The sequence below is a fragment of the Pogona vitticeps genome, chromosome 14 (assembly GCF_051106095.1).
Source record: "Pogona vitticeps strain Pit_001003342236 chromosome 14, PviZW2.1, whole genome shotgun sequence".
Taxonomy (NCBI): Eukaryota; Metazoa; Chordata; class Lepidosauria; order Squamata; family Agamidae; genus Pogona; species Pogona vitticeps.
Window position 1 is genome coordinate 10,833,506 of NC_135796.1, and position 576,716 is coordinate 11,410,221.

The 576,716-nt window shown below is 43.3% G+C and overlaps 10 protein-coding genes and 1 long non-coding RNA gene across 22 annotated transcripts in view; 9 read left to right on the plus strand and 2 right to left on the minus strand.

The window, feature by feature from the left end:
* Window positions 1-5,367: 5,367 nt before the first annotated feature.
* On the plus strand, window positions 5,368-136,467 carry HIC2 (HIC ZBTB transcriptional repressor 2). 5 transcript variants are annotated; one of them, XM_072983156.2, is made up of 4 exons: window positions 5,368-5,542; window positions 83,690-83,738; window positions 106,837-106,984; window positions 124,572-136,467. In XM_072983156.2, exon 4 carries the CDS (start codon window positions 124,609-124,611, stop codon window positions 126,331-126,333), a length of 1,725 nt encoding a protein of 574 aa, XP_072839257.2. In that variant the 5' UTR covers window positions 5,368-5,542; window positions 83,690-83,738; window positions 106,837-106,984; window positions 124,572-124,608; the 3' UTR covers window positions 126,334-136,467. The 5 variants fall into 5 exon arrangements, with proteins under 5 accessions (XP_072839257.2, XP_072839253.2, XP_072839258.2 ...); XM_072983152.2 differs by lacking the exon at window positions 106,837-106,984; XM_072983154.2 differs by lacking the exons at window positions 5,368-5,542; window positions 106,837-106,984 and adding an exon at window positions 6,656-6,745.
* On the plus strand, window positions 6,662-234,042 carry UBE2L3 (ubiquitin conjugating enzyme E2 L3). Of its 3 annotated transcripts, none has more exons than XM_072983160.2 (5): window positions 6,662-6,745; window positions 83,690-83,738; window positions 219,536-219,631; window positions 227,203-227,389; window positions 230,264-234,042. In XM_072983160.2, the coding sequence occupies exons 2-5, from the start codon at window positions 83,700-83,702 to the stop codon at window positions 230,416-230,418; spliced, it is 477 nt and encodes a 158-aa protein (XP_072839261.1). In that variant the 5' UTR covers window positions 6,662-6,745; window positions 83,690-83,699; the 3' UTR covers window positions 230,419-234,042. The 3 variants fall into 3 exon arrangements, with proteins under 3 accessions (XP_072839261.1, XP_078237806.1, XP_020666755.2); XM_078381680.1 differs by lacking the exon at window positions 6,662-6,745 and adding an exon at window positions 9,765-9,899; XM_020811096.3 differs by lacking the exons at window positions 6,662-6,745; window positions 83,690-83,738 and adding an exon at window positions 204,662-204,813.
* A 4,420-nt stretch (window positions 234,043-238,462) lies between these two features.
* On the minus strand, window positions 238,463-254,632 carry YDJC (YdjC chitooligosaccharide deacetylase homolog). 2 transcript variants are annotated; one of them, XM_072983158.2, is made up of 6 exons: window positions 254,506-254,632; window positions 249,471-249,649; window positions 243,817-243,976; window positions 242,721-242,820; window positions 239,982-240,159; window positions 238,463-238,934 (listed from the first exon to the last, which is right to left on the minus strand). In XM_072983158.2, the coding sequence occupies exons 2-6, from the start codon at window positions 249,632-249,634 to the stop codon at window positions 238,577-238,579; spliced, it is 960 nt and encodes a 319-aa protein (XP_072839259.2). In that variant the 5' UTR covers window positions 249,635-249,649; window positions 254,506-254,632; the 3' UTR covers window positions 238,463-238,576. The 2 variants fall into 2 exon arrangements, with proteins under 2 accessions (XP_072839259.2, XP_072839260.2); XM_072983159.2 differs by lacking the exon at window positions 254,506-254,632 and adding an exon at window positions 251,583-254,038.
* Window positions 254,633-256,720: 2,088 nt separating this feature from the next.
* On the plus strand, window positions 256,721-267,446 carry CCDC116 (coiled-coil domain containing 116). The gene is made up of 4 exons (XM_020811090.3): window positions 256,721-258,362; window positions 259,215-259,805; window positions 263,373-264,236; window positions 265,984-267,446. The coding sequence occupies exons 1-4, from the start codon at window positions 258,156-258,158 to the stop codon at window positions 266,926-266,928; spliced, it is 2,607 nt and encodes an 868-aa protein (XP_020666749.3). The 5' UTR covers window positions 256,721-258,155; the 3' UTR covers window positions 266,929-267,446.
* A 1,281-nt stretch (window positions 267,447-268,727) lies between these two features.
* SDF2L1 (stromal cell derived factor 2 like 1) lies at window positions 268,728-272,391 on the plus strand. Its single transcript, XM_020811101.3, has 3 exons — window positions 268,728-269,027; window positions 270,710-270,906; window positions 271,802-272,391. The coding sequence occupies exons 1-3, from the start codon at window positions 268,823-268,825 to the stop codon at window positions 272,078-272,080; spliced, it is 681 nt and encodes a 226-aa protein (XP_020666760.1). The 5' UTR covers window positions 268,728-268,822; the 3' UTR covers window positions 272,081-272,391.
* Window positions 272,392-392,039: 119,648 nt separating this feature from the next.
* Window positions 392,040-416,307, plus strand: TOP3B (DNA topoisomerase III beta). Of its 3 annotated transcripts, none has more exons than XM_072983723.2 (18): window positions 392,040-392,171; window positions 394,810-394,936; window positions 396,231-396,362; window positions 397,086-397,192; window positions 399,060-399,134; window positions 399,666-399,862; window positions 400,760-400,916; window positions 402,078-402,191; window positions 403,295-403,385; window positions 405,878-406,032; window positions 406,338-406,443; window positions 407,050-407,196; window positions 408,341-408,514; window positions 410,170-410,298; window positions 411,416-411,565; window positions 412,409-412,509; window positions 413,534-413,735; window positions 414,745-416,307. In XM_072983723.2, exons 2-18 carry the CDS (start codon window positions 394,861-394,863, stop codon window positions 415,224-415,226), a joined length of 2,595 nt encoding a protein of 864 aa, XP_072839824.2. In that variant the 5' UTR covers window positions 392,040-392,171; window positions 394,810-394,860; the 3' UTR covers window positions 415,227-416,307. The 3 variants fall into 3 exon arrangements, with proteins under 3 accessions (XP_072839824.2, XP_072839827.2, XP_072839825.2); XM_072983724.2 differs by lacking the exon at window positions 392,040-392,171 and adding an exon at window positions 392,278-392,296; XM_072983726.2 differs by lacking the exon at window positions 399,060-399,134.
* Window positions 416,308-418,320: 2,013 nt separating this feature from the next.
* PPM1F (protein phosphatase, Mg2+/Mn2+ dependent 1F) lies at window positions 418,321-465,349 on the plus strand. 2 transcript variants are annotated; one of them, XR_012081965.2, is made up of 8 exons: window positions 418,338-418,661; window positions 426,594-426,724; window positions 435,884-436,083; window positions 437,041-437,229; window positions 440,372-440,515; window positions 441,509-441,602; window positions 446,661-447,087; window positions 465,234-465,349. XR_012081965.2 is itself a non-coding variant. In XM_072983578.2 (7 exons), the coding sequence occupies exons 1-7, from the start codon at window positions 418,477-418,479 to the stop codon at window positions 446,975-446,977; spliced, it is 1,260 nt and encodes a 419-aa protein (XP_072839679.2). In that variant the 5' UTR covers window positions 418,321-418,476; the 3' UTR covers window positions 446,978-450,331. The 2 variants fall into 2 exon arrangements, 1 of the variants encoding a protein (XP_072839679.2); XM_072983578.2 differs by lacking the exon at window positions 465,234-465,349 and having other exon boundaries at window positions 418,321-418,661; window positions 446,661-450,331.
* Window positions 465,350-468,331: 2,982 nt separating this feature from the next.
* MAPK1 (mitogen-activated protein kinase 1) lies at window positions 468,332-491,265 on the plus strand. The gene is made up of 9 exons (XM_020811089.3): window positions 468,332-468,615; window positions 476,197-476,379; window positions 476,613-476,802; window positions 477,649-477,765; window positions 479,438-479,552; window positions 483,237-483,368; window positions 483,777-483,886; window positions 485,653-485,780; window positions 486,640-491,265. Exons 1-8 carry the CDS (start codon window positions 468,473-468,475, stop codon window positions 485,767-485,769), a joined length of 1,107 nt encoding a protein of 368 aa, XP_020666748.1. The 5' UTR covers window positions 468,332-468,472; the 3' UTR covers window positions 485,770-485,780; window positions 486,640-491,265.
* A 16,476-nt stretch (window positions 491,266-507,741) lies between these two features.
* YPEL1 (yippee like 1) lies at window positions 507,742-539,988 on the plus strand. 2 transcript variants are annotated; one of them, XM_072983184.2, is made up of 5 exons: window positions 507,742-507,876; window positions 515,844-516,126; window positions 532,955-532,998; window positions 533,359-533,467; window positions 534,979-539,988. In XM_072983184.2, exons 2-5 carry the CDS (start codon window positions 516,010-516,012, stop codon window positions 535,066-535,068), a joined length of 360 nt encoding a protein of 119 aa, XP_072839285.1. In that variant the 5' UTR covers window positions 507,742-507,876; window positions 515,844-516,009; the 3' UTR covers window positions 535,069-539,988. The 2 variants fall into 2 exon arrangements, with proteins under 2 accessions (XP_072839285.1, XP_078237807.1); XM_078381681.1 differs by lacking the exon at window positions 507,742-507,876 and adding an exon at window positions 508,690-509,374.
* A 13,625-nt stretch (window positions 539,989-553,613) lies between these two features.
* PPIL2 (peptidylprolyl isomerase like 2) overlaps window positions 553,614-576,716 on the minus strand; it is an 80,442-nt gene continuing 57,339 nt past the window's right edge. The window contains exons 14-20 of the mRNA XM_072983183.2: window positions 574,943-574,976; window positions 563,899-564,016; window positions 563,433-563,489; window positions 558,326-558,398; window positions 558,101-558,163; window positions 557,119-557,258; window positions 553,614-554,523 (exon numbers count right to left, since the gene is read on the minus strand). Coding sequence (XP_072839284.1) covers window positions 554,430-554,523; window positions 557,119-557,258; window positions 558,101-558,163; window positions 558,326-558,398; window positions 563,433-563,489; window positions 563,899-564,016; window positions 574,943-574,976 — 579 coding nt within the window. The 3' untranslated portion in view covers window positions 553,614-554,429. The remainder of the gene's footprint in view (window positions 554,524-557,118; window positions 557,259-558,100; window positions 558,164-558,325; window positions 558,399-563,432; window positions 563,490-563,898; window positions 564,017-574,942; window positions 574,977-576,716) is intronic.
* LOC144584785 (uncharacterized) lies at window positions 554,483-558,693 on the plus strand. Its single transcript, XR_013539218.1, has 2 exons — window positions 554,483-554,716; window positions 558,639-558,693. It is a non-coding gene; the product is annotated as an uncharacterized LOC144584785 (long non-coding RNA).

Consider the following 576,716-nt stretch of genomic DNA (forward strand, 5'->3'; position numbering starts at 1 on the left):
CTTCTGTATCGTTTCTCTTTCCCTCTATTAATGATAAAAAAAATGTACCTAATATTTTCTAAGAACTAGTATAGCTCACTTGGTAGGAATGTCTGGCTGTAGAAAGAAGGGTCAGGAGGAGTCTGAATTTCCACTGTGCTGGTCAGGAGAAGGCCAACCTGGATCACCTGGGTTGTGTGTGGCCAGTGGGATTACAAACCCTGCCAGCTGTGTGGCCTTGGGCAAGCTGCACTGTCCCGGAGTGCCATCAGCAGGACAGCCTGTTAAACCCCTCCTGAGTACTTTTCATCTAGAAAACTCTGGGATGTCAGAATCCACTCGAGGGCACCTAATTTGGCATTACTGTCGAAATATTAAATCACTTCCTCTAGGCTGATAATCCAGTAACATAGCTTTAAAACCCAAACCATATAAATTTAGATCTTAATTTAGTGGGAAACAAGGTCAGCCCCTAATTTTTCACAGTTGGAAGAAGCTAGAGAAGAAAGGCAGTTCTGGAAGAAAAGTTGAACTGAAACTCATTTTAGCTAAGAAGATGGAATGGGCTAAACCAGTGCCCCCCAACCTTTTCTGAGCTGCAGACCATTTAGCGTGCAGGGTCCATGCGTTGGGGGGCATCCCCCATGCTTGCGGAGGGGCAGGGGGTGCTTGTGCGGATGGGTGGGGTGTGCTTGTGGGGGTGCTCACGTGCATGCACGGATGGGCAGGGTGCGCTCGTGGGGGGCACCCATGCATGTGGGCAGGCTGTGGGTGCATGTGGGGGAGTGCATGCAGGGGGTGACGGGAGATCTGTCTCCGCAGCCTGGTCCTACCGAGGCCACGGACCAGCACTCGGCTGCAGACGGGGGGCTAAACTATTCCACTTTTGCCGCCCCCCCCCCTTGCCACAGCAATGGCCGATGGGATGGCTCCTAAAAGATGTGGTCAGCAGTGGGGGAATGCAGTTCTGCAGCAGGAGCAATGGCATTGCCTAACAATATGCCAGGATAACAGACAGATTCTCTTTCAGCAGATAAATGAGGTGATAATGAGGTTTTCAAGTTTTACTGCAGTTCCTGTGTGTCAGATGAGCACATGGGAAGTCAGAGAGCGAAGCAAAAGGTCACGTCGTCAAGGCATCTTTCCCATTCCTTTTATATGAACAGTGGATACAGTAGCACTTCTTCATAAACTAGCTGGGATTCCTTCCCACCTTAACTATGATGAAGATATCTGGAGATCCCGTATCTAATGTGCCTCCAATGAAACGGGCTGCCTTCCCCCAAAGCTTATGCCAAATAAAACTTAATAGTCCTTAGTGTGTTATGACAGCTTCCTACCTCGGCCCCAATAGATTATACAGTAAACTAATCGAACTGCCCATCAGCTACACAGTCTACGCTGTAGCAGAAAGGAAATCAGCCCATGTAATGTTACAACCATTAGCTCATGGGAATCAACTATAAAAGGGAATCAGTTGCAAGTAATATTGTTTCTAACTAGTTACTACCAAACTTTGAAACAAGCTTGCCATGAACAAAGGACACTGGGCGGCGGGGGGACAGATAAGGCTTCTGGTCTCAATTGCCTTTGGCTTACTGGTGGAATTTTCTAGGGCAGGCTGAAGCCAATGTGGTGTAAGGGTTTGCCATGTCAGCTGGCGCTCAGGAGGCCGAGATTCAGGTACTCAATGACTCATGAAACTCCTTGAGTAATCTTCAGGAAGTAATTCTTTACCTACCTGGCATGCTTGCTGTATGGCTAAAGCAGAGATGAGGTGTGGGGCGTAACGCAATACGTTCATACACAAAAAATGGTGGTGTAAGGGTTAGACTGGGACTTGAGAGATCTGGGTTCAAGTCTTCACAAAACTTGAAATCTACTGTGAGGACCTCAGGCCATACACTTTTGTCTTAGCCCGGTGTCACCTCCAAGAGGGTTTTGAGGAAAGAACCACTGTAGGCTGCCTTGAGTTCACAGGACAAAAAGCAAGACACAAATGTGAGTCATTCGTGAAGGAAAGAAACCCACCTCCTGCACGCTTTGAACACATGTGGGAGCCAGCTGGACCCTCTTCCTCAGAGGCACTGGCTTTAAAACAGTGCCAAAAAGAGTGTTCTCATCAAAAACATTTTTTTTAGTATTCTCCAGGATGACAGGCCAGTCCTCCTCTTTTTTTAAAAAAAAAGTTTGCATTTTCAACAAGTTTTCCCATTCTTGCTCCACCTGGAGATTTCTTCTTTTCTATGTGGCCATCAAGAAGAGTAAAGGTCTCTCTCTTATCTTTTGTTTGTTTGGAAAAGCTCAAGAGACCTCTGTGGCTAAAACTTTGAACTCCAAGTAAGTTGACTCGGAAAGCAATTTTAAATGGTATAAAAGGCTATACGAGTTTCAGATCTTTGTGTGTGTGTGTGTATAATCTACCCACTAAAGTACTTCCCGAGGGACGTGGTGGCGCTGCGGGCTAAACCACAGAAGCCTGTGCTGCAGGGTCAGAAGACCAAGCAGTTGTAAGATCGAATCCACGCGACGGAGTGAGCGCCCGTCGCTTGTCCCAGCTCCCGCCAACCTAGCGGTTCGAAAGCATGCAAATGCGAGTAGATAAATAGGTACCATCTCGGTGGGAAGGTAAACAGCGTTCCGTGTCTAAATCACACTGGCCATGTGACCACGGAAAGATTGTCTTCGGACAAACGCTGGCTCTATGGCTTGAAGAGCGGGATGAGCGCCGCCCCCTAGGGTCGGACACGACTGGACAAAAATTGTCAAGGGGAACCTTTACCTTTACCTAAAGTACTTCCCATGTTTGCGTAGACAGGATAAAAAAACTAGGTAACATATAATATGGAAGAGGAGAACAATCCAACAATACAAAATACGGTTTATAAAACAGCACCTACGAACTAGAATGATTCAAGCAAAGGATAAGGTAAACAGGGTGGCTCAGGTGAAGACAGGAGGAGCAGAAAACACCCTCTTTTTGAAGATTTTGTCAGGTATTGCTCAAAGCAGGTGGAATAGTTTTCGGACTGCATCTCCCAGAATTCGGCAGGCGTCAGAGAGAAGGGGTTGTACTGCCTGAGGAGTTTTGAAAGTTGCCCCCTTCCAAACATAAATCTGCACACCTTAGCTGAAACCACTCACCTGTTGAGAAAAAAGGCTTCATTCTGAATAAGTTATATTTATCCTCAGTGATGTTGGCCCATCACCATATTGCATTGGCTAGATAGTATCATAATGTCACCATCTTTGCATATATCCCCAAGAAATGGTCTCCATTCTGAACAACACTTCCCTCTTATAAGCCATGACTGACAAGCCTTAGTTGGCCAACTTCAACTCTGGCAACAAGCTGCGCAATAGAGATACAGACCCAGATGCCATTTCTGCCCACATGCCTACCCCGGCAACCTTCTTATAGGACCCACAACATTAGGGGATTGTACAATTGCCCATCTTTCATTGCTTCAGTCATAATTTGCCCTGATGTGCTCAATACAAACAAGTTTTGTCTCTGAAAAAAAAAACCACATTTTGTCTCTGAAAAAAAAACACCCACACACAAAACACAAACCTGGCATCAGAAACTGCAATGGCCAAAAACTGATGGGAGATTATTCCAAGAAAGCCATTTTTGAAGGCAAGAACTTCAAAGACAGATTACTGGGAAAAAGCAGTCAACCATGAATTCAGTGGTATCTCCATTGGCTTGAACAGAGACAGAAGCTTTTTTTAAAATCACACTGCATGTTGCCAATTACATCACCTCTGCAAGGCTATCTGGTTTTCTCTCTCAACTGCTGCTTATTAATGGCCATGAGCAGATACTTACCAGCCCAGTCAATTTCCTCTGACATCACTGATTAAACTCCCTCTTTTCCAATAATCTTGTCATTGAGAAAATATTTCATGGTACTGGTCAGCTTCCCAAGTGTTGGAATGCTATTGTTTTTCCTGTTTTTAATGCATATAAATAACATGTATGTGTCATTCTAAAATATTGCCATGGAGCTAGTGCATAACCAGCAAATAATGTGCCATAGAGCCTTCAAAAGTGATAAAAAATTTCCCTTTTTTCCTGAACAAAGAATGCATGAAACTGTATTTTTTTAATTTTTTTAAATTAAATTACAGGTTGGACTCTCTCATTGTGCCTAACCTTTTTTCTCCTCAGTCCCAATTTTAATGTCCTTTTAAATCCAGCTCTTGACATCTTGCTCTCAGTTTCAGGGCATTTGGTTCGCCTTTTGAGACCCAACAGTGATTAAAGTAATTCCGTTGAGTTCTGTAAGACTTAAGTTCCAGAACTACAACTTGGGAGTACACCCTGCAGGAGGTGGGTTTCTTTCCTTCACGTTTCCTGCAGAATTGGAAAAGCCTGGATTTCCCGGTGTATTTATTCCCTTCTTGGGAGAGAAAGCGCGATCCTGAAATCCAGTCCTTCTTTGATCCGTGAGTCTTTCCAGGATCGCGCGGGGCGATCGAGCTTCGGAGCGCCTCCCGGATAAGCCGGCTTGCCAAGTTTAGGGATCCCGTTCGTCGCTCAAACCCGTCTTTTCGTTTGGCGGCGTGTAGTGGTAGTGGTAGTGGGGGAAAAGAAATCCTTAAAACCTTGGGGATCTCTCCAAAGAGGAGGGAAAGCCCGCGCGCAGCAACCCCCGATCCCCAGTAATCCGGCCCCGCGTGCCAAAGCCACCCAAAGGATCCCTCCCGCCCAGCATTTATTCCGGAGGGCGCCCGGAATAAGGGCTGGAGAGGAGGCGAGAAATTAAGGCAAGCCGAGGCACAATTAAATAAAAGGGGGGAAAAAGTCACGATCGTCTCACGAAAGGCCGGTCCCCCACCAAGAAAACCAGGACGGCGAGGGGAAAAAAATTGTGCCTTTAAAATTATGCAAGTCCAGGGGTGTGTGTGTGTGTGGTTGGTTGCAGCGGGCAGCCCGGCGTGGCCCCTGTGCCGGGGGTGGGCGCAGGCTTGGGCGCGCAAAAAAAAAAAGGGGCTCCCCTTGTCCGGCGTGGATGCGCCCCTCGCCCCGGCCGTGCGAGGCAAGGCAAGGCAAGGCAAGTCCGGCTGGCGAGGGCGCACCGGGCAGGCGGGCGGGCGGGCGGGCGAGGGGGGCTTGGGCACCTCCGCTTTCCCTCGGCCCCTCGGGGGTCTCCGGCCGTCCCTCTCCCCCCTTCCCTCTCCTCTCCCCTCCTCAGCCCGGCTCCCTCGCCCCTCGCCCCTCTCCTCGGCCCCCTATTCAAATGTGGGTCAGGGGTGAGCGGCGCCCGACGTCACCAGCTGGCAAGATGGCGCTGAGAGGAAGGCTGTGAGGGATGAGGGACGCGCGGGTATAAACCGGGCGCGGGAGGGAGGGAGGGCAGGCGGGGTGGGTAGGTGGGGGGGGCGCGCGAAAGACCGACGCCCCCGACGGACGGACGGCGGGCGGGCGGGCGGACCCACCGAAGAAGGGGCTGGCGAGGAAGGCCGGGGCGCGCAGGAAACGGCGGCGGCCCTTCCAAAGCGGAGGGGGTGGGAAAAATAAAGCCGCCCCCCTCCCCAAAAGCATGCCATTGGAAAGGTAAGCGCCCCGGAGCGCGCGCGCGCCCGCCCGCCTCCCTTGCCCCGAAGCGCCCTGCTCGCCGCCGCCGCCGCCGCCTTCCTGAGGCGTGTGTGTGTGTATGTGTTTGGGGATGCGCGCACACGTGTGTAAAGGGGTGTGTATGCATGCACGCTTGTTTCTGTGGGGGGGGCAGAGGGGGCCGCGCCTCCGGCCAAGGGCCCGCCGCGAGGGCGCCCGGCTTGGCTCCCGCTTCTCCGAGGGGCTCGCCCGGGCTTTGCGAGGGCAACCTCGCCCCTTTCTTCGCTCGCCCGCCCAGGGGGGGGTTTCCTTCTGAGGAGGCGGCCACACAAAGGGAAAGGGGCGGCCGAGGGGGCTCCCCGGGGCGGGCATGGCTCGAGGGAGGGGAGCCTCTTCGGCTTTGGGGGAGGGGGTCATTCACAAGTGCCCCATGTAGAGCTCGTGTATCTGTTTGGGGGGGGGGGGAGAAAGCCCCTCACAAACCCTTCCCCCTCCGGCGTGTTCTTGCGGACTAGAACATTAGCTCGCCTTTTGTGCTGCACCCCCCGAATCTTTGGGGGACACCCCGGCGGAGGAGCCCTCCCGCAACTCCCTCTGGGGGGGCTGGAAAACTTTGCCCCCCTCTCTCTCCCCCTTTGTATATATATATTTATGTACGTGTGTGTGTGTGAGTGCGTGTAGGGAAGGAGGAGGAGGCGGGGGGGAGGGCCCCCGGTGGAAAGCCGCCGCAGCTGCTGCTGCTGCCGCCTCCGCGTTGCGCCAGCCGGGCAAGGAGAGGGCTGGCCCTTTGGATGGCAGCAGCTTCTCCCTTCCACCCCATGGATTCCGGCCTCCCCCTCCCCGAGGTAGGGGCGACCTAAAGGATGGCTCGGAGCGTGTGAATGGGGGTGTGTGTGTGTGTGTGTGCACGCGCGCAGAGGAAGCGAGAGAGGGCCGTGCGTAAGGAAAGGGGGTGTGTGTACCGTGCGTTGCGCTTTGCCCGGCCTTTAGGTTTGTGGCCGGAGGAGGCAGAAGAGGAGGCGTTTGCTCTCCCCCTCCCTCCTAATCTTGGTAGGAGTCTGGAAAAAAGGGCGAGAGAGAGAGAGAGAGATTGAGAGAGATCCGGGCATGGCATGGCAGGGGCGATCGTTGCCCCCTTCCTTGCCCCCCTCCAGCTTCCTCTCCAAGACGATCCGCCGAGTTCCCATCTATGGCGACTGAAAGGTGAATGAATTCCCACCACTTCGCTTCTCTTCTCTCCCCCCCCCCCGTGGCTTAGTGGAGGGGCCAGGGCACCATGCTCTTCCCCCCCCTTCTTCTTCATTTTTTTGGTCAAGCTGCGTTTGAACTTTTGCCACATCGCTTTTTCCCCCCTTCCCTTTTCTCTTCCTCTCTCCCCCCCACCAAGGCCACCTCTTTCCCCCTCTCCCCCCCCCCAAAAAAAACCATCCTCCATCTCCATTGAGAGCAAAAGACACTGTCTCTGTGGGGCGTTGTTAAGATCTGGGGGCTTTTGTTGGCGGCTGCCTGGCTCAAAAGGGCCCTGGAGCAGAGTCTTTCCCATGTAAAAGCCTTGGGGTTCCCCCTCGGCAGCATCAGCCTTACCTACACCCTGACACCCCCCATCCCAAAAGTCTAGGATAATCCCCTTCTGGAATCTGTACATTTTTTCCCCACCCTGAAATGGGCTGCCTTGGCTAGCACGTTTATTTCGTATTTTAGTTATTGGGGGGGGGGGGGCTTCTTCTGTCATTTTCCTTCTTAGAAATGAGTCTCCCTTTCCACCTTAACCAATGCTGCCAGGAAATAATAAGGGCGAACAACAAAAGGAAGAAAGTTTTGTGCTTTTTTATATCCTTACATCACAAAAAAAAGGAGGCTCAAACGTCATATTTCCAACCTGGAGAAAATATTTTTCATGTACAAGACCTTCTCTCTCTCTCTCTCTCTCTCTCTCTCTCTCTCTCTCTCTCGCTCTCTCGCTCTCTCGCATTTCTTTTTTGAAGCCACTTTTTTTATCTTGGAAGAAGAGTGAAAATACTTTTCTGCATGAGAAAAGGACCTGCCCGGCTTCTATCTTAACTAGCTAATATTTACAAACGAAGACTCCCTCCTTATGTTCCTCTCTTCTTTCTGGTAATACCACTGACTCCTTTATAAAGCCTTTTATTGGTAAAGAAAGAAGGGAAGAAACTGGACATGCTTTCTTTTTAAACTTTCCCCAGGTAGATCAACTCTGCCAGGGAGGGTACCCGTTCTTATTTTCCACCACCCCCCTTTGATATCTCCTCTTGCATCATGCCAACTTAGTACACTTTTCTCCCTTTTATTAGTTCTTCCTGCTGTTTTCTTCTTGTTTTGTCATTTTAGAGAGGATGGCTGTGCTGTCATTTGCTTGGGACCGGGAACGGAAAGGCCATTGAACTTTCCATTTGAGATTTCCTCCGTTTTTTTTTAACAAAGGTTTTTAGAATTGGTAGAAAAATCTTTTAAAAGTAAGGATTGGGTTTGCTGGAACTGGCTGTCACATGGGTGTCCCCTAAGCGTGGATCATGTGTTTTGTCTTCTTTTTGCTCGAAGGGTAGGCGTACTGCTTGCTAAATAATGCAAACTGCTTGAAAAAGGCACAATCCGGATAGGAGAGGCTGGTTTTATAGAATCCTTTCTGAGAGAGAAAGATGCTGGGTGGAGGGAGGAGGGGAAAAAAAAAAAGAAAACAAAAGCCTAACCTGTTGGGAATCATTCCTTGATTTTGTTTTTAAAAAATGGAGATTTTGCAAAGCCTGTGTCATTAAAGATTAGGTGATTAGCTTTGCCTGTGATAAAAGTATCTTAGGGGCAAGAGAGGGAGGGAACAGCTTATTTGGAGTAAAGCTATGGATGTTTGGGTGTTTCCAAACAAAATGTCAGTTTTTACGGAAGTCAATTCGGCAGGAACTATGAACGCCGCTTCATTTTCCCCCATTTTGTTCCCCTGTAGGTGGTGAAGTTGATTTTTACTTGATACTGTCTTTTGCGCCTTCTCTTTGCATGGACTGATACTGAAAATGCTAAAGGAAATTGCAATGAACTCTTTTTAAATAGTTTCCAGAGCGGGAGGTCTATAGGTCTGTTGTGTCAGAAGAAAACAGCCCTGTGACATCAGGGAGGCTAGCACATTGTCACTGTCAGTACTTATTGCTTTTAATTTCTCTAGGGCTGTCATGCCTCTTTCTGAGTATACATACTTTGCATATGCATTCAGCATTCTGGATAGCACTTCATACAACTGTTTAAAGTGGGCTAACTTCCACGAAAACTCACGTTACAGTATTGGTTATTCTTCAGGTGCTGCAGGACTCTTTTTGTTACTTTAGGCCAGTGTTGCCTCTGAATTCCAGAGTTGCTGCCGTATTCCCTAGATAATTTTAGTATCAATTCTGTTGATTTCAGTGGGATCAACGTAATAGATCTTATCCAAAGCACTGGATCCTTTGCATAGCTATATATATTTAAATAGCACCCTCACCTCTTGCCAACGGCTTTTGGGGTATTAGCCCAGAGAAGTCAGAAATAAAATTGAGACCCGATGGATTATAGGTATTCTCCAGAGCTTTTGTGCCTTGTTTTGGTGGTATCTAGAAATGCATTCCTTGCGTTCGCATGCAGGTGGTGCCCGCACAGTTGTGAATGCTTCTTGCGATGTGGGCACGCCCACCTTATTTCATTAAAAGGTAATGCATGCAACGATCCTGGGCCACCAGTGTCTTGAATGTGCAAGTTGTGCTGATGTGGGTGTGTGCCTATGGGTGCATTTACACTTGGAAGTTCTTTCGTTTGCCGTTTGGGCAGGACTGGGTCGATGTGAAAGGAAAGGGTGAGTGTCCTCTGAAGGCATGGCTTCACGGGCCTTGCGTTTCCCCATGCGTGCGCACCTACTTTTTACTGCTTGAGACGGATTTGCCTTCTCGGTTTTTCGTGCCAAGAATTTAGATCAGACGCTGTGGTAAGAAGAGTGTCATGGGTGTTGATCTTAAGGGATTTGTGTCAATGGAGTTGTAAAAACAAAATAGTGAAAAAGAAGAGCGGTGAGGTTTTTTAATTTATGTAGGTCCGGCAAGACGGAATTTGCGGAAAAGTGTGTCTAAAAGAGGCCTGAAGCATCGCGCTAGCATGTGATGAGGTGGACTAGCCGGCCGGTGGTGGATTGTTGAGCCGAAGAAACTAAGGATGCTCCGGTCAGTCTTGAGAAGAGGCTGGCTGGGTGGTGTTTCATTGTTTGTTTAAGCTTGCCTTGGGTGTCCACCCGAACTCGGGACTCCTTCTGTTGTTCCCAGATTCTCCTGAAGTGCTGATGAAAATTGGGAGGACGAAACAGTCGCCACAAATGCACAGCGAGGTGAGGCTGTCTTGCAGTGTGTGTGTTTGTGTGAGCGGGGAGGAGAGCTCCCTCAAAGGGTTAACCGTGTATTCTTGGAGGGGAAATAAAGGAACGATAAAGCACATTTAGCTTTCTTCAGACCTTGGGGGTGTTTATTGTGTACATCCTGTTGATGTTAGTGGCCTCCCTATACAGATAGTTTCTGGGTACGGGATTGAATCCTCGTTGTTTGTTTATTAAAAACAACAACAACATTCTAGTAGCCTACGGCTGCTTTGAGGGTATTTGTGTGTCAAGATCAAGGTTCGCATTTGTGTTGGGAGATATTTCCTTCAAATGCCATGCCCCGTGAAAAGGATGTTTTCTAACCATGGGGGAAGGTTAGAGGCCTTGCCATTTCGGGAGAAAGCGATAAATTCTCTCCAGGGCGCATGGATACATACCTTTCCTATTCTAGTCTGCCTTTTACAAAGTCTTTCTCAAGAGCCTTCTGCTTCAATGGTGGGTGGGTGGGTGGGTGTGTAAGGCTTCTGGATTTAGTGTCCACTTGGAAGCTGTGGCTTCCGAGGGCGCCTTTGGTGTGTGTGTGTGTCTCTCTCTCCGCCACACACAACTCAGTAGCAGATGTTGTCTTGGAAAGATTTGGTGGGGAGTGGGGCCAGGGCGGTTGGGGGGAAGAGGCGGAAACGAATTGCATTTGTGATTCGGCCATTATGTGGGCTGTGACAGTCTTAAGCTCAATGGGGTCTAAAAGAAGTGGGGGGAAGGGCTGGCGAGAGCCAGGGAAAAAAAAGGGGGGGTGGGTTGGCTTTGCGTTTCAGCTGGCCTCGTTGGGTTTGGTGGAAAAAAATTAACAGGGCTCAGCTGTTCAGCTGCTTATCAGAGAATCCAAAGCTGAAGACTTTATTTTATTTTTAAAGCAATAGGTAAATCAATAGATGAATCAAACCTCAGCTTGGCTAAGGGAGAACACTATGTTACTAAGAGTAATTTTCCTAGAGAGATTTCAAATCATTTTTTTCGTAGATTTGATAAATCCAGTGTGTTGTAGTTAGAAAATATTTGATTTGAAATATGCAGGTTTTTAAAAAATTAAACAGTGGTCTGCTTTATCGGAGGTGGGGGAAGTATTTATGTGTGACCACTTCTGAACAGAAGAACAGCGCTTGTATTTTGGGGTCTCGTCGCATGCTTTGAATCGTGCCCCAGATATTACAAAAGTTCCTACCCTTTCTGCCTGTCAGTTGCTGGCCGACAAGAAGTTGAGTCAGTTTTGTGCTGGTTGGGGAGCAGCTTCAGCTGAATTTTTGCCGTTAACTGGACTTTGCTCCAGACAGACTTAATGCGATAGGAACTTCTTCAAATGGTCTTGAATTACCTGCAAAGCAAGTACTATATGTTGTGCGGAAAATGAATGTTTTAGTGGGATAATAAGACTATTCTTCTGGAATGTGGCTATAATGCTGTAGGTTATCTCAATGTTATTTAACTTCAGTAAATATGGTGAAGAAAGTCTCAGAAAGTCATGTATGTGCATTATTAGCAATATGTTGAAGTCCGACTTTTTCTCTCTCCTCCTCCGTACTTCTCCCCTGCTTTAGAATTTGAGGCTTTTCAAATTGGGTGGCATCTTGATTGTAAAAGCCAACCCATTGGATTTATAGCTGATGTGCTTGCCTCGCTCATGTTGAGGGTGCCAATGCAATAGTTGGTTCTCATGTGTAAGAATTAGTTAGGCTTTGATCGGTAACTCTGGGAGATTTTCTCTTGATCTTGGGCTCTGGAAGCACCAGGAGAGAAAACGAAAACACAAACAGAATTCCGGTCTCAGAACTTAAATGAGAGGATTTTTAAAAGTCACGCTTAGGCATTGCAAGTGGGAGAGAAATTGTATGCATGGCAGTAGCTGTACCTGTGGTGACAGGTGCGAGAAAACATTTGTGTTGCTTCCCCAGTCTCTGGAAGGAGGCCCAGTGTTGGCTGCAAACTGTGACATGGGATTAATCGCCGCATAGTGTTTTCTTTCTGTATATCAGATTTCTCATTTTGTTAATAACTGATGCCTCGCTGTGCACTAGAAGTCAGCTGTTCTGGAGGAGGTGTGTGTGTGTGTGTGTGTGTGTGTTGCTCTGTTGGTGTTGGGGGGGAGCTTTCAATTATTGAAATGACAGCTCTTACCATTTCCACTACCTTGCCTTGCTTGATGGGAAAAAAAACCAAGTGGTCTTTTGTCTCGAAGACCTGAACGAGGACTTAAACTGTGGGTAGGGACTCTTATTACAGGATTTGTGTGCGTTTGGATTCTGGTTTGGCAGGCAGAGTTGGGATGAAAGCAGGGAAGTAAAAAGAGGTTTCCTTTTTTTACCCAAAACTGTACCGGAGTTCCCAGCATCCTGTGGCACTGGCTGTGCTGGTTTAGGCTGATGAGACTGGCAGGAAGGCGCCTGTGATCCATCCACAATTGAGGCTAGGCATTGGATAGAATCCTTGACCCTCGCCAATGGCGTGCTCAGATGATTTGATTTCCTTGCTACCCCTTGGTATTGTGGACTGCCTTAGGTTCCATTCAAGATTGGGAAAGGATAGGAATTAGGGGAGGGTATCGACGTCTTAAAACTGCACTTCCTCTTTAAATGTCTGGGCTCCCAGTAGGCATTATTTGAAAGCATAGTATTTTGGTAGCTCTTGCAGGATGTCCCAAGGATGTTGCATCCATTATCCTAGTAATCCTGTCGAGCAAAATGTAGGTGAGGTTGGTAGTTATTGCAGGTCATGTGGCACATTCAGTGGTTTGCGTGAGCCGCTTTGGGTCCCTTGTTGGGAGAAATGCGGCATCATCATCATCATCATCATCAAAGGGGGAGGCTTTTGAGAAAATAGTGTCTTGCTGTAAAAAAAAAAGCGGTGAGCATTGGAAGTTCATGGACCAAAAGTTCCTTATTACTGCTTTGTACCGTAAGAGATTGCTGGTTTGTCTAGAACGGCGCTGTCTACTCTGGTTCATAGTAGCTCTGCTGGAGGGTCTCCAATTAGAGGGTCTTTCCCGTTGCCTCCTGCTTCATCCTCCCGAGGCAAAGGTGGGCACATTTGATCCTCCAGACATTTCAGAAACCCACTGAGAAACACCGTCGTTAGTGTGGGCACGGAGAGGCAAACAGTGGGAGTTGTGGTTGAAAAGGCCTGAAGGGTGAGAGACGGCCCACTTCTGTTGTAAACTGGAGCTGTTTGGATCTAAAGCCATATGACCCTCATGCAGAGAATGTGCTCGGCCACGGAGTCATACATTCACGGGAAGTCTGTGGTTCGGCTCTTGCATCATCTTGCCCGTCTTGTTCTCTGGAGCTTGCTGAAAACTTAATTGGTTTGAGCTGCCTGATCCCTGTATTCTTGCTTTTCATCCCAGTTCACCTCTTTGCTCAGCTTTGGCATACAGTACACACGAGTTCTTTCTCCTTCCTCATATTCTTCCTTATATTTTTGCATCTGCAGCAGTCATGAACTCATGATCTTGTATATTCCTCGTGGGCAAACCTACTGGCGTTGCAGTTCTCGCTTTGAGATCATACTCCACCCCTGGATCTTGATCACTGGTCTGAATTATAGAGCTGGGAAAAATTGTTTTTTGGACTACAACTCCCAGAAGTTCCCCAGCCAGCATGGGGATTGTGGGAGTTGTAATCCAAAAATAACTTATCCAAGCTCTGGCTGGATGACTGGCTTAGTATCTAGTTTTGGGAACTGTAAAATAGTAGTTCAGTGAATGGGTACATCACTGCAGAAGCCGGGTGTTCTAGTGTGCTTCCTGAGAGAAGAACCAGCCTGTGAAGCCTTGGGCCAGATGCACAGTCCCAGAGCACCCCCCCCTATACCCGGAAGAAGCGAATGGCAAACCACTTCTGAACATTCTCCTCCGTGGAAAAAGTTGGTGTAGGTCATAATTGATGGCATGGAATTATTATTATTAGCCCCTGAAAGCAGCTTATATCCAGTCTGTTCAGGGCTAAGAAAACATTGAAAAAGAGGGGAAAAATATTTTAAAAAGCTTTGCCTGTGACACTAGCCAATGTGCGTGTTTCACTTCCGAGAGATAGGCTGATAACTATTGCATGCGTAGAGAAGGGAGTAAGCAAAGTCAGCTATCTCCATCTGGATCTTTAGTGGATGGAAGCATACAAGCCTTTCTGAGCCACGAGGAGTTTTTAAGGTTGCCCCGATGTCCCAAGGTTTGAAGGACTCCAACGAGTGCTGCTTGAGCTAGAGAGCCTGGCTTAGGGGTCATTTTGTGGGGAAGGTTATTCAGCAGGCTTCTCGGCAGATCCTGTTGCAAGACAGATAGGGGGGTGGGGTGGGGAAACCAAGCCATGCCGTTTGCTGCTTATCTTAGCAACGCAAATGAGCAGCTGCCTGGAACCAACTGGCCACCACGCTGTCGTCTGCAAACTGGGCCTTCCAGGCCACAATGCACGGCAGCCCTAAAGCATGTTTGGTGCCTCGTCGCACAATTGTGTGGTTAGTGGATGAAGAAAAACAGTACAGTTGTACCTCGCTAGATGACAACCTTTTAAAACGACGAATCTGCATGACGATGAGGTTTTGCGATCGCTATAGCGATTCACAAAATAGTCATTCCAGTGGGGGATTTTCGTTGGACGATGATTTGGTCCGTGCTTTGCGGACTGTTTTTTTCGCAAGATGACGATTTTTACAGCTGATCGGCGGCTTTGCGAAATGGCTTTCCTGTTTTTTCGGGACCCATGCTTCGCAGGACAGCCATTTTAACAGCTGATCGGCGCTCGCAAAATGACTTCCCTATGGGCGCTCTTTGCAGGACGACGAGGTATTTTCCCCATTGGAACGCATTAAATGGGTTTCAATACATTCCAACGGGGGAAACGGATTTCGCATGACAATGATTTAGCTAAACAGCGATTTCTATGGAACGGATTATCATCGTCATGCGGGGCACCACTGTATACGGTTTCAGAAGTGGCTTCATTTGCCTCCCCGAACCCTTTAAAACTCCTTTAGTCCCTCATAAAAGGCCAAAGGCAGGGGGTGGGACTTGAAGCCTCTTGAATGTTTTGGTTTACATTTCCTATCAGTTCCACCCAAGGATGGTGCACAGGGAGAGTGTGTGGGAGTTTTGTGAGGTGAAAACATTTGGCCAGCCAGAGTTTCTCAAGCCTTCTTGTTAGGCTTTGTGAGCTCTTCCGTGACATGAGATATGTGTGTGTGTACAGGGCACTGTGGTAATGTTGTGTTTAAGCCAGAAAGGAAAGATACAGAATTCCAAAATTAAAAAAAAATGAAGAAAACAGCTGTGTTGCCAAAACATAATGGATTGTAATCCACAGACGCTATGCTAACGATGCATTTTGTTAGTTTCAAAGGTGCCTCAAGAGGTTACTTTTTGTTTGCTTTTGCTTTTGCCTGAAAAATCTCTTGTTGTGACCCTGTTTCGTGATTTAAAATGTGAGCTGCTGCATATCCAGGCTTGAATGGGAAGGATTTTGTGTTTTTTTGGTCTTACTCATCCTGACTGGTCCCTGCTGTGTTGTGACAGAGACGCCGGTGGATATGCAGGTTTGTAATTGTTTTAGGCTCTCCAGATGTGGGATCACAATTCCCATTATCCCCAGCTAGTGGAAACATGTTCAGCATAAGTGGGGTTGGGCAAGATTGAGGAAAGCTTCTCTCTTTTTTTGGTGGAAGCGGCAGCGGAGAAACTTATGTTTGGCTTTCTTGCAATTTAAACGTATTTAATGCATCCCGCTCAGAATGTTTCTGAGTCTCTCTTGCCGGCGTGTGCGCGCAGAAAGTGGAAACGGATCTGCAAATCTGCTTATGTCCGCTTCCTAATTGATCGATGACTCTGCAGGCAGGTAGATTTAGAATTTGTTGTATGTGTTACGATGTTAGCGAGCAAATGACTTCTGCTTCTGGTTTCATTTTCCTCTCCACCCTTGTATACATCGGGAATAGCTTTCTGCATGGGCCATATCTCTCCGCTGTGCATGTTTATATATAATGCATTGTTATACTATATTTGCTTGCCGCGTAGCATATCACTTCATGCGTGTGGTAGAGCAGACGTTTCACAAATATTTGTGCTATCATACATTTCAAGCTGCCAAATATAATATCATTGGTTTGACTAAGAATGGCTTTCTTGCAGCTTTTCCCCCCCCTGTTTCTCTTCCATGACACCACTCTTGCTTCATAACCCCCACCCTCTTCCTCTTGTAACTGACAAACTCTGGGAAAAAAAAACCCTATCCATTTCGTCAGCTTAATTTCATCTTCAGAAGAGACAGTTGCTTCCTTTCCTTTGGGAAACCAGAGGGAAGTGGATTGTCGGAGAAGAAAAAAACAAGGCGGGCGATGTTGAAAAGCAGGCCATGTGGAAAAGGGCGGGGGCGCAGAGGTAAAGAGAGCAGTAATCAACCCCATCATGTTGGGACGGCATCCAAGACTAATCACAGCGCATGAGACAGCATCCGATGTCCTGTGCCATGCGGTGTGGCGTCATCTCAAGAAGTAAAACTTCTGAATGGTGGGCAAATAAATGCGCATTAAACGAAAGGGGAGGAAGAATGGCCAAGTGATCATTAAACAGCCCAAGGGGGCAAAGAAGTGCATTTCGTTTTCAGATTATTTTTTGTTGTTTAGTCGTGTCCAAATCTTCGTGACCCCATGGACCAGAGCACGCCAGGCCCTCCTGTCTTCCACTGCCTCCCGGACTTGGGTCAAATTCATGTTGGTCGCTTCGATGACCCTGTCCAACCCTCTCGTCCTCTGTCGTCCCCTTCTCCTCTTGCCTTCACTCTTTCCCAGGATCGGGGTCTTTTCCAGGGAGTCTTCTCTTCTCATGAGATGGCCAAAGATTATTCAGATTGTAGAGTACCATTAATGGTGCCTCTCCCTTTATTGGGTGGAAGTCCCTGTCCCAACAAGGCTTATGATCTGAACTGCAGCTGGCTGTCTCAGGGAGGTAGAGGCAGAGATGAAGAGGGGCAGGAGATGTGTTTTTATTGGAAATATTTGGGCTTAGTTAACAACAACAACAATAAGAGCAGCAGCTTGTCATCAAGTCAATTTTGACTTATGGTGACTTTTTCCAGGTAGAGAATTCACAGAAGTGGTTTACCCTGACCATTTTTTTAAGGGGCGCCTTGAGATTGCGCAGTTGCCCACAGCCACACAGGTTGGCTCATCCAACCTCTGGGGCCCACAGTCGGATACCTAAACCGCTGAGCTGTTGAGGCCACTAGAGCTCAGTTACAATAGGGGTGGAGAAATCAGAGCTCACTCAGGTGTATACACCAACGTGTCTATGGAAACAGTGGGCTTTGAGGAGGGGATTTGGAAGGAATTTTCAGCCATAAGAAGGGGGGGGAAGGTTGGGGTTGTTTACAGGGTAGGAGATCATCTTTGGAGGGTCCAGATTGCAGGAGCTAATGGGGCGTGTCTATGTGTGGGTGCGTGTGAGAGATTTTTCCCTTCACATCTGCCAGTTACTGAGGGTAAAATAAAAACTTTTATGGCCTCCACTGGCTATTTGGCCTCTTTCGTTTAATATATATACAGTACAATGGTGCCTCGCTAGACAGTTACCCCGCATGACAGTTTTTTCGCTAGACACTGACTTTTTGCAATCGCTATAGCGATTCGCAAAACAGTTATTCCTATGGGGGAATTTCGCTGGACAGTGTTTGGTCCCTGCTTCGCAAACAGATTTCCGCTAGACGATGATTTTCACAGCTCCCTCTGCGCTCACAAGACAGGTGTTTTCGGGACCTAAGCTTCACAAGACAGCTATTTAAACAGCTGATCAGTGGTTCGCAAAGCGGCTTTCTTATGGCCGATCTTCGCTAGACAACGACAATTCTTTCCCATTGGACCACATTAAACAGTTTTCAATGCATTCCAATGGGGAAAAATGCTTTTCACTAGACAATGATTTCGCTAAACAGCTATTTCAGTGGAACGGATTATCATCGTCTAGCGAGGCACCACTGTATATATTTAAAATAATAAGCAAGTGACAGGAGGAAGTGGCATGAGAATGGTGCAGTGTAAAGTGCTCCCAGTTCTGCTCCTCCTCCTGAAATCCCCCTTTTAGCTACCTCCCTGAGGGAGACCCGGAAGGAGTCAACAAGGAAGATGGGCTTTGTCCGTGGAACAAATGGCTGCCCAAGATTTACCTGCCCCCCTTCCCTTTTTAAATTTCCTTGTTTAAGCAGGCTTTTAAATATTCCATCACTAAATGCTCCGCTTTATGTTAGAGTTAACCCCCGCAGCCGTCTGACTAATTTTAGCTTTATTATGTTTTTTTAATGCTGTTTTTGTACTGCTGCTTCCATTAGTTTTCCCCTGGTCCGAAGGGCCGTCTAGAGGTCCGGTAGATAGATCGTTGAAACAATTCGTAGTACACACAGAGATGGACATATTTTATTTTGACAGTTTTGAGCCTATGTACTAGATGCCTGTGTGATGATCTTGTTGTAGTAGTTAAAAGATTGCCCTCCAGTCTTTCCTTCTTTCCTTCTTTCTTTCTTTCTTTCTTTCCTTCTTTCTTTCTTTCCTTCTTTCTTTCCTTCTTTCTTTCTTTCTTTCTTTCTTTCTTTCTTTCTTTCTTTCTTTCTTTCTTTCTTTCTTTCTTTCTTTCTTTCTTTCTTTCTTTCTTTCTTTCTTTCTTTCTTTCTTTCTTTCTTTCTTTCTTTCTTTCTTTCTTTCTTTTAAAAAGGAGGACAACTAATTTATCCCCTGTACCACCTTTCCTGGAAATACTCTCCCCCCTCCATCCCACTCATGAGCATTTGCCCCTTTTCTGAACCTTGGTGAGCAATTGCCTGTTAGTGTGTCATCTACTCCCCCCCCCCCCCCCGGGGTTATGTGGTCTGGTGCCAGCTATCATTGTGACTCAACACTTTCAGAAATTCTTGGAAACAAGCTTCCATTCGCTCTAGGTCAGAATTGTATTGGCAATGAGATAGGCCCTGCCGTCTTTGCCAGCCTGTTTCAGGATGTTTGGGCAGGAGTTTTTAATGGACCTTTTGCAGTAATACTGTACTTGTATTACGGTACCCGAAGGGTAAGGAAATATGTGCAAGCTTTTGAGACCTGAGAATCTTGCGCATGGTTTGGTGTCCACCTGGTTATCCTAATAATTTAGCTTGATATGGGACTGGGGAGGACTGCCATAGTTATTTTTCATAGAATTGTTGTTTGGGAAAGGGGTGTCACACACCCTTCTGGGTGGTGGATGTGTTTGCAGGGGCCAGACTTCTGAAAAATCAAAAGGAGAAAGGTGTGTTTGTTCGAAAAGACTTGTTCAGGGTTTGCCACTGAGTTGTAGCTCTAATATGTTTAATTCCTGGCACATCATGTTGAGTCTCTTTCTGTATTAGAATAACTTTTGCTATTAATTGACACTTGTTTTTATTATTATTTTAAAATTATGTTCCTGTGTCTTAGGACTCAAAGGATAGTCAGCATGGTTAGACTCAGTATGCCTTCACAGTAGAAATAAGACTTGTTCTACATGCATGCATGCATACCTACAAACATCCATCCATCCATCCATCCATCCATCCATCCATCCATCCATCCATCCATCCATCCATCCATCCATCCATCCATCCATCCATCCATCCATCCATCCATCCATCCATCCATCCATCCATCCATCCATCCATCCATCCATACATACATACATCCACTGCCTCTCGCAGTTGGGTCAAATTCATGTTGGTCGCTTCGATGACACTGTCCAGCCATCTCATCCTCTGTCATCCCCTTCTCCTCTTGCCTTCACTCTCTCCCAACATCATGGTCTTTTCCAAGGAGTTTTCTCATGAGATGGCCAAAGTATTGGAGCCTTAGCTTCAGGATCTGTCCTTCCAGTGAGCACTCAGGCTTGATTTCCTTCAGAATGGATAGGTTTGTTCTCCTTGCAGTTCAGAGGACTCTCAAGAGCCTCCTCCAGCACCACAATTCAAAAGCATCAATTCTTCGGCGATCAGCTTTCTTTATGGTTTGGCTCTCACTTCCGTACATCACTACAGGAAAAACCATTGAGTGTAGCACCTTGTAACAGCCTCATCTTTTAAGATTTTAAATAGTTCCACTGGAATGCCATCACCTCCACTGGCCTTGTTGTTAGCCATGCTTTCTAAGGCCACTTGACTTCACTCTTCATATATATATGGTTGTGTGTGTCCGTGTTCTCCTTTGCCCAGCTGGCACAACACTTTAAGTATTGCATGTTGCAGTCAACATGAATTGATGGTCATTGCTTTGTTTTTCCATGAGTTGGCTTGCTTTGATATGATAACAATCTTTGAAGCCATGACAAAATTCGTGTTGTAACCTCAGTGCTTGTTGTTGTTTTCCCTGAACACGTCCAGTTTCAGTAAGATCTCTTGTCGAGAAGGAAGGGGTATTTGACTGCATGTAATTGAGAAATGGAAGCCCTCTTACTGAGTTTCAGAAAGATTGTCCGTTTCTTCTTCAGTGTTTTGAAGAAGTCAGAACAAAATGGAAACCATTACTGAAGGCTAGGAGGGGAGGATAGAAAAAGGGAAACCTTTTTCCGAGCTTCAGGTCAGAGGTGTGAGTTCTTTGTTTCTCTGAGAGAGCCAGTGTGGGCTGTGATGTAAATAGTTAAATAGTTTTATTGCCATAGTTCCCAATTTTGAGCCTCCAGATTTCTTGGACTGAAATTCCCAGAAGCCTTCACCACTAGCTGTACTGACCAGGCTTTCTGGGAGTTGTAGTCCAAGAACATCTGGGGATTCAAGGTTAGGAACCACTGTTTTTATTGGAAATCAGCAGATCCTGGCAAAATCTTTCTGTCAGAGCTGTCACTAGCAAACAAATGCTGCCGGATCATTAAGTTTGATACACTTGAGGCTGGCATTTGGGGGAAGAAGATGAGGAATGGAGAGAGATGCCAGAGTCTGAGTGGCCAGCAGCCCTACTGGTTTCACACCCAGCTTACCTGCTCTGTGTTTTCCTTCAGCTCAAGGGATTGAAATCAGGAGGAGAGCAGCAGACGGATTTGCACCTTTCCAGCAGCGGTGTTTGGGCTCCTTAAAATTTCAGCAGCCCTGATTAGCCCGGCCCAAATTTTACAGCTCTGCTTGGTTGGACTAATAATTCAGTGGTGTCCAACCTTGGCCCTCCAGATGTTCTTAGACTACAACTCCCAGAAGCCTTCACCACCACCTCTGCTGGCCAGAATTTCTGGGAGTTGAAGTCCAAGAACATCTGGAGGGCCAAGGTTGGACACCGCTGGACTAATTGCTCAGGCTGACAAGGACCACATGGGGGTCATGGTGAGGATGGCGTAGCAAAGAACAGCCCTAAGAAAAATTAGAAGAAAAAATGGCATTAGGTGGAATTAATAATAAGGGAAGGAGCAAGATCACCACTCTATGTTAGAGTACTCTGGTTTGCAAACATAAAGGGCTGGGGCCAAATTCCTGGCAGTTTCACTCAAAACAGGCATTAAGTGATGGAGCAGCACTTATTCCTGCACAGATGTGCCTGGTAGGCAGTTCTGCACTTCGATAGACAAGAGATCTGGCACCAGAATGAGTCATAAACAACGACAACAGAGCTCTGTGTGGTTCTTTACACAATCCAAATGTAGAAGAGGGGATACCTTTGTTTAGACCTCTTAAGACATCAAAACAGTCAGCACAAGCTTTCGTAAATAAATTCACTTCCTTAGGCATGCACCAATATATTGTGGAGAATGTAGGAAAATTATAAACGAAAGTTCAAAAAGGAATGAATCCTTTGCCTTTCTATTGATGATTAAAAAAAATAATAATACTACCCTAGTAGTATTCCACTGCTGAATTGAAGTTATCATGATAACCTATTTTCTCATTTTCAAGTATCCCAAGTGGACGCCAATAAGACTGTTTGTTCAGATAGTTTCATGTTTCTCCTGAACACCAATAATACAAATGTTCTGAAAGATGTTGAGTAAAGTCCCCTTCAAATCCCGCACACTGAATATTGTAAATTAACAGAAATTGGTTTCGCATATTTCAATGACTCATTTATATTCAGCAAAAAGACATTTTACTGTGAAATTGAAGTGTCCGGACAAATGTCAGAGGCAGCCCCACATAAAGTACAGTATAGCATAGTCATCCAGTTTTGAGATTACTAGTCAATCCAGCTAAGATTTTCAGTATAAGACCTAGTGAGGTCAGGGGGACTTCATTCCAAAATAAGCATGCAAAGATTTGTAGCCTTTGATGTGGTTTATTTTTTTTATAGGCAGACACATTTAAAACTTTACTTGCATGTTGTTTTTATTGAAGTAACTGGCATTTTAAAACATAACTATTTAGAAGGGTGTGCTTCCCTTTCATGGTTTAAATTCAAATTTCCATTTCTGAGAAAATAATTGTTTCATAAAATTCATTAGTAACAGTGAATGGATGCCAGTACAGTATATTAAGTTAGAGTGGTGACTTCAAAGTGATTTGAACTAGCATTGTTATATTCTTAGGGAAAACTTAAGTTAGAATCCAGGTTGTTTCTGCTTGAGCTGTTATGAGATTAATGTTTTAGAGGTAATTAGCCTTAGGATGTTTGTGTGAGAAACACATATGCGTTTCATTGATTTGTTTAAAAGGCAGGGGAGGTTTGTACAACGGGCAGCTAATAATCCAAACCTGTAGGAAATTACATACAGTATTCATTTTCTGGCTGTGCAGGTCAAAGCAAAAGAAAATTAAAGCTGCATTTTAAAAATTAACAGGCATTAAAGAAAACAGTATCTCACTTACTTTTTTGTCAAGGGGGGCAGATTTTCTGTAACCCTTGAGCAGGTTAGATTTTATTTAAATCAGATTGGTTTGAGTCGCAATTTAAATCACAATTTAAATGTTAAAAATCTATTTTTTTTACAATTTAAATAAAAACGATCTATTAAAATTTAAACCGTGATTTAAATCAATTTGATTTTTTTAAAAACTCATTGATGTTTACCCACCCTACCCATGATCATTATATTATACTGTTTCTCCCATTAAGATTTTAATGTGTTTTACATTTAGAAGGCAGTAGGGATTTTTGTGGAGGATGTAAGGTTTAAGAGTGTGAGTAGCCAATTCACACAGGGCACCTCATGGTTGAACAAGGATTTGAATCTGGCTCTCTTTGGTTCTTATTCCAGCCTACTCTGACGTTAATCCTGGTTCTAAGTTATTTCAGTTCAAATACCTATTTATTTATTTATTTATTTATTTATTTATTTATTTATTTATTTATTTATTTATTTATTTATTTATTTATATCCCGCCTATCTGGTTGGGTGAGGACCACTCTAGGCGGCTAACAGTTGAACAATAATACAATAAAATATAAATAGAAAGTTCTAAATAATAAAACACTACATTACAACCCACAATGTGCAACAGGGAACAATAAGAGAAAAAGAAAGGGCGTCAGGAGTTATGTGATGGGAAGGCCTGCCAAAACATCCATGTCTTTAATTCCTTCTTAAAGAGGGATGAGATGCTGGGTCGTTTAGAAGTATTGTTAAATAAATAAAAACCAAAGTGTTGTTGTGTGCTATCAAGTCACTTCTCGGGTTTATGAAAGCGCGGTGAATTCATCATCTCTAAAAGGTCCTGACCGTAACCATCTTGCTCATTTGTTCTAAAGATGGAGGCAATCTATCTCATATTTAGTCTTCATCTTTTTCTGCCGCTTTCTACTTTTACTAGCATTATTGTCTTTTCCAGTGAGACTTGTCTTCTCACAAGGTGCCCAAAGTATAGGGTGGCCTAAATTTAGTCATTTTGAGTTCTAAAGAGAGTTCAGACTTCATTTGATCTGGCAGTTATTTGCCTTCCTGGTAGCCTGTGGTATCCACAATGCATTTTGAATGAATAGTTTCTTCTCCTGCCAGCTTTTTTCATTGGCCACCTTTCACATCTGTGCATAGTAATTGGGAATACCATAGCGTGGATGGTTTTGATCTTCATTTCTTGTGACAGATTCTCTTCTCGTTCCTTTGTAGCCTGAATATCGGTCTTCTGATTTCTTGGCTGCAGTCTCCAGAGTGTCTTCAACTATTTCAATTTCGTCTTTGCCAGCATTACATTTGTGGTTATTCTGAAGTCCTTGTTTCTGTTGTCATTATGTTCAGCTGTAATCCTGCTTTCCCACATTCTTCTTTAATCATCTTCAGCAGTTGTTTCAAGTCATTGCTGCTTTCTTCCAATAACGAGATATCATCTGCATATCTTAAATTAATGATATTTCTGCCATTTTCCCCTCCTCCTCATCTAAATCTAATCCAGTTTTTTTTTGTCTGTTATGCCAGTGGTTCTTAACCTTGGGTTACTCAGGTGTTTTTGGACTGCAACTCCCAGAAGCCTTCACCACTAGCTGTGCTGGTTGGGGTTTCTGGGAGTTGCAGTTCAAAAACACCTGAGTAACCCAAGGTTAAGAACCACTGTGTTACGCCATGCATCTAAGCAACAGATGGCAAGATAAAATACACCTTTGTCTCTTCTTTGCCAATGGGAAACCATTCCGTTTTTCCATATTCTGTCATATTGGCAGTCACTTCTCCAGAGAGAGATTATACATCAAGGCAATTAAATGTTTTAAGTGGCTCCATTTTGCTCATTACAGTCTTTAGGTCTTCGTGAATCACAAAGGAAAGGAACGGCTAGCTAGTTGCTTGTCTGATGATCCACTGAGAAAGTGTCACCTCTTTCCTTGTGAGCCAGATGTGTAGTCACTTTGTGGTTATTCTCATTGTTTGTGTTGGTGATCCCTTGTCTGAATCAGGAGGACCCTTGACATTGTCTACCACTATCCTCTGCTAGCAGGAAATCCTTCCTACATGTGGCTTTTTAGCCCTCCATGTTTTTTTAACCTTCATCCTCCAGAAACTCCAGCCATCACGGCCCATCATGGCTAGGGAGGTCAGAAGTCTATAACAGTGGTTCCCAACCTTGAGTCGCCAGATGCTGTTGGACTAAAACTTCTGGAAGCCTTCACCATTAGCTGTGCTGGCCAGGATTGCTGGAACTGTCATCCGATAACATCTGGGGATCCAAGGTTGGGAATCATTGGTCTAAAAACAGTGGTCCCCAACCTTGGGCCTCCAGGTGTTCTTGGACTACAACTCCCAGAAGCCTTCACCACCACCTCTGCTGGCCAGGATTTCTGGGGGTTGAAGTCCAAGAACATCTGGAGGCCCAAGGTTGGGGACCACTGGTCTAAAACTGGGGGAACAATCAACTGAAGACAACTGCAGCTGCTTTATCCTTCCTCCATTTTGGAACGAGTGATGGTTCCATTAGCCTAGAGGTGGGCAACTAGTGGCCCTCCAGTTGTTTTTGGACTGCAGAAACTCCCAGAAATCCTCAGGGTTGGCCTTGCTTGAACGGGCTGATCAGTGTTGCAGGGGAAAAAGTTCCAGATGTTTACTTCTGTGTTATCAAGTTTCCAGTTACATTTCGTCTTTGGATGTAATTCGGACATTTTAAAAAAAGTTTGCAGAATCCTGGTTTCCAGTTCAGGTCCCTGAAATGTGATTGAGGAGACACAGCTGTCGTTTGCCCCAGCTTTCTTAAGCTAGCAATACCCACCCTGACGCAACTTGCTGCCGTGTCTTAAATTGTACCTAGAGTGGGAGGCAGTGGAAGAGAGGAGGGCCTGGCGTGCTCTGGTCCATGGGGTCAGGAAGAGTCGGACACGACTTAACGACTAAACAACAATGTTTCATGACAAATGGCATGGAATAATCTAGATAGCTCCCACCAACCTAGCGGTTCGAAAGCGTGCAAATGCAAGTAGATAAATAGGGACCACCTCGGTGGGAAGGTAACAGCGTTCCGTGTCTAAGTCGCACTGGCCATGTGACCACGGAAGATTGTCTTCGGGCAAAACGCTGGCTCTATGGCTTGGAAACGGGGATGAGCACCGCCCCCTAGAGTCGGACATGACTGGACAAAAATTGTCAAGGGGAACCTTTACCTTTAATCTAGATAGAATGGTCAACCGAACAGGAATAGGTTTGGTGCTCGTGTATCCACCCATTTAAAAATCAAACGTTGCTATGCTCTTAAACGTGTGACTGTCCAAGTATTGCTGCTGTCTCCCTCATTATTGAGGAAGGTGTGAAAAAGTCGACCCCTTCATTATAAGTAGGAAGCGGGAGAAACATCCCTTTGCCTTCTACTCCTACTTTAGCTTCTGGGTTTTTCCCTTAGGCTCAAAGGCTCCCTCCTTCACTTCCGGGCTGCTGATCCCCATCCCTTCTTGTTATCCAAACCAGATAAGCCATAATGGTGCCACGTCATTGTTTCAACAGGCCTTCCAGTCCTTTTAAAAGGCAAATTAAGAGTTGGTGATATGGAAGTAGGGGTCTCTTTGTCCAAGTCTTCTCCAAGAATTCTAGGAATCACAGACCACAAACCTCCCATCCAGAAAGTGTTGTGAACGCTTACAGGGTCCTAAGTTTTATTTGGTAAAACGGTTCAGTTCTCTTGGATAAATCAGTTTGCATCCAACAAAATAGTCTTGCAGTCCTTGGAAGCTTTTGCTGAGTAAGAGATGCCATGAGATTGTTTTTCCTTTAGGGTGTGATTCTTGAACCCTTCCCTAAGCTGTTTTGAAATAGCAGAATGTATCTTGAGAGTCGAATATATGCTGTATTTTTCCGTGTATACGCCCCCCCCCAATGTATAAGACAACACCCAATTTTGACCCTTGCCGGAGGCGAAGGAGCAGTCAATGGACAGCCAAAGGCGGCTTCCCATTGACTGTTGCTGCCGCCGGATCGCCTCCTCCAGTGCTACTCGTGGGCTCCCTTCGGGTAGGGGACAAGGCGGCAACGTGAACACTGGCTCCTTCGCTTCCGCCTCCTTCCATGTATAAAAAGATCCTCAATTTTTCCTCTAATGATTTTAAGAAAAAGTGTCGTTTTATACACGGGAAAATACAGTAATTTGCAATAACAAGCAAAAACACTGCTGCCTATAATGTAGCTGAACAGTCCTGTTGGTTTCTTAATGTATTTATAAACTGCATAGACTGGGGCTGGCTAGGTAGCTCAGTGGTTTAGGAGCCAGAGGTTGGGAGTTCAATTCCTCCACTGTGCTTCCTGGGAGAGGAGCCCACCTGTGTAGCCTTGGGCAAGCTGCACAGTCCCAGGATGCCTCTAGAACAGGGGTCTCAAACTGTGGCCCTCCAGATGTTCTTGGACTTCAACTCCCAGAAATCCTGGCCAGCAGAGGTGGTGCTGAAGGCTTCTGGGAGCTGTAGGCTAAGAACATCTGGAGGGCCACAGCTTGAGACCCCTGCTCTAGAAGAAGGGAATGTGTAAACCACTTCTTAGTCCTCGCTACCTGGAAAACCCTGGAAAAGGTTGCCGTAAGTCGGCACATTATTATTATTACCTTGCTTCCCCGAAAATAAGACAGGGTCTTATATTAATCTTTGCTCCAAAAAACACATTAGGGCTTATTTTCTGGGGATGTTTTACTTTTTTCATGTACAACCATCTATATTTATTCAAATACAGTCGTGTCATCATCTTCTGGTTGCTGCACAATGCTGCACAGTGGTGGAGGGAGGGGTTTCACAACTGCGGCTTATTTTGGGGGGGTAGGGCTTATATTACGAGCATCCTGAAAAATCCTGCTTTGGCTTATTTTCAGGTTAGGTCTTGTTTTTGGGGAAACAGGGTATGTAGACTGGAGTGGATGTCCTTTGACCCTCCAGATGTTTTGTCTTAAAGCGTCCATCAGTCCCACCCAGTGTAGCCACTAGTAAAGGATTGTGGGAGCTGTAGTCCTGAACTTTTGGAAGGTTAAAGCAGTGGTTCTTAACGTGGGCGATAATGCCCCCCAGGGGGCGATTTCATTTTTCAGGGGGGCGGTAGAACGAAAAGGGGTGGCGTGGGGGCGCTGGAGCAGAAGGGGGGCGGTAGGGGGGCGCTGGAGCAAGCCAAACCTGTGAAGATGGCTGCAGCCTTTTTACAGTGTGCATGAATATATATATTTTCCTCCAATTTTAATTTAGTTTCAGACTTTTTGTCTTGAAATTTTTAGTTCCTGCATTTGTTTTTATGCCCTTTTTATATTTCTTTTTGCGTCTTAAAATTCGCTTGCGACTAAATCATTAAATGTTACTTTTTGGGGGGCATTTCATTTTCTTGGAATTTAATTTTGTTTTCAGGGGTCATTGGATTTAAGAGTCTTTAAATAAATAAATAAATAAATAAATAAATAAATAAATAAATAAATAAATAAATAAATAAATAAATAAATAAATAAAAGATATCACCGCAGGGAGGGGGGCGATGATAACTTCCTCAATGGCTCAAGGGGGCGTTTCTTTCAAAAAGGTTAAGAACCACTGGGTTAAAGGTTTCCCCTCTTCCGATACCAACATGTCTGATGCTTTGCAAAGAGTGAGGAACGTACCCAGAAGAAAGAGCTTTTAAGGGTCTGTGTTTGTCCAGGTTTTGCTTTGGGAGTGAGAAATTACGTGGGGACACTGATCTGAAGATATGCAAACGTCTCTTCCCCCCCTTTGCCCTTAACTTGAGAACAGTAAAAAGAGCAAAAATGATTCAAATGTACAGGAATGTGGATTTAGGTAAAATAAAGACTGAACTTTACTAAGTCTCGAATCAGTACGGTAAGGGGACAGGCTGCCTTTGGGGTGTGTGGATTCTCATTCTTTAGATGCTTTCAAGACAAGGTTAGACATGTGCCTGTCTGGGATTCTGTGAGAAGTAGGTAAACCTGCCTGCCTCAGGACAAGGGGTCGGGCTTAATGGTCAGCTGGATTCCTTTGCATGGTTCGTGTTGCCTGCAAGAGAGTAGATGGAAAATCCTTCCCGACCCGTGGTGTATTTGTGTAGAGCACAACCCTGGTGTGCTGTTTTTTAGTACACCCTTGTACAGTAGTGCCTCACTTAACGACGACAATCCGTTCCAGGAAAATTGCTGTTAAGCAAAATCATCGTAAAGTGAAATTAAAAACCCCATTGAAACACATTGAAGACTGTTCAATGCATTCCAGTGGGCTTAAAGCTCACCGTCCAGCGAAGATCCTCCATACAGCGGCCATTTTCGCTGCCTGTATAGTGAGGAATCCGTCCCTAAGCACAGCGGGGAGCAATTTTAAGCACCTGGTGGCCATTTTGATTGTTATAAAGCGAAAATCAGTTCCCGAAGCAGGGAACCAATAATTGCTAAGCGAAATTCCCTCATTTAGACCATCGTTTTGCGATCGCAATTGCGATTGCAAAAAGATCATCGTAAAGCAGATTCGTCGTAATGCATGGCAATCGTAAAGCGGGGCACGACTGTAATTCAAGCTAACGAACCTAAGGGGCCCTGATGCAGAGGCGTCCTTGTAGCGAGCATTTCTTTGATGGTGGAGGCAAAGTGTAGAAATGGTATAGCACTTCCTGGACCCAACCAATTCCAGGTCTGTCTGTCTACGCGCGTGCTTGTCTGTGCATAAGGTTGCTCCTAGATTTCTGAATGTTAGCCTGCTGTGATTGGGACCGGGTCTCCACATTATGGGCTCAGCCGTTCTGCTTATCATGAGAAGATGGGATGTCAGCCTTACCAAAGTTGAACTAAAACATGAAGGCAAAAGGCAGGAAAGGGGGAAATGAAATGTAAGGAGGGTACGGTATTTCTGATAATCTTACAACTTTAGAAATGCAGAACTAGAAGGGATCATCTGGTCCAGCCCCCGTCAAGAAGGCAAAGTGAGGAACTGACCTCCCAGCGTCTGGCTTCTGTGGCTCCATAAAGTTTATAAAGCAGTGACATAGCTTAGAGTTTTGGTATTTATCAGTAAGTTGAGATTTCTATGACTTACAGAAATTATATATTGTCAAGGGAAACCTTTACCTTTTTTAATATTTACTTAACTGGGGGATTGGCTGGGACGGGAGGTTAATTCACCTCCTTTTTCACAGTGTTCAAGTAAGCCCACTCAGTGGCCCACATGTTAGTGTAGTAAATTGCACTAGAATTTGAATCGGTGGAACTTGCTTTGGCCAAACCCCTGTTGGACTGTTTTAAAATGTCTAGTGTGAGGTGCGGCAGGAAAAAATTTCCATATTGATTCCTTCAGCGTTAATACTTCATTTGTAGCAGAGCTGGACAAAGTGCAAATCTCTTTTGGACTTTAACTCTCACAATTCTGCAGTACTGCTTTTGTGGGTTAGGGGTATTCGGGGTGTGTGTTACAGTGCAACATCTGGATAGTATGTTTAAGGAAGCCTGGTTTCCTCCAGATGTTGCTGGACTGCATTAGTCTCAGCCAGTCCGGTCAATGCTTGGGGGGGGGAGAGAGAGACTTTTCCTGACATCTGGAAAGCTGTAGTTTTCCCATCTCTAGTGGATTTTGATGGGCATTAAATCAGTGTGGCGCCCAGCATAGTTTTCCAGATGTTGGATTGCAATTCCCATCAACCCTTGCCAGCATGATCAGTGTTGAGGCATGCTGGGAATTGTGGTCCAGCAACAGCTAGAGGGTTAAACTTTGTACTCCTGATTTACTGTGTTCTCTCCATGGAGATTTGGTTGTTATCTGCCCTCTTTGGAGTCAACACTTCTTATTTATTGTCAATTCAACTTAATTTTTAAAATAATTCTTCCTCTTCCTCCTTCAAGGCATCATTAAACTTTTTCTTTTAATTTGTAAAGTTCACGCGAACTTCTTCCTGTGTAGTTTCTTTGTAATTCATTGGCGTTAGGAATCTTTATTCAGCTCTGTGCTGTATTTTAAACACAGAACTTGGCTGTAGTTCAGGATAGAAATATTTGTAATAACAATAATAAATTATAAATAATGCTTTAATTTCACTAAAAGCATGTGCGAGAATGATGCATTAGGGTATATGAGCAAATGAATCAGGCTGATACGGATTAATTGAAAAAAGCCCGGCATGGATGGAAGAAAAATGGAGAATTGATAATAAAATGATTTTTGGAGTGGTTAACTTCTTGAGTAAGAAGGGCAAGAGTTTTGGTCAAGCATAGATCCCCTCCTAGAGTATCCCCATTGAGAACCACTCAGTGTCGTTCCCTTAGGAAAGCGGTTCCCAACCTTGCGTTCCAGATGTTCTTGAATGAAAACTCCCAAAAGCTTTCACCGCTAGCTGTGCGAGGCCAGGATTCCTGGGAATTGTCGTCCAAGAATATCTGGGGATTTACTGCTTTAGGACATTGGTTCCTAAGCTGGGGGGTGTGCTTCCTCAGGAGTTATGGAGAAATTTGTGGAAGGAGAGTAAGATTGAAAATCTCATGAAGAAAAGGAATATTTTCATGGTCATAAACAAGTTTCTGTGATTGATATTGCTATTAGAATGTAGGATTTCTCAACAATAACTATTTGTGCTTACTTTAGTGTGTGTGTGTGTGTGTGAGAGAGAGGTGTGTGTGTGTGTGTGTGCTGTCAAGCCAAAAAAACCCCAATGTATAGTGACCCTAATAGGGCTTTCAAAGTAAGTGAGATACTTAAGGCGTGGCTATACCAGTTCCACAGCCCTGGTGAGTTTCCATGGCCACGTGAGGATTCGAATTCTGTTCTCCAGTGTCCTGGTCTGTTAACTCTATCCACTTCACCACACTGGAAATCAATTATTTTAGGATACCATAGGCTAATTTTCCCCCATTTATTTTCAGTTTTACTTATGAATTGATCTTTTTTTTCCTCTAATGAAGGCTGGAGGATGGTAAGAAACATGAGGGAAACATCAGATTTTTTTCGGGGCATAGTGCCAAAAAGATTGGGAACTGCTGGTTTAGGGCATGAAGAGGCACACTCTTAAAAAAAATAGGCCCAAAGTCTCAAATAATGCATATTTATTTGAAAAAAGGGTTTGTTTGCATAGATTTATAGTACCAGAAGGTTCACCTTTGTCCTCCCACCCACCATATACTTCTTACCCCAAAGCAAAACTGATTCTCAAGCAATCCTTTTCTGGATTGAAATACAAATGGGGTTAAAGCAACCATCGCTTGTGACAATTGGGAGAGAACAACCAAATTTAGTCCTGTTTCAACCCTTTATTGTTGTTTGCCGTGGTTATGTTTGCATACAGTGGTTTCTTTGGCGCGTGGCTGGATAGCTCATTGAGTTGGCCTTCTGCCTGTTGGACCGGAGGCTGGGAGTTTGATTCCTCACTAGCCCTTCCAGGAGAACAGCCAACCTGTGGAGTTCTAGAGCAGCCCCAGAAGGGAAGTGATCAAGCCATTTCTGTATACCTACAGTACTGTATATTTCCGTATACGTCTACGTTGGCTTGGGCATTTGGTGAGAATGGCGGATGGTCGGATTCCAAAAGATCTCCTGTATGGAGATTAAGTGCAGGGAAATCGCCCCAAAGGGAGACTGCAGCTGAGATACAAGCATATCTGCAAGTGGGATCTGAAGGCCTTAGGAATGGATCTCAACAGATTGGAAACATTGACCTCTGAGTGTTCAGCCAGGAGGCAGGCATTGCATCATGGCCTCTCCCAATTTGAAGAGATCCTTGTCCAGCAGGCCGAGGCAAAGAGGCAGACCCGAAAGCAGCCAAACCAGGGAGCTGGACAGGGAACAGACTGTATTTGTCTTCAGTGTGGAAGGGATTGTCACTCTCGAATTGGCCTTTTCAGCCACACTAGATGCTATTCCAAGTCCTCCATACAGAGCACGTTACCATAGCCTCTCGAGACTGAAGGATGCGTAACCTAAAATATCTAGAGAACCCTGGAAGGGGGCGGGGGTCTTCATATGTTGTAAACGCCTTGCTGGTACTTAATTATTAGATTATTAAAAAAAGAGACTTCTTACTTCTCTTTAAAAATATCCCACCTGGTTGGTTGCACCACCTGGCTGTGTATTAGCAGAACGAAGCAAACCTTGAAGCCAAGTGAAAAAATACACTTCTCTTCTCCCACCCACCCCCAGGGTGTGAAAATGGCTTTTCGTTAGAATTGATCTCTTTTAGTCATCTGTATTGGCAGGATGACAACCACTTCGTTTCTGCAGACTGTTGCTCCTAAATTTGCCTCATTTTTAACAAAGACCCCTTTAGCTATCTCCCTCTAAACCATTCAGCTGTCTCTTGTTGAAAGCGTGCTTGATCATGTCTTAATGCTGATTTACATATTTCCCTCCTTAATCGTTGACTCTTGCATTCACTAGATCTAAAGGTATGGTTCAGATTCTTCTACGCCAGCTGGAGTAGCACAGAGAAGGACCAATCCTTTTGGGGGCTGGGGACCGAGCCTCTGTGGAGGACTTCGTCACCAGTGGGTCCCCCCCTCTCCGCACGAAATGAATCCTGTGTTTGGTTCTGCTTCCAAACAAGAGCAATGCAACTCTTTGCCCATTTTTTCCCCTTTCACGTTGAGAAGGTAAACATTTTTAAAATGTCCTCGCTGCCTGGAGAAGTTGATGAAAGTATTTGTATATTTTTCTTTTCAACATTATTATTTATTTTTGCAAAAAAAAATAATCACAGAAATGGGACAAAAGATCAGTCTTGCTTGTCTGTAGTAGCCGTTAATGGCTTTTGCAGAAGAAAAATGTAGTGGTCTCTTTTTTTCACTTTAGTGCAGGAACAAATAAATGTTGTGGCCGGCAGCCATTCTTTCAACAAGTGCCTTTTGCATCAAGAAACTCAATTTGAGGATGAGAAAAAAATGTGTGTACTTTTTTAAAATATCAGGACTTCATAGAGCTGTTGTGCGTGCTGGGGTCCAGAAGATGGGACTTCCTGGTGTGTTCTTGCTAGCATCCTGTTGTGCTTCATACTTGTGGGCATCAAACACTCTGCTATGGTTCTTATGGGATGCCTCCCTTTAAGGAGACCCCACCTCACCACTGAACCTTTTCAGATGCAAGTTAAGTCTGGGCTCTTTTCCAGATGCTTTTGTTGAAGTTGATTGGCTGTTTTCCTTTCTTGGTTTTGCCCTTTGGGGTTTCTCTGTAATTTACAGCTGCTTCACTCCAGGTCAGGTCCTGTCTGGTTCCTTCTGCCCTTATTCACTGATATTTATTTATTTTGTTCATATTTTCAGGGTTTGTTTTTTGGTGAATGCTGTTTGATTTTAGTTTGTTCTAAGCTGGTTTGATTTTGTAGCTGAAGAGGACCCGCGTGACAATGTTTTTACAGTAAGCAACTCAGTAAGAGTGGTCTTAACCGACTAGATAGATAGATAGATAGATAGATAGATAGATAGATAGATAGATAGATAGATAGATAGATAGATAGATAGATAGATAGATAGATAGATAGATAGATAGATAGATAGATAGATAGATAGATAGATAGATAGATAGTGTCCTCATTTTAAAACCTAATAGGCCCTTAAAGCTAAGAGAGAAATTATAAAAGAGAGAGAGAGAGAGAGTCAAAATAATATTAAATCAAATTTGTATGTATTGGTTTGGGGAGGGGCTGTGAATGGCTCTAAAAATTTGGCCATTTGGTATACAGCAACCAGAATTCAAACAGTACTAGTAGAGAAAATACCCTGAAATCATCATCATCAACTAATGTACATGCCTTCCAATGTTCAAGCTTCTCACAGGAGTACTGGTGAGATCAATATATAATTATTTAATTGAAAAATCCCTATACCCAACTGAGTAGAAGGGGAACTATAAAAAGTCAAGAGGCATGAAAGATCAGCTGCTTATGGATAAAATGATACTAAAGAATGCAAAAGATGGAAAACAAATCTTAACATGGCCTGGATAGATTATAAAAAGGCATTTGACTCCTTGCCACACAGATGAATTAACACCTGCCTAAAATGTTTGGGATTATAAGAAATATGCTGGCAAATTGGAACAAGTCCAGAGGAGGGCAACAAGGATGATCAGGGGCCTGGAAACCGAGCCCATGGAAGAAAAATTGAAAGAATTGGGCATGTTTAGCCTTGAGAAGAAGAAGACGGAAGGGAGATGTGATAGCACTTTTCAAATACTTTTGAAAGGTTGTCATACAGAGGAGGGGCAGGATCTGTTCATTATCATCCCAGAGTGCAGGACACGGAACCGATGGGTTCAGGTTACAGGAAGCCAGATTTTGGTGGAATATCAGGAAAAAAAAACCTTTCTAACTGTGGAACCAGTGATCTTGAGAGCTGATGAGTGCTCCAACATTGGAGGCATTCAAGAGAAACTTAAGACAACCACCAGGCAGATCTCCTTTGATTTGTATTCTTGCATCGAGCAGGGGGTTGGACTTGATGACCTCACAGGCCCCATCCAACTTCACTATTCTGTGATCAGTAAAAATATTCAGAGGTTGCTCAAGAAAAATGTGGAAAAAAGGGGAAACTGTCTTAAAGGCACAAATGGTGAGGAAATGAGTGAAGTTAGCATCAAAAGAGGAATATTTCACGAGGATTCTTTGTTGCCACTGCTGTTTAACATCTCGCTGATCCCCGTGTCAATAATTTAAAATAAAACTAGATCGGGCTATCATATTTCAGAATAAGCAGGAAAAATCAGTCATACATGAACCACTTAAAACTGCCGTGTTTCCCTGAAAATAAGACAGGGTCTTATATTAATTTCTGCTCCAAAAATGCATTAGGGCTTATTTTCAGGGGATGTTTTACTTTACAGTCTTGTCATCTTATTCTGGTTGCTGCACAAGGGTGGAGGGAAAGGTTTCACTTAACTAGGGCTTTTTTTTAGGGTAGGGCTTATATTACAAACATTCTGAAAAATCCTACTAGGGCTTATTTTTGGGTTAAGTCTTATTTTCGGGGAAACAGGGTACTGTATATGCAAAAAGTTTCACTGAGATCACTGCTGAATACAGTGTGACTAGTGAATATATGCAAATGAAATCTGGAATTGACACATGTGTATCTCTGTGACAAGATCCAAAAACTAGATGGAATAGAGTTAAAAAAGGCCATTTTATAAAATCACTGTCAAATGATGAAAGTTATAAATACCTTGGAATAATAGAAGTAGATAACATCATGCCCACAAAAGTTAAAGAACTGGCAGAAAGGGAATATATCAAAAGACTGGAAAATCTTTAAATCAAAATTCAATGGTGGAAATGCATTCAAAGCCATAGACACATGGGCAGTAATTAGATACCCAGCTGGAATAATAGATTGAACCCAAAATGAACTAGAAGAATTGGATAAAAAAACTTTGGAAACTAATGAACATGCATAATACACTACATCCAGAAATGGATGTGGACAGATTATATTTACCATGAAAAACCGGAAGCCATGGATTACTGCAAATTCAAGAGGCAGTAGAGAAGGAAAAAGGAAGCCTAAATAATTAGTAGAAGTAGAGAAAAATTACTTAAGGTGGTGAAAATGGAGAATATTTTGAAAACAACAAAAACAAAGGCTCAAAATAAGAAACAACAATTTGAAAATAAATTCAACGGTTGGAAAAATAAACCATTACATGGACAACATCTGAGATTTGACAGGTTTTTGGCTAAAACGTCTGTCATGTAATACTAGTCAAATGTTTTTATGATTTTGATTGACTATTAACTGGTATTTTGAATAATAATAAAAAAGTAAAGTAAAAACTGCATGTACTGTACTAATATAATACTTGTTCTGTGCTGTCAAGTCAAATCTGACTTCTAGTGGCCCTAATAGGGATTTAAAGATAAATGTGATATTTAAGGAGTAGTTTTGCAATAATAAGGGACGTGGTGGTGCTGCGGGCTAAACTGCAGAAGCCTGTGCTGCAGGGTCTGAAGACCAGCAGTCGTAAGATCGAATCCACGCGACGGAGTGAGCTCCCATCGCTTTGTCCCAGCTCCTCACCAACCTAGCAGTTCGAAAGCACGTATATGCAAGTAGATAAATAGGTACCACCTCGGTGGGAAGGTAAAACGGTGTTCCCTAGTCACACTGGCCACGTGACAATGGAAACTGTCTTCGGACAAGCACTGGCTCTACAGCTTGAAAAACGGGATGAGCACCGCCCCCTAGAGTCGGACACGACTGGACTAAATAAATGTCAGGAGGAACCTTTACCTTTGCAATAATAAGAAGAGTACTAAATAAGAACAAGGGTGATCTCTAACCTTAATCTTTCTGCCATACACTTTTGTATTTATCTTTGCTTTACATTTATATCCCACCTTGCCTCCTAGGGGATTCTGAGCTCTCTTTCTGAGCTGTGTGGAGGTAGTTTAGGTTGAATGATAAATGATGTTAGCAGTGAGATTGATAAGGCTGCTTAGGAACTACGACCCGGGAGTGTTTCGTCTGCATTGTTATACTGTATTCTGATTCTCTTCTGCTTACATGGCCACCGTTGTAGGCTTTTTGCGTGGTTAGCTTTTAGATCATTTGGGGCTGGGTGGGGAGTTAGGTTCTTATGTTCATGTTTTATGTTTTGTTTTGTAAACCACCCAGAGTAGTAGTGACTTGCTCCTTGATGGGCAGTATAAAAATTTAACGAATGATTGAATGAATGAATAAAATAAATCTGACGCTTAATCCATAAATCACTCTACCACAGACGCTTGGCTTTTGGTCTTTCTGTAAAGTGGCAGAATACAGAGGGGTCTAAATCTGTATTTCGAAACTGAACGATACTTCAGAATAAAATTTAGTTCTATGTTTCTGATTTTGACAAGTGTTTACGGCTGTGTCTTTAGAATGAGGAATGTATGGAGCTGCAGCTTTCTTAATACACCAGTTAAAAAAAAAAGAACCACCCCAAACCAACACCATATATATTTCTTTACACACCTATTAAAACTTCGGAATCTGGTCTTCTTTATGGGTCTCGTTGTTCCTCAAAAAAGCTCATGCCATCACTCAGGGTATGCCTGTCTGCCCTCCAAATATTGCCTACGCAACAGTGCTGTGAGGAGGGTTCAGGCCAACACACAGTTAGTGGCTGACGTTCACTCTGTGTGATTGAGGGGCTGAGTGGGAATTTGAACCTGGGTTTTCTAGCCTAAAATACATGCATATTCTTCTCTTTTCATCCTGTTTCCGGAGGGAAACCCAGGCAGGCAAAACTAGGGGCAGCGCTTAAGTGTGAATTTAATCTGCTTTGTGATAATTTTTTTTTTATGCTGAAAAGCAGGCTGTAAACGGATTGAACAATTACGAGTTTTGCTTAGAATTTCTGGCTTATCTGGAAACGGGTCGCTTGCATGCAGCTTTTTGTTCCCTCGTAAGTAGCTTAGACCAGAAGCCGGACTTGTGTGGTCAGCAGATGTCTCTCACATACGCACAAACGCACTCCTTGCACAGATCCTATCTTAAGAAAAGTATAATTTTTTTCCCCTATCAAACTCCTTTTTCTGCTGAGAGGGGCGTTACTGTTTCAAATAAACTGCCCAACGCTTTTCTGTGTGACGCCATGCAAAATCTTTATGCAAAATCGCTTTGGTCGGTGGTGTGGTCATGACTTGGCCTAAGATAGATGCTTCTTTGTGTATTTTACTCAACACCCCCCCCCTTTGCTTCTACCACCATCATTCCAGCCTCATCCTGGAAGCGTGACACTGGGTCACATGCGTTTAAAACTTGGTTTCGGAGAGAATCAATAGCTTCTCGGCTTGGTTACTCAAATAAACAGAGGGAGTGCATGTGATAAGGGACGGTTCAGCTCTATTCTTGTCATGCTGGCTTTCCCCCCACCCACCCTGGCTCTCCCGTCAACAGAGTGACCCATTGAAACATCTACATCTTACACTGCTTTCTCGGTTACACCCCAATTTTCAGTGGTCTCTCTTGCCATAAACTCTGTTTTTAAAAAAGTATAGCAAGAACTTTTGATGTTGCTCATTGGTGTTGAGCTTCTGTCCCCCCATTGCTCACAATCTTTTGGAAAGTTAAGTGGGTTTTTTTTTTGCAAATGCTGATAAGAAATGATCAGATCAGTGCTTTGCTGATTAGCACCTGAATTGGAACTTCAGCTGTCCATCATGATGCAAACATTGCAGCATCTTGTTAGGCCATTTAAGGCAGGGGATGGGATTAAGTGGTTCCCCAGATGTTGCTAGACTGTGATTTCCAGCATGTTTCACCACTGATGCAAGTTGAAGTCAACAAATCTGGAAGACTGTACTGTGCCTACCTCAGATTTAAGGCAGATCAGAGTTCAGGGGGAATCTGCAGTCCTCCAGAAGCTGGCAAGCTGCTCCTTCCTTGAGAAGCCTGGCTAAGACTGATGGGGTTTGGAGTCCAATAGCATCTGGAAGGCTGCAGCTCTGCTAATTCGTAAAAGTGCATTTAAACACTTACGTTGAGAGGGAGAAAAAAAAGGTGTCTTGTGCCTGCCACTTTAATGTGGGTGTGTAATTATTGGCTAGTGTCCAAATGCCATAATAAAACTATTACTCCTGTGCCATCAAGTCAATGCTGACTTATGGTGACCTTTTCCACGTAGGGAATACACAGGATTGCCCTTCCCTTCCTATAGGGGGCACCCTGGGACTGTGCACCTTGCCCAAGGCTACCCAGGCTGGCTCTTCTCCCGAGAGGCACAGCAAGGGAATCAAACCCCCACCCTCTGGCTCTGCAGTGAGATACTTAAAACCACTGAGCTATCCAGCCAGCTAGCAAAATGCTATAAGGTCCAGAAATAAGAGTTACCCATCAGTTCCATTTCTCTGATACAATATTTTTGCTTGTTTTAAGTTGAAACCTGTATGTGCCTTTTGGATCCTGCCAACCGGAGAGGGCTTCAAGGTCTCCGGTTGCATAATGATTGCAGAGTACTTACAAAGGAAACGGTGATAATGTGTGCTTTTAGGAGTGCTTTGCTTGTGTGAGACTGGAAATATTCCAGCCATTTGGTTCTGTGGCATGGCTTCCTAATGTCCTAGGACTGGAAATAATGTTTCTTAATTTACGTATGTGCATATTGATGGTATTGCATGTCACAATAAGCCAGAGATCAAATGTAACAGATTACAAAGAATAAGTTGCTTTTAAATCCTTTTTCACAGTTACTGATGCTTAACGAAGTTATGATTGCAACATAACCAGGAATAAGTTATCTTCTTTATATAACTGTAAAGTTGGTGGTTGTTGTGCTCAGAACTATAATTTTGACAAATCTCTTTTAAAAAGAACTTTCTAAACTTTTTAGCAAGCCATGCGTTGTTTGTTCAAATCTTAATTTGTAGTGATGTGTAGGTCCTTCTAATGTAACAAGCCATGGTTGGTTAATTAGTTTACAAGCATAATCGGAATCCATGGTTTGTAGCTGGCTCCCAAACTCTGGCTTGTTTAAACCATGGCTTGTTGTGATATTTTAACCTGTAACCACGACATGTCCTTGGCGTATTTCCCTAGGTGCACATCATGCAGCAGGATGTGCCAAAAAGGGTGTGGAAGAAACAAACCAGAATTGGGAAGACAAGCCAATATCGTTTGTGGCTCAAGTGGCAAACCTTGGTTAATCTAAACTGTGGCTTTCTGTGACTTGCAGTCATGCCTGTTAGTAAGAAAGGGCAGCCTTGCCAAACCTGAATACCTTCCAGATGGCTTGGATTAAATCTCTCCTCCCTTCTAACCAACATGGCCATCTGGGGAGCACAAAGTTGAAGGAAGTCCAGCTACTGGCTTTCAGAGGCGGATTAACTGGGTTTATGATCGTGTTTTGGACACCCTAGCTATGGTGGTTAAATAGAAACTCCTTGCTTAAGCAGTGGTATGTCTCTGAGTAGCTATGGCAGTGGAGAAAGAACAAGTACTCTTGGGTGTATCTTTCATGATCCAAATGTGATATCGGCTTTTGATCGTGTCGAGCAGGACTGTCCTCAAATGGAAGAATAAGCCTTTGGGGTTGCTAAGAAAGTTGTGTGGTTGTGTTTCTGCCTTTGGTGGAAAATGCCCTTGTTCAAAAATCTTGGCTGGCACCCACACTATCTTCTTCTGTGTCCATTGAAAACCATCTGGCTCTCCCATGCATTTAAACTCTCAATTTAAGATCTCCAGTGTGCGTTTTTGATTCCTGTTCCTGTTTTGCAGCAGTTTTCAGTCAGTCAATTTTTTGTTTATTTATTTTATTTTTTGTTGTTTTATATTATGGTAGATACTACTTTTATGTATTTGGTTTTCATTTTATTGTAGTTATTTCCCCCTGTTTTATTTTTCCCCTCCACCACAACTCTGGATAGTTATATTATATTTATGGTTTTGAATATTATTTTCTTAACTACTCAGAGGACATAGTTAATTTGTAGCTTACAAACTATACAGAGGGAGGGAGGGAGGGACCATCCACTGCTATAATAGGAGAGGCTCCATGCACGAAACGCTGGGGAGCCATTGCTAGGCATTGTCACTGATGCCATCGGTGTTATAATATAAGGGACCGTCCTGTGTTCCTAAGCTGTTTTTCTTGGTGATCAACCATCTCTAGCCCTTTCTGTCTCCTTTCCTGCAGAGGCCTGCCAGTAAACCTCCGCATATGCATTCTGTAGAGTTCTGCTGAACTTTTTATGAGTCTGCAGGGTGTTGGGAGTTGCACAGTTCACGACAAATATGCAAAACACAGGTTTGCCTTGCAGGGAATGTTGGGTCTGGAAAAAAAACCCTCTGTGCACAAATGGAATTCCTTATCAGTGAACGCTGGATCCAGATCTTTCTCTCGCATCCCCATCCTCCTCCCTCCTTCTTTAATGAAAACAGAAACTTGGGATGCTAGTTCACTCTGTCTATTCCAAGATTCTGAACTTCTAATAATCATCTTAGCTGGAAGGGACCTAAAGGATCATTGAGTCCAATCCCTGTCAAGGAGGCACAGCGTGGAATCGAATGGTTTGCTTTTAAATTTGTAAACCGGCCAGAATAGACCCTTGGTCTACATGGGCGGGATAAGGTAAAGGTTCCGCTTGACAATTTGTCCAGTTGTGTCTGACTCTAGGCAGCGGTGCTCATCTCCATTTCCAACCCATAGTGCTAGCGTTTGTCTGCAGACAATCCTCCGTGGTCACGTGGCCAGCGTGACTAGACACGGAACACTATTTACCTTCCCACCAAGGTGGTACCTATTTATCTACTTGCATTTTTGCATTTTGCATGCTTTCGAATTGCTAGGTTTGCAGAAGCTGGGACAAGCGATGGGGGCTCACTCCATCGCGTGGATTCGATATTATGACTGCAAGTCTTCTGACCTTGCAGCACAGAGGCTTCAGTGGTTTAACCCGCAGCGCCACCATGTTCCGGGATAGAAATCTATTTATTAACAAATAAATAAATAAAATAAACTAGACTCCTAAAGCGCTGAGCTACCTAGCAGTTTTGAAGTGCAAAATAAAATGTTCAGACACTACTAAGATATTTTTTCCTGTTCTGAAGATATTGGGGGAAAAAGATCTCCGAGGTTCTCAGCAGTTCAAGGGTAGGGGGAGCGTGATGGACTGCAGTTCCTATCACCCTTGACCAGCGCAGCTCATAGAATTGTAGACCAATGAGAGCTGTAAAATACTAATCCTCCCTCATTCCCAGGAAGAATGGTGGAAGGCAGATAGCTTTCCATTTTTTTCCCCCTCCACCATGGCATTTTCCCGACGTGCTGGGCTTCAAACCTCTTTAGCCCTTCTGGCTTTGGATGGTGGAAGTTCTCTCTTACATGCCAGGTTTGCAAAAGGCCAGGTTAAAATCCGACGTCTCTCAAGGAAACAGTAATAGTTGACCCATCGGCATTTTGCTGAAAGAGCAGCAGCCAAGATTACATGCTTATCAGTCAAGATAAACAAAAGGCCGGGTTTCCAAAAGATCTGGTGCCCTGTCAATTTTTATCTGGGATCCTGTTTCAGAGAACAGGAGAAAATGCGAGATCTGCCTGGAGATAGGGCAGAGTTTTTTCCAAGGGAATTTGCCGAATGGCAGACTTTGTCTGGAACAGAAGACATATTTTGGGCCAGAGGCAGGAAAAGGTCTAGGCTTACCCGTTAGACTGAGAATAGCACTGGAGCGACTTCTCCAGTGGCTGGAGAGTCCCAAAGATCTACGAAGCCAAAGGTCTTCACTCTCGATGACAGTGTCAGTCATGGGTTCCCATGTCAGTCATGGAAGGGAACCCAGGACTGACATTGGGCAGGAAAACAGCTTGCCTTTTGTTTCCGAATCCTTGTTTATTCTTTTCTTTGTTCGTTGCATCACGGCCTCTCCCAATTTGAAGAGACCCCTGTCCAGCAGGCCGAGGCAAAGAGAAAGTCACAAAAGCAGCAAAACCAGGGAGCTGGACAGGGGACAGATTGCATTTGTCTTCAGTGTGGAAGGGATTGTCACTCTCGAACTGGCCTCCTTAGCCACACTAGACGCTGTTCCAAGTCCTCCATACAGGGCATGATATCATAGTCTCTCGAGACTGAAGGATGCCTACCCCCCCCCCTGCTTTGTTGTGCCCTTTTTTCCTGAATTTGTTAACAGTCAAGTAGGACCAGACCAAGAGTCTAGATTTCATTTCCCCGTTCTTGGCCCACCAAATGCCTATAACTGGGCAGAGGAACCTCTGGCATGTGGGATAGAATGAGACTTTGAGGCCTCATTGTGTAATACTGTACATTAATATTATTTTTTAAAAAAATTCTCTGTTGATACCCTTTTTGGAAGAAGCTTTCAGCCTGCAGCTAGAGCAGGGCTTCCCAACCTTGGGCCCCCAGATGTTCTTCAATTAAAACTCCCAGAAGCCTTCAGTACTCGATGTGCTGGCCCGGATTTCTTGGAGTTGTGTTCCAGGAACCTCTCTGGGACCCAAGGTTGGGAACCACTGGGATAAACCAGGAACGCCAGAGCTGATGTACTTTTTGGGCCTCCCAGGTTTTTCGGATCAGTTCCTCAAAGTCCTGGCGGTCATGTCCAGTGGTAAAGATGTTGGGGAGTTGTGGGGCAAACCCCACTTCGATGGAAACAATAATTGGACCTCTCTTGTCCCCCAGCAGCTTGTGTTCAAAGGCATGTTTGTTTGCCATTAAATTAGAAGAAGGTGAGGGAGCGTCAGTGGCACGTCTTCACCCCTCTGCCTCCTAGATCCAGAGTTGAACATAGGAGACCTCTTGGATCAAACAAGAAGTCAAGGTAGCCTCAGGTACCTTAGCCTAGGTAAGGTACTCCAGAGGTAAATTGGCTTCTTGTTTAATCCAGATACTTAACAGAAACACCTAATCAAATCAAAACCTGTTGAGAAGGGCATGAGAACAATTTGTCTCCCATGCTTGGTCCCCAGGAGAATGTAGCTTGGAGTCATCATCCTCTCTTATCCTGGGGGTCACAATCACCTCTGCCTAAATTTAAAGCCATCTATGTTGTTGACTGCGGTTTCGTCCTGTGATGGCATGTTCCAGAGTTGCAAATATGCATTGTGTGTCAAAGTTGCCTTCCTAGAGAAAATCTTATTTACTGTATTTGTTTGTTTGTTTGTTTGTTTATTATTGGGTTTATATCCCGCCCTTCTGCTGGAGCATCATTCCCCAGTGTGCTGTCCTTCATGGGAGTGATTGCGTGCTAGCTTTTGCAACGAGGGTGGAACCGGTAGTGCAAAAGAAGGGTGGAACGCTGGTACAGTTGCATTTCCATGCTCATGTAAATGAGCAGGCCTCTGGCCAAGGGCATATTGAAAGTAAAAAGTAATAAAATGAGTATTTTTAATCATATACATGCCTGCCCACTCTTTAACTATAATATCTTTTAAAACAATCATAAATGAGTCACTGAATGTTGTTTTTAAGTTAAGTTTGTTGGTAAAGTTTTAAATCCTTTTAATTATTCAATGTGTTACGATTATGATCATCATCGTCTTAGAACTGCAGAGCCGGAAGGGACCCTAGGGATGATCAAGTCTAGCCCCTATTAAGGAGGCCCAGTGGGGAATCAAACTCCCAACCTTCGGCTCTGCAGCCAGGGACATAAACCACTGAGCAGTTAATAAATTAGTTGTTTTTAGTATATACTGTATTTTTCTGTGTATAAGACTATACTTTTGTCTAAAGAAAAAAATTGAGGTTCGCCTTATACACGGAAGTAAGCGGAGAAGAGAACAAACACAAGTGGAGGGGAAAGCAGGGATCAAAGCAATCCTGCAGCGCTTCGATCCCTTTCCCCCTACCCTTGCTAAGCCCCACTTAGATTTCTTACTTTTGGGTTAGAAAAGCGGGGGGGGGCGTCTTATACACGAAAAATACGGTAATTTAGTGTAGTGCAAATTCTGATTGTTGTTTTATTTTAACCATGTGAGCCGCCTTGAGTCCTCTTATTGGGAAATAGGTGGCCTATAAATAAGACAAATAAAATGTAAAAATAAGTTGGAAAAACGAAGGTTGCTGCCGTTAGCTCTATTAGGTGGTGTTGACAATGGGCTTGTTTGATCTGCTCCGGATTCTATCCTTCCTTACCACAGGGCTGTGACTTTGGCCTTAGGTTCCAGCTTCCCTTCCCTTAAGGAACAGCCATAGATAGAATTGCATCGTTTTAAATTCTGCCCCCCCCACCTCGCAGTTGTCTCCTGTAGCTGGGAGATTTTGGGAGTTGTAGTCCAAAACTACCAGGTTCCATGAAAATGGATTAGGGTGAAAGTGAAAACTTTTCCATTTTAGCTACTGACTAGCCGAGACACCCACACTTCTTTCTGTGTTGCCTTCCCTTGAGTGCCTGGACATACTTTGATGAATAGGACTCTGCTGTGGGGCACAGAATCCAAACCACCTGAGAATCTGTGAGACATGAAAAGGAGAGAATATTTTTAAAAAAATCACACACAAAAAAACATTGCTGTTGCTTAAGGCTGCAGGAACACTTGACAGAATGTGGACAGCACATGGTGAAAACCTCCAAAGCTGGATCTGGAGCAGTGGAGGTGTTGGTGTAGCGTGGCACAGCCCTTTACCCCTTCTCGTGACTAGGAAATTTGCTAGTTTTGCAAGTTTGGAGCTGGCTGAAAAGCTGAAGTGGCACCGGTAGGAGTGTTTCTTGTGTTCGTAGAACAGCTGATCTTCAGGGTTTTATTTCCTGCAGCTGGAGTGGGCAACGTTTTTGTGTAATCTACTCCCCCTTCTTTTTAGGATCTTGTGCTCCACCAGCTGGCACTGCCGGGGTGTGTGTGTGGTGATGAGATTAAAAGCAGAGGTGCTTGTTGGAACCACCCCCATAGGCCTTGCCATAGTGCACAGGAGAATCCCCTATCAGGAAATGAGCAGCAAATCTTTTGCAAAGCTAATGGCTCCTAATTGCTAATCAGAGACCAAACCACCCTTAAATACAATAGGGATAATTTGCAACGATAGGTTGAGCCTGGAAAAAAATAAATTTCCCCCAATTGTTGTGATCTTTTGGCTAAGGTCAGAGGAGGTATGACGGATGTTAGCATAAACCTGTACAAATCATGTACAATTAGGATGAAATCATCATGAGAGCAGGAATCTGTTTTTATCAGTATTTATTAATTGCATTTGTATTCTGAGCTCAAACTGGTGTAAGTGTTGCATCTTATACACACTTTATCCTCAGAACCACCTTGAGAAGTGGGGTAACTGTCCCTTTTTAATTTTAATTAATTTTGGGATGACACTCTCTCTGTTGATCATCTGCTGCCTAGTGTTGAATCAGCTGTCTTTCGTTTTGCCCTCTTGAGAGTTATGTGATGTCTGCTAGACGTGAGCTTTTTGGGGTGCGTTTTAGTTTTTCGTATATTTAAGTATAGGTAAATGTTCCCCTTGACAATTTGTCCAGTTGTGTCCGACTCGAGGGGGCGGTGCTCCTCTCCGTTTCCAACCCATAGAGCCAGCGTTTGTCCGCAGACAAACCTCCATGGTCACGTGGCTAGCGCAACTAGACACGGAATGCCATGACCTTCCCACCGAGGTGGTACCTATTTATCTACTCGCAATTTTACATGCTTTTGAACTGCTAGGTTGGCGGGAGCTGGGACAAAGCGACGGGAGCTCACTCCATTGGGTGGAATCGATCTTATGACTGCTTGGTCTTCTGACCCTGCAGCACAGAGGCTTCTGCGGTTTAGCCTGCAGCGCCTCCACGTCCCTCTTTTTATATATTTAGTGTCTGTATAATCTTTGTTTCGTACAATTATGTTATTTCCTTTTTAGCTACTCAGAACAGTGGCTGGGCATAAGTTTGATAGACTTTTTTTTTTTAAATTATTTTTAACAAAGGGTAACAGGAAGGAAAAAGGGATTGAAGTTAAAGGGAAGAGGAGAAACAATGACATACTAATATCCATTCTATACATATTGCCATATGGCATAAGTTTGATAGACTAACCGACCGACCAACTGCCCACATGAGGATACCTTCTGAATTAGGAAACCTGCCGTATTTATGTCCTCTCCCGGCAGGATCTGGCTTAAGAATTCAGTGTGATCTTGATGACTTCTTTAGCCACGGCTCCCTCGTGTATTTGCTGTTCAGCAACAAGCCTGGCTTTGTCGGAGTGCAGCTTTTACCCCAGAGGTGTTCTCTAGGTCAGGGGCCTGCCGTTTTGAAAAAGGTCCAGAGCCATGTGCCATTTCCAAAACCCAGGCTAGGCACTTGCCCATCGCCTCCCCCCCTCCCAGCTGATTGACAGGAATGTGTGTGCATGTCTCCCTTATACCAGGGTGGAATTAGGTTTAAAAATCCTAACCGTTTTGGACCGTGAGAGCAGCTGGTGAGGCATTTCAGCATATAGGTTAGCCTAATTTAAAAGGAAAAAAAAGACACTGTAGAGAAATCCTTTATTATTATTATTATTATTATTATTATTATTATTATTATTATTATTATTATTATTATTATTATTATTATTATTATTATTATTATTATTATTATTATTATTATTATTATTATTATTATTATTATTATTATGTCTTCTTTTCTTTCTGAAACTCGAGTGATTTAGGCTTTTTGGATTATGCCAGCCTTATGCCTGAGAACGAATTAGTGCCTCAGGTTTTCAAACTTTCTACTCCATTGCTACGGGGATATATACCCGTCATGCGCGAACCAACTGCTGTGTAGGCAGAATTGTCATACCTTTGTACCTTGTTGCTGTCTGAAATGTATTTTTAGTGTGGCACCTTTATTTTAATCTCCTTTACAGGCATTTTGTGCTAACACACATGGTTTCTTGGAAAGGTTAGCTTTTCTTTTTCTTTTTCTTTTCTTTCAATCATTTCTGGTTTCTTGAAGGAAAGCTGATCTTTCTTTGTTTGCATGGAACCACAAGACCAGAGTCAGCTTAACAGACCATGTATAAGTAGTTAAGAGTGCTGGATTACCACTTGGTCAAGGTTCTAGTTCTCAGTGAGCCTTGAAAATTCACAGAGACGTCCAATGTGTTGCCTTGAGGTCATTGGAGAAAAAGTGAGATGAGATGACAATTTAAGAATAAATGGCCACCTTGGAGACTGTGGTCTTTGACCTTTCCCCCATCCCACTCCCAGTCTTGCTCCAGAGATCTAGAAAACCTATTGGACGCACTTCCCACCCACCCCTCCAAAGAGCCCCAGGCCCTATGTGTGTCATTTCCATGCACAACTTGCTGTTAACTCCATTTTTATCTTCCCAGCAATTTTGCATGTTAGGTTAAGAGAGAAAACAGCTACCCCCTCGCCACCAACCATGACATTTTGGAACACAACTCTGTTCATCCCTAATGAGCAATGGATTGTTGTTGTTTAGTCGTTAAGTTGTGTCCAACTCTTCGTGACCCCATGGACCATAGCACGCCAGGCCCTCCTGTCTTCCACTGCCTCCCGGAGTTGGGTCAAAATCATGTTGGTCTCTTCGATGACCCTGTCCAACCATCCCGTCCTCTGTCGTCCCCTTCTCCTCTTGCCTTCACACTTTCCTAGCATCAGGGTCTTTTCCAGGGAGTCTTCTCTTCTCATCAGATGGCCAAAGTATTGGAGCCTCAGCTTCAGGATCTGTCCTTCCAGTGAGCACTCAGACTTGATTTCCTTCCAGTCCAACACAGCTGGAAGGTAAAATATCAGTGCATGCTGCCTTTTTGTTATTAAGTACATGGAATTAAAATAATGATTATTATTTCTCTAATTGGGCTGGATCTCTCAGGGGTTTCGGTATCTGGCTGCGAAGCCACCGGTTGGGAGTTCGATTCCCCCACTGTGCCTCCTGGGAGAATAGCCAACCTTTGTAGCCTTGGGCAAGCTGTACAATAGTCCCAGAGCACCGCTGGAAGAAGGGAAGGGGAAACCACTTCTGAGTACAGTACTCTCTTCCTGAAAAAGGGTCGCCATGAGTCACAATTGACTTGATGGGCACACACAGAGACTCACTCACTCTTACCTCCCTGTCCAATTACTTCCTTTTTTGTGTGTGTCAGATGGTTGTTGCTTTTAACTCTTCAGTACGTAGTGTTATCTTTCTACATTATAAAAAGTGCCATCTTGAATGCAGGACGAAAGGATGGATGGAGTAAAAGACGGCAGGGTGGGCATACATCTCTGTGGGGAAGACAGGAAATGCTCCCCACAATATTCAGAGCATTACTCAAGGGGCCCTAGAGAGTCAGAGGGGGGGCCCTTTTGTCGGGAGGTGTGTGTGGAGCGCACAGCAGTGCTGGTCCTCCCTGGTACGCAAAATTGGTATGTGAGGGACCAAAGGAAAAATCCATTGGGTTGCTGGCTGGTTGTTTTAGCCTATTGACAGAGGCTACTCCTCACAGGAAAAGCAGGTGAACTCTGAGGCAGTTATGAGCAGGATGCGGCCTTCCATTTGCGTTGTGAGTGCATCTCCCATCAAGCCTGGACTGTGCAGCCGACAGCAAGCCGGTAACATCTGGAAATCCACACGTGTGCCCACATATGTGACGTGGTCTTTATAGTAAAGGATTATGTTCCACGTATGCTTCAAGTGTGTTACAGCCAGAGTCAGTGATTTGAATCAACAGAACCTAGAGAGGAGATGACTCACCAATTCAGTGAGTCTACTCTAGTGCAACTTACTAGGCTAAGCAACAGGATTTCGGCTGATGTACTGTATTTTGACTTTTCTCTGTTCACCTTGCCTTCTTCCCTTTCTGTTTTTTCTCCCCTTAAAAAAAGCTGAGTTGTGCATGGACTGAATTTGAAAGCTTTGCAATTAAAAGTAGGACATGCATTAACCCCCTATCCCAGCTTCTCTTTCTCTTTTTCTCCCATTCAAAATTCAGTGTCTTACATTTCTAAAAAGTACAAGATGTCAAGGTTTTTTCCCCCCCACTTTCAAATTGTTTTTAAGGAGGAGACCAATCTCTCCCCCTGTCCTCTTAAAAATAACAATTCTAGTAGAATCTGTGCAAAGAAATTGGCATTTTAATTCAGAAGTACCAGGAGGATGGTTACTGTAATTACTGTTCAAAAACGTCATTTTTAATGCACCGGGGTGGGGGTGGAGAACTATACTGCACAAACAAAACAGCTGGCCCATTGTGAATCTGTATGTTCTTCTTCTAGAAAAAAATGCTCAAAGTTATGAAAAATTGCAGTCAATAGATACTGCAGTAAGATTTTGATAGTATAGACATGCTTAAGATCTTTTTGTCTGTAGAAATTTCATTTCTGAATAAGGAATATGAACACATACATGCTCATGAGCACCTCATTAATGGCAGTGATGTTGATGCTCTCTTTAAACTACATATGAGGGAAGAACCAACCAGCCTTGTAAAGGAGCATAGGAGATGTGGTCCAGAATATCTACCTGGACGCCAGCGTTTCCCTACCCATGTTCTAAATATTATAGAATATGTATTTGGATTTGCAGATATTCAAAATCTTAACAGGTACACTGTGAGATAAAGCTTTACTGTTTAAAAAAAAGAATTAAAGAATTTTATTGTGGTCAGTTTATGGTTAGCAGAGCAGGACTTAAAATTCCCTGGGTGCACAGCGTGTATGTGTGTGGATTCTCATCTTTACCAGACAGCTGTGTTAACCATTGTTTTTTTTTGAAAGGGCATAGAAGGGATTATAATTTGGCCAAAATTTGCGAAGGATGGTCAGGAATTAGAGCTTTGCATATTAATTAACAGCCCTCCTCCCATTCTCATGCAGTCTGAGCATGCTTGTGCAGAAATAAAATCAAGGCAGTTGTGATAAATGAGGGCAACACAAACTTCTTCGGTTGCATTGAAGAATTTACTTCCTTAAACTGCAGAATCTGCTTGCTAGCATGGCTGGAGGGTGGACTAGGGAACTGTAGTCTGAAAAAGTAACTTTGTCATGTTCTGATTTCTATGCTCATTAAGGGTCTTTCCGCTCCCTCGGATATCTGTCCTTTGTAAAAAAGACAAAACTTTAAAAAAAACCTGATAAAGAGATACATGACATAGGCATCCTTCAGTCTCAAGAGACTATGGTAACATGCTCTGAATCGAGGAGTGTCCTCTCCAGAGCATGGAGCCCCGGGTAAGGTAATATGGAGGATAGGCTGTTACCCAAGCAGCAGATCCCCCCTCTCCACATTGCTGAAATGATCCAATGGAAAGGCAAGAGCCAATACAACTGGTTCCAGCAATGTCGCAGGAGTTGGCAGAACGACACATGCTGCCTTCGGGACTCCAGCTCCGGATTTTGCCTCGAGGTTAACTCCTGAAGCCTTTTCCATGAATGGATATAGCCACAAGGCAGTGGAGGTTTGAAATCGGAGTTTTCCTTCTCCTGATAAAGAGATAAGAGAAAAAGGAAACAGCCGTGTGAATAAAATCATAAAATGCTGTTGGGGGCGCAGAAGCAGTTCCTGCTGCTGCAAAGGTTGCTTTCTGTAGGACTGCTGGGGAGTTGTCTTGGATGAGATCAAGGGTTCATTTCAGCGTAGGCTCATCCACGTATCGGAAGCTTAGCCCTGGAATGTGTTTGGGTGGCTGCTTTCCCCCTCATCCCTTCAACTTCCAGGCTTCTGCACTGAACGTAAGTAAGTCCTTTACAGACTCTTTCCTCTTTAAACGGATCTGTAGCCATTCTGGTCTCCGTCTGTCTTCTCTCCAGACCACACGGACTATGCTGTCCCTCTTGAAATTTCTCCTTAAATGCAGCCACCTTTGATCGGAAAAAAAGTTGCTTTCAACTCCCAGAAAACACCACCAGCCCACTTAGTTGTGGGACATTCAGAGAGGTAGAACTGCTGGATAGCTCAGTGGTGTAGACATTTGACTGCGGAACCAGAGGTTGATGGTTCGATTCCCCACAGTGCCTCCTGGACAAGGGCTGGACTTAATGACCCAATTTCCCTTCCGGCTCTGCAGTTCTAAGATTACTAATTTGAAAAAAGTTAACTTTTCAAAACCTAGCCTTTTCCATGCCACTTTCGGCACAATCCTCTAGTCCTTATGCCTGGCACTCTCTGAATCTTTTGGACGGCCATGTCCATCTTCCTTTATGAGTTAGTCATGCCGGAATGGGCTGCTCAGATTCGTAGCCCCAAACATCCGGATGGCACCCTGTTGCTATTCTTGGCCTCCTGTGTTTAATGTTAAAGGACAAGGACTCTGAGGTAGCGTGTGCTCCTTCTTCCTGTTTCACTTGTTCTTTTCCTGTGTCAACGATTCATTTGTAATCTCCTTGGGGCAGGGATCTATGGTCTTTTAACTCTCAATGTCTATGTGCACCCGTGGTTCTATCACCATCTTATTACTCTTAAGAGCATCAGGAAACTGCTACTGGATCTCACTGAAAGCCTTTCTGGTCCAGAGCTTTGTTTGCATGGAGACCAGAGATAGGACACAGCCAGAATGTGGGTCCAACTGGACTATCCATTCGTGTTTTTTGCAACCAATAGTAACATACTCGTTCTGACTCTGGAGGGTGATATCCAGCCATCGTCACTGCTTGCCATAATGAACTGTGTTACCTTCCAAGAATTTCTCTGAATCTCCTTTCAAGTTAGCTGCCTTCACCACCAAGAGCCAATGGGGTGCAATGGGCAGAGTGTCAAACTTGAACTCGGGAGACCCGGGTTCAGATTCCTGTTTGGCCATACAAACTCGCAGGAGGATGGTGGCCGCGGTCCATCACTTCTTGAACATCTCACATCCCTCAGAATTTAGGCTCGTCAAGAGTGAGAACTGAATCCATGGCACATGACATGCTAACTTCATCACCACTGGTGTCATTGTTACGATTACTGCTGCAACCACTATTATTATTTTCCCCTCTTCTTAATTTTTATGTTGCTGTTGTTTGCAATGGCGGTATGTTTATTTGTCCATAATGACGGCTTGTTTCACAGAAATAAAATTAAGCTGAAGGCTTCTTTCATGTCCTCGTAGAATTTGGCAGGGTTACCTTTCTGGATTGGGTAAAGCTTTTGGGCAGGAGTGTCATTATGTGATTTGACACAACTGCGGGAGGCAGTGGAAGAGAGGAGGGCCTGGCATGCTCTGGTCCATGGGGTCACGAAGAGTCGGACATGACTAGACGACGATGTCATTGTTAACCGGAGAAGGAAGGGTTTGGTAGACAAATCTGAGGAAGTGCCTTTTGCTAGGTTGTATTTCTAACTAGGCTTAGTAAAGTTTAATAGGGAACAGATACCTCATTTGTAACTCGGAAGCAGCGTTCATGGCTTTGTGACATAGCTAATAATAATCATGTACCATCAAGTTGATTTATGGCAACCCTTTTAAGGGCTCTCTAGGTAGGGAATACTCAGAAGTCATTGACCATTCCCTTCTTCAGGGGGTGCCTTGGGACTGGGAAGCTTGCCCAAGGCTATATAGGCTGGCTGTACTCACAATGGCGCACCGAACTCCCAACCTCCAGCTCCCATAGCCTGATGCCTAAACCACTGAGCTCTCTGGCCAACACTTCTAAGAGATAATGAGAATTCCTCTCTTTTTCTCTCTCTGGCTGTAAAAGTGCTGATGAAAAATCTCAAGCCCAGGTAGTGAAGAACGTTTCAGAATGCATTGTCCTTAATCAGAAAAGTCTCTTGAGTTGTCCGTCTCTGCAGCAAGAGAGGAGAAAGACCGCTTGAGTCTTAACACAAAACTTAAAGGCTGGCCTTCCTTCTCTCCCACCGGCCCTTTCGCAAAGCAAAGGAAGGCCAGGGTGAGCAAGATAAGGGAGAAGGCTTGGCAGTTATGGACTTGTTTGCTTTTAAACACCCGTATTTCACAATTGGCGAAAAACAAAAAAAAAAACACAAAACTTTGATCCTCATCTTGGTGTCTCTTCCCCCACACCTCACCTTTTTTTTTTTTCTCTTCCCCTTCTGGTGTTGTGGAAACTAAAAATCGGGAAGGCAGTGGAACCTGCCCTGAGTCACAAACAAATGAGGTGGACGTTACCCAAACTCAGCTGGGAGCTATCTGATCAAACAATGCCATTCTCGTTTTTCCCCCAACCTCTCCCCTCCGGGCTGGGTAATCTGTCATGTTAGCCTGGACTTCAGTACTTTCCACCCTTCCTGTTCTTGCACGGGACGTCTGAAACACCTGGTTTGAAAAAAAACCAGAACTGGAAAGAAAAATAGTTGGTTTTTTTTTTTAAAACGACAACTCCCATGTTACCTGGGGGTGCATGTATCTGCTTAAACTTCATTCCGGGAGATTTTTTAAAAACTTGCAGTGAGTGACTTTAGGGGAGTATATTCTGATGTCATGGGAATTTCAGGATATTGAGGGTTAGGGTTGCCAGGTCTCGTATTTCTGAACCCATTGAGATTTCCAAGATCTCCTTGCTTGCCTCCTCGACACCTTCCATTGCGCAGAGCGATGGACATCCTAATATGAGATTCTGTTTTTTTTCAGCACTACGGCTGTCTTTAAAAATAGTCCGACATTACCTAGGATAGGTCCACCCCCACTCCCAAAAAGCACCACTCCCCAAAACTGCAAAATGCAATAGATTGGTTTGGATGATGATTTTTGTGCCCATATATTTTTTTTAAAACTTTTGAAAATAAAATTGTATATAGGAAGTATCTGGAACTGATTGCTTCAAATGCCAGTGTTGTAAAATGCCTGCTTTTTAAGTCTTGCTCTGTATGAATTCTGCCATAAAATAAGACTGGAGTACTAAAAAATATCCATTCTATGTAGGATGAAGGCGAAGGTCTAAAAACACGGTAGGGTTTAGTATGGCCTTTAAAGCCATTTTTTCAAATTGGCCTTTGGAGTTGTATTTATTATGTTTTTAGAGACAGAACTGCTAGATAGCTCAGTGGTTTTAGGTATGGGTCGAGTGTTCGATTCCCCACTGTGCCACGATTCTATGATCCATAAGGGTTCCTTCCAGCTTTGCAATTCTAAAATAATGTTGGCTTTTTAAAATACAGCTTTTAGAAATTGTTTTAAATCTCTGCATTTAACTAATGGTTTTGTTGATTTTTCTTGCCTATCGCTTTGGGAGCCCTGATGATCAGAATAAATAAGAGCATCTAATTAGTAAATAAGTAAATGAATGGCCACACCCTATGGCCTTAAAAGATGGCCATGGTGGCAGCAAAAAAAAAAAAATGGCCAGGGGAGAAGAGATGGGGCTGGAGGATAAGCAAGGCGTCAGCCGCGTTGCCCAGTCATGCCCCAAGTTAGTCATTTTGCTGGTATTTATAACCTTGCCCTCTGCAAACGACCTTTGGGGAGCGCCCTATGGCATCAGGCCCTCAGTGGCCAGGCAAGAGACGAATTCTCGGAATGGGGCGTGGGCCAAGATAAGGGGCATTGATAAGGGGCATCGGCTCTGTGTGGAATTTGCAAATTGCTGTGTTGTTGTTGTTTGGTCAGTCACATTGCTGGAGAAGCCAGCCTTTTTCTCTGTTCGTTTCTGCCTCCCCCCCCCCAAACTAACATTTTACTCCTTTGCCTGCCTCCCTTATAAGACTTACCCACTGCCCTATGTTTTTGGGGTGTACATTTCTCTGGTTTGCAACCTTTTAAGGCATCCGATGTCTGGGATTTTAGTAGAGGAGTTCCAAGTCAAGAGAATGGACATTTCGGGCTGCCTAGGTAAGTAAAAGTTGGGAGAATTCGATATTTGCCAACTGGGGGTGCTTTCCTCGGATAAAGGGAGAAGTAATTTGATGTGGTGGTTAGTACACTCCGTAGCAGGCTGGGAGACCCCTGTTCTCGTCCCTACCGAGCCTCGAAACCTGCTGGGCGCCTGCGGGCCAAACCCATATTCTTGACATCCTAGTTTAAGATTCAAGGGCTTAGCCTCTGTTTCTTATGGCAAAAGTCTCTTTTGTTTTTCTCTGCATATGTATTTTCCAGATTTATCTGTACTTAAAGCTATGGTGTCTGTGAGGAGAGCTTAGTCTCTGTTAGATGTATTTTGTAATGTTGAAGCGAGGGTTTGGCGCATTTAGAAGAAGCCATGTCTGATGCATAATATTTTTTCCCCCTAAAACTCAACACCATCTTTTCACAAAAATACTCAGTTCTGATGGGTCGGTTTCTAGAGAGAGCTTACAGAAAGGCCAGTTTCTGAATAACAGGCACATTTTCCCCCAATTTTGTGTCTTGATACAGTTGACCAGCCATTCTCAACAGGGGCCGTGGGACCCCCTGGGCGGTCCTGGAACATTTGAAGGCGGCCACAGACTGGTAACAGGTCTTCCCACACCACCTTGTAAGGTTAATTACGTGACTTATACAATCCTGATTTGGCCTATTTTTCTTACACGTTGTGTTTTTGACCACGGCCAATAAAAGATATAGCCATGGCTGCCTGCCTTAGAGAGTTGGTTTCCAGATCGGGAGGGAGGCACGGCCCCCGCATGAGTGGATGAAGAAAATTGGGGTGGAGGGTGGGGAGTCGAGATTGTGAAATGCAGGACCGTCCTTCATGTTAGATATGTTTTATTTTACTATTTCTTAGAATACGGGAAAAAAACTATTTGTGTCGATTTTTTTTATCTAAGGTGAATTTTTTTCCCCAGTAAGTTTTTTCTTCATTTTTAATTTTAAATTATTATTTACTAATTTATTTTTGGAGAGGAGCAGTGATGTGGAAGAATGAGGGATTATCACAAATAAAAGAAGGGATTGTGATAACAAATACGTATGTTGGAGCTGCTCTTTTGTCACTTAATTTGTTTTTTTTCTTTGACTGCCAGAGAAGAGAGAGAGAGAGACTTATGGAATTCTGTGCCTTAGATTTCCAAGTAATTTGTCACTTTGGGGTAGAATCCACTTTTCGTATCGGCTGTGTGCGTGTGCGTGTGTGTGGCAGCCATTTCTACTTAATTGTGTCACCTCTGGTAGTGGAACTTCTTGAGCTGACCCTTTTAGGCTATTTCGCCTTGTCTGCTTCCTTGAATTGTTTCTATCCTGTTGCTAACTTGGTTGTGTTAAATTTGGAAGTTCAGGTGTGCTCATCACGAGGGTCTCCATTGTAAGCCCCTCTATAAGGATGGTCAAAAATGCAGATAGGTAAATTGGGCAATGTTTACAAATGAAGGGCAGGTCTTTGGTAACTCTAATAGCTCTTATTTGTGCAAATCATCCTCTAGGTCAGTGGTTCCCAACCATGGGTCCCCAGACGTTCTTGAACTACAGTTTCCAGAAATCCTGGCTACTACAGCTAATGGGAATTTTAGTCCACGTTTGGGAACCTAAGGTTGCGAACCATTGCTCTAATGCAAGTGCTTTGCGTTATAATAAGAGTGCAACAGTATACTGTTCTCAGATAAATCTTCAGCTGCTTTGAAGTTTGTAGCTAGATTCAGAAGGAACAGGGGGAGCATGAGGAGGAGTGTCAGAAGACATCATCATCTCTGCTCATCAGAAAATCCTGGGGCTTTGACTCTGTGAACCCCTGGTCGGGCTACTGACCTGAGCTTTTAGAAAAAAGTGGAGGGAATTTACTACTGCAGCAAGCTCATCAAAGCAGAATTTCCCAGGCTTTTTGCAAACCTTAGAAATGTTTGATTTTTTTTTTGAGAGGTGTTGAGGTTTACAGTAAAGTAGATCTACCCCAATCACTCGTTCTAGCTAAGAAGGGCGGCTGAGGGGCCTAACGCCGAGGGAGACCTGGAGAGATAGAACAAAAAACGGGGCCTTCTTGGCAGTGGCCCCTTGCCTTTGGAACAGTCTCCCCCCCCAGAGATCTGTTGGGGATCTCTGGCTCCCTTGCTGGGTGTTTTTAAGAGCAATCTTAAGACCTTGCTCTTTAGGCAGGCTTTCCCTCCTGTCATCACTTGATTATTATTTTTTTGCCATTTTGAACTATATTACTGTATTGCTGTTGTTTTTATTTTATTATATTGTTTTTACTTTTACCTATTATTGTTAGCCGCCCAGAGTAGACTTCGGTCTAGATGGTGTGGTATAATTAAGTAAGTAAGTAAGTAAGTAAGTAAGTAAGTAAGTAAGTAAGTAAGTAAGTAAGTAAGTAAGTAAGTAAGTTAGTTAGTTAGTTAGTTAGTTAGTTAGTTAGTTAGTTAGTTAGTGTGTTGTGTTGTGTTGTGTTGTGTTGTGTTGTGTTGTGTTGTGTTGTGTTGTGTTGTGTGTACTTTTTCTACCTTTAAAGTACTTCTGTGTGCTCAGCAAAAGAGGCATAATTTTGGTCATCGCTCTTTCATTTAGCTAGTTACATCAGATAGCTGACTATTCATCTAAATAAATATTTTAGAGACCAACTTTAAGTGTGGTTTGTTTAAAAAAAATCTGTGTACATACATGTTAGCCACATTGGAAAGAAATTGCTGTAGACAGCAAGCATCTACTAACACAGTGTCTGCTATAATCCAGGACAAACCACCACCGTTTGGGTTCTGCCTACAACTCCCATCATTTCTCATCATGACCCCCATTCCTTCCTGACATGACTTGTAGTCTGAAACCTCTGGATGCAAGGGACCCATGTTGGAAAGTGTTTGGTAAAACCAGACTACTTTTTTTAAAAAATCCCTGTGCTTTTTTCCCCCTTTTGTGCACAATCTTATGAAAATTTATTTGACGGACTTTTCAAACTGGACAATGATCCCAAAAGAAACATCCAGTGTTTTTTTAAAAATCTTCCAAGGAACTTCCAGCTGCAAAAAAAAGGGGAGTGAATGGGGTGATCTGGACGTTAGATCTCCTCTAGCAGACAATCCTGCAGCATGAGGATTGTGCAATTTTTGTGCAATGCCAGAATAAATGGATTTCATGGCGGGAAGCCTCTTTGTGAACGTACCTATGAGCTCTCCTTTTCTTGATAGCCAAGCTTTTGTTGCCCGTAATCATCTCCATTTGTGTGCTGGCATTTTGTCACAATCTCTCAATGGCGGGATGGCTGCTGTCTCTTTCCCCGCGTGGGTGGGAACGCAGCATGGATGGTTTCCCTCTGCCTAATGTGTTTCCATTTTTTTAAACTGGTTTTAATAATGCCATTGTTGCTTCACTTTGCAAAGCTGAGGGGTGTGTGCATCGGGTGGGGTGCGGGGTGAAGCCCTGGCTTGGTAACAAAAGAAAGAAAGTGGTTTGATTAAAAACAGGATCGCAGCAACAGTTGGCCCTCTAGATGTTTTGGTTCGACAGATCATCATCATCATCTTAGAACTTCAGAGCCAGAAGGGACCCTATGGATCATGAAGTCCAGCCCCTTCTCAAGGAGACGCAGTGGGGAATCGAATTCCCAACCTCTGGTCCTGCAGCTAGAGACCTAAACCACAATCCTTTGTCGTTGGCCGTGCTAGCAAGGGCAGATGATAATGGAATTCCCAAAAAAGGTGAACGCCAAAGGCTCACCATTCTGGATTTAAAACCAACTAGGATGAATGCAGCTGTAATGTTAACCCTTTAACATTCAGGAATGTTAGTCTTGAACCTACAGGGGAAAAAAAACAATACATTCTTTCTATGTAGAAGGCCGGAAATGCAGTCCCCCAGAATGACCAGTTTGGACGATTGGGATCCAGGTGAAAAAGACTTCACAATTACTACCTTGGATTTTGGGGAGCTTCTGCTATTCAGAATGGGACAAAATGAAAATATTCTAAATGCTGACTCTTAAGTATATAACTGCTGAATGGAGCGTAGGGGGAAGCTGCATATAGGAAGCTGGTTTCCTTTTATTTTTAAAATGAACGCTAATTGCCTGAATTCTAAAAGGAAGAAGAAAATGGCCACGTTGATCCATAAGGGATAAGGAGCCTCCTGGCGCAGTGGTTGAACTGTAGTATTGCAGTCAAAACTCTGCTCACGGTTCACTCAGCCTTCCATCCTTCTGAGGCCAGTAAAATGAATACCCAGTTCACTGGGGGAGGGGGCAATTATTTATTTATTTAACTTATATGCCATCCACTCTACCCAAAGGTCTCTGAGCGGCTTGCAACAATTAAAATTCAATTAAAATACAATAAAAGATAAAATGATTAAAATACAATTAAAATATACAGTGTGGTATATAAGCAGCACACTTTGCTTTTTCCCCCTAAAGCAAGACTCACAACATGTGTAAGCTTTTCAGTTTCACAGTAGTCTTAGTCAAATAGGTGGAATTTTGCTCCTCGGTGCTAGCTTCTGTGCATTGGAGGAAATGTGCACCTCCAGTGGTGAAAACAGAGAAGGCGAGCACATTCTTGAGGGTCACTTGCAGTCTTTCAGTTCTCTGTCAGGAGAGGCTGTCTGCCATCCTGCCATCAGGCATAGCCTTTTTTTATTCATGCAGGCTTCTGGCATGTAAATTGGGCTGTGGCTGAAGGGGGTCCTGTTGGATAGAGCTCACTAGAAATGTAAACCTTCACCTACTGAAAAACATCACATATTTTCCTTCTCGCCTGCAAGATGTTTTTAATTTTGTATGTGTAAGGCCAGTTTGCTCCAAATTATAAAACTGCATGGAACTTTGGTAGCTGCTGCCTTTTCCCATGGACTTTTGAAAAACTGAAGCAGGGGATGGGTTCTTCACATCTTTTCGGTCAGTCAGCCAATCCTGTGCTTGCTGTATATATTTTTACAAAGCAGGGTGGGGGGATACACTCGTTATACACAGAGGTATGTTGTGCAAAGGGCAGAAAAGTCAGTGGAATTCATGTGCCCGAATTGAGAAATCCAGATTCTCTTCATTGAAGATAATGAAGAATGGTCAGGGATTTTTCCTTAAACCCCTCCCTCCTCAGTGGCAACATTTCTAATTGATTTTATTTTATATCATTTTCCGATCATTACTGTGTTTTCTTCTTAAGAATGTGCTTATTATGGCTGGCCATCTTGATCGCTGCCTTTGGTGGAAATAAGAAGAGTGCAGATGAAGCAAATGAATGAATGAACGTCTTTGGGAAGTGGTTGTGCATGTTGTGGAACGCCTGGTCGCTGGCGTATCGCTGGTCCTCCTTGCAGTGATGCTCCATTAGAACCAGAGAATGGCAGCTACTACGAGCTACAACTGATTTATTCTGGTTTCGTGGGAATGGCAAAAAGAGTAGCGTGGTGCTGGCATTTATTTTCCTATTTTTGCCTTCTCTTTTTATGGTTGCTCCTAAACCAGACCTTTTCGTTTCAGTCTGAAGATGGTTATCTGGCAGTCCAAAGGTACAGGCCAGCCAGGTTTGCCTCTGACCTTCAAAACGGAAAACGACCATAGCCTGTTTCTTCATTGCAGCACCCGCTGTAAATGCATTGCAATAGGAAACTTGCGCATGCAGGGCCGGCTTGACTGTACAGGCTAGCCGGGCAGCTGCCTGCGGGTGGTGGTGCACATCTTGGGGGCATGTGCTGAAAGTGTCGTCGTGAATACAGGCCCTTTGTGCCGCTTTCAACATCCTCATATCCTCCACCTACTCAGCCCGATGGATCTGAACCTGGATTGTTAGGTGTCGTTTTACTCTTTCTTTGTATTAAACGTGAGAAATTGGGAAATTAATTTGTTGCAGTTTAGTAGGAAAGGGATTTAAAAAAAAAAGTAATCTTGGACTACAAATCCTACAATTCCCCTTTCTGGGAGTTTTGCCTGACCTATACACACCTTGTAGACACCTCAGTGGCGCTCACCTGGGAGAAAAGGCCTAAACAGGAAGGCTTGGAGGATTAGCTAGGCCTACCTCCACCTAAGCTTCCTGTTCTTGGCTCAGGGCTAACTTCCTTTCTGAACAGGAAGCTCAGCTGAGCTGGGCCTAGGCAGTCCTCAGAGTCTTCAATATTAGGCCTTTTTTGGCCAGGTAGGCTCCACTTAGGTGCCCCTAGCAGTTAGAACTCCCTGAATGGGGAACTGGGAGATTTTTAGTTCTAGAACCCCCATAAAATCCCATTCATACTGTTTGTTTGTTTGTTTATTTATTTCATTTATACCCCGCCTATCTAGTCAATTGTGACCACTCTAGGCGGCACAATCTGTTAATGTGACAGATTTACAGTGGTGCCTCACTTTACGATTGCCCTGCATTACGACGAATCCGCTTAACAACGATCTTTTCGCGATCGCAGTTGCAATCGCAGAACGATGGTCTAAATGGTGGAATTTCGCTTTGCGATGATCGGTTCCCTGCTTCTGGAACCGATTCTTCACAAAACGATATTTTTCTAACAGCTGATCGGCGGTTTCAAAATGGCCGCCAGGTAATTAAAATGGCTCCCCGCTGTGTTTAGGGACGGATTCCTCACTATACAGGCAGCGAAAATGGCCGCCGTATGGAGGCTCTTCGCTGGACTGTAGTTTTTACCCCATTGGAACGCATTGAATGGGTTTCAATGCGTTTCGATGGGTTTTTTTGTTTGTTTGTTTTGCTTTACGATGTTTTTGCTTAACGGCGATTTTCCTGGAACGAGGCACCACTGTAAAATGTTTAACTTTTTAAATTAACAATAGTAGTTCCTTACATGGATTGGTAGTTCTGAAATAAACAATACAGATTGTTTTGTGGTTTTAGGGATAATCTGACTCCTGTTTTGTCCCCAAATGGACTACAGATCTCATAATCTGTTTGTTAGCTAGGGGCGGCCGTTTCAGTGTAGAAAAACCTTAGGTTAAGGAAGGAAGTATGTACTGTATATGTTCTAACACAGGACAGCTTATCTCTCCACCACACATAGAGACACCCAAGGATATCCATCAAGGTTTATTCTACAGGGAGCCATTTGACAATGTAATGGTTTGCTAGGACACTGCAGCAGCTTTGCCTGACCTTACGGTCTTAGCCATAGGCTGCCCCCAACGTCAGTCTCCCACAGGCCACACCAGTCACCGTGACCAATTTTTGTTCTTAGCTGTGGGACTCTTCACATTGTAGTGCCATAGTTTCAAGAACAATGGTTCCCCGTCTTGGTTCCCCAGCTGTTCCTGCACTAAAACTCCCAGAAGCCTTCAGCATTAGCTTTAGTGGCCAGGATTTCTGGAAGTTGTAGTCCAAGAACATCTGGGGACCCAAGGTTGGGGACCAATGCTGTAGAAACTCTGCCCATTGACTATGTTGGCTAGAGCATCTGGGAGTGGTCCGTAATTGACTATTGTAGAGAGACATATGAGTGGCTTTTTTGGGGGAACAAGGATTATGGACACACAGATCTTGCACAAGGAGTTATTTCAATGTGTGTAAAATGTGTTAGCATTACTTTTAAACGATCAGCTGAACTAACACTTTTTCCCCCGTCTGAAAGACAAAATCTGGCAGAAGCATGTAAATTTTAGTGCACTGTTTCTAAACTGATCATTTTTAAGGTGGTGGCAGTGACAGAATACAGTAGCCTGGACAATGGGATTTGGGGATGTAATTCATAGTTCGAAAGATGCAAGGGATGCTATCCAAGCATGTGGGAGGATCAAAAAAGTTTGAGGCGTATTCAGTTACAGGATGCAGCATATATGGATAGCATTCTTTGAAGCCAGTGTTGGACTTACTAACTCTCTAAATTAGATTGACGGTGTTCTAAACCTACCTTTCACAACATTTAACCTTCCTATCCACCATGATTTTGGGTTAGACTGAAGACTGGTTTGGATCTGGGCTGATATTGTGGTGCACAGGCTGGTGAAGACTTGTTTAGATCTGAAGCTTCTAGCTATTTGTTCATTTTTAAATCATTTTTTTAGTGTTCTAATAAGGGTGTCACCTGCCCTTATCTTTGTATTAAGAATCACATGATTTCATTTTTCCCCCCTACCTTTCATGGTGGTGGTGTGGATGAAAGGGGTTGTGTGGATAACCATTTCTGTGTTGCGTCCTTGGAAGAGGAACAGTTTAGAAATACAATAATAAAACTGAAGAATAATCACAAGGTCACACTTGCCTCTCATCCTGGTTCAGCAGTATTACGTAGTGGGAGGAAATAATGGCTTTCCTTGTTGACGGCAATGATCCACCTCTCTTCAGTATCAAAATCTGGATCTCATGCTCTTCAGTGCATTTCAGATTTAGGAATTCAGTGTGAGTTGTGACTCCTCTGGACTGTTCACAGAATGTGGGGTACAAATATAAACTAAAGGTTCTGGCTTTTCTGTTTGTATTTTAACCACCTTGGTATTTTAACCACCTAAAGGGGCAATAGCCGTTGTGTTTACATGTATTTTTCCCCACCTGTTTATAGTTTTTAATAGCCTTGTAAATAAGTCTACAAAAGTTAATAGTCTCCAGTGCGGTTTTACTAGCCAGGCAGGAGGGGTTTGCAAAGGAGCTAAAGAGAAAGCTTTAGGTGCAGCAGGTCCTTCTCCTGTTTGTTTTCCTGTGTAGAGTGGAGAGCAAAGCGCGGAAAAAACAACTCTGGGAGTTATAGTCCTGAGATATCAAAAAAAAAAAAAAAAAACCAGTCAAAAAAGTGAGCTCATTTTCAGACAAGGAATGGACCCGTTTTTTGACAACCTCTTTGCCTGCAGTTACAGGGGACCTGTAGCACTGATTCCCAACCTTGGATTCCCCAGACCTTTGTGGACTAAAACTCCCAGAAGCCTTCCCTGCTAGGCGTCCTGGCCAATATTTCTGGGAGTTATAGCCCAGGAGCACTGGATTGCTACCTAAGGTTAGGAACCATAGCTTTAGACATTTCAAATGTGTACTCGCAGGAGTCCAAGCCAGCTTGTGAAATGGTAAGGATTCTGGCAATCCTATTACCCAAACACCTTGATGACTGGAAGGTTTCAATACTGAACTCGAGGGAGGTTTTGCAGTATTTTTTTCTGGCTCTCAGTGAGACCAAACATGCAAAGAGAACCCCACCAGATGAGAGGTATCGGAGCTACCAGCAGTGGGAGAGGCAGGCAGCCGGCTCCTCCATCCAGTTCTGCTAGTTTATTTTCCTGTGTAATGCTGGGCATGGCTCTCCTTTCAGACTGTTTCTCGTCTGTCAGAAGACTATCCACCTTAACCTTGATACTCCTGGTTTAAGGAAGACGGGACAGGCAGGCAGTCTGGAAGAGCCAATGGAAAGCTTGAGATGGTATTTCCTCCACGTCAACAATAAACAGAATACGTCTTGGTTTGTTATTTGTTGTTTAGTCGTTAAGTCGTGTCCGACTCTTCGTGACCCCATGGACCAGAGCATGCCAGGCCCTCCTGTCTTCCACTGCCTCCCAGAGTTGGGTCAAATTCATGTTGGTCACTTTGATGACCCTCTCCATCCATCTGGTCCTCTTTCGTCCCCTTCTCTTCTTGCTTTCACACTTTCCCAACATCAGGGTCTTTTCCAGGGAGTCTTCTCTTCTCCTGAGATGGCCAAAGTATTGGAGCCTCAGCTTCAGGATTTGTCCTTCTGGTTTGTTAAGATAAATCCACATCCTCTCCATTGACCTAATGAGGACACCGTCAAGCTTGAGGGGAATGGGTTTTCTCTGAAAGGCACCTCAGCTTCGCAGAGCTTGGAAAAGTGACATTTTGGACTCTTCTGACTCCCAGAAAGCCCCAACCAACCAACGTGGCTACTGGCCAAGGCATTCTGGGAGATGTAGTCCACAGCCTTAACACAATTGCTGGTCTCAACCAGAGTTGAATCAACCGTTGAATGTAAGTCAAATATTTCTGTAAATCCCACTGATTCAGTGAGTCTTCTGCATTTAGGACCAATAGAGAGAGTCAAGCCAATAGAAGTAAGTTTCCTAGTCTGTGAACTATTTGGGAAAATCCACTTTGCTATGCTTCCCCATTTCCCCACTGCCACTTTTCAGGTAAAGGTAAAGGTTCCCCTTGACAATTTTTGTCCAGTCCTGTTCGACTCTAGGGGGCGGTGCTCATCCCCGTTTCCAAGCCATAGAGCCAGTGTTTTGTCCGAAGACAATCTTCCGTGGTCACATGGCCAGTGCGACTTAGACACAGAACGCTGTTACCGTCCCACCGAGGTGGTCCCTATTTATCTACTTGCATTTGCATGCTTTCGAACCGCTAGGTTGGCGGGAGCTGGGACAAAGTGACGGGAGCTCACTCCGTCACGTGGATTCGATCTTACGACTGCTTGGTCTTCTGACCCTGCAGCACAGGCTTCTGCGGTTTAGCCTGCAGCGCCACCACGTCCCACTTTTCAGGACATGTAGCTAAAGAACTTCCATGTGCAGAATGTTTTTTTAAAAAAGATTCAGAACCTATGATCTGGCTGGCTGTGAAAGCAATGCAACTCCAGTGCAGCTCCCCCTTATTATTAATAATAGTAATTATTCTAGAACTTCAGGGCTGAAAGGAACCCTATGGACCATTGAGTCCAGCCCCTGCCAAGGAAGCTCAGTGGGGGAATCGAACTCCCAACCTCTGGCTAATCAAACCACTGAGCTAATGCAAGTTCGTCCTTCCGATGTTTCAGGAGGGTCTTTCACCTCATCCCACCAATCTCTCATGCCAGTGTTATTTCTCTGACAAATTGATCTGTAGAACCTCAAATGAATTTTTGAAAAATCCTGTTCATGGACGTGGTGGACCATGTTTTGAAAATCAACATGGCTTTTTTTTTTAAAAAAATGAACACGGCTTTCACAAGGTTAGGAGGACTGCACTCAAAAGAGATTTGAGCGCTGAGGAGGAAAGGCGTTAGATCCCTGCTGACAATATTTCTAGCAATATTTTATTTTATTTTATATTCTTTTATTTTGTTATTAGAGTTTACCTGAACAACTGTTGTGCTAAGGATTGAACAGATGCCAAATTTTAATTTGGTAAATAGGTTGAAATAGTAGTGAAAGTAAAGGTAAAGGTTCCCCTTGACATTTTTAGTCCAGTCGTGTCCGACTCTAGGGGTGGTGCTCATCCCGTTTTCAAGCTGTACAGCCAGTGCTTGTCCGAAGACAGTTTCCGTTGTCACGTGGCCAGCGTGACTAGGAACGCTGTTTTACCTTCCCACCAAGATGGTACCTATTTATCTACTCGCATTTACATGCTTTCGAACTTCTAGGTTGGCGAGGAGCTGGGACAAGCAACGGGAGCTCCCTCTGTTGCGTGGATTCGATCTTCCGACGGCTGGTCTTCTGACCCTGCAGCACAGAGGCTTCTGCGGCTTAGCCCACAGCGCCACCACATCCCTAGTAGTAGTATAATCCCGGTATCATATTTTGTTCACCCATTGATAACTAGAAATATTTTCATACCCATAGATACTTGCATTCTAGGTTTTGCTAACGTTTTGCGGACTTTGGATAAACTCCCATTACATAACAGTGTAATTCAGTTGGAAGCGTAGAAGCAATGTGTTTGTGTTTAAAGACGTGTTTAAACATGGGTTGCTCCATATGAATGCTGGATGTAAACTCGGAACCTGGTTGACGTGTGCAGGGGTGTTTTTGGTGCTGTTGATAATGGTTTATTTGTTTCAATACCTCCAAATATTTGTGCCTACTTTTTGCATTGTTTGTTCCCTTTGGTTCCTACAAAAAAAGGACCTGTCGTCACTTCCCCTTTTTAAAATAGGATTTTAAATATTCTGCTTTATCTTTTTTTTAAAAGCCCACGTTGAATGCAATATGATCTCGTTTCCTAAAAAATAAATAAATCGTGGGCTTATCCTAGTGACCTAGAAGATGCCAGACCCTTCCAAAGGTAGCCCTTTTGGTCATTTAAAAGAAACCTTTTAGATAAGCGTGATAATAAACTTTTAAAGATCCGTTACAATTCTGAATACTAGAGCCAAGCTTTTACATTATAACAAACCTGATGGGACAGAAGTAAGTTAACGTTAAATGACCTGACTGCCATTAACCCTGTTCATCGGTGTGTTCATTACCCTTGTAGCAAGAGGGAAGTGCTTTAGCTATCCGGTTAACAAAGCTGCTGTTTAAACTTCCCGACTCATTTTGTTTCAAAATGCTGTTCGGTGGCACCCATGTTTAATTTTCCCTGAGGTGCATAACTTCCTGTTTTATTTCTATTTAAACATTCTGTCGGTCAATGAAATCCTATCTTTGCAGCCAATGTGATAATGTCCGTAGAAATAGTATGTGAGCGGAGATGACCAGGCAGTAGTAGGCTTGTGACATTATCAGACAGCGGTTTTCATAAGCCCCACCTGGCATGGACGGTAGGTAGGAATTATGGAAGCTAAACTATGGTTGGAAGGGCAAACCACCATTTGCAACAAGCTGGCAAGCCAGAAAATGGGCCTTGGCATGGACATGCAAACCACGGTTTATGGTAATTTTTTAGCCCTTTGGCCAAGCTGCCTCTCGGTGCCAATGACGTGAGTTTCACCCCATGATCTTAGTTTGCTGTGTAATGTCTGAAAGGCAACAGGCCTGCTCTCGACAGAAAATGTTTGTTGCATGCCAAAATACCCTGTAGGCTAAAACCTTTTTTTTAAAAAAAATTCCGACGGTCATTTGGCAGTTAGCTTGAGTTGTATGGGGGTGTTTAACAGGGTATGTGCTGTTTTTCTCTTTTATGGATGTCTTATGGTTCCCTTAGTGACTGGCTATTTGAGAAGGTTTTTTTTTTTTAACGGACTGTTGTGCCTGGTTGCTTTTAAATGGGTTTTTAGTAATTGCTTTTCTTTACTGTTTTTAATACAGTATAATATTCGGTTCTTTAAAAACATGTATATATTTAACCGTTTTTAGGTTTCAAACATTGTCGTTGAATGATTGCATGTCGCCTCGAGTTCTTTCTAAGGAACAAAGCCAGGGAAATATATTTTAAATAAATATTAACGCTCTTTCAGTGGATGGGGGCTGGAGAAGAAGAGTCTGATTCCCCCCCCCCCCAATTTTGTTTGGGAATTCAGGAAGTGGGATCGCCAAGTGTCGCCATTTGCAAAACTCTTTCTCGGAGTTGACAAGACTGCTTAGTTAAAAATGGCATCCACTGAAATGTGCAAGCTGCACCAGCACCTAGCAATTAAATTCTTACACTTTGCTTCTTTCTTGATCTGACTCTCTCTTCCCTGCCCCACAAACCCAGGGGTTGGATTCAAATTTAGGCCTATTGGGGCTTATATTTTGATGCGAGCTTTCGTGGGCCAGTCTGAGGAAGTGGACGTGCGCGCAGAAAGCCCCCATTAAAATATTGCAATTCGTCTTTGAGGTGCTGCAACCGTTTCACCTTTTGATTTTCTTTTCTTTTCGCCTCTTAAATCCAATCCTCGGGTTTCTTAATGACAGGGGGTGGTGGTGGTGGTGGTGCTGGTGGCGAGGCGAAACCGGGAAGAGTTTTTTCTTCCTCCCTCGGTTTCTGAATAGTGAACTCCTCGGTTGCGTGTCTGCGGTGCCCCTGTTTCAGGGTGTGTGGGGGTTTTGCAATGGGGAGAGTGACAAGCTTTCCCCTCCTTGCCGTGCCCAAGTTACTGACTCTGAGGAATCTCTCCTCCGCCACCCTCGAGAAGAGAAAGGGGGGAGAGAGAGAGGAGGAGGAAAGCGATGAGGTGTTGCAACCCCGGAGGAATTGGTTCTCTTTTATCTCCTGCAGCTTGCAGCCCTGACTTCTTATTTTTTTCCCCTCTCTTCTCCTACCCCCACCCCCCAAAACATAGCTGGTATGTCTGAGCCATATCCTTCAAAACCAGTTTTCTAAGAAGATTAGATGGGGAGCAGAGACAGCTATGCAATCAGGAAAATATGTGTCCTCACACCCGCCTTGTGTGTGCGATGGGGGAGCGCTCGAGGTTTGCCACCTGGGTTGCTTTTGTGTATGGTGGGCTTCCCCCCCCCTTTCCTTCCTTGCTCCCTCCCGAAATGGCCTATATATATTAATATCCTCCACTAGAATTCGGAAGTCGCGACGGACAAGTAATGCATTGATTCTAATGAATTTGTTCTTCTGGTTGTGTGCCGTCCAAGTTGCTTTCCAACCCATGACAACCATGTGAACGAGCAATCAATCTCCTGCTCAGCTCTTGCAAACTCAGTCTTGTGGCTTCCTTGAGGGGGTCAATCCATCTTGTATTGGGGTCTTCCTCTTTTCCTGCTGCCTTCCACTTTTCCCAGCATTATTGTGTTTTCCACAGAACTTTGCCTTTTCACGGTGTGTCCGAAGTAAGATAGCCTCAGTTTCAACATTTTTTTTGCCTCCAGAGACAGTTCAGGCTTGATTTGATCTTGGATCGACTTGTTCTAGGATCCAATAAAACGGTTATCCTGCCCCAATTACCTGATGGTTGTAACCATGACAGAGTTAACTTTTAATTGAAATAATATCAGCTGTGGGTCCTGATGGCAATTTTTAGAGTATATATATATTTAACTGCATTTTAATTGGTTTGTCTTTTTATTGTATTTTCAATGTTGTAAGCCGCCCAGAGAGCTTTGGTTAGTGTGGGCAGCATATAAGTTGAATGAATGAATGAATGAATGAATGAATGAATGAACGAACTCCTTTTATGGTTTAACTCTTAAGTTCCATTTATAAATGGATATAACTCCACAAAATGGTGGAAGGAGAATGTCTCATGCCTTTTTGTTCTGGTGTGAACGCTGAGGTGCCAGCAAAGAAGATTGGGGGGAAAAGTTTATTTTGTGTTGCAAACCGGTGCCTTCTGGCATTCAGATTTGGTGATGGTGGGGGCTTCTTCTGTTGAGCTTCTCCATCTCATGTTCGATCTTCCGATCTTTTCTTACCACATTCAACTTTTCCTGCCATTAGTGTCTTTTCTGGCGGGGTCTTGTCATGTCATAATATTCCCAACAACAGTAAGCCATCCCATCTTGAATCCCAGGGAATTTACAAAAAGGCTGACTCACCACTCTGTGTTCAATTCAGTAGGTCTACTCGGATTGCAACAAGCAAATGGATTTGGATCTCTGTTCATTTTCATCGCACTCTGTTCTTCTTGCCAGCATAGTTGTAGTTTTCGAAGAGGTCGCTGTATTAGTCCGTGCAAACATATTAGATAAAATAAAACTAAGCAAAATGAGAGAGGGGGGAGAAGGAGGAGTGTGTGATGTAGATTGGATCCATGAAAGCTCACATTAAAATATAGCAGCGAGTCTTTATGGTGCCAGAATTTTGTCTCTTGTTTTATTGTTTGTTTATTTGTTTTTGTCTGACATTTTCTGCCAGATGTTTTCCTAGGTTTGATTTTTGACTGCTTAGATGCAAGGCATTTTTATGTGTTGGAAGTAGACTGCTGATGGGGAGAACAAGCCATTTTTCTGGTAGCAGTCCTTCTAAATGTGCATATCAGTCAGTCCTAGGGTGATGAGGCTTGAGAAGAGACGTTTTGCCATCATTGGAAAACAACGAAGGGACAGCATAAACAGAATCCGCCCAAGGACAATACAGACTGCCGCTCATAGAGTTAAATGCAAGCCATCTTTGACTTTCTCCACTCCAATTTTTTCAGACTTCAGCTTCCACAGTGCCTTCCCTTTGGCCATGTTGACTGGAGCTGATGGGAGTTGTAGTCCAGAACATTTGTTGGAAATTAAGTTTGTAGGACAACTTTAAATACTTCTACAAGATGTACAGGAGTAGCACGAATGTAGGGAGGAGACCAGGGTGCTTCTATGAATCCATCAGCTAGGGCTTCCAGTGGCCTCCGACGTACTAACCAGTAAAAGGTTTTCCTTTAATATTGTGGGAGACAAAGCTCTGAAAGGCATTTATGCATGTAGGGACATAGATAGACAGGTCACTCAGTTGAACCTCCTTTGACCTCTACTCATGTGCAGGCAGATGTCTCTCCGGAGAAAAGAGGGATGGGAACATACTGAATGGCACTTCAGATGTTGGAGCACATTCCCTTTCAACCCCCTTCCATTGGCAGTGCTGGCAAGGGTAATGGGATTTGTCTTCCAACTGCATTGGGAGACCTACACATTCTCATCCCGGTCTATAGGGTTTCGATCCAGTTGTTGGTCCCAGTCAGAGTAAGTCCCTCAGATCCGCCAGCATTTAAATCAATAGTTCTCTTTTAGTTGACAGTAGCCATTTATTTAGGCCAGGGGTGGGCAATGTGCAACCCTTCCCCGGGCATTTTGTTGGCCTCCAAGAGTTCCCCCCACTCCCCAGTTGAAAAAGAAAAAAAGTTTTATAAAACTAAATCATATTATTATCTTTGCTCCTGGAGGCCTGCAGGGTATAGACTATTTCCCCTTTTTGGGCCCTGGATGTTCCCTACGGCTCACCCAAGAAATAAAAAATGCAAAACGGGAAGTATCCATCAGATTTACTTCTTTTTTTAAAAAAGACTGAAATCAATCATTTTGAGGCTGGCAGAGCAGCTCAAGACACAAATTGGGGCTTCCAAGCTCTTGATTGCATCAACCTCTGATTTTATGCCGATATGGTTTGAGGAGTTGACAGTCTTATAGAAAAGTACTTCTTGGCCTGTTACATTCTGTCTTTAAAACATCTTTAGGCATTAGTGTCCTTGTTAGTAAGGCTGGGGCCCTCTTGGGCTACAAGTCCCATGCACCCTGACTGTTGCCATGCTGACTTGAGACTGATGGACGGTGTAGTCAGACAACATCTGGAGGGCCATACATTTCTGACTCCTGCTCTGCAGGAATGGGTGGTGGGTGGGTTTGATTAATTTTTCCCTTTGCAGTTTCTTGTGAGTGCTAACCTCCTCCACTCCATAACCTCTAACCTGTCAAACTCAAATACCCCCATATTGCGATACTGTATGTTTTAATTCAAGTATTTCAAAAGATATGCTTATTAAAATTTGTTCACAACATGGAACATATTTTTATAAATGAGTGTTGTCTGGTAAAGTACTTTCAAAAATGCGTATCCAGTACTTACTTAAATACATTTTTTATCCATTTTACAAAAAGATCTGTGTAGTCATGCAGGAATAATATGAGAGAGAGTTGTGAGGCAACTGACGTGTTAGAATTGGACAGATCCATCCAATCCTAGTTGAACTGCAGAACATTCACCGGTGGTCAGGTGACTCTTAACAACTAAAGTAAGAACTTGAAAAGTAACCATACAAAGGAGGGGCAGGATCTGTTCTCGATCATCCCAGAGTGCAGGACACTCAACAACGGGCTCAAGTTACAGGAAACCAGATTTCGGTTGGATATCAGGAAAAACTTCCTAACTGTTAGAGGAGTATGGCAAGGGAATAAATTCCCTTGGGAAGGGGTGAACACTCAAAGGCTCAAAAATGGACAACCCTTTGTCAGATCTGCTTGGATTTAGATTCCTTCATTGACCTGAGGGTTGGACTCGAAGGCCTTATAAGCCCCATCCAACTCTGTGATTCTATGATCTTCCATCTTGCTTAGTCCCTGTTTGTGTGTGTGTGTGTTTTTAAGGCGGCTCCAGGCATTCTCTTGTCACTATTGGTGTCAGCAATTATGCAGCAGCCGGTGTCTTGCTCTCTCGCTTTTCTTGCATTTTCTATTTATATACGGAATCCATGGTCTTCTCTCAATCTGTAGTTGCCCTCCAGGGAAGCAGAGTGCTGATTACAGGGAGGACGATGTGATGGCAGTGGGGAGGGAAGCGAGCCTTTGTTACCCCTTGGAGCAGGTTTTGCCAGTGTCGCTGCCTCTACATGACTAAGTTTCCTTGGTGGTAATTACTGGGTGGATGTCAGTGTCTCCGTCATTAAGGCAAACCAGTGTGTAAATATCACCAATGGAAAACAGCCTTCCTTTGATTTCAAGTAGACATTTTATGTGTGTGTCGTAGGTATGCGTGAGTACTTGTAGGCAAGGTCTTGGAGAGATGAGCCAACAGACAATTGGCCACTGTGTTTAGGGATTTGTAGGTATGGGGTGGGGTACCAGGTGGCATTCATTCCCATTTCTAGAAGTCTATACAACCTTTCAAACATGGCACATCCAGTTAGCTTTCTCTGTTGCTGAACTCTAAGGGCGTAGACCCTTTTTTTTGTCCCATCGTCACAGGTGGTTGGGAAGGAACCACACTTTTTTGTTTTTCCACCTGCAAGATTGTGAGAACTGCACTGACTTTACTTTGCTGGATGAAGTTTTTAAGGATCAGAATATCACGTTATTTAGTTAGGCATTTCTTGATCAGTTAGCTAGTCCTCCTACGTCTGATCTGTATGTGCACTTCCTTTCTTAAAGGAGAGGTTTGCTGGTTTTGTGCAGAGACATTTTGTGCAAAATTTGAGAGACTCTGATGGAGAGAGAAGAGCACCTTGTCTCATTCTCATGCTGGAGGCAAGAAATCTCACAGTGCTTGTAAATTTCTTATTGGGGTGTTTTGTTGCTTCTAGGCGCCTACAATCAAAGAGAACAAGGAATTTGGCAACTTTTTAAAAATATCTCTGCTTTAGTCCAGCCTTCTCTTCAACCTGGAAGTCTCTGGATGGTACGGCTGCCATCATCCCCTAAACATCATGAGGGGAATGATGGATAATTTAGTCAAAACATCTGGAGAGTGCCATGTTGGGAGAAATGGCTCCAGGTAGCCATAATATGGACTTGAAAGATGATCACCTTCAGCATTTTCAGCTTAATGTTTTCCCCCCATTCAGACCAATGTGTAGGATTTATGGATTAGTAGTCACCTTGTCTTTTAGTAGTAAATTCCTCAAGATTTGGAAATTCCCTTCCAAGTTGTGATCTGTTTCCACTCTGACTGATTTTAAGAAGACAGTTTAGACTGCCTCACAGTATTGTTTTAACTGTCTCATTGATTTTAATTGTCTTAATCTATTTTGCTTGATTTTAATGGCTTTACTGTGGGGCAGGTTTATATTTTATTATTATTATTATTTTCCTAAATTGTTTTGTTTGTTTGCTTTACCCTAACATTCTCCTTGAAAAGAACCCGAGGCAGCTTTACAACATTGAAAGACAATATTTAAAGTTGAAAACAATGGATATACAATGGTGGTTAACATCATTAAAAAACAATATTTAAAGCTAAAAACAATGAGTATAACAAGGCATCTTACATCATTAAAAGGCAATATTAAAGCTAAGAACAATAAGTATGCAAATATAAAAAAGAAAAAAGAAGTCTCTGAGAAATGGAAAACACAAGTAGGCCTAAAAGCCAGTCAAAGCAATTTTTTAAGCCACCATGACAATGATCTTTTAGAAGAAAAGTGGAGTATAAATGTAGTAAATGAATAAATAAATACATTTGCATTGCTCTGGAGTGTTCCTTCATGGAGCGGGCTAGATAGTTCATCAATGAATTTATTTATTTATTTATTTATTTAATTTATATGCTGCCCACACTACCCAAAGGTCTCTGGGCGGAATGAATGGGGAATTGAGTTCTTTCGGTCCAAGATGAAAACTGTGACCTTTATACCAGCTCTGTCATAATTTTTGTATTGCTTTCAAGTCTGTATTTTTGATATTTGCATTGCCGAGGACTCGTGCATCTACCCCTTGATGTGGCAAATGAGCAGACCACCACCAAAGATCTCCTTGTCACTCCCATCTCCAGTCTGCTTGGGTTTCCTTGTCCACACCTGGAGAACGGATTTCGCTTTTTCGGACAGTGTCAGAATGCACCTTCCATCCATCCAACCCACTGCCCACAGAGGCTGTTGTTGATGGGGGTTAGAGGCCATCAGTTGGCGTGGCATTTTCAGAATTCCTGAACCACAGCCCCTAGAAGTCTGCAGGAACCTCCCCATCCTGTCCCTTCAGGTATCTGTAGTCACTTTCAGCTGAGAAAGAGTGACTTCTTTCTGACATAATAAAGACCGAGGAAATGGCTGAGTGGGCCTGAATTCTATAAGAACTGCCAGAGAAGGTAGCCCTGCCTAGCTATTCCCCCCATATCTATCATCTGCCAGAGAAGCCATTTTTTTTTCAATTAAAAGTGATTAGAGGCACCTGAAAGGACTGTGGGTTTGGGGTTTTTTTGGTGTGCCTTTTAATGGAAGCCCCCATAAAGCTGGCTTTGGTGAATTCCTGCAGACCTTTGGGTTCTGTAGTCCATGAAATCTGAAGATCCCATGCCTAGTATATCCCCCCCACCTTGCCCTGGTACTCCTGCAGTGAGCATTGAAGTGCAGGATGCTAATCTTCTCATAGGCTAGTACAATGGTGCCCCGCTAGACGATTACCCTGCAAAACGACAAATCTGCATGACGACGAGTTTTTGCGATCGCTATTGTGCTTCACAAAACTGTTTCCTATGGGTGATTTTCGCTGGACAATGTTTTGGTCCGTGCTTCGCAAGACGGTTTTTTTTCCGGGACCGGGAACTCTTGCTCGGTATCCTACAAGCTCCAGACAAAAGGTGCAGAAGGAACAATACGTTTCCTTCCATATTTTGGAGACAAGATTTTTCAAGGGTGGTGGTGGTGGTGGTGGTGAAGTTGGTTTTTTTAAACTCGCCGTACATGGAAGGGTTTCTCTTCTGTGTTGTATGAGACTTGGTGTATGTTTGTGTGCGTGTGTGTGTGCATGCGTGCGTGTGTTGTTATGGTTTGCCTTTACGCTTGGTTTTGAATCCGTGGCTGCCTTTATAATAGCGGCCTGATCAGCTTGGATCTCTTTGTGAGAGACTCCATTCTGTGTGGTCCTCTTTTGTTAGGTTGGTTTGTGGTCTCTGGAAGTTTTTCTTTCTCACCCCCTGATGAGTAGAGCCAGGCAAGGTATACCAGCTGCTGCCGCTTCCTACAGAAAAATATTTGTGCCTGTAACAACCATTTTAAGGAAAGCAAAACAGCCATCTTAAGAAAAGATATATATACGAAATAGCCAGTACAGGTATGTGTATATATATATATATATATATATATATATATATATATATACACACACACACACACACACACACACACACACACACACACACACACACACACACAAGTATATGAATTTCTAAAAACAGTTTGTGTCACCTAAAGCATTTCACTCTTTTCCTGGACCTGTACTGGCTATTTCGTCACCCTCCCGCTCCCTGTACCCTCTTATTATTTTTATACTGTACTGTATATATATAATGCTCTCTGAATGTGGAGACTTCAGACGCAGCCCAGCAGCCCAGCGTTAGGAAATAATTTCAACAATAGACCATATGGGAGCCTTAAACTAGCGGGTTTTATTATTCAGAAGGCGGAAAATGTGGCTTGATATTCCATTGATATACAGCATAAACGAGAGCCACCAGCCGGCTTCCCTTGAGCTTGGGGGGGGGGAATTCAGATGGTCTTTGGGCTATAATAACTTAACGTTTTGGCCCGGGTCCATAGAATGCATCCCAGCTGCCGGTTGGAAGCCACGAAATTGGATGCCAGTGGCTTGCTTATCCGCTGTTGCCTTGTGCTCACCCCATCCTTGGTCCCTGATTCACAAATCTATTCTTACTCGCTCTCCCTTTGTTTCTCACCCAGATTCTTTTCTCTTCCTCCTCCTCCTCCTCTTCCTTCTCTGTCGTCTCTTTCGTTTTCTATCTCCTTTCTTTTGTCTCTTCTTTCTCTTTTTCTCTCATTTCCTTTTGCTTTCTCCCTCTCTTTGCTCTCTGTTTGCTGCTTTCTCTTGCATCTTCCTCCCCCTTTCTCTTCTTTCCCTACCTTCTTCTTCTTTCTCCATCTCTCTGTCTTTCATCTTTATCGGAAGATAACATTTGCCTTGGGTGGCAAACCACACTGAAATCGGTGGCAGCCACGTTGTTTCCCAGTGCCCGGAGATTTCTTACCAAAATTCAGCCGCCGTGGCAAGAACCTTCTGTTGTGCAAGTAGAGCCCCTGTTCCATAAAATTGTCTAAGCAGAACATTACGTTCTGTCCCAGAAAGAAAGCAAGGGAAATGTTATTTTGTGGCACCACAAAACGTTCAGTGTCGTGGCTCTAAGCTGTGTTTGGGCAGTGAAAGTGGCTTGGAATAGCCTCAAAATCGCTAAGGATGCACATGACCCCACCCATCCTGCTGAGCCAGGATCACCCCTTCTGTCCTGTGTGAATTTGCAGCCTCGTTAGACATTTTAAAGACAGTTTTGCATCAGTTTTGATGGATTGTAGCCTACATTTTCAGATGCAATCGAAAAATGCAGCGGAAGAGAAATGCATGCATGTGTATACAGTAGTACCCCTGGGTCTGTTGGGGATCAGGTCCATGGTCTACCGTGGATGCCTGAAATCGTGGATACAAGGGAACTTATATACAACATAAAAGAGGGCAAGAGAAAGGCCACAGTGGGGCGCCCTTGTATGCTGTATATAGGATTGCAGCAAACCATGGATAAGTGAAACAGTGGATATCAGGGTGGGTTTGATTTAAATCAGATTGATTTAACTCAGGATTTAAATTAGAAACATAGATTTTTGAAGATTTAAATAAACATGATTTTTAAATTTTTTTAATCAATTTGACTTTTAAAAAAAATCATTCATTTTTATCCACTCTGGTGGCTATTGTTCCTACAGATATGAGGTTCCTAACATGAGAGACCAGGTCTTCATTCCCACCACCCCCATCTACCACCTTGATGGGAACTACTGGGACATAGGAAGAGCCCATGGAGGCTGATAAAGGCCATCATCTTGTTACTCATAGTGTGCAATTGGGTACCTGCGAGTAGAATATGAATATGACGGATCTGCCCCATGGAGTTTTGCAACGAGTGGTATTCTGGAGGCAGTGTCTGTGACTGGTTGGGTTATTTATTTATTTACTTATTTGTATACTTATTTACTTATTTTTAAAACATACACCATCCTTTATGTATAATGTGTAGCAAGGATGGCATACAGACATAAAAAGACAATAAGAACCTGGAGGGGGAAAATTAGCGCGGGCCCCAAATGTAGACTGCAAAGAAGTCTAGTTGGATATAATGATAGCATCAGTAGTAGAAGAAATATTTACACATAATAAATTAAAAATGAACAATCCAGGGAGCTACAAGTGGGGAAGGAAAGCGTTCAATCCAGTTGTGCAGCTAACTAGACAATAATCGAACAAGTCCAAATTGAACCATCCAACAAACCAATAGAACACAAATAAATCCTTAAATCTTCAGCTCCCATGTCTGTTCATTCTCTCTCCCTCTTCACTCCCTCTGGATAGCTCAGACTCCTTCCACCAACCGTGTGCTTATTCTTCAGTGGGTTTCACTTGCGTGGCAGTCAGCTCTGCCCGCTGAGAAAGCACCCCTTTGGGGAACTGTCTGGAATACTGACTTGGGCATTATCCTTGGTCTTCCTTGCCCTCAGAGTTGGGGCAGAGAGAACGCACCGGCGAGGTGGCCACCCCCCTGACTCTTGTCTTTTACTGCTGTCAAAGCACCAGCAATGGGTTTTCCAAACTGCAAGTGTTGACATATCCTTTCATAGGAAATGTTTCCACATCCTTTCTCAGTCCCTTTATCTGGTTATAGCAAGAGATTGTCCATCCTTTTTTTGTTTGTTTGTTTGTTTGTTTACAGTGGCTTAGGTTTTCCTCAGCTAGCCGGATAGCTCTGTAAATTAGGTCTCTGGTTGTGGAGCCAGAGGTTGAGAGCTCCATTCCCCCCTCAGAAAAACCGGGTTAGGTGGCCTTGGGCAAGCTGCACATTCCCAGGGTGCCCTCAGAAGAAGGGCATTGGAAACCACTTCTGAGTACTCTCTACTGAAGAGGACCACCATAAATCAGAATTGACTTGATAGTGCACAACGATTATAGGTTTTCCTCTACCACCTCTCTCCATCAGCTCCCTCTGCCCAGTGACTTGCATTGGACAACACAGTGGTTGAGGTCTCTGGCAGCAGAGCCAGAGTTTGGGAGTTTGATTCTCCACTGGGCCTCCTTGACGGGCCCGACTCTGTGATCTGTGTCCCTACTAGATCTAGTCTTCCTTCCTTCATCCCTCCCTTTACTTCTTTAAGTCAGAAAACATACAAGCCATAACTAATGTTTTGTTGTTTAGTCGTTACGTCATTTCCGACTCCTCGTGAACCCATGGACCAGAGCACGCCAGGCCCTCCTGTCTTCCACTGCCTACCGGAGTTGGGTCAAATTCATATTGGTCACTTCAATGACACTGTCCAGGCATCTGATCCTCTGTCGTCCCCTTCTCCTCTTGCCCTCACTCTTTCCCAACATCAGGGTCTTTTCCAGGGAGTCTTCTCTTCTCATGAGATGGCCAAAGTATTGGAGCCTCAGCTTCAGGATCTGTCCTTCCAGGGAGCACTCAGGGTTGATTTCCTTTAGAATTGATAGGTTTGTTCTCCTTGCAGTCTAGGGGACTCTCAGGAGCCTCCCTCCAGCACCACAACTCAAAAGCATCAATTCTTCGGTGGTCAGCTTTCTTTATGGTCCAGTTCTCACTTCCATACATCACTACTTGAAAAACCTATAGCTTTGACGATGCGTATTTTTGTTGGCACGGTGATGTCTCTGCTTTTTTAAGATGCTGTCTAGGATGGATGTTTGACATGGGTGTTCGTTATAGGTTGGAAGAGCACAGCAGTAGTGGCTTTACGTTACGTCTTTCATCAGCCCTCCGGCCGTGTCTCGCTGTGCCCACTGCAGAAACCCAGCTCTGCCAGGCTGCCTCGTCTCCAGCATAGAATTTTGTGTTATTTGGCACCGAGAAGATGAATTGTGGAAGGCAAGACTGACGTGCCACGGTTGATTATAGCTGGAATGTTATAAAGGCTTGAATATCGCTTAAATGCTTTCCTTCATCTCCCACCCCCACCCCCAAAATCCTTGAGCCTCTTTGGCAGGCCATGGTTCACACACGGCTCCAAAATCAGTTGTCAAGAGGATTAGAAACATAAAAAAAGAGAGGTGCTTTTAATATGCCAGATGTTATGCTGTGTTCCACGTTGTGTGTCTCTTATAGACGGTCTTGAATGGTGACTGGAGAACGGCACTATTTCTCTCTGTCTTTTCAACTCATGCCTGCACATACCTGTGCAGAATAACTCCAGTGCCAACCAGATTTATAGACATCCTAGTAAGAGCATCCTAAAAAGTTACCGTATTTTTTGCACCATAAGATGCACTTTTCCCCCACAAAACAGGGGGGTGGAAAGTCTGTGCGTCTTATGGAGCGAAGAAAACAGATTATATTTTCCTGTTTTCTTCTAAAAAATTGGTGCGTCTTATGAAAAGGTGCGTCTTATGGAGCGAAAAATACGGTATCTTATTAAGGCATACTTGCCCACGCTGTGCGCTTTGCTCCGAGGTGCTATGGCCAGTTGCGTTCATGACCTCCTGGTGGGCTTTCGAGAGAGTTGGCTCCTGTGGGAAACGGGATATGTGAAACCAGATATATGTTCGATCCGAGCCGTCAAGATTTCAGTTACTTTCTAAGGCAATAAACATTGAGGGCTGCTGGAGAAAAGCTACTAAGATAAAAAATTCCTTTTTATTTTGAAGGTTGAATGTTCAGCCAAGCAATTGGAAGAAATAGGTTTCAGATGGAGGTATGAAGAACCTCCAGGGGAGTGTTTTGGTTTTATTATTTTTCATAACTTTTCCCCATTTGCACTGTTGGAGGCAATAGAATCTATTCTAGGATGTTCTTCCTGCCTGCAAATAACTGGGAAAAGGTCTTTTCTTTGTAAGAGCTGCTGTGCCATGGAATATCCTGGCCTAATGGCAGTAGTTGGTGTTTTATTTATCAGAAAATGTCAAGAATCTTATTCTCTCTGTGTGTGTGTGTTTTGCCTCCGAAGAATTATAAGTTTTCCTGAAAGGAGGTAATAGGAACAGTGTTATAAATCCTTCAGCTTGTCCGAAAGGTTCATGAACCTGTATATAAGCTTTTCCCCCCCCATTACTGATGAAAATTGCTGTAACTCAGGTTAGAGAGGTCCATTTCTCTTACGTTTTCATGTGGGGTCCAAGACTTAGCCAAGGTGAGGCCCTGGTAATGCAAGACCTCGGGTAATGACGAAATCCTCTGTGTTGTGTTGTTGTTGTGGGGAAACCCCTTTTCCTTCTGCCTCTACAGATGTTGCAACCAAGTTTTTAATTTCAGAAACAACTTCTAAGCCACCTTTAGAACTGTGTAAAACTTTCCTGGGAATGGGCACGGCTGCATGATAGCAAGAGTGGCAGGAGAAGAATAGCGAAACAGGAATAAACAGTAATAGTTTTTAGCTGCTGGAGTTGGTGTTGGCGAGCATGTAAACTTCAGGCCCTCATCATTTCTGTAAACACAGCACCTATAAGGTGAGCCCAAAAATGCAGGCAGGTGGGTCAGTCCATTTTGAAAAAGCAGGGACAGATCTTCTGTAAAAACTCGATAGCCTTAAATTGCTCTTTTGAAACCAAACTGCCTGCCCTCAAATATTAGCGTTACAGCATGAATAATAATAATAATAATATGCTGTTTCTGGGAAAATTTATTTCACTGCTGGTTGTTACGAAGATTACACGCAAATTAAGGAGGAAGCAGAGAAGCCTGGTATAGGAGAACTGGTGAGGTCATAGACCCTACTGCTGAAAAGTCCTGGGGCTTCAAGCCAGCCAACCCTGGATCCATTACATCTCTGATAGCCAGACTCCCCACCCATCTTATATTTTGTTTTTTTGTTTTTTCTCATAAGTTCCCTTTCCAAGCAATCATGGAGTGAGATCTAGAGCAGTGGTCCCCAACCTTGGGCCTCCAGATGTTCTTGGACTACAACTCCCAGAAGTCTTCACCACCACCTCTGCTGGCCAGGATTTCTGGGAGTTGAAGTCCAAGAACATCTGGAGGCCCAAGGTTGGGGACCACTGATCTAGAGCAGCCTTGTAGACCTTTTCTTAGAAGTTTCAAGCACCCACATTATAGCTCTGGCATGATGTGGTCCCCAGCCCTTCTGCAGCTGCCTTGACAACAGTATGTCTTAACAACAGTTAACCTCCCCTTCTTTTTTTTACTGCTGGCCATTTCAAGTGGTGCCTTACCCCACAGGCCTAAAAAGATCGGCCCCTGGTTCTGTATACTTGAGGGAGGGGAGTCGTGTTTGCAGCTGGGGAGGCTGTGGATAAGGGTTAGCAAAAATGGGTCCAAACATGCTTGCTTTGCAAAGTAATCCTTGTCTTTGTCAAGGATTTTAAACAAATCTTTAGATCTTAGTTCGTGCAGGGTGGGGTCTGAAAGTATGCGGGAGCACCTACATTTCCAGCTATATATATATATGTATGTATATGTATTTACCCAGTCGGGGTGCATTGCATTGCAAACCTGTTACGCTTGAGCTGTGTTTGGAAAGGGGATGTCACGTCATATTTGGGTCTCTTACTCTCGCTTGCCCACCCCACCCAAAAAGTCTTCTAATTAAATGGAAAAAAAAATTGAGAAGAACAAGTTTGCGTATCAGGGGTTGTGAATGTCTTGCCACTTAGGACTGAGAAAATTGATGGGGAAGGGATGGGCTATCATATAGTCAAGATCACAGATAAACGGACATATAGAAATGTTGTGAAACAGTTGCGGAAATTTCCAAGCTCTTGCTGTCTTTAAGCTCTGGGAAAAGGGGCCGGAAACCTGTCACCCTCCAGATCATGGGCTCTTCCGGGTGGCTAACAGGCCTGGGTCATGGGAATTGTAGTCTGGCATGAAAGAAGGGGGCCCATTTCCTCCAGCTTGCTTTAGGATAAGAAAGAGGAAGGAGTTTTTCTCGTTTGTTGTGTTCACTCCTGAATAAAAACAAATGGAAATTGACTGTTCTCTCTTTTCCTCCTATAGGTAATGTTGCATGTTGCCCCAGGGTGATTCCCCCCTGTTGGTAGCTGAGGTAAGAAACGTTTCTCTGTGTGTGTAAACGTTGCTTAAGATTGCATCTGGTTTCTAGCAAATTCGTGGGATGGAAGGGCCGTGTGCAATATAGCCCACAGTTCTGATCCTATAGCCTGCCATGCCTTCGGACCAACCTCTTGGTGCCTTTACAAACAGATAGCTACAAAGATGTGGGAGTAGGTTAAGGGCATGGGGAGAGTCTTATGTCTTTCTTTCTTCAATAGGAAGAACGTTGGATAGAGTGAAGATTTTATCCCGTGGCATTAGGGAATTGGGCAACGAGCTGTTCCATTTAGTCTAGAACAGTGGCTCCCAACGTTGGGTTTCCCAGATGTTCTTGGACTAAAACTCCCAGAAACCTTCAGCACTAGCTCTGCTGGCCAGGATTTCTGGGAGTTGCAGTCCAAAAACACCTGGGGACCCAAGACTGCGCATCACTGACCTAGAGAAAAAGGGAGTTGTGATTTTTGTGTCTGCACATACTCGCTTGAGAGACAAGTGTAGACCTTTTTACACACACACACGGAAACCTGGATTTCTCGAACAAAGCTCCATTATTCCCATGACTCTTTCTCCACATAGCTCCCACTAGGGGAATGATGGGAACTGTAGTCCACGTATAGCTGTGTGGAACAAAGTTTTGGAAGGCCATGGCGAACCATTAAATAAGGGGTTGTTGGCTTTTGCACTCCGAAACTTGATGTGCTTATGTGCTGTTTGCAGGTTGAAACCCTTCAACGGTGATGACTCCATCTTGTGGGATCTTGAGATTCGTAGTTGACTGAGGACTTTGAGATCCTTTCTTAGAGACCTCTCTAGTGCCAATGTCCTCAGGGAAGTCCTCTAGCCCTCTCTAGAAGGGAATTCTCAGTATTTCACCAGACTAGAAGCCCTAGGATGTCGCTGTGACCATGAAAATGATATCAAACCACTTTAACAGTGTAACTGCTGTCGATGCGGTCATAGGAAGCTAAGTCCAGTAAGACAGTTGCCCCGTCTAGTCCAGTCTGCTGTAAGGTGACTGACTGTGGATTCTCTAGCTTGGCCGTCACTTGCATCTAGTCTGTCTTCGCTGGAGGTGCTGAAGCACATCATGGCCCTTGCATTATAGTTGTTCCATACCAGTGAGCTGTGGTTTGTCCCCATGCATTACATGTGTACAAAATACATGTAAAGTGGTTTAAGTCCAGATTTTGGGACCTACAAATATGGTTGGTAGTTGACAACCACGAATTGGATCCTGATGACCAGTAGTGAAGCGTTTGATATCTTTCACCCATGGAGGAGTTCAGGTGTGTGCCTTGAGAACTTCTGGCATGGCTGCCCAGAGAAGGATGATATGTTTCTGTCCCAAAATGGCACCATACTTTTTATAATATAGGGTATACTCCCAATGTCCTGGCTCATAAAAAGTACATTTCCGCACATGCCCCACATATTTTGTTAGGAGAGAATCGTTTGTGGAACTCTGGATAACTACTTTACCCTCTTTTTTTTTGTTAAGCATCCTTATCCGTGAGCATTGCTGAAACCCCAGCCCTGGAACACCATTTCTAAATGTATGTTGGCATTGTCATGAACTTGGATAGATTTTTGTATCTACAGTGGGGTCTTGACTTGAGAACTTAATCAGTATTGGAAGGTGGTTCTCAAGTCAAAAAGTTCTCAGGTCAAATCTGCATTTCCCATAGGAATGCATTGAAAACCATTTGATCCGTATCTGCTCTTTTCCGTCCATAGAAACTAATGGGAAGCTGCTATTCTGCCTTCGACCACTAGAGGGGGATATTTTGTTTCTTTTTTTCTTAGGTCAAGAAAAGGTTCAGGGAAGGCAGGGAAAATACAGTCCAGGCAGTACAGTACCAGGCAGTCCGAAGACTGTCCCCCAATCCACTCTCTAAACGCTGGGAGGAGTGAGGAAGCAGACAGGCACCTTTTTCACTGGCCGACAGTTAACTGAAAGTTCACATTTTGCACTTTCCCTGCCTCCCACATGGGTTTTTTTCAGTTTGTAACTCAAATCTAAGTACTTAAGTCAAGTCAATATTTTCCTATGAGAGCGGTTCTTAAGTCAAAATGTTCTTAACTCAAGCCGTTCTTAAGTCAAGACCCCACTGTAATTAAATGTTCATGGATGTGGTGGCACTGTGGGCTAAACCGCAGAAGCCTGTGCTGCAGGGTCAGAAGACCAGCAGTCGTAAGATCGTATCCACGCGACGGAGTGAGCTCCCGTCGCTTTGTCCCAGCTCCTCGCCAACCTAGCCGTTCGAAAGCATGCAAATGCAAATACGTAGATAAATAGGTACCACCTCGGTGGGAAGGTAAAACGGCGTTCCCTAGTCACGCTGGCCACGTGGCAACGGAAACTGTCTTCAGACAAGTGCTGGCTCTACGGCTTGAAAACGGGATGAGCACCACCCCCTAGAGTCGGACACGACTGGACTAAAAATGTCAAGGCGAACCTTTACCTTTAAATGTTCACATAAGCCTCCCTAGTTGTCAGCAAAGTGGAAGATATATTTCTTGAATATTATAAATATTCTAACTGCTGGGTTTTTTTTTTTTTTACTATTGACATATGAGTTACTTTTGAACTCATGTAGTCCTATACGAAGAAAGAAATTCTCATTACAGCATTCTTTCCGTGGAATGGAGATGGGGGCTAAGTCCATGGCGTAAATCCAGTTTTACATCCCCATTAGACTTGAAAGTTGCTTTAAATGCCGAGTCAGACCATTGTTGCATCCAGCCCAATATTATATGATCTTGGACTGTCAGCATCTACCCAGGGTTTCATGAAGGATTTTCTCCTAGTCTTGCCTGGACATTCACAATGGGTATTCTCTGGTGCTCTCTCCCCTGCCAGTACTAACCTGGCTCAACCCGGCTTAGCTTCTAAAACCAGATGTGACCAGGAATGTTCATGGCGCAGGGGCGATACCCACTGACTGAGTGGAGCTTCGCTAATGACTTGTATGAGCTAATCAGATACCAAACTGTATCCTTGTATCCTGCACTGCGTATTGTCTCTTGTCACTGCTAATCTACAGCCAAAACGTTTTGTATGACCTTTTCAACGCACAGGGGAGAAAAGAAAACCATTTACAGAGATGGATTTTTTTCCCAGATACTAGGGAGTTGGGGGGAGAGTGATGGAGGTGATGCAGGAGGCCAGCAATTCAGGTGAAGAGCCAGATGTGAAATCCATAACCGCAATGTTATTTAGTGTTGGTTTCCATGGGAATGTTTTGGCCGGTTCAGGCTTGTCCTCTTGGGCTCTTTCCTGTACATTTCCTGCAGAGAGCATGTGTTACATCTTTCTATCCAAGAGACACATGTTTCATATTTTCCCATAACCTCCTCCTGACCCTTTTGGCTAAAGAAAGGAAATGCAAGATGGGACAGTTTCTTCCTTTCCCCCCCGCCTCTCTCTCTCCCCCCCCCCTTGATTGTGATTACTTACACGGAATAGAAAAAATATGTGTTTCTCTCTTCCTCCCACTTTTTTTCTGTATGTGTGTAATATTTCCTTGCATCCAGAAAGGGTCAGCCAAGTTTCAAGGAACTTCCTACCCCGTTTCTGAGATGGACGTGTTTGGCTTCCCTTTTGGGGCTGTTTCTCTGGAGCTTAGCGTGAAAGCTAACGGGTTCAGTTAGTTGCTTAGACTAGAGTGTAGTGCTAAGAATGGTAAAGTGGGGCGGTTTGTTCTCCATACAAGCCCTAATTCACTTCGGAGTGTTGGCTCTGTGGTGGAACTTATGCTTTCCACGCAGAAGGTGTCGGTTCAGTACCTGATGTCACTGGAACTGGGAAAATCCCTGCCTGAAAACACTGATAGCAATGGCCAATTAGTACAGTGGTGCCTTGCTAGACGATGATAATCCGTTCCACTGGAATCGCTGTTTAGCGAAATCATCGTCTAGCGAAAAACATTTCCCCATTGGAATGCATTGAAACCTTTTTAATGAGTTCCAGTGGGGAAGAATCGTCGTCATCTAGCGAAGATCGGCCATAGGAAAGCCGCTTTGCGAACCGCTGATCAGCTGTTTAAATAGCTGTCTTGCGAAGCTTAGATCCCGAAAACACCCGTTTTGCGAGTGCTGAGGGAGCTGTCAAAATCATTGTCTAGCGACAATCGGTTTGCGAAGCAGGGACCAAGCATTGGCCAGTGAAATTCCCCCATAGGAATCACTGTTTTGCGAATCGCTATAACAATCGCAAAAAGTTAATGTCTAGCGAAAAAACTGTCATGCAGGGTAACTGTCTAGCGAGGTGCCACTGTACTTTGGGTGGGGCCAATAAAAGCTAGATGATTCTATATATGGTAGCTTCTGAAATTCCTGAGGATTTGGTTAATTGGATGATTATGAGAAAAGTGAACATAGTTATGGATAGTTCTCTATTGCTTGCGTTCTCCCTTAGCCTCTGTGTCATAAAAGCTCTACATTATTTGCATTAGAGTGGGGGGTGAAACCACTCTGTTTCAGATCTTAATAAGAATAGCAATGTGTGTTATGCACTGTCAAATCAGAATTGACTTAAAGCAACCCTGATAATATTGAGAATAAGGCCCAGCCAAATTCATTGGCTTCAATTTAATTTCTAAGGGTGTGCAGAATTGACAGACAAAGAAATCTTTATTGCACAGTCAACAGATCATTGCAATATTAAAATAAGATTAACACACCAACTTCGTCGTACTTATGGTATGACATTATTGATATACACACCAACTTAGTATATCAATAATGTCATACCATAAGTATTTATCAATAAATATACTATGAAGTAGAGTAATACTGACATTGATACATAAAATTAAACTATTAAATATGTCAATTATTTGATTATTTAAGCCAATCACTTGTCAGACTTTCAGTGAAGAGCAAGTGTAGTATTTTTGGACTTTAAATACCCAGAATTCCACAGGGAGCGTTGCTGCCTACAGAATTCTGGGAGTTGTAAAAAAGAAAAAAAAAGCAACACACACGTCTGGACACATCTTCAGATTTCCAAAAGCCCCTGAAGAAGAATCATTTTGCACCTCTGGCAGGGCAGCTATCTCACTTTCTGAACAATTAGGAAAAGGAGCAAGAGAGAGGACAAGAAAAACAGCTGTCTAAAAAAGAGAAAAGGGGTAGCAAGGAAATAGAAAGATAGAGAAAAGAGAAAGCTTTCAAAGAAGGACAGAGACAAGCTTGGATTTAACCCCGACCTACCACTGAGTTTGAACCCACTGATCCTGACATCTTCACCTCTTGCAGTTCTGCGATCCAGGCTGGAATTCTCTCTAGGAATTTTGGACCTAATTAGCTGGATAGCTCAGTGCTCCTGGTATCTGGCTGTGGAAACAGAGGTTGGGAATTTGATTCCCTACTGCAGTGGATCCTAACCTTGGGCCTCCAGATGTTCTTGGACTACAACTCCCAGAAGCCTTCACCACTACTTCTGCTGGCCAGGATTTCTGGGAGTTGGAAGTCCAAGAACATCTGGAGGCCCAAGGTTGGGGACCAGTGCCCTACTGAGCCTCCTGCAAGTAGAGCCAGCTTGTGTGACCTTGGGCAAGCTGCATAGTCCCAGGGCACCCTTCCAGAAGAACGGAATGGTCAACCACTTCTGAGTACTTTCTTCCCAGAAAACCCTGAAAGAAGTCACCATTAAGTCAGGATTGCCTTTATGGCACATGATGATGATGATGATGACAATGATGACGACGACGACGACGACGATGATGATGATGATGATGATGATGATGATGATGATGATGATGATGATGATGATGATGGAGGAGCTACAGCTTGCCACTACTTGTGTATGGGGTCACAGCTCCCATAATTAGCAAAGTGTGTATGTTATCTAAATCTTTTCAAGGGAGTCCTGTAGAGCAGTGGTCCCCAACCTTGGGCCTCCAGATGTTCTTGGATTACAACTCCCAGAAGCCTTCACCACCACCTCTGCTGGCCAAGATTTCTGGGAGTTGAAGCCCAAGAACATCTGGGGGCCCAAGGTTGGGGACCACTGCTGTAGAGTCCTGGGACTGTGCCAGCTCAAGGTGTAGATAGGAAAGAAATCATCCGACTCATGGAAAGCTTCTGCATTGGATTGTGCATCTCCTCCACCCTCGCCTTCAATTGACATAGGCCCAGCCCTCCTGCTACTGTGTGTGCAATTACAGTATTTGGAATAAACAGCCTAGCTCTTAAATGGTTGCAGTTTATTGCACAGCAGTTTTAACTGCCATGATTACCTGCTAAATTATACTCTGAAATTTTAAGCTTTAGGGCAGGGTTGAGTAAAGGATCATCCTGAAGATGTTCTTGGATTTCAGCTCCCAGTATTCCGCACCATTGGCTGTGCTGAGTACAGATGATGGGAATTGTAATCCAGCTTGCTCAAGGAAAGTTTATAGCCCTTAGGTAACTGCAGTTCACAGAATAATGTGAGAAAATCTATGCTGAAAACTCTCATATAAGTAGCATTTTGGAGAGGCACTATTATTTCAATCTTATTTATGTGCTTATATTTGAGTCTGGTTATAGTAAACTAAGTCTGTTGAAATTCAGGGTGCATTGTGGTTCTGTACGGATTTTGGATGCTGGAACTTGCATCTTCTGGTTAGTGGTAGAACGGCTCTTTGGCTTGCAGAGTGACCTGGGTTCATGCCTAGCATGTCTAGTTCAGGTAGAAAGTAATGGGGAGAGAGCTCTTCTCCACTTGAGAATGAATAACTCCTGCTACTGCCCAGAGTGCTTGGAATACTGCCTTTTTTGGACTACATGTCCCAGTATCCTCTTGCCAACACGGCCACTTCGCTGCAGAAATGCTTCTTTTATTTGATCCAAAAGGAGAAAGCAAAACTCTATATAGAGTCCACAGGCACCCAATACCTTTGTTAGGACCAACTGCAATTACACAGCTGTGTAAATTTTCGAGTTCTCTTCCCTAGGTTTGGTGTTTCGTTTTATTTTTTATTTTTTTTAAGGGAGAGGGAAGGAAGAAAAGGGAGAGATGGAAGTCTAGTATGTGGCTAAGATGTTTTAAGCCAAGAGGTGTGCGAGTCAACCCAGTCTCGAAAGGGCATGCAGGCTTGGCCGTTCATGGTGGATGTAAAGATATCACATATTTTGCAGAACGAGGCATTTTTCCAAGCACTGCACATCATCTTTGGATGAATTGATTGACCAGTGGGGACAGATGCTCATGTTGTAGTCAGTAATTGTTCTGTTGTTGTAACTTGCCTTAGATTTCCCCATTCAGTGCATTTAAAAGACTGTATCTCCCTCTATGAGCCTACCTGGACATTAAGATCCTCAGGAGAGGCCTTCCTCTCGGTCCCACCACCTTCACAGGTGCATTCGGTGGGGACACGGGAGAGGGCCTTCTCTGTGGCTGCTCCCAGAGACTTTGGAACTCCCTCCCACTGGAGGCTAGGCTGGCCCCATCTTTGCTGTCCTTCCGCAGGCAGGCAAAGACCTTTCTCTTCAGGCAGGTTTTTCTGTAATGACTGGTGGTCTGAGAGGGGTTTTAAAATTGGGTGTTGTGCTCTGTTGTTTTAAATGTGCTTTAATATGGATCTTAATTACTATTTTAATATAGTACATGTTTAATCCTTTTGTATACTTACTGTTTCAGCTTTAAATACTGTTTTAGTAATGTAAGCCACCTTGGGTCCTTTTGGGGAGAAAGGCATCATAAAAATATTTTAAATAAATGTTCCCACCTAGGATAGAGACAGATTTAGGAACACTTTTAGGTATCTGGCTGCAGACCCAGAGGTTGGGAGTTTGATTCCCTTATGTGCCTTCTCGGGAGAAAGAGCCAGACTGTGTGGCCTTGGGGAAAAAGGGGGAAACCACTTCTGGATATTCCCAACATGAAAAATCCTGAAAAGCCATAATTCAGAATTGACTTGACAGTCAATTTACTACTATTTATTATTTATTAAACAGAGATTAGATGCCATTTCCTCCCCCTTTATTTAGTTTCTCATTGAACACCTGTACAAAGAATTTCTAATCCATAAAAAGTTTGCGACTTTAAAGGTTTTGAACCCTTTTGTTTGTCTACAAGCTTTTTGTCATTCTGGTGTGTTCTCTGCTTTTTAAAAATACCCCCCCCCCCTTTTTTTGCAAAGCACACGTATAAAAACGATGGCTTCCTTGTCACGTTGCAAAGCCAGAGTCACTTCCAGAGAAGCTAGTTTAGATCAGCCAAAAATGTCTTTCTTTTTCTAGATATTGTGTGTCACACCCTAGCCCACTTTATCCCACTGGTGGTCACAGTGACCAGATAGGCGGGGTATAAATAGAATAAATAGAATAGAATAAATATTTTATGCCCGTCCCCTAAACCTAAAGGGTCATCCATTTCTGATCAACCTTTTTTTTCCCTTCTGAATATGGGTATCTGCTGAAACAAGAGCATTGTTTAATGAAGCCTTACCCACTGTAGAAGCCCGCCAGATGTTTTGCTCTCCAGTGGTTACCAACGTTGGGTTCCCCAGAGGGACTAAAACTCCCAGAAGCCTTCACCACTAGCTGTGCTGGCCAGGTTGTCTGGGAGTCGTAGTCCAAGAACATCGGGGGACCCTAAATTGGGAACGTCTATATTACTCCCATAGGCACTTTTAAACAAGAGTCATAGATGATGGGAATTCGCATCCAAGACAGCTGGAGGCCATGATATTAAGGAAGACTGATTTTTAGCTCAGGGGGTAGGAATTATATGGCTGTGGACCAGGTGTGCCCCCCACCTGTTTTTTTAGGACTACTATGACACCAAGGGACGTGGTGGCTCTGCGGGCTAAACCGCAAAAGCCTTTGTGTGCTGCAGGGTCAGAAGACCAGCAGTTGTAAGATCGAATCCACATGACGGAGTGAGCTCCTGTTGCTTTGTCCCAGCTCCTCGCCACCCTAGCAGTTCGAAAGCATGTAAATGCGAGTAAAATAGGTATCATCTTGGTGGGAAGGTAAACAGCGTTCCGGGTCTAAGTCGCGCTGGCCACGTGACAACGGAAACTGTCTTCAGACAAACGCTGGCTCTACGGCTTGGAAACGGGGATGAGCACCACCCCCTAGAGTCGAACACGACTGACTAAAATGTCAAGGGGAACCTTTACCTTTATGACACCAAAACCAGACAAGGTTTTGATAAATAGTTACAGCTCCATGAAACCTCTCAGAATATGATTATCCTTTAAAACAAGATGCAGGGACTCCACACATCTCGTTTCAGCAGAAAGGTGTGAGTTTGTTTTAACAAAACCAGAAGCAGATTCCTGGTTTTATTGTTTTTGTTGTTGTTGTTGTTGTTGCTATGATGGTCAACAGCAGTTCTGCACAATGCCCACAGTTTGGGGGACCACCAGAGAGCTTTGCCCATCCCAGCTTTATGGACCTCCTTCGTTTTCCTTCATTAAGCTGGGAATTTGCAGCTGCCATGTCTAGAGATTTCATCCCCTCCAGACTCTTGGGGGAGAGCTCTGTGCATGGTTATTGTGTGCTGGAGTGTGCATCCTATAAAATGCTTCCTTTCTCACCCCGCTTCCTCCACTCCCTCCTATGGAGTTTGTACTTCTGACCAAACATTTGCTTCCTTCACAGCGAATGGGGGTCGGTGGTGGCGGCGTGTGTGTGTGTGTGTGTGTTTGTGGCAGCCAGTGGGTGAGAAAGAACGGTTGCACATTCTTGCGCACTTTAGGAGCACAAATGTTCCTGGCTTCAAACATTCCCTGAGGTCATAGGCCAAGGGGGTGCTGTGTGCTTTTGAAAATAACTTCCCTTTTGAGGGCAGTTACCAGATATCCCGATGGGGTGAGCTACAGCTGGTGTGCCTTGGTTCCAACATAATCCTTAGAATGATGTCTACAGGATGCAAATGCTGCCTCCTGGTATATTTAAAGGGACACACCTGTTTGGCAACAGCTATGAGATGCCTGAGGAGGGGAAGGATTTGACTTGGGGGACTATGGGAACGAGGTTGTTCCATTTTTACCCGTGTGTCTTCTGTGCAAACGTCTCCTATCTAGCTCTTCTTTCAGGGACGTCCCCAAAATCTTCTCCCTCTTTGCATCCTGAGCATTTTAGGTAGAGAATTGGTTTTTGAGGAGTTGTCTTAAACGGAGCAGAAATTCTCCCAATAATGTTTCGGTGTCAGGGAGCAGTTGGGGTCAGAAAATTCCTTGTAAAATTGTTTTCTAGGGGAAGAAAATTACCCTTAGAAATATGTATATGTGTACATTACAATGCCAGTCAAGTTGGAACTGACTTAGAGTTACGCTAACAGGATTTCAAGTTAAGTGAGATATTTAAGGAGTAGTTTTACCAGTTCCGCTCTCCCCTCTGCTAGTGAATTTCCATGGCGAAGCAGAGATTTGAACCAAGGTGGGCTGAGCCCTAGTCCATCAAGCTATCCACAGTGGCTATTCCAGGAAAAGGTCCCCCCAAAATCATAGACTTAGCCTCTGAATAACTTATCCCAGCCTAGCTTACTCCAGGCACTATGGACTATACTTCCCATCATTCCCAGCCAGCGAGGTTACATCTGGAAGGTAATAGGGGGGTGGGGGTGGCTTTAAATCATTAATTCCCAACCTTGAATCCCCAGATGTTCTTGGACTAAAATTCGCAGGAGCCTTCACCAGTAGCTGTGCTGCCAAGAGCTTCCGAGAGTTACACTTCAAGGGGATCCAAGGTTGGGGACCCTTGACTTTAAAGGACACGATATCTCAAATAAAATCCCTTAGTCAAGTCTGATTTCAGCCCATGCTGTAGCAGTCTTTTTTTTTTTAACACCTCACCCTGACCCCAGTCAACATTTAGTTTTAGCCACCAGCTCTCATGCTTAGGGCTAAGTGGAAATATATCGAATGTCCTGCTTTTCTTTTCATTTTAGCCACAAAGCATATCTAGATAAAAGTCTGTGCTCTCTGCAGACGTAGCTGTGAAGATGGGTTGTTCCGGGGAGAGGGTAGTCCGTCCTTTGTCCAGACAAAAAATACTTCCGGCGCTAAGTGTGGACTAGGTCATGGGACCTATTGATATAACAAAAATCGAGGCCATTTACCTTATTTTTCCATGTATAAGATGCAACCATGTATAAGACGCCCCCCACTTTTCTAATCCAAAATTAAGAAATCTAAGTAGGGTTTAGCAAGTGTAGGGGAAAAGGGATCAAAGCGCTGCAGGATCGTTTTGATCCCTGCTTTCCCCTCCACTTGTTTTTGTTCTCTCCTCAGCTTACTTCCGTGTATAAGACAACCCTCAATTTTTAGTCTAAAGATTTTAGACAAAAGTATAGTCTTATACACAGAAAAATACGGTTTCTGCACATCCTATCTCATAAAGATTTTTTGAAATAAAATGTGAGATGTTTTGAAGCACCAGCTTTGTTCCAAATACAGGTACAAATGTGCTAAAATGCCTAGGTTATCAAACAAGTGAAGAAAAGTATACAGTACTTCCAGAGTTCTTCTTTACAGTCAACTCTCTGAAGGTGATTTCTCCCTGGAGGTTACAAGCCTGGCATTTTTTAAAGCATATTCTTCCTTGTTGCTGTGATAGAAGGTGGTGTTTTACATCAAACAGTCTGATAGTTCCTTACAATAGCCAGAAATCCTATTGCCGATGGGTGAGATTCTTGGACGTGTCCATCGCATGCCTAGGAACACAACGAGCACTGTGGGTAGCAATTTGCCATGAAGATTGAAATCGGATGCTGGTCAATTATTCTTCACCCTTCTTACAGTGAGCTCAAGTTGGTGTCTGTTGGCTCTCTAGCTCTCCGCTTTTTCTTCACAACAGTCTTGTGATGTAGGGTCATGGTGGAAAGAGTGTGACGGACCCAAAGTCACTCAGTGAATTTCAGTGCTCAAATGGGTCTCAAACTTGCATTTCTGTGGTCCCAGTCCAATGTCGTAATGCTCCTTGTAGGAATTTGCACTCACTTTTCCTACATGAGCTCTTAGTTTGCTTTATAAATTGATAAAACTGGGTGATAAACTGAGTTCATCTTTTTCGTTTTGCTTCCATCCTTGCAAGTGTACGCATTCACGTTGTTAACGCGAGTCGGAATATACCGCTATGAAATATACCATCTTCTTTCTTCAATTGCTCACGGTAAATATCCCTCAGTGCTATCTGGGCTAGCTCTACCTTACCATTTTAGCGAAGGATGGTCTCTGACCAGTTTTAAAGCATATACAGTACTGTAAATACAAGAAATGAAAAATAATAGAACACGATTTTCTTCCAGCATTGACTGGTGTCTGAGCTTAATCTCAGTTTCAAGGGGATTTTTTAAAAAATTTAAACACATCATTTTACCAGAGCATCGGAAGAAGGCAGAAGCTGAAACATTTTGGTTAAATATTTCTGTTTGTAAATGGATATCAACACAAGAGAGGTTGAGAGAGAGAGAAAGAGGATAAGAGGATAAGAGAAAAAGAGAAAGAGCGAGGAAGGATCAGTAGATAACTCCATCAGCTATTTAATTTTGAATCTTTTTTCTTTCCTAAAGAAATTCAAATAACCTCTTAAGTAACGTTTGACTCATGTTTCTCCAAGACCCTAATCCTGATCTCTGATAAGTCCAAATATTTCAAAAGATTTTGATTTTGCTCACTGTCGGTTTCTTCTCACTTCTCCATCACATTTATATTGTTTGCTCTGATAGCCTGAAGGCTGCGTTTGTTTAAGTCTTGGTGGCTGCAAAATCTAACAAAAATATTCGGAAGTGTTTCCCCCCCCCCCTCCCACCTTGCCCCCTGTCCCATTTTTCAGTTCACCTAGCCTAATGAAGAGTTCTGGAGAACTCCAAAACTTGCAATAATTACGAAATTATAATTATGAAATTATAGCTGGTGTTAATCAAGTGTCTGCCGGTTTTGGATTCAGTTTTGTTCTAATAGGGTGAACCTCCGTTCCTGCATTCACTTGAATTGTGGCGTCCTGTCAAGAGTTTTCCTCACTCAAGTGGATAGATTTTTTGGGGGGGAAAAAAATAACAGTTTCAAGAAGTTTTTAATTTAATATTTGAATGAAGCATTAAATTGACTTTTAAAGCAGGAAATTAACACTTTTTTGAAAAATGAGTTCTTTATATGCCTTTATTAAGTGCAGCTGTGGGTAACTGTGGCCCTTCTTGAACTACATTTCCCATAATCTCTCTTGGTTTTGCAAGTTTTGGCTGATGGGGATCGTGTTGAAGGCTGCGGTTCCTACTCTTTTGTTTAGTGTGCTTTAATAAATCCCATCAGATGGCTTTTTCCCAGTGCACTCCTCCTTAATAGTCTTACATATTAGCCATTTTAAAACCCATGTTTCATCTCCCACCCTAACTGGGTGTAATAGTTGTAGTTTCTGTTTGTTCAGCAAACTATTAACCACAGTTACTTATTCAGGAGTCTGTATTCCATATTGTGTGGGTTTTTTTTTCCCTCCAAAGGCCTCCAATAGGAAAACTAATCAGTTCGATATAAGGAGCTTAACTAGTGTTTGCTTGGGATCATGAGACTGAAAAGCCCTAAAAAGTCAATTCCCAAATACCTTGCTAGAAACTAGATGCCATTCATAAGCCTGACCCTTCTTTACTCTAGAGAGCCCGAACTGGTTTGGCTTGCCTGCTGAGCTCAGCCTCCTCCCCGTGGATGCCACCAGAAGAATTAAAAAAGAGAGAAAGAGACACCCCCCCCCCTTTGCTGAAGTCTCTTATCGGCTTCCAAAACTCTACATGTTTTCTCGCTCTCATTTTAAGTCCCTGTGTACATGCCAAGGTATTTATTTTTAAAACACACTGTATTAATAGATGAAGGCTCCAGCTATTAAGACCACACCATATCATACCAGTTAACATCAAAACCTCATTGTCGGTCAGACCCTAGTTCTTTATAGCCCTCTACAGTATTAGCAATTTCTCAGTGGTAGCATTTTCCCGAGATTTCAAGCAAAATTCTTTCTTAACCTAGATTTGGACATTGAAAATGCAACCTCTTACATGCAAATGATCACCTTCAGACGTGGCTTCAGCCTCTTGTCTTGCATCGGTTGGAAATGAATACTGTATTCAACATTGATTCAAGTAGGTCTTCTTTAGGAAAAACAGGCAATTACCATATTTTTCGCACTATAAGACGCATTTTTTCCCACAAAACAGGGGGGTTGAAAGTCTGTGCGTCTTATGGAGCGAAGGAAACAGATTATATTTTCCTGTTTTCTTCTCCTAAAAAATTGGTGCGTCTTATGGAAAGGTGCGTCTTATGGAGCGAAAAATACGGTATATTTAATGCCCAAACTTTGTAACTTGAGTTATGTCTCCTGTAAAACAAGAGCAAGCCTGGATAGGGCCCAGTTCTATTCCATTTTGTTTCATTACTGTCTTTTTATTATATTCGTTTTCTTCCTTTCCTCCGAGATCCATGAGGTACAACATTCATGGTCTTGATCTTCACAAGAGTTTGGGCTAAGGACTGGCTTAAAGTAAGCCATGTAACTGAGGGGGTGTTTCTTGCCAGCCTCAGAAAATGCCCCCTAGTCAACCTCTAACTCTGATATCGCACAATCTCAAAGGTTCAAGAAGCCATACAGATTGGCCACGACTATGTAAAAGGTAATTGTTAGAATACAGTGGTGCCCCACATAATGACAATAATCCATTCCATAGAAATTGCTGTTTAGCAAAAGCATCGTCTTGCGAAAAGCGTTTCCTCATTGGAATGCATTGAAACCTGTTTAATGCGTTCCAATGGGGAAAAATCGTCATCATTTTGCAAAGATTGTCCATAGGAAAGCCATTTTGCGAAGCGCCAATCAGCTGCTAAAATGGCTGCCCTGTGAAGCATTGGTCCCCAAAACACCTGTTTTGCGAAGCGCCAATCAGTGGCAAAATTGCCGTCTTGTGAAAATCAGTTTGCGAAGCAGGGACCCAAACATCGTCCAGTGAAAATCGCCCATTGGAATCACTGTTTTGCGAATCGCTATAGCGATCGCAAAACCTCATTGCCATGTGGATTCGTCGTTTTGCGAGGTTGTCGTCTAGCGAGGTGCCACTGTATAACTATATATATAGTCCAGTATAATCCAGGCTGAGGAAGACCATATGAGTCGTGGCCATGGCCCTAGTAGCGAATACAAGAAACATCCCAGAGGCCATGGTCATTCTGGAGATATGCACCACATCATTAATTTTGACAAATACCATCCTACAGTATAAATGTCTCTCTCAAACACAAATAAAACTCAGTAGACCTTTTTTGTTCCCAACTGGTGATGGGAGGTGGGGTGTGGGAGAGACACAGGAGAGCACAGCCCTGGGACTTTTCAGATCATCAGCCTCTCCTTGGTGAATATGGTGATAAGGAGGCTTTCAAGCTTCAGTATTGTTTGGGACGAGTCACCACAGAAGAATAAGAAAAAGAATGAAGCAGAAGCCGAATTCGGTCCTTCCTTCCTTCCTTCCTTCCTTCCTTCCTTCCTTCCTTCCTTCCTTCTTTCTTTCCTTCTTTCTTTCTTTCTTTCTTTCTTTCTTTCTTTCTTTCTTTCCTTCCTTCCTTCCTTCCTTCCTTCCTTCCTTCCTTCCTTCCTTCCTTCCTTCTTTCTTTCTTTCTTTCTTTCTTTCTTTCTTTCTTTCTTTCTTTCTTTCTTTCTTTCTTTCTTTCCTTCTTTCCTTCCTTCCTTCCTTCCTTCCTTCCTTCCTTCCTTCCTTCCTTCCTTCCTTCCTTCCTTCTTTCTTTCTTTCTTTCTTTCTTTCTTTCTTTCTTTCTTTCTTTCTTTCTTTCTTTCTTTCTTTCTTTCTTTCTTTCTTTCTTTCTTCCTTCCTTCCTTCCTTCCTTCCTTCCTTCCTTCCTTCCTTCCTTCCTTCCTTCCTTCCTTCCTTCCTTCCTTCCTTCCTTCCTTCCTTCCTTTCCTGGGTGCTGCTGCTTCACACTAGAATTGAAATGATAACGTTTCTCTGCAAGATTGGCGAATCTCAGCAAACAGAAATAAGCATATCTGATTTCAAAGGAGCTTCCTCCAAGATAGCTATGTAGAAGATTACAGTTGTGCCCCATAAACGTAATTGTAAGTCGTTGCTGCTGTCCTGTTTTGTTTGTTTATATGTTTCACAATTGAGGTTGGTTTGTTTTTTGCTTGATTGCCTACTTTCTTGGAATGTAAGCAGTGGAAAAAGTTTATCTGTGCATCTCCCGGTTGGTTGTTGATTTTGGGACGAGGCTGTAACTGTGCCTCTTGAGTGCCAAAAATTTGCCATTATGCCACTAGAATAAGGATTTCTTACTAACAGCATTGGATGTGAATGTAATAAGAGTATGGATTTGCATACTTAGATTTTTCCATGAAAATATAAATATGCAAATTCTTTCTCTACATGGTTGTTGTGGGGTTTTTCGGGCTCTTTGGCCGTGTTCTGAAGGTTGTTCTTCCTAATGTTTCACCAGTCTCTGTGGCCGGCATCTTCAGAGGACATCACTCTGTGCTCATGTCTTTCTCTACACATTCACCTCCACTTCTTCCTAGTAAGAAATTCTAGCAATTCATAGCAAGGATGCTTTTGTAGTGTAAGATCCACAACTTTGCGAGTTCTTAATCTCCCACTGCTACATGCTGAGCTAGCTGCATGGGAGGGGGGGTAGGGTGTGAATTATTTCAGTATACAATATATATTTTTCAATATGATTACAACTTGGAAAAAAATTGCTTTCTACCTGGGTAGTGTTTCCTAAGCTAAACTTTACAAGCTGGGTTTCTTGAGATACTTTCTGTCTTGGTTCTGGGTGAAGTGGGGCACAAACTTAATTAATTCTTCGACTGATGAATTAAATGGGTGTTTGTTCAATCAATGAACCAGAATAGAATCAGTGAATAAAGAAAAGCTTGGAATAGCAGAAATGGTTTTTATTCGTTGGTGGCTTTTGCTCTCTTTCCTCTTCTTTACTAAACTAATCTAAGAATATGGACTTATTTTTTTTAAAGATACATGCATTTCAAATTAGCCCATTCATATGATCCCACTATGGGTAGTGGGTTTGATCACAGTTCAAGGTGTCCATACCAGCTAGTGAAAAAGCTGCTGGTATTTAAATAAAATTTCTATGGTACTTTTTTTTTAAAAAAAACTGTTTTTAATTTTAGTGGTAATGTATTGCACATTATTTTAGAGGGGGACTTATTTGGAATGGAAAGTGAGAGATGAACATTAGCACTGAATAGAGATGTGAGTCTCAGTGGTGAGGGTCCATGGGCTAATCATGGCCTGTCTACCCCATAGGACTGTTGTAAGCAGAAAACATAGGGCGGGGGGGGGGGGGCGGACACACAAATACCATCCTGCATGCCTTGGGAGGAAGAACAAGATAAAAAGCATTGTGTGCAGAACGATTGTAGGAGCTGTTTCTACCTCCAAACAGAAAGAAACAAAACAAATCGTTTTATCTGAAATGAATGAGAATTGCTCCAGAATGGCCAACGAGGGTTCTTAACATTCTGGAAGAAATGAGAGTATTATTAATACTATTTATTTCGGGAACAGATGATCTCTTTCTGATAGAGGAGTACAGTATTGGCTAGAACATAGTACTGTTGATGAGACATTGAATGCAGAGATTGGAAACGTTACTTTTTTGGACTGTTCAGTCCAAAAGGAAGATTCTGGAGATGGTGCTGTTAAAAAACAACAACTGATCAGAGATCTCCAGCTCTCCTGAATTCTATGTTCTAATCTCTTCTTAAAATCTGTTGTCTTACCCCCCCCCCCAAGTCTTCTGTGACTTTTTGTAAAATGTCAGGGGGATTGCGTACATTAGCCTCCCCTATGCCTTCCTTTCTCTTATCGGAATCTTTGCTTCAAATGTTGCATTACTAAGAAATGTCCAGAATCTTGTGGCTAACCAAACCGGAAATGCATCGACGGGCAACCTAACATTTCCAAGGAGGAAAGGAGTTTAAACTTCTCTGCAGCGCTTGCCATCTGATTCATGCCACGTACTCACACGGGGAGGGCGACGGGGGGAGAGGGTACCATCGGATGGAGCTGAGCTTCCTGTTGCCTCCACCTCTGCAGATTCGTGCATGTGGTCTCTCTCTCTCTCTTCCCCCCCTCTCCCTCTACCCTCTTTCCTGATCAGGGGCCAAGAGTTGCCGTACAAGCTGGATAGGGTCAAACTTTTGTGAAAACAGGAAGTTCATGATTGTCCGTTGACCTTCCATCAGCCCAGCTGCGCAGCTGTTTTTTTTTCTTTTTTTTAACACTGCTCAGTGGAAGGATTTTGCCTTGTCCAGAAATGTCTGTAGCCCTTTCCAAACACCACAGTAACTTCCTTTTAAGGTCTTCTGTGCTAGGGAAATTACAGCTCCCCAGGTCTTGTTGAATCACAACTCCCATCATATTGTTATTTATTTGTTATACGTACGCACAATGTCCCCACTTTTATTTTCATGCTTGTATTTGATGAACCGGCTTGGATGGATTAAAAATCAGTGCTTTTTTTTTTCCAAAATCAAATCGATCTAATTTTTAAATCCAGTTTTGAAATTGAAATGGTGATTGAAATCAATTTGATTTGAATCACATCTGCCCTGTGAGTCATTGAGCTCAAGCGACGTATAGAGTTCTCTTTCTCTCTTTTATTATCTCAACACTGTGACACCAGTCAGGAGAGGCTGACTGGCCCAAGGCCACTTAATGACTTCCATGGATTACAGTGTCTTGGGACGTGGATCTCCCCATCCATCTCTCTAACCACTGCACTGCACTGCTTTCCCATCCTTCATCATGGGCTGTGCTGGCCAAAGCTGATGGGAACTGCAGCATGATAATTCCCAGAAGCCTGGCTATTCTCCTTCCTTTCCTCTGCCCTTGCAAGCACCACCCAGTATCCTCTCCAGATTTGTGGGGTAGATGATTAGATTTAAGGGCTTAGACTAGATGCCCTCCATGGACTCCCTCCTGCAGCGCTCTCCCTCCCTGCTCTTGTCATTGCTGCACATAGGGGTTGGAAAAGTCACTTTAAATGGATGCAACACTTGACTGTATTGGGTGTGGGATTCTGGGAGCTGTCTTCCAACCTGGGAGCCTGAATAGAAGGGGTGGCTGATACAGTCTCCCCAGGTTCTCACAACAGGTTATATGCATGGAGAAGGTAGGCAACTGTGAAGCAACAGCAAAGGAAGGTCGGACAGAACCAAGGAACTGTCATTGGTAGAACTGCCAGCCTTGCCCAAAATTTGGATTTCCAACCATGCTACTCTCTGATGGTAGCCCACGTGGCCTTTGCTGCCTCTTGGCATAGTTTGATATTTTCACCCAGCCTGTATTTGATGAGTAGGCGAAATGTGCAGGTCACCATGGAGAGAATAGGGGAGAGGCACCATATAGTATAGTTCTCTCTCTTTTTAAAATCCTTCAATCTTTGTGGGTTACCTTCCTCCCTGGAACACTCAACCCTGTTGGATTGTGGAAGCCCAACAGGGTCAACCTCCTGAATACCACAAACTGCTGGGCGTCTCCAGGTAGTGCTAGGAAAGCATCCAGCGATAAGCCTTGGGAGGCCATCTCTGACAATTGGAGTCAGCAGTATTGGGCTTCTAGGGACTGGAGTCTGACTTGTGCTCATGCAGCATCATGCGTTAAGAATCCCTCATGGATCAGACTATAGGCTTATCTGGTCCAGTGCTCTGGTTCCAATTAGCCCAATGGGAAACCTGCAAACAGAACACAAGTTCACACTATGTCATTCCACACCTGTTCCCCAGCAACTGTTAGAAATGGCAGACTGTCATTGATAACGGAGGGGATATAGATTCTCTGGTAGCCCCTGGTAGTTGGGAATTTTTAGCATGTATACATTACTGAAACCGCAATGTCTACGTTGGCTTGGGCATGTCATGAAAATGGCTGATGGTCGGATTCCAAAAGATCTCCTGTATGGAGAATTAGTGCAGGGAAATTGCCCCAGAGGGAGACCACAGCTGCGATACAAGGACATCTGCAAGCGGGATCTGAATGCCTTAGGAATGGACCAAAAACAGATGAGAAATCCTGACATCTGAGCGTTCAGCCTGGAGGCAGGCGGTGCAAGACGGCCTCTCCCAATTTGAAGAGACCCTTGTCCAGCAGGCCGAGGCCAAGAGGAAGTCACGAAAGCAGCAAAATCAGGGAGCTGGACAGGGGACAGATTGCATTTGTCTTCAGTGTGGAAGGGATGGTTACTCTCGAATTGGCCTTCTCAGCCACGCTAGACGCTGTTCCAAGTCCTCCATACAGATCACTTTACCATAGTCTCTCGAGACTGAAGGATGCCTAATGTAAAATGGTAGTTGTTGCTGCCATGTACTGTCAAGTCGCTTTCTTAGGTATGATAACTCTCACAGACTTTTCAAGGAGTGTGAGATGTTCAAGGAATGGTTTACAGTGGCCCCTCTCCCTCCACCCCCATCAGGCCTAGTCTACCTGCTCCACCACCCTAGCTTTCTGATGGCCTCTGTGGGATAGTGTGGTAACCTCTATGCTCAAGCAGGCCATAATACGTCATAGTGACAAAATGAAGGCTATGTGGTTTTTTTTTCCTAGATTTCAACTGGGAATTCTCCCCTGCCCTCTTTTCTCACCACATGCCCCCCCTAAAATTTGGAGAGAGGGGTGACAGACAAACACCTGTTCTTACCTGCAGGCCTTTTTTTAAAGCTTTCAAGGAAGCCAAGCAGGGATTTCTGCTAAACTGTGACCTACTGAGAGCCTATTACTGAGATTTGGTTTTGGCAAGTAGGTGATGGTTGCAATTAAAAAAAAAACACCATCCGTTGTCTCTGTACAGGTTTTATGAGTCTAACGAGTCAACCAGGTCTTGGTGTCATGTTTGCACCGGAGGCTCTTCACGGACCGATGCTCTGCCTTTAGAGAGTCTTGCTGAAGCCTTTCCCTCATATCTCCAGTGGATTAATCACCCTTTCGGAACAGGGAAGGGAGAAGTCCCAAAGAGAAGAGGGCTGGAGTCACTGTTCGGGATTTGATTACTGACTAATGTCCAGGCTTTCCCTTGCCATTAGTTTTGAAGAAGACCCAGGTAGAATTTGTCCCCTTCAGAGGCTGGTTTGTAGTTTTCTGTTTATGCCTAGAAGGTGTAAAATTGAGCCCCTTTAGTTCGTTATCTGCTCTGTGCGTTTTCCTGGGAGTTCTCCACAGTTATGTATCCTTGTCCAGCTTGTTTTGGCATTCACCCTTGTCCTTCCTCAATTAGCATCTTAGCAGCCTGAGACTCTGGCTCCGTCTGCTTTGGGCATAAATGTTCTGAAGGGCGGCAGATCAGTCAATCAGTCCTGAGTTTTCCTTCTCCCTTTTCCTTTCTTCTCTTATTTTTTATGGAGATACTTGTTCTTACGTGCTGTCAAGTTGCCTCCTCCGACATAGGGCAGCCTTATGGATGTGATCTCCAAAACATCCTGTCCTCAACAGTCTGGCTCAACTCCTGTAGACTCAAGCTTGTGGCTTCCTTTAGGAAATCAATCCATTTCTTACTGGGTCTTCCTCTTTTCCTGCTGTCTTAACCTCTCCCAATATTATTGTTTTTCCCAGAGAATCCTCCCGTCTCATCATGTGGGACAGCCTCAGTGTCAACATTTTTGCTTCCAAAGATAGTTCAGGCTTGATTTGATCATTGAGATGTAAGCCGCTCCGAAAGCCATTCTAGTTGTAGAGCAGAGCTTAATTGTCAAAAAAATCATTTGTTGGTTGTTCTGGAAATCTTTATGCCTTGCAATGATAAATCTGTGCTTAGGTTTTATTAGTTCTAATTCCCAGATGATTCATGCTTTGTCATTAAAAACAAATATCCACGAGTAGACAGCATTAAACATTGTTTTTTTTAAAAAAAATCTCTGCATATAGAAACATAGCACATCAGTAAAGAGGCTAAGCTAAAACAACGTACCAGGGTGGGGAACCTTTGGCCCTGCTGATATTTTAGGCCACCACTCCCAAACTCTCTTACAATTGGCTATGCAAAGTGGGACTGTTGACCAAAACATACAGAAGGTTGCCTACTCGTGATGCAGGTAATGGGGGAGGTTGTAGGGAGGGAGGGAGGGAGGGAGGGAGGGAGGGAGGGAGGAAGGAAGGAAGGAAGGAAGGAAGGAAGGAAGGAAGGAAGGAAGGAAGGAAGGAAGGAAGGAAGGAAGGAAGGGGAATTGAAATTGGAATGCATTGCGGTCAATGACTAGAAAGATTTTAGGATTGTTGAAAAGTACAACTTGTTTTTCTGTGACATACGACTGAATATTTCCAAAAAGAACCCACCATGCCAGAATCTTTGTTTAGGCTTCATTTTGTCAAATTTCAGGTAATGGTGTAGTTCAGTTGTTCCCAGCCTTGGATCGCCAGAGGTTCTTGGACTAAAACTCCCAGAAGCCTTCACCACTAGTTGGGCTGGACAGGATTTCTGGGAGTTGTAGTCCAAGAACATCTGCAGCGCCAAGGTTTGGAGCCACTGGTTTATAGGTTCAAAGTCCTGCTACTTCAAAACAAAAAACAAAAAACCCTACATATAGAAAACAGTAGCACCGATCAGGGGAAAAGTGTAGGCTGATAGTGGCCTTCCCTTTCTCTGTTTGTGTGTTTGTTTGTAACTAAAAGAGATTGAAGGGGTCATTTTGTACATTGAAGATTGAGATAAATTGGAGGATTTGAGGCTAGAAATGAAAGAATTGGGACAATTGATCTGTAGAAGACTTGTTCAGTGTATGGGAATCCTCAAACTACAGAATTATTATTTTTATTTGTGTACCTGGTAGCTTTTCTAGTGATGCATCGAGGTGGCCGTTGTGACTCCACCACCGCTGCTGTCTATTTCCTTGTTCCCTTAAGTGTATCATAGCCTGCATTACAAAAGATAGCCAGAAGCTGTTCTCTTTTTTTTTCCCAAGGTCTTTCCGCTTTTCCAAAGCTTGATGGGTTTTTGCTGATTTTATGGGAGAATTTGGCTGGTGTCTGAGATGGTCATATTTTTAAAAATCTCTTTTTTCTTTCTTTCTCTCTCCTTTTCCTTTTCTAAAAAAAAAAAAAAAGGATGTTTCAATGTTGATTGCAATTTCTTAATTGCGTTTAACAGTGATCCCTGCTGGTTCTTCACATTCAGCATCTGTGCAAGCCACGTTCTATTGATGGCCTGTTGTGAGTTCAATGGAACATCATGGGATACCCCTGGCCCGTCGGGCAGCACTGGATGGAGGTGCCTTTAGTCCCATGTACCTGGCATGGTAAGCAGCAACAAAGTGGGGTTAATTTACCTGTGTTCTCAATGCTCAGGGACCCCACCTGTGCAGCAGGGCCACCTTCCACCTCCCCTCCTCCCTTGCTTTGATGCGGCTTTTGCGCCAATTAATTTTGCTGCTTGCTTCTCGTGTCTGTGCGTGCTTTGCTGTTTTGCTGCTTCGTGCTTTCTTCCCCCTGAGCAAAAATTCAAGGTTTCGTTGAATTCTCTGCTCTTTCTCCTCCTCCATGTGCTATTATTGTGATCTCGCTTTAGGTTAACCATTTCTCGTTGGGTTTCACAGCAATTGGTTTGCTACTAGGCTTAAAAGCAAGAGTGGGGGTTGTTTGTTTTTGGTCCATGTTGAAATTGTCCATCCGTTGCAGTATTGGGAGGGATCAGATGTACCGTATTTTTCGCACCATAAGACGCACTTTCCCCCCACAAAACAGGGGGGTGGAAAGTCTGTGCGTCTTATGGAGCGAAGAAAACAGATTATATTTTCATGTTTTCTTCTCCTAAAAATTTGGTGCGTCTTATGGAGCGAAAAATATGGTAATTCTTGGGATTTTCTCCCCTCCGCACCCCAAGCCTGCAAAGTATAACTATATTCTCTGAACACTGTCTTAGGAACAAACCCTGATACGGCAACAAAACTCATTTTCTAGGCAACAGCTTCTTGGGCTCAAGATAGTTTTGTCTCCGATCACTGATCAGAAATAACAAAGAAGAATCTTGCAGACTGGCTAGGAAGCCATGCCGTGGGCTGCGTGCCATTCCCAGACCAGAGGTTTCCCACCCCTGCCTTGGCATTTTGGGGAGGAGGTAATATACTAGGATTCCTAGGATCGTAGGCTTTCACCACTAAGCTTTGCAGCCCCTTTAAGAAATCCATTACTATCTTCTCCCTGCTCCTTCAAGCTTCCTTCATTAGAGTCGCTTAATTTAGGGGAGGGGGCGGAAAGTTGTCTATTTGTGGCTATTGTAAAATGAAATCAGAAACTCTTGCCAATGCGTGTTTCGATTTTTATGATGGGGAGAAACCCCCGGAAATGATCAAAACGTCTCTCCCCAGCTGGCTAAAATTGGCTACCCCTCGTTTTATGCTTAGGAAGAGTGTCAGTGTGGATGTGTGTGCTGCATATATGGCACACACAGCCAAAAGAGGGACATGCTGGCCGCATGGGCTATATGTACACCACACACGGCCACATGTTGGAGGGTTTGCATCTCCGGCTGGACATGGGCGTGCCACTTAGGACTGAACATGCACCCCCCCTTCTTTCCCACTGCTTTTTCTTCTGTTCACCTTCTGCCTTGACCTTTGCAATGCCCTCAGCGCTGTCGTTAGTGCAACGGGGGGGGTCTTTCTCAGTGGCACGGGATGCATGCGCTGGTAGAGCCAATGCAGTTTTTGGCAGAGAAAGAGCAAGCTCCTGCATTTTTCCCCCTGCAGTCAGCAAATCACATACCAGCCAGCTGGTAAATTCTGCCCTCCTCCCCCCCTCCCTTCTTATAAAGGATGTCACTGTCAAGTTTTGCTCGCCCGGAGCTGAGCTCCAAGGTTCTGCCTCTACAGCATTGCTAGGCTGCCTATCCTGCTCATTTGAAGCCCTTTTTTATTTCTCGGAAGGTGGAGAGGGCTCTCTCTTCTCCAGCTTCTCCTTGTTTCCCTTCCAGGAAAGCTGCATCAGACTTGTTCATCTGCAGCTCTTGCGACGTCTTCGTCTTTCAGCGTTTACTTCCTCGAGTGTGTAGCTCCGGGAGCCAGAATCCTGCCTAGAAGCTGCACTTTCTAGCTTTAATAGTGTTTCCAAGGGTGGGAGAAATGTGGGTCTCCCCTCCCCAGGATGTTAGCCTGGCGCTCCCAGCATTCCTCACCGTAGACTGCTGGTACCTGTAGTCCAGGAATTCAGTGGTTTGTTTACCTTGATTTAAAGTTTTGGTTTTTTTAAAAAAACCTCTGCTCTTCCCCTCTCCAAACCCAAATGGTTTGCCCATTATCAGTTCTGCCCTGGATCGTGCTGTCAATAGGCAACCTAGTACCTTCTAGATGTTTGGACTACAGCTCCCATAATCCCTGTCTGTCAACAGTAGGGTGGATCATCATCATAGGCATCCTTCAGTCTCGAGAGACTATGGTAACATGCTCTGAATCGAGGAGTGTCCTCTCCAGAGCATGAAGCCCGGGTAAGGTAATATGGAGGATAGGCTGTTAAGTAGGGTGGAGTTTATGCACTAATATGATGGTTCCCAAACTTAGGTAACCCAGATGTTCTTGGGCTGCAATTCCCAGAAAACCCGGCCAGCACATCTGGTGGTGAAGACTTCTGGGAATAGCAGTTCAAGAACATCTGGATTATTCATGGTGGGGAACTATTGCTCTACTACATCTGGGGGCACCAGGTCACCTGCTTTTAGAATAAGACCAACAGTTAGACCCTTTGTTCTTTGGACAAAGGGAGACATGCACTACATATATGAACCAAAAAAAAAAGTCCACGTTCTCATTAGGAATGAACTATGGTTCTTATTTTTTTAGCAATATTTGCATTTCCATTCTCTCTGAACACTGATATCATTAACATCCTATATGGACAATTTCTCATTATGTGTTCCCTGCAAGGAGGGGGAGATCATTACGAGATGGTCAAGTATTTACCCCTCCTTTTGGGCTGGGCTTTAACTTTTTTTTGGCAAGAAGCCCATTTTATTTGCCCCGATTTGGAAGCGGGTGCCGTGGGGAACCCACGAGGGCTTGAAAAGCCAAACAGGACAGCAATATTGTTTGTTTCGAGCAAGGAGAAGGAAAACCTCTGAAAATCCAATATTGGAAGTGGCAGGCATTCCAGTTTGTCATGATGCATGGCCTCTGCAGTTACAGTGGTGCCTCGCTAGACAGTTACCCCGCATAGCAGTTTTTTCGCTAGACACCGACTTTTTGCAATTGCTATAGCAATTCGCAAAACAGTGATTCCTATGGGGAAATTTTGCTGGACAATGTTTGGTCCCTGCTTCGCAAACCGATTTTCGCTAGACGACGGTTTGCTTTTCGCTAGACAATGATTTCGCTAGACAGCGATTTTAGTGGAACGGATTATCATCATCTAGCGAGGCATCACTGTATACCAATGTGTCTTGATAGGAAGTTGTTTTGGTGAGATCACACCACTCACTGCATCAAGTTCTTTCTTCTCCAATATCTTACTGTGTCTGCTGTCCATATAAGCAGAGCAGCACACAAAGAAAATCTTTTTCCATCCGTTTTCCTTGCCTTTTCAAAAAATCTGCTCAGCTTTTATTTGTTGGTTTACCATTGTACACACAGTGGTAGTATTGAGGGACACAAGCTGGAGAACGGGTGACAGTATTAAACTGCAGGTTGCAGTGAAATGTTAAGTGTGCAGTGTAAAAAAAATGGAAAACTGCATTTTAAAAAACTGGAGAATTTCTAATATACATGTTCTGCTTGGGAATCAAGGGCAGGTATCTGGACTTGCAAAATCCAGAGTGAAATTCAGAGTTGGAGAACTTTGGGAGCAGGCTGGATTTGTTTTAAATCATGATGTCAACTTAAAAAAAATCTGATTTCTTTGATGATTTAAATAAAAAGTAGGTTTTTTTGTTTAGAATATTGATTTAAATTATGATTTAGATTGTTTTTTTGTTTTGTTTTTAAAGAAAATCATTGATTTTTATCCACCTTGTTAGGGAGGGTTTCTGCTTGCTATCATGAAAAAAAAAATATTACCTAACATCGGAGTCACTTCGTCCAGATTTGGAGGAGAGGGATTGTTGCTTTAGCGACACTGCAGCTCCTCTGAGGGTGCTGGTATCACCCTCTGGTGTGTCCGTCCCCCGCCCCCCTTAGTGGCACTTTTGAAGCTCCAAGGCTTCAAAGCAGCTGATTTTATCCTTTAGAGGAAGTCTTATTGTGTGTGCGTTTGTGTGTATGTGAATGAGTAATGAATGACACAGGTGTTCTCTTGCTAGTCGATCAGCATTGGGGTCTGTGAAGCTTGGGGATGGGGGCCCTCTGTGGGCTCAGGGAGACTTTGGCATGTCCCACCCGGAACCAGTCCCCAGTCAGTCATGCCTTGCTTTGAAAAGCTAGTACTGTAGTAGGGTGTAGGCTTCTGGAGGTCCAGAGATTTTAGATTAGGCATCCTTCAGTCTCGAGAGACAATGGTAACGTGCTCTGTATGGAGGACTTGGAACAGCATCTATTGTGGCTGAGGAGGCCAATTCAAGAGTGACAATCCCTTCCACAAATCCAGTCTGTCCCCTGTCCAGCTCCCTGATTTTGCTGCTTTTGTGACTGCCTCTTTGCCTCGGCCTGCTGGACAAGGGTCTCTTCAAATTGGGAGAGGCCGTCTTGCACTGCCTGCCTCCAGGCTGAACGCTCAGAGGTCAGGATTTCCCATCTGATTTGGGTCCATTCCTAAGGCTTTCAGATCCCCCTTGCAGATGTCCTTGTATCGCAGCTGCGGTCTCCCTCTGGGGCGATTTCCCTGCGCTGATTCTCCATACAGAAGATCTTTTGGAATCTCACCGTCAGCCATTCTCGCAACGTGCCCAAGCCAACATAGACGTCGCTGTTTCAGTAATGTATACATGCTAAAAATTCCAGTTCATTCTAGGACTACTCTGTTTGGAACTTTGTCCCACCAGGTGATACCAAAAATGTGTCGGAGACGACGCATATGGAACATGTTCAGCTTCCTCTCCTGGGAATCGAGTAGGAATAGTCCCGGGATGCTCTTTTCAGCTGCTTACTCGGATAGAGGCAGTTGTTCAACAGCTTTGAGTTCTGTGTTAGAAAAGCATTACATGGGCAAATAAAATTAAAAACAGGTAAATCCAATAACATCACCTTGGCTAGCTCCCCAGTCTTAAAAACACACACACACACATAGCCAGAAGTGTCCTTGTGGTCTACCCCAGGCCCAGTCTGTCTTTTAATAACCAAGCATTCCCTGACTCTGCCTGGAGGTCCAGCATTTTGGCTGCGCTTGCAGAAGATTCCCCCCCCCCCGGGTCTCCTGTAGCAACGTCAGCACAAGTCTGCCCAAACTTCTGCTTGCCTGTCGGTTCTGTTAATTGCTTCACCTTTGCTGCTGATCAGAGCCTTGGGGGAAAGCACCAGCCATGTCTGAAGAGTGCTGAGGTCTTGCGAGATACAAGAAGAGCCCCATGGGACCAAGACGGAAGCAGGGATGGGCGAAACACCTGCCTGTGGATCGCTGAGTCCAGCCCCTGTCAAGCAGGCATGGTGGGGGAACTGAACTTCCAAACTCTGGCTCTGCAGCTAGAGATCTAAACCATTGATGTGTCCAGCAGTTCATGCTGGTGTGTTTTAGCATCCATCAGCTTTGCCCTGCATAGCCAGTGATGGGGATATGCTGGGCAATACAGTCCGGGAGCATCTGGAGGATCTTGCTTTATTCATCCCTGAACTAAAGAACCTTTTAGCTCGGCATCCTGTTCCTTATAGTGGCCTACCTGAAGCCCCTGGGAAACCGAAAAAAGTGGTTGTGATACAGTTACTTGGCCACAGTCACTTTCTTCCTGACATATCTACCTACCTACCTACCTACAGTGGTGCCCTGCACGACGATGATAATTCGTTCTGTGAAAAATCGCTGTTTAGCGAAATCATCGTCATGCGAAATGCGATTCCCCATTGGAATGCATTGAAACACATTTAATGCATTCCAATGGGGAAAATACCTTGTCCAGCGAAGATTGCCCATAGGGAAGCCATTTTGTGAGCACCGATCAGCTGTAAAAATGGCTGTCCTGCGAAGCATGGGTCCGGAAGACACAGGGCAGCCATTCCGTGAAGCCGACGATCAGCTGTAGAAATCGTCGTCTTGCGAACAATAGATCCGTGAAGCACGGACCAAATCAACATCCGGCGAAAATTGCCCATTGAAATCACTGTTTTGTGAATCGCTGTAGCACTCACAAAATGTCGTCATTATGCAGGTTCGTCGTTTAGCAGGGTCGTCGTCTAGCAGGGTACTGCTGTGTCTGTCTGTCTGTCTCTCTCTCTCTCTCTCTGTGTTTGTGTGTCTCTCTCTCAATGTCAGTGTAGAGTCGGCAGGAAACCTTTGGCCATCCATACGTTTTCGGCCAAGTAAGATCTGTGACCAGTATAGGCAATATAGGCACAAGCGCGCAATCAAGCCAGATCAAAGCTCTCCACCTCTAATCATCTCTGGCCCCAAATGCTTCCTTACTGTGAACAAAAGACCAGACGGGACCCTTAGAGCCCTATTTTGAAGGAACAAATTGGACTGGTGTTTGAGTTTCCCTGCAACATGGGCAACGGAAAGTCCTTCTCCCGGCACCTGGAGACAACAGGTCAGTTTAGAGGACGTACAGAACAGTCTCCGTGGCACTCAGAGCTTTGTCCTCTGAGAGAGGAAAACGGGCAAGGGGCCCAGGAGCGACAGCTGGAACGCTCCCTGCTCCAGAAACCTATTGCTTGAGGCAGCCTTACTGTTCCTGATGGTAGGTCTAGTCCTACGGCTGCTCTGTAAATGCCAGTGGTTAAAGTATAAATCTTGATGCATCGTAATGAGTCTTGTCTCTCGTAAATGTGCTTAATCTTCACCCAAAGCCATCAGAGTCAGTCACCATCACTGCATCTTAAGAGTGCTCTTGTTCATATAACTGTATCAAGTAACTTCAAAATGATGATGAGCCTGGCGAGGCTTTCAAAGTTGTATGAGAGGCTCGAAAGAGTGGCTTATCATGCCATGAACTTTCCATGGCCAGCCAAGCACTTGAGCCCAGTTTCCCGGGTACTCTTGTCTGCTCCACCACACTGACTTTCCTTAAGGTGGTAAATTTGATGCCCACATCATGTGTTGTGTTACAGAGGCTTTCCTCTCCTGAATCTCTCTAGTTTTCAGTTTTATAAACATTATTTAAAAAAAAGGAGGGAGGGAGGGAGGGAATTATGCAAGGGGGTGTGGTGTTTCTGAATATTGTGTGCATGTTTTACTTCTGTGAAGGGGTTCCCACACCAATATCCAGGCTGTTGCCTTAGCTCCTAAAAGCAGAGTCCGGGTAAATACCATGCTAAGCAAGGGGTCAAAAATGTGTGGCTAGAGTGCAGCCGATGTACTATATCCTCCCCCTCCCCCCAAATTGGCATATTAGAGGGGAGGGTAGCCATCCAGAGGAGACCAAATAGCGAGGGGTTATTGCTCACCTCTGTTGTAGAGAGAACTTTAGCTTCGATGATGCCACTGTCGCTTCTCCACGTGTCTTGGGTGGCCTTTCTCAAATCTTACAGTTCTTCTCTGCAGAGGGAGAAGATGGTAAGAAATGGAGGGGTTTTCTTTGAAGAGCATGGCTTCTGTGAACATGAAATCTGGAGAGAAAGCGGAATGACACCACTTCATTGGGGTGAGGAAGGAGTGCATCTTAAGCATCCGTGTCTGTGATTTGGGATTACAGTGGTGCTTCGCTTAACGACGATTCCATTCCAGGAAAATTGCCATTAAGCAAAAACATCGTAAAGCAAAAATAAAAACCCCATTGAAACACATTGAAACCTGTTCAATGCATTCCAATGGGGTAAAAACTCACAATCCAGCGAAGATCCTCTATACAGCGGCCATTTTCACTGCCTGTATAGTGAGAAATCCATCCCTAAACACAGCGGGGAGCCATTTTAACCATGTGGCGGCCATTTTGAAACCACCAATCAGCTGTTCAAAAATGTCATTTTGTGAAGAATCGGTTCCCAAAGCAGGGAATTGATCATCGCAAAGCGAAATTCCCCCATTCAGACCATCGTTTTGCGATCACAACTGCGATCGAAAAAAGATCATTGTTAAGTTGTTTTGTCGTAATGTGAGGCAATCGTAAAGCGAGGCACCACCGTACTTAAGCAGGAGTAGCCTAGGGGCAGGATTTTGAAACAGACGTCCAACAAACCCCTTGCATGGCAGAATGCAAGTGAAGCTGTTGAACACAGAACAGTGGCTCTCAAGCTTGAGTTCCCAGCTGTTGTTACTGCACCTTAGTTTCCAGAAAGCCTCATCAGGATAACCAATATCCAAGAAGAGTTGTCAGATTTGAAATCCACTAACATTGGAGGTCCCAACGTTGACAACCACTCATGAGTCCTTAATCTTCAAACATTGTTAAAAGAAGCAGTTGTTTGGAAAGATTATGTTTTAGTCATTTTTGTTTGTTTGTTTGTTTGTTTGCTTGCTTGCTTGCTTTACATGGAATGTAATCTTCTGTTGTTGGAAGCGCCTCACTTCCCGCACTTGATTTTTATCTCGCGCCGAGCCAGTCTGAGGTGGTAGGTTTCTCACTATATAGCTGCTATTCCCACCCACACCTATGCTTCTGAAATGACACCAGCAGCCTTGTACAGCCAAGCTATGCTGGCTTATTTCTTGGTCTATTCGAATGCCTTTTCATGAAATTCATCCTGCCTGATAAAACTTCAAATAAGATGTTTGGCTTGACATCTTGTCCTGAGACCCTCCTTGAGTCAGGGAACTTAATTGTTGAACTATAAAATAACTATAATCTTTGACACTAAAGTGCCAACGTTGAAAAGGCATCAATCTGCAAATTTGGCTTAAAAATACAGTGATGCTTTATGCCAATAAAGGTTGCTTTGCTTGCTTTATACAGTGATGCCTCGCAAGACGGAAATAATTTGTTCCACGAGTCATTTCGTATTGCGAAAATTTCATCTTGCGAAGCGCTGTTTCCCATAGGAATGCATTGAAATTTAATTAATGCATTCCTATTCGTCTTGCGAAGCACAGCCATAGAAAAATTGTCTTGCGAGTCACCAAAAATCACAAAACGCATTGTCTTGTGAGTTTTTCGTTGCGCAAGGCATTCGTCTTCCGAGGCATCACTGTAAGTGGGTGGTACCTGCTCGATGGAGACTTGGGGCCAAACAGTACAAAGGAGCAGCTTTGCAGTTAGAAACAGAACTTGCTTAAGTGGCGAGGGGTGTTTGTTCATCTTATCGCAGAGTCTCTGCAGTTCTGCAGGTTTCCAATTGCTTTGCTTTTGCTTGATGGATCAAGAGATACATAAAAGGCTTTGTTTGAAAATTGATTGTGCAGATGAAGCATCTGGAGAGATAACATCTTGTCACAACCTAGTCAAGGAGCTGGCTTCTTGTACAAGTTTGGTCATTCAGAGCCAAATTGATGCTCCGGCAAAAGATACAAGCAGCTGAGAGAGGCAGTTTTAATAAAAGATGACAAGGCTGCTGGCGATGGTGGCAAAGGGCCAAATCCTGGGTCTTGTGCATGCAAGTCATAAGCAGTAACCAAAGAGAAAATGCAGGGGAAAGCAAATGATATTGAAAGGGAGGAGGTAACCGTTTTATACATGTGTGGGATATAGATATACGTAGATATATAGAAAGAGAGGGTTATTCCCCCCCTTCTAAAAATATACAGTATTCAGGTTTTTATTGATCCTCTGCATTTTTACTCATTTGAAGGAAAGGTCTGTATTTCGTCAGGCAAGGTCAGTTACCTGTCTCTATTAACCAAGGTTATTGTTTCTTTCTTTGTTTATCATTCACATACTGTGCCTTTCCCCCAGGGAGCTCAAAGCCACATCCTTGGCTCCTCATTCTTAATTTATCTACACAACAGCCCTGTGAGGTAGCTCAGGATTGGAGAATGTACATGGTTGGAAGTCAGGTCCATTGACTTTCATGGCCCGGGTCAGATTTGAACCTGGTCTCCCAAATTCTCAGCTCGTTAGCTGTAGTAAGCCATAGTAAAACATACCACCTGACTTTCGCCATAGTTCCTTTCAGTTCTAAATTACGAACTGCTGGATAGCTCAGTGGTTTAGTTAGAGCCAGAGGTGAAGACTTTGGTTCCCCGCTGTGCTTCTTTGACGGGCTGGGCTGGATGATCCATAGGGTTCTCTCCAGTTCTGCAGTTCTAAAATTATTGTTCTCCCATCTTGCAATTCAGGCGAGTGATATATAAAAGGCTAGGTTCAGCTGTTAGTGCTACCTAGATCAGATCTGTCGAATTCAGCAGGTCTGCTCTAGGACTCACAAATGGATTTAGCCTAAAGTTCTCGGGCAGCTGCTGGGTAGCTCAGTGGTTTAAGCCTTCTTACTGCAGAGCCGGAGGTTCAATTGGGAGTTCAATTCTGCACTCAGCCTCTTTGACCAAGGCTGGACTCAAGGGTCCCTTCCAGTTCTGCAGTTCTAAGATGATGTTGATGTTGTTGGTTGTCTCACATCCAGGCACTGAGTGATCCCAGTCTTAACTTCATCTCTATCCCATGCCCTGATACCTACGAGTTTCAGAGCCCTGGCCTTAAAAACGTTTCATCTTGGCTGGCAGAAATCTGTTTATTATTCATTTCTAGCTTTATTATTGACTACGCAAAAGCCTTTGACTGTGTAGACCACAACTATGGCAAGTCCTTAAAGAAATGGGAGTGCCTGACCACGTTGTCTGTCTCCTGAGAAATCTATATGTGGGACAGGAAAGAACAGTTAGAACTGGATATGGAAAAACTGATTGGTTCAAAATTGGGAAAGGAGTACGATAAGCTTTATATTGTCCACTTGCCTATTTAACTTATATGCAGAATACATCATGCAAAAGGCTGGACTGGATGAATCCCAAGCCGGAATTAAGATTGCTGGAACAAATATCAACAACCTCCAATATCCAGATGATACCACTCAGATGGCAGAAAGTGAGGAGGAATTAAAGAACCTCATAATGAGCATGAAAGAGGAGAGCGCAAAAATGGTCTGAAGCTCAACATCAAAAAAACTAAGATCATGGTCACTGGTCCCATCACCTCCTGGCAAATAGAAGGGGAAGATAGGGAGACAGTGACAGATTTTACTTTCTTGGGCTCCATGATCACTGCAGATGGCGACAGCAGCCCCGAAATTAAAAGACACCTACTTCTTGGGAGGAAAGCGATGACAAACCTCGACAGCATCTTAAAAAGCAGAGACATCAACTTGCTGACAAAGGTCCGAATAGTCAAAGCTATGGTTTTTCCTGTAGTGATGTTTGGAAGTGAGAGCTGGACCATAAAGAAGGTTGACTGCTGAAGAATTGATGCTTTTGAATTGTGGTGCTGGAGGAGGCTCTTGAGAGTCCCCTGGACTGCAAGGAGAACAAACCCATCCATTCTGAAGGAAATCAACCCTGAGTGCTCACTGGAAGGACAGTCCCTGAAGCTGAGGCTCCAGTACTTTGGCCATCTCATGAGAAGAGAAGACTCCCTAGAAAAGACCCTAATGTAGGGAAAGTGTGAAGGCAAGAGGAGAAGGGGACGACCGAGGACGAGATGGTTGGACAGTGTCATCGAAGCAACCAACATGAATGTGAATAAACTCTGGGAGGCAATGGAAGACAGGAGGGCCTGGCGTGCTCTGGTCCATGGGGTCACAAAGAATCAGACACAAGTTAACGACTAAACAACAAAGCTTTGTTATGCTTTGGCACTCTGGGTGCTCATGGTAACACCTCTCTGCTAATTATTATGATATATTTTTTTTACGCCACATCCTTTAATTGTGCATAACAAATGTTGGCAAAGAGCTGCAGGTCTGGCGTTCGTCTTAATGCAGATGCCGCAATTCCTGCTGGACCTGTTTGTTTGGTGGGCAGCCCAGCTGTACGGATGAGCTCTTTCTTTCCATGCTGCCCTGTTTAATAACTCTGTTTATACCGCAGATGGTTGCATTTATCTACCACAAGTTGCTCAGCGGAGAAGGCTTTAGAGAGGCTTGGCCTCTTTTGTGTTTCTTTTAAACAACAGCCAAATATTTTTATGCTTATTTAGAAAGCCCTCCATAGTTTGGGACGATGGTAAGTTGTTGGGAGTGTCCTTTTCCGCTGGGTCATCTCCTCACTCCACCCAAGAGATGCTTTTCTAGGGGAGGGGCACTCCGAAGGAGGCTAGGCAGTCCTCTCCTGGAGGTCGGACCTTCGTTGCTGTGGCACCAACTCTCTGAAATCACCTCCTGATGGAGCTACCCCTGACTCCCTCCCTTCCAACGTTCAGAAGGCATCTCAAAACCTTCCTTTTTAGAGAAGTCTTCCATCATGAACCTGCTTGGTCCAATGCATCTTATCCCACTCGTCCCTGGGATAATACACGTCTTATTATTACTTGGTGTGCATATTCTTGCCCATTTGTTTATTATCTTACTGTTCTTGTCTGTGTTTTATTTTAAACCTGCCAGAATAGTGCATTGCACTAACGGGGGCGGTATACGAGTTAAAGTTTACGGTTTGTTTTTTCTAGTTCATGCCTGGAAGGGGGGCTACCTGCTTCTGCCGCCCCTGCCGCCATGGCTACGTGCTCAGAGGCACCCGCTGGGAAGCCGGGCACTGCCTCTGCGCATGCCCTTGCCTGGAGGTGGCGCCTGTAGAGGTGGCAGGAGGGACAGGGCAGTGGGCGGGCATCCCCTTTTTTGCCGATGCGAATGAAACTCCAAAGGGGAAAAAGTTCATTTTTTTGCTTCGGACAAACGGGATGTCCAAACTGGGTCATGAAACAAACTGTGGACCAGCCCAGTTCATCGGGTCTTTTGATTTGTGGCAGAAAGTGAGGAGGAATTAAAGAACCTTGTAATGAGAGTGAAAGAGGAGAGTGCAAAAAATGGTCTGAAACTCAACATCAAAAAAACTAAGATCATGGCCACTGGTCCCATCACCTCCTGGGAAATAGAAGGGGAAGATATGGAGGCAGTGACAAATTTTATTTTCCTGGGCTCCACTGCAGATGGGGACAGCAGCCACGAAATTAAAAGACGCCTGCTTCTTGGGAGGAAAGCGATGAGAAATCTTGACAGCATCTTTAAAAGCAGAGACATCACCTTGCCAACAAAAGTCCGAATAGTCAAAGCTATGGTTTTTCCTGTCGTGATGTATGGAAGTGAGAGCTGGACCATAAAGAAAGCAGACTGCCGAAGAATTGATGCCTTTGAATTGTGGTGCTGGAAGAGGCTCTTGAGAGTCCCCTGGACTGCAAGGAGAACAAACCTATCAATTCTAAAGGAAATCAACCCTGAGTGCTCCCTGGAAGGACAGATCGTGAAGCTGAGGCTCCAATACTTTGGCCATCTCATGAGAAGAGAAGACTCCTTGGAAAAAACCTTGATGTTAGGAAAGTGTGACGGCAAGAGGAGAAGGGGACGACCGAGGATGAGATGGCTGGACAGTGTCTGCGAAGCAACCAACATGAATTTGACACAACTCTGGGAGGCAGTGGAAGACAAGAGGGCCTGGCGTGCTCTGGTCCATGGGGTCACGAAGAGTCGGACACGACTAAACGGCTAAACGAAGACATGCCCATCTCTATTAGGCAGCCATCAAAGCTATGCAAGCAGTGGCAGAGGCTTCTTTCTCAGACGCTTTGCAGTATCCTTATGGTCTGAGATGGGATGGGCCCTCACAGCAGTAGAAAATAGACAGTGTTCCTGTCTCCTAAGACCTCCGTCTTGCTCTTTCCGCCTTCTTCTGTTGTTCTAGTATTGAGAGTGTTCTGGTGGTTCTCTGGCAGTTCAGTTCACTTTATTATCACAGTTCCAAACTTTTGGGTACCCACATGTCGTAAAGTTCCAGTTCCCACCATCACTTTTCCGCTGGCCACACTAAGCTGGGGTTTCCGGAGAGATGACGTTCAAAAATATCTGGGCAAACTCCAGGAATGGCAACCACTGTTTTCTTAGCTGAGTTTCTCTACCTACCCTTCTGATTTTGAAGTGAATGGCAGCTTGCAAAAAAGTACTAGGGTTTTTTTAAAAAAAAGTTTAAAAAAATAAACCCAAAGCAAAAAAAAAAAATTGTATTGGCAATATCACATACCCACAAAATCTGCAACAGCAGCATGGAGACCAAACATGGTTCTCTTAACCATGGCGCTGAAGCCCCAGAATGTCTTCTCTCTGCACCCAGGAACACCTACCACCACAGTTCACCTGGTGGAGAATAATCGAGAAGAGGACTTCGGTCATGAACCTTGACATCTGAGCATGTTGATATCCACAATAATTGCCTTATGTCTCATATAACCTTAAAGTCTGCATAGGCAATGCACAGCAAAATGCTTTTTTCACTCATTTCTGTATTTATTTGGTTTCTGTTAGCTTCATCTTCTGTTTGCTTCAGTGAAGGAATCCACGTGGTTTTATTATTTATTTATTTATTATTATTTTTAATTTAATTTGTTGATCAGATCTACATGCCATCCCTTTAGTGCGATGCACTATTCTGGGTGGTTTACGACAGTAGTAAATGACACACTACAGTATAAAATGCTAATGCATACTAAAAAGTTGAAAGCGAATCAAAACAAATGGCACCAACCACAAATTTGCCATAAAACAGTGGGACTAGAGGTGTAAATCACATGGGGTGGGGTGTACATCCTCTCTAAAAAGTAGCATTTTAAGTTGCCTTTTGAATTACCGTATTTTTCCATGTATAAGAATATACTTTTGTCTAACATTTTTAGACTAAAAATTGAGGGTTGTCTTATACACGGAAGTAAGCTGAGGAGAGTAAAAAAGCAAGTGGACGGGAAAGCAGAGATCAAATTGTTCCTGCAGGGCCTTGATCCCTTTCCCCCTACACATGATAAGCCCCACTTAGATTTCTTAATTTTGGGTTTAAAACGTGGGGGGGGTCTTATACATGGGGGCGTCTTATACACGGAAAAATACGGTAATATTTAGGAGGCCAAGCATAGCTCTACTAGGAGCTGGTTTCACAATGTTGGTGCCACTCTGAATAAGGCCTGACCTCTTGTAGATGACTTACAGGCTTGCCTCAGGGTGCCCGCCCGGATGAGTATAGCCTGGGAGAATCTGGTGGGTCAGGGAGATGACATTGGGAAAAGATACTCCATTGCGGTTTTTTTCTTTCCTGTTTAACTTCTATGTTTCCTTCGCGATGAGATGCATCAGGTGTGCTTTGCTGCCCGGGGAGCCATTAGATTTGTCCAATTTCAAACACATTGGACAAAATGCTTCCGTTTTAGAGCTGTCACTTGCACTACCTACCTCCAATAATCTTTGCATGAACTGTGCATGCTATTCCAACCTGTTCCACGTTTCCATCCCGAGGGAAACAAATGGAAAACAATTCAAAGGAATCAATTCTTTAGACATTTCCATTTATTTTTATAACTGAAAGATGTGGGGCTGGTTTCATTTCCTTTTACATTCGTTTTAGAATTGAATCCACTCTGTGTTTTCCATCTCACGTTTAGCCCTCCCACAAAGTCTTTCAGAGGCACCCTTCCTATTAATAAACCATCTTTCATTAGTTTCACATGCTTCGCTATTCACTAAATGTTAGGGGTGGTTGTCCGACTTTCCCTTTTAGCAAGTAAATGAGGAACAAAAGATCAGATTACGTAGTGAGAGAGACTAGGGGCTGTGATTCTGAACAGGTGTTGTGCTCTAAGAGATGATGATGACGACGACAATGACACCCATAGCTAGGTACTTCTGTGCTAAGAATAATGAATAGAAAGCCCAAGAAGATCTTAAAACTTCTGTGCCCACCTTAGCTGGCTGGATAGCTCAGTGGTTTAAGTACCTGGCTGCAGAGCCAGAGGTTGGGAGTTCGATCCCCCCACTGTGCTTCCTGGGAGAACAGCCCACCTGTGTAGCCTTGGGCAAGCTGCACAGTCCCACGGCATATCCAGAGGAAGGGAAGGGTAAACCACTTCTTAGTGCTGTCTACTTGGAAAACCCTGAAAAGGGTCACTGTAAGTCAGAATTGACTTGAAGGCAGAGGTTTATGATAATGATGGTGGTGATGTTTATTCACTTTGAAATGTTTGTAGCCCAGTTTGTAGCTACACCTAATTGTAAATTTATTAACTGATTGCTGATTTTTAAGATTGGGACTGCTCTCTGTGCTATAGTGATGTTCCTTTGGAGGAAAATAGGAAGACAGGTGTAAAGATTTTTTTAAAAATACCTTTTTAGGTTGCAAAGATGTCTTTTTATTTATTTATGGGGCCTGCGAAACATGTTTTGTAGCCTTTAGTTTTCTAGGGTTTACAAAGTGTGGGCCTCTCCATGTTCAGCTTTAATTGTGCTAATTCAAAGGTTTATGGTGGTTTTAATTTTGTTAATTACTTGAGAGGATCAGTTCAGTTACATTTTATAAGGCTGTGTATCAAGAATTGTTTAAAATCCAGCTATTTCATTTGTATTGGCTTAGAGCAGCCTTCCTCATCCTGGACTACAGTTGATGTTTTGAACTACAATGCCTATAATCTCTGGTTGTGCTCAGTCTGATGGGGATTATAGTTCAAGAATTGCAGAGGGCATCAGTTGAGGGGTGGCTTTATAACAGTGGGTAGCATCCTGTGGTCCTCCTTTTCCTGTCCTCTGATATTTGCTTCTGGTAAGCCATTATTGCTGTTTTGTCTTACGGAAAGAAATTTTTGGGTCTTTAAGAATAAAGTCCTTGTGTGGGGATCTGGCTGTAATGTACGTATATCTGAATGTATGCACAAAAATGTACAGTGACTACACAGCTTTTCCCTTCCACTTTGATAATTATCTCTTCAGGTCATCAATGTTGCTTGAGTCTGTTGTGAGTCACAGCATTCCTTCTATCTAGTAAGCAGACTCCGATTGTTAAGAATAAATTCCCTCACATTGGAATGGAACCATTGTAAAATAAAGCTGTTTCACTGTTTTCTGATATACTGTATTTTTCTGTGTATAAGATGCCCCCCCCCACTTTTTAAACCCAAAATTAAGAAATCTAAGTGGGGTTTAGCAAGCGGAGGGGAAAGGGATAAAAGCACTGCAGAATCACTTTGATCCCTGCTTTCCCCTCCACTTGTTTTTGTCCTCTCCTCAGCTTGCTTCCGTGTATAATTTTAGTTTTTAGACAAAAGTATAGTCTTATACATGGAAAATATAGTATATTTGTGAAATGACAGAAATTTGTTTTTGAAGCCTCCTAGCTCGGTGGTTTAGGTACCTGGCTGTGGAGTCAGAGGTTGGGGATTTTATTCCCCCCCGCTGAGCCTCCTGAGAGAAGAGCCAACCTGTGTGGCCTTGGGAAAGCTGCACAGTTCCAAAGCACCCCCAGAAGAAGAGAAGGATAAACCACTATTGATTTACCTAGAAAACCCTGGAAAGGGGTGCCATAGGTCCTAACTGTCTTGAGGTCACATGATTCTTATTTTAAACAGGCTGACAAATACAGTATTCAGACATCTGTCCGAAAAAAGCTGGGGAATACACTGCAACATTTTATTGCTGTTGTTAGGTGCTTCTATATAACTGCTGCCAGATCTGTGGTGAGATCAAATATTATGCTCAGCTCCATTTTTTTAAAAAAGGAACAGAAATTGTAATCTTACTATTAGTTTAATAGAAAGATACTTGAGGACATGGAGTAACAGTGATTACTAGGAGAAAAGGATCCTTAAAGGTGTCTGGTTGTGTTTATTTTCATCAGAGCAGTTTTTGGAATGTATTTGGAGCAGAAGAGAAATGAACTCGCCCTCTTTGTTCTTTCTACCTCATTTTTGTTGTTGTTGTTGTTCTGTCTTGGTTTTAGGTGATAACGTGAACGGGGAAAGGAAGAGGAGGTGGAGATGGAACTGCCAAATCATGCCAAACAATTGCTGCTGCAGCTAAACCAGCAACGAGCCAAAGGTTTCCTCTGTGATGTGATCATTGTCGTAGAAAATGCACTCTTCCGCGCTCACAAGAACATTCTGGCCGCCAGCAGCATGTATTTCAAATCCCTCGTCCTGCACGACAACCTGATCAACTTAGATACTGACATGGTCAACCCGACCGTGTTCCGGCAAATCTTGGACTTTATTTATACTGGCAAGCTCTTAATGACTGACCAGCCTGGTGAACAGAACTTTAACGCTCTACTCACTGCTGCAAGCTACCTCCAACTACCTGAACTTGCTACTCTCTGCAGAAAAAAGCTGAAACGCAACGGGCGGTCTTTTGCAACCAGGGCGGGCGGCGCCCCCGGCGTTGGGAGGCCCCCTCGTAGCCAGAGACTTTCCACCACGTCCGTCATAACTCGTTATTCAGGGTCAACTGAGGGGATGAAGGGCTCTCATTCGAAGGAGATGCCAAAGGGAAAGATCTCGGACGACGAGGTCTTCATCAGCAGTTCCAACCAAGAGAATTCACATGCCTTCAGCAGGGGAATCAGCAAGAACGGCAGCGACGGGAGCAGCAGCAGCGCCAACGGGAGCAACGGGGACCAAGAGATTGGGCTCGACCTGTCGAAAAAGAGCCCCCCGCTCCCTTTAGCTGCTGCCCAGGACGACGCGCAGCATGGCGAAAGCCAGCGCGGCTCCCCGCAACCTGCCTCGGCCCCTGCAGCCAACAGTGCCTCACCCTTCGAAGAGTCCAACGCCGGGGCTCCCCCCAATCTTGCTGACCACTGCGAACCCATGGAAATGGACTTGAGCGAAGACCGCCCGGAAGGGAGCCAACGGAAAAGCCTGCGGCACTCGTCGCGCAAGAAGGAGTGGATCAAGAAAGACAGCGCCTTCGACCGGAAGGAAGGCGGCATCCTCCCTGGCAAAGGGGGCGAGGAGGGCGAGGGGCTGCCCAACGGCATCCTCATGGGCTCCTTGTCGAAGTCGGCGGAGAGGAACCTGGGCCTGGCGGCGTACGGGCCGGATTTGCCGTTCCCGTGCAAAGAGGATGTAGAGAACGGCAAGGAGAACAGCGACGAGAGCGGGCAGAGCGAGAGCGAGAGCGGAGGCCACACCAGCACCAACTACGTCTACCGGCAGGAAGGCTACGAGCCGGTGGCCTTCGGGGACAACCTTTACGTCTGCATCCCCTGCGGGAAGGGCTTCCCCAGCTCCGAGCAACTCAACGCCCACGTAGAGAAACACACGGAGGAAGACCTCTACATCAAGGAGGAAGGGGCGTACGACGACAAGGAGGAAGAGGCGGAGGATCTGTCCAACCCCAACCAGCCCTACACCACGGAATCCCGGCCCTTCAAGTGCTCCGTGTGCGAGAAGAGCTACAAAGATCCGGCCACTCTACGGCAGCACGAGAAGACTCACTGGCTGACGCGGCCGTTCCCTTGCAATATTTGCGGCAAGATGTTCACGCAGCGGGGCACCATGACGCGGCACATGCGCAGCCACCTGGGCCTCAAGCCCTTCGCTTGTGAGGAGTGTGGGATGCGCTTCACCCGGCAGTACCGACTGACAGAACACATGCGCGTCCACTCAGGGGAAAAGCCCTACGAATGTCAACTGTGTGGCGGGAAGTTCACCCAGCAACGCAACCTCATCAGCCACCTGCGAATGCATACCTCTCCTACATAAGCCAAAGACTCTGCCAGCGAGCTCAGAGCCCATCCGCCATAAACATAACCTTTCCCTAGACTTGCTGCTTTAAAACAAAACAAAACAAAGAAGGGCCATCCGTTTCCCTGTTCAGTCATGGGGAGGCTTCAAACCAAACCAAGCTTTTCTCTCTTTTCTCCTCTGTTCTCTTCTTCCTAGTCTCTCCATCCTACATCAGGCACTGTTTCGTCCATCGCTACTCCTCCCTGTTTATGTTTTCCTTCTGCTCGCCTGAGGTTGGATCACGAAAATGCCCCTCCATGCAGCAAGTTGTGGGGTGGGCCCGAGCTTTCCCCTTCCGAGCCCAGGAACCGGAAAAAAGGAGGATGTAGAAAGAACGGGAGATACGACACAAGGAGCTGGTGATCTTTGTGGCCGATCCCTCCCTTTCCTTTCCTTTCATTAGCACTTTGCAATCGTCACGACAAAGCTCAACCCCAAATGTTAATTCCTTTGCACCAAAAGGCGCACGACGATGTTCTGCTGTGCAACGCTTAACCCTTGCTAGCAGTAGTCTTCGTTTTTTTCTTCTTCCAGTCGTACCCATTTGCACGGATAGCCGGCCTTAAGACCTTTCTTGTCCATTGAGGCCTATTTGTGTTGGATTCCACCCTCTCCCCCCCCAAAGAAAATGCTCTTTTTATTGTTATTCTTGGTTTTGATAGGAGGAAAGTGCCCTCCCCCCCCCATAACACATAGGCGGGATGGAGTTCATCCTGTTTAGCCTTGGAGAAACAAACATGGACCTCTTTCCTTCTGACCTCCTCTCTTTTTAGCCGTATCCATGACTGAACCAGGCCTGGGTGTGCCGTCCCCCCTCCCCGTCCTTCCCCCCAAGGAAATTTCTTTCAACTGAGCAGGGGTCGTCTTTCTGTTTTGTTTTGTTTTCCTCCTAGTTTCGTATGGATATTCTTTGCTTAGAGGTACTTGTGTTATTAAGAGGAAAAAAAAACCATTGTTAACGTTTATGTAATTGTCAGAACTGGTAACCATGGAAGCGGGTGGGGAGCGGGTTTGACGTAGGCTGGAATTGCTACAAGTTCCTTTAGGTACTTTTTTTTTTAATTTTTATTTTTGTGTGTCTGTGTGTGAGTGTGTGTGTGTGTGCGCGTGTGCGCGTGTGTGTTTAGCTTCCCCCCTCCCCCCACTAATGAATGGGTCTGTCTGGAAGAGCCCGTTCCCTTTGCTACCTCTTGAATTCACGAGAACAATAAGATGGTTAGTGAAATATTAGGCGTGGTGTTTTTGACCCTCCTCCCCCCCCCCCCGGTTGTAAGTAAAGTGTACAAAGTAGAAACTAAATTAAAAGTTAAGGGATTTTTTTTACCACCCCGTCCTTCCATCAAGAAGTCAGCAAAAATAATGATAGTAGCAAAACTTGGCCAAAGACGATAGGTAGATTATAAGCCTATGGCCCGTGTGAATAGCGCTGTAGCGGCCGTCGGTGTTCACCAAATTACGGATTTTTCTATCCACGAGGAAACTTTTTAAAAAAAAGCTTTTGGGCCCTTCCCAGCCTTGTTTATTGAACCTGGATGCTATTGGCGGAGGGGGGGGGGAATCTCTTAATCTGTTGCTTTCCCCAACCCTTCTGGGGTTTGCGCACAACCATCAGACTGGATAAGAGAGGAACGATGTGGCAGGCGAGAGTCACAAATAGGATCCAGAGTGCAATAAGAATGTGAGGGAAGTGCCACCAAAGTGTTTCATATCCTCCCTTTCGGGGATGGGCGGGGTGGGCGTACTTTTCTTCTTCTTCTTCTTCTTAATATAATTGTTCTTCTTGTCGCCGTTATTAAGGAAATCTCAACGCATGCACACAAAAGCTGGGGAAGCGGAAGAGCGAGAAAGGAAATTCTTACAACATCTGTAGAAGACATCATAGCCAACAGCTGCTATAGGTTTAGGAGGAGAGGACAGGGTATCGCCTGCTATTTTATGGCCCCTCGACTCCGTTGGCGTGACCTTTTCTGAAAAGTGATGGCTTCTTCCCCCCCCCTGCCGCCGCCCACTGCCTGCTACTTACTCCCCATAGGTGGAGTGGGGTGGTAAAAATTTTGCAGTCCCTTTAGAACGACCCTATCTAAATTGAGTAAGGTTTACAATTTTGTTTTGTTTCCTCCTTAACTTTCTTGCTCAAACCATTGTTCTTTTTATTATTATTATTATTATTATTATGACGATTAATATTATTATTATTATTATTATTGGTAGGGTTTCACCAAAGCCCTATGTCTCTTTTTTTCTTAAAAAAAGAAAAAGCAAAAAACAAAAAACTTTTTTTTGTCTTTTAAGTTTAGACCAAAAATAAGAGAGAGAAGAAATAAAAATGAGTGTGTTCACATAAAACACAGATAAAGCTTTCATTTGCCCTCTGCCATCATAAACTTTTTCCCCTTGTTAGGAAAGAACCTATCTGTAAAAAAGATTTTGGGGGGTCACTATGAATGAATAGTTAAGGAAACCTCAAGACCAGAACTTCACGCAAATGCACACTTAACTTAATCACATTAAACCCAGTTACATTACAGGGAAGTCCCTCCCTGTTCTGTGTAACTTTACCTCACTTAACACAGGGGCTGCTTTTTAACTCCATAAAACCCCTGTTCTAGTGCAACAGCTTCATCACCTAGAATTTGTGGGTGTAGCTGCCAGACCACTAATCTGGAAGCAGAATCTCCATATTACCTACACTTTTTAAGGATACCAGTTTCATTGCCTGCATTTGTGGGAAGCGATAAGGGCGAAAACACACACTTTGATCTACAGCTCCATGCGCAGCTTTTGTGATATTCTCAAGGCTCACACCCCCCCCCCAATTTTTCCAATGGAAAGGACAGTCCAACTCTGAAGAGTACTTCAAGCAGTCTCCTTCCCCAGTGAATAAAGGTGGAAATGGACTCTGTACCCTTATACATAAGAAATTACAGTTATGCCCATACATAATTCTCCAAGTATTCTTGTTACAGTTGTTCCTTTGGGGTGATTGCCCAAGTACCACACAGTGTGACCACCCGTGGACCACTGCTGGAAGTCACCATAGGAAAATCCCCAGTCAGTTGGTACACTCTTTGCCAAAATAAGACACGTCCCGTCCCAGCCTCTGTGAATTACAAAGTAGGGAATGGAAAACTCCTTGATGTCCAGCTTTTGCCAAGAGTGCCAGGGCACAGCTGTAAGATGTTAGTATCTCAGCAATGGACATCGCTGGAGCTTGGTTTGAACCAGCCCAGCCCACTCCTCAAAGATCTCCAGACCTTCCCTGACTCTTGATATGCCTTCAGAGCTGATCCTGAGCCACTAAGCTGGTAGTTGAAGTTGAGAGTCAAGATTTATTCTGCTTGTATTCCTACCTCGCCACTCCCTGCCCCAAAAGCAGAACCCCCTAACTCTTCCACCCCCTCTCCTAAGCCATTGCTTTCCACTGCCATTAGAACGGGAAAGCAACCGACCGCGTTCATTCCATGCTGTGTAAACCCATGAAGGCAACTCAACAGAAACAAACGTTCCCACCGCTTTCCAAACTGGTGTCGACCAGAATCCGCATTAACGAGACCAAGCCGAAGCGTTGGTGACTAGCCTACAGCTGAGCCAAGACAGTTGGTGGATTCCAAGTGGCGACTTCGCCGGGAAAGGGTATACAATCACATGTACGCACAATGCGGTCATTGGTAGCATCTCTCCACTTAACTTCCAGGTGGAAAATCTTACGGGGTGAGATTTTTTGCTGTGGAAAGCAGATGCAACTGGTGATTTTGCGTTCTTGCGTAATGCCGTCCTGCCGAGTTGCCGCTTGATCAGCCTCCATCTTTAATCATCCAAAGAGCAGCCCAAGGGTGTAGCTAATACAATACTATACCTCGACCCCTTAGAATTTTGTTAAACTCTCAATAGTTTTTGTGTGTGGTGCGGAGTGGGTGGGGGTTTTAAGAGTTGGTTTGGAATTATCGTTTTGTTTATGGTTTGAAGTTTTGGAATCTTGGTGTTTCAGGACTCGGGTTTTTTTTTTTGTTTGTATTTTTTTTAAAAAAAAACCTTCATCAAAAGTGACTCCTTTTTATTTTTAATTGTCCCCCTCAGCACTTAAAACAATACGACAAAAAGTCTGTGTACAGCGCAAGTATTGTACAAACATGAGGGAAAAAAGTGTCTCCCCCCCCCGTTGTTTTCACAAATGTAGCTGTGTAGAGTGTGTTCCATATGCTGAATTAATGACTTCTTTTCAAATTTTGACAATAATAATGAGAAATCTAATAATATTCAAAGCTTCAGGGACTGTTCAGTGCTCATTTAGAGGGTCTGGACACTCAAAACTACATTTGTACGACATAGTATTGTATCCAGCATTTTCTGTATTTTAATGAGAAAGCAAAACACTAGTTTCATATTTAAGATTTTAAGAGGTCTGGGGTGGGGGCGGGGAGGGGGTGGCATTTCATTTTGTTTCGGTTGGTTGTTTGTTTTTGTTTTGAGATACAGAAAGAGCCTCCTGAGGGGGGGAAAAACTTTTTTTTCCCTTAAATGTACAATTACAGAGGCCAGGCAGCTTAACTGTATGTTTTAGTCAGTTTAGATCCTGAATGTTTTTGGAGTAACAGGAGAGGGTAATAAAGAATAAGTAGAAAAAGTTGTATTAAAAAATAAAAGATAGCTCATACCCAAATTCACAAAAACTATTTTTTAAACCAAAGCACATTTGAATGAGTATGAAACCTCACTTGGTTCAGAAAAAAAAATTTAATATATTTATCTCATTGTTTACATAAACTTTTACAGTTACAGACCTCAACAGATCATAGGGGCCAGTCAAAATTAATTGTTGCTTTTTCCATTGGTTTAGCTGTCAAAAGCCTATTTCAAGAAGTGGTGTGGGAGGAAGGGCTAATACTGTACTTAAAATGTTCATTGCCAATTCTAAAGGGAGGGGGAAAATCTGTATTCCCACGTATTTTTTTTCCCTGACTTCTCCAGGATCGGCCTCAGGGGTTGGCAACTTGTGCCCCCCCCCCAAACATTGGACTCCCAGCTCCAATGAGCCCCAGCCAGCACAATCAGCGGTCAAAGAGGATGAGAATTGTAGTGATAACCTGCAAGCCGCAAATCACCCATCCCTCCACATATTCTCATAGTGCTCAGTGGTCGGTGTCCTGTGAATTGGGTTAAAAAGAGAGAGAGGTTTCCTTTTAGAAATGATGCGGATCAACCAGGTTGTTATCAAGACCCAGGAGAAGTTGCATAAAAGTTGACTTGTGTGGCTATTAGGATACTGTATGAAAAGGAATGGCATCCATTAATCATAAATTACATATGGTGCCACATTGAAAGGCCGGGGGGGGGGAGGAGGAGGCAGTGGTAGACTGCAAATATATCTGCGTTTCACAGTGGTAGACGATTCCACTTTAACTAGTCTGGTTTTGCAAGGGATTTAGAACTCTGTGCCGGAGAGCAGGATTGCCCTTCTCAGAAATAATTGCAGAGCCCCCCACGTGAAACCCCCAGGTTCCTTTGAGGGGACAGAGGGGAGAATTAAAAAGAGTTTATCAGGCTACTACAGGTGACATCGTGCATATCAAGGTGTCTGCGCCGTTATTCCCGCTGGCGATTGAACCTCTGAGGCAAGGGTGGGCCAGCATCTTTTGAGTGGCGACATGGAGCAGTTGAACATCCGCTGTAAGGACGCGGGCTGTTGTTCTTTCAATGGGGAGAATTGGCAATAAGATAAAGAGAAGTCACCCCGGGCTTTTAATCCAGCCTGGAGTTATTTGAGAGACAGGCAGGAGTTCATAGAAAGCGCCAAAGAGCAGCATTAGCCTTAGGGAAAGGGCACCGGGCTTTTTTTGGCTGGCCGCCTTCTGCAGGCATGAAGAGGGCTTGCCAGCCAGATGTATCTGTATAGCCAGGAGATGCCCTCCCTGAATCAGAGGGTATGGATTCGTCTGCCAATTTGCTTAGAGGATTTATAGTGTGAGGTTGCACCCTTTTTTTCTGACCCGTTGGACGAATACACTCCAATGAGACTTTTTTTGTTATGGGGTGGGAGCTTTTACATGCAGCTCTTTGAACCTGGAAGTCAAGTAATCCACGTTGCAAGATGGATTCCCTCTGCTGCACGCGGCCTCCCAAACGGGCGTCGCATATCTTGGGTGTTCGTACACATCTCGTTCTGCGACACAGACCGCTTGAACCTTGCAGCAAGCTGTTTTTTTGCCTTGCTGTCACTCCGTCCTCCCGCCCCCAGTGGTTTCATCAGACCGTTTGTGACCTCGGTTGGTTGGCTTCCTCCTTCGTAGTCGATGCATGTAAAAACCCTCCTTATACTCTCCTTTTTCTCTCAAGGGAAAAGGCATGTAAAAAAGGCATGCTTGGTTTTGCATTGTTGAAATACAAGTTAAAAAAAAAAAGAATGATCACTCAACATTTATAATTCTGAAGCATCTACCTTCCAAAATTACATAGGACTCCCACTACATGATGATCTTCTTGTTTAATTTATTTTTTTATTCTTTCTCTTTTTTTTATGCCAAAGCCACCTCATTTTTTTTTAAAAAATGGAATGAAAATGTTGGGATGAGAAAAGTCGGGGAGACGCTGATGGAAAACAAACGTATTAATTTTGCCTGGTCTTGTATATCTAACAAAGATGGTGCAAACACTATTTGACAGTGTTGTTTTTTTTTGTATCAATATGTATCTGCAGTAATGAATGTATTTATTTCTCAAGATTCTGTATGCACAGTTTTGCAAGGAGAAGAAAGAAAAACTCAGCATTTGCAAAAGATGAAAAGGTGTGTCCGCAGGGTCTTTGCTACAGGATTTCAGAAAAAAAAAGTGTTTAAAAAAAAGTTTTAAAACTAAAAAACAAAAAAAAACTCAGAGACTCTCAGCATAGCCATAAACCATAACCTGTGAAGACAATACAAAGACTGGACTTTTGTAGCTTTTTTTTCATAGAAGACAAATTCTGTTTTGCTGTATTTAAATGTTTCCAATTATGGTGTCACTCGTATACAATTTCCTGTCTTCTTTTCCTCTCATATGTTTGTGTGCGTGTGTATGTGTGCTTGCGTGCATGTGTGTGTGTGTGTGAATGCGTGCATACGTGCACGCATGTCAGCAAGTATGAAAAAGCACTGATTTTGAGTGGTGCTGGTCAGAGTCTGGGTAAGCAGTATTTTCTCTTTTTTTTTCCTTTTTTTAAAATAACCATGTCACTTCTGTTCTAAATGCAGGAATGTCAGATTTCGAGGGGGAAACACCTGATGGTATTTCATTATTATTATTTTTAAAAAGGTCAAAAACGATTTGTTTTGTTCCCACTTTTTAAAATGATGGTGACGAAACTGTAGGAGAGAGCAGGTTTGCAGGGGGGGGGCAGCCTTAACTGTGATTGTTGTGGCTGCTCGAATGGGAGGAAACCCTTGATGCCTCCCAATCCTTTCCTATCATCCTCACCGCTACCGCCCGTCTCGATGTTTACAGTCGAAGCAATAATGGTCAAGATATTTTTTGGCAGTGAGGTGAGTCTCCTAAGAGATTAGCTAGAGAGAGAGAAAAAAAAACGTGTTGTGCTTGAGGATGCTCCTAAGACTGATGTGGGTCTGCAGGGCATTCGCATCCAACCCACGTATGTACTCAGGTGTTGCTGTCTTTGGGGCAGTTTACATCCTCAGGATGACACCCAATCTTTGCCATAATACATTCTGCGCTGTTCGTCATTATGGGTAGGTTCTTAATTGCATCCCTCGGTAGTAATCGGATTTCAGGGGGGGGGGTCTTTTCCTCTCAGCCGGTGGAATGTGCTTGGGTTGCCTCTGGATGCCGCCAACCTCCATGAGCAGGCTGAAGCTAAAGCAAACCTGGAAGGCCAAACTTAACACTCAAGAGCTTTTTCGTCCGTGCTGGGAATCCAGTCCTTAGTCCCAACTAGAGAAACCCACTGCATCTATGGGACTTCATAAATCAAGCGGGTATGGAAGATCCATGGCCTCCTTGTATCTGGTCTGATTGGGACTAACTTGATTTAGTCCTAAGGAGAGAGGTAAGCAGCCGTAGTCCTCTAGATCACTGGACCTTAACCTTGGGTTACTCAGGAGTTTTGGACTGCAACTCCCAGAAGCCTTCACCACCAACTGTGCTGGCTGGGGTTTCTGGGAGTTGCAGTTCAAAAACATCCGAGTAACAAAGGTTAAGAACCACTGCTCTAGATGTTTAATAGTTACAGGACCCACAGCCCTTCACAATGGGTTTGCTAAGGACGAGAGGAATTCTGGGCCAAAAAAACACAAAAAACATCTGGAGGCTTACCAGATTTATTTCCCTGCCTACCCAGATGTAGGACAGCCAGGGTGGTCCTCCTTTTTGAAGTAAGAAGGGACCTCTGGAAAGTTAATTGACATTAGCAACATAGGCATCATATCTGATCTTGACGGCTGTTCAGGATCCAAGGAGCAATAAGCAAAGGCTAGTCATTTCCTGGCCTGTTCTTTTCCTACTCTGAATGGGCCACCCAGCCCTTCTTATGTACGGGGTTCCAGACATGTTAATTTGTTTTGCCAGGGGGGAGAAGCAGCTAGCAGGGTATGAGAGCGAAGTACCCCTTGCCCTCCTCAAGTTCAGATCCCGCCCTGTCCTTTTTTTTTTTCTTTTTCAAAGGACCATCGGGGTAACGTAATGCTTTCCCACTTGTGAATCACATCACTTTTTGGCCCAGATTCTTTGGAGCGGAATTTAAGGCAATAAAACGTTAAAACATCTGGAAACTTAAGCTCTCTCGCTAGTGGATGTTTATACAAACAAAACTGTGTCCATCTGTTGGTCTATCTATTCTCACCCATCCAGAAACCCAAATCACCCCCCTGTATACTTGAACATCACCTCAGCCTCTAGAAAAATGAAAAACTGTTTACCACAGAGTTTTTTTTTTAAAAAAGAAAATAACGTTTATTGTATGAGTTTATAAGCAGGGCGAAACAATCCTTTTACGTCTCTTCGCTAGCGTATACCATTGCTTCTCGTATTGGTCAAATCTCTTGTGATCAGGCTGGTCAACGTCCTTCTGCGTCACTTGTCCGCATTACCTGCTCTCTTGTCAGCTCACTGCAGCTTCCTGTTGGGCCCAGCTTTTGGGCCCCTGTTACAGTCCAAATGTACAGCTTCCAAAAAAAAAAGAAAGAAAGAATTTCTTCTGGAATAGATGCTACTAAGGTCCAGAATGAGATTTCTGCACTGTGATGACCTTCCCATCTCTGGGCATGTAGCTTCAATATGTTACGGGGTCGAACACCCCTTTTCTACCTCACTCATACCTCCAATGGATGTTGCAATAAATAACTTCTTTATTTCTTTTTAACCTGTGTTTCAGAGCTCTTCGAAAGGATGTAGAAGATAAGGAACATTTTATGATAATAGATGTCCCTCTCTCTCTCTCTTTTTGACCCATCCTGTTGCCCTGATCGAACGAGTGGTGTGGATGACCTGACCACTGTTTTTCACGGATCAAACAGGATAATATAGATGTCCTCTTAAGTTTAGGGAGAAACATCTTTAGAAAAGTCATAGCAAGATAGTTCCTGGGTTTTGCTTTTTTTACTTTTACTACCCAAAATAGCCTGTTATGTATGTGTGTTTCATTCACGTAACTCTAAATCACAAGGCGCCAAGCGTGATTTCCTGAAATTATGAAATGCGATTCTCTTTTTCCCACTTCCTGGGGAGGAGAGAGAGCAAAGGCCTGATTTAGATTATTAAGACAAAGATGTGTTTGTTTGTTTGTTTTTTTAAAGTTCTAACTGGAAAAGCAGCACTGCCTTTCCCTCACCTCCTTCTTGAGCCTTAACTCTCGGTCGTACCAAAAGCCTCAGATGTTTCCTCTCCAGCGCATCTGACATTCGTGTCTCAGTGTTCTGTTCATTTCCTTCAAGAGCTTGAATTCAGGTCAAGGGTTGCCGGGTACTGCATCTGCAACTCTTAAGTGTCATATTGGGGGGAAAGATTAAAAAAAGAATACAGAAAATTATAATATGATCTCAGCATTCAGTAATTTGCAGTCTTAATGTACAGTGATGAGAAACTGTTATTTTATGAACTTTTCATTAAAAGGTTGATTGACAACTATCATTGTGCTTGTCTTTTCTCTGTGATGGAAGGTGGGGTGAGGTTGCCTTTACACACTTCTCATGAGCAACTGTGCCTAGCCACTCAGCGAGGGTGGGGTGAGGTCACCCTGCAGGAAGAGACAATTTTTAAAAAATATTTCCTTTCATATCCTGTCTCTGCAATCTGAGATCAAGGGAGGTTCTCCAGTGGTCGCCCATCCAGGTATTTTCATCTAGGCTTAATGCAAATCTTTATCTACTTACCATATTTTTCCATATATAAGACTATACTTTTGTCTAAAATCTTTAGACTAGACTAAAAATTGACGGTCGCCTTATACACGGAAGTAAGCTGAAGAGAAAACAAAGCAGGAATCAAAGCTATCCTGCAGCGCTTTGATCCCTTTCCCCCCACCCTTGCTAAGCCCCACTTAGATATCTTAATTTTGGATTAGAAATTATACACAGAAAAATATGGTATTGTCTTTCCATTCAGCCTTTGCTGTACTCAGTTCAAGGTGGCATAAGTGGTTCTGTTCTTCTGCACTTGGTCTTCACTGCAACCCTGTGAGATAGGTCAGGGCAGCAGAACGTAACTGACCCACGGCCATGGTATAAAAGTGCTGGATAGCTCAATGATTTAGGTATCTAGCTGGTTGGAAGTTCGATTCTGCACGGTGCCTCCTTGACGGGCTGGATCCAATGATCCATAGGGTCCCTTCCAACTCTACAGTCCTATTTTTTATTATTATTATTATTATTATTATTATTATTATTATTATTATTATTATTATTATTATTATTATTATTATTATTATTATTATTATTATTATTATTATTATTATTATTATTATTATTATTATTATTATTATTATTATTATTCCACTCTTCCGAGTCCCAACTAGATGTTAAGTTTTAGATGGTTTTTGTGGATGGTTTTTTTTGCATGCAATGGAGAAATGCCATGTCTTCCATAACAATTATTTCAACAGATTGCTTTCTCATGGCCTTCAGCAGGGTTATTGCTTGCATGCTGACTGTTGGATAAAAAGCAAAGTGCTTTCTGTCCGCAGCACCGGGTGCAACTTAGTCTCAAGAGGAGTGGAAGAAGAGAGAGCTCTATATGCAGCCCAGCTTATATTGAAAGACATTCAGAAGCTCCTGGAAGAAACATTTAAGACTTTCCTGTGATGTCTTCTAAAAGGTGGGCATCAGAATGACAAACCATCCAGACAGATAAAACATGCCTGCTCACTAGACTTTGCATTGGCAAAAAAAACTAGGTCAGAAGGTCCTACTGGGAGGCGATTAGATGAACTGCTCTGTGTGTTTAGACAAGAGTTTGGGAGTACAGTTCCCCACTGTGCCTCCTTGATGGGCTGGACTCAGGGATCCAGAAGCTGTCCCTTCCAGTTCTGCGGTTCTCAAATGATGATGATGATGATTCAAGAATATCAGACACAGTCAATCAAAATTATGAAAACATTGACTGGTTTTATATAACAGATACAGATATCTATCAAATATCAGTGCTGTATGTATGCTGTTCCTATTGTCGTTGTTGTTGCTGCTGCTGCTGTTGTTATCATCATCATCTCTTGCTTCAAAGGGTGCCTTAAACCCAGAGCTGACACTGCCAGAGCCAATTTCACACCTTTAGACTTGCTGTTTCATATTTTTAAGGAAATAGTTGGGTATTGTATGCATGGATAGTTTGAGAACTCCCTGAAAAGGATTTAGAAGAGTCGTTCTCAACTTTGCCCCGCTTGCATCCATCAGACTCTCTTGTCAAGGAATCCTACCCTGCTAGGAACCAAAAAGCCCACTTCTTCACAACCGGTCTGTCATAGTCATTCACGTTTTTTGTCCAGCTGGTGGCCAGGGAAGACAGGGGACTTCGGGGAAACACAAGGTATCAAAAATGTCTAGCGGGTCAATGGTTCACACCCGGCAGTTCATGCCCAACTCTAGTTAGGACAGCCCTTCGTTCCAGTTCACGACATTCTTTGTCCCAACAGTGGGACACGGTTCATTGATTCAGGAGAGGCAGATGATGAAGATCTAGGAACCGGCTCCGGTTGCCTGGGACTTTTCTATGCCAACAGCTTTTTACTGTGGCTAAGATTGCAGGTGAACGAACGCCTGAGTCATATCCGTTCCAGGAGCTAATGTTCAAAGAATTCAGGGATTGCAGGATAAACATTTTGCAGTAAGGGGACTGATGTGAATCCAAGAATTCGCAAGCTTTACTCTAGAGCAGGCTTGTCCAACCTGCGGCCCGAGGGCCGCATGCGGCCCAGGTCGGCTCATAATGCGCCCAGTGCAATTTTTTATTTTTAAAGAAATTCCAAAGTTTCAAATTACACTGCTGGCACTTGCGGCCAGAATGCGGCTGGGTCACGTCACAACGATAGGGGGGAGAGAGGGAAGGAAGGAGCGGGAGGGGGGCTGTGTGACTGCATTGCGCCATCCCCGTCAATAGGTGGACCCCCTCCCGGCCCCATAAAGCAGCCGGAGTCGAAGCTGGCGGACTCTGCTGTCTGAGATCACAGCTGCCGGTAAGCGCGCTTGGAGCAGGGCTACAGAGGATGGCTAGGGCTGCCCCCCCATGTGGCCCAAACCAAATTTATATGTGGCCCAAACCAAATTTTCATCTTCTAATGTGGCCCAGGGAAGGTGAAAGGTTGGACACCCCTGCTCTAGAGGTGAGGTTGTGTACAAGCGGGACCCGCAACAACCATTTTGTAGTCTGGAATGCTTCTATTTAGGAGGCTGGCCAGCTCTGCCCTTCCCCACATCCGTCAACAAGTGCTCTGTGTCCGCTTAAGCCTATTTGGTCTTCACTTGGGATGGAGAATGTGCACCCAGGGATGGGGTGGAGGGCTTCTTGGTCACCGGGCCCTGAAGTAGTCATTGAGAAATGAGGGCAGTATTTTCATTTCTTTTGGGACTACATGTCCCAGAACTGCTGCATAACTCAGTGGCTTAGGTGGAGCCAGAGGTTGGGAGTTCAATTCCCCACTGTGCCTCTTGACAGGGGCCCCTAGCCCACATACTCCAAGAAAAGCGACTTTTTCAAGCTCTGGTGGGCCACGTTGGCTAAGTTTGTTCTGAGAGTTATAGTTTATAAACATTAACTTTTCCAGACTCGGCAGAATCTCTTCCCAGGTGCTGAAGTAGTTTCCTTTGAAATCTCTTAAGTACATTTAAACATATTTGGAGGAGGCGTGGCTGGGCTGATGTCTCCAAAGTAATTAGCCCCCAAAGTAATTGGCCTCCTAAGAACAAACAAACCACAATGCCCAACTCCTGTGCTAATGTACAGTACTGCCGTTTCCAAGCTGTAATCGGGGTTTCCTGAGTTCTGCCAATGTATGAATAAGGCTAATTCCATGCAAAGGTAGCTGGAACAATTACCGTATTTTTCGCACCATAAGACGCACTTTTTTCCCACAAAACCGGGGTGGAAAGTCTGTGCGTCTTATGGAGCGAAGAAAACAGATTATATTTTCCTGTTTTCTTCTCCTAAAAAATTGGTGCGTCTTATGGAGCGAAAAATACGGTAATCATTGCCCTGATTTCAAGGCTAAGACCAAAGAGGCACACACTCTCTGTGTGTGTTTCTGTTTCAGGAAAAGCAAACCTAGTATTTAGAGAGATGGTTTCCTGTGTTGTAATGTTGGCTAAATGTTGTAGTTTTTTTCCCCCTTTCTGCTTCCAGTCCAGCTGCATGTAACAACCCCTGACATGTTGTCATGGGGCTCTCCTCCTTTAGAGACATTTGCTTCCTTTCCATCCCTCTGTCTCCTCACCTTCTTCAAATCCACTCCTCCCCTAAAGCACCCACAAGGCTGGCTATATTTTAAAGTGACTGCAGGGTCTTTGGATTTAGTCTGTATTTCTCCCACCACCACCACCTTCCTCTTCTGGCAGGTTGCAAAGTCAGCAATGCCTGGTTAGAAAATCAACTTTATCTGTCCTTGGAGATGCATTTTCACCCAACAAGGTTAAAGAGAAGGACAGCAGAGAACAGAAAAACAGATGAAGAGCTTGGGCAGGGATGGGGGAATGAGTCAGGGGGGCTGGGAAAGAAGAAAGCAAATGCAGCTGCTGGATTGAGGCACTGAAGTCTCATCCGCGGCTGTGTATATGTATACACATCTAGCCTCCTCTCTTATTCAGGCTAAAGAAATCCTGCAAATCCCATTGTTGTTGTTGTTGTTTAGTCGTTTCATTGTGTCCGACTCTTCGTGACCCCATGGACCAGAGCACGCCAGGCCCTCCTGTCTTCCACTGCCTCCCGGAGTTGGGTCACATCCATGTCGGTTGCTTCGATGACCCTGTCCAACCATCTCGTCCTCTGTCGTCCCCTTCTCCTCTTGCCTTCATACTTTCCTAGCATCAGGGTCTTTTCCAGGGAGTCTTCTTTTCTCATGAGATGGCCAAAGTATTGGAGCCTCAGCTTCAGGATCTGTCCTTCCAGAGAGCACTCAGGGTTGATTTCCTTCAGAACGGATAGGTTTATTCTCCTTGCAGTCCAGGGGAGTTTCAAGAGCCTCCTCCAGCACCACAATTCAAAAGTGTCAATTCTTCGGCGGTCGGCCTTCTTTATGGTCCAGCTCTCACTTCCATACATTGCTACTGGAAAACCATAGCTTTGACTATGCAGACCTTTGTCGGCAAGGTGATGTCTCTGCTTTTTAAGATGCTGCCTAGGTTTGCCATCACTTTCCTCCCAAGAAGCAGGCATCTTTTCCCATACAGAACCTTGTTTCCATACAGGTTGTAATGAGGTTATCCATTATTAAAATGAAGCTGCTCTTTGAGGTCGATCCCCCTGTAAACCTATCCAGAGTAACAGAAGCTTCTTTATCTAAGCCATAGATCGGGAACCTTAGGCCCTCAAGCTGAAACTGGCCTTCTTGGGGTCACCGTTGGCTCTCTGGGGTTTCCCACCTGGCCATGACCCCATTGTCTTGTGGCTTCCCAGACACCCATTTAAAGGATGAAAGTCCTCTTCTAAGGCTTAGTGACAGTTAGAAAAAGGTGGGGAAAAATTTGGACTTACTTTTTTACTCCCATCTGTGCCCACCAATGGCCCGCAGCTTGCATGGGGCTTCTTGGAGACAGGATGTGGCCCTCCAGCTCAAAGACCTTCCCCCACCCTTGATTTGTAGGTATCAATATCCCACTACCTATTAAAAGTAAACATGAAGCCAGGGATCTAACTAGGACGGAATAACCAGGGCTTTGCCCCAGGGCGTCAAAATTTAGAGGGGGGGCGGGCTGAAAACTAGAAAAAGGTTGATAGTGAATGTTAAGAAAATAAATGACAGCACCTTGTAGGTCCATTCACTTTATTTTCTAATTCATTCATTCGTTCATTCATTCATTTATTCATTCATTTGATTTATATCCCGCCCATCTGGTCTGGTCGACCACTCTGGGCGGCTTTATTTAAACTTCATATTTCTTTTTGAGAAACATCACATTTTCTTCCTCCTTTTTTTTTCATTGGGACGAGAGAGGACACCCCTTGTCCCGTGGGCCAAAATGGCTAACTTTACACATCCGGTAGACTCTCTAATAGAGAGCCTTTACTGAGCCTCGCAGCAGAGTGGTTCAACTGCAGTATTGCAGCCAAAACTCTGCTCACCACCCGAGTTCAATCCCAGGTAGCGGGCTCAAGTTTCACTCAGCCTTCTTTCCAAGGACGGTAAACTGAGTACCCAGCTTGTTGGGGTGTGCGTGCAATGTGCAGCCTGGATAATTACATTGTTCATCGCCCAGAGGGTGCTTTAAGTGCTGTGGGGAGATACATAAGCAGCACGCTTTTAATATAGGCTGACCACACATCCAGCAATCTCCCTGTTGCCCACACAATCGGTGCCCGTCATTTATTTTATTTATTAATTTAAACTTAGCTCCCATATTCCATGGATGAAGCATGAAGGTAGGCAATGGGAAGGGTGAACGCTGAGGGTGGGGGCATTTTTTCTGCAGAGGGCGTTCATTGGAGGTCATTTCTTATTTGCTTAGTGCTCAGCGTGCTGCCGAAACAAACCAGAGTCTTACTGGGAATTTTTTGGTCAAAGGATGTTCTACTAGGAATTTGGTTATTCCTGTTGTTATCAGAGCACAAGGTGGTGGTGGTGGTGGGGAAATCAACACAGACGCTTGGGAGACTTAACCCTGGCTCATCAGTGCTCCCTTAACACAAAGATTTAACACTTTCTGTAGTAAAAAGTCACACTAATTTGCTATTTTAAGTAGAAACAGGGAGTTTACTTACAGTTAGAATTTTATTTATATTTATATTTATTTATTGGACTTATATACCGCCCCATAGCGCTACAAGCACTCTCCGGGCGGTTTACAATTTTTTAATTATATAGGCTACACATTGCCGCCGCCCCCCCCCCAGCAAGCTGGGTACTCATTTTACCGACCTCGGAAGGATGGAAGGCTGAGTCAACCTCGAGCCGGCAACCTGGGATTAAAGTTAAAGCCATACCTTCTCTTGTTCCTTCTCTAATGGAGATCAGGAAGGAGGAAGGCAGTCAGCAGATGGGCGGGGTACAAATCAAATCAATCAATCAATCAATCAATCAATTAATTAATTAACAATAAGGAATCCCAGATAAACAGAAGGGAGGGGCTTACCCCGATGACGAAGGCCAGAAAAATGTTACCTATTAAATGTGTGGCACAAAACAAACGCTTTAGGCTCTAAATTCCCTCCCACTAATGCCCAATGTGGGTGCATGCAAGATTGTTATTTTCCAACTAAGCATCTAGCCCAGGATTCTATTCATGCTATCGCTGACCGATTGTTTGTAGAAAGCCCCCGGGCAAGATCCGGAGGCAAAAGCATCTCCTCCCGTCTCTTCTCCCCAGCAATTAGCCTACTCGGGTTAAATGCCTCTGGCACTGAAAGAAATATACAGTGGTGCCTCACACAACGATGTTAATTGGTTCTAAAAAAATCAACGTTGTGTGAAACATCGTTCTGTGAAACACCATTTCTCATAGGAATGCATTGAAAACCAGTTAATCCGTTCCAATTGGAACGGATTGCCATCGTTCAGTGAAAATCCCCATAGGAAACATCGTTGAGTGAAACAATGTTTCCTATATTGGAATGTATTGAAGCCGACTCAATACATTTCAATGCCTTTGCGAAGTCCTTTTTCGCTCCTGTAAAAGTGTCTTACAATGTTTGGAAGCTGTTTTAAATGATTGCAATGGTTAGCCCACCTCCTGAAACCTATGCAAACTGATTTTGGTGTTGTTCTGACACTTCGTTAATTTATGATGATTTTTTGTTTTTTCCATTGGAAACCATTAGACAGACCATCCAATGGTTTCCAATGGAAAAAACAAAAAATCATCATAAATTAACGAAGTGTCAGAACAACACCAAAATCAGTTTGCATAGGTTTCAGGAGGTGGACTAACCATTGCAATCATTTAAAACAGCGTCCAAACATTGTAAGACACTTTTACAGGAGCGAAAAGGGAGATCGTTGTGTGAAAATCCCCCATAGGAAACATCGCTGTGTGAGGCAGCAAATTTAACAGAAAAAGGCATCGTTGTGTGAATTCATCGTTGTGTGAGGCACTCGTTGTGCGAGGCACCACTGTACATTTATTTATTATTTGATTTGTTTAAAATATTTTTATCTTGCCTTTCTCCTTAGAAAGGACACGGGATGGCTTGCATTACTAAAAAGACAATATTTAACAGCGAAAATCGGTAATTATAGAAATATTTTTAAAAGAATTAAACAAATATATTAATAACAGTAAATAAGATCGGTACTAAAAACACATTTAAAAGCAACACGGTCCAACAATCCATTTAAAACCCCTCTCAGACCACCAGTCACTAAGGGAAAGCTTGCCTGAAGAGAAAGGATCTTTGCCTGCTTGTGGAAGGAGGACACCCTGGCCTACAGTGGGAGGGAGTTCCAAAGTCTTCTTCACACACACTCCTGCTGACACTGCATTGTTCTGTCCTTCAGCCGGTATAATCCTGTGTTGCATAGATGAAGAACCTTCCTCCCTAATGTGTCGAAACTACCACTCTCATCATCTCTGACCATTAGCTGTGTTGATGGAAGTCTTCTGGGGGGCAAAATCCAAATCCATAGCTTGGAAGTAACATGTTATCAGGAAAAAGTTACTTTGGGGTATAATAAGGGTATAAGGATGTTACGATTTCAAAAGTACGTTGTGTGTAGGTACCAAGTTACATTTTCATGTGACGCATACTGTTTTCTCATTTGTTTTCAAAAGGCTGAAGAGCATATTGAGGAATTTTCAAGCACATGTTGACAAATTATCTATGTATTTAACTATTTATTACATTTGTATACCGCCCGCCTTAGTGCTGTGCACACTCAGGGCAGTTAACAACAAGGAGAGCCGATAGAGCCCCCTCCCTGATTCCCAACAACCCAATGACAAAATAAACAGGCCAACTAAAAATCAAATCATAAAACATCTAAAAACACTCCAAAACAACAAATGATGGAATTAGGATGGAGTAAGATCAAGACTAGCTGTCGTAAGATCGAATCCACGTGACGGAGTGAGCTCCTGTCGCATGTCCCGGCTCCTGCCAACCTAGAAGTTCAAAAGCATCTAAAAATGTGAGTAGATAAATAGGTACCACCTCGGTGGGAAGGTCACGGCGTTCCGTGTCTAGTCGCGCTGGCCACGTGATCATGGAAACTGACTTCAGACAAATGCTGGCTCTACGGATTGGAGACAGGGATGAGTCAGACACGACTGGACTAAATGTCAAGGGGAACTTTTACCTTAAAATCAAATCCTGCTGTCAACATAAGGAAGGATATCTCTGAACACTTCCTTTAAAAGCTCATTCTTTATCAACTTTTTGCATGTTGTGAGAAAAGGGGCCTGATGGATCATCAGAGGGGACCCTGTTCCATGTGGATGAACCTACAGCATCTCTAAATGTGCCCCCCCAATGCAATTGCAAGACTTGAGAACGACTCAGTGGGATGAGTAGAAGAAAGAGCCCTTCCAAATTCCTAAGCGTTCCTACCTTCCCTCCACACCTCCAGAAGTAAGAGGAAGGAGGGGAAAAAAGCAATGAGCAACACAGCGAATAAAATGGCTAGTGTCCTACTGGAGCATCTGCACACTGGGATCTGTGAAAGGGTTTTGGAGGGCTTCGAGCACGCGAGCATCGCACACCCACCAAAGCCCTCCAAAAACGTTGCACAGATCCCAGCGTGGGTGCAAAGCTTCCCAGCGGGTTACATTTTTCGACGCTGTCGCGAGCGACAGCAGTGGGTTTTTTTTTTCAAACACCGTCACGAATGAGGCCAAGGAATTGTGTTTTTAAAAAAGCCGTTTTTCCAAATTTGTGTGCGGAACATCCAAGAGACACATTTTCCTCCGACGGCTGAGGCTGTCTCGTTTCCCTGCGATGCTTTTGTGGGCAACGACCAAGTCTGAGAAGCAGCCGGGTGGAATTCCAGCCTCAGCATCCACGGTGCAGGAGCCAACTTTTCCATTTTCTAGAGACGTTATAAGCAACGTCCCTGTCTTTTATGGAACATTCCTTCTCATGTCCATAAACTTCCCTTTTTTCCCCCTCCCCTTTCTTTTTTTTCCTTTTTCTTCTTTGCTATGTAAGCATTTTATGAAGTGCGGCAGGACCACTTGGCTTTGGAATGTCCGTTCTGTTTCAGAGAAAGCCCATGTATTGTTCCCTTGCAGCTCTGACTTCATGTCATCCTCCTCCCCCATTTTCCCTCTTCTGTTTTCATTGATAGATAGTACACCAGGGGTTAATTCCTTCCAGTTCTGTTTAGTTTCAATGCATCTAAGCTCTCTGCACACACAAAATGCCTTCCTTCTCCCCTCTGTGGCATCTCCCGCCCACCACCTTTGACACCCCTTCGAGAACTGCTGAATGGCTCAATGGCTAAGCTATCCAGCTGCAAAGCCAGACGTTGAGAGTTCAATTTCCCACAATGTGTCCTTGACCGAGGCTGGCTGGACCTGATGATCTATAAGGTCCCATCTCTGCAGTTCTAAGGTTATTACAGTGGTGCCTCGCTAGACAGTTACCCCGCGTGACAGTTTTTTCACTAGACATTGACTTTTTGCGATTGCTATAGCAATTCGCAAAACAGTGATTCCTAGGGGGGAATTTCGCTGGACAATGTTTGGTCCCTGCTTCGTAGACCAATTTTCGCTAGTCGACACTTTTGACAGCTCCCTCCGCACTCGCAAAATGGGTGTTTTGGGGACCTAAGCTTCCCAAGACAGCGATTTAAACAGCTGATCGGCGGTTCACAAAGTGGCTTTCCTATGGCCGATTTTCGCTAGACAACGACGATTTTTCCCTATTGGAATGCATTAAACAGGTTTCAATGCATTCTAATGGGGAAATTCTTTTCGCTAGATGATGATTTCGCTAAACAGTAATTTCAGTGGAACGGATTATTATCATCTAGCAAGGCACCACTTGTATTTTAAAAAAACAGACAGATCTCCTATCTCACGCCAACTCAAGACTCTTCTCCTTGGTCCTTGCTGGTCGTTTTCCTTTCCTGTTGAGCAACTTCCTGTCCCTTTCTTCTCTCCCATCTTTTATGATTGTGATTTTTACAATCCTCTTTGGTACATTCTCCAGGCACACACACACACACACAACCTCCCTCTACATACTCTCTCCTCTCCCCCCGCCCCGACCGCCCCATGCCTGCCCGCTTTCCAGCATCAGCATGAGATCACTATTTTGGCTCACAGTGTCACAGTGGTTTCAGATGCTTTGGAACCGGTTCCTCTTCGGGGATTTAAGACCACAGATGGAGCCTTATCAACACGAAACTGCAATGTTTGGCGTAAGGAGGACAGGAAGAGCAACACACGCCTGTGATGTGATGGGGCTCAGCTTGCACGCAGGCTGTCAAGCCGTAGATAATGTGGAATTTGGCTAGCCAATGTCAGAACCGAGCCAGTGGGTCAGCGCCAGAGCTAAACAACTGTCAGAGGGGCAGAGGCGAGGAACGGACAGAGCAAGGGGAAAAAAAGAAACATTTCTCAAGCCATTCCAAAGAAGACACTTTTGTGGCTCATACTGTCTAGGAGTCTGTCCAGTGGCCGGTACACCCTTGTCAGAAAGAGGCCCTGGAATGGGTTGAGACGTGGAGCCCTGGCTGGGATGAAGACCTTGACTCGCGTCCAGAAATGCCAGTCCTGCTGCAAAGGAAGTAGGTTAGAAGAGAATGGCCGGTCCCTTAGACACCGTGAGCTCCATCTGGAGCCACAGGAGTCTGGATAGCCTAGGGGTCGAGGTCTCTGGCTGCCAAGCCAGACCCTGGGAGTTTGATTCCCCCACTGGTCTCCCTTGACTGGACTTGGATGATCCAGAGGGCCCCTTCCAGCCCTGCAGTTCTAAGAGGGAGGATGATGGGGGCATTGACGTTACTCACAGCAAAGAGCACCTGAAGGGCAGACACAGCCCCCAGATCTCCTGGTCACAGTCTTCTTTCCTTCGGTGACACGTAATGCTGATTAAAAAGGAGATGCGTTTGTATAACATCTACATGTCTGAAGTAGATCTGGAGAGATGGAGATTTAGAAAGAAGAATCTGTCTACCTGCCCGCTCAGGCACTGCTGGCTGGTGTTGAGGAATGCCAACATCCCTGTTTACCTTTTTTTATGATGCTTCCTTCTTCGATAGGGCTTGGAGTAGACAAGGCTTCTGTGAATAGGAGGAAGCCTGCCATGCTAGCCTTCTAGATCAGTGACCCTAGCCTTGGGCCCCCAGAGGTTCTTGGACTAAAACTCCCCAAAGCCTTCACCACTAGTTGTGCTGGCCAGGATTTCTGGGAGTTGGAGTCCATAAACATCTGGGGACCCAAGGTTGGGAACCATTGGACTAGATCTTTTGGACTTTCAATCCAGAAAGTCCCAGCAGGAACTTCGGGAGCTGAAGTTCAAAACAGTTGGAGGAACAGCAGTTGAAAAAAAAACACCCACTGGAATGGATGCCTGTCATCAGACTAAAAACAGTGATCAGTCAGGGTTTTAGATCACTTTTAGGTGGGAGAGTAAGGAATATTTATTCTGACAGGCTTTTAATACACTTTCGTGACCTACAAATCTCTTTTCCTTGGTTTCATTCTTGCCTTAAGCTCTCCAGTGGTGTCCCAATGAGTCCACGGGCACCTCTATGAGATGCCTACCAGCCCTGTCTGATTTTTTTTCCCCTGAAGATCAAAAATATATATATAAGGAACAAGTGTGGTGCAAAGTCATGGGCCAACTTCTAAGCCCCGCCTTTATTTTCAGATGGAGGCATGCAAAAATAAATATGTAAGCAAAATGGCGGGAGGGTGGACCACTCAGTGCTTGATTTTGAAGTATAAACGAAATGCAGAAATGCTCTTCCCCAAGAAACCAGTGAGCTGGTTGTGCTTGGATGCATCCCGGGCAGCTGGAAGACAGAGAATTAGGGGCTGAGGAAGTGTTTTGCTTCTGCTCTTCTATATGTTGCTGACTTTTTTTAAAAAATTGTTGGCTGTTTTGGAGTGTTATGGAATGGCGTTTGTTAGCTAATCCATTCATTTAGTTTGTCTAATTTTAGTGTCCTGTACATTTCCCCTCTATGTGGAGCAGTGCTTCCCAACCTTGGGTCCCCAGGATGTTCTTGGGACTACAACTCCCAGAGATCCTGGCCAGTACCGCAAGGGGCGAAGGCTTCTGGGAGTTTGAGTCCCAGAACATCTGGCAACCCAAGGTTGGGAACCACTGACATAGAACAGTGGTCCCCAACCTTGGGCCTCCAGATGTTCTTGGACTACAACTCCCAGAAACCTTCACCACTGCCTCTGCTGGCCACGATTTCTGGGAGTTGAAGTCCAAGAACATCTGGAGGCCCAAGGTTGGGGACCATTGACATAGCAGATGTGTTGATGGATGGGGGAAATGGGACAGGCGACCCTGGAAAAGGGCAGAAGCCGGCCAGCCTCCTAAATGGGAACGTTCCCCATTGGAAGATTTTGTCGCATCTGGGGACACCCCCCCTCATATCACCTTTTCTTTTCTCAATTTGGAAGCTTCTATCCAATACGTCTGTGGTCAAAAGAGTCTCTGTGCTCCATTTAATTGTTTATTGCGGCTAATCTGCCTTCCACCCGCTCCGTCAAAGCAGAATTACACAATGCAAACCTGATCCGTATTTTTCCACTGTTTTTTGCCTGGCAAAATCATTCTCCCTCTTTTCCCCCCCAACCCACTTTTTCTCCTCCGTGCAGCTGTTTTCCATCTCTGCTCAGGAAACAAGCATCTTTATTTATTTATGTATTTTAATCTCATTTCTCTCCCTCCCTTTCCCCCCCTCCTTTTGTTCCTCCTGGGTCTTGCTTTATGAGAACAAAAAAATAATAATAATCTCATCCAGGATGCTGGGGGGGGGCACGCTTATGCCACGAGGAAGTAGCTGTGGAATAACTTTAGATTCCTGTCGGAGATGCCAAGCCTTGGCTGGGCCTGGAAATAGGCAGGTGAGCCAGGGGTCAAGGCCTGGATGGGGAGCTGAAGCTAGCCAAAAAATTAAAAAATATAAACCCACCTTAACCCCACCTCCCAGTTCTGCTGGAGGGCAGCTGGCTTTCAAACTTCCTTTCTCCCTGCTGATTGCCCCTTGAAACTGTCTTTCAACAGCATCTCATCGCAAACGGACAAAAACTGTGTGTTTTTCTAATTTCTTCTCTTTCATAGTCCTAGAACGCTGCGTGGGAAGAAAACGGAAAAAGCAGCTGTAATAATAGGCTGCATCAGATTCTTCCAGGTCCCTCTCTTGTTGGGCCGGATTGTTAAGCGAGGTACAGCCTGTATCTGGACGGAGGGTTTTGGACCACTCCTCGGTAGAGAGCTTACCGCTGCCAGGGTAGGACCGCGGAGGACTGAGGCCGTGCGGGACTGAGGGTGAGACCAGAGGGCGAAATGGCTCACCTTTTCGCTTGCTTGTAGCACAGTCCAGTGTGAGCTGTTTTCTGGCGCTCACATAACGCATGGAAGGTAGCAAACCAACCCGACTCTGTGCCAGCAGGACTGCTTTTTGGGAGGGGGGGCAGGGATATTGGTAAGTCTTTGGGTCTGAGACTTTGGTACCAAGTCCCAAGTCCCTATTAAAAACAAGCTTTTTTTTGCAGAAGAAAAGGGAGTGGGTGGGTTCCGAGTCATGGGGGGGAAATCAAGTGGCCGGTGCAACTCAGGTCCAACTTGACAATGAGTCCCGAAACTCAAGTCCCCATTCCTGGGAGAGGGGCCAACTGTAATGATTGGGGGTGGGGGAAAACCACACACATAAAAGTATGCTGCTTATTTATCACCCTACAATTAAAGCACTCTCTGGGCAGTGTACAATTTAAATATGCAGGCTATATGCTGCTCAGAAGGATGGAAGGCTGAGTGAACCTCGAGCCAGCTACCTGGGATTGAACCCAGGTTGTAAGCAGAGTTTTGGCTGCAGTGTTGCAGTTTAACCACTGCGCCATGGGGTAGTTCCTGTGTGGACAGAAAGGTCATCATTCAGAGGGATCACTCACAGCTAAGCAACCGTTTCCAGGACATTCAGGCACATCCTTTCTCTCTGTCTGATCACATCCCGAGCCCAGCTTGATCCTGGAAACTCACCAAGGGATGGAGACTCGTAAATCTGCTCTTAAATATCTCACCAACTTGGCAAACTCTGTCATGGGTTGCCATAAATGAGAAGCGACTTGATGACGCATACCGTGTTTTTCCATGTATAATACGCCCCCACATATAAGACGCCCGCCTCCCCACTTTTCTAACCCAGAATTTCTTTCTTCGGAAGAAAGTGGAGGGGGAAAGCAGGAATAATCAAAGCAATCCATCAAACCAATCCCTGCTTTCCCCCTCCACTTTTTGCAAGGAAACTGAAGGGGGAAAAGCACTTTCTTGTGAGGAAAGCAGAAAGGGAAAGCACTTTCCTTGTAAGAAAGTGCTTTCTTGTGAGGAGAGTGCTTTACTTTCTAGCGAGGAAAGTGTTTTCCCCCTCCACTTTCCTTGCAAAAAGTGGAGGGGGAAATGCAGGGATCAAAGCGTTTTGATCCCTCCCCTCCTCCTTACTTCCGTGTATAAGACAACCCTAAATTTTTAATCTAAATATTTTAGAGAAAAGTATTGTCTTATACACAGAAAAATACCAGTAATAACCACAAAAGTCATGAGCTGGTAGCGAAAAATCCGAAAGAGTTGGGCCAGGGGGAGGAAACAATGGAGAACCATTAGTCTATGTCATTTTACAATTCTCAGGAAATTGGAAAAAAATGTTTTAATGTTTCACATTCTGAGCTTTTGAGAAGACGTGGGTAGAGCCTGATGGAATATTGTTCAGGCTGCATTTTAGTAGGGGGGTTCTGAGATTTGTAGTCCCCCCCTCCAAAGCAACGTTTCCAAGCTTGGTGTATTACTTCGAACTGCCCTACCGGATTCTAGGATGGCGAATGTGCAGCCTTGATTATGTTGGCTTACAACTTCCAATAACCCTCAGTACTGACTACGCTGCCTCGGGCTGATGGGAATTGTAGTCCAACAATTTCCACCTATGAGTTAATTGATTTCTTCTATCCGAAAAGACACTCTGATTAGTCCAAATACTTTTTTTAAAAAAATGGAAGAATGTTTTAATTAAAAAAATCAAAACGTAATAGGATGTAGAACGGTGCGGCTTCTTCAAGACTCATCTGCAGCAGTACATAGAAAAACAACAACAGGTTTAGGACAGAAGTTCTTCTGTGCCCTAAAGTGGTGCATTGAAACAGCAGGTTTAGAATGAGCTATTTGTCGGCAGCTGTAGATTTTTATATAGCGGTCTATTTTAAAGAGCGCCACAAGCACCATGTAATTCAGAGTGGCTCAACTAAAAATAAAATGGGTATATTGCTTGAACTAGCACAATTCTGTCTTTTCTAAGAAAAAAAGGTCTTTAGAGTTGAAGTTGACAAGATTTTAGAGGAGGCCTACATATTTTTCAAAAGTAAGGCAACAGTGTTGTGTGTTTTTCTTTCTGTGCTGCAAAATATTTAGGATTTATTTATATTTTCCCTCTTTTCTCTTTGCTCTCTTTATTTGTTCTTTCATTTCCCCCCCCCCAGTGCTCTGGTGTTATTATTTGTCTGGTTCTTATATTACTAAAGCTATATTAATAAAAAATTCCATTTTAAATCTTTTAAGGTGGTAATCTTGTGCTCCCTATGTGTGGATTTTAGAGCTTTGCAGACAAGGTAAAGGTTTCTTTAAAACTTTGGAAAGTTACTGTATTTTTCGCACCATAAGACACACTTTTTTCCCACAAAACAGGGGGGTGGAAAGTCTGTGTGTCTTATGGAGCAAAGAAAACAGATTATATTTTCCTGTTTTCTTCTCCTAAAAAATTGGTGCGTCTTATGGAGCGAAAAATACGGTACTTTGTTCAGAAGGACTGTCTCATAACAAGGCATAAACTCCCTCTCTCTGCAACGCAAGTATGACTGTAATTTTCACTGAGGTGGAAATAAGTTCTTCTAGGGGAAATATATGTCCTGGAATAACTCGGGCTATATATGGGATTCTGGGAATTCCCAAGGTTTGCCTCAATCGAGGAGGGCCACCAGGCTTAGATTCCAGGGGTTGGCAAGCCCCTCCTTTGTGGAAATTGCTGCCTTCTTAAAGAGGCCGCTTCAGAATGCCACCTTTACACACAAGCTAAGTAAAGCTGCAGCTTCATTGTCAAAAAATGTAGGAAATGTTATGAGTGGAATGATCTGATTCACTCCCCCCCCCAATAAACACATGACATAAAAGCAAATGTGAGTCAACCCAGAGTTTCATTCCTGCAAATCCATAGTTTTCCCCTCCGCTGCTGGGGCTTCTAATTTTTTCCACAGGGGATCCATTTGTTTCAGTTCAGGCAGTGTGATCATTTGAACCGATGCAGTGTGGGCTGTGGTTGATGTGATGGCAGATAGTTGGGAGGGGGGCAAACATCCAGCTCAGGAAGGCTGAATCTTTGGAAATAATGCCTTTTCTTTTCTTAAATAACTTGTTGCCAGTGCTTTTTCGCTATAGTACCAGGACACCAGTAGAGAGAGCAAGAGAAGAATAAGAAAAGAAATAGAGAATGAAAGGAGGAAACTATCACTTGCTCCTTGTTTACAGCTTATTAAGGTAGTTCTCATGTAACTGAGCCTACTGCAGGTTACAGAAGAGTAAGTTAATGAGCTGCAAACAAATCCGTTCAGCCAATTTCAACCTCTCTCTTTGGCCAGTAGACTCAAACAGACTGAGGAAAACCTGAATTCCCCATTGTAGCTTCACAGTGACTGAATTCACATTTGACTTGCTGTGTAGTCACACCCTAAGTGTAGTGGACAGAATGGTGCACTAGGACTCAGAGTCTGAATCCCTCAGATGGCCATGAAAACTCCCTGGAGGAAAGGATATGTCTTATAAGTTAATGCCTGCTAGAATGACACTGCCTTGCTTCTTGCTTCTAATGTATGATTATGATTTTACCTGAAAATATAATTACTCGAGGTAAGGAAGTTCATCAGCAGTATTAATTAGCAATGTTAATTATCAGAAGGCTTCCTCAAGCAGGTACCTTTCAGATGCATTGATTTACAATTTCCATCATCCCCAGCCACTATGCTTTTGTTACACGAAATGCCCACATTGACTGCCCCAAAGTGGCTCTTTTCATGCTTACCTTTCTGTAAAACATTTTAAAAATCCCGCTGAGCCATGTGAACCTTCCATAAATCAGAAACTGTTCTGGCAGAATCACAGTGAGGATGCCTCTCCCTTTAAGAGCTGTTTGTTGTTTAGTCATTTATTCGTGTCCAACTCTTCGTGGCCCCATGGACCAGACCACGCCAGGCCCTCCTGTCTTCCACTGCCTCCCGGAGTTGTGTCAAATTCATGTTGGTCATTTCAATGACCCTGTCCAGCCATCTCATCCTCTGTCATCCCCTTCTCCTCTTGCCTTCACACTTTCCCAAAATCAAGGTCTTTTCCAAGGAGTCTTCTCTTCTCATGAGATGGCCAAAGTATTGGAGCCTCAGCTTCAGGATCTGGCCTTCCAGGGAGCACTCAGGCTTGATTTCATGAAAGGTTTGTTCTCCATGCAGTCCAGGGGACTCTCAAGAGCCTCCTCCAGCACCACAATTCAAAAGCATCAATTCTTCAGCGGTCAGCTTTCTTTATGGTCCAGCTCTCACTTCCATACATCACTACAGGAAAAACCATAGCTTTGACTATTCGGACTTCTGTTGGCAAGGTGATGTCTCTGCTTTTTAAGATGCTGTCGAGGTTTGTCATCGCTTTCCTCCCAAGAAGCAGCCATCTTTTGATTTTGTGGCTGCTGTCCCCATCTGCAGTGATCATGGAGCCCAAGAAAGTAAAATCTGTCACTGCCTCCATATCTTCCCCTTCTCTTTGCCAGGAGGTAATGGGACCAATGGCCATGATCTTAATTTCTTTGATGTTGAGCTTCAGACTATTTTTGTGCTCTCTTTCAACCTCATTACAAGCTTCTTTAATTCTTCCTCACTTTCTGCCATCAGAGTGGTATCATCTGCATATTGGGGGTTGTGGATATTGCTTCCGGCAATCTTAATTCCGGCTTGGGATTCCTCCAGTCCAGCCTTCCGCATGATATATTCTGCATATAAATTAAATAAGCAGGGAGGCAATATACAGCCTTGTTGTGCTCCTTTCCCAATTTTGAACCAATCAGTTGTTCCATATCCAGTTCTAACTGTTGCTTCCTAGTACCTGTTTAACAGGTATTAAATGAATAATTGAATGTGCACTTGGGTACAAAAAAGAAGGGAGGAGCCTTCACAAAATCCATGCTTGCTTGTGAATCCCCTCAACCAGTTTTAGACAAATTGTGTCTTTTCTGTAGCCTTCTAAAATAGTAACTGTGGCTTATAGAACTGACATAGCAAAACTAATAGGGTTTTACGAGTGGTTTTAACCATTCTAGCTCCCCCCCATGTTTTTGTGGTCCAGCGGAGATTCAGACTCAGGTCCCCTGAGCTATAGTCTGCAACTCTATCCACTGCACCACATTGAGATAGTAACTATGGAGGGAGTCACCAAAAATACCTTCTCATCCCACTGAGTAATGGAATGATGGATTATGACTCCCATTCCAAGCATTTGTGAATCCACTTTGCGTTTTAGTCTGCCTTCTACAACAGCTATCCAAGCTGTTGGATCCTATCCACCAAATAGATTCAGCACCTTGGATAGTTCTTGTGAAAAGCAGAGGAAAACCTGAACTGGATTCATGCACACCTGAACATGGAGCTTTTACAGTTCTTTGAGTTCTGTGTTGCCTATCTGCCATCTAAAGCAGTTTTCAGCTTCACTGTTTACCTGTTGGAATTTCTGCTTAGCTTCACCACTGTTTAATAAAATTGGGGTGAGCCGAGACGTCACTTCCGCCGGGACCAGATGCACAGCCGAGTCTTCGTCTCCTCGCCCTGCTGAATGTAGATAAGTTGCTAAATGCCTTTTTTCCCTTCTGGAAATGTGAGTAAATCTGCTTACATTCTTTGTGTAAAGTTCAAGCAGAGATAGAAGTGCTTTTTAAAAGCCTAGCTGCTTATCTGGGAAATGCACTTTCATATTTGCTCGGAAGAACGCCAGTGAAAGTTGAACAGCTAACGAGCTGTTAAAAACTACTTTGTTTTCCTGTGCTATGAATCTTTTGCTTTGCTTGTGAGAAAAAATAGAGATAAGAGTTCTAAAAGTTGGACATGAGAGCCGTCAGAGGAAAAAAACCATCAGATCGTAGTCTCGAATGCTTAAGACGAATAGATATGTTATCCCCTTCTCCTAAAGAAGTTTCTAAAGAGACTCTGGAAGCTGCTGGAAACCAGAGGGGGAGAGGGTACCTCTCTGAGCAGTCTTATTGAAGCCAGCATGGAAAAAAAAGATTGCTGAATTATCAACTTGTGTGAAAGATCTGGCTGAAGATATACCATGCCAGATTGATAGAAAACTGGAACAGGTTCTTTCCAAAATAGTCTTTTTAGTGAAGGAAAGTCAACAGATGGGAAAGGACATGAAAGCAGTCCAGGGAGAAGTACAGGGGATGAAGGCAGGGATAGTAAAAATGGAGGACAGAGTAAAGGAAATGGAAGATCTATCAAAACAGAATGAAGGGAAAACAAAGGCACAACAACAGAAGACAGACGATTTGCAAAAGAAGGTGATTTACCTGGATGCAACAACATCAAAATAATGAATTTTGTGCTGCAAAAAAGGAGCTGACCTTAAGCAGGAAGTGGTGACCTGGATAAATTCTATTATGGACGCCCAGCATGTGGCTGAAGAGAGAATTTATTTTGTTGGGAACCCCAGAAATAAGAGACCAAGACTTATAATAATGAAATTTTTCAACTATGCTAAAAAAGAGCAATTTCTCAAAGTCATTAAAGAAAAAACGGAGCTATTAGTTTATAGGTCAAACCCCAATACAGATTTATCAGGATTTAAGCAACGAATCAATACGGTAGACAAAAACGATGAAACCCATTACATCAGTTCTAATCAAGAATGGACGGAGATACAACCCCGTCTATTTTAAGATGTGGAAAGATGGAGTCCTCTTCAGAATCTTCTATTTTGAAGAAGGCAAGGACTTGTTAGTCGCGTGGGGCCGATGGCAAGAAGATCAAGATGACTAAAGGCTCAAGCAAGTAGGCCTGCAAGGAGTGGAAACATGAAAGAGAATATATTTGGACTGCGAGAAACCATTTGATGCTTGAAGACTCCTCCCTCCCCCTTTCTTTTCTTTTCCTTTTCTCTTTCCCTCTTTTTCCCCTTATTAAATTTTTATACTGTCCCTTCCTCCTCCTTTTTTTGTTTTTTTAAAAGGTCTCTTACACTGTCCCTCCTCCCCCTTTTGTTTTGTTTTGTTTGTTTTTTGTTTTTTATATTGGTTGGTTGGTTGGTTGGTTGGTTGGTTGGTTGGTTGGTTGGTTGGTTGGTTGGTTGGTTGGTTGGTTGGTTGGTTGGTTGGTTGGTTGGTTGGTTGGTTGGTTGGTTGGTTGGTTGGTTGGTTGGTTGGTTGGTTGGTTAAAGCAAAGGTTGTTGCTTATATACCACCCCATAGTGCTTAAAGCAGTCTACAATTTAATTATGCAGGCTACCCATTGCCCCCCTAGCAAGCTGGATGCTCAGTTTAATGACTGTGGAAGGATGGAAGGCTGAGTGCACCTTGAGCTGGCTATGTGGGATTGAACCAAGGTCGTGAGCAGAGTTTTGTCTGCAGTCTTGCAGTTTGACCACTGTGCCCCGAGGCTCCTTTTAAAACCTAAATACAGTGAATTACATATTTGAATATGTATTTTTAAAAGTAATAGTATTAATAGTAATATATATTAATATTAATAGTATTAATTAATATACTATTAATATCTATTAATATTAATAACAGAACTTGGTCAGCTGCTTGCATTTTTAAAATATATCCATGATTTCATCCATATTTTGTTCCTCTGAAACATACCTTCCCTCCAAACATCCCCCCTCCAAAAACAAACAAACAAAAAGAAACCAAGGAAACATCAGAAACGAGTGCTACTCATGACATGTGGAAAAGTAAGGATGTTGCTGCCCATTCATTCTCCCCAAAGTTAAGGTGCTGCAGATAATATCATGTCGCAGTTCTCAAATTTAGCTGGGAATTATCGTTACTGAGGTGGGGGAGAAGCCCTCTGCCAGGAAAGCACAGCCTTCAGACAAAGCTGGGTGGACACTCAGGAGTGCCTCTGGATTGGGGGAAAGCCCGTCTTCCTCTAAAAATACTAATATTTGCATAATCCCTCAAGCCCTTGTCTCCCACGAGAATGTCTGCCGTGGCCAAGTCTATCTGCTAGTTGAACTGGCTTCCCTTCTCTTCTCCGTTGATCGACACCTGAGCCCAACGCTTGTTTGCCGAGCTTCCCGCCTGAGGTGAATTTTTGCAGTCGAGTTGTAAAGCACATTTTCACCCCCTTCCCCTCGAGTTGTTTTTCTGGCCCTACCGCTCTCCTCTCGTCAAGGCGGCCCCTTTCATTAGCAGGCGGGCAGAAGAAAAGAGGACAAAGTTCTCAGGCAAGGCCGTCCCAAGACATGAAGCGGCCTGAGGTCAGCCGCCTTCCCTCCCCGGTGATTTCAGGGGCAAAACGTGAGGTGAGGAAGACGGGCTTTTGCAACGCCCTGAGGCAGCTCACGGGGATGTTGTCGATCACGAGATGGGCCCTCGTGATGTTCCCAAAGTCAAGTTAGGCAAAGGTTCGGAGGTGTGTGAGAATTGCACCTGGACCATCTGAGTTTGGAAAGGGCCATAACCAGGGTAGAGTAACTAACAGGGGCTGCCAAATATAGAGCGAACCAAAATCCAGTGGTGAATCTACTGGGGAGTGTTGGGAAAGTTAAACAGCAATGCCTCCCAGCCCTAAAAAGCACCACCGTTGACTCAGTGAGGAAGGTGCGGTTGGGGGTTCAGTTAAAACAAATTAAAGGGCACTGAATTAGCAGGGATGAGGTTGGAACTTTGAAGATGTACCCTATTGCTCCTCAGAGATGGGGCAGAAGACGTGGTGAGGGCCAAAGGGGGAAGCGGTGGACCAAATTAGGCCACAGGCCAGAAGTCCTTGTTCCCTCTCGTATAGGCATCATAAACAATATAATTATTGAATAATGGAGCGGGAAGGGGTCTATAAGGTCTGCTCAATGCAGGAATCCAAATCAAAGCAGATCTGACAGTTGGTTCTCCAGTTTCCTTTAGATTGCCTCCAGTGTTGCTCACCATCTCACAAGGTCATCAGTTCCATTGTCGTACTGCTCTAGCAGTTGAGAAGTTTTTCCTGATATTCAGCCTAAATCTGGCTTCCTGTAGCTTAAGCCCATTATTATGTGTCCTGAACTCTGGGATGATAGAGAACAGATCCTGCCCCTCCTCTGTATGACAGCCTTCTGAGTACAGTGGTGCCTCGCTTAATGGGCACCTCGCTTAACGACAAATCCGCACAGCGACGAATTTTTTGCAATCGTTTTTGCGATCGCATTGCGATGGTTTAGATAGGAAAATATCGCTTTGCGATGGGTACCCTGTTTCGCATACCAATCATCGCATAGCGATGATTTTCCAACAGCTGATCAGCAGTTCCAAAATGGCCGCTGGGTAAATAAAATGACCACCCGCTGTTTTTGCCCAGATTCCTCGCTTACCAGGCAGCAAAAATGGCCACCGTATGGAGGATTTTCATTTAAAGGTGAGCTTTTTGCCCATAGGAACGCATTAAACGGGTTTTAATGCATTCCTGTGGGCTTTTTATTTCCGCATAGCGACGAAATCGCTTTGCTGTGATTTTTACTGCACGGATTATCATTGCTATGCAGGGCACCACTGTACAGTGATGCGTCACAAGACGAATGCCTCACGCAACAAAAAACCTGCAAGACGAAAGCATTTAGCTATTGCTTTGGTGACTGCAAGACGAATTTTTCTATGGATGTGCTTCGCAAGATGATTTTTTCCCCTGTTTTTGGTTTGTTTTAAATCGCACAACCGTTAATACCACACTTCCCAAGATGTAATTTTGGCAATATGACACGACTCGTGGAACCAATTAATTTCGTCTTGCAAGGCATCACTGTATTTTAAAAGTACTAGCTTATCTCCCCTCGGTCTTCCTTTCAGTAGCCATGGATTGATCTCTTCCCCTGTCTTCAAGATCCTAACTAGTCTTCTATGATGGTTCACACTTCCCAGTAGCTCCTCCTTCCATTGCCATCCATTTCCTCAACTGGGAAACCTGCTCCTAAATGTGCCTATTTTGAAGGAAAAAAATCAACCTGAAAATCCTCTCGCTACCTGAGGCTACCTGCCAAGTCGCATGGGTTAATGTTGATGTGGGAATGTATCGGCCTGCCTTTCCCCCCAGCTCTTGATCAGAAAGTCCACGAGGGCAAACTCAAAAGGAGGGGAGCCAGACAGCCCATCGGGAAATGGGAAGCTGCTGACAAAGTATAAGCAGCTGGCAGTAGAACAAAGGGCAGGCTATCTCAGTGATTTAGGAATCTGGCTTCAGAGCCGGAGGTTGGAAGTTCGATTCCCCAACGTGTCTCCCTGACAGCGGCAGGACACAATTATGCACAGAGTTGATTCCAGCTTTGCAACTAGATTATTATATTGTATTAAAATCAAAATAAAAACCCAAAAGACACTTTTCTTCAAGGAAAGGGGAATCCCACTCCTGTCCCAGTCCGGGGGGGGGGGGGGGGAGAGAGAAGATAAAGCAATTTGACATTTGTTTTCCTGGTGGGATATTTTTCTGTCCTCAAGTTAGGGCCAAGGGGCAAGTCTTGGTTAGACTTCAGCGATGTCTGAGATGCTAAGTTAAAGTTGCCCTCTCAAGACTGCGCTAATTGGGGGTTTGGGGGGAGGCAGTGGAACTGCAGCCAAGGCAGGGCAAGAGGGGTTATGGATGCCTCAGACCACCATAATTTAGAGGTCATCGCAAGTTGAGATGGGTTAAGTGGGGAATGTGGGGAAGACGCTTCGCAGCAATTTGAAGCAGGAAACACCCCCTGTTTTGCCAGTGTGGCATGCTCTCCCCCGCCCCGCCCCGAGAATGATAAATTTTGCATTTTCAAAAGAAGAAAAGAAAAATACAGTGGTGCCTCGCAAGATGAATTTAATTCATTCCGCAGTTAATGTCTTGCGAAAAATTTGTCTTGTGAAATGCATTTTCCCATAGGAATGCATTGAAATCTAATTAAAGCAGCCCTGACAATTGCTTTGTGTTAGGTGAGAAGTGGTTAGCTGATGAAAAGAGTCAGCTTCTGATATTTTCCCTTGTTTGGTGTCATTTTGCAAATAGTAGTAAGCACAAGAGGGTATGGTGTAGACCATCTTGACTGCTGCCATTGGTGCTGTTAACATTCACATTGCCCTTTGTTATGTAAAGCTTGGCATTCTTTTTTCCTGCTAGCAATGCAGGCATGATATTGTAGCAATCTTGGGCCATTTTCCTGGCAAGTACAGGAGCACAATATCACACATTTATAAGAAGGGTTGTGTTTTTTTGAAAAATTGAATTGTGTGGAAAGTTGTCAGAGAGGCAGCAAGATGCAGTGCAGCAAAATGACACACAGAGATGTCCTGCCACACTGGGAAGCCCCACTGCATCCCACTGGGTACGGTCCCTTGAGGCCACGTTCCACGCCGAGGGCCGACCGTCCCTCCCCCACAGCAGTGGGGCCACATGACATGACCAACCAGTCTTTGTGATCTAGCGTCCCTGTGTCAAAAGTGACATGGATGGATGAAAGACACTTTGCTTCCAAGACAGAAGAAGCTACCAAGGCTGTGACTCGTGCAGGGCAAGTGGGCCTTCCACCCAGAGCACCAACATGGAGAGGGCAGCGAAACCTAGAAGCGATATTTCCTGCCCCTATCAACTCTCCTCTCTTTTTTTGCAAGCATAACGTTTCTCTTCCTCTTTTTTCAAAAGCTTAACCACATTATCCACTTCTTCGTTTCTCACGAAGGGCCCTGTCGCTTTGCTCAAATGGCGAATTATGGCTCTGTCCATTGCTAGGCACCGAGTGGCCCAAACTCCTTCTCTGAAAGAGTTGGGATAAGAGATGGGCACGAACTCCTGGTTGAGCGGTTTGGTGCGGTTTGTTTACCTGCGATTTGGCGCCCTGCTCCAATGGCAGCACCCTGGCTTCTCTGCCCCGCCTTCTCTGAGCACTGCCTCTGAGTGGGTCCCAGCCAGAGGGGGCGGGCACTGAACCGCGGGTCAGCTGTGGGGACAGTCAAACGAACTGCAACAAACCACCGAACCAGCAGTGCCCATCCCTAGTTGGGGTGTGAAGACAAACTCCTCTTAGTTCAGGAGGCCATGTCTGGCCTCCCTCAACACTCACGGCTCCCACTAAACGGGTGACAGGACATCCATGAAATAGTGTATACAGTACCTTGGTTCTCTACAGCTAATTTCCCACCCAGTACGCTCATCCTTAACAATTAGAGGTACAACGTCACCCTCCAGATACTATTCATAGACTTGCCTGCCAAATTTGGCTGGTACAGATCTGCCCAGTTCTTCAGCTCTGTTTTCAGAACTTGGAAGTGTTGCTTTTATGAACTACAGCACCCAGAATCCCCCAAATGCTACTTTGCAAGCTCTGCCTGAAGCTTGCTTCTCTGAGGAAAGACCATCATGGCAAGAGGGATGGTCTACAGCAGTGGTCCCCAGCCTTGAGCCTCCAGATATTGTTGGACTTCAACTCCCAGAAATCCCGGCCAGCAGAGGTGTGATGAAGGCTTCTGGGAGTTGTAGTCCAAGAACATCTGGAGGCCCACGGTTGGGGACCACTGGTCTATAGGACCAGCACGAGAGAGGAAAGGGCAAAACTCCCCCTTCACACCGACTAAGATTTTTATACACTGGTGCCTCGCTTGACGATGTGAATTCATCCCAGCGAAATCACTGTAGAGCGAAAACATCATCAAATGAAAAGAAAAAACAATTGAAAACTGTTCAATGCGTTCCAATGGGCTGAATACCTGCTTGTCCAGCGAAGATCCTCCATATGGCAGCCATTTTCGGTGCCTGTATAGTGAGGAATCCGTTCTAGAAAACAGCAGGGGGCCATTTTGAAAGCCGGCGGCCATTTTGAAACCTGACGACCAGCTGTTTGCTGATCATCGTAAAGTGAAAAATCGGTCCCTGAAGCAGGGAACTGATCATCGCTAAGCGAAACTTCCCCATTTAAACCATCATTTGGCGATCCCAAAAGTGATCGCAACAACGTCAACGTAATGCGGATTCGTCGTAGAGCGGGGTAATCATCCAGCGGGACACAACTGTAATCACTCAGCCCCCCCAGCTAATACAATTTGCCTTTTTTTTAAAAAAATTAAAAACTGCCTGTGAAATACAGTCATGCATTTCATATCTCATTTAGCTTGGTCTTGGGTTTCTTTTTTAATGAAGAAATAGGCTGCCATGGGATGCTTGGGAGCAGCCTCCGGATCTCACAACATGGACTTTAAAAAAAACAACACACACACAAAATGCCGCTGGACATCCTGCAACCCGGGCAGTTTTCAGGGCTCAAGAGGGGAGCCTGCTTCTTTCACAAGAGTTTCCTGGAAATCTCTTGGCGTTTTGGGAGTGCTGCCCGGTTTCTGCGGTGTCTTTTGCCTCAGAGCTGGCTCTGCAGCGCTGGCGGGCTGTGTATTTGAGGAATGTGAAATCTGGCACGGAGAAAGCGGCCGCTCGGCCAAGATGATGTGTCAGGGCATGACTGATGTTAATTAAAAGAAGAAGAAATACATATGGCACAAAAGGAACAGAAAGGGAGAGGGGGGAAAAGTGGGGGGGGGGGTTGTAAATATTTAAGGAGTCAATTAGCTATGCCTTGCTAACGGGGTGCTCTTCCAGAACCTGAAAGCATATTGAGTTATCCAGGGAAGAAGGTGGGACAGGGCAGGCAAACTCTTCTGCGAACAAAAATGATAATCCTCTAGTGGAGTCAGTCGATATGCTGGGATTAGAACTCAGATCTCCCTCCCGCTAGCCAGATATTAGGAACATGTGAAGCTCCCTTCTGCAAGATCGAACTATTTGCCTGTCTGGCTGTATATACGCTTGTCAACAAAGAATGCTTTAGCTCTTCTTCTCTCTCTCCCCCCCGCCCAAGGCCAATATGCTGCTTAATATTTATGCATCTATGAAGTTCCAGCTCCAGAAGCGGCTACAGGGATCGGATGAACTCTTGGCTGCTCACGTGCAGGCAAGCTACCCGCGCTTTGCGAGATTGCCAGGGCAGCTTTTGCAGTTGGAACTCCGTGCGTGGAAATGTTGAGCAGGATGCCGGCCCAGCGCTGTAGCGCTGAGGTTCAAATTCTCAAGACTAGTGTCCACACCTTGGCCGGGATCCAATGGGGGTGACGTATGCTGTGTGGAACGGCATGACATCACCACCATCTGGTGACCAGGATATTTAATTTAAATTAATTGGAAAAAAATTACACACCCACACTCTCCTTCTGGTTTGAAGAGACTCTAGGGCTCCCTTGTGTCCTCGGGAAGCCTTGGGACCCTCGGGAATGAGAAGGGACCCTTTCACAGCAGTCCTTACCTGACCGTTTTTGGGCCACTGAGGGTAACATTTTGGGCCATTTAAAAACAAGGTGTTGTGTTATTTATTACAATCGTTTTTGTTTTGGGAAGGTTGGGGGAGTTGGAGGAGAGAGATTCCTTGCCTGAACTATATGAGATCGCCAAAGAGCATAACCTCTGCTTTTTACAATAAAATGTGGCTCCCTTGCTATTCAGGATCGGAATAACTCCGAATAAAACTAAACAAATATGCGAGTGGCCAGACTACCATACTGCAGTAATCTGTTTTGATTCTGACCAGTGACGGCAGATAGAGATAATTTCCTGTTGTTGTTGTTTTTGTTGTTTTTGTTGTTTTTGTTGTTTTTGTTTTTGTTGTTGTTGTTGTTGTTGTTGTTGTTGTTGTTGTTGTTGTTGTTGTTACATTCTGTCAAGTCACCTCTGACCTATGGCGCCCCTATGAATGAGCAACCTCCAAAATGTCTTGTCCTCAACAGCCCTAGTCAGGTCTAGTTAATGCAAGCCTGTGGCTTCCTTTAGGGAATTGGTCCATCTTGTATTTTGGTCTTCCTCTTTTCCTTCCGCTTTCTGCCTTTCCCAGCATCCTTTTCTTTGCCAGAGAGTCCAGCCTTCTTGTGGCTTACTCAACGTAGGCCAGCCTTAATTTCAACATTTTTGCTTCCAGAGATAGTTCAGGTTTAATTGGATCTAGGACCCACTTGCTCATCTTTCTGACAGCACAGTAACCCCAGTTGCCACATCAACAAATCAGATTTTTCCCTTTCTGCTTCCTTAATCTTCCAGCTTTCACACCTATGATTGGGAATAAAAGAGTGCAGATGATCTCCGATGACACCTCCTTACACTTGATGACATTTCCTAATTCTTCTGTTGCTGCTCTTCCGAGCCTCAGTCTTTTTCTGATTTCTTGGCTGCAATTTCCACTTGGATGGATGACGGAGCCAACGTCTGCAAAAGTCTCAAACCCTTTCAATGTCTTCGTCGTCAGCACTGAAGTCCCTTATATTAGAAAAGAACCCCTTCACCTCCTTCATGGAATCAAGCCGTAACCGTCCCTCCAAATCCTCCAAAATAAGGAGGACGCATCAGGAGCCTCTTTGAAGAATGCAAACACATCTGGGCACCCCCTGGGTGACAGGAGCACCTCTCAGCTGATCCTTCCGACCTACAACACCAACATGAGATGCTGCACATGCCAGTAAACGAATCAGCATTGTTCTCTTGAATCCGCGTGTAATCCTTGCGTGGCAAAATGCAAATCTCACTGTGTCCCATTGCAAAATCATTTTTCTCGACCGTTCCTTCGTCCCCACAAAGGACTCACGGTGAGTCACAACCTCCGTAACGCGTTGCTTCCAAGCGTTCAGGTTTCGGATGGCCATCCTGCCTCGCAGAGGATGGAATTTTCCTCTAGGCTGGGGAAAACGTTTGTTGGGAAAAGGGGGTTTGATTATTATTTTCAAACTCTTCCTCCAGTGCCTGGCTTTTCTGTCTGCAGTTGGTGGAGAGGTGTGGAAACGGGGCTTCAGAAGAGTTAACCACAGGTGGGCTTTGAAATTCCTGTTCTCTGTCAGTCTCAAGGAGGGCACAGGCGGCGGTTGTAGCAAGGTGTGCGTGAGAGAGCGAGCAAGAGCGTGGCACCAAGACTCTCCCCCCCCCATCCCTGCCCGAGACCTGGAGGCCTCTTCCTGCTCCAGGCCTCACACCTGTTCATGCAGCCCTTCCCAGACAGATACCTTGGCCAGGTAAACCCCCTCCACCACCATGATGATGCTTGACAGGGTGGGGTGGGAACCTTGCGCTCGGTGTATTGCTTCCCTGCTGAAGTGAGCTGAAAAGGAGCCGAAAGTCATTTTGGGAAGGGGGTGGGTGGGGGGTTGCTTTGAAATCATCCTCCGCCCTTCTCCAGGTGTTTAACCCTCCGCGATGGCAAAGGTTTCGTGCTGCGCTGGGCCTCCGAGCAAGTCGCAATTTTGACAAGAGTGGGAAAGTGAGTTTCCATGCAACCTTTTCACCAGCTTTCTCCCCCCCCATAAATAAAGGGAACAACCTTGGCTTGTGTTCTTTTGAGCATGCACAGAGTTAATTTCCACTCCAAAAAGACAAAGATTTTTTTCCCCAAAAAAATGTAAGTAAAACTGGAGGAAGGGACCAAAGTTCAGAAACTATAAAATGCAGACAACACGATTTTACTGGCAGAAAGCAGCAGTGACTTGTAGGAAAGCGAAAGAAGAAAAGAACAAATCAGGACTGAAGCAGAACGTTAAGACAAAAATCATGAATACAGATGAATGGCACAACTTTAATGCTGACCATAAACTGAAATAGCTAGAGATTTTGTATAGGTAAAGGCAAAGGTTCCCATTGACATTTAGTCCAGTCGTGTCTGACTCTAGGGTGCAGTGTTCATCCCCATCTCCAACCCGTAGAGCTAGCGTTTGTCCGAAGACCGTTTCTGTCGTCACGTGGCCAGCGTGACACGATACAGAACGCTGTGACCTTTCCACCGAGGTGGTACCTATATATCTACTCGCAATTTTACATGATTGCGAACTGCTAGGTTGGCAGGAGCTGGGATTCCATCTTACGACAACCGGTCTTTGACCTTGCAACACACCGGCTTCTGCGGTTTAACCAGCAGAGCCATCACATCCCTTTAGAGATTTTGTATATTAGGGTTCAAATCAGTCTCTAAATGGAGACAGCAGCCAAGAAATCAGAAGATGGGTGAGACTTGAAAGGGCAGCAAAGGAAAAACCAGAAAAAAATCATCAAGTGTAAAGATGTGTCACTGGAGACCAAAACCAAGATCATCCACACTCTTGTATTTCTGATCGCCATGAATGGGTAAGAAAACTGTACAGTGATGAAAGCTGACCGGGGGGGGAGAGAGATTTGTTGGAAATGTGGTACCGAGGAGAGCTTTGTGGATACCCTGGACTGGCAGAAAGATGAGCAAATGGGTCCTAGATCAAGTCAAGCCGGAACTATCTTTGAAAGCAAATAATGTTGAAACTGAGGCTGTTCTACTGTGGGCACATCAGAAGAAGACAGGATTCTCTGGACCCCAAAAATGCCATCCTGACCACTCTCGGTGACCATGTGCTAACTGGCTTCTCCGTGCAGCTGCTCCATTTCCTTTCTTCCGTCTCGCAGTGCGATGTCATGGTTAGAGGGCTGAGCTGGTATTTGGGCTATCTGGGAATTGCCACTTGGTGAGGCATGTGTTTTGTGAACCTTGTTAGTAAGGGAGATCTTGGCAGAAGCTGAAGTTCCACAAGAGAGCTAACCCAGGGAGAGGGAGAACAAGGGCCTTAAGCTCAGTGGGAGACTCCGATGTCCCAGGGGCTGTGAATCCATTTCAGGTTTTAGTCCTAGCTTTAAAAGAGGTGCTGAACCTATTTGAAGGAGGTGGTTCAGCACTGCGGATAGCTCCTGTAAAGTTTGGATTAAGGAAATCACCAGCTCTGCCTTATGACTCTGAGATCACCTCACTTTAGAGCTTTCGGATTGATTCTCTGTTGCCTGTCTTGCCCCTGCTTTTTTTTTCCTTTTTTCCCTGGAGTAGTTTTAAAGGGTTTTGGGACTACTCGTGCCAGGAAAGACCAGTGGGGAAAAATGAAATGAAATGACCCAGGAGAGTCATTCCCTTTTGTGTTAAAAGAAAGTATAAGTGTACAGAAAAGAAGAACTGAACATGAAATAAACAAGTTTTTTTTTGTTTTGTTTTTTTGCTATGCACCTCCCTAATGATGAAGCAAATCTCAACATATAGAAGCAGCATCAGGGGCCTCTTTAACCAAATTTAGGGACCTTCCTTCTGCATTAATCTCTGAATTGATATCCTGAAGTAATAAACATGTATTTTCTATTTTTACCAAATTATGTGTTTCTAGAGCTGCTGCTCCTGTTTTTAATAGCCCTCGGCTCAGCCACAGCCTACTGCTCTTTTAAAAAAAATCATAAATACCAAATGTTCTTAGGAGCAAATGCATCCCATAATGATCCTTACATATTTGGGACACTTCTGATTCTGCACGACCTCCACATCAGTCTTCCTCTGGGTCCTTCCACATGGGTCAAACCACACATCCTCTCCATCGGCTGCAGCTCTTGGCCAAGCTGGTAAAAGATGATGGGGCATGTACTGTAGTCCAGTGGTCCCCAACCTTGGCCCTCCAGATGTTCTTGGACTTCAGCTCCCAGAAATCCTGGCCAGCTGAGGTGGTGGTGAAGGCTTCTGGGAGTTGTAGTCCAAGAACATCTGGAGGCCCAAGGTTGAGGATCACTGCTGTAGTCCATTGCCTCTGGAAAGGAGAGGATTGAGGAAGGCTTTAGTACAACATCTCTTTTCTTTACCAAATATCCTAGCTTTAATCTCTAGCATCAGAGAACAGTGAAAATGTTAGCTGGAGAAGAACAGGAGTGCAGAAGTGGAGCACAAGCTGTGGAAAAGGTGAGGCGGTGGGCTATAAACCTTGGCCCTCCTTGACTTGAAGGCATCGCTTTTATGGCATAGACACAGCAGAGATTCCGTTGGCTCCCACTGTTTTTTCATTCCCTCTATTTTACTTTTTGAAATTGGTCCCAGGTATAGCATTTATCATAACATCTGGTTCCCCCACACACATACACACACACAAACCTTCTACACAAATGGCAGGGAAGCCAACAAGTTGAGTCTCAAATATTTCACACTCTGCCTTGTGCCAGAAATACAAGACAAATGTGTCTTGCATCTGTCTCTGCATTAAGCAGCACCAGAGCCCTGGCGGTCTTCCAGATCCTCACGAGCAAAAAAAAGAGCAAGCGTTGTCTTATCAATCGTCTTCCCATCTTTTTCCTTCTCGGAACCATGTAAAGAAATGGATGAGGATTTCAAAGTTTAGCCCAAGCGCAGAGGGAAGGAAGGGAGGATCAAGTAAATGGAGGGAAATGTGATCGAAATCTTAGTCAATAAATTGGTTAAACAAGACTCTAATGGTAAGGTTTCAGCGGCCCGAGAATCTCAAGGTCTATCTAGTTGCTAAGGAGAAAGTGTGCTCCTTATGGACAAACCATTCCTCCTGAAGCCGAATTTCCATAGAGATACATGGCTTAGCAATCAGATTTGTAAATTAGACCTACATTTCTCTTCCAGCAACCAATCCCAACATGCCGAATGCTGATCTTTGATTGTTTATCCCCAGTGCTAGCACAGCTTGCTAAATAGAAGGAGGCACTAATCCATATATTCTGGCCTACCAGGGACGTGGTGGCGCTGCGGGTTAAACCGCAGAAGCCTCTGTGCTGGAAGGTCAGAAGACCAGCCGTCGTAAGATCGAATCCACGCGACGGAGTGAGCGCCCGTCGCTTGTCCCAACTCCTGTCAACCTAACCATTCAAAAGCATGCAAATGCAAGTAGATAAATAGGTACCACCTCAGTGGGAAGATAATTACATTCCTTGTCTAATCATGCTGGCCACGTGACCACGGAAACTGTCTTTGAACAAATGCTGGCTCTATGGCTTGGAAACGGAAATGAGCACCACGCCCTAGAGTTGGACACGACTGGACTAAATGTCAAGGGGAACCTTTACGTTTACCTTACCACAAATACCAGTTTTGCTTGGGGCAGAAACTCATTAGTCTCTCCCTTCATGTTCCTTCTCCCTTGACTCCACTGTTTTCCTTCTTTCACTCGGTTTTCTTCTTCTTCCAGTCCTAATGCTCATTCAGCCTTTCCCAGGACCCACCACCTTCCCACCAACTACCTGACAGCAAATGATTTCTTTCTCCCCAGCAACTCAAATTGTTTGAAGACATTTCAAATTCCCACAAATGGAGCTTTGTCTCTAGGGAAGTTTAGGGAAGGCTACCACCTAGTGACTGAAGATTGTACTGCAAGCTACAGAATACAGATTTTCATTAACTAAAATTAACGCATTCGTTTCAAAAAACAAAGTAATAATAAGGTGTACACCTCTTGTAATTACCTCCAGACCCCACTTAGTATCAATCCCAAGTTTCAGATGTCTATATTTTGTCATCTTGGTGACAAAGGGCCTGCCCAGACTGGGGGTGGGGTGGACCAGACTACAAAGGGTTTGCTGAGGTTAGGGGAAAGAAAGATGTGCATTTGGTGTGCTCCTCCTATCCAAACAGCAAATGATCGGTTGTAGCCTGATCAGTTATCACTTAAGTATTCCCCCTTATTGTCCACTCTTTTTTTATCGCTCCTCTTTTCCTCTATTAAAGTTGTTCTCTTTTTATAGAGCCATGAAGTTGGAAGGGGCCTATAAGCAGGGCTTGAAAAAGCCACTCGTCCGCTTGTCTGTGACGAGTGAAAAAATGCTGCATGATGAGCCACAGCTCCCTCCCTCTTTCCCTCCTTGCCTCCTTATACTCTCTCTCTCTTTCTGATCCTGCAGTCCTCCCCTCCCCCTTTCCATTGCAAAAGGAAAAACAGCCCTCTTCTCATGAGAAGAGAGTTCAAGCAGCACATAGATCTATAGCTCTGCAGGAGAATGTAGAGTAGTCCCATGCTGGAGAATATGGAGATTCCGTGCTCCCAATTTCAACCAAACAACCTGGCTCCTTATGAGGCCAGCTGCTTTTGCTTTCAGTTTTATTTTTGCTGGAGATATTCAAAAGAAAGGCATTTAAAATACAAGCTTCATACAAGCTTCCACAGGCACGCAGGTAATCGTCGTCGTTTAGTTGTTTAGTTGTGTCCGACTCTTCGTGACCCCATGGACCAGAGCATGCCAGGCCCTCCTATTTTCCACTGCCTCCCGGAGTTCTGTCAATTTCATGTTGGTCGCTTCAATGACACTGTCCAACCATCTCATCCTCTTCTCCTCTTGCCATCACTCTTTCCCAACATCAGGGTCTTTTCCAAGGAGTTTTCTCTTCTCATGAGATGGCCAAAGTACTGGAGCCTCAGCTTCAGGATCTGTCCTTCCAGGTATTACGTAGGAAATAAAGCAACCCAAGTCTCAGGGTATATTTATTTTGGGTTTGTACGCATTGTTATATAGAAAATGCCTAGATTAAATTTAAATTTAAGTTTAAACATAAATTGCAAGACTATAGTCCGGTCATGCTGACTGGTGAAATTTTTGACTGACTGGTGAGACATTCTAAAAATGTCCAAGCCCTGCCTATAAGGCCATCGAGTCCAACCCTCTGCTCAATGCCGGAATACAAATCAAAGGATATCTGCCAGTCTCTCTTGGATGCCTCCAGTGCCGGAGCACTCACCACCTCTCGAGGTAATTGATTCCATTATCGTACTGCTCTAACAGTTAAGAAGTCTTTCTTGATATTCATCATAAATCTGGCTTCCTGTAACTTGAGCCCATTGTTGCATGTCCTGCACTCTGGGATGAGCGAGAAAATATCTTGCCCCTTCTCTGCATGACCACCTTTCAGGTATTTGAAAAGTGCTATCCTATCTGGCCTCATTCTTCTTTTCTCAAGACTAAACATGCCCAGTTCTTTCAGTCTTTTCTCGTAGGGCTCGGTTTCCAGCCCCTGATCATTCTTGTTGCCCTCCTATGAACTTGTTCCAATTTATCGGCATCCTTCTTGAAGCGTGGTGTCCTTCCCCCCCCCCGCTTCCTGTCCCTCATTCTCCCCCTCCCTTTTTCTTTCATTCTCACTCAGGATCTGCAGCCACACAGGCAAGAAAGCTGATGCAGCTGGAGGTGGCTAAACGTCAAGCATGCCAAAAAGAATGCATGCCCTATCACTGGACCAGAAAAGTGTGCAGCAGCTCTTAAAGGGGAAGGATGGCGTGATCTAAGTAGAAACACCTGCAAACGAGGTCTCCTGCCCCCCCATCCCGATCCAAGCCATGCCCATAGTGATCCATGTACCGTGCACCCTCAAAAACAGTCACGCACCGAGACACAAAATCTGAGCCCACATTTTTCTGAAGCAGAGGTGGAGAAAAGGCGATCCATTTGCAAAGAGGGCAGTGATCTCTCCTGAGGCTCCAGGTTGGAGGGAAGACTGACTGAAATGAGACATGGATGCTGATACAGCGTGATGCCTTTGGGTCTAGGGCGCCTTTGCAACTCAGCCCCCTATGACTCTTTCCCAACGTTCCTCTTTATTCAGCTAGCCTGGCCGTTGGCTGAGCTTCATCCTGTTTTTATTGCAAAACATGAAAGCAGCCTTTTGCAGCTCCAGAAACAAAAAAAAGAGAGAGAAAAAATCTTACAAAAGATCCAGGCTTTGGGATTCCAAAAATAAATAAATAAATACATCAATTTTAAAAAATGCTGCCTTGGCAGAAGCCTTGCATGTTCTTCTTCTCCTTTTTCTTTTCTTTTCTCTTTTTTTTAAAAAATTGGTCACAAATTCATTCCAGATGTTGGCTATGAAAACGCTGCCGAGCTGGTGACTTGGCTGTTGGCCACAGTCACTTTGTTAAACTCTTGACCTGCAGTGGGTTTAAAAGAAGCAGGAGAGGAAGGAGGACTGAGTCACCCAGAGGACACCAGCCCCTTTGCTTAGGAAGGAGGAAAGAGAGGCCCAGCTCAGCTCGCTTTCTCGGGCTGGCGTAGGAAACATTTAAGGTGGTCTCCGGGCAGGATGCACACCGAACCGGCTCTAAAAGCGATCGCTCCCGAAGCCCAGAAGAGGAAATGGCATTGTTGCTTTTTAAAGGGGGAGAGAGGGAGGGAGGGAGGGAAGGAGAAAGAGCTGCCATTTGGAAACAATTAAAAGTTAGCATTGATTCAGTTATGTGATTTAATAAAAAATGGTCCCTGATCAGAGCTTGGGAGAGAGATTTTTGGTCTATAAGCCCAAAACAGGAGGCAGGTTGTGGCTGGTTGATTCTGCAGGTTATAGAGTCTGAAAAAAAAGGAACTTCTTCAAGATCTAGCCTTGGTAAATCAGCCAGCAAGAGAGCTCAAAGGGCAGCGAGAGGGAGGGAGCCTTTTGGGTTGGTATTGATGTTTCTGCCCTGACCAAGACATTTGCTTCTTCCTTGGGGTTGCATCTACACAACCTCCTAGACAGAGGTGGGAGTTAAAACATGAAGATCAAAAGTGCAGCCTTCTAGACATTTCAAATTACAATGCCCATAATCCACGGCCGTTGGCCATGCTAAATGGGGGTTAATGGGAGTGGTTCCCTGGGGGAACACTCCCATCTCCCCCTTCCACCTGTTTCTGGACCTTTGTCGGCCACAAATGCCCATCTCATGTCTTGGAAGAAAGGATTCTCTCCCTTCCCCGTCCCCAAATATTTAAAATAAAAAATTGCCCTCTTTAGAGGTCTCTAGGGACGTGGTGGCGCTGCGGGCTAAACCGCAGAAGCCTCTGTGCTGCAGGGTCAGAAGACCAAGCAGTTGTAAGATCGAATCCACGCGACGGAGTGAGCTCCCGTCACTTTGTCCCAGCTCCTCACCAACCTAACAGTTCGAAAGCATGTTAAAATGTGAGTAGATAAATAGGTACCACCTCGGTGGGAAGGTAATGGCGTTCCGTGTCTAAGTTGCACTGGCCATGTGACCACAGAAGATTGTCTTCGGACAAAACGCTGGCTCTATGGCTTGGAAACGGGGATGAGCACCACCCCCTAGAGTCGAACATGACTGGACAAAAATTGTCAAGGGGAACCTTTACCTTTACCTAGGGATACAAATCTCCCTCTGAGGGCTGATTCTCCCCTCTACTCCCTGCTCCCAGGACAAGAGATGGTTGTTGTGGGGGCCCAGCCATCCACTTCTCGCTCTTGTTGATAGGTTTAGCAACCCACGCTTGGGACACTGAAATGGCCAGTTCCTCCTCTCTTGCTCCTTCACTTCTCGCTCATTCAAAGGGAACCAGTCAACAAGCAACAATCGAAGAGAAAGAAGAAGAGGAACATCTAAAAATCTTTGGCAGTTGCCAAATGAAGCCGATGTCAACCATTAGCCCTGGCTGGCGTTCTTTATTTTGCCCCAGCTAATTAATGAATCATGTCTCACCTTCCTTTGGATAATCCTAGAAACATAATCCAGGGCTCTCGTGACAAATTATAAACAAACTTTCATTTCTTTTTTTAAAAAAAGCAGGAGCTTCTCAAGATAGGCTGGCAAGTGTCCGTAACTCACCATGACATGAGAGGATGCAATAAGGTGGTCTTCACCATGGTGCTGTGGAGGTGACAGGAGCTTGAGATCAGCAGGACTGAGCACTCGGAAGAATTCTGGCACCAAAAGTGAATTCTCAATTCTAAAGATGCTTTGGGATTTCATGCTAAATTAAAGGTTCCTTTTGACAATTTGTCCAGTTGTGTCCAACTCTAGGGGACGGTGCTCATCTCCATTTCCAACCCATAGAGCCAGCGTTTGTCCGAAGACAATTTTCCGTGGTCACGTGGCCAGCGCGACTAGACACGGAATGCCATGACCTTCCCACCGAGGTGGTCCCTGTTTATCTACTCGCATTCTGCATGCTTTCGAATGGCTAGGTTGGCGGGAGCTGGGACAAGCGATGGGAGGTCACTCCGTCATGTGGATTCGATCTTATGACTGCTTGGTCTTCTGACCTTGCAGCACAGAGGCTTCTGAGGTTTAACCCGCAGCGCCACCACGTCCTAACTAAGTTAGGCCTTTTTGTATTAGACAGCTCTTGTATAGGAGGTGCCCGGTGTGATGTCGTGAATAGCAGGATGAACTAGGGACTCAGGAGACTTGGGTTCGAGTCTCTGCTCAGCCACAGAAACTCACTGATGAAAGACAGAAGTGGTTAAAGCACCCTTAAATGGGTTGCCTCGAAAGCCCCTTTAGGGTCGCTATAGGCGGGTTCCAACTTGGGGGCACAGAAACCCACACAGCTCTTGTCCTGGTTCGTAGCTCTCGGAGTTTGGGTGGGAGGCAGGGCCTGAAAAATAGATTTTTGGACTGCGATTCCCACAATCCCCCAGGTAACATGGATAGTAGAGTTTTCTGCAGTAGTTGTCGTGTCATTTTAAAAAACAACAACATGGTACTCTTTCCTAGAGGCCTTAAAACTCAAGAAGCTTTCTGGATTTTTCTCTTCGCTTGACCATCCCAATTGGGCTACCAGCGGGCTTGGCAGGGAGGCCGCAGAGTGTGCATTGTCCCCTGGGAGGTTGTGTTTGACATCACACCACGAGGGCCTGGATTTTTCCTTGCCGTGCAACCCGCCATGTCCCGTGGTTTTACCTTAGGTCTCAAGAGTTCAAGCGTCTTCTACCCAGCCCACAACTCACAGCCCTGCCTGCCGCCTCGCATACCATCCTCGCACAGTCTGGGCAGTGAACCAGAACTGCGGGCAACTCAAGAATCGAAGCTCGGAGCCAGGAAACTTTGCATCCATCAGTGCACGTTTCATGCCAAACCTGAAGTCAAACTGTACTATGTGCCTACGCGTACCATGCAGGCACAAACACACACCCTTTCCAAAAGGATTTGCGGGCATTCAGAAGCTCCACATCATATCTAGTTTTGCTAGAGGGAACGAAGAGGGGAACTAAAATATCCTATACAGGCACTATTCTAGCAAATGCTCGGTAGAGAAATCGATCAAAGCAAAAGCAAAGCTTGCTGCATATAATCTGCCCCATGGCACTTAAAACACTCTCTGGGCAGTTCACAATTGAATTAGGCTGGTCCTACCCTTTACAGAAGTAGATCAGCCCTCCAGGAAGGCTAGCGACCCTCTCGCCACAGATAGTTCGGTCAAATCCACTTTCAGCTAGCCTTCCCTGACCGTGTCCCTGCCAAGTGTATTGGATTACACCGCCTATCTGACCCAGTCCCCATAGCAAGGAGGATGGGATATGTGGACCAACAAGAGTTTGGGAAAGGCCGGTGCTAGGAGGGGAAATAAGGGGAGTCCTGGCCCAAAGGTCTTATCAGGATGTCTGGAGCCAGGAGAAACTGCAGGCTTTCCCATCTGAATCAATAGATTTAAATATGTGTCAATTTCAGCTTGGTTAATCTATCTATCTATCTATCTATCTATCTATCTATCTATCTATCTATCTATCTATCTATCTATCTATCTATCTATCTATCTATCTATCTATCTATCTATCTATCTATCTATCTAAGAACGTAAATTGTTTTTTAAGCTCTCCTTTTTCTATGACCTTTTCTCTGTCTCTCTGTCACAGACAAGCCTCTCTTGGGGAGATCCTTTTGAGGGGAAAAACATCCCGACTGTAATACGTAGGTGGGAAGGAGGATGAGATTTCAAAAACATAGAAACTTAAACCTTGCAGACTGTCCCCTCTTCCACCATGTGAGTTAGTTAGTAAGTTAGTTCCTCTTTCTTTCTTTTTGCTTAAAGTCTGTGGGATTAAATAAAGATTTGAAAAATTAGGTCAACGAGTATACTTCGTTCCTGTGGATATGTGGAATTCATCCCATACAGTTGTAGCGGGCTTGATCCATTCCTTTTACGGGGAATAACCAATCCTCCGGGTTCTTGACAAGAACATCACAGTTCTTAAATTATTTGCAGGCTTAAGAGGGATGGGATTAGCAGAGGTGGAATCTGTGGGGTTGCTCCAGATGTGATCTCTCAAAGGGCCACGTCTTAGGACAAAAGAAATCGGGGCTGGGGAGGGGAATTTCCACAAGTAACCATGGACCAAACGACGCATAATAGCAAGGCAGGAAAATGCTGCGTGAGCGCCACCGTGCCCCGTCGAGCTATGTTTTCGCTTCCGACACCGATACTGGCTCCAAAGCAGCCCCCGGAGTTTCAATTAAAAATAAGAAACCAAAACCGAAAAAAAAACAACAACCAGGCACAATGAAGGAATCTCAAGCAAACCTGAAACTCTTCAGATCCAGCCAAGTGAAAATGCCACTCTCTCCTCCCCACCTCAAACTGAACAAAAATTTATTTTATTTTCTTAAAAAAAAAGTAGTTGGGAGGTAGGGGGGAAGAGAAACTTATTTGTCATCATTTCTAGTTTTCAGCAGAGACAATCTGATCAAACACATTACGTTCTGTCTCCTCAGGGACTGGGGGCAGGTGTCCCGGTTACTCTGAGAAGAGAGAAATCAGTCTTCGGGCGAGGGACCTATAGACAGATGTGTCGCCTGCAGATGTCAGAGGCAACGTGCTTCTCAAGACCTGTTGCTGAGGTGCAATAGTCAAGGCTGTTCTGGGGCAGTGGATCCAAACTCTAAAGCAGTGGTCCCCAACCTTGGGCCTCCAGATGTTCCTGGACTACAACTCCCAGAAGCCTTCACCACCACCTCTGCTGGCCAGGATTTCTGGGAGTTGAAGTCCAAGAACATCTGGAGGCCCAAGGTTGGAGACCACTGCTCTAAAGGAACAGTGCCAGATGCTGCACCTATGGAAGAGTGTAGCTAGGTTTCAGCACCGTGGCTAGCTCCTGTAAAGGTCGGCCCAAAACCCAGAAAGGATGCCCTTGCCCCCACGATATAGGCATCACTCCCCTCCACCATCCAGAGGAGGATGTGGTCTTACTTACTTACTTGCAGGCTTTCCGTAATGTATCTGGATGCTCAGCGAGAAACTTAATGTTGTGTAAGGGTTGGAGAGTTGCACTGATTCTCAGGAGATCCAAGAGCCATGAACCTCACAGAGTGAGCTAAGACTCAATTCTCTCTCTCTCAGTCTGACCTACCTCGCAGGGGCAAAAACTGTAATGGGTATTTGATGAGGGGGCTGCTCCAGTTGATTGCAGCTAATTGGGAAGGCACTGGCGGAGTGCCAGATGTGCACTAGGCATGCGCTCAGGCACATGGCTGATGCTCTGTCCACTACCCATGGTTAGGTTGCCGTAACTAACTGTGGCTAGCTGACACTGTGCCGTTCACACATCTGTCATGTGCCTGAACACATGCCCACAGCACATCTGGTGTTTTTTTTAACATGGACAAGAACTGTTGAATAGCTCAGTGGTTGGTAGTTCAGTTCCCCGCTATACCTCTTGTCAAGGGCTGGGCCCTCCATAGTTTCCCTTCTAATTCTGCAGTTCTAAGATGATGATGATTCTGCAGTTCTAAGATGATGATGATTTATTTGATCAGCTTATATTAAAGTATATGCCTAGCCCATCATTATTTTTGTACATCTCTTCCTTTCCTTTCCTTTCCTTTCCCAGTCCCCTTTTTCTTTCTTTTGGCTTGCAATATATATATTTCTCAAGAAATGGGATCCTGCAATCCCATATATATATGGGATATGTTGCCTGCAGGCAACATAATTCCGCATTCTAGCCATGGAAGTCTGCGAAACTGTAGTTCCAAACCCTGATTTTTTCCTATCTTTTCGACTAATAGCAGTGGAACTTTAAGAGCAGTTATTATGGGCTGTCAAGTGTATTTTGTAATTCAGAATAGACTTGGCAGCCTATAATTATCAATCTGGCAGAACAACTCTCACGATTTATCTCGGGAATTCCTAGATATAAAGTATTCAGCAGTGGTTTGCCGGTCATGGCTTCTGGAGGTGCTCGGGGACCACCGTGCGGCTGGCCCAAGGCTACACAGGCTGGCTTTTCTCCCGGCCAAGGGATTTAATAATCCACTGATCCAGCCAGCCAGCTCACAAGATTTTACCAAAGGCAAAATAAAATGAAATAGCAAACAGGGACTTACTAAACAGCTGGTCCCCTCTAGGTGTTTTAGGACTACAATGGCCTTAATCCCCAACCATTTACTATGCTAGCTAAGGCTGATGGGAGTTGTAGTCCCATGCATCGGAAGGCACAGATGAGAATAGGTGGCGGGGTCTGACCACGGAAGGGACCAGTTGGGGAAAAATTGATATTGTTGACACCAAGAAGCTGGGTAGTATGTTAAATACAGATGATGGCACTTAGCATTATTTTTATTCATTCACAAGGAAGCACACACTGCCTCCTGTATAGATAAGGACCCCCCCCACACACACACAGAGGGAACAGATATTTAAACCATCGTCGCTGATCTTTTTCATCCAAAGAATCTCACTCAGTCACCCTGGGCTCGTTCACGCTGTTGTGCTGACCCCGTCTTTGTCAGGATGCCCTGTGTTGTTCTGCGGTTTTGTTGCTCTTGCAGAATTGATAACAACAGTCTTAGAACTGCAGAGCTGGAAGGGACCCTATCGATCTTCGAGTCCAGCTCCAGGAGACACAGTGGGGAATCAAACTCCCAAACTCTGGCTCAAATCACCGAGCTATCCAGCCAGCTGAACCTGAGTAGGCACTACTGCTATTATGGGTGAAAAGAAAGTTGAACATTGAACATAGATATACCCTTTACCCTCCCCTTTTTCCATGAGCATAGCCCTGGTCCAGGCCGATTGTACACTGAATTCAACTACCATATTTTTCCTGTGTATAAGACGCCCCCATGTAAAAGACGCCCCCCTGCTTTTCTAACCCAAAATTAAGACATCTAAGTGGGGTTTAGCAAGTGTAGGGGGAAAGGGATCAAAGCCCTGCAGGATTGCTTTGATCCCTGCTTTCCCCTCCACTTGTTTTTTCTCTCCTCAGCTTACTTCCGTGTATAAGACGACCCTCAATTTTTAGTCTAAAGATTTTAGACAAAAGTATAGTCTTATACATGGAAAAATACGGCACAATGGTGTCCCGCTTAACAATTACCTCATTAAACGACGATTGCAAAACAATGTTCCTATGGGCTTTTTTCTTTTGACAACGATTGGTTCCCTGCTTCGGGAACCAATTGTTCGCTTAGCGATGATTTTAAAACAGCTGATTGGCAGGTCGCAAAATGGCCGCCCGCTGTGCAAAATGCCTCCTTGCTGTTTTCAGCACTGATTGCTCGCTTTACAGGCACCGGAAAATGGCCGCCCTATGCAGGATCTTCGCTGGACGGTGAGGTATTTCGCCCATTAGAACGCATTAACCAGTTTCTAATGCATTCTAATGGGCTTTTTAATTTCGCTTGATGACAATTTCGCTTAACAGCGATTTGAATGGAACAGATTACTGTATCGTCATCAAGCAAGGCACCATTGTATTTGGTTTCACCATAGAATTCCAATACAGCAGATGAAACCTAAGAGTAAGTCACCACTAGACTAGGCCTGTTGAATCAACACAACTTATACCTAACTCACAAACTCTCCACTGCTTTGATGGGCCTACTCCAGTGGTGACTTACTACTGGATTTTAGCCACTGAGGGTTAACAAAGGCATGATGGTTATGGTTAGGGGCGTTTATATTCGCTGGAACTACTGAGAATTTAAGGGTCCTTGATCCCACCCCTGAACAGGGCCAACCTCCTCAGATGCTGTTTTCCAGAGGATCCAGATTTGAATGCTAAGAGTAATTGGGAGGATGATTTATGCCTCCCTCATCTGTGGGTGCTGATTCTGGTCCAGACTGGGCTTCCATGTCGTTAAAAGGAAAGCAAACGGTGTATTTAAGGTATAGTAACATTTAACCTTTTGGTTAATGGTTGGACAGGGTCACCGAAGCGACCAACATGAATTTGACCCAACTTCGAGAGGCAGTGGAAGAGGGCCTGGCGTGCTCTGGTCCCTGGGGTCACGAAGAGTCAGACACGACTTGAACGACTAAACAACAACAGTCATTTAACCAAAAACATTGATTTCGAGATCTCCAAGCAGTGGGTGAAAAACGGAAAGGAACTCATGATTTCAAGGCAGCATGAGGTGTTTAAAAAATTATTCTTAAGGAGAATAGAAAGTAGGCAAAGACTGATTCCCATTTAAGGGAATAGAAACCCTCCTTAAATTGCAGCACAAGAACGTCTCCTCAAGGAAAAAAAAGAGAGAATATTGCTACAATTTCCCCCCAGCATCTTCCACGCTCCCCACAATTCCGCTCCTATCTAAGTAACAGCCCACTAAGAATCATAAAAGCTATATTACAATAACTTAAATCCATAATAATCCCCCACTTACATCATAATCAAAATTGCGAGGGTTGTAATCTGACTGTGGTTAGAAAAACCAGTTTGACAGGCTGAGAAAATCTTTATGAGAGGGAACTCCAGAAAGTGTCTCTCGCTCTCTCTCGCCTGTGTGGGCATTTTTGCCTTGGAAAGGGTGGAGTTGCCTTGATAAAATGTCAATTTTCAGGGCGCAGCAAACTAGGATGGGAGGCATGTGGCTCTACCAGGGCTCGAAAAGTTTATTTTAAAAAGTAACTTGTTTCCATTATCTGTTATTGTTTAACGATCCATTGATTGCTACTGTTCATTGCAATGCTTAGAAAATACAGTAACTGCATGAGTTATAGCCTGGCTAGTTACTTTTCTATTTTGTTTTTTTAAAAAGCCGTAGGATAGTGAAAATAATGATGTAAAATTTCTTGTCAAAGGCCTCTAAGATGGCTTTAAAAGGTAACTTTAAACATAAATAGTAAATATTACTTGTTAACACCAATAACAGTTTCTGCTAAGTAAAGTAGTTGTGACATGTAACTTCATTACACTCTCATTACCCAGAGAAGTAGCTTGTTAATGAGAACTATTTCAATTTTGTTATGTGCTGATAAATTGTTTCTGGCTTACATCAGCCCTGTCGGGTTCTTTAAGTATACAAGATATTCACGTAGTGGATTACCTTTTCTGCTCCATACACCTTGTGGGTTTCCATGCCCAAACAGAGATTTGAATCCAGATCTCTTGAATCCTAGATGGACATTCTGTATCTGTTACACAACCTGTTATGTCCAAGCTCTGGGCCCTACGGATGGTTGACTACAACTCCCATCCACCAAGGCCAGCATAAGGACGATTGGAGTTGTTATACTGATAGATAGTGTTCAAGGCAGCTTACAAATTTCTTAAAAGGATAAAAACAAATAAAACCACATTTAATTGAATTATAAAATCATATAACCCACCCCACTGCAAAACCATTAAAACTGAGTAAATGTTTTTTTTAATTAAAATTAACAAAGGATCTACTGGGAATACCAGCTAGGTGTATCATGGGGCTGGTTAGGCATCATAGGTGAGTTTTTTAAAAAGTTTAGCACTAATAAAACCAGTCTTCATTTGTCTGCTTGTTTGTTTGATCTGTAAACCACTCCTCTAGTCTGGGTGGTTTACAGATTACAAACTCAGAACCCCACAGGTCTCCAATAGCGATACATCAATATGGTGGTTCAACGGCTTGGATCTAAAATTAAAACAAGAAAGAAGGCACAAGAAAATTTAAAAATTAATATTAACATCATCTGGGGATAAGGGGACCAAAGGCAGGCCTGTATACCATGTTTCCCCGAAAATAAGACAAAGTCATATATTAATTTTTACTCCAAAAAAACACATTAAGGCTTATTTTCAGAGGATGTTTTATTTTTTTCATGGACAACAATCTCGTTCGTTTAGTCGTTTAGTTGTGTCCGACTCTTCATGACCCCATGGACCAGAGCACGCCAGGCCTTCCTGTCTTCCACCGCCTCCCGGAGTTGGGTCAAATTCATGTTGGTCGCTTCGATGACCCTGTCCAGCCATCTCATCCTCTGTCGTCCCCTTCTCCTCTTGCCCTCACACTTTCCCAACATCAGGGTCTTTTCCAAGGAGTCCTCTCTTCTCATGAGATGGCCAAAGTACTGGAGCCTCAGCTTCAGGATCTGTCCTTCCAGTGAGCACTCAGGGTTGATTTCCTTCAAAATGGATAGGTTTGTTCTCCTTGCAGTGCAGGGGATTCTCAAGAGCCTCCTCCAACACCACAATTCAAAGGCATCAATTCTTCGGTGGTCAGCCTTCTTTATGGTCCAGCTGTCACTTCCATTCATCACGACAGGAAAAACCATAGCTTTGACTATTCGGACTTTTGTTGGCAATGTGATGTCTCTGCTTTTTAAGATGCTGTCAGGATTTGTCATCGCTTTCCTCCCAAGAAGCAGGCGTCTTTTAATTTCGTGGCTGCTGTCTCCATCTGCAGTGATCACGGAGCCCAGGAAGATAAAATCTGACACTGCCTCCATATCTTCCCCTTCTATTTCCCAGGAGGTGATGGGACCAGTGGCCATGATCTTAATTTTTTTGATGTTGAGTTTCAGACCGTTTTTTACACTCTCCTCTTTCACTCTCATTACAAGGTTCTTTAATTCCTCCTCACTTTCTGCCATCATCTCTACATTGATTCAAATACAGTCGTGTTATCTTCTGGTTGCTGCACAAGGGTGGAGGGCAGGCTTTCAATTAAGTGGGGCTTATTTTTGGGGGAGGGCTTATATTACGAGCATCCTGAAAAATCATTACTAAGTCTTATTTTCAGGTTAGGTCTTATTTTTGGGAAAACGGGGTAGTTCCGCCATTGCTCATTTCTGGCACGTCTGGAAGGAAGGAGCCATCGGGAGCCTTTTCCCCTGATTGGGGGCCACCTTAAATATCTCCATATCTTTAAAAAATTCTAGTAGGGTCACTACCAGTGGGAAAGGAGCTCATGGCACATCCGACAGAGACGCTCTGCCAATAAAGACCACCTTTAGGAGCAAACGACCATGAAATCAAATTAGTTGTGTTTGTTGTAAAGCGTGCGGCCCCCGTTCCGGTTGCTAAATGACAGAGTCTACCAGTAATGAAGTAAAATCTCAAGCGAGATATATTCCTGGAGCTTTTGTAAGTCTAATCCACAAGGTCACCGCTAAAACTGCCACAAAACACAATATTAACCGACCCCAGGTGATGGCGTTTTGATTCTAGGGAAATCAGCTGCTTCTGGTCAATGAGAATGGGTTGAACATACAGTTTGTAAAAAGTTACCAATGGCTACCACCTCGAACAGCGAATGGTGGAGCCTCCAGATCCACGAGCAGTCCATAGTATTTCTGAATAACAGAGAGATAACCAGAGGACAAATCTAAGGGTGAAGACTGTCTTCATGTTTTTCTTATCAACTTGCCACAGACGTCTGGTTGCAAACTGTGTTGCAATCTTGAATTTCTGGTAAAATTATTTTTGGTACACAATAGAAGTTACAGAGATCCACTGAGGAGAATAGATAAACATTTCCCAAAGTCCACACCTTTCTTCTTAAGTGGCATTTAAAGTTTCAGTAACTTATTCCAAGACATTTGTAGGAGAAAGACTAAAAAGTGTTTCTTTACTTAGAGTTGCTTAAAATTACAGACTTGTGTACGCTGCTTTCTTTAGTGCACACATACTTAGTTACCAACCGAGCAGGTCAACAGCAAACAAACAACTGCTACCAACCAACTAAAGAGAGGGAAAAGAACCCCCAGAAGAGAGGCGGGGCTCTCTTTGAATTCAAAGGCCGGGAGGAACGATTGGTTAGTGCTGGATAGATTGACACTCAGCCCAGGCCATAAAAGTCCCTCCCAGTCACACAAAACCACAGACAACGTGCAAGGTTGCAAATAAAACTTTGCCAAATTGTGGGGAGCCAGAAGCTGGACTAAATAAAATAACTGTCTGATGTACAGTGTGGAAAAGTTACTTTTTTGGACCACGGCCCCAGAAATCTTCCAACCCACCTGGTCACACTGGCAGAGGGATTCTGGGAAGTATTTTGGAATTCTGGGAATTTCTCCTTGCTGTGGACTGATCCAGCTGTCTCTGTTTACAATTAATTGGGGGTGGGAATATATATATAAGGAAGGAAATGTGGGAGAGACACAAGCAATCATTGGAATTTTTGTGTAGGCAGATATCTAGCACCTTAGCGGGACGGCACTTGGGTGGGCTTTTCACGATTATTAGGATCATCACCAGTCATAAAATTATGGCCCGATTTTTAGCAAGGAACACAATGGAAGTCTGCTTTTTTTACTAGCTTCCGACGACCTCGCTCCAAATTGATGGGTTTATGGAGAAACACTCCCAGACGGGCAATTAAACCAAACAAGGGCATAGATGTTTTTGTGCTGAAGGGCTTTTTGCTTCTTCTTTCGGTCTCATGATTTAGTTAAAGGAGGAGGGCCGCTCCTGCGGTGAGAACGACGACAGCATTTCTCCCCCTCTCCCTTTTTACTGTTTTCATTTTTGTTAAAAAACATGGCAAAGTTTAGAACAGTTTTGCCCTCGCTCGTGCCTCTCCCGAGCCTTGTTGTTAGCACTCCGGGGACTGGAGGAAAGGATTTTCTGTCTCGGGACGGGCAAATGCAAAATGGGGTCTGCCCTGCATAAAGCCCGCTTTGCCACTTTGGGGAGAGCAAGTAGGGTGGGAGGGACGGCCGATCCAGTTATATGTTACGTACGAAAACCAAACGGCGTGGGTCCAAGGTCTCTCAAAGGCCACGTCTCCCTTGATGACCCTGCACAGGTGTTAAGATCCTCAGGGAAGGCCTTTTTTTCAGTCACAGGTGTGTTTGGCGGGGACCTGGGAGAGGGCCTTCTCTGCGGTTGCTCCCAGACTCTGGAACTCCCTCCCACTGGAGGCCAGCCTGGCCCCATCTTGGCTGTCCTTCCACAAGCAGGCAAAACCTTTTCTCTTCAAGCAAGTTTTCCCTCAGGGATTTTTTTCTGCCTGAGCAGATTTATTTTAAGTTGGTTTCTGTGCCCTGTTGCTTTCAATGTGTTTTTGATGTTGCTTTTCTTTATCATGTTGTGGTGTGGTATTGGAGCCTTTCTAGTGTTTATATACTTCCTGTTCCATGATCATGTTATACATGAACACCAGCATAAGTCAAATGGAATAAAACTCAGCAATAAACTGACACTAGTTAAGACGTTGACTCTTCCATTCTACATTGTACACCAAATCACACAGCCTGTGTAAAATGAGAAATACAAGCTTTGACTTCTTAATTAGCTCAGCTGAAATTTATGCCATTTGGGTTATACCGACAGCTAGCATATGTAAAGGAATAGGATTGTGGCCATTGTAATTAAAGTCAATATAATTCATCCACCAGATGGGGTTTCTTAGATAAAATGTATATGGGGACAAAAAACAATAGAAGCACCCTTTATTCTCTCTGGAAATAATCCACACATGTTAGAGCAGGTATCACCTTAAAAGTGGCATTATTTGAGAGACACTAAGGGCAACTTATTTTAACACTGGCGCTTGCTGTGGTCGTAAGACCAGATATGCGGGATAGATAGATAGATAGATAGATAGATAGATAGATAGATAGATAGATAGATAGATAGATAGACAGACAGACAGACAGACAGACAGACAGACAGACAGACAGATACAGTAGATAGATAGATAGATAGATAGATAGATAGATAGATAGATAGATAGATAGATAGATAGATAGATAGATAGATAGATAGATAGATAGATAGATAGATAGATAGATAGATAGATAAAAATTGCTTGCATGCATTTTTGTAATCCAGTTTATGAAGGGAAATGATATATTTTCAAAAAACCTGCTGCCTGAGCTAATGCACTTTTCAGTGGGTTCAACAACTTTTAAAAATCGATCCTGCTCACCGGGGAGTCAATAAAACACTGGCCACTGGAATGCCCTCTGGAAAATCATCATTATTATATGCCATCAGGTCAGTTCTGATTTATAGCAGCCCCTTTTTCAGGATTTCTCTGGGAGAGGAAACTCAGAAGTGGTTTACCCTTCCTTTCCTCCAGGGGGAGCCCTGGGACTGTGCCGCTGGCCCAAGGCTACCCAGGCTGGCTTTTCTCCCAGAAGGCAGAGAAGGGAATCGAACTCCCAAATTCTGTAGCTGAACCGTGGAACTATCCTGCCAGCTGCATACAGGCGAAGTGGGTGGGACTTAAAGAAGAGCAGTAAGTCCGGGTTGCAGGCATTGCTTAATCCTTGTGATGCCCCCTGATTATCTGCTGATTATCAGCGTCCCTCATCTCAGTGGTCTGCACAGTCCAAGCACTGGACCCACAATGGAACTCAAAGCTGGGCATGTTTCCTGGCACTGCCACCTCTGTCATCGGCTCCTTCACCTCCTCTCTTAGTGGGCTCAGGGGCCCCAGACTGCGAGGAACTCCACCCACCCACCCAAATTTGCACCCCCAACATCCACCCCAGTGAAACCCCAGAGGATAATGGACAGAAGTAGGACGAGCAGCATTTTTTTCTTCTTCAGTGGTTGAGAAACGGGCAGGATGTGAACGAGAGCTTGCCTTCGCCCGGAGGCGGTGGGGCCCCTGCGGTAATTATAGCCTCCGTGAGCCAGCCCCCATCGCTCTGTAAGGGCTTCTTTTATTTATTTAACTAATTTTCTTTTTTTGCTGGGTGGCAACAGAATTTTTTCCCTTCTTCTTCTCCTGGCTGAGAAAAGAGGGTTTTTCTTCACCTGAATGCAGAATGCCAAGAAATTTCACACCCAGGCCGCAACGGAGGGGCACGGAGCCAGAAATGTGGCTTGTTTCGCCCGGAGGGCATGACTACGTTTGATTACCTGCAATTCAAACACGGTGCATATGTGTGTGTGTGTGTGTGTTGAAACAGGGGGGAGAATTAATACCAGACAAAATGTTGCAATGAACCTGGTGGTGATAAATATCAACGGTGTCATTTCATTCCCAAAAGGGGTTTTCCCACACTTGCCAGCGTAATAAGTTCAAAGGGCTACCGTAAGCCTTCTGGAGGTATGTGCCATTAAATCACACACACACACACACACACACACACACACACACACGCATAACGCAAGGACGGCCCAGAAACCATTTTCCCGGGGAGGGGTCTGTCTGTCTACCCACCTGTGCGCGGGCATTCATAAATTCATAAGAAGCAGCTGGAATTCCCAAATCCTTCAACCTCTCTCGGTTGTGAGAGTCTGTCAGTAAAATTAAAAGGTAGGTGCTCCAGCAAACCACCTGATCTTCGTGGAGCTTGCCGGGTTCAAGAGATTGGATTTGACGTGCTTTCAGATTTTGTTGCATTTATTTATTTGCTTCGTGCCCATAAATACGCTGTTGTTCAGGGCAAATCCTTACCCGGGAGACTTAACAGAATTATTTTTAAAAAAAACACTCACGTACATGGTTAGAGAGGAACAGAGGCAAGAAAAATATGGGTCAGGGTTTTCTCTGTTCTTAAAGACTGTTGTACCAGGGATGTGGTGGCGCTGCGGACTAAACCGCAGAAGCCTGTGCTGCAGGATCAGAAGACCCAGCAGTTGTAAGATCGAATCCACGCAATGGAGTGAGCTCCCGTCGCTTGTCCCAGCTCCCACCAACCTAGTGGTTCGAAAGCATGTAAATGCGAGTAGATAAATAGGGACCACCTCGGTGGGAAGGTAACAGCGTTCCGTGTCTAAGTTGCACTGGCCATGTGACCACGGAAAGATTGTCTTTGGACAAAACGCTGGCTCTATGGCTTGGAAACGGGGATGAGCACCGCCCCCTAGAGTCGAACACAACTGGACAAAAATTGTCAAGGGGAACCTTTACCTTTACCTTAAAGACTGTTGTGCTTTCTTGATTTTTTTAAAATATTAATCTGTATTCAAACAATGGTACATTTTATCCTACATGGCTGTGGAAGCTCTGGCCAAAAAGGAGTAAATAAATAATTTTAATCCATAGAGAGCTAACATGGGTTCTTTGGGACCACAACTTCCAGAATTCCTGAGGCACCATAGTTTTTTTTTAAATCACAAATAATATGGCTAAAATTACAATACTAAAGTGGTTTAGTTATCTGGCTGCAGAGCCAGAGGTGAGGAGTTTGATTTCCCCCTGCATCTCTTATGAGTACAGCCAGCCTGGGTAGCCTTGGGCAAGCTGTACAGTCCCAGGGCTGTACAGGAAACGAATGGCATACCACTTCTGAGCATTCTCTACCAAGAAAACCCTGAAAACGGTGGCCATCAGTTTGAATTGACTTGACAATATTATTATTATTATTATTATTATTATTATTATTATTATTATTATTATTATTATTATTATTATTATTATTATTATTATTATTTTAAAAACACTAGGCACAGTCAACCGAAATTATAAAGACATGGAAACATCGACTGGTATCATACAACAGATACAAGTTTTAAACAAAAACCTAAGCCTCTCTTAAATATCAGTGCGGCATATATGCTGTTCTTATTCTTATTCTTATTATGAGGGAGAGACAGAGAGAGAATAAAGGAAAGCCACAACTTTAGGAAGAGATCAGGCTAAAACTTTGAAATGAGGAAGCCAGACAAAGCTTTTTTGGATGAACACATCCCAAAGGTCTCTTCCTGTGCCTTTGGTACCTGCCAAGAAGATTACTCTTAGCAGTGGGACAGAAAGCAGGGCTTGTCAAGATGGCTTTAAGATCCCTACGACCCCCATTTTAAACTGAGCTTTCCAAAGGAGAAATGCCCAATTTAGCGGGTGCAAAATCACTGTTATAGGCAAGGATAGCCTGACCACCATAAGCAGTTTTGCACCTCTGTACCAGCTGAAGCTTTCAGATTGCCATCAAGGGAAGTCCTAGATAGAGATGAGTAGACCGTAGTCTACTCAGGGACTTACCTGAGTAAGGCTTTGCCTATCTAATCATTTCTTTCCAACAAGATTTTGGAATTGAAACGAACCCCCCACTAGATGGAGGACATAGTGAGTCCTGCATCTTGATTTATGCCCGTTGAGTTAGGCCAGTGAGTATAAAGAAGTGGGTTTTTGCCACGGTGTCTAAGCACAAGATTTTAGCACCATGTTTATTTCTCAGGCTTTAAATTTTGCATCAAGTCCTTTTCCATTCAAGCACATCTGACTAAATATTTCAGTATTTTAAAAGAAAGAAATAAGCATACTGTACTGCTTAGAAGCAGTAGCAGTTTCTAAAGAGCAGGCTGCAACTATTCATTCCAATTTGGCTTTGGTGTGATTTGATTTACAACCTGTATTATGGCTGAATTCGCAGTCAATTATCATACGAGGCTGTGGATCGATTCGGGGGTTCAGTGTTCACACTGGATGCGATGTGATTCACATTTCTGATCTTTTTATGGTTCGCTGTCAAGCTACTTGGTTAGAAAGGGTTGAGATTCTGCTCTGGGAAAGGTGGCAGCGTTCCAAAGTTCTTCCTAACGTGTACAGAAATACCACATCCCACAAGAATGTCTTTTATTTCATCTGGGTTGTTTCTGTTTTCTTTGTAATTTCAAGCGGGGAAAAAAAATCTCATCTGGAGACGATCTAGCGCTAAAGTAGTATATCAATCCTAGTAATAAGGTGATCTAGCACTAATCTCATATATTTTTAAAAATAAAAAATATTTAAGGACGATCAAAGGGAATAGATAAACTTTATTACAGTCAATGACCAATATCCAGAATACAAATAAACCATAAATACATAAAATGTGTTATTCCAAGGACCTGCATTACTGTCACCCTTAAAACATAAAAATAACATAACTAAAAATCTTCTAGTGGCATAGTCAGGATCGAATGTGTTCCCCATTTAGAAAGTTGCTGCTGATCATTAAAGACTAATGATAAATTTACCAAAAGCTTCCTTTCATACATTTTGACTGCAGCCATGCAAAATGTTGTCGCATCACACAGCATACTTAAATTCTGTGCTGAAAGCGAGAAAAGGGTGTAAGATGCTTCTGAACATCTAGGAAATGATTTTAAACAAGGCTCAGTAAAAGTTTTCTAAACATCAAGATGAAAAGGGCAATACCAAATAGCATGAGTTATTGCTTCTGTATATGTCTTCTGTCAAGTCAGAACAGACTTACAGAGAGACCCTAACAGGACTTTCAAGGCAAGTGAGATATTTAAGGAGTGGTTTTACCCGTTCAGCTTCCCCAGTCAGTTTCTGTGGCCAAGCAGAGATTCGAACCCTGTTCTTCAGAGTTCTCACCTATCGCTGTATCCGCGACACCACAATGGGAATCCTGTTCCTCCAGAACAGACAAGGAGATTTGCATCAGCAGTAGGGCAATCTTTTTTTAAAAAAAACTTCTCCTCCTGTTAGGGGTGGGTATTCCCTTGACCCTGAACATCACATCTCAGCTCCTTGTGTCACCGAAGCAGCCCTCTCCTGCCTTCACAGAAACGAATCAACTGATCACACGGGGGAAAGAGTCGCTTCAAATCATTTCTGGCTTTTAAAAAAGTAGAAGTCCCCCCCAGGAGCAGTGGAGGGGGAAAGCCACCGTTGGGAGAAAAAGGGGCCATTTGATTTGAATCGGGGTTTGCATTGTGTGATCAGACATACTTTGGATAAACCCGCGTTATAACTGCTGCAAATCCCACTGTATTCCATCATGTAGTCACCCCTTGAGATATTCAAGACGTGAATTACCATTGACTCACACATCCCAGTAAGCTTTCATGGCCAGGTGGGGATTTGAAGAGTCATTACCTCTTGCTCTGTCCTCTAAACCAGTGGTCCTCGAAACATCTGTGTCCCCAGATGTTCTTGGACTACCACTCCCGGAAATCCAGGCCAGCACAGCTAGGGGTGAAGGTTTCTGGGAGTTGCAGTCCAAGAACATCTGGGGATCCCAGTTTGAGAATCACTGCTCTAAACCATAAACATAATAATCCTCTTAGAACTGCACCACTAGAAGGGACCCTATAGATCATCAAGTCCAGCCTCTTTCAAGGGGGCACAGTGGGGGGGGGGGACTGAACTCCAAACCTCTGGCTCTGGGGCCAGAAGCCTAAACCACTGAGCTATCCAGCAGTTCGTGCTGGATCATCTCCTTGTAAAAGAGACATTTGTTGGCCACCAATCAATTGAAGAAATGTTGATGTATTTCTTCTTGAGCATTGCATGCAATTTTTAAAAATAAAATAAAATCATTTCGGAGCAGAAGTGCTATTAGGTTTTGGATGTTTGTATCTCTCTCTGGGGTCAGGGGGAAAAAGGGGGATCATTCTTCAGAATTGATGCTTGCTGCATCCCCTTTTTTGGGGGGTATGTAAATTGCTTTAAAAATAATTAAACTTTCAATCACCCTGCCCAGTCCCAGGATTAATCACTACTTAATCTAAAAAAAAAGAGAGATCAATCCTGCTTAAAGACAAAGTCAGGTGTGAAGGGGATCAGAGAGTCTGGAATCTGTCATTCAGAAAACAAGTAATTTTTTCAAGACCTGGTATCTATGAACAAAAGGATTTGTTGCGACCCTCCCGCTTCTGTTCTATTCCTATATTTGGACAAGCAGAAATCGTCAGGGAGATATAAGCAGGCTAGGCATCTGGTCTGTGGATAGATAATAGAGCCCCACTTCGTTCTGCACTCTTCTGCCAGAGCGCTAGAAGGGTCTGAAAAGCCAGGAGTGGCGTAAACGTTGTCGGTACTGCCGGTATCGCACAATCTTGGAATCTTGGCAAAGAAATCAAAATATCAATTAAGAGAATTCAGTAGGGTTTCTGTCTTCTTTGTCCACTTTTTTAGTCACTTCTTAGGATCCCCCACTAGCAATGTTGGATTTTTGGATCGATAGTAGGAAAAATAGTAATCAAGGACCATAAAAATAAATTCTGACTTACGGCGACCCTTTTTCAGGGTTTTCCAGGCAGAGAATAATCAGAAGTGGTTGACCATTCCTTTCCTCTAGGTTTACGTCTCTGGCTGCAGAGCCAAAAGCTGGGAGTTCACTTTTCCCACTTTGCTTCCTATGAGTAGAGCCAGCCTGGGTAGCCTTGGGCAAGCTGCACAGTCCCAGGGCACCCCCTAGAGGAAGGGAATGGTATACCACTTCTGAGTATTGTCTACCTGGAAAACCCTGAAAAGGGTCACCATAAGTCAGAATTGACTCGATGGCATATGGCTACTATTATAATTGCAAAAAATTACATTTAAGCTCTGGCTATACAGCATGTGTGCAAGGGCACACACATGCATTGCACACACACGATCTGATAGGAGCCAGAGTGGGCGGATGCCCTGTTTCCCTCAATATGCCAATTTCACACCTATTTATTTATTTATTTATTCATTCATTCATTCATTCATTCATTCATTCATTCATTCATTCATTCATTCATTTAACTTCTATGCCGCCCACACTACCCAAAAGTCTCTGGGCGGCTTACAACATTTGAAATACAATAAAAAGACAAAACAATTAAAATGCAATTAAAATATACACTCTAAAAATTGCCATCAGGACCCACAGTTGATACTGTATTTCAATTATTTCAGTTTTGTTCTCTGATCCCCCTCGCTTCTCGTTAAATGCTGACAATTCACTGGATCTTGATTTGAGTGCGGGAAACTGAGCTAGCCAACGTAGACCTCCTTGCCTATTCCCCCTCTCCCTCCATGCCAATTTCTCCAGCCCTCTCTCTGCATCCCCACCAAAAATGCAACATAGAAGACATGGTCACCGATGCAGTACAGGAAGAGGGAGAGAGAGTCAGGTAGAGAGAGACACCTTCGGTCCAGGGAAGTCCGATTCTGGATCAGACCCTGAGCATGAATGATTCCTCTCATCTGTTCTTTGGAGACAAACGCACATGTTGCTCCACAAGTAGCAGTAGTAGTAATTCAAAAACACCAGGCACAGTCCATCAAAATTAGAAAAATTAGAAAAACATTGACTGATGATGGTTATTATTGTTGGGTTGCCTTTCTCTCAGTAAAGGGACTCGATGGTAGGATTAAAAGAGCATAATTTTACTTGTGATATAAAAGATAGTGGTCACTCAGTTATTACGGACTAAAGGTAACATCCTGTTGTGAATGAATGCACTAGACATTGAAACTCATGACTTGCCATAATTCCACCTTGTTGGCATAAGTCAAGGTCCAGTATCATTGTGAACTAGGTAGGATCTGAACCATAATTCTTGCCACTGTCAATGCCACGCTGTAAGTATACGGGCCGAAGCAGGGCAATGTTCGGGAGAAAGCGTAAAATTAAATTTTAATTGGAAGTTCAGCTTCTCCAGTAGGAACTGGATAATGAAGTCATGTAACTTTTTGGGCTCTTCTGCCATCCAGTGGTAGACCTTACCATTGCTAGAAAAGGAACTCAGTCTTATTTTATGAAAGCCGTATGATTTTAAGAGTATCCATGTGGGGCAAGTACCAATCTTAGCAGAATTTAAATGTCTGCTTTTCTGAGTCGGGGCGACTCTCTAGAAGCTCATTGTTAAGTGGACAGGTGGGAAAGCTTGATCTGCAGTTCATCTCTTCTGACCAATAAGATTGGCCACCCTTGAATGGAGATGATGGGGACTGTAGACCAAACCCTATAGAGGACACTCGGATGGGGAAGACGGGTGGAGAATGCGTGCAGCCACTGTAGTTACGCCATAAACTAGTACACACGTGAACCTTCTTGCATTTACAACAAAAATTGGGTGGGTGGGGGGATACACAAAACTGCCTATTATATTATGTTATCACTGCATGAGAGTGCAGTGATGATATTGTGCTGACAGAGCAAATCACCATTCTACAAGACAATTCAAAAAAGAGGGGCAGCTCCCCAAAAACATTATAGCTTTGAAACTGGGCTTCAGAATAGTGCCAAATTTGGCACAGTAGGAGTATAAAGTATAATGTTGCTCTCTGACAAATTTTGGTCACATCATTTTAAAGTTATGATTTTTTAAAAGTATAGACATGATATACCTCCCTGTGAAGACACTGGCAACCTTTTTTTGTCAGCAAACAGATGAAATAAATTGAAAAGACTAAGCTTGGTTATTTTGAAAGAGGATGGTTAGATTATTATTTGGTTTGGTTTATTATTATTATTATTTGGAAGGAATCCAGGCTGCAGCAGGTGAAAAACTGATCCTCAAAAAAGTCATTTCAAAAGGGTATAACAGTGACTTTCTTATAAACTGGGTGGAACAAGTTTATCAGTGGGAACCTTCCAAAGTTAGAAACATTGTTGCGGGGTTTTGTCCCTGTCAGTCAGGACATAAATTGGTGACTCTCAAGGGAATAACTTTTTAATTCCTTCCTGGCCAAACAGGCATTTGTGGCTACCAAAGGGATTCTGTGTCTGGTTGTTCAAATATTATTTAAACAATTTTTAAAAGAATAGAGAACAAATATTCAGAAGCTCACTTGTTTAAGCTTAAAATTATTGGTTTGGTTTGTTTTTGCTTTGTGGTTGGGGATGGTCTCACTTGATGTTAGCAGAGCTTTGATACCTAAATGCGATAAACTTTTGCACCCATCTGGTCACTACAGTATACAATTGTATGGTAATTAAGGAGAAAAATCCAAAGATGTTGTGTGCCATCAAGGCACTTCTGATGAAGGGTAACTATATGAGTCAATGACCTCCAAAATGTTATATAAGTAAGAGCTCTGCTCAGATTTTGTAAACCAACATCTCCTGTTATGTTCTTCTCTCTTCCTAATGGTCCCCCCTGCCCTTTCCCCAGCAATATTGTCTTTTCTGGTCAGTTTTGTATTCTCATTGTATGTGCATTGTGGGATTGTACTCAATTTATTTCTGTTCTAGTGAGAGTTGAGTCTTAACTTGATTGAGCACCCACTTTTCTGACTTTCTGGCTGCCTGTGGTATCTGTATGGCTCTCCTCCGACACCACATCCAAATGAGTTCCTGTCTTTCTTCAAAGCCTTTCTTACACATAGTATGGGTAATTTTGACCTGGGTTTCCAGTGACAATCTTTGTTTACTCCCAGCTCTCCCCTTTTTTAATTCTTATTTCAAAAGAGCTCTAAAATGTAAACTCTTCTTCCTCAAGTTGCCTAATCCTACGAAATGGTTTGGAAATGGGAAGATCTGTCTCCACGGCCCAGTTCTGACAAGCCCATGGACCAGCACCGGGCCGCGGAATGGGGGTTGGGGACCCCTGCTGTAGACCATCTTCACTGCTGCCATTGGCGCTGTCAACATTCAGTCTGCCGTTCACTATGGAAAGCTTGGCAATCTTTTTCCTGCTGGCAATGAAGGCGTAATTTTGTGTAGCGCTATCAGGTCATTTCCTGGCATTTTGAACCCTGGATACGGAAGTGCAACATCCCCGTTTCATAAACTGGAAGTTGTTTTGAAATTTTGAGTTATTGAATAACCCAATGAATGCTTAAGCTGGAACACTTAGGCCTCACCCGAATAAAGTCTGTCATGCTTAAGTCTTATTGAAAGGAATGGAACTAATTCATCATAACAAACACACTTTCTGATTGCTCTGAAACTGCCTTTCTGTGCACGTTTGCACGGGAATGAGCGTAAACTCCAAGTAAAAACACTCACAATTAGTCTATTGAGCATTCCTAACCTAACATGAATAATTCCACTTAAGATTCCCAATTCTAATTAGCAGTTTCTGATCCAAGCAGAAATATTGCTATATAGCAAGGTCAGGCAGCTTCTAGGCATAAGGATGGGTGTCGGACAAACGGCATCGGAGTCGTTGCTTACCTTGTCATCTGCTCCACAAGGCCACTTAATTGGCCTCCCAAAGATGTCTTCGCTTCTGCTCGTTCAGGACTCTACCACTCCCAGTGCCAGATGCTGCTGATTAAACAACCGCCCATGAAGATTCTCTGAAAGGGAGAATCTTCGAATTCTCCCAGGTATAGAATGAAAGATCAGACCCATTCTTTGATTTGACAACAAAGGCTTTTTGCCTGATTTGGGTTCAAGAAGAAATTTGCCCCTGTTGAACCCAATGTGGCTTGCGGGTGGGGTGGGGACATGGTTTGTCTGTTTGTGGTTGTTGTTGTTGTTGTTTGTTCGTTTTTTTTCTGCAGTGCTTTCTTTGGGCTTTGAACTCAAAAGGACTTACAAGGTTAGGGCTGTTCTAAGTGCTCCCCTTTAAAAGGGACCAGCCAGAGATACATCAAGAATTAGAATAGTAATCTCATTGTCCAAATTTAGAAATAAAGCTACTTCAGTTAAAATTGTAGTTGTAGAAGGGGTAGCCGCGTTAGTCTGTGCAGTTAAAATGTGTACCTTATCCTGGATTTCTTTCTATCTTTGTCACCTTTCTTCCTGGACTTTGTGTATGTGCCTGCAGCTTTAAGTTATAATGCCAGGCGTACTTATTTGGAAGTTAAGTTCCACTGCATACAATTAACCAAGCATGCCCGGAGTATGAATGCAAATTCCATTGAAATCAATGGCCCTGAGGCTCAAACTAGACAATACACGGAGCATGTTTTTTTTAATGAGAAGCGCTCCCTCCAGTGGCGAAAGATATTATTTCCTCACGTCTGCATCTTGCGTTCAATATTTGTTTGTTTGTTTGTTTGTTTGTTTCCTTGCAGGTGGAAAGCATGGGTTGAAATCCTGCGGTGTGCATTTCTGAGGAAATTCATGGTAGGAGGGAGAACAGGTTAATCAGAAGGAACAACAGTCTCTTTAATGTCTAGTTTATTTATTTAACCTTAATACCTGAGAATAATATATCGAGCCAATCTTCTTAAAGCCTTGTTCACAAGTCAGAGCTGACTCTGTTTAATACGAGAGACATACAACCCTCTTTCTTGCACACTTTAGAACATAGCTGGAAGTACTGATAAGCCACCGTGCCTAGAAGTGGGGGCGTTGTCATTGCTGAAGCGTGAACGGATTCTCTGGAATAAAGAATACTCCCAACTTGGTTTACAGCAGAAATGGGTTGCCACAGCTTCCAGATGTTAGGCACGGTCACTCTCGTAACCCCTCACCATCAGCCATGCCGAATGGCATTCTAGGACTTAAAGGCCTACACCAGGTTCACAAGCGGTAGCAGAAAAAGAAGATTCAGCTTCAAGGGAAAGATCGGAGCCCCAGTGATGGAGGTGACCATGGCAGTAACAACCATCGTGACCATAACCCCCTTTCTTACATTGAACTCCATTCATACACAGCTCCAACCGCTGCACTTACCACTTCTGTTATTATACAATTCAATAACAGATCATCATATATAATTATATCGAATGCTGAATAACCACTCATCGTCGTTAAGTCATGTCCAACTCTTCGTGACCCCATGGACCAGAGCACGCCAGGCCCTCCTGTTTTCCACTGCCTCCCAGAGTTTGGTCAAATTCATGTTGGTAACTTCAATGACACTGTCCAACCATCCTGTCCTCTGTCGTCCCCCTTCTCCTCTTGCCCTCACACTTTCCCAACATCAGGGTCTTTTCCAGGGAGTCTTCTCTTCTCATGAGATGGCCAAAGTATTGGAGCCTCAGCTTCAGGATCTGTCATTCCAGTGAGCACTCAGGGTTGAATGTATCTCAAAAGGAAGTTAGTTATATTTAGTTTGACCAGGAAATCAGGGGGAACAAGGTGGTAATGATTTAAGGCTGCCATCCTATACTAACGTGAGAGACCGTCCTACTGAACTCAGCAGGAATGACTTCTGTGCACTTCAGTGGGAACCATATGTAACAGTGATCAGGATCAAATCTATTATATGTATATAATAATGATTAAATAGGATCCATCAGTTAAACAGTAACCGTATTAATAAATCTCAACTGTCTGGAATTCATTTCCATTTTGGTTTCCACCATGCCTTTTAGTCATGTCACATGAATCTCCTTAAACATTATTATAAAATTACCGTATTTTTCCGTGTATAAGACTATACTTTTGTCTAAGATCTTTAGACTAAAAATTGAGGGTTGTCTTATACACGGCAGTAAGATGAGGAGAGAGCAAAAACAAGTGGAGGGGAAAGCAGGGATCAAAGTGACCCTGCACGGCTTTTATCCCTGCTTTCCCCTCCACTTGCTAAGCCCCACTTAGATTTCTTAATTTTGGGTTAGAAAAGTGGGGAAAAAATGGTCAAAATATCCTCATGGGCTCTCTAGAGCAGTGGTCCCCAACCTTGGGCCTCCAGATGCTCCTGGACTACAACTCCCAGAAGCCTTCACCATCACCTCTACTGGCCAGGGTTTCTGAGAGTTGAAGTCCAAGAACATCTGGCAGCCCAAGGTTGGGGAACACTGCTTTAGAGGGCATGGGGGCAATTCTGCCATGCTCAGCCTCCTTGCCCCCATTTTTATTTTTTATTTTGGCCACTAGAGGGTGCAAGGGGGCTTTTTCAATTTTCAAAAAATATATTGTGAAGAAAAAAAATTGAGATCCAAGCAATAAATACCCGTGGAACTTGTCAAAGAACAGCCATGACAACTACTTTGGGTGATGAGTGGTTAACTAGAGGAGAACAGTCTGGTTCTGGTATTTTCTTGGGCTTGGTGGCTTTGTGATTGATACTAAGCACTAGAGGGGATCCTGTAGTGCAGTGGTGTCGAACTGTGGCCCTCCAGATGTTCTTGGCCTTCAACTCCCAGAAGCCTTCACCACCACCTCTGCTGGCCAGGATTTCTGGGAGTTGAAGGCCAAGAACATCTGGAGGGCCACAGTTCGACACCACTGCTGTAGTGTATAGCATTTTGACTGCTGATGCTGGTGGTAATCAGCATTCAGACTGGCCTTTGCTACATAAAGCTTAGCATCCTTTTTTCAGCTGACACAGGGAACATGATACGGCAAGGGAATGTCCAGCTATTTCGTGATGTTTGGAACCATGCACATAGTGGCAATATCCCACATTCATAAACCTGATGTTTCTTGATAGACTGAATAAGAGTCTGAAACAAGCAGCAAAATTAAGTGATGGGGTCCTGAAGTGATGGAACAGAGAAGAGCCCTTCAAGTTGCAGGTAGGGATACTTTGTCTGAGTAAGACTCTTCTCAGAGAAGAAAAACAGTAACTTAAAGATTCTCCCTTCTGAAAGTCTACATTTTCCACCAATTTCTAACTTTAGGCACATGCTGAAAAACTAACTATTTATGCTAGCGGTTTGTGATCAAAATTCTGTGGCATACATCACACTAGAGAAAGGATGATGGTATTACCAGCAGGGAGAGATTTTTGATCATTACAGACTTCCTCCTTCTGTCTAATGGCTTCCACAACTTCCAAGCAATGAAATGCTACACTGGTGTCCTTACACAGCAATGCCTGGTAAGTAATTGGTACTCTTTGTAGAACATACTATATAATAAACCTGCACATACAGCCTAGTCCTATCTGTGTTCTTTGAAAGAGTCCCCTCTGAACTTTATGGGATTTATTTATATGTACTTTAATTTATAAACCACCTTCCTGCACACATGGTACCTAAGTTAGTGTTGTTACGTGTATTTTTATAAGCAAAGTCACTTCTGACTTACGGTGACCCTAATAAGGTTTTCGAGGTATGTGAAGTGTTCAAGGAGGGTTTTACTAATGCCACCCGCCCTTGAATTTCCATTACCGAGTAAAAGACTGTAGAATCCTAGTCCATCCGTTACTCCACACTGTTTTACAGAAATAGTAAGAATGTAAGATGATACTTTTAAATAAAGCAAGACAAAAAATGCAAGCAAAACGAATAAATAATGAAACATTGATAAGATGTGTTGTTAAGTGCAAGCTGTATTTTGTTTGTTTCCAAAGGGCCAGGATATACATGTTAATACCATTATGGCAACTATCACAAAATTTGCTGTGCACCTGGGTGACATTTGAACCACTTCACCTTGAAACCTCGTTCCTTCATTCTCCAGATATTCTCGTGCCAACAAATGTAGTTATTTCCTATTTGTGTACAGTACTGTATTTAACTCTCCATTTACTTAAAATGTGTCCAGCAGAGGGCACTAGATTCAGTAAATCACAAAGCAATTCTAAGATTTGAAATGCTACTGAAGAGGTCCGACTCCAAAGAAACAGTGGTATAACCAAAAGGCAGCAAAATACATTTTTTAATTCATATTTCCCCTTAATTTCTGTGTCTCACTTCATTATGTCACTATGAAACTACACGTTTCCCTGAACAACCTGGAATGCCCTGGAAGCCAATGTTTATAACCATCACCACCATCATCATCTCAAACTGCAGAGTTGGAAGGGACCCAATATAGATCATCAAGTCCAGCTTCTGTCAAGGAGGCACTGTGGGGAATCGAACTCCTAACCAGATACCAAAACAACTGAGCTATCCAGCAGATCTAGATAAATGTTATTAAAAATCGAATTGCAATCAGATTAAATAATAATGATCATGATAACACACCTAACATTTTTAATATATTGTCTGGATAACCTTTTTTGTTTCTTTAAAAAATCCAAAGGAAGTCATTGCACAATATAAATGTAGAAGAATGTGACACCTTTAGTTAGACCACCAAAAATCAAATAATTAATGCAAGCTTTTGTGGATTAATAATCCCTTCATCAGGCATGTACCATTAACTTCTGAGTATGCAGAAAAATTATGAATGAATGTTCCAAAACTTCATGGCTGTAGATGCCAGACGAATCCATTTAAAGCTGGTTACAGACAGACTTTTCTAAGAAAAGAAAAACAGTCTTTGTCTGCAATTTTACAATCCAACAGATACAAAATGCAAAAAGGAGCACGGGGTGGGGATTAAGGAAAGTTAGTACTGATTTTTTTATTTTTTGTGCTTAAAATTAGTTACTCTAAAAGTATACAAAAACAACACCATATCTGGGGGGGGGGGGGGGGAAAGGTTACAGGCAGAGTTTTCTCCCATCATCTACTATGGCAATCCTTTTTTGGAAAATGAAAATTGGAAGTGCCAATTTAAACATACAGTATATCTATTCAGAGACAAATCATGCTGAGTTCAGTGGTGTCTATGCATCACTTACAGACTTGTTCCTTCTAGTTTAAGATGCAACTCTATACTCACCTCACTGACACTTTAGCTTCAAAAAACAAGTGGCATTTCACCTTAGCTGTGGATATGTTTGCACTGTTAGGGACATATAATTAAGAGTAAGAACTTTGGTTTCAAAGGATTAATCCCACACTTCCTATAAGATGTGAAGTGGAAGGAATGTCAATCAATAGTCAACACTTGGAGAGTCTGTTACCCTGTACAATCAAGCACTTTTATAAGTCTAGTCAATATACAAGACTGTGAAGAGAGCTATGAATTAATACATACACTGAGCTAACAATCCCTGGATAATATTTAATCCTTTCAATGCACTCTGGAACATCTTATTTCAGCTGTTTCTCCTTCCAATCTTGTTTTGTTGTTGTGGACTACCTTTGAAACCAACACTCTAGCTGTTAATTATCTGTGACAATAGATTTCATAAAAATATAAGAAGGAAAGCAGACCACAAAGCATATATTCTCCAGTGTCTACATATGCCAGGAGTATGAGAAACAAACAAGAAGAACTGGAGATGTTAGTTAGAGAGGGTAAAAATGACTTGACAGGGATGTGAAACTTGGTGAAATGGCTCTACTTACTAGAATGTAAGGATATAAAATTCAACCCAGAGTGCTCACTTCAACCCAGAGTGCTCACCAGAAGGACAGATCCTGAAGCTGAGGCTCCAATACTTTGGCCATCTCATGAGAAGAGAAGACTCCCTGGAAAAGACCCTGATGTTGGGAAAGTGTGAAGGCAAGAGAAGGGGATGACAGAGGATGAGATGGTTGGACAGTGTCATTGAAGCTACCAACATGAATTTGACCAAACTCTGGGAGGCAGTGGAAAACAGGAGGGCCTGTCATGCTCTGGTCCATGGGGTCACGAAGAGTTGGACATGACTTAACGACTAAACAACAAAAGGATATAAATTGTTCAAAAAGAACAGAAAGACAAGAAAGGGAGGTGGAATCAAAAATTCCTCCTTAGCAATACTACAAGTGAGAAGAATCTTGGAATTGTTGTAGATCACATGAGCCAATAGTGTGATGTGGCTGCACAAAAGGCAAATGCTTTTTCAGGCTGCACTGACAGAAGTATAGCGCTAGTCTACAAAGCTGGGTTAGAGCAGGCTGGAGTGAGCTAAATAGGGTCACTAGGAGGTCTGGTATACTGTACCATCTGGTGCGATCCACACATCCCAATTGCATATGGACCTCAAGCAATCCTACTTGGTCGGATTTTCAAAAGTATATGTGTATTAGATATATATATTTAAGCAAGTGATCTTTAAGATAAGAGTATTAGGTCTTTTGGAGAGCCTGCCACAGCCTAACACATTTAATACACAAAGACATTTCTTTCCCTTATCTTAAAGGGCTGGTTGAGAAACTAGCACAGCAGCAGATTCAGTTACAAGCAGTTTCTCGACGCCAAAGCAAAGATGTTTTAAAATAAGTGACACAGAGCGTTTCTGTTGCTCTAGTGGAGGCTAATTTTTTTTTCACTTCCTTCACCCTTCCGGAGGAGCAAAGGAACTGTTTAATTAGCCAATATCCTGAAGTGGCTCTCTTAAGCAACATCATGATATTGGCAGATTTTTTTTTAAAGGAAGGCTTTTGATTCGTTCCCACAGATCCCACGTGCTGGAAATGGATCAAAAACAGAATAATTCTACTCGCACCAAAGAAGTAAAAGCACTTGACAGGGGCCAGAAACCTGTGGGTCGGAATACCCTGGGGCTGGTTCTCTCTAGCAAAACCTTGTTTTATTTGGCCTCCTCAGAGTCCTGCGTCCAGTTCTGGGCACTGTGCTTTAAGAAGGATGCTGAGAAAATGGAACAAGTTCAGATGAGGGCCACAAGGATGATCAGGAAGCCCAGTGAGGAAAGTCTGAAAGAATTTGGTACCTTGAGCCTTGAGAAAAGACGAGGGGTGATAGAACAGCCCTTTTTCAAATACTGTACTTGAAAGAGTGTCATAAAGCAGAGGAGCAGTATCTGTTCTCCATCATCCCAGAGTGCAGGATATGCAACAAGGGGCTCAAATTTGAGGGATGATGGAGAGCAGGATCTGTTCTCCATCATCCCAGAGTGCAGGGATATATATGCTTCCTGTAATTTGAGCCCCTTGTTGCATATCCTTGCACTTTGGGATGTTGGAGAACAGATCCTGCTCTCCATCATCCCTCAAATATATATATGAAGAAATCTCTTAACTGTCAGAAAAGTATGACAATGGAACTATTTATAAGGGGGGGGTTGAGCAGGCCAACACTGGAGACAAGGGTCTCCAGTGCCCCCCCCAAAAAAAAACTCCACCTGTGTCGCCTCAGGTTGGCTGAAGGCTGCCCTGAGGGAACCTTTGGGGCCTCATGGGGGGAGTTGTGTGAAGGCCCTAAAAAGTCTCCATGACGCGCCCCCCCCCATCACGCGCGCGCGCTTTTTGAGGGAAAGGGGGCCACAACCCCCCCTCAGAAAAGAGGCAGGGCGGCTACACAGCGCTCCTCGCCTCTTCCTCCACACACAACACCCCCCTCCCCGCTTGCGTCTCTCTGTGTGTGTGTGTTTGTGTGTGTGTGCCAGCCGCCCCAGGAAGCCGCGCTGAGGCGAGCGAGGCGCCTCGTCCGCAGCCGCGGCCGCCATGCATTGTGGGGCAGCGGCAGCAGATCCAAGATGGCGGCCAGCAGGAGGCTGATGAAGGTAACAGCCAGGCGGGCCCCGCCGAGCCCCGGGGCCGGCGGGGCGGGTGAGGGAGACCGGCCGCCCTGGGGGCGGAGGGGGGAGAAGGCAGGAAGGGGCTCCTTCCCGGCCTCCAGCGGCTCGCTCGGCCCCTCGGAAGCGAGGCCCGGGTCTCGCTTCTTTCCGCCTTCGCCGCCCCCCCCCCCTTTGCATAGTCTAAAGCGGCGGCTTCCGCTTGGCTTTTGGGGCGGCCCTGGAAGAGCCGCCGGCGGCGCCTGAGGAGGAGGGGGGGAAATGGCCAGCGCTTTAGGCCGCGGGGGAGGGGGGGGGAGAGACGGGCTGTGAGGAAAAATGGAGGCTCTCCTTCTCCGGGGCTTGGCTTTCCCTGAGGGGTGCCGTCGGGAGGGAAGGAAAAAAAAGCGGGGGAGACAAACACACACACACACAAGGCCGGGCTGAGGGAAAGGAAGGCGAGCCGTGTCCCGGGGGGGGGGGATTCAACCCCACCTCAGGATGGGGGAGCCCGCCGTGACTAAGCAAAGGCCAGGCATGGGCGAGAAGGGAAGGAGGGAGGGAGGCCGCTTGGCCGGCCCAACTCCCCCCCTCGCCCCCCCCTGCTTGGATCTCGGGGGGGGTTATCGGTGTCTGAGGGAGGGAGGTGGGTGTCCCGCCGTGAGGGACGCTTCCTCATCTCTTCTCTCCCCCCCTCCCAGCCTGTGATCACCTCACACCCATGAGGAGGGCGAGGCCGTGCCCTCGGGGCGGGCATTTGGGGGGGGCGAGACGGGTCCCGACTCTCCCCAAAGAGGGAGGCCTTGCCGGAGTCAGCCCTTTGTGGGGCGGGATGGTGGGGGCTGGGGGTCCCCTGGGCCTCTTCGTGGGGAGATCGCTGGCCCCTCAGATCACCCTCATCCCAGTTAGGATGGGGGGGGGCGGGCTTGCAACAGGGGCGACTTCGGAGAACTGGGGGGGGTCCTGGGTGGCTCCGACATAGGAGGAGGAAGAAAAGGAGGATATTATTATTATTATTATTATTATTATTATTATTATTATTATTATTATTATTATTATTATTATTATTATTATTATTCCTCGCCCTGTTCTGTTAGCGTTGTTCGTCTTTTTTTAAAAAAAACCAGGGGGCTCCAAAATCAGGTGGGTTGGCCTCTTGTTTCCATCCCTCAAAGATCTTCTAACTTTCCCTCTCCAGACAGAAGACCTCAGCAGTAAGAAATGAAAAGGATGGCTTTTGTTGCATGTGGGAATAAGGGTCCACTGGGGACGTCATGAACAGGGTGGAGTTTTTGTGGGGCTTTCAAGGCTTGGACCACGATTAAGAAGCACCGATTAGGCAAAGTTGAGGCTGTTTTTGGAAAGCCCTCGGATCTCTCTTCTGACCATCTCCTCCTTCCTGCAGAGTCGGCAAGATTACTTTTTCTGAGAAACCAGAAGGAGCAGCAGTTCATCTTCTCTAGATGCTGTTTCTGCTTCCCTTCTGTTTTCACCCACCCATTGATCAAAACCGAAAGTGGCCTTTAGCGCTTTCAGTTTTGCTTCTGTGATTTTTTTTAGGCCTTTGTTGTGTTCCTTGTGATCCTTAAAAGCCCCCCAGAGGTATAACATGGGCCAGCCAAAGCCATCTGTACTCCTGGTACCAGACATTGAGTCAGACCAAGTGCCATTACAATCACGCACACTTTCGGTCGTTGCTGCAGTAAATGTAGGCTCTAGGATGACTTTCATCTTCCCTGGCTCCTCTGCAGCATTCAGATACATTTATCCTTTTAGGGCTTGTTACCACCTTATATAGTCTTCCTTTCTAAGATGAAATATTGAGGAAATGTGAAGGTCCAGTTGCTAAAAGTAGCAAGATAACACCGTTTATGTGCTGTAAACTTTGCTCAGGGTTGAAAGTTGTTCGGTATAAAGAACTTTATGAACTTCAGCACCTGTCTTCCTGAGATGTATTTTTTTCACTAATTACTAGGTGGCTTTTTCACTACTTTTAATATTTGATTGATTTGATTAAAAAGATGTTCCTCTTGATTAATTGAGTGGGAGCTCTTTTTTTTTAATAAAATGTGTTTTGAAAGATGGCATTGCAACAACCGTAAATGACAGTTGTCACCCTAGAAGAGGCATTTCCTCTTTTAAATCACACTGGAAGGATCCACCCCTTTAGATCCACCCCTTTGCCTACTAGATCCACTCCTTTGCCTTCTAGAATGTGTGTGCAGTGCATCATGTGAATAAAACAAAAATTGATGTTATTTATATGTATAAGTAATGATTTAGTTATTTGATCAACTTCCTTATGACTTCATGACAGAACGTGTGATAAACCTGTGGTGGTGGCTGCGGTAAAATGCCAGGGATGATGTTACTTTTCCAGACCTTAGGAAATCCTGAATTCTGGAATACTGTCATATAAACTGATTTAAATTTTCTTCATTCCCTACTAGGAATAGGCTTGACTTTGGTGGAATGGAACATTTCCATGGTATTTTCCCACCTTTTCTATAGTTAATGTTCTATAAAAGAAAAGTGAGGGTAGAAGCCTTTTTCAGAAAGTAAGACTCTCCCGCTGATTTTTTTGCTTCCACACTCTTAACAGATTATGGTATTAAATTGCCATTTTTGATTCTTATTGGTCCTGTAACTGACATATGTCTCATTTTAATATTGATTTCAGTACTAAGCAGAATACCAAATTACATGTCTTATATTTTGTACCTCCAGCATGCATTAATGTTGTCATTAGATACTGCCTATATTCTTTGTTAGTTTTCCAACACTGGGTTGATGTTAAGTTTTGATCTAAAAGAAGAATCTATAAAAGAACTGGTAACATCCCATAAAGTAAGAGAATAATTTGTGACTGAGTTTTTTCTGTAAAATCGCAGCTGTGATTTTTATTTGCACACATACACAGTGTTGACTTATATATGTCTTAATGATGTTAAAGTAAAAAGTGTGTTAATTCTACTATTTCAAACATATTAGAAGGGGAATCTTAAATTTGTATCTAAAAGACCTTGAAATAAAAACACTTTTTTGATAGTTTAGAAAAGTGCTTCAGATTCCTCTGTTTCCTATAGTAAAATTTTATCATAAAGCAGAGAAATCCCCAAGCAGAATTTGTCATAGCAAGCCTCTTTCTATGGCAGGACAGCTGCATTCCTTCAAGCAATGGCGGACCCAGCTCCTATCAGCCCTAGCCAACATGGCCAGTAGTCAAGGATGATGAGAATCATAGCCCAGTACAGTAGTATCTGGAGGGACATAGTTCCACACCATAACCTGTGTTTAAAAAAAAAATTAAAATGTCACATTCTTGAAAAGTATTGCTTATATACTGAAATGGCAGGGCAGCTGCTAGAATGAAGTGAAAAATTCACATGTAGTAAAAACTGCTTCCTAGGGTCTTTTTAGAAAGAAGTTTTAATGCATCTTTTTTAGTGCACATGCTTTAATGTGCACTTAGTACCTGCCAGTTCCACACTGCCCAGTTATTCCTCAATATTGCACTAATGTTGGCTAGTTATCTCATTTTCTTAACATTTGCTCCATTTTGAACTTCCTCCTCATCTCTGAACTAGCTCAAACATTGCTGTTTCAACTGCTGTATCGTATATGGTTGCTAAAGAATCACCTGCATTTATTGTATGTTTCCTGTTACCTGTGATCACCTAGAAACGCAGTTCTGCAGTATTTATTTTTTATTTTACTTTCCCCTATGACTCTTCAGTGTTGACAACGCCATAGACGACTAGATCAGTATTTCCCAGCCTGGGGGTCGCAAAGTGTTTTTGGGAGGCTTTGCAGGTTGCTTTACGTGTGTTGTAATCCTTGTTAAAAAATTCTTCCTTGATTTTCTGAGCGGGATATTAAAGTTAGCAGGTACCTGTGTGTACGAGAAAAAAAGCCTTTAGGGAGAGAAAAGCCTCTATTCTGAGATGGCTTTACCCCATTAAAAACGCCTTTTTAGGCACACATGGAAGAGGGATCTCAGGTTTCTTGGCTTTCATTAAAGGGGGTTGCGACTCGGAAAAAGGTTGGAAACCACTGACTTAGATGAACCTAATTATCATTAAGTACATGTTCTGCTTTACTGACAATGTTCCCTGTTTTGGGACTGTGGGTATAGCTAGTAATCTTAAGTCTGGATGCTAGTGGTGGTGCAAAGATGGGAAACCCATGGTCTGAACATTAGTTGTGGCAGCAGAGCATGTGACTAAGAGGATATAGGCCACCTAGTGCCATGGTGAAATGTGTGCCCTTCTGTTGTCAAGGCAGCAGCAGTCTTTTGTTTTCTTCTGCTCTGGTGCTGGAAAACAGTCCTGGCATAAGGCATTTTTGCAGGATGAAGAGTGAGCAGAGAACACTGCTCTGGCCTTTTGTATTCTGTGAGAACAGTCGCCAGGAAGCTCCTAAGTCCTGACACAGTCAAAGCATAGTGAGAAGGTGTTTGCTCCTATCTAGGGAGGCAAATGGCCCAAACTGTGTTAATGTCTGACATTTTTTTTACATAGATGCTAATAAAAGGAATGGTAGCCTCCCATAAGAAGCTGTGTTACAGAAACTACAGAGCTACAGTAATGTGTAGAAAATATTTCCCAGCATATCAGTATGACCACATGAAAAATAGCGATGTGTTCAGTTACTGCATATATTTTTTCAAATCTGTTGTTTTTATGAATGATTTCTTTTTTAGTCATCTGTCTATTAAAATGTATGAACTCTTACAAGAGTGTGTAAATATTTCAGGATTCTTGTTTAGTAAAAAGCTTGACAATGTGATTGCATGAAGAAGTGGTTGTAGAATTGATGTGCTCCTTAAAGAGCTATGTTATGGTAAGGGCCAGGGAGACCACAGCAGAGAGGTGCTACTAGTTTTTGTTTTGTGTGTGCCTGGATCCTGAAGTCAGTTCTGTGAGCTGTCAGTGGCATTTGCATAAAATGAAAATTCACACACAATTCATGGCTTCATTGCTTGTGCTTGACTCTTTCTGCTAATAGGAACCATCCCAGTAACAAAGTATTATACCTAAAATGATTAATAAATCATTCACATAATTAGCACCTCCACAAGAATCTTAACCGTCCCATGTGCTTACAAGGCGATCACATACGAGACCTGCTACCTGACTGAACCGTCCAGTAAAATTTTGCTTTTAATCTCATGTCCATACAAACAGGAAAAATTACATCAAGCTCTGATGAAAGATAATGTAAACTTACAGAGGACCATATGTTAAGGAAACTGTACATTACTGGTAGAAGTTGGTGCAATAAATGGAATTGCCTAATACCTGAGAAGTATGTATGATTTTGTGTGTGTATGTGTGCTTAAATACTTCTGGTTTTTAGTTAATCCTGTGTGTGTGTGTGTGTGTGTGTGTGTGTGTGTGTGTGTGTGTGTGTGTGTGTGTGTGTGTGTGAGTGAGAGAGAGAGAGAGAGAAGATGGGGAAATAGGTGACTACAGTTCAAGCATAATTAGAGAACTGGGTTTATGATTTATTAATTGCATTTCTACTCTGCTATTTGGGGGGGGGGGGACCTCCCAGAGCAGCTTATAATGTAGGTAATATATTATGGATGCTGTGTTATTTCCTTTTTTTAAAATTTAAGCGTTCAGAAATGCTTGCAGTGTAAATATAGGTTATATTTTAATTTCCACCTTAAATCTAGGGAAACAGCAAGTTGGGTTATTTCTAAGTATGTGTGCTTGAACAGGAATATCGTCAAACATTTACTCAGCTGAACTTCTGACACAAGCAGCCACACCCCAGTAACTAACCTCAAGCATTTGTATTCACATATGCATGATTCATCCACTCATTGATGAGGCATTTATTGTCTTGCTAGAAACAATTTCCTGGTTGTTTAAATATGGTATATACGATACTGTATATGTGGTTGAATGCTCGATCAACCAATAGTAGTATGTAGTACTGGGATAGCTAAAAGTAATGGTGTTAAAATAGGTCAGGTCTTTAATGGCCCTCCAGACGTCCACTTGCTGTATGTCTTGGGAAAAATGGCTCATGGCGAGGGCTGTTGGGAGCATCAACAGTATTTGGAGGCCCATGAGTTACCTCTGGTTTAAAATTTCCAAACTGATTTGAATAATGGTCCTCATGTACTTTATCAGCTATTATTTTAATAAAATCTTTTTGCTGACATGGCTGTTACAGTCCTGAGCACATAAACTAAGAAGCAGTGTGATTTCCCTACTTCATCATGGCGTGGGGGCTGAGTTCAGAACATTAGCTCTTCCTTTTGAAGTGATAGGAAAGTCATCTAGCTCAAAGGTTGTAATCTGATTGATATGAAATGAATTTTAAACACGAATATCAAGTCGTCACTCCTGGCCTAGTCATTTCACACACAGTTTTGTACTAGCCCGGACTTATTTTAGGTACTGATCTATTTTTTAATTTGTCCCCGAGCAGATCTGTACAAAGTGGGGTTCGTATACATGCCCATCTCACAGAACACATGTGCATAATCATTGCCACTAGGGGGCAGTGGAGTTAACAGTAAAATAATTGTTCTGACTACTCCACATCAATCTTTGGCTATGTTGGTGTTATACCTCAAGTGGATATAAGATTCGGAAGTGGAAAGACTGTGCTTCTCCCTCCTCTGAATAAGATAGGTGAAAGGGAATTTTATTCATCTTAACTTCGTTTTGTGGGTAAGAGAATGGTTCTTAGCTTTACATCTCATTGGGTAATTTAAACAGCTTTAGTAGTATCACTCATCTCTGACTCAGGTTGTGAAGGCATTGACATTGCTGGGTCTTGAAAGTGTTCATCATAGTGGTCTTGCCCTTCAGAACTTTCTAACACAATTCCTCTTTTGTTGGGGTGATGTTTCAGACTACCCCCCTATAAGTGGTTTGAAGCCAGAGTCTGCCATGAAATATTGGGACTCTTGTTTATAATAATTTATCTGTAACATTGGTGCACAGCCTGAGAATGTAGATTTGAACCACAAAAGGTTGCACATTGTTTACATTTTTCCCCATGGTCTAATAAAGGTATCACCGCCCGCATTTGTATAACTGCTGTTGGTGCAGGAAGATTCCTGATTTGTTTCTTGGAGAGGAAATGGCAAACAGAGTGTAGAGCAGGGGTGTCCAACCTTTCACCTTCCCTGGGCCACATTAGAAGATGAAAATTTGGTTTTGGCCACACATAAATTTGGTTTGGGCTGCATGGGGGGGGCAGCCCTAGCCGTCCTCCGCAGCCCCGCTCCAAGCGCGCTTACCGGCAGCTGCAATCTCAGACAGCAGAGGCTGCTAGCTTCGACTCTGGTGGCTTTATGGGGCCCTCCTATTGACGGGGACGGCACAATGCAGTCACACAGCCCCCTCTCCCCTCCCCTTCTACTCCTTCCTTCCTTCCCTCTCCCCCCCTACTACTGTTGTGACATGCCCCAGCCGCATTCCAGCCGCAAGCGCCGGCAGTGTAACTTGAAACTTTGGAATTTCTTTAAAAATAAAAAATTGCACTGGGCCGCATTATGAGCCAACCTGGGCCGCATGCGGCCCTCGGGCCGCAGGTTGGACAAGCCTGGTGTAGAGTGAAAGATGCATAGTTAACATGAATGATAGAACTTAAAGGTTTTCATGGTAAAGATAAGAGGCAGTGGCAAAAGATTTCCCTTCACCCTGGCCTGCTAATTCCCCCCTCCCCATGTTTTTGCCAGTGGTTGCTGTGAGTGCTGCTGATTCACTTGCATGAAAATTGCACAGTTCTCCCTCAAGGTGCTACATGTAGAACTTGTGTTGTTATTTCACACCAATTGTTAGCTCATTGCCACCGTCTGATTCATTACATATTTTCCATGTCATCCTTCCAGAAGAACATACTGCCCACACTGGGATTGTACTAGTAATAGGGTACATTCCAAGGGTGGTAAGGATTGTTAATAAGCAGCTATAAATGTGTTGTGATTCTAAACTTGAAAAGTCATGATGAAAAAACCTAAACCATCAGAGAGAAGATGTCGCTCATATCTTCTTGCTACGGTTCATATGCCAAGAACCCAAAATTCCAAACTACCGTATTTTTTGCACCATAAGACGCACTTTTCCCCCACAAAACAGGGGCATGGAAAGTCTGTGTGTCTTATGGAGCGAAGAAAACAGATTATATTTTCCTGTTTTCTTCTCCTAAAAAATTGGTGCGTCTTATGGAAAGGTGCGTCTTATGGAGCGAAAAATACGGGTAAATCTATGATGCTGTTGCCTGGGCGACACACTCATAATCTAAGGGGGAAACCCCACCGTTTTTGGTGGGTCATATTAACTTACTAAAAACAAGACAAATCTGTGTTCAAACCCCTATAATACTCTCACTCATTTGGCCTGCCAAAAATCCCTTCATGAGCACCGAGGTTGCTCCCATTTGTCTGGCCATCAGTAATCCCTGTCTACCTTCAGACTCCCCAGAATGTGAAATCTCTTTTTTCCACGGGTCCCACATAACCTCCAGTGCTCCCTTAAAATCAAAATTACTGTCCCACATCTTGACAGCTTACATGCCCCTGCCAGCCAGGTGTCATTGTTTATTAGCAATATGCCCCTGCAGTTAATTCCACACCAATTTCCTTTTGATTGAAATGCAGGGAAACTTGAAATTCTCCCCTGCTATCTGAACAGGTTGAAGATAGGCTTGATGGACATCCAGATTTAATATTGAAATTATAAACTTCCATTCAAACAGCAGTGACACCTTCAAGACTTTGGTTTGGCCTAAGCTGTTGTGGACTGTGGCCAACTATGTGCATCTGAAGACTGCAATCCGTGGAAGGTTATAACCAGTAAAACTTGTTTGTAAGGGGCCTTGAGGTTCTTTTTGGCTTTGCTGTAACAGGTTAACACAGTGACTTATTCAGAATCTTCCTGTTCAGATATTCTTGAATAACGAGATAGGCATTGCTGGAGATGTCTTGCCAGTTAACTGGGGAAGCAAGATTCCTCCTTGGCTGCAACTGTGTTTGCTTGGCAAGAGAGATTTCACTAGGGAAGCATCTGTCAGTCCTTGCGTGGGGCTCTCCTTTTTTCTTACATTTATTAATGTGAAGATGTCTTGGAAGAGGTTAGACGAGTCCTGCCAGTTGAACAATCTGTCTTGGAAGAACTTACAATGAGGAAGTTTAGTGAATCTCATTCACTATAAATGTTGCTGTATTTCCTTCTTAGCTTGACTTAATAATGTTTTTTGTTATGGTTCCCTTATGTAACTTACATAGAATTGTCTGGTAGCCCTGAGTTTTTGACAGTAACACCACTGCTTGTCTTTCCTTCCATTTTTCTATGTGTATTTCCTATGATCCCTGGAGAAGGAGTACTCCTTTGTATCTTGGTTATTTATCTTGAGGTTTCTGCAAGCGAGTAGGACTTATTGTGGAAATAACCATTAACTACAAGTGAAGTATGGTTGCGTTTGTGTTTGATTCAGAATTTGGAAGTATTGCTTTCTTGACTGCGACAAGTAAAATTTATGAACGATGTCCAGGCTCTTTGTTTCTCTCTTCATTACATGCAATAGTGATCCTGTACCTTGGGTTTATGTTTATGTTTCATTTGGTGGTGAGTATACTAGAGTCCATGAGTAATTTCATCTGTTATACTTTTTTTTACATATATATGCTAATCCTGGATGGGTAGTTATGCTGCTGACAGTCTTGCTTGCAAGGTTACAATCCCACAGTTATGTCTATGAGATTAAAACAGTTTAGATGTAGTTCCTGAGATATTTATTTATTTATTGAATTTGTACCCCGCCCATTTAGTCAACTTACTACTCTAAAGATGATAAGAATATTGAGCCTAACGGTTCAAAGAGTGAGCTTTGACTCAGATTATCTTTGTGAAAAATTTTGCACTGCCGTAAACAGAATAGCAAGGTGAAAGTACAAATTTTAAAATGAAACTGTGGTTTCAATTGTGCTGTTTAAAGAGAAATACTGTAAGCTGTTTTAAAAGGAACTCTGGGTTTAGTGTAAACATTTTGAAGTCTTCAAATAATCTTCCAAAACTAAATTAATTATTTGTCATATACATTGAGTTTGTTTAAAGTGTAAAGGAGAAAACAATGAAAAAGCATTGTGTATAACAGAATGTGGCATGTGCTGTGAGATTCTGACTGGGTCTAGAGATGAGTAATCAGCAGTATAGTTTAGCCTTGCAGTTGCCAGTGGCAAGGTTGCTCTCCCTGTCTAAAAATGGTCATCGTTGCTGTACCAGCCAAAGCGGATAGAAGGCACTCCGAGCTGCTGATGTTGCCCAAGTTTCTGTATAGTGTCAAGGATGGATCCAGGAGTATCAAATATGGGAGCCACTTACACACACAGTCTCTGTTTCGGTATGATTCAACCTCAGTTTATTGACCCTCATCCAACCCAGATTTCAGTGAATCCAGGTTCTCATTTATATAAAGCTTGCTTCTATAAAGTTTCATGTATTTCTTAAACAGTGGTGCAACTCTGAGCTCTAAACTATATTAATTCACACACCTCTTGGTTAACAACAACATCTAGGAGGGTATCTTCTACATGCTAGTTCCTCTTGTACTGGAGGTTGAGTGGCATCATGACTATTTCTGGTTTTGGATGCTGTAGCTCCGAAAAGTGGATTTGTATTGCATCCAGTCTCCCACATTCTTCAGCCACAAATTCTTCAATTTGGTTGTCAGCATGCTCCACGCTTTCATTCTAGATCTTTGTTTACATTGAATGATCAGCAGTAACAATCAGTACTTTTTGTTTCTTATTCTGTGAGTAAAGTATTCAAACTTCCCCTATTTTATGTATTTTATGATTCCTTGGTCTTTTCATTCCCTTCACTGTTTCTTCCCCTTTTCATCAAGAAATTCTCAGCATCCTGCAATAATTAAATTTTATAACAGCCAGTGTTAAAATGCATAGTTTTGTGCCATACAGTAGAAACAAGAACATATAGTACCATAAAATGCACATTCTCAAAGTACAGTTTAATATTTTTTTTGTACCATATTGCATGCTTCATCTCAGAAAATGTGCTCCAGGCCATTTCCGTTCTGACTCATACTGTGCGGTAATGATCCAAGGTACTTGAATTTGTCAGCTTGCTCCACACTTTCATTCTGGATCTTTAACAGTATTTTTTTTTTTTACTTCTTGCTTTTTACTAAAATCAGGGGAAGCCATAATTCCAAACTTCAAGAGTGATGATATCTTTATTAGGAAACTAATAGGAACAAAAGTCTCTACAGGGTTTTAAGATAGTGTATCTCTTCCATCTGGCATGATGTCCAAAATCTTCAGCTGTGAAAGTACAGAAGCATGACAGCCTCTGCTGTTTTCCCACAGCGGGTCTGTGAGCCTCACATTGGATGCAGACATTGCGCATTTTAAGGCGGTTTCTTGCATTTTGAAAATAAGGATTCAAAATGTATTGCTTTCTGTGGCCTTCCTTGTCTTCCTGCAAAACTAGAGGCCATTCAGGGTGAAGCACTCGATAAGCTTTGTTGTAGCATGTGCAGTGTATTTTTTTTACCCATTAACAGTATGTTTGTAACATTATGCTTGACAAAGTCCTTGACAAAGTGATATCTTGAAGCTTGTACAGTGAATTTAGTGCTGCCTTAGGTTTTACCATCACATGGGTTTGGGGATTTCCTTTTTACTGGCTACAGTTTACTTCTTTTAAAATACATAATTGAAACTTAGTTCATTGCTTACTTCCGAGACCAGGATCCTATTACCCTGTATCACTTATATAACAAACACACTGTTGGAAGAGTGTTCGTACACCCCCGGTATCCAATATTTCTTTGTAGAAGCATAAGCCCTGTTGACAACAACAGGAGTGATTTCCAGCTTGTGTGTAAGGATAGTGGAGATGGTGGGTGGTCTGCAGGCAGATCCTTGCACGTTATCTAAATGTTGCTGTTAGGTGCCATCAAGTCACCTCTTGACTTGTGGTGATCCTATGAGCGATCTCCAAAATGCCCTGTCAAACATCTACATAATCAGCTGGTAATACTGAATTGTCTGTATGTGTCATGTTCTTGATAACCTTATCTTTGTCAGTGATGCTGTTATTTGATCAGCAGAGGCTTTTCTGAAGGTGTTATCGTGCAAATTGAGTAGCAAGAGTATAACCCTTTTTTAAAACTCTTTTAAAAATATATTTATGTCCTCTGTCTTCTGGTCATTAACTTGTAGTGTAGCTTTTGGCTAGCAGTACAGTTTGCTAGTTACGTGAATATTTCTTGAATCATATTTCTTTGTTTATCCATCAGCTTGCCTTGGACTTCCTTGTAGTCAGTAAAGGAGGCATACGTATTCTTGTTTGTGTCATGCCATAGCTCTCTTAGTACCGTGGTCCCCAACCTTGGGCCTCCAGATGTTCTTGGACTACAACTCCCAGAAGCCTTCACCACCACCTCTGCTGGCCAGGATTTCTGGGAGTTGAAATCCATGAACATCTGGAGGCCCAAAGTTGGGGACTACTGTCTTAGTACATGTATGCAAAAAATGCTTCTCTGAGTCTCATAGAAAAGTAGCTAAACTGTAGTAGAGCAATCAAGGCTCTTCTCACAATCTAAATTTAATCCTAACAGGCTCAGGTATTTGGCTCAGGTAGTCAGCCATCCATCCTTCCAAGACTGGTAAAATGATTACCAGCTTGCTCAGGGGCAGTAGTGTTTCCAGTGTGTAGCCTGTATAATCAGAAATTTTAAGCTGCCCAGAGAGTGCTGTAAGCACTAAGAGGCAGTATAAACAGCACTCTTTACTTTGTTTTGCTTTCTCTGGTTTCACATCTTCCTATGAATCCAAATTTGATGTCTTCTGCCCCTTCTTTACATCGTTTGGAGGGAATTGTGTAATTTTTTAAAAGATAGCTTTCATTTTACTAATTTAGAACATAGCTATAGGTAATCCATTCATTACTTGTGTGAAACTGTGGACCCTGCATCAGTGTGTTAGGAGTGATAAAAAGAAACTCACAAACATAACGGCACTTAGTTCATTAAATTAAATCTGAAGTATTGCATGGGTATTTTGTAAATGCCCTTTGTTTGGTGAGTTGGAAAAATAATCTGACTGATGGTCACCGCAGTGGAATTTGAAACCTGCACTCCTGACTTGTATTTGCAGCCTGCATTTTGGAACTCACTGTTTAGAAACTTCTGCCCTGGATAACTGCCATGACTAGAGATGGGCATGAACTGCCAGTTTGTCCCTTGAACAAATAGGTGTTTGGTGGTTCTCCCTGCCCTGCCTCCTCTGGCAGGTGCCCACTCAGAGGCAGTGCCCTGAGGAGGCAGGGCAGAGAAGCCTGGGTGCTGCCTCTGAGTGGGCACCCACTGGAGAAGGGGAGGCTGGGAACCACCGAACCCCTGTTTGAAGGACGAAACAGCATAAACCACCGAAGGGGCAGTTCATGCCCATCTCTAGCCATGACTTTTGGAACGTTCATATGTTTTTTTCTGTTTCCTTCTCCACAATATGTTGATGTACAGCCTGACGAAGACTAGTATAAGCCAAATACTATCATCATCATAGGCAGAGTCTTTGACTGGTATTATATAACTGTTTTAACAAAACCTAAGTATCAATTAAGTATCAGTGTAGTGTGTGTGTGGTTCCTAATATTGCAACTTTTTGCAGCTCTGATAGTGTTATTTTAGAGATCTGCAACTGTTTATAACATTTTATAAAATTCCGCTGCATTGTTCCCAGTGTCCCCGGTGACTGTGTGGACCACTGAAATGTGTTTCATCCACAAGCAAGTTATTTCTCTTGCCAGGTCTCTCTTTGTTAATTTCTCCAATTTTTGTTATCTTCAACTCTGGCATCTGTTGGAATTGCAATTATTTATTGTTATTATTTAGTGGTCTAATAAAGGTATCACCTGCCCTTGCTTTTGTATTGTCTAAAGACCACATGACTTTGTTTTTTCTATACATATTTTACATTGGCTATTATAATGTTCGCAGCAATATTCCTTTCCCTCCTGAACTTGGTGCTGGCTTCAGTATACAGAACTGCTATAAAGCTGGTGTCCTGCATATAATTGGCTTAATATTGGTTAATAAAGCGGTAAAATAAATAAAAATCCTCATGCTAAAACCTGTATAGGAGGGAGAATAGAAAGGGAGGTGCAGAGAAGGAAACCTCAGTACAGTGGTGCCTCGCTTGACGAGGATAATCCGTTCCAGCAAAATCGCTGTAGAACAAAATCCTCGTCAAGCGAAAGTAAAAAACCGCATTGAAATGCATTGAAAATGGGTTCAGTGCGTTCCAATGGGAGAAATACCTCAACATCCAGCGAAGATCCTCCATAGGGCGGCCATTTTCCAGTGCCTGTATAGCGAGGAATCCGTCCTGAAAAACATTGGGGAGTCATTTTGAAGACCCAACAATCAGCTGTTTTGATCATCGTTAAGCGAAAAATCGGTTCCCGGATCAAGGAACCGATCATCGTCAAGCGGTTTTTTCAAATCTAAACATCGTTTTACAATCGCTATAGTGATCACAAAATACTCATCGTTAAGTGATTTCCTCATCTAACAAGGTAATAGTCAAGCGGGGCACCACTGTACCTGTTTCTGGCTTGCTATGGGCTTCCAAACTAGGCCAGGGTGAAGGGAAAAGCAATCTCTGAAGCTTCCTGAACTTTAGCAACTTTTTTTTTTTTTTTGGGGCTAACATACTCTTTCTGCTGTTCTTGGTTTGCAGGAGCTTGAAGAAATCCGCAAATGTGGAATGAAGAACTTCCGTAATATCCAAGTTGATGAAGCTAACTTATTGACTTGGCAAGGGCTTATTGTTCCTGTGAGTGTGAAAACATCTGTAGTGTTTTGTATGAAAATATGACTTGAGGAAATGACAAATGTTTTAATCACAGAATCATAGAGCTGGAAGATATGTATTCAGTAATGACTTATTTCTAGTGTCTGAAACACCTAGGTTTTTTTTTTTTAAAAAAAACACTGTATAGATAATTTTAAAATAAAACCATCCCCTACAACAGGTTACAAAGTATTAGTCACAATAAAAAAAGGAATGGGGAAGAAAGAGGAGAGCAACCAAATATATATATTGGTCTCTAAAATTGCAAAATCCATATTAAAGTGACCAGCTGGGTTGGCCACTGAGAGGCAGAGTTCACAAGCTAGGTTTATTTTCAGAGTTTAGAAATTATTTTTAGGCTGCCACTTCCAGAATCCCCCAGGCAGCATAATTAATAAATAAGCTGGCTGAGAATTGTAGTCTAAAAATAACATTTCCAAGCTGTCTTAGCCTCTGGAGACACCCCCCCCCCAAAAAAAAATCCCTGTGGAATATAAATGTCTAACTAGAGCTTGTTTTATGAAATCTCAGTGCCAGTTTCTGCCACAGACCTTGTGTATTTCTCCTGGCTAGCTGACATCTCAGTGTTCTTGCATATTGTGAGGCAACAGTGACTTTTGCCAATTTGACTTGGTTTTGTAGCTCCCAGAGCATAGCCACTTTTTTCTGCCTTTGTTTCCTTTTAACTTGAATTAGAACTAGAATCTATATTTACATCCTCCCTCATTGACCTGAAACCAAATGGAAATGTTTCTGCTGCCCCAGAGAACAATAAAAATAGGGCTGTTGAAAAAGATTTGAAGTATGTCTAATGTAATTAATTTGTATATTTCCAGAAGCGTAGTCACATTAATCTTTGAAAAATGCAGTGCAGTGGTGTGTTTAATGATGCAGAGAATGAGAAGAGAATGGAGTGGTTAGATACTGAGATCTTATATACTGGAAACTGATGAATTAAGGAAATAAGGCAAGTCGCGCAGAAGAGTCAACAGCATAGGAATGTGAAGGTGGCACTTGCACCTTTAGGTTGTTTAATTATCCTTGTTTATTACTGGAGTTGTCTAAATAGACATGATTTCATATTTGCAGAGACATAAGCTGACTGGCTTTTAAAAATGCAATGTCTGAAATTAGCTCTAAATCAGAGCCACACAATGTACCGCGGTGTAAGACGATACTTTTGTCTAAAATCTTTGGGTTAAAATTTTAGAGTTATCTTATACACAGAAGTAAGGAGGGGGAGGGATAAAAACGCTTTGATTCCTGCTTTCCCCTTCCCCTTTTGTCTCAAGAAAGTGGAGGGGAAAAGCAGAAATCATCGAATTCCTGCTTTCCCCCTCCACTTTCTTCACAAGAAAGTGAAGGGGGAAGGCAGGAATCAAAACGCTTTGATGATTCCTGCTTTCCCCCTCCACTTTCTTGCGAGGAAAGTGCAAGAAAGTGAAGAGGGAAAAATGGAGGGGGAAAGCAAGACTCATCAAAGTGCTTTGATTTCTGCTTTCCTCCTCCACTTTCTTGCAGGGAAAGTGGAGGGGGAAAGCACTTTCTTCACAAGAAAGTGGAGGGAGAAAGCAGGAATCAAAGTGCTTTGATCTCTGCCTTCCCCCTCCACTTTCTTGTGAAGAAAGTAATTCTGGGTTAGAAAAGTAGGGGGGGGCGTCTTATTGATGGAAAATATGGTATGTCCTCCCTGAAGACTGTTACGCTCCAACTCCCATCAGTTCCAGTTAGTGTGACCAGTAGTCTGAGATGACCAGGCTTAGATGGAGTCCAACACCTTGCGTGCCTGATGGCTTCTCCTTTAAAGCAGGGGTCCCCAACCCCCGGTCCACCATCTGATGCTGGTCTATGGGCTTCCTGGAACTGGGCCATGGAGACAGATCTTGGCCCCCCCCTAATGCATGCACGCACGGACAGGGCCCATGTTGCGCTCGCAGAGGGGCGTGTCATGCGACATGCCCCTCTGCGAGCGTGACACCCACCTGTGAGTGCAGGGATGCCCCCACCCCCCACCCCCAAATGCAAGGGAGATAGGGAAAGTTACAGAAAATTGAATGCAGACTTCCAAAGAATAGCAAGGAGAGACAAGAGGGCCTTCTTAAATGAACAATGTAAAGAAATACACTAGAGGAAAATAATAGAAAGAGATAAACCAGAAATCTGTTCAAGAAAATTGGAGATATTAAAGGAACACTTTGTGCAAAGATGGACATGATAAAGGACAAAAATGGTAGGGACCTCACAGAAGCACAAGACATCAAGAAAAGGTGGCAAGAATACACAGAAAGATTTGGATGTCCCAGACAACAGAGATCGTGTGGCTGCTGACCTTGAGCCAGACATGCTGGAGAGTGAAGTCAAGTGGGCCTTAGAAAACATGGCTAACAACAAGGCCAGTGGCGATGATGGCATTCCAGTTGAACTATTTAGAATCTTAAAAGATGACGCTGTTAAGGTGCTACACTCAATATGCAGCAAGTTTGGAAAACTCAGCAGTGGCCAGAGGATTGGAAAAGATCGGTCTACATCCCTATCCCAAAGAAGGGCATTGTCAAAGAATGCTCCAATTACTGTACAATTGCACTCATTTCACACGCTAGCAATGTTATGCTCAAAATCCTACAAGGTAGGCTTCAGCAGTATGTGGACCGAGAACTCCCAGAAGTGTAAGCTGGATTTCGAAGGGGCAGAGCAACTAGAGACCAAATTGCTAACATGCGCTGGATTATGGAGAAAGCCAGGGAGTTCCAGAAAAACATCTACTTCTGCTTCATTGACTACACAAAAGCCTTTGACTGTGTGGACCACAGCAAACTATGGCAAGTCCTTAAAGAAATGGGAGTGCCTGACCGCCTTATCTATCTCCTGAGAAATCTATATGTGGGACAGGAAGCAACAGTTATAACTGAATATGGAACAAGTGATTGGTTCAAAATTGGGAAAGGAGTACGATAAGCTTTGTATTGTCCACTTGCCTATTTAACTTATATGCAGAATACATCGTGCAAAAGGCTGGACTGGATGAATCCCAAACCGGAATTAAGATTGCTGGAAGAAATATCAACAACCTCCGATATGCAGATGATACCACTCTGATGGCAGAAAGTGAGGAGGAATTAAAGAACCTCTTAATGAGGACGAAAGAGGAGAGCGCCAAAAACGGTCTGAAGCTCAACATTAAAAAAAACTAAGATCATGGCCACAAGTCCCATCACCTCCTGGCAAATAGAAGGGGAAGATATGGAAGCAGTAACAGATTTCACTTTCTTGGGCTCCTGCAGATGATCACTGCAGATGATGACAGCAGCCACCAAATTAAAAGACACCTGCTTCTTTGAAGGAAAGCGATGACAAACCTAGAGAGCATCTTAAAAAGCAGAGACATCACCTTAACGATAAATGTCTGCATAGTCAAAGCTATGGTTTTTCCAGTAGCAATGTATGGAAGTGACAGCTGGACCATAAAGAAGGCTGACCACCGAAGAATTGATGCTTTTGAATTGTGGTGCTGGAGGAGACTCTTGAGAGTCCCCTGGACTGCAAGGAGAACAAACCTATCCATTTTGAAAGAAATCAGCCCTGAGTGCTCACTGGAAGGACAAATCCTGAAGCTGAGACTCCAATACTTTGGCCATCTCAGGAGAGAAGAGTCCCTGGAAAAGACCCTGATGTTGGGAAAGTGTGAAGGCAAGAGGAGAAGGGGACAACAGAGGATGAGATGGTTGGACAGGGTCATTGAAGTGACCAATATGAATTTGACCCAACTCTGGGAGGCAGTGGAAGACAGGAGGGCCTGGTGTGCTGTGGTCCATGGGGTCACGAAGAGTTGGACATGACTTAACGACTAAACAACAACAACAACAAACCAAAAGTAGAAAAGAGCTTCAGTTGCTATTTGACCCACAAGCATAGTTTATTGGTTAGAAATAGTAAAATACTTGTGAGCATCTCTGCTTACTTGTTCAGCATTCCGTGCCTTCTGATAAGTAGCTTCACAGTAGTTTATTTGCTGAAAGGAAGGAAGGAATATTGTAAGAAGACAGTTTGAGGTGCTGAAAGCCAGCTAACTAGTCAGCAGCTATCAGTTTTGAGCAGCTTGCAGAAAAATTGTTCACAGAAATGTGAGAACTCTTGTTAATGCTGGTAGAAAATACCTGCAAGCAAGGAGAAACAGTTCCACCTTTGAGTAGTTGTTTATACATAGGTATAATAAGATGCTATATTCATTCAATTGGTTTAGTGGGAGAATTGTATATATTTTTATTTCTTGTACTGTCTGTATTAATAAAATGGCATTGCTGAGTTCCTTGGTCAAGTATTTGTAGACTAACAAATGTTTTTACGTAGTGGAATTGCGTGTAAGGCAAGCTTTGCTCAGTGCTAATTCAGATTGTATTAATAGTGATGGTTTTCATACAGATGTAAATCCTTCCCTGTCTGCAGGGAGTAGAAACCAAAAGTTATTGTTAAACCACAAAAGATTGAAGCAGTGGTCTTGACAGGAGAAAAGAACAGAACAGGTTTTGCTTAAATTAGACAAAGAATGTTTTAACCCGAATAATGCTAAATGGCCAAAATGACTATGGCTCTTGCTTTGGACTTCTAAGGATTAGAAGCCTCCAACTGGTTTTTGCATCTTTTTCAATACTCAGCCACATCATTCCCTACTTGTTCTATGAGTGTTTATGTAACTAATATATGTATGTCTTTGAGTGTACACATAATTCTCAAAGGGAAGGAGTTGTGGTATTTTGAGCAGAGATGGTGCCTGCAGGTTTTGGAAATCTTGAGGAAAAACTAGTATCCCATTTCTAGTTCTCACAAGGAATCAAGGAGGATCTTTGTTGCAGTGTCTTGTTGAACTAAGGCAACTTAAATTAAGAAAAATGAAAAATTTTAGCAAGTTGTTCTTAGATCGTAGAGGGCTTTGGAGTGCTTCATGCCGTACTTGCTTAGAGAGGTTTCTTGACCACTGCAACACAGCAGTACTGTTTAAAAATGCAACATTCAGCCTAAGCTGTCTCTCAGAAGAAACCTAACATTTGTAGTTTCTTTTGAAAACAATTGTGCATGTTTGGCTTGAAGTAACATGGAGCTGGGTTTTTTCAACCATTAGATCCAAAACCTGTATGTAACTATAGTTCATAGTGTCAGTAGATTTCCAAGCACTGTACCACTCAAGACACACCCGCACCCAACCCAGCCTCGTTGCTTGCTGAAGTGTGTTGTGCAAATTTTGATTGCTCCAAATATTGTATTATCTCTGCTCTCAGTTTCCAGCGCCTGGGTTAATGCTTTCAGAAACACCTCAGTGGCGTCTCGCAAGAATGCAATTGTGCAACTGACCTCACATCTAGATTCTACTCAATTGGAGTTGCAGTGGTTTTGCATGTAGCTTGCCCCTCTCCCCCAGAAAAAAAACTAGTTTCTGATTCTTCCAGTGACTTCCGTATGAATGGTCTGGCTGAGAATGTGCTAAGAGTATTCAAGGAGGGGATCTTTGTTATTCTTTGCTTCACTGCAGTGGAGTCATATTGCTAGCTTCAGATTGTCTCATTAATTTAGGAAGGATATGTTAAAAGAAGGATGAGAAGAGCTTTAATCCTATGAGACTCATCTTTGAAATCTGTTAGGAAATGAACTCATAATTTTGGGGGGTGGGAATAACTAGGAGGAAGTGCATATTCTACAGTTGGGTCACTTGTTAGTCACTAAAGCCTCCTTTCATAATAGGCTGCACTGTTGCTCTTTAGAAGCCTCTAGTTCTAGGGTGGCGAACCTTTGGCCCTCCAGAAGTAATGGGGATTAGAATTCCCATTCTCAACAATGGCTATGGTAGCTAGAGAGTTGAAGTCGAAAGGCGGGGGGGGGGGACAGCTGGCATACCAAAGGTCCCCCTGCTAGTCCAGGTACTGGACCTTGTTGCTACCAGTGGAACATGGTAAGGATACAGGGACACAGATAAAGTCTGTCATTAAATCTACTAGGGGCTGTATAACACATTGCCAAGAAGGCATACTCTCTTTGTAACCCATAGGTGGTCAGATGTCCATCTGTTAGAGTGTTGTTACTTCCGTTCACTGGCCTTGGCATCAATCTAATAAGTATATAAAGTTTGGAGCAACAGTTGCTTGAGCTGACCTGCTGTCTTGATGATCTGGCATAGCTTCCTTCATGTGCTGAAATAAATCTGGCAGTCTTAGAGGTATCACAAGCCTTTTTTATCTCTCAAGCTGTGTCTTGTATAAGACGCACTTCCCCCCAAAAAATAGTGGGGGGAACTCTGTGCGTCTTATGGAGCGAAGCTGGCGATTTCGCCCCTACTGGCCCTATGGGGGGAGCCTCGCAAGGGTCCGAGTGAGCCTTTCAGGACCCTTGCGAGGCTCCCCCAACCCCCCACGGGGCCAGCAGGGGCGAAATAGCAACCTTCCAGGATCTTTTCTGAGCCTTTCAAGCCTCAGAAAAGGTCCTGGAAGCTGGCGATTTCAGCCCCGTTGGCCCCGTGGGGATGGGGGGGTGGGGGGAGCCTCGCAAGGTTCCTGGAACAGACCCTAGGACCCTTTGGAAGCTCACCCTGCCCCCCTGCTGGGCCAGAGGGGGCAAAATTGCCACCTTCTGGGACTCTCTTGAAGCTTGGGAGGCTTCAGAAGAGTCCCTGAAGGTGGCGATTTCACCCCCTCTGGCCCCCGGGGGGGCAGGGTGAGCCTCCAAAGGGCCCTAGGGTGTGTTCCATAAGATGGACCTCTCCATAAGGCTCACCAAATTTTTAGGAGAAGAAAACAGATTATTATTTTTCTGTTTTCTTCTCCTAAAAATTTGGTGCGTCGTATGGAGAAGTGTCTTATGGAGCAAGAAATACGGTATGTTGCTGGATTGCTTTAACAAGTTTGGGTTGTCCGTATTTTCTGAAAAGCACTGTGATGCAAGTTGCTGCTGTATACAGATGTCATCAGTAAATTCCTCTTTGTTTATGCCAGGGATGCCCTAAGAGCTTGACCAAGAACATATCAATATTATTAAAAGTACTCCCTTTTGAAGCACAAGTTCTGTCAGTAAGAGAAATCTAAACAATAGACTGAGATCTACGAATAGATTTATGGGAAATTGTGGTAGAGTAGCAGACGTTTCCTATTCCGTGTTGCTGAACAAGAGAATAGCTTGTGATACACTATACTTCTGTGCCTGGGCATAAATACAAGTCATGAAGTTGTACATAGGATTGGGTGATAGTATGGGTATGAGGGGGTCCTAGTTTACAACTTTGTTCTACTTGTGCCCTGCTTTCAGGAAATATGGTATAGGAATAAACCCAGAATTGATCAAATCTCACGTGGTGTACAGATTTCTTTAATTTGGTGAGATCTGGAAACTTAATTTTTTCCGAGGGGCGATTCAAGTCATCTCAGCCACTGTTGTGGGTTCTGGTGATTTGGGTTTCTCTAAAACCAACAGTGTAGATTCCAGGTGTGCTAATTTCTGCTGTAAGTAATCCATCTGAATCTTACCTATCCTGTGGTTGGACCAATCTCTAATTCTTTATCTTCTCATTGTAGGATAATCCTCCATATGACAAGGGTGCGTTCAGAATCGAGATCAACTTTCCAGCAGAGTACCCATTCAAACCTCCTAAGATTACATTTAAAACAAAGATCTATCACCCTAACATTGATGAAAAGGGGCAGGTTTGTCTGCCAGTAATTAGTGCTGAAAACTGGAAGCCAGCCACCAAAACTGATCAAGGTAAGGTTATTTTAATAGATGGCCACGGTTTCTCCAAAGGAGAATTTGATTCTTAGAGGGTTGGTTGTCTTTTGACGTCCCAGTCCATGGGCACCATGCTGTTTTGATCTGTAATGAAGGGGAATTTCCTGCTACCTTTAATTAAATGTCCCTAGGTTTTCCAGCTTTCTAGTGCTGTTTCCTTTGTTTGCTTTCCAGTGTACTCTGCCACTTTTTCCATTCCCATTATTGAGAAATAACATCTTTAGTACACTTTTAGAAGCAGACTAAATATATTAGAACACAGGTAGGGATCTTTGGCAAGCAAAGATTTCTACTGGTTGTTGTAGGTTTTTCAGGCTGTTTGGCCGTGTTCTGAAGTACAGCCCGAGAAACCTACAAAAACCATCGGATCCCGGCCATGAAAGCCTTTGAGAATACAAAGATTTCTACCCTTAATATTCAGCATAGGCTGCTCCTCACCTAAAAATATACAAAGAAATTGAAAAATAAAATGTTAAGAAAAAATCAAAGGAAATTACTGGATAGAAATTGTAGGTTAGGAAAGTTTGCAAGGATGTAAATCACAATCAAAAATCTGCTGTTCCTGTAGACATTCAGGAGAAGAAAACCCCTTTTTTGCTGGAATTTTTTTTCCTGGGATTTGGGCTATGTGGAAGCTCCAGAAAGTGGCCATATGGTTTGTCTACTGCTATATATGCTTTATTTAGAAATTATCTAAAATTATTTAGAAAAGCTAAATGAAATTTGGTAGCTAGAATGGCAAGCATATGAATTAACACAAGGCTCATAGACTCGCGCTGAGGACGGTGTGTCTGAAATAAGGAGAAGCAAAAAATGTAAGATGTATCTTATTTGACATAATGCTCAAATAGAGCTTTAGCTGTTCAGCTATTTAAAAAAACAACTACAAAGTGTTGTTTATATACTGCCCCATAGTGCTTAAAGCATTCTCTGGATGGTTTACAAGTTAAGTATGCAGGCTGCACATTGCCCCCCCCCCCCAGCAGACTGGGTCCTCATTGTACCAACCTTGGAAGGATAGAAGGCTGAGTCAACCTTGAGCTGTCAATTTGTAGATGAGTCCAGAATGATTTGTTATGAACGGCCATAGTTCATAACCCGCTCACCTCAATCCATCAGAGTTCACATGCTCAGAGGCTGACATGAGACACAAATACTCACAATTGTAGTCCATTTGGTTCAGGAAAAGAGTGCTTTATATGTCCCATGTTTTGAACACAGAGCTTTGCGTGTTTTACTTGAAACAAATGTGCGAGGCCAAAGAACAGACATTGGCCTCCAGTGATGGTGACAGATTTGAAAGTCAATCCCACTTAGTGCTATCAAATATATTCATTAGTTGCATTTTTATTTACCCTTTTTTTCAAAAGAGTTTGGAGAAACACATTTTTTTTCTCCCACACCATAACCCTACAAGGCAACTGAAGCTGAGAAAAAAATGGTTTGCTCAAGGCTACTGTTCATGAGGCTCTTGGCAGTGAAAGGCTGGTGATGGACCTGGTTGTTTGTGGTCCAGATGCAACGTTACATGTTTCCAGAAAACATATTCAGAATTGCACATGAATAGTTAAGCTGTTCATGGATGGAGGGGTGTGGTGTTGGTAGCAGCCCTAAAAAAAAGCAGGCCATTAAATTTATAGCATCAAGATGGACTGTGTGTGTTGGTATAAATAGAACGGCACTGGTCTAAATCCAGTTGTTACTCCCAGCTAGAGCAGATTTGTTGAATCACTGGAATATACAGAAGGCCTGAATTATCAAGTTCTCATTGATTCAATAGGTCTGCTCTAGTTTCGACTAGCAATTTGGATTTGGGCCATTTTCGATCCTGTAGCATAACCAAAGGCACATACATTTATTCCATCTGTGTGGCTCCTTATTCCACTGGAGTGGATCTCAATTATTCCATGCTGTTGTTGTGTTCACAGTTGTGGAGCCAGCCTCCTAATTCTCAAGCGGCAGAGGTGCAGTATACTATGAGCACATACGTAGTGCTTGACTGGCTTGCCAGTCAGGCGCTGCCAGAACTTGTGCCGTGTTGACCTAGCCCAGTGATGGTGAACCTTTTTGAGCCCAAGTGCCCAAACTGCAGCACAGAATCAACTTATTTATTTCAAAGTGCCAACACTGCAATTAAAACCTGAATACTGAGGTTTTAGTTTAGAAAAAACAACTACTCCTGAACTGCAAGGGGTAAATGCTTGGTTTTTTTTTTTCTTTCCTATGGGCGGTGTTAAAGAAATGCCGTATTTTTCCGTGTATAAGACTATACTTTTGTCTAAAATCTTTAGACTAAAAATTGATGGTCGTCTTATACATGGACGTAAGCTGAGGAAAGAACAAAATAAGTGGAGGGGAAAGCAGGGATCAAAGTGATCCTGCAGGGCTTTGATCCCTTTCCCCCTACACTTGCTAAGACCCACTTAGATTTCTTAATTTTGGGTTAGAAAAGTGGAGGCCTTATACATGGGGGTGTCTTATACATGGAAAGATACGGTACTTACTGGTCCTCCAATCCCCCATTGGACTAGACTGGTAATGTTCGCCATTGCACCCCCTCTGCTGGACCACTGCACCAACAGAGGGGATTGCCAAAATCCGGGATCAGAGGAAGGGTAAGTATTTCTCAATGGCGACTTGTGGCTCATGTGCCCACAGAGAGGGCTCTGTGTGCCAGCTGTGACACGTGTGCCATAGGTTCGCCATCCCTGACCTAGCCTTTGAGAGTTGGGTCGCTTCCACGTCACAATGAGGCTGCAGAGCAAAACTTTGTGGAGGAGGGAGATGCACGGGCGCGCACACATACACGCTGACCTCTTTGCTTTGTTTGTTTCTTTGTTTGTTTGGCAGTAATCCAGTCCCTCATAGCACTGGTGAACGACCCCCAGCCGGAGCACCCACTTCGGGCCGACCTAGCCGAAGAATACTCTAAGGACCGTAAAAAATTCTGTAAGAATGCTGAAGAGTTTACAAAGAAATATGGTGAAAAGCGACCAGTGGACTAAAAATAAAAATAAAAAATAAAAAAATCAAAAAAAAAATCTGACAGAATTGATGTCAGCAAAGTGTGAGAGAAGATCTGGAGCAGTGCATTTCAGACACACCACAAAGCAGGACTCTATGGGGAAATTGACAAAAGTGCCCACTCTCGGTGTTAACTTGTGGCTGTTACTAACTTTCTACAGTTTCTTAATCAAAAGTGGTCTAGGTAACCTGTAAAGAAAGGATTAAAAATTTAAGATGTTCTAGTTCTGCTTTCTTTGTTTAAAATCACTGCTTCAATATACTTTAAAGGATGCTGTTTCTTTTTTTTTTCCTTGTCAGAATTTATCAGAAATATCTTAGACTTATAATCTGCCCTTAAAAGTTCAAAAGGTTGTGGCTGTTATTTCTTAATTTCCCGACCATTCTCTCCTTTCCCATTTAATTTTTTTTAAAAAAATTCTTCTGCCCAAACACTGATGTCTTAGAAAACTCACAATGTGTCCCTGCCATCAATAAATAAAGGGAGGAAGAAAAAGAATGATGATTGGCAGATACTTCCTGCCCTGCCCCAACTTTAAATGTTGCACTGTGCTTTGTGGAACTTGCTCTCAAGTTTCTATTCAGTTCATGACATAATAAATCCATCACATAAATAATCAGAACTGAGCCCAGAATTTGTGTACATCTCGCTGATGTTACTACAATAATGTTTATTAAATGAGGAACTCCAAGCTTTGTGTGTTCGAGTGAATTGCAGTACTGCTTATGTAAAGCTTCTAGGAAATTTTTGACACAAGATTTTTGTAGCAAAGGAATTATGGGATGTGATTTAAAAAAAACCAATCAGTTTTATTTGTAGAATCTGTGCAGGGTACCTAGAATAAATAATTATTCAGAATAACATTGCAAACCAGTTTGGGAGAATTTCAAAGTAGGGACCAAGAGGTACCACAGTGGAAAAATAAATGCCCCCTATTCCCTTTCGTGGTGGGAGAGTGAGTGAAGGAATACTTCTTGAAATATTAATCTTGGAAATTTCTAGTCATTTAAATATATCCGCCATATTACCTCTCTCTTGTTGAATGAAAAGCTGGCAATTGTCAGATTTTTGCTGGGAAAAAAAATTAGAAATTTCCCTTAAGCAATAAGTGGCCCATAGTTCAATGCATATGCCACTGCTGTTTCTAAAATACCTGTATGAAATAGAGTGTTCTAGAATTAGATGAATTGAAAAGACTTACTTTAACTCTCAGGCATTCCTGTTCAAGTACAGTGGCATTCTTCTTATTTAGAATTAAACACCCTGTACATTTATTATTAACATTTCAAGTTTAGGATACCTTAAAAAGCACTCTAGCCACATGAAAACACATGGCTTCCCAACCCCTCATTTTAAATGTCCGATTCAAGCAAATAATTGACCCTGTGAAGTCTTAGAAAGAAGGACATATCATTGTGTTTTGTAGGAGACTACATTAGTAAATTCCTCCACCTCCGTTTTGAGTGACTGTTAAGTCCGGAAATATTTTTGCCACTTTTCAGAACTACTCTGTGACAGGGAAGCAGCAGAACAGCCTTTCGGGTTTTAATCTTTTGTATATATTCTCCCCCCCCCCTCTCCTTCCCTTCTCCAGCTTTTGATTTAAAACCGTAAAAGATTGACAGCCGAGTACTTCTGTTGAAAAGTTTAAACAAAAAGTTGTTTCTTCTTAAGTTGGGGTATGAAGCATCTCTGTTTTAAGTGTTCTTAGACACCCTCTTTGGTAGGCAGTAAAAAAAAAAAAGAAGAAAAAAACCAACTACCTTTACTTAATGGACACTTGCATTTCCTAAGTGTGTGTGTTCAGGCTTGGTGACCAGCACTGTCTATTACCAAAATTTCCACCATTTTTTTGTGTCTTCATTTGCAGAAAGTTGGTAGCGACTTTGTTTCATTCACGCTCACGCAGATTCAAAATAAACAAAAAAAAAAGCCAAATTTTATCTGTCAAACTGAAGTGTATGTAAAATCCCTGCATTGGATTGCAGCGAAGCTTGTATGTTTTTACACCCGTCGGTTGCATCTGTGGGCATAGGTTTAGCCTCTTGGTCCGTACACCGCTCTAGATCCACCTACCTGTTAATTCTTGTTACTTTGATAGTGCGATAAATATCTATATATCGTTTCAACTGTAAACCTCTCAGGTCAAACTTGCATATATGTGAACCGGGGCTCTCTGAGAAGAGAACCAAATGCTTGGGTAATTGAGAGAACTTCTGTTAAGAATTCACGCCTGCCTGTGGTGGTGCTTAATGCTTCTTCCCCCCCCCCCAACCCTTGGCGCTTAGGAATGATGTGGAGTGAGAGAAATGTAATCTTTCTCACCTGTAATCTAAAAATCACACCATGTGTAACAAAATGTTGGGCTGTTTCTTTTCTTTTGGACTGGTTCATGCATTTGGGCCGTTCTGTGCACTTGTACAGCTGGACTGCTGGATGTATTTGTGTAGAGGAAACCCCCCCAAAAAAGGTTGCCGTGTTAATCCATAAGGCTAAAACAGAGCCCTAGATCCACAGGAGGGCAATCCCTTTATTAGGGTTGCGTCCATATCCCAACTAGTGGGCAAGCTTTGGGATTCCCTAGTCTTTCGGATCCACCTACCCTCATGAAGAGTTATGCAAAGCTTTTGTAGGTGGTGCTAATAAAGTTATGGCCCACCTGTGGGTTTGAGGTTCTGTTTTGTATGGAGAACCTGCACAGTTCCACTCGGTGTCTTCCAAAAGTTACAGCTTGTGAGCAGGGTTACGGTCATGAGCATGGTTTTCCACCTGCCCCTACTGACATTTGCGCTATCTCAACCTAAGGACTTCCGTTTCCGGTGTCTCTTTGATTGGTCAAGTGTCTTCCTTAACTTCAGTTTGACCCTGCAAAAGATCTCCCATTCTGTCATTCTCTAAAAGGTGAGGGTTTTTTTCCAGTTATGAGCAAATTGTGAGCAGAAAGGCTTATGAAAAGGCAGAATAGGAATTTGGAATAACGTAAAATGAAACTAAAGCTACAGTAGGTTCCCGGTTTTAATTGGCACTCCTGAGAGACAGGCCTCTATGATTGATGCTAATAATTTTTTTTAGCACTGTACCAAAGCTAATTTTACATCTGTTCCAAGATTCCTCCACACCCTTGATCTGAAGATTTGTACTGCTCCTATCACTTGTATGTAGAGATAAATGTCTGTTTTTTTTTTTCTTCAATCATGCAATATTTGGCTCCTTGATATTGATTCCAGATAGTGGTTACATGCTCGTTCCTGCACACAGTGGGAGAACTGGAGACAGAAGCGAGGCTGCAAGTTGCAAAGCCCGTCCCATTTTGCAAATAAGAGCAATGATCGGGAGGCATCAAGCCCAAACAGTCCCTTTAGTAAAGCATAATTAAGGTGTACATGAATGCAGGATAATATCACGAAGCAGTGTCCACTCAGGCACTCAACGCCTTATTTTTTTTTCTTCTTCTCTTGGTTCTGTCTCATATCCAAATCAGCTGAATCTGAATATTGTAGTTTTGAGATCTCCCAAGTCTACACCACCATTCTTGTATTAGTACAGGCTTTCTCGCAGTTCCATTCTGCTACCCTGAATAAAATTGCTCTCAAAGGCTTTGTCACATGCCTTGCTTGCGTTTTGATGTAGGCTGTTTACAATTTTTTCCTCTGAGCAAATGTGATGCTGAAGACTCTCCATGCTCTCCAACTAACTTTAGAATCTATTTTGTGGTCTATTGAGAGGGGCATGCGAATGATGGCTTTAGAAGAAAGTTATGTTAGCAGCTTCCAGAAAAGGAGGAAGCTCTGTTGACCAGCAAGAGTAAAATCAAATCCCATCTCCCCAGATAGATGAGGCCAACTGCAAATCCATAAAATATGCAAGAGTTCTCCAGATTCTTTATCAGGCTCGAGGGCAGGTTTGTTTTTATTATTGTTTATTGTCGTGAACCGCCCAGAGTGACCCTTGGTCAGATGGGGAAAGCATAAAAATCAAATACCGTATTTTTCGCTCCATAAGACGCACCTTTCCATAAGACGCGCCAATTTTTTAGGAGAAGAAAACAGGAAAATATAATCTGTTTTCTTCGCTCCATAAGACGCACAGACTTTCCACCCCCCTGTTTTGTGGGGGGAAAGTGCGTCTTATGGTGCAAAAAATATGGTAAATAAAATTAGAAGGTTGGGGAGAAGTGTGGAAGTCTAAGAACTTGGCTAGGTGTTTTAGGCCATGGAGGTGAGCCGTCGAACTCATTTCAAAGAGGAGAGCAGGGCTTCTTGAGTCAGGAGCGTTGCCCTATTATCAGGAAATCCCTGGCAGAGCCCATTGGGCAGGAGACTAGGAGGGAGATTCTCCTCCTTTTCCAATGCAGAGACGGCAGCATCTGCATCTAACCTTGGGTGAGATACACAGGTGTCTGTGGAGGGCGCAGCAGGTGCAAAGGAACTACAGTACTTGCATCTGTGAGGATTCTCAGTCATCCAGGTGGGGTTATCTGGAAGTTGAGTCATGCATGACCGCTGGACTTCTTTCTTGTTGGGTTGAAACATTTCGCTATTCATCCAAGCAGTGTCTTCAGTCTGAGGAGAGTTGGTAGGAGACCCCTGATACATCCTCCACATCAGTGGATATTCAGACCACCGGGAAGTGAAACCAACGTGGAGGGTATGTCAAGGGTCTCCTACCAACTCTCCTCAGACTGAAGAAGCAGCGTGGATGAGTAGCGAAACATTTCAGTCCTACAAGAAAGAAGTCCAGTTGCCATGACTCTACTTCCAGAGAATGAGAGTCCTTGTTTTACAAAGCTGGAGATTAAATTTTCATTGCAGAACAAGGCAAAAGAGTCAGGTAATGCCTGCCAGGTGAGTTTTTGCATGTTTTAGCATCCAGTGGTGTCCCTTCTCCTTGGTAGAACATCCATTGCCTTTTTAAGCACTGCTTGGGAGATGCAAGGGGGTTGTACCTGGAAACATGCATGAAAAGGACATACTAGACCATGGGGCAATGGACCTCTCCCATCTGTAGTGTCTCAAGCATACTCAGAAGGAAGTAGTGCAGGATATTAGGCTGCTGTTTTCATGGTGTTTTATTTGGGGAACAAAGAAGGGATGGAGGACAATAGAGAACTGCTCAGCTCTGTAACGCCCGATTAGTTGTTTTTAAAAGCCATATGTGAGAATAACAAAAAGGTTTCTCTTCCTTTGATTTAATCTGCCTAGTGGATTTGAATTCGCATTTTGTAAACGGTTTAAGGAGCTTTAATATCTATCCCTGTAACAGCAGACTCAGATGGCGAGGGGCCGATGTTGACGGAGAACCCAAATAGAGACACTGAGGAATAGGAAGGTGGGAAGCATGAAGTTTACAGAAGCACAGAGCAGAAAGCGAACAGAAACACCGTCACCTGTGGAACACAATGATGTCTTGCTACAAGTTCCACATGTAGACTTTCAGATAAATCAGATGTGACAGTAAGTAAGATGGTAGAGAGTGTTTTATGTTTATCAGCGAAGTTCCCATTCTGTTGTACAGAAGCTACAGTAGAGGTAAATCATTCCATGTAAATTGGCAAATAGATTGGACAATATTGTACTGGCGACTTCCACTTGTGTAAAGGGACTTCCGTAAGCCTTGGCAGCAAAATGCCAGTCGTTAATGAGGTGTTGGTTGTGTGTCGGTGCGTGCATGCCCAGGAGCACAACCAGGGTCTTGTTCATGAATGGCAATTTGCCACCTTGATTTACACAGTTTCCATTATACAAGTGCAAATTAGCAACAGGAGTGAGGCCATTGGAGCACAAATTTGGCGGGTTTTAGAAAGGCCAGTATAGTACTAAGGTGCAAGAGGCAACTTTTTTTAAAACAAAGGTTTCAGTCATGATAATAAAGATAGGCGCTAAGGCATGGTTTCAGGGACTGGAGGCAACGTAACTTACTATTTGCATAACAAATTGCTAACATGATGCAAAATAATTATGGAACTGTTGGTCTATATGGACTGAATCAAATGTTTTTCTTAGCCCAGAACTTGCATCAGTTTAAATGTTTAGGGGAGGGAGTGTGAACAGAGGCATCAAAAAGGCCTGTTTTCTGAGGTTCAGATTTTTTTTTTTTTATCCTTATGTCTGTGGGGGGAAAAGGCCAAACCTTCAGTGCGGCCACAGAGGTATGTATTCTACCAGAGACTTGCTAACAGTATTGGTTCTCAAAATGCAGAGCATTACCGGAGCCTGAAAAGTTAACATTTAAAATTAATTGGTTACCATTCTAACTCTTTAAGGCCTAAAGGAATTGGCATTGTAGTTAGTTTTAAAAAACCAGTTATTTGTAGGTAATTACTAACAGGCTCTGGCTGTTAGCAACTAGAGATGGGGGTATTCGTATACAAATATCCCTGCAGTGGCGACGTTAACGCGGGTCCAGCCCCATGGGGCCGGATGGTCCACTCACCGATCCACCGCGGACATGGACGGCGCGATTCTACCAACAGTTTTGCAGCCCGCGATCCGCTCACCACTCTTCGACCTTGCAAGCGAGGCGTGTCCTCTCGCCTGCTGCCAGGAGTGGCGATCAGATTGCGAGCTGCGGAGCCATGGGCAGAATCGCGCTGTCCGCATCAGATCAGTGAGTGGACCGTCCGGCCCCACGGGGCTGGACCCTCGTTAACGCCACCTGTGCGGGGATATTCGTATATGAATACCCCGATCTCTATTAGCAACCCATCCCACTTCACTGGCCATTCAGAAAGACTCTGACAACAGAGCATTTGAAGATGATGCTCACTCGAACCCCTGCAAATCCAAACCTGATCCATAGATTCTGGCTTGTGTAGAAGATGCCCTGGGCAAACACAACTTGTTCTGTTAGCCCGATTTGTAAATTTGCGGTATATATCCATTCCATTCATCATCTTGGCATTCCAAAGGATGTTCCTTACACCGAGCGGCCACCCGCAAACTCACACACAAAAATCCCACAATGTTGGGCTCATCCCTAAAATTGCCAGCCTTCAAAATAATAATAATAATAATAATTAATAATTTAATTTCTATACTGCCCATCTGGCAACCCAGGCCACTCTGGGTGGTTTGCATAGTACAGTGGGGTCTTGACTTGAGAACTTAATCCGTATTGGAAGGCGGTTCTCAAGACAAAAAGTCTGTAAGTCAAGTCTCCATTGACCTACAGTGCATTGAAAACCGATTAATCCCGTAACAGGCCGTTTTTGTTTCATTTTGGGTTTTTTCTGGTCTGTAAGTCAAATCTCAGTCTGCAAGTCAAACCTAAATTTTGTGGCCAGAGAAGTCTGTAACTCAAAAGTCTGTAAGTCAAGCCGTCTGTAAGTCAAGGGTCCACTGTATAATAAAAAAAGGTAAAATAGCCGAACCTTTACGATTTTTAGGCCAAAATCTTATTTGTTTTTGCCATGTACCTGGTGCTGTGTTATGCATGCCTTTGCACTTCACCATTGGCACAAAGGGGTATTCTCTGCCCACCTACTCCAAACTCTCCGGGCTGCAGAGCTACAAGCCCAACATGGACCAGCATGCATAGGGAGTGCTGTACCCATAAAGCAGATACATTCTGGGTTGGTCCACTTCAGCTGTCCCTGGGAGCCCAAGCAGATTTCAATCTTTCCCGCTGGAACAGAACAAACTAAAGACATCTTGTACATTTCCATCCATTATAAAGGTGGCAGAATTCCGTTTTTACTGGAATGGAATTTTGATGACCTTGGTCATCAAATTCAGGTCTCTGTTATGATGGGCAGATCAATGCACTAGGATTCCCAGGGTACACAACTGCATCCTAGGACTCTTAAAACATGTTTCTCCACACCAGCATTCGCATCGGAGGCAAGCCCACAATGGCCCGTCCTGAGGAGCTCCCTACAGCTTGCCACAGATCTTTGCCTGCTTGTGGATATTCTACTCTACTCTTCAGGACACCAGTTGCAGCTACTCTGATCTTGTGAAATGGGCATCCTCAGTCCTTGGGGGGGCTTCCAAGCGTCAGAACAGAAGTTCAGTGGAAATGTCCAGAACAAGAAAATGAATATTTATTCATTTCGGGTCATAGCTCTACAACCTCCTTCGCATCCTGTATAATCCAACCTTGCCTGCGCAGGACACACTACAGCCGCCTCCTTCCATCGGTCATAGTCCGAGGTCTTTAAATGCACACAGTTCAATGTTCTGTGCTTTGTAATGACTCTGCAGCTCTGTATTCTTTAATGTTTCAAGTTCATGCTGCCGTTCCCAGGACTGCGAGAAATCGTCCGGACCCTCCCCACAGCCTCCAACTGGCGGGATGCTGGGATAGCCAGGATGGGTCATCAGTTCGATCGTTACTGTTCTGGTTTCTTGATCTGGGCTCACAGATGAACTGGGGAGAGTGGAAGAGTCACCCACTTTTGCCAGGTAAGATGTGGTAGCATTATCGATAGCACCTCGGATGTTGGTGACAGACATGTTCTTTCCCATGGTGCTCAGTCCTATATAGATGTCTGGCCATCTGCAATGGGAGAAAGAGCAGCCTTAAGCCATGGGAATACTGCTGATGGAGATCCTACAGACCATCGTGACTTTAAAAAGTACATAAATTATATGAAATATATATATATACTGACCCACATATATAGGAAGATAACTCTATAGTCCTTTTAGCTTCAACAATGCCTTCCCAAACTATTACTATGCAGAAAATAGCACAAAGAGAACATAGGAAACATCATTTTTTCCCCTCTTGTTTAGCTTACATTTGAGCGCTGTTGTTTTAACCGTCAAATCGCATTTCTGAACAACACCTGTTCTGTTAGGAAAGTGTAAAGGCAAGAGGAGAAGGGGACGACGAGGACGAGATGGCTGGACAGGGTCATCGAAGCTACAAACCTGAATTTGAATTTAACAACTAAACAACAACAACAACCATCGAAGATTATTCTGGGGCTGTGCAGCTTGCCCAAGGCTGCATGGGTTGGCTTTTCTCACAGAAGACACCGTGGAGGAATCAAACTCCTAAACTCTGGCTCCACAGCCAGAGACCGAAACCTCTGAGCTATCCAACCAACGACGCTGTTCCGTAACTCTCAACCAATGTTACGTCTGTTCTGAAAAAGAATCTATGTCAACAGGTCACAAAGTCTATAAAGTAGAAGTGTGCAGTTTTGTATTTGGACTACAACTCCCAAAATCCCTCTTGATACCTCTGATAGTAACCTTTATATACTGCAGTGTTCAGTGACTTGTGCTGAATCAAGCCACGAAGTCAGACTAGCTTAAGTACCTATTCTGGCTCGTGGAAGCTCTTCAGGGTTCCAGATTGTGTCCTAACTACCTGGTGATCCTTAGTATTTCCTGATGGTCTCCCCTTTGCCGACACCTAGGGCCCAATCCTGATTAGCTTCTAACATAAGAAAGGATTGCTATGTCTAAAGTGGGATGGTGATCCAACAGCTGTAGCCATGAATTCTTTGGGAAGAATCGTATCTTGGGGGACATTAATCTTTTAAGGGTTAAAAAGCAATGAGGATGACATGATTTCCAAAGCCTGGGGGCTTACCGTATGCTGTGCTTCCTAAACACAGCCACAGTGTTAAGCGAGTCTTTCTCCACACCCTGATAGAAGGCCATTAAAGGTGGATCTATCCAATCACAGCGAGGAAGATCTGGCTCAATGGGGATCCGTGTGTATGTGATCCCATAATCCTTCAGCACCTGGGCAAATATATGTCTGATTTCTGGAAGGAAAAAAAGGAGAAAGCAGATATTTAAAAAATCCAACTGGGGTGAACTGCTACAGCCAGAAAGTGGGCCAGCCTTGCCATCAGGCAGATGGAGGCTGCTGCCTCAGATGGGGAATGTTAAGGAGAAAACAGAAATACATCCTCTGCTGATTGTCTTCCTCCTCCTCCATGCAGGGCTTGGGAAAATTACTTTTTGGAACATATCTCACAGACTCCCTTCACAGCACGAGTAAAGGAATATGCTGGCTGGAGAATTCTGAAGCAGATGGTGTTCAAAAGTAACTTTCCCAGTTTGCCAGCTCGCCCTCCGGTCACGGACGGTCGTCTGCTGTCTCTCCGGGTATGCAAACAGAATCAAAGCACTTCCTGGCCTTCCTGCATTTTTGGTAAGTAGCTGACTGGAGGATCAGGACCACCAAAGTTAAGATACCCTCCAACCCATGGGAATTGAAGGGGGGGGGACCCACCACAGAAGACCAGGGATCTCAGCTGTGGAGCAGGATCTGGCAATCCTCAAAGAAACCCCACAATTGTCTTTGTGAGACCTCTAAGGGCTTAAGACCTTCTTCATAGGGAGAAGAGCAGTTGGGGGGCTTTCTTGATATATCCCAGAAACATCGTAAGATGCCCCTGTGAACCCCCTCTTTTTTTCTTTTTTCTTTTTGCCAAAAGTTTCTTTCCCCAAAAAAGTTCTGCAATAATCTTCCTTCCGCTCCCCACCTCCCAGTCTGGGGGGGGGGGGAGAGTGGCTTCCTGGCCCCTTCCTATTATGACTTCTTCCCCCTAATCATTTTTGCATCTGGGGTACAAGAATGGGCCAGCAGTAGTACATCCTAGAGGCGAAAAAGTGGCCCCCGGATTTCCGAAACATGGCAAAAAAGAACCTAGACCTTTATTGGCGGGCAAGGCCAACCAGCTCCCCAAGTTCCTCAATCAGCAGGCCTTTATTTTGCTTTGGACATGTTGCAACTTAGGGGTATTTCAGTTTTTCCAAGCTGAGGATTTAGTTCCCCAGGCAGGTTGCTGGCTGGGCGGGTGGGAGCACGACAAGCATTTCTTCTGGAAGCGAAGACAGAAGACGGAGACCTCCCAGCTCCAGTTGTCGCTGAAGCAGCTGTTCTTTGAGCAGAGAAAAGCCGAGAATACAACAACAAAAAAAGAGCCTTTGGGCAACATTGTCAGCCAAAGGTAATTTGATTCGAGGCAGATGCCCGGGACCCATGTGCGCTCTGTGTTCACCCTTCCCTGCCTCGGAGAGTGCCGAGGGGCAAAAGGGGGTCCCAGTGTTTTGAGGAACACTGCCATGGAACCAGCTGCAGCTCTGAGATGGCTTTGGTTAGACATCCATCTAGTAAGGCCCCTCCTTGGTCCGTCAAAACCAAGTATACTGTGCATTGTCTGTATTCTGATTACAGGAAGCAAAGTGTAGTGCTTATATACTACCCTATAGCACTTAACACACACACTGGGCAGTTTACAATTTAATCATGCAGGCTATACACTGTGGTTCCCTCCCCCTGGCCCAGTGAGCTGGATACTCAAATCTTGAGCCAGCTACCTAAGTCTACCGGGATTGAACTCTTGACTGCAGAGTCTTGATTGCAGGACTGCAGTTTAGCCACTGCGCCACAAGCCCTCTGAAACTAACAATGCTAATGAGAACAGAGTAATCCAATCTTCAGACTCAGAGTGATTATATCCCTATGTATATATATTGTTTATATGCCTACAGCGCTATTCCACTTAGCTCTCAAGAGGTGTTCCAAGAAAATAGAGCGCTAACTCAATCAGCACTAAAGGGAGCACTTTAATTTTATCCTAGGAGTTCCAGAAGCCTGGTCTACCTCTATGGCACAGTAGGTAGACCAGGTTCTAAGTATCCCGGACGCCTGGTCTTCAGCCTTTATGTAAATAAGAGGAAATGTAACCCCCTTGAGGACCACAAAATGCTTGCGTATTTTAACAAATCAGTACCAAAGAAGGGGGCTGTCTTTATTTATATAGGGAAAAAACCCCTATATTTTGTCCTCCCACCTCATTTGCAAACGATATTGATAAACGATGCTATTGATAGCAGACGAGATCATGGATACAGATCACATCTGCTATCAATACATTCTGCTGTCAATTCGCTCCACATTTAGTAGAAAACTAACAACAAATTTAAAAGCCTTTCTGGCAAAGATTCAAGCAGTGGAGAAATAAGAACTCCAATACAACCAATGTAGAAGTTGCACTGATTCACGCTTCCAGCATGCTCAGACCAACACTGGTATTCTGCAGTGCAAAAGTATTTTGAGGGTGGTCTGGTTTTGAATGGGCAATTAAGAGCCACTGACTTTACAAAAGACTCGTCCTGAGTTGTTTTGATTCGGGCTGATCCAGCTGTCTACACCATGGGACAGAAGGTCCTCCTTTTCCATCATTTAAGTAAATTGCTTATGAAAGCTAAAGCTTCCTCTCCGTGCTTTGTCTGAGCAAATGAGACGTTCCAATATATTACTGAGAATGAGATGTTCTGCAAGAGAAGGTAACACAAACCAGATCCTTCATACCTGGAAGGACGTGGACATGTTGGTGTCCATCCATATGATGAGGTAGGTGGCCTGTTAGTTCACGGAACATCTCGACTTGTGCCGTCAATTCCTGTTTCACCTAAGAGTGCAAAACAAGGAAGGAAGGAAAACGGAAGTGTTACCTTTTAGATAAGCAGATTTTCATAGTTTGTTCCTTTTTTGTTTTTTTTGTTTTTTTAAAAAAGCAATTCAGGATGACTGCCAAATATTCTACAGCCAAAATCCTATTGCATACCTATGCCTATGTCATGACTTTTAGAAGCAAACTGCCCCAGGTCAGGTAAGTTCACTCCGTTCAAATCAGCAGGACTCTACCAATGTTCTTATTATCGATTAATCGTATAACAACCAGACTAGCAGAAAGTCTTTTTTGGCTGACCAAAAATGCATACAGGCACAACAAAGCCATGTCAAGTCAGATCATCCACCCATCTCGCCCACCTCACTGCTGAAGTCTAGTGTTACAAAGATGCTGCTTTGTTTTTAGTAGGGATATTTATCTTCCTGTGTCTCTTCCTTGAACTCCAGAATGAGAAATTGAACTGTTTTTCTTCTTGCCAGCAAAGGTATTTTCTGTCAGGATCATTTCTGCATTTACAAGAATTGTTTTCGTGCAAATGAAGCAGAACAGCAACTGCCTTGCTGCATGGCCTTTTAAAAACCAAAGCCCTGATGGGTTTCTCGCATCTTTTTGATCTACCAGCCACATCAGTGATGCAAAAGAGACCGGTTTTGAGAAGATACATTTTGCTCAAATTTCAGAAACCTCTTTGGGGTGGGGGGGACAACCACATTTTAATCTCTGGAGGTAAGAAATCTCATGGGAGGTAAAAACCCACTTCTTAACAGGCTGTCTCAGCATGCTTAGACCATCTGTCTTGCAGAGAATGAGTAATTTAACAAGATTTATTAAGTTTACAGCCAAAGAACTCCGACCACTGCAATACGGACCCCTGGTCCATACTGTCTGTGGCGATAGCACCCAATTCATAACAAGGTTGAGGCAAAGTTAATAATATTCCTGTCTTTCCCTCCTAAACAACTCTGGAAGAATGGACGAACGGGACATTCTCACCTCAGACATGTTAAGGAGACCTTCGGCTAATGCAGTCCGGATGCCCATCTTACCGTGGAAGAACCCTTTGTCATTGAGTAAGGAGGACGTCTCTTTCAGTGATGGGCAAACAGGAGATCCCTCAGAAAGGTTGGCATGGAGCCCCATTGGAATGCTATACCTACAGTAGAGATATTGTGAAAAGCCAGTCAGTGCCCAACTTCTGCTGATGATCAGCCCTTCCATGAACCTTCATGGGGAGCAGTCCTGTCTCCGGCCAACCCTGGACTGCCCGAAAGACAAACCCCAGTGGGTCCTGGAGCAAATTAAGCCTGAACTGTTTGGGGAGGCAAAAAGGACGAAACGAGCTGTTCTACTTTAGGCACGTTACTTTAGGCAAGACTCTCTGGGAAAGACAATAATGTCAGGAAAGTTGGAAGGCAGCAGGAAAAGAGGAGGACCCAATATGAGATGAACTGACTCTCTCAAGGAAGCCACAGGCTTGAGACTGCAAGCGCTGAGCAGCGCAGTTGGAGGTCACTCATTCATAGGGTCGGAGGCAACTTGATGGCATGTAACAAGAGTAGAACCATTGAGGACAGGCTATTTGAGTCACTATGAGTCAGAGGTGACTTGACAACACATAACAACAACAACAACAACACAAGGCCACGGAGTGAACAATACACCCCAATCTAACAAGGAGGGGGAACCACTAACCAGCGCCTTGAATCCTGAGCTAGCCCGGTTCTCGTCCACTTCTCAACCAGGATATTGTCTTCAAAATAACACACAATCCTGACCTTGCCATGGCCATCCAAAGGGGTTGAAGCATAAATCCCATTATCCCCGTCAGCATCACCCTGCTAAAGGCATCTGCCTGGGAAAGAAAGCCTGTTCTGATTTATGGAGCCAGGCGATGGGCTGACCGAGGCAGGGGAGGATTTATATAACATCTGTGTTTCTGCTGAGACGCCCACGCATGGACAAGCCTTTTATCAGTGGAGGTGCTTAACGAGATTAACGTCTTGGCTATCAACTTCTATATTTATCACGGTGGTCAGCAAAAAAAAAAAAAAAAAAAAAAGGCTGACCCAGATCAAGCTTTTTCTCAGAGATGTTCTCTACAGGAGACTCACGCCGGCTGTCCAGCCAGGCATCTCGCGCGTCTTCTGTGTCAGCAAAAACTCTAACCAATCGACAAAATACAAAGCAATTGGGTTGTCAAGATATCGTTCACATATAATACATAAGAATGGTTAGGGGGAGGATTTCTATGACACGTCACGTTTTCTCGGCAACCTACATTTGAACCCACAAGCAAGCTCAAACACCTGGCCTTTTTCGCCAGATTACTCATCAACATGTTCGAACCCAGCCATAAGCTTAAACATAAGAGTTTCTGGAAAAAATATGACATGTCATAGAAACCCTCCCTCTAATAATCATAATCATCATGCCCCATCAAATCAATTCTGAGTTACAGTGGATCTAGTCGCAGGAGGCATAATGGGGAATTGCATTCTCAACCGCTGCCTCTGTGCCCAAATACAGTGGGGTCTCGACTTATGAACGGCTCGACATACGAACGTTTCGACTTACGAACCGCTCTCATAGGAATATATGGACTCGACTTACGAACTTAGATTCGAGTTACGAACTCTTTTTTTCCTTTTTTTTAAAGCTAAGTCATCTTAGGTTAAAAGGAAAAAAGAAAAAATATCCCCCTCTAGTGGCAGAAGGCGGAATAGCAGTTTCCCATTAGTTTCTATGGACAAAAAGAGCAGATACGGATTAAATGGTTTTCAATGCATTCCTATGGGAAATGCAGATTCGACTTAAGAACTTTTCGACCTGAGAACTGCCTTCCAATACGGATTAAGTTCTTAAGTCGAGACCCCACTGTACCAATGAGCTATCCAACTTAATTCCGTTTTTAACATTGCCGCCCCGCAAGAGTGAAGCCCTAGAACGAAATCTGGCCCCTCTTCCTCACAATAACAAGGGTCTAGTCGCATCCGAACACTTGCACAGGGCTTCTTTTTCATTCTGAAAGGATTAAATGGCTCTCCCAAGACACTGCCGTTGGCGCAAGAACTTTCAAGGTAAAAGTACGCCTGTGTTTTCGCACTCTTTCTTTCTTTTTCCTTTCGGCTGCATCCCTGAGCAGGTCTATGGTGTTGAACTGGGCCCTCAGGCTGACAAATTCTTATCTTGTGGTGTAAGAACAGACAGATGTGGTAGTCAATGGACTCGGCATGCTTCCTCCAAGCCAAAAAAAAATACTAACCACTGACAGAAAAGTATCACAAGCAAGTCATTATTTAGAGAAAAAAACCCGAGTTTGTTTGTGTGGCGGGTGGGTGTGAGGGGAAGGAGGACAGAAATCCAAAGCCAACCCATGGGGGAACCTGAACAGTCTGGGGGCGGGAGAAATGATAAACAATGAATGAAACGGAGCAATCAGAATCCTGAAAAAAGATCACTCGGACTCCTTATGATATGCTCTCTGTACAGATTGAACAGACAAGTGGATAAAATGCACTTTTGTCTGACCTCTTTGCCTGCTGGAAACCATTCTGTCTCTCCATCTTCTGTTCTAATGATACTTTCTAGTCCACAGTACAAGTCCCCGCATCAGGACCATCAATGGCTGAGGCACAGCCATTTCTTTCAGAACAATCCACCGCTTCTCATGACCCGCCCAGTCGAAAAGCTTTGCTGTCATCTATAAAGCATCGTCTGATCTTCTGAGATTCCCCAGTGCGCTCCAGTCACCTAATCTAGACGGGTTGGAGGCTGAGCTAAGCCGAGTTCCCCCCCCAAGCTCTCTGTTCCTGCCCCAGCGCTAGCTGAAAACTTTCCTTCGTTACAAAAAGCTAGGTGGTGTTAGGCCTACCTACACCTCCAAGTCTTAATTTAGGACTTTTTCCCAGGTGGGCCACATTTAGGTATCTGTAAGTCAGGTGAAACTCCCAGAATGGGGAATGACTGGATTTGTCGTTCAAGAAACCCATAACTCCACCCCTACTTGGGAATATAGTACAGTCGTGCCTCACTTAACGATTGCCTCGCTTAACGAGGAAATTGCTATACAATTAGGTTTTTGCGATCGCAAAACGATGTTTTAAATGGAGTTTTTTCGTTTAACAATGATCGGTTCTCTGCTTCGTCGGGTTTCAAAATGGCCACCGGCTGAAGCAAATGGCCCCCCACTGTTTTCTAGGCTGGATTCCTCGCTTTACAGGCACCAAAAATGGCCGCCGTATGGAGGATCTTCACTGGACGAGCAGGTATTCAGCCCTTTGGAACGCATTGAATGGTTTTCAATGCGTTTCAATGGGTTTTTTTTTCGTTTCGTTTGACGATGTTTCCGCTCTACAGCGATTTCGCTGGAACGAATTAACATCGTCAAGCGAGGCACCACTGTATCTCCCATAAACCATGCTGGCTGAAGATTCTCGGAGGTGTCGTAAACAGGTAAAGAAAACTTTCCAAGATCTGCCTGTTTCAACGCCCCAGCTGTCGGTATAAATGTTCTGACCTGGATTTTAAAATGTCATCTCAGAACCAAGTCACATGCCCCGTCCCCCTTTCCCAATTCTGCCAGGCACGTATGTAATTAGAAACTGGGCCAGGTGGTTGCTCTGTTTACAAAAGCAAAACCTAAGCATTCCAGAGTGAGCAAAGCCAACGCTCTGAATTTAAAGTGTATTTTGCTGCATCAGTAAACAGACGCACAAATGGTGCCAATTTTACCCACTGCTTTTTCAAAAAGCAACATGTATTACTCTATAATTTTTTGTTTTTGAATGGGCATGGCTCTGCCCTCGTTCGAGGTGACCTGATTTTCCCAAGGCACCCTACCATGCCAAGCAGTGAAATTCTGTTTCAAATGATTGTAATGCTTTAAATGTAAACTATTTTAGAGTAACCCAGTTCAAACGAAGCAAAGGTTTCAAATCTCTAACAGCAGCTGGGGGAACCTGGCAAAATCCCAGTCTGCACGGCCATGTCTTTTCCAGTTTAAAAAGCCAGAGGGGGGGAAAAAGGGTGTTCGAAAATGGTTACAGAGGAAGCTAGCGATCTTATCTTTATACTATAGGAATCAGGCCACCACTGAGAAGGCCCTGTCTCCCATGCTTACCAACTACAGTGATGCCTCGCTAGACAGTTACCCCGCATGACAGTTTTTTCGCTAGACATTGACTTTTTGCGATCGCTATAGCGATTCGCAAAACAGTGATTCCTACGGGGGAATTTTGCTGGACAATGTTTGGTCCCTGCTTCGTAAACCGTTTTTTGCTAGACAACAATTTGCATTTCGCTAGACAGCGATTTCAGTGGAATGGATTATCATCGTCTAGCGAGGCACCACTGCATAAGGATTTCACAGTATGAGATCTTACTTTAACACAAAAGGGAGTGCAGTTTTGTTCTGTTGTTTAATGGCTGAATTCCATTGGTTGTGGTATCTTAGCTCTGCATGACTCATCCCCCCTCGTTCAGCTCCATCTCTGACTCACAGAAGCTCCGCAATTGCATCAGCCCCGGCTTCCGGGCTGCCTCCTGGTTCAACAGCTGCAGTAACACAACCTACACTACATCACTGGGACATCTTTACTGATCAATGTTGTGTGTTGCGGAGTCACAAGGAAAAAAAACTGAGCCCTGGAAAACTTCCTGTGTTTAAAACAATTCTTAGAAAAAGCTCATTCTCCCACGGATGACGCTAGGCTGGTACTGGGGAAACTGAAAGGTAAAGATTCCCCTTGACATTTTTTTTTAGTCCAGTCGTGTCCGACTATAGAGGGCGGTTGCTCATCCCATTTTTTCAAGCCGTAGAGCCAGCGCTTGCCCGAAGACAGTTTCCGTGGTCACGTGGCCAGCGTGACTAGGGAACGCCGTTTTACCATCCCACCAAAATGGTACCTATTTATCTACTCGCATTTACATGCTTTCGAACTGCTAGGTTGGCAGGAGCTGGGACAAGCAACGGGCGCTCACTCCGTCGCGTGGATTCGATCTTATGACTGCTGGTCTTCTGACCCTGCAGCACAGAGGCTTCTGCGGTTTAGCCCACAGCGCCACCACGTCCCTGTAGCCGTGGCCATTTTGCTTGTACCATTTGTCTTGAAATAAAAGGCCCCAGAAAATGAAAAATGTCTTGCCAGATATAGCTCCTGATAATTCTCACTGAGCTTGCAAGCATCTTCTGTTACCTCTGATAGGGCACAAAGAGGGGATGTTTAAAAGTCTGGAAGCTGTTGCATGAAACACAGCTTTGCTTTGCAGCTCACAGAGCAGGGCTTATACCGCCCTGAGCAGTGCTTTGCATGCCTAAATACTGTTGCAGCACAGCTTAAAGATTTATTTGAGTTCTGTTTCACATGCCCAGTGGTAAAAATGTCCACATGGATAAGAATTAGACCTTTCACGGCCCATTTTGCATGAGCCTTGTTCTGTGGCATTGTGACCTCTTCGGACTTCAGAACCCGGCCTGCAAAGCACTGCTTTCTCCTGCAGCTTTTCCTCACCGGGAAGTTGCCCCAGCCTCTTGCTTGTTTGGCATCCACGTTACCACCGAAGTCTTCCCCAATTCTGGAAATCCTTGATTTGATTGGCTGGCTGGGACGCCCGAGTGGAAAAATACCAAAGAGAGACGGCCTTCTCACCTCTTTGCCAGCTGAACCGCATCGGACACCGCACTCCCGTTGACCAGAAGAGAAACATTCGATACAGCGCCAGCGAGAAAACACTCCACGATGCCTTGATTTCTTCTTGGGCAGTAGCCAAAGTCATCTCCTGTTACTATGAGCTTCACTGTGGCTTTGGGCATCCTTAGGTATCAGCCCTGTGAGCAAAATTCAGAAAGGGAAGATTAAAAGCCCTTGACACGTCTGCCAGAGTCCCCGTGTTGAGAGAGAGAGTTACAGGATATGACAAGACCAGATAGGATGGGAGTCAAAGCCATGAATCACCTTAGCTCAGCCGTTGCTAAGGAAAGATCAGCAACATGGAAAAGATCCTGGAAACTGGTTTTTCAACGCCTCCTAGCTAGTCTTACCTAGGCTTTTGGCCTCGCCATCCCCTCCACGTATGTGTGCAGGAGTTCAAAGTAGAGTTGGCTTTATGGAAGAAAGGTGCGGCCACATGCAATGTTACTTAACAGGATTACCCCACCACGGCGTTCCTTATCACCACTGAGATTAGAGATACAGTAAATCGTTTCTGAGACTTCCTCCAACTGGGCAAGACGTTAAGGCCCTTGTTATTGGGTTTTTGCAGTCATGAATTCTGCACCACCTTTAAAACTAACATAGGCATGATTACAGCATGGTTTAAAAAAAGAATGGGGGGTTTGTGCACCAGTGGAAACTAGTTTTGTGGTCACATATGCACTGTAAGTGAACTTTAGTGCATACAGTGGTGCCTCGTTAGACGATGATAATCCGTTCCACTGAAATTACTGTTTAACGAAATCATTGTCTAGCGAAATGCTTTTCCCCGTTGGAATGCATTGAAACCTGTTTAATGCATTCCAATGGGGAAGAATCGTCGTTGTCTAGCAAAGATCAGCCATAGGAAAGACGCTTTGCGAACCGCCGATCAGCTGTTTAAATAGCTGTCTTGCAAAGCTTAGGTCTCGAAAACACCTGTGTCCAGCGAAATTCCCCCATAGGAATCACTGTTTTGCGAATCGCTATAGCGATTGCAAAAAGTCAATGTCTAGTGAAAAAACTGTCATGCGGGGTAACTGTGTAGTGAGGCACCACTGTATTATATACTGGGGCTGGGGAAGAAGTGGCCCTGACTGGGGCTGATGGAATTTATAGTCCAACATCTGGAAGCCATAGATTCCCTCTCACCACGACTTCTGTAGCAGTGGTTCCCAACCTTCGGTCCCCAGATGTTCCTGGCCGAAAACTCCCGGAAGCCTTCACCACTAGGTGTGCTGTCCAGGATTTCTCAAGAGTTGTAGTACAAGAGCACCTGGAGATCCCAACTATAGACACCCCATTGGTCTAGCAACTAGAGCAGAGTGGGGGGAGGTTGGCCCTCTCGTTGTTGCTAAACGCCAGCTCCCAATCTCCTTGACCATTGAACCTGACCCTCAGGGTCTTTGTGTTGCTCATATGTGACTTCTGTCTTTTAGGAAATTCGTGAAAAATGAAAGGAAACAAAACATCCACCCATTTTTGCACTGGGTCAATTAGAGAAGAAAATTCACGCTGCACCCGTCTGCAACATATATGTTGACGTTCGGGAGTATCTTACGAGAAAATAGCCAGCAGACCTAAACCAAGCAGTAACATTGCTGAATGCCTAAGGATTCAAACTCAAACCTAAAACTTCAGGCCTTCAACGAAGTACTGAAAAATGCCAGGTTTGTATGGACCAATCTGTCAACTTAACTTTCTCGAGTCTCTGACTGTTTAAAACCTCTTTTACTTTCAAGTGACACCCATTTCTAATGGTTGAAAAACTCTTTAACTTTCAAGTAGCTTTCAAGGTGTCTCCCTTTCTACCCACGAAGGAATTGGTGCAGTGTAGAAAATTCTTATTAAAAAGAGGCAAAAAATTCTCTCCTTCCTAACCAACCTCCTACAAGAGATTTTTCTGTCCCCTCTTTTTAATCTGATTTGCAAAGCTGTCAGTTTAGTCTTTACTTCCTTCTTCTTTTTTTAATTTAAGAATCTGAAACAGGGGGAGGCAGAGGGGCTCAAAGCACAGGGGAAGAAGCATCACCTCGCCATTCATTTACGGAAGAAACGAGCGCTACTCACGGCCCTTCAAGGAATCTGGTTGTGATGAGGCAGAAAGGAAGGAGCGGTCGGTTCTGCCCGACCAGGGCGGTTTTAAGAGTTGAATAACTAGCTCAGAGAATAAAAGGAAGTCTATATAGGAAAAAAAAAACAGCAAAGCGCGACAGCTCAGCTGTCTGGGGTGGAGATCTGGGTTTGCCAAGGAGGCGTTTCTATTTTGACGGGCAGACAGGTAGTTGAAGGAAGTAGTTGCATTAACGAGAAATATGAAGGACAGCTTGGAAAAGTTAGTTTTTTTTTCAGAAGCCTAACCATGGGTCAGCACAGCCACTGGGAGATGGGAGTCCCAAAAAGTAACTTTTCCAGATTCCAAGCTATAATCATGGAGGGACTAGTTCTCCCCTCCACAGACCTACAGGCAGAGAAGAGAGTATTTCTGCGCCCCTTGTTCCTCATTCTTACCCTCCCAACAAACCTGCAAAATCAGTTAATCTGGGAGAGCATTTAGATGCACTACAACACAAAGCCAACACACTGCTTATTTCCCCCCCCCCAAAAAAAAAGCTCTTTAAAAGCTGTTCAAGAGGGCTGGATAGTGGTTTAGAACTGTGGCTGTGGAACCAGAAGCTGGGAGTTCGATTCCCCCACTGTGCCTCCTGGGGGGAAGAGCCAACCTGTGTAGCCTTGGGGCTCCAGGGTGCCCCTAGAGGAAGGGAAGGGTAACCCACTTCTGAGTACAGTGGTGCCTCGCTTAATGACGTTAATTCGTTCCAGCGAAATCGCTGTAGAGCAAAAATGTCGTAAAGCGAAATTAAAAAAACCATTGAAACGCATTGAAAACCGTTCAGTGTGTTCCAATGGGCTAAAAATTCACTGTCCAGCGAAGATCCTCCATACGGCGGCCATTTTTGGTGCCTGTATAGCAAGGAATCCGTCCCTAAGCACAGCGGGGAGCCATTTTAAGCACCCGGCAGCCATTTTGAAAACCCGATGATCAGCTGTTTTGATCGTCATAATGCGAAGGATCAGTTCCCAAAGCAGGGAACCAATCTTCACGGAGTGAAAAAACCTTATTTAAAAATTGTTTTGTGATCGCAATTGCGATCGCAAAAACATCGTCGTTAAGTGGATTCGTCGTAATGCAGGGTAATCGTTAAGTGGGGCACAACTGTATTCTCTCTCTGGAAAATCCTGAAAAGGATCACAATCAGTCAGAATTGACTTGACGGCACATGATGATGATGATGATTAAAAGCGGTTCTGCGTACTCTAATATCAAGAGACTGGAAAATGAAGAGACGGAAGGATGATAAGTAATTAAGTATTTTTAACAAGGTATTATCTTAGTTAATGTGATACGGGATGAGTCATTAAATAAAGCATTGACTGTCACACTGGCACCAAGAAAGCCAGTCAGGGAACCGAATGCTGGACAAGCGCTCAGCGCAACCAGGTTCGAATCCCCGCTCAGAAATGGAATCTCATTGGTGGGGTGGCAAGGCTAAACCTCTCCTTGAACACTCACACTCTTTGAATCCTACTAAGGCCTCCATCAGTCAGCAGAGACTTGATGACACATAATAACAGGCTATAAGAAATCTTAGAGCTGAACAAGACATTTTGCTATCTCTGTTGTAATAATACAAGGTATTTCAACACAGTACTGTTTTAATATATGCTTTAGTGCAGTGGTTCCCAACCTTGGGTATCCCAGGTGTTCTTGGACTACAAATCCCAGAAATCCCAGCCAGCATAGCTGGTGGTGAAGGCTTCTGGGAATTGCAGTCTGAGAACATCTGGGTGACCCAAGGTTGACAACCACTGCTTTAGTGTGATCCATCACATGTGGTTTGATTCTGACAGATAGCCCATTTAATTGTATAATATATTCTGTTTTCTATTGCATTTGTCCATTCTTCAGTGAGCTACCTTAAATCCCTGGGAATAGAGTCGGACATTAGTTAAATAAATAAACAACACTGGGGTTTCTTCCCCCTTAGAGGTTCCTAAGGCAGATCTGAGGCCCCAAACGACTCTGCATCCTTCCCATCCAGCAATCAGCAAGCATGGTTTCTACAAGATTTCAGGAACGCTTGTGCTGTAAATAAACCTGACCGTCTTCATGGCGCCACGACACTCTTTCTGACTTCCAGAATAGGAGGATAACACAGTCCCCCTTTGGAAACCGACCTCCACACAAGCGAGCCAGAACAATTCCTGTCCAGCAGGATGCTTCCCCCCCTGTCTCCACATCAGATATATTTGGAGGTTACAAAAAAATTTTTTTTTGAGAGAGAGAGTTGTAGTTTGGACTCCCTATCCCACACTCCACAGCCAGCCTGGTCAGTAGCTGGAAAATGCTGGGAGCTACAAAAAAAAAAATTCCCCCAAAAAGGGGGTGCAATCTAGTTCTGTTGAAATAATGCTCTGGGTTTTATCTGATCTGTTGATTGCAATATCAAGATCTCTCTGGATCTGACCCTTTCTTGCCCACCTGAACCTGCGCGCGGACACCATCCTTGGTACCTTCCAAGCCAAGCCAAGCGGGAGGAGGACGCCAAGGAGGACCGCTTCACCTGGCGCCTTCCTAGGCGGGTTTCCTCGAGAGCAAGCCTTTTTGGAGCGGGCTGACACCATCAGATCCGGGTGCCTGGGCAGGAGGGCCCCCGGAGGGGGGGGGAAGTGCGATCCTATGCCGCTTTCCTTCCAGAAGGAAGGCCCAGATCCAGCAGCAACGGCGTCCGTGTGGACGCAACAACCTCGTCCAGCCCCGCTGTGCGTGTTTTTCTCCCCTCCCTCCCAACCCAGACAGGATCCGCGCAGGAGACCCCCCTCCTCCACCCAAAGGGATCGCCTGCCTGGGTGGAAACGATCCCAGCTGGGCGAAAAGACCCCCCCTTCTTCCCCCTCCCTCCCCGGGGGGATGATTTCCGATTGCACTCACCCATCGCGAAACCATTGCGGCCGCGGCAGCCGAGTTGGCGCAGCGGGATGGCCCCGCATCCATCACCCGCGGCCAGAAGTCAGGCATCCATCACTGCGCGGCATCCTGGGAAGAAGCGGCGGCGAGGGAGGGGGGGAGAGAATGGGCTGCGCGGAGGTAGGACGCGGGCGCCCCCCGATGGCGCCAAGAGGCACGGTCGGGAGGTTGCGGGGCTTGCGCTCGGTGTGTGTTCGTGCGTGCGTGCGTGCGTGTGTGTGTGTGTGTGTGTGTACACCTGTGTGTATTTAATGGACGGGCGGAGAATGAAAGGGGATTCGAGGTGGAGCTCATTCGATTCAGAATAACTTGGAAACGTTACTTTTTGCGGGGAGGGGAACACGTTACCATAGGATGGGTAGCCTGGGAGCTGGGATCCGAAAATGCCTTTTTTTTTTTTGGTACCCATTCACAAAAAGAAATTATATACTTTGCAAAAAAAACAAAAAACAAAAACCCAAAGAGAGAGAGAGAAGAGAAATGGATGATGATGATCATCATCATCGTCAAAGTGCAGACCTGGAAGGGTGGAGAGAAGTAAGAGCAAGTTAGGGGGAGAGCCCCCTTGTCTTGCCTGCGCGCTTCCCATCTGGTCTGAATCACACTGGGAACGTAAGTCTCTGGGCTATACAGGTCTCGGGTCGGATCCGAACCCCGCGCTTTTTTCGGCTCTTGGGCAACCAGCCCCGGATACCGCCAGCTCTCCGCCGCTTCTCCCTCTTGACCCCCCCCCAACGCTGCAGTTCTCCTTTCTTCCTGTAGAAGGCAGCATTGGGCACCAGATGCCGCGGAGCCCGAGGAAAGCGAGTGGGGGGGGACTAGACAAGGCGGAGACCGCCCAGCCTGGGCTCGATCCCGCTAAGCGGGGCGGCTTGGATGGGGGCGAGACTAGCGTTGATGCACCAGCAAGAAGCGATACAGCACGTCGGAAAGCAGCCTGATTGAGCCCCTTTCTCCCTCTCTGTTGCCATGCCCCTGGGCCCTCTCTCCTGTCTCTCCAGGAGGAATAATAATAATAATAATAATAATAATAATAATAATAATAATAATAATAATAATAATAATAAGAAGAAGAAGAAGAAGAAGAAGAAGAAGAAGAAGAAGAAGAAGAAGAAGAAGAAGAAGAAGAATTTGTTGTTGTTGTTGTTGTTGTTTAAGAAGAGCCATATCACTGCATCAGGGTCTTTTCCAAGGAGTCTTCTCTTCTCATGAGATGGCCAAAGTACTGGAGCCTCAGCTTCAGGATCTGTCCTTCCCGTGAGCACTCAGGGTTGATTTCCTTGATTTGCCGGGACTAAAAATGTCAAGGGGAACCTTTGCCTTTACCTAGATCCATCCTGACAGTGCAAAAAGTGGTCGAAAGTCCAAGATAAATCACCCTCCAACTACACCCCTGAGTTTCATGCCCAAAATTCTAATCATAATTCAACGCTGGATGTCAGCACAGACCAAGAAGGGGTTCCCTTTAACAACAGTTTTACATTAATGATAAAATGACCCCACTACCCCTTAAATGAGACCACTGGATATGGAGTATTGGCGCACTTCCTCTAACAAAAATAATTACTTCCTATTCTAATTATAACAAAGGATATTTTGTAACTGTAAATTTTAAATTATAAATTTTAACTATAACGATTGTCATGCCTTAAAACTTAACCCTTTTTAGTATATAGTAATTATAAATTGTATACTACGATGGCATTTAACTAATTTTGGGTTGGGCAGGCAGGGCTTGGATAAATCACCTTAATTTTCATAAAGAACTTTCCAACTTCTTTCCGCTTCCGTTAATTTGCATAGGACCTTCTTTCAATCTATGGAAAGAATGTTCTGTGGAAACTGACGGAATGGCAAGAGGGAATCAAACAGAATTGCTTACCTAACAAAGGTGGGAGAAGCTTCCGCGTGAATTCTGTGTGGGTCTTGAAGCTTTCGGGGCAAATCTTTTTCTGATGGTGACCAAACCCTCGGTTCTAAAAAGCTTCCTGATCAGGTAAGGTGTCTGAATCACGCCTCTGGACTGTGAAGGTTCAGCCTCCTCAGGATTGGGGATTTCCCCCTTGAGGAACATAACTGAGTAGTTTTGTTTTTAAGAAATGTAATCTGGAGTTTCAAGGCAAGGGGGTAATATGAAGGAAAGGAAAAAAAATCAGGTTCACAAATATAGGAAGGGTGTCGTCTGGTTTCGCAGCGTTATATATGGAAAGGCTCTGGGAGTCTTAGCAGACCACAAACTAACAATGAGTCAAGAGTGTGATGCAGCAGCAAGAAGGGCTAACACAATTCCAGGATGAATCAACACAAATACAGTATACCATCCATCCAGACCAAGGGAAGTCCTGGTGCCACATTGTTCTGTTTTGTTTGATTTCACGCAAAGTATTGTGTCCAGTTCTGGGCAACGCAGTTTAAGAACAATATTGACAAACTGTGGCATATTCAGCGAAGGGGAATCAAAATGGTAGAGGGTTTGGAGACCATGTTTTATGGGGAATCGTTGAAGGAACTGGATCTATCCAGCCTCGAGGCTGATGAGGATTGAGAGGGGATATGACAGCTGTCTTTAACTCTTTGATGGGTTGACATGCAGAAGAATGAAAACATATTTGCTTTCTGAAGCTCCGGAGAGTAATTGGATTCAAATTACAAGGAAGAGATTAGGAAAAACTTCCTGGCAAGGACAGCTGTTCAGCAATGGAATGGTCTACCTCAGAAGGTGGTAGAAGAATCACCTCCACTTCTAAACATGAAGTCGGCCGACCATCGATCAGGGATGCTGGAGCTGCGAGTTTCCAGCCTCAGCAAAAGGGTCTTATTATTCTGTGGAATTTGGAACCAGACTGGTGTAAACAGGGGAATGTTTGGTCATCAGATCCCATCCTAGCTGCCTTTGTATGGAGGGTCCTATTTTCTGTAAATCCTTGTGGCCTCCGTTTTCATGGTTTTCAGTCCTAATGAAAATGTGGCTGCAACTAAAAGTAAATCTATAAAATATATAAATATAAATATAAATAAATATATAGATAGAGAATATCTCCTACCCATTTTTTTCATTTTTGCCCTATGATTTCTAAGAACATCTTCGTTCCTGACTGACTGACTTCCTGCCTTCCTGCTTCCTCTTATCCATCATCAGCTCCTTCCTTCCTTCCTTCCTTCCTTCCTTCCTTCCTTCCTTCCTTCCTTCCTTCCTTCCTTCCTTCCTTCCTTCCTTCCTTCCTTCCTTCCTTCCTTCCTTCCTTCCTTCCTTCCTTCCTCTTATCCATCATCAGCTCCTTCCTTCCTTCCTTCCTTCCTTCCTTCCTTCCTTCCTTCCTTCCTTCCTTCCTTCCTTCCTTCCTTCCTTCCTTCCTTCCTTCCTCTTATCCATCATCAGCTCCTTCCTTCCTTCCTTCCTTCCTTCCTTCCTTCCTTCCTTCCTTCCTTCCTTCCTTCCTTCCTTCCTTCCTTCCTCCCTCTTATCCATCATCATCTCCTTCCTTCCTGCCCTCCTGCCATCCTTCCTTCCTTCCTCAATATTTATTTACATTTCACACCAATCACTTCCACTAATTGTTAGATCTTTTCTCCCCAAAGGATGAATCTAGGTTCCTCGGAAGGGAATTATATATATGGCATTTTGTAGGGTGTCTCCCATCCTGTTAATCTCAATTTTGGAATGTGTGCCCCCCCAAAAAAATCTTATTTCTGTATGTGCAGAAGGAAGCGAAAGAAGGCGTGCGGAGGAGGGGGGCCCCAGGCGCTGTCTGTTCAGCACCATGGAGCGTCGCAGATACTCTGGCTATCTGGCGGATGATGAGAGCTTCAGGGGACCCCAGGTGAGATCCACAAAAAGACATTGCGGGGGGCAAGGGAAGAGACCAAAGTGTGGTTGCCCGTAGCCATCTGTATGTAGTGGCAGCTGAGAGTGCCGGAGGGAATTTGGCCCTTCTTCCAAACGACCAGCCTTGAGAAAATCATATTATTCAGTACATGAAGTCCTCCACTGTAATCCGAATAGATGCCTGAGGCCAGGCCAGGCCTTGAGTCTGGATCCAGTTTACATGGGCAATTGGCAGGATCTTTTGGGCTTGGAAGGATCCGTGCTTGATGCCGCTTCTGGGCCCACTGTTTTAAATAAAGAGTTCTTTCCAGACCATGCTGGGCAGCTGTGCCCATGGGCGATTTTTAATTTCCCACCATGCCTCCGGACAGATGTGGGCATAGGGGCAATAGGGAAATGTTAACCCAATAGCCAGGCCCATGGCCACTAGGTAAGACTGCCAAGGCCGAGGGAGGGAATTTTGGACATTGGAAGTCCAACAAGAACGGGCAGATGTCAACCCTAGAATTATGGCTTTCCTAGGTTCTTGTCCAGCTATCGCATGTTTAATTCTTGTATTTTTAACAGAAGGGTTCACATTGGGTTTTTGTTGTGTGTTTTTTTTGGGGGGGGGTTGGTTGGTTTTGGACTATGACTCCCAAGTTTTCCCAAGTAGGTATGCTAAGCAATGACATGAAGAGCCATAAGCTTTACAAAAGTCCCGCTCCTTGTTTGTGAATGGAGATGGATTTAAACGGCGGCACTTGTCGAAGGTCCCTGTGGAAAGGGCCGTGACCTCATGGCCCAGGTGCCATGAGGTGGCCGCTGAGGCAAACCCCCCACCCACCCACCCCACTTGATTTTGCAGATGGGACACCTCAACGCCAGCCAGAGAAGAGGCTCTTACGACTGGAGACCTACACCGAGACCCCCTTCGCGCTGCCAGCTTCGACATCCAGACGCCGCGGCCTCCAGTTCCACTTCACCCCCCGACCCCTCGGCGAACCGAGGGAAACGGAAACACCACAGGACAGCCGCCGGCCAGCCCAGGGGGAGCAGCCATCTGGCAAATGAGTTTTCGGAGTTTGTGGATTTCTTAGCGGACGAGGATGTCCTCGAAAGCCTTCAAGGCATCGTGGAGGATGCGGTCCGGAAGCTCCGAGGCATGACGACGGAAGACGGGGAACGGGTCTTCGACATCCCCGACGACGCTCCCTCGAGCGCCGGCAGCGAGTCGTGGTCCATTTCCTACAGCTCGACCCGTTCCCGGTCTGAATATTACACCACCACCACCGCCTCCACCACCTCCAGCTCTGAAGAGGACTGGGAGCACCGGGTCAGGCTCAGAGAGCAGCCCAAACCGGAGGGCAGAAAGTGCCTCTTGGAGAAATATGCCTCCAGGCTTCCCAAGCTGGGGAAGAAGACCAGAGACAGCCTGTCCGGCGGATTCCATGCAGAGGTAAGGTCTGGACCTCTTTCGAAGGCTTGTGCTCTCACACAGCCTATGCGATCCACGGGAGAAAATACACTTTCCACACCGAGATCTGTGGTGGAGGGATCAGCTACAAAAATGGCATGCTAGAGCAGCGGGCTGGATAGCTCAGTGAGTTAAGTGTCTGGCTGTGGAGCCCGAGGTTGGGAGTTCGAGTCCCCCACTGTGGCTCCGGCGAGTCGAGCCAGCCTGTGGGGCCTTGGGGCCAGCGGGCACCATCTCCAGGACATCCCCCCCCCAGAAGAAGGGAAGGTTGAACCACTTTTGAGCATTCTCTATGTAGGAAACCCTGGGAAGGGTCGTCATAGGTCAGAATGGACATGACGGCACACAGTTAAGAGCGGGCTGGATAGCTTAGTGGCTAAGTCATGAGGTTGCAAAGCCGGAATATAGCCACCCTGTGTAGCCTTGGGCAAGCTGTGTAGTCCCAGGGTGCCCCCTAGAGGAATGGAAGGGTAAGCCACTTCTGAGTACAGTCGTGCCCCGCTTAACGATTACCCCGTATAACAATGAAACTGCTTCACGACAATGTTTTTGCAATCGCAGTTGTGATAGCAAAACAAAGTTTTAAATGGTTTTTTTTTCGCTTTGCGAAGATTGGTTCCCTGCTTCAGGAACCGATTCTTCGCATTACGACGATCAAAACAGCTGATTGGCGGGTTTTCAAAATGGCCGCTGGGTGCTCAAAATGGCTCCCCGCTGTGTTTTTGGATGGATTCCTCGCTCTACAGGCACCGAAAATGGCCACCCCTATGGAGGATCTTCACTGGACGGTGAGTTTTTCAGCCCATTGGAACGCATTGAATGGTTTTCAGTGCGTTTCAATTGGCTTTTTAATTTCGCTTTACGACATTTTCGCTCTACAGCGATTTCGCTGGAACAAATTAACGTCGATAAGTGAGGCACCACTGTATTCTCTTCCTGGAAAACTCTCAAAAGGTTCACCATCTGTCAGAATTGACTTGATAGCACACCATTATTATTATTATAGTGCAAACAGAAGTAGGAGATAATTTCTATATCTAATAATGTAGGGCTGAGGGTCACCTCTGACCTTCTTGGGGGGGCAAATCTTGCCCTACAAGATTGTCCCAACCACTGCACAGAGCCTTCTCAAAAATACTGCCATTTGGTGGCTCTCCAGCTTTTGATTGTTTCCTCACCCCACCCACCCACCACCCCTTCTAAAAAGCCAGCCCGGCATCTCTTTAAGACTGAGTTACGGCCAGTAAGAGCTGTAATCCAAAAATAGGACACAACACACAGACACTCACCATTGCCGTGCAGCCCCTGGGAAATCAAATTTAGCACTTTGGCTGAAAGATGTTACCCACATTTGACACTGGGTATGAGAAAAAGGACGACATTGTGGTCTATGCACAACTCGGTCTTGTATTTCTCCATGGATCGGGTAGCCTAGATGCTGTTTTCCACTGCCCATGTGTTTTCTGGATGAGATTTGCAGGTTCTCTTTGTGTTATAGCTTTCGTATCTCCTTGTTGCGATTGTGGCTGCAGCTATGAAACCTTGAACCTTACCAGAGAACTGATGAATGAATGACACAGTAAAGGCCTTCCTTAGTTTGGCATCCAGTTCAGAGGTGTTGGTGCACACAAGCCCCTGCTTTGTGTAATGTCTAAGCATCTCCAGGGATTCAAACCACAACATTTCAGTTCTGGACAAACCTGATTTTCCTTAAGCTAGCCATGACCTAGCAGTTTGTCGTATCACCTGTGCTGTGATCATAGATTGCAGGAACCTAGTGGACAGCACCTGTGCCGTCACTAATGTTATATGAAAAAATACCCAAATGACTGTGAAAGCCTGTGTGTAGAGCATTCACCATGTAGCAATGAATGATGAGCGCTGCCCACATCTGCCTAAAGGCCCCAGTTTTTTCCTCTGTGAAGACAACTTTCCTTCTTTTCCCATTATACAGATAAATAGGCATATAAAGGGGGAAAGTGTCTGTGTATCTGTCTGTGTGCATTGAGCGCCATAGCAATTACAGTATTATGGCTTTTCTTGGTTATGAAAGGTTGTTATCTCATACTATGCTGTACCTGCCTCCACTTTTCTTTTGTATCTATCCCTTATTCACTACAAAAGCAGGAAAGGGTGATACTTTTAATCAAGCATTAAAAATATAAAACAAACACACAGCGAGCTTCCGATGATAAAGCATCTTCTTCAAGGCTGTGCATCCAGATATTGTTGGTCACTCCAAAATTATGTGCTGTTATGAATGTTCCAAAGCCACATGGCTGATGATATAGAGGACATGCCAGCTTCTTAGTTGGAAATGGCTGCAGTCTGTAAAGGGCCTATATGGAGGGGGAAGGGGCTGGTTTCAAGCCTCTCCTCAGCCAATACTTTGGAATGCATAATCCCTCTCGAGGACAATCATGAAGTCTGAGCTCCCCTCATTCTCCCCTTTCCACCTTTTTTAAATTCAAAGAATTTCTTTTTAGCTAGGGGAGGAAAGAACGGCCAGAAGCCTGGTCTCCTTCTAACAGAGTCAGGATTGCAAATTTAGTTAAACCACCAGGAATAGTCCGTTTAAGCCAAATTAAAGCCAAATCAATAGTTTTACCTGGTGGGTGCTTCCTTTAGCATGCAGGACGGCTCGTTTGGTGTTAAGAGTCCATGATGTTCAAGAACTTATGTTGGCCTTCAGACGATGCCCCGATTAGCCATTTTATGACATTTTACAGGAAAAATCAGGAAAAAGGTGGCTTGATCATAGAAACACCTTAAACCCCCCCCTCCTTCCCCTTCCATATGCTTTTCACAGACTGCACCCATTTCCATCTAAGATGCTGGCGTGGCCCCAACATCAGCCGTTCTTCCAGGTATCACCGGTTCCTGTATTTGTATTGTTTCTACAGCCATGCCGCCTTCTCCTGAGTTATCCCCTATCCAGATAGCGACCTAATGTGATAACAAAGGAAAGGAGAAAAGATGATTCAAGGATAAGTGGAAATCACCCCGAGATTCAGACTGGATTGTCTGTTTTGTTGATCCTCTTTCTCATTAGTCAAGGGGTTCTGATTCTTGAAGTGCAAAAGGTCCTGGGTAAGAGTCCCAAACAAGACCTGCCCCGATTAGCTACATCCAACACAGCTCGGTGGGAGAGAATCTTTGCATGCAGGTGAAATGCTTCCTCTCTCTAGGTGTGGCATTCCAGGTAAGACCCATGCTTGACTTTCCGGAGACAAACTGCCCACCTCCGTTGACTCAGGTGGAAAAATCAAAGCCTTCCCAGTTTGTTTGACTGCAACTCCCATCATCTCCCACAACGATAGCCCACGGAAGGGCCCACAGGGAACCCACCCCAGAGTAGACCATATTGAAAGGGATGAATTAAGGATCGGGCCCTGAATAATACAAATCCTTACATTCTATTTAATCACCCATGTCTGGGTCAAACAAAATCACCCCTGTTCCCCACATCCTTCTATACACCCTTTATTATTTATCACAATCCTGTTCTAACGTTCTTTCCTCTATTTCTTTCCGGGCTGCTCATTGTAGACGTTTTCCGAACGATCGGGGGACAGTTACTTCTTCCGGCAGGAACATTTCCATATTTGGGCCAAACTGGCGGAGTCTTTTGAACAGCTGCAGCTCCCCAAGAAAGATTATTTTGCAAAATTTAGGAAAAAGGTCCCGCCGACGTCATTTTCGGTGGAATCTCTCCAAAAGGAAATCACCAGCGTTTTGAAACGGCCGACGCCAAGCAGCATCCCCTTATATTATCCAGGCCGTGAGCCGTTCGATGCTCTGGATTTCTTGGAAGAGAACAAAATCTTAGCGGCCCTTCAGGATATTATAAACCAAGCGGTTCTCCAAGTCCTGGAAATGAGAGGGGCGGACGGCGTTCCTTTACTGGACCTCTTTGACGCGGAAGGCCACGGGGCGATGCTGTGGGGATCTTCTACGGCAGGCAGTGAAGAAGAAGGAGAGGAGGAGGAAGAAGAGGAGGAAGGAGAGGAAGGAGAAGGAGAGGAAGGAGAGGAAAGTTCCGGAAGCGGGGAAGAAACGTCGGAAGAGGACGATTCCAAATCGGGAGGCAGCAAGTCGTCAGGAAAGAAGAAGAAGAAGAAGAAAAAGAAGAAAGGAAAGAAGAAAAAGAAAGGCAAGGGGGAATCTCCAGCTGGAGATGAGAAAAGCAAAGGGAAATACACGCCACCACCCCCGGGCAAATCCAGGAAGAAATCTATGGCCGAAGAATCTCAGCGCAAGCCCAAATACGTACCCCCTCCGCTCCCTAAAACGAAACCGAGGGCTGCCCCTGAGGAACCCCCACCCAAACCGAAATACACTCCACCCCCGCTTCCTAAATCCAAACCAAAGAAAGCAGACTCGGCCCAAGCGGAAGCTGAGACACCCAAACAGGTATGGGGGTTCTCTAAAGGAAAATAACTTCTTAGGACAGAGACAGGGAAGGAGGGAGGGGGGAGTCCTGGGGCTGCAGCCGGGGGGGGGGCGGGAGGACCACTTGGAGGATTTCACCCCAAGAGCTACCTGAAGGGATGCGGAGAGGCAGAAGCTGACACTGCACAAACTCAGAAACGCTTGTCATCTGTATCCCTTCAGAAGCTTTGGAGGAAACGGATCTCAGGATTTGAGTAAAGGTAAAGGTAAAGGTTGCCCTTGACAATTTTTGTCCAGTCGTGTTCGACTCTAGGGGGTGGTGCTCATCCCCGTTTCCAAGCCGTAGAGCCAGCGTTTTGTCCGAAGACAATCATCCGTGGTCACATGGCCAGTGCGACTTAGACACGGAACGCTGTTACCTTCCCACCGAGGTGGTCCCTATTGATCTACTTGCATTTGCATGCTTTCGAACCACTAGGTTGGCGGGAGCTGGGACAAGCAATGGGAGCTCACTCCGTCGCGTGGATTCGATCTTACGACTGCTTGGTCTTCTGACCTTGCAGCACAGGCTTCTGCGGTTTAGCCCACAGCGCCACCACATCCCTCAGGATTTGAGTACCCCTCTGTAAAATTAAGGCAACAGTTCTGTAAAACTTTGCAGCCAGATTGCTACTGGTGTTAGGGTAAGAATTTGCTAATTGTTGGCGCGGCTAACTGTTGTGAACCGACAAGGCGCCGGGCTGTCCTAGTTGCACAGCCAGCTTCCCGAACAGGCCCATGACCGAGGCCTGTTTCTTTCTTTGCTTGTTTCATCTCTAGGCCTTCTTTCTCCCCGGTTGCACCCCCAACGCCTTGTCAATAAGCTGCCAGTAGCCGCAGCAAGTTATGCCAACTGTATATGAACACCACTAGGATTCTGGACCAGATTTAGTGACCACATGCTTACCCCAAAGAATGTAAAGGGGATTTGCAGTGGTCAGGAAGGCTCCATTACCTTCAGCATCTGGATAGTGTGTGCCCAGACAGAGATACCTGTCCTATTATTACCAGTGATCACCCACTCCATTTCACCTCGGGCAGCAAAATGTCTTGGGCCTTCAGACATTATAAGGGTGCCATGGAAACTGACAAGTTTGCTTCTCGAGTAATGTACAAAGCAGGTGTCCTTTGAAATGTTACTGGGAAAGTGTGTGTGTGTTAGAGAGAGAGAGAGAGAGAGAGAGAGAGAGAGAGATGTATGATCAAAGTCACATCTAATTCATGGTAACCCTAATAGGGAGCAGGGTGGATCAAAATGGGGAGTTTTTTAAAAAATCAAAGTGATTTAAGTCACGATTTTAAAAAATCAATGGTATTATTTAAATTTTAAATAATACCATTGATTTTTTTAAAAAAAATTTAAATCATCATAAAAATATATATTTTTAAAGAATTTAAGTCAAATCCACCCTAATAGTGAGATATTTTGAGGAGTCCTTTTCCCGTTCCTACCCCTGAAGTGAGTTTCCATGGATGAGAAGTGATTTGAACTCAGGTCTCCGGTGGTTTATGATCAGAAGAAAACAAAACAAATAAAGCAAGAACAGGTGACACGTTTATTAGACCACTTTTTAAAAAAACTGCTAGCTTTCAACCTATGTTAGTCATCAGCCATGTACCCATACAAGGTGGACTGTGCAGGGGGAAAATATGAGATTTAGGGTGTCATTGTATCCACTGCACCACAGCTTTTTCTAAGCCTATTTTCCTCTCTTTCTGTTACTCGCAGACTATGCTGACAAAGCATATCATTACCCCCAAAGACATCAAGCGGGCTCGCCTGCAGGCTCGGCCTCTCCCGAAGCAATCCATCATTGACTTCCTGATTGAGAACGCAGCCAAGCTTATCTTGTACAAGTACAATTATGAAACCCTTCTCTCCGAGAAGCTGGGGTTCATATCGGTCCCTGTGACAAAGGTACTCCTGGAGATCATGTTTGGCTACAAGAAGGTCCGAGGCAGCGGGATACGGCTGTCCTCTCAAATCGACTGGTCGAAAGTCTACGACGAGATCTATGCGGTTCGTCCGCGGAAACCCAAGCCCCCGAAACTCAAAGCAGGGGACAAGAAGAAAGCCAAGGATAAGAAACAGAAAGCCAAAGGCATGATGAGGAAATCGGAGGAGAAGAAAAGTGCTTTTTTGAAACCCAAAGGCAAAGTCGTGGTGATCAAGGCGCCCGTTGACCAAGACGTTGAGTCCAGCAAGACCGGAGGGGTGTCCACAGCCGAGGTAAACGACAGCCAACTGCCCGAGATCTTTGAGATAGTTCCTCCACAGTTTCCAGAAGAAGGGGAAACGGATGAAATGTCTATCGAAGAAGAAGGCGAGGTCTCTCCGACCCAACCATCTCAGGCCAATGTCAAGGAGTCTCTGACCTCCACTGTCCTTAATAGCCCTCAGAGATCCGTTGCGTCTGAAGGGAGCCCGTCCACAGTCCCTGGTGCGCCCGTGGAGACGGAAGCCTCCTCGCCCGTCTTGTCCCTCAAAAAGTCACTGTCTTCTCGGAAAGCAAGTGCCCCCAACGACAGCAACCGAGGGTCTCGGACTTTTCTGCCAGAGGTGGAACCCGCAGGCCAGCCCTCTGAAGACCTTTCGAGGAAATCCTCATTGTCTCGCCGGGTTAGCTTGGGTGGGAACGGGAGCAAGACTGTGTTCCCCAAAATCTCCAATTAAACAGATACAATTAACAATTAAATATATATATATAGATTTGGATACTAGCATCGTTTGTGGCTTATCTAAAGGCTCTTCAGATACAAGGCAAACTCCAGTAGTGGTCTGGCACAAACCGAGTTCTTGTCTGAGTTCTGAGTGGTGGCTTTGTCGAGAATTTTAGAAGTTTTGTAGGAAGCATGATGAAAACTCTACTGGAAGTCCTTGGGGGGGGGAGGGAATGTGACCTCCCAGAAAGGCAAACAGATGCCAGCTAAAGCTCCATTATGATTGATTGGCTACGCCCGAAGCTGGCAGCCCAAGACATCTGTTTTGCCCCATTGCAGGGAGAAACAGCGTGAGCCATTGTTATTCCTAACAGGAAGGCGCAGCCTTTTCTCGTGAGACACAAATGCATTGTGTGAAGTGTCAGATGGTACTAGATAGCTTCCTTTCTCTCCTCTTTTCTTGTTCTGTTCAGTTGATGCCTGGTTCATTGACAGTCTTTTCACTTAGGAAACCGGATTGCACTTAACTGGGGAGTAGGAAAAGCTAGCCTGCCCTATACGGACCCTAGCAGGCTTACCACTGATTACATTACCCTCTCATTGCCTTTGGAAAACACACTCTGAACATGCTCAGAGGAACTTATCTGCATGGGCTTGAACATTTAAAAAAATGCTTTATTGCCTTTGGTCTGTTGGGGGGGGTGCAAAACAATAAGAATATACTGTGATCTGCATATTTTGGAGGTCACTCATTCCTAAATTAGCTATAAATTGGAGGCAATTTAATGGTACACCACAACAGCAACAACGAATCTTGATCATTTTTAGGAAGTTAGGGCCAGATAAGTGTGTAGAGGTCTGTATTCTTTTTTTTTTTAATTAACTATAAGACCTTTTAGTTAGTTGATTTAAACACCTTTCACTAACGTTTATGAACTAGCGATTTTATTCCACACACTGATTTTTAGATCTGTTGGCCCTTTAAAAGAAAAAGGAGACAAGATGCCCTGTATTCAGGATTGCCTGATGTGAATGGTTTTAAATTGTCATTATTGCAAGGAGAAGACTTTTTGCAAGCAAGGGGGAGAAAAAGCTTTTCTTACAAAGGAGTCTTTTCCCCCCAAGAACAACAGAGTTCTATGGCATCCTAGAAACAAATAAATCATTATTTCGGCGTTAGGAAATCTCAGCCTTTAGGAACGATTATTTTGGGGATGACAACTCCCAGCCAGCATCGACATACATTTATTTATTTATTTATTTATTTATTTATTTATTTATTTATTTATTTATTTATCTATCTATGTATCTATCTATCTATCTATCTATCTATTTATTTATTTATTTATTTATTTATTTATACCCCGCCTATCTGGTCAATTGCGACCACTCTAGGCGACATAAGCCATGCTGACCCAGGACATCTGGAAGCTGTAGTTCAAAGACCGTTTCCAGGGTTGCTAGAAATGGGCTCACTTTTAAGGTTGCACGGGCAATTTACTGGCAAATTTCAACTCGCGAAGCTGAATTAACACGCAGGTGGGTCTCGAACCGGCAAAATATCAAACCTCCGCTCACCTTTCCCGCTTTTGCCCCGCCCCTTCCTCCGTCCAAGACTCCTCCCTCTCCCGCCCCTTACTTTTGGCCCGCTCCACCCCTTTTCTCAGGGAGGGCGCGTCACGCCACGCCGCGGCACCCGATTGGCCTATCGGCCCTGAACAGCGAGCCAATGAGCTTCTCCTTCGTTGCCCGGCCGGCAGGCGCGGAGCGCGTGGGCGGCGCTGGCAGCCGCTGATTGGCTCGCTCCGGGCGCCGGTGGCGGAAACGCTTTTTGTGAGGCGAAAGTTAGTCGCGGCCGCCGCCTCTGCCGCCACCGTCGCGGCGAGTGGCTGAGGGGAAGCGGCGCGATGGGGCGATCCGGCGCTTTCGTGCTCCGGCCTTTCCCTCGCCGGTGGTCTTCGCTGTCGCTTCTGCCTCTGCTTCTCCTGTGCGGTTCTCCTGTCCGCCCGAAAGACACGGAGGCGGGCGCTGTCACTTGCGGCTCGGTGCTGAAGCTGCTCAACACCCGCCACAACGTCCGGCTGCACTCGCATGAGGTCAAATACGGCTCCGGTGAGGAGGACGGACGGAAGGCCTGGGACGAAGGAGGGAGAGGAGGAGCCGGTTGAGAGGAGGAGGAAAAGGAAAGGCTCAGGTTTTTCCCCCTCAGTTCCTCCCCTCAAGAGGAACTGAGGGGAAAACGTGGAGCCGAGTGGGCTGAGGAGAAACTCGGCCCCGTCAAACGGAAGCATCTCGAGTGCTCTGGCCCAGGGGAGGAAGTAGGGCAGAAATTTGAAGGGCAGTCAGGTCCCCTCTGAGGGAAGAGTTCAAAATGTGGCAAAAGCTGGCTAGCCTGGGTTTTTTTTTTTAATTTTGCGCTTTAAACGGATTAATTTTAAATGGCCGGGGAGCTTTTCTGCTTTTAAATCGCTTTATAGGGTTCTGTATAACCCACCCTGGGACCCTGTCCTGCCGGGTGGGCTATAGGTGTTATGAATAAAAGAACGAATGTATGGATGGTCTTCAGGAAGAGTAGAACGGGCGTCAAGCTAATTTTCCCCTTCAGGACAAAGCCCTGCTAAAATAATAGGCGTTGAGTCAGGGATCGGTCACACAACCATATATTGTTTCTGTGAACATGCATCAGACCTGCCCCTTCTCCTTGGATTGCTCCTAAAATCAGGATGATGCCAAAGTCCTGTACTAATTAAACAGACCTGACAATCCAGGCTCTGGTTCCGTTACTACCCCCAACTTGCCAAGTTTTCAGGATTAGCGATTGGGGAGCATTCAGTTACATTTGTGCGAACTCTTCTCCGGTAACCTTCAGAGAGCAGCTTGAGTTGATGAAGGTGGGTCTATTCTTGCCTGTCGTGGGACTATTAGCTACTTGATCAGCCTTGCTTAAGTGGCTCATGGCCAAGGCTAGGTCCGTCTCAAGCTCTGGGATCCCACCATTGTCTCTCTTCATGCACTCTTTATTCCGAACAGGGATTAGGAGCAGGTGGTCCTCCAGACTGCACCATACCTTGCTTGGCATTGGCTAGATTAGATAGGGATGATGAGATTGCAGGCCAGGATCTGGAGGATGACCCTTTTCCTCCCCATATTAGAATGTAGGATTATTCTAGATCTTCTCTCTTTGCAAGGCAGAAAGATTCATCCGCCTCCACTGGTTTCGGCCTGATCTTGGTCTCCAGCAGGTACGCCGCTTATCAACATGAAGGTTTTAGCAGTCATGCATTTATAGTCCATCTTTTCCAAATAGTATAAGTACCTGCTGGATGATATCTGGGAATGTTGTGAGTAGCTATTGATCAGCACTGCAAGTACATCTAATCTTCTTTCCACACGTAAGAACTTTGCTAGATCAGATCTCAGAATCTCTTTAATCCAGCATTATGATTGCTATAATGGGAGGCCAGGTGTATAAATCTAACACACCACCAGCAGGGGCACTAAACACCCTGGTTGTTGGCATCTCATATTTTGAGGTAGATTATTTACATTAAATATTTTTAAGTTTATATTTTCTTTTCCAGCACTGGCTTACAGCAGCACCTCTTTTATTTGTTTTGCAACCTGTGCAGTCAATGTTGTCTATTTTTGTTGGAACTGCTACATGAATAGATACAGTACATAGAGATCTTCCAGTGAGTGTTTTGAGTGTTCTCAAAAAAGAAAGAACACACATTTGTAACAGTTTCAAAACAAGCTCAGCTTATTGTTACTGTATTCATTTGTTTTACAAACAGGAAGCGGACAGCAGTCAGTGACTGGAGTAGAAGCTTCAGATGATGCTAATAGTTACTGGCGGATCAGAGGCAAAACTGATGGGTCTTGCCAGCGGGGAATGCCAGTAAAGTGTGGGCAGACATTACGCCTTACTCATGTTAATACAGGGAAAAACCTACATACCCACCACTTCCCATCACCACTCTCCAATAACCAGGTAAAATTGGTCACTTTTTCACACTTTGTATTCTAGTTATTTCAGATCTAGCAATTGTAAATTTAGTTATTTGTTTGAGCAATTTGTATACTGCTCCATTAGTGCAAAGCACTATTCTGGACAGTTTACAGCATAACACTGTTACATTGAATTAGAGTATGCTTTCCCATCCTGATGCTTTTCAGATGTGCTGAAGAACATCTTCCAAATCTCCCAGCCAATTTGGCCATTGGTCATAGTAGTTGCAGATTATGGGAGCTGTAGTTTAGCACATCTATATGGCTGTAATCCCTCTCCCTGGAGGCTTGGTCTACTGCCTTCTTTTGATAGACCAAGCAAATCTTTGAAGTGTAGTTAAATATACTTTCACTGTGGGTGGCTGGAAAAGGGTCATGTCCTCTAAATTTGCCATCCCGCTTTCCTTCTCCTAGTTGTGGCCCTCAACATTCCTAAGAATGTGCCTATAGTAGCCTGCCTTTGTCTACATGGTACAGACATTGGTTTTTCGATGTAGAAGAGAAGCCAACTTTCACCACCATTTTAGTTTGTAAACCATTTCCATTTCAGTTGTTGTTTGCATTAGCTGTTAACAACACATTATAGGTAGATGTCTTGAACTTAACTAAGTTGTTGGTACACAAACTTAGCTAAGGTTGTTAATAGTTCCAAGATACTCTTTTCACTCACAGACCCAAGTCAGTTTTTGTAAGGTGGTATCAGACATTTGTATTCTTTAAATAAATTAGGTAATTGGTGTAACTCTTGAATACATCTTACTTTATCATATTTCATCTAACATTAGCATTCACCTGGATTGATGTCTCTCTGTGTATGTGTGTGTGTGTGTGTACATATCGTGAAATCAGTCTCTTCTTCTTTCTCCTTTCTGTAACAGGAGATAAGTGCCTTTGGCGATGATGGAGAAGGAGATGACTTAGATGTATGGACAGTGCAGTGCAGCGGGATGTACTGGGAACGAGATGATGCAGTACGCTTCAAGCACATAGGAACAGACGTGTTCCTTTCAATAACGGGTGAACAGTATGGTCACCCAATCAGGGGACAACGAGAAGTCCATGGCATGCATACTCCTAACCATCACAACTACTGGAAGGCAATGGAAGGCATTTTCATTAAACCCAGCGTGGACTCTACAAAGCATGATGAGCTCTAAACGTGTGACGGAATTATCATGTAAAATCTCTCTTCCGAAATATATGAGCTGGTCCTCTTCTGTAAATATCAAACACCTTAAAAGCATCTAGATAAATTGGAAGACTAATTTGTTGTCATTGGCGGCATACCAGGTGAATTCAGACTGACAGGAATGGCTGAAGTTACATTGTTTGGCATCCGTCCGTTTTCAGAATCCATGGTCTTTTCTTATCTCAGACATTCCTTCTCCTTTCCATAAACAAAGTGAAAATGGTGAATTGCAGTGTAAACAATTTAATCCAAAGTGCAATAAAACTTACTTTTTTATAATTCTTTCTGAAGATTTGAGTAAATGTGTGGAAAATATTGGCTTTGAAACCTTATTTTTTGAACAGTCATAGTGGGATGTATGCCCTGTAGCATAAGTCTAGAAAATCTTGGGCTTTGTAGCCAAAACTATTTTTATTCTTAAAAGATTTGCAGTGTAGTTCTAGTTCTTAACTTTAAATGTCTGTTGCCTCTACTCATTTGCTGTTACAATGTGGTTTAATTATTTTTGGAATAAAGCCAGTTTTAAAAAGTAATATTTCAGTGAGGGAAAGATTTGCTACATTTTAAGAGAAATTAAAGGGAAAAGGTCACATACTGATCATTGTACACATCTTTGTATAGCTCAGGGCTGCTTTATCAGTTTACCAACTAGACCAAATCCTGAATGGTGCCCATAATGCGAATAGATAAATTGTTGTGTTAAGGTTGGTCTTGATGTTGTTTCATGCTGTGGTATAACTAAAAAATCAAACCAGATTTAATGCACAAGTGTGCTGGCCCTTTTTAAACAGGTGAGCTGAGTCACTTGGCTGGTACTTTCTCGAGCACCACGGGGACACTTGGCACAAGGTTATCCCACTGGTGAAAATGGCTGTGTTTGGCTTTCATGGATTAAGAGAAGTTGTGGTTACACAATACAGTTAAGAGTCTGGATACCTGCTGGGAGAAAGATCCTTTTGGATAGCAACATAGGAAGTTGCTTCACAATGACTCAAGTCCACATAGCCTCATACGGTCAACTCTGAGAGCCGCTACCCAGAGTTTCAGGCAGGATTAATTCCTAGACCTACCTGGAGATCTCAGATATTGCCTGGTGGTCTCATATTTGAATACTAACCAGTCCCGTTTACTTTTCATAATAAGATGAAATCAATGTGTTAAAAATGCCATGGTGGTAGGGCAGCCAAAAGTTGGGAGGCCCGGTTGGTGATCAGCAAACTACTTCCAAACGTGCTCGGGATGATTATGAGAAAATATGAACAGGTCGCTGGGCATTTATGCCTCCCAGAGCTTGCTGAATAAAACAGAAATAGTTTAAAACCAGCATCTATGAGGTTGGGAATGCTGGCCAAAATCATGTCGCTCAGTTATTGCCTGCAGAAGGCAAACAGCAAAACTTGCAGGAGCTCAAAGTACAGTTCCAAACAACTGTAAGGTGAGAATGGGTTCCATTCCAAAGAGGCTTCCCCCCCATACTTACACTTTGATTTATTTTCCCCCCAAAGCACTAAATTGTAAGCAATGTCAGGAAATTTTACTTTGTCCATTACAAATACAAGGTTCTAGTGTGATCTGTAGCTAGGGACTGTGGAATAATGAAAGCCCCATAAGAAGAGCATTAATGAGCTTTACCTCGTTGGACTATTACATAATAATGAAATTTATGAGGTTTGAGTTACATCCAGACTCAAGATAGTAATGTTTTATTTCCGTGGAAATCAATGAAATAAATTAACCATGAGTACCTTAATTCTTTGATTTTAGTGAGGTTAAAGCATGATTAAATTTATTTGGATTCAGCCGTACAACTACATTATCCTCTAAAACCTTGTAACTATTTTGTTTGCTTGCTTTATTTTGAGATGAACTTTAATTTCTGTTTTCCTGCTTTGAACGTGTCAAATTGGATGGATTTCATCCACAGTTCTCAATTGTGGATCAAGTACAGTATGTTGCTTCTTGTTTTGGCAGAGGACATAGTACATTGTAGTGGGTCAGGCTGCAAATGGAAAGAAAGTAACAAGACCTCTGATTTAAAGTGTTTTTCTTTAAAGACACACTAATCAGCGAGATGGAGTATGGGAGTGAAATTCCAGAATATCTGGATGGTACAAGACTGGACAAAGATGGCTGCCACGTTACTTTCCATGGCACTTCTGGCAGCTAACCACTCTTTGACTAGAGCTGTCACCGTTACCAGGAGAGGCTTTGCCCAGTTCTGAACATCACTGTTGGGGGAGTCCTCCACTCTTCGAATTTTCCATTCCCAGCCATCTATAGATCCCCAAACGTCAGGAGTTTTTACAAATACAGAAGCTCCCTGGCCTCCAGTGATGATGATGTCAAGTGTCCATCAGGTATAAAGCTTTATGGGAGACTTGGACTTAACGCGCTCTCTTAAAATGTTCAACTATTTTGTACTGCCCTAAACTATTAAGAAAGAATGCCAGATTGGTTTCTCCATTATTTGTAATTACAACACGGGCTTTTCAGACAGCCTCCGAGAAACTGACACAACAACTCGAGACTTCCACATCTGTAGGAGCTCTGCTAAATCTCTTGTATCATAGAAAGAAAACAGTTCTGACAAATGAGCATGCTTCCCTTGGGCTACCTCTGAGATCCTTAAAAAAATATTTGGACACCATAACTGTAAATTTATCAGCTATACGGGAAACTTACATTCTGGTTATGACACAGATTAAAGAGATCCCAAACATTCTTGCAGGGAGGTTGACAACAGGGGCTTGCTAGTGTTTGTCCCATCACTAGCTTTATAACACTATTTTGGTCTGCAATTTTATAATCATCTTGCATCTTCAGAACCCTAACCAATAAAGCCTATAAACCTCCAACAGTCCAGCTGAAGGTTTACCAATGCCATCCTTCAATGAGTTTTCATGATTAAGTGGAGATTTGAAGCCATCTCTCCTGAGTCCTAGTGCAAACATCTGTCCACACTGGCTTTTTGGAATTACACTGCTTCTGGAAAGCTTGCATAATAATAATTGCATGCCATCAAGTCCATTTTGACTTATTGGGCCCCTTTTCAGGGTTTTCTAGGTAGAGAATAGAAGAGGTTTACCATTCCCTTCTTTCAGCGTATTCTGAGCCTGTGCAGGTTACCCAGGCTGGCTTTTTTCCCTACCGTATGGAATCGAACTCCGAACTCTGGCTCTGTAGCCAGATACCTAAACCACAGAGCAATCCAGCCAGCTACTTACATTATGCATAATTAGAAAACAATCATCTGATTTATAGCTGAGTCAAGTTTGGGCAAGTGGAACCTATCAGAGTCATTCTGTGCTGTTTCTCCTCTGGCCTCCAGTTGGCACTGCTCTATTTCCTTTCTTCCTCACTCGCACCGTGCTTCCACGAGAATTTTCTGCCTCGGTGAACCATGAAAAGCTCGCTTGTGTTATTATGTGCAGGGCATTCATTCATGGGAATGTTGCAAATTTGGCAACATCCCTCCACATTTCAGCAGCACTTGCTTTGGATGTCTGCAAATTTATACCCGGGCAAGGTGGGAGAGGGGTATTGGGAAGAGCCTCGCGGCAGCGTCCGTTTCCGTCGCCTCGGCATCTGCCAAAGGGATCAAGACTCCTGGAATACATCTGGCAGCCTTCCTCTCTCGTCGCCTTGCGCATGCCAAAAGCCGTGGCCAAACGCAGCTGTTCAAAAGTGAAATTCAAAATGTTGGGAGCCTGCCTTTCAAATCAGGCATCAGGCCTCTCTGATTTCCGCCTTTCCCTAGAAGCCGGCCCAACCAAAACAAGAAGCCAGTGGCCAACACCCGGAGCAGTCTGGTTTGCTGAAAAGTCATTCCATTTGATTGCTTTGCGAGGGCAGATACATGCGATGCGCGAGGCTGTAATCGACTGTATGTTCCCTTAGATGGCAGGCCCATGGTATTCAATGATGCTTGTGAGTAAATAAATATATACAGGAATGGGCTGCCAAAGATTTCATTTGGTCAGATCCCTCTTTTCAAAAGTGGTTGGTGCTCTTGGCGCTCCCAACGTATAGCAAACCTAAGAAGGTTTTCAAACTATTTCAGGTGATCGAGAATGACCCCAGGCTCCTTGAGTCCTAGCCCAATGGCGTGCAATTTAAAAAACAGCAGGGCATTTCTAGAATCAGTACAATACTTCCGTTATAAGGCAATCAGCAACATTACGTGGCAACAATCATATCACAATTAATTGACTCAAGCTTGCAATAATTCCTAAAAAGATTGAGAGTCTCCAAAAAAAAATAGGGTTTGTGTGTGATACGTGTGTAACAGGTGTAGCAAGGATGTTGAAATGCATCACTTAAAAAGCTAAAGAGAGTAGCTTTTGAATCTGAATATGCTTTCTCACCTGGATTGTACATAGAGATATAGAGAAAAGTTCATCAACTTGCTTAAAGTTAAAAATTAAAGAAGTAAACTTCAGAGATTGCTTTGCCAAGGGGAGTTTTTAATACTGTCCTTTGGGAGGAAGGAGGAGGAGAATTTATTGGAATATAGTTTTTAAAGCTCATTAAGAACCTTAGCATTTTAGCATCTTAATTGCTTCCTGCTTTTTTTATTTTGTTTTTTTAATCCCTGAAAGTCTTGTAGGGAGATTCTCATCAAGACTTACAGGGACCTGATACCCAGAAAGGCTGAATCATTTCTCGTATCTTTCCTATTCACTAGGTGTTGATACATCTTTAACTCCTTTTCCAGCTACTCCTTTGACTACTGATAAGGCGCCCTGTGTGTCTGAAGTAATTAACTGTTTTAAACAACTTGGTGTGTGGGAGGAGAGACATTCAAGAAGTTGTTCTACAAGTTTGTTCTGAAGTTCGTGCTGATGTGAAGTGTTTTGGAGGTCTCGTGATATATTGTACTAGTTCACTGGGATGTATCTACAGTTTCAACCCATTTCAGTGCTAATTTTTTTAGGCCTAGGCGTGGGGGGAGGAGTTATTTGACAACAGCAAGCAGTTACTTCACAAATATTAACAGTTCTTCTGTGATTTGACAGTCTATCATTTTCTTCTCACAGTTGTTGTCGTTGTTTCAACTTATATATTGCTCCGTAGTTCTTGGAACACTCTCTGTGTGGTTTACAATTCTAGCCGCCTAGAGTGGTCCGAGTTGACTAGATAGGCGGGATATTAAATAAATAAATAAATAAATAAATAAATAAATAAATAAATAAATAAATGAATAAATAAATAAATAAATAAATAAATAAATATGTCCATATTTTTCAGTGTATAAGACGCCGCCATGTAATAAGACGCCCCCACTTTTCTAACTCCAAATTAAGAAATCTAAGTGGGGCTTAGCAAGTCTAGGGGGGAAGGGATCAAAGCACTGCAGGATCGCTTTGATCCCTGCTTTCCCCTCCACTTCTGTTTGTTCTCTCCTCAGCTTACTTCAGTGTATAAAGATTTTAGACAAAAGTATAGTCTTATACATGGAAAAATACGGTAATTATGTGAACCACAACTTGACTCTGGAAGAATGGAAAGCTGAGTCAACCTTGAACCAGCTACCTAAATTCTTCGGTAGAACTCTTCTACCTGCATCTTTAGCTTTAACCAAGTTTTCTGCAGGCGGCTACATTTAATCCTGTTCCACTCATGGCAGGGTCTTGCAGTGGTATTAAATTCAACTTTTGCCAAAAAGCTGATCCCTCAGATGGAAACCAATGTGTTTACCTTCTTCAAGGGAGGTTCATTCTGTGTCTTTAATGCATCCTGTAATGAGACTGGTGGGTATTCTATCGCCCACCAAACACACGTTTCTGCCAGCAGTTTTACATCAGCCCTGAATCAGGAGACCTTACAACCATTTTTAGATAGATTGAATCCACAGTATTTGCAGGTTAATTAAAGTTTACAGGACAGCTCAGGAGAAAAATGGCCTCCTGTTTCCCAAATGGTAATTAGGGATGCTTTAGAGCAATTAGCCCCTTCAGCCGTTTATTGGGGAGAGAGCTGTTCACTCTCCTCACCCTCTCAGGAGCTTAAAAATGAGCAGCCTCTTGTCCGTCCCCTTTTAAAATCTACACTGGGATTTTTTTTTTAATTCAAACAAAGTGAAACAGGGTTTTTGATCATATCAGCAAGAAACACAAAATAAAACAAAAGCAAAGGGGGAAAAAGATGTTCTGGCACCGCTGTACTTTAATGCAAGCTTTCGTGGAACATGGTCCACTTCTTCACGCATACGAGTTAGAATACAGGAAGCTTACAATAAAATGCAGCCGTTCATCTTTAAGGTGGCAGATATTTTTTTTGCACATGTTTTGTGTTTCTTGTTCATATGCTTGCAGGGACTAAAACAACTATAACTACAAAGGCTTTTTATCAGTCACTGTTTTGGTTCAGGCACACAACTCAAGGTTGTTATTTGATACTTCAAAGAGTTTGACACTTCTTTATCTCCCTTGGTTGACACCGGAGCTGGTCATCGAGTTTGACACTTCTTTTTTCAGACGTCTCAGAAAATATTTGAATTTTTTTAAAGCATATTTGAGTCCCCCTCGTTTCTTTTCCTCTCAACCTCCAGAGGAACTAGTCTTAATTTTCCTGGCTGTCAGAGGAGCAGAATTCATTAATCCTGTCTGTTTCCCTCTGTAACCACTGCTCTAAGCAACTCTTTCCCTTCTATTCTTTATTCTACTGTGGAGTCTTTTGAGTTGCCAAGACAGGTTTGGTGACCTGTCACTTGCTATTGGCAAATTCCCAAATTCCTATAAGCATGCATTTGTCCATGCTTTGTTAGGTCTTTAAGGTCTTCCCTTGACTTTTCTGTTTGTGCTAATTATTGACTTTTTCTCTTCTTCTTCCTTTTTTCATCTCACATTTTGGAGAAAGCATAGCCCTTTCTCAGCCGGCCCCTTATTTGGCCTGTCAAAATTTCATGGATCCGTTTCAGTCTGAATTGGGGGCCGGATATTTCACCTGGATTTTCAGGCAGGGCATGGGGCTACCCCAAGCTCTGAATGATAGCCTGGTGGACAACGCTCAGCATTATTCATTGGCATTTTCTTGGCAAGACTGGCCTTCTTGAATACCTCTGGAAATGCTAGGTCTTGGCCTTCTTATTTGATCCTTTTCAGTTTCTACAGATACTAAAACTTCTCAATCCCACCCCCACACACAAACACACTGTTGGTGTTCCACAGGGCTCCGTGTTGAGTCTTGGTTTTATCAATACTGTACTTTTTACACACACACACACAGAGAGAGAGAGAGAGAGAGAGAGAGAGAGAGAGAGAGAGAGAGAGAGAGAGAGAGAGAGAGAGAGAGAGTTTGGTGATGTGATCTGGACTTCCTTGATAAGTTGCATATTGGACATCTAATCACGGATGTCCTCTTGTCATTTGCAGACGAAGTCTTGATCTTTTGTTTGGATTGTCTATTATTATTATTATTATTATTATTATTATTATTATTATTATTATTATTATTATTATTATTATTATTATTATTATTATTATTATTATTATTATTATTATTATTATTATTATTAAGAAACTCCAAACACAGTCAAAATTATAAAAACATCAACTGGTATTATAAACAGACACAAGTTTTAACCAAAAACCTAAGTATCTGTTAAATATCGGCACAGTATGTATGCTGCTCCTAATATTGCCCTTTTTTGTAGCTCTGATGGTATGATTTCTGAGATCTGTAACTGCTTATAGTACTGTGTGAAATTTCCTGATATTGTTTCCCAAACACCAATCACTACAGGGACCATTGAAGTATGGTTGTCCCGGAAGCGAGATGCTTCGATGGGCAGGTCTCTGTACTTTGTTAGTTTTTCTAGTTCTTTTATTTTCAACTCTGGTGGCATCCCCTGTAATTGCAATGTCGATGATCCAGACCTTTCTTTGTTCTATTACTACAGTACAATGCCTGGTGTGTGATGTTCAAGGTGATGATGATGATAGAACTGCAGAGCTGGAAGGGACCCTGTAGATCCTTGAGTCCATCCCCTAACAAAGAGGCACAGTGGAGAATTGAACTCCCAACCTCTGGTTAAACCACTAAGCTATCCAGGAGTTCTAGTGGATGATCAGCGGTCACTTCACTCATCTGGAAATGTGACTGCCAAGGTATGCAATGTCCATCTTGTTAATATCCACCAGATATTACTTCCTGACTCCTGACACTATAGATTTCCTTGTTCATGCCCTGGTGGTTTCATGCCTTGATTACTGCAATAGCCCTTGGTGGGTCTTCCGTTTTCTTCAATCGGTCCTCTTATGCTTGTATTGAACAGGGCAGTATGAGCGGTTTTTAGATTTACTACATTATTCTTGTATTTCCCATCATTGTAGGCCATTGTATTGTCTGCACATTAGGTCAAGGACATATTCTAAAAGCCTTGTCTTGACATTTAAAGCCCTACATTTTTTCCTGTCCTAATTACAGTGGTGCCTCACTAGACAGTTACCCCGCATGACAGTTTTTTTGCTAGACATTGACTTTTTGCGATCGCTATAGCAATCCACAAAACAGTGATTCCTATGGAGGAATTTCACTGGACAATGTTTGGTCCCTGCTTCGCAAACTGATTTTCGCTAGATGATGATTTTGACAGCTCCCTCCGCGCTCGCAAAATGGGTGTTTTCGGGACCTAAGCTTTGCAAGACAGCTATTTAAACAGTTGATTGGCGGTTCACAACGTGGCTTTTCGATGGCCGATCTTCACTAGACAACGACGATTCTTCCCCATTGGAACACATTAAACAGGTTTCAATGCATTCCAATGGGGAAATGCTTTTCACTAGACGATGATTTTGCTAAACAGCTATTTCAGTGGAACGGATTATCATCATCTAGTGAGGCACCACTGTATTTAGCACAGCTGGTGGCAAGGCATATTCTTCTCAACAGGACTCAGTCCACCGACTTCAGACTTATCTCACATCAACATAAGACTCAACAGAGATATTGTAGACTCAACAGTAGCCAAATGCAGGGAAGTCAAAGGACAGCTCTATTCTGCTTGGGTCAGACTTCGCCCAGAACACTGTGCCAGTTCTGGTCTCCATCATTTAGAAAGGACATCAACAAGTTGGAAAGCATCCAGAAGGAGAGTTATCAAGATGGTAAAACAACATTCTGGAAACCAAATGCTATGAAGAACAGTTGAGGGAACAGGCTATGCTTAGCTGGAAGAAGATAGGGCTGAAGATAGAGATGGTACATGTCTTTAAGTTTGATAAGTGCTTACATAAAGAATGAACCAAGCTTGTTTTCTGCAGCTCACAGGAATAGGACCTGAACTAATGGGTTCAATTTTTTAGGGAGGTGGATTTTAGCTGAGCACTTCCCGTGAGAGTCATTCAATGGCGGGATGGACATTGTCTTTGATGGTAGTGGTCTCTCCTTCATTGCAAGATTGTAAACCAATGTTGGATGGTAAAGGTAAAGGTTCCCCTTGACAATTTGTCCAGTTATGTCCGACTCTAGGGGGCGGTGCTCATCCCCATCTCCAAGCCATAGAGCCAGCGTTTGTCCAAAGACAGTTTCTGTGGTCCCATGGCCAGTGTGACTAGACACAGAACGCTGTTACCTTCCAGCTGAGGTGGTACCTATTTATCGACTTGCATTTACATGCTTTCGAACTGCTAGGTTGGCAGAAGCTGGGACAAGCGACGGGAGCTCACTCCGCTTCATGGATTCGATCTTATGATGGCTGGTCTTCTGACCTTGCAGCACAGAGGCTTCTGCGGTTTAACCCGCAGCACCACCACGTCCCATGTTGGATGGCCTCTTCTCAAAGATTCTTCATAATAGGTATGTGCAGTCAACTCAATTCTGACTTATGGCAACCCTTTTCGAAATTATAGAACCCTTATAGAAATTATCTCCTACTTCCATTCCCCATTGTTGACTTGATAGCACATAATGGTGTGCTGTCAAGTCAACTCTGACTTACAGCGACACTTTCCCCATTGGAACGCATTAAACGGATTTCAGTGCATTCCAATGGGGAAACGCTTTTCGCAAGATTATGTTTTCGCTAAACAGCAATTTCAATGGAACAGATTAACATCGTCTTGCGGGGCACCACTTATATTTTGTGCACCACAGAAACTTCCTGTTGTCTCCATTCAAGCCCTTAACAAAACCATGTAATTTTTAAAAATGCACACTTTTTCCAAATGCATGCATTTCATTGTTGATTGATTGATTGATTGGATTTTTATCCCACCCATCTAGCCCAAAGGTCTACTCTTGTTGCGTGTGCATTACATGGAAAGCTCAGAAATATATGGATTTCCGGGTTTATACTCTGGGCTGCATTCATTCCTGGAAAATGTAAATTCAGGGGAGGCTCACGAAAAAGGTGCAAACAGAATTGAATTTCAGGAGAAATCCAAAGAAACAAAATAGGACGAAGACATGGCGGCACCTTAAAGTCCTCATATATTTTAATATAAGCTTTTGTGGACAGGGCCACTTCATCAGACATAAGGAAACAGAATGAATTGGAATGAAAGGTAGATGAAATATCAGTTTCACAGAAATTAATGAATTTCTTGGCCAGCCAAAATGGCACATTCATGTGTATGTGTAAAGGTGAAGGAGATCCTCTCTGAGAATCCCAGAAGGAGGACAGGGGAATGTTATTAGCCTAAGTAGCACCAGAAGAGACCTACCTTGCGTTTCTCCTCGGCTGCTGTTATGCAGTCAACAACTGCATATTATGCTTTTCTATAAAGTGAGAGCTGGACCATAAAGAAGGCTGAACACTGAAGAATTGATGCTTTTGATCTGTGGTGCTGGAGGAGACTCTTGAGAGTCCCCTGGACTGAAAGGAGAACAAACCTATCCATTCTGAAGGAAATCAACATAGAGTGCCCACTGGAAGGACAGATCCTGAAGCTGAGGGTCCAATCCTTTGGCCATCTCATGAGAAGAGAGGACTCCCTGGAAAAGACCCTGATGTTGGGAAGGCAAGAGAAGAAGGGGATGACAGAGGATGGGCAGGGTCATCGAAACAACCAACATGCATTTGACCCAACTCCGGGAGGCAGTGGAAAACAGGAGGGCCTGGTGTGCTTTGGTCCCTGGGGTCACGAAGAGCCGGACACAACTAAATGACTAAACAATAATAATGCCACACGGGTGACATGAACCTTTTTTGTGTGTGGAGGGACTGTGGCCGAATGGAGCTATGAATACAGGAGACTTCTAGTTCAGTCTCCCCATTAAAAAGATCAGATCATTATTTTTTTTAACAGAAGCCAACATTTTAGCCTAATATGGCTTTTCCGCTCCACAAAGAAAATAAAGATGTTGGCCATGTTTGTTAATGCGTTTTCAAACCATTATAATGTTTCTTTGTGAGTCTATATAATAATTGATGTATGTATGTGGTCATTATTATTCCAAGAAAAACAAACAATCAAGATAGCCAGCCATATGGTCCTTTACGCAATCCAAATGTAGAAGAAGTGGTAAGTTTTATTTAGACCACTAAAGATCAAACATTCAATGCAAGCTTTCGTGAATAAAATTCACTTCCTCAGGCACAGGGTGGAAAAATTTTGAATGAAAGTCCCAAACTGATCGTGGCAGAGCTCTGCCCAGCATGTTGCTTAAGGGGAGCGGAGAGCTGGTTTCAACCAGTTTGGGAAGGCATGTGGTGTGTGTTTTTTTTAACCATCTCCCTCCTGGTGCCTTAAGGTTGGAATTTTCTATTCAGCTTCCAGGATGAGATTGAATTAACCCCTTTCCCTCCCACTCATGTTGCCCGTTTTCAGAATTAGTGTCCCTTTAGGTTGGGTGGAGGGATGGGGGAGAATGGCTATATTATTTGGAGCTATTTCAAGTGGATATTTAAGATCTTTCAAGGACTTTTATTTTTAAACTGATAAATCCTCAAAAGTTGCAATGTTTCTCAAACGAGGGGGTTAGAATTTATTGGGTTATACAGAAATGAGGAGCCCCATGCAAAAAGCAACAGAGGTCCGTTCTCTCATGCTTCCTCTTGCTCGGTGGATTGGGCCCCAAGCAGAGGCACTTGCAGAGTGGCCACAGCCATTTGGAGACACGGGGCCCACTCAGGGAGATTTCCATCAGGAGATAAAGCATCATGTCCTCCTGAAATCTCGGGGCTTGGTTCTCTTAATGCTCCAGAAAGAGTGTGTTTAGTGGAGCATCAGTCTGACTTGCAGGTGATCCCAGCCTGATTTCTGCTCCTTCTAGGCTTGGGTAGGAAGGATTCTTCCCTGCAACACTAGAATGTTGTTGCAAACCAATGCCTAGGTAGACACATGCATTGATCCAACAGAAGCGTTTTCTGTTTTCTTAGGAAGCCTTGACACAAGAGACAGGAGGCCAGGTTGAATATTCCAAAGCCTCTTCCCGTCTCCCACCTCTGCTCTTTGGCAGATGCCTCAGCACATGGAGGAGGATGCAGAGAGGCCCGTTGGCTGGCCGGCGGGCCGCTTGATTAGCACTTTCTTTGTCATAGCCTGCCTGGGAGATATCCTCTTTTCCTCCTCCCCTGCTGAGCGAAATCCACAGGAGTTCATGGCTGGGGGATCAATGGCAGGATGTCAGCCCTGGAAGTTAGCAAAGTGGGCTTCCTGCTGGGAGACAGCCCATAAAAAATGGCTACTGGAGTTGTCACGGGCTCTGTTTTATGTACGGATGACAAAGGGAATACCAAGCATGCACCGACTTCAAAAGGCCTGCTTGGTCGGGAGTCTAATTTTCATTCCCGGGGTTGCCCCTGGAAACATGATGGTACAGAAGGGTGTCCATGGCCCCAGGAGGCCCATCTTTCTGTATTTTATTTGTGACAGTTATATCCCGTTTTGACTCCAAAGAGCACCCACGGACAATACTAAGTGCATGGTCTGCCAGTACCATACAATTGAAGGCAGCAGGAGAAGAGGAAGGCCAGCTATGAGATGAATTCACTCAGTAAAGGAAGCCACAGCCTTGAATTTACAAAATTGATCAAAATTGTCATTTGTTGGGCCTTTTGGAGGTCATTTGCCCATGGGGCAGAATCAGTTAACAAGAATAGGAAAATGAGTGCATGAAAGTTTCCAAGTGAGAATCTAGAAGGGTTAGTGGGAGACTGTGGTGCTGTGCAGAGAGGTTTCTTGGAGGAGGGAAGAAAGGGAAGGAAATCAACACAATTGTGTATGTCAGGGAAGTTCGGTCACCTAAGCGCTGTAGCACTATGTCACTCAGCTGGATCATGTTTTGCTGAAGGGCACACCCACCCGCACCTGGAGAGGCTGAGCCAGCACCCAATGGCTGCAGTTTCAAGCTGGTTGCACCTCTGGACGGAAGAGCACCCCTGGAGGACAGCAGCACTGCAACATTTTGTTGCAGTCACACTTTTAACATGGTGTAAATTTATTTCACTGGGAGCTTTCTTTGGTTCCGGTCCACTTCTTCACTACATTTTGTTGCAGGATCACATTTGGAAACATACCTGAAGATGCGGAGGATATTACATAATGGATAAGAGCGCTGGAGTAGAAAATTTAAAAAAGAAAATTGAATGACTCCCTTACCTTTGTGCATTATTAGTCACTGCCTTTTCTTCCTGGGTGTTAAGATAAAATCATTTCCAAAGGGACACAGAGAAAGCCACTTTCTCTTTCTCTTAGACAGAATTCTACCAAGCTGAATATACAGTGGTATTATCCTAATTATCTGTGCCTCTCCCAAAGTGGTAACAGGTGTATTAACGACATTCGGAAATGATCCATCGAAGATTAAAAGGGACACAGAATATCATTTGTAAAAAGCATCCTTAAACCTGCCTGCAGGTGATTTTAATCTCAACCCAGATACGGGGTCCAGACTGGTCAATAGGAGACAAAAAAAAAGTTCTTTATTTCTAAGCAACAACACCTGTAAAGACACCATCTCCCATCATGCTTGGTCCACAGAGCACACAGGAACAGCTCCTCATGGGTATGTTAATACCAGAAAATGTAAATGATTGCATAGTGCAAAACAAAGATTTATTGGCCAGTAACATGAAAAGCATGCAAGCATTCAGGTGAGCAGCAGCCACAGTAAATGAGCAGTGGGCTGTGCTAGTATTCTTCCCTTTGGGCTATGTAAAGATCCACACTTAACTAATGGGGTTTTTGTGCAGTTATAAAATGTGTTGATGCTCACTGTGACCGCCCCCTCATCCTCATCAACCAATAAGATTTTTTAAAAAAAAAAATGATGCTGTTGGATGGTGTGTATCAACCAATGGAGGAGCCGGTCTTTTGTACAGGTAATGGCTCTTAATGGCCCATCCGAAATGGAATCACTCTCAAATACATTGTGTTGCAAGGATTAACCTGCAAAAGTATACTGTTCCTTGGGAAAATCCATTGCTTTCCTAGCAACTGGGAAGACCATTATCCAAAGGGAGCAATAATGGGTTAGGTAGGTGTAAGTCTTCCTTATAGGCTTCCAGGAACGACCAGACTGGTCCAAGAATTTCATTCTTGAAAGCTAGGAAACTTCTTTAGTCCTTACACTTTGTTTTGCCTTGTCTCCTCTATAGACTTTTATTGGCTTGTGATGTCATTTCACTTCGGATCTTGCCACACTTGCTACTGATCAACACCAAAACGAATTAGGGGATGCCGGCCAATAATAAAGCTGTCATGCTGCTTACAGTAAATGTTTAGATCCAAAAATACGCCGTTTGAGTTTCAGAGCTGAAGTTTCGCACTCCGACTTCTGAGAAATTACGAGAGTAACAAATACTCAATATTCGCAGTTCGATGTTTTACTGATATCATGCAATATTTCTATACCAGATCTAGGCTCATTTCAGCTCTTCCTAGAAAGCCCCCCCCCTAAAAGTGGTGGTTTTGAAGGCAATGCATGAAGGATGCCTGAATCTGAACTCAGCCCATGGCAACTGTGGATATTTAGACCTCATCAATCACCGAGAGAAGAAATGTCAGCAAAGCGAAACAAATTTGTTTGTAAGGCATGCCTTCCTTCGTTTACACTGGCAATGATTCTAGCAACTCACCTGCAGTTAGAAAGACATTTTGGCTAAGATCCCGTTTCGCAAGCGTGGAACAGAAAGCAAACTCCATGAAGCATGTCTCACACACACACCCAGCCTAACCCCTGAGCAGCACCAGCAGGTTCTCCATCGTGTGCTTTTTCTCACACTGGTTGTGAGATCGGTCACACAACTGCTCACACAACAAGGGCCAAGGTGGGAGGAACATTTACCCATGTTCAGGCAACAGGTTATGAACCACTGGGATTTCTCCATCATAAGGGAGACTTTAAAAGTTCCTCCTTCTTGTACTTCGAGGAACACACACTTGCTGTGTGAATCCTCATCCGATGGTGACCTGAAGCTTCCCAGCTCAGAGTACCTTGACCTTTGCTCTTCCTCTTGTGTAGCCCTTGCTTCTCTTTCTGATTGTGGATCCCCGGCAGGTAGACTTCTAATGACCCTTTCTTTGCCCTTCTGCAAAATCGGGGGGGGGGGGGGCAACGTGCGACCTTCCAAAAGTTGTGTGACCGCAATTCCCAGCAGTCCTAAGCCAGCGTAACAACAAACGGCAAGGGCTCACGGGGTTAGCAGGCAAGCAACATCCGGAGCCCCTCCTGAGCTGAATCCCCATTAGAGCAGACACAGTGACCCAATGGGGATTTTCTTAAATCACACATCAATGCAAATCCCATTGAGTCCAGTGGGTTCTGTCCGCTCTTGTTGGGACCTGGCTTCCTGTCTTTGGCCTGGGGGGGGGTTCCTTTCAGGCGTCGCTCCTTGTGGTAAGCCAGGGTTCGCACCTCATAACTGCTGCCTTTGGAGTGGAAGCCGCCCCCCCCCCTCCAAGAGACATTTGCTAATTCATGGCTACGTGACAGAACTGCCCAAAACAGTCCTGATGTGAAGTCTGAAGCCTAAAACCCAGAAACCCAAAGGCTCAGGAGCAGGGAAGTCCACTCCTGTGTATATTTAGAAGTCTACTAAACAATTTGACTTACAATTAAGATATAGTGGCGCCTCGCTAGACAGTTACCCTGCATGAGTTTTTTCACTAGACATTAACTTTTTGCAGTCACTATAGCGATTCGCAAAACTGATTCCGATGGGGGAATTTCGCTGGACAGTGTTTGGTCCCTGCTTCGCAAACCGATTTTCGCTAGACGACAATTTTGACAGCTCCCTCCGCACTTGCAAAACGGGTGTTTTCGGGATCTAAGCTTCGCAAGACAGCGATTTAAACAGCTGATTGGCAGTTCGCAAAGCAGCTTTCCTATGGCCGATCTTTGCTAGACAACGACGATTCTTCCCCATTGGAATGCATTAAACAGGTTTCAGTGCATTCCAATGGGGAAATGCTTTTCACTAGACAATGATTTCGCTAAACAGAGATTTCAGTGGAACGGATTATCATCGTCTAGCGAGGCACCACTGTAACCCGCATTGAAACATGGCAGTTAGAGTGTTTAGAATGTGGTACAGAACTTTCTGAGAATGAGGAATACCTAAAAGCAGATCCGATCTAAGTCAAAGGCTAGTTGCTATCCTAGACAACTAGAACCGTGTTCTGCCACAGCAGCAATAGATCCGTATATTATGCGCCTGTTGTTGTGGATTCATGAACCTTACTAGGGGACCCTGGGCCTGGCACACTCAATTTCCAACTTAACATTCAGGGCTGATGGGAGGATAACACGGTCGATTTATAAGCACGGCTTATGGGCACACCATTTCACAGAGCAGAATTCCAAGCCACCGGACCGGCAGACCTGAAGTTTGCAAAATCCCAAGACAAGGTGGAATCGTATGCTTCTGATGAGGATTGCTATTACTGGATACTTAATGACCGTTACGATGGGAATTCTGGAAAATCAAGGAGCAGAAGAATGTAATGGAACAGGGCTGGCAGGAATTCCGGAGAGATGCTCTGGAGAGGACCACACCATGTTGGAAACCTCACTTGTATTTTGAATTATCTAGAGCTTGAACAAGTTCAGGGTGAGGGACCCTTTAATGCCCAGCAATGTGTCATGCTGGCTAGAGATTCTAGGAATCCTAACTCAAAACGTTAACATATCCAAGCTCTACCCCTCCATCTCACCCCTCTTGGTTGGCCCCTGAAGAACATTCTTTATGGAGAGGGTTAAGCAGTCCTTTTGGGGGAAGCTAGCACCCCAAAGTGGAAGGATGTTCTGAGTACTGGCCCTCAAACCTTGCCTGTTTCACATGACTTGTGACTTCAGTTTCGCACTGTCCACGACCACTGGCCATGGTGGCTACTAAGCATCTGGAAGCTGGAAGTCCAAACCATGCGGAGAGGATGTGGATGAGAACAGAACGCTGGGTACTCAAAATACAAGCTGCTTCCCCAAGGCAGAACCCTCAAAACACGCTGTCCATTCTTGGGAGTTGTAGTCTTGACTCTTTTGGATCGGTGGGAGCTGTAGTCTAGCTTATCTGGAGGGCGGCAGATTATTCTAAAGACTCAAAAGCTAAAACCCTCTCGGGAGGCCTGGGAGCATCTCCTGTGGCAACCCTCCCAGTGTCTTCTTCACTGCTTTCCAGCAGCAGATATTCTAGTAAGGAGTGAAAATCTGGTCCACCGGACTAGCCAGGGAGCTTCAGCGTTGACTGTATTCCTGTGTCACAGACCTGTGATTGCCGGCCTCCGCCCAGTGTGCCTTCCTGAGAAAGTGGATGGGAGCAGACCCTGTCCCATGTAATGGATACCTCCCCCCCCCCTCAGCCCAGGGACACATACACCGCAGAGCCGTTTTTTCTGCCCTGCCTCCAGCACCAAAGACTGCCTAGCATCCAGAATGGCTTGCCAAGAAGACCTTTCGGACCTGGCCGCTTTGTGAATATCGCTTGGCCACAGACACCCCCCTTCAAGGGGGAGGACCCAGATTTTTCTATCCTCATTGCGACAGGAGGCCTTTTAATTGTGGGGATTTTAATTTTTTTTAAAAAAAAAATCCTCCCCCTTCCTGATCCCCAGATTGTGAGGGGAGGTCAGCAGTCCACCAAAGTGGAAGTAATCGGTCTTTTTCTCCTCCTCCTCCCTTTGCTCCCCCTTCCTCCCCGTTTCTTACATTTGTCCTTTCCTGTTTCATTCAGCAGTTGACAAATGGCTCCAGAGCAGCTGCCCGAGCCCCCCCCTTCGAGCTCCCCCCTCCATCATCCCACCCCCCCTTCCCCCTGATTGACTCGAGACCTCCTGGGACACGGAGAGGAAGAGGGCCTGCGGGGTCACGACCTCCGGCTTCTTCAAAGCCTCGGCCGCTGCCAGCAGCTGGGGCCCCTCTCGCTGCCCACATCCCCAGAAGGTCAGCAAAAGAGAAATGAAAACAGTGGGGCCCAGGTGGGCCTCTCCTGCCCCCAACCTCAGTCCCAAACCAACTCGTTCCAGTCGGAGCTGACACTGGGGAGATTGCAGATCTTGGGGGGGGGCGCGAGAGAGGCTCATTGAGAATGGCATTCCCCCCACCCCCGAAAAAAAGCAGAGAAAAGAGCTTCCTGAAAACTAAGTCCATCCACATGGTCCTCCAGCGGCCATTTTGTCAATGGTTTCCCCACTGTCGTAGCTTCCTGAGCATCCCCGGCTACTGAATTCGCCCTGCGCAAACCTCCATTGATGGGAGACAGGAAAGCGAAACAGGACACAGGGTAATGTCGGACTGAAATCCGGAACCGAGTCAGCTTTGTTACATTCACATTAAAGAGCAGTTTATGGAAGAAATGCCTCCTGTGTTATCTTTACGCAGAAACAGGCTTGGAAGCATCCCTAAGCATTTTTGGACATGGGCGCTAAATACAGTGGTGCCTCGCTAGACAGTTACACCGCATGACAGTTTTTTCACTAGACATTGACTTTTTGTGATTGCTATAGCGATTCACAAAACAGTGATTCCTATGGGGGGAATTTCACTGGACAATGCTTGGTCCTTGCTTCGCAAACCGATTTTCGCTAGACGACGATTTTGACAGCTCCCTCCGCGCTCGCAAAAACGGGTGTTTTCGGGACCTAAGCTATTTAAACAGCTGATCGGCAGTTTGCAAAGCAGCTTTCCTATGGCCGATCTTTGCTAGACAACGACGATTCTTCCCCATTGGAACGCATTAAAGAGCTTTCAATGCATTCCAATGGGGAAATGCTTTTCGCTAGACAATGATTTCGCTAAACAGCGATTTCAGTGGAATGGATTATCATCGTCTAGCGAGGCACCACTGTATCAGCGAACACTGGTTGAAAGCCACAGGAAAGCAGTTTGCTTCCCACACACACACACACACACACCCCAAATCTGACATGTTATCGTCACCTAGGTTTTGATTTTATATTTGCATTCCAGATGCAGGAAGTGCAAAACAAGTGATTTAACGTTTCAAGGCACAGGAAATCCAAAATTAATTGAAACGTTATGTGTGTAAAAACATCCTTAGACGGTACAAAGTCCACTTGAAGTGAAACTGGGAAGGGATGAATGTCCACTCGTTGTTTGTATTAGACAGCGTTTAACACAGCTTAGTAGTAAGACACCCATAGCTTACTCCCTAGTAGACCCCTTCCACACAATCCTCGAGTGGGGATTCTAATCCAGACCAATGATCGGGGCTTCACAGTGTTGGGGGTCATATAAGTTGGGCACAAGAGTTAAACGTTCTACTCTACAGCAAATAACTAAGGAAGAATCTGATAGAAAAGACCTCCAGACCTCATCTGGAAGAGCTCAGCTTTTCAAGAAAGTTTCTACCATAATTTTTTTAAAATTGCATGGGAGGGAAAAACTACTGTAAACAAGGCAGTGTAGCTTCAAAATAACCCATCCCGTAGCTGCCCACAAACACCGGTTTCTTGGAAGTCCATGATTTCTGGGTTATTTCCATAGCTTTTTGTGGATTAAAGAGCATGTTCACCATACATAAAAGCAACCACTCCTTCTCCGAACACCAGCTCAAACCATACCATACCTGCATACCAGGGGAGGGTTACTGGCAGATCGGGCAAAATCAAAACCTGGTAGTATCATACCCCCCACCAAAAAAAGTATGGAGGAAATCTCTAAGCTAAGAACATGGAATCCTGACCATTTCAGAGTGGAGAGACATGGAAATCTGTGTGTGTACGTGGAACGGAGTATTCTAAAGGTCATTCTGCTCAGTCATAGAAATTTACTCCAGGTTGCACTCATAGCACCTACGATTTCCCCAATTCTCCCATACATATCTTCTCTCCCTATCCATACCCACACTATCACAACCACCATCCACTGCCACATGCCCTCCCCTTAAATCTAACATAGATTAGAAAGGGGATGAAAACCGAGCAACATCACTGTCCTTCTTGTCTACTGTTCCACACTTGCATCTTAAATACAAACCAGATTTCTCCTGAAGATGTAGGTTACACAGATGTAACCTTTCCATTTTTTTTCAGGCACAATCCTGCTCAAGTTGGACAGTTTTACGCATAGTTGATGAACGTGTTTAAACGGGCACTGAAATAAACAGGATGTACAAATGGCCTCTATGGTATAGCGGAGTGATGTCCTGGGATTCTGGGGAATAGGGTTTGAATCCCCACCTGGCCCTGAAAACGCACTGGGAGTGTGGAAAGAGTAAAATGTCTCCTTTAAATATCTCACTTACCTTTAAAACTCTATTAGGGTCCCTATAAGGCAGCTCTGGCTTGATTGTTGTTGTTGTTTAGTCGTTAAGTTGTGTCTGACTCTTCGTGACCCCATGGACCAGAGCACACCAGGCCCTCCTGTCTTCCACTGCCTCCCAGAGTTGGGTTAAATTCATGTTGGTCGCTTCGATGATACTTTCTAACCATCTCGTCCTCTGTCGTCTCTTTCTCCTCTTGCCGTCACACTTTCCCAACATCAGGGTCTTTTCCAGGGAGTCTTCTCTTCTCATGAGATGGCCAAAATATTGCAGCCTCAGCTTCAGGATCTGTCCTTCCAGTGAGCTCTCAGGTTTGATTTCCTTCAAAATGGATAAGTTTGTTCTCCTTGCAGTCCAGGGGACTCTTAAGAGTCCCCTCCAGCACCACAATTCAAAAGCATCAATTCTTCGGTGGTCAGCCTTCTTTATGGTCCAGCTCTCACTTCCATACCTCACTACTAGAATGCCATCACCTCCACTGGCCTTGTTGTTAGCCATGCTTTCTAAAGCCCACTTGACTTCACTCTCCAGGATGTCTGGCTCAAGGTCAGCAAACATTATCTGGGCTCTCCCGGATATCCAAATCTGGTATAATTCCTCTGTGTATTCTTGCCACCTCTTCTTGATGTCTTCTGCTTCTGTGAGGTCCCTACCATTCTTGTCCTTTATCATGTCCATCTTTGCACAAAATGTTCCTCTAATAGCTCCAGTTTTCTTGAACACATCTTTGGTTTGTCCGTTTTCTGTAACTTTCCCTATCTCCCTTGCATTTTGTTTCCATTCTCTTCTCTATTTGTAAGGCCTCTTTGGACAGCCACTTTGCTTTCTTGCATTTCCTTTTCTTTGGGATAGTTTTTGTTGCTGCCTCCTGTACAGTGTTACCAGCCTCCATCCATAGTTCAGGCACTCTGTCCCTCAAATCTAGTTCCTTAAATCTGTTCTTCACTTCCACTGTGTAATCATAAGGGATTTGGTTTATTTAGATTATACCTGACTAACCCAGTGTTTTTTTCCCTACTTTCTTCAGTTTAAGCTTGAGTTTTGCTATAAGAAGCTGATGATCAGAGCCACAATCAGCTCCAGGTCTTGTTTTTGCTGACTGTATAGAGCTTCTCCATCTTTGGCTGCAGAGAACATAATAAATCTGATTTCGGTATTGCCCATCTGGTGATGTCCATGTGTAATCACCTCTTGTGTTGTTGGAAAAGAGGGTTTGCGATGACCAGCTTGTTCTCTTGACAAAACTCTATTAGCCTTTGCCCTGCTTCGCTTTGAACTCCAAGGCCAAACTTACCTGTTGTTCCTTTTATCGTTTGTATCCCTACTTTAGCATTCCAGTCCCCTATAATGACAAGAACATCTTTCTTTGGTGTCAGTTCTAGAAGGTGTTGTAAGTCTTCATAGAATTGGTCAATTTCAGCCTCTTCAGCATTGGTGATTGGTGCATAAACTTGGATTACTGTGATGTTGAAAGGTCTGCCTTGGATTTGTATTGAAATCATTCTATCATTTTTGAGATTATATCCCAGTACAGCTTTTCCTACTGTTTTATTGACTATGAGGGCTACTCCATTTCTTCTACGGGATTTGTGCCCACAATTGTAGATATAATTGTCTCAATTGAATTCGCCCATTCCCGTCCATTTTACTTCACTGACGCCCAGGATGTCAATGTTTATTCTTGCCATCTCCTGTTTGACCACCTCCAGCTTCCCAAGGTTCATAGATCTTACATTCCAGGTTCCTATGCAGTATTTTTTCTGTGCAGCATCGGACTTTCCTTTCACTTCCAGGCACGTCCGCAGCTGAGTGTCCTTTCGGCTTTGGCCCAACTACTTCATTAGCTCTGGAGCTACTTGTCCTAGTCCTCCACTCTTCCTCAGTAACATGTTGGACGCCTTCCGACCTGAGGGGCCCATCTTCCAGCGTCATATCTTTTAGCCTTTTGTTTCTGTTCATGGTGTTTCCTTGGCAAAGATACTGGAGTGGCATTGCCATTTCCTACTCCAGGTGGATTGCGTTTAGTTGGAACTCTCCACTATGTCCTGTCCGTCTTGGGTGTCCCTGCACGACATAGCCCATAGCTTCTCCGAGTTACTCAAACCCCTTCACCACAACAAGGCAGCAATCCATAAAGGGGTCTGACTTAATAGCACAGAACTAATAAAATATTTTTAATTTTTATTGTATATCACTACCTCAAGTGGTTTTGTGAGTCAACCCCCCTCTTCTCCAAAAGAAAAGAATTCAGAAAGAATATTATGGGATTTTCCCCCTTCTTACTTTACAGATAAGCTTTTGGGAACCAGAGATTAAATACCCAAGATTTTCAGGTTCCAGCTGATAATACATAAAACAGGGTAATGTGCATTTACTAAATACCATTCCATTCTCCCCAATATATATATATATATATTTAATTAAACATAAGTTTTTTCTTCTTTGCCCCCAAGGAATCATGTCTCCTCACTCTGAAATAAATACTGTACTAAAATGGGTTGCAAGAGCCTGTGGTGAATTTTGGGAGTTGTAGTCCAAAACTACGTATCTTCAGACTTCTGCTTTGCATGGGGAAGGATCTAGGTTTGATAGCTGACATCTCCAGCATAAATTTTAAAAAAATCAGATAGCCAGACGTAAGAAATGGGAATGTGTGTTTTCGCCTTGAGCGCCTGCACAGCAGTTGCCAAGTGGAGCAAATGACACCAAGTGGGACGCGCCGACGGTTAGACATGGGATAAGACAATTTCAGAGGCTCAAATGCAGGAACAGGTGCTACACTGATTGGACCATTGCGAGAATAAAACAAAGGTATTGGGCCATTAAGAGAATAAAACAAAAAAATATATATAAAGTGAGTTTTCCATGATCATTCATGTTTGGAGAGATGGGCCATCAATTTGAAACCACTGGCTGAAGAGGGGACTCAAACCCCCCTCCCACATGTGTCTTGCGGACTGTCGTCTACAGGCGTCTCAGTCTAAGAAGCCACACCTGCCCCCCCAACAGTGGCCACGAAACTTTTGGGACTTTAATATCAACATCGAATTTTTGGAGCTCCCCAACGAGAACATGGCCCACAGCCTGAAGAAGATCAGATCTCATAGAAAGCTCACTTTATCTGTTTTATTTTCTTAATGGCCTGTTTTCTAAATGGTAAACCGCTCCTAAGTATTCCGTATCTAGAAAACCCTGAAAAGGGTCACCGTATGTCAGAATTGCCTTCACTGCTTGCAATGATTATCATTATTATTTGGGGCTTCAGCGTGGAGACTCAACATGTGTTGCTATCCTATCTCATTCTAAACCACCTCTGAATATTCTCTACTCAGAATTGACTTGATGGGACCTTATCATTGGGGGCAAAACATACCTTGAATAGCTATACTGGCAGTGTTCTTCCATTATGGTTCATGTCTGCTGTTTCTACTTGTGTCCTAGCCAGTTCACGAGGCAACAGGGCGGGTGGGGGGTATCCTAAAGAGAGGTTCTCCTAATAGCTTTCATCCATCCTGTCCCTTTAACTGTCAAATACACCAATTTTGCAAAATCTCCATATTGTATCTTTAAAATAAACCACAGCCCAAGATCCTCTGAAAACCAACACAGGAGGGAATGAACAAAACGTAATTCCCAATTTTCTGGTCCAGGTGAATGCCAACTGATGGGGTAGATTAATGTAATTCTACCTGGTTTAATGCCTTATTTTTCCCTCTGTTTTCGAAAAAGCTACAAGGCGGGAGAGGGGGAGTTTAAGAAGCAGCTTCCGTTTGGAAAAATTACACATACACGCACATAGGCTTTATTTGGTGATAACACAACACACCTGGGGAAAGGGGTGCATAAGGAGAAATGTGGATTTGAATGCAAGGAGGAATAAACAAAAGTCTTCAGAGAAATGCAATTCAATTGAGACCTAGGAAACCTTCAAGCAAGGACCAGGTAAACAGACACCACTTGAAGTTGCCAGAGGCTGAAATGCCATTTGCAGGTGGCCGAGTGGGTGGGCTTGCACAGAAACAATCTTTAAGGAGGCAGCTCATGGTACTGAAACTGTGCCCCCCCCCCGGCACAAGAAACCCACACCATTCCCTATAGGTTAAAGTTCTGCTGCTCTGCGGAGCGGCTGACGCCCTTTCATTATTGCACTGCTAGGTGTAAAGTTGGACAGTAGTGCAACAGGGAAAGAGTAGCAGACGGCCCCGTGGCACATGGTTTTGAGTCTCCCGCCCCTCCCCATGGCCCGGCCTCAACCTGATCCCATTCATCTCCCCACCCTCAAATGATGCTTGCCACACTCTGATGAAAGCTCTTTGGGGGGGGGGGGGTTGCCTGCCAGAAACCCTTTTATTTATTTATTTTTTAAAGAATGCATTAAAAAAAAAAACCCTCTCTTTTAAAACTCCCTTCACCGAAGCATGAAATAAGGAATTTTTCTGCAATAAAAAATAAAAACAGTACCATGTGTTTGTGTCTATGTTTCACACATGCGGGGTGAAATCTGGGCAAGGACTTCCTCATCTCCAAAGCATTAAAACAAAACAAAAAAACACCCCAACACACAACCTCCTGGGATCCAGCAATATTTGTGGCCTCCTCGCGCGCGCTTTATTAGCCATCTAGTGCACTTTCGATGCTGATGTCGCAGGCGGCAGTGCAGAACGGGGGACCCAAACGTGGGGAATGGGGTTAAGGGTGTCGCATCCGGCCACCTCTTTCCTACGAAAAGCCCGAATTTTTGCATTAAGGAGGAAGAAAAGCCCGAATTTTTGCATTAAGGAGGAAGAAAAGCCCGAATTTTTGCATTGAGGAAGAAAAGCCCGAATTTTTGCATTAAGGAGGAAGAAAAGCCCGAATTTTTGCATTGAGGAAGATCCTTCGCCCGAAGGCCCCAGGTACGAAACAAGGCAAAGCTGCCATTGTGTTTGGACAGCGATTCCTGGAAGGAATTGATTAGCTCTCTCGCCCACTCTTCCCCCCCTTTCTCCCTCCAACCCCCAAGCAACTCCCCCACCCCCATTCCCCCTCCTTTTTGAGGCCAGAGTTTCTGCTACTCTGCTGTTTTTCTAATCCGGTCCCCCTCCCTCCTGCCTCCTCTTCCTCCCCCCCTCTCCTCCCCATATGCCCTTCTCTCCCCCCCCCCTTTGCAAAGGTCCCCAGAAGAGAGAGCAGGGAGACCACCTGAAAAAGGAGAAAGGCCACCCACTCAGGCCCTTTTCAGGCCCTTCTGCCAATCCCTCTTTCTCCTGCCACTGATAATTTACAAAAGAGGGGGGGAAAGGGGGGATTTAACACCCTTTACTCCCACCGTTTTTTTCCCACATACCTTAGAACTGAGCTGTGGTGAAAGGCCTTTTGGGGGGAGCAGGAGGGAGAAAGAGGAAAAAGCGAAAGGGGGAAAAAAAACACATTTATTGATCAGATGCAGCCGATTCCTTAGACGCAAGAAACCCAAAGCACAAGAGACTGGATCCGGCTACCTGCAAAAAAGCTTTATTTTCTTTCCTTCTTTTTAAAATCCCTTTACAGGTATCTTTGATTTTTAAAAAAAACACTTTACAGGTATCTTTTTTTTTTACAAAAAAAGAGGAAAATACAGCACAGCTATTAACGCCGCTCAATGTATCACTGGGTCAAATGTCATTTACTAAGCAAATGAAATTAGTGCAGGGGACCAAAGAACACAAACACACGATTTTAATTCTGGTTTCTTTATATTGTGCAGAGAAAAATACATCCCCATGTTCTGTTTTGCTTTTTGTCTGTTTGTTTGTTGTTCAGGTTGCAATCTTCACTTACCTGGTGGAGTTACAAATAAAAGCAGAACCGGCTGTGCTGGCATGAAAACATATTTAAAAACTATTACCAGAGTGATATCTTTTTTTTTTTAAGGCCAACCCACAAAAAGACACATTTTCACGGATCGTGGACGCTTGAACATTTCTGTTGTCGTAGTTCCTTTTGGCGACACCAATACAAGTACCAGAATGAAAATTGGGGTTGTTTTTATGGGGGGGGGGAATGTTTCTTGAACTTTATGAGGCTTACTTGTAAGTAAACTGTCCTAAACCTGAGGGCAGGTGACCCACAGGCTGTGGTTTCCAAAGGAGTCTGTTATTTATTTATTTATTTATTTATTTATTTATTTATTTATTTATTTAATTCATTCATTCATTCATTCATTCATTCATTCATTCATTTATATGCCACCCACACTACCCAAAGGTCTCTGGGCCGCTTACATTTAAAATACAATAAAAATTCAGAACAATTAAAATACAATGTAAAAAATATATATATATAAACTGTTAGTCTCTCTTGGCATGTTTGCAAAATTTAGGGCAGTGGGACAAAAAAAAAAGCAAAATATTGTAGCACTTTAAGCCTGTGAGCCTTTGCACACACACAAAAAAAAAATCAGAAAAGAGCCACATGGTTTCCAAAATAATACAATGCAGGACCAATGATACCTTTATTAGACGTCTTTAAAAATCCAGCAAATTCTTGTTCAACTCAGTAGCACTTAACATTTGAAGAAAGAAGCTGTGGCTTGGGAGCACGTATTTTAAAAATTGGTCGTATTTACCTTATTAAGACCTTCATGGGACCTGCACATGCAAACACACACACACACCAAAGCTAATTGATCCATTAGAAGAAAACAGTTCCGCACAACGATCACAAGACCATATCCATTCAATCACCCCCCCTCCCCCGTTCTGCTCCCGTCTCCTCTGCTCGGTTTTCCCACGAAGAAGATTTCCCCCCAAGGAAAAGACCCTATAAGCAATATTGCACTACTAGGACTGAACATAGAAGCAGAGGCAATATTGATAGGGTCTTATCCTCAGAGTTCAGGGGTCACTCACTTCCTGCACCAGGAGTCCTCAATTCCTAATGTGTCTGTGAAGCCTGGCAAGGGAATTTTAAAAACAAAACAAATCCAAAAGTTAGAACATCGATGGCCCTCCCTTGCAGAGCAGGGAGTCAACAAGTATTTTCACACTTTTCTTCCAAAAATGGGGTCTCTGGCTCGAATTTACTGTCCTAGCACACTCCCCAATAGATTCACCTCTAGATTTGGGTGGACTCTAAAATATGGGTGGCCTGGGCCAGCATCTTCAGTTCTCCCACCCTAGTTACAACTTGGTTACAACCATCCCTCCCTTAAGGATAGAAAAGCTCAGGGAAACATTTCTCCCTTGGTTGCGAAATAATCAGTCATTGCTTGGAGGAAGCTGAACCTCACCTTTGAAAAGCGGCCGTCCTCCCATACGGATTTACGAAGAAATAAACCTCTTTCTGCGTAATCTTCCCACTAAATGTGTGTGCCCTGGGCTTTAGAGGCAGGTTCACCTACGTTTTTAAATGTTTCCTGGATCCGAAAGTCATCGAGGAAACTTAAGTTTTAAAAGCAGGTCTTTACCATGTTCCATTTTGCAAGCAGGATAGCTCACTGAGTTACGTTTCTAGCTGAAAGAGCCAAGGGGTAGGTAAGAGTTCAATTCCCCTCTGTGCATCTCAGAAGCCTGTGTAGCCTTGGGCCAGCTGCATAGTCCCAGGGTGCCCCCTAGAGGAAGGGAAGGGTAAGCCACCTCTGTTTATACTCTCCCTAGAAAAACCCTGAAAAGGGTTGCCGTAAGTCAAATTGACTTGATGACACACATACGATTATTATTATTACTATTATTATGAAGAAGTATTCACACACATACACACTGTAGGAGAGACTCAAAAAACACTGTGCCATATATGAAAATACTTTGAAGGTTTTGTGCACTGGAGTACAGTGGTGCCTCGCTTGACAATGTTAATGCGTTCCAGCGAAATCGCTGTAGAGCGAAAACATCGTCAAACAAAATTAAAGACCATTGAAACGCATTAAAACCCAATTAATGCGTTCCAATGGGCTGAAAACTCACAGTCCAGCGAAGATCCTCCATAGGGGTGGCTATTTTCCATGCCTGTGCAGTGAGAAATCTGTCCCTAAGCACAGCCGGGGGCCATTTTCTTCAGCCGGTGGCCATTTTGAACCCCGACGATCAGTTGTTTTGCATCGTCGTAAAGTGAAAATCAGTTCCCGAAGCAGGGAACTGATCATCATTAAGCGAAATTCCCCCATTTAGACCATCATTTTGCGATCACAAAAACCTCATCGTAAAGCGATTTCCTCATTAAGCGAGGCAATCGTTAAGCGGGGCATGACTGTATATCTGAACTCAGTCTTAATGCTCTCAGACGTGTGTCACATTTTCCTTTCAATGGAAAGCAAATCCAAGACGTGGAATGGCTAACAAAACAGAACCACCCAAAATTAAGTGAATGGCTTCTACATACTCAGAGGATAGCCTAGGTAAGTAAGTACTTATTTGTGCAAGTACGTACATCTGTTTGAGAATGAAATAAAAACCTTAAAAAAAAAACATACACAGCCTGGCCAAACCATGTGAGTTTCCAATCTTGCCAGATGTTGAGAAATAAGGAAAGGGGAAGAGAAACTCATCTCCTTGTTCGGAGAGGGAATATCTTGGAGTTTATAGATCAGAAAAGCAGATGTGTCGGGAAGCCCGCTTGTGCATGGTCGTAGTACAAGTGGCTTGGCTTTTACACTGTTTGTGCAAGGAGCTCCTTGTGCAAACATTTGATAACCCTTTGGAACCAAGGGCCTCTGTGAGCATAAGGACAATGTTTACACACATGGAACATGGCGCATTATTGTGGCACCAGGACTTTACACTCCAACAGCCCCCAACTGGATCTTGGGCCGAAGACCCCTTAGCCTTCCAGGAAGACACGACAACAGGTGTCCAGGTGAGATCTGCTGCCGCCCCCAGGTCCACGTTCTAGATCTGGAACAGAATGTGCATATTTATGCCAGATACCTCAAGCTGTAGACCAGTGGCAGGTGACAACTTAGCTTGATTCCACAGTTGGACCAAGGGGGATTTCACCTGCCTCCTTGAGTCAACCGTGATGCTGATCCTGACAAGCATCACAATGGGCCCATTAGAATTTGGAAGCTTTTTAAACATTTTCTATTTTCTCTTCATATAGTTAGGGAGCAATTGCTCTTGATGCAATGGGATTCTAGAGTTTTGGAACTTCCGTTCCTTTTTTCAAAGCTCGCTGTTTTGAAAGACGGACAAAGAGAAAGAAATTGTTGCTTTCAAAAAGCCAGAGAGGGAGAAATGTCCACCCGATACAGAGAAACAACATCACTGTTAAAAAAACAAAACTATAATTATCCTAAATTAACCAAGCTATAGGATGCTCCTCTGCTCAAAATATTCAGAAAGGGGAGGGACTAAGGCCGTTAACCCGTGTAAAACAAGGGTTAAAATATTTATTATTTATTTATTCTATTTATATCCCGCCTATCTAGTCGATTAAGACCACTCTTAAGTGATGGGTCCCCCCTTTCTTTCTGTCTTCCTGACACCCCTTCTTTCTCCTCCTGGCTGGCTGTTCTTCTGCCTTCTACAGAGGGATCCTTCTTCCCAGACAATATGGGGATAGCGATAATTAGGCATTTTGGCACTAGGGTGGATAGCTCAATAGCTTAGGTATCCAGCTGCAGAGCCAGAGAGGCTGGGAGTTCAATCCCCCCACTGTGCCTCCAAGGGAGAAAAGCCAACCTGGGTAGCCTTGGGCAAGCTGTACAGTCTCAGGGCTCCCCCTAGAGGAACGGAAGGGTACACCACTTCGGAGCATTCTCTACCTAGGAAACGCTGAAAAGGGTGGCCGTAAGTCAGAATTGACTCAATGGCACACAATTATGATTATTAACGTGGACAACAGCCATGTCCTTTCAGCGCTAAGTGCTCCTGTTTTGCGTTTCCTTTTGCTGTACGGTTTATACACACTCGTGCAGGGGCTCTCCATAGCAAACTCTCCGTTTCCATTTGTTGATGCTGTTATGTGCCACCAAGCCACTTTCAACCCTATGCATGAGCCATCTCCAAAATTTCCTGTCCTCAGCATTCCGGCTAAGCTCTTGTAGACACAACCCTGTGGCTTCTTTTAGGGTGCTAGTCCATCTCGTGTTTGGCTGTCCTCTTTTCCTGCTGCCTTCCACCTTTCCCAGCATTATTGTCTCTCCCAGAGAACCATGCCTTCTTATGATGTGCCCAAAGGTAGGAAAAGCTCCTGGGTTCAAAACTTCAGGTGCCCTGCCCTCCTTACAGCTCTGGCCAGACATAGAGAAGAGGTTGCACACTTCTTTGTTAAGATTGCCCTCGAATTGCAAGAGGCATCCTGCAAATTAACTTTCCCCTTTGTGTGAACAAATACACAAGGGTACTCACTCTCACCTTCTAAATCAATTCTGTGTTCTTTCCAAAGAGAAACATGCACCATCCAGTCCACATAGCTTTGTTACTACTTGACATTAGACTTGCTTCACAGTGCACAATAGCCCTTCTTCTTAATTCTATATATTTTTTTGCTTCAGAGGGAAGTCTTCTGACTTGAGGATCCATAGAGTCCCTTTCTAGCTCTGCAGTTCTAAGATTCTAAGAGGCCAGGTGACAGATTTCCCCCTATGCATCTCAGGAGAAGACTCAATGATTTAAGTATCTGCTGTGGAGCCAAAAGTTGGGAGTTCGATTCCCAGATGTGGCCCCTCGGAGTAGAGCCAGCCTGGGTAGCCTTGGGCCAGCTGCACAGTCCCAGGGTGCCCCCTAGAGGAAGGGAATGGCAAACCACTCCTGAATATTCCATGTCTGAAAAGGGTCACTGTAAGTCAGAATTGCCTTCACTGGTTGCAATTATCATTTTTATTTGGAGTTTCAGCGTGAAGACTCAAAAATGTATTGCTTTATCCAGCCTATCTCATTCTAAACCAAAATCTGCCCCACATCAATACTTTGCTCTTTTTTTTCCTTTAGCAGGTTTAAACAGGATGATGGAGGCCTATCTTTTACGGAGTCAAGAAGTCCTTACCTAAATGCACAGGATTTCAAAGCAGTTTTGCTTTGATTTCTTTTTTTTCCTGTTCGGGCATTCCACATGGATCAGTGTAAGGGTGGAAAGTCCACTGGAAATGGACACCCTTCAAGGCTTATTTGTACAAACTGGGAGGACTGGTTGAGGGCAGAGTTGGTTCAAGAAGAAACCCATCCAAAACTTCTCCAAACTGCCTTGAACCACAGAGGAACATTTTCCCCACACAATTGATTTGAAATACCCATAGTCCATTTAAGCAAAATGCAAGTAAGAATTCAAGCAACCCACATTATTTTTGCATTCGCTCAACTAACAAGTTAAATTAAAGCATTCCGGCAGACAAAACAAATCTGCCAAAGAGCTGGATAAATTTTTAACTAAGGATTTGTAAAAAAAAAAAAACAGCAGGTGGCAAACATCAACTTAGAAAAAGTAATGACATCCCACTCAAAGGCTGCTACCATGCATTTGAAAGCAAAGCCAAGCAAAAACAGAACTTGAAAATTATGCACATCTTATGATCCCGAGAAACACTGAGGAGGATGTTCATACATAATGTCTGCAAAGCAATTTTCTAAACTCTGAAAAAGGAAGTCGTCTCTTTTAAAGTCTTATTTTTCTCTACCGCACACTTAGGTAGACTCAAGTCAATAGGTTTCAATTGCATAATGTTGCATATCTTTACTCAAAAGGAACCCCACCAATGTTAATAGTGCAGAGTTTTGAATTTCTGGTACAATCCCTTTTTTTTTAACTATGCAGTAGCGTCAAATGGCACTTACAGTCCCAGTAACTTACTCTGAGTCATTTGTAGAGGAAAGACTAAAAACTTTTCATTACTTACATTTTGAACAGATCAACAGCAAATGAACAAACTCAGTGCCCCCCCCAAAAGAGGAAAGAGAGGGAAAAGAACACTCCGCAGAGAGGAGGGGCTTCCTTTGAATTCAGAGGCGGGAGGGAATGATTGGTTAGTGCTGGATAGATTGACAGTCACCCCAGGCCAGAAAAACCCCTCCCAGTCACTAAAACCAGAGGAAGCATGCGAGGTTGCAAATAAAACTCCAAAAAAATAGGACCAGCACACAAATAAGACTCCAGATTTCTCCTAAAGTCATGCAAAGAATTCAATCAAATGCTTTAATTCAGATAAAACGTTAAAACTGTCACTATTCTTATCACCAATTATACACCCTTTTCTCCCGCCAGGATAAAGACAGCCCCCAAGCCTGGAGGCTTAGCACTGTGGCAAAACTGCAGTTTTTGATCAGGATGCAAAAACAGGAAGGAAAAAAAATGGTCCCAAGCCAAGAGTTATTTCCTGATCCGTTTCTCACTGGGAATGCAAGGACTGAATGTGGAACCTTCTGAGTAAAGACATACAACGTTATGCGGTTGAAATCTAAATGTGCGGTGGAGGAAAAAACAATACTAAAAGAGAAAGCATCCTTTTTCAGAGTTTAGAAAAGTTACGTTGCAGATATTATGTTTGAGAATCCAGCTCGATAATTCAGGAAACGGGACTTAAAACAAGAAGCTTGATTCATCCACTTGTTTTAAGATCAGCCCTTTTTTCTTGGGGTTTCGATCAATCCATCCTGCTGAGTTGTATAAACCCCTACAATCCCATCAGTAAAAGAGCAGATGAAGGAGAAAATGTTGCCTCCCACATGTTATTAACTCTGACTCAAAGCACACTATTTTGATTTGTGTGTTTTCATCCATGGAAGGTCAACAGAGGAAGGGCATGCTTCAGGCTATCCCAGATAATTTTGGGATAATTATGCTAGTGTTTCTAAGAAATAAATTTTCTTAGATACACTACGTTTTCCAAGGAACTTCTATCTCAGTGAGGAAACATGTTATGCACGCAGGATACTGGCACAGTGCTTAAACTGCAGCAGTGGAGTCTTGCTGTCCATTAAACTATACAGTGGTACCTAACAAGACGACAACCCCGCTAAATGATGAATCCGCATAACGATGGCTTTTTGCAATCGCTATAGCGATTCGCAAAACAGTAATTCCAATGGGGGATTTTCGCTGGACGTCGATTAGGTCTGTGCTTCGCGAACCGTTTGTTCGCAACACGACAATTTTTTTCCGCTGATCGTCGGCTTCGCAAAATGGCTGCCCTGTGTTTTCTGGACTCATGATTCACAGGGCAGCCATTTTTACAGCTGATTGGCGCAAAATGGCTTCCCTATGGGCAATCTTTGCTGGACGATGAGATATTTTCCCCATTGGAACGCATTAAACCGGGTTTCAATGCATTCCAATGGGGAAAGGGTTTTCGCATGATGATGATTTCGCTAAACAGCGCTTTCAATGGGAGGGATTATCGTCATCATGCGGGGCACCACTATATAGACGTCACCTCCCAAAGAACTACAACTCTCGGAAAGATCTAAGACTCCCAGGTCGGTCTGTGACCATTTCCTCTCTTTTTGAAAGTAAAAACAAGCCAGAGGAAGCAGTGGTGGAGGTAAACAACCCGAAAGCTGGCCTGTAGGCTTGTGTTTCAGGATTGCACCTTCCAGAATTCTACCTGGAGAATTCATGGACATCGCAGTCCAAAAATACAAAAGAGAACACCTATGTTTCCCCCCTCTAGATGTGTTTGGACTGCCACTTCCATCAGTCAAAAATAGCACCAAGAATGATGTTGAGTCCTAGAAATTGTAAATCCAATATTTGGGAGCTTGTACATTGTTCTCTTTCTGTCCTAGAGGCGCAAACGTGACTCTGTGGAAGGAGACACTCTTTGCATGCAGAAGACCCATGTTCAGTCTCCGAGATTTCCAGATCTCTAGGAGAGCAACTGCTAGTGGCTATTCATTAGATCAGTGGCTCCCAAACTTCAGATTTTGTTCAACTACAATTCTTGGAATCTTTTTTGCTGGGGAGCCACGTCAGAGGAAAAACTGTTTGTATTAAAAGAATTTGGCCACTAGAGGGCATCAGGAGGCTTTTCTTTTTTTAAAAAAAAAGCCATTTTAAAAGAAAAATATTTCAGGGGTGGTTAAAGTATATATATGGCCTTCAAATACGTGAAGCCTGTCCTTCTCCCGCTTGAGTTGCTTCCTAACAGCGTTCGACACAATTTCTCTGGGAAGAAAAGGAGCTATTTTAAAACAAATGTTTTTAAAGCGCTATATTATAGCCTAGCTGCTATTTATGGCTGCTCTCTTTCTAAAGATATGTTTAGAAGCCTTGCTTCTTCCTCTTCCAACCACTTATAATTGAAATTTAATCTCACCAAGGCCAGTTTGAAAGCCATGAAGCTTAAGAAGCGGTGAGGGACTGAAAACGAAGATAGATATCCCCCCTGTCTTGTGGTCTAAAACACCTAGAAATAAATTACGTTGGAAATGAGTGGGACATGCTTTCCAGGACACAGAACTGAAGTCTCGTCACACAATCCACATTGTATTTTAAGTAAAGAAAAAAATGTGACTACACCTCATGCTAGACGAATAACTGTATTAAACAAAATACAGTAGTGCCTCGCATAGCGAGGTTAATCCGTTCCGGATTAACCCTCGCTATGGGAAACATCGCTGTGCGGAAATAAAAAAGCCATAGAAACGCATTGAACTTTGTTCAATGCGTTCCTATGGCTTGAAAACTCACCGTTGTGCGAAGTTCTTCCATAGCGCCGCCATTTTCGCGCCCTCGGTAAGCGAGGGCAGGGCGCAAAAATGCGGCGGGGACCTTCCGGCGGCCATTTTGGAACCGCCGATCAGCTGTTCTCCCCTGCTTCGTTATGCGATATTTGCTAAGCGAATCGCTTAGCGAATATCGCAATGCGAAAAACCTCCATAGGGGCCATCGCTGAGCGAATGCTCCAGCGATGGCGCAGAGCCCGTCGTTAAGCGATTTAATCGCTCTACGGGGCGCTCGTTATGCGAGGCACCACTGTACAGTACTTAGATTCACGATGTTGTCATTCCATTGAACTATTAGAACATAGTAGCAATAAGTGTTTCATGTCATGCTTCCAAAAAGCCAAAGTAACCTAAGAGGTGCATTCAGACATCACAATAAACCATGGTTTATGTTAAGCATACTTTGTCATTTAAGACAGATACAAAGACAGGCACAACTAGAGGCTTTTCTCTTGGTCCTACCACACTCACGGATGTGTTTGGTGGGGACACAGGGGACAGCCTTATTTGTGGCTGCTTCCAGACTCTGGAACTCCCTCCCACTGGAGGCTAGGTTAGCCCCATCTTTGCTGTCCTTCCACAAGCAGGCAAATACCTTTCTCTTCAGGCAGGCTTTCGCCTGTCTAAGAGACAGTGCTTAAAATGGGGCTGCTGTGTTTCACTTGTTCTTAATGTGTTTTAGCACTGTTTTATCTACCAGTTTTTAATATTATATTTGCTTAATTTTTTTCAATATATATTTGTTTGCAATTTTTTTAAAAAAAATATTGCAATAATTTATTGTTCTCAGCTTCTAAAACTTTTTAATCCTGTAGACTTGCTTGATGAACTCATTTCTGGTTTGTTTTTAGGAGAAAAATGGGGTATAAATATTTTAGATAAATAATAGTAACTTCAGTGCTTCACTGTCCTACTGGTTACGCCCGGGTCATATACTACTGGTCTACATGAAGAGAGGACAAAGGAAGGATGTGACAGCCACACAGATTCTATGCTAAGCCCACCTGTTTTTCTACTTCCTTCCACCAGGAAGGAGCAGCTAGAAACAGTACATGTGTTTGGAGTGGTCAGATTCATACCCTCCCAGCAGCAAATTTTTGCAATTTCTAAATTTTGCCACCCCAATGGCCCAGTCCTGGTTACATCCTGGCCACCAATTCCAGATGCACAACCAAACTGTGCTTTGATTTAATTCATTTCTGGTTTGATTCTCTCCACTGTAACATGCCACAGTAATGCGTTCAGATGTCACATTAAACCATGGTTTTTAACAAACCAGCATTCATAAGCCAACAACAAACTATGAATTCAGACTGTGTTTTTTTTTCCTGAGTAACAAACCATGGCTTGTTAGCAAAGGCCAGTTGACATATCATAACCATCAGAATCATTTCCATTTTCATTCCATCAACATTTTGCCTGACAAACTACATTACAAACTCCTTCCCAGACTCTCAATCGGCCTGTGCTTACTTTAAAAAGTTGTCCTTTAATGTCTTCCCCCAAATTCTTTCAGAAGCCATCACAATGATTCGGTATCAACATGGAAAGAGATGTTTTAAAATTTCCTTTCAACCCTCAAGGCAATTTCCCCTTTACAAGTCCTTTAAACATGCTCATGGTTGCAAAAATAATTGGGTGTAGTTGTACATCATAATGATTTTTGTTAATAACAGTGTGATGTAAAATGTAACATTCAATCAATTTGTTTTTCTTTGCTGTAGAGTTCTTTCTCCCCTTTCTGGTGAGTTGAGGCTCTAAGGAGAAAGAGCGGGAAAACCCCATTGATGTAAAGTTTGAAACCTTTGCACCTTGTATCTGGCTTGTTAGTTTTCTGGAGGGAGGGTGGGAGTGAAATTCCAATGATATAGCCTTTCATTAATAGAAAAGTGAAAAATAACTAATGGTGTGATCCTACACATATCTAATGAGAAGTAGGACTGTTACTTCTGTAACCGTAAGTTGCTTCTGGCCCAGAGCAACCCAAAATCCTCTTGCTAATACGGAGCAACACATAGAGTCACTTTTTTCAAATTCTAGATGAAACAAGTTGTACCCTATGGCTTCAAGGGAGCAACTCTATATTTGCCTACCAAATGAAGCCAGTCCTGCTGAACAACAGGGTGCTTATGTCTTAAGTATTGCACTTCACAGCTAAAGCCTTTTAATACAGTGGTGCCTCGCTAGACGATGATAAAACATTCCACTGAAATCGCTTTTTAGCAAAATCATCGTCTAGCGAAAAGCATTTCCCCACTGGAATGCATTGAAACTTGTTTAATGTGTTCCAATGGGGAAGAATCATCGTTGTCTAGCGAAGATCGGCCATAGGAAAGCCGCTTTGCGAATCGCCAATCAGCTGTTTAAATAGCTGTCTTGCGAAGTGTAGGTCCCGAAAACACCCTTTTTGCGAGTGCGGAGGGAGCTGTCAAAATTGTCGTCTAGCGAAAATCGGTTTGCGAAGCAGGGACTAAACATTGTCCAGTGAAATTCCCCCATAGGAATCACTGTTTTGTTAATCGCTATAGCAATCACAAAAAGTCTAGCAAAAAAACTGTCATGCGGGGTACAATAACTGTCTAGCGAGGCACCACTGTATACAAAATCTATTAGTAAAATAGCCTTTCTCATATAGCCTTAATAAAACATAGATGTTTAGTCTTGTAAAAGATAGCAAAACCATTATATGATTTCAGTGGCGCTCAGCCTTAGGTTGCCAGATGTTCTTGGACTTAAACTCCCAGAAGCCTTTGCCACTTGCCACCCTGGCCAGGATTTTTGGGAGTTGTAGTCCAAGAACATCTGGGGACCCAAGGTTGGAAACCACTGCTTTACAACAAGCCTGCAAAGTAGGACAGTGGGATCTCAAAGTGAGGTTTCGTTCTATCGCTTTATGATCCTTATTTGTGTGTTCTTAATATTCTGGTCTGAGAGGACCGCCCGAGGCTGGGAGAAAGAGATTGCCTCAAAAGCACAACTGAGATTTCAACCCAGAATTCCTCCCTTAAAAAACATCCATTCAGAAGTGGTTAAAAGCAAATCTGTCTTGTCAAGCGTGACATTTGGTTTTTAACCCAACCCTTGATATCTGTATTCAGGTTTTAGGGCTAGATTAAAAGCTCCATCCATTTTAACAATGGGGCTCAGCTGGTTATTTCAAACCAGCACCCCAAAAAAGGTCCTTTTTTTGGAATATAATTCTCATAATCTTTAAGAACTGTAGTAAAAAAAAAAAAGTGACTTTTTCCCAAACTGTGCTCTTATAAGACGGAGATGACTTGAATCCCCCCCCCCTTTGGAAAAAGTCAACAGTTTCCAGATCTCACTCGATTAAAGAAATCTGTACATCAGGTGAGATTTGATCAATTCTGGGTCTATTCCCCTTCCATATTCCCTGGAAAGCAGGGCACAAGCAGAACAAACTTGTAAACTAGGACTTTTACATACCGGTACTACGACCCAATCCTATGTACAATTTTCATGACTTGTATTTATGCCCAGGCGCAGAAGTATAGTGTATCACATATTTCACATATCTACAGTACGGAGTAAACACAGAGGTTTTTTTTAAAAAAGGTGGTTGTTTTTACAACACCTCTGGCATTTCTTGGACCAGGATAAGCCCTCTCCTCCCAAGCTCTGAATAAATACACCAAAAAAATCTTCACTCACAGATTTTGTACCTGCAAACCCTGCTTACAGCATCAGGTCTCACTGTCATTGGGACTGATGGCCCAGATTATCATCCTTCGACCCACCTACCAAGTGTTCGTCCCTCTTGCTTCTGCTTAAGGAATTCGGAGGTTAGAAGCTCCTGTGTCTCTGAGACATCATTCAATACCGTACTTGTTTGAATAAGGCTTCTGTGGTAAAAGGGGGACTGCAGTTGGTCATACTTTCACTGTAACTGTCATTATATATTCAGCATAATTTCTGCCTTTTTTAAAAAATGTGTGTACCATTAGTTAGAGAATTGCTCCTGGTATCCCTCATCCTGCACCAACTTGGATACAACAAGCAACAACTTGTTAACCAGCAGTAATTGCAGGCCGCTCTTCTGCGCTCCGCAATTCACTGATACGACTCTGGCCACAAAATGGAAAACAAACGAAAATACATGTCAGTGCAGTAGCCGGATGACAAACACAAACCAGGAACACATGAAAACACACATTCATACATGGAGAAGAGAGACCCTCAGCACGGCGTGCTGATGACTTAACAAAAAGTTTAAATTAGTATAAATAAAATAGCTGTTCAATCATTGGCAGACGAAGAGGTTTCAGAACTGTACACCCGTTCTGAAAGCTGTACTTTGAAAAAATCTCCTGTTTCACCAATATGGTGTTTACAACCTATTTCAAGATGATTTCGTTTGTCAAGGGGACGTTGAAAAAATACAAAATCGAAACACCTTTAAGAATACATTTTCACGGTGCGGTGACTTTTCAGGACATGTAAATCTCCATTAAGTCTTATTTTTTAAAAGTCCCAATTATGTGGGACTTCTCAGGTGTCAGGAATAATAGCTGCAGCTACTTGTTTCTCTTTTTAGTGTTTACAGCTGGATTTTTTTTAAAAAAATCCTCTATGTTGATTTTGTGTTAAACATGACTATCTGGATATCTGGCTATGGAGCCAGAGGGCTGTGAGTTCAGTTTCTCATTGTGTGTCCTAGAAGAGCCAGCCTGTGTAGCCCTGGGGAAGCTGCACAGTGGGCCCAGAGCACCCCTGGAATAAAGAAATGGTAAACGACTTCCGAGTACATTGTACTTAGAAATGCCTGAGAAAGGCAGTTGTAAATCAGAACTGACTTGATGGCATGCAATTATTATTATTATACTGGAGATTTTATTCATGATTATACACTGACTTTTCTGAACTCATCTCTCTGCTGGAGAAATGATCACATACCCGTACTGCTCTGGAAATAACATCTTTGAGCATTTAAATTGTTAAAGTATTTCTAACCCACCCTGTATCAACTAACTGATAGACTGGTATTAAAAGTAATTAATTTAGATGAAGGGGGGGGGGAATACCTGATGAAATGGGATGGCTAGTTAGCCCATTTAAAAGTTTATTTTGTTTGTTTATTTACAGCTCAACGTAAACAATTGGTTTAGAAAAAGAGCCAGCGTGATGCAGCGGACTGAATGTCAGAACCCTGATTCAGAACCCCGAGGCCTGTGTTCAAATCCAGTCCTGGAAAATCACCAGAGGCAGCAACAGCAAACCATTCCGTGAACATCTGGCAAACCTCAAAAAAAAAAAAAACTCTTTTAGGGTTGCCATAAGTTAGAAACAACTTGGGAGCCTGTCACTATCTGAGCAATCGGTCTAATAAAAGTTTGAAACCCTAGTATCATTTGGTAAAACTGAGGGCAACCACTTTCAAGCCCGTATAAAAACTACATGCTTGTTAAAAACCAGCGGGGTATGTTTTATGGTTATGAATCATACCTATAACAAACACAGCCAGAATGCTTCTCTGACAAAGGGGTACAACGGTTGTTTCCAAAAGATGGCTCACTTTGCTATAAAGCACACCCATCCAATCAAATGTCATTTGAGCAAGACTCGAATCCGGCACCCATTCTTTTTAAAATAATGTACCCAGCGTTGCCCCTTTTCTTTCAGTCTTTCTTCTCCCTCTTTTCTAAAGCAGGCCCGACATTGTTTGCATTCCAACCTTAGCTTCTGAAGCTATCTAGCAAGCCGGGACAAATCCTACCCGGGAAAAAAAAAGGGGGATTCTTTCAATCTTACAAGAGACAACCTGTTTGGATGCGTCCGGCCAGGATTCCTTCCCTGCTGTCTCCCAAACACGCAACCTTCTCCGGCAGAGCGCACCCACCCATGTGAATCATGCGCGTGAATCACGGCTTTCTCCCTCTATGCCACCTCCTCACTTCCTTTCACTCTTACTGGGGGGCCAGAACAGTTTATGAGCAGATTTCACATTCCTTTGTTCAGCCGTGGTATGCATCAGATCACTGCTTTTTGATCAGGAAGAGCTAAAACCTTCACCCTTTTTTTTTTATTTTTTCAACAGCACAACAAAACTGTCTAAGGCACATCTCCCGGTCTCACACAATATGGCTTTCTTCCCTCCTGCGCGCTTGCTAGCATTTACCTGTGCTGTCAAGACAGAAGAGCGGGAAGGAATAGAACCACCTGGCCCAAATAAGAATAACCATGTGCTGTCAAGTCCATTTTCAGGATTGTTCTGGTAAAGAATACTCAGAAGTGGTTTTCCTTTCCTTTCCTCTAGGGGGAGCCCTGGGACTGTGCAGCTTGCCCAAGGCTACCCAGGCTGGCTCATCTCCCGGGAGGCACCTAGTGGGGGAATCGAACTCCCAACCTCCCGCTATGTAGCCAGCAACCTAAACCTAAACCTCGTATCTCTCATGAGCGCTAATAAGACCGCATTGCATTGATTTCAGATGTTTTAGCTCTTAGCCTCCAAGTCTGTTTTCGTCACCCCTAATCGCATCATCCACCAGCGTATATTGGAACAATGGGGAAATAAAACATCCTCCTTTTTTATTACTTTGCATGTTTATAGGGTTTTGCTGTTGTTCCTGCTGTTATTGCGCGCGTGTGTCTCCCCGTTAGGTGCAACGTGTTCAATCAAGTGCTACAGTAGCACAATGCGCTGTTTAAAAAACAATCTCGCAAGGAGATCATTGCGAGATCTTGATTGTAAACCTCTAAGCACTATTCGGAATGATTTCATAACTTGTGCACAATAATAACAATGGTAACAACTATAAGCTGTCAAGTTGATTATAATTTATAGTGACCCTTTCCCTAGGTTTCTAAGCACAGGATACTCAAGATGTGGTTTACCATATCTTTCTCCAGGAAGGGGATACTCTGGGATTGTGCAGTTTGCCCAAAGCTACACAGCCTGGCACTTTTCCTACAAGGAACAGCCCCGATACCCAACTCACTAAGCTATCCAGTCAACACAATCTGTGTGCCTACAAGATGGGAAATGGAAGGGATGGCTAGCACTCTCATCCTATAGAGCAGTGGCCCCCAACCTTGGGCCTCCAGATGTTCTTGGACTTCAGCTCCCAGAAATCCTGGCCAGAAAAGGTGGCGGTGAAGGCTTCTGGGAGTTGTAGTTCAAGAACATCTGGAGGCCCAAGGTTGGGGATCACTGCTATAGAGTGTCCTGGGCCAGGGGTTGTGGCTATAGCCATCTGCTCTGTCTCTTTTTTTGACAGTTAAGCAAATCTTGGAAATAAGCACTAAAAGTACAGCAAAGTGCAGATCGGCCACACGAAACGAGAGACCCAAGAAAAATTGAATCGGCGCCGGTCCCGCCATGCTGGGGGGGGGCGCATCCCAAGGATCCAGTGATCCAAGGGTGGGGAAACTTTGCTCCTCCAGATGTTTTGGCCTATTATGCCCATCGACTCCATCCAAAACGGTCCGTAGTAAATGATGATGGGAATTATAGTCCAAAAAAATGGCAAGGGATTATGAGAACTGGAGTCCCAACCTTATTCAACACCCTTCCTCATCACGGATTGCTCATTCAACTGAGACAGAAGCGCCAAAAGGCAGTTCCACAAAAAACAGACACATTGATTATGGGATAAATCCGTCATGGACCACAGCTGACTTTTTCAAGGGCCATCAGAATCGCTTTACTTATTACCTTCCACAGACGTGAAGATGGAGGAACATGTGTTTCTACACTCCATTTCCCCCCCCCAAAAAAAACTCTATATTCCGATGCACCACCTAAATAAAGAGACCTTCAAACCACTTTCCTAGAAGTAGTATATTCCTCTCTCTCTGAATTTATTCCATACAAGCCCATTCATACAACCTGTTGCATGAATTAAGCCTGTTCAATCCACTACTGGCTTGCAGGAGAATCAAAGTTGGTACATGCTGGCTCCCAAAGTATTGCAAGAGAGATCTTTCTTTCTTTTTTTTAAAGCCAAGGGGGCTGATTCGTTTTATAAAGTTTCTAGATGGCATAGTCGTGTTTTCCAACACTAAGACAGCCATTTGTAAAACACAGGATGGTACTTTGCCCTGGAAGTCCACATGTCCTGGATGCCTGTGCCGATAAAGTTTGGCAACAACTAGTTATGAATCACTATTCTGAAAATAATACACATAGAAGAACAGAGGATACATTTTTAGACCACTAAAAAAAAATCAAGCAGACAGCAAGCTTTCAGAGATAAGTCATCTTCCTCAGGCTGCCCACCAAGAACTTGTGAGTAGATCAAAAAATTATATTATGGTGTTTTCGCAAAAATAAGACAGGGTCTCACATTAATTTTTGCTCCAAAAATGCATTAGGGCTTATTTTCAGGGGATGTTTTATGTTTTTTTCATGTACAACAATCTACGTTTATTCAAATACAGTCATGTCATCTTCTGGTTGCTGCACAAGGGTGGAGGGTGAGGTTTCACTTAACTGGGGCTTATTTTTGGGGTAGGGCTTTTATTACGAGCATCCTGAAAAATCCTACTAGGGCTTATTTTCAGGTTAGGTCCTATTTTTGGGGAAAGAGGGTAGAGTCCCAAATTTTCATAGTGGCCATTGTTTGGGGCAGGTCAGCTTCTTAAGGTCCTTTGTTCATCTAAGGAGCCTATTCAGACCAGGGGAAAATGAAACCGATGTGCAGAATATACCAGGGGTCTCCTACCAACTCTCCTCAGACTGAAGAAGGGACTTGGATGAGTAGCGAACCATTCCAACCTAACAGGAAAGACTCAACTTCCAGATAATCTGACCTGGAGGACTGAGAATCTTCACAGATACAGTGGTGCCTCGCTAGACAATTACCCTGCATGACAGTTTTTTTTGCCAGACATTGACTTCTTGCGATCGCTATAGCGATTCGCAAAACAGCGATTCCTATGGGGGAATTTCGCTGGATAATGTTTGGTCCCTGCTTCACAAACCAATTTTCGCTAGACAACGATTTTGGCAGCTCCCTCTGTGCTCGCAAAACGGGTGTTTTCGGGACCTAAGCTTCGCAAGACAGCGATTTAAAACAGCTGATCGGCGGTTCGCAAAGCGGCTTTCCTATGGCCGATCTTCGCTAGACAACGACGATTCTTCCCCATTGGAACGCATTAAACAGGTTTCGATGCATTCCAATGGGGAAATGCTTTTCGCTAAATGATTTCGTTAAACAGCGCTTTCAGTGGAATGGATTATCGTCGTCTAGCGAGGCACCACTATACAGTATATTCTTAAGGTGAGGATAAACCAGCCCAGTGCCTTCACACTGTCAGGCAGCTTATTTTGTTCCTCTCTGAGCACATGTAGCTCCTTCTTTTAAAAAGGAGACTTAAGAAACTGACCGAACTCTAGCCCTAGGTCCTTCTGCTCAGTCTTTTATCTAAGCCACTAATGCTTGGGTTGTCTTTTTTTTAAGACTACTCCCAACCAAACCTGCCCATCGTCCCAGGGGATACTGGAAATTGTTGTCCTGAAAGTCACATACTTTTTCCAAATTTTGCAAATATTTTATCCCAGTCTTTCCCAGTGCACTGCTCTTCAAATAATGCACTAACACTCCCCCTCCATAATAACTGACTCCAATCCATTTCTACCGTATTTTTCTTTCTCTAATGGAACCTGGAGGCCGGTCTTCTTCCTCCTCTCTGCTGCCCAATGTCTCGCCCCTTCCTCCAGCGAATCGCCCAGCTAAGCAAGGATCTAGTAATACCTGGGGGCAAATCTTTGGCACTCCAGACTTTTTTATACTACAGCTCCCAGAATCCCCAGTATGAATTGTTGCATTACTAGATCAGGAGTGGCAATGTTTTGGACTGTTGCCCCTGACCTAGGAGAGAGAGAGAGAGAGAGAGAGAGAGAGAGAGAGAGAGAGAGAGAGAGAGAGAGAGAGAGAGAGAGAGATCAATTCTGTTTGGTGGAAGGAGGACGAGAAAAAACAAACTCAAGAAACTTACTTTCTTGAAAATCTAAAAGCTGTCCAATTTCACTTGTTCCCGAAGTTGGTCATGGAGGCAATCCACCCACGCCAGAGACCCATCAAAACTCTACAGAAGAAACGCTGCCATCCTATGTGTACCCTTTTAAAAATAAAAGGGCTCTTTTTAAACGAGTTTATGCAATCCCAGGAGGGAAGCATTTCTGCAGCCTTTCCCCACCTTTTGATTAGCCACATTCCAGAAAATCCCCCCTTCCCTCCTGTGCCCAACTGGATACCGAAACCTGGAATGATACATATATATATACACAAACACACATCCTGCATGCATGATCAGCCAGGTGTGTGCATGCATGCATGCATGCATACATGCACGCGCACACAGAGTTTCCTTTGTAAATACACATATATGAAGGGGGGAGGGAACCTTTGCTTCCAGATTTCCTGATTCCCCTCCCCTTTCCCCTCCTCCCCCCCCCCCGTTAAATTCCTTTGGCAGCTAAGGTCAGAAATAACGTACCTCTGGAATGCACAGCGTCCACCAGCAAAGTCTCAAAACCCTCTTCTCTCCCCCCCTGCTCACTCCCTTCCACCCAGCAAGACACTGGATTCCTTTCCGCATTTTTACATGTTGCTTTCCTGTCTCTGCCCTTCCAAACGACGTTTCACTCCAGGAACTGGTAGGCGCTGGGTGTCCCCAGGAATCGCCGAGGATTACAGGGGTAAGGCGGCGGGAAGGGGGGGGGGAGTTTAAAAGTACCTTTCAAGAGAAGGAAAAGGAACAGCATCTCTCCAACACATCACACACCATGGGGTCCTGGTAAATCTGTCCTTGCAGGGGCTCCTCCAGCTGCCCTACCCCATAAAGCCCGTCTCAACATGCAAGGAAGCCCGTTCCATGCCTATGGGCAACTGAGAAGCGGGTCTTTGTTAAGGCTCATAGCTCTTAATTACCCTTTTCAAGACCCAGCCAGACTCAAGGGCTTTGCATTACACCAGAGATAATTTGCTCTCTGTAGGTGGATTTTCCTGGGGAAATATCCATTCTGAGGATGACAGGTCAGGTCCAGGGAAGCCTCAGCAGATGGGAGCAAGCAAGCAACATCACCGGCTTTGGTATTCAGAAAGTCCGGTATGCCACAGCACAAACCAGAATCCCAGCCACCTAGACCATCTTTAGGAGCTCCCCACCCCCGTCTTCAAGTTCTACTTTAGAAACACCTGAATTCTTGTTGACACACACACACACAAACCCCTGTTTGTATTTATCTACCGCTAGTTTTGGCCCCTATCTGGATGCATTACTGTAAACCAACCTTGTTCCAAATCCTTAAAAAAAATACACCAGGGGATCAGAGAGGAGAAGGCCAATACGACTGCTGCCCCCCCCTTTCAAATTTATTGACATTTATTGACACTGCCAGCGAATGAGTCTTTTCCACATTTTCTAGTCTTCATTAAATCAGCACTAATAAACTAGGGCTTTGCAAAGTTTATTATGCCCCGTTTGATGAGTAGAAAGAATATATAAGTTTGGTGAAGGGCCTCCTTTGGGAAATCGGGTCCAAAGAAGTCGGGTTCCCCCCCCTCCAACTGGGCAAAGTAGCCGGGGTCAACAAACTATGCTGGGAACGGTCTAAATATCAGCTTATTTATTTCATGCAAGTTTATTCTGCCTCTAACGCGCTCTGCTTTCAACTGGAACAGGTCCCAGAAGGAATTGTTATTCACCCAGACCAGTTTGTCAACTGCAAGTCTGTTTTAAAATATTTTCTGGGTTTAAAAAAAAAAATCTGACAAAGGTGAGACCTTTTCAGGTATGTGGAACATGCTGAATGAACAAAAGCAGGAGCACCTTGGAAACGTTCCGGTCTAGCACTGCTTAAGCTTTTTCTGGAGGTAGCTACCTCTTTCTTTAATAGGTGGATACAGGTGATGGAGGTGAACACAGGGCTGACAAAGCACTGTGGTTAAAAGATTCCAGGTACAGATTTTGCTTATGCCACAATGTAACTAGGTTGCTTCTAGCAAACAACCACCTCCCAGCCTTACTTACTCTGCCTTTCGATTTTCACTAGATTTTCACTAGTACAGGGTAGCCAGGGCTAACAGAATCAAAAGCCCAGGACTCTCCAGGTAAACCTAGTTACCTGTCGCTAGGTTTCCCCATTTTTAAAAGAAACTTAAATGCAACTTAAACTGTAGATGGGGGTGGGAGGGGGGAAAGAGGCATTTTCCGCTAGAAGAGTACAATTTCGCAAGTTATCCCTGAATTTTGAGTGAGCAATCAAGAGCCGTTGGCTTTATAAACGACCTGACGCTAAACGCGCTGTCAAAAACTTAGTTCTGCTGCTGCCACCACCTGGATATTTGATTTTACCGTAACTCTGTTTGGAGCGTGTGTGTGTGTGTGTGTGTGTGTGTGTGTGTGTGTGTGTGTGTGTGTGTGTGTGTGTGTGTGTGTGTGTGTGTGTGTGTGTGTGTGCGCGCGCCACTGGATCTTGAAACTGTCAGGATAAGTGCTCAAGACATCCAAACTACCGCTATTACAGTGGACCCTTGACTTACAGACGGCTTGACTTACAGATTTTTTGAGTTACAGACTTCTCTGGCCCCAAATTTCAGGTTTGACTTGCAGACTGAGATTTGACTTACAGACCAGAAAAAAAACAAAATGGAACAAAAACGGCCTGTTACGGGATTAATCGGTTTTCAATGCACTGTCAGTCAATGGAGACTTGACTTACAGACTTTTTGTCTTGAGAACCGCCTTCCAATACAGATTAAGTTCTCAAGTCAAGACCCCACTGTACACTAGTGCTGGCGGTTTAAAAAAAATCAGTTCAGGCCGAAGACTGCCTGGAGTCAAAGAGTACTTCTCCACCTGGCCTACCTCGCAGGGTTGTGAGAACAAAAACCCCATGTCCTTGAAAAAATACTGAGAGAGGTAAATGTCTTAAACATGTTTCAACTCACAATATATGTACCTTTCAGCACTGCTGCGGATTACGAAGGGAGTGTATACGAAAACTCTTTAAACTCTTAATGGCCAAATATTATGAGGATTTGAGAGTGAATCCTATCCCTGTGGTGACAAAGCAATCACAAAAGATATAACAGGACGCAGAAAGCCCTTGTCTGCCGAAGGTGTGCTATGGAAATGCCTAGAAAGTCTTAACTGGAAAGAAAAATCCAGGTTTCGACAGACCATCGCAGGTATCAAGAAACCTGCTATTTCCCCAGCCCTATAGGAGCCTGGCCATAAAACCTCTCCATACAGCCCAATTACACATTGGCTTCCTTAAAAGTCAGCCCCTCTGGCTTCGATGGGCCTTACTCACCGGGACAGCTTTGCCCAGGAGCCCATCCTGAGTCGAGAACTCAGCTATCCATACAAGGTAATCAGTAGGGCAGGCTGCTCTGTCAGAGATAGGGGTGGAAGCATATATGTGTGTGTATGTATCTAAATACACCTCCATCAGTGTCTTCCGCCAAAGTCATTTCCCATAAAAACAACCACCCCAAACCCCAAAACAAGCAGTCCTGACATTTTGGTTCTCCGAAGCCTTCTCTAGGATACATTATCTGGAAGCGGGAGATGTCTGGCCTCTGACATCATATTCAAGAACAGAAAAGCTTGACAGTTGATAATCACTGCTCGCATTTCTGAGCAATCGCTAAGCAGCACGCAGACGGGGCACAAACTCTGTAGGGCTGTGTTTTTTCTCTCTCTCTCTCTCTCTCAATCCACTCTACCTAGGCTTCAGCTGAAATCCTATTCCACCCCAAAAGGCTCAAAATTCACACGCATCTGGTGTCCACCACCTTGATCTGGTTTCCCCCACCTTGACCCTTCTTGCTGATCTTTCCACCAACCTGGACTCTTGGTCTTACAAAAGCACAAATCTGGCTTCTTACAACAGGGAATTTGTTTTACAAAGGAAGGGGGGTCCCATTTTCTTTCCCACCCCCACCCCCTTTTCCAACACCCCTTTCTCAGGAAATCTCCAGCATCTGCTTCCATCGTCTTTGGAGAGACCCATCGGGGATTCTAGCTTATTGTTATTTAAACAGGGTCAATTTTTTTTCACAAGTAACTGCTTCCTATCAGGCGGCACCACAACATCCACAACATCGTAGAGGTTTTCTATCATTCAACTGACATTTGCTTTTGTTTTAAGTTTGGTTCGTTCTTTTCTCTGTCAAGCAAAGGAGCGTTGGGGGGTTGACAACAACAACAAATAATAATAATTAATATTTTCAATGTTTTTTTTAAAAAAAAAGATACGAAGAGATAAAATTAGGGGAGGGAAGCCAATTCGCTCTGAAGAGTTATCCAGATGGACCCAGGGAAACAAACTGCCATAGACTCAAGAAACCTCGGGAAATATATAGGATGGGGTCTTTTTAACAACTCCTGGATCCTGAGGGATCCTTTTTTAAGAGAAAAGCGGCACATAAATATTTAAAATAAATAAAAAACATAAAACATGTAAGGCAGAGCCCATCCTAGCAAAGAGATTGGTTCTGAACATGGAATAATACACTATAATAATACTTTGTGCAGACAAAACATATGCAAACCCCCTTCTTGAAGAAACTAGTGTCTGTTTACTATGGCAAAAATTTACAATTCTGTCACCAAGGATCAGTTTTGGGGAAAAATATGGAATATTCTATCACTCTTTCTACATATATACAGCGAGAGAGAGAGAGAGAGATGGGCTTTTATCCTTCTCGACCAAGTTTTTAAGCAAGCTTTTAACCCACCAAGTTTTTAAGTAAGAAGGTCCTTCATGGCAAGGGGGGGAATCGCTGGATTGCTCCAATGGGATTCGGAAAGCCGGCCCCAGCGAGGAGGTGGGCGTCTGCCCCACTGGGCGGGTCATAACAAGCAAAGATGGATCAAGACTGGAACCAAATGCCTTGACAATATTATTGCACTGCTTCATTTGTGTAGACAGTAGTGCAACACTGTCAGAGCCACCGGCCCCAGCATCGCCTGCAGCCGCCCTTAAAAAAGGCTTCCCTCCCCATTTTAGAAGGGTTTGCTTAAGGGGAGTTGCCCTATGGTAGAGGCAGGATCAGTAAAAAGCAGAAAGGTTTCAAGCTGATTTGAATCAGTGTTAGTCAAGGTGAGTGGAAGGGCACACATAACACAAAAAGTATGCTCATTTTGTGCTTTTTCTTTCAAGCATAAGCATGTGAAATGTAAATATGTATACAGGTATTGTTCGCTATCTCATCTATGTGCATATAGGGTAGGAAAATCTCCCTTCCTTAAAATATGAACCTAAAATGATTCAAAACACTCCAGGCTGCTGTTTTCTACCTTCTTTTGCTAGGAGATCTATTAGGTATATTACTGCAATTCTATGCATTTGCATAGAGGAAGTCGTAATTAAATAAGTGGGACGAGTATTGGAGTAAACATGGATAGCTAAGCATTCCGGGCAACTCACAAAAGAGAGCTGTTTCGAAATTAGATCTCATACGCTGTATCATATATTAAGTTAAATAACAAAGGCAGACTTTAAACTAGAGAAGTCAAACTTTTCCAGCAAATAAGTAACAAAAAAACATTTTCTATGGGGTTTATTTTCATCCAGAGGTTTTCTCAAATAACCTGATTACATTGATATATATATTTTTTGCCAATGCAGTAACACTACGAGCATTTTAAAAAAGTGAGATTAAAGACTTTAGAGGGGCTCCCAAGCATATGCAGGATCTGTATCCCACAACAAAACAGGGGAGGAGCCCATCGTGTACATTTTAAAAGAACTGAAGCAGAGCGCTCACATACACGGAGAAAGGAAATCAAGCACACAAAAATCAAACACAAAACAGCCTCTTCCGCATGCATCTACAGAAAGAATGGGAGTTGGTTTATCTTCAAAGCTGCTGAAGGGTTAATACCCCCAACAAGAGACAAAATATGAAGATCAAGGTGGGTGAGGGGGAATTATAACCAATCCAATCCTAAAACCTCTTTGGAATCTAGCATAATACACAAAATGCATAGACTCAAACACAATAAAAGTTGCATTTACACCCTGTTGTTCTGGTTCCCTAACACACACACACACACACAAGCAAAGCATCTTCTTATATAGGGTTTTTAAAATAATTTGGAGAAAGCATGGATCCTACGGTCGGTTTGGGCTTTCCGGAAGGAGGGAGGCGCTCAGTCTGCCAGCCAATGCCCTTTTAATATTGCACTGCTAATCATAGTTGCCAGTAGTACAACAGAAAAAGGGCCCCGGACAGCAATCCGCCTCTATGACTGCTTTCCATGACAGAACCATGCAACTTCTCCCAGGACAGATGCTGGGTGTGTGTGCTTGTGTGTATTTTTTCCCCTCCTCCAGAATAGATCCAGAGCAAAAGAAAACAGCCGCCACTTTCTTGCTAGCCCTTCCTGTCGATTCAGTCATATCCTCCCCAAGCCATATTTCTGCCATAATTCTACCAGGCTTTCTAGAACATAAATCCATGCCTTTCATTGGATTGCGGGTTTTTCTTTTATTGTAAAGCCGGATCAGCTGATTTCCACTCAAACAAAAATTTAAACCATCCTCCTCATCATGAAATGCTTTCTCCTATCCAAGATTCTCAAGCTATCAACATAAGACGGATGTGGAGCTGTGTACTCTACAGGCAGAATAATTTTAATGCCAGTTATTTTGATCAGTTATTTCACAACTATGAAACTCAGCTCCATCAGCCTTTAAGTCATTTACTAAGAAAACTCCATGGCATTTACTTCTAAGCAAGCATATATAGGAGTACAGAAAAGAGTCAAGTCTTCCAAATTCTAAGGAGGAATAAACAATTCTAAGCAATTATTTTTTGTTCCTAGTCAAGCTTTAAAAATAAATATGACTAGCATACTACCTGCAAACCCACAGTTGCAACAGTTTCTGTTGTTTCCGCTCAGATATTAAAAAGCAGTTAAGACAATTACCATTAAGAGAGAGAACTGTGCATCAGAAGTTTAAGCTGTTTTTTTTTAACTCTGAATTTTCTTCTAAGGCATTTTAGACTTTGTTGGGCGGGACCAGCAAACTTTTAGAAAGTTTTGTGGGATATCAGAAAGATCAAGATATTTTCTCATTCACACACATTAAAACAATTTGGAATGAAAGTTCATGAAAGGCACAGTTGAAAATTCATTCAGAGCCTTATGGGGAGGGGGGGCAGCAGAATCAGCTCAGATCAAGATATTTGTGAAAGGGCTGAATACAGTACATTCAAAGTGCCAGCGGTGAAGAGTTTTACTTGTGCCAGTAATATGACCCCCAAACTCAAAAGTTTACTTTTTAAATTACCAGTACAGAGTTTTTAACAGGAGGCAAATTAGCCAGACAGCTGAATTAATCCCGATTCCTTGTTTTCTTAAGGGGAATTTTATTTATTTATTTATTTTTTCCTCTTTGCTGGAGAAAGATCTGTACAGGGCATGGAAAATGGACACAACCATGCAGACATTTCAGGAAAGAGAGAGCGAGAGAGAGGTGGGGGGAAAGAGAGAGCCAGGAAGGTACATAGGTAAGTTGAGCCTGGAAATAAAAAAGTCCAAACTTTCACCCCTGGGGGGTTGTAACCCTGGAAGAAGCTTCCCCCCCCCTCCGGACAGAAGCCCCCAAAAAGATCACACTCTTTTTGATCCTGAGCCGAACTGGGCCAAAGTGCAAAGGTAGAGTGAAAAAACAACAACAACCGGACTTTATAAGACACACACACATACACACAAACGGAAATCAGTGTGTCTCCCTAACGCGCTGTTTTTATGAGATTTTAAATACGTGGCCGGCAGAAATAAATACAGAATCGAGACCGCCTGTTACTTCTAGCTTCGTGGGGAAGACACACATTCCCTCCAGGCGTCTATAAATACACACACTCACACACACACCCTTATTACGGCCCTATATATTCTCAACAACTCCGAGGGCAAAAAACAAAAAAACAAAAATCCTCATCATCCTCCACGATCGGGGGGGGGGGCAGTCCAGAAGACCTTTGCTCAGCTTGTCTCCGCTCCTCCTTCGGAGTAAAAAAGAGACCAAGCCGCGGGGCTGACACTGGCCAGGCGGCCACGAAAGGGTGCCGTGGATCGGTCGGGGGGGGGGGTTAGGGTGTGTGGCCTGGGGGGGTTGCACCTCCTGGCTTCTCCTCTGCTTTCCCCCCCCCCCGACCCCTACACCCTAGCAATTCAAGGGCATTTTATGGCCCTAAAAGTTAGAGGAGGCGAAGTAAGAGTTTTGGAAAAGTTTGGGGTTTTTTTTGGGGGGACTACAAGTCCCAGGAACCCTCCCAGGCTTGCTGGCGGCAGGATTCTGGGAGTTGTAGTCCAACAAAAAAAAAGGAACGGACGCGATCCTGTAGACCTTTCCCCACCCAGGTCTTCCCCGAAAGAAATTCAAGACTGAAAAAGTAGGCAGGCGCTGGTTGTATTCCCATTTGGGGGGGGGGGGCGGAGAGAAAGAGGAGGGTTTTCCCCATTCCTCCTTAAAGGGTGGGGTGGGGGGGAGAGAGGAATCTAACGCTGGATTTAAAAGGACCGAGGTCAATCCTACAGTTTTCCGACACTCCTTTCTCCATTGTGCGAGCCCCGCAAACTTTGGCCAGCCCAGCTGCGCGATGCCCGCCCGACTTCCACGTTCCGCCTCGAAAAGTTTCGAGAAAAGTTTTCTTCCCCTCCCTCCCCCTTCACACACGCACACACACGCTCCCCTTCGCTTGCTTGCTTTCTTTTAAGCCAGCATGGAAAGAGACCCGATTAAATCCGAGCGGGGAAAGAAAAGAAAAAAAACTAAAAGCAGAACACAAAACCCCAAACCCAAACTCCGCCACAATTTTTCCCCTTAAAAAATGCGCAACGATCGCGGATCGAACCTGGAATTTGGGCTTCCCCCACCCCCACCCCCCAATGACAGGGGACTTTTCCTTCTCGCTCAAGCCCGACGGCCAAAGTCCTCGCAAATCCACCGATCCTCAGGAAAAAGAAGAAGAAAAAGCCAGACGGGGAAGGAGGGCGAAGGAGCGCAGAAGGCGACGGTCGAAATCGTCCCGATTTAAAAGTCCCCAACTAGATCGATCACACGCGCGCGCGGAGAGGCGGCCCTCCGTCCCTCCCTCGCCTCCCCCCCCAAAAAAGAGGGGACAAGACGATCGGGGGGCCCCACCTACCTCCTGGGAACGTTACTCTTCCGATCGAGCCGGCGGGAAGGCGAAAGCAATTTGGGGGGGGGGGGATAAAATAAAGAAGCGTCGAGCGCCCGTCCAGCGCTTTTCGGGCTCACCTTTCCAAGCTTTTTCGGGGACACTTTTTTCCCCCCTCTCTCTCTTTCTCTCGATCCAAAGGGGGGGGAAAGGGGGGTAGGGGGGCACCCCTCCTAAAAGCAAAACAGATCCGATCTCCTCCCCCTCTTCCCCCAGAAATCGACGGGGAAAGAAAATCCTGCCCGGCTCCGAGCGCGCAACTTTTTCGGCAGCATCTGCCCCTCCAAAGCTGTCGCCCGATCGCTTCCAGGGGCCTGGCTGGGGATTTTGGGGAGGGGGGGCGGCGGCTGCGATCTCCTCCTGCAGCCGAGACCCTCCCTCGCTTCCCCTCCCTCTCGATCTCTCTCCCTCACCCTCTCTCCCCCCCTCCCCGCCCCTCAAAGCCACCCGCTTCTCCGGCCCCATCGGTGTGCGGTGCCCACCCTCCCACCACGATCCGAGGCGACCCAGGGGCCCCGATCCATCCCCCTTGCCTGCCTCCTTCTTCTTCTTAAAGCAACCACCCCATTTTAACATGCCTTTTTTTTTTAAAGAAATCCTCCCCATTTGCAATCTGAAGACCACCTCCCGGACACCCACGTCCCCCCCCCTTTTTTTTTTAGCCTTGAGCTCCCGCCATTTCCGCCCAGTCACCCGGATGCTACTCGCGAACCAGACCCCGCAAGAGAAGGGGAGCGCAGAGAGAGAGAGAGAGAGGCGCACACGCCCCCCCGACGCCTCCTCGCCCGATCGATCCCCCTCCCCAGCTTTTTATGAATGGTGCCTGGCCAAGGGGGGGGCGCGAAGATTTTTCTTCCCCTCCCTGCCCCAACAAAAAAACCAGGGTGGGGGGGGAAGGAGGAGGCAAAGGGGCAGAAACGAGGGAGGGGAGAGAGAGAGAGAGAGAGCAGCGGGTGGGTCAAAGTTGGGCGAAGAGGTGCCCAAAGACCCAACCTGGTGCGATCCACCCCATCGCCTTATTTTTTTTTTTTTTTTTTTTGCTGGGGTGGGCTTGGCGCCAGGCGCTCTTGCGCAAGGGCTGGCGGAATTTCCGCTCCTTGATCTCCTCGGGGCTGAAAGGATCGGGAGAGATCCCGCGGGGAGCGGAAGAGAGAGAGAGAAACAGAGAAGGAGACCCAGAGAGAGAGAGGGAGAGAGAGAGGGGGGGCAAAAAAAAAAACACCCTCCAGTACAAACCTCATGGCCTCCCAGCTCCGAGCCTCCATCTTTGACTAGTTGACATTCAGCTCCTGCCTGACCAAATTCACCATTAGCATACTTCCCTCCCCATTGGTCCTTCCTTGCGCTAGTCTTGGCCACCCGTTTCCCTATTGGCTAGCCGGGGGGATATTTAAAAATACCATCTCTCCCCCCATTGGCTCGCCGCGCGCCCCGCGTCACAGCAACTCTTTATTTTAACAATGAATGCACAAACACATTCTTCCATTCACAAATTTTTTCCCTCCTTCTCACTCACGTTTTTTTTCTCTCTCGCTCGCTTTCAAAAACACCCCCCGTAACTTTTCCCTTCTTTTTTTCATTTCTTTTCCAGCCCCCCCCCTACATACACACACACAACTAGATTTTCATGGATTTGGGGGTGGCTGTTGTTTCAACTCGGGGGGGGGGGTAGATCCAAACTGGTAAACAGATAAATCAAAAGCGAACAAAGCCAAAACTTGATCAAATGTTATTTTCCAGATGACCCTCCCTTACCACATTTGGGGCAGCTGATGTTCAGCAGCAGAAGACTTAATCCGAAAAGTTTTTCACCGAAGAGGTGTGGTCGAAGAGGGGCGTGTAGAGTTTTTACGCTCTTTTTTTGCCAGATTGTAACTGTTTTTCTTAAGATTTTTTTTTTAAGTAGCAGAAGGCAAACTTCAGAGAGATTCGACATGGTTAATAAAGAAATCGCGAAGCTGTTAGCGTTGTTGCCTTTAATTTGGACTCCGGGGTATTTCCATCAAACAAAACAATGGATTTTCCTTCTGTCCCAAAACCAGTTGCAGGGACCAGCGGCTGGCCTGTTTTACTTCACACACCAAACAGTTAACAAAGCCAATTTTCGTTCCGATTGCAATTTATTTATATGCGCCATTGGGAACAGTCTATTTTCCTACACTTCTTTTCAGTACTTTAGACAGGATTCACTTTAGGGAAAAAAAACAGAATTAGGTAGGACTGCAAAAGAAAAATGATATTAAAAGTTATAAGGGTTGGGGCAGGTTTCCCCTCCTGTTAAAAAAAATTCCCCAGTATAGTGTGGTTAGGATAAGTGCTTATTACAAAAACGGGGTGTGTGTGTTAGAACAAGTACAAAGTTACCCAAATCAATTGACATTTCGTGATTCGACGGATTGCCACCATGTAAAAACAAAATGACCACAAAGTTGTATCATTCTTCAAGACAGGATTTGAAAACTTAACTTTTAAAAAAAGCCACTCCCAAACACCAGCAGCCAGCTTTTGGCCTTGCTCTTTGCAGATTGATGGGATTTGTAGTTCCCTAAGTAAAGTTTCAAAACTCTGCTTTAAGGTTTCAGTCCAGTTCACGCCTTCCTTCACAAACCAGAAGTGTGTAGTGAAGAGGGTGTGAATGGAGGACGCAAATTTCCTTAATTATTATCCTCATCGTCTTAGGACCGCAGAGTTGAAGGGGATCCTATGGATCATTGTCAAAGAGGGACAAGCAGGAATCGAACTCTCAAACAGATACTTTTACCTTGGGATAAAACAAATTATCCTCCATGTTGTTAGACATACAGTATCTCCACTCCCTCCCTCCCTCTCTCTCTCTGTTAAAATTTCTTTTAACTCCACTTTATTTTCCCAAGTGGACAAATGGCATGGTAGTTTACTCTAAATAATAACTTTTTTCTCCCCTTCTAATAGATCGAGCTGTTATTTGTTGGTTAATCAACCCTGACAAAACTGGAGTAGATTTCCTGTCCAGATTGCCAACCCAATTCCTTCAACAACAACAAAACCAGGTTTTAGAAGACTAAGACATTTGAGATGGAACACCCCTGGATTCCAATTCTTTTTGAATTATTTTTTTTTTTCTGAATGGGGCGTCCCCTTGCTGCTGTTGTTTTGGTTGCTATTTTATTGTATTTTATTTGTAAGAGAGATATATTTTTTTTGGTTGAAATTTGTTGGGAACACTGAAGCTAGGGATTTCTGGCTTTTTTGGAGGGGGGGTGGGGGGGTGGGGGGAAAAAAGATGGAAATGATGAAGAAGCAGTGGGCTGTGAAATCTCACATTCCTGTCCAATGGAGCTGAAATAATGGTATTGTTCTCTGGGAAAGAAGTTGCTTTTCTCTCGTCCTGATCTGCAGGGACCTGATTGTGTAGTTAATCAGCAAAAAAACGTTTGATGTCAGGCAGGGCGTGAATTCAAAAGGGCGAGGAGGGGGAAAAAGAGATTCAAGAAATATATATATATATATATATATTGAAATCGGTCTGGAAGAAAAACAGTTCTGGATCCAAAATGGCAGACATGGGGAAATCGGGGCGGGGGGGGGGGGAGAGGCGACGACGACTCTATTTAAATCTTGAGCTTGCCCAAAGAAAAAAAAACTTTTGATCGTTTTCTTCCTGGGGAAGGAAGTAAGTAAGTCTTCAGGACACGTTGCGAAGTTTGGAAGCAAAAAGGTGAATCGCCTCCCAGCTGATCGTGGGGGGGGGGGAGATCTGACTCGGATAACTTTAATACACAGTTTGGAGGGGGGCGTTTGGGGGGGGGAGAAAATCTGTCTGTGGGAAACTAAATCGCACCAAACTGGGGGTGGGGAGAATCCGAAGCCAACAGGTGGTGGGTGTTTTTGAGATCTCTGGAAGGCTCCCCTCCCAAAAGGGGTTTTGTTCCTTTTGGCTCCATTTTAAGGGCTCTTTCTGGCCGGGTGGATTTGAAAGGGGGGGGAAGACCCCGTGGCCTTGGAAGGAAGGGCACCCCCCAGGCCACGCCACAAGATCCCAGGGGCGCCCCCTCCGCGATCGCGAGGGGGAATCGAGTTTGGGCCAGGAAGTGACACGTGGGGGGGGCGGGAGGGGAGGGGAAGGGAGGCGAGCCTGGCTGGGAGCTGGAGGGGGGGGAGAGAGAGGGGGGGTTCCATTTCTACAAGCAAAGGGCTAACGCGGGGCCGGATCCTGCCTTTGAGATCTTGCAATGGCTTGAGCTGATCTTCCCTGCAGACGTGGTGCGTTTTGAGGCGGGGAAACCGGGGGGGGGGGCAGCGAAAAACTTTTTTTTATTGCTTAACAAAAGCCAACCTGGGCACTTCTCCTGCGCAAGACCGGGAGGAGGAGGAGGAGGGACTGTTTTTCGCATCTCTTCTGTGTCCTCTTTCCCAACTATTCCCCCCCCCCCACCAAAGTCATTCAAACTTTGCAATCTCTCTCTCTTTCCCCCCCCCGCTTCCTCTGGGGAGGCGAAGGCTTTATTCTTATATTCTTTCCCCCCCCCCCAAAACCTTGTCCCGGGTCTTGGATTAATTCCCCCCAGTGGTCCAGATCATTTGGGGGGCGGGCGGGCGAATGATTTCCTTTCCAAAGGGACAACCCACCCGGCAGAAAAAAAAAAAAAAGAAAGCTATGTGGAGCAAGATCGAGCCTGTGGGTGGGGACCACATTGAGGTTTTTTCTCCAGAAAAAAAGAAAAAAGAAAAGGAGACTGGTTTCCTCCCCATCCCTTCCTCTCCTCCTTCCAGCCCCCCCCCTTACACACAATCTCCAGCCCGGGGTCTTTCCATATGATGTCACGGGGTGGAGAGTCTAAATGTTTGCTTTCTTCGGTTCAAGGCCTGGTGATGGCTTGGATCGACACAGGAGCCAAGCTGGGCTTATGTCGTAACGAGAGACACACAAACACAAACACACACACACAACCCGCCGTAGTAATGCCTTTAAACGGTGCGCTTCTCTCTCTTTTTTTAATGCATCATTTCCTACAAGACCGTTCCATGCGATTTCCTCTCCCCCCCTCTCAACGGTATCAACCCTCCCCAAAGATTTGGGGTAGGTGGGTGGGGAGCATCTGGGAAAAAGGGTGCCCCCCACGCCACACCTCCAGCACCCCTCTCCGGAAGATCCACAACAACCTATCCAAAAAAAAAAAAATTAAAGATCTCAGAGATGAGATAGAACAGAAGTGGGGAGAAGGATTTGCTAGGACTGGTCACTTCAAAATCCTTCTATGGGGCGCGGGTGGGGTGGGGGAGAAGAACAGGGAGCCAAACTTGGGGTCGTCCCCCCTCTGGCCGATGCTGAGCAGCAAACCTTAAAAAGCCGGATTGGAAAATTTAGTGAATGATAACAGAAGGGAAGCAGTGGATCTAAGGGAGAAAAACATGGGGAGTGGGAAATTACCCTTTACTTTAAATGGGATAGGGATGGAGTGACCTAAGGTTATTGGTGGAGGTCCTGTATAATTTCACATTGAAAGCATGACTGTTTTGAAAGGGGGGGAGTCTCTAAAATATGGTTGTAAAGTCCTCTTCCATTTTAAGAATCAGGCTTCTGATCCTTAAGGGGTTCAACTGGGTTATCCCCACCTGATCCTGGCCCCCCTAGTTTGCACACATACTTGGTTTGTATGGCTTGTCATTCAAAGGGGGGGTGTATTGGGAGAAACATTTTGTATATCTGTTAGCTGTACTCCACAACTGTTTCTGTATTTGTACTCTTCCACAGCCATTAGCAACACAAAGGCAAGCCGTACAGAGAGAGCAACATTCTTTTTCCAAAAAAAAAACCAAACTCACAAAATACAGCAATTTGTGGCCAACGAAAATAGGTTTGGAGTAAATGAAAAAAAGTGAACATTTATCTTTACTTTGTCTTTTTGTTTTAATGCTTCCTTGTGTTTATTTATATTCCATGTACCAGTATGGATAAGAAATGAATTAATTTTTCTCATTAGCTGAATATTGGAAACGAAAGGATAAAGTAGGGGGAAAAGCTGAGCAAATATTCCTGCCTTTAAACAACAGCAGGAGCAGCGAAATATTGTCTTGCAATGATGTTAGCCGCCTTGGGTCCTTTTTTAAGGAGAAAGGTGGGGCAAAAAAAAAACTATTTTAAATAAATAAAGATAAATACAGAGGCAAGCTCACAAATGCAGATTGCATTTCCTACAGATGTTTGCACTCAGTAAATTTTAGAAAACATCATTACTTACCTAATTCAGTTTCTCCAAAGAACTCTCAAACGTCCATGCTTACAGAGTACTGTACAGTGTTGAGTTTTGACATGTTGTGCTGAGCTGCAGATGAGTAATGAAAATTTGAAAGAGTAACCAAAACAGGAGGTGATAGAAGAAAGGAAAAAAGTGCAATTTGAATATGATGTGCAAATGAGTTTGTGGATGTGGTTTTGTGTGTATGTGTGTGTGTGTAGGAGTTGAGTGAATCATTTAGGAAGCAGGGCATCTCAAATATCCCTCCAAAATCCTGTTCAGCCAGTCTAAGGCTCCTTAAAACAAAATAATTTGAAAACACAGCCTCTCAAACCCCCCCAATGCCAGAATGGGGATACTGTGCAATTAATAAATAAATCAGCCAGAGCCAATCACTCTCCCATGCCTCTTTATTTTCCTTTTTTTTTGGTCATATCAGGGACTCAGTGGTAAACAGAAGTTTATCATTTCCTCGTGCAAGAAAGATGGAGGGGTGCTCCTTCATTAGTACAAGGGAAAAGGGTTTTTTTTAAATACTTTCCAAAAGAATGCCTAGGGAATAACTGCTGAAGATTCGTTTAAAATAAAGTTTCCCAGTTGCAAATATTCATCAATATTCGATGGCCTGAAACCAATACACAGGCTCACGCTGTTTCCCCTACACTCCTTTTCTTGCCCCTCTAAATTAAGAAGCAGCTGAGCGCCTTTTTTTTTCTCCTCCTGGGAAAAATAGTAAAACAAAACAAAAACAAATTCTTCCTCAAAAATTTCCCTGGGCTTCGTTGGCTTTGAGCCCCAGCATCGGTTGGATGTTGGGGTTCCTAATTTGCCTTCCAATGGCAGGCTTTCCCCTGCTCCCCTTTTCGCTTTGCATCCCTTCCCTTCGGCTTTTCTCCTCCTCCTCCTCTTTTCCTTTTTTTATTGAGAGATCTGTTCACACACTTCTCTCCCCCCCCCCCCCAGCAAAGCCACAGTTGCCTTCTGCAACTGGTGGACCAATTCTAACAACCCCTTTTGAAGTTGGTTTCACTTAATGGCATTTAATGAGACTCACCGCCTGGGCCTTGCGATGGGTCCCCATCCGGTTTGGTGCGTGTGATGGAGGGAGGGGGGGGAGGTAGGGAGGGAGAGAAACATGAAACAGGTTCGAGGAGGGAGGGGGGAACTTTTGTCCTGGGCAAAGAAAACAGTGTAGTAGTCTCAGGAAGAAAAAAGAAAATATGCCAGAAGGGGGGGGGAGAGGGGAGCACTAGCAGTGAAATGGTTAATAGCCACTGGGGCCCCCATTGATCAGTATTGATGACTTTGGAGAACTTTTTATAGATACCTTGTTGGTGGGCGGTGGGGGGAAATCTTCTGGACTACTTTTCCCATTCTCGTCTCTAAATGCACCGCACGACATTCCTTCAGAGTGGGTGGGCAATGCCTCACTCTTTTTTTTCCCCACACAGGGAAGGCCTGTTTAGGGGTAAAATGAGGGGGCTGCTAGCTTTCTTTCATGTGACCGAAAATCAATAGGCAGGACTCTGGGTAAAAGTTATAAAACATACTACAAGGACACACACAGAGAGAGAGAGACATATGCATACACACACCCCCAAAGAAAACTCTCTTCTTCCTTCCATAACTCACACACACCCCCAGACCCAAATCACAACCCTCGGATGTTGTAAAACACAGCAGAAAAATCTTCGGGTGTCACTGAACAAATGGATGCTATTGCTTTCACCAATTTATGTTTTCCTTCTTTTAAATTTTTATTTAAGGTGTGTATGGGGGGGACCCCTGGCTTTACAGCTGCCAGGATGATATATTAAAAGAGAAAGGGGGGAAAATATATTTGCAGCTTGTCTGTGTTTGGGGTGTTGTTGTTATGCACCGTGCAAGCCAACAACCCCCTTTCAAAACAAGAAGTTTTCAAAGCCCATCAGGCAAGATCAGAGGGGATTCCTGGAAGATTCTGTGCACCAGAGTTTAAATAGTTAAAGAAAAACGGAGGGGGGGCGCAGAAATATAGAAGGAGGAGTCAGCAGTACTTTAAAAAAAAAACCCAAAGCAAATTAATCTGTCTGCTTGTTTTAAAAAAGGTAAGCCTCAAAATGTTAGTAGGAAATTCTGGAGCAGGCAGAGAGAGATTTGCAAAGAAAGGGTTTTGCAACTTGAAAAGCCAAGCATGTCTTTCATATTTCCAAATCTGTGTATGTATGTACGTGTGTGGATCTCTCTCTTTTAAAAATTTAAATTATGCTCCTACTATTTTCAAGTGGTCCCTGTGTTAGCATCTCTCCCCTCCTTCATCCAATTTTCTTTTCTATTGGAAAAAGAAGGGGTGATTGTTAAATGTTGGGGGGGTGAGTGAGAGAAGGAAAGTAAGCTAGGCAAAATAAATCAATTCCTTTCTGGCATCTAACTTTCAATTCATAACATTGGCTTCATAGAACTATTTCATTAAGATGGAGAAAGTCACCTGTAAGTAATTACAGTTGACTTGCTTTCTAGGAGAATGGGGGGGGGGGGGGGAAGAGAGAGAAAGGTTACTTAACAGAAATATTATACTACTTTGACATGGAAATATAAAAGTGAATTAGCTATTTTCTTTATTAGAATGCAGACCTATCTTAATGATCTGTCGCAAGTTTTGTTCCTCCAAAATGCTGGTTGCTAGCCTTTCCCACAAACAAAGAATTCAAAGTTTTTGCTAAGAGCAGGGAGATCATGTGGGGGGTGCATTTAAAGTTAAACTCAACAGGGTTGTCTTAAATTTCAAACTGACTTGGAGAAGAAAATCATTTTCTGTGTTTTCTACCAACACAAAACATACTCGTTTGGGTCTGTTTGAGTTGCTGTCTTTGTTGTTCAGAAACACTTCTTAAATGTTTAAAGCACATGTTACAGATTTACTGAAATGGCAATTTTTAAAGATCAAGTGCTAAAGATATGTCGTTTTTTAAATCAATGTAGTTCTTCTCTCTCTGTGTGTACGTGTGTCTACCACTATAAATTTGTGTTATTGTTTTATATGTATCTGCAGGGTGTTTAATATAAAACTTTAAAGTGCCTTTAGAATTGCCTGTGATTTCTTTTCTGAAAGGAGATTAATCGGTGTATTTTTCTTCCTTTTTAATTGTCATTCAGTGTCATCTTGGGGCAGTTCTTTTGTAATTGTTGTCATGTACGAAATTTGGTAAAACTTTGAGAAAATATCTCTCTCCCTCCATCCCCCAAAGAAAGAAGGTTTTAAAATGTAACAAACATTGCTAAGTATTTTTTCAAAAAAAAACTTTGATTTGGAGAATGCATTTCATTTGTTGTTATTTACTTTAAATGTTTTAGTGCCAAGAGATCAAATTTAAATTCTCCTTTCTGACAATGAAATTGAAATTTTTGTTGTTGTTTTTAAACGAACCCATGAACAAATCATTTAGTTCAGCTGCTTGTATTTTTTGTTTGTTTTGTTTTTTGAGTGAGTCAACTTAAAGTATTGTTAACCCTGCAGTATTTTAAAATTTTAAAAGTCTGCTATATGTAAGAAAACTAAATTGTCCTAAATCGTTTAGCTGGTTTCAGGAGGATAATCTAGCAAAATGTTCTGTTGAGAGCATTTAAGGGGGAAAAAAACATTACTTCTGGATTAATGGTCTATATCTTTATTTGTTTCAAAACAGAGAATTCATAAAAAGATTTTATTGAAATAATTTTTCAAAAAGGACTGGATTTTTGTTAATTCTTGTGGGATGCTTGTTTTTATATACATAATCTGAAGGTAGGTTTCTTAAAATAATTACTTCTTTCTCAAAAGAATGGAGTGAGGAAAGACTAGATTCTATGAAATTTCACCAAATGCAATGAATGGGGAGACTTAACATATTTTTTTCTCCAGAATGTTTTAGCTGACTAATCTATCTGACCCTAAAGACAACTTCTGTAGAGGAGAGAAAAGAACTGTTTGAATCATAATTGCTAGGATGACTATAATTCTGACAGCCTTGGAAGAACAAGAAATAAGAGAAAATTGAACTAATTTTCAACCAGTATTACCAGTCACTTATCAGCTAAGAAAATTAGCTTCCAAAAGCTGCTTCTAAAAAATCAAAATGTTTACAGGTTCTCTTCATCATCTTCTATGGTAGATCAAAGTATCTGGAATGCTTTTATTTGTTTTGTACTGGTGAAATGTCTTGTTTACCCTGCTGCCATTTCTGAAAACGAATTCCTATCATTTTCTTCTTTATTTAAATTATGGGAGTTTGTTTTGTTTCTTAAAAGTAAAAAAAAAACACCTCTGCTAACAGCTAGTCTGTCAGAAGATCCATGATCTATTACTATTTTCACCTAGCTATGTAGCTGCTCGGAGAATATACAATAAATTTGTTTTCGTAAGCTATCCTGAAAGCTCTTCTGTATGTAGATATTTTAAAATAATAATAGTATCACCTTTTCAGGATATCCCTGTTGTCAAATGTTGCCTCAATTTCTAATTGTTGGGCTTGAAATTTCTGAATCATCAAATTAACAAATTCTGGGCTACAACAGTTATTTTTCTGAACAGAATTACAGTCTCTGATAAATTGTAAGGTGAAAAAGCAACCTTTATTTTGTAAGCCAGATAATCAATATGGTTACAGTCTTGCATCTTCTTAAATATACTTAAATATTTTCATTGCCATATCATTGTACAAGACCAGCTGTATACAACCACTGATGTTACTAAGAATCTGCCTTTTTGTTAAACTTTTTCCAGTTGACATTTGAAATCTTCATTAGTCAAATGTAGAAGTAAGAATTTGCTGTTGCCAAAGACTAGTATGAAATTTCAAGCGTTTTCTGATTGTGTGTGAATTCCTTCTAAAAGAGCCATCTCTGAATGTTTGGAAGTGGGGGAAAAAGTTTCCTATGTAATGCTCATGGATTAAACCAATTAAAGACTACCAATTATATTTAGAACAAGTGTCATTCAATAGTCTCACCACCTTCTTCTTTTTAAATGCACACATTTAATTGTTTTCAATGACCTGTTTTGGAACTAGTTAAAAATCCGTGGCTGAAACATAAGATAAAGCAATTAACATTTTTTTTAAAAAAAGGAAGCCTTGATCCTAATGGTCTTCTTAAATTACAAAGTCTCTTTCATTAGCATTTTTGATGCTGTCAAAAATGACATAAACAAACCATTCTAGACAAATGAATATTTTGAAGAAATATTCTTGAGTAGTATGAATGTGTTTTAATTTATTAACATTTTAGCAAACAGGCTAAAGTGCTATATATTCCTACAAATATTATTATCAGTGACTTTCTGGAAATGAGATTCCAACTGCTACAACTTGTTCTATTTAACTAAAACACCTGCTTTAACATCACTAAGAGAATGATCAACATTTTAGGAAAACTCAAAACCTACAGACAAAACTGCCTGGAGATTTGTTGTTTTTGTGTTATCCACTATTTTCCCCTCCTGTCCATGGAAGGGCAATTTCAATTAAAAAAATAAATGGTTAGTGCTGATCAAATTATAAATTCCTCAAACAATGATCAAAAATTAGTTTACCTAGAGACCTCTTTGACCTGGGGACCATGAACCAAAAATTTCCTGCTTCTCGCATGTTCTGCTGATGATGGGCTGTTTGTACCATCTAAGCTGAAAAAGCTGCTGAAAACTGGAAAACATGTTTTGATTGATCCTAATAAATATGTTGTCATTACTCTGGATTTTGTTTTTATATTTATCTTTGCTTCTCCCCCCCCCCAAAAAAATAATAATCAGCTAATATCATGTCAAAATCATCTTCCAATCTGCATATATGGTATAAAGAATCTGTGAATTTCTACCTCTCAAGTAACACTCTAATATCATACATTTTAAAAGATAAATTACATGGAATAATACATTCAGTTAATATCTGGGCTCAGGATCACAACCATAGGTCCTGTTTTTCAATACTTGATGGGGAACTATTTTAGTTCCCTTGAAAACAGATTTACATGCTCTTTTATTCTGTATGTTAACCTTGATATCGTTACAGGCTTTCAGTGTGATTTCTAAATTTCAGCTTTCGAATGAAAACAACCAAAATTCACAATGCACAAATTTGGTCTAAGGAAACGTGTCAAAGTTTTCGTTAGAACCACGGCCAAAAAAACAAAGTTGATGATAAAAATTCAGGCAAGAAAATGTTATCGAAGTTTTAGTTAAAACAATAAAAATGGTTTAAAATAGCAAGATTTTAGGCAACTGCTCTTAAGGGTAATCCTAGAAAAAGGTCGCACAAAGGGTTTTGTCTCCAATAGTTTTAATCAAGAGCAAGCCAGTAAGGGCATTGGCACCAGAAATGCTGAAGAACTAACTTTCCATGTTGTCTGTTCAAGTTTTTGAGAATGAATGAGACACCGAGGTTTGAATACCGACAATTGGTATAGAAATTATCTCTAACTCTTTTGTAATAGATCGCACTGTATAAAAAGCCCGGGCTGTGTCTCTCTCTGATCTAGTGTTGTCTTCTCCTCCTGGATCTCAGACCAATCAATGTTTCTCCCATGTCACCTGCTTCCATCGCCCTTTCTTAATCTAGGATGGAGGGGGAAAGCTCCCCAGTTTAGCCTTGTTTTCGATATGAGACATGTTCCTCTGGAGCTGAAAACTTCGCCTTCTCACCTAAAGGCTTGGAGAAGTTCCTTTCTTGGGCTTCGGTCCCCAGATTCTTCCAGTCGCCCATCACTAGCTAAAAAGCGAGGGTATTCTAACAATTTAGCAAATTGCCGGCCGGCCCATTGAATGGTATATACACAGCCCACCCCATCGGAAAAAGCACACTTTGGAAGAGATCATGTCCTCTCTATGTCTTCTTTAAGAAGCTGCCAAGCGAGTCTTTTCCATTTGCTTCTCGAGTTCCATGCTATACATTCTCCAGGGTCTTGAGCAGGAAAAGATTTTCCCCATCACTTTCTGCCTGATCCTTTTCTGTCCAATGAAGATGCAAGGACCCAGGAAGGTAAGAACCAACCTGCCTTAGATCAGGTAGCATTTTTTCTCCCGCTTGTCCTTTCGTGTCACTTGCAACTCATGATAGTTTTCCAAAGTTTTGGAGAAAGGGCTCTGTCTTCTCCAGATACCTGAGATCCATGAATTGGAAGTATCTCAGAGTGAACATTTGACTTTTGCCTCCAAAACATACAATGAAAGAATGCCCCTAGGATTCAGAACAGAAGCAACCCTGTATCTTTTTCCAAAAATGTTGCCGGATTTGACAGAGTGTGCCCACTTGATCCCAAGGCTGAGTAGATAACAAGATGAAACAGGTAAGTAGGAAGGTGGATAGATGGTGATGGAAGGGTTTGTGTTCTTCATAGAAGGTCTCACATTACTTTATTTTCCGTTGTGCCCAAGGAGGAGATGTCAAGTTTTCCAGAAGCTCAGTTCTTCACACATCAAGCTTAGATGGCCTTCTATAGTCTCACTATTTAATCTAGGTCATAACCAGGTGTTAGCTGGTCCTAGGCAATCCCCAGCGATATGAGGAGCCACCCACATTTAGAGGTGATGTGAATTTCAATTTGATTTGTGCAGGAAAACAAATATGGTAGTGCATCATGCTTCAATTATATTGTAGGTGTTTATGCATTTCTTTATGCAGTATCTCTTTAATTACTAAATGGAAATAAGCTTATTTCGTTGTTTAAACAATAAGAATACACTGGCATTATATAGACATACGGTATATAGTAATCTTAAAGCACACATTATGAGTTTATAATAATCTCCTGGGTATGGGTCTTTCTTCTAATAGGTCAAAGAGTCCTGGAAAAAAAATCTTTGTTACATGCCAGTTCTGCAGAGCTTGGAAAAGTTATTTTCTCTGCACACAAAGCCCATCGTCCTCCAGTCGATGGGGCTATTGGAAGTGTACTACCTCCCCAGCGCCACCCTTAAAAAACACTTATCCAAGGTCTGATCTTCGCACCAGGAGCAAAATAACAGGGTGGGAAAAGGATTGCATTGCTAAGAGTTTGCTTTTGTGGAATTAAAAGAAACCTTTGCACTGTGCTGTTTTCAAGTTCTTGTTTTTATGTGACTCGGTAAAAGTGGTGGGATTCAGGGGTGGGGGAGTTGAGGGGAGTGACATTTAAAGTTTTGGGAGGACCCGAGCAGAACAGTGGCTAAGCTGGTCAGATAAAGATGCTGAATTCTGAATATAACATGGCTTCTTAGTGTCTGAACCCCAGATTACAGATCAGTGACCAAAAAAGAGCCAGGATTAAGGGTCAGTTTGCAAGTTAGACAGGAGAGCCTGTTTTCATGTACAACCATCTACATTTATTCAAATATAATCATGTCATCTTCTTCTGGTTGCTGCACAAGGGTGGAGGGCGGGGTTCTACTTAACTGGGGCTTATTTTTGGGGTAGGGCTTATATTATGAGCATCCTAAAAAATCATACTAGGGCTTATTTTCATGTTAGGTCTTAATTTCGGGGAAACAGGGTATTATCCATTTAAATAAAATGTGATCACCTATGATGATCAGGCGAAACACGCTATGCTTGTAGTTTTCAGAGTTATACCCGTGTCAGTCTGTGCACTCATATCAACCAGAAGCACAAAAGAAAATCAAAAAAACGAATACTGAATGGGGATCATAAATCATTACTAGGTGTGAAATGCAACCAAACACCAAGATTCCTTCATCTTAGAGGCTCAACTTACTGTTTGACCACGTAGTCTCTATATTCTAACTCTTGTGTCTGATGAACACAGAGGCTGAAGCCGAGAATCAACTGTTTCACAACTGGTTTCCTAGTCCATTTAAAAAAAAATTGTGGTTTATAGCTTTAAAGCCTAAACCATCTACTTGCTGGTCGTCTTAGGAAACACTGTTTCTCCTATGGTTCCCTTCCTCTAAAAAGACACCAGATCAGGTGGCGGTTCAGTGAAATGAGGGGAGGATGACAAAGACTCAAAGGTGGTGTCCCACATTCTTAAGGCACTGAGTCAATAGACATCGCTTCCTAAAGTGAGGAGTTCCCCCATTTAAGATGATGAAGGCTGGAGACCCAGAATCACCATCCCACACAATCAGCCTTCTCTGTAATTGGAAAACCTCTGCTCTAGGTCTGCTCTTTGAGATTCATTTCACGGAGGCTTGGATGGGCAAGGAGCGTGTGTCTACATTACACATCTATAAGAGTTCGGTACCTTTAATCCACATTACTTCACCCTAGAGAATCCTGGGATTTTTGGTTGTGTGAGGTCCTTTGAATTCCCTGCTGTGGTTCAAGGGACGCTAAACTGAAAATCCCGAAATTTTCTGGAGAAAACTCAGTAGAAGCGCCCAGATGTTATACGTAGGTTTCCGCTCCAAATGCCACAATTTTGGCTGTCTAAGAATCAAGTTGCAAAGAAGGGAAAGACTCTGGTCGAAACCTAGCCAGGCGCTCTCTGTCGAGAGCAGACAACGTGGAGGAATTATCACCATCATCATCTTAGAACCGCAGACCCTATGGATCATTGATCAAGCCAAGGAAGCACAATGGGGCATTGAAAGCCCAACCCATATGATAAAAACTCATACCTTGTATGTCCATAAAAAACATATGGGTAAAGAATAATTTTAACAAATTATATGTTGAAGTTACAATATCATATGGGGGTCTGCAGTCCTCAAAGCCATCAAATTAAGATTTCATGGGGAAGCCATGGAATCTTATGCAGCTTACTAGCTAAGACACAGAGCTAATTATTATATTTCAGTTCTGGGATGTACTTCAGTAGCCAACCAACGTTACACAGTTACAGCATCAGGCATCAGCATCTTAGAACTGCAGACCTGGAAGGGACCCTATGGATCATTGAGTCTAGCCCCTGGTCAAGGAGGCACAGTGGGGAATCGAACTCTCAATCTTGGGCTCGGGAGGCAGAGACCTAAACCACTGAGCTATCCAGCAGTTCCATTGCTCTTTAGCTGCCATGGCTCCTTCCTAAGGAATTCTGAGATTTGTAGTTTGGAGCAGTATTCAGAATTCTCTTTTGGACCTGCCCCTGGACTACAGTAGAAAATTCTAAATTCCTCATTCGGACTTTAAAAAACAAAAGTGAGGATTCTTAGCATGTTAAAAGTGGAATCCAACTGCTATAACCATGAAATGCAGATTCGTTCTTAGGCAAACCATGGTTTCTGAATTCCCCCCCATCAGTAATAAGAGGCAATGTTACTTACTCACCTTGCAAGATTGTTGCAAGGATTCATGAAAAATAATTCAGTTGCTTTCTAAATGATGGTATCCCCCCTCTTCTTCTAAAAAGGAAGCCTAAAGTAGCTAGAAATAGCAATAAAAACATACGCACACATATACCCATGTGTCACAGTATCCAAACTAGAAAACAGAACAAAAAGACTAAAGAGCTAATCAAGCAGTATGTTAAACATAGTGAAAAATGTCCGTGAGTTGTTACTTAAATTGAAAAATCCATTCAATACCTGAAAGGCATATTAAAAATTCAGTTAACACACATCCTGTAAAATTCAAACACATGAAAGTATAGTATTTTCTTGAAACAAGAGGTGCAATAAAATACAAACACATATTTAACTCTTAGCTCCAGCTGTTCGTGTACCAACATTTGGAGACACGTCATCAAAACACACAAATTTGGGCTGTGATTTGATTCCCAGCCTGTATTATGGCTGAATTCTCAGTTAGCGACCACACTGGAACTGTTAATTGATTTGGGAGTTCAATGTTTACTCTGAGGTGATGTGAATTGCATTTCAGGCCACGGGCCCCCTTCTTTCCTTCCTTCCTCTGATCCCACCTCTGCTGATCCTTTTAAAGCCCCTTGAAAGGGTTGTGTAGTGTTCTGGAAAAGGTGGCAGGGTTCCAAAGTTCTTAACGTGTACAGAAATAAATACTACATACCAGGGAAATGTCTTTTCTTTTTGTTTGTGTCATTTTTTTCTCACCCAGAGGTGATCTGCTGCTAAACGAGTAGATCAATGCTAGTGGAAGGTGATCTAGCATCCATTTCATATATTTAAAAAATAAAATTGGGAGATGATTGAGCAGGGAAGGGTGTAGGGATGGATATTCCCGAAGCCCTGAACATCACATTCAGCTGTCTGCATCACCAAAGGAAAACATGCCACAATCGCACAATCTCTGGTGTCTATATGCAAATACCAGGAGTATGGGAAACAAATAAGAAGAACTGGAGATCTTAGCTTAGGAGGGCAAATATGGCTTGACAGGGATAACTGAAACTTGGTGGGATGACTAAATGGGATGATTCTTTGATTCTATGACCACAGGGGGGAAAGTCCATTTGAATAGTTTGGGTGTGAAAAAAAATACAACATACACACACCCAGCAGAAAAGAGGGGAAAGCCACATTGGGAGCTACAGTGGTCAGACTGATCAGCCTTTGCATTGTGTGATCAGTAAAAAATAATTTGAATTCATCCTTTTTTTATAAATTGAGCAAATCCCATCGCAAATCCCAGGGTCTATTTGACCATGTAAACTGGGAACAAGCACAAACCGAAAGAAAAGGATGCGTACAGACTCTAATATTGGATTTAGAGATGAGAAAAGTTACATTATGGGACTATAGTTCCTGGAATGCCCCAGCCAGTGGGGCTACTAGCCATGTGGGCTAGATTGTTCTGGGACCTGTGGTTCAAGAATGTAACTTTTATTTGATGATAGAGGCACTTTGATAATAGAGTGGCCTTTGGGGAAATGGTAGGAATTATTCTAGTAACAGCAAAACTGGCTTAAAACTAAATTACAGTTATACAGTCCATGCAAAGAAATCCACAAAAGTAGAAATTGTTTATTTTTACAGGTGATAACAGTCCAATCAATGTAATTAACTCTCAACTATACAACCTTCTTTCTCCACTCTCAATCTCCTACCCTCACTCTCTCTCTCTCTCTCCCTCCTTCTCTTCCCCTCAACTCCGACCCCCCCACCAACTCCTACTGGTGCATGCAAAATGTAACATAAATATTCATCAGCAGGGGTGAACGCTACAGTCTGCTTATCCACACATGAAGAGGTAAGATATCTGTGAAGATTCTCAGTCATCCAGGTGAGGTTATTGGGAAGTTGAGTCATGGCAGCTGGACTTATTTGAAGAGGTATGGAACACTGTTTGTTATACGTACATCCAAGTGTGGTCGCCTAGAGTGGATTCCATGCTTGCCATAGGTGACCAAGTGAATGAGAGTAGTGATGAAACATCTCTGCTGAATGCTCTTCAAGGGCTGGTTCTTAGGATTTTAGTTCCTGAAGAAGAAAGAAAGGAATCCTTTCCTTCACATTTACAATCATTAACATGGAGTACATCTTCCCCAGAGCGTTTAAAATGCTGCTTTTGGGGACTACAGCTTTCAGGCTATCCTCCTGCACAAGATTTCTTGAAATGAATTGGAACTATGCAGGAGAACTTCTGGGAATCTGTGCTCCACATCAGGAGCATTCACTATCTACCGCCTGAGGTTCGTTTGTTCGTTTAGTCATTTAGTCGTGTCCGACTCTTTGTGACCCCATGGACCAGAGCACGCCAGGCCCTCCTATCTTCCACTGCTTCCCGGAGTTGGGTCAAATTCATGTTGGTTGCTTCGCAGACACTGTCCAGCCATCTCATCCTCTGTCGTCCCCTTCTCCTCTTGCCTTCATACTTTCCCAACATCAAAGTCTTTTCCAAGGAGTCTTCTCTTCTCATGAGATGGCCAAAGTATTGGAGCCTCAGCTTCAGGATCTGTCCTTCCAGTGAGCACTCAGGGTTGATCTCCTTCAAAATGGATAGGTTTGTTCTCCTTGCAGTCCAGGAGACTCTCAAGACCCTCCTCCAGCACCACAATTCAAAAGCATCAATTCTTCGGCGGTCAGCTTTCTTTATGGTCCAGCTCTCACTTCCATACATCACTACTGGAAAAAACATAGCTTTGACTATTCGGACTTCTCAAAGCATCCCATCATAGGAGCCCTGCTTCACATTGGAAAACTCACAAACACATTATCAACTCATCACATGTCAACTGGGTGCGGTCAACTCCCGCTTTTTAATCCATCTCAGATACCATGCATGAAGAACTAGTGGCCCTTCAGTGCCATTGAGCCACAGCACCCATCATCCCCAACTGTTGGCCATGGGAGCTGGAGCTGATGGGGTCTGTAGTGCAACCGGATTTCCACAGGTACAGTGGTGCCTCGCAAGACAAATGTCTCGCAGGGCAAAAAAAATCGCAAGACAAATGGTTTCGGCAATGGGGTTGATGACTCGCAAGACAAATGTTCCTATGGGCATGCTTCACAAGAAGAATGTTTTCCGTTTTTTGTTCCTGCCTCATGTTTGCTGATTTTTAAATCTTTTTCCATGATGTTTAAAAAGTTAAAGTTTTTTAATTGAAATTTTTGAAACCATCTGCACAATATCTATGGCTTTAAAGAGCACTTAATAAACCCTTTGTAAACCAAATTTGACTTTGTTCTGACTTTTTTTTTTTGCCCATAGGAACGCATTAATTAGATTTAAAGCATTCCTATGGGAAAACGTATTTTGCAAGGCGAATTTTTCGCAAGACAACATTAACTGCAGAATGAATTAAATTCGTCTTGCAAGGCACCACTGTACAGGATTTTTGTGAACTCAGGCCCTAAACATGGATCTTCACGCAGCTGAAAGAGCATCAGTGACACACAGCACATAACACTAACAATGATTTTTGCATTCCACGGGATGTGAACACTCTTGCTATTCCTCTTCCTTGTTTATCTGCTTTCCTTTTCCCTTGATGTCTGAAGGTATTGCAACAGAAAGAAGTTTTTGCTTCAGAGCTTGAATAACTCAGATCTTGGAGTTCCCTATGCGAACTGTGGTATCCTGGGAGTGATCGTCAAAAAAATAACTTTTCCAAGCTCTACTTTAAACTCTACAGGAATGGAGATCACTCTGTCTGATCATATGCATGTGGGAATCAACCTGAGATTTTCTGGGCTATTTTACCTCTCGGCACTGTCCGACTCACTTCAGCATTTTCCCAGAATATTCATCCTGTCTCCCTTTATATCATCCCCCCACTGACTTCCCAGATCTTTTTCATCCTGCTGAAAACAACAGTTTACTTTTAGTTCCATTTTGTACCAGGAGGGGCAGAGTTTAGCATCTCCCTTCAGCATCTTGCCTGCTCTACGCTGGCAAGGGCAGCTATAAGGCGAGCACAGCGCTGAAGAGGAGAAGCAGTTGAACGCTAGACCACCCACTAACAGCATGCAATTCCCGGAAAATCCCAAGAGCTTCTATTACCAAGGAACAGAAAATGGAAGCGGAAAACAGAGGTACGTATAACCGCTCTCTCTGGAAGAGTCTTCATTGTCAGAAAGTCTATGTTGCTTTCCATGGGATGTGACACACACACACACACACCTCTCATTAAATCTATTCATACTTCATTTTAATCAAGCCATTGTATTCTAACCAAATGTTAAGGGCATGTCTACCCCTACCGCAGCCTTTATCTCTCCCCCACCCTCTTGTTTCAGAGTGTCTCTGTTTTAGGTTGTAAATGGATTGGGCAATATATAACTGCCCGTTGAACCTGCAACGAAATGTTGCAGCATGAAGGGATTCCGTTGCGTCCCAGCTCCCCCCCCCCAGTTTTGTGTCCATTATCCTTGCTACGAGCAAGCCTCCTTTGAGCATTATAGCTTGCAAGCGGATAGGCCCCTAACCACTGTGGGGAAAGGGGGGGATGCATACACGCCCCAAATCCACTTCCCTGAAATGCCATCCATATCTTTGTACATCAATGCCCGAAGAAGTGCTAGTGAACAAATTCAGCTGAACAAGCTTACAGCACTTTTGCGATCCGGCAAGGGAAATCTCCAAACCATGGAAATGCAAGAAGCATGTTCAACTTCCTTTTTTAAAGACCTTGTTGATAACACACATCCTTGGGTTTTTGGTCATCATCCTCTTCTTCATGCTGAACAAAGTCTCACAGACATCTAGGTGGGAGGATCTTGATAGTGGAACTACAGTAATTGCGTAGGATCAAGGATGTATTCTGCACTACAACATAAGAGAACTTTCATTCCATTTTACTGTCCCTACACTACCCTAGGGAGTCCTAGGTTTTCTAGTGGTTGTATTGGCTCTTGCCTTTTCATCGGACTATTTCAGAGACGCTGCTTGGGTGAAAGCCTATCCTCCATATTATTTTACCCAGGCTTCATGCTCTGGAGAGGACACTCCAGCTTCACATACAGCATCGAAACAACACGGGGAGTAGCAATTATCGGTTATGAGTCTTTGCTCAATTGGCCTAGAACATGACGCCAGGGGCTACCTCCGACGGTGGGAGAGGTCATTGCACCTGACTAGGTAGATACCGCCCACCTTAAGATGGGCAGCGCCCAGCCAGTAAGGTGCTACCTCGCCACGGTCTGTTAACTTCACGGGGTGTGTGGGGTTTAGGGTGAAAGCCGACAAGCAGATCGATAACCCTGCACCATGCAACAATCATAAGAAAATTTTTGCCCTAAAGTTGGGCACCTGGAATGTTCGGAGAATGATGGAGAATTAATGCAGGGAAATGGCCCCAAAGTGAGACCAGAACTGTGATACAAGGATATCTGCAAGTGGGATCTGAAGGTCTTAGGAATGAACCTTAACAGATTGGGAAACCTTGATATCTGAGTGTTCAGCCCAGAGGCAGCCGGTGCATCACGGCTTCTCCCAATTTGAAGAGACCCTTGTCCAGCAGGCCGAGGCAAAGAGGCAGTCACGAAAGCAGCAAAATCAGGGAGCTGTACAGGGGACAGATTGGTTATTTGTCTTCAGTGTGGAAGGGATTGTCACTCTTGAATTGGCCTTCTTAGCCACACTAGATGCTGTTCCAAGTCCTCCATACAGAACACGTTACCATAGTCTCTTGAGACTGAAGGATGCCTAATCTAGTGAAGCTGACATGTAGAAGAGATCAAAAGAAAATCCTCCTTTCGGTTGTTTAAAATCAATTCATGGAATGTGTGGCTACAGAAAGTGGTGATAGTGGCTACCTGAGATGGCTTTAAAAGGGATTAAATCCTTTCAGGGGAAAGATCCATGTATGGCCAGTAACCAAGGTGGCCACACACTACTTCCAGTAGAGAGATAGTGGGCTCAGTATCCTGCAGAGCTAACAAGAGAAGACTTTATTGAAGAGTTTTGAAATTGTAGTTAAATTTTTTTTTGCTACACAGTAGGAATACAGAGATCCACAGAGGAGAAGAGTTACAAATTTCCTAAATAGTCCACCCATTTTTCATTAACTGTCACTTTAGGTCTCCATAACTCACTTTGAGACATTTGTAGGAGAAAGAATAAAACATTTCATTATTTACAGAAGCAAACAGATCAACAACAAACAAAAAACACAAGTTCCAACAGACTAAAGAGAGGGAAAGGAACCCTTACTAGAGAAGTGTGGCTCTCTTCAAATTCAGAGGTGGAAGGAGATGTTTGGTTCATGCTGGAGAGATTGACTGTCACCCCAACCCAGAAAAGGTCCCTCCGAGCCACACCAATTATAGACAGCATGCGAGGTTGTAAAAACTCCAACAGGCTTTTGTGTCATGGGATTCTTGAAGGCATCTGGCTGGCCACTCCAGATAAGAGATGCCACACGAGGAGACCTTTAGTCTGAGCCCAGATAACTCTTCTTATGTCCAAATGTTGACTTTAATAAGCAGAGCACAAGGATAAGACTGCAGTTGTTCTTCTCACCAATGTAGCACCAGAAGGACTGTGTCAAAGCCTTATACGTCAACGGTCCTGTCTGTAGAGATGTTGAGTTAGAATTCCCATCATCCTCAGCTCTTAAGGTTGTTGGCCATGCTGCTGGGAGTTATGGGAGCTGTTTTTAAATGCACATGGATAGCATGAAGGCTCCTATATGTGTTCCCTAGGAAACACATATAGGGTTATTTCTGAGTCAGTTTGTATGGGATTTTGTAGTTATTAAAAAAAACACAATTCTTCTTGTACCCACCATATGAATAAAGGAACTGCTATGTACAATTTTTAAGAACTAGGAGTTTTTGTTGGGAAAGGAAACAGGATCCCTTGAAATTTCCAAATGCCATTGATTAAATTTGCCCTTCTCCCTCCCTCCACCCCCTTCCCAACCTAAGATGAATTATTTCCTGCTTTTCTTTCTTGTAAATATCTCCTGCCACCCAGCACCTTCTGGAGATAAAACCGGGAACAATTAGTCATTTACAGACACACGCTCGCAAGGTGAAAGAAGGCAGCCTTTGCTCCTTTCAGTTCAGCTTTGATGGTGGCACTGTTTACAAATGCTTTCACTGCTATGCCAGCAATGCGCCTCTTTTCCATTAACTTTCTGAAACGGGACAACATACAAAGTTGTGCCCTTAAATGGGGAGGGGGGGTTGCAGATGGTAACAAAGATTGTTTCATTCATTGGCTACAGGACATTTGAAAAATAAACAGTAGAGCAGAGAGCTGATCCTTGTTTCATTGTACTTCGGTAAATTTCTCTCTCCCACTCTGCTGTGGATTTTTACTATTTAAAAAAAAACACACACACAAAAGCACCTCTTCTGAAATGTTTCTTTGAAACCTTTCTCCAAACCTTTCAAATGTGTTACACTATAATGTTCATCATCCACAAGCAGCATACTCTTTGGTCGTGTTGACTGGGGATGATGTAGTTTAATATCTCTGGGTGCATGACTTATAGCAACCCTAACAATGTTTTCAAGGTAAGTGAGATATTTAAGGAGTGGTTTTACTAATCACACACACACACACACACACACATAAATGTGGGCTTCATGGCCAAAGAGGATTTGAACCCTGTTCTCTTGGGTCCTAGTCCCATCACTCTGTTTACTACATCAAACTGGGAATCTACATCTGGATAATCTTGGTGAACAATACATACACATTGAGCAGGAACAATCTTGAAAGTCAGCTACTGGAGATAGCTAAACATAGCTAGACAATGGAGAGACTCAAAAGATGTTGTGTCATGTATGAAAATACTTTAAGGTTTTATGCACTGGAGTATATCTGAACTCAATCTTAACTAAAAACTGAAGTATCTGTTAAATATTGGCATAGTATGTATGCTTCCTTCCTAATATTGCCAGTATTTGCAGCTCTGATTGTGTGATTTTTGAGATCTGCAACTGCTTATAGTACTGTATGAAATTTCCTGATATTTTTTCCCAAAGCCCCAATGACTAAGGGGACCACTGAATTGTGTTTCTTCCAGAAGCGAGATGTTTTGATTGCCAGGTCTCTGTACTTTGTTGGTTTTTCCAATTCTTTATTCTCAACTCTGGCATCCTTTGAAATTGCAATGTCAATGATCCGGACATTGAAATCCCAAAGATATTTACTTCCTCATTTTCTGACACCTTCTCTACCTGATGTTCCTATGGATTTGTGGAGGCTGGCAAATTATATTTTTTGCATAATGACCGGTGCACTAATTTGGCTACTCTATCATGTCTCACTTTGTAATCTGTTTGTGCAGTCTTTGGACATTCGCAGATGAGGTGTGATACAGTTTCATCTTTTTCTTGGCAGAGTCAACATTTGCTGTTAACACTAAATCCTTGGATCTTTGCTTTCATCACGTTGGTGTTCTTTTGCAGCAAAAATCAATCCTTTGTTTTCTTTCTTAAGGGTCCCCAGTTTTATCCATCCCCATGTGTAATGATGATAATGCTTTCCATCAATATTTCTCAGGAATTGTCCATGTAATGTTTTATTTTTCCAGGTGTTTAATTTATTTTCAAATGGTTGTTTCTTATATTGAGCCTTTGTTTCTGTTGTTTTCAAAATATTCTCCATTTTCACTGCTTATACTGATATAATCCCGTGGCTTCTTTTTTCCTCCTCTGCTATATTGTTGTTGTTTTGATGAGGAAAGATCTCTGATCAAGGTGCTATGCAGTTTGAGGGTGCAGAATTCAGTTCTCTTTCAGCTTTGCAAATAAGCTTTATTGCAGAATATTGGTCCAATAAAGAAATGGGAAACAGGAATTGACAAGTGCAGTATAATTTACAGAGCAGGGACAGCCAGCTGTGTCCATCCAGGTATTGCTAGACTGCTAGTCCCATCAGCCTGTGCCAGCACAGCCAATGGTAATGGATAATGGGAGTTGCAGTCCAACCACATTGGGAGGCCACTGTTGCTCACCCCATCATGGCGACGTCTATGCTTTGCAAAATGAAATATTAAAAATAAAGTGCTGTCACAGGTCTTTTTCCCCCCAAGGAGCTTACATATTTTAAACAGAAACAGGCACGAGGAATTGGAAACGAAGGGAAAAGCAGATATTTAAGCAAGTTAAGAGGTTAGTCTTAGCCTGGGTTAACTGGATTTTGTTATCTCCCTCAATCAGTTATGTGGTGACAACCTTGCAATATACTGAAGCTGTAGGAAAATAAGCCCCACTTGATGGCAGATCACAGCTCCAATAGCACAGTCTGTGCTTCAGACACGGAACAGGAATGGGTTTATCCTTCGGCCAGGGGTGAGCGATGTGGGACGCTCCCCCCGGGCACCCCCTCACCTCCATATTCTTTCAAGATGGAGCCTTGTCGCTCTAGGACAGAGGTGTCAAACTCAATTTCATCTTGGGACACACTGGCATTATGGTCGCCCTCAAAGAGCTGGTTGTATCTGTAAGACTATATCAATGGATCTAATCTTTATCATACTAAATATAATCCTCCTCATTCAATTATCACTTTCTGACTCTTCGATGCTTGGAGTTAGAAGTCCCGCTGGGCGGATTCCCATCATCTTTGCAGAGCATTATGGGTGACGGAGTAAGCCCCTGTGTATGGTATATGGTGGCAGGCAACACTGTGAGGGCCACATGACACGGCCACATGACACGGCCCGGTGGGCCATATTCGGCCCGCGGGCCTTGAGTTTGACACTTGTGCTCTAGGAGATGTGTAGAACAATTTTGCCACACTCTGAGGGAACCCCATCAACCCTGGACCCTCCAAATGTACTTCCATTTAAAAATAAATGGCCACCAGAGGGCACAAGGGTCAAGAAAAGCAGTTTGGGGATGGGGGAGGTCCCAGGAAGATGGGTTACCCTCCGAGGGCCAGGAATGGGATCTACGTGCCCCCCTCAGCCTCTTGGGTTTGCCCATCCTGCCTTAAGCAGTGTGGGCCAGCCTTCTCAGGCAGCAAATGGACAGCTGTGTTTCCCAAGGGTAGAATGAATGGAAGCTGAAGAGGTGGCTGCAGCTATTCGCAAAGGTGTCGGCCACCAGTTGCGAATTTCTTAATTCTGTTTATTGCATGTTTGCTTCCACCGAGATGGACACAGAACGGCAGATGTTCAGCCCCGGGGGTTGATCCAACTTCAAAACAGCCAGGATCGAGGCCCTCAGAGGACACTTAATCAACCCCCTCCAGCAGTCAAGGTGATCCATAACTAAAAGTATCTTTAATTGACAGCTGACCAAATTCTGTTTCAAGCTGCCAAATATCTTGGGCTGGCTCTGATGCAAGCCTACGGCATCTTCTGTTGACAAGCAACCATGTTCCATGGCACGGAGTCCGATCCAATTTGTCCTTTGGTCCCCCGAGCCGACTTCTCTGTTAGAAACCTCCACTGTTTCAATTCAAGGGAATGTAGGAAAACTATATAGCGGAGAATTCCATGTTCCTCACTAAGATTCTATCAGATGAAGCCAAAACATTTAGAGTGGTTTTGTATTTATTATCGTTGTGCAGCGTAGATACATTCCGACTCCGAATTTTACCTGCATGGGTCTACTTTCATTCCCGAGCAGCTGGTCCACCTCCCTGACCTCTGGTCCCTGTGATATGCTCTCGATTCACCCTGTATAAGGTAGATATCCTGAATCACTTACAAAGCTCTTCCTTGATTTTTAATGTGCCTTAAATCCGAGACAAAAGCTGTGGCTGAGAAACTTCTACATGTTTTTAGTGAAGAAGATGAAAAGTGTAAAAGGAAACAAATATGAACTGAATTAGACCTTGAAAAGTTCCTTTTAGAAAATAGTATGCTATGTAATTTCTCCCCTCAACCAATGCTAACAAAGAAGAAGAAAATAATAACCACACAACTTTTCACTTTTCACTTTGCAAGATTTTTTTTAAAAGGAAGCTCTTCTGCATTACTGGTTACATCTTAATAATCTTTTCCTTGCTTTTTAAAAATATACCCTTAGGATTCCTAAGAGAATTTAATAAAACTGAAATTGTGCTCAAAATAAAATTTTAAAATACACAAAATGCATCTAAACAGTAACTAAACAAGCAAACTGCAAAACAAAATCAATTGCACAAATACAATTTTTCCTCCCTTCCCAATTGCTTTGTTACTATTGAAATTTAACTTTTTAAGACATTTTTGCACGCACACACACACACACACACACACACACACACAAACACACGTTTTACAGGTGTAGTATAACAGATAGAGTGGCAGACAGACTAGTACTCTAGAGGATTGAGTTCAAATCAATGTTCAGCCATATAAACTCACTGGGGAAGGGTGTGAAATTGGCAAAACCAGTCTTTAAACATCTCATTTTTCTTCAAAAACCTGTTGGGTCGGCAACCTCACATGTAACACGCACAACTATACCACTTGTAACTCATTACTTCCAGGGTCACCTATTGTTGTCGTTTGGAGAAAAGGACTGTAGACTGGAGAGGAGATTAGGTTCATAGTCCATATAATAGCAAGTTGTTTGTAAATATAATAAAACAGAATATCTTGTTTAGAAAACATTTTAGTGTTTGCTTACCAATGTCAAGAATAGTTCCCTGAATGAGTAGAAACAGGAAGGAAGGAAGGAAGGAAGGAAGGAAGGAAGGAAGGAAGGAAGGAAGGAAGGAAGGAAGGAAGGAAGGAAGGAAGGAAGGAAGGAAGAAGGAAGGAAAGAAAGAAAGAAAGAAAGAAAGAAAGAAAGAAAGAAAGAAAGAAAGAAAGAAAGAAAGAAAGAAAGAAAGAAAGAAAGAAAGAAAGAAAGAAAAATGGGAAGGAAGGAAGGAAGGAAGAAAGGAAGGAAGAAAGGAAGAAAGAAAGAAAGAAAGAAAGAAAGATGGGAAGGAAGGAAGGAAGGAAGGAAGGAAGGAAGGAAGGAAGGAAGGAAGGAAGGAAGGAAGGAAGGAAGGAAGAAAGAAAGAAAGAAAGAAAGAAAGAAAGAAAGAAAGAAAGAAAGAAAGAAAGAAAGAAAGAAAGAAAGAAAGAAAGAAAGAAAGAAAGATGGGAAGGAAGGAAGGAAGGAAGGAAGGAAGGAAGGAAGGAAGGAAGGAAGGAAGGAAGGAAGGAAGGAAGGAAGAAAGAAAGAAAGAAAGAAAGAAAGAAAGAAAGAAAGAAAGAAAGAAAGAAAAATGGGAAGGAAGGAAGGAAGGAAGGAAGGAAGGAAGGAAGGAAGGAAGGAAGGAAGGAAGGAAGGAAGGAAGGAAGGAAGGAAGGAAGGAAGGAAGGAAGGAAGGAAGGAAGGAAGGAAGGAAGGAAGGAAGAAAGAAAGAAAGAAAGAAAGAAAGAAAGAAAAATGGGAAGGAAGGAAGGAAGGAAGGAAGGAAGGAAGGAAGGAAGGAAGGAAGGAAGGAAGGAAGGAAGGAAGGAAGGAAGGAAGGAAGGAAGGAAGGAAGGAAGGAAGGAAGGAAGGAAGGAAGACTCTCTCTTACTAGATAGTGTACATGTAAAATCTCAGAGACTTCTATTTGTCCCTCCGAAAATTTCTCTCAAATGTCTTTCACATTCATGGATTTGCTGTTTCCACAGAAGTCATTTCATTTCTCCCTGATACCAATAGAGAGAAGAGGATTTGGGACCATAACTGAGGTATTTTTAGTCTTCCCCCCCCCCCCATGATATATCAGCAATATGTCAAACTATTGTTTCATAAAATGTGTGAGGGGCATGTAAAATAGGCTGGAACTGCCAGGGGTTTGAAAAGGTTGTCAGAAAGGACCTCACAACCGCACATTCAGTCCCGGAGACCTCCTGTTGGCAGGGCTGACCTCAGATATTTTAAGTGCTTGAGGCAAAGATCAAGGCTCCCCCACAAACAGGAGGGGACTGAGCTGGCCGTTAAAAATTCTGTCAGCGTTTGCAATGGGATAAAGGCTTCATCTCGGATGCATGTCCCAACGGAGTGGAGCAGCCATAGGATCAGAAGGAACATATAGGAAGTTGCCATGGCTGATATTTACCACCCGGGCTGGTTGCTCACCCTGACTAACGGTTGGGCCGGCCCTAAATGAATCTTGTTGTGGACCAGATACAATAATTTGGCATATTTACGGAGCAACAGCTAAATGAATACATGTTTTATCCAGCCCATGACATGTTTGTTCAACTAGAGCAGGGCAGTCTCCACTGAGGACATTTCAATACAGGGTAAGTTTCAAAATGTATCTGGAAGGAAACCCTGCCGTTAAGTTGTGAGAACAGGCAAAAATCCAAACATTTAGCTCAAAACATCATCCCCCTCAAAGCCTGTGTGGTAGGTAGATTAGAAGTGAGTGAGAGGTGTGGGTTGCATCCATGGGCTTCCTCTTTACAACTTCAAATTAAGCCAATGCTAGCAACCAGTTCCAAATCACAAGCATGCCAGAGTTGGAGGGTGAAGAAGGGAATTAAAAGAGGGGTGGCCAAGTTTCGCCACCGTCCTGCCAACCACCCAGGAATCTGCTGTCTGATAGATCTTTGTCTGCCTTCTTCCCTTTCCTGCTCGAAAAGATCCATAATGTTGTGCCTTGCTGGAGCTTCCCAAGACCAGAAGAGGTGGATCTGGTGAGGCTGCACCATGTAGACCTGCCACGGGCATTTGCCTTTTTCTAGAACATTACCTTCTCATACAGAAGGAACAGAAGTTAGGGATACAGGATACAAGGTGGTGCTTCAGGGGTATTTCAAAACAAAACCCTGCATGCAAATATTTGAATGGGGATGTTGGTCAACCCTATCCCCTTCTCACATCTATAGAGGGTTGCTTTCCATCGGAACAAGCAGAAGGACTTTCGCTTAAGCGGATCAGGGCCAAATACCACCTTCTGTCAACAGAACGTGTCTTCCACCCACAGAAAGGCTTTTTCCATGCTAGTCTACAGTATTTTTTTAAAAGCTCATTCAGAGAGATTTTTCTGCTTGCTCTCGAACTTGGAGAAAAGTGAACTTTTTGTGCACGAGGGAAGTGTGAGAAATATTATAGAACTCACATCTTGAACCACTGTTCAAAAGTCACCACGAGCCTTCGCACAGACATTTGCAGAAGACTAGAAGTAAGGATGGTCTCTTCATCTCAGATATCATAAGAGTGGATGATCTGTGTAATCTTGGGGACCGCATGGCCTTTTCCTTGTTCTCTCAGGATGTAACTATGTTTAATTAACAGCATTGCCTATCTAACTTGTTAGCCTTCAAGACGTTGTCGAACTACCATTCCCATCCCATTGGCTGTGTTGGCTGGAGCTGATGGGATCTGGAATCCAATGAGATTGAGAGGGTCATATGTTTCCCTCCACTGATCTGACGTTGGAGGTATAATCTTTGGGGAACTTCTCCTGTATGGACCTCATTAGAATGGCCAAGACGAGTTCAAGAATTACAGTGGTGTCTCACAAGACGAAAATAATTCGTTCTGCGAGTCATGTCGTCTTGCGATATTTTCGACTTGCGAGGCACGGTTTCCCCGCCAGTCCTACGATGGTGCTTCCACAGCTCCCTACATGGTAAGTAACTTTTTCAGACTTTTTTTGCCCATAGGAACACATTAATTAAATTTCAATGCATTCCTATGAGAAACTGCGCTTCGCAAGACGAAAATATCTTCGTCTTGCGAGTTACCTAAAAACTCACAAGACGCTTTCGTCTTGTGAGTTTTTCGTTACTCAAGGCATTTGTCTTGTGAGGTACCACTGTATTCTTTGTTTCAACAGGACAACATCCATGCTTGATTGTATCCTTTGTTAATCTCCAGGGAAATTAAATATCAACAACAACAACTTCCCCTCCCCTCCGCTTCACATATTTTCGCAGAGGCTCCTTAGAACAGCATTTGACAACTGTTGAAGTCGATTTTCTATTTATAAAAACCGCACTCTGCCACCTGAATTGTGAATAGGAATCGCTCTTTACTGGCCTTCCCATTGTGAAGAGAAAACAAACATAGTGGACGATAAAATATTCCCGCCAATACATACATGTGGGTAAATGGACAGACCCACACTTTTTTGGGGGGTGGGTGGGGGGAAACGGAAAAATAGAGAGGAAAGGGTAAAAGGGTTGAAGATTAAAATGTAAACAGCAAAATTTATTATAATTACAAGACTGTTTCAAATTATTTCCTTAAACTGCAACATAATTTACTCCTCGTCAAGGTCTCTATTGGTGGTGAAAGAGGAAACTGCTTGACCTTGGCGTGACCTCTGACCCCCCAGGTCAGCACCCATGGAATGCACAGATGTCATGGTTCATAAGCAAAGACAGAAATGCTCAGGTTTCCCAGGCATTAAGGCGCCTGCTCTTGGATGGGGCCAACATGTATACCTCCCTTTGAACTAGTCACTCATACCTGAAATAAAACTTAAAATAAGCACAGCTCCCTCTGAAAGGAGGGGAAAAAAGGGCACCGAGCAATAATGATGACAGGAACACATGCTGGGTTCATGCTAGGAATGAAGGAAGGGGTAGCAAGCAGGAAAAAGCTGGTAATTGCAAAATAATGCTTCACACGGGGATATCGCCTATGTTTACTCGGAAATAAGTCCCCTTGAGTTGAATGTAGCTTACTCTCAGGGAAGCACACCTCCAGTTGCAGACTGAAAACATCCAGCATGTGGCCACCCGAGACATTTCATTCAAAAAAAGAGAGAGAAAGCATTCTGTTACATTTCAACACACATACAGAAAAGCAAAATTAAAAAAAATAATAAAGATCACCACTCCTCGCTTCCCGCAAGAAAAACAGAAGTTGAAACAGAATCCTTGCAATTAATCAGTAAGTTTTCTTCTCTTGTTTTCCTTTCAGCACAAAACAGAAGATCCATTAAGAGAAAATTTCATCAAAAAACGAAAGGGGGCAAGTGATAAGACAAGGAGCTGGATGGCTTTGCTAAGCAAAGGCTGTTTAATTTCACATCCTCTCAACAAAAATACACACAGCGGTTGTGGTCCACGACGTCGTTAGCTTTGATAGACTTTTTTATGACCACTTAGGTCTTGGATTGTTTAATATCCAGGCACAGAGAGAGAGAGAGAGAGAAAAGAGAAATCGAGACCATTATTTTTTTCCTAAGGATTGGCAGAAATTCTTCCCTCCCCTCCTGCTGCAATCAGTAATTCAACCATGTAAACTTTCTACTGGCTAAATAAAAAAAAATGCAAGGAAAGTCAATATAAGGTCTAGCCAATGCCACCAGACATGTTAATTCAGAGGAGAAATGATCAAACCCTTGGCAGTATAAGGGCATATATTTTATAGAAGTGGATTAGGCTGGCCATTCCCAAGGTTTTAATTTTAAGATTAGAATCATGTCTTATATATCAGTTTAACATTTATATTAAAGGGAAATTGGGATTCCAACAGGCCCTTTCAACTAGCTGCCGTCCGGAAAAAAAAAAAAAACACGAGTTGCACCGAGCAGGATCAAAGTACTTCACAATTAGTTTGGTTTTAAATCACTGTAATTGTCAGCTGTAGCTTGTAATTGGAGAAACATTGTTTAAGATCAACAGTAAATTTGCCTGGATTGTGATCTTTAAGGTGAATGGAAGAGTGAACTAGTAGACGAGTAGACCGTTGTCTAGAGGGGCGGGGTAAAAATCGAATAAATAAATAAAATAAAATAAAATAAATAAACTAAATGCTGGACCCTATTTGGTAATAATGGTAGGACAGCGGGAGCCGGGTGACAAAGTGGGGGTTCAAAAGCTTTCAGTTCATGCTCAGCCCCCCCCCCCATTTTGAGGGATGTTGCGGTCAGGATTCGGAAGAGGTACAGAAATAGTCCCATGCTCCCATCAGGATACAGTGGACCCTTTACTTACGGAATTAATCCGTATTGGAACGGTGGCTGCAAGTCGAAAAGTCTGTAGGTTGAACCTCCATTGACCTACAATGCATTGAAAACCGATTAATCCCATAACCAGCGGTTTTTATTCTATTTTTGTTCCATTTTGGGTTTTTTTCTGGTCTGTAAGTCGATTCTCCGGCTGCAAGTCGAATCTAAATTTTGCAGCCAGAGAAGTCTGTAACTCGAAAAGTCTGTAAGTCGAGCCGTCTGTAAGTCAAGGGTCCACTGTATAGGCTTGGCTTCCCTAGTTTAAGAATGGAGGAAGATGTTCGTTGGCTTCACCTTTTAAGGCAAACGTACCTGATTTTGGCTTTTTGAAACTTTTTCACCCCAGATTCCTGCTTCTCCAAATTTCAGTGGAATTCTCCCATGATGGAAAAAAAGATGCATGTGGATATGATCATCGGTGTGCAAAGTGCACATAAACAAGGATTCCACTGAAGTAAAAGGGAGCTGGGTGCTCCACACTAAATACCAATGCAGGAGTCCAGAGATACCACCATAGACCAAGTTAATGGATCCTCCACAAAAGCTCATCTAGTGTATCATGATTTAATTTTTTTTTAGTGGTCTGTAAAGGCATTGCCTTCTCTTGCATTTCTATAAAAATGAATATGTCTGTGAAAATTAAATTTTTAAAATGCATGGGGGGGGGGAGGAAATCTTGCAGAAAGGTGTGTCCAAGGCAAAATGGGGCAGAAAAGGATCTTTCTGTTTAGCCAGCATTTTAATGAAATAGTATCCTTTAGCTGGCTGTATGAGCAGCAGGATTTATTAATGATAAACTGACTGTTTTAATATAGGATATTGTTATAATATTGCCTATTTTTAATGGTTTTAATGTTTTCCAAAGTTTTAAGATTGTTGTACCCCACTCAGAGACCATTGGTAATGGCACGGCTAAAAAAATCTTACAAATAAATGAAAAAATGCACCCACAAAGAAATGTGAATTTGGGTGTGAAATTAACAAAGGGAATTCTGAAAGTGGGAGGTGAAATCAAACTTAATATTAGAAAAATTATCAGAGTTCAGGATGAATGTTGCAATGTGTCCCTTTGTTGGGAGAAAAGCTGGATCTAAATCAAGAATGAAGTAAAAATAAACAAAAGTTTAATTTTAAAAGAAGGAAAGAAACAGAGAAAGGAAAATTAGTGGATTTTCCATTTCAGTCTGTGGCCTCTCACAGTGAACCAGTGGGTTTTTCTCCGCATCACTTTGAACCTGTCCTGATGTCATCATCATAAGAAAATAAAATGTCTGGAATGTCATGCCACTGGCCAGGATCCTGTTTGTCCTCTGTTGAGTGCGAAGTCCAGCAAGCATCATAATGCAGGAGACACCTCTTTGCAAAAGTGTCCGTGTTGCAGAAGTGATTATCTCAATGAAGGGAAAGTCAGCCTGGGCTTGCACAAGAGTAACCACTGTACAAATCGTGCAATCCCACACTGAGAATGCCAGGGGTTCATCCTGCTCAGCAGATGACTGCCCCCTATCTCTTATTTCTGAATAGAGCCAGCTGCTTTCTCCCCGGTCAAGATATTTGTTCATCTAGCTGAATATTGGTCCCTCCTTGACCAGCCCATCTCTCATGGTTCAGAAGTGGATGGCTTCCCCCATGAGATGCTGCTGGTCAGAAAGAAGACAGTGTTAAACTAAATGGACATATAATCTGACCCGGTTTGCTCTATTCCAAAATAAAGACAGACTTACAGCTACCCTAATAGGACTTTCAAGGTAAGCATGATATTTAAAGAGTGGTTTTACTAGTTCTTCCCTCTCCTCTGGGGACTTTCCATGGCTGAGCAGGAATTCGAACCCAGGTCTCTTGAGTCCTGGCCAGTTACTTTATCCACTGGGTCTCCTAAAGGCTACAAAGCCCCGAAACCTGAGTTGCAAACTGCAGCCACCATTTTATTATATTTTCAATTGGAAATGTTTATGTAGTTGCTTTAATTTATTGTGCACCACTCCATAGTCTTTGATACAGACATAGTGAATGGACTAACAAATAGAATAATAATTTTTAAAAAGCCCTGGAATTTTCTAAGATCCAACAGTACACTTTTGTTTCCAAAGGTGGAGGGATCAAAGCATTCTACCTTCTATTGATGCTTTCATTGGCTTATTGCAAATAAGTCTTTCAACCTTTCAACCTTCAAGTCTTTCAACCTTCCAGAGCAAGTTTTTATGTAACAAGAGGAAGGACTTGAGGAGAATGGAGAGAAGGATGATTTTGGAAGAAGCTCGGAATCAACCACACTTTTAGATCCTCCAGCGTGTACTTTACCACTGAAACATTGTACAAACTCTCCGGTGAAGGCTGGCACTCTGATTTCATGATGTTGGGGGGGGGGGGGTAATGATTCAGCTCTGGGTTTTAATCCAAACTTTGCAGAAGCTCTTCCAGGTGCTGAAGCCTGACTCCTAGGTGAACCACCTTGGAGAACTCCTTGAAAACCCAGGCTAAACCACAAAACGGATTCACCGCCTGCGTAAAACTGGAGTCGCCAGCCACCATTGTGTATAGAGCTTCCTGATCAAGTAACCCACTGGTTCTTAACCTTGGGTTACTCAAGAGTTTTGGACTGCAACTCCCAGAAGCTTTCACCACCAGCTGTCCTGACTGGGGTTTCTGGGAGTTGCAGTTCAAAAGCATCCGAGTAACAAAGGTTAAGAACCAATGAAGTAACCTCTGCACACAGAGTTCTCTGAGGAAACTGCCATAGCAACACTGAGGCTGTTGTTCAATGCCCACTTGCGTGTGAGGAAACACCACTGAAATCAATAGGACTCCTTTCTCAGTAGACATGTATGGCCTGCTCAGAGACCTCACGCTACATCAGTGGTTCTTAACCTTTGTTACTCGGATGTTTTTGAACTGCGACTCCCAGAAACCCCAGCCAGCACAGTTGGTGGTGAAGGCTTCTGGGAGTTGCAGTCCAAAACTCCTGAGTAACCCAAGGTTAAGAACCAGGGCGCTACATGACTGAGAATGATGAACCAGGACTCAGGAAACCTGGTTTCATACCCTTACTTGGCTATGCAATCAATCAATCAATCAATCAATCAGTCAGTCAGTCAGTCAGTCAATCAATCAATCAATCAATCAATCAATCAATCAATGCAACTCAATGGAGTGACCTTAGACCTGCCATCTTTTCTCAGTCTGACCCCCCTCGTGGGGTTGTCTGGAGGAAAGATTCTTTTGTGTGCCACCTTGAGTTTACGGAAGGAAAAGGTGGAATACAAATGAAATAAATTACTTAATTTAGAATGGTGCTGCTGTTTTCCGTATATTTCATTCATCAAGATCTCTTCGAAAAGATATACGTATATGCGCACGCACACATGAAAGGGAGAGGTTTCGAACACTCCTGCGTCCATACAGAGAGCATGACGCTCTCTATCAACTTCTTGTTGATGGTTCTCATACACCTTTTGCTGCATTCCCATTGTCCACCTGTTTAAAAGCTAAGAAGTTGTGTGTTCTGCAGGACAGAGATCCCATAGGGAGCCAGAATTTGCATGTTGTTGTTTGGTCGTTTAGTCATGTCCGACTCTTCGTGACCCCATGGACCAGAGCATGCCAGGCCCTCCTGTCTTCCACTGCCTCCCAGAGTTTGGTCAGATTCATGTTGGTCGCTTCGATGACCCTGTCCAACCATCTCATCCTCTGTCGTCCCCCTTCTCCTCTTGCCTTCACACTTAAGGTCTTTTCCAGGGAGTCTTCTCTTCTCATGAGATGGTCAAAGTCTTGGAGCCTCAGCTTCAGGATCTGTCCTTCCCGTGAGCACTCAGGGTTGATTTCCTTCAGAATGGATAGATTTGTTCTCCTTGCAGTCCAGGGGACTCTCAAGAGCCTCCTCCAGCACCAAAAGTTACCCAAAGTTTATTTGTTTATCTGTTTGTTTGCTACATACCTATCCCACCGTTCCACCTCTTAACTCAGAGAGGCCTACATGGTTGTCTTCTTTAGAACCACCGTGTGGCTTTGGTCAGGCTGAGCTAGGATGGCTGCTCTCAAAGTCACTCATTGACTCTCATGGCCTTGTGGGGGGTCCCTGAGTCCTCCTTCAACACTCAAACCAGTCCGCCATTCCTCTTACATGCTGTCCGGTTGCTTCCGATTTATGATGACCCTAACAGGGTTTTCAAGCTTCATGAGATGTTCAACGAGTGCTTTACCCATGGCTACCCCAAATGAGTTTTCACAACCAAGCAAGAATTTGATCCCAGAATCCCTGAGTCCTAGCCTAACATTCTGTCTACTGTATTCCATTGGCTCTTGCAGCCTCTATTCCACCCTGGATCAAACGGTACCTAGGCAGCTGCAGTCTGTAAAAATGCAGATTGCATGACATATAATGCCTTAGTATTCAAGAGCATCCCTCGGGCTAAGTCCAGTTGTTTGTACAAACTAGAGTAGACTCATGGAGTGAATTAGGAGTGATTAACTCAACACTTAGGTAAGCCCCATTGATTCAAGGGGTCTCTTCAGTTTGGACTAAAAATCAGATTGGTTTTGGAGAGGCTGGCACTCTCTGAGCATAATTCAATGTGCTGCTGATGCTTTTGTTACTGCTGCAACTGAGAGCGACTTTTATAGAAGGTCACCAGTGTTTTATTATTATCTATATCAGTTGCTGTGGGACGTGGTGGCGCTGTGGGTTAAACCGCAGAAGCCTCTGTGCTGCAAGGTCAGAAGACCAGCAGTTGTAAGATCGAATCCACGTGACGGAGTGAGCTCCCATCGCGTGTCCCAGCTCCTGCCAACCTAGCAGTTCAAAAGCATGTAAACATGCAAGTAGATAAATAGCTACCTCCACGGTGGGAAGGTAACGGCGTTCCATGTCTAGTCGTGCTGGCCACGTGACCACGGAAACTGTCTATGGACAAACGCTGGCTCTACGGCTTGGAGACGGGGATGAGCACTGCCCCATAGAGTGGGACACAACTGGACTAAATGTCAAGGGGAACCTTTACCTTTACCTATATCACCTGCAGAGATAGCCAGTATGGTGTGGATAGTAGGATATGGGGTTTAAATCCTTACTTGGCCGTAGAAACTCACTTGGGGGTATGCAATGATAAACCACACCACTCACACCTGTAAAATCCTATAAAGGTTGCCATATATAGAAGTGACCTGAAGATGCATACCACAAACATCTCAGCATGGGTTTTCAGTGGCCATTCTGAAGGCCACAGTAATGATATTCTGTCTGGTTTGAAAAGAAACTGATGTAAGCTATTCAGGCATTTTATAGCTGAACATATTTAACTTTGTCTATTTGAATCCAGTTGTATTGGTTTTGCATATCCAAACTTTGGCTCTTTTTGTTGATTTGAGTGTTGTGTCCTCGTTGCATAATATATTTCATAGTGTATTACATCTTGCACCTTATATTGTTACTTCTGCCTAACAAACCTCGAGAGCATCTTAAAAAGCAGAGGCATCACCTTGCCAACAAAGGTCCGCATAGTCAAAGCTATGGTTTTTCCAGTAGTGATCTATGGAAGTGAGAGCTGGACCATAAAGAAGGCTGACCGCCGAAGAATTGATGCTTTAGAATTGTGGTGCTGGAGGAGGCTCTTGAGAGTCCCCTGGACTGCAAGGAGAACAAACCTATTCGTTTTGAAAGAAATCAGCCCTGAGTGCTCACTGGAAGGACAGATCCTGAAGCTGAGGCTCCAATACTTTGGCCATCTCAGGAGAAGAGAAGACTCCCTGGAAAAGACCCTGATGTTGGGAAAGTGTGAAGGCAAGAGGAGAAGGGGACAACAGAGGACGAGATGGTTGGACAGGGTCATCGAAGCTACCAACATGAATTTGACCCAACTCTGGGAGGCAGTGGAAGACAGGAGGGCCTGGCGTGCTCTGGTCCATGGGGTCACGAAGAGTCGGACACGACTTAACGATGAAACAACAACAATATACTGCTATCTGTTGGTATTATATTGTGAGTGCCAACATCTCTCCATGGATTCTCTCTCCCACCTGGAGCCTCAATTTCTCTTTCTGCTCCTTCCTGGTGCCAGTTGCCAGAATAACCATTGTGGCTGCCAGGGCCCCAGGTACTCATTGGGGGCACATGGAGCCCCCCTCACAATGATTAGCAAAACTGGACAGTGTAATAAACTTGCAGGGAAAAATCATTTGGTTGAAATATAGTGCCAAAACAAGAGAGCTTTGGAGGTGCAGTGGACTGCCAGAAACAAGTGTGTCCTAGAAGATCAAACCAACCTTGAACTTTCTGTGGAAGCAAAATTATGGAACTTGAGGCTCTCCTACTTTGAGCATTTAATGAAAAAGCAGGAGAACAATAATGCTGGGAAAGGTGGACGGCAGCAGGAAAAGAGGAAGACCAAATATTAGGCAGACGGACTCTTTCAAGGAAACCACAGGCTTGAGTGTGCAGGAACTAAGCAGGACCTGTTGATGAAAGGACATTTGGGAAGGTCACTCATTCATGGGGTTGCCATGAGTCAGAAGCGACTTGAAGGCATGAAACTAACTAACTGATAAAGGCGATTTCTAATCGTATAAGGTAGGTTAAGCCGAAAGATTTTAGAATATGACTGAAGGTCATCCAGTGCGTTGTACGGCAGACCAGAGATTTGAACCAGTGACTCCGCGGTGATAAGTGAATCCTTTGAGCGGAACGTAAATGACCCTCCAGATGTTCTGTGGCTGAAATTCTCATCAGTTCTAGCCAGCATAAAACCATGGGTGAGGGCTGGTAGGAGTTCAAAACAACAACATCTGGAAAAGCGCATATTCCCCATCCATGCCTATACCATATGGGCTTTCCAATAATCTTTCTCCCCCCCCCCACTCCCTTCCATGGTAAGCAATCATACTGAGATTCTCCAGCCTTTCAACTTCATTCTTAGAGAGAGAGAGAGAGAGAGAGAGTTTGCTGCTTTCTCCGAACAAATTTCAGCCTGCCGAAAGTTTTTATGTCTTTCTGTGCTCTTCCCGCCCGCCTCTGCGCAACAGCTAAAGAAAGAGAGATTCCAAAGCCTGGCTCACCCAGATTTTGGTGTAAATTTTATCTTGTTCTGTGCCTGACATTTGGTAAGGAGGCTGACAGTCTCCAGGTTTATAAGAGCTCAACTCCTTGGACCGGCCCATGTAAACATTTCATTCTAATGGAATATCGTACCCCAGGCCCTGCTTCTGTGGACGCCCATACCCAGGAGATTTGTGTTTCAAGACAGCCTGGTAGATAAATAGATATCTCGTTTTAATAAACACCCCCACATTCTGGGCTAATAGGTTAGACAAGTGTTCACGGGAGAAGAAAAGCTGAAGGAAAAGGAGAGGGTGGGGAAAGAGGTTACAGACTGTAAGAGGGCAACTAGTAATACTCAGATGCCTCAAAGGAAAGGCAGAAAGAAGGAGGATGAATTTGGGGTGGTGGTGGCATATTTTAAGAGTATTTAATCTTGGTTAAATTCCTCTAGCTGCACAGCAGAAGTGCAGGGATTCACAGATGAGAATCAGCTTCAAGTTCCCCCCCCAAGAGTACACCACCCCTTTTTTCTCATCACCTGGCACTTCGAGTCTCAATAACTTACTCAGAGACATTAGTGAGAGAAAGAAGACTGTACATCTGATTACTTACAAAGAAGAGGCAACAGCAAGTGAAAAACGTGACTGCTTCAAGCAGCAGGTCATAATAGATTCACAACAGACGAAAGAAAGGAAATAAAGCAGAACAGAGAGGCAAGGCTCTCTTTGAATTCAGAGGCATGGAAGAAACAATTGATTACTGCTGATTGACAGTCGTCCCAGGCCAGAAAGGGATGGCCCCATCTAGAGAAGAAATCCTCCATGCTCTTGATCCATGTTACAGGACAGGCTCATTTTTATCTTTGGTTTGAATACAGTGGTGCCTCGCTAGACAGTTACCCCGCATGACAGTTTTTTTGCTAGACATTGACTTTTTGCGATCGCTATAGTGATTTGCAAAACAGTGATTCCTATGGGGCAATTTCGCTGGACAATGTTTGGTCCCTGCTTCGCAAACCGATTTTTGCTAGACGACGATTTGCTTTTCGCTAGACAATGATTTCGCTAGATAGCGATTTCAGTGGAACGGATTGTCATCGTCTAGCGAGGCACCACTGTAGCTGGTTTATATCTTTCTTTGTCATTTCACATCAGGAATTTTTTGTACTTGATTTCAGCCCGAGAGAAAGCTGGGCAGCCAGATTGCTAACTGGGGCTGGTCACAGGGATGCCATAATCCCCCTGTTACAGCAGCTCCACGGGCTGCCGATCCGTTCCCAGGCATAATTCAAAGGACTGGTTCTAACTCGTAAAGCGCTCAATGACTTACATCCAAGCGATCTAAAAGACCACCTCTCCCTTGATGAGCCTCCTCAGGTCTTAAGGTCATCAGGAGAGGCCTTTCTCTTGGTCCTACCACCTTCACGGGTATGTTTGGTGGGAACACGGGACAGAACCTTCACTGTGGCTACCCCCAGACTTTGGAACTCCCTCCCACTGCACGCCAGCCTGTCCTTCTGCAAACAGGTGAAGATATTTCTCTTCAAGCAAGCTTTCCCTTAATGACTGACTGCCTGAAGGGAGTTTTTAAATAGACGGTTGTGCGTCCCTGCTTTGAATGTGTTTTTGCCGTTGCTTTTGTTTCTGACTGCTTTCTAGCGGGGGGGGGTGCGTTTGATCCTTTCTAATATTTCTATACCTACTTTTTTTAGCTTTTCACAATTGTCCTTTAATGTTGTAAACTGCCTTGGGTCCTTCTTAAGGAGAAAGGTGAGGTAAAGATATCTTAAATAAACAAATTAATAATCATCATCATTATCAAGCTTACATGTCTATAGAGGCATTATGTGAGTTGGAGATACATTCAGGAGATACATTCCCATTCAGATGTTATCTCTCTTAAGGCAGTTAGGTTTTTGATCAACAGAATTTATACAGTGGCGCCTCGCTAGACAGTTACCCCGCATGACAGTTTTTTCGCTAGACATTGACTTTTTGCGATCGCTATAGCGATTCGCAAAACAGTGATTCCTATGGGGGAATTTCACTGGACAATGTTTGGTCCCTGCTTCACAAACCGATTTTCGCTAGACAACGATTTTGACAGCTCCCTCCGTGCTCGCAAAACGGGTGTTTTCGGGACCCTAAGCTTCGCAAGATAGCGATTTAAAACAGCTGATTGGCGGTTCAGAAACCGGCTTTCCTATGGCTGATCTTCACTAGGCAACGACAATTCTTCCCCATTGGAACGCATTAAACAGGTTTCAATGCTTTCCAATGGGGAAATGTTTTCCGCTAGACGATGATTTTGCTAAACAGCGATTTCAGTGGAACGGATTATCATCGTCTAGTGAGGCGCCGCTGTATTAGGGCAGAGGAACCTACAGCCTTCCAGATATTGGTGAATTCCCATTTTGATTAGCCTCAGCCAGCCTGGCTGCTGGCGAATGATGGCCAGAGAAGCTGCTTATCAACATCTAGAGGGCCAAGTTGCCTTATCTACTCCTGGCAGAGTAGTTAAAATGACGTACTGCAGCCAAAACTCTGCTCACAGCCTGGGTTCAATCCCAGGTAGCCTGCTTGAGGTTCACTCAGCCTTCCGTCCTTCTGAAACTGGTAAACTGAATACCCAGCTCACTGGGAGGGGAGCGGACAATGTTTAGCGTGCACATTTCAGTTGTGTGCTGCTTATATACCGTCCAGAGAGTGCTTTAAGTACTATGGGGTGGTATATAAGCAGCAGACTTTGCTTTTTTCTACCGAATTGTGCACATCCATTGCATTAATAACCCTTAGAGCTGTGCATGGGCCCTCTGCTCTGATTTGGGAGCCCCGGCCGGGGGAGGGAGTGTATCCTCATCCCGTCTGCAGTGATCGGCATCCCTGATCCAAGTCAATTTGTAAGGCTTGCACCGGAAACCCCAAATAGCTATAACATACAATCCTTCAAGAGGGGACTAAATCTGCCAGATTTTCCAAAGCTATTTCTAGGACTTTGAATGGTAGGAACTGTTTAATTTTGCTTTTAAAAGGGGGGGAGTGGAAACCATGCGTCCCCCCCCACTGGATTCAGTCTGTGCTGAAATGGATTCATACATTCACTTGATTTCCCTCCACGCCTCTTGCCTCCCTCGGCCAAATGATAGGGCCAGGCTTGGATGCCAAGCAGCCGCATCAAGTATTATCACGAGTCCTCAGCATCCTTTGCTTGTAGGCAGACTTTTGGAAAAGGTTGGGGGTTTTTTGCCTACAACTCCCAAAATCTACCACCGGCGCTCCATTAGAGCAACCTCAGAGTTCTGTCCCCACAAACAACAGGATTTCTACTGGCAAAATAGCATCACCCTTTCACATGATCTTCTCATCCTTTGCCTTGTTAATATTCCCACCCACCCCCTTTGGGCTCCGACAAGATCACAAGATCAGCATTTCTGGATCTGGATCTCAGCTACCAACCCACAGGAGAAAGCTGCAGCTGCCATGGAATGAAGGCGAAGAAAGGAAGGATTTTTTAAAAAAAACTGAGCATATATGGATTTATAAATATATCAAAACAGTGATTAAAAGTTAGAAAGAGGGAGGAGAAAAAAAAGACATTGTGATCTATTGGTACAGAGGGTGTGTGAAAAGAGGTGCTTACTGCATTCCTCATTTATTGAGCCCGAAGGCTTCTAAGTGTTTTTAAGTTGTTTAGTCCATGCATGATTTACCCAGTTTGAGGAGATGGCGGACCAAGAGGGCTGAAGGCTCTTCTCTGCTCCGTCCATGCCTTTTGGTGAATTGAATGCAGTCAAAGGTCAAGCTAGCCAGAGGCATTTTGATTGTTATGGTAACCATGACTTAATCAAACAATCCTGAGATTCCAGGTTTGTGGGAACAGGCAAAGATCTGAAGAGACTGGAATTAATCAATCAAAGGCGGCCGGGAAGAAAATCCTAAGATATATGACTTATCCTTCCAAATCTATTACTCTGTCCTTAAACACACAAGAATTATGCTCAGAACAAAGCCCCCTTTTCAGCCCAAAATACCTCTGATTTTTGTTGCCTTGTTCCTGGCGTTGAATTCCTGGACATACCTCTGTTTTGTAGCAGTCAGAGGGAGCAGGCAGGGTGGCAAGAGGAGGAAGAAGAGGCTGTTTTGGGTCAAAGGCAGATTGTTTGCTGTAAAGAAACCACTTTGAAATAAAGCAAATCTAGGCAACTGAAAAAAAAACCCACATCCACCTCTTGTGAATATTGTTTAGTGCTAAACTCTAGCAATCAATGAATTGCTAAGAAAGTGAAATATGTTATTGAAGATTTTCCCTGGTTTCCCCCCTTGCCCTTTGCTCATCATACATCTTTGTGTCTTGCTTTAGCTAACAGCTAACTTCCTAAGATTTAAAGAATTGGGAAAGGAGTACGACAAGGCTGTATATTGTCTCCCTGCTTATTTAACGTATATGCAGAATACATCATGCGGAAGGCTGGACTGGAGGAATCCCAAGCTGGAATTAAGATTGCAGGAAGAAATATCAACAACCTCCAATATGCAGATGATACCACTCTGATGGCAGAAAGTAAGGAGGAATTAAAGAACTTGTTAATGAGGGTGAAAGAGGAGAGCACCAAAAATGGTCTGAAGCTCAACATTAAAAAAGCTAAGATCATGGCTACTAGTCCCATCACTTCCTGGCAAACAGAAGGGGAAGATATGGAGGCAGGGACAGATTTTACATTTTTGGGCTCCATGATCACTGCAGATGGAGACAACAGCCACAAAATTAAAAGACGCCTGCTTCTTTGGAGGAAAGCGATGACAAACCTTGACAGTATCTTAAAAAGCAGAGACATTACCTTGCCGTCAAAGGTCCGCATAGTCAAAGCTATGGTTTTTCCAGTAGTGATGTACGGAAGTGAGAGCTGGACCATCAAGAAGGCTGACCGCCGAAGAACTGATGCTTTTGAATTGTGGTGCTGGAGGAGGCTCTTGAGAGTCCCTGGATTGCAAAGAGAACAAACCTATCCATTTTGAAGGAAATCAACCCTGAGTGCTCACTGGAAGGACAGATCCTGAAGCTGAGGCTCCAATACTTTGGCCATCACACGAGAAGAGAAGACTCCCTGGAAAAGACCCTGATGTTGGGAAAGTGTGAAGGCAGGAGGAGAAGGGGGACGACAGAGGACGAGATGGTTGGACAATGTCACCGAAGCTACAAACATGAATTTGACCCAACTCTGGGAGAAAGTAGAAGACAGGAGGGCCTGGCATGCTCTGGTCCGTGGGGTCACGAAGAGTCGGACACGACTTAACGACTAAACAAAGGAACAAAACTTCCTAATGCTGGTACAGTATGTCCCACGTAACGCGCATTCTGATTATATGCATGATAAAAGAAAACCACTCTTGGAATCTAGAAAGCAACTTCTGAAAACGTCACCGCTAATTTAGAAAGCAAATGTTCACGAATCTGCTTCTTTCGGTATCTCTCTCCATGTTGTTTCTTGTTTTTGCAGCTGAGGCTGGGGGTTTATTTGCTGACCCGACTCTCTTTTGGCGAGGGAAAATAAAACAGAAGTCATCCCTGTGAACTTAGGGAAGGCAAATTATTTTTACACTAGGGATGATTTAACCATCCTAACTCTCGATAGACTGGCATGGAAACACAGTGGAGAACACAGTCGTTCATAATAGATCTGGTTGTACATGTTGTGCAAAAGCGGCATCTCTCTGCGGCACATTTTACAAAGCAAACTTCATTTTTAGGAAACACCTCTGCACCAAATAAAACCAGTTTTTTTAACTCTAACTAAGGAATCGAGCAACAGTCACCGCAGGCAGGCAACTGGCGGGATAGCCATGGTGTGCTGACTTATTGGAATAATGCAATCGTTTTACTGAAACAGCGATGTCTACTTTGGCTTGGGCACGTCGTGAGAATGGCTGATGGTCGGATTCCAAAGGATCTCCTGTATGGAGAATTAGTGCAGGGAAATCGGACATCTGCAAGTGGGATCTGAAGGCCTTAGGAATGGACCTCAACAGATGGGAAACCCTGACATCTGAGCGTTCATCCTGGAGGCAGGCGGTGCATCACGGCCTCTCCCAATTTGAAGAGACCCTTGTCCAGCAGGCCGAGGCAAAGAGGCAGTCCCGAAACCAGCAAAATCAGGGAGCTGGAGAGGGGACAGATTGTATTTGTCTTCAGTATGGAAGGGACGGTCACTCTCGAACTGGCCTTCTCAGCCACACTGGACACTGTTCCAAGTCCTCCATACAGAGCATGTTACCATAGTCTCTCAAGACTGAAGGATGGGTAGACTTAGACCCACTGAATGAGTGAGACTCGTTAAGTCAACATTCATATAAGTCCCTTTTATTCAATGAATCTACTCTACTGGGATTAAAGTTAGATTTATCCCTTAGCACTCACGTATCTGGACATCAGAGATGGAACACATGACTGTTTCGGACTACAAATCTCAGCATGCTGGCTTGGGAATGATGGGATATGTAGATTTTAAAAGATCACCGTTCCTAACTCTAGTGTCCAGGCAAGAAAATTTGGACTAAAACCTGTACTGGATTAAAAAGCAAAATTATTATTTTGCAAAACGTCCACTGATTAGAAACGAAACATAGGATGAAACCTGCCCATTTTGTTTCCTTCGATATCATTTGCATACCATAAGCCTCAGATTCTTTCCGTCCCTTATAAGTAAGAGTTTGTGAATTTAGGGATATTCATCAAAAGCAGCCTTTCTTTGCCTAGCATTTGACGGCCACAAAACCTTCAGAAATAGGCAGGGGGCTACTTATTGCCAACCCCTTAAACTACGTGGGCTGTTTATTAGTTGGTCCAGCAAAGTACTTCCTGTGTTCTTATGAGCTTGATCAAGGCGCATGAGGAACCCCAGAAGTTGCAGCGCTTAACGAATCAAGAATCCTTGTTCAAACTTTGGGTTGTATCATCTGCCTTTAGAAATGTGAAAATCTTGAGCTGTTTTGCAGAGGTGCGACTGCTGGAATGGAATTTCACTTTGTAAAACAGGTACAACAGCATGGAAAACCAAGGTCTCGGAAAGAAACGGAAGACCTTATGCTGAAAGAATGGGAAAGTAATTTGTTCAACTCAGATTTTAATGCAAGCCTGCTTGTTTTCCATTTTTCAAACCAAGACGTAAACGGGAAAATAGCTGCCTTCTATGTAGTGCTCCGAATTTTGTAATGGTGTTTTCCAACATGACGATGTGTACAACAACATGCATATGTTTAGGGAAAATATGTGTTTGATCTGCCCTCAGGTAACCTCAAGTAATGCAAGCCTGAGAGTTTTCAAAGAATGTAAGATATTTAAGGAGTGGTTTTGCCAGTTTCCACGACCAAACGAAGATTAGAACCCGGATCTCCTGAGTCCTGCTCCATCACTCCATCTGTGATATACCACACTGGCTCATGGATTTTGAGGAGGACTTATAAAACAAATGGCAAAAACGGTGAGGAAATGGGATGGGGCAGACTTAAGAGGGCAGAAATGGTAAAGATCTATACTGCCCCATCTGTCAGTTTATATGCAATAGATTAAAGATTAAGTGACGTTTAGGTTGGGAGTTCAATTCCTTACTAAGGAAAGCCAGCCTGTGTAGCCTTGGGCAAGCTGCACAGTCTCAGGGCTCCCCCTAGAGGAAAGGAATGGTATACCACTTCTGAGCATTCTCTGCCTAGAAAATCCTGAACAGGGTGGCCGTTAATTCAGAATTGACTTGAAGGCACCCAGTTTGAATAAGCAAAATGAGGCTACCATGCTTTGGGCATATCATGAGAAGGCCAGACTCACTGGAAAAAGCAATAATGTTAGGGAAAGTTTGTGGTAGGAAGAAAAGAGGAAGGCATACATGGGATGTTTTTAAAGGAAGCCTAGCCTTTATTTTTCAAGACCTGGGTGGGGTTCTCAGTGATAGGAGCTTTTGGAAGCTACGAATTCAGAGTGTTTCTCTAAGTTGTCACTTGAAATGTTTTTTTCCCACTGCTATACAGAGTATGGCAGAAAAGAGGTGTATTGCTTTTAGATTCCGTCAGGGTGCCCATGTTAATGTGTTAAAGTTGGGTGGCCAACCTCTAAAGCTTTGGGGGTGGGTTTCACACCTGCACCCCCAAACACACACAAAAATTTACCCAAAAAACCCTCTTTTTTGAACTGAAAAAGCTCCCTTGTGGCCAAAGTTTTTTTAAATTAAAAAATAAATTTGTTGGCTGTGGAGGGCCACAGTGGTGCTCAGGGGCCATCAATACACAGAAAAATGGCTCTCTCCCTCCCCTTGCGGACACAAGGTGAATTTCAGAGTCAATGATCTTTTTTTAAAAAATAGGGGGGCAGTGGAGCAAGGGTCAGGGAATTTTTTTACCTTTTACCCCCCAAAAAACTTATATAAGCTGACATTACCCCCTTGATTTTTCTCCATATATTTAAACAAGCTTGATGAAGCCACCCTTTTTCCCCACCTTAATTCAGGCCCTGCCTGTTCCTTTTTTCATAGTTTTGAGTCAGTCTCTCTCTCTCTCTCTCTCTCTCACACACACACACACACACACACACACACACACACACATCCACCCACCCTCTTTCTCTCTCCATCCATACATTTTCTACATACATTTTCTACATACATTTAAATAAGCTTGATGAAGCCCCTCGGTCTCTCACACCTTCCTTCCCTTCCTTCCCTCATTAACTGGATCCTTTCCCTCCTCCTGCTTGCTTGCAGTCATCTCTGGTGGAAGCATTCATTCACAAGCCCCAGATTGGTTGGCTGCCCGGGACTATTCCACAGCTGTAACCAATCATGCAGGCTTATCTCCGATCTCTGAAAGAATGGATTTACAAGTGCCCTCCTACAACCAAGGAAGTAACAGGGAGAGGTGGCTTACAATTTGAGGTTTGGCTGCAGGGGGTGGGGGTGGGGGTGGAAGGGACGGGGTAGTGCTCTGCTCATTACCCCCAGAATTCTCACTTTTACCCCATTTGGGGTAATTTACCCCTGTTCCCAGACCACTGAGCTAGAGGCTGTCAATGCTTTTGTTAAAACAGGAATAAAACAAGACCAAAAAGTGTATCTTGTGACACTTTGAAGACTCAAGCTATAATTTTATATAGCTACACAAGTGTGGGTAATTTGGAAGGGTTGCCAGGAGAAAGCCTCTTTTCTTAAAAAAAAAAAAGAACATGGCAGCACAGCTTAAGTTTGCAAAGTTGCATCTAGACAAACCATAAGACTTCTAGAATAATGTCCTTTGGACATTGAGACCAAAGTGGAAATGTTCTACATGGGCGGGATAGAAATTCAATCAATCAATTAATCAATCAATCAATCAACCAACCAACCAACCAACCAACCAATCAATACTGTTACCTGAATCGTACTTCCTCATAGTCAAGAAGGTCGTACACAGATTTCAGCAGTAATTATGGTGAGTCCATGTTATGTTGTAATTATCATAGTTGAGAATTAGGCAGATTTCTCTCTGATCCTTCACATGCAGATCTTGAAATTTATGTATTTAAAATATTTTTTACCTCACTGTTCTCCTTAAAAAGACCCAAGGGTGCTGAAATAAGATATAAGGTATGGGCCAAGATTTAAGCTAGTCCTAGCCCTCTTTCGTAGTATTGTAGTCTAAGAAATACCAAGCCAGTAACTGTAGCCGAGAAATCAAAAGACTCAGAAGGGTAGACGAGAAGGAACTAGAAAATATCAGAAAGTGTAGGTACGTGTCACTGGAGACCAAGACCATCCACATTCCTGTATTCCCAATCACCATGCATGGGTGAGAAAACTGGGCAGGAAAGAAAGTTGACAGGAAAAAGCTGATTTGTTTGAAATGAGGTGCAGGAGGAGAGGTTTGTTGAAACCCTGGACCACCATAAAAATGAACAAGCGGGTCTGAGATCAAATCAAGCCTGAACTATCTGGGGGCGAAAAGGATGAAACTAAGGTTGTCCTGCTTGGGACACATTGTGAGAAGGGAAGATTTTCTTGGGGGAAAGACAATACTGCTGGGAAAGGTTGAAGGCAACAGGAAAAGAGGAAGACCAAATACGAGATGGACATATTGTCTAAAGCAGTGGTGTCGAACTGTGGCCCTCCAGATGTTCTTGGCCTTCAACTCCCAGAAATCCTGGCCAGCAGAGGTGGTGGTGAAGGCTTCTGGGAGTTGAAGTCCAAGAACATCTGGAGGGCCACAGTTCGACACCACTGGTCTAAAGGAAGCCACAGGCTTGAGTTTGAGGGGAGACTTGAGGACCCATAAAAAACATGAGGGAGCCTTCTAAGAAGTGTACAAGGATTAGACTATAATTCTCTTCTAAAGAAGCAAGGACTGAGGGATTCTGGGAGTTGTAGTCCACAATAGTACATTTTGTAACTCCAATCAAAATACAAGCTGGGGACAGTTTGGAGACACTGAAGGGGAGGGGAGAGAGAAGGGGAGGGGAGCCCAGCCTCTCACTAATTCCATTTTTACTTCCAACCACAGGAGACCAGTTCGTCTGTGAAATCCTATGTATACGAGCCCTATTCATTCAACAGACCTAATTCCAATTTGGACAAAAACTGTATTTAGGGTTCACCGTCTGCTTGCCTTCCTCCAAGGTAGCCAAGAATGGGGGAGAAGGATCCTCCCCGCGTTTGTCCATGGAGAAACGTGTCATCCGGAAAGGCTTCCAAAAGAATAAAAATAAATCCCCCCCCTTGAATGAGAGCCCTAGGCAGATTAAAACAGTTAGGTGAGAGGCATCATCCAACAGGTATTTATCAGAAAGAAAAGGGGGTGGAGAAGGGGCTCTTAAGACATTACAAAGCAAAGGGAGTTGAAATCCGTCTTCATCCGACTGACAAGGCTGTAATGTTTCAAGAATGCCAGGAATCCATGTGGCTGTTACATTAAACGCCCCTGATTAGTGAATGGGCTGATAAACCTCGGGGGCCAGAGGTCAGCCCCAGGTATAAGAGAAGGTCTCTGGGATTCAGATTCCACTGGCAGAGTTAACCCTTCCGCCACCAGGAAGGAAGGAAGGAAGGAAGGAAGGAAGGAAGGAAGGAAGGAAGGAAGGAAGGAAGGAAGGAAGGAAGGAAGGAAGGAAGGAAGGAAGGAAGGAAGGAAGGAAGGAAGGGAGAGAGAGAGAGAGAGAGAGAAAGAAGGAAAGAAAGAAAGAAAGAAAGAAAGAAAGAAAGAAAGAAAGAAAGAAGGGAAGGAAGGAAAGGGAGAGAGAGAGAAGGAAGGAAGGAAGGAAGGAAGGAAGGAAGGAAGGAAGGAAGGAAGGAAGGAAGGAAGGAAGGAAGGAAGGAAGGAAGGAAGGAAGGGAGGGAGGGAGGGAGGGAGGAGGGAGGGAAGGAAGGAAGGAAGGAAGGAAGGAAGGAAGGAAGGAAGGAAGGAAGGAAGGAAGGAAGGAAGGAAGGAAGGAAGGAAGGAAGGAAGAGAAAGAAAGAAAGAGAGAGAGAGAGAAAGAAAGAAAGAAAGAAAGAGAGAGAGAGAGAGAGAGAGAGAGAGAAAGAAAGAAAGAAAGAAAGAAAGAAAGAAAGAAAGAAAGAAAGAAAGAAAGAAAGAAAGAAAGAAAGAAAGAAAGAAAAAGAAAATGAGAGAGACCCTGGAACACTTCTACTTAAACAGAAATCCTTGGGCATTCATCATAGCCTTATTCACTTCAATAAAACAATTCAGTAAAGTTAACAAAGTCTCTTGTTTTTTGACTTGAAATATTTCTGTTCTGCGTTTCCATTTTTTTTTTATTTTAAAAATTACTCAAGGTGGCTTGCAACCTGTTTTAAAAAGCAAGGAACAAAGTTCAAAACCAACTCTCTCCCCCCCCTTTTTTTCCCCCCCAATAAAAGATTTAAGTGCAGGAATACAGTAGGTCAAACGGGTGGAATAATAATGCTTCAGGAAACTGAGAAACAGAGCGCCAGATCATTTCCACATAGGCGCATGCTCGCGCATACAGAGGGAGACTTTTTCTAAAACTATAGGAGACTAGAAAGCGAGGGCCACCTAAGGACCTGGACGTGGCCCGCAGGGAAGCAGTGCCACTTCTGGATAAAGAGGCATCCATTTGTTAAGTCCAACACACACCAGAAAAGTGGGAGTGTCAAATATGGCAAAAGGCTGCTAAGGAGAGTGCGAGAAATTCCCTTAAGTAAATTTCCAGAGCGTTCAGCTTCCTTCAATTGATTGAAGTTACAAATCCATTTGTGTCTGGAGCACAGACTGAATCCAATGGGGAGCACAAATGCTTTCGGCTGCTCCCCACCTTTTAAAAGCGACATTGAAAAGTTCTTACTATTCAAAGCCGTGGAAATAGCTGTGAGAAATCTGGCAAATTTAGTCCCCTCATGAAGGATCGTATACTTCCAAATCAGAGCTGGGGGCCCATATACCGCTCTAAGGGCTATTAATAGAATGGATGTGCACAATTCAGTAGATACAGCAAAATGTGCTGCTTATATACCATCCCATAATGCTTAAAGCACTCTTTGGTCAGTTTACAATTTAATTATGCAGACTAAATATTACCACCACCCACCCTGCAAGCTGGGTATTCAATTTACTGCTGGATGGAAGGCTGAGTGAACCTTAAGCAATCTACCTGGGATTGAACCCAGGTTTTGGCAAGAGTGTTGGCTGCAGTACTGCTATTTAACCACTGCGCCACTAGTAGATAAGACAGGGATCACGATGAAGCTTGGCCCTCTAGATGTTGTCCACTCCCCTCCCAGCGAGCTGGGTATTCAGTTTACCAGTTTCAGAAGGACGGAAGGCTGAGTGAACCTCAAGCAGGCTATCTGGGATTGAACCCAGGCTCTGAGCAGTACTGCATTTTAACTACTCTGCCAGGAGTAGATAAGGCAACTTGGCCCTCTAGATGTTGGATGAGTGGCTTCTCTGGTCATCACTCGCCAGTAGCCAGGCTGGCTGAGGCTAATCAAAATGGGAATCCACCAATATCTGGAAGGCTGTAGGTTCCTTTGCCCCAATGTAAGTTCTGTTGATCAAAAACCTAACTGCCTTAAGAGAGAAAACGTCTGAGTCGGAATGAATCTCCTGATGGCCCCGATTCACATAATGCCTTCATAGACATGTGAGCTTGTATTATTTAAAATATTTTCCCCTCTGTTTACCCTTAAGAAAGGCCAAAGGCATTGACATCATTACGTAAATAACAACATTAAAAGCTAAAGACAACAAGTATTAGAAAGGATCAAACAGACAGCACCACTAAAAGACAGTAAATGAAAGCAACTCCCAAAATACAGTAAGGCATAACTCAAGCTGTTTAGGACTTTGTAGGTGGCGCTGCGGGCTAAACCGCAGAAGCCTGTGCTGCAGGGTCAGAAGACCAAGCAGTCGTAAGATCGAATCCACGCGACGGAGTGAGCGCCCGTTGCTTGTCCCAGCTCCCGCCAACCTAGTGGTTCGAAAGCATGCAAATGCGAGTAGATCAATAGGGACCACCTCGGTGGGAAGGTAATCAGCGTTGCGTGTCTAAGTCGCACTGGCCATGTGACCACGGAAGATTGTCTTCGGACAAAACGCTGGCTCTGTGGCTTGAAAACGGGGATGAGCACCACCCCCTAGAGTCAAACACGACTGGACAAAAATTGTCAAGGGGAACCTTTACCTTTACCTTTAGGTGAGAATCAGTACTTTAAACCACTGGTTCTTAACCTTGGGTTACTCAGGAGTTTTGGACTGCAACTCCCAGAAGCCTTCACCACCAACTGTGCTGGCTGGGGTTTCTGGGAGTTGCAGTTCAAAAACATCTGAGTAACAAAGGTTAAGAACCACTGCTTTAAACTGTGCGGTGAAACAGATCAGCAGCCAGTGGAAATGTTTTGACAGGAGGGTGATGGGATCCTTCTGACCAGCCCCAGTTAGCAATCTGGTTGCCCAGTTTACTTTCCTACTGAAATCAAATAGGGGCCATACCTGATGTGTAATGACAAAAAGAGGTATTAACCAGCTATTCAAAACAAAGGAAAAAAATGGGCATATCCCGTCACCTAGGTCAAAAGCATGGAGAATGTCTTGTTTAGATAGGGCCATTCCATTCGTTGGTCACATGGGCTGCTTGTCCCTAAGACCAGCTCTGTAGGAGGAATGCCTGTGAACCAGCAAAAATATTGTGCCTATTTATTCAAATCTATTTATTTATCATAGAGGGACGTGGTGGCGCTGCGAGTTAAACCGCAGAAGCCTCTGTGCTGCAAGGTCAGAAGACCAGCAGTCGTAAGATCGAATCCATGCAACGGCGTGAGCTCTCGTCCCTTGTCCTGGTTCCTACCAACCTAGCCATTCGAAAGCATGTAAATGTGAGTAGATAAATAGGTACCACCTCGGTGGTAAGGTAACGGCATTCCGTGTCTAGTCGCACTGGCCACGTGACCACAGAAACTGTCTACGGACAAAACACTGGCTCTATGGCTTGGAAATGGGAATGAGCACCAAACACTAGAGTCGGACATGACTGGACTAAATGTCAAGGGGAACCTTTACCTTATTTATTTACCATTGTCTCTTGACAATGTATAAGACACCCCCCACTTTTCTAACCCAAAATTAAGAAATCTTAAGTGGGGCTTAGCAAGTGTAGGGGGAAAGGGATCAAAGCACTGCAGGATCGCTTTGATCCCTGCTTTCCACTCCACTTGTTTTTGTTCTCTCATCAGCTTACTTCCGTGTATAAGATGGCCTCAATTTTTAATCTAAAGATGTTAGACAAAAGTATAGTCTTATACACAGAAAAATATGGTAATTTATTCAAACTATGTTGAATCCTGTCTTTTATTCATTTGAAGATGTTGTTTGTTTCCAAGGCAGAAGGTCTCTTCTGTGACTAACCCTAGATTCTATCATCCCCAGCCAAGACACTCATGCTTCTGCAGGACACTGTGTTGGAGGAGTCCGAGTTCCAGTGCCTACACCATGGAAGGAAAAGGTCCAGCAGTCCTTCAAAGGAAGGCAGGAATGACCACAAAGTTATTCCCAGCTGAAACATAAACACATGGCATTTCAAGAAGTGGAGGTTTCAGGGAAACAAGGTTGGTGTGTGTGTGTCACCTTTTGTTTGAGAGGAGAACTGCGCCCCCTGGAGGTGTGAATCTCCCATTGCAGGTGGGTTCAGGAATGGCTTTTTTCTTTCTTTGGCGTTCTTCTTTTAAGAGGGAGGCATAGAATCACATCATTCCCCTCTCGTGCTACAAGCTTAAGATATGTGTTGGTTGCGTGTTTGGCCAAATGGTTTTAGAAGATTGACAGTGCTCATGGGTGGTACAGCTTTGACACTGGCTGTAAAGGTACGATGGGACTAAATAAAATAAATATGTTACCTGTATGTCTGGTGTTTGTTTGGTTTTTTTGTCTCCCTCCCTGCCCATAGATATATACAGTCAACATCTTGTTACCAATCAATCCTATTGCTGATTTATGCTAACATAAGTGAAATCACAAAAGTCTCAGCACGAATTTGCTGCTCATTCACAAGGTCCTGGTTGCATTCCTGGACACACACCTCTTTGGGTGTGCAACCAGGAATGCAACAAGTGTCTGATTCGCTACAGTGGGGTCTTGACTTGAGAACTTAATCCGTATTGGAAGGCGGTTCTCAAGTCAAAAAGTCTGTAAGTCAAGTCTCCATTGACCTACAGTGCATTGAAAACCGATTAATCCCGTAACAGGCCTTTTTTGTTCCATTTTGGTTTTTTTCTGGTCTGTAAGTCAAATCTCAGTCTGCAAGTCAAACCTAAATTTTGCGGCCAGAGAAGTCTGTAACTCAAAAAGTCTGTAAGTCAAGCCGTCTGTAAGTCAAGGGTCCACTGTACTAAGTTTCCCATATACAGTGGTGCCTCGCTAGACAATGATAATACATTCCACTGAAATCGCTGTTTAGCGAAATTATTGTCTCATGAAAAGCATTTCCCCCATTGGAATGCATTGAAACCTGTTTAATGCGTTCCAATGGGGAAGAATCGTCGTTGTCTAGCGAAGATCGGCCATAGGAAAGCCGCTTTGCGAACCTCCGATCAGCTGTCTAAATAGCTATCTTGCGAAGCTTAGGCCCTGAAAACACCTGTTTTGCAAGCGCGGAGCGACCTGTCAAAATCATCATCTAGTGAAAATCGGTTTGCGAAGCGGGGACCAAACATTGTCCAGTGAAATTCCCCCCATAGGAATCACTGTTTTGCGAACACTATAGCAATCAGAAAAAGTCAATGTCTAGTGAAAAAACTGTCATGCGAGGTAACTGTCTAGCAAGGCACCATTGTATAAGGTTAAATTGGGAATGGGAGTCTGACTGAGATCTCTCTCTCACTCTCTTTCACAAAACATCTGGATTCTGGAAAGTATAAGCAGTGTTTTCCACCCACTCCCCATCCTAATTAATAGTCCAATTCACTTTTTTTTAAAGCTGGACCCTTTCAGGCAGTTCACCTAAGTTCTCCCTATGGATGAATGAATGGAAGCTACACATGAATGCCAGGCATAATACTCTCCCTTCTGCAGTTTCTCCCTGCTTTCCTTTTCCTTCAACATCCTTCCAGATGTGTTCCTGCTCGATTGACCCAGCTGTCAATAAGAGTTAATTTCACTCCGGGCTTTTCAACTGTGCTTCGGAAACAATTGGGGAGGAGGGGGGAAGAGACTGGAGAAAGGGGGCTCACCAATGAGAGGGCAGCTTCTTCGCCAGAGGATAAAAGTTATCAATTATGACAAGTAACAATACTTTGTACTTCTGTAGCTCCATCCATCAAGCTGTTCCGATGCACAGCTTCAAGAAGGGTGCCCATCACCCCACTGCCAAAAATGCAGCACTATTTCCATAGCAGTGTAGAGGGAGGGGGGAAATAGCATTTCTGGGTCTCCCCCACCTACCCACCCACTAGAAGGCAGCTTGGCATGCGCTGTCATGCAAATGCAGGAAATAACATATGTGTCACAGCTGGGGAGTGACTAGTTACTTGCAATCACAGTAACTCCTTTCTGAAATAATGGCATGGCTAAGTTACATTATGACTGTATCTTAGCAAGAAATAACTTCACTCCTTTTGTGGTGTAACTTCAACTGTTAGTTAATTTAAAAAAAAATAGAGCACCAATGTATGTAACAACTAATAATGGTGAAGAGAAAAGGCAGAAAGATAGCCCAGATTACCTTTTCTGAATCTATGTTTAGATTGCTACTCTTAGGTGCTCTTCCTTCCTGTTTTTCCCCATAAGGTCATTCCCTGTTTCTCCTTCCAAACCATTGGATGAAGGGGTGTCTTCAGAAGCAACAGACATCTTCCTCCCCCTGGCATGAGCTTTCCTCACCTCCTCCTGTTTCAAACCTTGCTTCTGTTTTGTGATTGGTCATTTAAGTAATAAGCACAGACTTCCTTTCCAAGTCTGATTGCTCAGGCACAGAGCTTTGAAGGAATTACATCCCGGAAGGGAAAACATACTACCAGCTTTTAGTTTCATATTGTATGGCCCTGAGACTGTCAACATCAGGGCTTGGATGTTCTTATTATTGATATTGGCAATTCCTGCAAGGTAGCCTTTTTTGGGTTGAGGAGTGGGATGAAAGTGCGTCAGTAAATAATAAACTAATGATTAGGGCTGTGCGTTACAATCAGGCAAATTCTGAATCAAATCATCGTGATTGAGACCAATTTGTGTGAGGTCTGGAGTGAGACAGAATGGCCAGATCCAGTTATGGGGTGAAGCAAAGTGAATCGAGAAATCGATGCAGATCCAAGGCACACTTGACTCAGATGGGGAATAAATCACTCCAGCTTTCTAATGGTTTTTAAAAAGAAAAATTTAAAGGTGCCTCATACGCAAATTCCTGAAAGTGCACATTAAAATATAATAGTCTTTAAAGTAGCACATGTTTCTGTCTTGTTTAGTTTTGTTACTTTGGATTTTGCCAAAATAGATCGTTTGGTCTCTCACTCGTTGGTTCGGCCGTTATTTCCTGGCAAATGCATACACATAACAGCAAATAAAGCTGGCCAAAAGATTTGATCAATTCCATCCTCACATGCTTCCCACCCACCCCCAACCCCCCAAAAAAGAAAGAACAGAAGGGGAATGGCATGTAAATAAACGGAGCAAAAAGAAGGCAGCCTTTGGTCAAAGGTGATCTTTTGAAGATGGGCCCCAGATAAATTCCAGCCGATGTCCTCAGGAAAGGAATCCCGGGAATAAGATTCTGGGGTCGAGAACACTCTGCCTCCAGCTGAATTCAGATGGACCATAAGGAGACGGAGCAAGGAATGCCTGTCAAGTCCAATTATGGAGTAGAAGCTACATTTCCTATTGACATTAAAAGCAGCCAGAATCAATGAATGCAAGTCAATGACACCTCCTCCCCCCCCTCCAACTTTGCTTGCACTTTTCATCTTGCTCGGTTGTCATTGTTAAAGCACCCTTTGGTTGGCTGGGCAGCAGCCCCTGGACCACACCGAAGGGAGGCCCGATGCGAAGGAACGTTGGCAAAAATAAGAGATTCGTTTTTAGTGAGGCCGGCTTTGTTACACGGGGCTGTCCCCGGCTCCTCAAAGGCAAATCCCACGGGCGTCTGCTGGAGCTTACTCCAAAGAAAGAGCACAGGAAATAGCAATGGTTTACCTGGAGCTGGGAGAAAGAGCCCAGGGATCTTTTGAACTGAAGAACAAGCATCCCTTGGCATCATCTCCGACGCCCTTGATTCTGCGCAGAGCCCAAGACCGGTCAATTCAGTTGGATATTTGAAGCAGAACATTTCCAAAGTGCCTTTAGCGATCCCTCCCTAGCAGAAAACAGCACACAATTAATAATATTTTGGTTGTTGTGGGTTTTTTGGGCTCTTTGGCCGTGTTCTGAAGGTTGTTCTTCCTAATGTTTCACCAATCTCTGTGGGCCCAGCATCTTCAGAGGACAGGAGCAGCACTCTGTGCTCTGGTGCAGTTTATTTGGGAGTTGAGTATTTATGGCTGTTGGATCAGCTTTGTTCTTTTCAGGAGATGGGTGATTATGGTGATCAGTATGTTTTTGTTGTGGGTGTATTGAAGTGCCTCCCGGAAACAACATTTGTATGTGCTTTCTGAATATTAGGAAGGAAGAGGCCTGGTGCAGCTTCACGGGTAGAGCATTCCATAAAGATGGGGGCCACCATGGAGAAGGCTCTAAATAGCTAACAACTTGTTGCCTTTTCCAGTCACTGCCTGGGGCAGATGCCAAGGCCAGTCCCGACTGACTCTCTGCAGAAGAAAGCATGTGTGCCTACCCTCTGTGCTTGCAAATGTGATATCTCAGAGCTTAAGAGGCTGATGGGTGCAAAGATGTTCCCCGTCGCAGCATTGCAGATTTCCTCTTCAACGCTCTCCCATACAGTAGACCAATGCTTGCAACACCCATAAACCAGTTAAAACCCATAAACCAGTTGGGCCAATTGACTTGACCTAATTGGCATGCAGAGAATGCAAATGGGGTGGACATGCAGGAAGCCCGGCATGTGGCACATTCCCCGCATGCCAATTTCAGAGTGCAAACTGGCACCTCGGCTTTTGATTTTGAGCATTTTGCTAGGGATTATGTCCCACTGAACTCAGGAGAACAAATGGCCAAGTGAATATGCACAAGACCAAGCTGCTTGATTTTTTGCGTTCCTGTTCATAGGGAAAAGTTGGAAGGGAGATATTCCAACTGATAGTTGGAATAGTTTCAATTATCAAAAAAGCGCAACAGCGCTGGAGCATCACAGAAGACAGTTAGCCTTTTGTCTCTTGTACAGTTTGTGGTCTTGAGAATACCAGGAATTTGAGAATCCACGGAATTATTCTTTCTTCCCAGTGCTGATGGCACTAAACACACAGTCAGTGTGTGTGTGTGTGGGGGGGGGTTAAACTAAAGCCCCACAAACTCAGCCTCGAGCTTCTGTCTAGCAGATATACAACCTTTCTTCCATACCGCACTTTGTGCAATATACTAGATTTTTATTTTTATTTGTTAACCTGTTTCTGTTTTTTTTTAAAATAGCAAATAAAATGCCCTATCAGTTTTCGTCTTGCATGCTCTTTGGGAGCAAGTGTGCGTCTGTCTTGGTCATTAGCAGTACTAAATTATTTAGGATCTGAGCAGGGGGAGAGACACTAAGTGCCCGGCCTCTCTGTTATAATCTTTACATAGAGGCTGAAATCCTGTTGCTTAGTATTATAAGTTGCACTAAAGGAAGCCCATTGAATCAATGGGGATTTGGTGAGTCAAGCTGCTCTCTACGTTCCATTGATTTTCATGGCCCTATACCAATTGCAACTATGTTTACAAGAGTAAGTTGCAACTAGAGTAGGCCTATTTGAATCAACAAAACTTACAAAGGAGTTGAGTTACAAAAACCCTAACGATTTTGTGGGCATGCTCTAGTGGGACTTACTATACTAAGCACCAGAATTACAGTCTGAAAGTGCCCAGAAAATCTTATATATTAAATCTAGTTTCCTTCTACATCCTATTTCAGTTGCACAGTAGTTGAGAACAATTAATTATGGGATTGGGGTTTTTAACAATAGTCATTCCATTTAGTATAGTTTCCATTTCTCCACGGCAAATACAAATGAGTAATTAAAAACTAATTTTGTCTGCTTGGGAGAATGGTGCTATTGCCCTCTTCTGGAGTAAGATAAGAACTGCGAACCGGTCTTGTATGACTTCAGTGTACTACTGTAGAGAGAATTGATTTTGGGCTGACAGCGACTGTAATCCTGTTGTGCATCTTATGCCGCGTAAGGCTGATCATGTCATCAGCTGCAGCGATTTCTTGAGTCTCTCTTTTATCACAGGAAAGCTACTGGGAGCCATAGGACTAGGGAGAGGAGAGTCTTTAATTTCCCAAAATCGCTGCTACTGGTAAAATCATCCTACTTGCAGTGATTTATGGAAATTGATGAACTCCCATCCTGCGGTGCTGAACAGCTTCCCCATGACAAGAGAGATCCCAAGCAAGCCTTGGGAACTTCGAAAGAGAACCCAAAATTAAAGGGATCCCATGGCAGCCTCAGAACCTTGGGGGTAGGGGAGAATCAGAAATTTCAAAAATAAAAACCACAACAGATGGTGACATCAGCAACCTTATGTAGCATAGCTTCTAGCTACAGGATTTCAACTGGCATATTCGTGCCTCAAGCAACAAGGTGACGTTCTGATACTTGTCCTTCACCTGTCATTTTACATTTGTTCTGATGCTTTGGGGTTTTGTAATAATTAGATTTTCCATACATGTGTAATGCTTATGAAATTGGAGACACATAAAGAAATCTTTTCTTTTGCTCCTCTCCCTAACCATCTTTTGCAGGTTTTCACTTATTTATTTCTCTATACAGTAATTCTTTTCTTCTGCTCAGCACTTGGAAATACAGTAAGACCCCTGTATCGGCAGAATTAGTATTTGTGATTTCAGTTATCCATGTTAGCCACAACCCTATATGGAACATACATGGGTTGCCTTTGTCTTTCTTCCTTGTATATTATATATAGAATTAGCTATTATCCGCAGTTTCAGACATTAATGGTACATCATGGAACCAATCCCCCGTGGATACAGATTTATTTATATATTTATATATTTATATATTTATATATTTATATATTTATTCAATTTTTACCCCGCCCCTCTAGACAACGTCTACTCAGGGCGGCTTACAAAAATAAAAACACCTTAAACAATGTAAAAAAAATAACTAGCATAGTGCAATTATTATAATTAATAAAATATTTGTTCTAAAATAATAGTTTTCTGGATCACTGCGCCAGAATTCCCCAGCCCGGTGCCAGCACAAAGCTAGGGCCATGCTCCCAGTAGTCCTGTGTAATATCTGCTATCACTAGGCTGGATGATAGCTCAGCCAGCCTTTGGTCATCTTAGCTATTAGGATTGTGTTTGTAGGTGACAAGCCTGTTTGTCATTGTACAAGCAGCTCGAGCTGCTGTAGTTATGGTTGATTATTGATTTCCATATGTTATTCCCCCATAGAAATTCAACAAGATCTCATTTCCTCCCCTCCTCTTTTTTTGGCAACCTTTTTGTTAGGTCATTATTCATTGATGCTGCAGTTCTACCTCGCAATCCTGCCATCTTCCCAAAGCTTGAGATCTCTATCGGCACCTACAGAGATTCCATCCTATCAGTGGACGATAGGATGGAATGAAAACTGTGGTTTCCGACTTGCTACTCCCATGCATAAAATTAGTTTTTGCTCAAGCACATCTAATCCAGAAATGGGTCTCTCACTTGACAACTCTGAGCAGTGCACCAATAACAGCATACAAGACTTATCTCTTTAGGAGACAAGCTGAAATAGTCATTTCCTCTTCTTTGTGAGTTAATGTGGTTTCTTTAGAAATCCAGATGGAACAGGCTATCAGAGTTCAAAAAGCAAAGAAATTCACCAGGAGAAAAATGTGTTTTGTTTAAATTTAAATATTGCAGTTGAAACAACATCTCCAAAGCAAAAAATATGGGACCAAAGATCAATGCTGCCATTAAATGTAAGTGCATCCTTTTTGCACCTTAATGATGCATTGTTTTTGTACCTTAACCTCCACCCCAAATAAACACAAGAGGTGACCTCTGCTCTTTGACTCCATAAAGGAGAGGGGCTATGTTTGCTTAAGACTAAGATCATTAAACACACGGGGAGGACAAAATAGGGCTAAGAAAAAATCTGCATGCAAGTACAGTTTTACCTTTTTGGCAAGTGTGAGCAAGTGTGTGATCAGTTATACACAACTGATTCCCTAAATCAAGTTGTGATTGATTTGGAGTAACTCAGTGACTGTCCAGTAACTTGTGTGATGTCCTACTCATACTGGGCAAATCCAACAGGATTCTGGCCAATGAACCTTCTTTACTACACATGAAAATGTGTTTCAGGAAATAGCAGTCTGCCAGGACACTCTATAAATGACCTGCAAGTTATTATTTATTTATTTAAACTACGTATTTTTATGCTGCCTTTCTCCCCATAGGGGACCCCGGGTGGATCACAGCAGATAAAATAAGACATCTGAAAACATTATATAAATATCACATTTAAAAAAACAACAACTAAACAGGCATTAAGATTAAAACAATTAAGCATCAAAACGATTGAAAAAGATTTAAAAACCCGCAAGTTAAAAACCAGAATTCCCAATATAATGTTAAGTTACTGTTGGAGAAAACAAAACAAACCTACAAACAAGATTACAAAGAGAGAAATCAGAAATGAGATTCACCAACAAATTTCAGGATGTCTAAAAGAGAATCAATATCAGTGAAAATTTATCATGTCATTATATACATTAATTAACACTTCTCCCTATATCTTGCAAAGGCAAGAGATACCTTTACTGTGTTACTATAAAAAAAAAAAACCACCACTCTGGCAAGAGTTGACCTTAGAAGAAACTTCCTGCCTTTACACTTCTTACTGTAGGTGTGAAGCTTTCCAAGCCACACAAACATTCCCACAGTTCATCCTTTGGGTCAATAACGTCATTGTCCCCAATTTCTGCTGGCCCAAAAGGATATGTATTTTTATTTCACTCCACTCCGATATGTCTGACAAATTGAATTAATTCATATACACTGAAATATTAAATCTCACAGGTGAGGATTCAATTCAATGCATTGAACATGCCAACAAGAGGGTAAAGCTTCATAAGGTTTCCCCAAACCCCTTAAACACTACAACGGTTCACTGGGATCCTCATTGGAATATGTATAAAAGTTAGCCTTTAAGATACTACCGCTTCCCCGTTTCTCTGTTTTGTTGTTCTTTTCTCTATTTCTTGGTATAAATAGGGATACACATTGAACTGTAGTAGCAAATATTGGCCAAAATTCTGTTGCTTAGCCAATTGCACTGTTAAATCATTCTTATTTATTTATTTATTTATAGTATTTATTTATTGTCATTGTGTGTGTGTGTGTGTGTGTGTGTGTGTGTGTGTGTGTGTGTGTGTAAGGGGAGATCACAAAGACTATACAGTATATAGTCTTCTGTTGATTTCTGTTTACATCTGCAATTTCAGGTGTGTACACACACACTCTCTCTCTATATATATATATAGTGTGTGTGTACACACACACACACACACATTCTCTCTCTCTCTCTATATATATATATATAGTATGTGTGTACTCTCTCTCTCTCTCTCTCTCTCTCTCTCTCTCTCTCTCTCTCTTTATATATATATATATATATATATATATAGAGAGAGAGAGAGAGAGAGAGAGAGAGAGAGAGAGAGAATTTGAGATATCTGCAATTTCAGGTGTGTGTGTGTGTGTGTGTACACACACACCTGAAATTGCAGATGTAAACAGAGGAGTCAACAGAAGCTCAGGCAAAGTTATTCGGGATCCACTTCGGGGATGCTATTAATCCTACAGGATCCCTCAACTGTATTGCCTCCTTCAAACGGATCCAGAACTGGAAGTGCCCAGATGTTTTCTTCCTCCAGGGATCAACTGCCTTCCTCAAGCGGATCCAGAAGAACTGGGACTGAGGTGTCATTTTCTTCCTCCAGGGGGATCAACTGGTTCCCTCAAAGCGGATCCAGTACAACTGGGATTGAGGGGCCACTTTTATCCTCCAGGGATCAACTGCCTTCCTCAAGCGGATCCAGAAGAACTGGGACTGAGGTGTCATTTTCTTCCTCCAGGGGGATCAACTGGTTCCCTTAAACGGATCCAGAAGAACCGGCCATGAGGGGGGGGGCACTTTTCTCCTCGAGGGACTGCCTGCTTTCCTCAAACGGATCCAGAACAACTGGGAGGGAGGCCTCTACGCAGGTTCTCATGTTTTGGGTTTATATCCCCCAATTTCAGGTGGATCGCTCTTTTGAGATGCTTCCTTTCTCCCCTTACACAGGATCCATTGCCCTCTATAGATCGGCGCCTCGACTCCCTAAACCCCCCCCCCCCCCACAAGCAAGAAGCCGCCTCTTTCCCCGGAAGGGCGAAAGAGGGAAGCCAGGGCGGCGGGCCCCGTTTCCATGGCAACGCCCCCTCCCCCGTGTTTTTTTTTTCCGGCGACAGAGGCAGGCCCGAGGCCCTGAGTGCGGGTCCCTCCCCGCCTGCCTGCCTGCCTGAGGCGGGCGATGGCGGGCGGGGAGGCGGCGCCGTCGTCGTCCTCGGCCTGAGGGAGGAGGCAGGCCCTGACCCGGCAGAGGAAGCGCCTGTCATGGCGGCGGCCTCCTCGCCCCGCGCCTGCTTCTACTGAGGCCGCCGCCGCCGCCGCCCGGTGAGTCGGGAGGGGGGCTCGGAAAGGCGGGCGGGCGGCTCCTCTTTCCCCTCAGGACGAGGCCGTGGGCCGAGGAGCCGAAAGCGGGCTGGGAAGGAAGGAAGCGGCCTCGTCCGCGTCGCCGTGTAAAGGAGAGCTTCTCCGGCGGCCGCTGGAAAGCGGCCCCCTTTTTAAAAAGGGCTTTTTTTTAGAGGTGGGGTTGCCTAGTGGATTTTGGGAGTGGACAGCACCCCCAAAAAAGGAACTTTCCCCCGTCACTCAACGTGTTTCCATCTAAGCCAGTAATTCTCGACCTTTTTCGAGTCGTGACCCCCTTTTCTAATAGCCAAGGCACCCGCAGAACCTCCCCTCCCCCCCCAGTTTTCCTAAAATGCATGTTTTAATGGGGGTGAAGTCAACTTTCCTCAGAAAGGAGCGGCTTCTTTCTGCTTCAAAGGGCCTGTTATCTATGGTGTGTGAGAAAATATATATATATAATATGTATAAAGGCCCTGTTTCTCTCATATGCATTGAACATGCCAACAACATAGGTGTTGTTGGCATGTTCAATGCATATGAGAGAAACAGGGCCTTTATATATACAGTCGTGCCGCGCTAGACGATGATAATCCGTTCCACTGAAATAGCAGTTTAGCGAAATCATCGTCTAGCGAAAAGCATTTCCCCATTGGAATGCATTGAAACCTGTTTAATGCGTTCCAGTGGGCAAGAATCGCCGTTGTCTAGCGAAGATCAGCCATAGGAAAGCCGCTTTGTGAACCGCCGATCAGCTGTTTCAGTCTCTGTCTTGCGAAGCTTAGGTCCCGAAATCACGCGTGGAGGGAGCTGTCAAAATCGTAGTCTAGCGAAAATCAGTTTGCGAAGCAGAGACCAAACATTGTCCAGCGAAATTCCCCCATAGGGATCACTGTTTTGCGAATCACTATAGTGATAGCAAAAAGTCAATGTCTAGCGAAAAAACTGTCATGCGGGGTAACTGTCTAGCAAGGCACCACTGTACTGTTTTATATATACAGTGGTGCCTCACACAACGATGTTAATTGGTTCCAGAAAAATCAACGTTGTGTGAAACATCGTTCTGTGAAACACCATTTCCTATAGGAATGAATTGAAAACTGGTTAATCCGTTCCAATTGGAACAGATTGCCATCTTTAAGTGAAAAAACCCATAGGAAACATCGTTGAGTGAAACAATGTTTCCTCCATTGGAATGTATTGAAGCCGACTCAATACATTTCAATGGCTTTGTGAAGTCCTTTTTCACTCCTGTAAAAGTGCCTTACCGTGTTTGGAACAGGTTTTAAATGCTTGCAATCGTTAGCCCACCTCCTGAACCCTATGCAAACTTAATTTGATGTTGTCCTGAGTCGTCCTTAATTTTTAGTGATTTTTTGAATTTTCTCTCATTGGAATGTATTGAACTTTCCGTCCAATGCATTCCAATGACAGAAAATTCAGAACAACACCAAATTAAGTTTGCATAGGGTTCAGGAGGTGGGCTAACGATTGCAAGCATTTAAAACCTGTTCCAAACATTGTAAGGCACTTTTAAAGAAGCGAAAACGGACATTGGAAAGGGCTCTTTGATCTCCGTTTTCCTGCTTTTGAAGCTCTTTCCGATGTCCGTTTTCGCTCCTTTAAAAGTGCCTTACAATGTTTGGAACAGGTTTTAAATGCTTGCAATCGTTAGCCCACCTCCTGAACCCTATGCAAACTTAATTTGGTGTTGTTCTGAGTCGTGTTTAATTTTTGGTGATTTTTTGAATTTTCTCTCATTGGAATGCATTGGACGGAAAGTTCAATACATTCCAATGAGAGAAAATTCAAAAAATCACTAAATATTAAGGACGACTCAGAACAACACCAAATTAAGTTTGCGTAGGATTCAGGAGGTGGGCTAACGATTGCAAGCATTTAAAACCTGTTCCAAACATTGTAAGACCCTTAAAAATGAGCGAAAACGGAAGAGCTTCAAAAGCACTGAAGCCGGCTTCAGTGCTTTTGAAGTCTTTTCCGATGTACCTTTTCGCTCATTTTTAAGTGTCTTACAATGTTTGGAACAGATTTTAAATGCTTGCAATCATTAGCCCACCTCCTGAACCCTATGCAAACTTAATATGGTGTTGTTCTGAGTCGTCCTTAATTTTTTGTGATTTTTTGTTTTCCCTATTTAAATGCATTGAACTGTCCATTCAATTGATTTAAATGGGGAAAATAAAATAATCACCAAAAATTAATGAAGACTCAGAACAAAACCAAATTAAGTTTGCACATGTTTCACAAGGTGCACTATGGAATCCAAGCATTTAAAACAGGTTTCAAACATTTTAAGACACTTAAAAATGAGCAAAAAGGGACATCGTTAAGTGAAATTCCCCCATAGAGAACATCGTTAAACAATGGGGGAAATTCCTCAAAAAAACCCATCGCTGTGTGAATTCATCGTTGTATGAAGCAATCGTTGTGCGAGGCACCACTGTATATGTTTTCTCACACACACACACATAATGAGAGAGAAACAGGTCCTTTGAGGCAGAAAGAAGTCTCCTATACACACACAGGTGCTGACTTTAATATCTTGCTCTGAAAGGTATTCTCTCCAAATAAGTAATTAGTGGAATTTGCTCTGTTTCCTTAGGTTGAAACAAATCAGAACCTTCTTCAAGTTGGAAAGCCTTTTCCCTGTCAGATGAGGATGAAGACTGTTCTTATGGTAGCAGAGAAGCCATCTTTGGCTCAATCGATAGCCAAAATCCTGTCAAGAGGTTAGGAGGAACCTACATCTATTTTATAGTTCAATTTTGCTTCTGTCATTGGGCAATTGTTGGGTAAAGATTTTTATAATAGTAGGTATAAAATTTATAAGAGTTGGGGCTGTAAGCTCATACTTACATAACCTTATGGTATCTCTCTTTAAAAGCAGCCAAAAAGCATTATAATTCTGTCTGTCAGTTGCTGGAGATGGGGTAGAAAGATGAAGGGCAGTAGAAGGCTGTTGCCTTCAAGGTGTAGTTGTATGGACATAAGATGCTAAACTTGGATGAAACCTTGGTTTTATCCCACTCATGTGCTATTAAGCACATGAAAGTGGGCTGCTAAACTTTGGTGATGGGGTGGGTAATTCTGTCATGGAACTGTTATCACTTCTTCCTAAGCGCTGTTAGCTTTACAATAGCTGACATGAGAAGCAATAGTGATGTTTTTCTCCTTACCTTTTAATTTTGTTGTTTATGTTGTTCTTAAAAACCAACCAACAAACAAACCCACCAACCTTCTAGGTCAGTCAGCGAGAGTCAGTTAAGTTCTCAGGCCCAAGACTGGAATTGTTCTGGTCTGCCTTGAGATGCTGAGGGCACTTAGAAGTAAGTGGACTAAAGTATGTGGCTAAAATATTCCCAGGTAGCGAGTATGCTATTATTACGTCTATATTACCTCCTGGGAATACATTTATTTGTTTCATGTCCAGCTTTTCGCTCAATACAAGGACCCCAAATGGCCTAAAAAGTAGTTTAAAAACCAGGTATCTGTAGAGTTACAATCATTTATAGTGTTAAAACTCAATTACCGTATTTTTCCGTGTATAAGACTATACTTTTGTCTAAAATCTTTAGACTAAAAATTGAGGGTTGTCTTATACATGGAAGTAAGCTGGGAGAACAAAAACAAGTGGAGGGGAAAGCAGGGATCAAAGCGATCCTGCAGCGCTTTTATCCCTTTCCCCTACACTTGCTAAGCCCCACTTAGATTTCTTAATTTTGGATTAGAAAAGTGGGGGGGTGGGCGTCTTATACATGGAAAATACGGTAAACACATCATTGTATTAAAAGAAACACTGACTTGAAATACTTCAAAACAGTTTGAAAGCAACAGTAAAAAAAAGTGCAGCTCCCTCATTAAAAACTACTGTTTACAACAAATAAAACAAATGTGTCTGGGAGTAAAGTTGTGTTTATTAAATGGTACCCACACTCAGTGTTTCTAAAGGCAAAATGAGTAACTGTACGGACATTATGTGAAATGTTTGGATTGTGTCATTCTGATTGCCATGTCTTGTCATAGGAAACATATCTTCTCGGAAAGGGCTAAATGGGGCATGTTCAGTCCATGAGTACTCAGGATCATTTGCAGGTCAAAGCGCCCATTTCAAGATGACATCTGTATGTGGCCATGTGATGACGTTGGATTTTATAGGTATACCATTGTTTATTAATCATTTATAACATTGTTTGGTACTGTTGTTATCTAAAGCCACAGCAGTGTGGTGTTAGGTAGCCAGGAGAGCGAAAAGCAGGGCAGCAGAGCTAACTGAAACTTGTAATAAACTGACCTCTGGAGCAGTATGAAACAGACCAGCAACCCATTGGAGTTCAGAATGCCGATCCAGTTTTGGAGTTGGGTTTGTTAGAAGTGTTGTGTAGTTTCAGAAGAATGACTCAATTACTAAAAAATTTCAGATTGTAGTTTGCCTCCAAATCACATTAAGAAAAGTCATTTTAAACTAGGTTTGTTATCCTGATTTGAAGTTTTGTAAGTGATCTATGCCCAATTCAGTTGTTATTGAAACTGGTGTTATTTTAAACCAGAATCAAGGGAGGATATTCCAAGTGTTCAAAAGGCAGAAAGCATATACAGTAAATTAGAGGTGTAGCTCTTACAGTGAGAGCATGGTTCTGCATTTAAGTCTGAACTATACCATTACTTAAAAAATAGTTTTATTGTTCAAGGAGAAAGTAGAAAAGGGAGGGTTAGCAGCTTCTGTGTTTACAGAATGTTGTGAGATTTATTCCTTTTTGTATATTCTACAGATGGGTGTTGATAAATACCTTTCTAACATTTATATACAATGCAGCCGTAGAGTCTGGGTGCTCTCAATTTTGTATTAAAATCTGCATTTAATTCTGTTGTTTTTCTCAGGAAAATACAACAACTGGGATAAAGTAGACCCAGCAGAACTTTTTAGTAAAGCCCCTACGGAAAAGAAAGAAGCTAATCCGAAGCTGAACATGGTGAAATTCTTACAGGTATATTTTCTAAGCAACCATTTTCCCCTGAACAAGCTGACCCCTTTAAACATGTGCTGAGACTCAAATTAGAAGCTATTGCTGCATAAGCAAAACACGGGTAGATGGGGTGATAGGCTGATGGGAATGTAGTATAAGTAGCGTGCAGTGTTCTGCATTCAAATAAGTAAGGATTTAGCTTTAGATGAAACATGGAATTGGGTTACCCAAGGTTGGGTAACCCGATTGATTAGATTGGTTGATTCTACCTGATTGGTAGAATCCAGTGGCAGATCTTTTCCCCCAATCCTCATAGGATCATAGAACAATGGAGTTGGAAGGGTCCTCTAAGGCCATTGAGTCCTAACCCCCAGCTCAATGCAGCAATCCAAATCAAAGTATATCTGACAGATGGCTGTCTAACTTTCCCTAGAATGCCTCCAGCATTGGAGTGTTCACTAGCTCCCAAACTAATTAGTCCCTTTGTTATATTGCTCTAACAGAATTTTTTTCCTGACACTCAACCAAACCCTGGCTTCCTGTAATTTGTGCCCATTGTTGCATATCCTGCACTCTGGGATTTTTATGAACAGATCCTGCTCCTTCTGTGTATGACAACCTTCAAAAGTATTTGAAGAGTTCTGTCATATATCTTCTCCATTTTCTTTTCTCAAGGCTGAACATGCTGAGTTCTTTCAATCTTTCCTCCTAGAGCTTGGTTTCCAGTCCCCTAATCATCCTTCTTGCCCTCTGAATGTGTTCCAATTTGTCAGCATCCTTCTTGGAGAGTGGTGTCCAGAACTGGACACAAGACTCAAGAGGAGACCTAACCAGTGCTGAACCCCATAGACCTTATGGGGTTTGGAGACTATACTTCTACTAATGCAGCTTAAAATAACATTGGCCTTTTTTGTAGCCACATCACATTGTTGGCTCATATTCAGCTTGTGATCGACAACAATTCCAAGACCGTTCTTGCATGTAGTACTACTGAGCCAAGTATCCCCCATCTTGTAACTGAGTGTTTGCTCCTTTTTCCCTAGGTGTAGAACTTTGCACTAATCCCTGTTCATTTTCATTCTGTTGTTTTCATCCCAGTGCCTGAGCCTATTAAGAGCTTCCTGAATTTTCTTTCTGTCTTCTGGGATATTAGCAATGCCACCCAATTTTGTGTCATCTCCAAATTTGACAAGCATTCCTTGTACCCTCTTAAATAAGTCATTAATAAAAATATTGAAGAGCTCTGAGCCTTGTGGTACCCTGGAATCCCTGAAATGTATCATTTCAGGCTTTAAATGAGATTGACATGGAGTAGAATTAATCCGCTAGAGAACAGTTCATGTGCTTTCTTGTGGCATGTCCACTTTTCTTTTAAAAAGTCAATGCATTCTATATCTTGGTTCAATTATGAATAAATGTACTTGTCTACCTCCCACAGACTATCTGAAGTTTCTGTTGTCCGGACAGAATCAAATAATAACACAATTAGCGGCTAAGTTTTTGTTTTCAGCTATGAGAATTTGCAAAACGCTATAGCAAGATTTTATACTATACTATGTATTGATTCTATGTATTTATCTTTGTGTAATTGGGCATAATAAAACTTTAAGGTTTCAAAAAGTAGCACCTAATGTCTTCCCACATGTACTGGTTTTAAATGCGAAAGGCGGTGATTGCTGTGGCATTTTTGTGGAGCAGCAAACATGTCACCAACGCTGCCTTATTATACCCTGATATAATTCAGAATATGCCTTTCTATTTGATCTTCCTAGCTGTATAGATTTGGCCCATAATTCTCAATCTGTCAAGGGCAACTACACTAACACTGAGAGAAACATGTACTCTTCCTTCTTGTTATTACTAGATGATATATTTTATTTTATTTTAGGTAGAAGGGAGAGGTTGTGACTATATTGTTCTGTGGTTGGATTGTGATAAGGAAGGTGAAAACATCTGTTTTGAGGTATGAGTCCTGTGGACACTTCATATTTATTATTTGACTGCAACACATTAGATTCCATTTATGGACATAACATTTATGGTTTTTAGACAAGTTCAAATACAGGTAGGGCAATTTGGTGGGCACTTTTGGTCATGCCGGGTAAGCTAGAAGACAGCCCATTGTTTGGTGGCTGTTGTCATTCATATAATTAACATTCATTTTCTTTGTTAAGTAACAGAGTACATTGTTGATCACCTACTGTTTGTCCAGTATGTCCTGCTTTTAATTACTCAGTTGCATTTTAATCAGTGTGTAGTTTATTTTTTAACGTGAAAGAACTTCGTTCTGTTAATATTGTGAGCCACCTTTGATCCCCTTATCAGGAGAAAGGCAGCCTATAAATAAAACAAATAAAACAAATAATAGGAGTGGCATAATTGTCTTGCTTGTTTACAAATGTGATCTTGAGCTATTTCCATTTTTTCTGTGGTGCTTGCAGAAGGAATGTTCCTAGTAAATACTGACAGTTTCTTTGATCTTTACTTCTTACAGGTCCTGGATGCTACTCTTCCTGTGATGAACAAAGCTCGTGGCAATGAAAGGATCGTCTATAGAGCCAAGTTCAGCTCTATTACTGACACCGACATCTGCCATGCTATGAACCACTTGGGAGAGCCCAATCACAATGAAGCCCTGTCAGTGGATGCCCGTCAGGAACTGGATCTGAGAATTGGCTGTGCATTTACAAGGCATTCACACAGTTTTTCCTATTCTATCATGTTATTTCTTGGCATTGGCTAGGATATAGGCTAGAAATTACTCTTAATATGGAGGGTAGCACTCCCATCTTCTTATCCCTTATCCTAACGCTTAGGTGAATCAGTGGTTTGAACCTGTTTCTTCATTCCCAGTCATACCAATGGCCTTGAGCGACCTAGGGGAGGACATTTCAAGACGCAGTGGCCCCAGCTTGCATGACTGGGATACAGTATAGTACAGCTGTGAAGCAGAAACCTCTTTGTGGAGAAGCTGATCTCCCGGTTGACTGTGCCACTAGCTTGTCTCTGATTCTTTTGAGTACCTCTCTAAACTGAAGCGGAAGGCAAGGTATAAATGTTTTAACTGAATAAACTAAATAATAGTCGTTGAAATGGTTTCCCCTGGAAGCCCTTTGTAATAAGCATCAGCGTGTCAGCCTTTGTGAATTTTTCTTGTTGACTTTTAAATCCAGTTATAAGGTTGACCAGTACTATCATCAGGTTCTATGATTATTCTATTGTTCTATGAGTGATTATATTATTCTAAGTCACCTAAAAATAATCAGACACTATCGGTTTTTTTGTGAGACAATGGTCATTCTAAAAATTGTTATTCCTATTTGTAAGAATTGTCCTTTTGTATTTTTAAAAAAGCAATTCCTATTTCTGTGGTACAGGAACCACACTAAATGCATTCTGTATGTAAAATGTGTGTCATTTATTGAAATTCATATAAGATAGTTATAATCTGGCAACCAAATCTAGAAACCCATGCTAAACCCAGGCATCTTGGGTCTTTATTCCATATGTAGAAATAGCTAACATTGAAGAGATCAGGATCAGGATCAGAATGGTAACTGTTTGATTGTATTTATTTATTCTTAACAGGTTTCAGACAAAATACTTCCAGGGAAAGTATGGCAATTTAGACAGCTCTTTAATCTCTTTTGGTCCCTGTCAGACTCCAACACTCGGATTCTGTGTGGAGCGACATGATAAAATCCAGTCTTTCAAGCCTGAAACATACTGGGTGTTGCAAGCCAAGGTTAGTTATTGCCACCATTTCAGATTCCCTCTGCATTTAGTTGTTACTGGTTGAAACACAAAAACAAAGCAAGTGTATCATCTGAACGCTGAATTGTGTTTTGTGGAAGTCTGATCAGCTAAAAGGAGTCATTGTGTAGCCCCTCGGGAGCTGGCGGGGTCAGAGGCAAGCCAAAACAATGCAGAATGTACAGAAGCTCGGGCTCTTTGACATGGCTGTTTGACTAATGCAGGGGAGGGCAATGTGTGGCTGATCCCTAAAAGTATATTTCTGGATTTTAAAAATCCATATTTCCACTCCAGGAGGCTTCCAGGAGTGGCTGTTTTTTCATCAGGAGCACTGAAAGGGTCCTGTAAATCCTCTCCCCACCTTGAAAGAAAAAGGTAGAAGTGGCTTTCCAGGCATTTTCTATTTCCTTAGCTTTTGTGATGGCTGAAAAAAGCTCTGTCAGGGCATGGCGTAGGCCACAGTGGGCTCTGGGCCAAAATTTGACCCACGAACCCTCAGGGCTTACCCAGCGCTGGAGTAATGCCTCACAAACATGGTGTTTTATAGTTGCAGAGTGGAATGGAAACAAGAAGATAAATAAATACTTATTAACAGAAAAGCTTGCCTCCACTGTGGCAGTGATACGTTTCTTGTGGTTTTAGAAGAGGTAGCCATGTTTGCGGTAGCATGTCAGGCAAAAGCAAAATAGAAAAATTAAGAAGACAAAAATGTGGCATCTTAAAAGAATAACTGATATATTTTAATGTGACCTTTTGTGGACCAGTCCACTTCTTCAGACATCAAGTTCCTTATGCCCACTTGGGCCCTAATTATTTTGTAGAAATTTGAGATTTTGAAATGAGTAGATATCTGTATGCTCAAGATTATTGTAAAGAGATGTATGATTTAAAATAATTAAGGACTGGACATATGTGGTGCATTGTGAACCATAAGTATTGTCTCTTCCTCTTACAAATAATGTATTCAGAAACTGGGGGTTTTTTGCTACCAGTCTTGGGTGTTTGACATATCGTATCATCTTGATACTAGAGGAGAGATAAACTACATAATCACAGTGCTCATTTGGCCTGCCTGGCAAAGCCAGTTACAAATCAGGATGTCACTAGACAAGAACTTAAGTTAGTCTTGCTTTTCTCTGTATCTTCCTCCCAGGTTAGCAATGAGAAGGACAGTTGTCTGACTCTGGATTGGGACAGAGTGAGAGTTTTTGACAGAGAAATTGCTCAGATGTTCCTGAACATAACAAAGGCGGCAAAGGAAGCAAAGGTAAGGCCATGGCAGTGATGTATATGAATTGCATTTCCTGTTTGAGAGCTTTTTGGTGCTAAGTTTAGGTAACATAGAATGTTTCATCTCATTTAGTTTTGCTGTTAATATATGGTGTTTTAAAAGTGCTGGAACTTAAGAGATACATAACATACCCATGTATCGGCTTCCTTCCTCCTGTACTAACTCGGCCTAAGAGAAATGAGCTGATCTTTTAGGTTAAAATTGTTGTTCCTTTTCAATTATTAGTGTGGAACAACAAACATAAAAAAAAGAAAACACACAATAGTTGCAGTAGCACGGTGGATTGGTTTTCAATCAAATTGATTTCAATCATGATTTAAACCACAATTTAAAATTTAAAAAACAGGTTTTTTTAATGATTTGAAGAAAAAGATTGATTTTTAAAATTTAAATTGTGATTTATTTATTTATTTATTTATTTATTTATTTATTTATTTATTTATTTATTTATTTATTTATTTATTTATTTTATATCCCGCCTATCTGGTCAATAGACCACTCATTGATTTTTATCCATCAGCTGCAGTAGGGGTTTTTTTTTTTGTCTTGCAAAGGAAGTTTCAAAAAGGTAATAGCAACATTTCAGTAGTATAAACCCAAATTTTAAAAAAGTACATTAAGATCAATATGTCTTCCCGATAGCAGAATTCTCCTGAAAATATGCACAACTCACCTTTGGAACGCCAATCTTCTAATTCCTGTGTCACTAGGTATAGTAAGACAACTATCTTAAGCAGCAAGTACCATAAGATGGAAACTGTACTGAAGCTCCCACCTCATGGAAGCTGGTGGACACAGCTGTTTTTCGCACATCTTTCCCTGTGTGGTCTCTCCTTTTGTCCTGCTGGAACAGTGGAGGATGCTGTCCTCATGTCCTTGTTGAAACATATTAACAATTGCCAGTCCCATCATCTTGAGTATCTAGAATGGCAGAGGGGACATCTTGTCCCTTTTTCCATGGTGCAACCCAAATAGTCCCTGTCAATGGAATCCCAGGTACTTGACATACAGCAGCCTCTCTGTCAAGTGTCTATGACTGATCCTCAGACCTTCCTAAGCCACATCTCTTTGTCTTCTAGGTAGAGTCTGTGATTAAAAAGGAGAAGGCTAAGCAGAGACCCCTGGCCCTGAATACTGTAGAAATGTTAAGAGTTGCTAGTGCTGCGTTGGGTAAGTAGAGGGTCCAGTGATATAAATTTTTTTGTTTTCAGCATATGGTTGAGGAACATTTTATAAAATCAGCTGGGGATAGTCCTAAAAAACGTACAGAGGTCAATAGACAATGGCTCGAATCTACTTAGTAGCCCCAAGTAAAGAAGCCCTGTAGAATCAGTGGGATTTACATAAATGTTGGGGGACGTGGTGCTGCTGCAGGTTAAACCACAGAAGCCTCTGTGCTGCAAGGTCAGAAGACCAGCAGTTGTAAGATCGAATCTACGCGATGGATTGAGCTCTTGTCACTTGTCCCAGCTCCCGCCAACCTAGCAGTTTGAAAGCATGTAAAAATGCGAATAAATAAATAGGTACCACCACGGTGGGAAGGTAACAACATTCCGTGTCTAGTTGTGCTGGCCATGTGACCACGGAAAACTGTCTACAGACAAACGCTGGCTTTATGGCTTGGAAATGCGGATGAGCACTGCGCCCTAGAGCCGGACACAACTGGACTAAATGTCAAAGAGAACCTTTACCTTTACCTTCCATAAATGTTGACTCTCCAACCCTTGATTTTAGTGGTTCTACCCCAGTGGGAACAAACCGATAAGTTTAGGCCACAAAGCACATCAAGTGAGTCAGTTCCAATACAGTGGTGCCCCGCATAGCGACAATAATCCGTGCCGAAAAAATTGTCGCTATCCAGATTAAAATACGTTTAATGCGTTCCTATGGGGAAAAACGCACTGCTATGTGGAAATCCTCCATCCGGCCACCAGTTTCGCTGCCCGGTAAGCGAGGAAAGGGCGCGAAAACACTGCGGGCGGCCATTTTTCCCGGCGGCCATTTTGGAACCACCAATCAGCTGTTTTTAAAACATCGCTATGTGAAAATCGGTAAGCGAAACGCTTACCGATCATCGCAAAGCGATTTTTGGCCATCTAAAACCACAAAAACCTCATTGTTATGCGGATTCATTGTTAAACAGGGCGCTCGTTAAACAAGGCACCACTGTATGTCTATACTCCCCTTAGAAACGTCTTAATGTTGAGCTAGACCCCAACCCCTATCCTGTGTAGTCCTAGAGGTAGCATAAGAAGGGAGGGTATGGTTTTATGCTCTTGCCTGCATAAGTCCCATTGAACGTAATGGGGCATAGTCCTGAGTGCATTTGCATTGAATCAGTTTGGTAAACAATCACAGATGTTTCTTGTTCACTCCTTGTATTCAGTTGAAGTACGTGGGAGACTTTATGGTCACCAAAAAAACAAACAACCCACATACACTCTTTTTAGCCTTTGTTTTGTTTGTTTATTCTTTTCTCTCTTCCCTCTTCTTTTTTTAACATGCCATCAAGTCTATTCTGAGTTGTGGCAACCCTGGGGTTTTCTAGGTATAGAGTACTCAGAAGTGGTTTACCATTCCCCAGCTTGTCCAAGGCCACACAGGGCGATTCATCTCCCAGGAGGCATAATGGGAATTAAACTCCTAACCTGTGACTCACTGAGCTATTCAGCCAGCTAGATTTGTAACTCTTACAGTGTCTTATTTATCTTGCTGTATTTAGTTAAGGAAATATTTATCTTTTAAAATCTGTATGGGTCATTGATTAAGCGTACATACAAAACAGCAGTTCTGAAGCATATGTCATCGTTTTTCAGTAATGTGTGTATGTATCATAGGCATACAGTGGGGTCTTGACTTGAGAACTTAATCCGTATTGGAAGGCGGTTCTCAAGTCAAAAAGTCTGCAAGTCAAGTCTCCATTGACCTACAGTGCATTGAAAACCGATTAATCCCGTAACAGGCCGTTTTTGTTCCATTTTGGTTTTTTTCTGGTCTGTAAGTCAAATCTCAGTCTGCAAGTCAAACCTAAATTTTGCAGCCAGAGAAGTCTGTAACTCAAAAAGTCTGTAAGTCAAGCCGTCTGTAAGTCAAGGGTGCACTGTATGCCTTAGATGTGGCATGTTCCGTGTATGAGAGAAGATGAAATCCTGTTTTAGGTGAAACTTACATTTGCTTTAGAGTCCCCCCCCTTAACTCTGCTGTTCAATCAGTGTTGAACATCTTTTATTTAGCCAAAATTTAAATTGATGCAGCATATTAAATCTTGCAGTTCTGGTTTATGCTACAGAGAAAATAAAGAAAAACAGATTTTATTTCTTGCTGAGCAGGAAGGGTGAAGCCAAATAGAAAGATTTGAAGAAAGCCCGTCATGCCGTTTATAGCAAAGGGCAGAGGTTCTGAATTCAAGTTTCGCCAATAAAATGGGCAGGTTGCAGGTCATGGGAAAACCCCTTCTGGCCAGAATAAATCATCACTAACTGGACAAGTGATCTGACTTTCTATAAGGCACCTTCCTGCATTCCTAATTGTTGAAAAGATTTCACTGAAGAGTATGTAACTCTGAAAAAAGCCATACCACTTTGTCTATAAACATGTTATTGCTAAACTGATCGTCTAGTTAACAGTCTGTTTCTAAACAACTATAAATATTTTCCTTCTAGGAATGGGACCACAGCATGCTATGCAAATAGCTGAACGGTTGTATACTCAAGGTTATATCAGTTATCCTCGAACAGAAACTACCCATTACCCAGAAAACTTTGACTTGAAGGGCGCTTTGCGACAGCAGGCTAATAATCCTTACTGGGCTGAAACAGTAAGTGTCTGTCTGTCTTTCTTTCTTTGGTTCACACATATTTTATATCTGCAAATGGAGGTGGAAAAAGAAATTGCACTGAAAATGGTTCTTACCTTACAAAGTCCTGTCCATATTATAGGAAATATTTGAAAACATGCTTTATCCTATTCTCAGATTCAGCTGTCTTTGATTTTAATGAGATATTTAACCATCTGCATAAATCCTATTGAAATCAGCAGGATTTAATGTTTCTAATTAGTGGCCAGATGCTGCCCCCTAAAGCAGTGCATAGCTTGTTTTCTCTTTCTCTTGTTTTCTCCCAGGTAAAAGTGTTACTCTCAGAAGGCATTAACAGACCAAGAAAAGGCCACGATGCTGGTGACCATCCCCCAATAACACCAATGAGAACCGCCTCGGAAGCAGAGCTAGGTGACTGATGGTTGATAATTCTGAACTTACAAGAGGTTTTTACCATCAGCCTTGCATTGATCCACTAGCCTGGATGTCACTGGTAATGAGAAGCTCCATGCAGGTGAAGGCATAGGCTTGCGGAGGAAAACTATATGGTTCTTTGCCAGCCCAACCTGCACACATCTTCCTTCCCATGCTGGCTGCAGACAGGCAGAAGCTTGTTCTTCCACCTCTAGCACTGGCATGTAGCTGGTGGATAAAAGGGAACAGGAAGAACTATCCATTCTACCCCCCTCCCGCCCCAAGCTATATTATAAATGTCATTTTTTTCAAAAGGTTAGAAGCTTATTAAAAGGCTAGAAGCCTCATTTCCTTGCTGGCTGTAAAGCTGAGGAAAGGCTTCCTTCCTACATCCACACGCTGCAGCAAAGAAGGCAACAGAAGGTTAAACTTATTTTGGTGCAGAAACATAATGGAAATGCTAGATAAAGATATAAAGAGGTGTACATGGACAAGGGGGTAATGAGACTCTTTTGGCATCTTTTTACAAAATGGATATTTCTACTTGCTTTGTCTAAACTGTGATATGAACAAAGCCTTCGGCAACAATCTCTATTTTACCAGGTGGTGATGGATGGAGGCTGTACGAATATATTACTAGGCATTTCATTGCCACCGTCAGTGCTGACTGCAAATATCTCCAGACTACCATTGCGTGCAGCGTTGGGCCGGAACGGTTTACTTGTGTAGGAAAGATGGTTCTTTCACCAGGTGAGGAGGAAGAACCAACAACAGTGCATCTCATCGTTTGTATCCTTGCAGCTGAGACATATATTTACTACTTCTAGGGATTTAGGATTGTTGCTGATCCTTGTACAGAAAATATGCACAACTTTCTTTCTAATCAATGTGTGGAATTGTTGTAAGAATAACACTAGAAGGGAAGAGGCTGTTACGTTGCTCTGTGCTTTTTGTAGGAAGCAAGTTTTAAATGTTACATTTGTACAGACAATATTAATTACACGTAACTTCATGGCTTAGCATTTTACCTATTGTGAATTATCCTTCCCTCTCTCAGTGTAGATATAATATTCCAGTGGCAGTTTTACTGTTGGTTAGAGTTTGTGTTGCACTGGGTCCAGACTGTATAATCAGCTTCTTGCTTGTCTTTAGCATGCAGTTTACTTTTTTAGGGTTGACTTATTACCCTGTTTCCCCAAAAATAAGACCTAACCTGAAAATAAGCCCTAGTATGATTTTTCAGGATGCTCGTAATATAAGCCCTACCCCAAAAATAAGCCCTAGTTAAGTGAAACCCTGCTCTCCACCATTGTGCAGCAACCAGAAGAAGATAACATGACTGCATTTGAATAAATATAGATTGTTGTACACGGGGAAAAAAATAAGCTGTAATGCATTTTTAAAGCAAAAATTAATAAAAGACCCTATCTTATTTTTGGGGAAACACGGTACAGACCACAAGTACTATCTTTGTCAAGGGTAGCCTGTATAAATATATAATATATAACACTGTACTTTCTGTAGAAAAAAATGAGTTTGTTGGGCAGGATCCTATTAACAGTCATGTAAGATTTGTGTCACTTGCTGTGGCTAATTACAGTTAATTGATGAGGTGCATGTCTCCATCCGTTAGCCCTATTGTGCAACCGAGGTTCCCCCAGCACCTTATGAATTAGCTGGCATTAGCTGCAGCAAGTTGTGGAAATATGAGTAGGATTCTAGCCTTTGTTCAATATGTCTCATTATGACTTCAAAATGAGAAATAATTGGGACTTTTTCCAGTGCCAGAGCAAGATTGATGCTAACCAGTAACCTCCAAATAACATGAAGTTAAAGAAGAAAATTTAATAACAGTTACTCTCATAATTTTTTTTTTTAAAAAATCCTTTTCAAGGTTTCACTGAAATCATGCCGTGGCAGAGCATTCCTCCCGAAGAAAGTCTTCCCATCTGTGAGAAAGGAGACATCTTCCCGGTCAGTGAAGTCAAACTTCTGGAAAAACAAACCAATCCTCCGGATTACCTGACGGAAGCAGAGCTCATCACTCTGATGGAGAAACATGGCATCGGTAGAGACCACATTCCAGGGTTCGGAAATGTTACTTCCTTGGACTGTAACTCCCCCAAATCCCCTAGCCACGGCAGGTGTGCTGGCAGGAATGGTGGGGCTTGTCGTTCCAAAAAAGTAACTTTCCTAAGCTTTTCTAGTAGCATAGTGAGGACCCCTGAAACTGGGGGAGTAAATAAGTGCAATTTAATCATGATTATTTGGTGTTGTTTTTTTAATTAGCAAACTGCCCATGGTGGCGTGTGCATATGTGAATGAGTGAGTTGGAAATTATATTAATAATATAATAATGAGTGAGTTGGAAATAATATTAATTTCAGGATTGACTGGATGTCAAAAATGAACAAAGTGCCTCTAAGCAGCTGCCCAGGAATTTGTATTTGCCAACCAGATCTTGGTTCACAGTTCTTTCACAAAGAAATCCAGTCCTAGTTTCCCCCCAGCTAATCAAAAGGATCTGTTTTCCCCTTTCTCTGCATCACCACTTATAATTTAATAATGAGGGAAGAGTTCTTTTGTTGCCGCTATTATTAAATACAGAGGAATCCTTGCTGATTAGCCCCAAAATCTTACAGTATATCCTCTCTGCTCTTCTGCCTTCTGTATAACCAGAGCCACTTGGTGTCAGAGCTCATGGGCACATTCATGCTTCCACAGTATCCACAGTATACAAGCATCTTTCTAAAATCACTTTTGGGGGAAAAAGTAACCACTTTGCTGTAGCATTGTAACAGAGTAATCTGCCCCCTTCTGGTGTTTTTATATTAGATGCACATCTTCTGCCTTGGGGAATATGGTTTTATTTATGTCCTCTCCTTAGCTCTTTTTCCAAGCTATTGGCTCTTTTTCCAAGCTATTGTTTTACGTCCTTTGTAACTGTGTGCCGGCAGGTGTTGAGTGTGTGGAACATAGTTTAGAATGATGCCTTTCAGGGCTTGTCTTCTGTAAAATATCCATCCAGGCAGAAGGAAAGTTCAAGCCACACTTTTAAAAGTTCTTTCATTTTCAAAGCACTTTCTTCCTGCAGTGCCCATGGGCATTTTTACACTTTTAAACACACACACACCAGCCACTGAATGTTTGCATTTTGCTTGTAAATCTCTGTTACTCAGCCGTCCTGCAGGTGATCTCAGGTATTGAGGTCAAAATGCCTCTGGTCAAATGTCATCTGTCTGCAGTGTTTTGCAGTTTTTCTTGCCCCCTTTTGTTTGGTGGGCAGTGGCCTGGTTGTCAGTAACTAGCCATGTGAATTAAAAGAGCCTGTGACTGTTGGATCTTTGTTATTGATGGTTAGGTTTCCTGTGCTGTTCACAACACCTTCCCTGGTTTGTGTAGTTGGGAATATATCTACCATTAGGGGTGAGACTGAGAGAATGGGACAATCTGATGTAAAGCTAACAGCTATCCCAGTTCTGGAATGCTAAATAGATTCATGGAGGATTAAGTTCTATTCAGCATACTGAAACTTATTTCTGACCAGACTAGTATAGAATTGTGTTGTAAGCTATACTTTTATTTTTGCCTGTATCATTGGCTCAATGATAAAACACAGTCAAGTCCACCCCCTCATTATAGTGTTATGAGTAGGGTTACAACCAAAATAGCAGTTTGAGCACATGAAGATGTTACACAGATGCTAAGTTTTCTTATATATAGGAACGGATGCCAGCATTCCAGTGCACATCAACAACATCTGCCAGCGCAACTATGTCACTGTGGAAAGTGGCCGCCGACTGAAGCCTACGAATCTGGGCATTGTTCTGGTCCATGGCTACTATAAAATAGGTGAGCTCATATCTACTCTGCTTTGCATTTTGGGACAGCTTTGGAGAGTCTGCTTCTATGGGAACAGAAGTCTAGCTTTGAAGGCAACAATTGATGAAATGTGGTTAAAAGAAAAAAGTTAACAATGTAAACTTCATCGGCCAAAATCCTGTTGAGCAGGGTCTGCCTGCTCAATAGAGGTGATGTCATCAGCTGCAGTAGATTAGAGGCTTCCTTTTGCAATTTCTGGATACACACAACTTTGTCACGTTGTCCATAAGCTATGTACACCCCCAAATGTTGGTTATTATCTATAAAACTCTATGTAGCTTGGATCCAGGCTGTTTGAAGGATCATATTATCCCATATGAGACTAAGCTTAAGATCTTCAGGGGAGAACCTTCTCTCAGTTCCACTGCCTTCTCAAGTTCCTTTGGCGAGAACACAAGATAGAGCCTTCTCAGTGGCTGCTCCCAGTCTTTGGAACACACTGGCCCTCCCTCTTATCCTGCCATTATCAGGCAAAGACATTCCTTTCTAGGCAGACTTTTCAGTGACAAATGTCTGAGGAGCACTCATTTTTTGAATTCTAGAGATGCTAAAATGTTTTTTTTAAATGTTTTCAGATTTGTTTTAATCCTGATCACTGTTTAATTGTTTTTAATACATAGTCTTGTATAGCAATTTTAACTTGTTATTATAGTACGATTTTAATTATTGTGAGCCATCTTGGATCTCCTATGGGAAGAAAGGCAGCATATTTTTTAAAAAGTGAAATAAATCACAAAAAGAAACCTTTAGTCAGTGACAATCCGTGACTGCCATTGATGTTATTTCTGTTGCCCGGATGTAGCTGTGGAATAGCATTTCAACCATTAGATGTGAGAATGGCTGAATGTCGGTACAAATGTTGGTGAATGCTAGCAATGCTGCGTAAAAATGTAGAACTTTAAGCTCCCCGGACTGAGCCACAGGCTGAGTGTGCCTGGAAGACCAGCGGGTTTTGGTACACATCTTGTTTATCCTTACGGGATTTACAACAGAGAGGTTCCTGGTTGATTTTGCCCAGGGTGCATTTGCACAGTACAGTACTCCTTTTGGAGCATTTTCTACCTTTGTTTCTCTCGCTCTCTTTTAGACGCAGAGCTTGTCCTGCCTACAATCCGTAGTGCAGTAGAGAAACAACTCAACCTAATTGCTCAAGGTAAAGCAAATTATCACCAGGTCCTGGAACACACCCTGGATATCTTCAAAAGGAAATTTCACTACTTTGTTGATTCAATCGCCGGTAAGGGTTTTACCACACCTGTAACTATTCACCCCTTCTTACAATCAAAAAGTAAACAAAACACGTTGAATATTTTGATGTATCCAATACATTTGTTGCATTTTCTTGGGGGAAGGACCTAAAAAAAGGAAGGCTGTGTTAGTTACCACCACCAACACCACCATCATCCTTTCTCACTCACTCCCTCTTTCTCTCTCAGACACACACCCTTACCCATGTGGGTCCCTTAGAATCCGTGGCCTTGGCAGGACTGGGCTGCAGAGACAGATCTCCTGCCCCCTGCACACACACCCTCCATGCACGCATACATGCATGCATAGCCCCCCCACATGCATGTATAGATGCCCCACCCACCTACGCAAGCCCGGGTGCCCCACGCACACACACATGGGTGCCCCATCCCTGTAAAAAGAACCCCACCCACCCTGCCCTCCAACCATTCCTCAGTTCGAAAAAGGTTTGGGACCACTGTGCTATAGGGAAATCAGTTCCGGTCCACGGAGCGGCTTGCAAAGCGGTGTGCTGAGCTTATCTTCACTGTACCCTCTACTGTCCAGCCGTCAGTCAAGCCTAATCAACTGTAGCTTAAGACACTCATGTTAGGTTCTCCTCATGAATGTCCTAAGCTAGCCGTTGCAGGCACTTCAACTGTCTTTCACAATGCCCTTTATTTTATTTTTAATTTGTAGTATTTACAGTCTTTAAAAGCTTTCAGAGAGGTTATGGAAGTTTTGAGTTACTCAGTTTTAAGTTGTTCACCAGTTCAGGTGCTTGGTTTTCTCTGTTCGGAAGAGAAAAGGAGAAAAAAATCTATAAAGTTCCAAACTCTCCATTACTTGGCAGGTATGGATGAACTGATGGAAGTCTCTTTTTCGCCCCTGGCTGCCACAGGCAAGCCCCTTTCCCGCTGTGGAAAATGTCATCGTTTTATGAAGTACATCCAGGTAAACAGTAGCTAGAATTTAATGAAAGAGAAAATATGTACTGATGTTGCGTCCCCAGCCATGTATACCTGAGATTCAGGCTAACACTTCATTGCTGCTGATGAAGGGGGCTTTTACTCCATGGAAGCTTGTGCTGGAATAAATGTGCTCAGTCTTTAAAGCATCACAGGACGTTTTGTTTTCCAGCAGCAGACTGACACTGCTGTTCTTTTGAAGGCAGTTTTTTGTTTCCATTTGCTTATTCAACATATTTATATGATCACTGCCTTTTCCGTGAAAACAAAAGGTGGCTAACAATGTGCTTAAAAGGTAATATAGGAACAACTGAACAATAAAACCAATACAAAACTCAGTCTCCCAAAGGGTCAGCAGACTAACTTCTTTTTGACAGGCGAAATGGTTGCCGAAATAGGAAAATCATTGCAACGGGTGACGAGGAGGTGGCAATGACCCTCCCTAGCAGGGGGCCTCCCAGCTGTGGCTCTGTGGTGCACCTCATGAGTTGCTTCTGAATTACTAAGACGACACTGGAAGGAACTTCTGTGGTAGACCTTAATAAGCAAGCTGGCTGATAATGCAAGGAAGCAGTGATTTTGAGATCCTGTTTTTAAGCTGTTAATGGAATTGCCCGTCAAAATAGACTGGGAACCAGTAAAGCTGTTGTCATGATGAGTGTGTTGTGCTCAGGTCTGTTCTCCAACAGCCACATTTTGGAACACCTCAAGGTCCCAGGCATATTTTAGGGCCAACACGGCACTAAAGGCACTAATGGGGTGGTATATAAATTAAACAAACCAACAAAAATGCTAGTTGACCTGTCTGATAAAAGGCTTATGCAAATGGATGAATAAAAGGCTTCTGCAACTAGTGGATGAATCATACAAGGCTAAGTGACACTTCAGTTGGGTGTATCTTTTATTTTAATCTATTTTTGCCAAATAGGAAGAAGACTTTTCAGTAGGATACAGAGATTAAAAAAAAGTTAAGTGTTTTTCCTTGCGTGTTTTCCCTTCGTTCTGTCTAGGCCAAGCCAAGTCGTCTACATTGCTCTCACTGTGATGAAACTTACAGCCTCCCTCAGAACGGTACCATCAAACTCTACAAAGAGTTACGATGCCCTCTGGATGACTTTGAACTGGTGCTGTGGTCCTCTGGATCAAGGGGGAAGAGTTACCCACTGTGCCCTTACTGCTTCAACCATCCTCCTTTCAGGGATATGAAAAAAGGTTAGGCGGCTGACAGATAACATGTTGGCTAATTGCTTTTCCGGCAGTATTCCTCTTTGGGTTTTTATCACAAAACTGCAACTGCTGTCAATCTGGCAACTCAGATGTGCATAGCTGAAAACTGCTTTGAGCCTTAAGGTCACTGCTGGTGACCATATTTTTACTTGAGGCGTGTGGTTGCGTGTAATTCCTATGATTAGATTATATCAGTTTTGTTCATTTGCACAACGTGCTTGGAGCATATATAGTTTCTGATTTGGAATTTGGCAGGTGCTTCTGAGGGACATACGAATGAACAGATAGTTTTTTGTTTCAAGTGGATGAAATCCTGCCACCTTAACACACACCATGTAAGGCTGATGATGTAATCAGCCACACTGATTTTTCAGAAATGAAGAATTTCTGACACACACCACCAAACAAAGGTTTGGAAATATTTTATTTCCAAAAAAACACCACAGCTAATGGCATCATCAGCCTTACCGCTGTAAGTAAAAGCAACAGGATTTGGGCCAATGTTTGGAACGTTCAGAGAAAATGTAGAGATGGCTTTTCAGTAATGCTGCGCTATCTAGTCTGCAGGATCTTCTCCATTGGCGTACCTTCTGCTCCCTCCCATGACTTGCTGCAATTCTTCCTCTACACAGCCATTGCTCTCAAGTAGCCACATCTGAGCACCACTCCCTGTTTCAATTCATAATCATCTCACAAAACCCCATAATCAGAAATTGTACTGTGAGAATAAAGGTACAGTGTAGTGTAGGTTTAATTATTCAGAACTGTCTCACTTGCTCAGTTGTTTCAGGCATGAAAAATGGCTTTGTGAGATTGCAGATTTTGTTAGTGGGTTATTGTTTTTGCCTTCTAGACGTTGCAGCCTAAAAGCACAGATCCACACACCTTTACTTTACAGCCGGTCATTTACTTATTCCCACACAGAAGAGAGAGAATAGGAGATACTGAGTTTTCGCATGGTTTTGTTATGTTTTGTTGCTTTTCCTCCCCCCAGGAATGGGTTGCAATGAGTGTACTCACCCCTCTTGCCAACACTCGCTGAACATGCTTGGAATTGGACAGTGCGTGGAATGTGAGAATGGAGTGCTGGTGCTTGACCCCACATCCGGACCCAAGTGGAAGATGGCCTGCAACAAATGCAACGTGATCGTACACTTCTTCGAAAACGCGCACAAAGTCCGGGTGTCAGCAGAAACGTGCGAGGCCTGTGATGCTGCCCTTGTGGATGTGGATTTCAATAAAGCCAAATCCCCCCTTCCTGGCAGTGAGACACAGCACACGGGTTGCGTGTTCTGCGACCCCGTCTTCCAAGATCTGGTTGAGTTAAAGCATGCCGCGATGAAGCATCCCATGCACCGGGGAGGACAGGGGAAACGACAGGGCCGAGGAAGAGGAAAGGGCAGGAGGCCTGGAGGGAGGCCAAACCCAAAGAAACCAAAAGACAAAATGGCTGCACTGGCTGCTTATTTTGTGTAACGGCCCTCGTACAGTAACTATTAAACAGTGAAACTTCATGCAAACTTCCGGTTTCATTGAATCTTTCCAGTCTCTTCAACTGTAAACAAATTATTCAGTTCTCTGCATTGGAACAATAAATGGAAAAGCTGCAGTGACTGGGGAAAAGGTAGTTTAGGAGAAAAGGTGACTAAGTAGGGGCATGATAAAATGTATGCATGGGGTTAAGCAAGCACACAAGAGACATTTTATTCTGCCATAATTTGGGATGATCCAGCGAATGATGGACAGGAGATTATGGACGCAAATAAAGAAAACTTCTCCATGCAGTGCGCAGTCAATATAAGGGATTTGCTGACAATACAGTTTTGTGATGGCCGTTAGCCTGGATGGCTTTACTATGGAATTAAACCCATCATGGAGGATTGGCCCTTATGGCTGCTAGTTGTCATGGTTATTTGGTACCTCCAAGGTAGGGTTTGGTATGCCTTTTGAGCAGCATTGTTGCCGAGTCACAACAAGGGGAGAGGGCTATTGTCTTCGGATCTTGCTTCTGGGTTTTCCCAAAGACATCTGATAAGCCACATGGGGATAAAAGACTGCTGGGTGAGAGAGGGTCCTTTGTTCAGATCCAGCTGGGCTTTTCTTATGTTCTGAAATGCCTTTGGCTGCAGCTTTACATGATCTTTTACAAGATCCCATGGAAGTACATGGAATTTATTAAATCAGCCTAATTGAAAACTGTTCTGCCTTTTCTGACATGTACGTCAGGAACATAGGATTGCAGTACCTTAGGATACCCAAAATGATTTGTGCTCCACAGTGTCTGCCATCAGTTGTGTAAAGTAATTCTCTGCTTTGTACGTTTGATATTATTTCTGGATCTACTGCTGCTGTTTCAGGAATGCCACCCCCAAGTGTTTCTGAATTTGCCCGAGCACAAGTCTTCATGGTGTTGCAACAGAATTGAGATAGGAAACTTTCTAAGCTGTCACCTCTAAAAAGGGGAAGATTCTTCAGAACAGGATGACCAGAAACTGTGTTTTTGAAGCCTCGTGTAATTCTTAGAATATTAAAGTGAATAATGCAGTTAAAACCTCCACTGATAAGCTTCTGGTTTCTCTTCAGATCGCATACATATTTCTTAAGATGAGTTCAAACTTTTGGGGTGTGTGGCTTTATACTTTACCCGGGATGACATTGGGTTGGATTGAATCCCACCCAACCCCCATGGTGGCTTGTAGACTGAACTCATCTTAAATAGTATACCTGGCAGACTTCTGCCATGAATTTTTGGGACTCTCATAACACTTTTTCTGCAGTATCAGTGCATGGCCTGAAGAAGTGGATTTGGCCCACAAAAGCTAGCTGATCTGAATTTTTTTTAAGTGGTCAAATAAACACATCATTTCTCCTGCATTTGTATTGTGTAAGGACTACACAGCTTTCTTTTTTTTTCTTGTATATGTAGTATTTAAGGAGGGGGCAACTAAGCTTCCATTTACTGGTTCCATAGGAGAATGCTTCTGGCATTGACATTTGTACTGAAAACTGAACGGGCCAGGCAGCTGTTTCTTGTAATTTACATCTCCTTGCTAGTTAAATCTTCAGTGGATGGAATGGTCTGGTGTTGCCTGCTGCTGCACAAGTGTGCTTTGCTCTGAACCAGTGTTCATTGGCTTGGCTGATGGGATTAGTCATTACAATGCCATGCTATCACCGTGTTGATGCTCTGATGGGTATTTTCCTGGTATGGCATCAGGGCTTGTGAGAGCTAGCACTTGATTGTCAGGGAAGTGTTCTGGGCATTCTTGGCATTGCACTCATTTGTAACTTTTGGAAAATCATGTTCAGCACAGGCGCACAGGCTCCTGCTTAGCTACTTTCGCATAAGATCAAGTTGCACCATATAAGAAAAGTGGTATACTTCAGTCTCACCTAACAGCTGGGAGAAACCTCTTTAAAGAAAAATAACCAAGCAATTCTTCTAAAGTCTTAAAAGCAGGCACAAATAAATGTAGCTTTCCCCCCCCGCCCCCCCCCAGTGGAGCAGTCATCAGAAAGTGGCTGAAATCCAGTAGTCATTTGCCATTTGAGTAGACCTTTGAAAAAGAGGTGATTTGGTGAGTCAATGCTGATGTAAGTTCCATTGATTCAATGGGCCTGCTCAAGCCGTGACTTACTAGTGGGTTTCAGTCAGGGGTTTCACAGAATTTAATTTGGCTTACTTCTGAGTAGCCTGCATGGTTACTGGAGCAAGAGTCCAAACTTAACTGCAAATGTTACCACGATTAAAAAGCAGTTGTGGGCCAGGATGCACTTTACAAAAGCATTTAGCTACAGTTTTGTGTGTGTTTATATAAAGAATTAATGCAGAGAAAACATCAATATTTTTCTTTTAGCTATTTCCCCCACCACCACCACACAAAAAAAGCATTTTGCAGACAAAGGGTACACGGCTGCTGCCTTTCACAAATATTTCCTGGCACTCAATGATCGTGCAAGGCCATATTCTTTTAGGTCCCGCCTGGCTGTATTCCTTGGCACTTCTGAATGGGCCTGGCTAGGGCTGCCCTATGGCGCTGCGATCCTTACCTGGGCGCAACCCCATCAAACGCAGAGAGGGGCTGCCTCAGTAAGGGTGAGAGTTGCGTGTTCCCTTCTTCTCCCCCCCCCATGTTGTACTACAACTCCCATCCGCCCGAGTGATCCTGGTTACGGCGGATGGGAGTTGGAGTCCAGCCCAAGGAAACCCATGCTCCAGCAGGGCTTTGGGGCGAGGGAGACGATCGCCACCCCCCTTTCGAAGACGGGACCCGTACTCGTCTTGCAAAGAGGGTTTTTTCCCCCCCCGAGGCTGAGAAACCACGAGCGTGGAGCCCGACCTCTCAGCGGCCGGGTGTTTCCACCTCCCGCGTGGAAAGGCGACGGCCGAGCCTCGGCTTCCTTTGGGGACCCCCGCTTTTGCCTCCCGCTCGCCTCAGGAAGGAGCCCTTTGAGCTCTCGCTCTCTCTCGGGCTGCCTTTCCCGCCCCGATGGATGGGATGAGGCCCGCCCTTCCTCCTCCTCCTCCTCTCAGCCCTGGCGGGGTTCCGCTTCCCCGGGCCGGGCCTGAAGGCGGCCGGCGGGGAGGCGGGAAGGGAAGGGAGGCGTTGGCCGAGGCCGCTCCTCCTCCTCCTGTTTCTCCTCAGTCCGGGAGCCGCGGTGTGTTTTGTGTGTTTTGTGTGAGGAGAGAGAGAGAGGGTCACGGCTGTGGGGGGCCTCCGGGGCCATGGCCGCCTGCCCTGAGGGCTTCCTCCGCGCCTTCCTGAGGGACTTCCCGAGGCCGCTGGGCCCCGAGGAGGCCTCGCCCTGGAACCCCCCGACGGGCCGCGGCGGCGGCGGCTCCCTCCTCCTCAGCGAGGCCGAGGCCCCGGCCGAAATGGCCGAAGGGGCTCGGACCTTTCTGGCCGGCAGGTAGGACGGGGTGGCCCCGAGGGTCGTCGTCGTCGCCGTCGGCGGCCATTTGACGGCTCGCCTGAGGGAAGGGAAAGCGGGTCAGGGCGGAGCGGAGCGCTCCCCCTGAGGCGCAGCAGCCGCCGGGCGCGGGTGCCCTCAGCACGTGGGGAAGGAAGGAAGGAAGGGGGTTAGGAAGACACGGGTGTCGGGCTACCCCTGCCCCCTGGGATCGAAGTAGGGGCGTTATGTGCCAGGGTGGGGGGAGAGGAGGGGAGGGCATGACTCGGGGCACGTGTGGAGGGTGTCCCCGCATGGGAAAGGGTGGGATGACGCGCGTCTCTCAGTCAAGGGTGGGATCTTCCGAGTTTCTTCTCCCTGGGCAGGAATATAACTGGGTGCGAAGTGGGATGCATTTTAAGCAGGCGTGGGGGAAACAATGGAGGGGCGGTGTGGGAGGCAGGGTGGTCTAGAAACTACACCACACCCCGAACTGCAATTCATCATCTTATTTTTCTGGAGACCTACATACAGTATCTGTTCCTTTCTGCAGTTTTTCTATCTGTCTATTTGTTTTCTTTCTCCCTCCCTTTCTTTTCCTTCTTTACTTGAATGCTGTTCTGAGAGTACCTCATATTGAAGTACCGACTTCATGGAAAATCAAATAAATGAGTGTAAAACAAGGACAGTGCCTAAGAAGCTGTTCCCGGGAAGCTTACAAAGCAGTGCAACAGAAAAGAGAGCTACCTGTGACAGATCCCTGCTCCAACAAACAGCAACAGAGCATGGACAGAGTTCCTACTCCAGTCCTCTGAAGATGCCGGCTACAGCGAGTGGCAAAACGTCAGGAAGAACAACCTTCAGAACATGGCCAAAGAGCCCGGAAAACCTACAACGACCAACCAAATTGAGTCTCGACACGCACATCAAGGGCTGTCTCAGCTCTGCATTATGTACAGTCACTAGAACAGGACATTTAGCTACAAGGTCAAGAAGGGGTGAGAAGCAGCTTCCAGGTTCTAACTGGTGTCACAAAGGCTCACCAAAATTAAAATTAAAGAAAAGCACTCCAGAATACTACCACCATTTGATATAGGATGGCATGCCATAAGGAAGAGGAACAAGGCCATCATCTTGAGAGAAGAGGGGAGGCTTTGTATTGCCTTTTAAGTTCCTGTCTGCTTACTTCACTGTTGTCTGGGTTCAGACAAAGCTCCTGAGGACACTGTGCAGATGAGATTTAAAGTATCCATGATACGCTCAGACACTTCTAAATAAGACAGAGAGAAAAATAGATTAACCATAATGGAGGAAAGAAATATTTCCCTAAAGTTGACAGGCCACTTGATGCCATCTTGCTATCTATTGCCTAACTTTGATTCAGTTCTGTACAGACTTTGGTTGTTGTTGTTTAGTCGTTAAGTTGTGTCCGACTGTTCGTGACCCCATGGACCAGAGCACACCAGGACCTCCTGTCTTCCACTGCCTCCCGGAGTTGGGTCAAATTCATGTTGGTCGCTTCGGTGACCCTGTCCAGCCATCTCGTCCTCTGTCGTCCCCTTCTCCTCTTGCCTTCACACTTTCCCAACATCAGGTTCTTTTCCAGGGAGTCTTGTCTTCTCATGAGATGGCCAAAGTATTGGAGCCTCAGCTTGAGGATCTGTCCTTCCAGTGAGCACTCAGGGTTGATTTCCTTCAAAATGGATAGGTTTGTTCTCTTTGCGGTCCAGGGGACTCTCAAGAGCCTCCTCCAACACCACAATTCAAAAGCATCAATTCTTCGGCAGTCTGCTTTCTTTACGGTCCAGCTCTCACTTCCATACATCACGACAGGAAAAACCATAGCTTTGACTATGCGGACCTTTGACGGCAAGGTGATGTCTCTGCTTTTTAAGATACTGTACTGTCAAGGTTTGTCATCGCTTTCCTCCCAAGAAACAGGCGTCTTTTAATTTCGTGGCTGCTGTCTCCATCTGCAGTGATCATGGAGCCCAAGAAAATAAAATCTGTCACTGCCTCCATATCTTCCCCTTCTATTTCCCAGGAGGTGATGGGGCCAGTGGCCATAATCTTAGTTTTTTTGATGTTGAGCTTGAGACCGTTTTTTGCACTCTCCTCTCACCCTCATTACAAGGTTCCTTAATTCCTCCTCACTTTCTGCATCAGAGTGGTATCATCCGCATATCTGTGATTGTCGATATTTCTTCCGGCAATCTTAATTCCAGTTTGGGATTCCTCCAGTCCTGCCTTTCGCATGATGTATTCTGCATATAAGTTAAATAAGCAGGGAGACAATATACAGCCTTGTCATACTCCTTTCCCAATTTTGAACTAATCACTTGTTCCATATCCAGTTCTAACTGTTGCTTCCTGTCCACATATAGATTTCTCAGGAGATAGGTAAGGTGGACAGGCACTCCCATTTCTTTAAGGACTTGCCATAGTTTGCTGTGGTCCACACAGTCAAAGGCTTTTGTGTAGTCAATGAAGCATAAGTAGATGTTTTTCTGGAACTCTCTGGCTTTCTCCATAATCCAGCGCAAGTTAGCAATTTGGTCTCGAGTTCCTCTGCCTCTTCGGAATCCAGCTTGTACTTCTGGGAGTTCTCAGTCCACATACTGCTGACGCCTACCTTGTAGGATTTTGACTTTGCCTTATATAAAATTCTCTTTTTATCTTTAAATATTTTTCCTCTTTTTTACGGTCATCACTGCAGAGAAGGACTGGGGGTGCACATGGTCCTTCAGTGCGATTGGAATGCAGTTCTCATGAGCCCTTATCAGCATAGTCAATCAAGAGGAAGATGGCAGTTGTAGTCATCCCTCCCATGAAGGCCACAAATTGCTCATCCTTTGTGTAGATGATAATCTGTTCCACCCGATACTGCAATGCAATGAAATCCTATAATTTTTCCTCAAGAAAATCTGATTGACTTCAGGTCGGCATATTTGCAAATAATAGGATTATACTTTTTCAGTTTTCGTCGTCATTTAGTCGTTAAGTCGTGTCCGACTCTTCGTGACCCCCATGGACCAGAGCACACTAGGCCCTCCTGTCTTCCACTGCCTCCCGTAGTTGTGTCAAATTCATGCTGGTCGCTTTGATGACACTATCCAACCATCCCATCCTCTGTCGCCCCCTTCTCCTCTTGCCTTCACACTTTCCTAACATCAAGGTCTTTTCAAGTTTTACATCAAAGCTTTTATGTAGTGCAGAATAGATAATATGCTCTACCAAGAAGAAATTAATAAATACTGTAACCTTGAATCACTTTGGTCCTTTTATGTGCCTTTTATATGTAAAACTACTAGTTTGAATTTTTAAAAGGGGGACCTTCTATCTGTTATTTTTTTAATCATTATTTTAGGTTTTAATTTGAGATGCTAAATGTCCATTTATATTCACCAAACTCTTACGGCAAAATATCACATGCACAGCGGAGCAGTTCTTGCAATTTGACAGCTGTCAGTTGAACATCCCGTTGTGCAACTAGTGAAGCCCCCTCCATTACGCAACTCGATATCTGTGTGGTGTGCAATAGACAGTTGGCAAATGGTCTGTTTTTGCTTGTGTGGCTGCTGTTAACATCTAACTAGATTCTGGCCATTATTTAATTTCTCAAATAAGCATAGCATTTACATTTTAAATAGAATTATTTTAATGCTTTTATTGATCTGTTCTGAGACACAAGCTAGACAATACTGTGTTTCCCCAAAAATAAGACAGTCTTTTATATTAATTTTTGCTCCAGTAATGCATTAGGGCTTGTTTTCAGGAGATGTTTTATTTTTTTCATGTACAACAACCTACATTTATTCAAATACAGCCATGCCATCTTCTTCTGGTTGCTGCACAAGGGTGGAGGGCAGGGTTTCACTTAACTGGGGCTTATTTTTGGTGTAGGTCTTATATTATGAGCATCCTGAAAAATCCTACTACGGCTTATTTTCAGATTAGGTCTTATTTTCGGGGAAACGGGTAGTACTCTAGTTTGTTCTCTTATTTCTTTCATAAATATATTTTATCCAATCAATTTTTTCTGTTATGATGTCATAATTAAATGTTTAAACCCTGATACTGGCATCGGGTATTAATGCTTTTCCATCTAAAAAGGCATCCAAGTGGCATGCAGATATTTCAGCTATCCCCTGAGAATGTGTGTGGGGGGGGCAGGATTGTATATTTTCTGCAGCTTTGTATAATGTGTTTGCCATGTTCCATATGCTGTTTAAAAGTAATAATTATTGTAGACTATTATGGATTAAATGCAGGTTGTCAGACCTCTGCTGAATGAAAGGCTGGCTTTGTGCTGTCAGACTAGCCTGAGATCACTGAAGTGAAGAGAAGGAGGAAATTGAGTTTGCTTCCGCTGAGGTGGAGAGCCACTTCCTTAACTGGCTGCACATTGCTATTTCATTTCCTTGGGGAACGCAGGGTAGAGGAAGTTCAACATTCAGATCTCTGTGTGTTGTGGAATAGGAAGTCGGAACCCTGAGGTCTTTTGAAAATGGAGATGAAATGAGAGAATTTGATGGGGTAGATTCTGTCCGCTTTTACTCCATCAATATAAGTGAGTCTACACATAAAACTAGCTTGGTGTCATCTCAAACTTAAGGAAAGAGCAAACATACGAATCAATAAGCTGGGAATAAGTCCTGGATGCCTCCATTCCTCCTGCATCATTATTGGTGCTTATTAAACAAGTAGTCACCCCCGCCTTTCCAGGAACACAGTTATTTGCTACACAGATGTTATTAGACCATGTTTTTTTAAAAATGAATTTCACATAAGGTAGGAATCCACAACATACTTTGCCAGTGTTTAGGCAGCCTCTGGTGACTGGCGGGCTTCAGGGTTGCCTTAGGGGCTCCAGAACAAGGTGATTGGTCCCTGAAAGGCTGGGAGTTTTGTTTTTGGCCCCATTCTTGCCTGGTACGCCAGCTGTTTAGTAAGCATAGAGCAAAAGCAAAACCTGGAAGGCAGGTGGAGACATTTGCCTTGTGCAAAATCTCCAGAACGTAGAGAGGGGAGCAGGAGATTGTGCCTGTACTACGCTGGGCAGCGTAGCCTTAGGAGTCAGTCCTTTTTTGTTGTTGTTGTTGGCTGGAGGAGGTACACATCTGCCCTTGCCTCCTGTATTGTGTATGTCAAGTGCCTTCAACCCGACACCCTCCGGACGTTTGGATTTCAACTCATGCTGTCCCCAATCAGCAGGAAATAATGGAAATTGTAGGCCAGAACATCTGGGGTACACCAAATGAGTAAAGACAGATCTCTCTTGTAGTGAAGTTCATGCTGTGTTTGCAACTCTTTCATCATTCTAAACTGTCATTCCTGTTGGTAATGCAAGAAGGGGCCTAACTGTCAGTGGCTGCATTTTTTGCATACCTGCCCTGCAGCTAGTGCTTGTTGGAAAGACTGTGTGCCTTAGAGATACTAAAATCTCAAGACTCCAAAACTGTCAGTCCATGTCTAATTTTATTACTTCTTTTCCACCACAAGAATTCTTAAGGAAGGTGTGCCAGCTCTCCCACCCAGCAAAACTTGATCCTTCTGAGACTTCATTACTGTACACTCTTTCTACAACTAAGAAATGTGTATCGTGTAAAATCTTCTCTCCATTCATGGTATTTGAGGAAAGTTGGATTATTTGACCAGCCATTAGTCTTCTTGGAAGTTTCAGTAGAACAGGGATATTCTGCAAAAACGGCACTAATTTTTTGAGGTATAACAGGCAGTTTTGGCTGAGATCAATCTATTTGTATTCTAGTAGAAGAGTAAATAAATCTATACCCCTTATATTACAAGTGGCCAAATTCTGTGCTGTAGCAATGGTTATTTGTAAACGGATGTTTGGGTGGGTGATATAATGCTCTTTTCAAATTCTTCCTGTCCCATTAAATGAGGCTTCTTCAAGTGTATGAAAGTAGAATTTCCTCAATGCAGCCTTCTTGCTTTTGGGTTTGGTACTTTAGGTCAAACAAATTCCCTGCTTCTCTGCCCCCAGGCACTGTTCTGCCATGTTGAGATTATTTTCCTCCTTCGTACTCCTATTTTTCTTAGTTGTCCTTAGGCTTTCTAAAGTTACTGCGTACTTTATTATTTATTTTATTGAATTTGTACCCACCCCCTCCAATGTAAAAGAAAATGGTGAACACAAGCATACTTATCCATCTGCAGCTGTAGTGTGTCTCCTCCATGACAGAATATCACAGAATATTTGTGTTTTACTATGTGTAGACAGTTGCTTCATTAAGAATAAAATAACTCATGAAAGGCCAGATTTTTTTCATTTATATTGTTTTCACTTAATTTTCTTAAAAGGAATCCAAACTCGTGACAAAAGTTGTGATTATTTCCTGCAGGAAATTCTGGAAGGAAAAAGGATGCCATTGTTACTAATTTCTGTTTTTATGTGAAATATGGTTGCATTGGGAAAGACAGAATAACAGGAAATACAGTTAGCCAAGAATGGAAAGTAATCATCTTGCTGTGTGAATAGAAGAGACAAAGATCTTTTTTAAGATGCTGCTGCTTATAATCATTTTAAACTGGGTGGCATGTGTATGTAAAATTAAATGTATTGTCTTAGATATATAATCTGTGTACTTTGTTATGAAATGCAGCGCTCTGATTCACATAGCTGTTAACATGGCTGAATGAGATTGAAATACTGTATCACAAAATATCACTGCTATTATACAAATCTGGCAATTGTTTGTATTTATTATACAACTCTGGAAAAAGTGTGCCACGTGTATATTGGTGATATGGTTATATTGTGTTTGTGTGCCCAGTTCTTCTAGATACGGAAGAAAACAAAACTAACTACACACCAGCTCCACCCAAGCAGAAACGTTGAGAGGGGAAATCACGTTACCACATAGTCTGCTGCAGCACAACAGTCTTGTGGCGCTTCAAAGATCAACATGTTTTATTTGACATAAATTTTCAAGGATTACAGCTTGCTTCTTCAAATGGATCAAATGAAATTCGGGCTACTGATAAAATGTACTAATCTTTAATGTGCCACAAGACTGTTAGTTTTTGCTATGATATTTGGTGACAGTCTTTTAGTGTTCTACAAAAGTATTAGTGTGACTTCATTTGTATCCAGAACTTTTCACAGTTTGTACCGTTACTGGGGGGAAAATATATTGATATGTAACTTGTTGAAAAGCCTCTCCCCCACCCCAGTAATTTACCAATGTCACACAAATCCTTTATTTAGTTACCTATTCCATTACCACTAATTTCTAATTGTTTTTTTTAACCCAGGGTGATAAAATCATGGCATAAAATTTGAAAAGTGCACCTCAAATTGCCCATAGAACGCCCTCTAGAAATAGCATTAAAATGATTTTACAATGTTACATATTCCTAGACCAAAATCATCATTTCCATTTCTTAGATTACTTTTGAGAATCACCTCTAATTATTTTGGATCTGCTAAAAATGAGAACTGCACTTTTTCTAGGAAACCCTTGGACTATCCCCTAATCCCAATCAAGTAGTGGTACACATCACTGAAATTATCACATCTTCTTCCACAATTTACCTGCCTCCATTCCTCCACTTCCTTTGTACTGTGTCCATTTGGGATTGTAAACTGCTAGTTGCAGCTGTTATAACTGAACTGAACTGCTTCCATTCCATTTATTCCTATATATTGCATAATGCTGAATATTTTCTCCCCTCCTTCCATATCTCTTGTTGCTTGCCTGCCACATTTTCAGCTTTGCTAGTAAAGGCAGCATGGTCATGCAGCTTACCTTTAAAAAAAAAGCAAACTGATATAGTATTAGTACTTTAAATTAACAAATACTATTGCCATTACACATTATTTTGAGAAATGTTGGGTTTGAAAAATGTACTTCATTTGTCCAAAAATTGCCTTGCTTTGTCTATGCAGCTGATTTCAGCATTTGTTCCTTTCTATTCCCTTTAAATTAGGAATGCACCACCCATCCTTGCTGCTGCTTTGATACATGCTGCAATTGGTGATTTACTACAGACTGATCTTAGTGAGTTTAAAAAGCCCCATGTGGAAGGAGAGGAAGCTGGAGATCATGGGACTTCTCCCTGTGAGTACCTTTCCATCTGTCAGGAATGTTTTTAATATTTGAATCCTAAGCTAAAGCTCATTACTGTTTGATAGATGTTCCTCGATTGCTTTTGTTTCATTAATACTTAATTCAAAACCTTTATGTATAATTCATCATCACAATGAATTTCAGACTGATTTCCTTGATAATACAACATGAAAGCACAATTATAATCCATGGACAAGAAGCAGATAGAAGGTTAAAAAATATTTAAAATGTAGAAGCAAGCAAAAAAAAATATAGCCTGGCACCTAAAAGATTGACACGGAAATGACACTCCACAATTAGACAGAGCAGCCAAAATGATCTTATCTTTAGCTGCTATCAGTTTTGCTTCACACTAAAGAGGCATTTAAGGAAAGGCATTAGATTACAAGCCAGGTGGAGTAAGCAATCTCTCAGGTATATTATTTGCAGTGAAGATTTTAACAGTGAGCAGCAGTACTTTGAATAGAATTTACACATACCTTCCAGTTAAGCTCTATTAAAACTGCTGAGATGATCTGAGCAAAGTGTCTTGGACTCAGCTGTGACAGCTGTGTTCTGCTCTAAGTAAACCATCTTTAAAAGCACCCTGTGTATAATTCAGTAATCCAAATATGAAGTGATTGATGCATAGGCATAAGGTAAAGGTAAAGGTTCCCCTTGACAATTTTTGTCCAGTCGTGTCCGACTCTAGGGGGCGGCGCTCATCCCGCTCTTCAAGCCATAGAGCCAGCATTTGTCCGAAGACAATCTTCCGTGGTCACATGGCCAGTGCGACTTAGACACGGAACGCTGTTACCTTCCCACCGAAGTGGTCCCTATTTATCTACTCGCATTTGCATGCTTTCGAACCGCTAGGTTGGCGGGAGCTGGGACAAGCAACGGGCGCTCACTCCGTCGCGTGGATTCGATCTTACGACTGCTTGGTCTTCTGACCCTGCAGCACAGGCTTCTGCGGTTTAGCCCACAGCGCCACCACGTTCCAATGTTTAATGCGTTCCAATGGCTTTCCCTGTCCCATTCAGCGATGTTTCGCTATAGCGAAGGTTAATCCGGAACGGATTAACCTCGCTATACGAGGCACCACTGTATTGTCTTTCATTTTGTTCTAAGCCCCTTTGGGTTCCTTTTCAAGGAGAAAGGCGGGATAAAAATATTTTAAATAAATAAATAGTGGAAAAGTAAGGCTTGATGAGTGAATTAGGTATCACATGACCTGTGGCAAAGTTCCCTGAAAAGGAGACAAAATGAAGATATTTTTCTTTGCCAACACAAAGACAATAGGTCTCTGCAGCTGCACATATATGTGTGTGAAGTATAGAAGTTCCTTAGGAGGCTTTAAAGGTGATGCAAAGGAACCAGAATCCTTGTATAGAAATTTAGAAATGAACAATCCAGAAAGTCTGTGAAGAGGCCTAACCTAATCTTTGAATAGGTTGGTTCACCAACGTAACATTGCTTGTGCACTAACTGGTAGTGTTTCTCCTGGATTATGGCAAGAACTAATCTTGCTCAGTTGTACATGGAACCTCTGACTTTTTACATATGAAATGTGTGCTCTGCCACTGAACTGCGGGCTTGTGGGGAGTCAAAGTCTAGGTTTCGATCCAATTCAGCAGCTTGGGGTTCCAATAATATGAATTTCCATGTGATTTACAATGTATCTAAAATAGTATACAAATTCTGCATATTTGTATAAGTGGTAGATTTCTTGTTATTCTATACAAATTGGTTACAGTAATGCATTTTCTGTAATACTCCTCAAAGAGTTTGTATTTCTAATTGTTTTAATGTAATCTTTCTGGTCAATTCATAGAGTGTTGCTATTTATGGGGAAGGATGTAGCTTTGCCTCAGACTGTTTCTGTGCTGGTGTTGGATGAAACTTGACAACAGTCTTAAGTAAAACTATGTGGCAGACATAAACCATCCTGTATTTAAATTGTCCTGAGGAAGTCACTGCCACTTTTTAAAAAGTTTAATAAGACTAATAAAAACTAAGTTGCTCACCCTTCTTCCCAGCCCTTTTTCCAACTACTGTACTCTTTATTTCCTGTAAACAAGATATCTGAGTCTAAATTGTAGCAGCTGTATTCTACATTAAACAAACCATCCTGAAAAACAACTTTGTATACAGTGAAGTTATCGGAACAGGAATGCTGCCAGAGTGTTGATATAGGCTGCAATTTAAATGCTGCAAAAAGAGGAATATAGCTTTTACCTGTCTGTACCGTGCAGTGCTTCTGTATAGGCAGATAAAAGCAGTATTTTTCATTCTGCATGCAGGATTATTACTAGCTGCCTGAAATCTACCCCATTAAAAATGTCTGTTATTATTATCCCCAAACAGTAACTGAAATCGAGGAAAAGTTTTCTGCACACATCTCAAACTCTAAATTTTAAACCAGAAGAGACTGGGCTAAACCTACAGAGAGCAATAACAACAACACCTTGCCAAATGACTGAATGCTGAAAGGTGTCTTTCTCCAGAGAAGTTTAGACAACCACCTGGCCAATACCTTTTGATCTGTATTCCTGCACAGAGCAGGGGCTGGACTCGATGGCCTTATAGGCTCCTTCAGGATTCTATGATTCTATGACAGGGCCCTAGCTGGATTATTTTGAAGTCAGTTAATAGACTTTGAAGCAAAACAGGAAGATTAAAGAATAATAAAGTGAAACAGGGCTGCTTGGATGCAGGACAAATTGTGGAAAAATTCAATCCATGCAACACCTCTGTGCATGCAATTTATGCCCCACAACATGTACATAAGAAGATCTAGCAAATGGCTGAGATAACACGGTTGAAGTAGCCTGCTTTTGAGCAAAAGTAGTCTAATTATCTTAACATTTTAATTTGTTTTTAATTTTACCTATATTTCAGATATGTCCATAATCTTATATTGTACAATGCTCTGATATTAATAAAGAAAGACCTGTGTATAATTTTAAATGGTAAAGGAGTGTTAAACTACTTCTGAGTACTTGCCCCCTGGAAAAGGCTGTCTAAGTCAGAATTATTATTATTATTATTAACTAATCAGAGAGCTGGCTTTGCCTTTGATCACTCCACTTAGGCGCCATCCAGTCCTGTGGTTCCCAAACATTTTTACCATGTTTCCCTGAAAATAAGACAGGGTCTTATATTAATTTTTGCTCCAAAACCACATTAGGGCTTATTTTCATGGGATGTTTTATTTTTTTCATGGTCAACAATCTACATTTATTCAAATACAGTCATGTCATCTTCTGGTTGCTGCACAAGGGTGAAGGGTGGAATTTCATTTAACTGGGGCTTCTTTTTGGGGTAGGGCTTATATTACGAGCCTCCTGAAAAATCATACTAGGGCTTATTTTCAGGGTAGGTCTTATTTTTGGGGAAACAGGGTATGTCATATTTCCCTTATTTTTACAAATCTTTATGCCTCCGCATCTCTCTTTAAATGACATCAAAATGTTACCTTAAAACATTTCAACTTGTAATTTAAAATTAAAAATAAACAGAAAAACATAAATAAATGTTTTAAATTAAAAAATAGGCAGATACTTTTTCTTGAAATCCTAAATTGTAGCAGCAGAATCATAATTTTTAAATGAATATCTCACAATTCCATGCCCCTTTGGAATCTCTTCAGCCCCCTTTCACCCAGATTTGAAACTGGTCTTGTCGTTGTTTGCCCTGTCATGTCAAATAAAGTCAGCATTACAATTTTCCTGCGCTTGGTTCTATGCGTATCCTGCCTTTCTGCCAAGGACCGCTAGGTGGCGAACATGATTCTTCTCCTTCATCACTGTCCTTGCTCCCGGTTTTATCTATTCAACAAACCTGGGAGTTCAGTTAAACGAAGAGAAAGTGGCTAGCCCAAGACCATGCACAGAGTTTTCTGGCTCAGTAGCAGATGAAACATGAGCCATTCATAAACATCACTGGCTTAACATTTCTTCTGGCTTCATCCTTCTAAACTTGTGAACTTTATTATTTATGTACGTATCTTCGTATATCCTGCCTTTCTCCCAAGACTAGAATTCAAGCAAGTGCACAATCAGATTAAAAAGTATGCACAGATAAAATAGATAGAAGTAGTATGGATACAAATAGACAAGATAAAACAATAAAACAGTGAAACAACTTACAGTATTAAAATGACAAAACCAAGGCTTTTCTTTCTTTGGGAACACAATGGAGCATAACAACATAACAATAACATGGTATAAAAAAGCTATAGAGTTTTTTAAAAAATTACAAACTTCTCCTTTAGGTATGGCATGTTTTATGTGTTGGCTAATTAACAATCTTGATGCAAATTTCAACACATGGGAAGAGGGGCCTGTTTTGCAAACTAACCTGCTTACGTTTTTTGTTTGCATGCTGACTAATCAGAGGGGCTTATTTTCCCTGGGCAAGAAAAACTCCACCCTTCTTCCTCCTTTCTCCCCCACATGTGTTTTAGAAACCACCATTACCCTTTTACCCATGCAAGAGCGGTGGCTGCATTCCCCACAGCCTCCAGATTGTCTAGAGCCACATGGACTGAGGAAACAAATGGCTTTTTACTATTTTCCCCTTTTGTTTTCTTCTATCAACTTTGAGCCATGATAGCCTGCTGTATTCCTGGAATTTAAGTGAATAAAGTGCTTTTTTAATGCTTTATACCTGAAGATAGCCTCCTGAGTCTTATTTCATAAAGGACTAGTCTTTGGAGAGGGTGGAACTTAAGTAAAATAGAGAAGAGGGGGGACTTTCGTAGCTAATTTTGACCTTAGAGAGCTGGCCTTTTGCTGTGCATTTTACTAGGAATTTAAGCAAATTTCCAGACCTTTTCTGTTGCTTCCATTCCATCCTGGCATTGACAGACCAGATGGGTGGCTTAACGGTGGCATCCAGAACTGATGTTACCAGAGTCTGCTGTCCAGCCTCAGTATGAGCGGAAATGCAGGGAGAATAGCAGGAAAACTGGCCAGATAAATGTGAAGTAACAAATAGGCTCCATCTTCTGAGCATTATGAAAACTGCATGTCTTCTAAAAATGTACTAAATTGAAGGTGCAATGGTGGCGGGGGGGATTTGTCCCTTAGTTTGATCTGGATTGGGAGTGGGTTGAGTTAGTTTGCTCCTTTTTCCACATGATATACAGGCCGTTGTGAACCAGCCTGTCCCTGATCCATGCCTACCCACATCCATTTGGCTCCAGATCAGGGGCTTCTGCTTTTTTAGTGCAGGTAGGATTTCTTTATAGACTACAGCAAATCCTTTGACTATGTAGATCATGAGAAACATTGGGTTGTTCTGAAAGAAATAGGTATGCCCTCAACACCTAATTTATCCTGATGCGTAACCTGTGTTGTAGGCAAGAAGCTATTAGGATAGAAGATAGAGAGACAGAATGGTTCCCTATAGACAAAGGTGTCAGACAAGGGTGCATTTTATCCCCTTATCTGTTCAGTCTAGGCAGATCATATCAGGTGGAAACCCAGACTAAATTCAGATGAAGAGTGATAATTGGTGGAAGAACCATCAATAATTTAAGATATACAGATGGTACCATCTTACTGGCAGAAAGCAGCAATGACTTGAAGTGACGTCTGATGAGAGTGAAAGACGAAAGTGCCAAACTAGGACTGCAGCTGAACATTAAGAAGATGAAAATCACGACTTACTGAAGAACTACACAACTGTAATATTGACAGTGAAGAAACTGTCAATACACTGTGGGACAGTGAAAGATTTTGTATATCTTAGTTCAATCATCAATCCAAATGGAGAGTGAAGCCAAGAAATCAGAAGAACAATGAAACTCAGAAGAGCACTAATCAAGGAATTAGAAAAGATAATCAAATGTAAGGATATGTCACTGGACACCAAAATCATCCAAGGTCTTGTATTCCTGATCACCATGTATGGGTGTGAAAGCTGGACAGTTAAAGCTAATAGGGGGGAAAAAGATTTATCTGAAATGTGTTGCTGGAGGAAACCTTTGCAGATACTGTGGACTGCCAGAAAGACTAACAAGTGGGTCCTAGATCAAATCAAGCCTGAACTAGAGGCAAAAATGATGATGAATCTGAGGCTGTCACATTTTGGGCACATCATGAGAAAGCAAGATTCTCTGGAAAAGACAACAATGTACTGTACTTACTTGAAAAAAGAGAGTGAAAGAAAAAGAAGCTCTAGATGAGCCCTCAGAGAATGAAATCTCAGCTTTAGTGCTCGAAAACAAGACTAGGCCAAGCAGGTTTCATTCCATCTTAAATCTATATACTGCCACCTTTGTGTCTCAGCAGAAAAGATCTGAGGTTATGCAGGAACAGGATTTTGCTAGCTTCTCTTGCTATGTCTTGCTTTGTCTTCCTTTGCTGTTTATTTAATATAAAGCCTAGAAATGAGACTTGACAATGGGCAAAACATCTGGAAAATCTGGGGCAGCAAAGGGCTCTTAAACAGCCACTTTGGGAGCCATTAGACCTCTCTTTATCTTCTGATAGCAGTTATCGCACAGCTAGTCACTTGAGCTGGCTGTGCAGAGTTCAACAAGAGGGAAAAGAAAAACACATTTTTACCAGGGCTTCTTTAGGAACCATTGGTGGCAGTGTTGCCTAGGAGTCTGAATTCTAAGAAGAAGCTTTAATAGAGATCTACCTCAGAATGGAGTGGAAGAAGGTGTCCCACATGTGGAGACAACAGTACAGTGGACCCTCTACTTACGGAATTAATTCGTATTGGAACGGTGGCTGCAGGTCGAAAAGTCTGTAAGTCGAGTCTCCATTGACCTACAATGCATTGAAAACCAGTTAATCCCATAACCGTCCGTTTTTGTTCTATTTTTGTTCCATTTTGGTTTTTTTCTGGTCTGTAGGTCGATTCTCTGGCTGCAAGTCGAACCTAAATTTTGCAGCCAGAGAAGTCTGTAACTCAAAAAGTCTGTAAGTCGAGCCGTCTGTAATTCGAGGGTCCACTGTATGAAGAAGCACACCAAGTGTCTGGTCAGATCTGAAGACAGGAGCCCTTATGTACTTCTGTGAAGTAGGAACCCAGCTAAGCAAGGTCCCTATGATTGTCCACCTGGGCCAGCCAGGTGTCATGTTTGCAGGTTGTCACTCCCAGAGAGGCCCAGAATACTATTGTCAGGTATTCTGGTGGTGGCCACAATACTATGGAATGCATTACCCACAGGTATATGTTCCTTCCCTCCTGGCCTTCAGGAAATGGGTAAAAAAACCTATTTTTTGATGAGGCCTTAGAAATATCTTACCCTTTTGACACCTTTGTGGACCAGTGAATTGAATTAGTATTGATTCTGATTTGTTGTCCTGGTTTCATTCTGTTTAGATATGCTAGGGTTATTAATGCTTCCTGGTTTTCTTTATTTATGTATCTGTGGCCAGGGATGGTTAGTTGTGTTTTTAACTACTGTTAGCTTCTCAGAGTTGTGTTCAAGCACTAGATGAGCGAGTATAAATGCAACAAATAAAATAAGCAAAGTTTGATTGTTTTAACATTGGCATTGAAAGATACAAAGAACACAGGACATTATAGAAAATTAAAGGTAGAGATTAGACAAGATTAGACTGTAACCTCCAGAATCCTTAGCCAGCATGAATTGTGCAAGCTGGTGTGTGTGAGCTCAGAAAATTAACTTTTCCAAGCTTTGTCAAAAGATGCAACACCACTAACTTTCTATATGCAGTCTTATGTAGTTACTAGTGGCAAAACTGGTCCTGTGTTAGACGCATACTCTCCTGAACAAGATAGATCTGGCAGGATCCACCAGTGATAATTCTCCATTTTCAAGAGACCCTAACAAAGTTGTCAAGAGCCCATGTAGCATAGTGGATATAGTGTCACACTAGGATTCACGAGACCTGAGTTCAAAGTCCTGTTCTCCCATGAAAATGCACTGGGAGATGATGGCCCTGGTGAAACCGCCACTTAAATATTGCGCTTAACTCAGCCACTGTACTGGGACTGCAATAAATTGAAATCACCTTGACAAGCACATCACACAATAAAGCTAGAATTTAGCTTCAAAGGCACTGACATCTCCCCTTCTAGAGCTCAATGTCACATGTTGGGTTGTGATCAATGAATGTTTAACAAGATTCCATCAGCAATTTGTACTTCAGAGTACTTTGTTTTAAAATTCAGGCATAGGGTGATTTTCTACTTTGAGATTCCAGACACACAAGATTAAAGTTAGCAGCCAAAGGTGGGTTAACACTTCAGATCTGAACCATACAGATAAAGTAAACAGACTGTTTTATCTGACAAACACGTCTTGGTGGCAGGTTGGGAACAGTTTTCAAATCTGTCTGCATCTCATAAGCTTGACGCTGAACAGGTTGTATTTACTGAACAAAGACGTGCATGGTGTCATCCTGCTCTTCCAGTAACTAGGAGGCTGGGCTAGATTTACAGACTTGATGTATTACAGGAAGAAATGCACCATTTCTGATCCGACTCGTGTAGCAATTCAGTTGCATGTGGGAGGCTACTTGCATTCCTCACTTGAAAACCTCACTTTGACTCAAGCCGTTCTAGAGTCAAAGAACCTCAGACGTCCTTATTCACATGGTATGTTGCCCGATTCTCCTATGTTGGCCTTTTCAAACTGTCCTCATAGGAAGCTGCATTAATACGTTCCCTGCTAACATGATGCTTAACATTTTATTTTATTTTATTTCATTTTTCATGTTGCCCTTCTCCTGGAGACAGTGTGACAGAATAATGCACATTGCAATAGCAATAAAATTATGTGGCTTGGGTGCTAGGAAACAGTAGTTTTATCCAACAGACTGGTTCAGTTTGTGGAGGCCTTGGAATACTGCACAACTGGCTTTAGTTAGTAGACCTCAGTTTTCTGGTTAAAAAAAAAAAGTACATCCCAAAAGCCTAAAATCTGCCTCATCCTGTTCTAAAGCAGGATTCCTGGCATTGTTGCTTTGAGTTCCACAATCACAGCATAATTTTTTACTAGCCATAATTAATATTTAAACATGGAACTAGGCCGTGAGAACAAGATTATTAGCACACCGTCTAGTGTATTTGCAAAGTCGGGATAGAAACCTCGGGCAGTGAGAGAAATGGCATAAGGGAGAAACCAAAATTATGCTGACTTTGTATTCATTCCTTTTTCCTTTCCTTTTTTTCTTGTTATAGTACTGGATGGAGCTGCTTTGCAGCACAGCTTCTTCAACAAACTCTGGGATGTTTGCTGCAAGTGGCAGAAGCAGCCGCCAACCCTGAAGCCCCTTGAGCGCTATCTCCAGATTTCTGTCCATGCAACCCGGAATACCCGCCGGAAAATGGAGGACAGACATGTTTCTCTCCCGGATTTTAATCAACTTTTTGGCCTGACGGTATGTCCCTCAGAGGAAGGACCATGGGTAGCCACTAATAGTCACCATCCACTTCTGAGAATATTTTAGGTGCTCAGAAGAAATGAGCAGAAATCATCCAGTTTTGACAAGGGCAAATTTCTCTCTCTCTCTTTCTCTTTTCTTCTTTCCCCCCGGTCGTTGTTTCAAAATCGCAAATTTGATGTGGTCTGTATACATGAAGCAGGAGCAGTGGGCTCTTGTCCGAAAGGACACCTGTCCCCACAATACAGTTGTGCCACAAGTTACCAATCTAATCATCAAAGAAGAGAGTTGAAAGCAGAGAAGTTTGTGGTTATAGGGCACATATGTGTGTCCTTCTGCATGTACATTTTGTATGGGAAGTCAGGCTAGTTGAGCCCCACAAATTCTGCTGGAGCCTCAGTGAGAATCATGACAGAGTATTATGACTATTATCGTGTCTAAGTGCTGTGAGGAATCAGCTGTCCAACTGGTAATAGGTGGACTACACAAGCTGTGTGCTAGGCTGTGTGTTCTAATAATGTAAGATCATAATCTGAATTTCTAAACGCCCCTTACTGTTTGTGAGGCGAGACTGTGTGGCTCCCTGGTTGTTATTGTGGGGCCATATCTCTAATTAGTTCTAATTGGCATAACCAGTAGTGATATATGTTGCAGTTCCATAACATCTGGAGGGTCACATGTTGCCAATCTGTGGTTTTAATGTTTCTACCTTTGTAGGTTATTGTAGTAGTGAGTAGAGTGTCATTGCTTAAATATGTGAGGGTGACCCATATAAAGGTCATTGTGAAGTGATTAGATTCGGCAAATGTCAACTGCTCTGCTTGTCCATAATCATACAACCAGAGGGACATTTGAAACTCAAAGTTTCCTTCTAGTTCTGCTTTGATCAGTAGGAAATGAATTTCTGTTCTGTTTTTGTTTGTCTATGTGTTTACACGGCCATGCTACCTACAGGACAATGTGGACAGAGCTTACTTTGCGGTCTTCGATGGTCATGGCGGAATTGATGCTGCTAATTATGCAGCGACTCATTTGCATGTAAATTTGGCACATCACAAGGAGATCCTGAAAAATCCAGAGGTGGCCTTAAAAGAATCCTTTGAAAAAACAGATGAAATGTTTCTTTTGAAAGCCAAAAGAGAGGTGAGTGTGTGGAGACATGGGCACTCAGTATTAATAATATTGATATTAATATTGATCCCTGCTTTCCCCTCCATTTGCTAAGCCCCACTTAAATTTCTTAATTTGGGGTTAGAAAAGTCTTATACATGGGGGTGTCTTATACACAGAAAAATATGGTACTTTCTTAAAATCATTTGGCCTTATTTCCAAATAATTGGGTTATACAAGTACTTTTTAGACACTTGCTACCCATTCACAATTCTGACTGCACCAAATGAAGAGAAAAAAGAAAATTCAAGGATCATGGAAGGGCATCAAATAATAGAAAAGAAACAAAACTGCTGTGTCATAGAAATCAATATTTTAGTTCAATTCTTAAGGATAAACGGCAGTCTTATGAAAGTGCCTTTTCAGAAGAAGGTACTTAGTGAGCTCTGAAGAGGGAGGTTCCTAGGATGGTTGGTCAAATAATAGGATACACAGTCAAGCCTAGACTATGTACCCTGAGGAAATAGAGTAATTATGCAATAGGGGTATTATCTGGAAGCAGTGGCAGAAAAGTGGCATCACACAAATGTTCTGGAAGGGCACTGAAGTGTAGAAAGCATCAAAGCACAGCAGGTAACATAATTAAGAAGCACAGGAGATTTCTAGTGGATGAACACAGTAGTATTAGAAGAGTACTCTAATCATACCATGGTCATGAATATACAGTGGTGCCTCGCTAGACGATGATAAACTTCCACTGAAATCGCTGTTTAGCGAAATCATTGTCTAGCGAAAAGCATTTCCCTATTGGAATGCATTGAAACCTGTTTAATGCGTTCCGATGGGGAAGAATCGTCATTGCCTAGCGAAGACCGGTCATAGGAAAGCCGCTTTGCAAACCGCCGGTCAGCTGTTTAAATAGCTGTCTTGCGAAACTTAGGTCCCGAAAACACCCATTTTGCAAGCGCAGAGGGAGCTGTCAAAATCGTTGTCTAGCAAAAACTGGTTTGTGAAGCAGGGACTAAACATTGTCCAGTGAAATTCCCCCATAGGAATCACTGTTTTGCAAATTGCTATAGCGATCCCAAAAAGTCAATGTCTAGCGAAAAAACTGTCATGCGAGGTAACTGTCTAGCGAGGAACCTGAATGTTTTCAGTATTCAAATGACATTAGGTACCCTTGAATTGGTTATATAATCTTATTATTATCTTAATCATCCTTATTTAGCAAAGTAGTTATGAAATAAGGATATGTGAGCATGAGTGAAGTTTACTTAAAGCATATTCACATGCAACCACTATACTTTATGGTGGTCCTCTACCTCTGATTTTACCCTCTCACCTCACATTGAGCACTGCAGTGATTTATTGTAAAGGATGTTAAAAAGCACCAGAAAAAAATTGCAAAAGGTAGTACTACCCCATTTCCCTGAAAATAAGACCTGACCTGAAAATAAGCCCCAGTATGATTTTTTGAAGGGACGTGGTGGCGCTGCGGGTTAAACCGCAGAAACCTCTGTGCTGTAAGGTCTGTAGATCTTCACTTGTAAGATCGAATCCACGTGACAGAGTGAGCGCCTGTCACGTGTCCCAGCTCCCGCCAACCTAGCGATTTGAAAACATGCAAATGTGAGCAGATAAATAGTAGGGACCACCTCGGTGAGAAGGTAACAGCGTTCCATGTCTAAGTCGCACTGGCCATGTGACCACGGAAGATTGTCTTCGGACAAAAACGCTGGCTCTATGGCTTGGAAACGGGGATGAGCACCGCCCCCTAGAGTCGAACACGACTGGACAAAAATTGTCAAGGGGAACCTTTACCTTTACCTATGATTTTTCAGGATGCTCGTAATATAAGCCCTACCCCTGAAGTGAAACCCTGCTCGCCACCCTTGTGCAGCAACCAGAGGATGACATGACTGTAAAATAAAACATCCCCTGAAAATAAGCCCTAATGCGTTTTTTGTTTTTGTTTTTATTTTTGTTTTTTTTGAGCAAAAATTAATGTAAGACACTGTCTTATTTTCGGGGAAACACGGTATATTGATGAAAACAAACCACGGTACTTGAAATAGTCAAGGCGTCCATATTGGAAGAAAACATGAAAACTCAGTGAAGCTCATCTAGTGTCACTATTGCATTTACGACTATATTTGCTGCAGCTGCGCTGGTGAGAAGTTAAAAGGCATGTTTTCACACGACAGCTTATTTACAGTGTTTCGTACACAGAAACAACAATCAGGTGTTAACATGGTCTTGCTTGCCAAATGGCCCTGACTACATAGGCCCAAAGGAGTCCTGATGAGTTAGTTCAGTGGGACCAGAACTGGTTACAGTGGTGCCTCGCTTGACGACGTTAATTCGTTCCAGCAAAATCACTGTAGAGCAAAAACATCAAACGAAATTAAAAAACCCATTGAAACGCATTGAAAACCGTTCAATGCGTTACAGTGGGCTGAATACCTGCTCGTCCAGCGAAGATCCTCCATACGGCAGCCATTTTCGGTGCCTGTATAGCAAGGAATCCGTCCTAGAAAACAACGGGGGGCCATTTTGAAAGCCGGGGGCCATTTTGAAACCAGACAATCAGCTGTTTGCTGATCGTCGTAAAGCGAAAAATCGGTTCCCAAAACAGGGAACCGATCAACGTGAAGTGAAAAAACCCAATCTAAACATTGTTTTGCGATCGCAGAAACTTCAACGTTAAGTGGATTCATCGTTAAACGGAGTAATCGTCCAGCGGGGCACGACTGTATTTAGACAACCATTCTCACTATCCTTGTCCATCCTGCCAAAATAGTAACTTTTTCCAGCTCTGAGTGGCACTTAACTATTTAAGGTTGGATAAGATTGGAACCTCAGTTACGGAATTCATAGCCGAATTAAAAAGGCTGTGGCATGTGGATTTGTGTTTGTGTCATATGTGGGTGCACAATAACTAGTCATGTTTCATTCCTTGACAGATGTTTTGAACAATCAGATAGATCTCATTACAACTAAATAGGCTGGTGTGGATTCACAGTAATTCTTTTCACATCACTAATAAGAGTGTCTTTGACACTAGCTTGTTGCGTACTTAAGTAATGAGCAGCAATTATCCCCACACAATTGTTCCATCCTCTAGAAGACTCTTCAAAACATATTTTCTCTTTTTTTTAAAAAAAAAAATCCACAGAAGCTACGGAGCGGTAGCACTGGGGTGGCTGCCTTGATTGTTGGGAACAAGTTACATATCGCTTGGCTTGGCGACTCCCAGGTTATGCTGGTCCGGGATGGAAAAACTATAAACCTGATGGAACCTCATAAACCAGAGAGAGAGGTAACGGCTACTCCTTTATCTTTCTTGCAAAGGTCGTGGCTTTTGTGAATGTTTTATTATTCTTTCTAACATGCAACCTGCCTAGTCAAAGTTTTTTAAAAAAAGAACTCCATGTGTTTCTGGGACTCCCTAGGTAGGCAATAATAGATTAGTCTCCAAATTAAGATTTAAAGGCCCTGAAGTGTCCCAGTGAGGACCTCCCAACTTCCCAAATCTATGGATTGTTAAGCATATTCGAGCCATAGAATACTGTGAGTTTCGGGGAAACACGGTATATTGATAAAAACAAATCAAGGTACTTCTTGAAATAGTTAAGGCATCCATATTGGAAGAAAACATGACAACTCGGCGAAGATCATCTGTAGTGTTGGAAGGACTGCTTATAGCGAATATTTTGGGACTGGGAATTACCGTATTTTTCGCTCCATAAGACGCACCTCTCCATAAGACGCACCAAATTTTTAGGAGAAGAAAACAGGGAAAAATAATCTGTTTTCTTCGCTCCATAAGACGCACAGACTTTCCTCCCCCCTATTTTGTGGGGGGAAAGTGCGTCTTATAGAGCGAAAAATACGGTAAGTTTGGGGAGTATTATTACCAGGAGTTAGGAAAGAGGTGAGCAAAGTAGAGCCTGCAGACTACATGCGTATTTCCAAGGGCTACCTTTGTCTTAACCCTGGTCCCCCTGGAGTCACTTGTATCTAAATGTGGTCCAAGGGCATGATGTTTACATAGGAAATCATATATTCCTGAAGCTTCTGGGGGGAGGCACAGCATGCCTGCTGGAACCAGAAATTGGAATGCTAAGGATGGAGGGCAGCCATCAAAATCCATGGCAGGAATAAAGTGATTCTCACCCCTGAAATGACTGAACGTTGTATAGATATCAAGACAGCCTTAAAACCCAGGTAGAATTGCATTAGGCTGGACATAAACAGGTTTTCATCAATGCAACTATAGATGTCACTCATGGAGCAACATTTGTCTATGTAGGATGAGAGACAACGCATCGAAGCATTAGGAGGTTGTGTAACTTACATGGACTGCTGGCGTGTTAACGGAACCCTGGCTGTTTCCAGAGCTATTGGTAAGCACCGTTCTCAAGGCTTATGAGAGCTATAACAAACAGTTCGTTTAACTTATTTAGCTCAAATTTTAAAATGGTAATATATATGAGTAATGGGAGGTTGGTTTTTTTCTTCCCACAGTTTGAAATTACACATTTCTCATAGGAAGTTATTTCAAATCACAGTTGCAACAATTAGAAACTCGACAATTAAAGAGTTTACATATTTTGAAAGCAGTTGTTTGACACCAAATGAATGTTTCTTCTGGAAGCCTATAATGAATGGGATAGGAGAGAAAACCTGTCTAAATCCTTTTTGTATAATAGCATTCGTTCTTCTTCTTAACACTAAGAGAGAGATTTGCTAACCTTGGACTCAGTTGCTGCTATTATTGCACCTACATTAATAATTGTTCTGCACTGTACATTGCCATAGTAACACACACCTGAGAGTGCACACACTAAAGAATAAAGCTCCTTCAGATGCCTCCTGGAAGCATTTGTTATGATAGTTTAACGATGTAGATGTGCCACCCAAGATGCCCTAAAAGTGTTTCTGGTATCAGAAGCTATTGCTATTCTTTCTTCCTTTTATTTTAACAGACATTGGGGTGTTTTCAGATTTTGAGACAGCAATTTATAACCTTGTTTACACTTCTGCATGTGAAATGCTTTAGTCATTTGTTTATTAAAAGCACACGTAGACTGCTTTTCTTTTCATAAAGATTACTTTGTAAAGGCAACTCACAGTCTGTAAAGAAAAATTCAGTAAAACATGGAATAAGCAGTATATCAGCAGAGGCAAAAATAATAACTTTTTTAAAAAGCAGCAGGAGGCAAATAAAACCATCAGAGCATTCAGCCATTGCACTTTACAAACACTTTCTTAAAAAGCAATATTTAGCCTGGAGCCTAAATATATTTTTACACTGTAATGATAAACACTGGTCTGTTTTTTTGTTGGGAACTATCTTGATGGCCTTCTTTAGACAAAAACTACACTATAAAGATTTGAAAAGCTAAATAAACACATGCAGAGAAGGAGCCACATATGCATCCTGGTGCAATAGATAGCAGTGCTGAAAAGGCTACCACTTGTGCACACACCCAGTGTATTTCACACAGAGGCAAAACACAGACTAAACGTCCCCCAAGGATTACAGTGTACAGATAGGTTTGTATAGGAGAAGGCATTTCTTAGGCTATCTTAGTGCCAAAGTATGTTGTCTTCACTGGTTAGAATTATACTGGATTTTTATGTGCACATAAGAAGTGTCGGAGTCACTACTAAGCACTACTTGAGGTGCTCTTCTCTTGTTCATAGTGTGCCTGGCATGCACCTCTGTGCCTCATCAGTTAGCTATAAGAATGTAACACAGTTCTTCTTGTGTGTGTTGTAAAAATGCAGGAGGATTCTCCCCATTATGGTTTTGCTTTGAGTTTCACGTGTGATGCTGTGAAATCTTTGTTTGGGGAACAAAAAGCAGTACAGTGGTGCCTCGCTTAATGACAATAATCCATTCCTGGAAAATCGCTGTTAAGCGAAAACATTGTAAAACGAAATGAAAAACCCCACTGAAACACATTGAAACCCGTTTAATGGTTCCAGTGGGGTAAAAACTCACCGTCCAGCGAAGATCCTCCATACAGCAGCCATTTTCACTGCCTGTATAGCGAGGAATCTGTCCCTAAACACAGCGGGGAGCCATTTTAAGCACCCGGCGGCCATTTTGAAACTGCCGATCAGCTGTTTAAAAAACATCGTTTTGTGAAGAATCGGTTCCCAAGGCAGGGAACCGATCGTCGCAAAGCGAAAAAACGCTATTTAGACCATCGTTTTGCAATCACAATTGCGATCGCAAAAAGATCATCGTACAGCAATTTTGTCGTAATGCAGGGCAATCATTAAGCAAGGCACCACTGTACACAAAACAGAGAGCACATCCGAGGGTCTCCCTGAACTTTTCACATTTGAATCCTTGTTCAGTATTTATTATTTGGTCTCCATTGATTAATTTCTGTTAAGAGCCAATTCTTGATAAATAATATGGTTTTTTTAATGTTAGGTTTCCATGTGAGCTGCTTTCATCCCTTTCACGTTTTTTTTTCCTTCATCACCCACAGTAGAGTGATAACCAGCCTGACAAAGACCTGTATGGTTGAAAGCTAGCATTTCTTTGTGATTTTTTTAAATGATCTAATTAAGATCACACCACTCCTTATCTTTGGATTGTGTGCAAGAACCACATGACTTCTTTTTATTACCTGAGTCATCTAAAAATGCCCTGCTCGGTGCTCTTACAATAACACTGGAAGCTACATAAGACAATGATGCCACTATTTTGGGAATACTCCCAATATCAACCTGACATCTTAGTTTTCTATAAGATTTGTGCAGAATTGAATTTTTATGTTTGGTTGCATAACATTAGTTTTAGGAACTGATTTTAATTTTTATCCTTTGCCAGGTTATAGGTTGTGGATTGTGTGTTTTATACATGTTTTAGCTTATTTTGGGTGGGGATTGGAAAGCAAGTTATTGCATTTTAAAATGAGTGTGTATATATGTATGGACACATGCCATGTTTTTACTCCATTAGTAGTTCACTGGTGAAAACCTATTTCATTGCTGATACTTTCATTCCTGTTCAGAACACCATCTACAGTGGTGCCCCGCATAGCGAGGTTAATCCGTTCCGGATTAACCCTCGCTATATGGAATCATCGCTAAACGGGTAGGGGAAACGTATTGAAACGCATTAAACTTAGTTTAATGCGTTCCAATACCTTGTTTACTTACCCGTTCAGCGAGGATTCCCCTTGCCGGCAGCCATTTTCGCGCCCTCGCTAAGCGAGGGCAGGGTGCGAAAACGGCTGCCGGCAGCCATTTCCGGGCTTCCGGTGGCCATTTTGGAACCGCCGATTAGCTGTTCGGCGGCTCCAAAATGGCCGCCGCAATACCCAATCTTCGCAATGCGGGTTTTCCCCATTGCGAAGATCGGGTATGTTTCCGTATAGCGATCCCGAAAAAGGGATCGCTATACGGAAACATCGCTATACGGTGCACTCGTTAAGCGAGGCACCACTGTATAGCAAAGTGTTCATACTGCCAATGCCTCCTGTGTGTGAAGAGGAAGAGTCTTTAACCAGACCCTTCCTATCATTTCAATGAAAAGTATATTGAAAAAAATCAAATAATGAGCTGAAGGACCACAGGGAGAAGCCTGTGGCTGCCTCCAGTCTCCATGCCAAAACAGTTAAGAAAATTTAATAGTGTTACAAAGGCATGTTTTTGCAATTGGCCAGTGAGCCAGAAGTAAAAACATGGTTTGATATTGGTTTACAAGTCATGGACTGAATCGCTGAGAATTTGGGGAAGCAACTAATAATATATAGGTTCTATTGATTCAGATTTGACTTACTAAATCCCTACTGATTCAGTGGGCCTGTTCTAGTGCAACTTCCTAAGCAACAGGATTTCAGTCACAGTTTGTGCTTGGCATGATTTTGGTTAACCATCTCATGTTAAGCCTGTTGTTCTACCTCTAATATTGTAGCAGCGTGGAAGCAGGAGTGACCTTATGAGCTTGTGAATCAGATAGCAGTTGGGATTCCAAATTATAGTTAGCATTAACCGTGGTCTTCTCTTTGGAGGTACATGAACGTTCAGAATTTGGCTAGATCTTGCATCACAACCTGATAGATGAGAACTTCTCACCCTTTGAAGGTCCCCGCCAACAACTAACAAGTTAGTTTTAAAAACCAAACAGTTTAAAGCAACATTTCATTAGAGTGTTTTGCACATCTTCCTAGCTTACTTCATCATATCTGACATAGAGGCTCTTTTTCTTGTGTGATACTTGCCTTAGTTCACAATTTCCAGATTAAACCAATGCAATTTAATTGCAAAATATAAATAAGAGAAATAGTTCCATGCATAACAAGGATAAGGAAAAAACACAGTGGTGAAACTAAAATAAAGTCCATATTTAATGCAGATTTTGACCACCATAAGACGTATGTATGTTCCTGTGTGGGCAAAATGCTGGAGTAATTTCAAGAGAAATAAAAAAATTAAAAGATCAAGATAGGGTATGTATGTCATATTGCCCACAAAATATCTTCAGTGCTGCTTCTGTAGCCCAAATTCACATTCTGCTTCCAAAGAGATTTTTGAAAGAGCTCTGCTTACAATAGGAATGGAGAGTGTGTGGACCTCTAGATGTTTTCAGACTGTGATTATTTGGAGGGGCATGCGTTCCCCATCCTACTACTTTAGATACCTTTGAATCAACTCATGAGATAGATTAATCAGATACAGAGTGGTATTTGACTGTGATTATATTAAGACACACTAAAATTAGTGAGTTTATCAGATCACATTCATGTTATTATATTATCAGGACTCAGTGCTACTTTTAGTCTGGAGTCCTTAAATTTCTCCCTGCATCTGGACACCTTTATCGTGAATAGGGCAGTGTTTTGGGTCATGCATTACTTTGTCCCTTGAAGGAGGAAGTCTGGTTTATTTTTTACTCCCCAGAGTTTCTTCTCTTCAACAAGGGATCTAGATAATATTCTCTGATGTCTGTACATAACTGACAGCCAAGAATATAACCAGTTAGCTCTTCCATAGCTGGTGCCTCACAGATACACCGTCTGTCTTGAATTGATATACCCTGGAATCTCCCCGATTTCATCATTGATTCCATTTGTTCAAAATGTAATCCCGCAACGGCTTTCCAGAGTCCCCACTAAGCATTTTGTACCCACTCACCATTTGACATTTTTCAAGGATCTGAAAACAGTGAGGTTAGTTTGAGCTCCAACATCTAGTACTCTTTGTCTAAATATATATTTTTTTATTATCACTACACCTTGAGTTAAATGCTTGTATGGAAAAAAAACTTATTGTGGGATTAATTTGGAATATTTCTGTAACCAGCAGTGTTCATAGAGAGGATTGGATGTTCACAAAAATAAAGGAAAGGATTTGGATACTCACAAAAAAAAAGGGTGGGATGCCTCAAAATCTGTAATTTTTATGAACCTTTACTGCAGTCTCCCTGTCTTCTCTAGGTGATCTGCTTCAAAAGCCTTATGTTTCTGGCTGTGCCGATAGTGCCTCCTTTGAACTGACTGGTGCTGAAGATTACGTGCTTCTAGCCTGTGATGGATTCTTTGACGCCATCCAGCCTTTTGAGGTGGTGGACCATGTTCTTGAGCACTTAAGGCGAAACAAAGGAGAGGGTCTCAACGCGGCGGAGAGTCTGGTGGCTGCAGCCAAGGAGAGCGGGTCCACTGACAACATCACTGTTCTGCTGGTGTTTCTAAGGGAGCCCAGAAATATCCTGTCCGACTGTCTCGGAGACACAAAAAGCTGCTCTGCCCGATGACTGCCCAACAGATTCACGCTTCAACTTTTTCAGCTCTACAGGGAACAACTTGAAGGGGCAGCAGCTGAAAGGGTGACTGTCCGACGGGACTTAAAGCACAACCTCCAAACGTAAGCAGGTTTTGAAAACAAAACTCTTTCACCATGAAAACCCAGAGTTATTGTGTGGCAGACAGAATGCCTGAACCTAAAGTGGCCCAGTGTATTTATTATAACTTGGATTCTTCCATATCTCAGGCCTGTTCTTGGTTCATCGACTTCAGATTGTAGGTTGGAGGAATAGACGAGAACATAAACCCTCTTTCTTCACATCCCCAGAATCTCTGTGCAGAAAAGTGTGTTGCATCTGGGGAATGAAAGAATTCTACCCTCTTGATTTATACATGGGAGGACAGTGTTATTGTTTTATAATGGAGGTGGTGGACCATGTTCTTTTTTTAATCACTTCAATCTGAAGTGATAAAACTCAGTTACAGGTTTATACACCTGTGTAAGAGCTGCCTTTAACTCTTTGGACTTAGTTTCAAGACTGTCTGTTCACATCCCTGTGCCTTGGGAGACGGTGAAAGGTACCAAGATGGGATCCTCTGGGATATTTTTAAATGACATTTCATTTAAAGAGGCTGCGTTTTGGTATTATTTAATTATAATGTATAATAAGCTATCACTGCTATTACAGGAAATGAATGGATTCCTAAGGTTACATTCAGTATTATATAAAGTAATAGAAACTGGAACGTTGGCAGTCTTGTTTCCATGTAAGAGCTGAGGTCTTCTAGTCTCGGTTGCATACCAAAGAAAATGTTAGTAAAGAACGTCAGTGATGTATTGATAAGGCTTAAGTGAAAATGATTAGATATTGAAATGAAAAGACTGTTCAAAAATATACCTGCTAATAGTTAATCTGCAGCACGGGAATTTCCTATGCAGACATATCATTACCTTTAGCTTTGCTTGAGGTAATTTAAGTGACTGGTAGTATCCTCTCCACCAAATGCATTTCTTTCATGAACCTTATTCATTCCATGGAGATGACCTCCCGATGAGGCAAATGTTCTACTCCCCTTTCTCCCAGTTGGTTCTGGTTGGTGGTGAAAGAGCAAAGATATTTCAGAATTCATTAAAACTCATGTCTCAGAAAATGAGTTATTTCCAGGAAATGCACATTCCTAGTGGAACCTCTCTTCTTGGGGGGGGAGGCACTGTGTGTGTGTTCGTTAAAAGCTAGTTAAAAGTTTCTGACTTGGTGGCTCTGACTGCAGAAATGAACTTAACATGGGAAGTGTTGTAGCGCTAAACTCTGCTCTCGGAACAAACAAATCCAAAAAATAAACCTTGCTTTGCAGAAGGGATGGAAAACCAGTCATGGAAAATGTCACTGTATTAATGAGAACAAGGAGAATATGTGGATGGCAGAAATCAGATGCATTTAGGGAGAATGAATGCTCCTTCTCGAAGAGCCCTGGGTTTTCGAGAGAGCAGTATTCAGTGGGTTTCAGATTTGTTTGGGTTTTGTTTATTACCATGTATGAATAGTTTAGCAAACGAACTAAAAAAGTTGTCACCCTGTTTGAGAAGACAACATTGTTCCAGTTACATGTACCTCATGGCGAACTATTAAGTATTTAACTGTTTTAATATTGTTCTGCAACTGGGGACCTTTGTTTAAAAAAAGTGTTATATTGTCTTGGCAGCTTTAAGTCAAGATTTAGATGCACATAGTAGTTATTTTCGTCTCTGGTTTATGGAACTAGCTGTTCTCAAGTGCCATATGCCTTCTGTCAAAGATGGGCAGGCCTGCTGTGTTTTTGTCAGATTGTATGGAGGGTGTGTCCCAGCTCCTGCCAACCTAGCAGTTTGAAAGCATGTAAAAATGCGAGTAGATAAATAGGTACCACCTCGGTGGGGAGGTAACATTCTGTGTCTAGTTGCGCTGGCCACGTGACCACAGAAGATTGTCTTCGGACAAACGCTGGCTCTACGGCTTGGAAACGGGGATGAGCACCACCCTCTAGAATTGGAGATGATTGGACTAAATGTCAAGGGAAAACTTTACCTTTATGGAGGGCGTGCTACCATTTATTTGCATTCTTTGGAATGGATTTATTTGATCCATTTAAATGCTCAAAAAGCACTTAAGGCTTTACAAACACGCAGAAATTGGTAGAGCTCAAGTGCATTTTCCTTCTATAATATTTTGAGGAGGCACTAAACGTTTCCCAGCTTTTATAAGATGGTGTGGTTTTGAAGTATATGAAATAATCAGCTGTTCCTTTAGGCAGATACTACTGACAGAAGCACAGTTTTTAAGGGTCCAGCCACCCATGATGTGTTTATTTAAACCAGGGTCTGCCCCATTATATAGAAAGTTGGCAGTCTGTTTCTTAAGAGCAAAATGGAGCAATAGGAAAGTTGACCCCTCTTCATTCTGCTTGCAGCCATCTCTGTAAGTTCCCTGTTTATGCTTTGATTCCCCAAGTGAATAAATCAAGTTTGAAGAAAAGTGTGGGGAGACATTAAATCACAGAAGGGGGAAAAGTTCTCTACCCTTTGCCTGCACAACCCTTTCACTCTGAAAATAGGAACTTCCACCATTACTGGCTTCATAATGACTCAGGATAACTCAAACTGGAAAATGGCCACGTGTTTCCTGAGCCTGAATTTCAGTTATAAATGATATCCTTCATATTGGGTGTGTGTTTTTTTCTCTCCTGTTTTTATTTGTGAGCATAGAAAGCTCCTTGCAGACTCTGAAACTGGTGGATCATACTTGCACATCCTCTGTTCCCGTGTATGTTGTGCCAAGAACGCATTATGCTCTCAAGCAATTAGATTTCTCAAGCAAATCTGCCAGTTTACCATAAAAATTGCTTAAATACTTTTTAAGGGAGGATGAGTGTCCCAGAGTGTATCCAAGACTTATCAAGAACTGTTTTTAAATGTGGTAAATAATCCAGAAGATAGGAAATGCCTGTAAATTAGAAGGCAAGCATCAGGGTTATATTTCTGTTGAGAAATTCACTGGCCCAGTTTAAAAATACTGCTAAGTCATGGTTGGCCACTGGATACATCTATTTCTGGTTCTAAACTAACTAGGTTTTCACTGGATTTGAATTGGGCAGATCTTTTGGTTTTAAACTATAGCTTGTTATCAAGCTATGATTGTAAACTATTGCTGAGTTGATTTGTTTGGACAAACTGTGTTAGGATGTAAAAATAAACACTGGACAGTTTGAAGTCTTTCGCCCTGTTTTTCTCCTTCTCATAGCCATGCTCAAGGGAGAAATGTGCAGGAGGGCACAAGGGCAGGCATACATAGCATTTACACAGTGCATCATGGTTTAGCAGTACATCCAAAAAGGGCCATGATTTCTTCTGTAGTGACTGAAAACTACTACGTTTTCACTTTTTGATTTTAGAAATGGATTGCCGTGATCTGGTTAGTTGGGTTGGAATTCGAGATGGACACGAACCTCGGTTCAGAAGGTTTATGCCAGTTCATACAAACAACATCACAGGTGCCCCCACGTTCCCTTCACCCACCTCCCCAGCCAGTGACTCACCAGTTGGAGCGCACTGCCCTTCAGCTGTCCCCACCGGTAGGAGTGGGCAATTGACCAAGGAGGCAGGGCAGGGAAGCCTGTGTTCCTGCTGGAGACTGATTGAACTGCCAAACAGGAGGAGGAGAGGAGGGTGTGGGAGATGAAGCTGGGGAGGCAGGAGAAGGGAACACGCAGCAGCTGTGGTGCTATGCGTACAAACCAGCATGAACCTCCGAATTGAGGTTCATGCCCATCTCTAGCTGGAATACATTGACAATGTTTTTTCCCCATAAACAACTATTAGTTTAGTTAGGCATCCTTCAGTCTTGAAAGATTATGGTAATGTGCTCTGTATTGGAGGTCTTGGAACAGCATCTAGTGTGGCTGAGGAGGCCAATTCGAGAGTGACCATCCCTTCCACACTGAAGACAAACACAATCTGTTCCGTGTCCAGCTCCCTGGTTTTGCTGTTTTTGTGACTGCCTCTTTGCCTCGGCCTGCTGGACAAGGGTCTCTTCAAATTGGGAGAGGCCGTGATGCAACGCCTGCCTCCAGGCTGAACACTCAGCTGTCAGGGTTTCCCATCTGTTGAGGTCCATTCCTAAGGCCTTCAGATCCCGCTTGCAGATGTCCTTGTATCGCAGCCGTGGTCTCCCTCTGGGGCGATTTCCCTGCACTAATTCTCCACATAGGAGAGCTTTTGGAATCCAACCATCCGACCATCAGCCATTCTCACGACATGCCCGAGCCAATGTAGATGTCGCCGTTTCAGTAATGAAACAACTATATGAAAACCATATGAAAAAACAACTATATGTGTATGGTTTAGAGATGTTTCAAGGTAATTAATTTCAGTTCTTTAATTAGATTCCCTTTTAAGGCAAAACAAAAGACAAGCTTTGCTAGCAAATCTCTCTTGTTTCTTGAGATAGGCCACATTTGCACAAAAGAGAAGGCTGGGAAGCTTGTTTTCCATAAAGAGTGCTGAGGCATGTTGCTGGATCAGTCCTGCTTGCTTCCCCTCGCTAGCAGAAACATCTACAGTAACTGGCAACTCACTAGAAGGAAAAGCTTGTTTCTGCCTTTGAACTGAGATTCTTAAGCAGGAACGGCACCTTTCAGATAACCCAAAGCACTTTTTTTTAACTGCAGGTTATCTAAAACAGGCATGAAACCACCTATTTTCACATGCCGCGCTTTAATGTGAATCCTAGCATTAATGAAGGATGAGTGGAGCAGTCCATGGATCACAGCCTGGCCAGCATTGGGAAGCTCCCACTGAGACTGATAGTGGCAGGGTTGGGTCAACATCACCCATTTCCCATGCATGGAAAAAGGAGGTGCTGAAAGTGTCCCCACCAGCAATGTGAGCGTTGCCAGCCAGCCAGTGACAAGGCCACTGGGAAACCTCCCCAGCACTGGCTGGGCAGCAACACAGTGCTTGTCTGAGGGGCAAGTCTGGTGGCTCAAATTTTGCTGCAGGTCAAACCTGGACCCTCCGTTGTCAGTAGCTGGAAAGCCTCCCAGCATTGGCCAGTTAGCAAAGATACCCAGCACGGTGTAAACATTATGCCAATGCATATGTTTAAAACCCCACCAGGGCATGCATTATGTGAAATAACCGAAAATGCTGTGAAGTGACTTCAATCGTTTTTGAAGGTGTAGTTGTTTCTTCTAATAATCCAGGCTCTGAAGTCAGGGTTTGAAGTTGGTTTCTGATTTCTAGCTAGTTTTTTAAAAAAATGTGCCATATGTCAGGCTCACGTGTCATGCCAGTTTTTCTTCTTCTTAGTGAGTTCTTCCTTCCCATGGTCACAGGAGGAGCCAAATGAGAATGATTAGGAAGCACGCTCCTCATCAGCCAGAATCCTCCAAAATGATGTGTTATAGTTCGGTGTGAACACAGCCATAGACTCCAAACAAAAGAGCCTATAAAGCAGAGGTCATCAACCTGAGGCTCAGCCGGTCCGCGGTCCCAAAAAGGTTGGGGACCGCTGCCACACCCATTAGTTCAAAGCATACAGGTTTACAGAGCATTTTACCATTAAGCATTCTCTTTTGTCTCAACCAAGACATCAGGAAGGAATACTAACTTCCCTTAACTTCTGACCATGACACAAAATTCGCCATTTTGCAATTACCCGTATTTTTCCGCATATAAGACGCCCCCCAGTTTTCTAACCCCAAATTAAGAAATCTAAGTGGGGCTTAGCAAGTGTAGGGGGGAAGAGATCAAAGCCACTGCAGGATCACTTTGATCCCTGCTTTCCCCTCCACTTGTGTTTGTTCTCTCCTCAGCTTACTTCCGTGTATAAGACGACCCTCAATTTTTAGTCTAAAGATTTTAGACAAAAGTATAGTCTTATACATGGAAAAATACAGTAGCAGCTGAAGGCATATTTTCCCACCAGGCACACAATATCTTCAAAGCTCTGTGGCTTGGCAATCCAATTTCCAAACGTCTGACATAAAAGTAAGGTAATTTGCAGCATGCAGAGAAGAGGCTTGTGCTAGGATGAGATACCTTTCCTCTTAAGAGACATATGCTAACTGCATTGTCTAGTTTGACTTTCTGTCTATATGTGTGTTATCACACCTTTTTCATAGCAAATACATATTACTGGGCTGAAAGTCTTAGTACAATTATCCCATTATTAATTGCCAAATTTGGGCTATTTTTGTTTAGAATGTGTTTTTCCATTTTTTTAAAAAAAACACCATTTTCTTTTCACAACACTGCTCACGCACAAGATGGGAATGAGCTCTTTTGTACTGGAACCATTCAGAAGCGCTGTGGGTGGCAGTCTGCATTCCCACTGAAACTGACTGGCAGAACTTGCATTTATATATAGATTTGAATGGTTCTGAACACTTAATAGACCCTTCGTCCCTCACCATTTACTCCCATGGAGAAAATATTAGCAACCCAACTATTCTAGACTTGTGCATAGTAGACAATGTGCAGCTTACTGGTGTAAACAAGGAGAGTTCTTTAAAGAGAAAAGGGTTCGTGTCGCAGCCTGTTAATCTGCTTGACATGCGGTGCTTTGCAGATCCTTTGAGAGAGAGCAAGAGAATATGAGGAACAATTTTTAGAACAATGGAGGAGGGGGAAATTTAAGTAAATCCACCCTCTTCGTGTTGCTGGAGATGGAGTGAGGAGAGATGTGGGAATGCATTTAAGAATTATTAATGCCTGTTTTTAAAAGGAGGCAAATTGGGAGATAAAACCACATATGTCTCTTACTTATGGAGGGATGCTTAGGGCTGGGAAGGTAGTATAGGGTTGACTGGCCGAGAGAGCCAGAAGCATCTTGAAATTGATTTCTGTCATTTGGCAGGCTTTCTGTTAGTAAAGGCTGTGGCATTTACAGAATGCAATGTCGAGCAAAGCAAGCCAACAAAAAGAGGTGCCCATTTCTAAACATTCAAGTAGTGAGTGCCACATGCACCTGCTGCTGTAAATAAATTTCCTGAAGGCTGTTGATGGCTTGAAGCTGCAGGTTTGTTGTGATATGTTATTATAGACTTTTGTTTTGTTTGTTTTTCAATTTTGGCAGTTGTTAATCACAGCAATGACTTTAATAGTTGACACTTAGTGGAACTTGAGAGTGGGATGATACATTGCTTTTTATCCCTTTTATTTTATTTTTTGAGCAGCCGGTGGCCATTTTGAAAACCTGACGATCAGTTGTTTTGATCGTCGTAATGCAAAGAATCGGTTCCCAAAGCAGGGAACCAATCGTCGGGAAGCGAAAAAAGCCCATTAAAACATAGTTTTGCAATCGCAAAAACATCACCGTGAAGCGGATTCGTTGTCAAGCTGGGTAATCGTTAAGTGGGGCACCACTGTCCTTCCTTTGGGTCAGAATGCCATTGGCATGACCCAGTTTTCATACTAATATATGAATGCAGTGTTTTTCTTTTAAAAAAATATAAACCCTTGTCATTGTGCTTACTTTGCAGACATATATGCCCTGTAAAAGCAGAGCTGTGTAAGTAGCACAGAATACCTATTCTCCCACAGAGTACAGAATGAGCTGTACCAGGGCACACTGATCGAAGTCCGGTGAGGAAAAAAGGAAGGCCCTTGTGATGAACGAGGCCATTTTGGAAAATCAAGACCCCAATTCTAATGTTCATTGGCCTTGATAGGCTTGATGCCGCAATTCCCCATGAGGAAAAGGAACAGATGTTTGGGAGGGACTCTTTAGGAAAAAAAAGATGAGTAAAATGAACATGATTAGAGGTGGGCACAAACCTCGTTTCGGAGGTTCGTGCTGGTTTGTACGCGGGGCACCAGAGGCGCTGTATGTTTTCTTTCCCCACCGCCCACTCAGACAAGGCAGCAGGACAGGCAAATCCTGTGGTGCTATCGGTACAAACCAGCACAAACCTCCAAAGTAAGGTCCGTGCCCATCCCTAGACATGATAGCAGTGTATAAAATAATGCATAGTATGGAGAAAGTAGATAAGGAGAAACCTTTTTCGCTTTCCCTATAATGCTAGAACTGGAGTCATCAGCCATCGGTATGGAATGATGAGACATGCAGAAAGAAGTATTTCTTCACACAGCACATAGTTAAACTGCGGAATTCACCGCCTCAGGATACAGTTATGGCTGCCAATTCAAATGGCTTGAAAAGTGCCACTGGATAAATCCATGGAGGTCCCACTGTTTTTATGAACGCTTTGGCTCAGCCTTATGATTCTCACATCTCTTTGGGATATGGAAGTGAAATAAATGCATATTAATTTTCCCCACCATCTTTACCTTTTCTTCTGTTGTCTCCCCTATGTAAGTATTAGCCTCTTTGGGGTATAAGGCCTGCCCTCTTCTAGTTTGCAATCCCCATTACATTAGGAGCACAATGGAAATAATTCTGTTTGGCAAGACAAACCTTCCACTTCAGAGCACCGTGGAGTCAGTAAGGCCAGTATTGTGCACCCAACCCTCTGTGTCACAAGCCGCCAGATCCTGCAATTCAGAATTAGTAATACAGTATGTACAGGTCTATTCTTTCAATTGCAATGCATAGTTCAGACAGATGAAGGGCCAGGGAAGAGATGTAACCCCGCTTAGAAACATTCAGCACGGGCCCCTTCGGCATGTATCGGCTTGCATGTCTCTAGCAGCCTCTGCTCAGCAGGACTTGGAAGATCTCGGACTTGATCCAGGTTCCCCTGAGCCAGGAAATTCGTTCGGACAGTTGTTCTGCCTCTCAGTCTGAGCTGTTTTTGCTCTTTCGTAAAGATAAGAAAGGGAAGGGAGGAAGAAAGGAATGGCCAGCAAATAAACAAAATGAGGTCAAGAAACTTCTTTTTTGGGGGGTGGGGGGAGAAAGAAAGAAAGCAGCAATTCCTCAGGAAACATAACTCTGCATTTTGCAGCATGTGGATTTTGTAAAATACACAAAATAAGAGAGTTCTGTCTGTCAGCCACATATGCTTCATTAAAACTGGAGACAATCAAATACTACAGTTAATAACGTAACCCATTTCTCCAGCATTTGGTATGTTATATAATTAGTGAAGAACAGGCAGTGACATTTTACTTGCTGTAGCTTTTACTTCTTAAAACGTGTTGTCAGTATTAGTGACTTTGACAGTAGTTTTGTGTTATCTTGGCAACCTTCTCTCCTTCTCTCCTATTGCCTAATCAACCTTGAAAGGAGCCCCAGAGGCAATTATGTTTAGAAGTAAGGGAGTGCTTATCTGTGTGTCATTCTTTATGTAATCCTATTTATTTTGAAAGCGGGTCTGCACATTAAAAAACAAAGGACTGGGAAAGGGTGAGCTTTTAAAAACTGTAGCTGTGGCTCTGTAGCCAGAGGGGGTAGTGGTTTTGGTTGCCCATTTATGGTGTGTGTATGAAATATAATTTTTTGCTAATAATCATGATTATATGCTTATACAGATTTATCATCCTTATGTACATGGATTTTTCTGTTGGTGCTTATATACATATTTATATTGCATGAGGTTGACTGGATTGTGTGTGTTTATATATAATATATAGTTTTTTTCCAGTATTCTCACAGAGTGCCTCATGTACCTATTTGCATACTGTAAGGAAAAGGAGGGGAAACTGTTGGCTACAGGATGTGATGTTTCGGAGTATTAATAAAGTATGGAAGATTGCATTTTGTTTTCTGTGTTTTATTTATAAGTGGCTGCACCATAAGGGCTAATTCTAGAGACATTAACCAGTAGCAAATTGCTGCTAATTAGCCAGGTAATGGTCACGTGCTTGGGTGCCTGCCAGTCATGAGAGCAGGACACATGACTGGCATCTTGTTAATTTGCTGCAATTCACTGCTGCAGTGTAATGCAGTTTCGCTCTGGAGTAAAATCCCGATAGGATTGTGGCCAGTGACTTCAGTTCCTAGAATCTGGAGCACAAGGTGCATTTTTTGTAGTTTGTTTTTATCCCCTCAAGATGTCACTTCTCCCAACTCTTCCTCATTCCTAAACTTCCAGGACTTTTTTTTTAAAGAAGAGTGTGTGCAGCCATCTTGTTTTCCTGCCTCTCCAGTAACTGTATGGTGCATTTCCTCCACTACCTGCACAGAATTTTGATCCTTTGAATCTAAAGTGGGAGAAGCATCCCCAGCACATTGCATGAGGTTAATTAAGGAGGGGTCCCTGGATTTTCACTTCCTTTCCTGAGCAATCCAAAGTGTGAAACAGGCAACAGCTGTTGGCTTTTCTCTCACCAGTAGCTCTTCCACTTGACAGCTTCCGGGAATTGCAGTGCAAGAACATCTGAGGAACCCAGTTTGAGAACCACTGATTTATTCAAGATGACACCAAGTGGGTTTTCTGTTAACCTGCCACCTGCCTGCAGTGAGCCATCGACCTGCCATGTGATATGGCACAGTCCACCCTTACCATCTTCCTTCTGCTCTACGCTTAGGTCAGATCTTAGAGCAAGGCTATATGACTGGTACAGGGCCAGTTCTTATCAGCCCCTGTCAGAATGGCCCTTGATCAGGGATAATGGGAGTTTGCAATTCAACTAATGCAGGTTCTGAAGCGAAAACCTTCCCTGCATTGATCTATCCCACTACTCTTGTTATCAGCCACTACTACGTCTTCTGTGTAGTGCTACCACCTTTGTACTTGGGCAAGAGAGTAACCACGATGAAGCAGGTCACGTCAAGTCCCGCTGCTGCTTCTGGCTGCCTGTTGCCTACACTAGAGCAAGTTGTACATGTGAAGATTGGGGTATTAAGTCTAGGCGAATAGTCCTACCGAGTATTTGTGGGCCATGGGACCGACCTGTGGGGGGTTTAACCTCTGCCCCTCACTGCTTGAGCCCCTTCCACAGGCAGACTAGACTCGGGTTCTTGCTTTAAACCCGTAACGTTTATATTCAACTCCATTGTCAACGTATTTGCAGGTAACCATTCTTCCAACTTTCCCTTCCTCCTCCAACAGAGTAGCAAAGGGATTTCAGGAACAATGAAGGAGGCCAATCAGTCCTTCAGAGTTTGTCATCTCCTCTTCCACCCCCCACCCCCATTCAGATCATCCCACGGGTCTTCTGGCTCTTGCAAGTATAGCAGGGGCAGTGAATTAATCTGTCCAAGAGGCCCCCGTGACCGTCCCAGTTGCAGTAACTCCCCATCACTCGTGGGGGAGAAGTCTCCGGAGGAGGCTGATTCTTCCCACCTCTCTCCTTGTTATATGGGCTCTTTCTTCCTGAATCCATCCCTTTATCCAAAACCAGTGGAGGGTTACAGGTTCACCATACCGATGGCTCTTAAACTTTTTCATAGATCCCATTAAAAGTTCTCGTGCTCTTGTCAACTCGCAGCCTTGAATGGAGAATGGGAGAGATCACATTAACTGGGGAATCCGGCATCCGGCTGTGTAGCCAGAGGATGTGAATTTGGTTCCCCAGCGTTCACCCCAGAAGACAAGCCAACTCGTGTAGGTTTTGGCAAGCTGCGGAATTGCAAGGTGCCCCCAGAAAAAGGGAACAATGAACCATTTCTGAATATACCTAAGTAGCAAAGCCTGAAAAGGGCCGCCATACGTCAGAATTGTCTTGATGGCAGGTCCTTATTTAGTCTGAGATTTCCAGAAGCTACCCAAAGGTGCTGAACTCTGCCACCAAAATAGACTCGGCGTACTGGAGAGATCCTGTCAAATTTAAGTAAAAACCTGGAGCGGATTCCCCACCACCATGAAACTGATGTCACCAGCGTCCACTGCGATGCATGTCGTGGCTGTCCTCCCTTCTGAATGTGGCATATGTGGCAGTTGCCTTACACAGTACATAATAAAGGAGTCTGCCTTGAATAACTGGCAGCATTCAAAGCCAATCTGTTAAATGTTCATATCTTTTTTAAAAAATCTTACTCAGAACAGCATAGACTGCTGTTCAAATCTCCTGCAGAAATGCATTAGGGCATCAACAACTGGTTCCACATGGTAATCACCCTGAACACCAATTAGGCTCTTGCAGAACAAATTAGGAAAATGAAAAAAATGCTTATTAGAACTGGAATGTTTTGTAGATTACTGGAAGCTGCAAAACAACCAGACAGTGCAAAGGGAGATGATATCATTGACAGCTAGGAACAGAAAATCTTCAATCTATTTTCAAGGTCTCTAGTAAATGGATGATGATGTGCTCTAAATGGCCTCTTGAGGCTTGCTAGGAAAATGGAATGTTGATTTAAGAGGTTTTGAATTCTTAAAATGTTGATTATTGTGATTTTTTTCTAGGTTCATCAGTAAACATGCACACACAGAATCTTGCTATGTGTTACTGCAACATGTGCTTGCTATGGTTATCTGGAAGATGCATGAGATTTTCTTATATATCTGTGTGTTATCCAGCAAAGGATAATAAATATTTTCAGATCTCTTGTGTTGCAGTGGAGCAAGAGCTAAAGGAGTTCAAATTGCTAGCTGGGATTTCTGGATTAATCGGAGTGATCGTTTGCCACCTGCCCTTGGGCACTCTATCCCTTTTGAGATTAGTTGTAATCCACATAGAAACTGCAGAGAATGTGATTCCCCCCCCAAATAAATAGTTGTAAACTGACTCTCCTGTAACTGGTCTTGAATGACCAGTTAACTCACAAAGAGAAAGAGAATCGCAATGTCTTCAGTGCTTTACAGACCAACCAATTTTAATCAGCATAAGTTTTCATAAACTTCAGAAGCATGGAGTGTAACCTGACCAGATAAAGGTTTATGCAAACATAGGGAAGAAGGGATCTGCAATTTAATAGAAATGTAGAAGACTCCCTATGATATGGTCTTACTGGTGGTTTTTAAACAGGGTGGATTTGATTTAAAATTTTTAAAAATCACATTTCCTGACCATGTAAATGTTAAACACCATTTAAACATTTTAAATAGTAACTTAAATCATGATTTAAATCAATTTGATTTTATGAAGTCATTGATTTTTTACCCAGCCTGTTGTTAAATGTTCATAGCCTTAGAGATCCTAATGACGTGTCCTTCAATGGCTGCTGATGGGTGACAAGTACATCCAAGCACAGATAAACGGATGTGCACCTGTAAAGTCAAGGCTTCCCCTAAGGCAGTGGTCCCCAACCTTGGGCCTCCAGATGTTCTTGGACTTCAACTCCCAGAAATCCTGGCCAGCAGAGGTGGTGGTGAAGGCTTCTGGGAGTTGTAGTCCATCAACATCTGGAGGCCCAAGGTTGGGGACCACTGCCTTAAGGCACTCTCAACAGGTTTTTTTTTTCCTTCCATAGAAGGTGTTGAACAATTCCACCTATGGAACTGCTCCACTCTAAATCTGAACTAGTGTGAGCTGGAGAATGAAGGACAAGAAGAGAGAGAGAGAGAGAGAGAGAGAGAGAGAGAGAGAGAGAGAGTGACCCACCCACCCACCCCCACACGTCTATAGAGGAGGATAAAGATAGAGAGGATGGAGATAGAGGGGTAGCTAAGGTTACGGAGAAGGTGAAAGAGCTGAAGGTGGGAGAAAAAGGGGATGAGTTAGAGAAGAGAAGAAGAAGAGGGGTAGATGTTTTCTTGATGAAGGAGGAGGGGGAGAAGTCAGGGGGAACAAGAAAAGTAGTGGTTTTGGAAAATGAATGGCAGGAGGAGGAAGGAAGACCCAAAATGTTTAAAATACATCAGAAGGGTGAAATAAAAGATAGACGGCATGAGAATACAGAACCAGATAGGAAAGAGAGTGAGGTTAAATTGCCAATTGAACGATTAGGGCCCGAAGAATGGGCTGTGCTGGTATACCTTCAAGGATGGGGTCCTGCGAGGAAGGTAATGCATTCAGGATCTCTCCAGCCGAACGAGATGCCACCCGAGGGAGACTGGCTCTTATCATCCCTGCTGCGGGGTGATATGGGCAGTGGATGTTTGAGAAAGCCAACCAGCCAGGAGAGATTCGGGCATTCTCCCCGTTGACGAAGGAAATTTATCGAGGAAATTTTCTGTTATTGCGGACAGATTTTCCTGTAGATCTTGGTCATGTTGACCCTACAGAAGTTATTGTTGAGAAACGGAAGAGTTCTGCTAATAAAGAGTCTGTCGTTTCCTGCCAAAACGAAGGAACGGTCAGATTCTGACAAGGAACCCTATCGCAACTAGACTTCCTTTAAGGACCCTAGTGGTCAACTGTGGCCCTCCAGATGTTTATGAATGACAACTCCCATGAGATTTAGCAGAGCCAAAGGTGAGGGACCAAAGGTGTCCCAGAACGTCATAGGACAACAGTTGCTTGTCCTTGGTCTAAGTCGTGAAAAGACTTAGATGGTGGGGACTACACATGTTCTTAGCCAAAAGCCTGAGAGAATTGGGCATTTTAATAGATTTTTAAAAATTCAGTTGTGCTGGGGTTGAGGGTGTTTTTATCTCCCGAGAATTCCAGAGGAGGTGGACTTGTCAGTGAAAACAACCAACGCCACGACTCCGGTTGCAAAGCGGGGTGCACGTGAGCCCACCGTGCATTTCTGGGGCTCACAAAGTGGTTCCTGTTGTGCCGGGTCGCAGCTCGAACCATCTGGTCCTCCCCCTCATTATGAAAGTGGCTCAGATTATGTAACAAGAAGACAAAAAATATTTTTTGCACCAAGTAACATTGTCAGCTGTGATCTTCCCTCTCCCCCTCCCCACCCCTTTCGTGTTCCCAACCGAATTTAAAAAAGGAAAACACTGACAAGAAAAACTGTTCTGTGCTGTTGCATTGGTAACCGTCGGAGCAAACAGGTGCTTGGGGTAGACAGATTTACACTTAACTTGTTCGTATCGCCTGTGTTTAAATCTTTCTCTTATTTTAATCTCTGTTTTCTGTGGATTGTATAAACTCACTCTCACTCACGCATACACGTACAAGCTAAATCTGCCAAACACTTGGGTAGGACACTGGTATTTGCTAGAGACGATGAGGCACAAGTAGTTAGGTTTCCCTGTAGTGATGTATGGAAGTGAGAGCTGGACCATCAAGAAAGCTGACCGCCGAAGAATTGATGCTTTTGAATTATGGTGCTGGAGGGGGCTCTTGAGAGTCCCCTGGATTGCAAGGAGAATAAACCTATCCATTCTGAAGGAAATCAAGCCTGAGTGCTCACTGGAAGGGCAGATCCTGAAGCTGAGGCTCCAATACTTTGGCCATCTCATGAGAAGAGAAGACTCCTTGGAAAATACCTTGATGTTAGGAAAGTGTGAAGGCAAGAGGATAAGGGGACAACAGAGGCTGAGATGGTTGGACAGTGTCATCGAAGCAACCAACATGAATTTGACACAACTCCGGGAGGCAGTGGAAGATAGGAGGGCCTGGCGTGCTCTGGTCCATGGGGGTCACGAAGAGTCGGACATGACTAAACGACTAAACGACAACAACGATTAGGCACCAAAATTATAGGACATGGTGGTTGAACATTTTGAACTGCAATCATTCATCATGAAAAGCAACATCCAAAAATGCAAGCATTGGTATACTGATCCATTCTGACACAGGAGTTTCAATCTCCACCGATTTCCATCCTTATCAGGAGCAGCTGGTCTTTTGTAAATCTAATGGGTTTTCTTTGCCCATTCAAGACTAAGCCACTCCAAAAGGATGTGCATTAGTGCTAGGGCTCAACTATGTATTCATGTTGGGATAGTTCATACCCATCACTGCAACCTGCAACAGCAGGAAGCATAACTAATCTCAGAGAGGACAGAGAAGGCTGGCAGATGATGTGCTCATCATCTCTAATTAAAACTTGTATTTGATGAATGTCGAGCTGCTGGACCCTGGTTGCATAACATGTCTTGGGAGCAAATATTTGCTGTGGAGGAAGGAGTTAAGAGGGAAACAGTGTTGTCTAGGGAGAGAGAGAGAGAAACAGATTCGAGGTTGACAAATGAACCCAACCATTTGGCAATGAACTTCCAGTACTTTAACCATTTCTGCTTCTGACACCATGAGCCATACACAAAACACACACGCAATATACTGTTCTACTCTAGACATTATGTTAAAGTGATTAACAATATGCAGAAGTATTAAAACGTGATAACAAAATGTTACAGCTTCTGTCTCCTTCAGCTGCTCTGAATCATAACTTGCCACAGTGATAGTTATAAAACCCAGCTGATGGAATATTCCAAAAGAAATAAATGAACTTCCACCTCCAGCGAGGCACATTTTGACTCGGAGAAGCTGAAAAGAAAGTGGAAGCCAAAATGCATCTGATAGCATCTTAATACCTCCATCTCGTTAGTTACTCAGATACATGTTTTGATTGACAGCTTTATCTTTCTTTTAGGACTCAAAGCAAAAACCGGGCGCAACTACATAATCCGTACAGGTAACTTACGTATCTATTAGATTGATTAACAAGACAGAAACATTTAAATATCACAGCAAGATGTTCCAACTCTAGCTGTCCTCAGCTGCTCTATCCTGCCCATCGAGCCAGTGCTCTGAGCAGCTCACATCAGTAAAATACATAAAATAAACCAGCAAAGAAGAAGAAAGAAACAGAAAAAAATGTCAACTCTAGTAATTCCTTGTTTCAGAAGCATAAGAACTTCAAATTCCAAGATGGCGATGATTACAAAATCAGTTCAATCGAGAGAGAAAAACAACTATCAAGCAATTAACTACGTAACTCATTCTCGAAGGCTTTCATGGCCGGGATTCAAGCACAGACAGAGTTTATTTTATTTATTTTTTTATTTATTTGATTTATATCCCACTCATTGGTCAAATCGACCACTCTGAGTTCCGACTCCTGTCCTCTGAAGAGGCCGGCCACGGAGACGGGCGAAACATTAGGAAGAAAAACCTTAAGAACAGGGCCAGACAGCCTGGGGAAAAAAAAAACTACAACAATTAACTAACTTAATTGGACACAGGTTATTAAAGGCCTGGCTAAAAAGCCCTGTTTTTATTTGTCTCCTGCACCAAGAGGGTGAGGGCTAGATAACAGGGGTGGTTCTGTCACACATAGTGCCCCATTTTATGTGCCAGTTTTCCCTGGAGAAATAAGGGTGTGATCCAGGATTGCTAACAGACAGCTTGGGAACAATTCTCACAGGTAATTGCCACAGATTTGGAGGCTCTAGAAAGCAACTGCAGAAGCCTTGCTAATGGTTCTTCTGAGATGTTTGGAGTTTGCTAACAACTGTGGCGTGCCATCAACTCACCTCCAACCGATGATGATTCTATGAATGAGAGATCTCCAGAATGTTCTCAGCGACCCTGCTCAGCTCTTGTAAACTCAAGCCTGTGACCTCTTTTAAGGAATCACTCCATTTCTTATTTGGTCTTCCTCTTTTCCTGCTGCCTTCCACCTTTCCCAGCATTATTGTCTATTCCAGAGAACCCCATCTTCTCATGCTATGCCCAAAGTAGGACAGACTCAGTATTGTCATATTTTTGCTCTAGGATCCATTTGTCCATCTTTCTGGTGGTCCAGGGTATCTACAAAACTACTGTAATTTCAACACCATATTTTTAAATGAATCAATCTTCCCTGGCTTTCTTTCCTGTCCAGCTTTCACACCCATGCATGGTGATCAGAAATGCAAGAGTGTGGATGACGTTGGCCTTGGTCTCCAAGAAAGCAACTCCCAGGTACTTAAGAGACTCCAGAATCACAACGGAGCTTCCTATGTCTATATTTTCTTGGGGGCTGGAATGTATGTTGAACATTTCCAGTCTGTGGGCCACTGTTTTGTTTTCCACATTTGTTGCCACATTCTTGTCAGAACATTGACAGAGTCAGTCTCTGTGGCTTGAAATACTTCTATTGATAGTCCGTCTACCCCTGGTGGTTTATTTCCTCCCTGTACTTTTAAAGCAGGTTTCACTTTATTTTCCAGAACTTTCACTTTATTTTCTTCACCATACAATTCTTTTTCAAAGGGAATCTGATATTCTTTCCCTTCTTCTATACAGGTTTTCAGTATACTGTTTCCACCTTCTCTTTATTTTCTCCACGGTCAGATAGTGTGTTTCCCTATTGGTCTTTCAGCATTCCTAATTTAGGCTTAAACTCCCCTTCTTAGGTGTTCTGGTAAATACCTTGTTTTTCCTCTTTTGTAGTTCTCCATTTCTTTGCAATGACCGTTACAACAGTTGTGACAGTTGCCGAAACATTGCATTCAGGATTCTGACTTCTGTCACCTCTTGTTTTTGCTTCTTGTTTGATCCTTAACAACTTCAAGTGACAGATTAATTGACAGCTCTCCCTAATTTCCTTTATACAGTTGGGTGATGCTGGATGAAATTTACCATCAATGCAAGTGTGAAGGAGAGACAGAAAAAAGAGAAGAAGAACAGAGTGAGCCGTCCTCGCGAACAGAAACGCTGAAACGTAATAGAGAGATCAGGGGGAGAGAAATAAGTGAACAGAAAGAAACAATGGTGGGGGGAAAAGGGTGGAATAGAATTGAAAGGAGGAGGGAGAAAGAGTAAAGCAGGAGGAGTTAAATATGCCCGTATGGAAGGAGGATATAAAGGATCAGTAGGTGAAGAGGGTTTTTAATACAGTGGTGCCTCGCTAGACAGTTACCCTGCATGACAGTTTTTTTTGCTAGACATTGACTTTTTGCGATTGCTATAGCGATTTGCAAAACAGTGATTCCTATGGGGGAATTTTGCTGGACAATGTTTGGTCCCTGCTTCGCAAACCGATTTTCGCTAGATGACGATTTTGACAGCTCCCTCCGCGCTCGCAAAACGGGTGTTTTTGGGACCTAAGCTTCCCGAGACAGCTATTTAAACAGCTAATCGGCAGTTCGCAAAGCGTCTTTCCTATGGCCAATCTTCGCTAGACAACGACGATTCTTCCTCATTGGAATGCATCAAACAGGTTTCGATGCATTCCAATTGAGATATGCTTTTCGCTAGACGATTTTGCTAAACAGCGATTTCAGTGGAACGGATTATCATCGTCTAGCGAGGCACCACTGTATATCAGAAAGAGAGATAAAGAGAGGGAAGGAGGAAGACAGTGAGACGAAAAGAGATGAGCTCACATAGGAGAAAACACGTGGATTATTGAAAGACTTCCAGAATTTGAAAGTAGGCGGATTACTGCCAGATCCAGAATTGAGAAAGGAGGGAGGATTAACTACTGAAGCCTTAGAATGGACAGTAGTAGACTTTCCCCAAGGACAAGGAAAGAAGGTGATCGGACCAGACCAGACCTTCAATCGACCACCGAAGGAAGGAGACTGGGCCAGACATCTATGCTGTGGGATGATATGTGCGGTGAGGAGTGCACCACTGAGGAACCCGATGGACCGGGAGCAGTTTGGTCCAGCCCCCCAGTGAGAGTCCCACATCTGCAGGCAAAATTCTCGACATCAAGTTATGGACAGTTGCCCAGTTTTGAGTTGTTTCGACCCTATTGAAGTAGTTGTGGAATCGCCAAATGTTAATGTAAATAAAGTTGTCATTTCAAAAAAGCCTCAGTCATCATTTCCTGCCAAGAGAGGAACTCAATCACAGCAATACATTATTCAATGTTGTTTTGAGTCATAACTGTGATGCAGAATATTTCCCCCTGAGAAAATGTTTATATCTTGCATCCCAGTGATACATGGAAAACAGCTCCTGACAAGCAGTTTTTTTTCCCCGGTCTACTTTTGTGGTAGGATTCCTTACAGAGGCATTTTGTTCAAGTCGTATATCTTGCTGATGTTCGTGTAAGGTTTGCATAACCTGCCACGACTAATCGCTGAGGTGCCAGGGCGCGCATCAGTCGCACACCTGCTCACACCGCAAGTTGTGCCACTGAGGCACACTAGGCCCTCACCAATAACCCACAGCAAGCTCCAGAAACCCTACATATATCAGGCAAGAAACGGCCCAAAACAGAAGAAAAAAAAACAGTATCATAAAATAACTGGGTTGGAAGGGGCCTATAAGGGCATCGAGTCCAAACCCCTGCTCAGTGCAGGATATAAGAATATTGTTCCTTACCTGATACATGCTAGTTTTTGGCCAATATATTTATGTGTTTGGACTAACGAGAGTTTCAGTCTACGGGACTCTATGTACAGTGGTGCCTTGCTAGACAGTTACCCTGCATGATGTTTTTTTTGCTAGACATTGACTTTTTGCGATCGCTATAGCGATTCGCAAAACAGTGATTTCTATGGCAGAATTTCGCTGGACAATGTTTGGTCCCTGCTTCACAAACCGATTTTCGCTAGACGACGATTTTGACAGCTCCCTCCGCACTCGCAAAACGGGTGTTTCCGGGACCTAAGCTTCACAAGACAGCGATTTAAACAGCCGATCGGCGGTTCGCAAAACGGCTTTCCTACGGCCGATCTCCGCTAGACAACGACGATTCTTCCCCATTGGGACGCATTAAACAGGTTTCAGTGCATTCCAATGGGGAAATGCTTTTTGCTAGACGATGATTTCGCTAAACAGCGATTTCAGTGGAACGGATTATCATCGTCTAGCGAGGCACCGCTTGTACGTTGTAAAGCTCAGTGGAAAGGGTATCCAGGCAAAGCATGCACTGCATTTCAACAGCCCTGTTACTTTGCAGAGTTGCATGCAGCACTAAATGGCACGCTGAACGGAGGTGATCCAATATTTGCAATTTTAAGCCTCTCTTTTTCATCCAAGGCCCAAGGATGTCATTTAAAACAAAAAAAACTTCCACCCTACAAGAGATCCCCCCCTTTTTGACCCTCATGCCGCCTCCTTAAAGGGTGCAGGGGCGGCCACGTGACCCGCAGCTCCCCCTTTTTTTTCCCCTTCTCGGTCCCCTCCCCTTTCCTCCTCTGCGGCTCTGAAGATACCGCAGTCTCCGCAGAAACCACGCGCCCCCGGAGACCACGCCCCCTCCTCTCCTTGACACAAAGTCCCCGCCCCTCCCTTCCTCGCGCGCGCGCGCCCCCGCCCTCCCGAAGACACGCCCCTTTTCTCAGCCCGGCCTCCTCCCTGCCTCTCAAAGCGACATGACCGCAGGCCTTCGCCGGGCGGCGGTGACGTCACTCCGTCACCTACCTACCCCCCCCTCTTCCTCTCTTTCTGGCCGCTGAGCTAGGAGGCCGCCGCAGCTCCTTCCTCCTCCTCCTCCAGAGGCCACGCCCCCCCTGCCTGAGATCGTAAAAGACGATAGGCCCACCTCTCGGCTTGATCCCGCCCTCTCTTTTTTTTTGACCGTTGCTCGCGCGCGCGCGTCAGAGGCACACATACACACACAGGGGGGGGGGAGACAGACCTTGTGTGTCTCTGAGGGAGCGAAGCTCCGCCCCTTTCCCCTCAGCCTGTTCTCACACAGCGGCTGTGGCGGTTGGAGCGGCGGCGGCGGCGGCTGTTCGCGCGCTCCCTCTCTTTCCTCTCACGGGTCACAGGGGTGGCGGTCCGGTCTCTGGGCCCCATCTTCTCCCCTCTTTTCCTTCCTTCCTTCCCTCCTTTCATTCTCCTCCTCCTCTGCCGCCGCCTCCTTCCTTCCTTCCCCCCCTCACGGACCAGCAACATGGCGGCGGTGTCGGGGGCAGCCGTGGGCAGCGGTGCCAACCCGGCCGGGGCCCCCGAGATGGTGCGAGGGCAGGTCTTCGACGTGGGGCCGCGTTACACCAACCTCTCTTACATCGGGGAAGGCGCCTATGGGATGGTCTGGTAAGAAGAGGGACGGCCGCTGTTGTTGACTTCCCCTTTATTCAGAGGTCCCAACCTTCCTGCCCCTTCTCCCTCGCTTTCTCCCCCCCCTTCCCATTATAACCCCCCACCACCCGATATTTGCCTCCCTTCGAAGCAGCCTTCAGGGGCTCCCCATAACCACCCCTTGCTTGGCGTCAAGGCTGGTTTTTGCTGCTGCTGCTGCGGCTATCCAGATTTTTTGCCTGGATAAGCAGGGCACCTTCATGCCACCTTAAATACTTACCCAAGTTTTATTTGGCATCAACTGGGCTGGGTGGCAGCCCGCTTTCCTCAGATGCAGATAAATACGCAGAGAAGAGTAGGCTGAGAGTCTTGCAGACTCTATAAGGTGTAATCCTCCATATATGTGTGTGCATTTATACTGAACTAAACCCCACTCTGTTTAGAGAGGTTTGTTTTCAGGGAAATTGTGCTTTAAGGTTGAACTTGGTATATCTGTTGATATTAAACCAAGCCTCTCCTTATCTTTCCGGCTTGTATAAGGCATTCAAGCTGGCTTGTAGTACAGTTGCAAATAATCAAGATGTACCTGTAAAATGCAACAAAAAATGTGGACCTAAAATGTAATAACAGTACATACTGTTGCTGTTATGTGCCATCAAGTCGCTTCTGTATGAGATGTTCAAGAAGTGATTTTTCTACTCCCAGGAGTGGAGACTTGAAACCAAGTCTTCTGATTTTCTAATCTGTCAGCTACATCACACTGCCGGCACCATAAACATTGAGCTGCCACTTAGTCACACTCGTTTTTATGATCCTCCTGCCACTTTCTCTCGTTCGTCTCTTTTTCTCTACCTCCCCATCTTCCAAAGATGCTTTACTGCAAATATGACCTATTAGACCACCCACTGTGTCTAAACTCACTTTATATTTCTTTATTTGTGTAGCAGTAACTGCTGCCATCCCTGGTGTATTATTGTATTGTACTTGTGGTGAGTTGTTTTGGAGGACAGTAGTTTTTATAAAAGCAGGATAATTATATTATAAACCGATGGGTATCCTTCCCAGATCAGTGGGTGTGTAGAATTTTCAGCCTCTCAAGCTGGTGCTTATGCAAACTTATTCAAAAATAAATAAATCCCTTTGAGTTCAGTGGTATTTTGTCCAAGGAAGTGTGCATAACCTATACATGCATCTTATGTCGCCTTCTTTAGAGACCTTTAGAAGAGCTGCAATATGTGATTTCATATGTGATTTCTCGTAAAAGGAAGCTTTATGAATCTTTGAAGTCAGGGCTGGGACATGTGTAGTGCTCCAGATGTTGGACTGCAACACCTATTAGCCTGTTGGTCCAACACAACAAGATTTGGAGGGTCATGTGTTACCCAGCTTTGTGAGAAAAATATGCTTTGACATAATCATGTAAGGTTCACTGGGACTTTATTCCAGATAAGTGCATAAGATTGCATCCTTGAGAATGAGGTTTATTTTATTTTAGCCATCAGACTTTACTTGCTTTCTAACCAGAGTGAATGTTTTCGTACTTATTTTTAAATATTCATCAAACAACGCACTCTGGGCAAATTATAAGGATTAAATGAATAAAAACATAAAATTAAACTTACCTGTAAAACTTCTGCAGTCTCTGAATATGAAATCCAAGTGGTGGTTTATTTTTTGTTTGTTGTTTTTTAGTTGTTAAGTTGTGTTCGACTCTTTGTGACCCCATGGACCAGAGCATGCCAGGCCCTCCTGTCTTCCACTGCCAAAGAGGAAAATCCTTCCATTATTTCTGTTATAAAGTGGTTAATATGGTGGAGGGGCAAGTATGTACTTGAGATCACTTGAAGGTCTCCCAATGCTATGTTTGTGGCCTCTAGCTGTCCTACCTACCTCTCTTTTTTATTAGGGAAAAAGGTAAATTTCAGCTCCTAGAAGCCCCCAAGAGTGGTAATATAATTTTAATTAGATCATTGCCCCTCCTCTACCAGTTAGTTTGCCAAAATGGCAGTTATCATCATCATCATCATCATCATAAATTGTGTTCTACACCAGAGTGCATTCAAATAAAATTAAAGTACAAACATGCAACATAGCATTTAACAACATGTTGAGAAGAAATGTTTTATTACGGTCATTGACCAGCAAAAACAATGTTATATATGTACCTGTGCATCAACCTAAAACTCAGAATAGGCAATGATCAAGAAAAATTAAATAACTAAGAAACCCGCCACCGGAAGGTAAAGAAATTACTCTCAGAACATTTATAACCAGTGATTGGTTATCACTAAGCTAGCCATATTCTGTCATGGACAGTGTACTAGATTTAAGTAAGGGAAAATTTGAAAGGAAGCAGTGGATCGTTTACCATGAGGTTTCACATATTTATCTGGCTGTTTGTTATAGGATACGCAATAAACGAAGAAAATCTAGAAATGCCTGGCTGACTCCATCTTTATGTTAACTGTAGAAAAATTGCTATGAGCAGCTATGATGATAAAATGTAAAATAATTCTAATCCATTTTGCTTAAAGTCATTCCATCAGTGGTGATTTTGCTTCTCACAGTGTTAATGTCTCCAATATGTGTAACAGAACTCTTGTATACAAAGAATTGGGAGAGGAAAATTTGTGAATTTGTCCAAAACAATACATTCACATATTTATGACTGATGGAAGTCACTAAATCATATTGGGAGTAAGGATGGTTTAAGAATTACTGTAGTGATTTTCATGTGAGCAAGATAGTGTTTAAAAATGTGAAAAGAATATAATGCTGATAGCATTGCTTTTGGCACAAGTCTCATTTAAATTGCATATGTAACATGCTTGTGACAATTAATTTTATTATTGTTTCTTAAATATATCTTATATACAATGCATGTAATAAGATGTGATTAGGTAAAGATAAAGGTTCCCCTTGACAATTTTTGTCCAGTCGTGTCCGACTCTAGGGCGCGGTGCTCATCCCCGTTTCCAAGCCATAGAGCCAGAGTTTTGTCCGAAGACAATCTTCCGTGGTCACAGGATGTGATTAGGACCCTCTTTAACTGACTTAAGGTGCATTTCTCATAGACTCTTCTTCCTGCTTTATTTAGGACCAGAGATCTTTCTCCTACAGCTTTCTCCAGATAGTAGGCACATGGTTAGAGACATCACATAGTTACAGTGTTTGCATTTGTAATGTCCTACAGTGCTGTACAGGCTTGCTGAATGCAGACAATGCTGCTTCATATAGCTGCCACTGTTCTGCAGACTGTATTCTGCACATCTGTTTTGGTTCCCCAGCTTTCGTGCAGACCACCTGTCTAAAAGTAAAAAGTTCTCCCCCCTCATTGAATGGCTGCTTTCTTGCCCTGCAACTCTTACATTGGTGTGCTAATCTGTAGGGCCACCATCAGTTTAGCTGGATAAGTAAAGAAGCATTTGTTTGTACATTCAATAACCCTTTTCATAAGAAGATATTGCAGCTGTAGATGCCAGAGCTATCCAGACCTACACAGGTGTGCATAAATTGCATTTCCTATTAGGGAGGCCTCTGTGATACAGCATGATAATCTGCAGAGATTCTGAGTGGGATGTGCTTTGCTGTAGATGTGTATACACGGAATTCTTTTTTGATTCTATTTGGCAATTTAGATTCATGGCTGTTATGTAACTATTAGTCCAGATAGTTGGTGAATTTGTTTTGATTGATGGAGGGAATTCCAAGTGTCCAGGGTTTTTTAAATAAAAGCAATACAATAAAGTTAGCAAGTGATTAATAAGATTAACAAATGAGCATTTGTTAAGTGTTAATGAACCCTGATTTAAGTTATACTCCATATATTTAGTTGATTTTTAATAACATTTACATCTTTTAGAGCAGACCTACATTGATTATCTGCGCAAAAGGTGTGTACTGGTGATGTATTTTGTTGCTTTGAAAACAGTTGCTGAGGACCACTTTAAAAAAAAGCATGCACATATAAGCCATTCAGCTTACTTTACTAATTGTCATTACCATGGGAATGTAAACACAGACTTAGAATTGCACACAGGTTTTAATGCAGTGATTGTTAGCCTTGGATACCCAGATGCTGTTACATTACCATTTCCAGAATCCCTGGACATTCGCTGGAGCTTATGGGAGTTGAAATCCAGCATCATCTGGGTATTGAGGGTTGGAACCCTGATATAGGCTCAAAGTACTGGGACAATTCAGCAGTTTTTATGTAACTATAAGCAGGTACATACTAACTCTGAATCAGCATTCATGTTGATGAAGTTTCAGATCTAACTGCTCTCTCTTTTCTCTTCCTCTCCCGCACTGATTTCTCTGCCCATTGTCACCACACTTTGGATATATTCAAATGTCTCATTTAAGAACTGCTCTGTCTGAACTCATTGATGTGGATTGATGTTTCTTTCTTTTTTTCTAATTTCCACTCACTTCCCTCCATTCTGTTGTTGTTTCTGTAATTTGCCAACTTTATACTACTGTGGCTTTCTTGAAATTGTAGTTTTTTTCCCCTGTCACTCTTGCCCACACCTCACACTCCGCTACCTAGAAACGTAGGAAGTTGTGTTACGTTAAGTCATACCATTGATCCATCTAGCTTTGGATATATTGTCTGAACACCAGCCTTTAATTCTTCCCTGCCCTCAGTCTTGGGCTTCCTTGTCCTGTACTCTCCACTTCTGGTTTACCTCCTGTTTTTCTTGGTTCTGGTCATCCTTGAGCTGCCATCTTATTCAGAGTACTAAAGACCTTTTTGATTTTACCCATTTTTCAGTCCATGTTCCTTTATTCTCTTGTGAACTTTCAGGCACATCCTTTGTTACCCTAACTTGCACGCTGAGTATATTAGGTATTTCTTTACCTTTTCTCCTTTGATATCCTGTACCTCTGCTGCTTTCCTTTCTACTGTGCTTTTCTTCCAGAAGTATTGTTGCTTTAAATCAGGTTCCATTAACAGTTGTTTGTTTCTTGGCCTTATTAATATTATTTATTAAACCTTTCAACCTCTTTCTGTATCCAAATAAAGGACACTTAGACCAGGGCTGACCAGTAACTTCTGTTCTGTATCCTTTAGAGTCGAGCTGTCACTCAGTTTCTCCTTTGGGGCCAGCAGCTCAGTCAGCCTTCTTACTTTTACTTTCTCCTTCCTCAAATAAAGTTGCTGGCCATCATTTTAACCCTCCCAATGCTGAATGGAATATAGATATTCATGATGATAATCTTAGAACTGCAGAGTTGGAAGAAATTCCATAGATTATTGAGTCCGGCCGCTGTCAAGGAGGCATAATGGTGAATTGAACTCCCAACCTCTGGCCCTGCAGCCAGAGACCTAAACCAAGGAGCTGTCTAACAGTTCTTGATCTATTGTTGCTTTGCTCTGCCCAGGACATAAATAATGGTTCATTGCTTTGTCCTGTAGTTTCCCCAAAATTGCTGAAATACCCCTGATTTGGTTGGGTTGTGCATGTTTGTCTGAAGACAGTACTGCATACATGGCTAGTATACATATACAGTATATGCTTGTACTGTATGCTTAAACTATCCTATCTAGATAGAATTCAACTGATAATTGAAGTACCCATCAGTTGGGTTTGAAATGAACTAATCAATTGGCTAGTCAAATAATAATTAAGTTATTGCTTTCCATACACTGTCCTTTTCTCCATCTCAGAATGGATTTATCTAAATCAGTGGTTTTCAGTATGTCAACGGGACGATCCTGGAACTCCAGATAACATGGACCTGCTGTAGCCTGTACATTATAGACCATGAAAAAGAATTGAGGTAGTTGAATAAACTTCCTCATTCTTTCTGAACTCATGACTGTTCTACCTCAGTTAGCAGACACATCATTAAAACTGATTAACTGTCTTATTTGTAGCTCCAGTATCTTTCTGTAATCTATAAAATATGAACCTCTTTAGGAGTATTTCTGTAGATGTTAGAATGGAAATCCCACTTTTAAGTAGTTTCTATATGCTTTTTAAATATAATGAAGTATTTCACATAAACATTTGCTCCATGATACCAGCCGTCAGTGCTGGATTTAACTCTTGTCCTGTGAATTGTTCAATCTAAAAGTAGATTCAGCTCTAGCCTGAACATTGTTCAGCCTGGGAAACCAGTGACTCATTACTCAGTGTTTTTTTTAAAAAAGACTCATTGCTTCTTCAGGCTTACTTTGGATGATAATATTATTCCTTTTTCTTTTATTTAGCTGGGCAGCTATTAGTTATTACTTGCCCCAGTGTTTGTGTGTGATGGAGGCCTTAAATATACACACATTTCTGTTTCTTCTACGGTCTTGTTAACTTTTAATAAAAATATTTTATTCCCTAAGACAACTAATTTCTGTTCAATTTTATCCATTTGATCTTGCCAAATAATTCTTATAAGCTAGAAAGCCTTGTTTCTGCCTGGTCTCACCATGGACCAATGGTATTGATGCAAAAAAGTTGAGAACAGTACAACCCCTGAAACTGCAGTCGCTACTGCTGATGCAACCCAGCGTGCAGTGCACAATCCCTATGGATAGTAGCGAACGAGTTTGCTACTATCCGTGGTTTCTGGCATCTGCAGGGGGACTTGGAAGCTATGGATATGGATGGGGTTCTCTCATATAGGCAATCTTGAGTTGAGCCTTCTTTAATTCCTACAAGGTTAAAATGACTGCATTTCTATCAAAGCTAGGATGCTGCATGAAGTTTTTCCAATTAAAGCAGACATTATGGATACTTCAGCTATTAGGCCTGAAAGCAGGAATGACATTTAAAATAATTTTTTAGAAACAGAATCTTGGCTGCCATGCAACAGTCAGTTGTGTTGCTTGTATTCCAAGATTTTTAAATGGTCTCATAAATATTTGGGCATGTGTCCAGATTAGAGCTTTTCACATCCTGAGAAGTCTTGAAGAGAGTTGGAGCAGGAAGTGACTAATAGTTACCTGGACAACAGTGAAAGCACTTGGCATCCTGGATCAATCAAATCTACAGGGGAAAATAAATCTGCGTACCATTTTTACTTTGGTAAATAAATATATAATCTATATTTCTTTAATCCTAGTATTCCACAAGTTAAGTATACAAAAGAGTGACTATGTTATTCTGTTGCAAGCATAGGTAGAGAACTGTGGCATTTTAAACAGTTAACAAGTTTATGATAGTGTGATTTTTTTTCCTGATGATATCCCACTTCACTATAACAATGAAAAAGCTGATCCAGTGAAGAACTATCAAGCTTTGAAACGCATTTTGTGTGGGTTGGACTCAGATATGCTCTTGCAGGTGTCCCCACCTATCCTTGGTATCATACCAGCCCTCGCCTCAGAGGATTGGAGATTATGCACATGAATGGGATGGACTGAGGAGGAAGGAGGGCAGAGTTACTGTGTGATTGTCAGAATCAGTACCAAGAAAAGTGATGAAGCAAAAATCCAGAAACTCTGGCAGCAATTTTTTGTATAACAATATTAAGATTACGTTATGATGGTCTTTGAATATATAAAAAAGCAGGATCATTAGTCTAGAAGTGTGAATCTTGTTCTGTAGGTAATGGGTTTTATTTTTTTTCTTTTAATATTGATAATTCCTCTTTCAGTTCTGCATATGACAACGTGAACAAAGTTCGAGTGGCAATAAAGAAAATCAGCCCTTTTGAACACCAAACATACTGCCAGAGAACATTGAGGGAGATCAAGATCCTACTACGCTTCAAGCATGAAAATATTATTGGGATCAATGACATTATCAGAGCTCCAACAATTGAACAGATGAAAGATGTGTATCCTTCAAAACGAAATGTCATTGAGTTTATTTCAGCTTTCTATTCTGTGTTGAATGTATGCTAGTTGTTATCTTGCTTCTAAACTGTATATTAACACTTGATTCCTTTGCTCTTTATCCATTAGCAAGCCAGCAATATAGTTTGTATCGTTTTTCCTAAAAATTAGAAATCTGGCCAGCTCCAGTGCTTAGAGTAAAACATTGGTTGGTTTGCCTTAATTTGATTTACAGATACATTGTGCAAGATCTTATGGAGACTGACCTCTACAAGCTCTTGAAAACTCAGCATCTCAGCAATGATCACATCTGTTATTTCCTTTACCAGATCTTGAGAGGGCTAAAATATATCCATTCAGCCAATGTACTGCATCGTGACCTCAAACCTTCCAATTTGCTGCTCAACACTACTTGTGATCTCAAGGTTAGCAAATATCTTTTCATAAGTTAAGTGTCTCTCTCTCTCTCACTGGGTGTTGATTCCATGCCCCACCCCAAATATATGTTATCTATGTTCCTATAAAATATCCTTATTCTACGCTAGGGAGTGAGGAAGTTAAAAGACATACTGGGAAAGATGTAAATATGTTTTGACGATTGAAACAGGTTTATGCTAGTCCACCTTGAGATGCTCCCAATGTATAGAAAGAGAAGTGGTTGTAATGACCCTGTTTGTGATGAAAGTCATCCAAGCCTTTGGTCAAAGAGAAGCAAAACCATGTTTAGGATTTAGGGAATTGTTCACTTGTTATTATTATCATTAACATTAACACTTGATTGGTCCTTGTAGGTTTGGGCATCCTGTCCCATTTTTCCCCCTAAAGGCAAAGGGTAGGTGATCACTCTGCCAAACCACTAGAAAATCACAGGAAAATGCTACAGGCCTTCATCAGGCTGGGCACCACTTATCTGTGCAAACCGCAGGAAAAGCAAAAGAGTCCAAAAATATTTTTTTAAAAAATAGATGTCTACGCCAGTTTCAAAGTGAGGGCTACAAAGCTAAGCCAGGAGTGTTTCTTTTAAATTATACCTCTCACAGCATTGATTGAATTGTCCCATATTTATGAAAGGCTTGCCAGCCTTTCAGCATTCCTTCCATTTCCCCCATCTTCCCGTTCTGTCCCCTATCTATTTATTTGCGCTTCAAAAGGGGATGTGTATATGTGTGTGGTGAATCTGTGGGAATCATGCTTAGCAGTACTGGAGTAATTGAAAACCAGGGAAAACAGTTCAGTCCTTTGTGTAATACTTTTGTTTTATTTAATGCTAGATCTGTGACTTTGGATTGGCTCGTGTGGCAGATCCAGATCATGATCACACTGGTTTCCTTACAGAATATGTAGCCACACGTTGGTACAGAGCTCCAGAAATCATGTTGAATTCAAAGGTGAGATCTGTGTCTGTAGGGGTTCCATAGATGGTAATCACTGAAACATTTGTGTGCCATGTATTGCAGTCAAACACCCTTTCGATCAAATACAACCCTGTTCTACAAAGCAGTTAACTGACATGCTGGTTTTCTCATCTCTCCCTCGCTACAACTGTATTCCAGATTACACCCTTGACTGCTGAAACAGTTGACAGGTTTGAGTTGATTTGGAATATAGTTTTTTTGGGGGTGGGGTGGGGTTGCACAGTATTCACTTTGATTTTAATCTGATTAAAAGTATTTCTATCTATGCATTTGTTATGTTAGATAAAACTAATGTCCAGGTAGGCAAAAACTGTTTGAGGTGGCTTTCCATGTAACTGTCACCTTAAGGCAACAGTATCTAGTGCAACTGTGGTTTAGCTTTGGGGGAAAAATGGAGCATTATTGAAAATACAGTGGGGTCTCGACTTACGAACGGCTCGACATACGAATGTTTCGACTTACGAACTGTTCTCATAGGAATATATGGACTCGACTTACGAACTTAGATTCGAGTTATGAACTCTTTTTTTCCTTTTTTAAAAAGCTAAGTTATCTTAGGTTAAAAAGAAAAAAAGGAAAAAAATATCCCCCTCTAGTGGCAGAAGGCGGAATAGCAGCTTCCCATTAGTTTCTATGGACGAAAAGAGCAGATACGGATTAAATGGTTTTCAATGCATTCCTATGGGAAATGCAGATTCGACTTAAGAACTTTTCGACCTGAGAACTGCCTTCCAATACGGATTAAGTTCGTAAGTCGAGACCCCACTGTAGGCAATGGCTGCAGCCTCATATTTTTCATATCTGAATCTCTGCATTTTCTCATATTTACATCTTCTTGAAGTGGGAGGCAGTAGCTAGTTAGATATAAAGATCATGTGGATGTGGGCTTGCATCATCACTAGAAGAAGAAGGCAGGCAAGACTGTGGACAAGGTGGGGTTATAATTTGGGGTCAAGAAAGGTGGATCAGAAACATAGTATGAGCCACCCTCTTTACACTCTCAAATATTTGATAATCCATGCTTTAATATTTACCCTGTTTCCCCAGTCTTGTGCTAGCATATAGCATATCTATTTTGAAGTATCTTTTTAGTTCCAAGCAGTATATTTTGGGTGGTAAATAGTAGAGTGATAAATTCTCATGCATTGCTGGCAGAACAGCTAATAAATTGAAATTATCAATATAATCATAATATAAAGAATATACTGTTTCTTTTCACTATGTGAAATACATAATTCATCTCATTTTCCCTTTTGGAAGATAGCACCACTGTACATTTGCAGTTATTTGAAAATGGCACTTCCTGATTGGTGTGTGACCTTTTGGAAAGCAAGATAGGCTTTGGGGCTTGCAAATTTTTGAAAAGTCAGCTGTGTTCTTAACAGGACAAGAATTGGCTAAATTGTGTATTATGCATTTCTGTTGACTTAGGGTTGACTCTTTGTTTTTGCTTTCCCATCATTTTTCTAATGCATAATCTTTGCCTTATTGTTCATGAATAATCGCATAGAGTTCTGAATTTTGAGTACTAGAGGTGGAGTTCTGTTATACAGAGCAGTGAAATATCTGTATTCTGCAACTGTGGTAGTGTATTACTGGTATAGCAAATGCTATTGACAACTAACTTTCCCTTTCCTCCCTATAGGGTTATACAAAATCGATTGATATCTGGTCTGTAGGCTGTATTTTAGCAGAGATGCTCTCAAACAGACCCATATTTCCAGGAAAACACTATCTTGATCAGCTGAACCATATCCTTGGTAAGGTTTGTATTAGGTATATACAGTGGTGCCTCGACTTATGAACGTCCCGACATACGACCATTTTACATTACGACCAGCTCCGGCCACAACATTTTGCTTAAACTTGTGGCCAGAGCTTTGAGTTACAACCAGAAAAAAGGCAGGGAATTCAAATTTGCTAACCGTTGGTGGCGAAGAGGCTGCTTCTTTGTAGCTCTTTCGCCCCAGCAGTTAGAGAGTTTGTGATCCGAGGAGGCTTCAGACTGCCTAGTAAGGTAAGGTGCCGCTTTATACTTTTAAAAAACTGTTCTAGGTGGGTTTTGCAGCATGGTTTTGGGCTGGGTGGTGGGATTATGTTTCTATGCTGTGATGGGTCTTGCAGGGTTTATTTGTTTTTTGGTGTTTTTTCCCCATTTCCAATGGGTATTGTGGGATTTGTTTGCTTTTTGGGTGGTCCCCCCCATTTCCTATGGATCTTGCACGGTTTGTTTGCTTTCTGCCTTGCTTTTTTTGCATATCCGAAGGGTTTTGCATGGTTTGTTTGTTTTTCTCCCCCCCCCTTCATTCAGAATGGATTAATTGCGTTTCCGATGGGTCTTGCAGTGGGTTCCCCCCCCCTTGGCCGGAACAGATCAATTGCATTTCAGTGCATTCCTATAGGAAATGGTGCTTTGACTTACGACCATTTCAAATTATGACCAGAGTTTCGGAACTAATTAAGTTCGTAAGTCGAGGCTCCACTGTAGCTGAAAGACATGTTTGTCTACATTTTGCCATTTCTCTCATTTTACAGGTTTTATTGATGGTATCATCTGCTGCCATCAATTCATATTTCTATTGTTTATTTATGCCTTTCACTTCTGCTTTTTATGTGACACTCTGTGTTCCTTCAGTGAATAAGAGTATAGTCCACCAAAACCTTTGTGTCTTTGTTCCTCATTGAAAAGAACAGGAGACAAGCAAGCACTACTTTTCTTTGTACTTGCATAGTTTGATGAAAATGTAGTCTTTTAAATAGCTTGGGAATGATTTATAAAATATCAGACAGCCTCATGTCAATGATCTCTAAATTGTCTTCTCTGCATACAGCTTTTACAAAGAGCACAATTGAACAAAACAATATTATGTATGCCTTTTTTCCTCCATGTAGAAGCATTACGCTTGTACCTCAGCCTTGAAATGAAAATGGATTTGAAATGGCCTTGAAAATAAATATAAAATATTTACTAGCCTTTTGGTGTGTGTGTGGGGGGGGGAACAAAACCTATCCATAGTGAAGAAATAGGAGGCTGGGAACAACAGAAGCAAGTCTCTTGCCCTATACTCTCAAACTTAAATCATAAGTGAAATGGATTTTTTTCCTGGAATAACAGTGCAAATCATTGAGTTTTTTTAAAAAAATGAAAAATATTAAAATCTTTCTAAAATTCATATGCCCATACATCTTGGCTTTAGAGATGTTCCTAATTTCATTACATAACTAGTCCCTCCAAAGCAGCTGTCCCATATTGTTTCTCATCTTTCAGTGGGAAGATACTGTAAAAATGATCATTCTTTAGAATTTTGAAACCTTTTATTAAAATGATTTTTGCAATTAAAGAAATTCCTTAGACAATAAAGAATGCTCAATTTTTTATTATTTTGAGTGAGTAAGCCGCCTTTCCAGCATCTGCAGCCATTCTTCAGAGTATATGTTTTAAATTTCAGATGAATCTTGCTCCAGCACTTTTGGACTAGAGCCTAACTGATGATTAAATCAAGCAACAGAAAATATTCCAAAGCAATACAGGTGGAATGTAACTTGTTTTTAGTGCACAAATACCATCTGCTTCATAATTACTAGATGCCCATTCCCCTATCTAGTTAAGGAACAGTGCAATCATATTTTGCACTGCAAATAAAATAAAAGCAGAGGATTAGATTTGTTTTGCTCCGTAGCTGAGACTTCTGCTTGTTTTTGAGAGAAGGGGAAGTTATTATATTTAGACAGGATTTTCTTTTAATCTTGCAAAGCATTGCAAATGTGGGAAAAGCACATTTTGAAGTAAACAAGGCTAATCTAAAACAGAAGCAAAAATTCAGCAAAAAAATAAACAGATTTGCTACGTGAACAGTTTCCTCACTTTGCACTTGTGTTTCATTTGCAGACTATAATAACAATCTCTTTCTCTCCTGCAACATTTTCTAGCTTTAAAAATCTAGTTGGTATTGTGTGAAGTTGGAGCCTGTGCTCTGGTGTTGTATTTTGATCTTCGTAACTAGAGATAGAGCAAAGGAAGTAGATACCCAATTTCCAGTCCTTTATTTGCTCTTACTTTTTAGAACCTTAGAACTGTACGGCTATAAGGAACCTGTGTGAACAGGAGCCTGTTTTCATGTGTTGTTCCATTTTGTGGCATTGAAAAAATAGAAAATAATGTTCAGTGGTGCCTCGCTAGACACCCCGCATGACAGTTTTTTCGCTATACATTGACTTTTTGCGATCGCTATAGTGATTCGCAAAACAGTGATTCTTATGGGGGAATTTCACTGGACAATGTTTGGTCCCTGCTTCGCAAACCGATTTTCGCTAGATGACGATTTTGACAGCTCCCTCCATGCTCGCAAAATGGGTGTTTTTGGGACCTAAGCTTTGCAAGACAGCGATTTAAATAGCTGATCGGTGGTTCGCAAAGCGGCTTTCCTATGGCCAATCTTCGCTAGACAATGACAATTCTTCCCCATTGGAACGCATTAAACAGGTTTCAATGCATTCCACTGGGGAAATGCTTTTCGCTAGACAGTGATTTTGCTAAACAGCTATTTCAGTGGAACAGATTATCATCGTCTAGTGAGACACCACTGTACAAAGAAGAAAAGGAAAAAATACAGTTAAATATATAACAGTGTTATTAGCAGAAACACCAAGATCTTTTTAATGGATGTACATGTTTTTCCCCCCTCAGGTGAGAAGAGAAGTTGATTAATGTTCAGTTCATCTCATTGATTCATATGACTTGCCTTTTTATTCAGCATCACGCAAGGGGTGGACTGTTTGAGGCTGATTTTCTTGGGAAGGCATCAAGATATAATTGAAAGGTGTTATTGTCAAATAAGTACAATAGGCGCATGGATGGGAATAGAAGTAAACTTGTTAATATGCTCCTAGAATCAAATCTTTTTTAACAGTTTCATTTCTGTGCATGAAATTGCTCCCTTTTTCTTTTATATCAGTACTACACGACGACCACACAATCATGTATAGCTGCTATGGGCAGCTTCGTATGAGAGATTTTCCAATACCTTTATCTCTAACCATAAAGACCTAGATGAAAGCACCAGAAATAGACTAGTAGTGAAATTGTTTTTGCAAACTGTGTTCCCATCAGCAGCTCCCAGTTAGTAACTTGGCTGCTGTATTTTCGGCTGTCAGCAATTTCTGATAATTTTTTCAGTGATGAAGCCATGCAGTAGTTAAAATCTGGTAGCTTCCAAAGTGTAGCTGACTGTTGTGATGCTGTGACCAGAAGTGGCAGCATTTGATAAAACAAAAAGTGGAAGGTTCTTTGTGCCACATCTTGAGCCTCTAGTGTTCGAGGTGGATGCATGTGATTTCAAATAATACTAGTGTTTTCTTTTTAAATATGTCCACTTCTGTCAAATTGCACACACATGGATTGGTTCCCAAACAACTCATTTTTCTCTGCTTTCTTCATTTTCTAGGTATACTTGGATCTCCTTCTCAAGAAGACTTGAACTGTATAATCAATCTGAAAGCTAGGAATTATTTGCTTTCTCTACCGTACAAAAACAAGGTGCCATGGAACCGGCTGTTTCCAAATGCTGACCCCAAAGGTATCTTTAAAATATGAGGTACAAATTGGAATACAGTGCTGTAGGATTAGTGTTACAAAGACTGGTGTCTTGTGGATTGGATTGTTCTGTTTCCCACTAAATCTCATATAAAGGAACAAAAAATGTTTTTAGAACAACTGGTGGTACAAACTGTGGTCTCCTGGAGGTCTTTCCTTGAGAGCCCTCATCGTCTTTGACCATTTATCCTATGTCATGCTGACCACTAGTAATTAACTTTAGGTAGAGCATGACCTGGCCTTCCAGGTTTGTGCTTTGAAACAGCCATTACATGATGGATAGCGGCACTTAATAGGTTTTATTCAGAAGCTTAGTAGGGAGAGCAATGCTGTAATTAAATGGCTGCCGTGCAACTGGCCAAATGGATTCTAAAATTGTCATTTTCTGTAGCTCTCGATTTGCTGGATAGAATGTTGACTTTCAACCCTCATAAAAGAATTGAAGTGGAAGAAGCTTTGGCCCATCCGTATCTAGAGCAGTATTATGATCCAAGTGATGAGGTAAGAGCTTTGATTGGAATCATGGAAGCTCCTTTGGTTCATATTGAGGTTTTACTTAGAATCCTGTACAAGCCAATGCCAGTTAACATGAGAGAATTTAGACCTTTGGTTTCAAAGCAGAAATGTCTGTTGAGAGCTGTGCCATTTCACTTGTAGCAAACACAGTGGGCTCTGCCTGCACTGTTGAAAACCATTGTTTCTGATATCAAACATTGGTGAGTTCACACAAAAAGATGCCTGAGAACTATGGCACAATCAAGTCTTTCAGACATCTGTGCAGTTATTTGAAAGTATATGTTTGTGCTTGCTTCTTCCTTCAACTGCGCTGTATTTAGAGGCACCAGACCCCCATGTAATTCAAAATCTATGTATATTACCTATGCCCCAGAAAACATAAGTACAAAGCATAAACAATTAATATAGAGAAAGAGAAAAGGAACAATTTTCTCTATCGGGGTTCTCGTCTGTAACGTTGACAGTCTTTTCCATACAGTGTTGTGTGTAATGAACCATAGAGGTCCTTATGACCCCCTGATCTAGAGGCTGAATTAGAGATGTTGTGTTTGAGGGCAAGCAGCCCACTTTGATGACTTCAGTGTTGAACTCATGGGGTTCTGGGTGATCAGATACACTACATTTTTTGAATATTTGATGATTGATTGAGGGGAAAAAATCCATGTATAACCAAAAACATGCTGCTCAAACCCATGCAATTCAAGGAAGAAGTATATTAGCTGAATGTTGATATACTGTAGAAACTTTCTTTCTGTGAACCAGTACCATTATACAAGGGCCATGATTTTACTTTATTTTTAAGTAATTCGCAATGTTTGTAGTAGTTCAGTTCATTCTAAATTAGCCTGCAGTCATATAGATGAGAAGGGACGTGGTGGCGCTGTGGGCTAAACCGCAGAAGCCTGTGCTGCAGGGTCAGAAGACCAAGCAGTCATAAGATCGAATCCACGCGACGGAGTGAGCGCCCGTCGCTTGTCCCAGCTCCCGCCAACCTAGCGGTTCGAAAGCATGTAAATGCAAGTAGATAAATAGGGACCACTTTGGTGGGAAGGTAACAGCATTCCGTGTCTTAAGTCGCACTGGCCATGTGACCACAGAAGATTGTCTTTGGACAAAACGCTGGCTCTATGGCTTGGAAATGGGGATGAGCACCGCCCCCTAGAGTCAAACATGACTGGACAAAAATTGTCAAGGGAACCTTTACCTTTACCATATAGATGGGGGGTGAACAGCGTGTGGCTCCACACATCAGCCTTAGTCAGTGGTAAGGGTTGGTGGGAGCTGTAGTCCAGTAACACAAACTGAGACCTTTTATAAAGCATCTCATTGTATGAGGAACAGTAGCTTACAAAACAAAGTTGTGTAACACGATTCCAGCCAAAGTCTTGATTATGTGTGGATGCACATAGAAATGTGTCACAAGCAAACACGGTGGAGTCGTTTTCCAACTAAATATGCCTAGTATTTTAGTGGTACCTCCTGCAGTATTTTTTAAAAAAATCATATTTTGTAGTAAACAGGCATGGTTCTGTTCACAAATATTGGGTATAATCATTTCAAATGTATAATCGTGTGCTGTAAAAGCGATGCTTCAGATACCTTATTTCAAAAGAGTAGCTTTTGACAGAATGCTTCTAATAGTATGTTCGTTCAGATGTTTGATATTTGAGGAGTGTGTGGATCAAAATTATGAAGAGAGCTGCTGTTAAAGTTTTAACGCAAGTTACCGTATCTTGTGCTTTTTTTCAAAGCCTGTAGCAGAAGCACCGTTCAAATTTGAGATGGAGCTGGATGACTTGCCAAAGGAAAAACTGAAAGAGCTGATTTTTGAGGAAACAGCCAGATTCCAGCCAGGATACAGATGCTAAATGACATATGGGTATATTTAATCTTATACTGTAACTATGCAGAATAAGCTAAAGAGAATAATAGACACATAACATTTGACATATCCCTAAAAGAATAATAAGTACTGAATAAACTAAATTTTGCTTTTAATTAATAAGGTTTAAGATAAGCAAATGTTTTGAGAATTATAATAATAGAAGAAATAATCCAGTCTGTCAAATAGTTTGCTTTCAGTACTTTCTGACTTTTTTCCCTCCATTCACAAAATGAAAGAGGGTTCTTTTGAAATAATAAAGCAGTATGCAAGCTAGTTAGAACTTTACATAATTCATCAGTTGTGAAATGTATATATTGTCAGACCAAAAGACAAGAATGTGTCTCCTTTGGTCTAGAACAGTGGCAGCAAACCATTTTGGGCTCACATGCCCAAACTGAAAAAAAAAAAACAACTAGTGGGCAGTGGCGGAGGAACCGGCAGTAGCGGCAGAAAGGGGAATCTTGGACACGGAAGTGCCTTGAGACCCCACTCCAGATCCACCACCAGCACCAGCTGCTCCGGATCCACCTGCTGAACCGCTGTGCTCTGCTTCTGTTTTGCCATAGATCATATGGTAGCAGAATACACAAAACCCTATCCTGGCTCAAAGAGTTGCTCACTTTACTCTTTTCTAGAGGTTTGCCAGTCTCATTTTTCCAGAATATTAGGAAGAGGTGAGGTGTTAAATATATTGGTGTATCAAGAATGTGGTACTGCTGCCATCTGTTTATTTTTAGTGCTGTCATCTGTGTCATTTCTAAACTGTTTCACCATATACCTTTTGTGTTTCATCCATACATGTGCCCTCAGCTCTTTTATTAACCCTGCCTTTCCGTTTTTGTCTTTCTTGTAGGAGAAAGGAGTTAAAGGGCTGGGCATACTCCACATAGATGTTCTCTTCCTGGTTCCTTGTCTATGGTCATACCTTGTGGCCTATTTCACCTTCTCCACTAACCACTTCAAGCCATTCAGGAGGGCCATCCTTGGTAGCCCTGGCTTCTATGCTTTTAAGAGTCTTTATTTATGCCTGAAAAATTGTTACTGATATTTCTGTATGTAATATCTGACTGACCTTTTTGCAGTACTATCTTTCCATACGCACCTGCTGCTGACGATGTTTAACTGCTTCCCTTTCTGATTTGAAAGATGGAGTGTTTCATTTCCAATCTTAACCAAGATGATGACAGACCAAGATGTTTACACTACAACTTTTATTTTCTAGACTTTATTAGTGACATTTTTTATTTTAATTTTTTTCCCAAGGAAAAGGCTACATTTTAGGGCACTTTATGTTAGTGGCGTCCTCTGCTTTTTTGCACTTCTTTAAGCAGGCCATGGTTTACTAACATATGCTGACACACAGCGCAGGCGGGCAGATTGACACCATGAATCTTGTTTGTGCACTTGTTTTGTACATACAAGTGAATGCAGCACATTTTAGTAGAGTGTCTTCAAATCTTTTTTTTTTTTTTTGTTAACTAAACCATGAAAAGAAACATTCTCTTGCCCCTTTAAGAGGTACTTGTGCAATTTCAAATCATAAAGGTACTCCTTATTCCTCTGCTGTCTTATTTGAAAAATATGTGGTGCTGTTTCTACACATCTTCACCCAGAAGTAAATCCCTTTGAATTTAGTTGGATTTTTTCCTCCTCTGTTTCCTTTGAGCTAGCTGGATAGCTCAGTGAGTGAGGTATGGTTGGGAGTTCAGTTTCCCACTTTGGCTCCCAGAAAAGCCAGCCAGTGTGGCCTTGGGCAAGCTGCATACTCCCAGGTTTTCCCCCAGAAGAAGGGAGCTCATAAGTGCTCTCTCAGAAAACTCAAAGGGTTGCTGTAAGTCAGAATTGACTTAATGGCACACAATTAGTATTATATTTCTTTCCAATTTTGCAACATTATACAAACAGAAGGTAGCAGTTCAACAGTTGACAGAGTGACGAGAGAATAACTTGGAGCCAAATCTTGTATTGGGTCATGTTCTCTTGTAGGAAGGATCTATCTGCAGAGGTGCTCATGTGAATATTGTAAACTCCATCTATCTATTGGCTGTCATTGAAACATTTCTGGCATTTTTACGTTCTTCAGATTTTGTGTGACAAACCAACACTGCATCTTTAAATGAGAACGTTAAGAGTGTCGTTCTTGTAACCTTGCCCAATGGTGATGGGCTCCCAAATTTCTGACACTTGACTGCTTAGTCAAATAATTGAGTAATCAAGAATTATTGATAAATGCTGGCTGAAAAAAAAGTAATCACTAAACCATGTTTCATTCAAACACTCTCTTTCTCTCTTTCTTTTTTAATGATAGCAATTCGAATATTTGTTTTTGATCGCGTATAATGTGGAGTTTATTAGGTGTTTCTGTTCCAGTGCCTCCTTTACTTTTCCCCACTGCTCTGTGGTGAGAAATTTGCCTTGTTCAAGATGATTACTGTGCCCTCGCATGACTGTTAAAAGCTTTCTGTGCAAAGATGATTGTCTAAGTGCCACATGCCTACAGTGGAAAAAGTTACCTCTGAATTGTGTTAAATAAAATTCTATCCAACCAATAACTTAGGAAGAAATAGCTTTGTTTTTAGCTGTTCATATCTCTGCTCTGTTGTATTTTGGCAGCAGTGAAGAATAGATTGTATAAAGATGGCTTACTAATATGATAAAAATGCACTTGTAATTAATGAAAAATAAATTTTAATCATGTAACTTTACATTAACCTTTCAAATAATTTTATTTGCTTATTGAAGGGAATCTGTACTCTAATATTAAGGATGCTTGCTGACGGATGCACTTATTTTACTTTCAGTATAGTTTAGCTAGCTTATTAATCTAGACTTTTGGCAGCCCTCTCATTAGGCATACAGTATTCACTGAGATGAATAGGACTTAGTCCCAAGTAAGTATACATAGGATTGTGTTTCCAGGCTGCCATCCACCTCAAGTTAATCATACAGTACCTGGTTTCTGTTCAGCAGAGTCCCAAAGCGTGTTTACTTATAAGTCATTGAGTTAAGTCAGACTTAATTCCCTGGTAAATGGGCTTAGTGACTTTAATTACTTATCTGGATCATATCCTGATATAAGGGGGCCCTCACACAATTTTTTTTAATGAATTAGTCTGCTAAAGTTAACTTTAAAAAAAGAAGAGCTTGCTTCCAAAGGGCGTTTTATATGAACTCTTACGATCTTTAAGTATACAGTATATACTTTGCAAAATATACTGTTAGAAAACTGCACAGGCTACTCTTGGCAGAGACCAGATACTTTGATTCTCCGCTTGACTGTTCATACTTGTGTGGAAGCGTTTCTCGGTCTTCTGCACATTGTATCTTACCAAAATGCCTACTTCTGTTTGAATTGAAATATAGCTGGAGGCTCTGCCTGCGTGACCATTGCTGCATTAAATTAAGTTTTGACTGTTGCAAAAACTCTACTGCTGCAACAGAAAAGATAAGTATTTTGTTTGAGCTCCTTGCATTTATATCCTGGAGAGTCTTTTATAGTAGAAAGTTCTGCTTTTTTATTCACAACTCCATAGAAGCCATGGATACAATTTACTAATATCTCAAGCTCGGAAGCATTATTTTTGCTTATCTGTCAAAGAAATTGAGTTCTGATCACCAACTGGAGTCATTTAATATTGTTGGGCTCAGATTTCCATGCTGAATAGTAAATGATGAAACAGAAAACCATGTGAAATATATGCTTATAATAGCATGTCATTAATTTGATTTTGTTTCTTCTTACCTATTAAGCTTTTGTATGCCTATTCTAGAAATTTCTACAGAAGCAGTGAAGAATCTGAAGTTGATGATACCAACCTAGCATGTGGTTATGTTAAAGTTTATGGAGAGATCTTTGGTGTAAAGAGTTCGTATGTAGGGGTTCTTGTGAGTTGAATGGAGACTGCACCCAGTTACACACTATTATACATAATCCTTTAAATAACTTCATGTTCAACGCTATGCATATCATTCAGGCAATACATGAAGGTCAACATTCATTCTTTCAAATTTGTGTACCTCCTCCATTGAACTCTCATTAACTGCAAGAGTCACTGGCTGTCAGACATTCCAGACTTAAACTAACAAGACCCTATTAATTACAGTACATGGGTTTATGCAGTGAAAATCTGTTTCCAGATCATGAGCGATGGAGCTTTCTTTTTCTTCAGGCCTAATCTTTTGGCCCTTAAAGCCATACACATGTGCCATATATTGGAAACTTTGTAGTGCATGCTTTTGGGAGCCGGTTATCTTTAAAACTCATACTATATTTCAGAGCTGCAAAAGGACTTCGCTAATCGGAGGTATCCTATTGGTTTCCATTGTAAACTAAACATGAACCTGCCTTATTTAGAATGGTCTGTTTGTCACAATGCTGTTAACCCCACCCAGCATAGGCTCTCCAGAATCTTCAGCAAGGAGTCTTTTTCAGATCTAGGCCTGCTACTTGAGATCCTTCAAAATTAGAGATTAGGCAAGATTCAGCCTGTGACCTTTTCAGCCTGTAAACCTTATCCTGTACCAGTGGGCCATGATACCGTCCAGGCCACTATGGTATATTTATAATGCAGCACCAAACAGCTGTAGCAAGCATATTACATTTTAAAGAATAAGCTGGTTTCTATGGACTTAATAAATGCTTAATAAATCAGTTTTTGACATAGCTCAGATAAGGCGGACACAAACATCATTTTAGCCCCTTTCATAGTTCTTCTATATTTATAAAGCAATGTTTTGAAGCAATCCCAAGTTTAAGGGAAAGTATTTTTGTAAGTTTTTGCAGTTTTAAGTCCAAGAAAATAATTTCAATGCAAGATTAAAGTATGTTTACGCTTTGACTGAAGTATGTATAAGACACCAAAGGTCATCGCACTGGTTGCACTAAGGTGATGAAAAGAGCATCTTAGCAAAGTCCGTCCTTGCAATCAGTATTAATTAGCACGTGCCATCATCAGTACTGAAATTGTATACTGGAAGAAATACAACAATAGAACTAACCTTGTCGTTCCCAGAACTAACTTTGTAAGGCTGCTGCAGGTTTGCTTACTATTGTTGCCTTTTCTTGTGGTGTTTCAGTGTAAAGCACTCCGAAGAAAATAACTTTTTTGCTTTTGTATTGGCTTTGTACTGTCGGTGCCTTAGTCATGTACCCCAGCAACCCTGCACAGCTTCTTTAAGTTAATGGTAAGTTTGAAACCTAAAACAAAGCAGAATTTTATAAAGGTTTTTCCTTTGTTATTACATTATAACAACTAAACATTTATATTGTGTGAAAGATTTGTGATTTAGCAATTATAATATGTATAAAATGATTGTAAGTAGGAAAGATTTATATTTCGTCTTAATTCTGTTGATGTAAACGTACTTTTTTTAAAAAACCATTTAATTCATGTCTTGTTAGTACATGCCCTCTGATTCTTGTAAAAACGAATGTGAAGAAATAATTAAAATTGTGATCCTGAATTATCAAAGTAACAAAGTACTGTGTGTCTATAAAATGATGGGAAGAATTGTTTCCTTCCTAAAAAATTTATTCAATCACTGTTTTAAGATCCTGCGTGAGGGTTTAAAGACTGAAATGTATTTTCCTTGTTTAGGGAGTTAAATCTGTAAATTTCATTTTCTCTTCTTGAATCAAGAATAGTGCTGCTATTTAATAGCTCAGGCTAGGAAACTACTCCAGTTACATTGGGGAGAATAGAGAGCATTTGCAGGCCTCATTCAACATGTCACGCCCAAAGTAAGCAACTGTCTCACCTTAACAGTAGACCCCATCCCACTAAAGCATCCTGTACTGTCTTCATGGCCTTCTCTTTCCTTCCTGGGGCTTGAGGTCTGTAGCCAGAACGTGGAATGGCTGCAGGTAAGTTTCTCTTCTTTCAAGCAGGAGGCACTGCAAAAGGTTCTTTAATGTTGCGTGTATTCAGAAAGGCCTGTGTGAACAATGGCAACAGGAGAAATGTCTTGTCCTTTATCATTTTATACCAAATCTTTAAAGCCACAGGATGGTGACATGAGACATTTTAAATTTCAAATACTACACAAAATGCAGAACACTATTTTAATAGCAAATGCTCTACATAACATGGTCTCTGGTTCCCTCTAGTGGCCAATTCTAGTAACGTCATATTTACAAATACATACACGTATTTGATTTTTCTTTTAATATTTTAAATATTTTCAGAGTGGATAAATTAATCCATGGATAGTGGGGTCCTACTGTACTGCATTGCACAAACAATGGGAGTGGGAGGTTCATTCCTTCTTAAAAAATGGTGTACACTAGTGAAAAGAGTTGAATCATATCTGTACCTCCTAGCATCAACTTGTATGTTACAGATTACCAGTCATTAAGAGCTGATATGTTAATATGATTTGATTGAAGCAGTCTTTTATGTCTGAGAAATTCCTTAACGACAGAATCTGCAAACCAAAGAAAAGGATAATTTCCAAGTCAATTTCTGCTATACTTGATCAAGCACATCAGGACTTTCCCCTTTTATTGATGGATCTCCTGTATCCTGATTAATTTAGGGACTTTAGATCAATGGTTGAACCTTTTGTTTAGAGCAAGAATGGCAGTATGTGGCTGTTTTAGAACTCCCATAAGCACTGACCAGTACAGAGACCAGCAAGGGAATATGGGTTTCCAGGAGCTTCTGGAAGATCTCAGTTATTTAGGTAAATAGCTCCCCAGTTTTTTTAGCAGCAGTTTTTTTCCCCCAAGCATCAGCTGTAGTCAAGAGAAAAGACTAGCTACAACCTGGCCTCTCCCTTATGTATCCTGTGGTGAGTCTTAGATGGAAGAAAAAAAGTTCATTGTTGCCTAGCCATGTGGTCTCTAGGGCTGAGGGGTGGGTTTAATCACCCTGTGTCCTGTGATCAAGTGAAAGAAATGGGCAGTACACCTCCTAAGCCACCCGCAAGCCAGATTTACTTATCTTATGTATTTCCTAATAAATGATACAAATATGTTCCGTTTAAACAAATATAACGCAAGCCCGATAAAATAAAATGGAATTTCAATTCCTAAAGGGTAGAGAATTCCTCAGGTGTGTTTCAATGGAAAGCCAGAGGACAAATGCGTCTTTGAAATCCATTTCAAAAGGTGCCACAAATGGAATGGATGCTCCATGAGGCCCACCATGGAGAAGGCCTTCCGGTGTCCTCCAGTCTTGGTGGGGGGGAGCTTAGCAAGCAGAGCTTCTGAAGCTTCCCTTGAAGGACAAGCAGTTCCATCTGAGTGGAGGTAGCCCTAGCTCCAAATTCTGTTCCTCACTGGATTTGGGGAATTTAGTCCCCATTTCCTAGTCTGCGTAGAGGATGGCAACCAGCTATCCATTACATTTCTCAGGATTAATAGATCCGAAGCCCCGGAGTGCTTCATGGCTTGCAGCTATATCACCAGGTGACAGCCACTCACGTGCTTCAAAGGAAGCTGGTGTGTGTTAGTACCAGAAGCAACAGCAGAAATGGAGCAAGTGGGGGAAATAATCATGGTGCAGATCTATTTTTAAGCTACTTACATTGCTCATTCAGCCACTTATCGCCAGCATGTGGATTGTATGCAGCGCAGTAACTCTTTAACAGCTGGAGTTTGCTTTGTAATTGTTGCCTTTTAGAAAGCTGCTCCCACCTCCATCTTTACTTGCTTTGGAGGCCGCTGAGCAGCCTCATATATTAATACATCTCTGCAAAGTGGCTGCGGGGTCTGACGTAGTTTACCCGAGGTGGCTTGAGGAGGAGAAGAGTTACACATGTATAACCTTGACTCGGAAGATAAAATGTTCACTCTGCTTCCTACCTTTCACACTTCCTGAGCAAAGCTGGGACTGAAGGATCTGAAGAGGAAGAAATAGGTCATCACCTGGGCAAAGTATGGGTGAAAAATGGAGGAGTCAATAGCAGAAATACATTTGCTTAGTGCCTTTGGTCAGAGAATCTTCATGGGTAGCATTCTTCTCTAATTCTGTAGCTTGTTCTCAGTGCCTTGTGTATTATATGTACTATGAGCAGGAAAAGAACCAATGAAATACTGCAGTGGCTGCATCTACTGTGGTTATTGATCTGAGGCCTATTCCAAAGGCTTTTGGTGGCAGAGAACATTGGTGTTTTTTTAAATAAAACCCTTCCAAACATAATACTGAACCTGCCTTTAGGGACAAATCAGGGCCAAAGTGAAGGCGGTGTACGGGCAAAATCCACTCAGATCTTATTATAGTGGTGCCTCGCTTGACGAGGATAATTCGTTCAATTGAAATCACTGTTAAACGAAATCCTTGTCAAAAAAATCCTCGGAAAAGCCCATGGAAATGCATTGAAACCGGTTCAGTGCGTTCCAATGGGCTAAGTACCTCAGCGTCCAGTGAAGATCCTCCATAGGGCGGCCATTTTTGGTGTCTGTAAAACGAGGAATCCGTCCTGAAAACACAGCGAGCAGCCATTTTGCACAGTGGACGACCATTTTAGAGTCACCGATCAGCTGCTTCAAAATTGTCGTTTACCAAAAAATTGGTTCCCGAAATAGGGAACTGATCATCGTTAAGCGATTTTTACCATTAAAACATTGTTTTAATTGCGATCGAAAAACTTCATCGTCAAGCAATTTTGTCATTTAACGAGGTAATCATTAAGCAAGGCACCACTGTAAATGTTTTCCCCGCAGTCTTCTGGCTTAAGCAGAGGCAGTCCTGATGGCACTCACAGCCACTGGTCTACCATAAATGTACCCACCGCTTTCCCCCTTCCCCCACTCACAAATGCACAAAAAACTACCTCCCCTTAGCATGGGGAAATTAAAACACTGCCTTTTCACCTGTTTTACTGCTCCAATGAAACTCAGTGATCCTTCCTTAAAGTGAGTCTAAAGGTTACATAGCTTCTGGGTACACTGCTAATGGGAATTAAAACGTAAAGATGTATCCGTTAGGCTTTTTGAAAAAAGCAGCAGGGATATTCGCTCTAGACTGGAAGGGAAAGAGTGGCTGGATAACACCAGAGGACCTTGTGGCGTCATGCATGCTTTTCTTGCAAGGGCTGCAAAAGATTTAGACAATCTTGGCTGTTCTTGCAAGACAGAATTCTGGTTACTTCTCCTTGAAGGAAAAGATCCTCGTTCGTGCAGCTGCCCAGCTACAAGAAGGCACGAAACTGATCAGAGCTGAAAAAATGCTACGTTTCCCCCTATACTTTCAGAAATGGGTTCCAGTTGTGCTAAAAGCCTGAGCTCTAATTCCAGTATATGATTAGATTAACCAGCATGTCGTGTGCCAGTGCTGGAAGAGAAAGGTGTCGGAGAAGTAAGTCCAGTTTGGTGACTTAATTCACTTTACCAATTCTCTGGGAATCATCATCATCCTAAGAACACATAAGGGCCATGGGTCACTTGTGCTGCCCCCCCACCTCCCCTCCAAGCTACTTTTGAAAGGATGAACAAACTAGTATTTAGATTAACCAAAAGGAAGAAGGGATTCTTGGGGGAACTGATGCAGAAGAAGGGTGCTGAGATCTCCAGGATGCTAGAAGAGTGCTTTCGACAATTACGACTTTTGTCTTCTTTTTTTTGTGTGTGTGAGTTTGCTTCAAAACCATGAGGGTTCAAAGCTTATTTCCAACAGCAAACGTTAGCGTGGTGGTAGTGGTAATCCGTATCTGTCCTCAAAAAGTGAAAGGAATATTTTTTTCCACACTTTATTTGGGAGAAAGTAAAAGGGTTGTATGCAGATAACCATATTAAGGGAACAGACCTGGAGGAGGAGCAGGTTGGCTTTCATCCCTTTCTGAAGCTCTGCATTGCAATCTATGAAAGAATGAGGCCAATTAAGACTGTGTGTGTGTGTGTGTGAGAGAGAGAGAGAGAGAGAGAGAGAGAGGAAGATAACATGGTTGTAGGTGTTGTTTTTTTTTTTTTTTGGGCTGTCTGGCCGTGTTCTGGAGGTTTTTCTTCCTAACGTTTCGCCGTACTCTGTGGCCGGCATCTTCAGAGGACAGGAGTCGGAACTCTGTCTATGTTCTGGTGTGGTGTGTGGGATAGTTGAGTATTTGTAGCTGTGGGATCAGCTTTTTGTCCTTTTCAGGAGATTGGGTGATTATGGTGATCAGTGTTGTTGTTTTTTTTTGGTTGTTGTGGGTGTCTGTGCTCTGGTGTTGTTTGTGGGACCGAGCCAGAGCAACAGAGTTCTGTCCTCTGAAGATGCAGGCTGCAGAGAATGGTGAAATGTTACGAAGAAAAACCTCAAGAACATGGCCAGACAGCCCAAAAAACCTACAACAGCCATCCGATCCCGGCCGTGAAAGCCTCCCGAGAAAAATAACACAAGTGAAAGTAAAGGAGGGGAGAAAAGGCGTCAAGAAGCAGATGATACCATCCATGTCTCTTGATTCTTGGTGGAGAAAATGGTGGAAGGGATTGTTCACCCACCCACTCACCATGTTCCATTTCCATTTATGCTTGTTGCATAATCCTGAGATTGACCTCTCCAAACGGTGAAATTGACTAATTTTCCAGTGCCACTCCTTGTACGGCTCTTAAGAGTGAGCCGGCCTGAAGAGCTAGCCCTGGCCTTTAAGCAGAGAGGGTCGAGGGACCGGATGAAGAAGAGAACCAGGGTTGGTAGCTGCTTAGAAGAAGAAATTCAGCAGAAGCAGCTTTTGACACAAGCTACATCTGCTGAAATTTCTTCCTCCGCACAATTATTAAAGGTATAGGGCTCTGTTCTCTTTTTTTTTTCCCCATCCGGCCAATCACCTTCCCACTTCCGGTATCAAAACGCAGGGAACAGCAGTAGCAGCCCCAGGAAGTTTCTTCTTTTCAAGCCTTCTGAGTTTTCCCCTTTCTTTAAAAGTGAAGTTGGGTGTTACAGGGTCCATCCTGCACCCCTCGAATTGGCTTGCAGGTCTCGAGTCATGGCTGACAACTCTATTCCATTGCCAGGGCAGAAAGAACATTCAGCTTGGCACTCTGTTTGGCTTCAATAATTGGAACAGAAGGAGGAGGAGGAGGAGGCATCTTGTCCTCAGGCGGGAAAATACCTTGAGCCTTCCTTGACTGTGTGATGGCTGCCCAACTGAGACACAAAAATCTTTATTTATTTGCTGCAGTCTCTGTTGGTGCCTTTGTAACACCCCGTCCCACAAGGCACACAGGTCTTTGCTTCAGACAACAAGAATACATTTTCATTCTATCAAAGGGCTATCAGATTTTTCATTACAGGGAGGAACAGGGTTGGGGGGAGAGAGAAAGAGAAGGGAAAAATATGTCTGATTTATGGCCAAAGAGAATGACAGACAAAAATCTGGCATTGTAACAGTGCATTAGCATTCCAATCTGTCGGCTGCAGGAGAAGATTACACCAAAAATTAATTAGTAAAAAAAAAAAAGACAAATCCACATGACTCAGGGATTGATGAAAAGGGGAAGACATCCCTCCACCTATGAAGAAATAGAAAATATGGCAGAAAGTTACTGGGTAGAGAGGCCTTTTAAAGTCGTGCTGTCCAGTTAATTCTTTCTAGCTGATGCTCATGAGACACACTTGTTATGTAGTTTCTGATTGCTTAAAAAAAAGAGAGGAACCCATAGCCTCTGATGTCATTGCCACTTGAGCATAGCAGTTATGATCTCCAGGTCATGTGAGCATGGTATCCCATAGTTTTGTTGTGTTACTTTGCTGTGGTTGGAGTCTTGTGGTACAGTGGTTAATTTGCAGTACTGCAGCCAAGACTCATGACTTGAGTCCGATACCGATGGGCTCAGGTAGCCGGTTCAAGGTTGACTCAGCCTTCCATCCTTCTAAGATCAGTAAATTAAGTGCCAAGCTCTATAAGAAAGGGGGCAAGGTGCTGACTGCATAATTACATATTGGGCAGCCATCACCACCCACAGTTGGGTCCTCGCTATCATCACCATAGGCTACGCGATAGAGTTTGCATTCCTACCACACCATCACATGTCCTAAATAAGGAGATCCAATCCCTCCTTTAGAAGGATGCTATATCACTCATCACTCCATCAGTAAACGATCCCGGGTTCCTTCCCTGGTCCTTCACAGTACCAAAAAGAGACAGAAGTCTTCGTCCCATTTTTTGACCCCAGAGACCTCAATTATTACATAATCTGGAGACGTTTTCACACGGTGGTGCTAGAACGCATTCTGCCCGTCCTTCAAGAGAATGACTGCTTCGCTGTCATCAATTTAAGCAGTGCCTACATACGTCCACATCACCATCCGCCAAGACCACTGGAAATTTCTCAGATTCTCTTTCGGAAATGCTACATAGGAACTCAAAGCCCTCCCATTTGGACTTTCCACCACTCCTCGGGGATTCACAAAGTGCATTCCCCCCCCATAGCAGCCCATCTCCGCACGCAGGGAATTCCCATCTTCCTATACATCGACGACTGGTTGGTTGTAGCCCCCCTCATGTTCTCAAACACTCCGCAATATAGACTACACTCTCTTCCCTCCCCGAGAACCTGGGCTTAAAAGTCAAGAAAGACAAATCTACGCTGATTCCTTCACAGAAAGTGACTTACATAGGACCATCGTCAAACTCCATCAGGGACACTCAAACGTGATTCTCATCATTTTGTGGTGGCCCAGACAACCCTGGTTCATCTCCAAGGACTTCATCCGTCTTCCCCTCCCCCACCAATACCTCACCTGCTCACCCAGCACCAAGGCCAGACCTTTCATCCTGAACCTTCCCGCTCTCCACCTCACAGCATTGAGAATTCACCCTCGGTAGCTACCATGCAGCTTCATATTTACAAGTGGGCTGCTTTCCAGAAATTTGCAGCTCAGCACAACCTCCCGACTAGTCCAACAACCCTTAAAGCGTTTCTTCAGTTCCTCCTCTCACCTTTTTAGTTGACATCCTTCCTTGTCTACTCTCAAGGTTTATATATCCACCATTGCGGGTCATCAGCCCAAGGACTCTGATGCCGCCATGTTCTTCCATCACCCAACACTGAAGCAATTCCTCAGAAGGGTCTCTAGACCTTCTCTTCCACCATAACGGTCCCTACACACTGTCCTCTGACGTCTCATACTTCGAGCCCCTCGCCACGACGTCAGAATGTCTTCTCTCCTTTAAGACCCTTTCCCTAGTTGCTACCACCTTGGCCGGCAGAGCTTCTGAGCTTGCTGCTCCTTGAGTTGATTCCCTGTTTCTCCAGTTTCATCTCCGACAAAGTTACACTTTATCCTGATGTCTCCTTTCTCCCAAAGGTAGTTTCTGAGTTTCACCTTAGACAACCCATCATTTTACCTACCGTCTTTCCTTCGCCGTCTACCAGCGTGGAACGCTCCTTCCATCTCTTGGACATCAGGCGAGCCTTGGTCTTTTATGTTTCTAGAACTGCTTCTTTTCGCATGTCTAAGATACTTTTTGTTTCCCCACATTTACCACACAGAGGAACTCATATTTCTCCCCAGTCCATCTCTTGATTGTTGTTGTTTAGTCGTTTAGTTGTGTCCGACTCTTCGTGACCCCATGGATCAAAGCATGCCAGGCCCTCCTGTCTTCCACTGCCTCCCGGAGTTGGGTCAAATTCATCTTGGTCGCTTTGATGACACTGTCCAACCATCTCATCCTCTGTCGTCCCCTTCTCCTCTTGCCTTCACACTTTCCCAACATTAGGGTCTTTTCCAGGGAGTCTTCTCTTCTCTTGAGATGGCCAAAGCTTTGGAGCCTTTAGGATCTGTCCTTCCAGTAAATACTCAGGGTTGATTTCCGATGGAAATGTTGCAACTATATGCCTTGCATACCAACTTGTTAGAAAGCCTCTGCCCATGGGCATTAGGGCACATTCTACAAGGGCTGTAGCTGCCTCCACAGCTTTCCTGATATCTGCAGGGCTGTCAGCTGGTCCACACTCTCGACTTTCGCCTCTCATTACTGTCTAGATGTCAGGGCAAAGTCAGATGCGGCCTTTGGATGAGTGGTTCTGTCATCTGTTCTTTCGTCATGTCCCTCCTCCGGTAAGTCAGCTTGTTAATCACCCTGTAGCAGTGATGGCGAACCTATGGCACACGTGTGCCACAGCCGGCACACAGAGCCCTCTCTGTGGACACACGAGCCATAAGTTGCCGGATCGCTACCCTCGGCAGCCAAACCTGAGGAGGAGGAGGCTGAAGCCGCATGGTGCTAGCGCTGCGGCAGGCCAGGATCCAGAGCAGCTGGTGCTGGCAGGGATTGGGCCTATAGTGTGCATTCACAGAGACCACGAAGAAGAAAGAGAGGTTACTTACTCTGGTTCTCAAGCGATCACCTGTGAATTCATACATCCCACCCGTCCTCTCCTCCGTCCGTCACGTCTGTTTCTTTTGATACAGTGGCAGGCTGTTTTTGGGAACTCAGGCAATCGCCAGGATGGGCAGACCACGTGTATTGGGGGGGCGGTCCTGGCGAATGCGATAAAGCGCTAGGATATTCCAGAAACCTCTGCGCAAGTGCAGATTAAGCCCTAGAGTGTGAATTCACAGATGACCATTGAAGAACCTGGGTTACAGGTAAGTAAATTCTCTTTTGCTTGTACCTATTTAATACAGTGGTGCCTCGCATAGCGATGTTAATCCGTTCCGGATTAACCTTTGCTATGCTGAAGCATCGTTGAATGGGGCAGGGATTTCCATTGGAACGCATTAAACCTGGTTTAATGCGTTCCAAATGGGCCAAATACTCACCGTTCAGCGAAACTTCTTAATGGCCGGCAGCCATTTTCGCGCCCTCACCTCACTTAATGAGGGCGCGAAAACGCTGCGCGCAGCTATTTTGGGCCATTTCCGGGCTTCCGACGGCCATTTTGGCCGCCAAACAGCTGAGCGTCGGGCTTCATTTTGCGAATTTTGCCCTATTAGAAAAACGTTAAGCGATCGCATTAGCGATCCGAAAAAACGGATCGCTATGCGATTTTGTCGTTATGCGGTGCGCTCGTTAAGCGAGGCACCACTGTAATAATAATAATAATCATGTGCCACCAAGTCAATTCTGACTGACAGTGACTCTTTCCAGAGTTTTCCAGGTATAGAGTACTCAGAAGTGGCTTCCATTCATTCCCTTCTTCCAGGGGTGCCCTGGGACCGTGCAGTTTGCCCAAGGCTACGCAGGTTGGTTCTTCTCCTTAGACACCCAGTGGCGAATCAAACTCCCAACCTCTGGCTCTGCAGACAGATACCTAAACCACCGAACTATCTAGCCAGAGTCCAGTAAAATGCTCAGAGCTTCCCCCCCCCACCAGATGGCTTTTTATTTCATAAAAAAGCAAATGTACAACCACAAGATGGAGCCATTGCAATATCATAACTATACACACCAGCAATTGCTTCCTACCTGAACTTCATTGCAGCGTGTTTATTCTGTTTCTTCAACTGACCAAGATGTGGGTCTCTCTCTCTCTCTCTCTCTCTCTGCAGGAATAAGACAAGGATAGTGGCTTTCCTCCAGTGTGCTGCCATAGGACAGATAATCATAGGACAGATATGGGAAGGCCAGGGCATTTTATACCATTATATATTCCAGATATGGGATTTTTTTGCTGCTAGCTGCAAGACGGGTTAATGCTGCTGGGGTAAAATGGCTTGAAAAGGGATTACAGACATTCTCAAAGCATAGACCTGATTACTCAAGGTGGCAAAAGAAAACTGCAAAAGCTGCAGACAATTTCTTATATTACATCCTAACACAAGCTTTGTTTTGTTGGTTTGTTGTTTCGCTCTTCTAACAAGCCACGATCCGCTAGTCAACGGCAAAAGCCAGATGCCTACATGCGGAGGCCATAATGCTAAACTTTCTAGGGCTGACCATATCCAGGATTCTCTAGCCATGCCTGCTTGCAGGGCCCATCAAAACAGAATGTGTTCCTTATCAGTCGGTGCACAGAGATAGCTAACTATTTTTTCACGAACTTCCTGTTTTACACGATAAAATTATTGACCCCTTGCCCTCTGAGCTTCTTTTAGAAATTTGATCCCCTTGCATCTCGCTTTCCACTTTCTAATTTGCTCTTTCAACAGATGCATCAGGAGATGCAGGCTTAAATCTTGCTCACACCAGGGGTCTGTGGTGGTCTGACAATGTCATCAGCTGTGGCTTTTCTTCTTCTTAAATAAAACATTCATTATTCCTTTTTGCTCAAAGTTCCAAAGTTGGAATACCCCTTTGTTGTGGGGAAACCGATGAAAGTCATCCTGATTGTGGCGGATCTTCAGAAATTAAAGACTCACCCACTTTCCATTTCTGTAGCCTCCACTAGCAATCCTGGTGATGAAAGGGGTTGCATAGGAGCCTGAGGACCTTCGGGAAGGGATTAGAATTGTTTATTTCCAAAAAGTTTATTGTTACTGCTCCCGCCAGCTTTATCAGCCTTGATGCATGAACAGGATTTCGGCCCCAGGTTTTGAGCATTGAATATAACATTAAACATTATTGGAAATCACAGATTTATGTACTGTATCTGGATTTATCTGCTCAGCAAACTTATCCATCACCTACATTGTTACATTCGACGCACAACGTGAAAAAAGCTACTCTTTTTTTCAATTAATTCTGGTGTGTTACTCATTGTCATGAATGAAAAAAATCTCCCCATTTACTGCCTCCCATCCATTCCTTAGTTTCAGAAAAAAAATCTTGTGGGATCATGCTTGCAGACCACAGATCTGAACATGGAAACTGTGTCTTTGGCCTTCTGCATGCTCTAGGACTCCAGGTCCCATTAGCCTCAGTCAAAACGGACAATTTCACCCTTTGTGCCAGTCAAACAAGAGATCAGGTTATTCTTAGATTCCAAACTGTAAGTAAGCCTTTTACTCGGTTTCACAGGAATTTTACTCAAGAAAACAAAGATGAACTCTTCCCCTGTTAGGAACCACTAAGCAGAGTTATTCGTTGTACAATGCAGGGGTGAGAAATCTATGTTTCTTCCAGTATAATTGATATACAACTCCCATCATACTTCATGGCTGGACCTGATGGGAAGCGACGTCCAAGATTATCCGGCTGGTGCCGGGTTTTCCTGGCCTTAGTACAGTGGTTCCAAATAATCTGCCAGTAATGGGTTTCAATAGCTGGGCATCTGGCTGTAGAACAAGAGGTCGGAAGTTCGATTCCCCACTGTATCTCCCTGACACCGGCTGGACTTGATGAACCAAAGTATCCCTTTTGGTTCTATAGTTCTAAGATTATTATTTAGTAAGAGTGCAGGGGTGAGGGAAAGTAACATTATAAAGTGTTAGGATCCCTTTTCTGCAGACTCGCTGTGTGGGCTGTCACAGTGACATCACAAATGCTTACAAAGCAGAGCTTTGGACCTGCCCCACAGAAATTCCTGTCGAGTTTCACAACACAGCGTGTGACACTGAGAGGCTGTTAACTGCGACCGCCTCTGGAAATAACACAGGAGGTGAGCTTCGTGCAACTTTCAGAGAGGCGGTGGGATTAGCCTGTTTCAGGAATAACCAAAACATGAGCCTTGTGGCACCTTTAATGGGGATCTACATGTGTGTGAAGAGATGGGTTATAAACCTAAGAAAGCCCACTCTGAAATAAATGTGTGTGTCTTAAAGGTGCCACACTACTTTTGACTTTATTTTGCTTTTGTGGTCTCTTAGCAATGGCTGTTTGTGTGTTGGAAAGGCCATGCATACTTTAAAATAGGAAAGGTGGAAGGCAACAGGAAAAGAGGAAAGATCAAACACGAGACGGTTTACAAGAGCTGAGCTGGGCAGTTGAAGGCACAACCTTTTAGAAATCACTCATTCATAGGCTCACCATGAGTTGGAGGCAACTTGACGGCACATGACACCAACCACTATATGTTATTGGGTACAAACTTTGCTTCAACCCCAGAAAGTATAGATAATGTTGAGGGGTTAAGACAACTTACAGGTTTTTTCTTTGCACAGGTCAGCTGCCGGGGAGAGGCTTTTATCTGTCCAGATGCCTAGTTCAACGTTTTTGATGGGAGGCAAAAGTAGTGTTTAGGTTTCTCTAGGTTTGTACAAACCTAAATAGGACATTTGCCTCCCATCAAAAACCTGCACAGCATCTTAAAAAGCAGAGACCTCCCCTTGCCGACAAAGGTCCGCATAGCCAAAGCTGTGGTTTTCCCAGTAGTGATGTATGGAAGTGAGAGTTTGGATCATTCTTTAAAATTTATTTATTTATTTATTTATTTATTTATTTATTTATTTATTTATTTATTTATTTATTTATTTAGTTAGTTAGTTAGTTAGTTAGTTAGTTAGTTAGTTAGTTAGTTAGTTAGTTAGTTAGTTAGTTAGTTTAGTTTAGTTTAGTTTAGTTTAGTTTAGTTTAGTTTATTTATATCCCGCCTATCTGGTCATTGCGACCACTCTAGCCGGCTAAATATGTAAAATGCAAACTTCATAGCAGGGTGTTACCTTTATTAAGGCAAAGGCAAGTGGGTTTGGGGAAAGAGGCACCAAACCGTGTGCAGGCTTTGAGGGTCACAACAAACGTTTATCAGATATGCTGTCGAAGGCGAGGGGAAACCGACTGGGAAAGGGAAGGGACTCAAAATAATAATAATAATAATAATAATAATAATAATAATAATAATAATAATAATAATAATAATAATAATAATAATAATAATAATAATAATAATAAAAAAGAGCAAAACTTTATTAGATCTTGCATCTTTAAGCCTCTGTCCTGCCTCAGTTGTGACAGGAGGGGGAGAAGCAACAGATATTCAAATGTAGGTTTCTTGGGTGACGCCTGGCTGGTGCTGAATTACTGAATTACAGCAGGAAGCACAGCTACGAACAAAGAGGCAGTGGAGAACCTTGACCCCTTCATGGTGGCAAGCCGAGTCCTGCTGCGAGTTCCAGCCTCCCTTGGAATGTGGTTTGAAGCTTGTGGTGCCTTGCTTTTTGAAGAGCACTCGGCAGTAAACGCTCGAAGGGCGGATGGTTTCGCCCTGCACAGAAATACTTTCCCCGTCTCTTGAATTAAGCCATATTGCCCAGACACCTACATGATAAACATTCCAGAAAATTCTAATCGGGCAGTTTCCCATTAGGTAGCTGTGGTGGTCTGTTCCAGCCTGTATCACGAAAATAAAGAAATAAAAAATAGCACCTTAGAGATGGGCAGATTTATTTCACAGTGAGCTTTCCACTCTCTGAAACACACAGAGGGCATAATAGGCCACAGGTTTATCTGCACAGAACATGTGGTCGTGGGGAGGGGGGGATAAAGTGAGGTGGGTGTGGGAATTGGCAACCATTATACTGGCAATGAACTCTCAAAAGGGACAATGGCATTATTAACACCTGTAATGAATAGTCCAAAGTATTGATTCCATGGAACTAGCAGTTAACCATTGGAACAATCAATGAGTCTGCCATTTGATACGGACCGCAGGCTCTTATCTGTGAAGAATAGATGGAGATGTTTTCAGGAAGTGGTGGCGAGTTTAGTTACATCAAGGAAAAGAATCTTCTAGCTACATAAGACAGTAAATAAAACTAATGCATGTCTTTAGATATACATCTGTACCTCTACAAGAGTGCAAACAGAAGTATTCCAAGCAAAACATTTCAGTTTCTCAATTACGTGGAACCAAAAAAATTTGCTTTGTGTTAGTCATTCATATACTATAGTTGCCTGAGTGTATGTATGATTTAGTGATAAAATGTAGCCCCTGTTTAATTCTTGCATGTGTGTACTAAGAATCTTTTTCTTTTCTTTTCTTTCTTTCTTTCTTTCTTTCTTTCTTTCTTTCTTTCTTTCTTTCTTTCTTTCTTTCTTTCTTTCTTTCTTTCTTTCTTTCTTTCTTTCTTTCTTTCTTTCTTTCTTTCTTTCTTTCTTTCTTTCTCTGTCATAGTGTGCTAAGAATCTCTTGTCTTTATTTAATCCTCTTGACGTATATTGACATCTAAGAATATACAGTAACTCAGTTCAGTGGTCCCCCTGTCTTCTCATCTGCCTTTGTAATTTCTTTCTTTGCAACTGTTATTTTGTGGACTAAAAAGGCGAAACATTCCCAATAATTAAACTGGCACAGCACAAGCCTTTCATAAGAAAAGAGAAAACTCTACTCAATTCAATGTAGTTTATGCGCAAGTAAACACGTTTAGGCCTGGAGTGTTCGTCTACATGTTATACGACGACTAGATCTCCCCACCCTTTTGTTCGTTCGTTTTGCTTGTTTTATTTATAAAGGCGGCTCACGGTGTTAAAAGGAACAGAGTTAAAATATAATAAGTTAAACATTAAAATAAACCTATATGGCAATTAAAATACAATGTAATACTTAAAAGCAAGTGAACATTAAAAGCTACCTGAGTCTAAGAAGGCTTTCAGGGATTAAACTGTTAGAAGCCTGCCTGAAAAGATGGGTCTTTTCGACCTGCATGCACTACAACTCTCATCAGCCTCCAGCCTGCCCAGTGATAAAGGATTGTGGGAAGCGTAGTGAGAAAGAAAGCTTGCAAACTCCCCAAATCCCCGGCCAAGATGGACGGTTCTGGAAGGCGTCATCCAAAAGAACAGAACCTTTCTAAGCTTTTGACCAAACCCCACCCCATGATCTCTGCTCAATGTCATATACACAGGGCTGTCAATTGAAGAAATGAGAAAAGATCAAGTGTCAGGATGTGACCCTGGAGCCCAAGGCGAAGGCCACCCATACCATTGTATTTCTGATCACCATGTGTATATATAGGTGTGAAAGCTGAAGAGAGAAGAAAGCTGACTTGGGGGGGGGGGAGATGATTTGTTTGGAATGTGGTGCTGGAGAGCAGCTTTGCGGATACTCTGGCCAACCCAGAAAGACATACAAGTGGGTCCTTGATCAAATCAAGCCTGAGTTGTCTCTAAAGGCAAAAATGTTGAAGCTCAAGGTTGTTCTACTTTGGGCCCATTGTGAGAAGGCAGGATTCTATAGAAAAAGACAATAAGGATGGGAAAAGTGGAAGGCTGTAGGAAGAGAGGAAAACCAAAGACGAGATGGAATGATCCCAATAAATAAATAAATAAATAAATAAAGAAGGAAAATAAATGGCACCATTTCCCACTCATAATCCTTTTTTTAGTTTTTTGTTTTTGAGAGCATAAATGCTATTTTGGGGGAGAGAGTGCCGGTCCTCATGCTTCCAGGTGGAGCGGGTCCCGCTTGCCCAGGGTCCACGAGAGATTTGTGTCTTTGGACTACATGTCCCAGAATCCCCCAACCAAGCCGAGCTGGGAGTTGTAGTCCAAAAAAACAAACAAACCCTAATTGTCCCCTTCTCTAATTTGCGCTTTGCTTTCCTGAACCCCATCTTCCCAGGTCTTCCCCTCCGGCTCCTACGCTTTCCCCCTCCCTCTCCCCTCCTTCGGGCATGACGGGACATGTAGTCCCAGCGCATCACCCAAAGAGCTTATCGGCTATCTTGGCGGTGATTGGTGATCGGCAACGTTCTAGGAACGCCCCCCCTTTTTTTGCCCCTATTCCCGCTACAACGGCTGCCCAGGCGGCGAGTGCGCCTGCGCTTTCTGTGGAGGGCGCGCGCGTGCCCCGAGGGGGGCGGGGAGGGAGATGGGGAAAAGCGCGCGAGCCAGCCCAAGCAAAACAAAGCCGCGCGAGCGGCGGCGGCCGTTGGACGGGGCCAAGTGCGCACGCGCGGTGTCTGTTGTGAGGGGGAGGCGCCCCGGTCGGCGTGGAAGAGAGACGCCAACGGCTCCTCTCCCTCCTTACTTTCTGTTTCCCCCCCCCACAAAAGGCGACTACTGAGGCGAAGACGGGCCAAAATGACGGGGGGGCTTTTCGGCCTGGAAGAGAAGGGGAGGCTCGGCGGCGCTGGCGGCGACAGGAACCGCGGCGGTTGGCGGTCTCTATGACCCCCCTCGCCTGCCCGCTCGCCGACACCCCCACACCCGTAGAGACCGCCCGTGTCCCCCCCCTCCGCTCCGGTTTGGGTCCGGGAGGGGGCGAGGAAAGAGGGCCGCCGCCGCGGTGACTACGACGAGGACGAGAAGGAGGCGCCTCCCGGCTCTCGACCTGCTCTTGAGAAGGGGGTGGGTGGGTTGTGAGGGAAGGACGGCGCCCTCCCCTCAAGCCCCCACCCCACCACAGGAGGTAGGCGGCCGCCCCCGCGTCCCTGGGACGCTTCCTCCCCCTTGTGTGGCTCCTTGTTTGTTAATGGGGGGAAAAAAACCAAGGGGGGGTTCTTACTCTGAAGAGGGGGGGGCTCTTTGAAATTGTGGAGGGCAGAGTTTCCCCCTCTTGAAATGTGGAGGGGGGGAGTTTTAAAAGAAAAAACAGTTCAAACCCCCCCCCCAATTTTCTTCAAACACCTGTGGGGGGGGGCGAGATGAAGTTGCATGGGACTGTTTGGTGTGCTCCCCTGACTGTTCTCCTCTCTGCTCCAGGGGGTAGGTTACTGGTTAGGCTCCCCCCCCCCGCGTTAAAAGTATTTTTCATGGGCTACCTTTTGAGATTTTCCCTAGCTCGTTGGGGCTTAATCATCTTGTTAAGCATCTGTGCATGGTCTCTCTTCGATAGGGTAATGTAGCAGGTTAACCGTGTTAGTCTGTGGAATACAGTAACAGTTTATACCTGAAACTAGGAGAGGATCTATAAGATGAACTAATTTTTGTTTCTCCCTAAGCTTTCATGTGGGCTGACCACATCTCTTTAGGTGAGGATCGGTTCCAGGTTGACAACGGGCGAGTTGGATCCAGACGTAGGGCAGGAGACAGATGGAAACAAATGGGACTTGCTTTAGGGCAACTAAAACAAAATTTTAGGGACATCTATAGGCTCCCTTTTGCTTAGGAGAGCTCAGAGTAAAGCCAGTCATTCATAAAGGAATTTATTCTTTAGTGAATTACCTTGTGTGTTAGCCATGAGTCCTGAAACTGGACAAATGCCACCCCCACCCCCGTGTTGGGGGAATAGAAGGACTGTTTTGCTGTTGAGGATGGTAGTGGAGGAAGGATTTGGGTGAAGAAGGGCTCTCTGGAGTGGCTGGAACTAAAAATAACAGATGGCTGTAGTTAAGCCAGCAGGCACATGCTTAGAAGCACACTGCTTTGTGTGTTTCAAAATGAACTTTATATTTCCCTCCCCCCCCCCTCCCCATTTAAGACCGAGGTCAGAGGTTTCTTCTTTTTCCCTTGTGATGAGGAATGGTGTTTGCAGGGTCTGGAGGGCAGGAAAGGTTTGCAGATGGTCGGAAGGTCTTCTGCGGGGTGTGGGTGAGTGTATTGGGGTGGGTGGGGGAGCAGTTCCCCCCACCCCCATTTAGGGCTGTGCGCCACATACGTGGTCTGTTTATCCCGATGGTGTCATCCCGTATATTCCCTATGTGTGAGAGAGGCAGGCAGGCAGCGAGCAGAGCCTCAGATCTGGGGCAGTAGATCAGTAAACATCTCTGGGTTGGTTTGTGTCACTCTGGCTCCGCCAGGATCCCTTCGTGACTTTGGACCCAGGGTGCATGATATTCTGCCTTTCAGATTTCCACATTTCCCCTCTGACGGTCGATCTAAGGCGGGGGGTGCTATACATGCCAACCCTTGCCCAGTTGGAGTTTACCAGGCTGCTCTTCAATGGGTCCAAAAAATAAGCCCCAGAGGTAAGGAAAATTCATGTAGCTTCAGCTGCAGGAACGGACGTGTTTTGGTTTTTTGCTTTGTTTCCGACTACATGCCGATTCGCTCCCAGCTGTGCTGTTCAGCCTTCCAGGGTTTTGCAGTGCCAGATCTTCTGTTTTTTTTTTCTTCTTTCTGGATTTCTTTCAGTATACTGGTCGCTATATTGGCGGGTGAATGCTTTACGTAATGGTGGTTGTTTCTTTTTCTTTTTTTAAGTACAAGTGACCGGCTTTGAAGCCGGATGGGAAAAATCCTCTTCTCCCAGTTCTCCCACTTCCCATCAGAATTAGCCACTTCCAGCTGAAGCAAGCATGGCTCCCTGCAAGCTGGATCAACCATGTTGGGGCTGTTTGGGCGCTGTTTGTAAACAGCGTCAGGAGGGAGCTGATTGTAGCTACTGCTGGTCCTTTGTTTTGAGGTGACGGGCGTAGAGGGCGGTAGCAGGGACCGGTTGCGGTGTGCTTCAGCGGGGAGGCTGCCTGCGATGCCTCCCCCTCTCCCAGGTGCTTTGTTGTCCAAAGCAGGCTGAAGAGTGTGTGCGTACCTTTTGTGGGAGGGTGACTTTTCCATTGCCACCTTTTTGCCTTTTTCTGTTAAAAAATTACATCTGCCTCCAGATTCCAAACTGTTGCTTCCCTTTCTTTGGGCCAATAGCAGCGAATACAAGGAGGAAGGATGAGATGCTTTCCTGATGATCAAGAAGGCAGTTGACTTTTTGCTCTGTAGGAGTGAGTGGTGATTCTGGGTGAATTGGAAAACTCTTTAACAATCCAGAGCATAAACAGGACCACTTTGTTTAGCAAAGGTGATGGTCTTATGGGAATCAATTTCTTCATTGCTGTCAGTGAGCCATATTTTAATGGGAATGTGTTTTCAAATACTGTAGTATTATCTAGAATAAATGACTGCTCATTCTATGTCATAAAATAGCCTGCCTTTACATACTTATCATTTAGTTTGGATTGCTAGTTCTTGGAAAATAATTGTACTTTCCTGATCAAGAGAGGAAGACAAGGTTCTTCTGTGTCTTAGTCACTTGCCACATCTGTGTGTCTAGTATAATACATCTTAGGGAAGTTAAGTTGTAAACAGTAATCCAATTGTTTGTATGTTTACTTAAAACTGAGTCTTGCTGTGTTTAGCTGGACTTAATTCCTTGTTTGCACAGCACTGCAGACTTTAATCATTTGCTTTTATTTGTGTGATACTGTTGTTCTAGCTTGATAATTTTGTTTAAAAGCACAAATGACAACAGAATTAAGGCCTGCTGTAGTAGGGAAGCATCTATGTATAATGTATGAAATACCAGTCACAAAATACATATTCCAATTTTGATGAACTGTGTCTTTTGTTTGCTGATGTTGTCTAAGTGTTAGTCGGTGACTAGCTTAACAGTCTGCCTATCTGGTATATGTGGATCTTGTTTTGTTGCAGCTAACATGTTTAAGTATTTGTTTATACATCCGGGTGCAGTGTAAAGACAGCCCACAGTGCTTAAGATTGGATGCTGCTTGATTACCAGGAGTGTGGCTTTTTCAGTGATGTCATGCTGGCAGGCAGTAAGACCTGACATTTGGTTTATGAATTGTAAGATGACTTGAAAATAACATCTATGCATTTTATAACATTGCCCTACAATCTTATTTCTATTGGCCTTTTCAAATGAGGGAATTTGGAGTGAAAACTGGAGGTTGCAAATAGCAAGATGTAAATGAATAATATATCTTATTACTTAAATCTAATTGTTTTTTAATGCCTTCTTACTTTTGAACTGATTTGGAAGTTTAATGCTAGATTTATGCAGTATACTCTTCAGTGTATTTAGAATTATAGAGGATGAACATATCTTGATGCTCTTTTTTAGCATTTACAAAATGAATTTGTGACAGTATTCCTAATGAGGAGCTCAGCCTACTGGCTTTTGTAAATGTATTTGTTTTAGATATATAATATATAATATAATATCATTCTGGCCCTTTGTCTAATTTTTATTTTGTTAGGTAAAAGCTGGCTTGGTAGCACAGTGAGTTAGGTTTCTGGTTGCAGAGCCAGAGGTTGGGAGTTTGATTCTCCACTGTGCTTCCCTAGAGTACAGCCATTGTGTGTGGATTTAGGCAACCTGCACAGTCCCAGAACAGCCACAGAAGAAGGGAATGGCTAACCACTTCAGAGTAAATGAGTAGTCAGGCATAAAGCTGTCTTGCAGAGCCATATAGAATGTCATCTCCTGCTGAAGTGCCCTCTGCAACTTTAGAACAAGTTTCCATTTCTGGCACAGCCTTTATTTGTTTTGAGTTCAGTTTTTCTTCACCTATGGTAACTGCATAACTAGATTACACACACAGTGGCAATCTCAGGCTAGCTGACTTCTTGTGACTCTCATGGAATTTGATAGAGATAGCTCTCAGTGGCCAGAATCCTGTTGGTTGGGCTCTAACTGCACAGTGAGAGTTAGATCATTGGCAGTGGCGGATTGCCACTAATTAAGGGCTTTCTTTTGTGATTTTGGGGTGCACATGACTTCATCACATTCTGCATGAGTCATGCACACCCCAAAATCATAAAAGGAAGCCCTTAATCAGTGGCAACCTGCTACTGCTGATGGCATCATTCCTGTTGTGCAGGCAGACTGTGAACAATAGGATTTCAGCCTTACTACTTATGAGCTGCTGATTCCTAGATCCATGGCTTGGTGCTCTTGTGAATAAGCTAGAGTCTAGAACACTAGCCTGAGACGTTTATGCATTTTGAGCTAAGATGGGCCCATTTCTTTTAATTCATTAGCTTCCCATAGTTGCTTCTCTCTCTGTTCTTCCTTGATAGGTCAAGGTCCAAGGAGAAATCTTGCTTCAGAGGTCTTCATTCCAAAGTCTGTCTGTTTGTTTTGAAACCAGATTAGGTTTTGTCACAAGGTCACCCATCATTGCCATTGGTTCTGTTTGGAGATAAGCCTTTAGCAGTTTTTAGACAACATAGTGCATCACATTACTTACTCATGTTGATTATTCTGAGGCACCTTGTGCTTGCTGTAAGTTTTGAGGTATTTATGATTAGCCGCCTAGAGTTTGCAAGACCAGATAGGTGGGATATAAATAAAATAAAAATAAAAATAAATAAATAAATAAAATAAATTAACCAAAAGAAAATGTTTTGGGATCTTCTTTCTGGTAAATATAAATGTGTTAAACATACATTACTTTGATTCATGCCCTCTTTCTCCTAATGCATGTCTAAAACCCTATGTTTTCCATGTCTTGCATGGCCCTGAAATACAAAGAAAAAGCTGTTGCATGCATCTTCCCAAATGCTGCCTCATCATTTTCCTAGCACCACAATGAATAGTCTGCTAGTCTAGTGGAAATCTGTGGTACTTCAGATGTTGTTGAACAGCAACTCTCATTCTTCCTTACCATCGTCTGTGCTGTTTGGGGCCAATAAGAGTTGGGTCCGGTGGTGTCTATCAAATCATAGTTAATGTGTTTTTATTGTGAGATTGGCATGATGCCTAGACAAAGTAAATTTGTCATCAAAATATGTGAAGTAAGCCATTTTATGACATAGATTAAGCTCACATTTAAATGAAAGCATATATCTAAATAAATAAATTCCTTGTATATGACATTATTATGACTTTCTTCCAGTTTTGAAAATGTGGACTTTTAAGTAGTCAATGGCCATGAGAGGTGGCGATGAGCTGAGTATGAATAAAGGCGGAAAAAATTTGGGATTCTTTTCCTTCCCTGTAAAGATCCAAGAGGGATGTCTATGATTTAGACTGTGGGAAAAGTAAGAGAGAGGAATAATTATTGACAGCTTCTCCAGAATAGGATAAAATTTCCAATAAATAAATAGAATATTCCAACCATGCTATAAAGGAAGATGCTTGAAACCTCCCAACACCTCCCAACTCACCTCATACTAGCAGACTTAGTACAGACACATGCCATTAATTGTTGGCACTCTGACCTAGAATACTCCTGCATTCTTCATGAAGGGGTCGTGCCCAGTCTGAGGAAGTGGGATTTTACCCACAAAAGCTTGCAATTTGAGTGACTTTTAGTGGTTCAATAAGAGTGCCACCTTACTCTTGCATTTGTGTAATACTTAACCACATGGTCTTTTCCTAATTCTTCCTGAATATTAATAGTACATTGTATTTGTGAAGGCTTTCACGGCCGGGATCTAATGATTGTTGTGGGTTGGCTTCGTGTAGTTGGCTTGGGAGTGGAAAAAGACAAAAGCCCATCTCACAGCCATAAATACTCCACTCCCAAGCCAACTACACCAGGGCACAGAGTGCTGTCCTCTGAAGATGCCGGCCACAGAGACTGGCGAAACGTTAGGAAGAACAACCTTCAGAACACGGCCAAAGAGCCCGAAAAACCCACAAAAACTATTAATAGTACCTTAAACTATGCTGTGATAAAAGAAAAAAAATACCTTTGTAAAACTGGAATAATATAATGGTGAACTACTCCTGAACACTTTCTTGAACTAAGGATATTTACAGTAAAGAAGTCAAGTTTCTCTGAGTGAGTTTGCATTATTTCAAGCATTTCCTCTCAACCTGGATGGATGAATGATTCCCTGGGGGCAAGGTACCCTCTAATTTTCAACCCCTCTGGGTTGGGCTCCGCCTCACTTGTGCAACTTCACTTCTGCGTGTGCGTGCAACTCTGCCTCCCCCGCCCCTGTGTTCAGGGTTACCTCATGACCGGAACCAAAGGGAATGAACGTGATCACTGTGCAGAGGAGGAAGAAAGCTGTGCGGAGGGAGGCGTCGTTTCTCAAAAAACAAAAAACTGGTCATAATGGCAAAAATTTTGGAACTGCTGCCTTCAGATATTTTTTTTAAAGTACAGTATTATATTGCATGGTTGGCCCAACGTTGGATGGATGTAATAAAAGAGCTCTTGCCTGATGCTACTATTGAGATAATAAATAAAAATATTGGCTTTAACTAATCTTGCATGATATAAAATATAGCTGTCATTGTTCTCAAAGGGTTTATCAGGAATTCTAACGGCCTTTTTTGTTCCCTTGAAAAGCCTGGCAATCCTTAAAAAAACTTTAAAGCTGCAGCCAGAATTGCTGTTACAGACAAAATTTACTTCTGCTGTCTGGTATTTTGTTGTCACTACTATCATAACAGTGCCCTCATGTCATTCCAATTTGTTTTGTTTATGGCAAAAGCTTCGGTTTCCGTGTTCTTAGAAAAGCAACAGAGAAACAGATTACATTTTTGATAGCTTTTTAAATATCTGTGAGTCTGGGTCTCTTGGCTTGCCTGGAAAACTGGACTAGCAGTAGTTGATATTGTTCCATGGGAAAATTGGTCTTAGTACACTGGACTCTCAAGTCACCTATCGTGTGGGCCTTCCCAATTCAGCAAATAGCTGATTTTTGCCTGATGGGCAGGATTTAATAGTGTCCACAATACATGTGCTGGTATCTTTTGCCATGTATTTAGAAATGAACTCAAGATAATTTGTCTTGAGCAATGAAGTATATCCTTCAGTTTGTTTTTGTTGTACAAACCCATTGTCTAAATATTGGCTATATTCAGACATTGCAGTAAAATATAACTGGTGGAAACAGGAGTAAACCTATGTTTGGCCTGCATGCTCTGCGCTCTTTTGGAATAGTTGCGTGCAGGGTTTAGAAATGTTTACTTCCATGGTGATCAACTGTACATTGTTATTTAATCCAGACCAGTGTCATGGTTAAAAATGGTTTATTTGAAAACAAAAAAACCTATCAACACGAACAACTTCTAACAATGGATTGTGAATCTAGTTTGTTATAACAACCCATAATAAAGACTAATCACAGGTTAGGGGTCAGGTGCACAACTAAATTGTATATAACAACAACAACAACAACAATAATAATGATAGGGGAAGTTTCAATTTTTCCTGTGATTGTGTTGGAAAAGATGGGAAGCCTGCCAGTCCAAGACTCATTTAAATTTGTTTCCATCATAGTAACCATGCTTATTGTAACACTATTTTCTGTAACCTTAGAAATGGTGGTGTAATATCTCTTGGGTGATTTATGAATTGCTGCCTTTGGGGAGGGAGTGTAAGATACAGAGAGTGGCATAGAGAAATTAGATGGCAACTGTAACACATCAGAAATTTGCTGGTGCAAGCACATTCTAGTGATATCCGAAGCAGTTTGTAAACCTGACAGAATGGCTTGAATGGAATATTTAGAAGGCTGATCCCGAGAATGGCTTTGTGTCGCCTGTGGATGCCAAACAGGCCTCATGTAGAAGAACAGCCTGACAAGCAGTATGGGTGGAAACTAGTGCTCTTATACAGAATCTAATTTGCATGTTGTATTTTAATCTTCCCTGATGGTGAAATGGTCAAGGGAGTGTTTAATTAGAAATGTGTAGTGCATGAGGATTTAAAGAGGCTTACGAAGTTTTCCTCTCTTCTGTTGCAGGTTTTAACTGTTTCTTCTGTGGCGTCTGTGTGGAAAGTGCCACACACACTCCAGAACAACGACGGCTTTTGCTTGCATTTTCCAGTGTTTCTTTTGTCAGCAAGTTCAGCAGAGTTGCAATTCTTCAAGTGCTGGCCCTGATCAGAGTGAGGAACCAGGCACAGAGATGGTAAAAATGACAAAATCCAAAACGTTCCAGGCTTACCTGCCAAATTGTCATCGAACGTACAGCTGTATCCACTGCAGAGCCCATCTAGCCAATCATGATGAACTGATTTCCAAGGCAAGTTGCCTGGCCTGATGTTTTATACACTATTCTGAGTTCTTAAATGAGAAGTATATCAGCAGCTGCATGTTTGAAGGCACTGTTAGAAACACATTGAATGAGGATTTACATGCTTTCAGTCGTGTTTAGGGGCTTCTCTTTGTGGTAAGTTTGGTCTCTTGTCAAGGCAGGATTATGGTTTCTCTTCTTTTAAAGGAGTCTGCACTGATGTGAAGCACTTCAGTTAGTGTGGTGGTACCTCTGGGTTAATGTGACAAATACCTGATTAATTTAGAAGGGAAAAATAAGTAGCAGGACTTTTCTAGAGACCATCTCCATGTAATCTGAGGGATGCATAGTTATCTAAAACGCAAAATATAAGCGTGTTTAATATTTAATTATGCAACAGAGTCATGTTTACAGGATGAAATGTTTGAAAAGTCTTTGCTATATATTTAAGAAAACAGTTCAAAAATTGCTTGAATCTGCAATTTTATATTTTAGAGATTGAAATGAGGAGAAGGGTTATTAATATGTATATTTTCTGCAGCTGGAATTGTTTCTCTTACTGAATATGAGTATTCCTGGTGGAACATAGTTTTGAATGGTAATTTTATTTTTTCATTCCTTCTTCCTTTCTTTAGCCATTCTTCAATGGACTTTGTTAGCAATTTAGAATTAAGGCCCTTTCTTGAGATGTGCAGAAACCTTTTGACAAGCAGCTTTCCTGACAGTTACATAAAGATTAGAAGAATGTCGCTCCCCCCCCAAAAAAAAAAATTTGGTTCTTGAACTGGAGAGTACTTACTCCAAAACATGTACATTTCAGTTTGCTTTCTTGGAGAAGAATCATGTGTTTCTATTCTTCCAAAGTTGGTAAAATGAGTACCCAGTTCACTTTGGGAGAGCAGAGAGTGCTTTAAAAACACTATCAGGTAGTATATAAGCAACACATTATTTCATGTACAACAGTGAAGTCTACCTATTGTAATTGCTGTTGCAGTTTATATACAGATGGTGGTGAAAATGCATTTGCTACCAGTATAATGGTCTCTATTGGTACTGTACAGACTATTGACATGATGGAGTTTATGCTCATGCACAGTATGTCAAAGGAAGGAAGGAAAATTCTGTTTGCCTTACCTGGTCCCTTCTTTTTCTTTGTCAAAGTTAGGAAGAAAATGATTTAATTCAAACTTACTTTGTGACAGAAATTGGCTAACTAAACAGGTTCCATTGTATTTTGTTTGAGCCCTGAAGAAATCAAGACTTTTAAGCATACTATATATATATATTAGTGCACAACGTTCTGTAAGATCTTTTCAAATAGTTTTCTTCCTTCACAGATTCTGACTTCTGTCCTATAAACAACTCTTAAGCATAACTGTGACAGCCAAGTCTAACCAGCTTGTCACCCTGGTTAGGATCTTCTAACAGCTTGATAGTCACATTCTTATGTAAACAAACTGTGATCACTTTGTTATCTGTTTCTTCACCTGGGTATGAATCTCACCTCCATGGAATAAATACAGCAGATCTATACAGTATTTAGACTCCTGTGTCTGAAGAAGTGGACTTTGAGCTACAAAAGCTCAGACTGAAATGTGATTTTACCCTATAAAGTGGTACAATAATTTGCCTTTCCCCCCTTTTGCCAACATACTGAGACAGACTAACTTGATTACTTCTTTGGAGTTTGTAATTCTTAGGTATTATTAATTTTTTCCTCATTGGGTGTAAGCATTTAAAATTTTGAATAATTTGCCCACATGAATATGTTTTCAGACTGGTAATTTCTTTGTATTTTTCCAATGTCAGACTGTTCAAGATTTCATATACTGTTGCTAATAACCTTTTACATACATTTTGTAGAACTGGGCCATGTAAAAATAAAATATGCCTGTTAATTAAATACTGTAGGTGGTTAAATTAGTGTAATGGTGATGAAAGATGACATTTTCAGCTGCACTTACCAATTCTGTCAGTTTCTAATTTTTGTCATTGAATAAGTTTGCATGTCTGTAATGAAATGAAAGTTGAAAGATATAGCAGTAGCTGGAAGGTATAAAGCATGAATTTTGTTTCAGTGGCAAGAATTACTAGTGCAAGATGTTGAGTCATGGTTGCCCTTAAAATCAATTCAAACACTTCCAGGTTTGCAAACTGTACAATATGATAATCACTGTACTGCTGAAAATGTGGAGGTAGGGTGAGAAAGATCTGATTTCCAGAGTGTCTTGTAATCCACCCACTCAAATGTTCCTTCTGAATTATAGTTTCCTCCAGTGATGAATGTCAAATAGTAGACTTCATAGGTGCCTGTTCAGCGCTTTTGGCCATCATTGTAACAGGAGTGATGGTTCAACCATTGAAGAGTACTATAGCAGCGTCAGTTCAATCTTTGCTGATTTGCTAAAACATGCCATCACTGTTGTATTCATTGATGTAAAGAAGAGCCATAGCTGCATGAGAATCTGATGTTAGTGGCCCTACTCTTACCTGGTCCTTCCACAAATTACCTATTTAAAATGAGTAGCTTGTTAGAGTTACAGTTAAAGCACTGAGGGTAAATGTACTATGTAAACTGGCTATTATTACTATTTAAAAAATGAATTACCTGCAACGCTCTTTTACTGAATTGATTTTTACGGATCACTGGAGAGAATACTACTTGTTGAATAATGTGAAGCACGTGCCATTTTTCAGAAAAGAAGATATGCTGTAAAGCAAAAGAAATCTGTGTGTAAAAATTGTAAACCTTATAAAAAATCATTGTAGGGTTGTGAGCCACAAATTAGCAAGTTTAGTACTTGCCACTTCTTGTATCTATGATTATTTCCATATATTGGGTTGATTCCAAACTTAGTTATGTTGAGAACAGACCTCTTGGAATCAGTGGGGCATCACATAATCATGACTAATTAAACTGCTAATCCATGAAAGGTAACATTAGGAGAGATCATACTGTCTCTTCTAAACTCTTCGGTCAGAGTGACAATGGAATCTAAAGAAATTAAGGATAAAATTATGCTGCTTTATGGAACAGAAAACATTGTGCATTAGTATATATGAGGTATACATTCTACTTTGGCCTATTAATAATAACTGTCTATTCCGGATCATTTAATATTTCTTGAGAGTCTGTAAAAGTGCTTTGGAGGAAATGTATGATAGGTTATAGCATGGTTTCTAGCATTTAATCAATACAGCTGATGTAGAATCCCATTTTTCCCTGCACAAGTTTACGTTTTTAGTTGTATTTCTAAGTAGCAAAGGATTTACAACGTAAATGAAATGTGCTGAAATAATATCCCATAGAATAGATGAAGACTGTAAGATTTTTTAAAAGGAGTAGTAAGAACTAGCAAAACTTTTCTAGTCCAGTGCATTGACTGTACATATAGACACAGCTAGCTCTCTTTGGAAGTACCATAGATAAGGTTTTCTGCTGCTTCTCCCCAGCTCTGGGACTCTTAACGAGAACATTTCAGAATATGGAGTTTCCATTTTTAGTTACACCTATCTCTGTGAGTATGTCTTCTCCCTTTCTTATTTTTAAGATTAAGGTAGAAAACAACTTTGGCAGCACCCAAATCCACAAACTTTGATTGCAATATTTCTTGTTTTATAGCCCTCACAAGAAAAGAGGATGGCTACTTTGTCTCTCTCCATGGCATAGATTTATCCAACTTGAGTAAATTATATAAGTTACTAGCAAGGATAGGTTAAGACTTAAAAGGTAGTTAGTACTTTTAAGAGCCTCGTGGCGCAGTGGTTAAAATGCTGTACTGCAGCTAAAACTGTGCTCATGACCTGGGGTTCAAATCCCAGGTAGCCGGCTCAAGGTTGACTCAGCCTTCCATCCTTCCGAGGTCGGTAAAATGAGTACCCAGCTTGCTGGGGGGGCAATGTGTAGCCTGTATAATTAAAAATTGTAAACCACCCGGAGAGTGCTTGTAGCGCTATGGGGCGGTATACAAGTCCAGTAAATAAATAAATAAATAGTAGCATCCAGCTTAAAGAAGAGGGAGTTTGGAAAAAATTGAGAAGAAGGCACAGTACGAGGAACAAAGCAAGCAGTTGTAACACAGCCCAATAATAGCCTTCATAAAAACGTACTAAGGAAAGTAGGCTACAAATCACACTGTGTCTGGTGCCTATATATGTATGAATGTCATGAGTATTGGAAACAAGAATAGGGGTATAACTGAAACTTCATGGCATGACCTCCATGACTGGAATTCAGCAATTGAAGGATATAAATTGTTCAGAAAGAAGAGTTGGTGGAATCATGTAGTATGTCAATAATACACATTTCTGCACAGAAATATGGAAGGATGAGCTTAGTTGTCCCATATTTTGGACATTGCACTTCCAGAAGTATGCCAACAATCTGGAATGGAAACCTTGGGAGGTGGTTAGTGCTTCAGCGCTGAAGATATTCAAGAGAAAATTAGACCATTGTTCATTATTCTGTAATTCTAAAGACTGGTGAAGTACAGTGGTGACCATTGCTTTGTCTTACGTTTTCTACAGTGCAATAATTAATGCAATAATTAATACCCATATTCAGAACGCTGGGACTGCAAAGAAACAAAACAAAACAAAAATCCAAAAATAAACATTGGAGCAAGTTCCACGCTGGGACTGCAAAAATAAATAAATAAAAATCACCACACAGAAACATAAGCCCCCAGCCCAAACCTACCCTCCAAAACCCACCCAGAACAACTTTTTTTAAAAGGAAAAAGGAGCACCCTACCCGTCCGAAGCCTCCTCAGCCTCCCGGCCTTCCCCGCTGCTGTGACTGCCGCCGCCAGAGGCTTCCCGGGGTTACCTGCTGCTGCCGGAGGCCTCCCGGGCTTCCCCACCGCCATGACAATTGCTGACGGAGGCCAGCTGGGGAGGCCCCTGGCGGCAGTGGTCAGGGTGGCGGGGAAGCCCGGGAGGCTGAGCCCAGCCGGGATGGTCCAGCGGCTCGCCTCCCGGCGACAGTGGCAGCAGTGGTGGAAGCCCGGGAGACTGACCCTCCCTTTTCCTCTCCATTGGGCTGAAGAAACAGCCTCTTTGCCACCAATGGTTTGAATTTCCCACCCTTTCCCCCTGCCTTTTTTCGTCCCTAATTCAAAACTCCGGCTGCAAGACGAAGCAAAATTTTGCAGCCGGAGCTTTTCGTAAGTTGAAATTTTCGTAAGTAGGGATGTCTGTAAGTCAAAGCCCCATTGTACTGTATTTCACACCACAGTTTTATGATGTTTGAGCTATGAACTTGTTATGGCTGGTATACCATAGGAACTGGCAATTATTTATCTCAAGACAACATTCAGTATCTCAGAAATCTATGTATATATCAAAAGTAAAGGTTCCCCCCTTGACAATTAATCCAGTTGTGTCCGACTCTAAGGGCCAGTACTCATCCCTGTTTGTAAGCCAAAGAGCTGGTGTTTGTCCATTTCCATGGTCATGTGGCTGGCATGACTTAGACACAGAATGCCGTTACCTTCCCACCGTACCTATTCATCTACTTGCATTTGCATGCTTTTGAACTGCTCAGGTGAGAGGAGCTGGGACAAGCAACAGGAGCTCACCCCTTTCCATGACTCAGCAGTTTAACCCACAGCGCCACCCACATCCCTATGTATATGTATACACATGCATACACACACAGGCATCTAAACTGATGAACAAAGGAAGCTCAGCTTTTGCTGACTCTGACAATATTTATTTATTTATTATTTATTTGATTTAAATCCCGCCCATCTGGTATATTCTACCACTCTGGGCGGCTACCAACAAACATATATTCATTAAAATAATACAAAGCCATTGACATATCAATAATAAAAACAGTGCAAAAATATATAAATGATAGATAGCAAAAGGAGAAAGAATTAAGTGCTGGCAGGAGGGAAGGCCTGGATGTACATCCATGTTTTTAGTTGGGTTTTAAATATACCCAGCGTAGGGGCCTTGCGAATCTCCGGAGGAAGGTTGTTCCAGAGGCGAGGAGCCACCGCAGAGAAGGCCCGGTTTCGTGTCTTTTCCTTCCGGGCCTCCTTCGGTGTCAGGCTCCTCAACCTCACCTCCACACTCGCGCAGGTGATCCGGGTAGAGCTTGGTGGGCACAGGCGTTCTGCCAAGTATCAAGGTCCCAAACTGTTTAGGGCCTTATAGGTAAGCAGTAGAACTTTGAAGTCAACGCGGAAATGAATGGGTAGCCAGTGCAGCATGGCCAGAATAGGAGAAATGTGGTGGTGTTTTCTCACTCCAGTAAGGAGTCTGGCCGCTTCATTCTGCACCACTTGAAGTTTCCGCATCAGCCTCAAAGGCAGCACCACGTAGAGCGCATTACAGTGGTCTAATCTTGAGATTATGAGCACATGCACCAAGGTAGTGAGCGCCCCCGTGTTGAGGTAGGGCCACAGCCGGGCTATCCGCCAAAGGTGGAAAAAGGCGGTACGGACTACCGACGCCACCTGTGTTTCTATGGTGAGCATCGGGTCCAAATGTACACCCAAGCTGCGGACCCTGCTCTTCGCAGCCAGGGCCACCCCCCCAAACGAGAGTCACCCAGGCCACCAGCCACGGGGGCCCCCACCCTCAGAACTTCCATCTTGTTCCGGGTTCAGCCTCAGCCCATTTTCCTGCATCCATTGCAGTACGGTCCCCAGGCAGCGCTGAAGGGACAGGACAGCATCACCTGCAGTTGGTGAAAAGGAGATGTAGAGCTGGGTGTCATCCGCATACTGATAACATGATGCTCCACATCCCCTGATGACCCCACCCAGTGGCCTCATATAGATGTTAAACAGCATTGGGGAGATAATCAACCCTTGTGGAACCCCACAATTGGAACTCCACAGGGCCGAAACACTCTCCCCAAACTGTACTCTCTGAGGCCGGTCCTCCAAGAAGGAACGGAGCCAGGCAAGCGCCGAGCCACCAATTCCCAACTCGGAGAGCCTCCCCAGGAGGATACTGTGGTCAACGGTATCAAAGGCCGCCGAGATGTCGAGGAGGACCAGCAGAGACGTTTTGCCCCTGTCAGCCTCCCTCAACAAGTCATTGTACAGGGCGACCAATGCCATCTCTGTACCATGGCGCAGCCTGAAACCTGACTGAAATGGATCCAGGGCATCTGTTTCATTGAAGTGCGCCTGAAGTTGGTCTGCCACCACCCTCTCCACCACTTTGCTCATGAAAGAAACATTGGCGACTGGCCTATAATTGCCAATTTTGTCCGCCGCCAAACTAGGTTTCTTTCTGATGGGCCTAATGAGTGTCTTCTTAATGAGTGTCCTCAAGGACAGACCCATTTATTATTGCTGTGGCCCATTCTGTTGTTTTCGGCCTGGCTACTTTGATTAGCCAGGCCGGGCAAGGGTCAAGGAAGGAGGTGGTGGCTCGACAGCGATCAAGCACCTTGTCCATAGTGTCAGGCGTGATAGGCTGAAAGGAATCAAAATTTACTGGACAAGACGGAGCGCTGGACATCTCTGCTTGACTCACTGTATTTAAAAAAGGAGATAGCTCCCGGCGGATGGCCTCCACTTTAGATTTTAAAAAGGCTGCAAATGGGTCAGGTGAGAAACTAGGGGGAGGCCTATCACCTGGACCCATTCCGGATAGGTCGCGCACTATACGGAATAACTCCACCTGCTGGTTGGACGCTTCACTTATCCGATTAGCGAAGAATGATTGACATGCAGCCTTTACCTTATTCAGGTAAAGGTTAGTTGCAACCTTAACAGCTATCCAGTTATGATCTGTCAGGTTCTTCCTCCATCTACGCTGTAGCCTTCTTATTCGCTTCATCACTCGAAGCTCCTGGTTAAACCAGGGCGCTGGGCGGGTTCTGCGCCGGAAAGGACGTTTGGGTACGATCGTGTCTGTGGCCCTGGTGGCAGCAGTGGACCAGCTATCCACCAGAGCGTCGACAGGAGCGCTAGCCAGGTCAGCCATAACACCTCTCATGGCGTCCTGGAATCCAACCGAATCCAGTAGCCTTTGAGGGCGGACCATGACAATAGGTCCGTGCTCCCTGCAAGGGGGGAGAGCCACTGTGAGGTTACATTTTACCAGATGGTGATCTGACCATGGCAAGGGGACCGACACGAGGTCAGTCACCATCAGACCACACTCACTCCAATTGGTGGAAAAAAAACAGCTCCAGGGTATGGCCACCCACGTGGGTGGGGCCGTTGACATGTTGGGACATGTTCAAGGAAGCCATGGTTTCCAAGAACTCAAGAGCTGGCCCAGAGGCCTCTGCCCCCGCATGCACATTGAAATCACCCATGACAAGAAGCCTCGAGGATCCCAACAGTGCTGCGGAGACAAAGTCGGCTGGCTCCGGAAGGGAAGTGGCTGGGTTGCAGGGAGCGCAGTAGCCCAGCAAAATCTCAATACCATCCCTGGCCCCAATCATCACGTGGAGTGCCTGTAGACCCGGCTTTACCACTGAGGAGCACCTAGTAATCTCCAAGCTGGATTTATAAACAATGGCTACTCCCCCCCCGCCCCTCCAGCCTACCCTGATGCTGGACGGCATAATCGGGCGGACAGATGAGAGCCAGGGGAGGACCCTCCTGCCCGCCAATCCACGTGTCGGTTATGCATGCCAGGTCTGCATCCTCCTCAAGGATAAGGTCGTGGATCACCTGGGTTTTGTTGGATACAGACCTGGCATTCAGCAGTACCAGATTTGGAGTGGAAGTTTGGCTGGACTGGCTACCTTGATACTGAGGGTTGGTCACAGTCTCAGAACAATGAACAGCCGTCAAACATCTGTTCATTGTTCTTCTGACATGAGTAGGGACTGTGCCAATGCCATATTTCCCTCTACCTGTGACCACAGGGATGTTAAAAGGCCCCTCGCTGGGCAAGCAGGCCTCCCACTCCATGCCAGATAAAAAGAAAAGGAAAAAATAATAAAATAGAAAAGCAGAATCCTAAATAATACCACAACTTAACAAAGTGCAAAGACAAATACAATACGGTTCAAAATTATACAGTGTTATAATTAAAAATCCCGAATACAAAAAATAGTATTAAGTTTTTTAAAAAAAGTACTCAAGAAGTTACCCCCTCATCTAGTCCAAGTCTGTCCTCCTCTGCCTCGCAGCCTTGTCCTTTTAAGTTTTACTGGTCTTAAGTGTTTTTATTATTTCAGAGGTTGTTAATATAGATGTTAATGGCAAGGGAAATGTCGGAGTGAGGATGTTACTCACGAGTTGCATTACAGTGATGAACATGGGCAGCGTTAAAAGCAAAAAAGTCCAGGCAAACAAGTTCTCAATCCCTGGCTTTCCCTTTTCCCTTCCTTGGAAGGGAGGTAAGGGTTCTTTGTGAGCAGTCCAGGAAGGGCAGAGTGAACAGTCCGATCTAGGAAAGGAGGCTGCCGTCAGGAAGACCAACATGGCGGCCGCCCGGCAAGTCGGCTCTCCTCCCCACAGCCGCCCAGAGTCTTCCCCCTGCCGTCTCACCACCAGTGCCTGGAATGGTCCGCCTCTCCACCACAGCAACACGAGGCACACGGAGCTCCTGGGCAACACAGCCACCTAATAATAACAAGACAGGACCAAAAATATGCACATGATTTTTGTTTTAAACTGACATATCTGGGAGGGGGGAAAGAACTGAGTGGCTTAGAGGGGTGTCTGGATACTAGAATTCATGCAGAATTTCTAGGATGATTGTGGAAATCTTTTTTGATTTGGCTTTTTTAAAAAACAAAAATGGTCGTGGAAGTCATAGAGCATGCATATTATATGCATGTAATTTCTTTAAATCTGCAATGAAATTACTCAATGTAAAAAAAATCACAGCTCAAAACTGTTTGCATCATTTATGCAGGTGACAGAGATCACCTTGCACGGATATGGGTATATTCAGACTTTTATTCTGAATATGCCCATATTCAAACTTGCTCTATTTCTTTTCTTTTTCTTTCTTTTCTTTTCTTTTTTCTTTTTTGGTATTTTTTTTCTTTGGCCAGAACGGATGAATCGGTTTTCAGTACATTCCTATGGGAAATGGTGCTTCGACTTATGAAAATTTTGAGTTATGGCCACCGTTCCAATATGGATTAATTTAATAAGTCGAGGCACTACTGTAGTATTTAGAAGCAGTGGTCCCATCTATTTGATTATAATTCTGTATCTATCCATGTCTGAATCTATTGCATAGTAAATTGCAATTAGAGAAGGTCCATTGAAGAGAACAAAACAGAAAAAATCAGATCATGGTTAAATTGATGTAGATAGCAACATAAGTGCATTCCATTGGTAATTTGGAGATTTTCTAGACAATTCTTCACAATAACAATTTACATTCAATCTTATTTCCCTAATCCAAGAAAAGGCTTCAATAAATATTGCTGCATATGGCCTTGATTAGTATGTAAGTTTGTTTCTTAAGGACTTGTATTTTATATTATGTGTAATTTTAAGTTTCTTTTAAATGGGAATTTTCTATGGCACATAATTAAATGGAACTTGCAAATCCTGTTTAAAGTAAGACTTGCATGCTTGGCTCCAGAACAGAGTAAGAACACAATCTATCATTAAATGGATACAGTAATACTTGGGCATATTTTGTCTCTTTCTGCTGTAACTCTTTACACTTTTACAGCACTTCAACTTCTGTGATTCTTGCCTTTCCTGCAGAAACTTTGCAACACTTTCCACTCTTTTATTTAATGTATCAAGTACTAGGATTTAACCATGTTTAAAAATAAAAATATTATTTTAATAATTATATATAACTAGTATTAAATAAACCTTTCTGAATCATGTCAGATTGTAAGTGCCAAACTTTGAAGTCTGTGCAATTACTGGGTGTAATTTCCCATGGCTGCAATTAATTTTTAAAAGGTTCCTGCATTACAGGGATACCCAGTGTGGTGTAGAACTGCTCGATAGCTCAGTGGCTTAGGTATTTGGTTGTGGAGCCAGAGGTTGGGAGTTCGTGTTCCTATTGTGCGTCATTGGCAGGGGCTGGACTCAATGATACATAGGGACCCTTCCAGCTCTGCAGTTCTAAGATTGTTAGTTAGTTACAGTAATTAATTAATTAAAAATAGTCATACCTTGTTTTTCTCCTAAAAAGGGGGCCAGTGGTGTCTTACATAAAAGACAATATTTAAAATATAAAAACAGTAAGTATACAACTATTTTTTTAAAAAAATCAAACACACACTACACCAGAAATGGTAAATAAGATCAAGGGACCTAGAGAAAAGACCCCCCTGATGGCTCATAAAGGGAGACACAGTCTTTGAGAGAGTTTGGACCCAAACTGTTTAGGGTTTTATAGGTTAAACCAGAACTTTGAATTGTGATTGGAAACGGATTGCCAGCCAGTGGCCCTGCTGTAAATATGATCCTTGTTACAAGCCATGCTTAACAATCTGGCTACAGCATTTTGGACCCACTGAAGTTTCTGAACACTTTCTAAAGGCAGCCCTACATCAAGCACATTAGAGTAGTCCAGCTGGTTGGCGAGGAGTGCATTTGCACAGTTAAAACTAGTGTGCTAGCTGTGCTAATTCCTGGAAAGGTTTGATTTGGCCATGGTGACACTTGCTTTCAGCAAGCCAGCTTTTTACGGATGTGAAGCAGTTTGTGTCTTGATGTTTACATTTCTTCTCACCAAAGTTCTCTCCAATTTACCCTCTAATTTTCAGCCCTGCTTGGGGGGGGGCTCTGCTTCTCTCTCATGTGACTTTGCTCCTGTGTGCATGCATGAATCTGCCCCCCCCCCCCCCCGCGTGCAGGGTTCCATCGTGACCAGAGCCTAAAAAATTAAACGTGATTGCTGTGCAGAGGAGGCAGAAAGCTACGTAGAGGGAGGCAGAGATTACACGCTTTTGGTTCCCTCTAATTTTCAGGCTCATGGGGGTGGGGTTTTGTCACGATCAGAACCAAAGGGGCTGAAAACTATTGCTGTGGGTGCATGGAGGAGGAGGGGGAGGCGCGCTGTGTGGCGTGGCGGTGGAGGGCCATGCACACACCTTAGAGGGAACTTGGTTTTTCACAGATCATTTAAACAAAATTGTTGACAGACAACCCTGTTCAAAACCCTTTTTTTGTATTAAGAAAGAAAAAAAGAAAGAAAAAGAGAAAGAAAATAATTTATTTTGTTGTCAAACATGTATATTTGTTGAATGGTGATTAATCTATTGTCCATAATTAATCCTGCCTGATTGGGTCCTTTTGAATATATAGCGTTGCATGATACCAAAATCCTTGTGGAAATAATGGCCCAAATCTTTTTGTGCAACTATACATGCACACAGCTCTTGGTTGCGCATGTGGTGATTGCTCTAGTGCTGAGGTGGAAGTGCTATCTCAGAAAATTATTTCTCTTGTAGCAAAAATGCTTCTTTTCATCTACCCAAAGTAGAACATAACCTGCAGAAAAAGATAATTTGTTTTTTAAAAAAACTATTATTGGATTTGATTTGATTCAGAATAAAATACCAAACTCTTCCACTGCTGTCTTATCCCACTGTTATTTTCTATAATTAGTTATATTGGCCTGAATCTAAGGCTCTTTTCCTCTAATCATGGAAAGAGTCTCTGATGGAGGAAAATAATCGTGGCTGGCTGGCTTTAATGTTATGTGTGAGTGCTATACAGTACTTTTGTTCCATACCACCCCATTTTCTGGGTACATCTAGAACTGTAGCTGGGTCTTTCTCGTCTCCCTGTTGATACTTATATGAGGACATGTGGATCAGTATGTTCTGATATTGCAACTAAGGAGAAGGCATGGGTATGTAGCTATTTACTGTTTGATCACTTCTGGAACTAAGCCCTTTTGAGGATAAAAATGTAAACATATATGGAATTGCACTGCACACAAGGAAATGATGGCAGGAGATCTTGATCTCTAAAAATAAAACCCTGCTATGCGAATTCACATTGCTTTTACTCTGGTTTGGCTGAGTATGGGAGGGTGCAAGGTGAATGAATGTGTCCAAAACCTCTGGAAGGTCTTTTTTTTTTTTTTTTTTTTTTTTTTTTTTTTTTTTGCTTTGGAGATTTTAGTAAGCCTTACTTGCATTCTTTAAAACATATGAATGTGGTTATGGGGATTAGAAATAAATACTACATTGAAAGAAGTAGAACAGTGAATTCAGGCTTACAGTTTGTTACCTCTATTTGGGTGCACCAGAAAACCCATTTCTGTGCCAAGAAAGCTAGTGTATAAACTCTTCCAAGTTGAGTGTATAAACTCTTCCAAGTTGGAGAAACAAACCATTAAAATTGTAATACTTTTAAAAAGCCAATATAGTGGAGGGAAAGGAGATGTGTCATGCACGCTCTTTCACCCACTCCACAGCGTAGTTTGATTTGCTTCCAAAATGTCACCAACATAACAGAAACTGTTTGTCTTCTAAGGAACTCATTCATTTTCTAATTCTCTGCAACTGATGTTCTAAAATTCTACACAGTCACATCTATGCTTTTTGTCTTTTGTTTTGTTTTGCTTAATGAAAACTGATGTGATTAAAAGCAAGGTGTGTTTGAATTATTTCCAGCCTACACTCTTTAATCTTATGTCCCAAATATTCCTACCAAACCTATCTGTGTATTTAGTCCATTTTTGAACAGATGCATGCTATCTGATGCTACCTTGTTTCAGACAAAATAAATAGGAAGAATGGAATTAGCCGCAGAATTCTATTATCAACATTTCATTTTACCGCCCATGTCAGAATACTAAATATGCAAGCAAAAGAGGGCAATCAAACTAATTACTTTATTATTTTCCTATTTTATCGTAGCCCTTAAACTATCCCCAAATATAAGTAGTTTGGATAGCCTTGATGTCAGGTCCCGTGGATTAAAAGTGCTGCTGTTAAATGCAGGTTGGTAAATGGGAAAGCGACAGCTATCCAGGATCCTGAAGGAGCGTGCTGTCCTATCTTGCATTACGGAGACTTGGTTGGATGAAGGTTGGGGTTATTCATCTCATTTAGCTTTGTCCACCAGGGTTCTCTGTGCAGTAGCAGGCAAGACCTGAGGAGGTGGAACTGCAGTGGTTGGTCATGATTCCATCTTTCTCACCTTGTTTTCCAGGTTTGAGTGTTTCATCTGAAAGTGAGTATCTGGAGGCTGGAACAGAATAAGGATTCTGTTGGTTTATTGCCCACCTAATTGCTCAACAGTCTCCCTTCCTGAGCTAGTTGAGCTGTTCCCGGAGGTGATCTTTGAGTCTCCTTGGCTTGTTGTGATAGTGGATTTCAATGTCCATACCAAGGCAGTTTTCTCAGGAGTGACTCAGGACTTCATATCCTCCATGACATCCATGGGTCTGTCCCAACTGGTACTGGACACATTTTAGACCTGGTCTTTTGTACTGGGATAGATGATGGTGATCTACGTAGGTGTGGAGTAACTCGGCAGTTCTGTTGTCATGGACAGGTCATTGTCTGGTGTGGTTTAGACTCATTGGAACTCAGAGCCTCTGCAGGGGTGGGGGTGGGGCTATTAAGATGATCTGGTTCAGGAGGCTGATGGATCCAAATGGTTTCCTGACAGTTTTGGGGGAATTTCCTGTCATTTCAGCAGGCGATTCTGTCAAAGCCGTGGTTGACCTCTGGAATGGGGAAATGACCAGGGCCGTTGACATGATTGCTTCTAAGCTCAACTTCCATGAAGTAGAGTCAAACTGCCCCCTTGACTTACTGGTGAGCTGACTATGATGAAGTGAGTGGAACAGAGATCAGAGTGATGATGGCAGAAAACTCAGAGTGAATCCAGTCAAACATGGGCTACAGAAGGCCTACTCCATGGTAGTGGTGGCATAAAAGAAGTCATATTCTCTGCCAACATTGCATCTTCACAGAGTTAGTGGAGCTCTTTTGAGTGGCCAAGAGCCTATTTCATGCTACTATATCCTATTACATAGGATTAGAATACAGATCACAATGTAGCCTGTTATGAAGAATTTGCGCAACACATTGCAGGCAATATTGCCCAGATCTGCTTTGATTATAATGCTGTTTGTACTTTATTGCTTTAAAATATTTTTAGTGATGTTTTTATTTAAAAATTATAATAATATGTTTATTTAATGCTTTTTAAATATTTGAATAACTCACTGTTTTTAGCTTTTAATGTTTTTAATGATGTAAGCTGCCTTTGATCCTGTTTAAGGAGAAAGGTGGTGTAAAAAGATTTCAAACAAACAAACTGAGTCAAAATGCCAAGTTCTCGAATGTATTAGTTCAGTGCTATCATAAATGCTCTGGCAGCCAAGCTTTGATTATTCCTCTACAGATAGATCCCCCCCCCCCATGGTGGGGGTTGAATTGAGAATGCTTCATGTTAAAGTTCACTAGAGGGCCATTGTAGGCCAGAACTACTACTGTACCAAGTTTTGAGATGCTGTACCTTATTGCAACCACCACCATGCCTTCAGAATGTTGTTTAAAATAAAATGGGGTGATAATATGGACATTGCACTGGTATCAAACCCACCATATCTGGGTGCAGCTGCATAGGCTTTACTCATGGAAAAAGAATGTTAAATTATGCCACCCTTCACCATTGGCTCTCCTGGCTAGAAATCATAGGATCTGTAGCCTACGAATGTTGTGTGGGTGGAGTGGGTGGGACTACAGTTTGCTTAAACTTAATTTAGGGTGTGATTACACATTGAAATACTCCTGTTTTTGCATTGGGTTTGGCTTGATTGAAATGGAATAAAAAATCTCCAGCTACATAATGTGCAACATAAACACTTGCTTGGGGATTGTTTATTGTGAATTGATTCTGATCACACTTTCTTTTACTCAATTTGACATGTGTGATCACCTGTATCAGAGTAAATAGTGTTTGTGAGGTCTGTGGAGTTTGCTGAGTACGAGAGGTTTCTGATTGCAGAATACTCTGCAGTATGAAAGCTTCCTCCCCTCCATTTGTTTCTGTTTTAGTGCAGCATTAATCTAGCTTTATGCCAGTTCAAAACTTTATATATATATAAATTAAACATTGGAATATATATATAAATTAAACATTGGAAAAATTGATTTACCAGATACAACAATTTTTAAGAGGACAGAGCAAATGTCTGTTAGAGTAGTTGTCAGCGGTAGATTGCTGATGCTGGCTTTGTTGAACAGAAGCTGCTGTGTTTTAGCATCAGGTGTCTTGAGCCAGACCAGCTCTGTCTCAAGAACAGGCTGAAGAATTTAGTTCCTGATACAGAGCAAAAACCCAGAAAACAGGGATTCAGAATGCTGACATGCCAGTGTACCACATAATTTACTATTGGTCTAAAAGTTGGCCCGTGTTGATGCACACACCGACACACAATCCACGTGACATTAAATTTATTTCAAAAAACTTCAACCAACTTCTGATTTAATTCAGTTCAGCAGTGTGGTCACAACCTTCAGTGTTCATTTGGTTTGAGGTTAGATTTCAGACAATAGGTTTTCAGCCTCCCAAATCAGATCTGAAGAGTCCAGACTTAAAATAATAAGATATGGCTGAATTTGTACTTAAGGAGTATTTTGACAGACAGACAGACAGAAACATTTATTGGCATACTGTACAAAATTAAAACACACTAAGATTCAAATAAAACGTTCAGCAGCTAACATGTGGCAGGGAACAGCCAAATAACATTGTTAGGGCTCGGCATTCTGTGACAGCATGATGCGTCACCTCTGCATGATGGAGTAGATGTATCTGGCTGTTGTCAGGGTAAGTTCCTTAATAGTGCCACCTAGGAGGGATCAAATTTTTCTCTAGTTGTGACTTACTATTGAATTCCAGCCATTATGATTTTTCATCACTGTGTTATTTTTTCCCCTTCTTTTCTTTTACAGTCCTTTCAGGGAAGCCAGGGACGAGCCTACCTCTTTAATTCAGTGTAAGTACCATAACAGTTCTTTCGATATATGGAATAGAAATTGTTTAGTGAAAGATAGCATATTGACTTGCTTATATGGTTTAGATAAGGACATAAGAAGGCCTTGGGGCTGGATCAGAGCACAGCTCCTTCCATGCTGTTTTTCATCACGTCCATGTCTGGAAGGCCATAAGCTGGCGCCCTTTGAGTGCAGTTGGCTTGAACTTTCCATCATCTCTAGCTAGCATAGGCAATGGCATCATAAGTTATTGTGAGAATTTGTATTCTTTTCTTGCAGACAACTAGACATTAACAGGGTGATGGTGGAGTGGAGAACGCAATGAAATAGGTGACATGTATTTTATTTTATTTTTCTTACAGGGTAAATGTCGGCTGTGGTCCTGCAGAAGAGAGAGTTCTTCTGACAGGCTTGCATGCAGTAGCAGATATTTATTGTGAAAACTGCAAAACCACTCTTGGATGGAAATACGTAAGCAGTTACCCATTTCCAGGCGTTCTGTGTTTGCAACCACTTGGTTCTGTTTGTTCGATAGGAGAGGATTTGGGCCAAAGATAGAATGGCTGGGTCTTGCTGCGTCAATCCATGATGCCTTTTGTCCTTGCCAGACTTGAATTTGAATCCCCTGACTCTGGCTCAGGAGGAGAAGGGATGGCAATTGGAAACTGCTGCCTTTTGCCTTACTTTTGGTATTGCTTGCAGCCTTTGAGAGGCTGGGGGAAAAACATGACCTCGACTAGTAGTAGGAGGAGGAGAAAAGGGCAAGGGAGTCATTGGGCCAGCCCCTGTGAACCGTGGAACATCTCTTACATTCAACCCCCAACATAGATCCTGCTTATTTGAGTGGAGAGTTCTTAGGTTAGCAGGTTTCAAAAGAATTGTATTTGTGACATTCGCTTTGGCTTCTCCAGAATGGATCTTGTTTTTGGTTCTAAACTGAGCGGAATTCCTGTGACGTATTTCTGTTTGCTGTTAGTCGCATGTTTCTCCCAGAAGGTTAGGTTATTATTTATCAGAGGTAAGTCTGTAATACTGTCTCTTTGTAGGCATTTTTAGGAGAAGCATCTGGTTGCTCAGGTAGAACTGATGTGCCAGGACCCTGGTGGGGCTTTTGATCATTTTTCAGATATGCCAGCTGCTTGAGGGCTGTATTTCCTAACTTGCATGGTTTAATTTTCCTAAAAATAATGCAGTGGTTGTATGCTATAGAAGTTGATTCAGTGGGTTTCCATGTTGTGGAATCATGGTGGCCATTCTGCAGTGCAGATGGCTCCTACTTCAATGTTGGCTGTGTAGCAAGACAATTGTTTTCCTCTTGTGCATGCCACTATCCTTTCTTTCTATATCTGCTTCTTCACACGTGTAAAGCGAAATGTATGACATGAGGAGCTTTTTGTGCGATCCACCTGCTCTTTTTTCTGCGGGGCTTGGTTGCATGGGGAAATGTGGTGACTTTGTGATGTATGTTATCATCTTACTGTACCAAAGCTGTTGAATCAAACGCCATAAGTGAAAAGGTATCAGGGTTAATATCTGTCATGATGGAAGTCGATTTTTCAATAGGATTTACAGTTGAAAAGTCTGGTCTTGTGGATGTTATAAATGGGGTGGAGAAACTAAACCGTTTGAGAATGTTAATTTTAAAAGTCTTGTTCTTATTGCCCAGTAAGCATCTTGTAACCTAAAAGTTCTGTTGTTTATGCTCATTGCTGCTGTGTATTTTCTTTCTTGGGCTCCAGCACCCACCATTTCTCAGCAGGGGTTGTTGTCTAGCACAGTTGGGGGAACAGTGACCTTGTCATATGTAACTTTGAAGAGTGTTAAACTATGAAGGAAAGAGCAGTGCATTTCTGTTATGTTTAAGTTAATGTAAAATGCAAAAATGCCAGATTTATCTTGAATGGTGCTTATGGATATACAAGAAGTAGTCTTCTTTGAGGTGGGTGAGTAACAGAAATCTGCTATTTTCTGTTCTTACCTAGGAACATGCATTTGAGAGCAGTCAGAAATACAAAGAAGGAAAATTCATCATCGAACTGGCCCACATGATCAAAGACAATGGCTGGGAGTAAATTGGAACACCACTTTCTTTATGGAAAATTAATCTGTGGAACATGCTTTATAAAAGACTAATGCAAGAAGGATTATGGTTGGGGCAGTTGAGAAAATGACTTCATTTTTGAAACCTCCAAACTAAGTAGTGTAATTTTGTGGCTTTTTTCTCCCCAAGGCCATCTTTTGCCTTTTTCTCTTCATGTATATTCCCTTCTTTTTGTATATGTATTCTTATGTATTCTTGCGTGAAGAGTTGCTTTGGATTACCTTTTTCTAAAAATTCTAGAGGAATAAGTCCCTAATTTAATTGCAAATTAGTTTTGCTGGCTAGTATCTCTCTCTCTCTCTCTCTCTCTTTTGACCAATGCCTTTAAATGCTCCTTCTGCTGTGCATGCTTTTTACCTGTCACTTGCCCCAGAGTCTTGGAGGAGGCCTGCGTGAATGGTTTTGGAGATAATGTGTGGGATAGACATGTATTTTATACATTTCTCCCCATACAGAGCAATTTCTGTGGTTTCTTTGCAGTGAAAAAAGACACAGTATTCTAGTAACTGTTATTACTTCTAAAAAAGATATTGTCTACTGCAACCTGTGTAAATTGGAAGGTTCAGTCAGTTGTACTGGCTGCTGTTAGTAAATATTTGTTTTTGTATAACAAGAGAGGAAGGGAGGGGGGGTGACCAATGATTTACAAGGATAACAAAGACAGTAATTCTGTAGAGCAGATTATCTAAATCAGTACATTCCTAAGAAAGCTTAAACTTTGTTCTTTTTAAGGAAGAATGTCTAGCAAAGTCTACAAGAATATGAAGCAAAATATGCAGCTCCTATTTTTAATATATCAGTGTGAAATGTTTTTGGTACTGTACCTTTAACAGGGACAAGTACACCCATTGTGTTTTATGGCTGGTTCCATGTAGCTGTATAGTTTTAATGCACTGGACAAAGAGGTTGATATCAGTGAAGTGTTCTGCTGTTGCAGTACTTAAAACACACCATATTATTTTTGTGTACGTGTGAAAAGTGGCCAGAGCCTATAGATGTTACTCTGCCTGCAAGAGGTTGGAAGTTGGTGAGCAGGTAAGAAAGTGACAAATTGACTTAATTTCTTCCTAATAAAAATGTAGCATGGTAGTTTTTTAAAAAGGGTGTCTGATTTGCTGGCTGAATCATCCCTAAGCACGTTTTTATAATACACAGTTACGTGAAAGAAACATCAACTTCGTAATTTTTCCCAGCAGCTGCTTTGAAGTGGGTAACTCAACCAGACACTTCCACAATATGTATATGTGTGCATAGTTAATTTAAAGGAAGATTTATGCACACTGTTTCAAGAGATTTTGACATCTTTTTTTTTTCTTGCATTGATTTTTGTTCTAAAATTTATTAGAAGCAAAATGTATGGGAGAATGTTATACATTAACACTACTTCAACTGCTGATAGCATGAATTGTATGGAAAGCCTTACAGTAGACACTTTGTTCCTTTCTAACATAACTCCTAGATGTCATAACAAAGCTTTGCATTGTCTTTCCTTCTAGTTGCTTCTAACATCCTCGAATAGGCTTTCAAATCTATACTGCACTTTACTTAAATCGTTGTTGTAAAAGTAGGGCTAATCTTCCACTGAAGATTAATTTACCCCACCCCTATTCTGGTTGAGAAATTCTTTCCCAAATATACCATGTATGATTACACTGTGATGAAAAAAAAAGAATATTGGATATATCTATTTAAATGTGTGTGTGTATATAGTTACCTCTTAGGCATTCAAATCCAAAGAGCTGTACTAGGAACAGCTAGATTCAGATCTTGTTTTGCTGAATGACCTTATTCTGGTGCTTTATTTAATATGAATGAGTTTTTCGATCCGTAAACCTTCAGCCCTACTACTTGATATTAAGTGCAGTGGAACCAGGATTCATCTTGAGTTGTATCTAGACAGCAGTAGTTTCAGTCCCCGTAGTTGTACTGCAGAAGGCTGAAGTACCTCAAAGGGAAGGTACATCTTTACCTAGTGAATAGGCTAGGGCCCATGGAGGTACCGTCGCTCGCGCTGCCAGTACAGATTCTTTGGATCCCCTTGGCTGAGAAGAGCTCAGCAAGGAAAAGAATGCAGGCTGTCGCATGTATTCTCTGAGTTTGTGACACTCGGAAACATCAGTCTAGTGTGCTCTGTCTAAATACTAGTAACTCAAAACTTAATTTGACTTCCTGCATATCACATTGTTGCTTTTTGGCCATAACAATAAAGAACTTGAACTATCTTCCCTCTGGTACAGTATCCACTGCCAACAATGAATGTACTGAAATTGTAAGCATTCAGGCGCTGTTGGCTTACAGTGCTAGCTATAACTAGTACCAGCTATGAAAATGTTCAGAGAAGCACAGCTTCTTCATTAGTATGGCTGTTCCTGTGATGTGCTTCTCTCACTTCTGCTCTTAATAATCAGGGGAGAAATCTAAGGTTCCCCGAGCATGAAAGAGAAATTTGGGAGGAGGGGACTGTGTGAGTAGTTCAACCTCTTTATCAGTGCATTATTTATATTTCAGGCCTAAATGACTTTGGGTCAAACTTCGTGTTGCATGCAAAGATGTAGATGTAGCCTTTTTTGAGGCTGAAAATCCACCTTTGGTGATCTGAGAGTGGAGCAGAATGAAGTATGTGTGTGGGGGGGTGTTGTGTCCTTTCCAAATTCCATTTCCAAGCTGCTTTCTCACTATCGTTTTTCAGTTGCATGTTTGCATTTATGTGAGCGTGGGGGAAGCTGTGAGTGTTGGAGATGGAGCAGAGAAAGAGCTGAGGCCATCTTCCCTTGATGGTGTTCTTATTTCGACCAACATTCCCCATGCTATTTGAGAGGGAAAAACGGGAAATCTCCCCTCAGCCTTTGCATGGAATTGTGTAGTTTGGTACCCAGAATTCATGAACATGGAAATCTTCATCAAAACATTTTGTTTAATGTAGATGCCAAAAAAACAAGATTTAAAAAAAAAACCTGGCACCTGGAGTATCAGATTATGGGGTAGGAATCTAGTGCAAATCATTTGTGGAGATAAAGCATTAAAAAAACCAAATAGAGCAATATTTTTATGGATTTTGACAGAAAAGAATTTTAAATCTAAAACTGAGACTATAAATATATCAGTAGCATCCCATATTAGATACCTGTAGGTAAGTGAACTCTTACTTGGCATAGCAGACAGTTCTTTAAATCTGGGTGCTTCAGTCTGACAATTTAAATGAAAAGTAGAATCCAGAACCTGCTGGATGTTGATTGATGCATAAAAGATCAGTCTGGTTACTGAACTTTCCAGAATTACATAAAAACATTAATACTTGAAGAACGTTTTCAAAGCATTTTCCCTCTAACCATATTTTGTAACGTAATGTATTTAAAGTTTTGTGTTTTCTTTCTGGGTCAGTATGCGCTTTCCCCTTCAACTTGAGCACTTTTGTTATCTGTTTTATTTTTGTTACTGTTGGTCTTAACATTTATTTTATATATCTATATTTTTTATAAATTGTAACAGCAGTTTTTTCGTGAACATTTATGTGTTACCTACTAGGTTTTGTTTTCCTTTTTGGACTAGATGAACTGACTACAAGCTGGTTCTTGGGGAGAATGTTCATTGGCACATCCAGAAATGTGCTAGCAAAATGTACATACGTTGAAGTGTGTGTGTGTGTGTGTGTTTGAACTCAGTAGCCATGATTATCATAAAACAAGCAAACAATGTGACATGGCTGAGGGCCAGTTCAAGCAGTCTAAAAATCTCTGTGTTGCTCATCCAACATGGACACAGTCATGACAAGCACCGAGGAAGTAAACACTGATCACATGGTCGCGTCAGATCAGACGTGACTTTCACTGTGCATCTTGTATCCACAAGGGCGCTTTGTGTGAAGCATTTTGTGCATCTGGATTAACCCAGATTCTTTTGGTGTGAGCGTTAACAATAATGAGAACTGATTTTATGTGGCTGTAATTTCTTTCAGGCTAATAGCTATGGATCCCTTTTAACTGTTGGAAAAGAATTCCACTCTTACAGCATATAAAGCTGCGACCATTCACTGCTTGTCCTGGATTAGAGCTTCCCTTTTAGCTTCCCCACTCTTGTTATAGTACATATGGATTTGACATGCTGTGTTATTGCCATGAATCCATGATGTAGCAAAATCCAGAGCGTTCCGCTAACCTCAGCATATTATAGAATGGGGCTAGAGCATTATTTTTAATCTTGCCTAGTTTATCTGTTCTATATTGTGACTTTTAAGATGTGGCAGCTTTTTAAATTCCAAATGTGTCTCTAAATTGCTCTAGTACTTGCATCAATTTTATGTTATCCAACTGTGTGACAAACACTGTTACTGAAAAATCACTGGTGCCAGAGAGCCCCAGACCTCAAAAGCTTACCTTTTGAGGAAAACGACAGCCTATATCGGACCATTAATATATATGTCACCAGCATTAACTGGGGAGTACCATTTTTATTTCTAATGCACCTGAAATGTGAGGTTTACAAATTCTGGTTTTCATTTTTTTTTTCAAATAAACTGATAATCTACAATAGTAAAAAGTTTTATGTTGATATACCCAGATAGCCATGCATTAACATCCAGCTTGTATATTGGGGTGAGAATGGAAGGAAGCCTTCAAGTTAGTATTGAGCAGGATGATATACTGTACCCTTAGTATAAAAACAACCAACAGATATGTTGTAAAGAATGGATTTCACAGAAGCAAGCTGAGTTTTAGATGTCAATTGGCTTGTGTCTCATTGGTGGAACACTTTTAAAATGTTTTCTTTTGCAGCTGATGTGGCTTTTTCCCCTGTTTTTTGTCCCAGCAATACTGTACACAATTTCTTGTTTCACTTTATTGTATCTTTTGAGGTATTACAATAAAAACTTTAAGTTGTTTTGTTGAATGAATTTTGTGTTGCTTTTTCTCCTTTGAAAATATAGGGAAGAATTGCATAAAACTGTCCAGCTATTGTTAAAATCTTCCCTAAAACACTGCTTTGGTTATTTGAAAAAGTTTACTGTTTTCCTAGAGCCTGCAAATATTATAGTTTTGGACTACAAATCCCATAGTTGGTTAGAGGATATTGGGAGTTTTAGTGCAAAAAGTCATAGGCCTAGGCTCTGTTCTTCATGGTTCCTTTCGTGCCTGCACAAATGACCTTGGAACCTTCCAGAGCCTAAGAAAAGTGTTAAGACATGCGCATTCCACTGTGCATGCTCCCTATCCCACATTGAGCCCTCAGTTCCGTTTCTGTCTCCACTGAGAGAACACCAAGGAGCTTTCTCAAAGCCATCACATTTTCCTCCATTCACTAAAGCTTGTATATAGTCCTTTTTACCGTATTTTTCGCTCCATAAGATGCACTCCCCCCCCCCAAAAGTAGGGGGGAGTGGGTGCATCTTATGGAGGGAATACTGTCCCACCACCACCACCGCTGCCTTCTGAGGACTCTGGAGGCCTCAGAAGGTCCCGTGGGAGTTCCCACCCTCCACTATTGCTGGCTTCTGAGGACCCCTGGGAGGCTTCGGACCGGTAAGGTGCTGCTTTTTACTTTTTTTTAAAAAATGTTCTGGGTGGCTTTTGGATGGTAGGTTTGGGCTGGGGGGTATTTTTCTATGTTGCTTTGTTTTTTGGTGATTTTTTTTGGCAGTCCCACCATGGGACTTGCTCCATTTATTTATTTTTATTTTTATTTTATTTTTTTGGTTTTTAAAAATTAGGTGCTGCCTTTTACTTTTTTTAAAAAAATGTTGTGGGTGGGTTTTGGATGATAGGTTTGGGCTGGGGGGGTCTGTTTCTATGTTACTTTTTGGTGATTTTTTTTTGCAGTCCTAGCATGGGACTTGCTCTGTTTATTTTATTTTATTGTATTTAAAAATTAGGTGTGTCAGATGTGTCTTATGGAGTGAAAAATATCATAAATCTTTTGTCCTATCGTAGAATCATCATAGGGTTGAAAGGGAACTTGGAGGTCTTCTAGTCCAACCCCCTTCCCAAGGCAGGAGACCTCATACCATCCCGGACAGATGGTGGTCCAATCTTTTCTTGAAAACCTCCAGCCGTGGTGCACCCACAGCATCTGGAGGCAAGCTGTTCCACTGCTTAATGGTTCTCACTGTCAGGAAATTTCTCCTTATTTCCAGGTCTGACGAGTTTCCACCCATTGGTCCTTGTCCTACCCTCAGGCGCAATGGAGAATAAATTGATGCCCTCTTCCCTGTGGCAACCCTTCGGATACTGGAAGACTGCTATTGTGTCCCCCCTCACCCTTCTCTTTGTTAAGCTAAACATAGCTAATTCTTTTAGTTCATAGCTAATTCTTCATAGGATTTAGCCTCCAGTCACCTTATCGTCTTTGTTGCTCTCCTCGGCACCCCTTCCAGGGCCTCAGCATCTTTTTTGTACTGTGATGACCAGAACTGGACACACCATCCCAAGTACAGCCTCACCAACGTGGTATAGAGTGGGACTATCGCTTCCCGTGATCTTGATGCTATTCCCCTGTTAATGCAGCCTAGAACTGTATTGGCTTTCTTGGCAGCTTCAGCATACTGCTGACTCATCCTTTAGCGGTGGTTCACCAGGACACCTAAATCCTTCTCACAGGTACTACTGTCGATCCAAGTACCACCTATCTTGTACCTATGCATCTGGCTTCTCCTGCCTAAGTGCAGGACCTTACTTTTCCCGCCACTGAACTGCATCTTATTGGATAGGGCGCAATGTTCAAGTTTGTCTAGAGGGATCCTTCTGAAACTTCCAAAGTATTAGCAAATCCCCCCAGCTTTGTGTCATCAGCAAATTTGATGAATGCACCTTCAATCCCCTCATCCAGGTCATTTATGAAGAGCACTGGGCCCAAGACAGAACCTTAAGGGACCCCACTGCACACCTCCCTCCATGTAGATGTGGTTCCATTGAGGACCTCATGTTGAGTGTGGTTGGTCAGCCAGCTGCAAATCCATCTGGTAGTTACACTGTCTATCCCACTTTGTTCTATCTTACACAGAAGTAAGTTGTGTTCTACATTATCAAATGCCTTACTGAAGTCTAAATATACTATACAGTGGGGTCTTGACTTAAGAACGGCTTGAGTTAAGAACATTTTGACTTAAGAACCGCTCTCATAGGAAAATATTGACTTGACTTACATACTTAGATTTGAGTTAAGAACTAAAAAAAACCACATGGGAGGCAGGGAAAGTGCAAAATTTGAACTTTCAGTTAACTGTTAGCCAGTGAAAAGGGTGCCTGTCTGCTTCCTCACTCCTCCCAGCGTTTAGAGAGTGGATTGGGAGACAGTCTTCGGACTGCCTGATACTGTACTGCCTGGACTGTATTTTTCCTGCCTTCCCTGAACCTTTCTTGACCTAAGAAAAAAAGAAACAAAATATCCCCCTCTAGTGGTCGAAGGCAGAATAGCAGCTTCCCATTAGTTTCTATGGACGGAAAAGAGCAGATACGGATCAAATGGTTTTCAATGTATTCCTATGGGAAATGCAGATTTGACTTGAGAACATTTTGACTTGAGAACCGCCTTCCAATACGGATTAAGTTCTCAAGTCAAGACCCCACTGTATCCACTGCATTTCTTTGGTCCGTTACTTTAGTCACTTTATCAAAGAAGGCAATAAGATTTGTTTGGCATGACCTGTTCTTAGCAAACCCATGCTGGCTTCTAGTAATCACCTTGTTATTTTCTAGGTGCTCACAAATCTGCAGCTTGATTATTTTTTTCCAGCATTTTCTCAGGTATTGATATCAAGCTGATTGTTCTGTAGTTTCCTGGATCCACTCCCCCCCCCTTTGAAGACTGGAAACACATCAGGTCTTTTCCAGTCCTCTGGCAGTTTGCCAGTGCTCCAGGACCTCTCAAAGATTTCATTCAGTGGTTCCGAGATCACATCTGCCAGTTCTCTTAGTACCTTGGGATGTAAACCATCCGGTCCAGGAGACTTAAACTCTTTCAAAGCAGCTAGGTGTTCTTTTACCCCTTCCTTACCTATTTTGACCTGCTTCCCTCTCCTGTCTCCCACACTGCTGCTTTTGACAGGTGGACCAGTTTTTCCTTTTGCGTAAATACAGATGCAGAAAAAGCATCAAGCAGTTCCACTTTCTCCCTGTTGCCTGTCACCTTAATGTCATTTTCTCCTACTAGTGAACCAACCATTTCCTTGACTTTCCTCTTGCTCCTTACATGTTGAAAGAAACTTTGTTGTTATTTTTGGCATTTGTTGCAAGTCTTCGCTCATTCTGAGCCTTAGCCTTCCTGACTCCATCCTGGCAGATTCAAGCTACTGTACAGTGGCGCCTAGTAAGATGATTGCCTCGTGGGATGATTAATCTGCAAGACGACGGGTTTTTGCAATCGCTGTTGCGCTTCTCAAGACGGTTTTTCCTATGGACGATTTTTGCAAGACGATGTTTGGGTCTATGATTCTCAAGACGTTTTTTTTTTAGTCCGATGCTTTGCAAGACAGTTCCCCCCCCCCCATTAGAACGCATTAAATAGATTTCAATACATTCCAATGGGGAACCACATTTTGCAAGATTTTTTTTTAGATCGATGCTTCGCAAGACGGTTCCCCCTCCATTAGAACGCATTAAATAGATTTCAGTGCATTCCAATGGGGAACCACATTTTGCAAGACGATGTTTTCTATGGATTATTTTTGCAAGACGACAATTTTTAACCCCATTGGAACGCATTAAATAGATTTCAGTGCATTCCAATGGGGAACTGCGTTTCGCAAGACAATGTTTTCGTAAGACAGTGATTTTCACAGAACGAATTAACATCGTCTTGCACCACTGTATTTGCTGCTATTCTGTTCTAGTTATGAGCCCCCTTTTCAGTTTTTTATATTTATTCTTTTTGTCCCTTAGCTTGCCCTCTCCTTGTTCTTCGTTGCTCATTCTACAAAACAAAACAAACTTTAGAGACTTCTTATTTGCTTAGTCGCCCTCTTCCCTTTTTTATGGCCTTCCTAGGCCCATTCAAAAAGTGTGTTAGCTGTAACAACAAAATCCTCCTCGCTGATGGCCTCGCCAAGCGTCTGTACTACAGAGGGGCATCAAGTGCAAAGTTGTTCTATCTGCTACAAATTTGCAAAGGTTGCCAAAGAGCTGGCAGTTTTGCTTGAAATAGTATTTGTGGGATAAATCATTACAGGCATTGGCTATGATAGCCAAATATACCACTTCAGTTCCTTAATGTAATTTGTAGTGTCCTCCAAACAAGCTGGTTTGGAGGTACTTCAAACAGACACTTTTGCTAAAGCCATCAAGGATCCACCCTCTCAGTTACCACGCAGGCAGTTAAAGCCATTCCTTAATACTGAGGATAGGCCTTGACCAAAAAACACAAAAAATACAAATAATAGTGCTTAGTATACACTGAATTCTACCGTGCACCCCATATCCACAGGGTTGTTGTTTAGAGGCTTTCCCCTTTCCTTTCACTAATACAAATTCAACAAATCTACCCCAAATAGCATTAAAATTATTTGAACTTATTTCCCCTCTTTTCATCTTGAGTTCACTAGTCAATTTATCATTTAATGCAATGTCTCATACTTCACCATATCAGTCTTCTAATTTAATATCATTTTTATCTTTCAAATACTTGGCTATTAATATTCTAGCACTTGTCATAAAGTTAGAAATAATTCTTTCGAATAATAATCAAGATCTATCTTATCAAAAATTGACAGCAAAGCAATTTTAGAGTTAAATTCAATATCTTTACCAAATATATCACATATTTCCTTAAAAATCAGTTTCCAAAATTTCTGAACCAATTTACAACCCCACCATATATGATAATACGTGCCAATTTCTTCATCACATTTCCAACAAGCTTTAGAGTAATCTGAATTTATTATATTCAATTTCACAGGAGTCATATACCACCTTAAACAGATCTTTACAAAAATTTCCTTTATTCTTACTGACATTAACCTTAAAACTCTCATCCTCCACATATTTATCCAATCCTCTATTTTAATTTGTCTTTAAATCATTTTCCCAAATTAATTTCAAACCTCCTGCTCCTATCTCTTTTTCCTCTTGTTCCGAATTTATATTATATATTCTACTTACTACTCATCTTTCTGCATATCTTCATGTGATGATAGAAATTGTTTGTACTTAGTGCATTCTCTACATTTACCATTTTCAACCATTCATTTGTCCAACTGTCTAATTGAATATAATTATACCATGATAGTTTATTAGTTTGAAGTTTGAGCATAATCTGATCCTTCAGTCTCATTTTACTCATCCAATCCTTCAATCTTGCAACATTTTTATCCTTAAACAAATCTACTAAATCCTTTAGGTTTATAGGAAAACTTTCTGTTTCAGTCACTAATTTTAATGGTGAAGTCGAGGGACGTAGCTTCTCTCTATATCTATTCCATATATTTAACATATTTCTTAAAAAGGGGCTTTGCATCTGATTTATTGTATTTCTTTTTACTACAGTAAACAAATATTTTTCAGCATTCCCATTTATTTCTGAGGAGTCCATAGCCCACCAAGACTCATCACTCCTAAGGCTGCACCAATTCTTCCTTTGCCTCCGAGGAAAGACCAAGGAGATTTCTTGTTTGAGCTTGGCTTCAGAAGGGGAGATGTGCCAAGGAGAGGCATCTTCGCCTGCATTAAGCCATGTCCCAGAATGCAGTCCAATAACCCATCAAGCTCTGAATGATTTGTCACTCTGCCAGATCCCTGGAGCTACTCAAACCGAGCATTCATCTATTCCTTGGATCCAGTCTCCTGAATCTTCATCTGGTTCAGCTTCCACCCTCAAGAAAGAAGGAAAGAACGAAAGAAAGAAAGAAAAAGTCTTCGTGTGGCAAAAGACAGATCAAGCTATTCCATCCTGCTTGGTATTGAAATCGACCCTGAGAACTGCACACCATGACAACCACTGCTCTCTCCATACGGATGGCTTCAGCTTGCTTCCACACAGTCTCCAAAGCTAGAGGTACGTTGGCAGACATCCTGCTGTTTGGACCATCCTTCACCATGGTCATCTTCCACCCCACCCCATGGGTGCAAATAAGCACTGACATGGACACCAAGCCAAAACAACAGACCTGAAATACAGGTCTCCTTTGATACTGAATCCGTCTGTATTTTTGGCCTGTTGGCTGTGGTCAGACTTCACTTCTTCTGCGGTTCAGAAAAGGTTGAGGGCCACTGCTTTAAAAGGACATCGTTCCTGATAGCTCCCATATAAATGACAAATTCCAAAATAGATGCCTCTTTCCTCTCGTCCCTTAGAACCCGGTGGAAAAAAAATATTGAGTAGCGAAGAACATACTGGTTGTTGTGGGTTTTTCAGGCTCTTTGGCCGTGTTCTGAAGGTTGTTCTTCCTAACGTTTCGCCAGTCTCTGTGGCCGGCATCTTTAGAGGACAGCACTCTGTGCTCTGAAGATGCTGGGCCACAGAGACTGGCGAAACATTAGGAAGAACAACCTTCAGAACACAGCCAAAGGGCCCGAAAAACCCACAACAACCATTAGATCCCGGCCGTGAAAGCCTTTGCGAATACAAAAAACATACTCTTTAAATAGCGTAAGGCGATTCAGTTGTCTTGGAGAAATGAAGATCAGCAACAAATTTAGCAACTGTTACAGAGGAATAAGGATTTTTATCTTCTATTAGTGTTGGAACAAGGTCTTCAGAGAATGGTATTTCCAGTAAATTGAATAAAGGTTTAATAAAATGTTCTCTAGTGGTTGCATAAAAAGGGCATGAAAAAGTATCCTGCCGAGTGTTTTCACACGGACAAAACTCTCTCCAAGTAAGGTTGTCCTGACACTCTTCCTTGTATCTCCCCTGAGGAGACAGTATTCAATCTCGCATATAAAAAGGCCTGTCAATAATGTGCGATAGAAAAAAATATGATGGGATTGACTTGGAAATAAAGATACTAGAGAAGGAGGGAGATCATAATCACCAAACTCTCATTTGAGTTCTATTTGGCAAAACTGCTTCCTTATATATAATCTTGATTATCTTTTGCCCATATTCCTAATTACGTCTTGTGATAAACCCATGACTTCTGGCTTGCTATCTATTAATTTCTGCCAGGATGATCTAAAAAAAAATCTTCCTGCAATAGTAGGGTAAGGAAAGAGCCCTCAGAAAATAGAACTTTCCACCTTAATTCAAAGGCCTGTTTCCATGCTCTCCTCTCAGTAGAATGTGGGCAAACTCTGCCCGTAAAACATTTGCTGTGGGACCTTCCTTAGCCTCTGCAAGAAGGAAGAGAAGGGGCCATCAGGTTTTTCTGAAACTACTGCAACATCATAGACAATCACCGGAATTACTTTTGTGCTAAATGCTAATAAAGCTCCTGGAACATTACAACCTCCTTTCGTGTTGTAGGTTGCTTATCTGTAACGTTTGAATGGCCATCTGTGAATTCACCCAATCCCTCCATTCTCCCCTCAGTCGCCACACAACTCTGGTTTCTTTACTGACTGCAGACTGGGGGAAATGAGGGCTTGGGGTGGGGAGCATGCACTGGGGAGAGGGCTTGTCTTAACACTTTCCTTAGGCTCTGGAGGGTTCCAAGGTCATTCACAGAGCTGCAAAAGGAACCCCACTCACAGCGGACCACTGGAAAAGTTAGTTACAGGAAAGCAACTTGTCTTTCTTTCCTGCATTGCTACCACTGCAGGCTGCTGTTGATCTAGCAAAATATACCTCATTTTTCCATGTATAAGACTATACTTTTGTCTAAAATCTTTAGACTAAAAATTGAGGGTCATCTTATACACGGAGGTAAGCTGAGGAGAGAACAAAAACAAGTAGAGGGGAAAGCAGGGATCAAAGTGGTCCTGCAGCGCTTTGATCCCTTTCCCCTTCACTTGCTAAGCCCCACTTATTTTTCTTAATTTTGGATTAGAAAAGTGGGGGGCGTCTTATACATGGGGCATCTTATACATGGAAAAATACAGTATTCTCTCCTTCACATAGTTCCAGATCTAAAGTAGACAGGATAACTTCCATGTGTTAGGGAAAGAAAGTGGAACTCTCAAGAATATGCTGGCAGTGTACTGTTGTTCTGCTTACTGGAATTAGCAGTTACCCATCCTGTCTTCACAGTACTTGAAATTTCATAAAACTTGCAGGTTGGTCTTTTCTTGTGCATGAACAGTATGATTTTGGCTTTATTAGAACTGAGATGGCTACCAATGTATGTATCATTCTTAGTTGGTGTGTTAAATATCAGATTTACTGCCACCTCTGACATCATAATTATTTTTTCACCAATTAAAAACCAAAATAAATCACACCTTATGTGTTTGGCAACTATGTATTATTCCAGATTATTATCTTTTAAAGTCAAGATGTTAATATAAGAGTTGGATTATACGAGAAGGCAAAGGTGCAGGCAAAAAATGTTTGGGAGCTGCATCTTTAATTCACTTTACTGCTTGCTGTTGATTTTATTTAGGACTGGCTCTGTTCACACTGGATTGAATATCAACCATGGCTCCAGCATTTGACATAACTTGTAGTTTTGACATGACCATTACCAAAGAGGAAGGAGGTAAGACACCTTCTGTCTCTGTGTGTGTTTCTGGAGTGTTTCAGGAAATTTATCAAAGGATTAGTTGTCTTTGGGCAGAGCAACAGAAGATCGCCGTAATTATGTAAGCCAAATGTAAACTAAATGAAATCGATGATGCTTCAAATATGAGAACTATTGTTTTTGACAATTGAATTTTAAAAATTTATTTAAGTATATAGTCACTATAAGCTATTTAAAATGTCTTTAAAAGTATTCAGTTCTTCAAAATACCTCCGGTTTATGAATAGGAGATATTGTGCTTCTGTACCCATGATTCAAAAAGCCAGTAGTGCTGCAAAATATCATGTCTGTGTTGCCAGCAGGAAAAAGCTTTACATAGCAAAGAACAGCCTGAATGTTGATACCAATGACAGCAGTCAAGATGGTCTACAGGATACCCTCTTCTTTTCACTACCACTCACACTTGTTGAAGAACAGACCTGACAAATGCTTTTTGTTTGGGTGAGAAGCGGGGATTTTCTCTTGCGTGGTGTCATTTTGTGAATTGTAGTGGTGCTGGGGAACTCCTGTTCAATACCTTGACCATTAGCCTATGGAGTGTATCAGGGTTCCATGATTCCTCGTACTATTTCACATATACATGAAAAATCTGAAAGAGGCTGTCCAGAGTGTTGTGATTGTTATACTACGAGTGTGCTGATGACATCCAACTCCATCTGCTTTTCAGGATTTTCCAGGAGACCCTTCTCTCTGATGATAATAAAAATCATTGGTCTTTAGCAGGTCTGAAAATTAGGTGTATCAGGGTTCCATGATTGCTCGTACTATTTCACATATACATGGTTTGTTTGGAAGGGTTGCCAGGAGAAAGCCTCCTCTCTCTAAAAAGAACATGGAATATGTCATGTGTCATGGTTCATCTGAGATTGCATTTACCTAATTTTCAGACCTGTTAAGGACCAGATGCTTTTTATTACAGTATGTCCTGATATGTTAAAATCCATATAAGCCAAAGAAGGTGTAGTTTCTTCTTCCCATGACTGTACCTCTGTAAGCTTCCTGGGTGCGGTGGGCACTGGCATCAGAGGACTAGAAAGTTTGCATTAAGGGTGGGCAAAACAGTGGACCTTCCAAAGAGACAGTTGCTCCCAGCATCCTCTCACCTTGCCTATGCTGACTGGGGCATTCCAGACCAACAACAACGTGTGAAGCTCTGTAGGTTGAAACCTTAGGAAAAAGAAATCTGGATTTGCAGGCACCTTCATCATTGCAGTCTTGCCTGTTTCCAGAAAGCCTCAGCTCTGTGACTCAGAACTTCTACAGTTAACAAGAAACTTAGAGCCTTGCTCATTGAAATCTCTATTATATGATATACAGCCACACAAGAGACCCTGCACTCAGACTTACCTTGACAAAAGCGTGGATGTGGTGCAAAAGGAGGTTTCAATAGACGTCATCAGAAAAAAAAAACCTATCAAATGATTTATGCATGTGTTTTGCCAGACTGAACTGATCCAGTTCCATGGGTGTGGTTTAAAATGAAGGTGTCTTACCCAAAATTGCAGGAGAGGCAGCCTCCCTTGCTCTAATAAAATTCTGTCTTTGATTTTAAATGCATTTTAATGTCAGGAAGAAATTAAGTCTAGGCTGAGATTGCTTGGGTCTGAACCACAAGAGTTGTTCGTACAGAAGAGCAGATAGGAAGAAAATTGAGAGTACCTGCCTTGAACAGAGGAGAAGGGTAAGAGCCCAGTTCACTGCGGCCCCTGCCTGAATGCTAATTGGTTTTAAGAGGGAGCAGGACAAATTTGTGAAAGATAAGCCTACCAAATGGTCGTTAGTGGCAGTAGTGACTATATGCAACATCTGGATTCAAACAATCTCATTAACATTAAAAAAAACATTGTGGCATCTTACAGACTAACTGCTATATTTTATTTTGTGGCTCAAATCCACTTCCTCAGACATATGAGATTAAATAGCAATTTTTAATACATTTATACACGGCACCAAAATATAGATGTAGTGGTTAGTAAGCTGTAGACTGTGTGGGTCAATGTAGTATTTCTCAGCAGGTGATGACTTCTGTTTGATATTCAGACAGAAGTCTTGCATTGTAAAAGGGTGTAGGAACTCCGGAACCACTGGCATAGAATAACAGTAACAGAAACAACATGATTATACATGGCCAAAATGAAAGAGACCGGCGTTTTACAGCTGGTGATGACTTTTCCAGACTGAAGAAAAGAGGAACTATAGGACAAGAATCCAGAGAAAGAAAGCCGAGATAAAATACATATATATGCTGAACACCTGTATTAATGGGCTCAATATTAGCCAAGGCTTCTTAGGGCACTACCAAATGGAAAAGACTACAGTACAATGATTTTACTATACCTGTTGTATCTCCCAGATACATTTCCCACCTTACCAGATCCACCTTAAAAGCTTCAAAGTTAACAAGAGAGTTTTAACTTGTAACCATGTTGTCGTTTCTGTCATCTATTGCCTGGGGTAATTCAGCTACTATTGTCGCTGTTTACAAAACCACCTAGAAAGGAATTGCATGTCAGACAGGAGTTTTAAGAGTCATTGTCAGCTATAAAATTTCAGTCTCTTTAATTTTGGCCTTGTATGTCTAAGGAAGTGGATTTGGTCCACGAGAGCTCACCTAGACTATATCGGTTGGTCTTTAAGGTGCCTCAATGTTGTTTTGTTTTGGCCCGATATCCTTGCACAGACTAATGTGGAAACGTCTTCTAAAACTGCAGCTTTGAGTTCAAGGATAGTATGCCACCAAATATCGGTTGGTGGGAGAGGAGGAACCACAGAGGCCGCTTAGAGGGCTGCCCAGAGGCATCTGCTTGACCTCTGAGAGAAAGGGGATGTTCAACTTTGTGTGGCTTTCCCTGGCAGGGCTCTGGATTTAAAGCAAAACGAATGACCCACATTGCTGGGTCCACTGAACGCTGGCATGTGAGTCATTAGATAATGTCAGTGAGCAGGAAGAGGAGATTGCCTTCCAGGCTTGCTTCCAGGCTTCTCCGAGTGACCGGACTCGTCAGTGTGGGAAGCGGAGTGCTGCATCAGGTGGGCTTTCCATTCTGTTCTAGCAGGACCACGTGAACGTTTTTTCAGCTCTTGCACCCCCAAATTTGCATTCTGTGTTGCGACTCTTGTGGCGACTTGCACAGAAAAGGTGGTCTGATTCCTGGACTTAAGTCACAATACTGACCCCCACCCCATCCCAATTTGGCGTGGGAGGCTTGTGTCTGCTGATGTAAAAACAAGGCTGAACTTAGTCTCTGGTGACTTGCCTTCTTTGGCTTGCTTTTTAGTGTTACGTGGTCCTGCATGCCATACAGTCGTGCCCCGCTGGACGATTACCCCGCTCTACGATGAATCCGCTTTACGACACATTACATTGACGTTTTGCGATTGCAAAACAATGGTTTAAATGGGGGAATTTCACTTAGCGATGATCGGTTCCCTGGTTCGGGAACCGATTTTTCACTTTACGACGATCAGCAAACAGCTGATCGTCGGGTTTCAAAATGGCCGCTGGCTGAAGAAAATGGCCCCCCGCTGTTTTCTAGGACGGATTCCTTGCTTTACAGGCACCGGAAATGGCCGCCGTATGGAGGATCTTCGCTGGACGAGCAGGTATTCAGCCCCTTGGAACGCATTGAACGGTTTTCAATGCGTTTCAATGGTTTTTTCATTTTGTTTGACGATGTTTTCGCTCTACAGTGATTTTGCTGGAACGAATTAACATCGTCAAGCGAGGCACCACTGTATTGGCTTTCAGGCGGCTTTCCCTTGCTAACAAAGGAATAGGGCAACACCTGGGTAAACTTCTCAGCTAAATCTGTAGCTCCATCTGCTATATTGTTTTCATTGTGTAGTGTGGCTGTGTGTCTATGCCCCTGTAGATGTAGATTTATAATACAGTGGTGCCTCGCTTAACCATTGCTTCGTATAACGAAAAATTTGCTTAACGATTTTTTGGAGCAATCTTGCGCTTTGTTTAACGATTTTCCCTATGGGTGATTTTCACTTAACGATTTTGGGACCATGCTTCCCTTAACGTTTTTGGTTTTAGATCCCCTTGTTTCGCTTAACGTTTTTTTTTGACAGCCCAGTTTTTGCTATTTTTAAAATATTCTAAAATGTTTAAAAAATGTTTAAAATGCTTGGAATCGTTAGTGCACCTAAACAAACCTTTGTTAACTTAATTTGGCTTTGTTCTGAGTCTTTTGAACTTTTTGTGAATTTTTTTCCCCCATTGAAATAGGCTTCAATGCATTTCAATGGAGGAATCATGTTTCTCTTAACGTTTTTTTCCTATGGTGATTTTCGCTTAAGGACGGTAATCCGTTCCAATTGGAACGGATTATCCAGTTTTCAATGCATCTCTATGGGTAATGGTGTTTTGCTTAATGATGTTTTCACATAGCGATTTTTTTTGAACCAATTAAAATCGTTAAGCGAGGCACCACTGTATATACATAAGTGTGTAGACACCCCCCCATTTGTGTACTTGTTTGCCTTCACCCTGATATCCCTTACCAATGATTAGCAACAGAGAATCCTCTGCTTTGTGCCTTTTACTCCTTGTAAAGGGAAGCTGGTTGAGTCATCCCTCATTCCCCTTCCCAATGAAGCACGTGTTCTTATCCAGCACTGCCATCTCCTTACCTTATTACTCTGGGAGTAAAGTAGGGATGCCCCCCATGAGTCACTTGGTTGGCCCCCTTTCACAGGCTGGGCCTCCACCATCTGCCCCGGTTTTAAACGTTAACATCCTTAAAACAAAAGGGGGGGAAGCAGTCTGGAGCCGTCTGTTGTTCTCTCCCGTTGTGGCTGAACTTTTATGGAGCGCTGCAACCACTTCCTCCAAAGAGCCCAGACTCCCCTAAGGATCTTAGAAAAATATGGGTGACTCATTTCCTGACACAAGAAGAAAACAAAAAAACTGGGGAGAATAATTATTTGAGAGTCAGCAAGCAAAGGAAAATTTAAACCTTCAATGAAAAATATTTTACAGAAATCCTGCTGTACTTTTGTATCAAGGGGAGTTCTTTTTTTTCATATTGCAATATATTTTAAAAGTTATATTCAAGCAATGACCACTCTATCCACGAGAGGGAAACTATTGCAAACAATTCAAACTGTGTCATGGCGAGTGTAATGGAACCAGGTAAATTCAGTCTTTCTCCTAGGTAGCTTCAATCCTGACGGAACGGTTGTTGTGATTACCAGCGGGGCTGTGAGGACAGGCCATCTCGCCAAGTGCAACTCCGGCCAAGAGCCGCCGTTTTGCTCCCCTTCACTGACCTCTCACCAGGCGGCAGAGTTTGGAATCTGTCCCTCTGTGTCCAGAAGCGTCAGTTGCAGAGATGTGAAGCGATGCTCACGAAGCTGTTTAGCCAGAGGGACCAGCTTGCATCGTATGATGCTACAGGGAGGATGGGTTGACGGATAGAGGCTTCTTGGCAGGAGCAGGATAATTCAGGAAAAAAAATACCCAGGAAACTAGGAGAGGCCACTGATGCCTCCTGCACCATCTCCTCCGGACATTTTAAGTCTGGAACAGGACTGCATGAATCCTATTTTCACTTATTAATCTCTTTAAGACCCACTCGTTAATCTGTTTAAGCAAACGCTTATGTTCAAATAATTGGTCTGCATCCGTCATCCTTGGGTAAGAAGCAAATGCCGAACCCTGCCTCTTTGCAGTCTCTATGAAGTCCAGGCTGGGCTTGTATAGAAGTTGGATGGCCCAGAATTGGCTACCAGGAGCTGAAGTCCCCAAAGCCAGTGCTTTTCTTCTCTTTCTTTGCAGCTACGCTGGTGGATGGTCCGTCGTCGTCCGGCACCCGCTTGCTGTAATGGAAACCACACGATCAGGGCGAGTTTTTTATATCATCTTGGCACCAGCAGCTATTGAACATGCCGCACAGAACCTCCTTCTATACACCTCAGAACCACCTTATGAAGGAGGCCGAGGCAAACAGAAGGCTGACTCCCATTAACGCTGGCAGGAGAGGAGGAGACGTGTTGGCCTCTGGGCATGGAGGTGCGTGTGTGGCTCAACTATGATTCCACCCAACACTGCCTACTTTGGTTGACATCAGTTTTCTTTCAGATCTCAGGCAGAGATCTACGTACTCAACAGACATTCGCTGGAGATAACTGAGATTATGCCTGCAACCTTTCACATGTGATGTGTGTGCTCTAGCACAGTGGTCCCCAACCTGGGGGGTCCCCAGATGTTCTTGGACTACAACTCCCAGAAGCCTTCACCACCACCTCTGCTGGCCAGGATTTCTGGGAGTTGGAAGTCCAAGAACATCTGGAAGGCCAAGGTTGGGGACCCCTGCTGTAGCACACTGACTATGCTCTCGACCCCGCTGGCCCAGTTCAAGCACAGCGATCCCTTCTCCAGGTCAGAGGATGGAGTAGCTGAGCTGCTTTCCTTAGCGAGGAAAGATCAGAAAACTTAAGAAAAGCTGGTTTGAAATGCAGGAAGAAGAGAGGCTCCAACTGTGGCTTTAAAAGCTTGGGCAAGTATTTAGCTTTAAATAACAAAGTCTTAGGACCGGGCCTCGTGCTCTTGTCCGAGTTGAACCTATGAAGCTGGTGACGGAGGCTTTGCAAAGCCTCCCCACCCCACTGTTTCTTTCCAGGCCAAGCAGCTGCTAAGCCACGAGGCCCACCCGCTTCTCCCTCTCAGTGCTATTCTCGGCTCCTCCTTTGGGAGGCTGTTAGTTTGCCAGGACCTCGCTCAGCCTCATGCTCATCCAGACAAAATGCCCTACAGGGATGAGGCTGCAGACGCCAAGCATTCCCCCTGACAGGCTGCATCTCCTTTCCAGAACTGAACGGTTAGAGTGCAAGATGGAAACGGCACAGAAGCACTCCAGGCGAATCCAACCCCCTGCCATCAATCATCACGTTTTCTGCCACAACTTTCATGTCCACCATGACTGGGAGGTGGAAAACAGTTTGAAACTCTGGCAGAGTTTTAAAATTAGAGGCGAATACATTTGTCCAGCTGCTGGATTCTGACAATCTAGAGTGGGTCGCCGTTGTGACTCTGCTCCTTAAAAGTTCCTTCTTGCAAGGAGAACAGAGGTGTGTGGATAGAGATTTGTATGTGGACGTTGTCCCATTCAGCAACTCTGGTGGGCATGGGCTTTCCTTCACCCTACACAGTAATAGAGTTTGTAACTTGATAGCCATTTACATGGAAGCCCACTGGGAATCACAAGGGACAGGTGAAACGGCCAGATCCTCTCCAGTGTATCAGCTGGGAGAAACTCCCATTTCCTTCATCAGTAGCTGAACTTGTTTCCCTTCTGTAAAAAAATCTATTGTTAAATCTACTAAAGCTAAGTCACAATTTTAAACAGCAAAATGCCCCATTGTGCAGTGGCAAAAACAGAATGTAGCCAATTGATGAAGGCAGTAGTCTTTATCTTGTTTAACTTGGTTCCACCTCCATTTAGGTGTTGGTTTCCGGTTGAATTTTTATTTGTGTTGTCAATGGATGCTGATTTTGTAGTGTTGGGTTTGGTGGATTAATTTTCCTTTTTATTGTCAACTGTCCAGAGTACTGCTTGTCACTAAGTTGGGCTGTACATAAATATTCAAAACAAACAAACAAACAAACAAACAAACAAACAGTGGGATTCGTATTTAACCTAGAACAAAGGGCTTGTTTTAATTGTCTCCCCTTTGAGAGAATCTCTTCCATTCCTTTCTCTCTTCTCCAGCCCACTTGAGGGAGATCCTCTGTTGTTTCTCTCTGATCTTCTCCTTAACCTCCTCCTTTGAATCTTCCCATTATATTATATAACCCTCTTATAGTCCAAACTCAAGTTATCAGAAACTGGATCCAAACCGCAAGGAAGACCTGCGGAAAGGCTATGCTTTTGTTGGTATAGCAACTACTTTGCTTGCCAATGTTATAACTCTCTGACATCTCCAGCTTAAAGGACCAGGTAGCAGATGACAGAGAAGAACTCAGGTTAAGACCCTAAAGCAGTACCTCCAATCTTGGGTCTCAATATGTTCTTGGACTACAACTCCCATAAATCTGGGCCAGTACAGCTAGTGGTGAAGGCTTCTAGGAGTTTTAGTCCAATAACATTTAGGAACCCAAGGTTGAGAATCACTACCCTAGAGCACTGGTTCTTAACCTTGGGTTACTCAGGAGTTTTGGACTGCAACTCCCAGAAGCCTTCACCACCAACTGTGCTGGCTGGGGTTTCTGGGAGTTGCAGCTCAAAAACATCCGAGTAACAAAGGTTAAGAACCACTGCCCTAGAGGAACATAGCCTGCCAGAGCAGATAAACATTGTGCTAGAAAGACATGTTGTCAGACTCGGTAGAAAACAGCTTCCTATGGGATGAAGAAGTGGTGCGGGACAAAGGAACGCATAAGTTTAGTCATTAAAAAGTGCATCGGAAACTTACGCTGCCGCTATATTAATGTATTTCCCAACTCCCTTGCGGTATGTTTTTGGAGTGTGAGGTTCCTTCTTTGGGACCACGGCTTTGATTTCCCCCTTTGCTGCCTCTTCCTCTTGATGAGCCTTCTCTCTCTCTTTGGCAACCTTTGAAGACAAGAAGCAGAACCGGATAATGCTCCAGAAAGTACAGGAGGTGAGGTTCGAGTTGAGAAGGCGCCTCGTCTCAAGAGAGGACTGTCTTCAGACGAGATGCCTTCTTAACCTGACCACCCTATTTATTCTATGGAAATCTCATTCGATGATGGATGGGCTCACCCACTCTGTTAATGCAGACAAATGAAGACAAACATGGAAGCCACCCAGATGGTACAAGGCTCTGTGACAGGAGGTTCCTGTTACCAAAATGGAATATGATTGTATGGGAGGGGAGTGTAAATAATCCTTGAACACACTTGCTTCTTCCACTGTTCTGAATAGGAGCTGATCTGCAATGTTTGCACAGGGTAGCAAGCCAAGCCTAGATGATGGATCAGGGCCTCTGCTTCAGCAGTGGCCGGGATACCAGTTTAATAAGAGGGTTCTAGAGAACAGGTACAGTCCTAGAGTTATGCACACACCCCAAAAGGAGTCAGGTGGCGATGCTTTGCAATTGTAGCAGCCCTGTCAGAAAATTTCGATCAACAGGTATAAATAAAATACAGTGCCTGGAGCATCTAATACTAATACCACCACCACCCTTTTGTATTCCAGACTATGCCATTGGCCACTGGCTACTGAAAAGGCTAATCCTTTTTTTCTCTTAGACTGTTAAACTCACAGTTTATCGCTACATCCTGTATCATTAATATAATAAATTGGTTTAATTGTGGAACAGGAAAAAAAATGAAAAGGAGAAAGGATTGAAGGCTGTCTGGAAGATATTAAATCATTTCCTGCCTGATTTCCTGTAAGTGCAAGGCAGCTTAAGTTAATGTTTCCATCATCACCTGAGCATCTGCTTCTTCGTACGGATCAACGAAAACAGTTGTTGAGTTGATTTTGATTTCCTCCTAAGAACAGAACGGGGAGGGGAGATAAATATGGCATGCTTCACTGGGCCATTTTCTTGAGTTGCAGTTTAGAGAATGAGCAGACAGGATACTGAGTCAGACCAAGGACAATCTTATTCCTACCCAGCAGTCCTCCATTCCTCACCCCCCCCATGACTCTACCTTTGGACGGTCCGTTTTTGGGTCGCTCTCCACATTCTCCATTGCCGTCAGAGTCTCAAAGCCACCAACCACCCTACAAAAACAGGACAGTTTTGCTCAGGGGGGGAGGAAAAAGCCAAGGAGGAGCGACAGCGCCGTCTGAAACCTGTCAAAGTGACAGCCCTTTGTAGCCAGACTGGGATGCGGGCAGAATGGAACCTAGTCAAAGCCTTCACAGATGGGTGTAAAAAGGCAAGCCCTAAAGGCGAGCCCCTTGCCGTGTTCAAATTTATTTAGTTTATTGCACAACATTCATAAAATATTTTATTTCAAGGGAATGATGAGGATACCAAGAAATTGCCACCTCCACCCATCTACTGTACCAACAAGAGGACACGTGGACTCTCAACATCAGCAGAGCAGGACTGCAACCACTAGGTAATATCTGGATTTTAAATCTGACCCCAAATGGCTAAACCTACTGAGTGTACTAAATGATCACCCCAGTTACCAGACGGAGGACTCAGGTTTTCTGTGTCTTCTCCCTCCCTGAACAAGCAAAAGCATGTCTTGTTTCAAAGGAAGGCCAAATGACGAGGTGCGCACGTGCACACCGCCTGTGCTTCTTTGTTTGAAGAACTGTGGCGTGATAGCCAATCCACAGCTCCTTTAGCTGCAACTTCAAAACCAGCACCACACTGCTTCCTGCATCTTTCCTGGCCTAGGTCTAAGAAAGACGTGCCTGGCGAAATCCATCTTACCATGAAATGTTGGACTTTTAAGTTCTTCACACCGGTACAAGCCTGACGAAGTGGTGTTCATCCGTGAAAGCTCACGTGTCGTCTGATGATTTTAATGGTCTCTAAAGGTGCTGCCTGTTCTGGTATCTGTAGTTCTTTCTAGTTACTTCTCCCAAGCTCAGAAGGCAGGCATAACTGTTTTTATACTACCGTGGTCAGATAATGACCGTGCTCCTTTTTACAGGATAACTGTAACTTCAGTTACTTTTATAGTTATGGGAGAGCAGCCCTGCCTATCTCAAGTGCTGGCTCCTGCAAGAACCTTTGGACTTTTAAGTTCTTCACACCGGTACATGCTTGACAAAGTGGTTCTGATCCATGTAAGATTTCATACTGTGTGATGATTTTTAGTGGTCTATTAAAGGTATTGCCTACTCTGCATTTTTATTTTGTATTTACCGGACAGCTTCCTTTTATTTCAATAAAAAAAAAATCCGACAGTTTCTAGAATTCACTGACCGTGTCCACGCACTGTTTCTGGAGGGCGTATATTTTAGTTTTAATTGCTTTTGATATGAATTATCCTATTTAAACTTCCTTGGGGACGGCTATGAGCTTTAGGAACTTCCAAGAAGACATACAACATGTCACAAAATGCTGACATTAAGAATCCTTTAAATGACATGAAAACATTGTGATGAGACAAGAGCTATCAAAACCTACAAAACTACATTCCTATTCAAATTCCTGCTTGAATTATATATGGTTTCCCAGTCCTGTAGGGCAGAGCGAATACCAAAAAAAAACCCAGCACCACCAGAAAGGTTATTGTTTCGTCTCTGAAACGTGAGGGGTATGCTTTCAGAACTAACAAGATTTCTCAGTGAGCTGTTCTATACATTACAAAGTCCCGAGCAGATGTTCCATTTTATTATGATGCTTCAGGTGGGTAACAACAGGACCCCTTTATCAGTGCCACAGATTCAAAGCCCATCTCTGTCTCACACACACACACACACTCTGCATTTTTAATTGCCCTTGGAGCACAATTACAATTTTAACTACTGGAATCTTCTCGCACTAATTTCAAGTATCTTCTTGGTGGTGGCGGGGGGCGCGTCTTTATTTAATTAGGCTTTGATCATTCCAAACATCCATAGGACCACATGCTGTGAACCTCAAGAAATGCATTCTTCTCTGCACTGATTCTAGCCCACCCACAACTATCCACAGAAATGTTTGGGCAACTAGGGGATTTTTTTGGGGGGGGTTGTTTTAATCGTATCTCAGGGTGAGCGGAAAGGATGGGACAAAAACATCATTATTAAAACAGTTTATACCTCATTTTCCCATCACCATTCTGCTAATGATAGCCTAGGGACACAGGCAGGATTTTGATGACGGAAACCATGTGTACAAGGGGGGAGGGTTAAAATCTTCCCATTATGCTGCTCTTTACAAACCAGCAAACCCACACATCTGGATATTGGGTTTAAAAAAAGAGAGAGGAAGTAATGTGTGGATTTTCTGCATAGCCTGCACTTGAGAAACCCCTGATATAGGTGGTGGTGGTTGTTTGTTTGTTTGTTTGTTTGTAAAGGAAAGCAGCTTTGGGATGAGAGAAGGAATCTGGAGCAGAGACCCAGTAATGGGAAGGAGCAGTAGGACTTAATACTTTCTCCACCCACCCTTTGGCAACCCACCCAAGAAGTATTAATAATCGCTGTGTTGTTTAAGAAAACCAGAAACAACAAAACTACAATAGTTTCTCATATACTTACAGTATTAGTGTGCAATATATGTAGTTTTTCTCACAGTTTCCCCTGGAGAGAACGCCTCTCCATCTTCCCAAGTCATGGGGGTGGGAAGAGAGAGAGAGAGAGAATCTCTCACACTATCTTTGAAACCTCACACTATCTTTGGAAAGGGCTCATTAAAAAAAAGAAAAGAGGGGGAAAAAGGCAAAATACATGCCCTGCTTTCCAAGCCACTGTGGGTGAATCTGAGAGAGTCCTGGCTTAGAAAAAAGGGTAAGGGGAAGCTTTAGAAGAACTTGTTTGGGATTCATACACTGCCTTTCTCCCGACAGTTGGGACTCAAGGCAGCTCATGATCTCTCTTCTTTCTTGGCCACTGAAGCACCGCTGTGCATTTCATCAATATCTCAGATAATTTCCACCCAATAACAACAGGCAATGTCAAGGGCATTTGGGGTAGCTAACATCACGTTTTCTCCAGTACACCTTGAGGGGTGCACTGACTTAAGGGGGAAGACGCCTGGTTTTTTTCTTCCTCCCGTCCATCATCCGTTTCTCCCTGGACAGAGCAATCTCAAGAGGAGAGCATGCAGGCTTCCCCGGATTCTTGCTTACACGTAGTGCCTAGGCATGAGCTTCTCTTTCTCTTTTTAGACACCCTGCTCTGCGCATGGAGACAGTGATGGTGTTGCGGGGGGGTGTGATCCTCCTTTCAAAGAGTATTGTCAAGAAGCAGAGGTAAGAGGAGAAGGAGACAACAGAGGACGAGATGGTTGGACAGTGTCATCGAAGCGACCAACATGAATTTGACTCAACTTCAGAAGGCGGTGGAAGACAGGAGGGCCTGGCGTGCTCTGGTCCATGGGGGTCACAAAGAGTCGAACACGACTTAACGAACGAATGAGAGGTGTGACATATCACCCGGTCCAGGGCTCATGTTTGTTTTCTATATACAGTGGTGCCTCGCTTAACGAGCGCACCGTATAACGACGAAATCGCATAGCGATCTGTTTTTTCGGATCGCTAATGCGCTCGCTCAACGTTTTTCTAATAGGGCAAAATTCGCTTTGCGAAGACCGGTAAGCGTTTCGCTTACCGATCTTCGCAAAACGAAGCCCGACGATCAGCTGTTCGGCGGCCAAAATGGCCGCCGGAAGCCCGGAAATTGCCCAAAATGGCCACGTGCAGCGTTTTCGCGCCCTCATTAAGCGAGGCGAGGGCGCAAAAATGGCTGCCAGCCATTAAGAAGCATCGCTGAACGGTGAGTATTCGGCCCATTTGGAACGCATTAAACCATGTTTAATGCGTTCCAATGGAATTCCCTGTCCCGTTCAACCATGCTTCAGCATAGCGAAGGTTAATCCGGAACGGATTAACCTCGCTATGCGAGGCACCACTGTATTTTGAAATTCTGGATAACACTACGCCTCTGACGAAGTGAGTACGAATCCATGAAACACACGCTGTGCTGAAATTCCAGTCATGCTACGAAGGAATGAAAAGGTGCCACAGACGGACAGAGGTAGCCCTCTCGGGAAAATGTTTCCCATCACTCCTGATGATACAAATGGGATCATCATCTGTCTTGGCTTGCCTGACATCGGTTATTTTCATTAGGATGCCATCTCATGATTTAGGTGCATTTCAAGATCTGCTCTTACAAAAAACTGAAGAAACACACACCACAAAAACTGGCAAAAGGCGTGAAAATTACAAGGTTCATCCTCCACATAATGTTCACCCGCATGAATCTGTGACTGTGACTCAGGAGAGTGACGCTACGGGACGGAGTTATTCTTCGTTTCTTCGCCTGCTTCCACCTGCTCGAGATACCTTTTAGCTACCAAAAGAAATGCCAAGGCTGTCTCGGCTAACCTCTTCCTTTCCGTTCTAAGCCTTTTCATTTCCCGTGTCATTTTCTTTCCCTCGTATACACACTTTCAGAAACCCAAACTCAGTCGAGGACAGCAGAGATGCAAAGTGGGAACTGTCAGAACCTGATAAAGGTAACTGACCCCCCCCAGGAATCCTATAAAGACTTACAGGCCTTCCAGGCAAAGGAGCTAACCAACAGGGACACTTTCCACAAAGCAAACCCCACACCCACCTCTCCAAAACTAGCTAATTTAATTTATATTTGAAGCCCTGGTGGGCAGAACTCCCTAAATATTAAGACAACCCTATGTTAATAAAGAGTCCTAATTAATGGGCCTGATAAAAACACTTGCTCTCATAGAAGTGGGGAAACCAATTAAGGCGTACAGAACCCATTTTTTTCGTTAAGAACCAAGGATTAGAATGGAAATACTTCCCAAGATTTGGCTGGAACCCAGCCAGCCAAAATCCCGTAAAGCAGGTCAGTCTGTCTGATCAACGGGTTGGCCCAAAGAGACCCAGTGGGGTTCGCGGTGGGGCGGGTTTCAGAATCCCCATCTCCTCAGCCCTAGCCATGCCCCGGGATCACTACTAGTCCCCCTCAACCTGATGTCCTGGTTGATGATGACAATGTCACTCTGAGGATGATAGGAAATGCAAGTCAACTCCCGGAAGGCATAAGGCTGTGTCCCCACTGAGCCACTTCACCTTATTCCTCATCAGCTGTCAAGAATCCAGGGGAGGAAAGTTACAGTACCTTCCAAAGACAGTATGCTTCTTGTCCAGGTAGGCGCAGGAACGGAATGTGATGAAACTAGAGTTGGGAGGAAAGCAACAGATGGATGTTACACGCAGGTATTGCACTGAAGCTGACACACAAGTCTACCCCAGTGTGATTTGCTCGAGTGAAAAATCTAGCAAATTTAGATAATTTGTTTTGAAAGAATTATACCCTATCTTTTCTACCAGTGGTTCCTGAAAGGACTAGAATGTCAGACTTTAAAAAAAATTACAGTAACGAGAGAGAGAAAAAAACTGTAAGCAACATTACAAGGAAGCAGCGGAACAGTCGCAGCCTTAAAAATAGGGAGACGTCTGTTAGCATATTCTGCTGCATGTCTGGGAGAACAGAAGCTTTTTCATCCACCTACATATTCCGTGCATTCCCCACGTCTTGCACGCCACGTTCCGTCAAGAGGAGAAGAGACAAAGCCGCCACTTACAACTGGGACTTGTTGCTGTTTGGCCCGGTGTTGGCCATGCTGAGGACGCCACGTCCGGTGTGGGACAGGTTGGGCCGGAACTCGTCTTTAAACGGCTTCCCCCAGTGGGATTCTCCTCCTAGAATTAAGCAAACAAACCAACCTGACTTCCGGGGCTGCAGTGATGGCCTCACGCCCATCCCAAACACACCAGAGATGTCACCACATCCATGCGCTTGCTGTCTTCGAAACCCACCCTTTCCTCAAGTTTATTAAAACTTTCCACTAAGTGGAAGCTCAGCAGGATACTGGCCTAGCTTAACCCAACCACATAAACAACAGAGGGGATGCCAGCGCTGCATTCGAGACGTCTAGTTCTACATCGCAGGATGCCCGTCTGGCTCCGCTTGTCGTGAGCGAGCCCACAGGAACATGGAGGTGGGGGGGGGGGGGAAGGAGAAGAGAAATCAAGGTAGAGCTACTGGTAGCTAAACGCAGGAAATCTCGGAAGCCAGCTTTGACCCGATCAGACAAACTGTGTTGCTAGGTTAAGGTAAGATATTTTAAGATACGGTTTTACCAGTTCTACGGCTCTAGTGAACCTCCATGGCCAAGTGGGGATTCAAACCTCAGGTCTCCTGAGTCCTACACCACACCGGGTGGTCATCTGTCTTTCTTAGTGTCCTCCAATTTGCCAGCCCTTCGTGCCCAAGGAGGAAACGTTCGGCCATGTACAAGAAGCCTTTAAGCCCTTGCTATAGCCTTCATGGGGCTCTTTCATATTTCGACTCTCTCTTGAACAGATAGAGATTGGATTCCCCTGCTGAGGATAAGCTTGTCCGCCTGGCTGTCACTTTTCTGTTATTTATGACGGATGTGACATTTTTGCTTTCCCCTCTGGGGCCGTTCCTAATCAGGAGTGAAAATTCGGAGAAGCATCCTGTCCACCGTTCCATGGCCAACTCATCTAATCTTGATCGACAAGCCATGAAGAGGGTGGCAATACGTCTGTCCCCCCCCCCCCCCCCCGTGCTGTTGCTGAAAAGGGAGCCAAGCGCCTGACATGCAGTGGAACAGGCTAGAAACGAGAGGTGTCGGTCGGCTTGCAAAACAAGCGCTCAGAATCCTCTGGAGAAGCTGTAGCGCCGGTAGAAACAGCCGCTTCCAGAGGCATCTGCCACACTCAGGAGGCTGCTAGACAACATCCGCAGCCCGACAACTGGACACAGCAGGAGGAAGAGACATCAAAGGGAGAAAAGGGGAGAAGCCAGGAGGCAGGGCAGCGCCCTCCAACATGAGCCCACTAGATGTGCAGAGAACAATGCTGTCTGGGGATAATGGGACATGTACTCCAGCACACCTGGAAGTGGGATACAACTCAGCTACTGAGAATCACTCCCAATAAGCTGTTCTTCCTAATATCCAAAGCAAACAAACAAACATCCCTATGCATCTCATTCCCCCCCTTTCCTCGTGGCAAACTAATCCGACTTCCTGAATGCTCTTTTTCTCAACAAAGGAAGATGGCTGACACGGAGGCTGATCGTTGTTCGCTTGGTCCTTGTTCTGCTGACATTAACGGGCAGCCCCCTGGGCAGTAGCCCTCCCCGACACAGCTCTTGATGCCTCTGGCATGCAAGATGTTAAACTTTGTTTTCACTGACTTATCCTGAAATAAGCTGGTGTGGTGTAGTGGTTGCAATGAAAGATTTAAGAGCGGGGAGACCTGGATTCAAATCCCCATTCAGCCAATGATGCTCTCCAGGGGCCAGTGACCACGTATGTTGCCTTGAAGGAATTAGGGTCTATAAATGTGACAAATGCAAGGAAAGGAGTGAACAGACTGTGGCCCCTTTAAGCTAAAAAATTTCCCAGTGCAAGCTTCTGTGGCCTATACTTGGTGGTTTCAGAGGCCCATTTTGAAGCATATCAACAAATAGAGATATGCCGATATTTTAAAAATATGTAGCAAAAAAAAGATATGCTTTTTTTTCTTTTTAAAGCCTTCTTGAACTTTTTTAAAAAAATATCCCTGCTGCCTTCATGGTGTATTTTGTTCTGGGAGTTGTTCCCAGGCCAGAGTTTAGCGCTATGGTGCTTTCCATGGAAAGTTCATCTGCGTGTCAAGTCTCCTAATCACAAATCTTTAATGAGCAACCGTAAAATAAATAAATAAATAAATAAATAAATAAATAAATAAATAAATAAATAAATAAATAAATAAATAAATAAATAAATAAATAAATAAATAAATAAGGTGCAGAGAAGAAGCTTCAGCAAATGTGCAGCTTGGAAACAAGGAGTGCAAAAGAATCGGAAGGTTCCTAAAGAGATGCATTTTTTAAATTTATTTTTTTTTCTCTTTGAAACTTGGCTTTTAAAAGTCCGTTTTGATGTGAATCCTCGTAAACCTCTCATTTTTTTCCCAGAAGAAGAGCAGCGACCACTTCTGGTCACGAGGACTGGACTTCTGCCCGATCCAGAAGAGCCTGCGATCATCACGGTAAAGGCCTGCTCTTCCTTTGGGAGTTAGAGGCACACGGACGCACCCCATGTTTTTAAAATAAGAGGCCTCCAAAGCACATTAAAAATAACAAACTCTGTGCTATTCCAAACAAGAGGTGTGGGTGGGAATATGCATCATTCATGACAGCTGTAATTTTAAAACGAACTGCCGTTTTGCTTAATTGCGGAGGCAGCTGGGGGGGGTGAAGGAAGGGGCATGCAAAAAAACAGCAACGTGCGAGGTGAACTAAGTGTGAGCGCCTCTGTTCACAGAACGGACAGATGACAGTCGATCTTTCTCTTCTCACTCACAGGTTAAGCTGTACTTTTTTTTTCCAGGCAGCCAAAATCCCTTCACGGAACCTCTTTCCGTGAAAAGGATCCACAGATAGACGAGGAGGCGATTTTCAGCTAGAATCCAGCAAAGGGGTGGGACAGTTCAAATCAGCCTGTCAAAAGCTGTTCCTCTTTGTGGGGTTCTAGACTCTCCCCCCTCAATTGGGGGGGGAAGAAGGTCCCAAAGAGAAGCTTAGAAGGTGTCTTCCCCCCCTCCCTTTTGGTTGTCCTCCCTTCCCTATGTAACAGAAGACTGCTGGTCTAAACCAATTTCTGCCAAAAGGGGAGGAATAAGTGGTAAAAAAAGGTAAAGGTTCCCCTTGACAATTTAGTCCAGCCGTGTCCGACTCTAAAGGGCGGTGCTCATCCCCGTTTCCAAGCCATAGAGCCAGCGTTTGTCCGAAGACAATCTTCTGTGGTCACGTGGCCAGTGCGACTAGACACGGAACACCGTGACCTTCCCACCGTGGTGGTCCCTATTTATCCACTTGCGGAACGCTGTTTACCTTCCCACTGAGGTGGTCCCTATTTATCTACTTGCATTTGCATGCTTTCGAACCGCTAGGTTGGCGGGAGCTGGGATAAGTGACGGGCGCTCACTCCATCACGAGGATTCGATCTTACGACTGCAAGTCCTCTGACCCTGCAGCACACAAAGGCTTCTGTGGTTTTACCCGCAGCACCCAGAATGAGTGGTAAAACCCTACAAATTAATGGTTGACCACAGAACAAACTGACCCACATGGGCTAATTACTTCTCTGTCAGCCTCGGTGTCGTTTATCTGTAAAACGGGATGATTAATCGGATGCCTTTGACCCTGTCCTTTGGGCAGTTTTCTTGGTACATTTTAAGGATGTCATCCTTATCTCCCAAGACACACGGCAGCTGGAATTCCTCCTCGTAATTGGGCTTAAACATTTGCTACAGTGCAGAGTCCCCATTTCTTGGAGGGAGGCAGAAAGAGAAGATAAAACCCATGTGGCAGCCCTGTGGATCAACAAAAGGGGGACAGACCAAGGCCACACTTCGTTTGTGTTGGAGTTTTTGAAACCTCGCAGGCTGATGACTGTCCGTCTATCCAACAGTAACCAATGGTTCCCTCCTGCCTCTGAATTCAAAGAGAGCCCCCACCTCAGTGTCCCCCCTTCTGTTGTCTGTTGGAAGCAGGGAGTCTGTTGAAGTCTGCTGCTGAAAGCAGTCATGTTTGTCAATTTCTTGTTTATTCTGTTCCATTGTAAGTAATGAAGCCTTTTATTCTTTCACCTATTAAGGATTAGGGTGAGCTAATCAAACTGTGGCAGCAGCCACGAAATTAAAAGACTCCTGCTTCTTGGAAGGAAAGTGATGACAAACCTCGACAGCATCTTATAAAGCAGAGACATCACCTTGCCGACAAAGGTCCGCATAGTCAAAGCTATGGTTTTTCCAGTAGCGATGTATGGAAGTGAGAGCTGGACCATCAAGAAGGCTGACCGCTGAAGAATTGATGCTTTTGAATTGTGATGCTGGAGGAGATTCTTGAGAGTCCTCTGGACTGCAAGGAGAACAAACCTATCCGTTCTGAAGGAAATCAAGTCTGAGTGATCACTGGAAGGACAGATCCTGAAGCTGAGGCTCCAATACTTTGGTCATCTCATGAGAAGACTCCCTGGAAAAGACCCTGATGTTGGGAAAATGTGAAGGCAAGAGGAGAAGGGGACGACAGAGGACAAAATGGTTGGACAGTGTCATCGAAGCTACCAACATGAATTTGACCCAACTCCGGGAGGCAGTGGAAGATAGGAGGGCTTGGCGTGCTCTGGTCCATGGGGTCACGAAGAGTCGGACACAAATAAACAACAACTTTGGATAACTTGAATCGATTCTGCTCTGTGAATCTCTGCACTTCTGCTGTACAGCTCAAGGAAGATAACCATAAATTCAAAGCTCTGCACTAGGGCTAAACCAACAAAATAGTAAATCAGCAGTCGAGTTTTCCAGAACTCTTTTCAGAGTCGGAGTGCTGACCTATAGCAACCCGAGCAGGGATTTCAAGGTAAGCGAGTTATTTAAGGAGTGGCTCTACCACTTCCACACCCCCAGTGAGTTTCATGCCCGAGTAGGGATTTGAACTCAGGCCTCCCGAGTCCTAGTTCATCCCTCTGCCCACTCCACCACACTGGGTTCAGCCTACATGTTCGGTTAAAACTGGGAGTGGGAACTTTCATGACGCTAAAGTGATGATGCTCGCATAGCTGAAACAGTCTTAAAATGGATCCCAGGAATATCTATCTGCACAGACTGCATTCGGCTAGACTCTTGTTAGGTGCTAAGCATCTTTCTATTCCGGGTTGCTGGGGCAAAAACCCACAAATGGATGGCTCTCCCACCTCTTTCTAAAATATATGAGATCTGAAGACCAGCTGGGGAAGGGAAAGGAGACGCATGATTTTTCTGGGGGAAAGGAAGATAACCGTTACCTCCTCCCCTGGCAATTAGTATCCACCCTCCCCGGCAGCCTTCACAGGTCATGGATTAACCCAGATCTGTCGAAACCAAGGAGAGGATGCTTTTTCGGGGTATGAAAAGAAGTTTTGCAAAAAGAAGCAAACTATGAAACAGAGAGAGGGGGGTAGTGAGTTAGTCCCTGGCTCTGCACTGGGATATGTTTACCCCTCTCCTCGAATGGAGGAATGCACTCCACCGTCCAGGTGTGGGAATGCCAGCTCCCTGGCCACTTTGCTCCCCAGCCTTCGCTGTGGGTTGGCATGGCAGTTAAACCCATTTAAAACGGAGCAGAGATAACCTCGGGCAAAGCCTCTCCTGTTTCTGGAAAGGAGAGGGTTTTATCTCCCCTTTTCTGCCTCCCTTGGAGAGAAACCGGGGACGTTTAAGCCCAATTACAGGAGGAATTCCAGCGGCCGCATGTCTTGGGAGATAAAGGCTGGGATGTAAATAAGGCCGACCGCGGCCCCCAAAGCTGGATTCAATTAAGGTAAAATTCTGATTGCTTTTTTTAAAAGTATGCATCAAAAGCTTCCTCCTTAAATAGCTACCCGACGTAAAAAGGAATCTTCAATAGCCTAGAAAAATATAAACACAACACGTGCCTGAGGGCAGCTTCCAGAAGTGTCATTTCACTACTTCAGCTTCCTACCACCCTTTGTTGTTTTCATTTCAAAATTTCACATCTAATTTTCACAAAAGGCTCGGGGTACATGGCAGCTGTTCCAAAAAGCCGCCACATGCATGCATCCGACGAAGCGGGCTGAAGTCCACGAAGGCTTGTGCTAAATAAAGCTTCCTATTCTTCACAATGCCTCCCAAACTCTTCTCTGCTCATTGATCATTCTCCCTTACAGAAGATGATAGCCTCGTGGGTGCTACTGGGTGAAGTTGGCCCCTATGCAAAAATAACCTAACTCGTCTTGAGTATGATGTGCTCTGATTTAGGCTTGCTGTTTTCTGCTCTGCCTCGGGCAGCAAAACTGTCTCCGGCCAGCCCTGCAGGCCATATTTTCCAGCCATTCCTCGGAGATGTTTTTGCAAAAGCTGAAATAAAACCCTGTCCAAGAACGGATGAAGCAACCCACGTACAAGCCTTCTCCCTGACCTTGATTCTACTGCCAAGAGCACTCTACGTAAGGCATTCTGAGTTGTTGGTCACTTCCAGAAGGGCTTCTGACCATGTCAAAATCGCTCAGGTGTAAAATGATGGCTCGGCAAGGTTGGCTATGAGCTTTAGGAAAAGCTCGGAGGGAGCACACACTAACCCCCGCCACGTACAGAAGCTGAAAGCAAGCTAGGCGCGTGGCAGGAAAACAAGATGGAAACACGGCAAAGAGTGGTCGTTTGACCAGATAGGTGGGGTATAAATACAATAAATAAATACTGTAAATAAATGAATACTGTAAATAAATGAATGAATGAATGAATGAATGAATGAATGAATGAACAAATAAATAAATAAATAAAGAGTAGCCCTCTGTGTGACTCTTGACTTCTTTTTCAAAAGGAGGAATGAAATTCTACACATTTATTCAACTTTTATTCTTCCCCACAATTCCCTTTGACACCCTAGAAAAAGCCAATTGCCCCTCAGAATAGCGTGACACTGTGATGTAAAAGCAGAGGACACCCCAAAACAGGAGGAAAGCAGGGCCTAGAGATGTTACCATCCAAACGCCTCACCTTTTTCCTTACTTGCAACGGCAATTGATTTTTTGGAGGGGCGGATCCTGGCTAGCCCCAAATGTAACAACAGGCAGTACAATTTTTCGGGAAGGTTGTGTGTTCTACACACAATGCACGTAGAACACAATGCTCTTTCTCCATTGGGCATTTGTGTAGTGAAATGAAATGCGTGGGCAAGAACAATATGACAAAAAGGTGAAACACAGAGCCACGCTTAGCTTTGTTAGAAAGGCAGTGTGGAGCAAACAACTACACAACGCTTCAACGTGCTGCGCCACAGGTGAATGCTGTGGTTTTAACGCTGTTCTCTGAGCTGCCTATGGGGGCCACTTGATGGGCTATAAAAAGTTATTTAAAGAACACACTTCCCGAACAGGTAGAGGGAAGGTGGCCTTTCACCCGCTGTGTTTGACTGTTATTATAGTTACTTGCCTGCTTTTCTTCCTTCAGGCTCTATCTAGCCCAGTGGCTCCCAGCCTTAGGTATTCTTGGCCTTCAACTCCCAGGAACCCTGGCCAGCACAGCTGGTGGCAAAGGCTTCTGGGAGTTGCAGTCCATCTGGGTCACCCAAGGTTGGGAACCACTGGTCTAACCCGACAGTTTTATTTCTGACCTGGAAACAAAACACTTATCTGCCAGGGGAAACAACAACAATAACAACAACAACAGTATGATGATTGGAAAGCACGCAGACCATCTGTTAATCTCACAAGGAAGACATTTCCCCCTCTCCCACCAAGGTTGAGAGGAATCATTTATGCGAAGAGAGGGGATGGGTCAGTTAGTCTGGGAGCAGGGCGAAGAAGGCCTTCAAGACCGGGCAGGTACCTCAAGAAAAATCCGTGTAGACTGGCTAAATACAAACTATTCACAGGAGCTATATATTCTTCAAGGACCACACCACTTTAAATATTGACAAAATTTCAGTCAATACAGAGTACATTCAGGACAAACACTCAAATCCAACAGGAAGCCGAGAGATCTTGCTGGGACATGTCCAGTTTGTTTGTTTGTTTGTTTGTTTGTTTGTTTGTTTGTTTGTGTGTTTGTGTGTTTTATTTATTTATTTATTTATTTATTTATTTATTTATTTATTTATTTATTTATTTATTTATTTATTTATTTATTTATTTATTTAACTGGAGTGGTCCTATAGACCAGATGGGCGGGATACAAATCAAATCAAATCAATCAATAAATAACGTATATGCCCCCCCACACTACCCAAAGGTCTCTGGGCGGCTTACAACATTCAAAACACAATAAAAAGACAAAACAATTAAAATGCAATTAAAATAGATACTCTAAAAATTGCCATCAGGACCCACAGTTGATATTATTTCAATTAAAAGCCTTCTGGAACAGGAAGGTTTTAACCTGGCGCCGAAATGTCATCAGCGTCGGCGCCAGACGAATCTCAGTCGGGAGGGCGTTCCATAGTCTGGGGGCAGCTGCCGAAAAGGCCCTTTATCTATAAGCCATCCCTCTTACCTCCTTCAGGGATGGCTCTTTCAAAAGGGCCCCCTGGCTAGATCTTAACTGCCGGGTAGGCTCATATGGAAGGAGGCGGTATAACATGTATGAACATATCTGATTCTTATGCTTCAGAAAATTCCGAGATTTTAAGTCCTACACTTTCCTTTGTAACAGAATTTCCTTGGATAATGGCTTCAATTCCTTTGTGGAAACTTTAAGATAGCCCCAGCTAACCAGGCTGCTTGCATGAATACCCAGTTTCACTTCCTTTATCAAAGCTTGGGGTGTGCATCTTATTGGTAAACGGTTGTTCCCATCAACATGAACTTCCTGGGAGAGAAAATTCTCATCTTGATTGGAGTTATCTAAAGCCTAAGAGTTGGATCATACAAGCTGGACGTGTTCAAGCAAGATCTTTTAGCTGGATTTGAGTGTTTGCACTGAATGTACTACTCTGTACTGACCACACGTTGTCAATATTCAAAGGGATGTGGTACTTGAAGAATATATAGTTACTGTGAATAATTCACATTTAGTCAGTCTACATGGGTTTTTTTTTTTTTGTTACCTGGGTAAGCCCCATGGTTCTCTTGCTCTGGACAGATAAGATTTCCAGACAAACAAGGACAGGGCAATGGGAGGGCAGGGGAGCAAAGTACAGGAGAATTAAGACAAACTCCTTTTTTCCAACGTCTGTGAAGCCACTGGAGAGCCAGCTGCAGAGCTGAACTTGAATGGAACTGGCCCAGGTTTAGCCAAAAAGAAATTCTCATGCATTTTGAATATAACGAGGGCCTCGGCTGTGGCCCTAGCATGCTGGTTGCCTTCCTTCTGCCGTTCTCAAAAGGAAAATCTCCTGCTGTGGGTTCAGAGAAGTTAACCTGGCTGAGTAAGAACACCAGAACGGCTGCCCAGCAGACATGGGAGAGGGAAACACCCAGGGGTAGAGTGCCAGCCTGCCCAATAACGGATAGGATGGCAAGAGTGCAATGGGAAAGCCAGCCTGGATGCTCTGTCCCTGCTACAGTCATGGGCTTGCACAGCGGGGCGGGGGGGGAATTTGGGAGCTGGCCAGGAGTGGGCAGGATGGAGGACGACACGCAACCTATTGACTTATTCGCTGGTCTTATTCGCTAACAGTGGGCTCTGTTCTTCAAAGAGATGGTTCTTATGTAGCTCATAAGGCACAGCTCATACCAGGAAAGCAGCATCAGCAGACTTCAATTGGAACTGCTGGACAGCTCAGTGGTTTAGGCGCCTGGCTGTGGAGCCAGAGGTTGGGGGTTCGATTCCCCGTTGGACCTCTGTGAAAAGAGGTGGACTCTGTGATCCACAGTAGAGATGGGCATGAGCCGCCAGTTCGGCCGTTTGCACCGGTTTGTTCAGCGGCCGAACAAGTCTTCAGTGCTTTCCAGCCCTGTCTCCTCCGGTAAGCACCCACTCAGAGGCAGTGCCCCGGCTGCCTTGCCTCCTTCGGGTGCTGCCTCTGAGCGGGCACCTGCCAGAGGAGGCAGGGCAGCCGGGGCGCTGCCTCTGAGCGGGCACCTGCCAGAGGAGGCAGGGCAGCCGGGGCGCTGCCTCTGAGCGGGCACCTGCCAGAGGAGGCAGGGCAGCCGGGGCGCTGCCTCTGAGCGGGCACCTGCCAGAGGAGGCAGGGCAGCCGGGGCGCTGCCTCTGAGCGGGCACCTGCCAGAGGAGGCAGGGCAGCCGGGGCGCTGCCTCTGAGCGGGCACCTGCCAGAGGAGGCAGGGCAGCCGGGGCGCTGCCTCTGAGCGGGCACCTGCCAGAGGAGGCAGGGCAGCCGGGGCGCTGCCTCTGAGCGGGCACCTGCCAGAGGAGGCAGGGCAGCCGGGGCGCTGCCTCTGAGCGGGCACCTGCCAGAGGAGGCAGGGCAGCCGGGGCGCTGCCTCTGAGCGGGCACTTGCCAGAGGAGTTGGCCTGCAAACCTGTTTGGTCACTGAGCGAACTGGCACGAACTGCCAAGCCAGTGGTTGGTGCCCATCTCTGATCCATGGGGTCCCTTTTCAGGTCTGCAGTTCTTAAGATTACAAAATGACAAGTATGTCTCAAAATCCCTGGGAGAAGATCCATTCTTCCTCCAGACAAGAAACAGCTCAGTGGAACTCAAGACAGATTGTCTGAAGGGCGAAAAGAGTTAGGAGAGAGGGGCAGAATGGAATGGAGTCTTCTAAATGGGCTATGTCACGCTGTAACATTTTGTTGTGGTTCTCCCTTCAGTCTATTATCTGGCTGGTACATCTAAGTGTTACAAATTCATTTCAGTCAATTCCAATTAGCCAAAGATTTCTTTTCAAATTACTGGAAAAAATAAACCACATTAATCCCGCCCATGTCATTTACTTCAGGAATGTATGTTACGTGCCGGTTCTGTGACAGCTGTCTTTTAAAGCAAAGCGTGGTCTGGCTTGTGATTAATTGCTTAGAAAAGGCTGGCACACAGTCGACTGGAAACATTGATCTGAAGACGCCATTAATTCGTCTTTTAAAGTGAAACAGAAATCATGTGAGATGCCAGTGTGTATGAAGAAGGGGAGGAAAAATCCATCTGCTCACCTGTTCCCGTTCCAGTCGGATCACCCCCTTGAATCTGCAGAAACCAAATAGAGGAAGATATTAGGTTGAAGGAAAGTGAAATTAAATTTAGTTTGGTGGCTGTTCAAAATGGTGTTTTCTGCCAGCAGGGTCGCAAGCGGAGACCTGCTCCTTTCCAGTTTCTTTTATCAATCATGAATTAGTCACCTCATAGTATGACAGGGTTATAGGGAAAGGTTTTCTGTGACATGTCATATTTTCTCAGCAACCTACATTTGAACCCGTAAGCAAGAACTTGCTTACGGGTCATCTGACCTTTCTCACCTGATGACTCATATAAACATGTTCAAACTCAGCCATAAGCTCAAACATAGGTAAGAGAAAAAAATATGACATGTCATAGAAATCCTCCCCCTATATGAGGAGGGATCTAGAGGTCAAAGGGGGAGAGGAAGCAGAGAGAGGAAGGCTGGTGGAACGTAGCAGACAGAGATGTGGAATTAAGAGACTGCTAAGCTGGAACTTTGGCGTGTTACTCTTTCTACTAACTTTTTCTTACAGGGCTGTCTGAGAGGGTGTCAGAGGTTATACTGTAAGCCATGTGGTTTGGAAACAGAAGTTCTCAGGTCCGGTCCCTGGATCCCTCTGAAGATCTGCTGCCAGCCCGAGTAGATCAAGGGTGACCCTTCAGATCTTGCTGGGCTGGAGACCCATCAACTCTCCCAACACCATCAATGGAGGTTACGATGGGACATCCCATCTTGAAGCCAACAAGGCAGGCTAAGATGGCCCAACAGGTTGGCTCAATGGAAGGCAGCTTCCTAGCCTAAGATGTTGTTTTGGAAAAAGGTAGAGTATAATCTTAGGAAGGTATGTTCCAATAAATATAGAAACCACATTGTCATAGCTGTTGTCCTACTATTTTATGGCTGCTACTGGAAAGACTGGAAAAAAGAGGATTAGCCATGAATAACTGCTTCGCCCAATGCTACTTGGAATAGCGCTATGCCAGAAAGCAAGGTGTAGGGCAGGGAAGGAAAGAGAGAGCGAGAGCGAGCAATTTTTGGCTGATAGCATCCAGGAGGAACTCGGCGGCCTTCGGTGTCTATAGCAACAAGAATAGAAGAAGCTAAGCTACTGCTTCAAAATGCTGAGTGCCATCTGAGACCCAATTTCCAATTTCTTGCCCCTATTTGGCACAGAAGTCTCTCCAAAGAAAGCATCTGGCTCAGCTTTTGTTTAAATAATAACTGAACATTTTTTCTTCCTCTGATTCTCAGAAGACTGAAATATATTCCTTTGCCCTCTCTGCCTTCTCTCTCTCTCTCCATTCTGCTTTAATTTTTTTTATTTTTAAGGATACATTTGTGGACAGAAAATCCTCTTTTAAATGGGATCATTGCTCAGGATCTCAAGCTTAGGAACGATAAGCGAAACGGGCACAGGAAATTAATCTGCCCCTCTTGGCTGCTACTTTAAAGGAGACACGCTCACAGGGAGATCTGATTTTTAGATCCCTTCTAGCCTCCTGGGGGAACCAACCACACGAAATGGTTAGACGTATAAAAGGGAGAAGAGGTGGGCACTGAGGCCCCGATTCTCAGGGGTGGCTCCATCTGTCTGACCTCCCTATATTTGGCAAAGATCTTGAGAGGCAGATGGAGGTGGTGCTCATCCAGGCTTCTTCGTACGATGGTGGAGTCCTGATCATGTGGACCAGCGCTCTGAGACAATAGCTGTTCCCCACTGTTTGGATTCCACCAATCATACAGGGAGCCTCTGTGAGCACAGCTGC

Excerpts from the sequence above, each read along its gene's own strand:
- MAPK1 (XM_020811089.3), top strand. The coding sequence starts at position 468,473 with ATGGCGGCGGTGTCGGGGGCAGCCGTGGGCAGCGGTGCCAACCCGGCC. Across the intron at positions 476,380-476,612 it reads ATTGAACAGATGAAAGATGT|ATACATTGTGCAAGATCTTA; the intron begins GTATCCTTCAAA and ends TTTGATTTACAG. Across the intron at positions 483,887-485,652 it reads ATTATGATCCAAGTGATGAG|CCTGTAGCAGAAGCACCGTT; the intron begins GTAAGAGCTTTG and ends TTTTTTTCAAAG.
- YPEL1 (XM_072983184.2), top strand. The coding sequence starts at position 516,010 with ATGGTAAAAATGACAAAATCCAAAACGTTCCAGGCTTACCTGCCAAAT. Across the intron at positions 532,999-533,358 it reads GCCTACCTCTTTAATTCAGT|GGTAAATGTCGGCTGTGGTC; the intron begins GTAAGTACCATA and ends TTTTTCTTACAG. Across the intron at positions 533,468-534,978 it reads CCACTCTTGGATGGAAATAC|GAACATGCATTTGAGAGCAG; the intron begins GTAAGCAGTTAC and ends GTTCTTACCTAG.
- HIC2 (XM_072983156.2), top strand. The coding sequence starts at position 124,609 with ATGGAACTGCCAAATCATGCCAAACAATTGCTGCTGCAGCTAAACCAG.
- PPM1F (XM_072983578.2), top strand. The coding sequence starts at position 418,477 with ATGGCCGCCTGCCCTGAGGGCTTCCTCCGCGCCTTCCTGAGGGACTTC. Across the intron at positions 426,725-435,883 it reads AGATCATGGGACTTCTCCCT|TACTGGATGGAGCTGCTTTG; the intron begins GTGAGTACCTTT and ends TTCTTGTTATAG. Across the intron at positions 441,603-446,660 it reads GGCTGTTTCCAGAGCTATTG|GTGATCTGCTTCAAAAGCCT; the intron begins GTAAGCACCGTT and ends TGTCTTCTCTAG.
- CCDC116 (XM_020811090.3), top strand. The coding sequence starts at position 258,156 with ATGGCATTTTGTAGGGTGTCTCCCATCCTGTTAATCTCAATTTTGGAA. Across the intron at positions 258,363-259,214 it reads AGAGCTTCAGGGGACCCCAG|ATGGGACACCTCAACGCCAG; the intron begins GTGAGATCCACA and ends TTGATTTTGCAG. Across the intron at positions 264,237-265,983 it reads AAGCTGAGACACCCAAACAG|ACTATGCTGACAAAGCATAT; the intron begins GTATGGGGGTTC and ends TGTTACTCGCAG.
- UBE2L3 (XM_072983160.2), top strand. The coding sequence starts at position 83,700 with ATGTTGCCCCAGGGTGATTCCCCCCTGTTGGTAGCTGAG. Across the intron at positions 83,739-219,535 it reads CCCCCCTGTTGGTAGCTGAG|GAGCTTGAAGAAATCCGCAA; the intron begins GTAAGAAACGTT and ends CTTGGTTTGCAG. Across the intron at positions 219,632-227,202 it reads GGCAAGGGCTTATTGTTCCT|GATAATCCTCCATATGACAA; the intron begins GTGAGTGTGAAA and ends TTCTCATTGTAG.
- YDJC (XM_072983158.2), bottom strand. The coding sequence starts at position 249,634 with ATGCCCAAAGCCACAGTGAAGCTCATAGTAACAGGAGATGACTTTGGC. Across the intron at positions 243,977-249,470 it reads GCGGTTCAGCTGGCAAAGAG|GTATAGCATTCCAATGGGGC; the intron begins GTGAGAAGGCCG and ends TCTCTACTGTAG. Across the intron at positions 238,935-239,981 it reads TTTAGGAAGCACAGCATACG|ATGGCCAGACATCTATATAG; the intron begins GTAAGCCCCCAG and ends CTCCCATTGCAG.
- SDF2L1 (XM_020811101.3), top strand. The coding sequence starts at position 268,823 with ATGGGGCGATCCGGCGCTTTCGTGCTCCGGCCTTTCCCTCGCCGGTGG. Across the intron at positions 269,028-270,709 it reads TGAGGTCAAATACGGCTCCG|GAAGCGGACAGCAGTCAGTG; the intron begins GTGAGGAGGACG and ends TTTTACAAACAG. Across the intron at positions 270,907-271,801 it reads CACCACTCTCCAATAACCAG|GAGATAAGTGCCTTTGGCGA; the intron begins GTAAAATTGGTC and ends TTTCTGTAACAG.
- TOP3B (XM_072983723.2), top strand. The coding sequence starts at position 394,861 with ATGAGGATGAAGACTGTTCTTATGGTAGCAGAGAAGCCATCTTTGGCT. Across the intron at positions 400,917-402,077 it reads ACTGGGTGTTGCAAGCCAAG|GTTAGCAATGAGAAGGACAG; the intron begins GTTAGTTATTGC and ends TCTTCCTCCCAG. Across the intron at positions 406,033-406,337 it reads ATCCTTACTGGGCTGAAACA|GTAAAAGTGTTACTCTCAGA; the intron begins GTAAGTGTCTGT and ends GTTTTCTCCCAG.